This window comes from Chiloscyllium plagiosum, unplaced genomic scaffold, assembly GCF_037043375.1.
Source record: "Chiloscyllium plagiosum isolate Xiang-an unplaced genomic scaffold, Cpla_swu_hap1 HiC_scaffold_4, whole genome shotgun sequence".
In the NCBI taxonomy this organism is placed as follows: Eukaryota; Metazoa; Chordata; class Chondrichthyes; order Orectolobiformes; family Hemiscylliidae; genus Chiloscyllium; species Chiloscyllium plagiosum.
This window is the reverse complement of record NW_028270142.1, coordinates 48,907,265-49,417,433: the sequence shown is the minus strand read 5'-3', so window position 1 is coordinate 49,417,433 and position 510,169 is coordinate 48,907,265. Positions and strand designations below refer to the sequence as shown.

Sequence of the window (510,169 nt, the reverse complement as noted above, 5' to 3'; positions counted from 1 at the left end):
ACACACACACACCCATCCAACACCCCCACACACACACACCCATCCAACACCCCCACACACACACACCCATCCAACACCCCCACACACACACACCCATCCAACACCCCCACACACACACACACCCATCCAACACCCCCACACACACACACCCATCCAACACCCCCACACACACACACCCCCACACACACACCCTTCCAACAACCCCCCACACACACACCCATCCAACAACCCCACACACACACACCCCCACACACACACCCATCCAACAACCCCCCACACACACACCCATCCAACACCCCCACACACACACACCCATCCAACACCCCCACACACACGCACACCCATCCAACACCCCCACACACACGCACACCCATCCAACACCCCCACACACACACACCCATCCAACACCCCCACACACACACACCCATCCAACACCCCCACACACACACACCCATCCAACACCCCCCCACACACACACCGCCACACACACACCCATCCAACAACCCCCCACACACACACCCATCCAACAACCCCACACACACACACCCCCACACACACACCCATCCAACAAACCCCCACACACACACCTCCAACACCCCCACACACACACCCATCCAACACCCCCACACACACACCCATCCAACACCCCCACACACACACCCATCCAACACTCCCACACACACACACATCCAACACCCCCACACACACACACCCATCCAACACCCGCCCACACACACAGCCATCCAACACCCCCCCACACACACAGCCATCCAACACCCCCCCACACACACAGCCATCCAACACCCCCCCACACACACAGCCATCCAACACCCCCCCACACACACACCCATCCAACACCCCCCCACACACACACCCATCCAACACCCCCACACCCATCCAACACCCCCACACCCATCCAACACCCCCACACACACACACCCATCCAACACCCCCACACACACACACCCATCCAACAACCCCCCACACACACACCCATCCAACAACCCCCCACACACACACCCATCCAACACCCCCCCACACACACACCCATCCAACACCCCCCCACACACACACCCATCCAACACCCCCCCACACACACACCCATCCAACACCCCCCCACACACACACCCATCCAACACCCCCACACACACACCCTCCCACACACACCCCCCCACACACACACCCATCCAACAACCCCCCACACACACACCTCCAACACCCCCAGACACACACCCATCCAACACCCCCAGACACACACCCATCCAACACCCCCAGACACACACCCATCCAACACCCCCACACACACACACCCATCCAACACCCCCACACACACACACCCCACACACACACCCATCCAACACCCCCACCCAACACCCCCACACACACACACCCCACACACACACCCATCCAACACCCCCACACACACACCCCCATCCAACACCCCCACACACACACCCCCATCCAACACCCCCACACACACACACCCATCCAACACCCCCACACACACACACCCATCCAACACCCCCACACACACACACCCATCCAACACCCCCACACACACACACCCATCCAACACCCCCACACACACACACCCATCCAACACCCCCACACACACACACACCCATCCAACACCCCCACACACACACACCCATCCAACACCCCCACACACACACACCCATCCAACACCCCCACACACACACACCCATCCAACACCCCCACACACACACACCCATCCAACACCCCCACACACACACACCCATCCAACACCCCCACACACACACACCCATCCAACACCCCCACACACACACACCCATCCAACACCCCCACACACACACACCCCCACACACACACCCTTCCAACAACCCCCCACACACACACCCATCCAACAACCCCACACACACACACCCCCACACACACACCCATCCAACAACCCCCCACACACACACCCATCCAACACCCCCCCACACACACACACCCATCCAACACCCCCACACACACACACCCATCCAACACCCCCACATACACACACCCATCCAACACCCCCACATACACACACCCATCCAACACCCCCACACACACACACCCATCCAACACCCCCACACACACACACCCATCCAACACCCCCACACACACACACCCATCCAACACCCCCACACACACACACCCATCCAACACCCCCACACACACACACCCATCCAACACCCCCACACACACACACCGCCACACACACACCCATCGAACAACCCCCCACACACACACCCATCCAACAACCCCACACACACACACCCCCACACACACACCCATCCAACAACCCCCCACACACACACCTCCAACACCCCCACACACACACCCATCCAACACCCCCACACACACACACCCAACCAACACCCCCACACCCCCACACCCATCCAACACCCCCACACCCATCCAACACCCCCACACACACACACCCATCCAACACCCCCACACACACACACCCATCCAACACCCCCCCACACACACCCATCCAACACCCCCCCACACACACCCATCCAACACCCCCCCACACACACACCCATCCAACACCCCCCCACACACACACCCATCCAACACCCCCCCACACACACACCCATCCAACACCCCCCCACACACACACCCATCCAACACCCCCACACAAACACCCTCCCACACACACCCCCCCACACACACACCCATCCAACAACCCCCCACACACACACCTCCAACACCCCCACACACACCCATCCAACACCCCCAGACACACACCCATCCAACACCCCCACACACACACCCATCCAACACCCCCACACACACACCCATCCAACACCCCCACACAAACACCCTCCCACACACACCCCCCCACACACACACCCATCCAACAACCCCCCACACACACACCTCCAACACCCCCACACACACCCATCCAACACCCCCAGACACACACCCAACCAACACCCCCCCACACACACCCATCCAACACCCCCACACACACACCCATCCAACACCCCCACACACACACCCATCCAACACCCCCACACACACACCCATCCAACACCCCCACACACACACCCATCCAACACCCCCCCACACACACACCCATCCAACACCCCCCCACACACACACCCATCCAACACCCCCCCACACACACACCCATCCAACACCCCCCCACACACACACCCATCCAACACCCCCCACACACACACCCATCCAACACCCCCCCACACACACACCCATCCAACACCCCCCCACACACACACCCATCCAACACCCCCCACACACACACCCATCCAACACCCCCCACACACACACCATCCAACACCCCCCCACACACACACCCATCCAACACCCCCCCACACACACCCCCATCCAACACCCCCCCACACACACCCCCATCCAACACCCCCCCACACACACCCCCATCCAACACCCCCACACACACACCCTCCCACACACACCCCCCCACACACACACCCATCCAACAACCCCCCACACACACACCTCCAACACCCCCACACACACCCATCCAACACCCCCCACACACACACCCATCCAACACCCCCACACACACACCCATCCAACACCCCCACACACACACCCATCCAACACCCCCACACACACACCCATCCAACACCCCCCCACACACACACCCATCCAACACCCCCCCACACACACACCCATCCAACACCCCCCCACACACACACCCATCCAACACCCCCCCACACACACACCCATCCAACACCCCCCCACACACACACCCATCCAACACCCCCCCACACACACACCCATCCAACACCCCCCCACACACACCCCCATCCAACACCCCCCCACACACACCCCATCCAACACCCCCCACACACACCCATCCAACACCCCCACACACACCCATCCAACACCCCCACACACACCCATCCAACACCCCCACACACACCCATCCAACACCCCCACACACACCCATCCAACACCCCCACACACACACACCCATCCAACACCCCCACACACACACCCATCCAACACCCCCACACACACACACCCATCCAACACCCCCACACACACACACCCATCCAACACCCCCACACACACACACCCATCCAACACCCCCACACACACACACCCATCCAACACCCCCACACACACACACCCATCCAACCCCCCAACACACACACACCCATCCAACCCCCCAACACACACACACCCATCCAACACCCCCACACACACACACACCCATCCAACACCCCCACACACACACACCAACACCCCCACACACACACACCCATCCAACACCCCACACACACACACCCATCCAACACCCCCACACACACACCCATCCAACACCCCCACACACACACCCATCCAACATCCCTCCACCCACACACCCATCCAACATCCCCCCACCCACACAACCATTCAAAACCTCCCACCCGCACACCCATCCAACACCCCTACACCCCCACACACACACACCCATCCAACACCCCTACAGACACACACCCATCCAACACCCCCACACACACCCATCCAACACCCCCACACACACACACCCATCCAACACCCCCACACACACACACCCATCCAACACCCACACACACACACCCATCCAACACCCCCACACACACACCCATCCAACACCCCCACACACACACCCATCCAACACCCCCACACACACACCCATCCAACACCCCCACACACACACCCATCCAACACCCCTACACCCCCACACACACACACCCATCCAACACCCCTACAGACACACACCCATCCAACACCCCCACACACACCCATCCAACACCCCCACACACACACACCCATCCAACACCCCCACACACACACACCCATCCAACACCCCCACACACACACACCCATCCAACACCCCCACACACACACACCCATCCAACACCCCCACACACACACACCCATCCAACACCCCCACACACACACACCCATCCAACCCCCCAACACACACACCCATCCAACCCCCCAACACACACACACCCATCCAACACCCCCATACACACACACCCATCCAACACCCCCACACACACCCATCCAACACCCCCACACACACCCATCCAACACCCCCACACACACACACACCCATCCAACACCCCCACACACACACACCAACACCCCCACACACACACACCCATCCAACACCCCCACACACACACACCCATCCAACACCCCCACACACACACACCCATCCAACACCCCCACACACACACCCATCCAACACCCCCACACACACACCCATCCAACACCCCCACACACACACCCATCCAACACCCCCACACACACACCCATCCAACACCCCCACACACACACCCATCCAACACCCCCACACACACACCCATCCAACACCCCCACACACACACCCATCCAACATCCCCCCACCCACACACCCATCCAACATCCCCCCACCCACACAACCATTCAAAACCTCCCACCCGCACACCCATCCAACACCCCTACACCCCCACACACACACACCCATCCAACACCCCTACAGACACACACCCATCCAACACCCCCACACACACCCATCCAACACCCCCACACACACACACCCATCCAACACCCCCACACACACACACCCATCAACACCCCCACACACACACCCATCCCACACCCCCACACACACACCCATCCAACACCCCCACACACACACCCATCCAACACCCCCACACACACACCCATCCAACACCCCCACACACACACCCATCCAACACCCCCACACACACACCCATCCAACACCCCCACACACACACCCATCCAACATCCCCCCACCCGCACACCCATCCAACACCCCTACACCCCACACACACACACCCATCCAACACCCCTACAGACACACACCCATCCAACACCCCCACACACACCCATCCAACACCCCCACACACACACACCCATCCAACACCCCCACACACACACACCCATCCAACACCCCCACACACACACCCATCCAACACCCCCCACACACACACCCATCCAACACCCCCACACACACACCCATCCAACACCCCCACACACACACCCATCCAACACCCCCACACACACACCCATCCAACACCCCCACACACACACACCCATCCAACACCCCCACACACACACCCATCCAACACCCCCACACACACACACCCATCCAACACCCCCACACACACACACCCATCCAACACCCCCACACACACACACCCATCCAACACCCCCACACACACACACCCATCCAACACCCCCACACACACACCCATCCAACACCCGCCACACATACATCCATCCAACACCCCCCCACACGCACACACCCATCCAACATCCCCCCACACACACACCCATCCAACCGCCCCCACACACACCCATCCAACAACCCCCCCCACACACATCCATTCAACAACCCCCACCACACACACCATCCAACACACCCCCACACACACACCCATCCAACACACCCCCACACACACACCCATCCAACACACCCCCACACACACACCCATCCAACACACCCCCCACACACACACCCATCCAACACCCCCCCCCACACACACCCATTCAACACCCCCGCCACACACACCTATCCAACACCGCCCCAACACACACCCATCCAACACACTCCCACCCATCCAACACCAAACCACCCACACACCCCATCCAACACCCCCCCACCCACACACCCATACCCCCCCCACACACACCCATCCAACACACCCACACCCATCCAACACACCCCCACCCACACACCCATCCAACACCCCCCCACCCACACACCCATCCAACACCCTCACCCATCCAACACCCTCACCCATCCAACACCCTCCCCCACACACACGCATCCAACACACCCCCACCATCCAACACCTCCCCACCCACACACCCATCCAACAACCCCCCACCCACACACCCATCAAACAACCCCCACCCATCAATCATCCCCCACCCACACACCCATCCAACACCCCCCACCCATCCAACAACCCCCCACCCACACACCCATCCAACATCCCCCCACCCACACACCCATCCAACATCCCCCCACCCACACAACCATTCAAAACCTCCCACCCACACACCCATCCAACAACACCCCACCCGCACACCCATCCAACACCCCTACACCCCCACACACACACACCCATCCAACACCCCTACAGACACACACCCATCCAACACCCCCACACACACACACCCATCCAACACCCCCACACACACACACCCATCCAACACCCCCACACACACACACCCATCCAACACCCCCCCACACACACACCCATCCAACACCCCCCCACACACACACCCATCCAACACCCCCCCACACACACACACACACCCACACACACACACCCATCCAAAACCCCCCCACACACACACCCATCCAACAGCCCCCCCACACACACCCCCATCCAACACCCCCCCCACACACACACCCATCCAACACCCCCCCACACACACACCCAACCAACACCCCCCGACACACACACCCAACCAACACCCCCCGACACACACACCCATCCAACACCCCCCCACACACACCCATCCAACACCCCCCCACACACACCCATCCAACACCCCCCCACACACACCCATCCAACACCCCCCCACACACACCCATCCAACACCCCCCACACACACCCATCCAACACCCCCCACACACACACCCATCCAACACCCCCCACACACACACCCATCCAACACCCCCACACACACACACCCATCCAACAGCCCCCACACACACACACCCATCCAACACCTCCACACACACCCACACCCATCCAACACCTCCACACACACCCACACCCATCCAACACCTCCACACACACACCCATCCAACACCCCCACACACACACACCCATCCAACACCCCCACACACACACACACACACCCACACACACACACCCATCCAACACCCCCACACACACACACCCATCCAACACCCCCACACACACACACCCATCCAACACCCCCACACACACACACCCATCCAACACCCCCACACACACCCACACCCATCCAACACCTCCACACACACCCACACCCATCCAACACCTCCACACACACCCACACCCATCCAACACCTCCACACACACACCCATCCAACACCTCCACACACACACCCATCCAACACCCCCACACACACACACCCATCCAACACCCCCACACACACACACACACCCACACACACACACCCATCCAAAACCCCCCCACGCACACCCATCCAACAGCCCCCCACACACACCCAACCAACACCCCCCTACACACACACCCATCCAACACCCCCTCACACACACACCCATCCAACACCCCCCCACACACACACCCATCCAACACCCCCCCACACACACACCCATCCAACACCCCCCACACACACACCCATCCAACACCCCCCACACACACACCCATCCAACACCCCCCACACACACACCCATCCAACACCGCCCCACACACACACCCATCCAACACCCCCCCACACACACACCCATCCAACACCCCCCCACACACACACCCATCCAACACCCCCACACACACACCACCCATCCAACACCCCCACACACCCACACCCATCCAACACCTCCACACACACACCCATCCAACACCCCCACACACACACACCCATCCAACACCCCCACACACACACACCCATCCAACACCCCCACACACACACACACCCATCCAACACCCCCCCACACACACACCCATCCAACTCCCCCCCACACACACACCCATCCAACAACCACCCCCACGCACACCCATCCAACAACCACCCCCACGCACACACGCATCCAATTCTCCCCCCACATACACACCCATCCAACACCCCCACACACACACACCAATCCAACACCCCCACACACACACACCCATCCAACACCCCCCCCACACACACCCTTCCAACACCCCCCCCCACACACACACACCCATCCAACACACCCCCCCACACACACACCCATCCAACACACCCTCCCACACACACACACCCATCCAACAACCCCCCCCACACACACCCATCCAACAACCCCCCCCACACACACCCATCCAACAACCCCCCCCACACACACCCATCCAACACCCCCAGACACACCCATCCAACACCCCCACACACACCCATCAAACACCCCCACACACACCCACACACACCCACACACACACCCATCCAACACCCCCACACACACACACCCATCCAACACCCCCACACACACACCCATCCAACACCCCCACACACACACCCATCCAACACCCCCATACACACACACCCATCCAACACCCCCATACACACACACCCATCCAACATCCCACACACACACACCCATCCAACACCCCCCACACACACACCCATCCAACACCCCCCACACACACACCCATCCAACACCCCCCACACACACACCCATCCAACACCCCCCACACACACACCCATCCAACACCCCCCACACACACACCCATCCACCCCCCACACACACACCCATCCCACCCCCCACACACACACCCATCCACCCCCCACACACACACCCATCCACCCCCCACACACACACCCATCCAACACCCCCCCACACAGACACCCATCCAACACCCCACACACACCCACCCATCCAACACCCCAACACACACCCATCCAACAACCCCACCCCACACACCCATCCAACAACCCCCCCACACACCCATCCAACAACCCCCCCACACACACCCATCCAACAACCACCCCCACGCACACACGCATCCAATTCTCCCCCACATACACACCCATCCAACACCCCCACACCCATCCAACAACCACCCCCACGCACACCCATCCAACAACCACCCCCACGCACACACGCATCCAATTCTCCCCCCACATACACACCCATCCAACACCCCCACACACACACACCCATCCAACACCCCCACACACACACACCCATCCAACACCCCCACACACACACACCCATCCCAACACCCCCACACACACACACCCATCCAACACCCCCACACACACACCCATCCAACACCCCCACACACACACACACCCATCCAACACCCCCACACACACACACCCATCCAACACCCCCACACACACACACCCATCCAACACCCCCACACACACACACCCATCCAACACCCCCCCACACACACACCCATCCAACAACCACCCCCACGCACACCCATCCAACAACCACCCCCACGCACACACGCATCCAATTCTCCCCCCACATACACACCCATCCAACACCCCCACACACACACACCCATCCAACACCCCCACACACACACACCCATCCAACACTCCCCCCCCACACACACACCCATCCAACACACCCCCCCACACACACACCCATCCAACACACCCCCCCACACACACACCCATCCAACACACCCTCCCACACACACACCCATCCAACAACCCCCCCCACATACACCCATCCAACAACCCCCCCCACACACACCCATCCAACACCCCCACACACACCCATCCAACACCCCCAGACACACCCATCCAACACCCCCACACACACCCATCCAACACCCCCACACACACCCACACACACCCACACACACACACCCATCCATCCAACACTCCCACACACACACACCCATCCAACACCCCCACACACACACCCATCCAACACCCCCATACACACACACCCATCCAACACCCCCACACACATACACCCATCCAACACCCCCACACACACACACCCATCCAACACCCCCCACACACACACCCATCCAACACCCCCCACACACACACCCATCCACCCCCCACACACACACCCATCCACCCCCCACACACACACCCATCCACCCCCCACACACACACCCATCCACCCCCCACACACACACCCATCCAACACCCCCCCACACACACACCCATCCAACACCCCCCCACACACACACCCATCCAACACCCCACACACACCCACCCATCCAACACCCCAACACACACCCATCCAACAACCCCCCCCACACACCCATCCAACAACCCCCCCACACACCCATCCAACAACCCCCCCACACACCCATCCAACAACCCCCCCACACACACCCATCCAACAACCACCCCCACGCACACACGCATCCAATTCTCCCCCCACATACACACCCATCCAACACCCCCACACACACACACCCATCCAACACCCCCGCACACACACCCATCCAACAACCCCCCCACACACACCCATCCAACAACCCCCCCACACACACCCATCCAACAACCCCCCCCCACACACCCATCCAACACCCCCCCACACACACCCATCCAACAACCCCCCACGCACACCCATCCAACAACCACCCCCACGCACACACGCATCCAATTCTCCCCCCACACACACCCATCCAACACCCCCACACACACACACCCATCCAACACCCCCACACACACACACCCATCCAACATCCCCACACACACACACCCATCCAACACCCCCACACACCTATCCAACACCCCCACACACACCCATCCAACAACCCTCCCCCCACACACCCATCCAACAACCCCCCCACACACACCCATTCAACAACCCCCCCACACACACACCCATCCAACAACCCCCCCACACACACACCCATCCAACAACCCCCCCACACACACACCCATCCAACAACCCCCCCACACACACACCCATCCAACAAACCCCCACACACACACCCATCCAACAGCCCCCCACACACACCCATCCAACAACCACCCCCACGCACACCCATCCAACAACCACCCCCACGCACACACGCATCCAATTCTCCCCCCACACACACCCATCCAACACCCCCACACACACACACCCATCCAACACCCCCACACACACACACCCAGCCAACATCCCCACACACACACACCCATCCAACACCCCCACACACACACACCTATCCAACACCCCCACACACACACACCTATCCAACACCCCCACACACACCCATCCAACAACCCTCCCCCCACACACCCATCCAACAACCCCCCCACACACACCCATTCAACAACCCCCCCACACACACACCCATCCAACAACCCCCCCACACACACACCCATCCAACAACCCCCCCACACACACACCCATCCAACAAACCCCCACACACACACCCATCCAACAGCCCCCCACACACACCCATCCAACAACCACCCCCACGCATCCAATTCTCCCCCCACACACACCCATCCAACACCCCCACACACACACACCCATCCAACACCCCCACACACACACACCCATCCAACACCCCCCACACACACACACCCATCCAACACCCCCACACACACACACCCATCCAACACCCCCACACACACACACACCCATCCAACACCCCCACACACACACACCCATCCAACACCCCCACACACACACACCCATCCAACACCCCCACACACACACACCCATCCAACACCCCCACACACACACACCCATCCAACACCCCCACACACACACCAATCCAACACCCCCACACACACACCAATCCAACAACCCTCCCCCCACACATCCATCCAACAACCCCCCCACACACACCCATCCAACAACCCCCCCACACACACCCATCCAACAACCCCCCACACACACCCATCCAACAACCACCCCCACGCACACACGCATCCAATTCTCCCCCCACACACACACCCATCCAACACCCCCACACACACACCCATCCAACAACCACCCCCACGCACACACGCATCCAATTCTCCCCCCACACACACCCATCCAACACCCCCACACACACACACCCATCCAACACCCCCACACACACACACCCATCCAACACCCCCCACACACACACCCATCCAACACCCCCACACACACACACCCATCCAACACCCCCACACACACACCCATCCAACAACCACCCCCACGCACACACGCATCCAATTCTCCCCCCACACACACCCATCCAACACCCCCACACACACACCCATCCAACACCCCCACACACACACCCATCCAACACCCCCACACACACACACCCATCCAACACCCCCACACACACACCCATCCAACAACCACCCCCACGCACACACGCATCCAATTCTCCCCCCACACACACCCATCCAACACCCCCACACACACACCCATCCAACACCCCCACACACACACACCCATCCAACACCCCCACACACACACCCCCATCCAACACCCCCACACACACACCCATCCAACAACCCCACACACACACACCCTTCCAACAACCCCACACACACACACCCTTCCAACAACCCCACACACACACACCCATCCAACACCCCCCCACACACACACCCATCCAACACCCCCACACACACACACCCATCCAACAACCCCCGCACACACACACCCATCCAACACCCCCCCACACACACACCCTTCCAACACCCCCCCACACACACCCATCCAACAACCACCCCCACGCACACACGCATCCAATTCTCCCCCCACACACACCCATCCAACACCCCCACACACACACACCCATCCAACACCCCCACACACACACACCCATCCAACATCCCCACACACACACACCCATCCAACACCCCCACACACACACACCTATCCAACACCCCCACACACACCCATCCAACAACCCTCCCCCCACACACCCATCCAACAACCCCCCCACACACACCCATTCAACAACCCCCCCACACACACACCCATCCAACAACCCCCCCACACACACACCCATCCAACAACCCCCCCACACACACACCCATCCAACAAACCCCCACACACACACCCATCCAACAGCCCCCCACACACACCCATCCAACAACCACCCCCACGCACACCCATCCAACAACCACCCCCACGCACACACGCATCCAATTCTCCCCCCACACACACCCATCCAACACCCCCACACACACACACCCATCCAACACCCCCACACACACACACCCAGCCAACATCCCCACACACACACACCCATCCAACACCCCCACACACACACACCTATCCAACACCCCCACACACACACACCTATCCAACACCCCCACACACACCCATCCAACAACCCTCCCCCCACACACCCATCCAACAACCCCCCCACACACACCCATTCAACAACCCCCCCACACACACACCCATCCAACAACCCCCCCACACACACACCCATCCAACAACCCCCCCACACACACACCCATCCAACAAACCCCCACACACACACCCATCCAACAGCCCCCCACACACACCCATCCAACAACCACCCCCACGCATCCAATTCTCCCCCCACACACACCCATCCAACACCCCCACACACACACACCCATCCAACACCCCCACACACACACACCCATCCAACACCCCCACACACACACACCCATCCAACACCCCCACACACACACACACCCATCCAACACCCCCACACACACACACCCATCCAACACCCCCACACACACACACCCATCCAACACCCCCACACACACACACCCATCCAACACCCCCACACACACACACCCATCCAACACCCCCACACACACACCAATCCAACACCCCCACACACACACCAATCCAACAACCCTCCCCCCACACATCCATCCAACAACCCCCCCACACACACCCATCCAACAACCCCCCCACACACACCCATCCAACAACCCCCCACACACACCCATCCAACAACCACCCCCACGCACACACGCATCCAATTCTCCCCCCACACACACACCCATCCAACACCCCCACACACACACCCATCCAACAACCACCCCCACGCACACACGCATCCAATTCTCCCCCCACACACACCCATCCAACACCCCCACACACACACACCCATCCAACACCCCCACACACACACACCCATCCAACACCCCCACACACACACCCATCCAACACCCCCACACACACACCCATCCAACACCCCCACACACACACCCATCCAACACCCCCACACACACACACCCATCCAACACCCCCACACACACACACCCATCCAACACCCCCACACACACACCCATCCAACAACCACCCCCACGCACACACGCATCCAATTCTCCCCCCACACACACCCATCCAACACCCCCACACACACACCCATCCAACACCCCCACACACACACCCATCCAACACCCCCACACACACACACCCATCCAACACCCCCACACACACACCCATCCAACAACCACCCCCACGCACACACGCATCCAATTCTCCCCCCACACACACCCATCCAACACCCCCACACACACACCCATCCAACACCCCCACACACACACACCCATCCAACACCCCCACACACACACACCCATCCAACACCCCCACACACACACCCCCATCCAACACCCCCACACACACACCCATCCAACAACCCCACACACACACACCCTTCCAACAACCCCACACACACACACCCTTCCAACAACCCCACACACACACACCCATCCAACACCCCCCCACACACACACCCAACCAACACCCCCACACACACACACCCATCCAACAACCCCCGCACACACACACCCATCCAACACCCCCCCACACACACACCCTTCCAACACCCCCCCACACACACCCATCCAACAACCACCCCTACGCACACACGCATCCAATTCTCCCCCCACACACACACCCATCCAACACCCCCACACACACACCCATCCAACAACCACCCCCACGCACACACGCATCTAATTCTCCCCCCACACACACACCCATCCAACACCCCCACACACACACACCCATCCAACACCCCCACACACACACACCCATCCAACACCCCCACACACACACACCCATCCAACACCCCCACACACACACACACCCATCCAACACCCCCACACACACACCAATCCAACACCCCCACACACACACACCAATCCAACATCCCTCCCCCCACACATCCATCCAACAACCCCCCCACACACCCATCCAACAACCCCCCCACACACACCCATCCAACAACCCCCCACACACACCCATCCAACAACCACCCCCACGCACACACGCATCCAATTCTCCCCCCACACACACACCCATCCAACACCCCCACACACACACCCATCCAACAACCACCCCCACGCACACATGCATCCGATTCTCCCCCCACACACACCCATCCAACACCCCCACACACACACCCATCCAACACCCCAACACACACACACCCATCCAACACCCCCACACACACACACCCATCCAACACCCCCACACACACACACCCATCCAACACCCCCACACACACACACCCATCCAAAACCCCCACACACACACACCCATCCAAAACCCCCACACACACACCCCCATCCAAAACCCCCACACACACACCCCCATCCAACACCCCCACACACACGCACCCATCCAACAACCCCACACACACACACCCTTCCAACAACCCCACACACACACACCCATCCAACAACCCCACACACACACACCCATCCAAAACCCCCACACACACACCCCCATCCAACACCCCCACACACGCACCCATCCAACAACCCCACACACACACACCCTTCCAACAACCCCACACACACACACCCATCCAACACCCCCCCACACACACACCCATTCAACACCCCCCCACACACACACCCATTCAACACCCCCCCACACACACACCCATCCAACACCCCCACACACACACACCCATCCAACAACCCCCGCACACACACACCCATCCAACACCCCCCCACACACACACCCTTCCAACACCCCCCCACACACACCCATCCAACAACCACCCCTACGCACACACGCATCCAATTCTCCCCCCACACACACACCCATCCAACACCCCCACACACACACCCATCCAACAACCACCCCCACGCACACACGCATCTAATTCTCCCCCCACACACACACCCATCCAACACCCCCACACACACACACCCATCCAACACCCCCACACACACACACCCATCCAACACCCCCACACACACACACCCATCCAACACCCCCACACACACACCAATCCAACACCCCCACACACACACCAATCCAACATCCCTCCCCCCACACATCCATCCAACAACCCCCCCACACACACCCATCCAACAACCCCCCCACACACACCCATCCAACAACCCCCCACACACACCCATCCAACAACCCCCCACACACACCCATCCAACAACCACCCCCACGCACACACGCATCCAATTCTCCCCCCACACACACACCCATCCAACACCCCCACACACACACCCATCCAACAACCACCCCCACGCACACACGCATCCAATTCTCCCCCCACACACACCCATCCAACACCCCCACACACACACCCATCCAACACCCCCACACACACACCCATCCAACACCCCCACACACACACACCCATCCAACACCCCCACACACACACACCCATCCAACACCCCCACACACACACACCCATCCAACACCCCCCCACACACACACCCATCCAACACCCCCACACACACACCCATCCAACAACCACCCCCAAGCACACACGCATCCAATTCTCCCCCCACACACACCCATCCAACACCCCCACACACACACCCATCCAACACCCCCACACACACACACCCATCCAACACCCCCACACACACACCCATCCAACAACCACCCCCACGCACACACGCATCCAATTCTCCCCCGACACACACCCATCCAACACCCCCACACACACACCCATCCAACACCCCCACACACACACACCCATCCAACACCCCCACACACACACACACCCATCCAACACCCCCCCACACACACACCCATCCAACACCCCCACACACACACCCATCCAACAACCACCCCCACGCACACACGCATCCAATTCTCCCCCCACACACACCCATCCAACACCCCCACACACACACCCATCCAACACCCCCACACACACACACCCATCCAACACCCCCACACACACACCCATCCAACAACCACCCCCACGCACACACGCATCCAATTCTCCCCCCACACACACCCATCCAACACCCCCACACACACACCCATCCAACACCCCCACACACACACACCCATCCAACACCCCCACACACACACACCCATCCAACACCCCCACACACACACCCATCCAACACCCCCAAACACACACACCCATCCAACACCCCCACACACACACACCCATCCAACACCCCCCCACACACACACCCATCCAACACCCCCACACACACACCCATCCAACAACCACCCCCAAGCACACACGCATCCAATTCTCCCCCCACACACACCCATCCAACACCCCCACACACACACCCATCCAACACCCCCACACACACACACCCATCCAACACCCCCACACACACACACCCATCCAACACCCCCACACACACACCCATCCAACAACCACCCCCACGCACACACGCATCCAATTCTCCCCCCACACACACCCATCCAACACCCCCACACACACACCCATCCAACACCCCCACACACACACACCCATCCAACACCCCCCCACACACACACCCATCCAACACCCCCACACACACACCCATCCAACAACCACCCCCACGCACACACGCATCCAATTCTCCCCCCACACACACCCATCCAACACCCCCACACACACACCCATCCAACACCCCCACACACACACACCCATCCAACACCCCCACACACACACCCATCCAACAACCACCCCCACGCACACACGCATCCAATTCTCCCCCCACACACACCCATCCAACACCCCCACACACACACCCATCCAACACCCCCACACACACACACCCATCCAACACCCCCACACACACACACCCATCCAACACCCCCAAACACACACACCCATCCAACACCCCCAAACACACACACCCATCCAACACCCCCAAACACACACACCCATCCAACAACCCCACACACACACACCCTTCCAACAACCCCACACACACACACCCATCCAACACCCCCCCACACACACACCCATCCAACACCCCCACACACACACACCCATCCAACAACCCCCGCACACACACACCCATCCAACAACCCCGCACACACACACCCTTCCAACACCCCCCCACACACACACCCTTCCAACACCCCCCCACACACACCCATCCAACAACCACCCCTACGCACACACGCATCCAATTCTCCCCCCACACGCACACCCATCCAACACCCCCACACACACACCAATCCAACACCCCCACACACACACCAATCCAACAACCCTCCCCCCACACATCCATCCAACAACCCCCCCACACACACCCATCCAACAACCTCCCCACACACACCCATCCAACAACCCCCCACACACACCCATCCAACAACCACCCCCACGCACACACGCATCCAATTCTCCCCCCACACACATACCCATCCAACACCCCCACACACACACCCATCCAACAACCACCCCCACGCACACACGCATCCAATTCTCCCCCCACACACACCCATCCAACACCCCCACACACACACCCATCCAACACCCCCACACACACACACCCATCCAACACCCCCCACACACACACACCCATCCAACACCCCCCACACACACACACCCATCCAACACCCCCACACACACACCCATCCAACACCCCCACACACACACCCATCCAACAACCACCCCCACGCACACCCATCCAACAACCACCCCCACGCACACACGCATCCAATTCTCCCCCCACACACACCCATCCAACACCCCCACACACACACACCCATCCAACACCCCCACACACACACACCCATCCAACACCCCCACACACACACACCCATCCAACACCCCCACACACACACACCCATCCAACACACACCCATCCAACACCCCCACACACACACCAATCCAACACCCCCACACACACACCAATCCAACAACCCTCCCCCCACACATCCATCCAACAACCCCCCCACACACACCCATCCAACAACCTCCCCACACACACCCATCCAACAACCCCCCACACACACCCATCCAACAACCACCCCCACGCACACACGCATCCAATTCTCCCCCCACACACACACCCATCCAACACCCCCACACACACACCCATCCAACAACCACCCCCACGCACACACGCATCCAATTCTCCCCCCACACACACCCATCCAACACCCCCACACACACACCCATCCAACACCCCCACACACACACACCCATCCAACACCCCCCACACACACACACCCATCCAACACCCCCCACACACACACACCCATCCAACACCCCCCACACACACACACCCATCCAACACCCCCCCCACACACACACCCATCCAACACCCCCACACACACACCCATCCAACACCCCCACACACACACCCATCCAACAACCACCCCCACGCACACACGCATCCAATTCTCCCCCCACACACACACACCCATCCAACACCCCCACACACACACACCCATCCAACACACACCCATCCAACACCCCCACACACACACCAATCCAACACCACCACACACACACCAATCCAACAACCCTCCCCCCACACATCCATCCAACAACCCCCCCACACACACCCATCCAACAACCCCCCCACACACACCCATCCAACAACCACCCCCACACACACACGCATCCAATTCTCCCCCCACACACACACCCATCCAACACCCCCACACACACACCCATCCAACAACCACCCCCACGCACACACGCATCCAATTCTCCCCCCACACACACCCATCCAACACCCCCACACACACCCATCCAACACCCCCACACACACACACCCATCCAACACCCCCCACACACACACACCCATCCAACACCCCCCACACACACACACCCATCCAACACCCCCACACACACACCCATCCAACACCCCCACACACACACCCATCCAACACCCCCACACACACACCCATCCAACAACCACCCCCACGCACACACGCATCCAATTCTCCCCCCACACACACCCATCCAACACCCCCACACACACACCCATCCAACACCCCCACACACACACACCCATCCAACACCCCCACACACACACACCCATCCAACACCCCCACACACACACACCCATCCAACACCCCCACACACACACACCCATCCAACACCCCCACACACACACACCCATCCAACACCCCCACACACACACACCCATCCAACACCCCCACACACACACACCCATCCAACACCCCCAAACACACACACCCATCCAACAACCCCACACACACACACCCTTCCAACACCCCCCCACACACACACCCATCCAACACCCCCCCACACACACACCCATCCAACACCCCCCCACACACACACCCATCCAACACCCCCCCACACACACACCCATCCAACACCCCCCCACACACACACCCATCCAGCACCCCCCCACACACACACCCATCCAGCACCCCCCCACACACACACCCATCCAACACCCCCCCCCACACACACCCATCCAACACCCCCACACACACACACCCATCCAACAGACCACACACACACACCCATCCAACACCCCCACACACACACACCCATCCAACACCCCCACACACACACACCCATCCAAGACCCCCCCCCCACACACACACCCATCCAACAACCACCCCCACGCGCACACGCATCCAATTCTCCCCCTACACACACCCATCCAACACCCCCACACACACACACCCATCCAACACCCCCACACACACACACCCATCCAACACCCCCACACACACACACCCATCCAACACCCCCCCACACACACACCCATCCAACACCCCCCCCCACACACACCCATCCAACAACCTCCCCACACACACCCATCCAACAACCCCCCCACACACACCCATCCAACAACCCCCCACACACACCCATCCAACAAACACCCCCACGCACACACGCATCCAATTCTCCCCCCACACACACACCCATCCAACACCCCCACACACACACACCCATCCAACACCCCCACACACACACACCCATCCAACACCCCCACACACACCCATCCAACACCCCCACACACACCCATCCAACAACCCTCCCCCCACACACCCATCCAACAACCCCCACACACACACCCATCCAACAACCCCCCACACACACCCATCCAACAACCCCCCCACACACACCCATCCAACACCCCCCTAATCACACACCCTTCCAACACCCCCCCACGCACACACCCATCCAACACCCCCCCTACACACACACCCAACCACCCCCACACACACACCCATCCAACCAACACCACCCCCATGCAAACCCATCCAACACCCACCCAACACTCCCACCCGCATACCCATCCAACACCCCCACCCGCATACCCATCCAACACCCCCACACACACCCATCCAACAACCCTCCCCCCACACACCCATCCAACAACCCCCCCCACACACACCCATCCAACAACCCCCCCCACACACACCCATCCAACAACCCCCCCCACACACACCCATCCAACAACCCCCCCCACACACACCCATCCAACAACCCCCCCACACACACCCATCCAACACCCCCACACACACACACCCATCCAACACCCCCACACACACACACCCATCCAACACCCCCACACACACACACCCATCCAACACCCCCACACACACACTCCCATCCAACACCCCCACACACACACTCCCATCCAACACCCCCACACACACACACCCATCCAACACCCCCACACACACACACCCATCCAACACCCCCACACACACACACACCCATCCAACACCCCCCCACACACACACACACCCATCCAACACCCCCCCACACACACACACACCCATCCAACACCCCCCCACACACACACACACCCATCCAACACCCCCCACACACACACCCATCCAACACCCCCCCCCACACACACACACCCATCCAACACCCCCCCACACACACAGCCATGCAACACCCCCCCACTCACACAGCCATGCAACACCCCCCCACACACACACCCATCCAACACCCCCCCCCACACACACCCATCCAACAACCCCCCACACACACCCATCCAACAACCCCCCACACACACACCCATCCAACAACCCCCCACACACACACCCATCCAACAACCCCCCACACACACACCCATCCAACACCCCCCCACACACACACCCATCCAACACCCCCACACACACACCCCCATCCAACACCCCCACACACACACACCCATCCAACACCCCCACACACACACACCCATCCAACACCCCCACACACACACACCCATCCAACACCCCCACACACACACCCATCCAACACCCCCACACACACACCCATCCAACACCCCCACACACACACACCCATCCAACACCCCCACACACACACACCCATCCAACACCCCCACACACACACACCCATCCAACACCCCCACACACACACACCCATCCAACACCCCCACACACGCACCCATCCAAACTGCCCCCACACACACACCCATCCAACACCCCCCCACACACACACCCATCCAACAAACAACCCCCCCACACACACCCATCTAACCAACACCCACACACACACCCATCCAACCAACACCCCCCCACACACCCATTCAACACCACCCCACACACACACACCCATCCAACACCCCCCCACACACACACCCATCCAACACCTCACGCACACACCCATCCAACACCTCACGCACACACCCATCCAACACCCCACTATCCACACACCCATCCAACCAACAACCCCCCCACACACACCCATCCAACCAACACCACCCCCACGCACACCCATCCAACACCCCAACACGCACACCCATCCAACACCCCCACCCGCATACCCATCCAACACCCCCACACACACACACTCATCCAACACCCCCACACACACACACCCATCCAACACCCCAACACGCACACCCATCCAACACCCCCACCCGCATACCCATCCAACACCCCCACACACACACACCCATCCAACACCCCCACACACACACACCCATCCAACACCCCCACACACACACACCCATCCAACACCCCCACACACACACACCCATCCAACACCCCCACACACACACACACCCATCCAACACCCCCAAACGCACACACCCATCCAACAACCCCACACACACACACCCTTCCAACACCCCCCCACACACACACCCATCCAACACCCCCACACACACACACCCATCCAACACCCCCCCACACACACACCCATCCAACACCCCCCCACACACACACCCATCCAACACCCCCCCACACACACACCCATCCAACACCCCCCCACACACACACACACCCATCCAACACCCCCCACACACACACACCCATCCAACACCCCCCCCACACACACACACCCATCCAACACCCCCCCACACACACAGCCATGCAACACCCCCCCACTCACACAGCCATGCAACACCCCCCCACACACACACCCATCCAACACCCCCCCCCCACACACACCCATCCAACAACCCCCCACACACACACCCATCCAACAACCCCCCACACACACACCCATCCAACACCCCCCCACACACACACCCATCCAACACCCCCACACACACACCCCCATCCAACACCCCCACACACACACACCCATCCAACACCCCCACACACACACACCCATCCAACACCCCCACACACACACACCCATCCAACACCCCCACACACACACACCCATCCAACACCCCCACACACGCACCCATCCAAACTGCCCCCACACACACACCCAACCAACACCCCCCCACACACACACCCATCCAACAAACAACCCCCCCACACACACCCATCTAACCAACACCCACACACACACCCATCCAACCAACACCCCCCCACACACCCATTCAACACCACCCCACACACACACACCCATCCAACACCCCCCCACACACACACCCATCCAACACCTCACGCACACACCCATCCAACACCTCACGCACACACCCATCCAACACCCCACTATCCACACACCCATCCAACCAACAACCCCCCCACACACACCCATCCAACCAACACCACCCCCACGCACACCCATCCAACACCCCAACACGCACACCCATCCAACACCCCCACCCGCATACCCATCCAACACCCCCACACACACACACCCATCCAACACCCCCACACACACACACCCATCCAACACCCCCACACACACACACCCATCCAACACCCCCACACACACACACCCATCCAACACCCCCAAACACACACACCCATCCAACAACCCCACACACACACACCCTTCCAACACCCCCCCACACACACACCCATCCAACACCCCCCCACACACACACCCATCCAACACCCCCCCACACACACACCCATCCAACACCCCCCCACACACACACCCATCCAACACCCCCCCACACACACACCCATCCAACACCCCCCCAAACACACACCCATCCAACACCCCCACACACACACCCATCCAACACCCCCACACACACACACCCATCCAACAGACCACACACACACACCCATCCAACACCCCCACACACACACACCCATCCAACACCCCCACACACACACACCCATCCAAGACCCCCCCCCCCACACACACACCCATCCAACAACCACCCCCACGCGCACACGCATCCAATTCTCCCCCTACACACACCCATCCAACACCCCCACACACACACACCCATCCAACACCCCCACACACACACACCCATCCAACACCCCCACACACACACACCCATCCAACACCCCCACACACACACACCCATCCAACACCCCCCCACACACACACCCATCCAACACCCCCCCCACACACACCCATCCAACAACCTCCCCACACACACCCATCCAACAACCCCCCCACACACACCCATCCAACAACCCCCCACACACACCCATCCAACAAACACCCCCACGCACACACGCATCCAATTCTCCCCCCACACACACACCCATCCAACACCCCCACACACACACACCCATCCAACACCCCCACACACACACACCCATCCAACACCCCCACACACACCCATCCAACACCCCCACACACACCCATCCAACACCCCCACACACACCCATCCAACAACCCTCCCCCCACACACCCATCCAACAACCCCCACACACACACCCATCCAACAACCCCCCACACACACCCATCCAACAACCCCCCCACACACACCCATCCAACACCCCCCTAATCACACACCCTTCCAACACCCCCCCACGCACACACCCATCCAACACCCCCCCTACACACACACCCAACCACCCCCACACACACACCCATCCAACCAACACCACCCCCATGCAAACCCATCCAACACCCACCCAACACTCCCACCCGCATACCCATCCAACACCCCCACCCGCATACCCATCCAACACCCCCACACACACCCATCCAACAACCCTCCCCCCACACACCCATCCAACAACCCCCCCCACACACACCCATCCAACAACCCCCCCCACACACACCCATCCAACAACCCCCCCACACACACCCATCCAACAACCCCCCCACACACACCCATCCAACACCCCCACACACACACACCCATCCAACACCCCCACACACACACACCCATCCAACACCCCCACACACACACACCCATCCAACACCCCCACACACACACACCCATCCAACACCCCCACACACACACACCCATCCAACACCCCCACACACACACACCCATCCAACACCCCCACACACACACACACCCATCCAACACCCCCCCACACACACACACACCCATCCAACACCCCCCCACACACACACACACCCATCCAACACCCCCCACACACACACACCCATCCAACACCCCCCCCACACACACACACCCATCCAACACCCCCCCCACACACACAGCCATGCAACACCCCCCCACTCACACAGCCATGCAACACCCCCCCACACACACACCCATCCAACACCCCCCCCCCACACACACCCATCCAACAACCCCCCACACACACACCCATCCAACACCCCCCCACACACACACCCATCCAACACCCCCACACACACACACCCATCCAACACCCCCACACACACACACCCATCCAACACCCCCACACACACACACCCATCCAACACCCCCACACACACACACCCATCCAACACCCCCACACACACACACCCATCCAACACCCCCACACACACACACCCATCCAACACCCCCACACACGCACCCATCCAAACTGCCCCCACACACACACCCATCCAACACCTCCCCACACACACACCCATCCAACAAACAACCCCCCCACACACACCCATCTAACCAACACCCACACACACACCCATCCAACCAACACCCCCCCACACACCCATTCAACACCACCCCACACACACACACCCATCCAACACCCCCCCACACACACACCCATCCAACACCTCACGCACACACCCATCCAACACCTCACGCACACACCCATCCAACCCCCACTATCCACACACCCATCCAACCAACAACCCCCCCACACACACCCATCCAACCAACACCACCCCCACGCACACCCATCCAACACCCCAACACGCACACCCATCCAACACCCCCACCCGCATACCCATCCAACACCCCCACCCGCACACCCATCCAACAACCCCCCACCCGCACACCCATCCAACACCCCCCCTACACACACACCAATCCAACCAACAACCCCCCCACACACCCATTCAACACCCCCACACACACACACACCCATCCAACCCCCCCACAAACACACCCATCCAACACCCCCCCACACACACACCCATCCAACACCCCCACACACACACACCCATCCAACACCCCCACACACACACACCCATCCAACACCCCCACACACACACACCCATCCAACACCCCCACACACACACACCCATCCAACACCCCCACACACACACACCCATCCAACACCCCCACACACACACACCCATCCAACACCCCCACACACACACACCCCCACACACACACACCCATCCAACACCCCCACACACACACCCATCCAACACCCCCACACACACACACCCATCCAACAACCCCCCCCACACACACACACCCATCCAACACCCCCACACACACACACCCATCCAACACCCCCACACACACACACCCATCCAACACCCCCACACACACACACCCATCCAACACCCCACACACACACACCCATCCAACACCCCACACACACACACCCATCCAACACCCCCACACACACACACCCATCCAACACCCCCACACACACACCCATCCAACACCCCCACACACACACACCCCCACACACACACACCCATCCAACACCCCCACACACACACACACCCATCCAACACCCCCACACACACACACACCCATCCAACACCCCCACACACACACACACCCATCCAACACCCCCACACACACACACACCCATCCAACACCCCCACACACACACACCCATCCAACACCCCCACACACACACACCCATCCAACACCCCCACACACACCCATCCAACACACACACACCCCCACACACACACACCCATCCAACACCCCCACACACACACACCCATCCAACACCTCACGCACACACCCATCCAACACCCCCCTATCCACACACCCATCCAACCAACAACACCCACACACACACCCATCCAAAAAAACCACCCCCACACACACACCCATCCAACCAACACCACCCCCACGCACACCCATCCAACACCCCACCACGCACACCCATCCAACACCCCCACCCGCATACCCATCCAACACCCCCACCCGCACACCCATCCAACAACCCCCCACCCGCACAACCATCCAACAATCCCCCACCCGCACACCCATCCAACACCCCCCCTACACACACACCAATCCAACCAACAACCCCCCCACACACCCATGAACACTTCCCCACACACACACACCCATCCAACATCCCACACACACACACACACCCATCCAACATCCCCCACACACACACACACACACACCCATCCAACATCCCACACACACACCCATCCAACATCCCACACACACACCCAACCAACATCCCACACACACACACACCCATCCAACACCCCCCCCACACACACACACACCCATCCAACACCCCCCACACACACACACCCATCCAACACCCCCCACACACACACACACCCATCCAACACCCCCCCCACACACACACACCCATCCAACACCCCCCCCACACACACACACCCATCCAACACCCCCCCCACACACACACACCCATCCAACACCCCCCCCACACACACACACCCATCCAACACCCCCCACACACACACACACCCATCCAACACCCCCCACACACACACACACCCATCCAACACCCCCCACACACACACACACACCCATCCAACACCCCCCACACACACACACACCCATCCAACATCCCACACACACACACACACACACACCCATCCAACATCCCACACACACACCCATCCAACATCCCACACACACACCCAACCAACATCCCACACACACACACACCCATCCAACACCCCCCCCACACACACACACACCCATCCAACACCCCCCACACACACACACCCATCCAACACCCCCCACACACACACACCCATCCAACACCCCCCACACACACACACACCCATCCAACACCCCCCACACACACACACACCCATCCAACACCCCCCCCACACACACACACCCATCCAACACCCCCCACACACACACACACCCATCCAACACCCCCCACACACACACACACACCCATCCAACACCCCCCACACACACACACACACCCATCCAACACCCCCCACACACACACACACCCATCCAACACCCCCACACACACACACCCATCCAACACCCCCCACACACACACACCCATCCAACACCCCCCACACACACACACCCATCCAAAACCCCCCACACACACACCCATCCAACACCCCCCACACACACACCCATCCAACACTCCCCCACACACAGACCCATCCAACACCCCCCCACACACAGACCCATCCAACACCCCCACACACACACACCCATCCAACACCCCCACACAGACCCATCCAACACCCCCCCACACACAGACCCATCCAACACCCCCACACACACACCCATCCAACACCCCCCCACACACCCATCCAACACCCCCCCCACACCCATCCAACACCCCCCCACACACACCCATCCAACACCCCCACACACACCCATCCAACACCCCCACACACACCCATCCAACACCCCCACACACACCCATCCAACACCCCCACACACACCCATCCAACACCCCCACACACACACACACACCCATCCAACACCCCCCCCACACACACACCCATCCAACACCCCCCCCCACACACAGACCCATCCAACACCCCCACACACACACACCCATCCAACACCCCCACACAGACCCATCCAACACCCCCCCACACACAGACCCATCCAACACCCCCACACACACACACCCATCCAACACCCCCCCACACACCCATCCAACACCCCCCCCACACCCATCCAACACCCCCCCACACCCATCCAACACCCCCCCACACACACCCATCCAACACCCCCACACACACCCATCCAACACCCCCACACACACCCATCCAACACCCCCACACACACACACACACCCATCCAACACCCCCCCCACACACACACCCATCCAACACCCCCCCCCACACACACACCCATCCAACACCCCCCCCCACACACACACCCATCCAACACCCCCCCCCACACACACACCCATCCAACACCCCCCCACACACACACCCACACACACACCCATCCAACACCCCACACACGCACACACCCATCCAACACCCCCACACATGCACACACCCATCCAACACCCCACACACGCACACACCCATCCAACACCCCCACACACGCACACACACACACATCCAACATCCCACACACACACCCATCCAACACCCCCACACATGCACACACCCATCCAACACCCCCCCCCACACACGCACACACCCATCCAACACCCCCACACATGCACACACCCATCCAACATCCCACACACGCACACACCCATCCAACATCCCACACATGCACCCATCCAACATCCCACACACACACCCATCCAACATCCCACACACACACACACCCATCCAACATCCCACACACACACACACCCATCCAACATCCCACACACACACCCATCCAACATCCCACACACACACACACCCATCCAACATCCCACACACACACACACCCATCCAACATCCCACACACACACACACCCATCCAACATCCCACACACACACACACCCATCCAACATCCCACACACACACACACCCAACCAACACCCCCCACACACACACACCCATCCAACACCCCCCACACACACACACCCATCCAACACCCCCCACACACACACACCCATCCAACACCCCCCACACACACACACCCATCCAACACCCCCCCCACACACACACCCATCCAACACCCCCCCCACACACACACCCATCCAACACCCCCCACACACACACACCCATCCAACACCCCCCACACACACACACCCATCCAACACCCCCCCCACACACACACCCATCCAACACCCCCCCCACACACACACCCATCCAACACCCCCCCCACACACACACCCATCCAACACCCCCCCCACACACACACCCATCCAACACCCCCCACACACACACACCCATCCAACACCCCCCACACACACACCCATCCAACACCCCCCACACACACACCCATCCAACACCCCCCACACACACACCCATCCAACACCCCCCACACACACACCCATCCAACACCCCCCACACACACACCCATCCAACACCCCACACACACACACCCATCCAACACCCCACACACACACCCATCCAACACCCCACACACACACCCATCCAACACCCCACACACACACACCCATCCAACCCCCACATACACACACACACTCCCACACCCCAATCCACACCCATACATACTCCTCACCCACGCAAACCCCCCAACCCCCCACACACACACCCACACTCCACACCCACTCCACTCCACATCACACATACCACATCAAAGACCCATATCACACCACACCACACACATCCCACACCACATCACACCCCCACACCACACTGCACTCCCTACACCACATACACCCCACACAATATCACACCACATCACATACACCACCCATACATACACACTCCACACATACCCCACACCACACACACCACCCATATACACACATCCCACACACCCGACACATGCACACATGGCCCCCATACCCCACACACACGCACCCAACAGACACCTACCCACAGCACAGACCCCACACACACATCCACTCCACACGAAAAGCCACCCCACATACCCACCCCACACATTCCCTTACACCCCCCACACACACAGCCCAGCCACACACAGCCTACCCACCACACACACTCCCACATCCCCCACACACACACAGCCCAGCCACCCCACACACACCCACACACATACCTCACCCACACCACACACAATACATACCCCACACACAGATACCCCACACACACCGCTCCCTCCCCCCACACACACACACACTCACAATACCACACCCCACCCCACACACACCCCACATCCCACACACACACTCACAATACCACACCCCACCCCACACACACCCCACAACCCACACACACACTCACAATACCACACCCCACCCCACACACACCCCACCCCACACACACCCCACATCCCACACACACACTCACAATACCACACCCCACCCCACCCCACACACACCCCACACACACACTCACAATACCACACCCCACCCCACACACACCCCACATCCCACACACACACTCACAATACCACACCCCACCCCACACACACCCCACATCCCACACACACACTCACAATACCACACCCCACCCCACACACACCCCACATCCCACACACACACTCACAATACCACACCCCACCCCACACACACCCCACATCCCACACACACACTCACAATACCACACCCCACCCCACACACACCCCACATCCCACACACACACTCACAATACCACACCCCACCCCACACACACCCCACATCCCACACACACACAATACCACACCCCACCCCACACACACCCCACATCCCACACACACACTCACAATACCACACCCCACCCCACACACACCCCACATCCCACACACACACAATACCACACCCCACCCCACACACACCCCACATCCCACACACACACTCACAATACCACACCCCACCCCACACACACCCCACATCCCACACACACACTCACAATACCACACCCCACCCCACACACACCCCACAACCCACACACACACTCACAATACCACACCCCACCCCACACACACCCCACCCCACACACACCCCACATCCCACACACACACTCACAATACCACACCCCACCCCACCCCACACACACCCCACACACACACTCACAATACCACACCCCACCCCACACACACCCCACAACCCACACACACACTCACAATACACACCCCACCCCACACACACCCCACATCCCACACACACACTCACAATACCACACCCCACCCCACACACACCCCACAACCCACACACACACTCACAATACACACCCCACCCCACACACACCCCACATCTCCCACACACACTCACAATACCACACCCCACCCCACACACACCCCACATCCCACACACACACTCACAATACCACACCCCACCCCACCCCACACACACCCCACATCCCACACACACACTCACAATACCACACCCCACCCCACCCCACACACACCCCACACACACACTCACAATACCACACCCCACCCCACACACACCCCACATCCCACACACACACTCACAATACCACACCCCACCCCACCCCACACACACCCCACATCCCACACACACACTCACAATACCACACCCCACCCCACACACACCCCACATCCCACACACACACTCACAATACCACACCCCACCCCACACACACCCCACATCCCACACACACACTCACAATACCACACCCCACCCCACACACACCCCGCACACACACTCACAATACCACACCTCACCCCACACACACCCCACATCCCACACACACACTCACAATACCACACCCCACCCCACACACACCCCACATCCCACACACACTTCCCCCACACACATCCCTCACACACATCCCACACCCACATCTCGCCCCCACCCCCAACTGATATGGTTTGAATGTTATGTATGACATCAAGCTTCAACCTTGAGGCCCTATGTTCCTATAACATCGGAACTTAACTATTATCAGGGCATAACCACTCCACTATGTATAAACACTACTGCTTAATTAAGTACATTCCATGGAAATTGTGTTTTACAAAATTGGAAAGGAAATACATTTTTCGGAATTTCATTTAAGACATTCAAAAATTTTCAGTCATAAAAAAAGAAGCATATCATCAAATGTTGAGAGAAATTGCAGCTTTGAGATGATGTGAGATTTGAGTGTCCCAGTGCATGATTCACAGAGGATCAGTAAGCAGGTACAGCAGGTAATCAGGGAAGTTAACAGAATGTTATGTTTTATTCTGAGGGGAACTGAATGCAAGTGTCGGGAGGTTATGCTTCGGTTATAGAATCATAGAGATGTACAGCATGGAAACAGACTTTCGGTCTAACCCGTCCATGCCGACCAGATATCCCAACCCAATCTAGTCCCACCTGCCAGAACTCGGCCCATATCCCTCCAAACCCTTCCTATTCATATATCCATCCAAATGCCTCTTAAATGTTGCAATTTTACCAGCCTCCACCACATCCTCTGGCAGCTCATTCCATACACGTACCACCCTCTGTGAGAAAAAGTTGCCCCTTAGGTCTCTTTTATATCTATCCCCTCTCACCCTGAACCTATGCCCTCCCGTTCTGGACCCCCCGACCCAAGGGAAAAGACTTTTTCTATTCATCCTATCCATGCCCTTCATAATTTGGTAAACCTCTATAAGGTCACCCCTCAGCCTCTGACACTCCATGGAAAAAAGCCCCACATTGTTCAGCCTCTCCCTGTAGCTCAGCTCCTCCAACCCTGGCAACATCCTTGTAAATCTTTTCTGAACCCTTTCAAGTTTCACAACATCTTTCCGATAGGAAGGAGACCACAATTGCATGCAATATTCCAACAGTGGCCTAACCAATGTCCTGTACACCCGCAACATGACCTCCCAACTCCTGTACTCAATACACTGACCAATAAAGGAAAGCATACCAAACACCACCTTCACTATCCTATCTACCTGCGACTCCACTTTCAAGGAGCTCTGAACCTTCACTCCAAGGTCTCTTTGTTCAGTAACACTCCCTAGGACCTTACCATTAAGTGTAAAAGTCCTGCTAAGGTTTGCTTTCCCAAAATGCAGCACCTCGCATTTATCTGAATTAAACTCCATCTGCCACTTCTCAGCCCTTTGGCCCATCTGGTCCAGATCCTGTTGTAATCTGAGGTATCCCTCTTCGCTGTCCACTACACCTCCAATTTTGGTGTCATCTGCAAACTTACTAACTGTACTTCTTATGTTCACATCCAAATCATTTATGTAAATGACAAAAAGTAGAGGGTCCAGCACCGATTCTTGTGGCACTCCAATGGTCACAGGCCTCCAGTCTGAAAAACAACCCTCCACCACCAGCCTCTGTCTTCTACCTTTGACCCAGTTCTGTATCCAAATGGTTAGTTCTTCCTGTTTTCCATGAGATCTAACCTTGCTAATCAGTCTCCCATGTGGAACCTTGTCGTACTGAAGTCCATATAGATCATATCTACTGCTCTGCCCTCATCAATCTTCTTTGTTACTTATTCAAAAAATGCAATCAAGTTTGTTAGACGTGACTTCCCACGCACAAAGCCATGTTGACTATCCTGAATCAGTGCTTAAAAATGTGTTGCTGGAAAAGCGCAGCAGGTCAGGCAGCATCAAAGGAGAAGGAGAATCGACATTTCGGGCACAAGCCCTTCTTCCATGCTTATGCCTGAAACGTCGATTCTCCTTCTCCTTTGAGGCTGCCTGACCTGCTGCGCTTTTCCAGCAACACATTTTTAAGCTCTGATCCCCAGCATCTGCAGTCCTCACTTTCTCCTATCCTGCATCAGTCCTTGCCTTTCCAAATACATGTACATCCTGTCCCTCAGGATTCCCTCCAACAACATTGCCCACCACTGAGGTCAGGCTCACTGGTCCATAGTTCCCTGGCTTGTCCTTACCACCCTTCTTAAACAGTGGCACCACATTTGCCAACCTCCAGTCTTCCGGCACCTCACCTGTGACTTTCGATGATACAAATATCTCAGCAAGAGGCCCAGCAATCACTTCTCTAGCTTCCCACAGAGTTCTCGGGTACACCTGATCAGGTCCTGGGAAATAATCCACCTTTAACCGTTTCAAGACATCCAGCACTTCCTCCTCTGTAATCTGGACATTTTGCAAGATGTCACCACCTATTTCCCTACAGTCTATATCTTCCATATCCTTTTCCACAGTAACTACTGTTGCAAAATATTCATTTAGTATCTCCCCCATTTTCTGTGGCTCCACACAAAGGCCGCCTTGCTGATCTTTGAGGGGCCCTATTCTCTCCCTAGTTACCCTTTTGTCCTTAATATATTTGGATTCTCCTTAATTTTATTTGTCAAAGCTATCTCATGTCCCCGTTTTGCCGTCCTGATTTCCCTCTTAAGTATACTCCTACTTTCTTTATACTCTTCTAAGGATTCACTCGATCTATCCTGTCTATACCTGATATATGCTTCCTTCTTTTTCTTAACCAAACCCTCAATTTCTTTAGTCATCCAGCATTCCCGATACCTACCAGCCTTCCCTTTCACCCTGACAGGAATATACTTTCTCTGGATTCTTGTTATCTCATTTCTGAAGGCTTCCCATTTTCCAGCCTGCGAACATCTGCCTCCAATCAGCTTTCGAAGGTTCTTGCCTAATACCGTCAAAATTGGCCTTTCTCCAATTTAGAACTTCAACTTTTAGATCTGGTCTATCCTTTTCCATCACTATTTTAAAATGAATAGAATTATGGTCGCTGGCCCCAAAGTGCTCCCCCACTGACACCTCAGTCACCTGCCCTGCCTTATTTCCCAAGAGTAGGTCGAGTTTTGCACCTTCTCTAGTAGGTACATCCACATACTGAATCAGAAAATTGTCTTGTACACACTTATTAAATTCCTCTCCATCTAAACCTTTAACACTATGGCAGTCCCAGTCGATGTTTGGAAAGTTAAAATCCCCTACCATAACCACCCTATTATTCTTACAGATAGCTGAGATCTCCTTACAAATTTGTTTCTCAATTTCCCTCTGACTATTGGGGGGGTCTACATTACAATCCCAATAAGGAGATCATCCCTTTCTTATTGGAGATCACCCAAAGAACCTCCCTGAATGTATTTCCGGGAATATCCTCCCTCAGCACAGCTGTAATGCTATCCCTTATCAAAAATGCCACTCCCCCTCCTCTCTTGCCTCCCTTTCTATCCTTCTTGTAGCATTTGTATCCTGGAACATTAAGCTGCCAGTCCTGCCCATCCCTGAGCCATGTTTCCGTAATTGCTATGATATCCCACTCCCATGTTGCTAACCATGCCCTGAGTTCAATTGCCTTCCCTGTTTGGCCCCCGTGCATTGAAATAAACGTAGTTTAATTTATTAGTCCTACCTTGTCCCTGCCTGCCCTGACTGTTTGACTCACTTCTGTTCTCAGCTGTACCAGTCTCAGATTGATTTCTTTCCTCACTATCTCTCTGGGTCCCACCCCCCACCTTACTAGTTTAAATCCTCCCGAGCAGTTCTAGCAAATCTCCCTGCCAGTATATTAGTCCCTTTCCAATTTAGGTGCAATCCGTCCTTCTTGTACAGGTCACTTCTATCCCAAAAGAGATTCCAATGATCCAAAAATGTGAATCCTTCTCCCATACACCAGCTCCTCAGCCATGCATTCATCTGCTCTATCCTCCTATTCCTGCCCTCACTAGCTCATAGCACTGGGAGTAATCCAGATATTACTACCCTTGAGGACCTCCATTTTAAAATTCTACCTAACTCTCTGTAATCTCCCTTCAGAGTCTCAACCTTTTCCCTTCCAATGTCATTGGTTCCAGCGTGGACAATGACCTCCTGCTGGCCCCTCTCCCCCGTGAGAACATCCTGTACCCTCTCTGAGACATTCTTGATCCTGGCACCAGGGAAACAACACACCATTCTGCTTTTTCTCTGCTGGCCACAGAAACGTCTGTCTGTACATCGGACTACAGAAACCCCCAACACAATTGATTTCTTGGAAGCCGACGTACCCCTCGTTGCAATAGAGCCAGTCTCAATACCAGAAACTTGGCTGTTCGTGCTACGTTCCCCTGAGAATCCATCCCCCCTACGTTTTCCAAAACAGCATACCTCTTTGAAATGGGTATATCCACAAAAGACTCCTGCACTAGCTGCCTACCTCTCTTACCCTTCCTGGAGTTAACCCATTTATGTGACTGTATCTGAGACTTTTCCCCCCTTCCTATAACTGCCATCCATCACATACTGTTGCTGTTGCAAATTATACAGGGCACTGATGAAACTGTATCTGCAATACTGCATACAGTGTTGGTCACTGCACTCATAGAAGGATGTTAATATATTGGAAGCAGTTCAGAGAAGGTTTGCTAAAGTAATACCTGTAATGAGCATATTGTCTTATGAAGAAAACTAGACAGTCTTGGCCTATATTCTCTAGAGTTTAGAAGAGTCAAAGGTGACGCAATCAAAACGAAAAAGGTCCTGAGTGGGCTTGACTGAGTGGATGCTGAAAACATGCTTCTTCTGGTGGAAGAATCTAAAATGAGAGAATTACCCATTTAAGTCCCAGATGAGGAAACTTTATTTTCCTGAGAGTTGAGAGTCTTTGGAATGCTCTTCCTCAAAAAGAAGTGGATGCAGGATCTGTAAATATTTTTATGATAGAGGTTGAAAGTTTCTTGATTACCAAGGTAATGAAAGATTATTGGGGAAGTGCAGGAATGTTGATTTGCGGTAAAAATCAGATCAGCCATAATCTTACTGATTGACAGAGCAGGCTCAAAGGGCTGAGTGGCCTACTATTGCTCATATGTTCATAGTAACAGCAGAGGACTTGACTCAGAAAATAATCAAATTTTGAATTGCTAAACTGTTTATAACAATCACTTGTTTTTAACTGGAATGCATAATGTTAAACCTTTTAAAATGCAGCACAACAAGCAGTGGATCAACAAAGGCCATTGCTCAAAACAGAAAGAACCACTAACTGACAGTGACATGTTCACAAACTATTTAATTCCTGGAAGTTAAATCAGTCTATGAAAAGGTTTGGCTCCTGTTGTTATTTCGTAAAAGGATCAGCAAGTGCCATTGCTATTAACAATGAAATGAGGCATTGTCTGTGTCACAATGCACTTCATGTTGCAATTAGAGACCTTTACTACTTTATTAGTCAAGTATCTTAATGCATCTAGATGCAAAACCTGACCCCTGACCCCATCATTTTACGTATTTCCATTTTCAATTAAGCTGTGGCACTACGATTATCATCGATTTGTCAGAACCTCAATACAAGGCTCCTTGTCAACACCAAGGCTTGATTATTCACTTTACCTAAGATAATGGTTCAAATAATGGCTACAAATACCATTACTTGCCAGAAAGAGAAAGACGGTTGAGAGCTATGGAAGGGGTGAAGAGATCCTTTTTAAATATTAAACAGTTAGAATCAGAGGGCCTAATTTTAACCCATTCAAATTACACAACATTAAAATTGGGCTCTAATTATATGATGATGACTACAACTTTCCTATCCTATTAGACATGGTAAAAGCAGGAAAGATATTCCTGATGACAGGGGTCACAGTTTAAGGGTATGGGATAGGCTATTTAGGAGTGAAATGAAGAGACGTTTCTTCATCCAGACAGCGATGTATCTGTGGAATTCTTGCTACGGAAAGCAGTTGAGGTCAAAACAATTAAGTTTTTTTCCAAGAAGAAGTTAGACATTGTTCTTAGGGATAAAGGAATCAACGGGTATAGGGAGAACAGGGTATTGAGTTGGATGATCAGCTCTGATCGTATTGAATAATAGAGTGGGCTCAAAGAGCAGAAAGGCCTACTCCTGTTTTCTATGTTTCAATGCCTGTTAGTCCTCCTCCCCTGTAATTGTTTATTTTTAATGTGAAATATAAATCTAAATCACTTTTGAATATTACCATTGACTCTGCTTCCATCAACCTTTCAGGCAATGCATTTCAGACATGGTGATATAACACAAATGTTCAAAAACTATAGTTGCTAAATTGATCGTATCAACTAAGGTATTAATAGACACCCTAGTAATCCTCTCTGGCAATAGCTGTGAGAGATGGTCATTTCAAGTCCTGTGTCACAGAAAGGCAAATGTATTTCCGTGCAAGTGATGCAAGAACATCCAAGGCAGATAAGGCTGGCCTATGCAGTGATGGTAATGATGAGCTCTTGCATGCATATTTATCATTATAAGCTGACCCTTTGAAATGAAAATGGATGCTTGCCAATAGTACAGTCAATGACAAGAGCTTGAGTGTGAAAAGCGTATTAATATGGGGAGACTGTTGCACCAGGAGACCGCTGCACCAGGAGACCAAGAGACTTTTCTGCAGATACCACCAGCCATTGGCATATTGGAAGGATTTATAGGTTGATAATTTCATTATTTAGCCATGTTATGAAGGTCATGTTATGCTATCAAGTTCTAAAGTATGTAGCTCAGAAACAAGGACACTACCCACTGCATCACAAGACTTCCACCTCCATGCATGTTACATTTCTGACCACTAAACGTAAAAGTATGGAACAACACAGAGGGAACTCCCTATACAATCAAATCAAGCCACAAAATCTCCATTTTTCAGTCTTTAAGGAAGTAGTCAGTATCTATTCCTGTCAATGTACAGCTACATCTTGAGTTTTCTCCACTTTCCTTAGTCTGCCTTCCATCTGTCTTCTCTCTTTATCATTAGCAAAGACACTCAATAAATTGAGGCACTTTCTAAGATTCTTCAAAATCTTTCAGAATTTTGGCCTCTCTGGTGACATTTCTGGTTAATTGTTACTATCCTTTAAATTCCAGTTATTTGTTTTTCCCACAAATCTAATTTAAGAAGTAGTAAAGACTTGCATTTATATAACATCTTTTCAACTAAACATGTCCTAAAGTGCATTATATAGCTAATGAAATATATTGAAGTTCCCAATTCAAACCTAATCCTGGAATTGTGATGAGAAATTACCTCAGAAAATTATTAAGAACACTTCTTTTCAAAACTCAGTTAAATAAGTAATCGGTTTGTTGAAACATCAGCATGGCAGCAGCTACCAAGTTATGATGACAGTATTCATTAATCATAATATAATTTCAGCTTATAATCATAATATAAGGGTCAGCTTATAATGATAAATATGCATGCAAGAGCTCATCATTACTATCACTGCATAGGACGGCCTTATCTGCCTTGGATGTTCTTGCATCACTTGCACGGAAATACATTTGCCTTTCTGTGACACAGGACTTGAAATGACCAACAAGTCCACACTGACCCTCTGAAGAGTAACCCACCCAGTCCCATTTCGCTCTTACTAGTACACCTAACACTATGGGCAATTTAGCATGGCCAATTCACCTGACCAGCACATGTTTGGACTGTGGGAAGTAACCCACACAGACACAGGGAGTTACCCAAAGGTGGAATTGAACCTGGGACCTTGGTGCTGTGAGGCAGCAGTGCTAACCACTGAGCCACCATGCCGCCCTGCTCAAAGGAACAGAGGGATCTTGGGGTACTTATCCACAGATCCCTGAGGGTGGCAGGACAGATTAATAGGATAACTAAGGCGGCATGTGGGTCACTTGCCTTTATCACTTGCGGAATAGATTATAAGAACAGGAAGAAAGATCTTCAGTGGTTGAATGGGTAGTGTACTTGACCCTGAGTCAGAAGATTGTGGGTTTGAGTCTTACTCCTGGTATTTCCAAGGTACTTGTGGTGCAGTGGTAGTGTCCATATCTCTCGTTCTGAAGGCCTGCTCCAAAGGTGTGCTACTAAGAAGTCATGTGGGTCACTTGCCTTTATCACTTGCGGAATAGATTATAAGAACAGGAAGAAAGATCTTCAGTGGTTGAATGGGTAGTGTACTTGACCCTGAGTCAGAAGATTGTGGGTTTGAGTCTTACTCCTGGTATTTCCAAGGTACTTGTGATGCAGTGGTAGTGTCCATATCTCTCATTCTGAAGGCCTGCTCCATAGGTGTGCTCTAACACTTCTCAACAGTTTGATTCAAAATATCTAAAAGCAGGGAGATGATACTGCAGCTGCACAAAACCTTGCACGCAGCTCTGGTCACCACACTATAGATGGCTGTGACTGTACTGGAGTAGGTGCAGAGGAGATTCACCAGGGTATTGCCTGAGTTGTGGCTTTTATCTGAGGAGGGGCTTTATAGGTTTGGGTTCTTTTCTTTAGAGCAGAGAAGGATGGGGGTTGGGTGGAACCTGAATGAGGTGTGTAAAGTTATAAAGGACAAAGACAGGGTGGATAGACAGCAGCTGCTCCCCTTAGTTGAAGAGTCAATAACAAGCAGGCATAATTTTAGGTGAAGAGCAGGAGGTTTAGAGGGGGTTTGAGGAAAAAGGTTTGCAGAGGGGAGTGGGAATCTGAAATGCACTGCCTGGCAGAGTGAAGATGTGGAAAACCTCACAATTGTCAAATGTACATGGATGAGCACTTGAAATGTTATAACATTCAGGGCTAAGGGCCAAGTGCTGGAAAGGGGGATTAGTGGAGATAGATCAGCAGAGACTCAATGAGTCAAAGAGCCTCTTCTGTGTTGTATGACTCTATGCTAATAAAAAGTAACAGATAGAATAATAAGAAGGAATTGCACAACACGTGCCCTTAAGTTACAGAATAAAAATGAAAGGTCTATTTCAGTCTGCCTTTTGTGTTAAAGTCCATTGGTCAAATGCTTTCTTAAACCATAACTAGATCAAAGGAATAAAATATTTACTTGCATGTTAATTGACATAATCAAATTTTACCACTTCCCTAAGCCAGTCCCCCTTTCTATCTATGATGTTCTTAGTTTAAATGAAATCTTTTCATAAGATGGAAGTTATCATTTGACAAAATATACAATTTTCACATTATATTCCATTTGCCAGATCATTGTCCACTCACTTAACCTATGAATATCTTTTTGTAGCCTCCTTTCTTCACAACTTATTTTCTTACCATCTCTGTACCCTCAACAACTTTAGCAACCATATCTTCATTCTCTTCATCTAAGTAATTCCTGTAAATTGTAAACAGTTGAGGTCCTAGCACTGATCCCTATGGCACACCACTCATTATGTCTTGCCAACCTGAAAACGATCCTAATCACTGCTTCCTATTAGCCAGCTAATGTTTAAATTATTACAATATGCTACCCATTAATTTTTTTGTTTTTACTTTCCATAATAATATTTGATGTGGCACTTTATCAAATGCCTTCTCAGAAATCCAAGAACATGACATTCAGTTCCCCTTTATCCACAGTATATGTTACTTCCTCAGAGAACTCCAATAGATAGGTTATATATGATTTCCTTTTCACAAAACCATGTTGACTCTGCCTGATCATGCTGACTTATCCAAGTGCCCTGTAACAACAACTTTAATAATAGCTTCTAACATCTTACCTGTGACAGATGTTAAGCTAACTGACCCATAGTTTCCTGCTTTCAGTCTCCTTCCTTTTTTGAATAAAATAATTATATTTGCTAACTTCCAATTTAACATGTCCATTCCCCAAATCAAGGAAGATTCAGAAATTTAAAATCATTATATCAACTATTTCACTATCCACATTCTTGAAGACCCTAAAATTAAGTGCATCAGGCACCAAGCAGTTGTCAGACCACAGTTCCAACAATTTATTCTGTGACACTAATTGCGATTTTCCTAAGTTCCTCCATCCCTTCCATTTTTTTGATTAGATTCCCTACAGTGTGGAAACAGGCCCTTCAGCCCAACAAGCCCACACCAACCCTCCGAAGAGTAACACAACACCGACTCAACATAGACATTTACTACAAATCGACCGAGACCGACTCAACATAGACATTTACTACAAACCGACCGACTCCCACAGCTACCTAGATTACACCTCCTCTCACCCTGCCCCCTGTAAAAACACCATCCCATATTCCCAATTCCTCCACCTCCACCGCATCTGCTCCCAGGAGGACCAATTCCAATACCGAACAACTCAAATGGCCTCCTTCTTCAAAGACCACAATTTCCCCTCTGACGTGGTCGACGATGCTCTCCACCACATCCCCTCCACTTCCCGCACCTCCGCCCTTAAACCCTGCCCCTCCAATCGCCACCAGGACAGAACCTCAATGGTCCTCACCTTCCACTCCACCAACCTCTGAATACATCGTATCATCCTCCGTCATTTCTGCCACCTCCAAACAGATCCCACCACCAGGGATATATTTCCCTCCCCCCCCCTATCAGCATTCAGGAGAGACCACTCTCTCCGCGACTCCCACGTCAGGTCCACACCCCCCCCACCAACCCAACCTCCACTCCCGGCACCTTCCCCTGCAACCGCAAGAAGTGCAAAACTTGCGCCCACACGTCCCCCCTCACCTCCCTCCAAGGCCCCAATGTATCCTTCTATATCCGTCGCAAATTCACCTGCACCTCCACACACATCATTTACTGTACCCGCTGCACCCGATGTGGTCTCCTCTACACTGTGAGACAGGCAGCCTACTTGCGGAACGTTTCAGGGAACATGTCTAGGACACCCGCACCGACCAACCCAACCGCCCCGTGGCTGAACACTTTAGCTCCCCCTCCCACTCCGCCAAGGACAAGCAGGTCCCTGGCTTCCTCCATCACCAGACCCTGGCCACACGACACCTGGAGGAAGAGCGCCTCACCTTCCGCCTAGGAACCCTCTAACCACACGAGATGAATGTAGATTTCTCCAGCTTCCTCATTTCCCCTCCCACCACCTTATCTCAGTCCCAACCCTCGGACTCAGCACTGCAATCGTCTTCCTGACCTCTCCGCCACCATCCCCTCTTCAGCCTATCACCCTCATCCTCACCTCCTTCCACCTATCGTATTCCCAGCGCTCCTCCCCCAAATTCCTTCCCCACTACCTTTTATCTCAGCCCGCTTGGCACACCAGCCTCATTCCTGAAGAAGAGCTTATGCCCGAAACGTCGATTCTCCTGCTCCTCGGATGCTGCCTGGCCTGCTGTGTTTTTTCCAGCACCACATTTTTCAACTCTGGTACTCCAGTATCTGCAGTCCTCACTTTCTCCCATTTCCCTCTGACTAATGCACCTAACACTATGGGCAATTTAGCATGGCCAATTCACCTGGCCTGCACATCTTTGGACTGTGGGAGGAAACTGGAAGAAACCCACGCAGACACAGGAAGAAACCCACGCAGACACACAGACAGTCACCCGAGGCTGAAATTGAATCCAGGTCCCTGGCGCTGTGAGGCTGCAGTGCTACCACTGAACCACCATGCCGGCCCTTAAACTGAGACCTGGTCCACTCTCTTTTGGATGTAAAATATCCTGTGGGCATTGTGCTGAAGACGATCATGGCTTATCTCTAGTAAACTGAGTATCATTAATCTTGATTAGTTTAGAATCCCAACAGTGTGGAAACAGACCCTTCAGCCCAACAAGTCCACACTGACCATCTGAAGAGTAACCCACCCAGACTAATTTTCCCCACATTTTCCCCAACTAATGCACCCAACATATGGCCAATTTATCACAGCCAATTCACCGAAGTTACACCTCTTTTTGGAATGTGGGAGGAAACCGGAGCACCCAGAGGAAACCCATGCAGACACTGGGAGAATGTGCAAACTCCACAGTGACAGTCGCCCAAGGTTGGAATTTAACCCGGGTCCCTGGCGCTGTGAGGCTGCAGTGCTAGCCACTGAGCCTTGGGACATTACCTGTATGTTCTACAGTGAAGACTGACTCTGATTGTGATATTTCAATGCAACTAAAAACAATGACAGCTTTCCTAGTTTAAAGCTGAGTCAAAGGTATGGTCAAATCAATGTTGACCTATTTTTAGTATGTTAAGGAAAATTGCTGTGCAGTAAATCACTATACAAATACTATATTATTAATAATGATTAAATATATCCTTATCTAATAAACACATCCAGTACCCGAGATGTGCAACAGTAGGTATCAAAACCATTGGGGTTTTAGTCCTGTTAGATTCATTTCTATCTTCTGAAAGATTCAAATATACAAAAATGAGTTTTTAAAAGTTTCATATAAACACATTCCATTTTGTACTGTGACTAAATGATTGCTTCACAGAATTATCCTTTTGGATAATAAAGAATCAAGAAAGCACACACTTTTAATTCATCAGTGCTGTGGCTTTGCAAACGTAATTGAATGCAACAAACAGTAAAATATACTTCAAATTACTTCACAGGGTCTGCTGAGTAAGCTATAATATCTGTCCAGTTACTACTCCACATCATAGCCTGGTGAAATTCATATCCAGTACAGTTTTAAAACAAAATTATCATAATAACATTCCAAATGTTATCTTCTTGGCAATACTATAATGCCACATGACATCACCCCAATCGTTTGCAGTTTTGCCGATAAACTCAAAATGAGAAAAGGGGCACCACAGAAATAAAACATGTCTCATCAATTCAGTTCCCATTTCAGAATAAAACTAGTATCTACATTTCAACCATTTAATTACTTACTGAATTTGTATGTTAATTCTGTGATTGCCAATAGTAAATATCTGAATGAAAATGAAGGTACCACACACACTTTCCAAAATGTTCATTGCATGCTTGTGACTAATGACCTACTGAATTTGGAGCCATACCTCACAAATGCTGATGGCATAATTGGAATGAACCTAATCATCTCCATTGCATCCAATCTTACAACCCTCCCAAATAACACTTTAAATTATAAAATCCTAATATACGGCAGCCGATCATTAACAGCTACTTGGGTTCCAATTCTTGAATCCCCTGTTTACTTTCCTTGAAGATACTCTTAACAAACAAACCTCTTTAACAAAGATTTTAGTCACATGTCCATTAATCTATGTGGTTCAGTGTCAAATTTTGTTTGATGATTGCTCTTATGAAACTCCTCGGAAGTATTACTTTAAAGGCACTATATAAATGCAAGTTGATCTTGAGGTTTTACTCAAGATATGGATCAAACCTACTCAGTTAGCTATTGATTGGATCTGGGCCACCGCCATGTTATCCACCATCTTCATGAATGTAGCACTTTCAAAACTATTCAGAAATGTTGCATGATTAAAAACATTTTTAAAAAATGCATTTCCATTGATTGAATTGAGTAAACACTGTTGATATGGTGATGTCTCCTGCATTTTGTTACGAAGTTCTATCAGTTCTCAGCTGAGCCACTAGGATGCTATGTGAAGTCTTCATTAGTTACCCTTCAAGTTTTAAGAATATCTGATCAAACTGGCACTTTATAAATGTAGTCTGCAGTTGCCTCACTCGTAGAAAAATGAGGCTTTAGCATCGGGCAAAGGAAGATATCATCTCATATGGAAAATGCATCAACTTCGATTAGAATCCCTACAGTGTGGAAACCGACCCTTTGGCCCAACAGGTCCACACCAAGCCTCTGACTCATTTCCCTATAATTTACCCCTGACTATTGCACCTAACCTACACATCCCTGAAAATTATGGGCAATTTAGCATGGCTAGTTCACCTAAATTGCACATCTTTGGATTGTGGGAGGAAACCAGAGCACCCAGAAGAAACCCATGCAGACAACGTGCAAACTCCACACAGACAGTCACCCGAAGCGGATATTGAACCCAATTCCCTGGCACTGTGAGGTAGCAATGCTAACCACTGAGCCACCGTGCCACCCCTAAACTATTTCTATTTAAGAGAATAGATGATTCATCCATATAATAATTCAGAAAAACATAAATGTTTCCGTTTCAAATATCACTTCTATAGCTGAACCTAATTACAACTTTTATCTTCATTCTTAAGACCAAATAGCTTGATGGATTATGGGTTTATTACAATGGAAGAAATAACTTTGGGGAAATAAACACTCCTTCACTGTCTGCAGAGTCAGTAAAAGAAAAGGAAGCTATTATATTGTTTTTCTAATAATGACAAAAACATTTGGGTAGTTTCATTTTTCCACCTGCCAATGTGTCAGCCACTTAACTCTTTAATTTTCACTTATCTTCCAAAAGTATTCTTAAAAATGAAGTTTGTTTATATACAAGTGTTTTAACAGTTTGGTGCACAGCACAGTTCTCCACCATATTACAAAAAAATTTATATGTATTGCATATGTAATCTCTCAGGAAGGACCAAACAGGCTGGGTTCATTCCTTAAAGAAAATCTGAGATATACCTTAATGAAGGGTTTTGAAAATTATGCAGTGGTTTGATAGGGTTCCATATGGAAAATCTTCTCACTTGTGGGAGAGTCCAAAATTATGGGCCATAAATATAAGTTAATTATTAATAAATCTAATATGGAATGCAGACAGAACATCTTTACCTGCAATTTGGTGAGAACGTGGAACATGCCACCACAAGAGATAGTTAAGGAGAAAAGCAAATATGCTTTAAGAAGAAGCTAAATATATGGATGAGGATGAAAGGAACTGAAGGAGTTGATAAGGTGGACACAGGCTCACGTGGAATATAAACGCTGGCATTGAATACTTGTGCCAAATGGCCTGTTTTAATGCTGGAAATTCTATACTATTACACTAAGTGGATGACTAATTTTTCCAATCCTCAAAGTGCATTTCGATTTTCTGATGAATTTAGATCTGTTGACAATGCAGACCATCCTTAGGCAAGTAAGCATGCAGACCTGCAACAGAGCCTCTGTCAGATGTACAAGGGTGAATTGCAATATGTACAAGGGTGAATTGCAATATTGGGTCACCTAAATATGATCTCAGTCACAACAGAGAAACCCCCAGACTAGTCAGTGTTGATAGTGCAACGGTTCCCGCCTTGTTTAGTTGTCACTCCTTCTGGCAGGGTTGCTTTTGAGAATAGAGAGGGAATTACAAATAAAGCACAAATTTAAAAGACAAACAGAAACTATTTATATTGTAAGTCTAAAATAATTTGCCTCCAAAACCAATAACTTAAACAGGCCAATGAAGACCAATTTTTAAAAAAATAATATTAGTCATGTTGTTATCAAAATGCAATAAGCACTTGCACATTCACATATAGCTTGCAAGGCAAAAGATGAAATAGGCCAAACCTATAGTATAAAATGCAGCACAAATTTAACTTCCTGTAATTTTTCAAATAGCATTTAAGAAAAGAACATTAACCCAAATTCTTTCTTAGTTAGATAGAAGAGACACATCTCCAGTTCAGGGAAACAGTGTGCTTCTAAAACTACACAAATACCAAAATAAAAGTAAAGTACAGCTGATGTTGGAAATCTGAAATAAATACAGAAAGTATGCAAAAACTCATCAGGTCTAGCAGCATCTGTGGAGAGAGAAATCACTGAGTCATATGTGACTCAAAACACTGACTCTGCCTCCAACTCATAACACCAAGATGTCCTCCAAATGTAGGGCAAGGAAGCACCTCAGTTGGAATGGGAAATTGAACTCAATGCTGTTGACACTAAGGAGTTTGAGTTGCTGAGACAACATATACCAGTATACACCAGTAATAGTAGAGGATCCAAATTCTTCCACTATCATGGCTAATCAGGAATCTCTCCTGCTCTTACCGTGTGCCATTGATGTAGAATGAGAGATTTACAAGTTGACACTCAACCTATTTGGTCATGTTATGAACACACCTTCCTTGTCCATCAGATCCTGGGGAAGGCTTGAACCCAAAGCTTCTGGTCAGAAGCAGAGGCAGTAACAACATACCACAGAGCCATCTCCGTTTTGTAAATAGAGCTTTAACAAAAGCCTAACATCAATCTCCTACATATAAGGAGAATACTTCCCAGAATTCAAACAACAAGAGCACAATTAAGTTGTTTTCTTTTGGGCTCATTTACAAATGGTAATAAAAATGAATGTGACTCCCTTAAGTACTAAACATCAGGTCAATGATATTCCATAATCAACCTGTTCACTTATGTTATTATCTCCAGATTTAGGACCCACCTCTGAAGCAGGTAGGTCCTAAATCTAGGCCCACCTGGCTCAAAGGGATGGAGACTACCATTGCACCACAACAGCCCTAAATATAAGGTCAAATATAAAATGCCGTAAGCAGGAACAATTGTGAGTAGAGCATGAGAAATAAATTACTGCCTGGAGGGCTGGAATACTTTACCTATTGGCACAAGAACCTTGGAATTCATATCTCAAATTCTATTTCCTTGACGGTACTCAGAAAAGACCAAACCTATAGAAAAGTATGGGCAGTAGTGCCTAAAACAAAGATCAATTGGTGAAGTTAACTACCCTTTATTACTGAAGAATGGATTTTTAGCCCACCTAGTGGAGACTCCAAGTAAGCTGGCTTGGACACAGAGAAGTCTTCATGACCCTCAACGGGATTATAATGTTCATTTCCCTGAGGATCAGCAGCTGGGCATGGATAGTGCTCAGTACTCAAGGCAATGGCAATATTGCACTCAGGTGCTGGTATCCTCTCTCCAACCCAAAGGCATTAAAGACCGGCAAGACTAAAAATCCAAATCAGCTGAGGAGAAACTCAGAACGGTAAAAAGGATGCACATAAGCGACAACAATAAGGACAAGCCACCCCCTGCCAAAGAAAAAAAATGTCTACATGAGAATGCTACATACATAAATGTAACAACAGGCTAATGCTCAATGAAGTATTTATAGGATGAACCACTTAGAATCTCCTTTTGGTTAAAAATAAAAGCTAAAAATGATTTGCAGTTAGAGGATTGCATCAATTAAAGTTAAGTACTTTCAACTAGAAGACATTGATAAGATGGTATTCAAACTGGAAATTTTTAAAAAAGACACTGGAAGGGCCTGTGGTGCAACACCAGGCCAGGTCCAAGTCCCACCCACTTGTGTTGTAACATTTCTGAACAGCTTGATTAAAAAGGTCCATAACAAGAGTCTTAAGCCTAAATTTCCACTCCCAAGTTGGGTAGGAAAAGTTGAGGAAACTGATTCATTGCACCCACCTCAGCAGAAATTCTCCTAAATTTCAGGATCTTTGCCCCAGCAGGGATTTTGGGGTGGGGTTGAGATGCAGAATGGAGTTGGATCTTTAGTCCCTGGACTCAGATTGATGGTGTTCTCAGGAACTGCAGGGTTCTAAGGCAGTATACTTAATCGTAGTTCTTTGGGTCTTTTTATCAGTTGTTTTGTTAAATATTAGGTTTCCTTGCACTTAACTGCCATACAGACCCCCACCCACTCCTCTACACATACGTGCTAATTCATGCTAATCCATGCCCTTCCATTGTTCCACTATTTAGCCCACAATAGGCCATTACACCATTCATGGCATCTACCCATCCCCACTGCCATCTCATGACAATTTATGTTAACCCACTATCCTTTGCTCTTACACTCTTTAACAAAACTTATATCCACCGTGGGTGGATCTCAGGAGCCATATTGAGATTAATTAAAATAAAGTTGCCAATATCTATTTTAGCCTTTACTATAGTTAAATAAAAATCCCAGTCATGAAACTCCACTTGGAACTTTTAAATCACTGAAAGTACTTAATCCCATATAAAAATGAACATATTTGTATTCATAATCCCATCAAATTGTTTAACATTTTTCTTGAGCTGTTCATCAAAGTGTGGAGCTGAAAATGTGTTGCTGGAAAAGCGCAGCAGGTCAGGCAGTATCCAAGGAACAGGAGAATCGACATTTCGGGCATAAGCCCTTTCCCGAAGAAGGGCTTATGCCCGAAATGTTGATTCTCCTGTTCCTTGGATGCTGCCTGACCTGCTGTGCTTTTCCAGCAACACATTTTCAGCTCTGATCTATTGCATCTGCAGTCCTCACTTTCTCATCAAAGTGTGGACACAGGACTACCTGCTGTGTTAGTGATATATTGTGAAAAGCAGCCAAACAATAATAATGACCATTAATATAGAATTGCTGCAACTGATTTGCAAAATACAAACTCCCACAAGAAATTAGAGAAATGAGTACATCATCTGTGGCAAATGTTGCTTGATGGTTTGACCAGGACACCTGGGGGAATTCCACGGCTCTTCTTTGACAAGTATCATGGGATCTTTTATATCTACCTGAGGGGGTAGAGGGACCCAGGTGTATACCTCATTAATACAGATGTAATAGTTTTGCTATGCTGAATAGAAGCATCAGCTGTAATTGGGTATTCAAATTTTGAAAGATTGTGAGTTGAAAACTAACTTATGTTTCAGAGAGTGCTACCAGTGGCTCAAATAATGAGCTTGAAACACACAATCTATTACTAAAACCAGACATTGTTAAATACTACTCATTCCAAAAAAATTTTTTAATGATCCAAAAGCTCATTGCATTTGTACACCCACAAATAAAAAACATGTTGAAAGCATCTAAAAATCCACAACAGGAACTGGCCACTTAGCTCCCTGAACCTGATCTGTCATCCAGTTTCTCATCATCTCAGTTTCTTTTAACTAACTTAACCCCACACTCATTGCTACTATTTATCATGAATTCTGAAGTGGTTTGGACATTTTTTACTTTTAATTGCAAATTTTGTCTTTTTTTTTTAAAAGAAGATTGCTACAGATGAAGAAAAAAATAAGTTTGTGGATATAAATTCAGTTGCTGTCTGACAAAGTCCTGTGTGGGATCTATCAAGTATCGCACCTATGAAGTGCCAGGGAAACTTCAAAGAGAAAGATGTAACAGGAAATGATAACAAGAGGACTGACTATTTTTCCCTCTCAACAGAAAGCAATCTCTTGCAGATGATCCAACCAACAAATATATTTTTAAAGAAGAAGTTAGAAATGAATGAACTTGATCTGGGTGTGCTAGTGGAATAAGATGCAGAATGAATTCAAGCACAGGTGTGTGTTTGCCTGGGTTCATGTGATAATGTGCTGTAAAGTTCACAGTTGAAGAACCACCCATTAGTCACCCCTGCATTATATGTAAAATGACTCTCTCACTCAAGTGCTAGAAACCAGCTAGCCAGAAAGATAGTCAGAGGAAACATAACAAGAACAACTCTCTCGCTCTGATAGCTGCCAAACATTTAGCATAGGAAACAAAGCAAATGAATTTCACCTAACTATAAAGCCAAACTAGCAACATTTCACAATCGCAACTTCACAGAGGAACCAGAGAGACCAATCTGTATATCTTTTAGCTTTCATTTCTTTTGGACTCGCTTCTTCTTCCTAATCTGTGTGTATGTGTATTATGTTATAAATTCTTTTCTTTTAGCAACTAATAAACTCATGTGTTCGCTAACTCAAGAAAGCCTGGTTAAATTGGCTCCTTTTGAAACAAAAATCCATTTGGTCTAGGAGAAAGGCATCCACAAGGGAAGAACCCTTTACAAGTTAGAGTTGAGAGTATGGTGCTGGAAAAGGACAGCAGGTCAGGCAGCATCCAAGGAGCATGAGAATCGATGTTTCAGACAAGAGCCCTTCATCAGGAGAAACTTCGATTCTCCTGCTCCTTGGATGCTGCCTGACCTGCTCTGCTTTTCCAGCACCACACTCTCGACTCTGATCTCCAGCATCTGCAGTCTGCACTTTCTCCTTTACAAGTTAACCTTGTTGTAACCAACTGAAGGAGTGGAAGGATAAGAGAGAGCAGCCAGTTGATCCTTCCTCACCTGGGAGCTGAAATAGCCCATCTGAAACCTTTAGCTTGGAGAATTTCATCTGAGGTCAGGTCATAACACATTTTTTAACAAACATCTATCCTCCTTAGCCTTGCAAACTCTGAGTTTCCACACCCATTTTTAGGGAAGAGGTGACAGGTTTCATTATGATATCTGTGCTTCAGATCTCCTCGTTTTGGATTCCCTCATTGCAGGAATGCTTTCTCTGTATCTAATTTATCACCTCCTTTTAATACTTCAAATAAATCAATTGGATCCCCCCAATCTTCAATGTTCAATGTTCAGGGCAATGCACACCAAGTTTATGCAACCTATCTTTAAAATGTAATCTTCTAACGATTGTATTCATTCTGCTAAATTCTGCTAAATCTGTGCTGCACACCCTCCAAGGCCAATATATCCTTCCTTAAATGAAGTGCCCAGAACCAAACACAGTGTTCTAGATGTAGCCTGACCAATAATCTATATCGTTTAAATTCAACTTCCTCCCCTTCATATTCTAGCTGCCTTGAGACCAATGCCAATATTCCATGAGCCTTTCTTTTTGCTTTTCATACCAGTCTATGTCTTTTAGCTATATGGACTTGGACTCTCAAATGTCTCTTCTCCTCTACAATTCCCAGCTTTATGCCAGTTAGAAAATGCTTAGATTTGTTTTTCTTGGGTCCAAACTGAATGACCTCCCACTTGCCTACACTGAATTCCAACTATCATTATTCTGCCCACTCACTGCACCTATCTACATCCTGTTGCAGCTTCCTGCTCCTCATATGCACAATCGTTAATTCTAATGTGGCGTCATCTATACAATCAGATTTGCGTCGCTCTATTTGATGAGTTTGGGGATGTTTCAGAAGAAATTTACAAAAATGATTCCTGGAATGAAGAATTACAATTATGTGGACAGAATGGAAAAAATGAGCTTGCTCTCCTCACAGCAGAGGAGACAAAGAGGACATTTAGGAGAGGTGCTTAATATAATGAAGGGTCTGTTATAAAGTAAATAAATAAAAACTGTTTCCACTGGATGTGAATCCAATAATCAGTGGACTCAAATTTAAAGGTGATTGCTAAGATAATCAGAGGTGAAAAGAGGAAAATTATTTTATTTTATTTTATGCAATGAATGAGGAGGATTTAGAATGCACTTCCTGTGGATGTTAAGGAACATAAAATCCTTACAGCGTGGAAGCAGACCGTTCAGCCCATCTGGTCTACACCAACCCCCTGAAGAGCATCTCATCCAGACCCACACCTTCCACCCGTGCACCCCCCCGCCCCCCCCCACTCCCCCCAACTCCTCAACTCCCAGTCCCCCGCTACTCCCTCACCTTGCATATCCCACAGCTAACCTGCACATCCCTGGACACTATGGACAATTTAACAAGGTCAATCCTCCTAATCTGCACATCTTTCAACTGTGGGAGGAAACTGGAGCACCTGGAGGAAACCCACAGACACAGAGAGAATATGCAAACTTCACACAGACAGTCACCCGAGAGTTGAATCGAACCCTGCTCCCTGGAGCTGTAAAAGCAGCAATGCTAACCACTGAGCCACAGTGCCTCCCACGTTGTGGAAACAAATTTGCTAGGAAAAACAAAACTGCAGTTGTGAGAAAAGGAGAAGAGGACTGGGATTCCTCAGAACTGTCCTTCCTAAACTTTGGTGCCCAGAATTGGACATAATAGTCGAACTGGAAAGAATGGAACACAGATTTAGTGCAAACTGCTGGATTATTACTCTATGTCTCTGTTTATGATTCCATGATCCCTATTCATTATTAATTATAGCTTAACTTCTTCTCTCACTTTCAAAGATTTGTGCAAAAGCATCCCCAGGCCTATTAGTTCTTGCATACCCTTTAAGATTTTAGCATTTAGATCTCTCCTTATTCTGTCTGCCAACACTTATGAATTCATGCTTCTCTGTATTAAAATTTTCTTCTGCCATGTGTCAGCCCATTCCAGCAACCTATATTTACCCTCTCGAATTCTATTATATTCTTCAATGTTTACAACACTAAACCCACAATCATTACTATCTAGATGTACAAGGGCAGCAAATACATGAAAACCCACCATTTGCAAGGGTCATTTCAAATCACTCGTCATCCAGACTTGGAACCATGTCGCCATTCCTTCAACGTCATTGGTCAAAGTCCTGGAACTCCTTCCCTGTTTGCATTGTCGGAGTATCAACATCAAAACTGGAGATTACCACCAATACTCACTCAGCTGTGTGGCTGCGAGACTCTCTGCACAAAGTGATTAGCATGACAACACATGGTTTTTAATTCTGGAATGGACCTCAAAAGGTCAGTACACCACAAAAAGATTCGAGGGAATATCGCTCACTAACATCTTCTCAAGAGTAACAAGGAATGGACAATACATGCTGACCCAGCCAGTGAAGCTGAGATCACATAAATGAATGAAGAAACTTCCAATTTTCACATCAAATTCAAAAGTTTAATTTATGCCCCTTACATCCAAGTCACAATTATACATCGAAACGCCAAAAGCACTAGCACTGAACACTGGAGAATACTTTTAGAGCTCTCCCTTTTAGTCAATTTTGTATACTGTCCCCTTTACCCTCTGGGCTCCCCATCTGAAAATTAATCAAACAGCTTTAAAAATCCACGTAAGTTAGACAAATACAATTTGCCCTTAAACAATTCAATGTCAACTCTGCTTTATTATTCCTTGCTAGACCAAATGATTGGTCAGTATTCTCTCAGATCATTCTTTCTGAAACCTTCTCTATCACTGATATTAAACCAAGTGACTTGTAACTAAATACTTCTATTCTTCATTGAATAAGTTTGTAACATGTATGATCCACCAATCCTCTCACTCCCCCTGGTTCTTGGGAGCATTGGAAGATTGCAGTCAGCAACTCTGCAGTTTCTTTGAGCAACGTTAAACACATCCCATCTAGGGTAGATGAGACATCTACTTTAACTTCCATCAGTCTTTCCAGCATCTCCTTTTTATCTATTTTTATAGCATGCAGTATCCTGAAAGTCCCTTTGTTTCTCATTGCTATGATAAAGTCATTTTTTGGTAAATATGTAACTTGTGAAATATAACTCAGCCATGCCTTCTGCCTCTATCAGTATATTCGGAACCACTTTGGTTCCGAATCAGATCGCCTCAAGTCTGACAAACCTTCCACTGTCGATATGCCTATAGAATTGTTCCCTTTTCTATTAGCTGCCAATCAATTCTGGTAGTGCCTCATTTAGTTTTTTCACATCTCCTGTCTACGTTTTATATCCAGTTGTATCAAACTGCCATCTGTCAGACACCCGAATTTAATTCAAAATTATGTTTGAAAACCTCCCATTATTTTTCAATAGGAGTAGCTGGTATCAGCTCAGTTCAGTTTAATGTGTTTAGTTTATGGCCAGGATTTTTACAATTTTTTTTGTCGAAGTGTAGAGGGTGGGCAGGCAACACTTGCCCCAACAATGAGAAAGTCCGCCACATGAAATAATCAGATACTTAAGTGGTAATCTGGCAGGCTTCTTAGCTGTACCCTCTCTCTACTCCCGATCAGCTCAGAATGAGGATGATCAAGCCACCAACCCTCCTACAAACCAGCTTTCCATTTCATTAGTGGGAAAGCTACCATTTTTGATATCAGTGAGGAACAAAGTTAATTGGGCCTGTGGTAAATCAAGATGCTCAAGTGATCTTTAATTGATTGTGTAGGAGCTTTAATGTTTGTGGGTCGGGAAGGTTGACCATTGGCTTTCCCATCCATAATTTAACTCTGAGGTGGCAGGATGGAATTGGTATCTCTCTAGGGCCAAAATGTCTGGTCATTTGGCTCTCTTACTGCCTTCCTCACCATTCTAGAGAAGGAAGAACTCCAACCAACATCTCGCTCCTTCAAATTCATCCTAATTTTTTAATCATGACTTGTCAATAATTCTTTTTCTCTTTTTCAAACTGTATGTTAAACTTTATCATACTAAGACAACCATCTGCAAGATGCTTTCTTACCATCACATCAATTAATTAACACTGACTCGATACAAACTTTTTAATGTAGAGTAGAACATTGTTTAAGGATCAGCAACAAGGAAACTTAGGATAAGGAATAATCTATGAAACAGTCAAAGCTCCACTGAATTCTCCTTATCTCAATTTTAACTAAAGTGATTGAACCAGTTTTTTCCCCAAATGATATCAGTACCCTCAAGTGACATTGCTACTTTTAAAGGAGAAAAATAAACAAGTTGTGACTTTTTTTAAACTAAAAATTTTAAAATAAATTTCATTCATCACTTGAATGTAGACATTCCTATTGACAATGCTAATACAAGCTATAAAATGCAAAGTTTCTTTGCAGAGAGTACTTTTTAAAAAAAACCTCCACAATTTCTGAAAACTGTGTGAGCCCTAGGAAGTTAAACCTCAAGTAACAGCCAACAGGATGTTAAACTTAGGAGAAGTACATCTTATCACAAACCATTTGCTTACAGTGATAACTGCAAACTGCTGACATAAAGTAGACCACCACAGCCAATAATTCTAGGACTTGGGCACTGAACGTGCCTCGAATCATCTTCATTAAAACAACAATGTTTCCTGCCGTTGAAAAGTTTATAGAATCCACTTTTAATGCAATGTGCACTGGTGTGGTCCCCAGCAGCTGCACACTGGCTCTTCTATTTTGGTAAACCACATTTTTAAAGTTCACTAGCAAATGTTTGTTATGTCTGTGAAAGAGGCAGAATCACTTTTTTCCTCCCTTCTGGCACTTTGCAGACCACAGTTTTTAACGACTGTCAAAGACCATCTAAGCTCCTGGCAGTTAGGGGTACATTCCTATAACGATGAGGCTTCTGCAGATGATTGTTTAGAGTTTTAATACATCTCAACTCTTAAACACAAGATTTTCCAACTGTCACAAATAGCAAAAAAGATACTTGACATCTATAATCATTTTCAGTTCAAAAATAAAAGAGCTCTCAAATGTTCATGAATCTACATAATCTTATACATGTTTAAAACAGTGTGACTACATTAAGAACTGTAGTGCAAAATGAATAGAGGCACTAAAAACCTGACTGAGGTAAATTTTGGACTTTTTGTCTGGAATGGAAATCATACCACATGATTTTTATTTAAGAACAAAACTGAATCTTCAACTTGGTGGCTTGCATGTCTTTAAAGCTATGTTAGTTTACCTGAGGTTACATAATTGTAATATTATTAAGTTGGGATGGTTTGAGGTATTTAGGACCAGGTTGCGTGAAGGGAAGGTAGAGAGGTCGGGTAGTGAGAATCAGCCACTTTTCCTGTTCCTGATCACTACACAATGACTCCATTGAAAGGCTTCTTTGTATGGAACACTCGGCAAAATAACAGCAATGTCCAAATGGTTTAATAGTCTTATCATACACTTATGCTGCTCAGCCTCATGTGTAAGTGGCCACTTGGGTGAGAACAAGATGCAGCCAATGAAACAATGCTCCAGTTTGAATTAGATCCTTCAGAACAAGAGAGGAACAAAACACTTCCAACTTTCAGTCCATTACTGGGGTTTTACTGTGAATGAAACAGCTATTACTCTCAAAAAATCTTTCAAATAGAAGCAAGAGGGAACAGATAAAAATTATTATAACTGAAAGTAAGAGTCATCAAATTATGCTGAAAGACAGCAGGTGTGAACACAAAAAGGGATAACATCTTAATAATTGGGTGGATAGCTAATTGAAATGCTAGGAAAAGGTCAATAGCCTATTTTAAAAAAAAACCCTGCAATTACACTGCACTTTTTGTGACTACAGGTTAATCTAAAATGTTTGACAGCCATTGACATACTTTTGGAAATGTAATCACTTGTTATGACAAAGGGATGTCAGAAGCCAATTTATACATAGCCAGCTCCTACAAACAGTAAAATAATAATGACCAGAGAGTCTGTTTTTGTGATATTGTCAGGAAACTGGAAATGGTTCCCACTCCCCTTTTCAAAATAGTATCGTGAGCTCTTTTAAATCCATCTGCAGGAGCAAATGGACCTAGGTTTAGCTTTTCATCCAAAATATGGAACTTTTGACAGTTCAGAAATTTCTCAGTGCCAAATAATAACAGCAAAGATAAATAAAACTCAGCAGGTTAAGCAGTAGCTATGGAGAAAAACAGAGATAACATTTCAGAAACAGTGACCATTCACCAGAATTGAAGAAATATAAAACCAAAGAATTTTTAAGCCAGTGGAAGGGACAGGGAGCAGGAAGAATGAAATGGTAGGACTGCAAGCTTTGGGGGCAGAGAGATTAAGTAACAGAAAGATTTTACAGTACTTTCTGTAGTACGGAAACAAAGATTGTGTCCATTTTAAGCAAGAATAGTTTTACTGCAGTCATCTGAATGCAAATGAGCAACAAAGAAAGAAACAAGTCAGTGAAAACAAAAACTAAAATAACACGTCAAACAAAATGGCAGGGTTATGACCCAGAGTTGTTGAACTCAATATCAAGTCCAGAAGACTAGTAGGCCATGGATAGAAAGGTCAAAGTGCAAGCAATGTGGAGAATCAAAGTGACAGAAAGCAGGGTCATGCTAGCGGAGGTGTTCTGCAAAACAGTCACCGAGTTTAAGTGTCGAGAATGTCATGTAGAGAATACCATACAGTGAACAACGAAAACAGTACACTAAATTGAAAGTAGTATAAGCAAATTGCTGTTTCACTTGGAAGGAGTGTTTGAAGGCCTTGGTTGGTAAGAAGGCAGGAATTGAAAGAGCACCTCTTATGCTTGCACAGAACATTGCTGTAGGGAAGGGAGACATTGTTAGCATGACTGAGGTGTCAATCAGGGTATCACAGCATGAATGGTCACTTTGGAACAAATAAAGGGTCAAATGTATGAAGCATCGACATCACACTGGAGCTGACTCCCTTAGAAATACAGTGATTGGTCAGCCTTGATTTTTCTACTCAAGTCATGGACTAAGGATTGAACCCACAAATTTCTGATTCAGAATAGACAGTGTGACTCACTGCCTTACAGATGTCATACAAGGACCGGGCCTCATTAAAATAATTGTAGTGGCTTGTGGTTTATGTCAACAGAATTGAAAAATCAGGCATTAGTCAAATTAACAATAAAATGTTTCTACTCAAACAGTAAAATGAGCGGATTAATCATCAGACACCTTCATTTCTGGTGCCTGTCGTCTAAAATTTCTAGTTTAGTAATACTTCAATATTTTAACTGAAATTACAAGTGGAACTGCATAAATCAAGAGGCATATTTTCTTCTGAGTATAAAATTAAAGAAATATAATTTGTCTACGTTATAATAAAGCAATTTCAAATTGAGTAGGAAAATATTTATTTTTCTTCACATGCAGAGAAAAGTATGCCATTTATTTCCTCTAACTCAGCAGTCTGGCTTTTGAATATGCTTTTTGAATTTGTGGGTAAAACATTGTGGCTTCAATAGATTCCACCTCGTGTTTCCCTTATTATTTGCTTATAGCAAGTGTAGCCACCAACTTCCCTCTATTCTCTATGAAGAATCATAAAGGAACTAAACAACTGCATCGATAAAAAAAGCCACAACTACTATAATACATGTAGTCCAATATAAGACTCTCTTACAAAGAAAGTGCCTGAGAATGAATGAAGTCTGATACTTAAGGATCTATACATTGACAAATCATGGGGAAATTTATTTATTTCAGATGCTTATACTGTGCCTAGATGAAATACATACAAATATGTTGCTGATCTAAATGAACTCTTCAGCTTCTCTCATCTTGAAGCTGCTGATTCTGTGGTTAATTGAACAACATTTTCATCAAAAATGTCAAACTCTTTGCTGCAAATTTCAATTGAAATGGTGGACTTTTTTCTTGTAAAATACAACTTTCATTAGCCTTAATAACTACATCAGAGCATACTACAACCATATTTTATTTATTTTAAACTAAGCATGTCATATTTGATCCAAAAGTGTAAGAGTAGGGAAGATTCTCGAAATAATATGCTGTGATTTGTTTAATTAGATATGTGGCACTTCTATGAATTGTTTGTAAATGAACAATAAAGATAAATTACATATAACACAACCATGAGTAAAACAGGAGAGATTATTCTGAATGTTTGCAAAATAACATGATAGCTTAATAACTGTGGGTGGAATAAACCACAGCGAGAGATACTCCAACACAAGTCTACCAACACATCAGGTTACAAGCAAAAACGTGTTGCTTTTTAAGACAGCAAACTTCAGTACGAAAGAGGCAAATAGTGCAGAAGTTTATACCAGTCATGTCAGCATAAGAGGTATCCTGCAATAGCACTAATTCACAGGAGCTTCAAGACAAAATGCCTCTTTAATCTAGATTGTGTAATCAAATTAAATAACTTCCATGCATGTATCCTATTGTGGCGGTCTTGTGATGTAGCATGTCCTAAGCCATAAACTCTGGGTTTAAGTCCCTTGAAGGAGTATTTATATTGTGGCCAAATAGGTTGCATACAACCAGCAAATCATTCTGACACATGCCAACAACAGGTGGTAAGAGTGGGAGATATTTTTTGCTCAGCTGTGTGATGGAATGAATGTGGAAGCCTTCACCATCACTATTCATATCGACAGACTAAATCTGCAAGTTAAAGTGCACCAGGAACACAGATGCCCTGAATGTACTATTACACACCATCACCAATTATCCTATTAAAACTTAATAGTTTAAGGGATGCAATTATATTACTTATCAGCCGTCTGAACTCAAGGGAACACCAGTCAAGTTTACGAAAACTGACCTTGAAATTTACACCTAAAAGATCTTTTAGGTGTAAGTTACAAGGTCAGTTTTCATAAACTTGACTGGTGTTCCCTTGAGTTCAGAAGGCTGATGTCATTTAAGTGAATCCATTCTGTACCTATTCCAAGGCCAATAAATTCACTCTGACGACCAAACCTGAATATAATATTTCAGGTGAAGTCTCACCAAGGCAACATTTGACTTACTGTTCAAAGAATATTCATACTGTTGTTGTTATTTCTCACTTAATTTACTGAGCATTTTATTTATATGCTCTACATCCAAATTGCACTCTGACCAAATTTCAACTTTCAAAGTCCCAAATTTCATGACTGGTTCATTCCCCTGTGCTTTCTGCCTGAGGTCTGTTCATTCAAGGATATACAACCAACTTAGAAAGGAAACCTACTGTCTTTTCCTGGCTTATATGTGACTGCAATCACACACCAATCTGACTGAAACCTTAACTGGCCTTGCATGAAATCATCAAAGGTACAAACAAAAATAAAAGTCAACTCATCAACATGTTCTCAGGCCAATGGAGTTTGGATAATAAATAACTGTCTTGTCATCCTGTGGAAGAATTAACACCTGAACACAGGTTGTTACTAAGAACCAAGTCACTACTTCAATACATCTTTCAGAACATATAAACTGCATGCTCATTTTATTTAAAATCAGATAAAATATTTTGCAAGATACAAGCTTAGACGTTATGCAAAGTCTAAAATAAAAAGGATGTGCTTATAAGATATTCGAACCTGCACAATGGGGTGTCCCCCACCAGATGCCTTTACAGCTCCACGACTGCCTTCTGTTTCATAATGTGCTCTGTGATGTGATTTAGGTTGCACCTCAATCTCAAGCTCATACGGTCCTGAATGGGATGGCAACTGCCAGTCAAGGGCAGGCAGAGAAGGGCTAAAGAGAGGAAACACATGTCATTTCTTAAAATCTGCTTCAATGACCCCTAAGTAACTTAACAAATAAATCTTCTGCACATTAGAACACTTTAAAATATTTCACATGCATATAAGTACAATAGATTTATTATGGATATAAACTGAATCAACATATATACATGGCCAGAATTTCTACAAGCTTCTTTGAAAATATTCATTTGTCTTCCTCACTTGAGAAACAAGGGGCTGCATTTTAAAAGGCTTTGCAGTCCTCAACCGTGATGCGTAATGGCTTACACTGGAAGATGTGTTTGTTGCTTTAAGGCAAGACTTCCAAACCTTTCTTGGAAGGAAGTGCTGCCCTCGAGAATTGAAGATCATTGAATTCCTGGTGGTTCTGCAGACACAGCAACACCAGCCTGGAGAAGTGGCTATGGCTGGGACTATAGGCAAACCCACCAGGTGAAGCAACCCAATCAAATCGGGGTCAGGGATCTCAGGCAGGAAGTTGAGTTTAAGAAGCTCTTTAGATGGTTAAAGGTGGGCAGGATGACCTTGAGAGTGGTGACTCAAATGAAGCAGTTGATTCACACAGGAGGTCATCCTCTTTAGGTATTCTGTCTGGATCCTGGAGTGGGCCACCCCCTATCATCACATTTAATCAGGCTCTGATTTTCATTGCATAATCACAATAAGTGCTGTTCTACTTATTTTAGTAAGTAATAAACAGTTTTAACTAATATCAAGAATCAATTATTGGTTCATGGGATGATGAAGTCACTGCATTTATTCTATGTGGCAGTTAAAAGTCAACTACTTTGTTGTAGGACTGGAGTCATTGTGGGCCAGATTAGTTAGGGATGGCATTAGTGAATCAGATAGATTTTTATTTAAAATTTCATCAATAACCATGATAGTATTCAAAACCACATTCCCAGAACATTATCTTAAGATTTTGGATTACAAGTCCATTGACATTAGTAGTGCACCACCATCTCCTACTATTCTTTGGAGAATGTAAGAAGTTATTGTTTGATCATCTTGGTAGCATTATTATAATTGCACAGCTAGCTAAAGAAAGTGCATGTCTCTGATGCATATCACATTTTATGTATATTATACACTGGGGCTCTGTTAGAACTGCATCACGTTTGACACAGGACTTTGAATAACTTAGGTTTGGTTGGATTCCAATTAATTGCTCCCACAGCTCAGCCATTTAGAGTCTAATTTCAGAACATTTTTCTCATCTATTTAGTTGTATTATTAATAATCTCTCATTTTAATACGAACTGTGGAATCTTCCCATTTTGTGACTTCAGTTTCTACTCAGTCCACGTTGTCTTGCACACATCTGTTTCTCTTTCTTAATGTTCCATAATGCTGATGAGCTCTCACAAGAAATTCTGAATGTCCCTCTTCAGCCTCAGTGATAATAGAGCTGATGTGGTTACAGCTGGCACGTAATCCAAATTTTCTTTCTGCTTCAAACATGCTACTTCAGTCAGTTCAGATATTCTGATAAGACTAACCAAGTTTTGTATAGATAATCTGATCTTTCACGTAGTTGTTCAACTTATGGATCTTGTGCCTCAAATCTCTTAGGTCTGTGTCTGAATATATGGATCTAAAGGAAATTTTTCTTTTAAGAATTGAAAAGCTCTAAACTACCTGAAGACTATGTATGACAAATGAACCACTTATGAGATCATTGAGCAACTTTTACATTACATGGAGAGTGCCCTTGAAATGGAGGGGCTATATTAGATTAGTTACATTTCTTGATTCCCTGAATGGATTACATAGGCTCATTGTCTACTGAAATGATTTTATTGTTAAATTTAGATGAAATTAATATTTTCAAATCTTTAAAAATTAATATTTTCACAACTTTAGAATGTCGCTTAGAGTCATAGAGATGTACAGCATGGAAACAGATCCTTTGGTCCAACCCATCCATGCCGACCAGATATCCCAACCCAATCTCGTCCCACCTGCTAGCACCTGGCCCATATCCCTCCAAACCCTTCCTATTCATATACCCACTTGTTGAAAACATTTCAGACCTTTGATGTAACATATGACTTGAACATTTCAGTTTTAGATTATCATAATTTTTATAATTTGAAAATTATTCCAAGCAACCTTTTAGTTACCTCCTATTAAAATTGACTGATTTTATAACCCACATCTTCTTTGTAAGCTTTAAAAGATATGGTTCTGCAAGACTCTTCCAACTTTTTGTGGGCAGCACGGTGGCACAGTGGTTAGCACTGCTGCCTCACAGCGCCAGAGACCCGGGTTCAATTCCTGCTTCAGGCAACTGACTGTGTGGAGTTTGCACACTCTCCCCGTGTCTGCGTGGGTTTCCTCCGGGTGCTCCGGTTTCCTCCCACAGTCCAAAGATGTGCAGGTCAGGTGAATTGACCATGCTAAATTGCCCGTAGTGTTAGGTTAGGGGTATGGGTGGGTTGCGCTTCGGCGGGGCGGTGTGGACTTGTTGGGCCAAAGGGCCTTTTCCACACAGCAAGTAATCTAATCTAATCTACATTTGGAGACGGTGACAGATGCTTTCAACAATACATTCTTTTAGCTTCCTTTTCGAAGCAGAAAGTTCGAAAATATTTCCATATCTAGATGAGAAAATGTGTTAAAAATAAAGCTCTGTAAAATAAATAAAAATTATGGATGCTAACTATTTTTTCAAAGCATTTGTCACTTTCAATTTTCCAAAGTTAAAATGATCTTTTAGCATACTGTGTTGCATTTAAAAAAGAATGAATATTGTCCAGGAATCTTTAAAATGAATAAACATCTTTGAACCAAGAACTACCGAGCAAGGTAGCTTGAAAGAGCTGATAATTTGAAATCTGACAATTTCAGTACTAACCACAAATAGTTGAGCAATCGGAGTTTATTATCATTTTTGTTCTTTCATTTCTGGTGATGTTTTGAACAAAGTTCATTCATTCATGCTTAATGACCATCACAGAATGCATACACTTAATTAAATGTACAAGCCCTAAAGGGGTTAATTTAGATAGTGAAGAGGAATCCATATCAGAATGGATGGGATAAAATTTCACGATAGGTCTCTTAAATGTCAGATACAAAATTAGCAAAAGAGCCTTTGGAAACCCTAGCAAAAATATTGTCATAAACAATGTTAATAGCATTTTCCTCAGGTTTCTCAAATTAAAGCAGGAAAGCAGCAGAAACCTAATGGAAATGTATTTTCTAAATGAATAAGCTTATGAACTTCGATTTGCTGATAATTTTCTGATAAGGAAGTCTGCTTTTCTTATAAACTACAAAGTAAGATACTGAGCAGTGTTTCTTAGTAATTTATCATGCTTTGTGGGCAAATCCTTAAACGTATAACTAGGCCATTCATTAGTGAAATCAGGAAGCACTTAGTTTAACATGGATTACTAGAAATCTGGAAAACTCACTCCCAGAACTCTGTTCAGCCTGGAGGTCAACTGAAAACAATCTTCATTTTGAAATTAGGAACTTTATTGGAGAAGGACATGAAAAGTAAGAATTAAGGTGTGGTAAGCAACAATACAGTTAAGCAATAAATCAGCCAGAATCCCAAAGAATGGCAAAAAGAGCTTAAAAGATTGAATTGCCTAAACACTTCCTACATTCTTTTAACTTCAAAGCATTATGTTTGTTCGTGCTTCAGTTTTGTAATTCAAGTTATGGTTTGTTATATTGTTAGCAAGGTGACGATACTGTGACTTTAAGAAATGTGTTTTATCCTGGTTTATTTTATAGAGAAACTGGTATTTTAGCTATAGCTTTCTGTAGTTGTTGCTGGGGTCTCAGCAGGGTTGGAAAGCAGTGAATGTCGCCTGACTGCTACTCTCTCTCTGAGTTTTCTCTCAGAATTATCTTTTGATGTTCTTTCCTCCTGGATTGGAGACTTGCATGACAAACTATCAGTTTTCTGAATTTTCCTTTTGCCAAGGTGTGTTTATGGGATGTTACTATCTTGGAACAGTTAATGAGCAATAGTTACTGTATCTATTATTTTGTTAAGCATTCCAATAGAGTTACAGATAAGCTAACTCTTTTCTTTATTATTACTTTTGTTGTATTTTAACCATCACGTATGAATAAATTGTGTTTGGCTGAAAATCAATTAGTTTGACCAATTGAATTGCATCTGGAGCACAGCAGATTAATTTACCATTAAAACAATGGGATCTAGGCTACCAACATAATACATTTTGAGGGGGTCTGGTCTGGTCTCATCCATAACAGTAATGTCACCTACTCCCCAGAAAATAGAAAAGAGAATAGGATAAATGAATCTAGGGATGATCAATACAGGATTCAGTCCTTCACAAAAAAACTCAGTACTTTTCTTTGCAATCGAAAGGATTTATAGATTTGTTTCTCAGAAAATGAGCAGAAACAGGAGGATTTACTTCATTTTGTGGCAAAAGTGTTTCAAAGCAAGCCGCTTAATATTCAAGGAATAGGTAAAGGAAGGAATGCGGAGGGTATTAATGAACTGTATTTTAGAAAGGCAAACAGTGATGCTAATCAGAAAATTGTTATCCGGGTTGCCTGGCTCTTCATGAAGCTGTGTTATACAGATATTTCACTAAGAGAGTCACTGTTGCAACACGTAAAATGATTCAATATTTCTGACTGGTGTGATAGATACACGCAAAGTTTACCAGTAAAAGTGAGGGCTTGTCCAATCCAACATAAGAGAATTTGTATGTGCCATAAGTTTAATTATTTTCAAACAATCTTGTGGACAAATGAATTTAACTTTTAGAATTGTACAGTCTTATTTTTTCAGATTGTAATTATTGTTGCAGAAAATCATTTTGTTTTAAAAGTTCTTGTTTTTAAAATTCCCTTAACTCTCTTAAGCACCAATTTTGTTTTGGTTTTGATTCTGTATACGATTTCGTGTTGAATTAAGACTTTTAATTTTTGTTTCCAACTTAGTGCTTCTCAGCAAGGATTTAATCTAATTGGCCAAGAAGATACACAGTTGCTTGCCACAGGTCTCATCCTCTGCAAAGGGTACTGTGCCAAAAATGGTTTTGTAATTATCACAAGTCTCAGTGGACAAGCCCAAGGAAGTCCATGGGCAAGTGGAAGGGCACTATTTATTTTCAAAATCCAGCTCATTATCTTATACTGATGATGCACAGAACCTTTTAAATTACATTATATTTTCTGAATTTCAGTACTCCAGTGGCTATAAAGTGCCTTGGAAGAGCCAAAAATTATGAGGTTTTAAATGCAAATCTTCCTTCTTATGATAGTCTACCACATTTCAATGCTATTCCTGAATAGGTTTAACATGAGCTGCAGTAAAAATCAGATTTCTGCCTTTCATACCTGGCAAAGGATGAAGACGATGATGACACAGATTTTGGTTTAGACCATGGGTATGGATGCTGCGGTACTGATAAATACTGTTCACAGAAAGTTTCTTTTTTGATAAGAAGACGAGATGCAGAAAATTCTTCTTGCAATGGATCACCACATGGTGAATAGGCTATTTGTTCATCATTTCCTGGTTCAGGCTTGAGCAACATGGAAGGACTTTGGTCTTGTATAGTTCTTCTTGGGGATTTGACAGGAATACTGTCATTGATATCCATACAAGTGTCAGTGGTGAGTGCTGTAATAGCTGCAAGAATAGCAGAATTGTACTGGTTTCCACTCCCTGACCATGTCTCCTCAGTCATGCTTACCCGAGGTGAGGCTTGAGGTGATGGCGTTCGAGAATGATGCGGTGAATAGGATGGTTGTCGGAAGTATCCTCCATTGAATGAATGCCTTCGTTTGCCACAAGGAGACTGTGGTCTCGATGAAGGTCTCGAGGTTGGTCGTGGGCTCAGCCAGTTCTCCTCAGTGATACTTGTTCTCGGTGAAGTACCCGGTGAATGCCTTGGTGAATTCCACAGGGTGCATGCAGCTTGCCCACGAGCGAATCCTTCTTCGTGGACTGTGCCCTTGGGTGACACACATGGTGACTGCCAAGGAGAAGTCAGTGGAGAGGTATCATAAGGAATGGAATAACTGGATTCAGATGCTTCAGAATGGCAACTTCGAGATGAAAGACTGCTTGCTGGGCTCAAACATGAGGGATCTCTGTAGGCATCTGCATTTGGCAGAGTCAGCGTAACTAATGAATTGGAACGCTTACAACCAGAACCATTCTCGATTCCACCCAGCTGAGTTTCATCAGTAAATTGATTATGGCCAAGGTGTATTCCTGGATAAGGAGTAATTTCAATCCTTGGACTCTCAAGCGTTGGAGCACCATTTGGTCTTACATTAGGAGTCAAGTAGTAGCTTGAAGCTCCAGTGTCAATGTTTCCCCCATATCCCATCATTTGATTTGTTGATGGAAGTACAGAAGCCACCGGACTTGAAGACTGCAGCCCATGGCAGGATATTGGTATGGAAGGATTTACCACACCTGTTGATGGAGTGACTGTGACATGTGGTGAAGCAAAACTGTAGGCTTCTGTGGAAAAAAATATGATAATAATTCCATTATGTATTTTCATTTGAAAGAACCATTTGTAATTATAAATAATTTGTAAGAAGTTTAATGATAAATTCAATACAGAATTTGTGAAAATTGCCTTTATCCAAAGTGATTAGTATGTGAGGAGAAAGTGAGGTCTGCAGATGCTGGAGATCAGAGCTGGAAATGTGTTGCTGGAAAAGCACAGCAGGTCAGGCAGCATCCAGGGAACAGGAGAATCGACGTTTCGGGCATAAGCCCTTCTTCAGGAATGAAGATTAGTATGTGAACCTTGCTACTAATAATGAGGAGTTGATTATATTGTAAAGATATATACATTTTGGGCATTATTTGATTAAAGACTGATAGCACACAAAGGGCTCTGATAATACACTAGCAATGCAAGTACCAAGTGCCAGCTGTCTCAGAGGCACGTCATAATTTGGCTGAACAGGTTGACTGAAAGCAATTATCAAGAGAGTTAGTTTTCATTACAGTCCTCCAAAAAGGGGCATTCACTGTTTTACCTGGATTCATTTTGCTTTAATGTTTTCTCAAAGAAAGAGTGTACAGAAAGTTAGCTGGGACACTGGTTTGGTAGTTAGGAAGCAGAGATCTGTAATATTGCATCCTGTGAATAAACGTCCTAACTGGGAAAAGGATTGTAACCTGTTTTATACTTCATCATCTGATTTGCTACAATGAGAAGTAATTGAGGTAAATGCAGATGCATTTAAGGGGAAACTGGATATGTACATGAGTGAGAAAGTTTTACAATATTGTTAGATCAAGTAGGCTGGAAAGTGGCCTGTATGGAGCGTAAACAAGATTTTGGTGGGGCAAAGGGCATTGTTTTATGCTGCAAGGTTATGTAACACTGTTATATTCAAACCAACTTGGGACATTTTATTACACTAAAGGGTATACAAAGATAAGTGGTTGTTATTGTATCTCTGAGCCTATCAGCAGTTCAGGATCTGCAAATTCCTTCCCAGACTCCTGCTAATACTGCTGATGATGTGAATTGGCCAAGATAATGCCACAAATATTTTTACCTTCTTCTTCGACGGAAGTATTCAACATAAGCTAGATTTAACACTTTATCTTGCGGGAAACTGAAGGTGACATTCTATTTTGCCATGCACTACGTGAAACACAACAGGGACTTGCCACTCTAATTTTTCAATTGATGTATGAAAATAGTAAGATAGAAAATACATTGTGACATCCTTATAGTCATTGAAGGCTTGTTCTTCTTTCAAACATCATAATATCAAAACCATTTTACCAAATAATCCTATAACACTTGTGCAGCTAAAACTGAATAACTTGTCATTTACCTGCTGTTGGTATGCACAAGTTGAGTCTTTACATTATGCCTTACATGTCATTTATTATCTGCAAAGTGTTTTGGGACACTTGGAGAAATGCTTTTCTACATTAATCCTGAACTTGCATTTTACCTCTTACCTCTCCATCCTGTGGTGTGGCTTAACTTGCAATAATGCTCAGGATTAATTGTTCTTAGTTAAAATAAGACAAGGAAACACCCAAAATTGATCTAATTCCTTTCTCACCTTCAGAGTGTCCCAAAACAGTTCACACTTAAATTATTCTTAAAAGGAGGAGTTCCTAAATTATTTATGAAAGAGAGCAAACAAATTCCACCTTGTCAGGCAGACGTCGAATTGCTTTAATTCTAAATACTACATCTAATGCATCTCTATGAAAAGATTCCCCTAATTCATTTCCTCTGGTGCTCAGCATCAGGCTCATGGCCCTCTACCACATTATTTCCTAATAGTTGGATCTTTCTGCTGTGCCTCAGTGATCAGACTGATTCATAGATTCCCTACAGTGTGGAAACAGGCAATTTGGCCCAACAAGTCAATACTGACCCCCTGAAGTGTAATCCATCCACACCCATTCCCCTACCCTAATACTCTATATTTCCTCCAACTAATGCATCTAACCCACACATCCCCGAACACTATGGGCAATTTAGCATTGCCAATTCACCTAACCTGATCATCTTTGAGAAAACCAGAGCACCGAGAGGAAACTCACACAGACACAGGGAGAATGTGCAAACTCCACACAGAGTTATCCAAGGCTGGAATTGAATCCAACCCTGGCACTGTAAGGCAGCAGTGCTAACCACTGAGCCACTGTGCCGCCCATAGTCTATCATAGTCTATTGATCCATTATCAACTTGAATCTTAGCCCACTGATGCAGCCCAGCATTCTGGTTGCTTTCCAGTCTAATCCTCTTCAATTACTGGACACAGTCAGTTAGGGTGGAGTCTACCATCAGTCACATCGTTGAACAACTGCAATAGAGCTATCATGAAGGAAGACCTAAATGCAAATATTGACCAGCCCCACTCTTTGCTAAGCATGGACAGCCGTTGTTTCTGTTAGACATAAATGCACTTGAAACTTGGAAAATTCCTCAGAGTGAAGGAATCAAATTTATCTCAAAACAATGGTAGAAAATGAAGGATTTTATATTTTGGTTTCACATTGATTTAATGGCCTGGATTTTGTGGTCAGTGCTGAAGTGATGGCACTTGCTGCTGACCTTGAAGCTGCCCACAAAGATCTAGCACTCTCTCTTGCATGGATTTAATTTTTCCAAATGCTAATTTAATACACCAACTTCAGGGCATCCCCAGCATCCAACACACACTGCAAACCATGACATAAAAATTGCTGACGATACTTCAACATTTAGTAATTTTACAGGGAAGCAATATAAAGATTGACATATATATAAATATGAGATTAATGTGGAAATTGATATATTGTAATCATAATTTTTAAAAATAAAAATATTTCTCATATTAGATAAGTCAGTCATTCTTCTCTTGTGGATTAGCTTTTCAGGCTCAGCGGTGATTGTGACTTTAGAATCAGAAGTGTGGTGCTGGAAAAGCACAGCAGGTCAGGCAGCATCCGAGGAGCGGGAAAATTGATGTTTCGGGCAGAAGTCCTTCATCGGGATTCCTGCTCCACGGATGCTGCCTGACCTGCTGTGCTTTTCCAGCACCACACTCCTGACTCTAACCTCCAGCATCTGCAGTACTCACTTTCACCTAATGACTGTGACTTTGTTCACCATTATAAACCCCATTACAACAAAACTAAGAATTGCAAAGTGAGAGTTCACATCAAATTAGTGATTTCTGGATTATTTCCATTAGCACTGACTTAAGCAGTGCACTCTGTGGAGGAGAATGGAATCATGGATGACAACTTCTGGATGTGTGTATAATTGCATGTCAGAATGGTCAGTTTTATAGCGTAATGCCAACAAACACTGACATTTTTCACCATTGCCACCTTTTCACGATGTAAAATATTTCATATGTCTAGCATTATACCAGAATTATTTACATAAAGAATGGATATCAAAGGTCATCTGCTTAATAATTAATTATTATGGAGACTTTAACACACATTCTTGAATGCATGTGTAAAATCCAAATAAGATTGTAAAATAGGTTTACACAGCTAGAAAATACCCCTTCCCAGTCCCTTCCAATGTTGTCATTGAATACCCAAAGAAATATTTCTCCCAGCTTGGTCAAAATTACTTATTTTCACATGCAGATATGTACAAAACATTTGGGGAAAAAATTGTACTGTCTTTAAACTAGCAAAATCACAAATTTACCTCTACACCCTTGCAGTTTTCCCTAACATGGAAACTTTTGTTATGAATATAGATTGGAGAAGTTGGGACTGCTTCCACAGAGTTGAGAATTAGAATCCTCTACAGTGTGGAAACAGACCCTTCAGCCCAACAAGTAAACACCAACCCTTTGAAGAGTATCCCATCCCCCTACACTATATTTACCCCTGACTAATGCACCTAACCTACACATCGCTGAATGCTATGGGGCAATTTAACATGGTAATAACAATGAGCAATTTAACATGGTCCAGTCACCTAACCTGCACATCTTTGGATTGTGGGAGGAAACTGGAGTACCCAGAGGAAATGCAAGCAGACATGGGGAGAATGTGCAAACTCCACACAGACAGTCACCCGAGGCTGGAATTGAACCTGGGTCGCTGGCGCTGGAGGCAATAGTGCTAACAACTGAGCCACCATGCCAAAAACCTTCAAAGTCATGAGGTAAATGAATAGCATAGATTGGGAGAAACTGTTCCTGCTCAGAAATGGACTGAGAACCAAAGGACACAGTTTTAAAGTGTTTTAAAAATAAAGTGTATGTGAGATGAAACAAAAAACATTTTCAGATGGTGAGTAGTTAGGGTATGAAATGCACAGCTTCGAAATGTTGTGGAAGCAGGTTCAAATGAGGCATTCAAGAGGGCATTACGTGATTATTTGATCGAAAACAATTTGTGCTTCACAGGGAAAAGGTAGATTGACACAAAGTTAAAATGGTCAGAGAGCTGGAGCTGAATGGTCTGCTTCCGCACCATAAGAATTTTGTGACTCTGTGATGGCAGTACATTGGTTTACTCAATTTACCTTCAAAACTTGGACATTAATAGAATCCAGACTGATGGGAAGAATGTCTCCTTGTTACTTCTTGTATTTGCCATTTTTGCCAATATCTGGCTACATTTAAAACCGTGTTATTTTAGTTTTGGATTCACAGACGCCTCCATCTCTGAACTAGCCTGAGGCATTTTCACAACTATATCTGGTTTTCCTGTCCTCATGGCAGATTCAGGTCTATGACAAGCTGGTATCATGTGAGCACCAGGATAAGTGAGTTGGATTTAGCTTATTTGCCAGAAATGACTAGTGCGTGGATGATGACCATCAGAACGTAAACACCGCAGCACCAGTTCCTAGTGAGCAGAGTTCTTCAGTGCAAATTATTCAAAATTTAATGTTGAGCAATGAAGAAATAAATGTGGAAAAATAAGAGAGTTTTGAAAAGTGGATGAAAATTATGCTAAAAATTTGATTCACAAACTACAAGATAAATAAATCAGGTATTGAAATAGAGGGAGCAAGAAGAAGTCTGGAAAAAGACACAGAAAATGAATTCTCAGTTTTCTAGCTGTTTGATCAGAACTGAGAAGCTACAGAGATTTCTGTTAGAGTGCAAAGTGATGCACAGCTGAAAGAGGGTCAACCTAAAGGTAGCTGGACGGTGAATGTCACAAAGTAGTTGCAGACAAGCTACAGTGGAAGTGTGAAGATGGTGCAAGACAGACTAGCAGTTGGACGCTGTGGTGGCTGATCTCCGAGAGACTAGAAACCTGCAGATGCTGGAATCCAAGTTAGACAAGCGGGAGGCTGGAAGAGCACAGCAAGCCATGCAGAATCAGGACGTGGAGAAGTCAACATTTCAGGTGCAACCCTTCTTCAAGGCTGGGGATGGGTGTAGGGGGAGCTGCAGATAAAAGGGGTGGTGAAGTGGGGATAGGTGAAGATAGGTAGAGGGTACGACCTGGAGTTGGTCAATGGAAGGAATGAATCTGGTTGGTGGCTGGGAGGAGTGGAAGGGAGGGGGAGGGGCTGACAAGGGAGTCAGGGGAAGGGAAGGGAGGTTATTTGAAATTGGAGAATTCAATGTTGAGTCCTCTGGCTTGTGGGTTGCCCAGACAGAAGATGAGGTGTTGTTCCTCTAATTTGTGTTTTGGTATGTTGTGGCAATGGAGGAGGCCAAGAATGGTCATGGCAGAAAGGGAGTGGGAAGGGGTATTAAAATGGGTGGTGACTGGGAGGTCTAGTCAGCCCCTGCGGGCCCGGCTGAGTTGCTCGGCGAACTGTTCCCTAAGTTCGCGCTTTGTCTCCCTGATGTAGAGAAGACTACTTCGGGAGACATGTTTTAGGATTGCATTCCCCCTTCCGCTGCTCTAAATCTACCCCCCTCTACTAACACTGTGGTTGACCACCTGGCAGCAGTGAATACAAGCAGATGCAGAGAGATCATTCTCACTTAGAGAGGAACTGGTGTAGGGGAAAATTAAAGCTATTTTCAGCACTAGCATACTTCACCTCCACAAATTCCAGAATTCACCGACTGTTTTGACAAAAGACAATCTTTAAAAATCATTTCTGTCATTAGTGCAGCTGTAAATTCTATGGAATTTGGATTGGTTGGGGGAACAATACCAGTAATCAAGTTTAATAATTTTTCATTCACTTAGCTGGTAATATTAAAGACACAAAGTAGCTAATGGAGAATAACTCACATTCATTGCGATAAAGTACATTTTAATCATCAACGTTGACTTGTAAAAGGCTTCAGTAGATTCCTACAAATATTAAATGGAAATCTCCAAAAACTTAAGCAACAAGATTAGTTTCTTGGACATTTTAAACTCAAGATATTCAGATAGCTTGTTAATTAGTTGGTTGTCAGCTTCTTTTTTTTGTGAAGTCATTTGTTTTTCATTAAAATTTCTTTGAGTTTTCATTACAGATGGAAATTGTAATAATAGCAACAGAGCAGAAAAATCCATATGTAGATTCATACTTTCCTATAATCATAGAATCCCTACAGTGTGGAAGCAGACCATTTGGCCTATCAAGTCCACAACGACCCTCCATATAGCATCTCACCTGGACTCACCCCTCTACCCTATCCCTGTAACCCTGCATTTCTCATGGCTAATCCACCTAGCCTGCATATCACTGGACACTATGGACAGTTTAGCATTGCCAGTCCACCTAAACTGCACATCTTTAGACTGTGGGAGGAAACCGGAGCACCTGGAGGAAACACCCACAGACATGGGGAGAATGTGCAATCTCCACAGAGACAGTGACCCAAGACAGAAAGCAAATAAATGTAAGGAGAGAAAGAACAGGAAATATATTTTTTTTGTTTATATGGCAACTTTCAAGATCTTGGGATTCCTCAAAGTACGGCATAGCCAAAAATGTTATTTTGAAGCACAGTTATTATTGTAATGTAGAACAAATAGGTAAAAATATTTCAGCCCTTACTCCTTTATAGAATTTCAAGAATTCCTCCAGTGTGGAAAGAGGCCGCTCAGTCCATTGAGTCTGCACCGACCCTCTGAAGAGCATCCCACCCAAACCTAGCCACCTACCTGATCCCCATTACCTTGCATTTACCATTGCTAATCCCCAAAGGCTGTACATCCCTAGCCACTATGGAGAATTTAGCATGGCTAATCCACCTAACCTCCACATCTTTGGACCATGGGAGGATACCGGAGCACCCATGCAGACCCAGAGAAGATGTGCAAACTCCAAACAGATAGTCACTCAAGGCCAAAATAGAATCTGGGTCCTTGGCACTATGAAGTACCTTCCACTGAATCATTGTGCCTCCCTTTAATGTGGATATCATGACAAACGAATGATTTGAGGGATACTGGCAGCTGCTACTATCTTACACCTGGCCCTGAAACTGCATTATACACTGCACAATCAAAATTATTCTATAGTATAAAGTTAAAGCAGGAGAGTGGGGATGGAGAACAAACATTTAGAAGGAATTAATCAGTTCACATACACTGGCCTGAACCTTACCAAAACCATCTAAATGTCATTTTTGTTGGCTTCTCTCCACAAGATCGGATGGGTTTTCTAGCCCTATCATCCCAAACATGCCTCATTAACTACCTACTGTAGCCCTGTGGTGCCCCACTTGTTCACTATTTCTCTGGATTCCCCCATTCACTACAGGTGAAGGTACCCAGTACTACTGAGATTCCTGGTGCCAACACCATTTTTCAAGGCTATTGTGAACCCAGTCAAGCATTGGGAATTAGATGCTGCCCTGCATGGTTCATGACATCTGCCTCAGACACAGCAGGTAAGAGGAAATTGAAGCCATACTTTCTGGACATGGACTTTTGAGGTCCTAATGGATAGGGTAGTGCAGAGGAAGGCTGTCTCCTCCCCCAAGCCAGCAGAAGAGGCTACAAGACCAGCTCATGCCAGCCTGGTCTGATATTGTCAGCTTAGTCAGTACAGTCTCAACTGTTGGAGGAGTGTCCAGCAATGTTGACAAAAGTCAATGACCTTCTTCTTCCAGAGTAAATGCTACCATCTCCTCTCTGCTACCTCACACTCACTCTCTGCTCATACACCTACCTTCCACCAAGGGTCATGCTTAATGTTACATGCAACAACTTCCCTCAGTCACACTCCTCCTTCCAATTCCCCCAGACTGGGAGAACCTGTATGGATAGTGCACCTCCTACTTACTCACTCTTCCCTCAACTTGCACCAACTGTGCCAGCCATTCACTTAACCCTCCCTGCCCTCCCCTTGACTTATTCCAAGACAAAACGACTCACTATCGGGCAGAAAGAGATGAGGTTCCTCACTCCTTAGGAGGGAGGATCCTGACTGACCACACAGAGTTGCCAACTGAGCATGCCCAGGTCCTGAACTGCCATTGACAATGCCCTTGATTTATTGTGCCAGCACTCCCTGTCTGTGGACTATTACCCTTAGATTTTGAGACATTGTCGCTTGGTGATGTCATGGTGATGTCTGGCACATGGTGCATATGTTGCATTGTCATAGCATGGTGCCACACAATGACATGACCAGCCCCTGAACTGATCACTGCTGACAACCATGACAAGCGGCTGGTTTAATGACTGTGCTCAAAGGCAGGCAAGACAAAAGCCTGATAGCTCTGGCTGAGATGGTAAAGTACAAAAAGGCAAGACTATGTTGCTGTGAGCCAAGTAAGCACAAAGTGAGTGAGCACTAAGAGATATAGCAACGACCCTCCAAACTATTAGCTGAGTATTCATCTTTGTACTCAAATGATTAGTGCAATACTATTACATGAATCCCCAAGAGATCCTTCCACATCTGTCAGAAATTCACCTGTACCTCTACCAATGTCATCTACTGCATCTGTTGCACCCGGTGAGACAGGGGAGAAGGGATGCCTTCTTGCGAATCGTTTCAAAGAACGTCTCTGGGACACCTGCACCCACCAACCCCCACTGCCCTGTGGCTGAACACTTCAACTTTCCCTCCCACTCTGTCAAGGACATGCAGTTCCTGTGCCTCTTCCAGCGCCAAAAGTTTCTAATGGGAAACTTTTGACTTGAGAGAAATTAAAACTTATGAAGTGAATGACTTTTTCTTGCCATTATTGTGTGTATGCTCGCAATAATTGATCTCCCATGGCACTAACAACTAGCAGTCAGAACTTATCAGTTAATTTTTTTTTATATATTCTGTGGCTTATGTATCAGATTGACATCCCACTCTCTCCTGCTATCTCCTACTGACATCATACAAAAATGTCCCAATGGTAAAACTGACACCTAACTTCCCAGAGCCCCTTCACTCTTCAACACTCTACATTTGAAACACTGATGAATACTGTATTTGAATAAATCATTAAGATTCATAAAATATACTGGTATTCTGGACTCAGTTCAAGGCTGCAGTCTAGGATTTAAGTGGCAGTTATCAACCTTGAGTTGTGTGCTTACAGCCTGTGATGCAATGTGATTCATGTAACACTCACAAACTTAGCAAGCAACCCAAAGTGTTTCTAAGCAGCAGAAGACAACAGGTGGGAGAAACATTAATGGAAGCCAGTGAAGATCTAGCTGAAGAGATTCATTTGTAGAAATATTATAAAGAACAAGGAGGAACTTGAAAAGAGAATTTCACAGTGTTTAATAAACCTAAGACATTGTAGGTGACAGGTCAGATGGAAAGCACAGTTAAAAAGGATATGATATCCAAGGTTTTATTAAAAGAGGCATAGAACGCAAATCTAAGGATATAACATGAAACATGTATAAGACACTAGTTGGAATATCATATATAATTTGAGAAGAATGTGAAGGTAATAGACAGAGTGCAGAAAAGATTCATGAGAATGTTCCAAGGATGAAGAACATCTGTTATGAAGAGGAGATAAAGAAGCTACAATTGTTTCCCTTGCAGAAGGAAAGGCAGAGAGGAGATTTGATAGGAGTATACAAAACCATGAGGGTCTGGAAAAAGTAGATGGAAGAAACTGTTCTCACTCAAACAGTAGAGAATGAGACAGTACAGATTTAAAGTAATTGATAAAAGGAAAAAAAAAATGATGTCACAAACTTTTGTCATGCAACAAAGTGCTGAGATATTTATATCATCGATAATCACAGGTGAGGTGCCGGAAGACTGGAGGTTGGCTAACATGGTGCCACTATTTAAGAAAGGTGGTAAGGAAAAGCCAGGGAATCATAGACTGGTGAGCCTGACAATGGTGGTGGGCAAGTTGTTGGAGGGAATCCTGAGGGACAGGATTTACATGTATTTGGAAAGGCAAGGACTAATTAGGGATAGTCAGCATGGCTTGATGTGATTGAGTTTTTTGAAGAAGTAACAAAGAGGATCAATGAGGGCAGAATGGTAGATGTGATCTATATGGACTTCAGTAAGGCGTTCGACAAGGTTCCCCATGGGAGACCGGTAAGCAAGGTTAGATCTCACGGAATACAGGGAGAACTAGCCATTTGGATACAGAATGGCTCAAAGATAGAAGGCAGAGGGTAGCGGTGGAGGGTTGTTTTTCAGACTGGAGGCCTGTGACCAGTGGAGTGCCACAAGAATCAGTGCTGGGCCCTCTACTTTTTGTCATTTACATAAATCATTTGGATGAGAGTATAAGAGGTACAGTTAGTAAGTTTGCAGATGATACCAAAATTGGAGGTGTAGTGGACAGTGAAGAGGGTTATCTCAGATTACAACAGGATCTGGACCAGATGGGCCAATGGGCTGAGAAGTGGCAGATGGAGTTTAATTCAGATAAATGCAAGGTACAGCATTTTGGGAAAGCAAATCTTAGCAGGATTTATACACTTAATGGTAGGGTCCTAGGGAGTGTTGCTGAACAAAGAGACCTTGGGGTGCAGGTTCATAACTCCTTGAAAGTGGAGTCGCAGTGGATAGGATAGTGGCGAAGACGTTTTTATTGGTCAGAGTATTGAGTACAGGAGTTGGAGGTCATGTTGCGGCTGTACAGGACATTGGTTAGGCCACTGTTGGAATATTGCGTGCAATTCTGGTCTTCTTCCTATTGGAAAGATGTTGTGAAACTTGAAAGGGTTCAGAAACGATTTACAAGATTGGAGGATTTTAGCTATAGGCAGAGGCTGGATAGGCTGGGGCTGTTTTCCCTGGAGCGTTGGAGGCGAAGGGGTGACCTTATAGAGGTTTATAAAATTATGAGAGGCATGGATAGGATAAATAGACAAAGTCTTTTCCCTGGGGTCAGGGAGTCCAGAACTAGAGGGCGTAGGTTTAGGGTGATAGGGGAAAGATATAAAAGAGACCTAAGGGGCAACGTTTTCACAAAGAAGGTGATATGTGTTTGGAGTGAGCTGCCAGAGGAAGTGGTGGAGGCTAGTACAATTGCAACATTGAAAAGGCATTTGAATGGGTATATGAATAGGGATATGGGCCAGGTGCTGGCAGGTGGGACGAGATTGGGTTGGGATATCTGGTCGGCTTGGATGGGTTGGACCGAAGAGTCTGTTTCCATGCTGTACATCTCTATGACTCTAAGTAACAAAGAGGATTTATGAAAGCAGAGTGATAGACATGATCTATATGGACTTCAGTTTGACAAAGTTCCTCATGGTAGACTGCTTAGCAAGGTTAGATCTCATGGAACACAGGGAGAACTAACCATCTGGATACAGAACTAGCTCAAAGGCAGAAGACAGAGACTGGTGGTGGAGGGTTGCTTTTCAGACTGGAGGCCTGTGACCAGTGATGTGCCACAAGGATCAGTGCTGGATCCACTGCTTTTCATCATTTATATAGATGATTTGGATGTGAACATAGGAGGTATAAGTTAGTAAGTTTGTGGATGACACCAAAATTGAAGGAGTAGTTGACAGCAAAGAAGGTTACCTCAGAGTACAATGGGATCTTGATCAGATGGGCCAATTGGTTGAGGAGTGGCAGATGGAGTTTAATTTAGATAAATGCGAGATGCTGCATTTTGGAAAAGCAAATTTTAGCAGGACTTATACACTTAATGATAAGGTCCTGAGGACTGTTGCTGAACTGAGAGACTTTGGAGTGTAGGCTCATTGTTCCTTGAACGTAAGGTCGCATGTAAGTAGGACAATGAAGAAGGCGTTTCGTATGCTTTCCTTTATTGGTCAGTGTATTGAGTACAGGATTTGGGAGGTCATGTACCTCCTGTTCAGGACATTGGTTAGGCCACTTCTGGAATGTTGAGTGCATTTCTGGTCTCCTTCCTTTCAGAGGAATGTTGTGAAACTTGGAAGGGCTCAGAAAAGATTTAAAAGGATGTTGTCATGGTTGGAGGATTTGAGCTATAGGGAGAGGTTGAATAGGGCTAAGGCTGTTATCCCTGGAGTGTCAGAGGCTGAGGGGTGACCTTATAGAGGTTTATAAAATCACGAGGGGCATGGATAGGTTAAATAGACAAGGTCTTTTCTGTGGGGTTGGGGGGGGGGGAAAGAGTCCAGAACTAGCGGGCATAGATTTGGGGTGAGAAGGGATAGATATAACAAGGATCGAAGGAGAACTTTTTCACACAGAGAGTGGTGTGTGTATGGAATAAGCTGCCAGAGAAAGTGGTGGAAGCTGGTACAATTACAGCATTTAAAACGCATCTGGATGGGTATATCAATTAGATTAGATTAGATTAGATTAGATTACTTACAGTGTGGAAACAGGCCCTTCGGCCCAACAAGTCCACACCGACCCGCCGAAGCGCAACCCACCCATACCCCTACCTTTACCCCTTTAACCTATCACTACGGGCAATTTAGCATGGCCAATTCACCTGACCCGCACATCTTTGGACTGTGGGAGGAAACCGGAGCACCCGGAGGAAACCCACGCAGACACGGGGAGAATGTGCAAACTCCACACAGTCAGTCGCCTGAGTCGGGAATTGAACCCGGGTCTACAGGCGCTGTGAGGCAGCAGTGCTAACCACTGGGCCACCGTGCCCAGTGCCAAATATGAATGGTTTGGAGGGATATGGGCCAAATGCTAGTAAATGGGACTAGATAAAGTTAGGATATCTGGTCAACATGGACGAGTTGGAATGAAGCGTCTGTTTCTGTGCTGTACATCTCTATGACTCTATGGTCAGATTTTGGAATGCGAGGTTTGAGAATACAGTGGAAGCAGACTCAAGTGAAGCATTCAAGAGAGAATTAAACTGTTATTTGAAATGGAACAATGTTTGGGGAGAAAACAAGAGAATGGCACTGAGGGAGATGCTTATTTGGAGAACTGACGAAATGGGCTGAATGGCCTCCTTCTGCAACTACTCTGTAAATGTAGCTAAAAGCTGTAAAGGAGGGAGGGATTGAAGGAAGCTGAGTCACATGAGCAGACGATGTAAGTATAGCTGAAAGCTGCAGAAATGGAGAAAAAAAATCCATGGAAGGATTTGTAGATGAGGACAAAGAGAGTGCATGTGATGAGAAGTGAAATGGACTTTGGTGGATAAAATGTAGTTTAGTTTTAGAAGACTTCCAGATTGTGGAATACAGGGAACCACAACGAACAAGGAGAGCTCGAGCCTTATAGAAGCGGGCTGGGGCTGGGGACGGGGACAAGATTATGCCCAGCATCTCCTGCATTTGCAGAATGAATCAAGTGCAGAGGAGGCCTTAGTGGTGGTCATTAGGATGTACGAAGTGAAACTTAATACTGTAGCGGATTAAAAAGGACACAGAGGTGACACATGGTTTAACTTGATTCTGAATGAACAATCGTGTGGGAGGATGGAAGCGGTGTGAGGAAGTGGAGATTTTAAAAATAGTTGAACAGATGGCTCTGAGCTGGTCATTGTTAACCTAGAAGTTCTATATCATCCACAATCGTTTGACAAACGATTCCCGTAGTGGTTCCCGTCTGATTGTTCTGATATTGCTAAATATCCATGACCTGTATTCACTGACTAACATTAAATAACCTGGTACACGGTGTTATCTAGAGAGTGTTCCTTTTCTCAGACTAAGCAATTGTTAAAACAGTTCCACAGGCCAACAAATAAAACACAAGTTATCCCCAAAATCATCACCAAAGCGGTCACCTTAATATTAGAAGGAGCCGTCTTAAATACAATATGCACCCTTACTGTCCCGGTCAATTCGACAAGGAGTGTTTAACCATTAATAAAGGGGCAAATCAGCCCGAGTAGTCTACCCGTTTTTTTTCTCCCCGAATGATTTTTGATACCAGTTTCTAGACAAGCGCTGTGTTGAAATGCAAGTGGGAGTTAATTAAGAGGCAACAAATCGGCAAATGATGTCGCGACATAAGAGATTTAACCGCATTTTCAGCTGAACAGAAGAAAAACAGGAAATTAAGGGCGTATATAGATTAGAGCAGTGTCACAAGAATACATGCACGTGGGTATGTTCAACTCACAATCTAAAATGTAACGATGGTATTTACCGCCTCTTTCATACATTTCTGCCACTTAATATAAGCTGTCTTTCAACAAGTGCGCCGAGAGGGCAAATACCCCGACTATACTCAACTGCTTCCGACCTGTTCCCTTAGAAAGGGGATAAATAAAACAGAGTAGGGATGAACGAGCGACCCATGCTAGGTAGAAGCCAGTGCGGGTCTCCCAGCACTGCCTTGGGAAAATCTCAAAGTCGTGTGTGTACTGTACAAACCTCCGGGGCTGCCCGAGGCTGCATCGCGCTGGTTAAACTCGAAGAGGAAGCTGAAGTCAAACTCTTCCTCATCCTGGCATACGGAGGTCATGGGTGCGGAGTTGCTCGGAGGCGACGGCACAGCGGTACCCACTCCACTTTCCCCTCCGACACGCTGCATTCCAGGAAAGCGACTCTGGTCCGAGGCTTCGGAGTGAATTAAACTTGCCAACTCTTCACAGTGTAAATAAAAAGCACATCATCGCTGTTACTCCTGCAACGATCGACCTCTTCTGGACAAGCATCCAGCTGCTATCTATTTTGTTTTTGCTGTAGCTACAGTTCACGTTTTTCTCTCCTCTGTGTTTCGACGAGTTAATTTCCTTCGTAATCGCACTCAATCGGTTTCCGGGTTTCAAGAGTCACACAGTGTGTTCCTCTCCTCATATTTTAATATCTATGTGAGAACAGTCCATCTATGCGCTCCCCCCCCCCCCGTACACTTTCTATACTGAAAACAAAGGTCACTATTCAGCACAGTTATAGAAATGTATGACTGAACGGTTCTAATCTGAATACTGATTCATGTTAGCTGATTTAACTTCACAGGTCGGGATATCAATCATACTTTCACAGAGAGAAAAAAAATCATGTATTTTTTTAAAATCTGATAAACTGAAGGTTTTTTTAAAAAGGTCACCTCGACCTGAAAAGTTAATTCACAGATGTTGTTTGACCTGCAAGCATTAACAACACTTTTTTATTTCTATTTCAAATTTCCAACCTCCATGTGTTCTAGCTTATATTATTGTTTTAGGCTATAAATCCAAAATTAATCGTTTCAAGCCACGTTTTATTCTTTAATTTCTGGCATTCACAATGTAATATTCTCTATTGCTATTTCATTTTTTCTGTGTTATCTGCTACTCAAATGGCATTAGCAGTAACATGTTCATGCATTTGAGCAGAAGACCTTTCCTCCAATTAGTTTATTCTTCAAATCTCCCATGGGTTCCTTACCAGAACTACAACCCTGTAACCAATTTATTAACAGGAATCCATCTCCTCACTTTTGTTTTTAAAGCTGCCAATTTTTATTTCATTTGTTCTCTGAATGTTGGCAACATTAACAAGACCACATTTATTGCCCATTCCTAGTTGTTCTGAGGAGATGGCAGTAGTCCTCTCCAACTGCTCCTGTTTTTATGGTGAACATTTTCTCACACGGGTATTGGTTAGGGAATTCCAGCACATTGACTCAATGACATACAAAATCGTATTCACAAGTCATATCAATGAGAGATTTGGAGAGATACTTGCATGTGAAGTATTCCCAAGATATTATTGCTGGTTCTTCTTGGTCTACCAAAGTATGTTGTTGCAATAATGTTGGCAAGTTGCTACAGTGTAGCTTGTAAACTATCTAAAAACTACAGCCACAGTGTGCTGGCACTGAATACAGGGCATCCTATAAACTGTTCCAAGCTGAATAGTATTGAGATTCTTCATCTTTCTTGAGCTGCACCAACCATTTAAATTATGAGTATTCCAATACATACCCAATTTGGATCTTATATGGATAATGAGGGACTGCAATGAGTTAGTCATTGAGTTATAGGTTTCCTAGCCTTCAGCATTGCTCTAGTAGCCACAGTGTTGACCAAGCCTCATGTATTTAGCTTTCTGGTCAATGATGGAGTTCAAGGTGACAATATTGGAAGTACTTGGCAGTGATGTTAAAGGTTGGGGGACATAGCTATTTTTCCTTGTGTATTTATTTTTTGCTGAAGTTTCCTTCCACCTTTCAGTCCAAGCAAAGATATTATCTAGATTCCAATGTAGGCTGGTGTGAGTGGTTTCATTTTATTAGAGTAGCTGTGACTTAAGTTGAGCATAGGTCCAGTTTTGAGGTCAAGTTGAGAAAGGGCTATTAATGATGCAATGAAAGTGGTTGGGTGGAGGACACTTCACTGAGAAATTCTTGCAGCGTATATGATAATTGCTCTCCAACAAACACCTCAGCTTGTGTTTCAACAGGTATGACTTCAGCCTTCTGAAGGTTTCCCTTTAACTTCTGTTAATGTTCAATTGCTAAGGTTCCTTGGCAATCTATTCAATCACATGCTGGCTTGACAGTGAGTGCAGCAACCCTTACAATTCTGTTGGCATTTCACTCAAATCAGTTGAAGAAAAATTTGATCAATATACTACCCCACTGCTTATTTATATCATAATTATATCACACTAATTGAAAAGTGCTTCATAATTTTCCTGTTTTCTTTGCTACCTTTTTATCCTCAAATATCTAAAAACTCATTGCATAAACTCATTACAAATCTTCTCACAAACTTTGAATCTAAAAACTCAATACCAAAAGGGATCAGAGGTGAGAGGTATAAGGCATGAAGGCAGTAGCATGAAGACAAAGATTCAGTACTTTTCTTTTAATTCTCAATTGACCTGATCCCAAACTTTCAAACAGAAAAAAAACATAAAAACATCTTACTTAGCATCTCCTTTTATCCATCAAATGTATAAAACTTCCATTTTGCTCCATATGCAATATTCATCTTTTCCTTCCATGTAACTATGTAGGCATTATAGCTTAATATAACTCTTAACAATTTATGTTTAATCTTTGCTTTGTTGGAACTGATGAAATTTCCACCGCAAGAGCACGTGATTCACTGAACTTATTTGATTGGTAAGAGGTTGAGTACATATTTCACAATGTTTTAGTGCAGTCATTTCATTTCAAAGATTGTGTTTAATTGGCACATGCACAAAACTACCTGCTGAACAATATATAACTTACAAAAAGTTTACACTGAAATTAATTTACAGGATTCCAAAAACCAAAACTCTCATTGTCAGAAGACAACTTGTCTCTAACTTTTCAAACTTTTTTTTTACTTATATGGTTTGTCTGTTGGTTTTTTAAAAAAATCATCGCTTTACATTGTTTTTAACATGTCTCCCATAACAATTGAGCATTGAAATTAGAAGTTCCAATCTCTTTTCCTGCATTGTTCTCCTATCACATTCTCCATTCTCAAATTGTTCAATTTTCTGGTCATATCAAGAGAGACCTACTAATTGTATATTTGCAAGCTGCCTGCATCTATCTATTCAGCTTGTGTTGTGTAGACAGTGGATCTTGTTGGTGCACATCTGCTTATCACTGTTATTGGTGTGATCAGCCTCTTATCACAGGGACTCTATGATCTGGTTTGTGCCATCTGTTAGACGAGGCAGACAACGTTGATAAGACGTGGGTATGCTCTCCAAGGGGATTTCCTTTCCTTACAAGTTAAACCAATGAATTCAGAACTCTACAGAGATTTAAAAATTGTTTTTTTTTAAAATGACTATTTTTAAACATTTGAGACTCAATTAAAATAATAGTCTCTTTTCACTAACATTTCCATTTTGCTACTTAAATATGAATTATTTTTGTACCCTTCGTCATTTGTTGGTACACAAGTGCAATGCTTAGCTATCAAAGCATAATAATTCACACAAAGGTTAATAGGATGGCTATTTTGAAATTAGAAAACACAGACATGAAGTAGGTGTAGGATAATGCACTCATTCTTTTATGTGCCCCACGTGTTTATTTTTAAGTGCTTTCTCTTCTAAAAAAAATAGGTGGGGCCTAAAATAAAATTTCAGTTATAGAGAAAAAGAGAAGTTGTCGTTATTGCACCAAATCCTTGGGGACAACCTTCTTAGATTTTTAAAAAGTAATTTCAACTGAGCTTTCAGTCTGTTTTGCAAAAAATGGCAACGTTGTAGACAAAACAATTATCTCGTGCAAATAGATTTCTCCTAAATCTTGTAATGTATGTGTGTGAGAGTGATCATTCTGCTAACCAAAGGAATTAACCTGGCAACATAAAAGTGGAGATATCAAGAAAAATAAAGCAAAAGATTGATTTGCTCTTTGAAGTTCCCTCCCCGGAGTGTCTCACTTCATCTCTGCCTCTTCTCAATAATCAAGTTTAAATCATCAAATAAGGGAAGCATGCAGCTACTTTGACTACTTTTATTTCTTGTGCTGAAATGATACCAGGGAGGAATTAATAGGGGTGAGGCACAGGTAGCTTAAGTTGACTGCAACAAGAGTGAATGGTTTCTTAACTGATTTACGTGCAAGTTCAGGTGTTTTAATACAGTTGTGAGGGAGCAGTTGTTTCCACTTGCTCATGGTTCAGTCACCAAAGGACTTATTTAAAATAACTGGCAAAACAATTCTAAAGAAATGATTTTTTTTTATGTACAAGCTAGTATGATCAGGAAATCACTAACTAAAACAGTGGGGTCACTGATTTGGCAGTTATTTTCGGATAGCATTTGAAATGTAAAAAAATTCCAATATTCTGAAGAAACAACAGTGGGTATCAGACTATCTTTCAGAGAGCAGCATATGCACACTGGTCTGAATGGCCACCTTCTGTGTTGTTTGACTCCATGTTTTCTGTAAAGGAATTATACTAGATTACCACTAGGTAAGAATCAGTGTAGTCTGCAATATTGCAATTCTGAGTTGGCAAGTGGTAGGTGACACTATATTCTTTATACAAACTTTAGTTCCAATAATGACTATATGACTAGTAAGAATGTGACACAGACAGTATCAGTAATGTGCAAAACTTCTACCTTTGTGTTTTTTTGGATAGATGCAGAATGTGGAAATGGAACCAGTAGCACCAATGAAATTTCTGGCAGCTACAGGGTGAACTGTGTTCAACAGGGTCTATGCATCTGATCTGTTGAAGGCATCTTTGATGTCACATGGTGTGAATTGTGGCATGGAGTTTCTCTCCCCTCGGAGTCAGGAGACTATTGGTTTAAGTTCCACTCCAGTATGAATGGAGAAAAAGGTAAAAAGTAAAGTTGCCATCATCTTACCCGATCATAGGGCTGCTTTTTCATTACAGAAAGATGACTAGTGGTCGTTTAACCAGGTCAGAGGAAATGCTGTGTTGCTAGTTGCACTTTTTTTCAGAAGTAGTGTTAAATTAAGATTCTGTCTGCCTGCTCAGGTAACTTATGAGGAACAAATGAGGTCTCCATAATATACTTGCCAATATTTATAATTCAAAAAAAGCACTACTTCAGAAAAATATACTTAAAAGTCACAAACCAGATTATAATCCAACAGGTTTATTTGGAAGTACAAGCTTTCAAAGCACTGCTACCTGACAAAGGAGCAGCGCTCTAAAAGCTAGTACTTCCAAATAAACCTGTTGGACTATAATCTGGTGCTGTGTGATTTTTAACTTGGTCCACCCCAGTTCAACACCAGTAGCTCCACATCAGAAAACTATGGCAATCGACTCATCGCGACTTCAGAGTTTGCTGTGGGCAACCTAGTGTCCAACTTTCCTACAAGACAGCAATTACTGCAGTGCAAAGAATACTTTCTTAACTGGAACATCCTGTGATTGCAAAAGGTGCCTTACAAATGCTTTTTTTTCAACATATACCCATGTTTTAGAAACTTAATTTGATCAAGATACACCTAATCGGTGATAACCTTTCATTGCAGACTCTTCAGAAATTATTTTTAACTGGGAGCCTTAATGTTTGTGGGTGTGAAAGACAGGAGTCAAATTGCAAGCCTTTGAAAACTTCAGATCCTTAAAAAATGAATGCAACCTAAAAAAAATTACCATTTACACTTTAAAGGAGGAGGCAAATTCATGCCTTTTTTGCTGATTTTATAGCGGAATGGTGCTCTCGAAACTCCCTCCTGAAGTATTCACACTTCAATGCTGACGTCAAGGAAAACAAGATCTGCAGTGTGATTAAGCCTGGGCTGCTTCAATATAGTGACGTGTCAAAAGTATATCTCTGCTGTCTTTTCAAGCAAGTGGTCCTTTGTTGGAGCACTAAGGACATTTAAAATGTCACAAAGTTGGATTAACAATTTCTTCTCAAGTGTATATGTAACGCGCATTGTTACATTTGAATGCTAGATTCTTGCGTGAATCCATATCTCAAATTGCCTTCGTCTAACTGACTGTGATCCAGCTAGTATCACTCTTAATGTTTTGCTTGCTCGGGAGACCACTAGTGGTTGATACCGAGATGTGCTTCTTTCGTGTCCACATGGTTCAGGTCCCGCCTCTCAGCCCTTCTCTGTTTACTGAATCACAAATTGATGACAGGCACTCGTGCAGGCATCCCCTCAGACAAAGGTACCTGCGCACTCCCACACCCGCCGCATACGCAAATTAATACACACAAACATGTCCTGTCATCCCCCAGTTCGCATCCTGAAAGTGCCTTGCGCTGAGCTAGCCTTCAACTAAAAATATTGATTTAAGTGAGGGATAAAAGAAGGTGGGGGACATTACAAAGTACAAGCACGATGGGCAGAGTGGCTTCCTTTCGTGCTGTATCGTCCTATAACAAAAGAGGAGTAGCTCACAGCCGTTCACCTCTGTTTAAGTCAATGTTGACGAAATGTAGTTTACGTTTGCGTTGCCAGTTCGGGGTGTACGTAATGGAAATGGTCTTACATATGGGAGTGGGACAATTCTTTTTTTCAAATGAAAATCTGGTCATTTTATATCCAGTTGACAGCTCATTAATCACATGAGACGCGTGTAACATCTTGAATGAATGCCAAGTGGGTTTGAATTAGAATGTGTACTTTGGCAGAGATTGCCGCTGCCCAGACTTTTGAATTAGACCATTCAGATAGTTTTCTTCCCCCCCCCCCCCCCCGCCTTCCTCCCCCTGATCACTTCTGCCAAGAGAGAGCAAAACAGTTTCCCCTCCGACTGCTCAGCGGTGTCGCTGCATTAAGTTGCTGGGCAAATTGTGCAAATGATGGACAAGAATATCGAACAATATTCAGCCGACTGAAAACGTCTTTAATGTGACACACCAATGTATCTCGGTCATTACTGACAATGAATAGGAGCACACAGAAGGACACTTGTGTGTGCAGACAGGAGACCTCAGCAAATAACCGGACTTTACATAGGTCTGCACTGTATCAGTGGGGAAAAGACTATTAAAAGACTGGGGAAACACCCTTACTGCCGATCAACATTAACACTCCCATCAATCTCAGCATTTTAATTGTTAACCTTGCAATTTTACATCAAGAATTGCATTTCTTACCCTCTCATTCCAAACGCAAATATTTTCGTTAATATTAATCACTCGCACAAATTTAACAACCCACCCTTGCGAATCCCCAGTTCTCGATTTCACGTCACCAGATGAAAGGGAAACTCATGTCACAGTCTTAAAAGAAAAGTAAATCCTCAAACCAATAAGTTCAGTAGGAAAACGAGTTTACCTTCCTCTGCAGATTTCATGCTGCCTTGGAGATAGGACGATGAGGGGAGACCCCCAAACACAAACCAAACTTTCCTTTTTGATGTTGTTCTTCCTCCTTTGCTTATTCCCAGGGATTCCGCAGCAAGGAACCGGTCTGTGAGAGATTGACAAAGCATTCAGTCAGTGGCATTCTGGTGCATTTCGCCTCTCCTGTTGCTTTCCAGGGGTGGTTTGTTTTTTTTTCGCCAGTATTGGGAACGGCAGTGATTCCCCTCACCCCCCCCCCCCCCAAACCCACCGCAACTGGAATGTGAGTTGTGGCTGCGGGGCTGGTGCTAATGCTGCTGCTTGCTGCAGTGATGGACAGGAGTTTCCCTGGGCAGGAGCTGAGCTCTGTTGATGTGCAATGTGAGTGTGATGGAGAGCTGCCAGCAGCTGAGACTGTGTCAGACACACTCCCACTCACGCAGACTGACACACTCCGGGAGGCGCGGGGGATTTTTTTTTCAAGAAAAGCTGGAAAACACCCCAGAAGCGCGTGCACGCCACCTCCCGTGCGGGCGCGCGCCGTGCAGGCCAAAGTTCCCCACGCCTACAGCATTCTCATCTCCAAAGGCGGCATGCTACTGACTCGCGCACAGCGCGCTCTCCCTCCCCTCCCGTGCGTGTGCACGCGTCCCCCATCCAACTGGCGCGTGCACTCTCCCCGCCCCCATCACAATCCGCTAACGCGAGCTCCTGGACATAGCCCCCTGGCGGGGGGGAGCCGGCCCTTCACTCACCAGCTCGAGGACTAGGGCTTACTGGGGAAGGGGGCTGCGGGTGGGTGGCTGCTCAAACCAACCCCCCCATCCCGCGCCCACTTTGCTGCTCGCACTTGATCTCTCGATGCCCCGGCTGACTCCTGGGGCTGGCACTCTTTGGTACCGCCCGCAAAGCGGCTGTCTGCTGCTGCTGGAAGCTGAAATGAAAACTGCCACGCTACTACCTGTTACCTGACATAACATCCAATCAGTAAAGGACAACTCTACTCCTTCATAATTATAGTAACGCTCGAACTGTTATATCCATGCTCGTTGTGTGCTGTCTGTGCAGCGAGCCAAGGCAGCTCAAAACATATTACGAAGATGCGCAATGTTTATCATGATTCGAACATACAGACGTTGAATTTTTTACTATGCTTTAAAAATCAAGACATTAAAATTATGCATGTTACAAGCTAATTCTGCCAAGCCCGTTCCCTTGGCTGTGGTTTCGCTAGATAGTAGGTAGGGACAGTGGGAATCTACATCATTCTGTAAACAAGGTGTTTTTGTAATGTTTATGAGCGAAAGGTGTATCTTCCGGATTTAACTATTCGAAAAGGTTTTGAATAAACTGCAATTTATAATCCTGAAATTAAATAGTGACATTCGAAAAATGAAATCTTAAAATAGACTTCACAGACAACCATTGTTAAAAAAAACAAGCTAGTTTTTCTGCTTGTTTCTCTCCCACTGGGTATGAATCTGTCTGCTATTGCCAGATGTTTCACGACTGTTTTGGGTGACAGTTTATTCTTACTTGTTCTCCATTGTGTTCTGGTCAATCATTGGAAGAGATTATCTGGCTCATTATTTTATTCCTGTTTGTGGGATCTTGCCAAGTGTAGATTAACTGCCATGTTTCATATTTTCTAATAGTGACTACACCTGAAGTGTTCTATTGGCAATCACTTTATGACAACCTAAATTTATGGATGAAACAATATTCATGCAAATCATTTCTTTACATCAGTGCAAATGCATTGTTAATTATGCAAGTTGTGAACTAAATAGCGTTAAACAGGTTTATTCAAGCAGTTCAAGATAAAATGACCAACAAACAAGCGAGATAGAATGTTACTGCATAGCACTACATACATGTGTAGCATTTCCCAGGTTGCCCAAGAGCTCAGGGCACCAAACATATAATTTTGTGACTGAGTAGTTCTTGCATTTTCAGTTAGTCCAGCAGGAGCCATGTGTGTGGTTGCTGCTGGTTAGAAGGGCCAGAAAACTTTTGAAATTTGGAATTGGCATGTGGAGACCAATAGGGATTCAATGACTAACAGTCGGTTGAAGAGTAAATTACAGTGAAACTAATACTTCAAGGTGGGCCCATTCATAATATTGTATTAAAAGTGTGATAGACAAAATTAGATTGAATTTAATATTTAGGCAATTAACTCGTGCCTCTATAACTGAGATTTAAGCATTACGGAAGTAACCGAGTTGGAAACAGATTAGTTACTTATAGAAAAATTAATAGGAAATAATGTCATGGAGAGATCCAGGTGGTACTGGCATTGAATTGCTGGAACATCTATAAAACAGGTTGATGCCAAATGGCATTAAGTCACTGAGAACACATAAGTCACTGAGAACACATAGTACAGGTTTTTGCAAAACAAAAGCAAAGTACTGTATTGGATGTTAGAAATCTGAAATAAAAATGGAAATGCTCAACAGTTCAGGCTACATCTCTGAAGAGAGAAACATCAGTTCTGATGAAAGATTATTGACCTAAAACATTCCTGTTTCTCTCACCACAGTGAATTGCAATTGTGCATGAAGTAAATACATACTCTCCAATTCTAATTTCAGACTTATCAGTTCCTGATTGTCAACTCACTCTTAAAACAGTTGTCTTTTCCAAAAGGAAGAACATTCGCTTTGTCTTTCTTCTTTCCAAGTACCTTTCTTTCATAAACATATGGGAAATTGTGATTCATTGTAAGAATTATAATAACATTGCAGTAACAAAGCATCATCCCAAAACTGCTGCAAATTGTTTTATTTGACACAGAATTAATGTATTAAATCAATTTTATGTGCTGAAAAGTCCTCAAAATATAACTTTTAAGGATTGCATATTAATTTTTTTACATATTGTAATTATAACTTTGGCTATTCAATTAATCTCATTTAGCTGGCCATAATATATATTGAGTATTTTATTTATCAAAAACCGTTCTCTGAAATGTAAAGCAAAATAACATTAATGTTGCAAGTCAAATTAATTATTGCAGTATTGTAGGGTTTGATAACAGATCCCTCCCTCTCATTAAAACTCATCAGAATGTTGCCAGACTGAAAATAATTTACCAAAAAAGAATACAATTGCCCCCACAAATGTCACTTGAATGTGTTATGAAGAATAATGCAGTTAGTTTGTGTTTTTGAAAAGCATAATACATTTTTAAATGGGCAGGGAGGGGTTCCACGCAATATTATTGAACTATTCACACTTCACTCAAAAAGCTTACAATGGCTTCCAGTAGCTTGTGCATTTTCCAACAAGTATCACCACCCTAAGTATCTTACATTTTTATTTAGAAGTTGATGTATTATTTTGGTTTCCATTGCTCAAAATGTGTTGGCAATACTGTGTGCTTCATGATAAATTTAGTATTCCCTCAAATCCTCATCAGCCAAATTCTATTTTTTTAGGTCCTCTGGAATTAAATTGATATGGACTGGATACTTGGAGTGATTGCAATGCAGTAGTCTCATTGGATTCAAATGATGTCATAAACCTTCATGATTTATAAACGTCAGCTGAAATTTGAGATGAGATTACAATCTGAAATCACTCGAGGGTGTCAAAAGTAACACATATCTGTGAAGTTCATGGAGGTTGTTCAACTCAATCATATTTTACTTTGTTAACATAAACTGTAATAGGGGACATGTGTGGTTGATTCATGACAGTTAGGGCATAACTACTCAAAGGAAAATTAGGATAGAACATGGTCAGAATATAGAGAATAAATAACAGTTGAAAAAAGATGGCAGAAGGGATATGGAGAACTGTTGATAATACATACTTTATGAAAGTTGATTTAAGTTGATTAAAGCCCTAACAGTGTGCTGTAGTACAAACAAATGCCGATGATACACTTTAAAATTTAAATTTCTATATTTATTATATACATAATTTCACACTATTTACCATTCCAGTGATGTTCCAGTTTGAATTTCCATGCAGCAGAACCATCACTGTCACATCACTGAGCTTTTCTGTGGTGCCGATGTCATGACTAGATAAAAGAAAGTTTTGAGCAATGTGATACCAGGCTGGATTAACAGGATAAACTGATTAAGAAGAAAATGTTTGATGAAGCAATGGTAAATTCTGTTATGTTGAAGCATAACAATCCTACTTTTAGTGTAACTATTCAACGCGTACTGAGTATCGTTTTCTTGCATTTAAAAACAAATTCTCACATGATAAACCATAAAACTAATGATCCTTCCATGAGGCTTTATATGCATCAAATATAGGAATCTGTAATGTCTGTCATGCACTTGCAAAACCAACAGTTTGCATTTTATTAAAGCTTAAACGTCAATAAATATTCTAAGGCATTTCACAGAAGAAAAAGACAAAGTCACACAACAAACAAAACATTCATTTTAGGATGGTGTTATCTCCTCCCAATCCTACAGTTTCCACCACTGAAAAGGTGGTGATTTGAACAGTAGACATGGAGGAATACTATAACATCCAAGTTCCCCTCAATGAAATCTACCTTCACCACATATCCTGGGGTAGCTTTCTTTCAACCAGGACATTTTTGCACAATTGATAATTTAATTATGAAATCTCAACAAATATGCTTTTACATTTTAAGATCTTTTTTCATAACAACCCAAAGTGTTTCAGAGACAAGGAAGTACTTTTGGAAAATCAAAATGCAGTGAAATATGTCAGCCAATTTGCAGAGAGCAAGTTCCCACAAACAGCAATCCCCAGAATGAGATTTGAACCTGCAATTTACTGATCAATAGATGTGTGTGCTAACTCCAGACCTAGGCTGACACCTGTGGTAGGTGCTGTTAACACTATTCATCACTATTCTAGAACAGTTCATCACTATTCTAATAGCAATGCAATTGCAGGTGGCTTGTACGCAATCTGACTCATTAATTACAGTAGAATTTAACTAATAACACTAAAGACACTAAAATTAAACAAATAACTACAGATTCTGGAAATCCAAAACAAAAACAGAAATTGCTGGAGAAGCTCAGCAGGTGTGGCAGCATCTGTGGAGAGAAAGCAGAGTTAATGTTTTGAGTGCAGTGATCCTCCTTCCATTCTATTTTTATACCAACAGAGACTAAACTGAGTCAATGGCATGTTGTGCCCTCATGAATTTTGCTAGGAACAATGTCACCACTTCTAATTGAAGGCAAATGTCTATTTAATAACGCATAATACTTCACAATATTATGCTGACATACATTTTAATTATGATGCTGTGCATACTTAAATTATAAAAACCAGAAGATTTTTTCACATAGTACAGCTATTCCAATATTAACAATACTTGAACTAACATATTTTGTCATTGACCATTATCAATTGTCTATTATTTGTACCCTCTTACGCCAAAGTACTCCTAAATATTGAGAGATTGCCATTTGTGTAGAATTGAACATTCTTCAATACAGAGCACTCCTCATTCCCTACAACCTACCTATGAATACAGATTAAGAACTTGCAAGGCAAATACTCTGGTGTGTGAGAAAACGTTTAGCTTCACACATGATGCCTTACAGCTGAATAGTCTGCCCACATTCAATGCCAAGGTTCACCTACAGATAGAAGTACCCTATGCATACCCATGTAATCTACAAACAGGAAGGGAGGGAAGAAACTTGGCAAAATAAATAATAATCACATCCATAGAGTTGAGAACTTTGCTGAATTTTGAGGGTGAGAAGTATGCAGAATTGTTTCTGACAGGAAAGTTGTGGAACTGAAAGGAAATTGTGTCCTGACCTCCTGTTAGGAACAGGAGTTAATCATATGATGAGAAAGAAAATGTGGATGTATTGGCACGTCATTGTCCAAAGTAAATTAAACATAAAGTCTGTCAGGCCCCTAACTTCAGCATTGTTCAATTATTTTATTGTAGCTGGGGGCAGCCTTTGGGGAAGACAGGCCATGAAAGAAAAACGAAACCTTTTCCATAACTATATCAGTTTCTGTAACATCAACAACAACTCATATTTATCAAGCATCTTTAATAAATAAAATATTCCTTGACACATGTACAAAATGCATCACTAGCAAGGAAACCACTTCATAGCTGGTCAAGATGTGAAGGTACAAAGAACTGAACTGTCCAATTACAGAGAAGTCACCCCTGCCCTCAATTAAGTTACAGCATCCTTCCAGCCATTCATAGACAACTTTGCAGTAATCAATTTTCATGAGATCTGCTGCTGCAATAAGCAGGTAACTGAACAAGGCAGTTTCAAAAATGTTATTTGTGTGTTGTGAATAGCACTGATCAAGTGGCAAGTTATTTTTAATTGCTCATCTCCAGTTGCTTTGATTGCGCTCAGGCCTTGCCCTTCAATGACTGCTGATGAGGTTCCCTCATTATGATCTCTGACAGAATTTCAAAATTCTAATCAATTGCAATGAAGACCAGCAGTAAATAAAAGCATTTCTGTATGATTTTTCTTATTCACTAATAGGATGTGGACATTGCGACTGGGCCAGCAGTTATTGCACATCCCGAATTGCTCAAAGGAAAGTTAAGAGTCAGCAACGTTGCTGTGGGCCTGGAGCCAGAAAAGTTATAGATGGCAGGATTCCTCCTGTAAAAGGCATTAGTGAATAAGGTTGTTTCTTTTTAACTACAATTGATAATGGTTACATGTTGATCATTAGGCTGGCTTTATTTTTATTGCAGATATTTATTAAATTCAAACCCATGCAGCCACCACGCACCATCCACCCCACTCTCCACTGCCCCAGAACTTTAGCTTATAGTTCTGTAACATAAGAAATGCAGCAGGTAATTTGGTGGATAGGAAGGTCCTATAAAGAGCAATATACTAATGATCTGATCCTCTTTATTAGTTATGTTAGTTGTGGGACATATACTGGCTGATATTCCAAGGAAAACTCTTTCACAGATGCCATAGGACTATTTGTAGACAGACTATATTCATGATACAGGCAAGTAATTTAGTAATCAAGTTACCAATCCTTCCAATATGCCCATCACAGGCTGTTCAGAGCGGGAGAAATTCCTGGTTAGCTATTACTGAAAACATCCCTCATCAGCACATCAGTATATGGCCAAAGTCACTCATGAAAAACAGAAGAAGGGGCAGAAAGAAGGAATATGAAATTCTCTAACATCCCATTCTTATTTGGAAATTCCTGTATAACCTTACCCATCCCAATCTCTGTAATCTCTTTCATCCCCACCAAGTTCACCTTTCCTTTTTTTGCCTCTTGAGTGTTCCTGATTTACTCACTAATGTGGTTGTGCTTTCAGTCGCCTGGACCCTAAATTCTGGAATTCCCTCACTAAACCTCTCTTCCATTGAAAAGACCCTTTAGAAGCCACCTCTGACCATTTCTAGGCTTCGACCATGATATTCGACCATGCCTTTTGTGCCTTGGTGACAAATTCTATTTTATAATGTTATCATGAAATGCCTTGCAATATTTTATTACATTACAAGTGCTACATAATAGAATTTGTTTCTCCAGAATTTACAAAGTTACAACAAGAGATTGAGTAAAATCCCCTTGAAAATGAATGTCATTTCCTTCAAAATAGGATGATTTGTGAGGTGATAGTCATCCTATTAACAGGTACCATAGCCATCTCTAAACGAGTTAAGATCACAAGGACAAAGACAGAGGTTTTATTTTAAACTTTGGAGGAAGCAGAACACTGATACTATAAATGCAGTCATTCATGTTGTTTGCTTAACGCAATAGGGAGTTAATACATTACATAAATGGTCATTAGCAGGATAACATATATTTACAAACCACTCAATACCTCTACATACAACTTCCTCTAAATACTGTTTCAATGCCACAGAGCCATCTGTGAGGAAGAAATTCAAAGTCGTAGTGTTTTATGAACCTGTTTCTACCATCACGTGAGCAGGATTATAGAATGGGAACAGAGCCTATACAGAGGCAGTGACCATTTAATTGCTCCTTTGTTTTAAATGCAAAGTAGTGTTCAAGAAGATCCATTCATGAGGTTCCATGATTTCTAGGATCATACAATCCCTACACTGTGGAAGCAGGCTATTCAGTCCACACTGACCCTCTGAAGAGCATCACACCCAGACCCGCTCCTGTACCATATCCCTGTAACCCAAAATTTCCCATGGCTAATCCACCTAGCCTACACATCTTTGGACTGTGGGAGGAAACCGGAATACCCAGTGGAAACCCACGCAGACATGGAAGAACGTGCTGTCTCCACACAGACAGTTACCCAGACCCGCTCCTGTACCAGTGGAATTGAACCTGGGTCCCCGGCACTGTGAGGCAGTGGTGCTAACCATTGAGCCATCCCTAAATGTAAGACTGTTGGATATTGAATTCCTCTAATTATAGAACCTTACAAATCAAAATGAGGTAATTTGGCCAATCATGTCAATTCTTCACAAGAGCTATCTGTATTTGTTCCAATCCTTCCTTGCTGTTTTGCTATTTTCTACCCTTTGAATATTTAACAGATTTTCTTTTGGGGATTATTCTTCAGTGTTGTCCACCTCCCTTTCAAGCAATGTATTTTAGGTCAGAACAACTTAAGAAAATATCTCACCTTATCCCTGGCTCTCTTCTCAAATGCCTAAAAGCTATGAGCTTTAGTATTGACACCGCTGCTTGTGCAAATAGTTTCTTCTCAGTTGATGCAGGAAATGTGAACCTATTTACATTATCAAAGCACTTCATGATTTTCAGTTCCCCCCCCCCCCCCCCACCCCCACCACCCCCACCCCCACCCCCAAACGTTCACTGCTTTAAAAACAATCACCTCTTTTTGAGACTCTCCATATAACTAAACTTTATTGTCCTTGGAACCATTCATGTAAATCACCTCTATGCTTTCCCTAAGGTCTTAACATTCTTGTTAGTGTCTGGGTATTGCCCAACTGAATTGCATCTACCCCCAACTCTTTGAGACAGGTCCTCCAGATCATGTTCAATTCCCAAAATGTATGGAGGTAAATGACTTCTCAAAAATGTATTTCCACTACAGATTCCATAAAGATCTGTGACCAGTTGGACCATCAACCTGCATAGTCTTCCACTTCATCATCAGTCACCTCTTCTATGTTTTCATTACTATTCAGATTCATCTTTAAGGAACTACCTTCAATTGTATTAGAAACTGTGTATGACTTGAATACAGTCATTCGACAACAGGCCCAAATTTGATGGTTATTAATGAGCAAGATAATATTTCACCACTTAAAGCAACTCAATTATTAAATACATTATCCATACTGTTGTCAAAACCTTAACATATTGCCTACATTATTAATGTAAACCCTATCACCTTTAAATAACATTGTATTCCAGAGTCTTGCTGGTGAGGTGGGGGGGGGGGGGGGGGGAGGGAGCAGAATCTAGGAGACAGAAGGCGCTTTTCCCTTCCTTTCTCTCTCTCTTCCTTCCTGTCAGCAAAATGACGGAATCCCCAGTCTGTTTCCTCCTGTTTAATCCGGTTGCCTTGGACACTGTGGCATTTTTCCCAACTGCAAGGGAGTTTTCTGCACCACCAATTCCCCAGTGTCTGAGAGCACAAGGCTGTTTGTGATTGCTTTAGCGGGGCTCCAGATGTTGCTGCTGCTGTAGCATGTACAAACTGGACAGCAAAATCCACAGATAATGGTACCAGGGTTCTGGAGGATTTAATTTTGCTACCAAAATGTTGGCTGCTTCTGAGCGAGGTTATTCTTCTATCACGAATGGTTAGTGCTGATTTCTTTGGTAGGAATGTGTGGATGAGTTATTTTTGGCATTAAACCCCTTCCCCAATAAAACAACACAACAAAACGCACTTTTATTTGCCTTTTTATAAATAAAATTGTAACCAGTCATTAATGTTATTTTTAAACAGTTTACGTCTGAAAAATCACTTAGTAAACTTTACTTTGGAAACTCTCCAGTACCTTTTCAAATGGATATGTGATACAATTAGAGAAATGTACCAGTTGTGTACATATATTGCTGTTATTTGTTGTATATTGTGGTGTTTACATTGTGCCTAATTCCCTAAAAGTGACAAGGTGATGAGGTTGAATTGAAATATAATTGCACAATCAAACGACACTACAACAACATAGTCTGCTGTTAATCATAACCTTAATGTGAAAATAATAGTTTCAGACGCAGCAGCAGTTTGCAATGTGTCATTCTTCACCATGTAGTTTGAGTGAGAGTCCCCAGAGAAGTCAGGCTCTTATATATTTATGCAGTACTTCCTCTGTTGTACACAATAAGCACTATTAAAAGAGGCTTTAATTTTAAAGCTGTGAGCTTGAGTGTCTGTGCGTATGAGAGTCTGTTGCTGTCTCAACTCATCTGCTTCTAAAGTCCTCATCTATGCCTTGTTACCTCTATTCTAACAAATTCCTGGCCAGCCCCTGTCAAATCCAATGTCCATAAACTGAAGCTCATCCAAAATTCAACCATTCATACCTTAATTCACATCAAGTCTTATTTAATGATCACCCCTGTACTCGCTGGCTTACAGAGCTTCCAATGCAATAATATTTCAATTTAAGAATTCTCATTCTCATTAAAAATTTCTCCATGACTGTACCCTCTCCCTCTCTCTAATATCGTCCATCCCCACCATCATCCAAGATTTCAGTTTGCTTTCAGATCTGGCTTTTTTCGTATTTCCAATTTTAATTACTCCAATATGGGTTTCCTCCGGCTGCTCCGGTTTCCTCCCATAGTCCAAAGATGTGCAGGTCAGGTGAATTGGCCATGCTAAATTGCCCGTAGTGTTAGGTAAGAGGTAAATGTAGGGGTATGGGTGGGTTGCGCTTCGGCGGGTCGGTGTGGACTTGTTGGGCCGAAGGGCCTGTTTCCACACTGTAATGTAATGTAATCTAATCTAATCTAATGAATGGCCATGCCTTGATCTGCATGCTGAAATCCCTTTCCTAAACATGGCCTGCCTCTCTTTCCTCCTTTAAGACCTTCCTTAAAGTATGCTTTTAAAAAGGTTTTTCATAAGATCTGGATGTCACTAGAAAAGCTAGCATTTACCTTGATATGAGTGACTTGTCAGGCCATTTCAGAGGACAGTTAAGAGTCAGCCACAGTGTTGTGAGTTGGGAATCATATGAAAATCTACACCAGCTAAGGACAGCAGATTTCCTTCCCCTTAGTAAACCATGTAAGATTTTACAAAAATTGATCATTGTTTTATGGCACCATTACTGAGACTAGCTTTCAATTCTGGATTTTCTTTACTCAGTTATTTGGGTCATGAATTAGATTCGAGGCTTGAATCTATTTCCCCAGAACATTAGCCCGGGATTCTGGATTATGTGTCCAGTGGCATTGCCTCTGCACTATCTCACCATCAATTTGACCAATGTGTTTCAACACCTCCCCTGATATTTTATATGTGGCTTTGTGTCAAATTTTGTTATACAACACTCCAGCTGGGGACTTTTTACTATGTTGAAGGTGCTTATAAATGCAAGCTTTGATGTGTGGGTTTATATTTTGTGTAGGTATCAATATGTGTACTTGGGTTTGCATGGAAGAGATAGGCAATTCAAAAAAAGGTGCACTTATATGTTGTAATTATCAACCTGAGAACACTAGGTATGATATAGGTCACTGTCAATGCCTTATTTATACTGTCTGTGTAAAATTTAAATTCTTGATCCCAGAAAAGAGTTGTACTGTTGCTGATGCAATTAACTCAGTCCTGGGCTTAATTTTCACTTGTTCATGGAATCTATTCAAGTTTCAGTTAGATATATTTTTGATCAACAGGGGACTGAATGGTTATGGAGTTCCAACAAGAAAGCTGACACAATTCGATCAGCCATGATCTTATTGAATGATGTGCAGAGTCAATTGGCTGAATGGCCAACTCCTACTCCTTATGATCTTATGAACGGAGAGAACAGATAGAGGAAAAAGGAAAGAACTTCACAACACATACTACAGCTACGGACTGTTGTTATACTACACATAGTCCCGAACTCAAGATAATCTTAGATTATTTCTATAGATTCAGGCTAGAACTTAACTTGAGGATTATTATAATACTTCCACATTTTCAAAACCAACTGTTTAGCATTGAAACAGGATTGCCTTTCCTTCCAGATTTTCCATGTAACATTCACCACTCTTATTGTGTTGCTTTTGTGTCCAATTTGCTGAATCTGCATACATATTCCCAGAGTTATACTTTCCAATGTTGAGACCCTTTTAAACTGGTTAATCAACTCTTTCTGCGTATATTTTAACTCCTTGTTATTGTTCCTCTTCTGCACCCTTCTGTTGTTTCTCTTACTCTGTCAAATCTTTATTGCTTGGTGTTCCTTGATTTGAAAGTGAAAACATATAAAGATTTTCTTGCACTTCATTTTCTGATTGGGAACTTCTGGTGTTGGAGATGGGCACCTTGTGGGTTTGTAAGTGCAAATCTTTCATTGCTTGCTTCTTTTTAAAGGAAATTTGTGCTAATAAATGTTTCTGATTAGTATGTGTTATGTTATATACAGATGTGTGATATAACATTAAGAAATATACTTATGCAGCCATCATCATACCATGGTATGTGGCCTTATAATATTAAACATTTAGTCTCCATCTTAATGAACTTTGTACTCCTGCAGCGTGACACACCGAGGGAAACGTGACACAGTGCATCTGAATGGCGTAGCTTGAGCCCAGACATGCTGCATGATTGTACTATACATATGTAGCTCTTAGGAGCTGTAATAAAAAGTCAATGTGCACTTCAGAACTACGTGACCCAAGTCCTGGCCTTATGGTATAGCAGCTAATGTAAATGTCACAACGTGATAGTGGCAGATCATCAGAATATCTTGGCATATATCATATTATGGTGACATCACCTCAATAAGCACCAATAACTGCTTATGAAAAATTGTCACTGAAGATTAGATGGGCTCGGATTGTAAAGCATTTGGACAGCCAACCACAATACTTTTACCTAAGTATAGATCTTCAACTTAAATAGCTGGGAGACAGATTTATCTTCTCTCTCTATTTAATGTTCAAGATCTATCAAACTAGAAATCCTATATCTGTTTTACACAAAAAAATGCTTCAGCCTAACTCCTGACATAAAAGTTAAGACACAGCAGTCAAAAGGCTTCTTACAAGTTTAGAATTCATATCAAAAGTCAAAAGATACTGTCAGCTTAACTACGGTGCTTGAAGACCGTGGAAACATTTGGAAAAATGTCAAGGAGAAATGTTCAGATCTGAAGAACCAACCCAACAAATCTTGGGAACAAAGCCTACCACAATGATTTTTTTTGGAGCTTTCCCTTAACTTATCTGTTTTATTTCCCCTATTTTTGTATGTCTGTCTCTGTGTCCAGGGAGAAGTTTACAAAGGGTTTAAAATTTTACTCTGTGAAATTTACTCTGTGTTATACCTGTAGAATCTAGTGACCTATGATTGCTTGTTGAGTACAGAAACCTGGTCCATGCTTTCTATTCACATGAGTCTCAAAATTAGATAGTTTGGGGGTATTGCGCATTTCCCTTTTAAATCTTTAATTTTGAAACAACTCTTGGAATAGCGGAGGCTGATTTCCAGTGTATGGGCCTAGTGAGTCATGATTCTCCTTATTTATTGCAAATTCTCTCTAATGGCTGAAATCTGCTACACAGGCCTTTATCTCAAAGGCATAGATGCACACTCTGCAAAACCTTTTAAAGAGACCATAATGCTGAAAAATTTTGCAAAAAGGAAGTAAGCTAAAGAAAAGAACAAAAGGATGCAACAATTAATCAAGTTAAAATAAGAATAATTGATCCCTACACACAAAGAAACAAAAGACCATAGACCATCAATAAGAAACGGAGGCAAGCATTTGACTATAAATTGGGCAAGGAGTAATATCTTCACCAAACTATAACTGTTTAAACATCATATGTAGCTTTACTTTGCAGATCATGCTACAAATGATCCTGTAATAGATCTCTTATTATAATACTTGGTCTTGTCAATGAGGGATTTCACAGAAGAAGTACATCCAGACTCTATATGGACAATGAAAATGTTTCTGGAGAGCACTTGAGGAACAGCTCAAAGTACGAATAACTTTGGGATTAACAGATTCCAACTCATGTTGTGCAGATGCAAACTCCAAGAGTCAATTGACAGCTTTATCACCAGACGTTGCAACAAAGGACATGTGTGTGATTTCTTTGAAGGGGAACCCACTGATGAATTTCGTTGGTAATGGCCTCCACACTGATCAAAGCCAGCTCAAAAGATCTTCTGGACAAAAAAAAATCCTAACATTGAAACTTGCTGGAAGATGGACACCAGCACGAGTGGCAGGCCAACATCAATTACCTGTTTTGGGTGTGGACACTATTGCTGTGGTCAGCACAATGCATCAAACCAGCAGAATCTATCTGAGATATCTCACCCACCAAGAGTTCGTCTGGCATTTCTTCACACCTGCAAAAAAGTGACACTAAGGACTTTGGGTACATGTTCAGAAAATATGACTTCAAAGCCAAACCAGACCCTGATGACCAACAAGGTGGTAGAACACCATAACAACAACAGCATTGAAATTTATCCAAATATACACAATCATATCAACAAATTGAATAACCAGCAAACTGAAAAGCAACCTTTGGAAGATGACTAAGTTTATCACATTGCCAACTTTAAAGACTGTGTTGACTGAGCAGACAATCAGTGTTGCATGTCTCCAAAAGGCAGGTTGACACCCCCTGATAGCCAAAATTAATATAGGAGTTAGTGCCAATATATTGTCACTATGCATCGTAAAAGACATGTACCCCAACAAGTAGTGCTCGCAGTATATAATATATCATTAGCTCTATGCAGTGGCACAATCATGCTGAGATTCAAGTTCAGTTTGGATTCCAAAATCTCCTGTGTGGCAGGACTGCAATATGCACAGATCTTAACATGGAAACTATTCATTAGATTCAAACCACACCCACAGTGGTAAGAAATGGTGTTCGCTCAAAAACACAGGAAGATGAAACAGATACCTCTGCTGTGAGCAGGTAAAAAAACAATTACAAGAGTGCACAGGGCAGAGAGGGAAATTCAGAAACCAGCCTGGATTTCTAAGATATGCAATCAGCCCAGGTCATATGGAATCATTACTGATCATGGTGCTACATTACAAAGAAACAGAGGCCAGCTCAGAGCAATATGTGATACTCCAATCATACACACAGAGGGTGAGGAAATAACCTTTAGAAACAATTACTGTATGGTGATGCTGAGTGACAGCAACCAACAGCAAGACATCAAGTTGTCAGCCAGGAGCAACCAAGAATAACACATACCTCTCCAAACGGGTTTATAATCACCACAGCAGAATAAATTGTCAAACCTCCAAAACATTATATCAACGTTTGAATGATTGATCTTGTTAATGCTGCTTCTACATGTCTAGTTGTTGGAGGTCAGTCATCTCATCTCCACGACATTGCTGCAGGAAATCCTCAGCTTAATGGCCTGGGCCTAACCATCATCAGTTGCTTAATCAATGGCCTTCCTCTGGACCTGATGGATTGCATCTGAGAATATTAAAGGAAGCAGCTATAGAGATTGAAAGGAAACATGATACATCAAGGTTAGGAATAGGATTGGGCAAGTTTCAAAAATGATCAAAAAGATAATAGAGTAAGAAAATAGTCTAAGTGTGAACTAGTACATGATATAAAATGGAGATTTAGAGGGGATTTGAGGGAACATTTCTTCATCCAGAGTGTGGTGGGAATCTGGGATTCACTATCTGGGAGGGTTATTGAGGTGAGGAAATCTCACAACCTTTGAAAAAACATTTGGATGAGCGCTTGAAGTGTCACAATACTTAAGGCTGTGAGCTAAGTGCTAGAAAGTGGGACCAGTGTTGATTTAGAGGTCTTTTTGTCAGTGCAGATGTGATGGGCCAAAGGGCCTCTTTTGTACTGTATGATTCTGCCAAATACATTTGTGGATAGTGCAGAGTCCTGGAGCCGCGTTGACAGATATACTCACGGGATCCTGCTCTTTCCTGGCAGTGCTGAGCTATGGTATAAGTGCTATTGAAGCATAATTGCAGTAAAGGGCATGTACATTAGATCTTGAAAGACATAAACTCACAACAGCTGCTCATTATCCTAGACGGGATGGTGTACTTAAAGAGAGACTATTCAAAATGACAAGGTCAGCACTAAGCATGTTGAAAACGTTAATAGGGAAGTGCATATGGCCCACATCTTCTGATCCGCGTCAGAATCCTTAAAAATTGGCCACTTAGCTCTGAGGTAGTTATTCAGGTGAACTTCTGGGTCAGGGCAGTGAAGTCCAGAGGGGTCTTTGTAACGAGCAGCAGAGCAGATTAGCTCTGATAGCCTACGCCACTCTTTCAGCAGTAGGTGCTATTTTATGCAGTTAAATATCCTTAAAGGGTGGTCTGGGAGGTCAAATGTGTCTCAGGTTCAAGGGTTCCTGTGGGGATTGTGCCAGATCTAGCTGGTGGGGGGGGGGGGGGGTCGTGACTGGTGGGGAATTTGGGCCTGCTTGGTTGTGTTGGCTCTGTTGGAGGTCATGGGTTGGACATCAGGTCTGGGGAGTTTGGGGGAGGAGTTAGGATGAGTTGAAACTTTATTGCTGGAACAGCACAGCAGGTCAGGCAGCATCCAGGGAACAGGAGATTCGACGTTTCGGGCACAGGCCCTTCTTCAGGAAAGAAGGGCCTGTGCCCGAAACGTCGAATCTCCTGTTCCCTGGATGCTGCCTGACCTGCTGTGCTGTTCCAGCAATAAAGTTTCAACTTTGATCTCCAGCATCTGCAGACCTCACTTTCTCCTCGGAGGAGTTAGGATGATCATGTCTGGAAGATCTAAAGGAAATCAAGAGAAGGATGTCAGATTCATGGAATATCAAAAGTGTGGGTGCTGGGTCTGCAGTGTTGTCAGACCCAAGGTGATTGAGAGAGGTTGGAGTGGAATGATGCTGACTCTAGAAACGGAAGATCATTGGGTAAGGTCCAGAGGCTGCATAGACAGTCAGGGAGTGAGGTAGGGGTGTCTTACACGTCCATAGGGTGTTTCTTTTACTCCTGCATGGAATGTCAGCTTTGCTGGCCGGAGTGGAATTTATTACCCATTTTCACTTGCTCTTGAGAAGGTTGTGGTGAGCTGTTTTCTTGAACCACTGCAGTCCTTGTGGGGAGTGTTCCATTACACACCTGACTTGTGGCTCGTAGATGATGGACTGGTTTTAAGAAGTCAGGAATTGAGTGGATTTCTAACCTTTGACCTGCTTTTGGAACCGAAGTATTTGTATGGCTAGTCCAGTTCAGTTTCTGGTCAATGGTAGCTCCAAGATGTTGATAGTGGGGGGATTTAGTGATGGTAATGCCACTGAGTGTCAAGGGACAATGGTTAGATTCTCTTGTGTCACAGATAGTGATTTCCTTGTACTTATGTGGCGCAATTGTCACTTGTCAGTTCAAACTTAGATATTGTCCAGATCTTGCTGCATTTGGACACAGACTGCTTCAGTGTCTGAGGAGTCACAAATGATGAACATGGTGCAGGCTTCAGTGTACATCCGCCCTCTGACCTTAATGGAGGGAATGTCATTGATGAGCAGCCGAAGTCACTTGGGCCTAGGACATTTCCCTGAAGAACTCCAGCAGAGGTGTCACACAGCTGAGATGACTGACCTCCAACAACTATTATCATCGTCCTAAGTCGAAAGTTGCGGGTTCAGTCAGTTTTTTAGTTAGCCAGAAAATAGGGCAAGTTTTCATTATTCCATTTCCTTTTTTCTTGGCTAACTATTCAGTTCAAACCCTATCAATTTTTGATCCCTAATTCAGAAACAAACCAAAGGCTTCCAGAAGCCGGTAATTACCGATCAGAAATTTCAACATCTCCAGAATGTCTACATGATCCCAATAATATGACTCCCATCTACATTGCTGCAATGATGGTCTTCCTATTGTAAGATTTGGCCCCATATTTCTGTTATCCTTGAAAACTTAAATTTAACGTTTTTAGAAGCTTCACAATTGCTGTTCCCTTCCAGTTTTAACCAATAGCATTGAACGGATTAGTGCAAGGTGCAAAGGAAGATTTTAATTGTGTGCGCATCTCTCCTGAAGAATGACAGTCAACAGCACCACCTAGTGCCACCACACCACATCTACTTGTTCTTAATTGTTCAGTTTTGGACATTTTTCTCTCAGTTCTTGCAGACTGAATTTTTTTTTGTTTGTTTCCCAACATCACAAAATAAGAGCTCATGCCTCTGTAAGATTTACATTGCAAAGTAAAATCGCTCCAACATCTTGAGATAAATTTAAGTTATTTCTCCTCAATGAATTGGAATCATCTGTGGGCAATATAAAATGCACAAATATTGTCTGCAGCCACCGCGCCATACGAATTGTTTTGTCTATACGTTTGTGGAGGATCAGACAAAAATAAAGAAACAAAATGAAAGTATGCTTCAGAAATTGAGGTTAGTAATTTCTTTCTTAAATCTTTAACAAAGAAAGGAATTATTTCAAACTGATTCCTCGTTTTTAATAAAAATAATTGACAAGAATCCTGGTTGTTTATTTCCCAGCAAGCCCCCTTCACCTTTGCAGATTGTAATTGATCATGATTAGTATAGTTGGATCAGCTATCAGACTTGATGCCTCTATGCGTATCAATGCAGTTAGTTGTCTGGAATATACAATGAAACATCTCATTAGTAACTGGAAATAATTTACTGTGGTACTGATGTCGGGAAGCAATATGATCAATACTTGGAATGGACTCTCTCTGTGTGGGCAAAATATTCCACAGTTATTTAAGCAGTTATGGTTAGCTGATGGAGGGACCGTAGGCGTCCATAAAAAAGCAAGCTAGCAATTTGATACAAATGGATTTCTTTGTGCATACCAACCATCATCCTGCCAAAGATGCCTAATATTTCTGAGATTGCATTAAACAATTTTTAGTAAAAAAGATTTGCACATTTTCTTGTAAAAGGAGGTCCACATCCACACAGACTATCATATTGTAGCAACACAGGGACTATTAACTTGCATTGATATAGCATCCTGAACAAGAGGATAAAGTTCCAAGACACCTCACTAAAATGTTAGAAAGCCAAGTCTGACACTAAGCCATTCGAGAGGATGTCCGAACATGTGACCAGAATCTTTGCCAGTGAAGTCGATTTTAAAAAGCATCTTAAAGGAGCAGAGAGTGTTGAAAAGAGTGGAGAGGTTTAGGGAGGGAATTCAGAGCTGCAAGATTCTTTTGGGCATTTTCCAAATTCTTCATTTCCAAAATTCCATCTCGGAAATCTAGAGTGGCATGAGCTATTGAAAGTAGGAAGACGATTGGTGAATCATCACAACATAGGCTTCAAGCGCCAATCTGCCCTTCTGCTTGCAATGCTTAGCATTTACAAGCCAAACGTCTCAGTCAACCTAGTAAGAGATATCAGTTTCTTGCCAGTCTTTCCAGCTTTGATGCTAGCTATGGTTTTCCAGCTAAAAATCATTTGCTGCATTTGAAAAAGTTTTGGGTACATTTCCCCTCTGAGGTGCTAATAGATTATGCACAATGTTGATAGCTGTATTGTAAATAAAATCAGGTTTGCTCGAGGTGAAAGATTAAGAGCAGTTTATTTGTATTTGGTGAAGGTGAACTTTGCCGAATTTTGAAACTTCACCTATCCACAGATCTACAAACACATTGTGATTAATTCTCTAAAAAACAAAACAAAATCCACTGGTACAGATAATATCAGTTTAAAAATAGCCAGAAACATGTCAATGCACTTATTTGAACTCTAATCATTAGTATTGGACAATAAAGTTGAAAAGTTAGGAATATTTTCTCATGCAATATGAACAAACAAATTTATATAGTGCCTTTCAGGACCATGGGACATCCCAAAGTGCTTACAGCCAATTAAGTATATTTTGAAGAAAAGTATTTTAGGAAGAAGAAATCTTCCTTCGTATCCAGTTGGCATATTCCAATAAAATGGGACTCTTGGCTTAGATACGCTATTATCTGCCAATGCAGCTGTCAATCTGCTTCAGTGCCCTGAATATTCCAATACTTTAAGGATGACAGGAAGCTGCATTATGTAGTTATGCAAACTAATTACTGAACAATTAAATGATCGCCATTAAGTCTCAATTAATTTTCTATTTTCCCGCTTCGTATCAACTCAAAATGAGGCCCATCTTCCTTTTTGAGGAAACTCACATCATTTCAAAGAGGATCAAGGTAATTATTTCTGATATCTTGGCCAATATTTATCCCTCAATCAGCATCACTAAATAGATGATCTGGTTATTATCATAGTACTGTTTGTGGAAAATTTTTGTATGCAATTTGCTGCATGAGACCTATTTTAAATGTCTTTATTGACTGACATTGCTTTGTGACACCCTATGATTGTGAAAGGTACTAAATAAACAAAGTTTTCATTTTCAATCCCTTTATACAGTTAAATAATCACTTTCAATCCTGAATGATGTGTGGTCAGATCCATTCTCAAGCTCCTGGTCTCAAGCTACACAGCTGTGCGGAGGTATCCGATGTGAATCATGAAATCCAAGTACCTCCCAAGGAGACGATGGGCCATTTTTAAGGAGGGGTCATTTTCAGGTCACTCTGACGTGAACCCTCTGAGCAAGACTTGCCAGAGGCCCAGGAAAAGTTTAGTTTCTGACAGTTGCCGACCACACACTTCCAAGAGATTGGAGGGAAGAAGGAAAAGAAAAGAATATTAACAGGGCATGAAGATCTTAAGAATCATTCAATTTTCACTTTAACACAACGTAAACATCTCAAGGTGTTTCACAGGGAATTACAAAACTAAAGTGCAGCCACGGCACATAAAGATGTGAAGGTATCAGACAGAGTTCAAAAAAAGATTTATGGCTCCAGGCGTGAAGAATTTCAGTTCTGAAGAAAAATTAGATAAATTGAAATTTTCTTTTAGTTGGAGAAGAGGAGGTTGAGAAGAGATTTAATTGATGTTTTCAAATCATGAGGATTGTGCACAGAGTAAATCAGGAAAAGTTGTTCCTATTGGCAGGGCGTTAGAGACAAAACACCCCAGATTTCAGGTAATTGATAATATAAATTGTGAGAAATACTTTTGACGCAATGAGTGTTTAGGATTGGGATTGCTTGCCTGAGGATGCAGGTTCAATTAGGGGCTTGGAGTGAATTGGATTATTATCTGGAAAGGACCAATGGACAGGGTTACAAGGGGGGAGTGGCATGAGATAATTGTTCCTACAAAAAGCTAGCACAGAAATGCTGGGCTGAATGTCCTTCTTCTGTACCAAAAAATCTTGGAGAGTTGTGGAGCTGGAGAAGAATATGGAGTTAGGGAGTGCCAAAGGGTATAGAGGGATTTAAAAGGAAGTATGAGGATATTAAAATTGGGAATACAAATTACATGTAAATCAAATTACATTTAACATTGTCTGTAAAATATGAAGTGCTTAACAGATATTTGCAGTGATCAAAACTAGCAGGATGTGCACGATTAGATCAGTCACTTTAATAAGCACTCAAGACTGAATGCTTGTAGGCTACATCAACAAGAAATAATACTATGACAACATGCAACCAACATTTCATGAATGTTTTCAAGACTTTTAAATGTTGTCATGATTCCTACCAGTGACGGTCAGATTCCTGCATGGATCCAAGGAGAAATCAGAATCAAGAATGTGGATTAAGTGCAGACAATGAAAATTCAGCAAGCTCAGGACTGAAATGAAAGAATTGCATTTTCACACCATTCATATTGTTAAGATGCCAGACACACTTTAGAATCAAATAATTTCTTTGGAATTGCAGTCACTATTACATCCCACTTAATCAACAAGTCCCAGAAACAGCAAATGAATGAAAGAATTTCAGTTGAACTATGAACATTGGTCAGGCCAATGGGAGAAATACCAGTGTTTCATGAAATAGAGCCTTTAAGAACTTTTCTAACTATCAAGCAGGACTGGCAACACACCAGGTCTAACCTCTGATAATGCAGTGCTTCATCAGTACCACGCTGAAGAGTCAACTGGGATCTTGTGTTCAAGTTTGAACCCCAAACTTCTGACAGAAGCATAGTACCAATGACCAAGTCAGGCTGATACTTGAGTCTGTTCCCTCTCAGAATGATGTGCATTCTTTCCTTACCCCACTCATCCCTCTATCCACCAACCCATCCCAACACCAGTCAAATGGGCTTCCTTGTTCTGGATGGATCTTCTGCATCATCCTGTTCAAGAGATTACAATTCCCCAGGTAGATTTTCTCATCCTGCTCTGTGGCAATGTATTTAGCTCACTGTGAGTGAAGCAGGGATTAGGATGCTTAGCATCATCACAAAAACAATTCTCACCCCATTTAATTGTCTTTGCTGCCAATTATTATGGTGGCAATTACATCAGTCTTGCAAATGATGAACCGTTTTTAGCATGGCAGTCTTCATTCCTAAATGACAGGTCTCCCAATTCCAGTTTATATTTTTGGAAAATGATTTGAAGACTGCTGTAGCTCAGAGACGAACTGAAGGTCTTCATAAAACCCATGGCCTGAAAGGGTAACAATGCTTACTGGGGTAGTGAGGGAGGCAAACAGTGAGAGAGCATGAGCAAGTGATTGAAATAGGGCAGATCAAAGAGAAATATCTCAACCTTGAATACACTCAAGAATCCAGACTTTACAGCCATCTTCAGTACATAATGCCAAAGATTCACTACCATCTGAGTGAAGAAATTCCTCCTCATCTCTGTCTTAAATGTGCAATTAGTTCTTCGGAGATTATTCCCTCTGGTCCTAGACTGTCTAAGGGGAAGCAACCTTTCCACATCTACCCTGTCAGGTCCCCAAGAATCTTATATGTTTGAATAAGATTGCTTTTCATTCTTATAAATGCAAATCAGTACAGGCCAAACATACTCAATTTCTCCTCCATAAGAAAATCATAGAATCGCTACAGTGCAGAAAGAGACCATTCAGAACATTGACTCTGCAGCGACTCTCCAAAGAAGCATCCCACCTAATCCCCATAGCCCTGCAATTTCCATGGCTCATCCACATAGCCTGCACATCCCTGGACACTACAGGGCAATTTAACATGGCCCATCCACCTCAGCTGCAAATGTTTGGACTGTGGAATGAAACTGGAGCACCCATAAGAGACCCATGCAGACAGAGGGAAAATATGTAAACTCAAGACAGACAATCACTCAAGGCTGGAATTGAATCCAGGACCCTGGTACTATGTAGTAGCAATGCTAACCACTGAGACACCATGCCACCCAAAACCCATCCATACATGCCATCAACTTAATGAATCTTCTACGGACTGCCTTCAATGCTAATATGCCTTTCTTTACCATCAATGCTACTATACCAAAATTGTTCAAAGTATTCCAGCTGTAGTCTGATTACACAGTTTTAGTAAAATCTCCCAACAAATAGGTTTCCAAAGAGGTTTAACAATTCATGCAAATAATTACTAGAAGTGAATTTCTAGCACCACAAATCTAAGCTTACAATTTTATTCAAACTCTTAAGATATACAACATATAGATAGATATTACAGTTAAAAACACCTCAAATCCTGGAATCATCATTGTTAGTACGAGAGTGTTTTACCGCTGATATCAGAATCAATGGTAATTCATTTTACTTTGATTTGAAATCCAGACATTACAGACTTTGGGGAATGGATTACTGTCTAATGACTGCAGTCTACATCTGATCAGCAATTTTCCCTACAGACCTTTTGAAATGTACCCAGAATGTGATGCCTTAGGAGTAAAACCTACATGTTAAACAGATTTAAACTACTCAAATTTCAGGGTTCATTAGTTAAGAAAAACTAAGCAGAGTAACTGTTGTATATTGATAAGAAATTTAAATAAATAAGAATACAATGGTGGACCTAGTTGCTATTTCATCACCATTTCCAGACACAGAAAACCTGCTTGACTCTAAATTCCCCTCTGAAATAGACTCACAAGCCACTTGGTTATATCAAAACACTCTGGAAAGTTGAAGACAACCAGACGATCCATCTAGTATTGACCTCAGCACCAGAGGACAAAGGCACACTCTTCCCAATCAAACTTTCCAAGTACTCTCTATTAACATCTGGAGATTGTGCCAAGATTGTAGGAGCTGTCAGACATGTCAAACATAGCCATAAGACCTATACCAAATGATTCCACTTTCCTGTCTCTTCTCTATAGCCCTTGACTCCCTTAGTGAATGAAAATCTGTCTATCTCAACCTTGAATGTACCCAACCTCATTCGTTGTTTGTAGTAAATAATCCATAAATTCACTCCCCTCAAGAGAAGAAATGCCTACTCATCTCTGTTTGAAATGTGTGACCCCTTGTTCTGAGATTATGCCCTCTGGTCCTGGACTCTCCCACAGGATAAAACTTTTCTGCATCTGTCAAGTAACCTAATAATCACGTATGCTTGAATAAGGTCACTTCCCGTTCTTCAAAACTCTCAACAAGTACAAATCTAACCTACTTGCCCTCTCCTCAGAAGACAGTCTAGTGAACCTTCTTTGGACTACTTCCAGTTCCAGGATATCTTGCCTTAAATAAAGCAACCCAAAGTGTTCATAATATCCCAGGTGTGGTCTGACTTGTATAGATTTAGCAAAAGCTTTGTACTTTCATACTCCATTCCTTCTGAAATAACAGCCAAAGTTCCACCTACTGGCCTTACTTTCTGCTGAACTTGGATATTAGCTTTGTTATATTCATGTGAGGATTCCCAAATCCTCCTGTTGCATGGCTTTCTGCAGTCTTCCTCCATTTAAAATAATATTCAGCTCTTTTGTTCTTCTTGCTAAAGTTCACAACCTTACATTTTCCCACATTATCTTGCATGTGCCTAATTTTTTGTCTCCTAGTTTAACCTGTTGATATCTATCTACAGACACCGTCCTTCTCAGCACTTGCTTTCCCATCTATTTTTGTGCCATCTGCAAAGCTGGCTATAGTACATTCAGCTTTCTCATCCAAGTCATTGATATTGTAAATAATTGTGGTCTCAACTCTGACTCCTCTGGCACTCCACTAGTTAGAGCTTGCTATTGTGAAAATGTCCCGTTATGCAAACTCTACTAGTTAGTTAATCCTCTATCCAAGATAATACAACCTCCAATACCATGGGCTCATCTTATGAAGTAGCTAAATCTGTGGTATGTTATCAAACACTGTCTGAAAATCCAAATATATTCCCTCTCCTACTTCCTATTTATCTATTGTGTGCTTGCTACCTCCTCAAAGAATTTTATTAAACCTGTCAGGTATGATTCTGCCTTCATGAAGCCATATTGACGACGCTTGATCATGATTTGGAGATGCCGTGTTGGACTGGGGTGTTCAAAGTTACAAATCACACAACACCAGGTTATAGTCCAACAGGTTTAATTGGAAGCACTAGCTTTCGGAGCACTGCCTCTTCATCAGGACCTGATGAAGGAGCGGCACTCTGAAAGCTAGTGCTTCCAATTAAACCTGTTGGACTATAACCTGGTGCTGTGTGATTTGTAACTTTATGCTTGATTATACTTTGCATCCTGTACAATAGACTTTAACATTTTCACACTAACATATCTATTTTTTACCTTTCTTTTTCTCTGTTCCTTTTTAAATAAACTTGTTGCATGGGTGGCACGGTGGCTATCACTGCTGCCTCACAGCGCCTGAGACCCGGGTTCAATTCCCGCCTCAGGCGACTGACTGTGTGGAGTTTGCACGTTCTCCCCGTGTCTGCGTGGGTTTCCTCCGGGGGCTCCGGTTTCCTCCCACAGTCCAAAGATGTGCAGGTCAGGTGAATTGGCCATGCTAAATTGCCTGTAGTGTTAGGTAAGGGGTAAGTGTAGGGGTTGCGCTTCGGCAGGTCGGTGTGGACTTGTTGGGCCGAAGGGCCTGTTTCCACACTGTAATGTAATCTAAAAAAAAATCTAATCTAATAATCTAATGTAGTTTTTCAATCCTCTGGAACATGTCCAGAATATTCCTTTCATATCTGTGAATGCATCCCACCAAGTTCAGGAAATATATTCCTCTGTAGCCCCATTAGCTTCTCAAACACTGTTCCTCTTGTGATGGTTATTGTGTTTTTTTTCCTCTTCTTTGGCCCAGATTACTTAGTCATTTTGGAATGCTATTTTTGTTTTCTTCTGTGAAGAGTGACGCAAAGCATTTATTCAACATTTTCTAGTTATCCATTATTGTTTCCCTAGTCTCATTCTCTGGGGTATATGTCCACTTTAGCTTCTCTCTTCCTTTTATATTTTTAAAGAAGATCATCATCATCATTTTGGTGACCTTTTGTTTTGTTTTAAACATTCCTGATCTTTTGGCTTACCACTATTCATTGTTTGCTTTCAATTTGATGCTCTTCTCAATTTTACTGGTTAACCATGGCTGGCTAATTCTGTTCCTAGACTCTTCCTTCCTCAGTAGACTTTATCTTTGATATGAACCACACCCACAAATTGTTTCTTACAGGGAATATCACAGACACTGTCACCACCATCGCTGGGTATGGCCTGTCCTATGGGTATGGCAGAACTACAAGAGAGGACAGTCAGAAAGGAATGGTTCTCAATGTTGACTCTGGACTTCACAGCAATAAGTTAAACAAAGGCAAGAAACCTGTCCCCCACCTTCAGTGAATCAGAACTCCTCCATGTTGATGAGCACTTGAAATAATTACCTGTACTGAGTTTGTAAGGGCTAGAATATACTTGAGTGGCGTCTTCAGTGCCAGTCATTAAGAATGGCTTAGTAACATCATTACTGACAGAGCCAGCCAAGCCCCAAAGGACACATTTGATTAAGTCAGCCTGTGGTACGTGAGGAGAAGAGCACCAACAGAGAAAATTCTACTTGATCTGATCCTCACCAATCCAACTGTCATAGTTTAGTAGAATTGCGAAGTCTTTGTTAGGACATGGTCCCATTTTCACACAGCATAGGTCAGATAAAACTTATAGATCTTTTTTCTGCATCTATGAGGTGCATCAGCAGAATTGTATTCAAGTACAATCTGTAACCTCATGACCCAGGACATCCCTCACACTACTAATGCCATCAAGGCAGGGGACCAAAGCTTTCTCAATGCAGAGTATAGAAGGAGTGTTAAGCATACTTAAAAATCAGGTTACAACATTGGGAAGCCACAACATAGGAGATACAAAACAGAAGCAACAAACTATACACAAAGCTAAACAATGCCACAAAAAATACATATTAGATTAAAGCTCTGCAGTTCTTGCAAATCCAGTCATGAAGAGTGGTGGACAATGAAGCAGCCCACTGGAGAGACTTTGAAAATATCTCCATTTTCAACGATGGGAGAGCTCAATGCAACACAGATCAAAACAAGACAGAAGTATTTGCAACCATCTTTGTTCAAAGTGTTGCGTGGATGAGCCATTGTAGCCTGCACCCAAACTTCCACCATTGTAGATGCTAGCCTTCAGGCAACTGGATTCAACAATATCAATAATTGACCTAAAGCATGGAATGCAGCAGGTCCAGGAGCTCTGACAATATCTCAGTTGTAGTACTGAAGACTTGTGTACAGAACTAGCCAAACCCTGTCTATACAGCTACAAATATGTAAAGTTACCATGGTATGTCTGGCCCAAAAAGGACAAATTCAATTTACGCAATTATCAACCCAGCTTACTCTTAATCATCAGCAAAATTATGAAAGGTATTGTCAACAGTGCTATGAAGTGACACTTGCGCACAGGAATTGTTTAGGTTTTACCGTAGTCATTCGGTTCCTGAACTCATTGATGGCGGCAGAGTAAGACACTCCTACAAGTGCTCCTCTGCTCATCCTGTTCTCTCTTGCTTTTCCCCTTTTCTCCTCTCTTTTTTCTTCTTCTCTCCCTTTACCACTGGAGGCAAGCCCCAGTGTAGTGCACGGGCTACCAGCCCCAGAGCAGCAGGTGGAGGAATGAGTGGGCTGCGTGCCCCAGTGCAGCACAGGGAAGCTACCAGAGCAATGTGCAGGCAGTGAGTCCCAGGCGGAAACCGGGCAGGGAGAGGCAATCCTGGAACAAACCTTGGAGAGGCTGAGTGCCAGTATAAAGCAGACTGGAGCTTGGAGTGGAGTGGGATGGCTGTTGGATTGGGGTCTGGTGGGGGCAATCAGACCATGTGCCGAGGCCCTGCACTCAGCTGCTACAATGTAACGTCTATTTGCCAATCCTTTAATTATGTCTTAATTTTACCTATTTTTCAACTCTGTAAAATTAGGCAATTACTTTTATTCCACTTCTGTATCCAAGAATTGTACATCAGTACTTATAGCTAAGATGTTGCCGTAAGACAGCAGACATTGTAAAAGCTTTTCACTGCACTTATACCATGGAGTACACGTGACAATAAAAGGATATCATATTCCATTCTATATTCGTTGTGGCCTTGGTCCAAACATGAAGATAAGAACTGAATTTGAGATGGACCATCTGCTTTTGACAGCAAGGTAGGATTTGACCAACTATGGCATCAAGGAACCTGGGATCTGGGGGAGAACTGTCCAGAAGCTGGAATCAAACCTCAATAGAAGATGGGGTTCTACTTGTTGGAGGTCATTCTCCTCAGTCTCAGAATAGCACTGCAGAAGTTCTCCAGGGCAATGACACAAAGCTAGGTGGAAGGACAGATAGCGTTGAAGAAGTGGGGAGGCTGCAGAAGGACTTGGATAGGCTGGGGGAGTGGGCAAAGAACTGGAGAAATGGAATACAATATGTGAAGTGTGAGGTTATGCACTTTGGTAGGATGAAGAGAGGCATAAATATTTTCTAAATGGGAGAAAGTTTTGGAAATCTGAAGGTCTTAGGAGTCCTAGCATAACATTCTTTTAAGGTTAACATGCATGTTTGGCAGTTAGGAAGGCAAATGCAATTTTAATATTCATTTCAAAAGAACTATAATACAAGAACAGAGGTGTACGGAGGAGCTGCACAAGGTTCGGGTCATTTTGTATTTGAAATATTGTAAGCAGCTTTGGATCTTGCATTTAAGGAAGGATGTGCTGGCATTGGACAGAGTCCAGAAGAGGCTTACGAGAATGATCATGGGGACAAAGGGCTTATTATGGAAGGAGCGGTTGAGGACTTTGGATCTGTATTAGATAAAGTTTAGAAGGATGAGGGGAGGATCTGATTGAAGCTTGCAGAATACTGAGAGGCTTGGGTAGAGTGGATGTGGAGAAGGTGTTTCCACTAGATACAAGACATAGGGGCAGAATTAGGCTGTTCAGCTCAGAGTCTTGCCTGTCATTTGATCATGGCTGATATCTTTATCAACCTCATTTTTCTGCTTTCAGTCCATAACCATTGATCCTCTTACTAATCAAGAACCTCTCTCTCTCTGTCTTAAATACACTCCATGACTTGGCTTCCACAGCCTTTTGCAGCATTAGCTTCCAAAGATTCACCACCCTCTGGCTGAAGGAAGCCCTTCTCACCTCAATTCTAAAAGGTCATCTCTTGAGGCTGTGCCCTTGGTCCTACTCTCTCCTCCTAGTGGAAATCCAAGTATCTCAACATTCTGCAAGTTTCAATCAGATCCTCCTTCACCATACCTTTTGAAACTTTATCCAGTACAGACCAAAGTCCTCAACTGCTCTTCATATGCGAGCCTTCATCCCCGGGATCAATCTTGGAAACCTTCTCTGGAATGTCTCCAACACCAATACACCTTTACTTCAATACATAGACCAAAACTGCTCACAATATTGCAAATATGGAATCAGACCAGAGCCTTAAACAGCCTCAGGAGGACAGAAGCTAAAAGCAAATTACTGCGGATGCTGGAATCTGAAACCAAAAAAGAGAAAATGCTGGAAAATCTCAGCAAGTTTTGCAGCATCTGTAAGGAGAGAAAAGAGCTGACGTTTTGAGTCTAACTGACCCTTTGTCAAAGCTAAAAATAGGGAGGTATTTATACTAGGCTGAGAGAAGGTGATTCTGGATTAGTGGTGCTGGAAGAGGGCAGTAGTTCAGGCAGCATCCGAGGAGCAGTAAAAAAGGTGAGTCATGGCTTCAGAAGCAAAGGTAGCAATAAAGAGGTGATAATGACAGTGCAGAGAGAGATTAGGAGCTGTGAATGACCAAGGCTGAAGCCAGTGCTATGTGACAAAATATGTGGAAGTAAAATTTAAACGTTCATTTCAACAAAGACAAGAGCAAACCTTCGCTGACAAAAACTCCCATAAAAATGGTGCACGATGAAGCATCAGCAGACAATGAAACAAGAACCTGTTTTCGGGCATTCGGGCATCAAAAACTATACTCCATGCTCAACGTTATTGCATCTGTCCTTTGTATACTTGAAACACTTACTGGCGACAAAGTTGTGGCATTCATTTCACCTAAGGCAGGTGAACATCTTGTCAGCAAAACAATAATTTCACTGCAATAGAATTGAACTGGATGATAATTTACTAAAGAAAGTAGTAGAAAGTGAGGACTGCGGATGCTGGAGATCAGAGTCGAGAGTGTGGTGCTGGAAAAACACAACAGGTCAGATAGCATCTGAGGAGGAGAATCGACGTTTCAGGCATAAGCCCATCATCAGGAATGAGACTTGTGGGGCAAGGGGCTGAGGGAAAAATAGGAGGGGGGTGGGGCTGGGGGAGAAAGTGAAGAATGCGATAGGTAGATGAAGATGAGGGAGAAGGTGATAGGTCAGAGAAGGATGGAGTGGATAGATGGGAAAGGTGATGGACAGGTCAGGAGGGCGGTGTAAAGTTGGAAGCTTGGGACTGGTATAATGTGGGGTGAGGGGAAATGACGCAAAGTGTTGAAATCTACATTAATCCTGTGCGGTTGCAGGGTCCCAGGGTGGAATATGAGGCGTTCTTCCTACAGGCATCAGGTGGTAACAGTTTGGAGATGGAGATAGCCCAGGACCTGCACATCCTTGGCAGAGTGGGAGGGGAAGTTGAAGTGTTCAGCCATTGGGCAGGGGGGTTAGTTGGTGCAGGGGTCTCAGAGATATTCTCTGAAACGATCCGCAGGGAGGCGTCCTGTCTCCCCGATGCAGAGGGTGCAACGGATACAGCAGATGACATTGGTGGAGGTACAGGTACATTCCTGTCAGATGAGGAAGGATCCTCTGGAGCCTTGATGGAGGTAAGGGGAGTGGTGTGGGAGCAGGTTTTGCACTTCTGGCTGTGGCTGGGGTAGGTGTCGGGCATAGGGTGTGGGCTGGTGGGTGTGTGGACCTGACAAGGAAATTGTCTCTCTGGAGTGCTGATGGGGAGGGGTAATATATCTCTAGTGGTGGGGTACATTTGTAGGTGGTGGAAGTGGCGGAGGATGTGATGTGATGTGTGCGGAAGTTGGTGGGATGGTAGATGAGGAGCAGGGGATTCTGTCCTCGACGCTTTGGGAGGGGTGGGGTTCAAGGACAGTAGTGCAGGAAGTGGAAGACATGCACTGGAGGACATCATTGACCATGTGAGAAGAGAAATTGTGATTTTGGAAGGAGGAGGCCATCTGGTATTTTTTGAGGTGGAATTGGTCATCCTGGGAACAGATGCGGAAGAAGTGGAGGAATTGGGAATAAGGGATAGCGCTTTTACAGTAGGTAGGGTGGGAGGAGGTGTAGTCTAGGTAGCCGTGGGAGTCAGTGGGCTTGTAGTATATGTCTGTGGTTAGTCAGAGATGCAGATGGAGAGGTCCAGGAAGGGGAGTGAGGTATCTGAGATAGTCCAGGTGATCTGAGGTCAGGTTGAAAGGTGTTGCTGAAGCTGATTATCTGTTCAAACTCCTTGTGGAGGCATGAAGTAGCACAGATACTGTCATCGATGTCACAGAGGAACAGGTGGGGGGTGGTGCTGGTGTAACTGCAGAAGATGTATTGTTCCACGTACCCGACAAAGAGGCAGGCATAGCTGGGTCCCATGCTGGTGATTATGGCTATTCCTTTGATTTGGAGAAGTGGAAGAATTGGAAGGAGAAGTTGTTGAGGGGGAGGACCAGTTCAGCCAGGTGGATGAGCATATCGGTGGAAGGGTACTGGTTGGGACGGTGTGAGAGGAGGAAATGGAGATCTTGGAGGCCTTCGTCATGACGTATGGATGCGTACAGTGACTAGATGTCCATGTAAAGATGAGGCGTTGGGGGTCAGGGAAACGGAAATCTTGGAGGAGGTGAAGGACGTGGGTGGTGTCCCGAACATAGGTAGGGAGTTCCTGGACAAAGGGGGGATAGGGTGGTGTCAAGGTATGCAGAGATGAGTTCAGTGGGACAGGAGCAGGCTGAGACAATGCGTCGACTGGGGAAGTCAGGTTTGTGCATCTTTGGTAGGAGGTAGAATCGGGCGATTCATGGACAATGAGGTTGGAGGCTGTGGACGGGAGATCCCCAGAGGTAATGAGTTTGTGGATGGTCTGGGAGATGGTGGTTTGGTGATGGCAGGTGAGATCATGGTAGAGGGGGCAGTAAGAGGAAGTGTCTGTGAGTTGGCGTCTGGCTTCAGTGGTGTAGAGGTCAGTGCACCAAACTACTACTGCACCCCCTTGTCTGCAGGTTTGATGGTAAGGTTGGGGTTGGAGGGGAGGGAGTAGAGAGCTGCATGTTGTGAGGGCGGGAGGTTGAAGTGGGTGAGAGGGATGACAGGTTGAGACAGTCAATGTCACAGCGGCAGTTAGAAATGAAGAGGTCAAGGGTAGGTGACAAGCCAGCACGGTGTTGGAGGCGAGAGAAGGGGTCCTCGGTGAGTGGGTGGGAGTCTTGATTGAGAAAGTGGGCCCGGAGGCAGAGGTGACAGAAGGAATGTTCAAGGTCACGACACATGTCAAACTCATTAATCTGGGAGGGTAGAGGGATAAAGGTGAGGCCTTTGCTGAGGACTTAATGTTCGTCCTCAGTGACGGGGTGTTTTGGGGGAATAGTAAAAAAACATAGCAGGGCTGGGAGCTAGGACCTGGGGTGGGGGCAGAGCCAATCACTACTGTGAGCTCCCATGAGGAAGTTGAGCAGTTCATCAACTTCACCAACACCTTTCACCCTGACCTCAAATTTACCTGGACCATCTCAGAAACCTCCCTCTCCTTCCTGGACCTCTCCATCTCCAGCGACCGACTAACCACAGACACCTATAAGCCCACCGACTCCCACAGCTACCTGGACTACACCTCCTCCCACCCTACCTCCTGTAAAAACACTGTCTCTTATTTTCAATTCCTCCACCGCATCTGCTCCTGGGATGACCAATGCCACCTTAGCAAATCCCAGATGGTCTCCTTCTTCCAAGATCACAATTTCCCTTCCCGCGTGTTTGGCGATTCCCTCCAGCGTATCTCCTCCACTTCCTGCACCACTGACCTTGAACCCCACCCCTCCCAACACAACAAGGACAGAACCCCCGGTCCTCATCTTCCACCCCACCAACCTCTGCATATATCGCATCGTCCTCCACCACTTCCGCCACCTCCAAATGGACCTCACCACCAAAGATATATTTTCCTCACCACCCCTATCAGCACTCCAGAGAGACTATTCCCTCCGTGACTCCCTTGTCAAGTTCACACCCCCAGCAGCACACACCCCGCTCCCAGAACCTTCCCCTGCCACTGCAGGAAGGGCAAAACCTGCGCCCACACCACTCCTCTCACTTCCATTCAAGGTCCTAAAGGAGCCTTCCACATCTGACAGAAATTTACCTGCAACTCCACCAGTGTTATCTACTGTATCTGGTGTACTCAATGTGATCTTCTCTACATAGGGAAGACAGGATGCCAACTTGCAGATCGTTTCAGAGAATGTCTCTGGGACACCCACACCAACCAACCCCACCGCCCCATGGCTGAACACTTCAATTCCACTCCCACTCGGTCAAAGACATGCAATCCATTGCCAGACCCTTACCACCCGACACCTGGAGGAAGAATGCCTCATGTTCTGCCCTGGGACCCTCCAACCACATGGATCAATGTGGATTTCAAGTTTCATTTCCAAGCTTCCAAATCAACACCATCTTCCTGATCCGTCCATTACTTTTCCTATCTATCTGCTCCACCCTCCTCTCTGACCTATCACCTTCTTGCTCACCTTCATCTACCTATTGCATTCTCTGCCACCTTCCCCCCAGCCCCACCCCCTCCCATTTATCTCTCAGCCCCCTGGCCCACAAGTCGCATTCCTAATGAAGGGCTTTTGTCCAAAACGTCGATTCTCCTGCTCCTTAGATGCTGCCTGACCTACCCATAATTTACTAAAGCAAGAATTGCTTTATTTTCTTCCAGAGCTTTTACTTTTAATATAATTGAACTGATCAATTTTCACATGCAGACCCTAGTATATTAGAAAGATGATATAAGTAAGTCAGCATTCAATCTCTAAGTTAAAAGCAATAACTTCTGAAAAATCAACTTTAGACACATTATGTCCTTTAGATGCAATGTTTTAATATTGCTATGAAAAAAACTTTTGCCTATTTTGAATTTCAATTAAATGAATAAAAAGAAGAGACGAGTCAGAACAATAGGAAATTAAGTATTCATTTTAAAACGATCAGAAACCCAGTTTTCTAAATACAGGCATGAAATACCACGTGTAATTCAAAAACTGATCATGAAATACAAATATATATGGTTGCTAGGTGTCGGCTTGATATGGATCCAAGATTTATACAAGGTAACACAGAAACAGAGTGATGTGTGAGGTCACCAATTTGCTAAAAATCAGAAAAAGGAGACAGACAAGTCACTGTGAAAATGTAAATTCACTTTATTGTGCAGAGGGAGCTTAATTTAACAATACAGTAAAATCTGAATAAAGTGGTCACCTTCACCATTAAACTCAAGTGGTTCCTTAAAACTTTTGAATCCAGATGGTTATATAGTGACACTTAATGGCTTAACCGCAACAGTATGTTAATTTGAAAACAATTACCATGGCTGATCTTAAGGGTGGTAGCTAGATCCTGATGCAGGGTCCATTTACTTATATTGCTAGTATGTCTATTAATAGGTGTGATGCTGCAATAGATGGATGCTTAATTTATATGGTTGCTTAATCAAGGTGACCATTATAACACATTTCACCGTTACTCATTTCATTACAACTATGACAGCTGCAGCAAAGAATAACAATCAGAATCTGACGCCAGGCTTCCATTATTGAATGCTATTTACAAAAATGGTACACAACTTCCAATCTTAGGGCAATCTCTAATGGATAGCCATAGGAAGTTTTGTAAATGTTTATAATTTAGCATTATCCAGTGGAATCTAGAAATCAAATATTTAATTAAAACTGGAACAACATTGTAACCTGTTAATGATCAGGCCTGTACAACTCCCTTTAGATATATCAGTGGATTCATACACTGATAAATAAGAACACTAGTTAATTAAAACTATGAATGCAAAAAATGCTTTAATAGGTTATGAATACAAAAAATAATTTTCACAAGTCAAAGATCTCTATATGAAGTACTTTGTTACTTTACTGAACAACTTAATACATTTGATTCTCATATTTTCAAAATGGAATTTAAGCAAGTGTAGTAAATTTTAATTCAGTGCTGGATCCAGGAAACTGCTAGCAGAATACATGTTGATCCTCTTTGTAAAAAATACCACATCTTCTTTTGAACTCCGCTTTATTAGATAAACTCTAAACAAATCAATCTAGAAGCACATTACCCCAGGACCATTGCAATTATGATTTGAAAAATATTAGTTTCCTTACAGTTGCTTTTTGGATTGTGTTTATTCCTCTTTGTGGTGGGGGGGTGGCACACTTGAAGTCTCCAGACAAAAAGAAGAAATGGAAATTCCACTTTGTACAGTGACATATCTTTAGATTAACTGCAGAAAAATCATTTTCAAAACTTTTTGTCAAGTGGAATGCCTCACATAAAATTAGGGTTGCAGAATTCCTAAAGTTAATCTCCAAAAATAACAACAACGTGATAATACTGGGGAGGAACAAAAAATATTGGGGAGGTAGGTATCAATTATGCTAATGACAAAGGCAAGTGTTGAGAGCCTGCTGTGCATATACATTTTAGTGCAGATTTGCTTCACAAACACAGCTATAAATTAGAGACAAGGAAATATAGACATATTCATAATAGCAAATGCTAAAGTGGAGAGCACTTATAAAGATAGCTGAAATTCTAATAAATATATATAGTGCTAAATCATTGTTTATGCACAGTGGCATCAATAAGTGAGTTTTTATATACTACAGTTTGGAGAATTGCACCAACCAGTACTTCATGGACAATTCTGCAACACGTTCCAGAATTGGAATGCAGGAACAATAAAAAGTACAGCAAATTTTTTAAACAAAAGTACGTTTGAATTTTAATACAGATTAGCAAGAAAAAAAAGAGAAAAAGTAAAAAAAATTACAAAGACAAGTTATTTCCATTTTCTCCCTGACTCCATCAGTACTGTGAAATGTCGTTTCAGAGGTCCTGTGCAGTGCCTATTATTCAGAAGTATTGTTATTTTCTTTTTCAATGTTCCACACACAATGTGTGCAACATTTCATTGCATTTTTTTTGGCTGTTCGGTCAACCGACTGTTTTCAAAAGGACAACAGTTTTCCTGCGAAGTCGCTTTTAAAAGGACTGATTAGACCCCTCCACAGCGATGGCAAAAGTGTCATTTACTGAACCAAGCAATTGCACTACGAGGTAAGTTTCGAGTAACTGGGAGGAGATAACTTGCGCTTCAAGTATTTGAGGATATAAAGTGGAAGACAACTGACAAGGGTAATCGCTGACACTTTCCACAGGAAGGTCACAGTGGTGATAAAGGCGACATCTGAAAGTCAAAAAGTTAAATTCCATAAGTTATCAAACATGGTGCTATAAAGTATCTTTAGATAGTTGTTATGAAGTTGAAGGCATGTACTGTACCTTTAAGAGAGAGTGAAAGCAGTTTTGCACTGACAGTTTGCAGGCACCTGTCATCTGACTGACTAGCAGTCTCAGAGGGTACTGCAAAACTGAAAAAAAAATGCAACATTTGGCTCTGAAACAAGTACCTGAGTTTTGGTTGCTATGTTTTCACAACAGTTCGAATTTAGTCAGTTTAAATTATGCCCCAAGATATTAAAATCCCATTGAATTTGAATTTCTACTATTTTACCAACATCAAACCAATGAGACGATCCAATGTTTGAGGTATAAAGAAGCTGGCATGTTCAGAGTTGGTCAGCGAGAGAGAGAGCAACCAATTGCCATCGCCAGAGCAACTGTGAGCAAAACACTCTCTATCAAAGGTACCTTTGTCATGTGAAACACCTTTACAGCAAATGACTGAAGACCATGGAGATCTACAGCCCAGAGGAAGGAGAACACCGGAGACGACTGCTGCTGTCTGGTTTTGAAAACTAATTTTATGTAATTTTACTGTGGTTCTGTTCGCCGAGCTGGAAGTTTTTGTTGCAAACGTTTCATCCCCTGGCTAGGCGACATCATCAGTGCTTGGGAGCCTCCTGCGAAGCGCTTCTTTGATGTTTCCTCCGGTGTTTATAGTGGTCTGTCCCTGCCGCTTCCGGTTGTCAGTTTCAGCTGTCCGCTAAAGTGGTTGGTATATTGGGTCCAGGTCGATGTGTTTGTTGATGGAGTTTGTGGATGAATGCCATGCCTCTAGGAATTCTCTGGCTGTTCTCTGTCTGGCTTGCCCTATGATAGTAGTGTTGTCCCAGTCGAATTCATGTTGCTTGTTGTCTGCGTGTGTGGCTACTAAGGATAGCTGGTCGTGTCGTTTCGTGGCTAGTTGATGTTCATGTATGCGGATTGTTAGCTGTCTTCCTGTTTGTCCTATATAGTGTTTTGTGCAGTCCTTAGTAGCCACACACGCAGACAAGCAACATGAATTCGACTGGGACAACACTACTATCATAGGGCAAGCCAGACAGAGAACAGCCAGGGAATTCCTAGAGGCATGGCATTCATCCACAAACTCCATCAACAAACACATCGATCTGGACCCAATATACCAACCACTACAGCGGACAGCTGAAACTGACAACCGGAAGCGGCAGGGACAGACCACTATAAACACCGGAGGAAACATCAAAGAAGCGCTTCGCAGGAGGCTCCCAAGCACTGATGATGTCGCTTAGCCAGGGGACGAAACGTTTGCAACAAAAACTTCCACCTCGGCGAACAGAACCACAGCAACGAGCACCCGAGCTACAAATCTTCGCACAAACTTATGTAATTTTAATTTTAAATCTACTGTTATTGGAACAGTAGATTTTTATAGAGTTGGAGGCTGATAACAAGCCGTCTGGAGAAAGGAGGCTTAAGAGTTGTCAATAGTAGTTGCTAAATGTCCACTTTTAGAGTTAAAGAATAAATTTATATTTTTTCTTTAAATAGTGAAATTTGGGAGTTCTCTGTCACTCATACTTTAACAAATTACAAGGCGAGGTGAACTTGATCATATGACTAAGAGATAACAAAAATATGGTGATGGTTGTGCAGTTCCCAAAAACAACTGAACCCCTTTTACAAGGTTAGTAAAGCTGCCTACAAAGAACAAACCCTTCCAGGTACATCATTCAAGCTTGCAAATCCTTCTCCTGGAATGCTCATGAGTGTGTATAAGATTAACCCTAAATCCTAAGAAATTCCTAGGCAATCACCATAGAACTCCTAGAGTGTGGAAACAGGCATTTGGCCCAACAAGTCCACACCGACCCTCTGAACAGTAACCCACCCAGACCCATTCTCCACCCCATTACTCTACATTTACCCCTGACTAATGCACCTAACCTACACTATGGGTGATTTAGCATGGCCAATCCACCTAATTTGCAAATCTTTGAATTGTGGGAGGAAACCCATGCTGACACTGGGAGAATGTGTAAACTCCACACAGACAGTCACGCGAGGATGGAATCGAACCTGGGTTCCTGGCACTGTGAGGCAGCAATGCTAACCTCTGAGCCACCATGCCACCCAATCAGGGAGAGTTGGCAACGGTCACCTCACCGTCACAGAAGAACATATTATCACTCCTTCAGTTTTGTTTGCTTTCAAACTTAAGACGACTAAAATATCCTCCCAGAAAGAGACAGTCAATTCTTTAGTGAATAGAATAATCATCAACATCTGACAACATGGACAGTAGGTAGTCAGAAAGCTAGTGCTCAGAAGCACATCAATTCAGAGATAACCTAACCACATTTCTTGAACATACCAGGTTTCCTCCCACAGGCAAAAGATGTGAAAGTTAGTTGGATTGGTCATGTTGAATTGCTCATGTTGAATTGCTCATAGTGTCCAGAGATGTGCAGGCTAGGTGGGTTAGCCATGGGAAATGCATGGTTACGAGGCTAGCGTAGGTCTAGTTGGGATACTCTTTGGAGGGTTGGCATGGATTCAGTGGGCCAAATAGCCTGTTTCCACACTGTACGGATTCTATGATTCGATGAAAATAAAACATAGATCTAGTAAAAGTTAAAACCGCGAGGCCAGCTCACAAGAGAATCACACTTCCAGTATTTGCAAAGAAACTGTAAACAGCATTAATGCTTTAGATGATACCTGTAGATGTGAAAGGTGATTTCTGTTTTTAATAATAGTCCTTTTTCAGCACACTCCAATTAAACTGGAATGTAATCACTGTTGGAATAAATTATTCCAACAAGCAACATTTTCTACTGAGTACCAAAATAAATATACTAAAATAAAGATTATCGACTATCGAATCTTTGCTGTTCTTTGGTTTTAAGAATGAGACAATAAACCTTTGAAACAACTTACCAAAGTACTCATTAAGAAATGCAAGGGAGGCCACATAGCAGCCAAGACTGAGGAACTCCCCCAAAACCATGAGCCAGTGCCAGGTCCGGATTGTAAGTGCAACCATCAGCAATTCAGTCAAGATCAGAGCCGTGAAAGAAATTGCGACGACATGCACAAACTCAGACTCAAACAGCACCAATGCCCCATATATTAAAATGCCACCTGAAATAGATGAAAAAACATAAATCACAATTTCTCCTTTCCAGATCAAACAAGACCTGATTGTTACCTGCTGTAATTTGTCTGGTGTTGAGATGATGGTGTGTGAAAATCAGTTCACCAAGGTTTTAAGAAACTGATTCAAAAGTTGTTTGGAGGTGGTGGGTGCAATGACAACAAGGTTAGTTAAGAGCTAAAAAAGAGAATCAGTCAAACAAATACTGAATTATTTTCTGTTGAATGAATATGCTGCAGTTATGAATTAACCATTAACTGCATGTTAAAAAGAAATGTAATATTATGCTTTCAAAGTAAGCACACTTAGAATCATTTTCTAAGAATCTGCATAACAGATCTTTAATAACGGATAGAATATCATACGTTCATATCCTATTTCCCCAGGGAATTATTTTTGAAATATACTTATACAGTAATTGGATTACTGAGGTGACAACTGGTTTTGAGATACAACATCTGTTTTTTTTTGTTGCCTGAACATGGGAATTTGTAGTTATCCACTTTCAAGTGATGTCAACTCACAGACATGGCTTCAAGTGAAGGTTTTTTCCAGTTTACCACATTGTGTGCAGATTTTATCATTTTTCCTTATGGAGTGCCTTTATATATTTGATTCCACATCATCCCTAGCTGTCTAACTATTGGATTTTATAACCATAGCTTGAAATGTCACTATACAGTGGAGATATTTGCTAAGCAGATGGGCTGAGCTAGTTTTACTCTCTCTCCAATTTGCCAGTCATGTTAATGTCAGTCATTTAATGATACAAAACAAAATGTGTTTCTCAGAACAAAGAATCGATGCTGACACTAACTTTGAATAATCAGCTACCCGAGTGATCGGCACACCAGCCCTATTTTAAATGTGCATTTTTACCGATGCACTCTCTTTTTTACTGGGGAAGGAGTATAGCCCTTTTAACTCGAGTGGGATACATGGAAAACAATACAAATTCAGGGTTATGTACAATATTAACTGAATGGGAAGTCTTTGGCATCAAAGGTAGGGCTTGTGCATACTAGAAATCTTCTGCACATTTAGCATTTTTTTTTGACAATGTTTATTTTAGCAGACAAAGTTTGCTTCATAATTAAACAGCCAGCAAGAAAAAGCCCTAATCACAGGTGATGGTAACAATCATTGCATGTTACAGCCAAGTCAATAAACTGGAAGTGAAATCTGAATTCGTCTAAGTATACATCAACAAAATGATGTTCAGATATGGGTTAATAAATTAATTCAGACCATTATCAATAATGAGAAGTCTTCATCACAGAAAGTAAAACTTGTGACTTACCTTGGTAAATGCTTATTAGAACCCAAATAAGAAACGTCTTGAAGGATAACGAACGTCCCTGATTAAAAAATAACAAAAATTATTTAAATATCTTTTGTGCTTATTTTTGGATAAGTACTATGACTACACCCACATTAACATAGCTGTTTTAAAGTAAGTGTTCAATGCCAATTAGCTCAGAGACTAGATATCTTGTCTGGTATAGTGTTTTTGCATCTAAGAAATATATCAGGTTCAATCCATTCACTATGTCTCGGATTAAAGAGGATGAATATCAAGACCTTAGATTTATAAAATGCTTTTAATGTAGTAAAACACATCAAGCTCCTCAAAAGAGGAGATCAATACTGGGGCTTCAAAATTTTGGAATTTGTATAACTGACTTGGATGGACCAACAGTATGGTTGCTAAATTTGCTGATGACACAAAGATAGGTATGTAACTAAGTTGTAAAGAGCACATAAGAAACCACAAAGGGCTAGATATTTTCTAAAGTAACATGTTCAGGAGCAAGATTTCCAAGCCTCCTGGCTCATTTAGATAGGTTACATGAGGGGGCAAAGATGTAGCAAACTGTCAGCTTTGATGGGAAGGATAAAAAGGAAGCATATTATCTAATGATGAGAAGTTAAAGAGCTCCAAGATGCAAAGAATCTGGGTGTCCGAGTTCATGAACAGTACATGTTTGTCTACTAATACAGCAAGTAATTAGACAAGTTAATAAAAAATTAGAATTTAGTATGTTGGGAATTGAATACAAAAGTAGGGAGGTTGTGTTTTGTTTATATAGGACATTGTTGAGACCACATTCAGAGTAATGTGTACAGTATTGGCATCATTGTTTAAGGAAAGGTGGAACTGGATTGGAAACAGTTCAGAGAAAGCTTAGTAGACTGATATCTGGGAAGGTAAAAACAATGACTGCAGATGCTGGAAACCAGATTCTGGATTAGTGGTGCTGGAAGAGCACAGCAGTTCAGGCAGCATCCAAGGAGCTTCGAAATTGACGTTTCGGGCAAAAGCCCTTCATCAGGAATAAAGGCGCTCCTTGGATGCTGCCTGAACTGCTGATATCTGGGTAGGGTAGATTGTATTTTGAGCAAAGTTTGACTGGTTAGATGTGTATGCACTAGAGTTGAGAAGAGTAAGAGACAACTTGATTGAAACACAAGATTCTGAAAGATCTTGAAAGGTGGATGTGAACAGAATATTTCCTCTCATGTGAAAATATAGAACTATATGACTTTGCTTAAAAACAGGGAGTCATGTTCTTTGAACATCTCTTCCCCCAAAGACACAAAGTAGCATCCTCAAATACTTTTAAAGCAGAGGTAGATAGATTCTTGTAAGCAATGGTGTAAAGTAATTGGGTCTAGTCAATTATAGAGCAATCAGATCAGTCATGATCTTATTGAACGGCAGATCAAGCTTGAGCAGCCGAGTGGCCTACTCCTGCTCCTAATTCCTATATGTGAATAGTGGGGTAACTTTAATTGGGGATGCTCAAGAGACCAGAATTGCATATCTTGCAAGGTTTTATGTTGGGAGAGATCACAGGGATAGGAGTGGTGAGACACAAAGCCATTTGAAAACAAGATTGAGAATTTCAAAATGGAGGTATTGCTGGCTGGGAATCAATGTGGGTCAGTAAGCGCAGGGGGTGATGTGTGATTGAGATTTGATGCGAGTTAGCATACAGACAGCAGTGCTTTCGATGAAACAGTTAAGAGGGAGCTACACTTTTCATCAGTCAATGCTGAAACCCCCAACTTTGCCATGAGGTGAAGATATGCAATATTGATTAAGAAAACCAACACTGTAGTGATGAGAAAGGTCATCCTAGAAGGATTTTCAAATGAGACCATCTGGATAGAGCTTAGAAATTAAAAAAGGAATGATTATCTTGCTAGGATTATACTACATGCATCCAAATAGACAGGTGGAAATAGAGAAGCAGATACATAGGCATATTACAGAAAGATGTGAGAGAAACAGGGTTATATTTGTAGGGGACTTGAACTTTCCTAACATTAACTGGGACAGCCTGAGTGAAAGGAATAGATGAGGTGGAAATTTTAACATGCATGCAGGAGAGCTTTGTGTCACCTACATAGATAGTTCTACTGGAGATGGTGCAGTACTAGACCTCACCTTAGGGAATGAAGCCAGTAAAGTGGTTTACGTTTCAGTGAGTGAAACTTTTGGGGATAGCAATCATAATTATAAATTTCAAAGTCATTATGGAAAGGGATAAGGATAGTGCAGAAGTTAAGTTTCCAACTTTTGGGGAAGGCCAATTTCAATATCTTTAAGATAGGATCTGGCAAACAAAGACAGGCAGCAGTTACTTGCAGTTAAGTCAACATTAAAAAGTGTGAGTCTTCTAAAAGTAGAATAGTGAGAATTCAGGACCAGCATGTTCCTTGAAGAATGAAGGGCAAGGGCAGCAAGTCCAGGGATGTCAAGGGATATTCAGAGTTTGATGAAGACAAAGGAGGAAATAAGTGTTACAGCACGTTAAAAAGTTCAGTTTCTTCTTTCATATAAAGCATTTTTTAAAAAAAAAACCATCAAGAACTCTCCATTAGCTTATGGAGTCTGCCCTAGACCTGAACATACTTCAAAAGTATAGTGTGTGTAGGGGATTGTTTAGATTTGGATGTTGATTTAGGTTCAACATTGTTAAGAGCCAGTATAATATATTCCCACTACTTTTGTATATTTGAGATAGTGAAGGTTAGACATTCCAGAACAAAATCATATGAATTAAACCTTAAAGTTGGGAGGAAGGAATGTTGATAACCTAAGTTAAGTGCGAACTACTTTGATGGACTACACAATATTTCCCTACATACGCAGAAGGTTATACTCCATGGGTTTGCTAATGGGAGCGAACTTTGACATAGATAATGAGGCTGGAAATGGAGCACGTGATTCATGATTCAGAATCGAGAAAATCAGCCCAAGTTTGGGTTTACCCATTTTCACTATTATTTTATCATCCATGTGCTTGAAGATTCATATCAAAAGCTACATCCTGTACACGAAGGCAATGTGACTTTAAAAATAAAATGTCAAATGACAATTACATGGAGTGCGATCACAAATGTCTATACCACCACCAAGAAGGGATGTTTCTTAAAGAGGATTAATAACTTTTTTTGAATAATTTCGCCTTGAATTATGCATTTCATAAGCCAGTGCATGGTCCTACAGATAAACCGATAATGATGAAAAGGTTCCCATGTTTACCAAAAACAATTGCCCCATTCTTACACTTTGAGGGCTACACAGGCAAAAAGCTTTGGTGACCACCAGGAAGACTAGTAAATGTGGACAAGTAGTGCAGGAGTCCTTTGTGGTCATCTCCTTCTCAAATAGATAGACCATTTTGGATACTGGTGGTAGAGGAAGCTGATTTGGGGTTGGGGGAGGGGGGATGCTTTCAAGGGAAAGCAACAGCCAAGTTTGTTGAATACTTTTTTTTTTCAAACATCTCATTTAAGATAACTTGACAAAACATTCCATGCAAAATCTCTAGAAATGAGGTTATGTCTCTGGGATGATGTTTATTTTCACAAAATAATTTTATTTGCAAGTTATATTTTACAATGAATGGCCTACAATGCAAATATAGTCATTTGTCATTATGTCAATGAACAAACTCAGTAAATTAGTCGATATACTTTTCCTGTTAAATAGTGATTTGAACAAATATTTCAAGTAATTTTCATCTTGGTTATATTTTCAAAAAATCAGCATGATTCCTTGAAAATCACTCTGTGCTCTGCTTACAGAGGCCTGCACAGTGCTTTGCATGTTTGTTTAATGTGCACTAATCTTCCAATGTTTCACAAACCTTTGTGAGGTCCTTGTAAAGTTCTGGATATAGTATTGCTGTTTCTGGCTTTACATCCTGGTCTAACACCAGAGAAAAAACAGGAAACATAGTGTATATGGTAGCATACCTAATAGAACAGAAAATAGAAAAAGAATCATTGATTTCACAAGGTAATTGGGTTTAATAATATACAAAGAGGAAAAGTTGAAGCTTTATACATCTGCAATACTAGCAAATAATCTTTTTTGAAATTAAATAATCCCACTTACCCTACCATGAGGAAACCCTGATATAAGGGAACAGATGCAAAATAGAATACTGAAGAAAATACAGCCTAGGGAAGAAAACATAAGCAAAATTACTTAGAAAATATCAATAAAATACTTCAAATACACTTTAAAAAAATTACTGCTGAAAACGTCAGCTTGTGTATAAAAAGTTTTGAAATATTCAATTTATTAAACATTGAAATATTTGATATCATGTTGTTATTTGATATGTCTAGCAAGCATTTTAAAAGTCTAAGGAAATGAAAAAAAAAATTTCCACATACAATTTCAAATCATGCCCTTAGAATTGTAGGATGTGAGATTCAAACTACAAATAAATTTCTAAATCATTAGAGGGGTTATATTACTAGAAATAGTATAGATTTGGTTTAAAGATAAATAGTCTCTGCAACAGACGAACTATCTCATCTTATTCAAAGCCACTCTCAGCAATGCAGCTGGATTGCCAGTTTAGCTTCTCTACATCTCAGCAATGTTTGTGCAGAGAATTACTGAGCAGAGAGCAGCTAACTACTCACAGGAGTGAGGGAATTGCAACTTCTGGCTGCTATTTGTCACATTTTGCCACAAGACAGTTACAAAAAATGCTTGTATATTTGCATTTTTATTTCTTCTTGCTTGAAAGGAGATGAGCAAGACACTCTTCCAGAATCATGGTGCCACTCTGCGCAAATGGTTCAGAGAACAATTCTGGGGTTGGGCCTTGTATCATTGTATTCTGGTGACACTGCACATAGCAGATTGCCAGGCAGTTTGATACTGAGCAGGTGCTTTACATAGAACATCTGCTTCTAGCTTTGTAGCAGGAGACAAATTGATTAGAACAGGCTAGAGATAAAAAATAATTGTAATTTTGCTTTTTTTGCTTCAGAAATGCTCTAACAAACTGAAACTGAAGTAAAAGCAACAAAATATGGCTTTGTAAGGCTCAGTACTGACAATGAGATATTTTTACCCCCGCCTCCCCATGGCACCTTCCCATGTAACTAGAGAGAGTGCAACACCTGCCCCTTCACCTTCTCCCTACTCACCATCCAAGGGCTTAAGCAGCTTGTCCAGGTGAAACAGCATTTGACCTGTACCTCTGCCAATCTTGTGTATTGTATTCATTGCACCCAATGTAGCCTACTCTACATTGGAGTAACCAAACGCAGACTGGGTGACCACTTTGAAGAACACCTCCAATCTGTGTACAAGCATGACCCTGACCTTCCCATGGCCAGTCATTTTAACATAGCATCCTTCTCACATGCCCACATGTCTGTCCTCGGCATGTTGCAACGTTTCAGTGATTCACAGCGCAAACTGGACAAACAACATTGCAATTTCAGACTAGACACTTTACAGCCTTCTGGATTTAATAGAGTTCAACATCTTTAAATTGTGAACCATTTCTTCCCTTTCTTTTAGTTTATCAAGCCTTCCTCTCTTCCAATCCCAGTTACTGTCCTTTCAAGTCTAGTAGGAGACCCACCATCTCACATTCCGATCACTTAATCTGAACTAACGTCATCTTTTCTCCACTAGCACCCTACACCTACTAGCCCCACACCACCCTCCCCAAACAAAAGCATAAATGCTGTCCCCTGCACACATGATTTCAGCTGAAGAGTCACCTAGACTCGAAACATTAGCTTGTGCTCTCATCATGGATGTTGTCTGACCCGCTGTGACCTCCAGCATTGGTTGTTTCCTACATTCATCTATTTATTTGGAAAGATACTCTCACACTCTCTGTAGCATCCTCACTGTTGAAGTTTCTAATCATGTTGCAGCTATGATTAAATTACAGAGAAAATCAAAGAGGTAATCCCCAGGATCCATCTCAGCCAGTAAAGGACACTGAATCCACAATGTTGCCGTTATTCTGTTACACATTCTAGTCATCCAGACAACTAACCTAACCAACCTTAAAGAAAGATTGAAGATCTAAATTAGGTATCTTTCAGAGAAATAAGCATTATTCTAATTCTTTGCTGCAACCATTTAAAGATCGAAAGTGCAGCACAAGTCTTAATATTCCTTCACATCTCAAATTGAACTCCCACATGCAATTCATTGTTGAAACTGTTCCCAAGTTCAGTTTCTTCTTTCATATAAAGCATTTTTAAAGAAAAAAAACCATCAAGAACTCTCCATTAGCTTATGGAGTCTGCCCTAGACCTGAACATAGTTCTTGCATTTGGAAAGACTTGTTTGACACCGCTTTCACATTCTTGGGCAAGACACAAGTGAAGATTTACCATTTGATAAATGATCTTGTTCTCACCATTAGCCTTCAACCAGAAATGCTTTGTTTCTCTTGAACTTGCCACTTTTGTTGCTACTTGCTGCGACAAATATGTCGTTTATCCTCGCCGTCAGACCTACATTTGTGACACTGAATTCGAGACTCAATGCATGATCACCATTATGGACTCTCTGTTATCCAGAGGTGCTCAAGTCAGAACATCCTACCTCCTACAAATCTCTGCAGTCTTTCAAAACCTGAGTTTCACACCATCTACTCCCTGCCTTCTTCATTGCTTGTTCCATTTTAATTATTTCAATCCTCAATGTATTGCCCGATGTGGGTGTCAGCCCTTTGCTGAAAACAAACTTGTGATTACCTGCATAGTGGAAATGATAAGGCCTCTGTGGATGACAAACTGGCCAAGTGCAGCAGATCGCTTATAACTGTTGCGACCATGTACCATCAGCAGCCGGCCAATGTGTTTGAACTGAGTGATGGAAAAATCCGCTGCCAAAGAAGCCTGTTTGCCTTCCTAGATTAAAAAAATAAAGGTAGTTATAAAGATGCAAAACCATGTTGACTAAAATGCTGCGCTATCACCAAAGTAAGGAAATGTGCAATAATGAAATCATGCAACTCAGTGAAAAAAAATCAGCTTTTTCATCATGAAACTTCAGTCTAAATGAGATTTTTGACTGTTAAAAGTTACACATTTACACTTTTTCAAGTTGTCTTCAAGGTAGGAACTAAAACACACTCGTGAGGTTGATAGGGTTGTTAAAGCGGCATATGGTGTGTTAGCTTTTATTAGTGGAGGGATTGAATTTCGTAACCATGAGGTCATGCCGCAGCTGTAAAAAACCTCTGGTGCGGCCACACTTCAGTATTGCATACAGTTCTGGTCACCGCATTATAGGAAGGATGTGGAAGCTTTGGAAAGGGTGCAGAGGAGATTTACTAGGATGTTGCCTGGTATGGAGGAAAGGTCTTATGAGGAAAGGCTGAGGGACCTGAAGCTGTTTTCGTTAGAGAGAAGGTTAAGAGGTGATTTAATTGAGACACATAAAAGATAATATAAGGGTCAGATAGGTTGGTTAGTGAGAGTCTTTTCCTAGGATGGTGATGGCATGCACGAGGGGACCTAGCTTTAAATTGAGGGGTGATGGATATAGGACAGATGTTAGAGGTAGTTTCTTTACTCAGAGTAGTAGGAGCGCGGAATGCACTGCCTGCAACAGTAGTAGACTCGCCAACTTTAAGGGCATTTAAATGATCATTGGATAGGCATATGGATGAAAATAGAATAGTGTAGGTGAGAGGGCTTCAGATTGGTTTCACAGGCTGGCACAATAACGAGGGCCGAAGGGCCTGTACTGCACTGTAATGTTCTATGTTACTTTTCTCAGGTAAATTGAGAAAATATATTGAGAAAATGATCTTATAATCACCTTTCTGTTATTTCACTCAGAGTAATTATGTTATTGTTAAATGTGGAAGATCACTCTGCTGCCACAGACTAGGTAAATTGGTCATACCTGGGGTGGGCCCAGTTCTATTTGGTTTCTGTCTTTATCTTAACATGGTGGGAAAAGCCTCAGTGCAGATATCACTAGAGTTGTGGGAATGACTGGGCGACCACATCAATCAGCAATCTTCACTGGTTCCACCTTGCAGAAGCAGGCTGAAGATTCTGGTTAAAAAAAATCCATTCCTAAACTGGTTGATGCCATTCCAAAAGGTCCCTACTGTTGGACAGCTCGGATGCCGGCCTGCCTGAAGTGAAAGCTTTAAAACATAGGCAAATTGCAATCCCAACAATCCATGTAGGCCTCAGCTGGTTATTTGGAAGGAAATATTAATGGACAGAGGCCCTGCAGAATGTTCCAAAAACAACTGACAATGTTGATGGCAAAACTGAGGGTTTAGAACGATCAGATAGGTCAATCACACTGCAGATTTAACTCTTACAGACGACACAACTAGGGACTGCAAATGAGGCAGTCACTAATATATTCAATGGAAAATTCAGGATAAACTTAGTTCAAATTGGTTGAAGTGTGGAATTTGTTACTAAAGTTGCAGCAAATTGTACAGATGCATTTAAAGGGAAGCTAGTTAAGTGTATGAATGAGAAAGTACATTTAGACAGGATATTGAATCGAATTGAATTTATTGTCACGTGTAACCGAAGCACAGTGAAAAGCTTTGTCTTGCAAGCAATACAGGCAGATCACATGGTTAAGTAGCATAGATGCTGAAGAAAACAAAGTAGGAGGAAGCTTGGATGTATCAAACACCAGCACAGACTGCTTGGGCTGAATGGTTTATTTAAATACAAATCTGCTTAATTATTCTAAGTATAAATCATATTGTAATAACTGATACATTACGAGATTGGTATTCAAATTTTTGGCTTGAGACAGTTATTTCTACAACATGCCTATGCAAATCACATACATCACAATGGGCAGATTCAGCCACAAAGAATATGCCAGATACTGGCTATGTATACTTGTAGAAAAATCACAACTGTGACCTATGATTTAATTAACATTTTACGTCACAAGTATATAAACAAATGATCATTACTTTTCCAACAATACCAATCCCACAGTCTGCTGCTTGAATCATGCTGACGTCATTACCTCCATCACCTGTAAAATATCAATAAATTCAATCGTTCACTTAGTTGTTTAACAAATTTCATTACTTTAAAATCCAACTGTCCTGAAATGAGCTAAACTGTTTCAAAAGTAAAAGAAAAGCCATTTGTCAATGGGAGGTAATCTTTAATAAAGGTATATGTAGAGACACAAATGTACATATACACATGTATACATACAAACTGATAACATCAGTACTGAAAAAAAGATTAGCAGGAAACTTGACATGCTACTTCATTGGACAACTAAATTGCTGAAACAGTCTTGATCACTTACCCTGTACCACAGCATCCAAGTGCCATCCAGTGGTGTTAAACACACATTACATTACCAAACAAATAACAGAATTTCAATTTTTTTTTGAGTGTAACGATAAGCTCATCGTAAACCTGGTTTGTTACCTTCTTACCACAACAACCCATTAACAGCATTTTCTTGCAGAAATTACAGATGGTTACTCAATTGCTAAACAGTACAAACTGTAAAGGATTATATTTGATTTTGTTTTAAAAAATAAACAAACAGAAGGAATATATTTCCTTTCTCAAATAATTGAATTGAATTAAATTTATTGTCATATGTACCGAGGCACAGTGAAAAGCTTTGTTTTGCGAGCAATACAGGCAAATCACAGAGTTAAGTAGCATAGATAAGTAAATAATAGGTAAACAGCGGCAAAAACAAACACAGACACAGGAAAATATTAAGAGTTTGAGAGTCCATTCAGTATTCTAACATTAGGACGGAAACTGTTTTGAAACCGGTTGGTGTGTGTGTGTGTTCAGGTTTCTGTACCTTCTCCCCAAATGGTAGAGGTTGTAGAAAAACATTGCCAGGGTGGGATGTATCTTTGAGAATGCTGGGGGCCTTTCCTTGACAGCAGGCCTGGTAGATGGATTCTATAGATGGGAGGTTGGCCTTTGTGATTGTCTGGGCCGAGTTCACCACACTCTATAACTGTCTCCGATCTTGAATGGTACAGTTGCCATACCAGGTAGTGATATATCGAGAATACTCTCAATGACACACCCATAAAAGTTGGCAAGGGTATTTGCCGTCATGGCAAATTTCCTCAGCTGCCCGAGGAAGAGGAGATGTTGTTGGGCCTTTATAACCAGTGCATCCACATGAACAGTCCAAAAAAGCTTGTTGTGGATGACCACTCCCAAGAGCTTGACACTACCCACTCTTTCCACATCTGTGCTGAAAACATGTAGGGGGGCATGAGTAATATCCTTCCCCAAGTCAATAATGAGTTCCTTGGTTTTGCTGGCATCAAGAGCGAGGTTGTTCTCGGTGCACCATTTTTCTAGGTCTTCCACCTTCTGTCTGTAGTCTGTTTCGTTGCCATCCGAGATTCGACCGACTATGGTGGTGTCATCAGCGAACGTGTAAATGGCATTAGTCTGGTAGTCTTCGTGGTTGATTAACAGAAACTTTCTATGTTCATGGTCCCTGTTCTCCAAAGGTTAAAATATTGATTTTGACATCTTAATTGTTTGAACAGGACAAGATTGGTACAGGCTGACAGCCTAATGGCACTATTTGGCATTTCTGATCAATGATTAAGAATCAAATAGAACAATTCCATATCTAATAAGCAAATTCTTAACCAGAAAATGAGCAGAGTTTTGATGGACTTTTTTTTTAAAAATATAGTTTCCAGCTCTCTCTGAGGAATAAATTCACGAATGTGCACTCCTGCTTCACAGTTTAAAGGTACAGAGTGAAGACAGATTTCTGCTTACCCATTGCACATGTGCGTTTGCCTGTATGTTGTTGCAACAGCTTCACAATTTGAGCTTTCTGTGTGGGAGAACAGCGACAGCAGACAACAGCTGGACACTGGCAAGCAAGTTCAACAAATTCATGCTCGTAATATTTCAGACAAACCTAAAAGATACAAACAAAGCAACACTTGAAGGGCAAAGTAAGCACCTTATAAATAATAGTTTAAATATATATAATAAATAGGCATCAGCAATATTTCCGATAATTAGAAATATCGAGTTTCAAGTTTTCCAGCACACCTATTTTTGTGTCGTATGCAAACTTAGTGATGGGGTAGTGAAATGGTGGTGGTCTCCAGAGCAAGGGGTCATGGACTCAGGATATGGGGTAGGCAATTTCAGACTGAAATTAAAAGAAATTATTTTATTCAGAGGGTGATGAATCTGTGGAATTTTCTACCACAGAAGGCTGTGAAGGCCAAGCCACTGATATGTGCAAGAAAGAAATGGATAGATTCCTAAAGGCTAAAGACATTAAGGTGATTTGGGAGTGAACAAAAGTATGGTAGTGAAACAAGAGATCAGGCATGATCACTCTGAATGGCTGAGAGGGCTCCATGCTGAATGACTCCTCTTGCTCCTATTTCTAAAATCTAAATTGAGACATAACAGAAGTGTTTGCTGATTCACAAGCCTGTGAATACCACATACTATGGAGTCGGCTCCGAGAGTGTTCAGAGTTAGCAATTCAAAATCTGTGAATTGGTTTGTGATATTGACCAGTGTAAACTACACAAAAGTCCAATGTGTGAACTATTATTAGTTGAAAGCAGTAAATTTCATGTAATTAGTTCAAACAAGTGATAAATATGGAATCTTTACCCCACAAATAAATAGACCATTCAAAGCAACTGGTCTAAATTAGTGTTTAAACTTCACATAAGCCTAAATTATTAATCCAGAGATTTAGCTAATATTCTGGGGACCAGAGTTCAAATCCTGCCACAGCAGATGGTGGAATTTTAACTCAATAAAATATTTGGAATTAAGAATCCGATGACAAGGATTATCAGAAAACCCATTGGTGCACCAGAAGGAGATTTGTCACCCTCACCTGGTCTAGCCTACATGATTCCAGATCCACAGCAATGTGGTTGACTTTCAACCATCGTCTGAAATGGCCTGGCAAACCACTTAGTAGTATTAACTGCTACAAAGTCTCAACAAAGAAATGGACTACCTGGTACTGACGTAGGCATTGGAAACAATCATGGCAAAAATAGCCTGTCAACCCTGCAAAGTTCTCCTTATCTGGGGGCGAGTGCCAAAATTGGGAAAACTGTCTCAGACTAGTTAAGCAACAATCTGACACAAACATCTTCACGGAATAATATATTACAGACAATGCCTTAGACATAATCATAACTGGATACGTCCAGAGTATACAGTCAGGAGAGAGTTGCCCTGCGAATCCTCAACATTGACTCTGGACCTCATGAAGTCTCATGGCATTTAGTTAAACATGAGTAAGGATCTGCAGCAGGTGATGAGGGAACCAACAAGAAACATACTTTACCTCATCCTTCCTAATCTGCCTCTTGCAGTGCATCTGTATTGGTAAAAGGTACCACCGCACAGTCCTTGTGGAGACAAAGTCCTGCCTTTCCATTGAGAATACCATTCATCGTGTTGTGCGGCATTATCATCTTGCTAAATGGTACAGACTTTGAACAGATCCAGAAACTCAAGACTGGGCATCCATGAGATACTGTAGGCCATCAACAGCCACAGAATTGTACTCCAGCACAATCTGAAACTTCATAACTTGGCATATCCCACACTCAATCATTACAATCAAGTCCAGGGATCAACACTGCTGCAATGGGATGCAGGAAGACATATCAGCAGTACCAGGCATACCAAATTCTAATGTGTCAATCAGGAGAACCTACCAAACAGGACTGCTTGCCTGGCAAACTGCATAAGAAGCAAGTGATAGACAGAACTAAGTGATCCCACAAACAGACTTCAGTCATGAATGGTGATACTGAAAGAGGTGGCTTCACAAATATCCCCATCCTTAAGAGTCCATAGCATCAATGCAAAAGATAAGGCTGAAGCATTCACAATTGTCTTCAGCCAGAAGTGCTGAGTGGATGATCCATCTTGGCCTCCTTCAGTGGTCCCAGAATCACAGCTGCCAGTCTGCAGCCAATTTGATATCATGTTGGGTGAATCAAGAAACAATTGAAAGGACTGGATACTTCAAAGGCTATGGGCATTGACAGCATTCCAGCAAATTCTGAGGATTTGTGCTCCAGAGTCTGCCGCATCCTTGGCCAATACAGTTACAATATTGGCTTCTAGTGGTTGTTATGGGGGACTTTAACTTTCCTGATATTGATTGGGAAAGCTATAGCTCAAGTTCGTTAGATGGGTCAGTGTTTGTTCAATGTGTGCAGGAGAGTTTCCTGACACAATATGTAGACAGGCCAACAAGAGGTGAGGCCATACTGGATTTGGTTCTGGGTAACGAACCAGGCCAGGTGTTAGAATTAGAGGTAGGTGAGCACTTTGGGGATAGTGACCATAATTCGGTGATTTTTACTCTCGTGATGGAGAGGGATAAGTGTGTACTACAGGGCAAGAGTTATAGCTGGGGTCAGGGAAATTATGATGCGGTGAGGCATGACTTAGGATGTGTGGCTTGGAAAAGTAGACTCCAAGGCAAGAGTGTAAATGATATGTGGAGCTTGTTCAAGGAGCAACTATTGAGTGTCCTTGATAATTATGTACCTGTCAGGCAGGGAGGAAAGGGTCGTGCGAGGGAGCCGTGGTTTAATAAGGAATTGGAATCCCTTGTTAAATGGAAGAGGGCGGCCTATCTCAAGATGAGACGTGAAGGTTCAATTGGGGCGATTGAGAGTTATAGGGTAGCCAGGAAGGACCTGAAGAGAGAGCTAAGAGCAGCAAGGAGGGGACATGAAAGGTCCTTAGTCGGTAGGATTAGGGAAAACCCTAAGGCTTTCTATAGGTATGTTAGGAATAAAAGAATGACTAGGGTAGGAATAGGTCCAGTCAAGGATAGTAGTGGGAAGTTGCATGTGGAGGCGGAAGAGATTGGGGAGACACTGAATGAATACTTTTCTTCAGTATTTACTCAGGAACAGGGCCTTGTCGTTGATGTGAATACTGAGTCACAAATAAGTAGAATGGATGGCTTTGAGGTATGTAGAGAAGAGGTGTTGGAAATCCTGGAAAAGGTGAAAATAGATAAGTCCCCTGGGCCTGATGGCATTTATCCTAGGATTCTCTGGGAAGCAAGGGAGGAGATTGCAGAGCCATTGGCCTTGATTTTTATGTCCTCTTTGTCTACAGGAGTAGTGCCAGAAGACTGGAGGATAGCAAATGTGGTTCCCTTGTTCAAAAAGGGGAGTAGGGATAACCCTAGTAACTATAGGCCGGTGAGTCTCACTTCTGTTGTGGGCAAAGTCTTAGAGAGAATTGTAAGGGATAGGATTTATGAACATCTGGATAGGAATAATGTGATCAAGGATAGTCAGCATGGTTTTGTGAAGGGCAGGTCGTGCCTCACAAACCTTATTGAATTCTTTGAAAAGGTGACGAAGGAGGTTGATGAGGGGAAAGTGGTAGATGTGGTATATATGGATTTTAGTAAGGCGTTTGATAAGGTTCCCCATGGTAGGCTACTGCAGAAAATACAGAGATATGGCATTGAGGGTGAGTTGGAGGTTTGGATTAGGAATTGGCTGGATGGAAGAAGACAGAGGGTAGTAGTTGATGGCAAAGTTTCTTCATGGAGTGCCGTCACTAGTGGTGTTCCGCAAGGATCTGTTTTGGGACCATTGCTGTTTGTCATTTTTATAAATGACCTGGAAGAGGGAAGGTTGGGTGAGCAAGTTTGCGGATGATACGAAAGTCGGAGGAGTTGTTGACAGTGAGGAAGGATGTGGCAGGTTACAGCAGGATATAGAGAAGCTGCAGAGCTGGGCAGAAAGGTGGCAAATGGAATTCAATGTAGCTAAGTGTGAGGTGATTCACTTTGGGAAGAATAACAAAAAGATGGGGTACTGGGCTAATGGTCGGATACTTGGTAGTGTGGATGAGCAGAGGGATCTTGGTGTCCATGTACACAGATCTCTGAAAGTTGCCACCCAAGTAAATAGTGCGGTGAGGAAGGCATATGGCGTATTGGCTTTTATTGGTAGAGGAATTGAGTTCCGGAGTCCTGAGGTCATGATGCAGTTGTATAAGACTCTGGTGCGGCCGCATCTGGAATATTGTGTGCAGTTTAGGTCGCCATACTATAGGAAGGATGTGGAGGCACTGGAACGGGTGCAGAGGAGGTTTACCAGGATGTTGCCTGGTATGGAAGGAAGATCGTATGAGGAAAGACTGAGACACTTGGGGCTGTTTTCATTAGAGAAAAGAAGGTTTAGGGGTGACTTGATTGAGGTGTACAAGATGATTAGGGGGTTAGATAGGGTTGACAGTGTGAACCTTTTCCCGGGTATGGAGTCGGGTATTACAAGAGGGCATAGCTTTAAATTAAGGGGGGGTAGATATAGGACTGAAGTTAGGGGTAGGTTCTTCACTCAGCGAGTCGTAAGTTCATGGAATGCCCTGCCAGTAGCAGTGGTGGACTCTCCCTCTTTATGGGCATTTAAGCGGGCATTGGATAGGTATATGGAGGATAGTGGGTTAGTATAGGTTAGGTGGTCTTGGATCGGCGCAACATCGAGGGCCAAAGGGCCTGCACTGCGCTGTATTCTTCTATGTTCTATATCTATTAATGTGGAAAATTCTCCAGGTACATACTATACACAAAAGGCAGGACAAATTCTACCCAGCCAATTACTGCCCCATCAGTCTACTCTTGATCATCAGAAAAAGTAATGGAAGGTATCAGCAACAGGGCTATCAAGCAGCACCTGCTTAGCATTAACCCGCTAAGTGATGCCCAGTTTGGGTTCTGCCAAGGTTACTCAGCTCCTGACCTCATTACATCCTTGGTTCAAATATGAAAAAATGAGCTGAATTCCAGAGCTAAGGTGAGAGTGACAGCTCTTGACATCAAGACCATACTCAACTGAATATAACATCAAGGAGTCCTAACAAAACTGGAATCAATGAGAGCTGGGGACAAACTCTCTGCTGGTTGGATTCATATCTGGTTCATAGGAAGATGGTTGTGGTTGTTGGAGGTCGGTATTCTTCTCAGCTCAGGACATCTCTGCAGGAATTCCCCAGAGTTGTGTCCTTGGCCCAACCATCTTCAGCTACTTCATCAATAACAATATCACCATTAAAAAAGGTCAGAAGTGAGGATGTTCAGCAATGATTGCACAATGTTCAGCACCATTGATGACACCTCAACTACTGAAGCAGTAGTTCCATGCTGAACTGCAACATGATCTGGACAACGTCCAGGCTTGGGCTGACAGATGGCAATTAACATGAGCCCCACACAAATGCCAGGCAATGACCATTTCCAATAAGAGACAATCTAACCACCACCTCTTGACTTTCAATGGTGTTACTATCACTGAATGGCCCCACTATCAATATCCTGGGTTGACAATTGACCAGAAACTCAACTATATTCACTATAGTAGACACAAGAATAGGTTAGAAGCGAAGAATACTGCAGCGACTAACTCACTTCCTAACTCTCCATTGCTTGCCCACCATATACAAGGCACAAGTCAGAAGCATGATGGAATATTCCTCGCTCGCCTAGAAGGGTGCAGCTCTAACAACACTCTAGCGGCTTGACATAATTCAGGCCAAAAAAAATCTGTTTGGTTACATCACATCCACAGGAATCCATTGCCTCCACTACCAATGTTCACTAGCAGCAGTGGAGATTATCTACAAGATGCACAGCAGAAATTCACTAGGGACCCTTAGACTGCACCTTCCAAGATCATGACCACATTCATCAAGGGGACAGGGGTATCAACACTAGTTCAAGGAAGAGTTCAGGAAGGCATACCTAAAAATTGAGGTGTCAACTTTGTGACGCGACCTAAAAGGACTACTTGCGTGTCAAACAGCATAAGCAGCAAGTGATAAAACCAAGCAATCCCACAATGAATTACAATCATGAATGGTTGTGAACAATTAAACAACTCACTGGAGGACGCAGCTCCATCAATGTCCCCATTCTGAATGATGGAAGGGCTAATGGGCAGCAGATTCATGACAACCCCACCACCTACAAATTCTCACCATCACCACTCTTTCACCATCACTGGACCAAAATGCTGGAATTCCCTCCCTCATGGCATTGAGAGTCCATCTACTGCACAAAAACTGCAGCAGTTCAAGACGACAGCTCACTATAAAGGGAAAGTAGGAATGGGGAATAAATCTTCTAGGAGAAAGTGAGGACTGCAGGTGCTGGAGATCAGAGCTGAAAATGTGTTGCTGGAAAAGCGCAGCAGGTCAGGCAGCATCCAAGGAGCAGGAGAATCGATGCTTCGGGCATGAGCCCTTCTTCAGGAAGGCTCATGAGGGAATAAATGCTGGCGAGGAGTGAATTAAAAAGCAACCATATGATGTGCGAGCAGACAAAGGTTCCATCGAGTCTGTTCCACCATTTAATTAATGAGATTATGTCAGACCTGATAATCTTCAACTTCACTTTCCAGCCTGACTCTTGTAATCTTTGATCTCTTTACTGATTAAAAGTCCAATTATCTCAGCCCTGAATACCCATGACTCAGCCTTGACAGCCCTTTGCAATAAAGAATTCTACAGATTCTACCCTCAGAAGAAATTCCTCCATCTGTCTGAAATGGGTGACATGTTATTCTGAGATTATGCCTGCTTTTCCTAGATTCTCTCACAAGGTGAAAACAAGCTCTCCACATTTACCTGCCAAGTCCTCTGAGAAACTTACATATTTAAATAAGGTTTCCTTCTAAGCTCTAAAATGCATACAAGTCCAACCCACTCAATCTTTCCTCAAAGACAATCTCTCCGTATCTGGAATCAACATAGCAAACCTTCTCCAGACTGCCTCCAAAGTCAGAATGTCTTTCCTTCGATAAGGGAAAGCAAACTGTTCACAGTATTCCAGCTGTGGTCTGACTAGTACCTTGTGATAAAACTATACAGTCTCCCTACTTTTATACTCCATTTCTTTGAAATAAAGGCCAACATTCCATTTACCTCCCCTATTCCCCATCAAACTAGATGCGAGTCTTTTGTGATACATTAACGATGACTCCCAAATCCCACCCACCTATTTTTATGTCTTTGAAAACTTCGCAACACTGCTTTCATTTGATATTCAAGTTATTAATATATTTTGTAAATAATTGTGGCCCAGCACTTGTCCATGTAGCATTCCACAAGTTACAGTTGCCATCATGAAAACATTCCCTTTCTGTCAACTCTGCCCACCATTAATTTGCCAATCCACTATCTATACTAATATACAATCCTAAAATGATGGGCTTTTACCTTAATTAAACTTGTGTAGTAACTTATCAAACACCTTTTGGAAATTCAAATATATCATATAAACTGCTTTTGTTTATCTATTATGCTTGTTACCCCCTCAGAGAATTCTAATAAATCAACTGGGCATGATTTCCTCCTCATGAAGCCATGCTGACATTGCTCCATTACACTTTGCATTTCTAAGTGCATTGCTATTACATTCTTTATAATGGACTAAAAAATGTGCCCAATGACAGATATTAAGCTAATTGGCTTATAGTTAGCTGTTTTTTGACGCCTTTTGAATAAGATTACTCTACCATCTCTGTAGCTACTTCCTTTAATTCCTGCAACCAATCAGGTCCAGGGCACTCATCAGCCTTTAGCTTCATTTGCTACCTTATTAACAGTAGGAATACTCTTGAGTACTAGTTATTGCATATATTCCTCCCCTCTTTCAGCTCCTTACTTATTTAGTATATTTGGAATGCTATCAGTGCCCTCTTGTGTGAAGACTGATACAAAATACTTATTCAACTCCTTTGCCATTTGCTGGTTCTCTGTTTTTATTTTCCTAATCTCCTTATGTTCATCATTGGCCCCTCTTATTTTTTAATATATTTAAAAGCTCTAACTGTTTTAATGTTACTTGACAGCTTGCCCTATGTTTATTTTTTCCCTACTTCACTACACTTAACCCTATCAAAATGTCCTTTAATTCATTTCAACCTTAAGTGTTTAGCTAGCTTCCCCATACATTGTGGCAAAAGAAGCTGAAATGTAATTAGACTTCAGTCTTAAAAGCAGATAGCTATTCCTGAAAGATATTTCAAAAATGATCTGTTTTTCCAGATAGTGCTTTGTTAGTTGCAGTTTTATGCTTATTTTGATTACACCATATTTCTAATCTCGAATAAGAAAGGTTTCCAGAAATGTATGTTGCAAGGGAGGAGAAACAGAAAATATCTCACCCATGTTTTTTGAGCATCTCTACTGTCATCAAATCTATGAACTGAAAATTTATAGAGTACTAACAATTCACTTCTAGTACAGTGGTGTCATCTTAATGATGCACTCCGAATGTGGCTCCAACTTATTTAGAAGTTGATTTTCTTTATCATGCTCTGCAGGTCTCTAAACAATCAATACAATCTAATAACCATACAATAATCAGGAATATCTTTATAACAATCGTCAAACCCTCTATAAGTTTATTGATGCCTCTAGCACAGTAATTTTAAATCAGTTATTTCAATGGTACTGAAGTGGTGTCTTTTCAAGAACAAAGCCACAAGAAGATCATGGCTTTGCCACTCTATCACTGCAGCCTTTTCCATCCATTAAACCCTGCGGAAAAAGTGTTAAGTCAATTCCTGATTCTTGGGCATCTGATTTCTTCCATCCCCTCCATTGGCAGTCGCACCTTCAGATGTCTAGGCCCTAAATTATAGAAAAATGCTGTCGCTAAACCGCACGGTCTCCTGCTCCTCCTTTAAAACATTTTTTAAACCAACCTTTTGGTTGGTAAGCCTTTGAACACTTAATTCCAGTTTTGTGGTATGGGATCAAATTTTGGCAAATAATGCTCCTCTGCTGCACTTTGGTATACTTAACTACCTTCCAAATATTACATAAATACAATTTGTTGTCTTGCAGGATGGATTAGTAATTTCTAGAAACGTTGTGGGATATTTTCTTTGCGAGAAAGCTACATTTCCCTCATTACAGATCTTAACCTGAATAAAGACAGGTTCACAGGAGTTGACCTTCTCAAGCTGAAGAATAGTCTCTGAATTGAACATTTGATCACTGAAAGTCATCGAGAATTCTGTTTTCACATTTAACTGTTTCAATGAATCTCAATTATCCAGTTCTGTGTAACACTGTGATATCACACATAGAACTTTATAAAGTGAATGTAAGTGTTAGAATATTTTAAAAACTGATTATTCCATATACTGTAACAGCAACTTGCATTTATTATGGTAATGGCACCGTATAAAAGATCCCAAACTGCTTCATGGGAACATTATGGTGCAAAACCTGACACCAAACCATGGTAATTGTTATAAAGACAGATGGCTGAAAGCTTTGTCAAAGAGTCAGACTTTAAGGAAAGTCTTAAAAGTGTAAACAATGGTAAGCATTGGAAAGGTGCGAACACGGAATTCCAAAGCTTCAGGTCCTTGCAACGGAAACCAAGGTGAGCAATGGTGGAGCAGTTAAAATCAGGAATTCTCCAAAAGTCCAGAATTAGGTCTCTGTTAGGACAGCAATTTGCAAAAAGACAACCTAAATAAAGTTACAGTTATCTAACTATTATTCATTAGGAATTTAAAAACTCAAAAGGTTCACTGCTTCAACAATATGCCAGTGTTCCAATATCTTTGCATAACATTCCTTGGAAATTTGTAAACCTTTACCTCTAAAGAATCTCCTGATATAACCAGTGTACAGTCATGTTTCCTTCTGAAAGCATTCAGCTCTAAATGAGCTTCACCACGATTCATTACCTGCAAAGACAAATCTCTCATTGATTTGCTCAGTAAAGTTAATACGATGCTAAAACGTAATGAAGCAACAATACACAATTTATCCAAGTCAGAAAAGCAAATCTAGCGTTTAAAAGTTAATGTTGAAAAATATAACTGTGGAAATTACAATATCACACCTAAGCAAACCATTTCATCTTTGAATGCAGTGGATGTTTGAGTATATCTTGAATAAATGCTTTTGTTGTTGACTGGAAGTTTAATAATCAAAACTTGTTTCACTTAATTCAAGTAGATGATAGTATAACAGAAAATGCTAGTTCCTCAAATGAAGTTATTTTCATTTGCCACTTTTGTAGTAGAAGTTCGTTTAGGGCATTAAACAAGCATTCCGACGTAGTAGTGTCTCTAATTCTGAGCCAGGAAGCTCGGCTTTAAATTTCACCTGTTCTAGAGGTTATGTAACAACATCTCTGAATAAGTCATAGAGATGTACAGCATAGAAACAGACTCTTCAGTCCACCTCATCCATGCCAACCAGATATCCCAACCCAATCTAGTCCCACCTGCCAGCACCCGACGCATATCCCTCCAAACCCTTCCTATTTATATACCCATCCAAATGCCTTTCAAAATGTTGCAATTGTACCAGCCTCCTCCACTTCCTCTGGCAGCTTATTCCATACACCTACCACCCTCTGCGTGAAAAAGGTGCCCCTTAGGTCCCTTTTATATCTTTCTCCTCTCACCCTAAACCTATGCCCTCTGGTTCTGGATTCCCCCACCTCAGGAAATTGACTTTGCCTATTTACCCTATCCATGCCCCTCATAAATTTGTAAACCTCTATAAGGTCACCCCTCAGCCTCCAACATTCCACGGAAAATAGCCCCAGCCTGTTCAGCCTCTCCTTATAGCTCAAATCCTCCAACCTGACAACATCCTTGTAAATCTTTTCTGAACCCTTTCAAGTTTCACAACATCTTTCCGATAGGAAGGAGCCAAAATTGCACGCAATATTCCAACAGTGGCCTAACCAATGTCCTGTACAGCCGCAACATGACCTCCCAACTCCTGTACTCAATACTCTGACCAATAAAGGAAAGCATACCAAACACCTTCTTCACTATCCTATCTAACTGCAACTCCACTTTCAAGGAGCTATGAACCTGCACTCCAAAGGTCTCTTTGTTCAGCAACACTCCCTAGGACCTTACCATTAAGTGTATAAGTCCTGCTAAGATTTGCTTTCCCAAAATGCAGCACCTTGCATTTATCTGAATTAAACTCCATCTGCCACTTCTCAGCCCATTGGCCCATCTGGTCAAGATCCTGTTGTAATCTGAGGTAACCTTCTTCGCTGTCCACTACACCTCCAATTTTGGTGTCATCTACAAACTTGCTAATTGTACCTCTCATGCCTGCATCCAAATCATTTATGTAAATGATGAAAAGTAGAGGATCCAGCATTGATCCTTGTAGCACTCCACTGGTCACAGGCCTCCAGTCTGAAAAACAACCCTCCAACCCCACCCTCTGTCTTCTACCTTTGAGCCAGTTCTGTATCCAAATGGCTAGCTCTCCCTGTATTCTGAGAGATCTAACCTTGCTAACCAGTCTCCCATGAGGAACACTGTCAAATGCCTTACTGAAGTCCATATAGATCACATCTACCGCTCTGCCCATATCAATCCCCTTTGCTACTTCTTCAAAATGCTCAATCAAGTTTGTGAGACATAATTTCCCACGCACAAAGCCATGTTGACTATCCCTAATCAGTCCTTGCCTCTCCAAATACATGTATATCCTGTCCCTCAGGATTCCCTTCAACAACTTGCCCACCACTGATGTCAGGCTCACTGGTCTATGGTTCCCTGGCTTGTCCTTACTACCCTTCTTAAAGACTGGCACCACAGTAGCCAACCTCCAGACTTCCAGCACCTCACCTGTGTCTATCGATGACACAAATATCTCAGCAAGAGGCCCAGCAATCACTTCTCTAGTTTCCCACAGAGTTCTAGGGTACACATGATCAGGTCCTGGGGATTTATTCACCTTTATGCATTTCAAGACATCCAGCACTTCCTCCTCTGCAATATCGACATTTTGCAAGGTATCACCTATTTCGCTACTTTCTATACCTTCCATATCCTTTTCCACAGTAAATACTCATGCAAAATAATAGTTTAGTATCTCCTCCATTTTCTGCAGCTCCACACAAAGGCTGCCTAGCTGATCTCTGAGGGGCCCTATTCTCTCCCTAGTTATCCTTTTGTCCTCAATGTATTTGTAAAAACTCTTTGGATTCCCCTTAACTCTATTCGCCAAAGCTATTTCATGTCCCCTTTTTGGCATCCTGATTTCTCTCTTTAGTATACTCCTACTGTCTTTGCACTCTAAGGATTCACGCGATCTATCCTGTCTATACCTGACATATGCTTCCTTCTTCTTCTTAACCAAACCCTCAATTTCTTTAGTCATCCAGCATTCCCTATACCTACCAGCCTTTCCTTTCACCCTAACAGGAATATACTTTTTCTGGATTCTTGTTATCTCATTTCTGAAGGGTTCCCATTTTCTAGCCATCCCTTTACCTGCGAACATCTGCCCCCAATCAGCTTTTGAAAGTTCTTGCCTAATAGCGTCAAAATTGGCCTTTCTCCAATTTAGAACTTCAACTTTTAGATCTGGTCTGTCCTTTTCCATCACTATTTTAAATCTAATAGAATTATGGTTGCTGGTCCCAAAGTGCTCCCCCACTGACACCTCAGTCACCTGCCCTGCCTTATTTCCCAAGAGGAGGTCAAGTTTTGCCCCTTCTCTCATAGGTACATCCACATACTGAATGAGAAAATTTTCTTGTACACACTTAAATTCTTCTCCATCTAAACCTTTAACACTATGGCAGCCCTAGTCTATGTTCGGAAAGTTAAAATCCCCTACCATAACCACCCTATTATTCTTACAGATAACGGAGATCTCCTTACAAGTTTGTTTCTCAATTTCCCTCTGACTATTAGGGGGTCTATAATACAATCCCAATAAGGTGACCATCCCTTTCTTATTCTCATTTCCACCCGAATAACTTCCCTGGATGTATTTCCAGGAATATCCTCCCTCAGTACAGCTGTAATGCTATCCCTTATCAAAAATGCCACTCCCCCTCCTCTCTTGCCTCCCTTTCTATCCTTCCTGTAGCATTTGTATCCAGGAACATTAAGCTGCCAGTCCTGCCCATCCTTGCGCCACATTTCTGTAATTGCTATGGTATCCCAGTCTCATGCTCCTAACCATGCCCTGAGTTCATCTGCCTTCCCTGTTAGGCCCCTTGCATTGAAATAAATGCAGTTTAATTTATTAGTCATACCTTGTTCCTGCCTGCCCTGACTGTTTGACTTGCTTCTGTTCTCAACTGTATCAGTCTCAGATTGATTTCTTTCCTCAATATCTCCCTGGGTCCCAAACCCCCCACCTCCCTCCACCACCCACCAATACCTCCTCCCCCCCCCCACCAACCTTACTAGTTTAAATCCTCCTGAGTAGCTCTAGCAAATCTCCCTGCCAGTATATTAGCCCCCTTCCAACCACTGTTCACTGCACAGCATAAGTTGTATTGCAGCTAACTCAGTGCTACCCTCTACTGGATAGATTTCATGATGTCCTGTATCACACATTTATTTGTTTATTGATGTACCAATAATGTCTTCCCCTGCTGCACTCTATGAAAACTCTCATCTTCCCGATGTTATTGAAAGCATTTTCTTAAGACGACCATAAGAAATAGGAACACGTGTACGTCATTCAGTCCCTTGAGCCTGCTCTGCCATCCAATAGGATGACGACTGATCTGACATTCCTCATGTCCACTTTCCTGCTTGCCCTTTTCCCTGTAACCCTTGATTACCCGACTGATGGTACAGCACAGGAACTGGGCCATTGGCCTACCATGTCTGTGCTGACCATGATGCATTCTAAACTAATCCCATCTGCTTGCACATGGTCCATTATTCCTCTATTCCCTGTCTATGTGACTGCCTAAATGCCTCTTAAACTTTGCTTTGGTATCTGCTTCTGCCATCTCCCCTGGCAGCATGTTCCAGGCACTCACCACTGTGCGTAAAAAAACTAACCCCGCACATCTCCTTTAAACTTGCCCCCTTTCATCTTAAGGAGAAAGTGAGGACTGCAGATGCTGGAGATCAGAGCTTAAAAATGTGTTGCTGGAAAAGCGCAGCAGGTCAGGCAGCATCCAAGGAGCAGGAGAATCGACATTTCGGGCATAAGCCCTTCTTCAGGAATGAGGAGGGTGTGCCAAGCAGGCTAAGATAAAAGGTAGGGAGGAGGGACTTGGGGGAGGGGCGTTGGGACTGCGATAGGTGGAAGGAGGTTAAGGTGAGGGTGATAGGCCGGAGAGGGGGTGGGGGCGGAGAGGTCGGGAAGAAGATTGCAGGTCAAGAAGGCGGTGCTGAGTCTGAGGGCTGGGACTGAGAAAAGGTGGAAGGAGGGGAAATGAGGAAGCTGGAGAAATCCGGAGGGCGCCTCCTCCATCGCCAGACCATGGCAACACGATGCCTGGAGGAAGAGTGACTCATCTTCTGCCTAGGAACCTTCCAGCCACAGGGGATGAATGCGGATTTCTCCAGCTTCCAGCTTCCAGCTTATGCCCAAAAAGTCGATTCTCCTGCTCCTTGGATGCTGCCTGACCTGCTGCGCTTTTCCAGCAACACATTTTTAAGCCCTTTCATCTTAAGCCTATTCCCCTATATTGTTTTGACATTTCAAGCCTAGGAAAAAGGTTCTGATTATCCACCCTATACCTGCCTCTCAATTTTACAAATTTATCAGCCTCCATAGCTCAAGTGAAGACAATCCAAATTTGTTCAACCTCTCCTGAGACCTGATGCATTCCAATCCAGGCAACATTCTGACAAACCTCTTTGATACCCTTTCCAAAGTCTCTGCATCCTTCCTATGGTGTGGTGAGTGGAACTGCACATAACTCTCCAAATATGGCCTCACCAAAGTTTTATACAGCTGCGACAAGACTTGCCAACTTCTACACTCAATGCTGAGACTGATGAAGACAAGCCTCCCTCTTCTTATCCACCTTATCCACTTCTGTTGCCACTTTCAGAGAGCTATGGACTTTGACCTCAAGATCCCTCTGCACAAAGTTCCTAATGGTGTTGCCACTTACTAAATACTTTCTGCTTGCATTTGACCTTCCAAAATACATCACCTCTCGGATTAAACCAGATTAAACTCCATCTGCCATTTCTTTATTCAACTTTCCAACTGATTTATAATCGATTGCATTCTTTGACAACCTTCTCACTATCCACAACTCCAGCAACTTTCATGTTGCCTGCAAACTTACTAATCAGACATTTTTATCCAAATCATTTATATATCTTATAAGAGCACAGGTCCCAGCACTGATCCTTGCAGAACATCACTGGTCACAGATCTCAACAGAAAATCACATTTCCACAACTACCCTCTGTCTTCTATGACAAAGCCAATTTTAATCCAACTTATCAACTCACTTTGGATCCCCGGTTCCGCAATCTTCTGCACCAGCCCACCATGATGGACCTTATCAAATGCTTTAGTAAAGCCATTGTCGACCACATCCATACCCTGCCCTCAATCATCTTCATCACTTACTCAAAAAATTCAAACTGTTGAGTCAAGACCATCTAAAAAAAAAAAGCCATGTTAACTATCCCTAATAAATCCATTTGTTTTCAAATGCGAGTAAATCCGGTCCCTAGGAATCATCTCCAATCATTTCCCTTGGTATTTCCCACTGGTGAAAGGTTCACTGGCCTATAACTTCCTAGAATATTCCTGCTGTCCTTTTTAACCAAAGGAACAACATTGGCTATTCTCCAAGCTTCTGGTACTTTGCCTGTGGCTAAGGAGGATACAAAGATCTCTGTCAAGAACCCAACAATCTCCTCCCTTCCTCCCTCAGTATTCTGGAATAGAACCCATCAGGCTTGGGGAGCTATCTATCTTAATGCTTTTCAATCCAGCCAGCACTTTCTCCTCCTTAATATGGATATGGGAGAAAGCGAGGACTGCGATGCTGGAGATCAGAGCTGAAAATGTGTTGCTGGAAAAGCACAGCAGGTCAGGCAGTATCCAAGGAGCAGGAGAATCGACGTTTCGGGCATGAGCCCTTCTTCTTCCTGAAGAAGGGCTCATGCCCGAAACGTCGATTCTCCTGCTCCTTGGATGCTGCCTGACCTGCTGCACTTTTCCAGCAACACATTTTCAGCTTAATATTGATATGCCCTGGAATATTGATACTGTTTCCTAAAATCTTAACATCATCCATTTCCTTTTCCTTGGTGAACACTGATGCAGAGTACTTATTAAAGACCTCATCTACTTTCTCTGACTTCACATATAAATTCCCTCCTTTGTCCTTGAGTGGACCTACCCTTGCCCAAGCTACCCTCTTGCACCTAAACATACGTATAAATGCCTTGGGATTTGCTTTAATTCTGCTTTCCAAAGACATTTCATGGCCACTTTTAGCTCTCCTAATTTCTTGTTTAAGTTCTTTCCTGCTTCCTTTATATTTCTCAAGGGCCTTGTCTGATTTTTTTTTCCTGAAACCTTACTTATGCTGTCTTTTTGACTAAACTTTCAATATCTCGTCATCCAAGGTCACCGTAACTTGCTATCTTTATCATTCAAGAGAAAATGAGGTCTGCAGATGCTGGAGATCAGAGATGGAAATGTGTTGCTGGAGAAGCGCAGCAGGTCAGGCAGCATCTAGGGAACAGGAGAATCGACGTTTCGGGCATTAGCCTGAAGAAGGGCTAATGCCCGAAACGTCGATTCTCCTGTTCCCTAGATGCTGCCTGACCTGCTGCGCTTCTCCAGCAACACATTTCCATCTTTATCATTCACCCTCCCAGGAACATGCTGATCTTGAATTCTGATCAACTGGCCTTAAAAAGACTCCCACGTGTCAGATGTGGATTTATCCTCAAACAGTCTCCCCCAGTCTAATTTCTCTAGTTCTTGCCTAATAGTGTTGTAATTAGCCTTCCCCTAATTTAGCATTTTCATGCTAAACTACTGTGGTGGGGACTGGGAAACAGAGCAGTAGGTCAGCATGTGGCATAGTTGGGGAGACAGTAGAGATTAAGTCCAGTTAATTTACTAGGAAGAACTAACAGGGCCAAGTTAATGAACATGGTGGGACTGGCGGTCTGAAATGCATGCAACACAGCAAGTAAAGCAATTACGGCTAAGGACCAGTCTAACCCTTATCCACAAGGATTTTAAAACATTTGGAATTTATGATCACTATTCCAAAAAGCTCCCCCACTGAAACTTCAATCACCTGACCAAGGCTTCAATACAAGGTGTAGTATGGCCCCTTTTCTAGCTAGATTATTTACATATTGTTTGAAGCAGCCCTTCTGGATGCACTTAACAAATTCTGCCCCATTGAACACTTTGGCATTAACGGAGTCCCAATCAATAGTGGGAAAATTGAAACCACCACTACAACAATCCTGTTGTAGTTCTATTTTTGCATAAGCTGCCAATATAATTGTTCCTCTATTGTCTGCTGGCTATTGGGAGTCCTATAGTATAACACCATCAGTGACTGCACTTTTCCTATTCCTGAGTTCTACCTGTATGGCCTTGTTGGATGAGCCCTCCATGCATCTGTGACATGATCCTTAAATGGTGATGCAACTGCCCCAACCCTTTTAGATCCCTCTTTATTATGCCGGAAACATCCAAATCCTGAAACATTGAGCAGGCAGTCCTGCCCTTCTCTCATCCAAACTTCTGCAATGGTTACAACATCAAGATCCATGTATTAATTCAGGTTCTAAATTCATCTGCCCAAATTGCTTTATTTGCTGCATTACATACATTTCAGATCGCCAGTCCCACCACGTTCATTAACTTGGCCCTGTCTGTTCTTCCTATTAAACTAACTGGACTTAATCTCTATTGTGTGCCCAACTACTTCACATGCTGACATACTGCTCTGTTTCCCAATCCCCACCAAACTAGTTTAAATCCTCCTGAGTGGCACTAGCAAACCTCCCTGCAAGGATACTCCTGGCCCTTCAGTTTAGGTGCAAATTGTCCTTTCTTGTACAGGTCATAATGTCATAGGGAGGTACAGCATGGAATCAGACCCTTTGGTCCAACTTGCCCATGCTGACCAGATATCCTCAAGTAATCCAGCCCCATTTGACAGCACTTGTCCCATATCCCTCTAAATCCTTCGTATTCATGTACCAATCCCCACCACCCCCACACACACTCCCCATACACTCACACACACTCCCCACCACACACACACACTCTCTCCACCCCCCCCCCCCACACACACACACAGACTCCCCACCACAACAATTAAACAACAGTTAAAGTTATATTAAATAGTTTTTAAAAAATAAATGTTGTAATTGTACCAGCCTGCACTATGTCCTCTGCCAGCTCATTCCATTGACACACCACCGTTGTATGAAAATATTGCCCTTTAGGTCCCTTTTAAATCTTTCCCTTCTCACCCTAAACCTTCCTCCTAGATCAGTGCTTTGGCCACACATTCAACTGTATTATCTTCCTACTTCTAGTCTCACTGGCATGTGGCGCAGGGAGTAATCCTGAGCTAGAGGTCCTGCTTTTCAACTTTCTACTTACCTCCTTTAAGTCCCTTTGCAGGACCTCATCTCTCTTCCTGCTTATGTCATTAGCACCAATATGGACCATGACTTCCGGCTACTCACCCTCCTCTTTCCGAATGTCATATGTCCACAGAGACTCTTTGATCCTGGGACGTGGATCATACTGGAATCTCACTCATGGCCACAGAAACACCCATTTATGCCCGTATCACTAACATTCACCTACACTTCAACCCTCCCTGCTGCAAAACAGAACCAACGATCTGGCTGCTGCTTTCCAACGAGAGGCCACCACAACCATACTGCTCCCCCTCCAACACACTCTTCCCACACAAAGACACCGCTACTCCTGGTGGTCACTCATCTGTCTGGTTGATCGTTTGGCGTGACCACATCCCTGAAACTCTTATCTTAAATCCTTCTGCCTCGTAGATGCTCCTCTGAGGCCAACTGCTGCTCTGACCAATCCATGTAGTCTGAGAGGAGCTGTAGGTGTACACGCTTCCTATAGACAGTTGTCAGGCACATCCTCAGACCCCCCCATCTCTCACATCTCACAAGAGTAGCATAGCTCTCCATTAACTGCCAGTATAACTTCTCTACTAACTAGTGGATTAAATGAAAAGGAAAGGCCTTGCCTTGAATGCTGACCATCTCAGTGAAGCTTGACACTCACCAAAACCTGCACTTCGATCTCAACAGCAGCATTTTGACCATCTAGCCCATCTCCACACTGGCTGCTGCCACTAGAACTTGCCTCTCTTTCATGCTGCCACGAGGAAAGAAAATCTTCTCCCATAATCCTCCTAAGTCGTTTCTCACTACCACCCTTTTTTGGACACACTTCCTGCTGTTGAGCACCAGGTCCTTTCTGACGCCTTGTCTAGTTATAGCGAGTTAGCTGACTTCTCCCAGAATCCTGCTCAGTCACTTGTCACCACTGCTCTCTAATCAAGAATCACTTGCTGAATCATTCACTTCTTGCTGAGATGCAAGCCTTCAACTTCTCCTTGGGTAACATCGCCTGGTCACTGCTCTACATTTTTAAACCAAATCACCCCGATATTCAATTAGCAGTTTCATTCCTTGTGCAATATTTCAAAACTGAAGTTAAATATATTCTAATGAGGCCAACTGCACTTAAATAATAATCTAACATTTAAGTTTCTATTGAGAAACATATACCAGTAAGAGAAAAACCCAAAATTTACAGGTTAAATGTTCTGGGAATTGTGTCAACGTTTTCTTTTTGGAAACTAGATTTGTTTCATCAGCCGAACTCCTTTAAAACAACAGTTAAAGTTATATTAAATAGTGTTAAAAAATATTGTATCTGCAAAGATTCATTTTAGCATTAAACAATTTGTTGCTTTTTAATATACTTGTGCTATTTTATTATTTGCAGGGTGTATTTCAGTTTAATGCTAAATATGTCAATGTTTGCAAATTTGCAACTGAAGGATAGCAATGGGGATTGTGTTAACAATACTGCTTACAAAGATTTGGTCCTGAGCTTGATTGCCATATTGGGTATTTCTAGCATTATTTATTTCTCACACCATTTAGAGTTTCAGCCAGTAGCTCAATGTGATTGTTATGGCCAAACAAACAGTATGACATACACAAACAACCGCGTGTTAGACTAGGTCAGTTGAGCTGAAGTCTGGTTCATGAGTTTGAATGGTAAGGGCAGTAAAAGAGCTTGAAATAAAATCACAGCTTACAGATTACACATCTAAAATATAATACAATTTGTACTTTCAAATTGTGACATGGCGGCTTATATAATTCTGTTGTGGAAGGCAAACAATTGAATTCACTTGTATCCTCCAGAAAACATGGAGAGTCACAAGCACGAGCTTTGTGCAGAAGTGTTATTGGTCTATTTAATTAAGTAGATTTCACTGCATTAGTAAATAAAATGTCTTTATGTTCAATAAAATTCAGTCATATCTCAACTACACGTGCTGTTGAAACAATCTCAGCTGCATCCTTTTTAATGAAATGCTTTTTTCCACACATCAAGTACTTTACAGCAGCTTGCAAAAGATATCTGTTGTTTCAAAATGGGAAGAATATTTGTCTGTAAACTTAAAAAAAACTTTCCAGACCATTTGCAAAACTCTTAATTGTTGTCAGTTATACTTACAGGGCGAAAGATGTGAACATCCTGATTTCGAGACACCAGATGAGAGCTTTTGGCAATGCAAGTAGCCGTTTCTAGTTTATCTCCAGTCAACATCCATATCTGGAAAAAGCAAGCATAGCTCCCATTAAAATGCAAGTGTGATAAAGCTGACAAGTGCTCCAATATACATCAACAGACAAATTCAACTCAAGAAGTGCACTCAGCAATCTGACTTAAGAAGTTGAAGTAAAGTGAAATTCTGGATCATTGACTGCTACATTCAGAGAAGTTAAACAGTCCAAATCTGACAAACCCAACTGCAATTGTCCATTTTACTAATTCCATAAGTAATAAAAGAATGTTGATAAGTAGGTTTAGGCAGTAAGTGTTTAAATGTATTGTGAAATGTATCATTTGTTAGTTCCTTCAGGCCTACCCCTCCTTGGAGCTTTCAAGTAGTTAGTATGATACAATTTGATTTGATGGCCTGTTGAATAAAAGATGGTTTTCTAAACAAACTACACTTTTCAATAGTGGAGAGCGAAACCAAAAGGATTTTCCACAGAAGAATGTGAGATAATATCTTTTTTCAGATATATTGCATAGATTATTTTCTAAATGCGGAGAAATTCAGAAATCTGAAGTGCAAAAGGACTCAGGCGTCCTAGTCCAGGATTCTCTTAAGGTACACTTGTAGGTTGAGTTGGTCATTATGAAGGCAAATACAATATTGGCATTCATTTCAAGATGACTAGGATATAAAAGGGATGTACTTCTGAGGCTCTATAAGGCTTTGGTCAGACCACACTTGGAACATTGAGAGCAATTTTGGGCCCCATACCTAAGGAAGGATGTACTGGGCCTGGAACGGATCCAGAAGAGGTTCACGAGCATGATCCCAGGAATTAAAGGCCAAACATATGAGGAACATTTGAGGACTATGGGTCAATACTCAATGGAATTTAGAAGGATGAGGGAGGATCTTACAGAATTGTAACTTAGGGAATACTGAACAGCCTGGACGTTGGGAAAATGTTTCCATTACCAAGACCTGAGGGCACAGTTTTAGACCCTTTGGAACACAGATAAGGAGAAACCTCTTCAGTCAGAGTGGTAAATCTATGGAATTCATTACCACAGAAGGCTGCGGAGGCCAGACCATTGAGTATATTTAAGACAGAGGTAGATAGGTTTTTGATTGTCAAGAGGATCAAAGGTTGTCAAGAGGATTTAAAGAGAGACTTGAGAAGAGCAAAGAGGGGATATGAGCAGTCTTTATCAGGTTGAATAAAAGAGAACCCTAAAGTTTTCTATAGGTATGTGAGAAATAAAAGGATGACTAGGGTAGGAATAGGGCCAGTCAAAAGCAGAAGTGGGAAGTTGTGTGTGGACCCTGTGGAGATTGGAGAGGTGCGAAACAAATATTTCTCATCGGTTTTCACTCAGGAAAAGGAGAATATTTTAGAGGAGAAGAATGAGATACGAGATATTAGACTAGAAAGGATCGAGGGTAGTAAGGAAGAGATGTTATCAATTCTAGAAGGAGTGAAAGTAGACAAGTCCCCTGGGCCGGATGGGATTTATCAGACGATTCTCTGGGAAGGTAGGGAGATGGTGTTGGATCCTTCGTCTTTGAGCAGTCATTGTCTACAGGTTTAGTACCAGAGGACTGGAAAATTGCAAATATTGTGCCCTTGTTCAAGAAGGGCAGTAGTGATGACCTACGTAATTATAGACCAGTGAGCCTTACGTCTGTTGTAGGAAAAGTTTTGGAAAGGTTTATGAGAGATAGGATTTATAATCATCCAGCAAGCAACAATTTGGTTTCAGATAGTCAACATGGTTTTGTGAAGGGCAGGTCATGTCTCACAAACCTCAGTTTTTTTGAGAAGGTGACCAAACATATGGATGAAGGTAGGGCAGTTGACGTGGTGTACATGGACTTCAGTAAGTCCTTTGATAAGGTTCCACGTGGTAGGCTGTTGGAGAAAGTACAGAGGCATGGTATTAAGGGTGATTTAGCAGTTTGGATTAGAAACTGTCCTTCTGTCAGAAGGCAGCGAGTGGTGGTTGATGGAAAACATTCAGCTTGGAGTACAGTTACTAGTGGTGTGCTACAAGGATCTGTTTTTGGACCACTGCTGGATCACTTTATAAATGACTTAGATGCAGGCATAGGTGGATGTGCTAGTAAGTTGCAGATGACACTAAAACTGGTGGAGTAGTGGACAGTGTGAAAGAATGTTGCAGGTTGCAGGGGGAATTGGATAATTTGCAGAATTGGGCTGAGAGGTGGCAAATGGAGTTCAACGCAGATAAATGTGAGGTGATCCACTATGGGAAGAATAACAGGAAGGCAGAATACTGGGTCAATGGAAAGATTCTTGGTAGAGTGGATGTGCAAAGGGATCTTGGAGTCCACGTATAGATCTGTGAAAGTTGTCACCCAGGTGGATAGTGCTGTTAAGAAGGCATTAGGTGTTAGGTTTTATTGGTAGAGGGATTGAGCTCCAGAGCCATAATGTCATGCTGCAACTATACAAAACGCTAGTGTGGTCGCACTTTGAACATTGTGTGCAGCTCTGATCACCTATTACAGAAGGATGTGGAAGCACTGGAAAAGGTGCAGCAGAGATTTACCAGGGTGTTGCCTGGTCTGGAGGGAAGGTTTTATAAAGAAAGGCCGAGAGACTTGGGTCTGTTCTCATTGGAAGGATGAAGGCTAAGAGGGGATTTGATAGAGACATACATGATGATCAGAGGATTAGATAGGGTAGACAGTGAAAGTCTTTTCCCCAGGATGATGTCGTCAGCTTGTACAAGGGGGCATAACTACAAATTGAGGGGTGATAAATTTAAGACAGATGTCAGAGGCAGGTTCTATACTCAGAGAATGCTAAGGGCGTGGAATGGCCTGCCTGCCAATATAGTTAACTCAGCAACATTAGTGAGATTTAAACAATCCTTGGATAAGCACATGGATGATGATACTGTAGGGGGATGGGCTTAGATTAGTTCACAGGTCGGCACAACATCAAGGGCCGAAGGGCCTGGTCTGCACTGTATTGTCCTATGTTCTATGTTATGGAGAGAAAGTGGGAGAATGGGGTTGAGAAACTAATTAGCTACGATTGAATGGCGGAGCAGACTCAATAGGCCACATGGCCTAATTTCTGCTCCTACATCGTATGGTCTTATGATCACAAATGTTAAAGCCCCTGAAAGCTATGATGTCACCAACTAGATAATCCTGGGATCACTGATATTCAAACTGGAGATACCCAAGCAGAAAACTGGCAAAAGCATAATATACAACTCTTTCCAAAATGAAGAGTGAACAAATGATCAAGGACCCACTTTGTAAATAATTTTCTGTGACTAACGTCACATTCCATGTTGCAAGCATACATAAAACAACATACATATTTACTGTTTTGTTCACCAGACACAAACTAATCCACTTGCTGAAATTATACACTTTTCTCTCATCCAAAGTGCAAGATCCACAAAAAGATATGATCATGACATTTGCTTAAATAGAATTATGTATGTATTCTACACAACTAAATTTTGAACAGGTATTATTGAATCCTTCTCATTAAGTGTTCTTCAGTCTTGACCCTCCTACACAGAACATGTAATGTTTTCAATTAAGACTTCAATTAATTAAAGTCTATCTTATTTAAAAATGGTGAAATAAGAGTACTTAATTCATCGCAAAAAGCTTCACTTATATTACCTATGATGTACTTACATAGGGAGTTCCAGAGTGGAACAAAGATAGCTGAAAGATCGGCACCGAAGTGTGTGGTGGTGTATAAAACTGGGGCGATCACACCAATTAGTAAGGAAACACAATTGAGGGATTTTGTGATGAGAACAACTTTAAAAATGTAATATAGGGGAACAGAGATATTTGTGGGACAGTAGAAAGGAGAATTATGGACGGCGTTCATGTGGGATAAAATTAGGCTGGACCATGTTGTAGGATGGATGGTTTAGGGTTGGGGAAATATGACAAACATCTTATTTAGAAGATCATAGTTTAGCGTTTCATTTATGTTCTTTAGTGTTTTTCAGTACAATACTGCTTAAATGACAATTATGACTCATGAGAATTGTACAATTCTGACCTTTATTCCAGCATTTCTCAACATCTCCAGGGTTGGTCTCACATCTGCTTGTAGTTGATCCTCCACTCCAGTGAGACAGAGAAGTTCCATTTCTCGCTCAAGACTCTCCACGACAGCTGCCACCTTTAGTGACCGATCATGAACACTTAGTTTTGCTTGATTATACCGGTTCTGTAAATAGTGGAAGGAAACAATTTTTCAACTGACAAACTGTAGTGGAGAATGTTGAAGTTGGGTAGAGATATTCTTAGTGAGCACGACTGAATAAATACTTCCACAGTGCTCTGTATGGGTAGTTCGAATCTAACACAACGCAACCTGAAATAACAACAGAAAACGATGGAAATAGTCAGCTACTAGTTCTGAAGAAAGATGGATGACCTGAAATATGAACACTTTTATTGTCTCCACTGATGTTACCAGACCTGCTACATATGTCCTGCTCTTATTCCATCATCCATATTAATTTCCTTTTGTTTGTGCACAACTTTGGACAGGTTTACAAATTAGCAAAGAATCTTTCATCACTGAGTACATAATACAACAATGTAATGTAAATGGCAGTGAGCAGAAAAAAAATCCTGTCCTTTTTTGGCATGTAGGTTGCCTTGACTACGAACAAATTATAATATTTATGTCCATAAGGCAGTTTGCAAAAAACATTCAGAGCCCCTGGTTTTATAAATAGAGGTACAAAAACCAGAAAGTTGAGGCAAATCTCTTTAAATATTGGTTTGGCTTAAGCAGGGAGCAGTGTTTCTAAGAAGGCCACCAAGGTCCTGGGTGGGGGGGGGGATTTAAGTTTAAAATAGGACTATAGAAGCTGAGACGTTTGAGGGAAGATTTAATTAGAGGCATTTAATGAGTTTTGGGAGAAACTACTTCTACTGTTTGAAGGATTGGTAACCAAAGAAGAATATTAAAAGCAACTGGTAAAAGAGCTCAAGGTAAACTGAGGTGAAATTGCATGTTATTCAATTATATGCCAGGTTGTTACAACCTAAACAAAAACAGAAATTTCTGGAATAGCACAGCAGCTCTGGGAGCAAGTTCCGAAGAAACGTCAACTCTTATTCCTCTCCACAGATGCTGCCAGACCTGCTGAAGTTTTCCACCAATTTCTGTTTTTGTTTTTGCTTCTGATTTCCAACATTTGCATTCTTTTGGTTTTTTTTGTTACAACCTACTTTATTCAAAGGAAGATCAATTAAAAAGCTGCAAGTGGCACAATGCAACCCAAAATCAATCCGAGACATTTTGGCACCATATTCGGAGAGTTTCATCTTATTTTACGCCAGCGTGCGTTGACAGAATTTAAACTTATTGTAATTTCACACAAACAGGTGTAGTTAAAATAATATTAAGAAATATTGAAAAGATTAATTGGTCAAATTGTTGGATATAGCAAAAGCAACAATCCTGGGACAAAGTTTTGATTTTCTCTATTTATAGTCGACCTAGAGATTACCCCTGTGCTAAATAGCATTGATTTCCCAATACCAAAATCTTCCCTACCTTCATGAAAACAAAATTCTATTATTTTTCCCCATTAATGCGATATGGGAATCACTGGCTTTAAGGCTAGCAATTATTGCCCACCCCTAATTGCCCAAAGTGCAGTTAAGGATCAACCACATTGTTGTGGGTCTGGAGTCACATGTAGGCCAGACCAGGCAAGGATGGTAGATTTCCATTCCCAAATGGATTTCCCTGTCAATCACAATGGTTTCATGGTCATCATTAACCTCTTAATTGCAACTTCTCAGTGAATTCAAATGCTTTCAGTGGTCAAGGTGTGACTTACACCCAGGTCCCCAGAACATTGTGTGTCTTTGGATTAATAGTCTAGCAATAAAACTAACAGGCCATCATCTGTCCTGCTGAGTTAAAGATGTTGCAAACTTGAATTAAATAACTTAATAATGATTTACCATTTCCAATAAGTTAGGACAATTCTCTCTTAATAATTGTAAATATGGCAGAAATCATGCCCACTAAAGTAAAACTTAAAGGACATATTTTACTGCCGACAACGTACAATAAAAATGCATAAGCTACTTATTTGCAAGAATGCCATATAAATCATGCTATTTTAAGATTTGCGGACTGCAAGATAATCCTCCGTTCACAGTTGCACTAAATGGGTCAAAGTTAATAAAGACTTAACTAATACCCTGTTTTAGTTGCAAGTTCAAATTCAATTAAAGTGCCACTAATAAGATTTGAATTGCAGCATTGCAAATATATTGGACTTATGTATAGAAAATGAAATAATTAATTTGTGGCAGAATGTGTTATCGGGAGGATCTACTACAATGCTGGGATCAAATTCAAATACATGTGATTTTCAATAAAATAAATTGAGATCAGTCTCAAAAGTCAAACATATGAAATAAAAACAGTCCCAAGCTCTACTTTTGTTCTTCTTTGATTAAGACAGCATTTCGTATTTAAAAGAGGTCAAATGAAATCAGACTTTACATTGTTCAATTGTGGACCAAATCTATACCAACTGTGATTGGGAAAACTTGGTCCATTTAGGACCACCAGATGAACACTGACTTCACTGAACAAGAGGTGAAGAATCTTTGTCATCATACTCACATTTAGCATGACCAACATTCTTTTTTCTAACTTTGTTGCACATCTACTTGCTTCTTTGATTTCAGACTAATTAAAAATACATATTTCCTATTAAATATCTTTGCCTGTTAAAATACATTACCAGCTTAGTAATTCCATCGTGATTTGCAATAGCTTATTTTGAAAAATACACAAATTTGCACACTGGAGGTGGGACACTTTAGTTATAAAATTAGTGCTGCAACTCCACGATGAGTGAAGTTTTTAATCCATAATGTTTGACTATTTCCTACACAAGTAAAACACAGATAGTCTTCATTTTTTGATAGTTATCATTCATAGTTCAAGAGCTTAAAGGCAGAACTTGATGGGTAAGTCACAATCCCAGTGTTGGCTACAATTCCAGGAACTGGAATGGCAGTGGCGGGCTGACGGATATGATCCTCTCAGAGATGCTAATTATAAGGCCATGTCAGAGCACCCCATTCAATTAGGCTTGGTGTCTAGGTTCCAGAAGTGGAAAGTCTATTCAGTGACTCTGTGGATCAGGCACCCAGCTTTCCTTGCTGTGTGACTGATGGTAATAAACAGGTGATCAACAGCTGCCAGGACAGCAGGTATAGCATTAGCTGAGGCATTCACGAAGTGGTTGCAATGACATGATTCCTGCCAAGGAAGTTCTGAACATTATGATTTACTGTCAGTGAATTTCCCCATGGAAATACAGCGAGTTGAAGTATGCCATATGACAACATCACCAGAAGGGAATGTTAATCTGTAGTTAATGTGATGGACTAACAAATCAGGAATTATCAATTTACATAACACCATGGAACACAACCAAAATTCGACAAACTGATGGTTTTGTGGACTGGTGTCAAACAAAATGCCTTTAAAGCTGCCAAATTATTCAGTTAGTTCACAATTTGAAGGGTTCTGCCACTCTGAGAATGGTCTACAGTACTCCGCGTACAACAGCAAATTAAGTCATGCAGTTCATGATCAACACCTTGAAAACCCACCACCAACATTATAAGAAAAGGGCAACCTATGTTTATATCAAGATTGATACTGATCAACATATGGAGATAATAGGATAAATGGCCAAAATTTGGTTAAGAGATCAGGTTTTAAGGACAGCAGCGCACAGATTGGAGAGAAAAACAAAAAAAAAGGCAAGAGTAGGCAGGTTTAGGAAATGAACTCCAGACCTTGGGAGCTATAGGTATGGCTACAATTGAGGGAGTGATGAAATTTGGAGGTACACAGGGAACCAGAATTTTCAAAATACAAAGGTCTCAAGAAATTTGCAATGGTAGAGAAGGTAAGAGACAAAATGGATGAAAAAATACAAACCAAAATTTAGATAAATAATCCAATCCAGAATTTGTGCAACAAATTCAAGCAGCCCAGTTTAGAAAAAAATGCCTTTTCTAAACACCATTACGTGGTTGCCTCTATCTGCTCGAGATTACTTTGACAAAATTGCAATAGATGCAAGCTTGTGATTCAAAATATGTACTGCCTTCTCCTTTTTACTACTTGGTCAGAAGGCACGATGGTCAGAAAAATGTTATCTATAACTCCACTTTACAACTACCTGGTGGATTTTGTTTTAAAAAGATGTGACAGCCACGAACCACAAATGGAGGTTGAGTTCTGACATCACTCTGGGAAAGAACTGACGTGCAGTTCTTTGGAACATTCCATCATCATTCGATATGCTTAGTTATTGGAACTTGCATATTTTAAACGTTTTAAAATGTGTCTTGAGTTTTCTGAATAGCAGTAAGTTAATGGATCATTCATATTTAACTTACACATGAGGATCCTATGAAGCACAGGTATGCATGAATGTTCACACTTTAATGCAACAGAGTGAAGGCCTATGACCACAGGTGTGATAGAAGGACCAGCAGTAGGTCCACTGTTGTTTGTCATATTTTCATTAACTATTTGGATGAGAATACAGGAGGCATGGTTTGTTTGCTTATACCAAAACTGGTGGTATGGTAGACAGTAAAATTTGCTAAGAGTACAATATGATCTTGATCAATGCGCTAGTGGGCCAAAAAGTAGTAGATGGAGATTAATTCAGATAAATGTGAGGTGTTGCATTTTGGTAAGACAAACCAGGGCAGAACTTACACATGTAATGATAGGGCCCTGGCAGTATTGCTGAACCCAACGACCCAGTGGTGCAGGTACATAGTTTCTTGCAAGTTTCGTCAATGATAGATAGGGTGGTGAAGGTGGTGTTTTGTTTGCCTTTATCAGTCAGAGCATCGAGTACAGGAGTTGGGATGGCATACTACAGTGGTTGAAGGTTACATAGGTAAGACACATTTAGAGTACTGCATGCAAGTCTGGTCGTTCTGCTATCGGAAGGATATTATTAAACTGGAAAGGGTGCAAAGAAAATTACAAGCTGTTACTGAGTTTGGAAACGGGCAGCAGGTCAGGCAGCATCCAAGGAGCAGGAGAATCGACGTTTCGGGCATAAGCTCTTCTTCAGGAAATTCTATGCCCGAAACATCATGCCAGAAACGTTTGAAAAGGTATCATACATTAAGCGACTTAATAAAATACAAGCCCATGCTATTGCAGGAAGTATATTAACATGGATAAAGAATTGGGAGGGGTTGGGTGGGGGGGGGAGGGATTGGGGGGAGAATAGTATCACCCTGTAACTCGTGGTGTGCCACATGGATCAATGCTGAGGCCACAGCTGTCTGTGGTATTTCCACATTTATACAATATTTTGCTCCTCTATTCTTCCTGCAAAAGTGCATTACCTCACATTTTCCCGTATCATATTGCATCTGCCAGGTTTTTAACATTTACTGTACCTGTACACATGCATCTGCAGACTCCCAGTGTCACCCATACCACTTGCCTCCCACCCATTTTATGTATTCCACAAACTTGGCTATAGTACATTCACTTTTCTCACTCAAATCATGAACACATTTTGTCAACAACTGTGGCCTCAGCATTGATCCATGTGGCACACCACGAGTTACAGGGTGATACTATTCTCCCCCCAATCCCCCCCCCCCACCCCCCCCCCCCCCCACCCAACCCCTCCCAATTCTTTATCCATGTTAATATACTTCCTGCAATAGCATGGGCTTGTATTTTATTAAGTCGCTTAATGTATGATACCTTTTCAAACGCCTTCTGAAAATCAAATTATATCCACTGCTTCCCCTTTATATATCCAGCTGGTTATCTGTTCAAAAGGATTCTAGTCAAGTTGTCTGGCATGAATTTCCTTCATGAAGCCATGCTGAATCTCCCTGATCATACAAAATATTGCTAAATGCTCTGCTACTACATCCTTTATACATCCCTAGAGAATACAAAGAAATAAATTTTGATGTTTTAAAAACAGTTTGTATTACAGAAGAGAGTTTAGGAGGCCTTAGAGAATATAAAAGTGGATAAATCTTTGGGACCTGATCTAATGTATCCCAAAACGTTGGGAGAAGTATGGGAGGAAATTGTAAGACCCCTTGCAGAAATATTTGCATCTGTTACTACAGGTGAGGTATCTGATGGGTGGAGGGTGGCTAATGTTGCACCCTTGTTTAAGAAAGGTTATAAGGAGAAACCAGGGAAGTATACACCTGTCAGTCTGACTTTGGTTGTGGGTAAATTGTTGGAGGTAGTTATACAATATAGGCTTTATGGACATTTAGAGAGGCAAAAATTAATTAGAGGTAGTCAGGAAGGTTTTGAGGGGAAAATAGTGTCTCACAAACTTCATTGAGTTTTTTGAAGAAGTTACCAAAAAGATTGGTGAGGCAGAGCAGTAGACATTGTTTACTTGGACTTTAGTAAAGCCTTCGACATGGTTCCGCATGATAGACTAATTAGTAATGTTAGTTCATATGGGATTCAGGGTGAGCTTGCCATTTAGGTACAGAATTGGCTTAATGGCAGGAGACAGAGTGGTGGTGGAGGGTTGCTTTTCGGACTGGAGGCCTGTCACCAGTGTGTTCTGCAGGGATCAGTTGTTTCCTCTTTTGTTTGTCATTCATATAAATGATTTGGGTGAGAATATAGAAGGCATAGTAAACTAGTTTGCAGACAAAATTGGTGGTTTAGCAGACAGTAAAGAAAGGGGTTTTCTAAGATTACAAAGGGAACTTGATCAAATGGGTCAATGGGTTGAAAAATGGCAGATAGAGTTCAATCTGGATAAATGAGAGGTACTGTATTTTGGTATAAGGGTAGGGCCTTAGTCAGTATTGTAGAACACAGGGACAGAGGGGTTCAGGTACATTATTCTTTGAAGTTTGCTTCACATGTAGACAGAGTGCTAAAAAGGTTTCGGCATGCTTGCCTTCATTGCTCAGTCCTTTGAGTATAGGAGTTGGGAGGTCATGTTGATATTTTACAGGACATTGGTGAGGTCTCTACTGGAATACCATGTCCAGTTCTGGTTGCCCAGTTACAGGAAGGGTATTACCAAGCTGGAGAGAGTTGAGACAAGATTTACCAGGATGTTACTAGGTATGGAAGGTTTGAGTTAAAAGGAAATACTGGATTGGCTGGGACTTTTTCCCACTGGAACATAGAAGGCTGAGTTGACCTTATAGAATTTTATAAAATAATAAAGGCTATAGTTAGAATTAATAGATGTCTTGTCCCTAGGATGGGGGATTTCAAGACTAGGGGGCACATTTTCAAGGTAAGAGGAGAGATTTAAAGAAAGACATGAGGGGCTTTTTTTTTTTTTTTACACAGAGGGTAGTTTGTATGTGGAATGAACATCCTGATGAAGTGGTGGATGCGGGTATGATTACAAGATTTAAAAGACATTTGGATAAGTCCATGAATAGGAAAGGTTTGGAGGAATATGGACCAGTAGTAGGCAGGTAGGACTAGTTTAGTCTGGAATTATGTTTGGTATGGACTGGTTGGACCAAAGGATCTGTTTCGGTGCTGTATGACTCAATTCTCACAGATTTAAGTACAATAACTATCAAAACCGATCTTACAATATAAGATCAAAAATCAATAAGACATTATTTAACAAATTTTAGATTGTTCTTAACTGTTTCCAAACAACTTTGGAACAGCTTTTCAACACCAATTCACCCTGGAACCACAGACCACCGGAACATCAAATCAGTGGCACCCTTCTTGGTCCTGTGGCTTCCAGATGAGAGGGCCTTTATTAGGTCCCATTAGTCCTGATTGGCTCTATTAATTTCAAAATGGTTCACTTCCAATAATCCAGATAGCGGGACTCCCTGAACATTTCAAAGGAACACATGCATTCAGCAAGCAAAGCCTGGCCGTTTTATGCAATCATTGAGTCTCTTGGTCTGCTGGGGATCAGAGATCTAGACTTCTGTCTTGAATCTAGGGCAGTTAGTTTCATAATAAGTAATATTCCTCTGAAACATGAGGTAAGAGGTAACTTCATTTTGTTTGAGACAAATGGAACATCCACAAGCATTCACTTCCTCCAATGTTCAGTAGTAGCAATGCATGCTATCTACAAGATGCACTGCACAAAATCATCCAAGATCCTTAGACAGCACCTTCCAAACCCTAGAATCCCCTCCCTAATGGCACTGTGGGTCACCTACAGGATGTGGACTGCAGCGTTTCGAGAAGCCAGCTCACCACCACCTTCTCAATGGCAACCGGGAATGGACAATAAAATGCTGGCCAGCCAACGATGCCCACAATCCACTAGTGAACTAAATAAAATTGGATATGATGATACAGCTCAATTACTGTCTTATTGAGATTAAGAAATCAGATATGCCAACTTCTCATCAAAATGAAATCATTTAAAGAAACTACTCGAGAGAATTTAGTTTACTGAAATCATTGCTTCAAAAATCTGACAGCAGATTACTCAGGACTGTTCAACTCTTGGTACAAATAGACTGAGGGGGTTGAACTTTTCATAATTTTGAGACAATTATAATATAAATAATAGGTAGAAGGGACAGCAACCTCACAATCTGAGACTCAGTGGAGGTAAGGCAAGATCAATAGTATATAGCACAAAACGGACTGAAGTAATTGTTTTGCACATCTGATGCTCAAACTGTATTCAATGCAATATCTTTCTTGAATACATCACAACTGCCATTGGGAATCCCAACCAGGATACATGAACACCAACTAGCCACAAAACGACATGACCCTCTCTCACTAGTATCCTTACACACAGATAAGGAAGGACACCACTTCGACTGGGACAACACATCTATCCTAGGACAAGCCAAACAGAGACACGCACGCTGTCAATGATTAGAAAAAATTATGCTTTTCAGTAAATTTTGTTTTCAATATGAAGTCAAGAAAGTCTTAATTATTTTCAAGATTCTGATGAACAAGAGGTGATTAAAAACTACTGCACAGAAAACTATTATACCTCAAAATCCTGATACTGTTCTTCTGTTAAGGACTTTTTGGCCACCACAAGAGTCCGTAGTCCTTCTCTGGCCATGTTCCCACACTGCAAAGGTAAAGAGTTGCTTAATTATAAATAAATACTGTGGGTCTTTCTGAAACTTTGATGTGTGCCCCCTCCCATGACATATCTCTCCCAGATCATCTCAATGCCTACCATGTTTGCTTTGAGCAGAATTTCAGCAGAGAGGTAACACTTATTCTGACAAGTCCCAACAAATCTATCCCAACAGTCATTGCATCAGGAGGTCAGATCAGTTTTCCTTCGTGTGAATCCCAAGGAAAGCAATGGGACCAGACAGAGTATCAGGTTGTGCACTCAGAGCATGCGCAGATCAATGGGCAGAGGTCTTCGCGGACATCTTCAACCCCTCCCTGCAGCAGGCTACTGTCCCTGCCTGTTTCAAGAGTGCCAGCATCATCCCTGTTCCTCAGAAGGCTCATGCAGCACGTCTCAGTGACAACTGCCCAGTGGCCCTAACTTCAGTGGTCATCAATTGCTTTGAAAGGCTGGCCATGGCATTAATCAACTCCAGCCTCCCCACTACTCTTGACCCACTGTAATTTGCCTACCGGACCAACAGATCCAAGTCAGATGTCATATCACTTGCCCTTTATTTCTCTCTTGACACCAAAAACAGCTAGGTAAGAATCCTGCTCATTGACTACAGATCAGCCTTCAACACTATTATCCCCTCAAGACTGATTACTAAACTTTGTAAGCCCAACTCTCTGCAACGAGATCCTCAGTTTCCTGACCCACAGAGCACAATCAGTGAAGATTGGGGACAATATTTCATCCTCATTAACACTCAACACTGGAGCCCCCTACAGTACTCACTGTATACCCATGACTGTGTCACCAAATACCAGACTAAGTTTTAGACGTTTGCTGCTGACACCACCGCAGTCGGTCGAATCACAGATGGCGAGAACATAGACTACAGACGGGACGTGGAAGACCTAGAAAAATGGTGCACTGAGAACAACCTAGCTCTCAATGCCAGCAAAACCAGGGAACTCATTATTGACTTTCGGCAGGATGTTACTCATGCCACCCCCCCCCCCCCCCACACACACACACACACACACACACACATTAACAGCACAGAGGTGGAACGAGTGGACAGTGTCAAGCTCATGGGAGTAGTCATCCACAAGCTTACTCGGACTGTTCATGTGGATGCACTGGTTACAAAGGCCCAACATCTCTTCTTCTTCAGGCAGCTGAGGAAATTTAGCATGACCATGAATACCCTTGCCAACTTTTATAGGTGCGCCATCAAGAGCATTTTTCTGGATGTATCACTACCTGGTATGGCAACTGTACCATTTAAGATTGGAGATGTTTACAAGGAGTGGTGAACTCAACCCAGACAATCACAAAGGCCAACCTTCCATCTACAGAATCCATCTACCAGGCCTGCTGTCAAGGAAAGGCCGCCAGCATTCTCAAAGGTCCATCCCCACCCTGGCAATGTTTTTCTACAGTTCCTCGTTCCTCCACCATCGGGGAGAAGGGACACAAGCCTGAACACACACACACACACACACACCAGCTGGTTTTGGATTAGTTTCTACCCTACTGTTGTTTAGAATACTGAATGGATTCACAAAATCTTAACATTTGCCTGTACCTGTGTTTCTTTTGCTGCTTTTACCTATTATTTACTGATCTATGCTACTTAACTCTGTGATCTGCCTGTATTGTTCGCAAGATAAAGCTTTTCACTGTGCGTCTGTAAACGTGACAATAAATTCAATTTAATTCAATCCAGCATCTAGACTTTTTTCACAAATATATATCTACTTAAGAAACATTCAGTATAGAACTATAGCATTCCATATAACAAAACGGAATATTTGCAGGTCAGTTGCTTTCATTCTTAGTAAAGGGTCAAAAATTTCAGTAAGAACTGGACTAAAAACACAAGTTGAGTGGTCAGCAGTTATTGACAAAAGAAAGTAAATCAAATAATCAGACGATGGATGTCATTAGGCAGAGGTGAGAGTTTAGATAGGACCTTCCAGGCCTTTTGGTGTAGAGTAGGCTGGATAGACCAGAAGGTCTTTTCTTTCCAATCAAAACTACATTTCCATGTGCAAAATCTTTCAGCTTGTTTTTGGCTGTCCAGTACTTCAGTAATATGATCTTGCAATTGTTATCAAATTAAAGTAGGGGAAATTATCAGTAATTGTACAAAACTAACGCTTATGGTTATAACTTTTTGATAGTTCTGTACAGCTTGTCACAGAACTGGAACAAACCATCTACAAGCACCTACATAATAAAGGACAGTGTCAACAATTAAGCATTGAATACATGTATCCTGATTACCCTCTTAAGACAGAATAATGCAAATTACTCACGGTCTGTGAAAGAAATCAAATTAGATATTCTGAATATTTGACTATAATGAACATGTCTTGCCCCAAGTTTTGAACTTAGTCAAGGACTCAATGGCTGAAAAATCAGAAGACATTGCATCCTCCAGGTTCTACATGGGCACCTAAGGTTCCAAAATGATGGGCTGGAAACACAAGCACATTCCAAATGAGCAGTGCTTCACCCAGTCTTATCAGGGCAGGCAAAAAAAGCAGACAGACAGATCCCACACGTGAAATCAGCGAAGTCAAATAAGAGAGCAGTATGCCCCTTTAGGACTTCTCTGGGTAAAATTTAGTTGTTCTGAACATATTAGGCTGGTTTTGATCAGGGAAACCCAGTCTGACAAGATTCTTAAACTGACCACTATACACCAAAAGTTTGGTTTAAGTAAAATGCACACTTTAGCACACAGTTGGAAGAACATAAAACCGCATATACTCTGTATAAATCCGCACACTATTCCTGGACACAGCCCAACATCTAACATCCCATTCCCAAACACACTCCATGTGACAGATGCTGCTCATTCCCTTTTAACAACCCACAAAAGGGATCCTGATGTTTCTGGTAGCCCAAACTTCATTGGTTAGCTCTCTGAACATGCTAATATGTCCACAGCTCACCAATTTATTTCAAGAGTGGTTGAGACCTAATATCAACTGCAGATCCATTAGTTCAAGTTAATGTAACATTTCTTGCACATCACTTGGGCGAATTTCTACACATTAAGTTTGTTAATTTAAAAAAGTCTTACTTCTTCTTCCAGCCAATCATTGTACTGTACAATGCTTGACATTACCACATCAGCTCCTTTCATATAAAAAGTGATTTCCCCTGAGGAATCATCCTAAATATCAAAACAAAATACAAATGTTTACATCAGAAATACAGAAACATCATTTAAGAAAGAATATACATGGATTAATGTTTTGTTTACTCCCTTCTTTAGAGCTATTTATTGACTGTGACGTATCTTCACCTACACCTTAACCAATGGCTGATTACATCAGTGGTTCCGTCCTGTTCCTGTAAAGCACAACTATGTTCTTGCTTGTTGCTTATTCATCCAAGGTGTCTGTAAAAAGTAACCTCTCCCTCAGACTATTCCAATTCTGAATTCGCATGGGTAGACATGCATGGACAACTGATGTTGACATTTTCCAGCTGGCAAATTGAAGCAACAAATTCTACTAGAAGCATATTGTAACCTACTAGCTTTATGTTAGCCCAGGCACCTATGTGACTGAGGAAGGGAATATTTGCACACAACACTGCTAGTTATAATAAAAGGTCTGTTGGATCCTTTGATACCACAATTTTAACATCCAATTCTTATACTCCGGGAGATTTCATAAACATTACCATATCAGGTAAAGTAGCCTGTTGGAGGCAAACTCATACCAGCTAAGGATTCATATTCAAAATTCTCACAACTAAGCATTTTTGCTAAATTTATACTATCTCGGATCATGTGCAGAATAGTCACTAGAATGATGTGCCAAGCTTCCTGCATGAAAGTGAAACAACGCATTCTGAAAAGCAGGGTAAGTGATGGTGTGTACATGTGCATGGTGTGTGAGGAGGAAACAGCAAAGGTGGGATTCATGTGTGATATTTCTGAGAAAGAGATTGATGGTCTAAACTTTTGACATTGAGCTTAATTCAGTCAAATTGAAATACTGTAAAGAAAATGTAATTCTGTATAACAGCAAACTTCAAAAGGACTCTAACAATGTTACAAGCTATAAAGCCAATGCCACAGAGATGTATCAAGACATCTTATTCCTTATATGATGTAGACTCAAACATTTTTGATTTAGCTATTTGACCTCTTTCTTTCCTATCTAATGATGTACAGTATCCTTATTCATTTTTACATTTTTCTGGTATTCTTATTACCTGCAGATGTAAAGTCTAGTTGTTTGCTTGATAAAAAATGCTCTGTGCTAGTACCGTTACTATTATATGAAGACACTATTTTACTTTTAGGTAGTGTATGCCACAGCAGCTGTAGACACCTACTATGCCTTTGACACGTGATAACATTCAGACAAGGGTGCTAACAATTTCCTATGCCGACCAAAGCTGTAAATGAGCTTTAGCTTAAAGTAGTTCTACAGGATTTAGCACATAATAAATAATTCAATGTTCTAACACATTTCTGTCTACACTTATTTATGAAACTTACCCTGACAATGATGCCCATTCTTTTGCTTTCAGATGTGAAAGGAAAAACTTGTAGAATGATGAATGGAAGGATTTGTCCACTAGGGGTCTTCAGTTGCATAGATGAGAGGTCTCTGCTCACCAATGTCAGACCCACACTCTGTGTCCATTGCACAAGAGCCACCTAAACAAAGATCAAAGGTCAATCAAAATTCTCTGCCTGAGGCATTGAAGATACACAAACAAAATGATGGTGATATCTAAACTAAAGGTCAAATGTCAGACTCATGATCTATGTGAAGAGAAAAATATGCCACAAGATTACACAGAATGATAAAAGTTCTTCAGAATAAATAGAAAATATATTAGTTAGATTAATACATGATTTATAAACATTAATATAATCAAAAACATATTCCCGTGGATACACAAATAGAATCAAATCATTTGATGGCATAAGTATAACAACTTAAAATATATAGAACGAAATACAAGTTTTTTTTAGATTCATTACACCTAAACACCTAATTAGCATTTTAACCTGCAACAGAATATTCAATGTATTCCTGAAGAAGGGCTCATGCCCGAAACGTCGATTCTCCTGTTCCCTGGATGCTGCCTGACCTGCTGCGCTTTTCCAGCAACACATTTCCAGCTCTGATCTCCAGCATCTGCAGACCTCACTTTCTCCCCTATTCAATGTATCTGCCAGTTTCGTAGGAACAAAAGGCAATTATCTCATAGACCACCCCTTAACCTTGGCATGGTGTTAGTCATATTAGTAGGAATTCTCAGAATATGTTTACCTTAAAACATAAGGAGGTTATTGAGTAAGATTGATTAGTAGCCTATCAAAAAACCAGGATTGGACTCCAATTTCCAATACAACAAAATGTATTTACCACAATTAAAACTGAAAAGCATGCAACAAAACCCCTTGCTACTTAACATGTCTGAGCTAATGCGATTAACTTTATGAATGGCCCACTTCATGTGACCTTGCTCCTAAAGTAGCATTTTTGCAAACAACAGCTAAATATGACAAGATTAGAATTTTAAGCTGCCCTTTCTAATAATTTAATCATTCTCCAAGATCTAAAGTAGCATTTTTGTGCCACGTCAATTAAGAAAGTCCTTGAATTTGTTTTTTTTTACTAAAATCTTTACTCATTTGGTAGACTTAAGTGATTTCTGCACACTTATTCTTATGTTTAAAGTTAGTCAGTAAAATCATTATAATTACAGTAGTTTTTTTGTGGTAGAATAACTTTTGCACAGGATGTTGTCAGCTGCAAATGATTCAATACTCAAAGATTCATTTTCAATTTGCTCTGTGAAAGGTTACTATTACAACTTGACCTGCAAATTGTATCTCTGCTAATACACTATCATTTAATTTTATGCCCCATTGTACTAAAGAGTAAAGCATGCTATATTTGGTGACTCACATCTGTTTATTATTGAAGCTCTGCTTGGTTTAACAGCTTGTCTGAATTAGCAGCTTTCACTGCAGTTATCTTGGCATATTTTACCTGTCCGAAGATTCTGCATCACTCCACTTTAATCCATAATTGTCTGGTTAACATGCATAAGACATTTAACACAATATTCATTAAATGACAGGGATGTAGCAAACAATGAGATTCTACTTGTGAGCAATGAGGTTTTAAACAAGTTGCAATAAATCTACTTTTTGCTAAACTGAATCAAAGTATCAATAATTATAAATCATAGTTGCACATCTTTTAAAAGGTGAACATTTCTAAACATAAAAATTACACTAGCAGAAAGCACAGTATAGAAGACTAAAATTTATTAATATGCACTTCTCTAATAAAACTGGACTCTGCATTCAACTTTGAATTCGAATCATACAGTAACACAAAATTGACCTTAACCAAAATAGTTAAGTATTTCACAAATGAGTATAAAGTTGATCAAAGTATTTGCAAATAAGCAAGTTGGGAACACATGCATTGCAGATCAATATTTTCACGATGTAATGCAATATTTGTTTCTGTAATATTTTAGATTTTTTTGGGAAAGTGGATGATGGCATTTATTGTCCATTGCCAGTTGCACTGAGGAACTGGAATCATATCTAGAAGACCAGATAGAGACAACAAATTCCCAGCTGAAGGACACTAATGAATCAATTGAGCATTTACAGCAAACCATCAGTTTGTGGTCATTTTCTCAGGTATTAGCTCATAAATTATCAGGCTAACTGAATTATATTGCACAACTTGTCATGTGGGGATTTTTGAACTCTCAACCTCTAGCTTACTACCATAACCACTAAACTACTGTACCCTGGTGAGTCTCCATGGCATCGCTTGTGACAAGTCAGCGAATGCAGCATTTGTAATGATAGGAGCATTATACAAAGCAACATATAATATAGCTAATCTCCAGTGGCAATGATAATTGTCTCTTCAAAGAACAGTTTCTCTGCTGTTTGGCACTGACTAATCTGTTTGTACTCTATTTCTTTTGTTTGCTGTCCACTTGTTTTTTTCCTTGTAGCCAGTAATATTTTTCTTATGCTATCACTGCTTATTATAACTTGTTCTCATTGCCACTTTTTAAACGTAGTTTTAGGCTCTATTTTTTGTGTAATCCTCAAATACACTGCTGTAGTGAACTTGTAAGTATCAATCTGGTTAAAAAGTTGAGGATTTGCAAGAAAATAATATCAGCAATCAGACTGTCAGAGATAACTACCAGAATCGGTTGGGTCAGGCCAAGTGAGAAAACAGGAAGTATGGAGGAAGAACATTGGGATTGAGATTCCGGGTTGGAAGGGGTACAGCTGACATTTGGAAGTGTCAGGAAGAGACCACAAGTGCGTAGGAGAGAATAGATGGTAGTGTATAACAAAAAGAAAAAACATCTGTGGTGGAACACAAAAAGCTTATTTGTCGAGTGCTCTGGATTTAAAGCAGTAAATAAAATACTCCATGAATCAAGAATCCCTACTGGATCTGGTAGTGGGTGCAAAGAACACTGGAAGTTAGAGGCTATTTGGGGACATGACAACATAATAATGACAGTAATTGTACATAAACAGAAAAACAAAACCAACAGACAAGGAAGCTTAATTGGAGAAACAATTTAGGTGATGACAATGAGATTAAGTGGAAGAGGAGACTGTCAAAAGAAAACTAGCCAGAGCATAGTCTAGAGTAGAACTTGGTGCAGGATAGAATATGGGCGGTTGAGTTTTGGCTAAGCTTAGGGTTATGAGCATGGGGGCTCAGAGCATTTTGAGGTGACAAAGGGAAAGCTGAGAAACGTACAACTAAGAACAGCCAGAGTCAAGCAGATTTATTGACATGTTAGAAAATTACAAGAATAATATTCACTAGCAATTGGGGAAGTATGCATCAAGCAGGGTCCATCAACACCTGCCTCTAATAAGCAATGTATGTTGGAAAAAAATGTTCATACTCTTTGTAAAATAAAACTGAGCATTAATAAAGGTAAGGCAGTGATATACTTTCTGTAGCTTTCATAAAACCTCAAAGGATAGCACAAAAATCTATGCCATAGATGGTGACAAATGGAACAATGGAAATATAACCACAACAAATTTAAGTTGATTGCATTATAGTACAGTAGTGTTTTACAGATGTATTTAGACAACTCTCATTTGTATACATATGATCCAAACTGGGAAAGTTGATGGGAATCCAGCTAAATTTGTTGGTGGAATTTTGACAAATTGTGATGAGTAATTGTGGAAAAACTGCTGGAAGAAGAGCAACATGATAGGATAAACAGATCAGTGACAGCTGTAATTCAACGTAGAGAAATATAAGCAAGATATTTTGAAACCTCACAAACTGTTTAAAAACCAACTTTAATTTGCATTTACATATACTTGGTGACTGTTCCAAAAACACATTACACAACACAACATAAAAGGATAAATTGGCTGTGAACATTTCAGTGAAGTCACAAAAGAGCTATAGATTAAGCTGGAGTGGTTTGAAAGGAAATTACTGAAACTCTGTCAGAAATGGCACTACTAAATTCTCAGTTATCCACCACAAAACAAACAAGGGGTAATCAATGCATTCGCATGAACTAAAGAGACTCAACTCACAAGCAAAATCACGTGACTGAAGGTGATTTGTTTAATTTGCCTTCAGTCATAGAGTTGTTGATTTCTGCCCAATTCCGTTTGTCACACCAGAAGAGAATTAGCAGCTCCAAACTTAGATAAAACCTGCCTCCAATCTCATTTCTTTCAAAAGTCTGATTCCTGCAAAGAATCCCGTACTCCACCCAAATAAACCATTCTCAGATTACAACTGCCCACAATTTGATGGTAAAGCACTGTGGAAAGCACTCCTGTGGACAGTCAACAGAAAGAACCTCCAGTATACAGTGACTTAGTGGACACTAATTCATCTGAATTGATGCCAATGTATTTGATTTTAAGTAATTTGAAACTTCTGCCTTACTTCTTTTTTCCTTGGATGTGTGTGCATATGTATGTTGCAAACCATTGCCTGTGGGTTTTAAAAAAAGTAAACCCTTTGTTTTTACTGTAAGGAATTTGCTGTGGGTCAATTTAAATTGGACTTGGCAAGCAGGGGTGGGGAAACACCTTGTTTAAAAAGGGCAGGGAAGTAGGGACCTCTTCCGTTTCTTTCAGATTAGAGATTTTATCTGAAAGGAGACCACGCTTTTGACTGAGTGTTGTAGATCTGATATAGAAAAGAGTGCCTCAGGCTCTTACAGTTGACTACTCTCTATCATTTGTTGGGGGGAGGTTCCTCTGGTGACATCTAACATCTACGTGAGGTCTGGGGGAGAATTAGGAGTTGAAATCACTTCGGAAATGTGAGAGGACATTTGTGAGAATGTGAAGAGGATTTTGATATGTAACATGTAATCATGCTATGCAGGTAAAGATTCTTCATAGGGTCATCTGGCTCCAGATCGTCTTGCAAAATTTAAGCAGGATGCACCTTCAATGTGCCACAAATGTAAAATAAATATGGGTACTTTACGCATTGTTTGTGGTCCTGCAACTGGCTCCATGCATATTGGAGCGCCGTGGCAGGAGTAATAGAGGGGGTCTTGGGGACCAAAGTCACAGTGGACTCTGTCTCTTTGCTCCTGAGTTTGCTAAATTTACCCCTTACTTAAATGTACATGGGAAAAAAACTTAACATTCTCACTTTTTGTGCGAGGAAGAACATTGAGGTGTTGGGTGCCTGAGAACCACGGGGTCTGTCGGGGTGGCAAAAGTTAATTATGGAACACATTTCCTTATACTTATACAAATATGGTGCAGCAGAAAATGGGCAACTTTCAAAAGATGTGGCAGCCCTTTTTGAAATATTTCGAAGGAATCCGTTCGCTATTTTGATTAGGGCTTTTGTCTCGCCATGATAGGTCTGATAAACCTAAGGCTCTGAGAGGAAGAATTTCGAACAAATGTAGGTTTAATAATCGATGCTCTCGAAGGGGAGAGCTATGGTCTTGCTGCGTCACGCGGCATTATTTATTTATGTATTGATTTGTAACAAGAGTAGTTTTGATTTCTTTTGTAGAGTATTATAGTAGTTGGTTTATTGTTTTTGATGTCATGATGCTATATTTTCATGGTTCTGTAACTTTCTAATCTTGTAAAGAAACATTTTTTAATAAAAATATTTTTAAAAAGGGTAGGGAAAACATGAAAAGTAGTTAAAAACCAGCTGTGTTATGGACAGAAGAGGAGATCAGTAAAATAATTCAATTTACCTTTCCCTCTCTTGCTTATGACAAAGGTGGCATGGCTTAATTATTAATATTGTAAATGACCATAAGCAATTAACAGGAGCATGATAAATAAAAAATGACATTAAGCAACATTAGGAGCTATTAGGTCAAATGACCAAAAGCTTGATTAAAGAGGTAACTTTAAGGTGTGTCAAAAAGAGGAAAGTGAGGTGGAGTCGCAGAGGTGTTTAGGAAGGAAATTCCAGAGGTTAGGGCCCAGGTGACATGAAGCCAAAAAGAATGATTTGCTGTTTTTACATTTTCAATTAATGAGGCAGTCAGAAGCCCCACAGTTTATATCCAAAGTCAACAAAATGAATATAATTTCTCAGAGATCAGTCTATATTTGAAAACCGCATACTACTTACATTTAGGTAAACTATTTTAAAATTGTTGATGTTTAATCAATTCGTTGGGTCTATACTGAACAATAAGATTAAACAAAGTAAACCATGTGTTAATTTCCTATAAGAGTGACGCTTAAGCTTTGTTGGGAAGTTCTCTCCCTTCTTGCTATTCCTAATGTAGGTTTAGTCTGATAACGAAGCAGCTACGCCTTCTCTTCTTGATGACTGCATAGGGACACAAAATCGGAATTAGGCCACTGGTGTTTTTATTAAAGGAATATTTGAACACAAGATGATTACACAGCCTTATTGGAGAACATTGCTTTCTATTGCATTATTTGCCATTCAGCAAATACTTGCTAGATTTTTGCATCAAAGGCATTTTTAAAACAAACAGATAGTTATGTGGCAAAGGATTAAAGTCACACTGAAGTGTAAACATGAGATGAGATCAGAGATAAACATGAGATGAGATCAGAGATAAACATGACTTGTGAAGATGTTATGGGAACACAATTTTTCAAGAACATAGTTCCATTTTGCTTTGTTTCCATACTAAATATATAAAGGTCACAACAGAAATGCACTCTAATAAACTGGCATACAAACTCCCACTCTATATTTTATCTACTGACCTCTATACCTTTGATTTAGCAATCATTTTAACTATTAATTCCACAATGTTATCACCATTTCTCATGACCATAGCTTTTATAATTCTCTTAAATTTATTGTAGCTAAGTAACATTTTCGCATAATGACAGAAAGTAAGTATAAATTACTTGTGACTTCTCACTAATCTTCTCACTGTTTTCCTCCTCTCTGTGACCAGTGTCCTAGCTGTGGCTTTCCCTCACATCAATGGTAAAAGAGTTTCATGCTGAACTGACAGGAGATGCGTTCTATTTATGAAGTGTTTCATCTGCTAGCTTAATTAGAAGCATGAAACATTAGTGGTGGCTTCGAATTTCAGTCCGCTTTACAAAAATCAAGAACTGACAACAGCTTTACAAAGTGATTTTAAACATTTTGTTGTGTGTTAACAAGGTAATTTTACTTTTTCACATAAGGAAGTCTCTTTTATCCAACATAGTTTTCTTTCATTTTCAGGTGTCACTTGCTTGGTTGTGCCTTGTAAATATTTACTTTCTCTCCCTAACCCAGATTCAGACAGAAATTTGATGAAAAAGCTTTCAATAAATAGTTAATACAAAAAGTATTAAAACAAATCAATATGCTACTCCCATTTGGCACTGTTAGGATATAACTGATGCGATGTTTGCTCAAAAAGATAACTGTGCTGAACAATTTTTGCAAGGCCAGTGCATGTTTAAATCAGACCAGATATTTATCACTAATAAATACCAAATGAGTTATTTCAAACCCAGTACCCACTGGTATAGTCAAGAGAAAAAAAAACTATTTTAAATCGAAAGCTATAATGAAGGCAAAGTCCTGTACATCACAGCCAATGTAGACACACATAACACTAAAATATTAACTGCTTCTTGGAGATGCTTATCCAATGGCAACATGTTCAACTAAACGCTAAACATATATGAACCACTACTGAATGGTGGCAGGCTAATTGGCTGTTTACAGCCACAGAGTCATAGAGATGTACAGCATGGACACAGATGCTTCGTTCCAACTCATCCATAACCTAATCTAGTCCCATTTGCTAGCACTTGGCCCATATTCCTCTAAACCCTTCCTATTCATATACCCATTCAGATGCCTTTTAAATACTGTAATTGTACCAGCCGCCACCACTTCCTCTGGAGGCTCATTCCATAGACGCACCAACCTGTGCGTGAAAAAGTTGTCCCTTAGATCCCTTTTATATCTTTCCCCTCTCACTCTAAACCTATGCCCCCTAGTTCTGGATTCCACCCACTCCAGGGAAAAGACTTTGCCTATTTATCCTATCCATGCCCTTCATGAGTTTGTAAACCTCTATAAGGTCACCCCTCAGCCTCCGATGCTGTAGGGAAAACATTCCTAGCCTATTCAGCCACTCCCTGTAACTCAAATCCTCCAACCCTGGCAAATATCCTTAATAATCTGTTTTGAACTCTTTCAGTTTCACAACATCCTTCCAATATGAAGGAGACCCGAATTGCAGGCAATATTCCAAACAGTGGCCCAATCAATGTCCTGTACAGCCAGAACATGATCTACGTGGACTCCAGTAAGGCATTCGACAAGGATCCTCATGGTTGTCCACTACACCTCCAATTTTGTTGTCATCTGTGAACTTACTAACTGTACCTCCTATATTCACATCTAAATCATCCATATAAATGATGAAAAGCAGTGAACCCAGCACTAATCCTTGTGGCACGCCACTGGTCACAAGCCTCCAGTCTGCAAAACAACCTGCCACTACCACCCTCTGTCTTCTACATTCGAGCATGTTCTGTATCCAACTGGCTAGTTCTCCCTGTATTCCATGAGATCTAATCTTGTTAACCAATCTCCCAACTCCTATACTCAATGCTCTAAACAATAAAGCATACCAAATGCCTTCTTCATTATCCTATCTACTTGCGACTCAACATTCAAGGAGCAATGAACCTGTACTCCAAGGTCTTTGTTCAGCAACACTCCCTAGGATCCCACCATTAAGTGTACAAGTCCTGCTAAGATTTGATTTTCCAAAATGCAGCACCTCGCATTTATCTGAATTAAACTCCATCTGCCAGCCCTCAGCCCATTGGCCCATCTGATCAAGATCTCGTCATACTCTAAGGTAATGTTCTTCGTTGTCCACTACACCTCCGATTTTGTTGTCATCTGTGAACTTAGTAACTGTACCTCCTATATTCACATCTAAATCATCCATATAAATGATGAAAAGCAGTGAACCCAGCACTAATCCTTGTGGCATGTCACTGGTCACAAGCCTCCAGTCTGGAAAACAATCCGCCACTACCACCCTCTGTCTTCTACCTTCGAGCGTGTTCTGTATCCAAGTGGCTAGTTCTCTCTGTATTCCATGAGATCTAATCTTGTTAACCAATCTCCCATGAGGATCCTTGTCGAATGCCTTACTGGAGTCCACGTAGATCATGTGGACCGTTCTGCCCTCATCAATCCTCTTTGTAACTTCTTCAAAAAAACTCAATCAAGTTTGTGAGACATGACTTCCCATGCACAAAACCATCCTGACTATCCCTAACCAGTCCTTGTCTTTCCCTCCAACAACTTGCCACTACTGATGTCAGACTCACTGGTCTATAGTTCCCTGGCTTTCCCTTATCACCTTCCTTAAACAGTGGCATCACGTTAGCCAACCTCCAAGTATTCTGGCAACTCACCTATGACTAGCAATGATACAAATATCTCAAAGGGGTCCAGCAATCACTTCCCTAGTTTCCCACAGAGTTCGAGGGTACACCTGATCATGTCTTGGGGATTTATCCGCTTTTATGCGTTTCAAGAGTCTGATCAAGAAGTTCCCCAAACCTCACGAGCACTTCTGATATATTTCACTCAATAGCAATCAAAAGTGGGAACCCTGGCCAGTTCTCAATTCCTAAAGGCAAGCAAGTACGAAGGCAAGGTATAGCACTCCCTGCCCTTACTCAGGTTGAACTCAGTTAATTCAGCACTGATCAGGGTGTTCAACCCAAAACATTTGCTGCTTGCCTGGTTTCGCTATTGACTGGATAAATTCATTGAGATTGTAGACCTTACTAATTAATTTAACAATTCTGATTTTGGTGATATGACTACATTTTTACCACCCACCTTTTAAGTACTCCCTAATGTATACTACAATGTTTCATTAAGCATTGCTTCATAACTTATATGTAAAGTGCTGCTACTTCATTGTAATTCTGCACAATTCTTCTCAATGCTATATTTAAAATCAATGAGAGGAAGGTGAATTGTTATTCTGATATCAAAGTAAAAGAAAATGTAAATTATTTCCAGCTTATCATTAGACGCTGTCTTGAATGTAAATAACATTGCTAAGGCTTATAAAATATATTGTATAAAACATCCATTCAAATTCTAACTTGGAAGATTAATTTTAAATAATTAGGTGTGAAATTACTTTGAATTTAATTAAATGGGCCAAAACATTTGCCAGAAAGGCTTCAAACAGTCCAATAATATATTTTATAGATGGTTAAAAGAAAATATAATGCTTGTTAGATAAAATATGTAAATCATAATTAAGTAATTGCCTTTTAAAGAATGCGTAATTTTTATATACTACTGACATTTAAACTTTTAGGTTCTTGACATCTGTAACATTAGGTTCATCAAAAAGGCGAATGTTTTTAGCTCATTAATTAGTTACCATTTCACAATAGTTATTTCCTATAAGACACTAGATGGCGACTTTATTGCAGCTCAGCGAAATAAATTTCGATTGTTCCAAAGTACAGAAGAATAATGGTCCACACTGAAATGATTATTAAAGAAAATTCTAAATTCATTACATTATGAAATTTAGCTTAAATTCATATTATTGGAGCAGTAACAAACTTCTATCAAAGTGTATATGAATAAATAATTACAAGACCATTGTACATCTATTTTGGTATACAATGGTAAAATTTATATATTTAAAATGATATGTGGAATTATCAGTACACTTAATTTAAACCATAGTGTCTCTGACCCTTTTCAATCTTGTGTCATCTAACACTGTGGACACAGAAACAAATGTTTTTGAAATATTCATTTTTTGCAAAAGATGACATGAGTAAACAGCTGCATGTATTTTAAAATTGACATGAGCAGTGATGATTAAAAGACTATTTTTCTCCCAATGTTATTTTGTTACAATGAGCAACAGCAATGTCTCAAATAAAAATACAAAGAGATAAAAAAAATTAATAACACACATGAAATATCACCTCCTTAGCTGAGACTTAAAAGAGCCTCAACACTGATGATTGAAATACTGCTTTAATAGTTGAGTAGCAGTGTATTAGTTATAACATGAATCCAGTGTCATCTATTGTTCAAATTGCTAAATTCAAATAATTGATTTATCAAATGTCTAAAATGTATTTGAGTCACTAATGCTTCAGTCAAAAACATTCAAATAATTTCAAAACATAACGGGACCAAAAATCTTTATTAGAATTAGCATTTTTGAAAAATGTCAGTGTTATTTAAAGTCTGAAAGATGTTAATTTCCCTAGAATATTAGATGCAGTTATGCAATGGACAATTATTTCAAATACAAATGTAATGAAAACAATTGATAAGTTTCACTTGCACATCACCTTATTTGCTATGACTGTACAAATTAACAAAGTATACCCCTTAATGAAAGAGCAATTTGATGGTTGATGCAAGGTTTTTAAAAAATGAAATCTAACATACTGGTAACAATCTAACAATCTAAGATACTGGTAAAATTACAAGCATATCATAAATACCTTGAAATTTTGATCATAATTTCGATTTCAATTTTTTTTAAACAATTACATCATTTTTAAATTTAAAAGAACAATGAGTCACTGGCAATATGGGAAAATATCTCAATTTCTCACAAAAATAGCTAGTTTATGAGAATAACCAATCATTAAAGACTGTGGCCAATCATTCCCCTCTGACCAAGAAGCATCAAAAGGTCTTCAGAGGCACTGTTTAAAGCATGCCCCATATTACTGGGCTTCTGACCTCTGCACTTCATCAACCTATCCACTTAGTTTATCTCCTTTTATGCTTGGCCTTTACATTAGGTCAATTCATCTTTTTGTATATGAAGAAAATGATGGATCTTGTTTGAGAAGTATATACTTAAAATCATCATGCTTCACTATAATATTGTTCCCACATTTGGAGCTCATTTGGAGAGACAGTATCCCTCAATTCAAATCACCCATATGACACCAGCTCCCCCACACACAACAAAATTAAGTATTGATCACAGATCAGAAATAAAACAAATACATTTTACACTAGCAATAGACAAACATAACCTAGAAAAGACAACTGACTCCAGATTACATAACTGACAAATGAAACCACTTTCTATAGTTTATGCTGAGATCATCAATATTACAGAGGGCTCAAACTCCAAGCTAAAAAATGTATTCATGCACACTCAGTCTCAATATTGCTAAATGGTTTTGCTTTTGAAACATTTCACAAGCTTAAATAGAATAAGGCTATGATAAAGAAGAGGTACAAATATTTGTCTGATATTAATATTAGAATATAAAATGCAAAAGAGAAAAGCTATACATGGATTAAAATGTTGTTTTGTTTTAATATACTAAAGTAAAAATGGATGTTAATATCACAGACAGAACTATTTCCTATAGTTTACCAGATCACAGCTTTCATGTTTATTGTCATAACAATGAAGTTAAAAAGTTAGGAAATATTAAAATTATATTTTCACGTGTTTGAAGTTTTAGATGACGGCTTTTTGTTTTCAAGCTTCAGTTAAGGTATTCTGGAAAAAGTTAAAAATTAAAGAAGCAAAAACCGAAATGTAGAAATACACACAAATCTTGACACCCTTGCTCCTGCAATGATAAATTTGATCTTTTCTAAACATCCCTAATCTCCAAAAGTCCTTACAGTTAACCCCATTTCCAAACTGGTAGTTCATGCTCCCTTGCAAAGGGAAGCAAATGAAGTTTTCACTAAGCAATCATCACTGATGCACAAGTCTCATTAAGAAACACAGAAATATTTGGTCCTTCTGTATGATCTTGAGACATAACTAGAGGGAAGAATACTTTAAAAAAAAAATAAACAAATAGTACAAGTAAATGCAAATTTGAATTTTATATGGTTCGCAGATGAATTAAAAGCCAAAAGAAATGGAACTCATTACCGGAGTGACAAGAAGAAAATGAAAAAACTGAAGTACAAAAACAAAATCTCATAAAAGAAACATTAGAAAGAAGAATGAAAGCCGGGGAGTCAAGAAAAACATCATTACAGATTTTACAGTTTGCTTTTCAGAGCCAAAAGTGCAGGTACAACATATTTTGGTTGAATTACTTTTTTTTCCCTTCGAGGGATGCAAGTTCAAATTGTTACTTCCCTTTTAGTTGTTTCACCAACATATTAAACAGAAAAGGCATTCATCATTTACTTCAAATTATAGCAAAGCCAAAAAGAAAGCTTTGTCTGACTAAAAGTCACAGACAAATCAAAATGTAAATTTATGTGAACCAGAAGGTATTGTGCGTAAACCTACTGCTAGGTTTACAATACTGAAGGAATTTAGTTACACCTCGGGCTCATGCAGATTGTTAGTTGCTCTTCAGTCAACACTGAAGATGAAATAGGTGCCAGTGGTATCTCTGCTAAGATAATATTACTTTGGAAAAGCTCATTCGGCCAACAGTAAATGATTTAAAAAGGAGATATCTGTTGAATTGTTTTGCTAAATAAAGCTTTAGCACATAATAATGAAGCAAAATCTTTTGATAAAATATGTTTTCAGAATGGCGTTTCAATGATCTAATATCATCTATCATTCTAAGTACTAAAATATTCAATGAACTAACAACGATCGATTAGATTTTCCCCTTTGCATTTAAAGGCATGTCATTTCAGTGTATGCTACAACTATATGGGTCCTTCACATTATGAAAAGGTTTTGTCTCTCAATTGAAACATTAAATATTTAATCCAGTCACAATTTGATTCAATTTGTTTACCATTTTAAAGCCAATACCTGTGTTCGTGAACGATGTAATTCCAAATTTATTAACTTTCAGACAACTGAAGTCTCTCAATTTTTGGAACTTTATAAGCATAAATCGCAAAAGTAATGAAGAAACTGACCTCATCAGGACTGGAGGCTTGGTATGTGCGATTTTCATCGCTGAAGTCCTGGTCAGCCTCAGCATATTCTGTTTCTCCATTTACCCCTGCACGTGACTCATAGACAGGTGTAACATTGTGACACAGTGCAATGGCTTTGACAGCTTCATGTATGCGACTGTGGACAGACTTGCGAACTTTTGGAGCAGATGAAGTGGTCTTGCTGGATGGAGTGGTGTTCGTACTACTTCCTAGTGAATAACTCTGGGAGCTATTTCCCTTCAAATAAAAAATACACTAAGTCAAATTTTCCATAGTTTTTCAGACAATTTAAATCCCATTTCAATGCTGAAATAAAATTTATTTAACTTATTGGTACCAATGGGAACTAGGGTGAAAAATGTGTGCCCATACAATCTGTAAATCAATTTGTATCATATGATTTCCACCATAAACACCAACATTAATAGAGTTGTAACCTCATCATTTCTCCAACTGCTATACACCTGGACGTGCTCTTGGCAAACATATCCTCTGTCTGTTATCACAAAATTAGTACTAGTGAATATTTTACACTGTTCACACACACAATGCTTCATTGGTGACAAGAAAATACCAATTCCTACTTAAATTTAGAAATTTTGTCAAAGGTCAAAATATCCTTGCGCTAAATTTGGAATGAAACACAAAAACACGTAGCACACTAGATCTTTATTTTCTTAATATTTTAAAGTGTGTATAGTCTTTTTGAACACACCAATAAAAGGAATAAAAACACACATTTGTTTCCTCCCCCTCATTTAAATTATTTTAAAAATAAAGCTATTTAATTCCCAAATCTATATTAACCTCAGAACAGGAATAGATGATCAGTTCAAGCTATTAACTCATTTGTTAAGAAAATAAAATACATCCTCCAAGTGTAGTTTTTAAGAGCTGTTTTCCATCTACCTTCCAAAATTTAAAGTTTGTCAACAGCACAACTGAATGGCCAAAACACCTGCATTGTAAGAAAGAAATCCATACTATGAACCTTTGAAATTTAAGGTACAATGTATAAAAGTACCACCTTTTTATTAAAGAAACAACACTCTTAGTGAACTTCACTGTTTTCAGATCTCAATGTTTATCATAAATGGATTAAAACTTCCCACGTAGGGGTCAGAATAGTTACATTCTCAAATTTCATTTAAAGATATGATTGGTGGCAAGGTTTGGACAGTAAATATGATTTTACAAAAGTTAGAAGCAATATAATTGCCATGCATTGATAACATTCGATCAAACAAAGGCAGCTTTAGTAGACGAGTAATCATCTTCCTCTTAGCACGGAAAAATGTAAATCTCTGTACGAATATTTAAATTTGCCCATATAGTATAACAAGCAATTTAAGCTGTGTGGGACACACTAACTTCACATTAACTTTGGTGAGGGCAAGCAAAATACAAAACAGCAGTGAAATTCGAACTGACACCTCAACAACCAGCAAAACAAATTTTACACATCAAACATTCCTCCTTATTGAAGAACAAGCAAAGCCAAATGGATGTTTTAAAAATTGGAAAGGGTTCTTTTTTTAAAAATAGCATTATGCACAATGTTTTTAAAAAAAGAGGAATCTCTGAATAAATTGGACACATTAAAATATACACACATCCCTATGTAACAGAAACTTTAAAAATCCTTTTCACTTGTCTCAATATACAGTAAACAACAGGCAAAAATAGCATAAATGACACAACCTCCATAACTCCTTTGTCACATTAGATTGTTGGAGTCATGCTGCGTCTTTTACAAGCACCAACTCCGCACTGTCATGTATATAAGCTAATACTCCAATAAGATCCAGCTGCTTCTGACAGAATTTATCTCCTCCAGTGAAGCAGATCATTTTCCATTATTAACCTCCTACCCAGTAAAGGCCTTCTAGCCAGGATGTGAAATGACATACATCCCTGATCCCACCATCTCTATCAACCACTTTTCTGTTAACTTTAAACTGATCTTACCTCATTCCATTTTAACCACTCTCGTTGCCTGGGTGTGTTAAGTTACTGAACCGTGAACTTTCTGCCCATCAAATTACAGTGCTGCCTAATAAACGGTTTAACTTTTTACTCATCTGACAGCCTTTTCAGTTTCTGGAATAAGGCTGCATTTGCATTCTTCCAATGCTGATGCTACTCTAACAACAAATCAGTAAGCTGATTTACTCATTCTGCATTATGCTGTGTATATTGATGCTCGTAGAATTTAATTTCACACAAATTTCATTAAAGATGATGCCCTGTGTCACAAAACATTTCCAGTGGGGAAATATAATCAATTTACAATAGATCAGGGTAGAGTAGACCTAGGAGACTATCATATTGCATTAAAAAAAACTATGGATGAAATCAATGTTAAACCAAAAACATCAGACCCTGCTAACTGACTGAGTTAAACTAAAATTAATTATATTACATACACTATTTACATCACATGTTCCTTTCACAACAAGAACTATGGTTATATGTTAATAATTAAACCTATCCCAAGATACAGCAGTAGAGTACAGGATTCATTATTCTTTGATTCATCAATAAATTTCTGTTTTCAAAAAAGAGTTTAAAAATCTCTAACAAAAAGAGGAATTACTCTATATCTTACCTTGTGATGTCTTAGCTTCATGCTCCCTATTACCAAGAAAACAAACTGTACTTGTATAGCACCTTTCACAACCTCAGGATGCCCCAAAGAGCTTCAATACCAAGAAAGTCTCCTGAACATGTTTACTCAATTTATTGGGATTTCTCTTATACTCTTTTCAATTGTAGGGACTGTGGGCTCTGTCTTCAACTAGGTATTTCAACATATAAAACATCACTGGAATCGTTAGATGAGATGTTCACTTGAGCCAGCAAGCAGAACCACCCACAATACAGCTACTTCATCAACAGCAGCCATGATTCTGGATAAAGGAGGGGCTGGCAAATGTCTCAGAAAACAATGGCTTAATTAAAAAGTCTAATAAATATTTATGCACAAATGTAGCATGTATTAATACAAGCAGCTACTGGACAGATAAATCTTTGTAAAGTGTTCCATAAAGCTTTCATGGCCTGATGGATACAATTAGAAGTTTTGTTTCATGAGAGATGGCAAGGAATCACACGCTGTTGATGAATTCAACAGGATAGAAAAGAAAAACAGGCTAACAGAATAAGCAGTAGGCTATTCAAGTTTGATGTTAAATTAGCAGACACAGTATATGACACAAAATGGAAGTTGCAAGTAAGTGTCAACCACAAGTGGACAAACACTTGAATGAGTTGAAAGATGCAATCATTTACTTTGGACCCGAGAAAGACTGATCAGATTATTCCCTTGAGAGACACTAGGTGTTGTAGATGAGAAAATAGATTCACGGATACAATAATCATCAAATGCTAGGGCACAGCTAAAACAAAAATCAAAGACCGGGTGGAATATTGATCATTATTTTAAACCGATTGGTCCCCGGAACTCAAAAGTGAAATAGTGATGAGGCAGTTGTACAAAATCTTAGTCAGACACCACTTGGAGAAAGAGTCAGTTTTGGGTAGAATAGCTCAGTAATGATGCAATTGCCTCGGAAGGACGATCAGAAGGGTACAGGTTTTAAAGGGTTAACTTAAGAGGACAATTTGCATTAACTCAGCTTGCACTCCTGAGTTTAGCAGATTGAGGAATTACTTTTAATCAAGATCTTTAAACTGATAATAGCATTTGATAGGCCATGGAACCAAAAACAGGAGGATCTCTCAAACTTACAATTAGGACATTTAGGAATGAAAACAAGAAACATCTCTTTCTTCCACAGGAGAAATCTGGAATTTGTTCTCCAAGAAGCTTTGACATGGGTATTCTGAAATTCCAGGATTTTGACCGAGTAATAGTGAAGGAATGGCAATGTATTCCCAAGTCAGGATGGTGAGTGGCCTGGAGGAGGATTTGCAAATGATGGTGGTCCCATGTATGTGTTGACCATGTCCTTCTAGGTGGAAGTTGGTGTGGGTTTGGAAGGTGCTGTCTAAGGATCTTTGGTGAATTTCTGCAGTGCACCTTCTCGATAGCATGGACTGCAGTGACTGAACATTGATGATAGAGGGAGTCTATGCTGTGGCTGTGATGCCAATCAAACGGGCTGTTTTGCCCTGAATAGTGTCAAGCTTCTTGAGCATTTTTGGAGATGCACCCATCTAGGCAAGTGGAGAGTCAGGAACTGAGTTCCTTGCCAAAGTATTCCTAGCCTCTGACTTGCTGTTGTAGCCAGTGTTTATGTGGTGAGTCCACTTGAATTTCTGGTCAATGGTAACCCCAAGGATGTTGATAATGTGCCATTTATTGATGGTAACATTATTGGCACGTGATTAGGTTGCCACTTATTGCAGATGATAATTGCCTGGCATTTGTGTGCTGCAAACGTTACTTGCCACTTGTCAGCCCAAATCTGGATATCGCCGAGATCTTGTTGCATTTGAATATGGACTGCTACAGTGTTTGAGGAGTCTCAAATGATGCTGAACATTGTGCAATGATTGGCATTTATCCCCCACTTCTGACCTCACAATGGAAGGAAGGTCATTGATAATGCAACTGTAGATGATTGGACCTCAAGCACTCCCCTGAGAAACTCCTGCAGAGATGTCCTGGGGCTGAGATGACTGACCTTCAACAACCACAACTATCTTCCTATGTGTCAGGTACGACTCCAATAAGGGAAGAGTTTGCTGCCTAATACTCATTGATACCACACTTGGCAAATGCAGTCTTGATGTCAAGTCTGTCACTCTTATGTCACCTTTGGAATTCAGCTGTTTTGTCCATGTTTGAACCAAGTCTGCATTGAGATCAGAAGCTGAGTGGCCCTCGTGGAACCCAAACTGGGCGTCACTCAGCAGGTTATTGTTGAGCAGGTGCTGCAAAAGCACTATTACTGACACGTTCCTTCATTTTACTGATGATTGAGAGTAGACTAATGGGGCAGTAATTAACCAGGTTTGACTTTTCCTGCTTGTTATGTACAGGACATACCATGGCTATTTCCATATTGTCGGGTCGATGCCATGTTGTAACCGCATAGGAATAGCTTAGTTATGTCATAATATTGGAACATAGGTCTTCTGTACTGTTGACAACTTCAGCATTTAATTTATGCACAGTAATGTTCCACTGAAGAGAAATTAGATAAATCAAAGTTAGTTCAGGAGTAAATAATGGTATACACGCAGACTTCTGCTGCCATCTCCAATGGTTTCAACATCCTTTCAAACCCTGTTTTGTGCCAGCTGATTTTGCTTCCCTATATATTTAAAACCTAATAAAATGACATTACTCACCTTCTGTTAAGATATTAATCTTGAGGATGACATGAATTGATGTCATAACATTGAGAAAGTGGCAAAAAGTATTAATTCTGATGCATTGGAGTTCACCTCTCCAATAAATTTGATGTTGGTTTGTTAAAGACTTTGAATTCTGGCAACCTTATTTACTAAGCCACATTCAAGTCCTGTTCTCGGTACTTGAATAGATAACCTAACTTTATAACTTGTTACAAAATTGAAGGACTGATGTACTTTTGTAGCTGTTGTCCTTCAGGTTATACACTAAGCCTTCACGAATAAAGAAGATCTAATAGCACTACTTGTAGTGAAGCTGGAAGCTTCCTCATCTAGGCAAAATTTGACCCTCAACCAATTGCATTGAAAATATTTTTTATTCCAATATTATAGCATTATCTCTGCAAACTTGCTGTGAGAAAATTGACTGTCATGCTGCTAGTACAACAGCGATTAACCTTCAAGCTATTAATCACTGTTGGACTACTTCAGAGTCCTGAGGACATGAATGGCAGTTTGCAATGGAATGGAAGTTTGCAATTTTTGGGTTAAGTCCTCTTTCAGCATTTTCCTTCTGTTAAGGTTTTCTTTCAAAGTTAGTACATACTATCCTAACAAATGGTTAAATCAGTCCCAAACAGACTGGCAAAACCAAGTCTTCACAAAATTCAACTTCATTAATGCAAGATTATATCACACTTTGGATTAATGTGGATCTCTTTTCAGCAATTCATTGTACAACATAATATTGAAGACAATAGCAACATGGCTCACATTCCTTTTTACTTAGTAAATGACACTTGGAGGCAAAAGTCTTCTGTCAAATCTAGAAAATTCATTTGTGGATATTAAGTAGAAAATTATAAATCAATGATATTTTGTTCTTAGACTGTATTGGCCATTCAAGAAAAAAAATTGCACAGCAATTTCTTCCCAAATGTACATACCATAAGAGTATAAAGAAATAGGAACAGGAATAGCCCTGTAAACCTGCTCTGCCATTCAATAGGATCAAGGATGATCTGACATTCCTCATGTCCACTTACCTACCCTTTCTCCATAAGTCAATTCTCTACCCAATCAAGAATTTACCTACCTAAGCCCTAAATATACACAAGGATTCTGCCCCTACAATTCTCAAAACCCTGAGAAAAGAAAGTCCTCCTCACTTCAGTCTTAAATTGGCACCTCTTAACTCTGAGACTATGCTCTCTGGTACTAGACTCTGGCGTTCCTGGTTAGAGGTCAGAAGGTCCACTCCTGGACCAGAATGGAAACATTCTCTCAGCATTTAACCTCAGAATATTATATGTTTCAATGAGACCACCATGCATTTTTCTCAACTTCAGTGAGTATAATTCCACTCTGTTTAGCTTTTGCTCATAAAACTATCCTTCCACAACAGGGATCATCCAAGTGAATCTTCTCCAAACTGCCTCCAACGAAATGGCATCCCCATAACGGGATGAAAACTGCCCCTTATACTCCAAATGTTGTCTCACCAGCTCAGTGTATAATTGCAGTTCGACTTTCCTATTCTTATACTCCAACTCCCTTGAAATAAGGGACAACATTCCATTAGCCTTCCTAATTACCTGCTGCATCTGTATGCTAGCTGTGTTTTATGTACAAATATTCCCAAGTCCCTTTGTATTGTAGCTTTCTACAGTTTTCCTCCATTTAAATAATATTCTATTCTTTTGTTCTCCCTTTCAAAGTAAACACAACATTTTCTCATATTATACTTCATTTGCCAACATTTTGCCCACATACTTAATCAATATCTCTCTGTAAACTGCTCATGTCCCTTTCACAACCTAAATTTTGACCTATTCTTGCATGGTCTGCAGATTTGCCTAAAATATATTCACTTCCTTCCTCCAAGTCATTAATATTGTAAACAGTTCCAGTTCCAGCACTGTCATAGTTATCCTTTACGATCTGATTAATCAATTAATCAACAAGAAGTCAGTCATATTTATTTGTGTGTTCTTTTTTACATAGTCCCATTATTTGTTGATTTATAGTCTTTCCCACAGACTACAGTTTAAGGATTTGTACACTACTCCTATCAATATCTTTTATCCCTGCAGGTTAGACCTCAACCCACATGGACTTTACATCATCCAAGCCTAGATCATCTCTCATAACTGTCCTCATTTAATTTCTTATCAACAGTGCTACCCCACCAGCTTTTTCATCTGTCTCTCTGAAAGGTCAAATATCGCTGAATGTTAAGCTCCCAGTTTTGATCTTCTTGTAGTCATGCTTCCTTGATGGCTGAGATCGTATACACTAGATTTGCACCATCAGTTCAACCACCTTATTCCAAATACCTTGTGCATTAAGATACAAAGCTTTTAAGTTCATTCTATTACCGAATTTCCTACTATCTTTATGGCTTCTTGGTACAGTACAACATTCACACATTTTGTCCCTTTCTTTTGTTTTCTGGTAACAACCAACTCTCATCACTAACCTGCAATCATACCTTCTTCACTTTTAAATTTTATAATTTTCCATGTAACTGAACTCTACCCTCTCACCCAAAATGTTTGGTTTAAAGCCCTATCTACAGCCCTAGTTATATGATTTGCCATACAAATCTCTTACTTTTGTGTTTATTCAGTGCTGCTCAGTTCCCCCAGTGCCAAACAGGGATGTTTGTGTGGCAACCCAAAATGCACACTATCATTTCTTTTTGACCCATACATTTTTTTCACTCACAACACAGACTCATTTAAGAGGGATACAGAAAAGAAAGTTATCCATTATGATATATTCTTCATGCGACCTGGCCTATCATGATATGCCATTTATTTCAACATTTACTTCATATGTGGATGCTAGAATTCTCAAATAAAATTCTCAAATATAAACATAAAATATTGGAACACATAGCATCTCCAGAGAGAACTAAAGTTACCATTTATTTATTTCTCAACAGATGCTGTCTGACTTGAATAGTTGAAACATTATCTATTATAATTTACTACTTCTCATGCTTTAATTTGGTTACTTGTATTGGGATAACATTTAATACTATTGAGAGATTTGGTTCAACACTTAAGTTTTCAAGATGACGACACAAACTGGACTATTGTACATAATAGATATTATTTAATCTGGGCAATTTTGTGAATGCTAAATAATTGATTGTAAGATCTACATTCTTTTAATGGCTGTTTTTAAAATTGGAGATTAAATTTTAAGTGACATCCTTTAGGATAACCGATTGATTTTTGAAATCTGTCAAGACCCAGCTCAGTGAGCCAGGGATTACAGTTTCATCTAGAACAATTTCTAAATGTGGAACTACAGGACAGAATTTAATAACAGTTAATTACATTGTTCCAATATGCAATGGCACTCAGCCTTCCTCATCTTTCTCCATCTCCCACTTCCTCCACAGAATGCTTCTGGGCTTTAGATCAGATAGCTAGCTTCTCCATTCCCTCTCCCAGGGGCTAAAGTAGCCCACAACTCTGTTCACCAGAAAATTTACATTGGCAAAAAGTGTCGACAACATACTGTATTTGGTCATTACTAGAATACTAGCCTATTCTCCAGCTTTAAGTTTGTTGGCTATAAAGCAGAGATGTTTTAATTACTTTGCAACTAGCTTATCCAGATGGTCTTTTTAATTTTCATCCCAATTAATGATAGCCTTGTTCTTTCATCAGTTTATCTGCCTCTCAGTCTTAAAATTAGACGATATAAACAAAAATAAATCTGCAGATTGTACCAGATTCAACAATTTCACGAGTGAACTCCACACAAATCTTTTTTGAGAGTTGAATTTAACTTTGAGGAAAGCAATGAAATTGAAATGCCAATAGAACAATAATTACAAAAATCCATACCAGTTTTCACTGCATTATTTCTTCAAATAAGCATCTTTTTGCACAAAGTGAGATCAGATTAGATGTTTAATGTTCAGAATGAGAATTAGAAAATACCTGTAACTTGAGAGTTTTGTTGCCATAATCTGTCTCTAACATCTTTGTTCTTTTTTTCTTTCTCTTGATGTTCAATTATCACATACAAAACTTGCATGCAGTTCCACTACACATCATTTGACTAACAGCAACAGTTTCTGAACCTTGCAAAGTAATCGATGGAAGAGAATTTGCTCACATCAACAGACTGAACATTTAGATTCTTCAATTAAAAAAGGAATGACTTCCACTTTTTGAATCACTGACATTTTTTGACAACCATTCAATTGTGGGCTTCAATGGAACATTTGAAAACTATCCAAGTTATATTTATGTAAATTGATATATTAAACTTAAATTAAGATCAAACTCTCAAAAACCAGTGTACCATTTAATTCAGCACTTTTAATCTTATGAAGCACAGATTTCAGACAACGCAAGTTTATTAAATATGTCACTTATTGTTTCTTTACTCAAGGAAGAGGGGTTACACAATATGAAATATGCATCATAACTCTACAAACAATTTTTTAAAAATTGGAATGCAATTTCTCATGAAGAGAGATGGCATCAACTCTCTGCACTATTTAAATATTTCTGGAATTATTATCTGACAGCCAAAGTTGGCAAAATAATTGCCAATAGATGCCATGCCTGTTCTAGTGATATCAGCTAGCCACGAAAGACATCGGAATGCATCTATGCATGCGCTTCTGCGTCACCACATTTAATGCAGTGAAATCAGTGTTGGTGCAGACTACTCAATCTTTATTTAGTATTAATTTGGCTTGGCTGTTTCCACTTGGCATCTTCCATTGTTCTAGCATTCTGTAATCTCCTTGTTACAGTTGCATACCTACCAACTGGTCATTGGGTGAAGAGTCAGCAGCTGGTTTTCTGAAACTAATCTTACTCTAAAGACTCTCCTTCTACCTCCTTGTTATGTTTGGAGTTAGGAGTGTGGGCTGCCCCTTTCAGAGAAAGGGTTAGATGACCCGGACTGAGGAGCTTGGGTCAGTCTAGGTCCAACTGTGTAGTTGCAAAGACATAAAATAAACTGGTTCAAGTTTCTACAGACCTATCTTGTGGACTTTTTATAATTAGACACAATAACTAGCGAATCTACCAACAAAGAGAGGCCTGAATTTCAATGCAACTTTCAAAATGCAAACTTGGGAGTTGGCAGCCAGGGGAGCAACACAGTTGAGTGTCAGTACCCAGACATATAACTTAACAGAAGCTCAGAAGAGTGTGGTACCAACCCACAGAATGCTGGCAATGTGGCAAGTTTTGCCACAAGGAGTCAACGTGTTGGACTCAAGATGCCCAGTGCTGCAAATGTCGAAGCAAGTGGACCATACTGTCCAAAATTGTAGGTTATAAACCAAACAAGAGCAGTGGAGTCAAAGAGAAACAACCCTGAAGACAAGAGATAGGAACATGCCACCAGCCAGGGAGTAGACACACAGTCAGCTGGGTCTGCAGAAGCAGCAAAACGGCCAGAGTCAGGAGAGCTTTGGTTAAACAACCATTAGTACAGGGTGAAGCTAATTAATTTGGGAACAACCAAGAAACAGAGGGGAAGACAGTAAAAATTAAAGTGGATACGGGTGTAGCAGTGTCTCAGATTCCCGAATCCATCTTTAGAGAGAAGTTAAGGGCGCTGTCATTGAAGCCTGCCAAGATTATATGACGGACATACACTGAACAAGTGGTGCCACTAAAGGGTTATGAACAGGTGAAAGTACAGTTAAGGGACCAGTGTGCAGAATTACCATGATATGTAGTAAAATGTGAATACCGTGCATTATTTGGATGGGGAAATGAAAGGAGTCAAACCCAAAGTTATCACTACAGCTAGCGTGATGCCTTGCCTTATGGGATTGGCGCTGTATTGGCATATATCTTACTGAATGGAGAGGAAAGGCCCATTGCATTTGCATTGAAGTGACGAAAAAAGTTGGAGGAAAATTATACCCCAGTGGAAAGAGGAGGATTGGCCATCGTTTTTGGTGTTAAGAAATTCACCCATTTCCTTTAGAGCAGGTACTTTGTGCTGCTACCCAACCAGATACCTCGAACTTCACTCATGGCCCATATAGGGGAATATCATTAACAGTGGCAGCATGGCTGCAGAGATGGGCAGTGGTTCCGTCAGTCTACTCAAATGAAATCAGCTACTGACAGTCAGAGAAACATGGCAATGCAGATGCCTAGTCAAGGCTGCTAGTATCAGAGATATTGTTGTTCCCAACTGGGACCTGAAAATCACAATTTTCCCAGGAAGACAAGGTGCTGGTGTTAACAGGTCAGGTGCAGAACACTATCCAGAACAATCCAGTTTTGAACCATGTAGTGGACCTAGTCCTGAAAAGGAGGACCAGTCATAGTAACCTCCCAAAATCATGCCCTTATCTGTTCAAGAGGTGGAAGCTATCCATATTAGACAGGTGTCTGTTTCAGTGAATGAGTGTTGTTATTCCTCGCCCTTGAAGAGGAAAGACCCGAGTAAAAGTGCACCATGAACACCGTGGCATGGTGCAAATGAAGAAAATAGCCAGGACCTACTTTTGGTGGCTGAATGTGGACTTCCAGATTGTGGAGAAAGCGGGATCATGCAAAGTTTGCACACTTGGTTATTCCCCCTTCACCCACGGGAATGGCCTCAAACACTGGAGCTGTGGATTCACACTGTTCTTGTGGGACTAATAGAGGGACTGATGTTATGGTTGGTTGCAAATGCCCACTTCAAGAGGCCTGAAATGCAATTTCCTGAAGCCCAGGACACTACTCAAAAAAATAGAGATTGTCTTCCAGGAATCGTCATCCCCAAGAGACTGATCACGCCACTGTAAACTATGGAAGGGTTGTCGTTTTCTCCACTGTTTTTGTGGTATATGGCAGAGTATGTACTGCCCATTTAAAACAGGTCAGGTTATCCAAAATGGGGAGCTTGAGCCAGTCTAAGTCCAAATGTATAGCTGGAAAGACTTAAAATAAGCTGCTCCAGGTTCATGTTTCTTGTGGTCTTTTTATAGATAGACCCAAACATGATACTCTCAACATCAGAATAATTTTGCTGCCTGAGCTGCTTCCTCTCAAGCTCTTTCCTGGCTCATGTTGATTCTGTCTAGAATACAGGTGGCAATGCCTATCAGTCCCTTTTGATTCTCATTTTCTTCCTTGTTGAATTTTTAAATGATCTAACTCACTATAGAACTTCCTAGAGGTGATGTTTGAACCTTCTGCAATTTTTATGGGTATCTCTCTCGCTTCACCTTTGCACATTGCTAAGTTTGTGCTTCCTTTCCAGGAATTATATACCAAGTGGACAATTGGTAAATCTAAACAGGAACATTTTATTAACGATGCTCACACCTCCACAGATGGTTGTAGACTGGACTCAAAGTCTGCCCCTTTGGGTCGCCTGACCGACTCCCTTAAAGGGTCAGCCCCCATCCCCCACCTCTCAACTACACAAAGAACACACGTGTGCTCTTTGTATTCCCTCAATGTGCCATTTGAATTGTTTGCAGTCTATTTCTTTGTCGAGGAATGGGGTATACACTAAAGTCGAGAACACAGCGTTACATGCATTATTTGAACATTTCCAAATACTTTGAATGGGAGAAGCTCTTACACCCTAAAATAATTTAATAACATATACCATTCAACACAAAACGTGAACATACAATTACATTTACTACTAAATGATCATGTTAAAAATACCAAAACAGTACAATTATACACTGTATACAGAGAAATCCGAAGGCTGAAAAGCAGTATCTATTTATACCACATCAAATTATTTGGCAGGTATACTTCAGCTCACCTGTAATTTGAAGTTCAACATACTTCCGTTTCTCTACCCTCCCGTTCCTTCTAACCCGAGAGAAGCCACAGATACCTTCTGACATATTGCCCAAATAAATATTATTTATGCTTGACATCAGACTGCAATTTTCTGTGAACTCCACGAACGTAAGGCATCTAGTAAAAGCAACTGTAGTCACCGGAAGGGCCAAAAATCACAGGCCCAGATTTACAGCCACAACCAGAGAAAGGCAGGTGTCCCTTATCCCTCTACACCCAAATTGTCCCTAGTTCTGGCTGTACAGCAAGAATTTCAGTCAACTTTATTCTTTTCTAAATCAGAACTGTATACAAGAACTCCCATTGGCTTGTGTTTTGCTTTCAGTGGGATTAAGATAAACATTTCCAGTATCACTAACAGATATAACCTGCAAATGCTGTATTTAAATTTCACACACTTCTTTCAATTCCATTTAAAACTGCTACAATCTCTTGAAAACTATTACTCGACATGATTAAAATACAATGAAACTATTTTGCAAACAAGATTCGAAATTCATACCTGTGCATAGGAGCCAATTATATGGCTTTGAATTTCATCCATTGTGTCTGTCCCATAAGAAACTGTGCCAAGGTGGAGACGTTTGAATATCATCTCATTTTGTGTAAGGGTTCCTTAAACAAACACAGGAGAATTTAGTAGTCCAACAAAGTGTCTAAATTCATTCGCAGTTCCGTTATACTTTTCAACAAGAAATTAACATGAACTTGAAAAATGACTTGTACAAATAACTGCTCGGTATGATGCACACCAGCTTCAAAATTATATTGGATAATACATTTCAATTCCTTAACCAGGAATTCATTAATGAATGTTTAATGAAAACATTAGTGCACTTCTTTAGTATTTAACTAACTTTCCATAAAGTGTGCACCAACCATAATCAGCTTTAACTATGAAAGAATCATTTCAAACATAAACACACACAAATCCAAAACAATAATAAAGAATTAGAAAAGAGGTAAAAATTGAGAAAATATTTTGATATCCTGAGACAGAAAAGTTGGACAGTTATTAACTCTCTTGGTTGGCAACAGCTGCAATACAGCAGAAGCAATGTGAGACATTGTTACAGAGCAAACTGCAAAGTTCAAATCTTCACTATTTCAACTTTGGTCACCAGAACAGCTGGTAAAAATCACCACTATCTTGCCCTCACCCCAAATAAAGTCTCAGACTATTGCGATTAAAACAGCTAATTAAGTAACAAGTAACTAGCTGTCTTAACTATGGCTTTGAAATTGCAGAACACAAAGAAAGTCCCTCAAGAGTTAAGAAATTTCCATACGCACCCTGATGAAATAAAACTATGAATGATGGCAACAAAAGTAGAAAGTGAATACCAGGGCTTCTTGTTAACCTAGTCTTTAGTTTATAGATTTCCTGCTTCCTAGCAAATTCCTTAGGTCTGCTTCATACTCTCCATTGAATACAAATAGTCAAGCAAATTATTCAGAGGACTCCTCCAGGATCTCTCTAACCAGTTGGACAGATATGCACACCAACAGGGCAGTGATTTGTCTAACCAATTTTTCCCTTCAAGAAATTTAATAATGGAGAGAATAGTCATAATGCTTTTTTTGTATTAAAACAATGAAAAGTAAATTATTTTTTCTATTTAGAGTCCTATTAAATAAATGAATCATGTACTTTAATATCATCTTTTTGTCAGTTCTTCATTTTTAAAGGCATCAGGTGGTCACTTGTATTGTTATGATCCTAAGCAACGTTATTACCGGACAAGTAGGATCACAGACAGAAACTGATAGATCACATTTTGGTTTTTAAGTGATCCCGTTAAAAATAAGTACACAATGTTGCAGATTTTACCTTAACAATAAAACAGAAGTTTATTAACGAAAAAAAACTAAAATAAGTAAACCAAATCATCTAGTTATATTTTTACTGTGTTTAAGAATCTTTGAATTTGTGTCATAATCCCATTAATCCCCAAACACTACATAAATGGAAAAAATCCTAGCTTTTGTACAAAAACACAGCCCTGGTACAGTAGTTAAAGGTCTATAACAGACAGAAATTCACCTAAGTCACAAATACCTAAAAAGGAAAAATGAAATGAGTCAACCCTGGCAAATTAAAGTTAATATAGTATTAGGTGAAATGAAGTGGCTGATAAAGATGTCAAAAAAAGTGGTAAGCATGAAGATTGGGAGGAATTTAAAACCCAGCAAAGGAGAACCAAGTAGCTAGGAACATACTAATTCATACTCCTCCAGTCCTATGGGCACTAATTTTATTTACTAACCGCTTGCATAGGACCTTGTGAAAAACCTGAAAATCCAGGAAGGGAAAAGGAAATGTGAATTCAAAGACTGATTCATTGAATGCCAGAGCAAAAGAAAGGGGAAAGGGAATATGAATGTGAGCTAGTGAGAAACAAAAGCAAACTGTTAAAGTTTCTTCAGGTATTAGAAAAGCAAAACATCATCCAAGACAAATGTGGGTTATTAAAAGATGAAGTCAGGAGAATTTATAATGGAGAATAAGGAAATGACAGAGGAACTAAACAATTACTTTGCATCTGTCTTTACAGAAATTCTCCCAGAAAAACTGGATAACCAATGGATTTGTAAAACCAAGGAACCAAAATAATTTAATATTGTAAAAAGGTAGTACTGGAAAGGCTAATTGGATTGAAGGTTGATACCTGGACTAGATGAGATATCCCAGAATCTTGAAGTAGTGGCTGGAGTGTTAGCGAATGCATTGGTGGGTTTATTTCAAAATTCTAAAGATTCTGAAAAGTAGCAAATGCAACCCACAACTGAAGGTGACAGGAAGAGAGAAAGTGGAGAACTACAGACCTGTCACTTTTGTCACAGTAGGGAAAATGTTCGAATCTAATATAAAGGATTTAGTACCAGGATACTGAGAAGAGAATGATAAAAAAAAAATGGACAGTCATATAGATATACAGTGCGGAAACAGACCCTTCAGTCCAACTTGTCCATGCCGACCAGACATCCCAACCCAATCTAGTCCCACCCACCAGCATCCAGTGCACATCCCTCCAAAACCCCCATCCATATGTCAACATGGATTTTGAAAGGGAAGTTTTCTCAGGAAGATAGTAGGTGAAGTTCAACACAGAAGTAGGAGGTAAAATACTTTGGTACAAAGAATATCGAGAAACACAAGAAAATAAAGAATAGATAGAAGAGAACAACCAAAAATAATGCATTTGGATTTTCAGAAAGTTTGTAATAAGGTCCTATGCAAGCAATTTGTAAATTAAATTAGTGCCCATGGGACTGGGGGAGTATGAATTAATATAGATTGAAAATTTATTAAGAATTGGGTTAATTTTCATTAAGACTGGGGCTGGTGCCAGATTCTAGAGAATTGCAAATTTGTTCAAAAAAAAATTGAGGATAAGCCTAACAATTACAGACTAGTCAGTTAAACATCAGTGGTTCTTCTTGAGAGAAATTCCTGGAATAGAATTAATTGTTAATAGAAAAATGTGAATTAATTACAAAAACCAGCACAAGCTCCTTAAAAGGAAACCATATTTAACTAATTTGCTGCAGTTTTTTGAAGACACAAGAGAGAGTTGATATGGCGTGCATGGATTTCCAAAAGACAGTCAACCAAATGCCGCATAACAGATTTGAGAGACAACTTTTAGCTCAGAATAAACTGGACAGCAGCAAATGGACCCAACTTGGCTGATGGATAGGAAACAGAGACTAATGGTTAATGGATACATTTCAGCCTGGATGATGATTTATAGTGGAGTTCCTCAGGGGTCCACTTTGGGACCCTTGCTTCTCCTGTTATATTAATGATCCAGATTTTGAGAGTAAGAAAAAATTTCCAGCTTTGCAGCTGATGCAAAATTTGTGAGCATTATAAACTGTGAGAAGTATAATGTAAAACTACAAAAGGATATTGACAAGTTGGTGGAGTAGACAGGTAAGTGACAGATGAAGTTCATGTTGCAGCTTAACAGGACATTAGCGAGGCCTCTTTTAGAATATTGCATTCAATTCTGGTGTTCCTGCTATAGCAAAGTAGTTGTTAAATGTGAAAGGGTTCAGAAAAGATATACAGGGATGTTGCTGGGATTGGAAGGCTCGAGCTTAGAGGCTGAAAGGGCTGCAGCTTTTTCCCTTGGAATATCGGAGGCTGAGAGGTGACCTTATAGAAGTTTATAAAATCATGAGGGGCATGGATTAGGTGAATAGTCAAAGTTTTTTCCCAGGATAGGGGAGTGCAAAACTAGAGAGCTTAGGTTTAAGATGAGAGGGGCAAGATTTAAAAGGGACCTGAGCAGCAATGTTTTCACGCAGACATTGGCATGTGTGTGTGGAACAAGTTGCCAGAGGAAGTGGTGGAGGCGGGTGCAATTACAACATTTAAAAGGCATCTGGATGGTTACATAAATAGGAAGAGTTTAGAGGGATATGCTGGCAAATGGAACTAGATTACTTTAAGGTATCTGGAAGGCACAGATAAGTTGGACAAAAGGGTCTGTTTCAATGATGTATAACTTTAAGACTCTATAACAGAACTGTGCAGCAAAATATTTGAGACCTAGATGTTAAATATGTATATGTTTTGAAAGTGATGGGATAGGTACAGCAAGCAGTTGAAAAGACATGCACTATAGACAGTACAAGAAAAAGGGAGGTTATGTTGAACTTGTATAGAACAGTCGTTAACCCTCAGCTGGATTACTGTTCTGGACATTACACATTAGGAAGGATGTGCATACATTGAATTGAGTGCAAAAGAGGTTTACAAATATGGTACCATGGATGCAAAACTTCAATTATGAGAATAGATTGGACAAGTTGGGCTTTTTTGGAGGGAGAAAGTTAAGTTAAGATTTGATAGGATGTTTTCAAAATCATGAAGGAGATGGATAAAATAGATAGGAAGAACCTATTCCCACTTGTTGAAGGATCTAGAATCAGAGGGCACAGATACAAGGCAACGTAATATAACTAGTTGTCACACAGATAGTTGTTAGGATCGGAAATGTACAGCCTACAAGTGTCATAGAAACTGGTTTAATTGAGGAAGATTCAATTAAGGTATTCAAGAAGGCATTAGATGATGATTTAAATAGTAACAGTACTCAGGGTTATGAGAAAAAGACAGGAAAATAGCATTAACTCATATTGTTCATTCAGCGAGCTAGGAAAGACACAATAGGCCGAATATCCTCTTTCTGCACCACAACAGTTGTGTAATTTTGAGATTCATAATGTAGGAGTAAATGAATAATTCTCAAAATGTTTTTAGTGGGATACCACCAGGATCAGTGCTCGGTCTACAGCTGTTCACAAAAGGGTTTTGTGATTTACACATGAAAGAAGTGAAACTATCACTGTATTCTAACAGATGAAAGGCTTAACAGACAATCAATTCTTCAAAGTATAATTTCAGTTACATCACACTGCAAATTTTTGCTATAAATTCTGTGTTACGATCGAGCCCTCCACAATCACCTGATGAAGGAGCGTCGCTCCGAAAGCTAGTGTGCTTCCAATTAAACCTGTTGGTGTGTAATTTTTAACTTTGTACACCCCAGTCCAACACCGGCATCTCCGAATCATATATAAATCATTTGAGTGGTAGGTGGGGAACCAATTGTTACACTTTCAAACTTAGTGACACCAAACTTGGTTGAAATGTAAGTTGTGAGTATGATGCAAAGAGACTTCAAAAGGACTTGAACAGGTTAAACAATGGGTTCGAATATGGAACATGGGATATGACTTAATTAAGTTTTAAATTATTTGATTTGTAGAAAAAAAAAGAAAGGCTTTTTGTTAAACGAAGAGGGATGAGGATGTGCGGGTGATCAAAGGAACCTGCTTGCCCCTGTCATGAGTCACTAAAAGCTTGCATGCAGGTGCAAAAAGTAGTTTTTCCAAGGCAAGTTATACCTTGACCTTCATCGCAAAGGGATGAGTACAGAAGTTGACTTGCTGAAATTGTGCAGAATTCGTAACAGTCGTACAGCACAGAAAATGTACTGAACCATGATGAAACCCAACTTGATATATCATGTTGAATTTTGGTTTCCTTATCGAAGGATGGGCAGAACGTAGGCTTAGTGGTTAGTACTGTTGCCTCACAGGGCCAGGGACCCAGTTTCGATTCCACCCTTGGGTGACTCTCCAGATGGAGTTTGTATGTTCTCCCATTATTTGCACGGGTTTCCAGCTGGTGCTCCAGCTTCCTTCCACAGTCTAAAAATGTGCAGGTTAGGTAGATTGACCATGCTAAATTGCCCTGCAATGTTCAGGGCTGTGCAGCTTAGGTGAATTAACCATGGTATGGAGATCGCGTCGGGGGATTGCTGGAATGCTACTCGGAGGTTTAGTGAGACTCAATAGGCTGAATGACATCTTTCTACACAATAAGGATTCTACAATTCTATATATTTGCCATAAAGGGACTACAATGCAAGTTCACCAGACTATTCTCTAGGATGGTAGCATTGCCTTACAGGGAGAAATTGAGGAAACGGTGCATACATCCTCTAGAACTTTGATAAGTGAGAGGTGATCTTATTGAAACTGACAAAATTCTTTGAGTGTGATAGGGTGAATATAGTTGAGATGTTTATCCTGGCCATTTAGTCAAAAATGTGAAGAATTAAACTAAGGATAAGGAGTAGGCCATATGAGACTTAGCTGCGGAGGAATTTCTTCACTTGGGAAATGCTGAAACTTTGAAATTGTGGTGTGGAAACTCATCACAATGCTCATGATAGAGTTTGATAGATTTTTGATGACTCAAAATGTCACAGCATATAGAGGTGATGTATGAAAATGCAAATGAGGTAGTTGACCAGCCACGACCAAACTAAATGGCAGAGCAGGTTCAATGGGCTGAACGGTCTACTCCTGTTTCTATGTTCCTAACAAGTGATGTCAACTCAAGCTTAGGTATTGCCAATATACTACATAAGATTTCTCTGGCAAATAAAATTTGTAACATCATAGGGCACACTTCTATGTAAGAAAGAAAGCTGGACTTCAGATTCAGTCACAAATATATACGGATTGATTTTGTTTCCCTGTAAGACACCCTCCACAGATAATATTTTCTATTCCAACAAATGGATAACATGAAGGCAAGTACACTTTACAGTGAAAAAGAGCTTTAGGAATAATTACATGCATTAATCGCCTACTCTTCCCTAAAAACATTTACTGGCACATACATAACATTACATAGTCATAGGTAGTTACTAGATTTCTTCCGCTTGGAAAACCTCCAAGCAATCACAAGGCCTTTCAACAAGATTCCCAATTGCATCAAGAGCAAACTGAGTTATTATATGGAGTCTCCTGCTCCCTTCTATGATGAGTGCACTTAAGATGGAATTCTGTTGCATTCCCAAAGCTATTATTACAGGAAATTCCATTCTCCCTTAAATACAAGGCTTTTAGCGTGCATATGGCACATAGCAGTGACCACTCCATCAGAAAGCCAATATGATGAGTGATAAGATGTTAAAACTGCACCTGAAAATAACCATATCTCCTGATTTCAGCAATCATAAAAGAACTAAAGCAATTTACAAAATAACCTCCAAACTTATTTTTGTTGCACATTATTCATGGAATCATGCCACTAATGAAGAAATGAACTTGTATTTATACACCATCTTTCATGCTCTCAGAACCCTATAAATGTTTCACAGTCAATTATGTTATAGCTGATGCAGCAGGCTATTTGCATACAGGTTAGTAGCCAATGTAAAATAGAAAATGCTGAAAACACTCAGCAGGTTAAGGAACCTCTGTGGAGTATCTTCCTTAACAAATTATCCTGTTCAAGAGAAAAATATAGGACATCAGGATATTAAACAAGTTGGGTGAGAAAATAAGCAATTAGGAGATCACAAAGAGGCTGCAAAGGGATAAAGTCAGCTCAAACAAGTGGGAAAGAACGTGGCAGATAAAATACAATGCCAGGAAGCATGAAGTTAGCTATTTTTGTAGGGAAAATGACAATAGAATACCTCTTTAGTACTGGGAAATGTTTCTATTCTGAGGCAGTTTAAAAGCATAATGTACAATTAGGAAGGTAAATGGTATGTTAGCATTTGTTCCAAAAAACGTTACAGCAAAGAGATCTCAGCACAATTAAACAGGGCATGAGCAAGGGCAAACTTGGTGTACTGCGCAGAGTTTTGGTGTCTTAACAGGTTGGCCATACAGAAAATGGTTCTGCTGGTTGTGAAGTCAATAACATGAGGTTAATTTGTCAGAATATGGGGTCAGTCATCTGGAACTGAGATGAGGAAAACTTTGTTCACTCAAAAGTTGTGAATGTTCAGAATTCTCCATAACAGAGTGCCGTGGATCCCCAGTCTTTAAGAATATTCAAAACAAAGGAGATAGCGTGCCTAAGGGAGTTAAGGAATATTAGGAGAGCTTTGGAAGGTATAGTTAGAAGATTAGACATGAGCATGGTGAATGACAAAGCAACATCATAGAACCAAATTACTTATTCCTGCTCTATGTCGGAGAGCCAATCTCCAATTCCTCAACACTGCTGAGCCTTAGCTTGCGAAATTGCTACTACATTAAATTTAACTGGTGCCTCTGGCAATATCACATTCCTTCAAAACTGCACAAAAGCCTGAGTAATGTGAAATCCTTGGATTGACAAGACGACAAGATGTAGGAGTAGAAGTAGATCATGCAGCTCTAAACCCTGTGCCATTCAATGATATTATGGCTAATCTGATAATTGTTAACTTTACTTTCCTGCATTTTATCCACACTTGTCAACTCCTTTACTGATTAAAAATATGTATGTCAGTCTTAAAGGTACTTAATGATATAGTCTCTGCAATAAAGAATTCCACAGGTTTTCTACCTTCTGAGAAATTCCTCATGTATTAAATGTGCAATCCCTTACTCTGAGATTACACCCTCTGGTCTCAGAATCTCCCACTAGGGGAAATGGCCTTTCTGAATCATCCCTGCCAAATTCCCAAAGAATCTTTTATGTCTTAATAAAGTTGCTTCTCATTCTTCTAAATTCCAACAAGTAGAGGTCTAACATGCACAACCTCTCCGAAAACAGTTCCTCCATACCTGGTATCAGCCTAATGAAATTTCACTGCACTGCCTCCAATGTCATATAAATTTTGTTGGATAAGGAGCTCAAAACTGTTCACAGAATCCCAGCTATGTTCTGACTAATGCCTTGCATAGCTTTAGCAGAACCTCCCTACTTTAATACTTCATCCTCTTTGACGTAAAGGCCAACATTCCTTCCCTATTACCCACTGAACTTTTATGTTAGCTTTTTTGGGATTCATGGTTGAGGACTATCAAATGATTCTGGTCCATAGCTTTCTGTAGTCTTTCTCTATTTAAATAATATTCAGCTCTGCTATTCTACCTGAAGTGCATGACATCATATTTTCCCACATTATATTCCATCTGCCAAGCTTTTACCCAATACCAACATGCCCATTTCCCTCTGGACACACTGTACATCATCCTCACCCACTTGGTCTCCCACTTATTTTCGTGTCATTCACAAACTTCACTACAGCACATTCACGCTCTTTGTCCAAGTTAGTTAAAAATATTGAAAACAATATTCAAACCACTCAACCTTGTGACTGAATGTCTGCATTTACTGAATATTCTTAGGACTAGAAACAATAGATTAAGAATTCTAATTTACCAACATTTATTGTACTAAGTCATTTCACTAAATTTGCTTCACTATACAGTCCAAAACCTCTAATAGGAAATTTTGCTTTGTATGAGGGGTTATGTAATGCATTCTATCACTTTTTGGCTACATTAATAGATAAATAAATAAATAATTCACTATCTGGTAAGAGTTTCATATGTGTTTATCCTAAGATTGCAATTGCCATCATCTACTGAGTAATTCAAGTACAAATCAGTGCAATTCAGTGGTGGGGGTGGAGGAAAGCTGTTACAAGTTCAAAACTAAGGGGTTTTGCAATATCAATTTCATGAATTATATTACACTATGATGTATACAGCATTACAGTTTTGAGACCAAAAATTAATTACAGTATAAAAATGTGTATCCTGGGCGCAGTGCATCTGTATGATGATGTGAAGTGCATTACAACTGTACGGATCAAGCTGGATGGACCAGATGGTCTTTAACCTGCTATATTTCCTATGTTCATATACACTAGTTTCATTCAGCAACTTGAAAGCATATTAATCATTTGGCTGAAAACAACTTAAATACAGCATTGAACATTAAGTAAATGAATCATTTAACTGATCACTATACCAATATGCAGTTTAGCCTTTTCATTAGAATTCCCTTGATGTTAGTTATTTATTAAGAGAAAATGCGTAAATGATGTACATGAACCACATTTCTGTGCTGACACCTGTAAAAAGAATGCCAATTTTTAATGTGCCAAGTATAATTACCGTTCACAATACCTATTTATCAAAAAAGTTGTTCCAGCTGTTTGCACCACTAATGACTTCATAATACAATAGTGATAAATTCCATTGACATTGGGATTAATTTATTGCATCATTAGGGTTCATCCACAGTTACCATTTAGAAGTTATGAGCTCGCCACTACATTGTTCTTAAACAATAGCATTATCAAAAGCAAGCAGTGGGAAGATTAAAGCTCTATTTGCAGATTAAGTACAAATTATCTGTCCTCCTGTTTCAGCACCATTTATTCATTTATCACATAACGTCTAGTATTTCAGGTCAGTGTCAATATGCTCTGCATCCTCACAGTTAACAGATGTCTTCTCTTGTCAAATGAATTACTTTATGTTTCACGCACTGGTGGTCGCAGATGTGTCACTATAGCAACGTCATTAATTTCAGATCTTACCGGAAACATGCTCTCCAATCAAACCTAATTATACCGCATTGCTTTCTTGTCCTACAATAAGGAAACTATAATGTAATTATTGGGACACTTCATTTTCTATTCTGTCGTGGTAAATGAGCAAGCCAAAGTGATGGACGCTTCTTGTCAGAATGCTTACTGATGAAGCACAAACCCAATTTGCAGTCATACAAAGGACTACCTTGCAATTAAGATACACTGTAACATTCCTTCAACCCAACAACTTAAATTCTATATAGCTACCAAATGTGACTACGTTTTCTGTAACCCAAGAACAACAGAATGCAAAACAACCTTTAACAGGTGCTCACTCTGACCAACGCACATTTTGGTCAATGAACAAAGTGGAAATTGCACCATCACATGGAATTCAGCCCAAAGCTTTTGGATTCTCTCACCCTTTTTCAAATAATCTTGACCAGCTCGTACAAGTTACGATAACAATCAAGTGGTCAAAATGAACCAAAGCTCTTGCAATTTAATACTGGACTTTAAAAAACCCATAAAAGTACCAAATCCGCAATAACTTTTGACCTATGTGGGACTAGTTGCAGTTCAAATAAACAAAATTTCTTCAAAGAAGCTAATGTGCAATTATTTTTTGGATTTACTGTATTAGGAATGGTTAACAAATCACAAATACAAAACCGACTTGTATTTAAGTCAAGCCATAATTGCAAGAGATGTCATAATACAGAAAAGCACCTAAAGCTCTACACAGAAAAGTGTGTTGAAAAAATATATGCTGAACCAGAGGAAAGGGGAGATTTAGCAAGGGCAATATAAGGTATGGTCAGAGAGATGATTCTTATGGAGCATCCGAAAGGGAGAGAGAGATAGGTGGGTTGCAATCAGGTAATACCAGAAAATGTGGCCTAGGTGGTTGAAGGTATAGCTACCAATTTTGAGATTGCACAAGAGGTCGATACAAAGTAAGAGAAGTTGTAAGGTTTGATAGGATTATAAAGATCGTACAGCCGACCAAGAGATTTTTAAGATTTCATTGCCTCATGGCTGGAGTTTTGAAGTAGAGCTATTGAATGATCAGAAACTGGCTGAAATAGTCAAGTTTTGATGAATGACCAAGTGGTATTTGATGCACAACAGGATATAAACACCAGTGATATCAATAAGGTGACATTTATGAAAGGTGACAAAAACAGCATTGAAACAATCCAAACTTGAAGGAGAAAAGTTTGGGAAGAAGGCTTTAGCATAAGAGCTGAAGTACTGGCACATGTCAAAAGTACAATGTTTTTATGATGCAAATGATATTACACCAAAACACAAGTTTAGGGCTGAATTAGATGTCAGGTTTCAAAGACAGATGTTCAGCTCCAGACAGTACCTGGGAAGAGGAAGGAATTAGTATTTGTTTTAAAGCTAATACCTTTGTTCCATTTAGCTCAGAGGTTGCAATGCAGTGTACGCATGAGAGCCACAATGTCTCTATACGTGGATAATAGTGGTATGCAGATGAAAGTGGTGAATGGTGCAAAGAGAAGCTACTGCTGCAGGTACTTAGACTGTGATTTAAATGTATAAAAGTGAAACCAGATTGAAGGTTTGCACCGGTGTATAGAAGAGATGGATTCTAAGAAGGTGGCACAGCTGGCCATGGTAAAAGCTGCAGGTCTAAAAAGAGGGACAATGTTTTATAGCCAGAGTAGATTTTTCAAACTGGGATGAGAGATATTCGGATGCTATAGCAAAGGCCAGGAATGCTATTAGAGATATCTGTAAAAGGAATTGCAAGTGGTGTCACAAAGAACATTTACTGAGACTGTGGTGAATTACCCTTTTCTGATGGCTTTGTAGTTTTTGACATTGTTAGCAGTACAGGGACTGACAATAAACACCAACATTAACACCAGCTCCCAAATAATTCCTAAATAATCTGCATGACATTGGGGAAATGAAAATTTTCAACAACTTTGAAAAAGAAAATTAGGCTGGAAATGGAAATTTAAAATAACAGTGAAAAAAACAGGTTGAAGAATAGTTGAAGATAAAGGACTTGAAAAGGAAGGCAAACCATATTTGGAGAGGAATCCATTTACAATATACATTATTATGGGTGACAACAGGAGAAGCTATTGGTTGGTATTAGGGTTTATTTTTGCACTATAGAATGAGGGATAGAATCAGGAAATGTGAGTGAAAGAAAAAAAATACAGGTTAGGAACACACAAGTCTCACTGGTAATTTAGTGAGATGATGATGAAAGTTATAGCCAGGAAACAGGCAGTGAGACTCTCCTGGCTTGATGAACATTTGGCAATTATCCAACGTAATATTATGAATGGCAAGTTCCTTTTTTTGTGCGTGAAAGATATTTTGGAGGCAAATGGGAGAATGGGCAGCGATTGTTGATCCACAGAGGAGTCCAGGCATGCAAAGGAAAGAAAGACAGTAGAACATTGTGGAGGTTAGCCCTCACTTGATATGTAGGAAAATAAAGCCAAAGGGAAAAGAGGATTTGATCATGGAGCTCGATAAAAAAGCACTGACAAGAGTCTTTGCGTGTGTTTTGAAGAATGGCAAAGGAGGCAGTTGACTTTTACACAGCTGTTAAATAAAAAGGTTCACAGAACTATAATCATAATACTCTACACAACAATTCAAAAAGCAGTAGATTGTATTTGCAGTAGATGATGCTGGTCAGAACAAAGGAAAATATGCACACTGCGGAAATATTTTAAGCACTTCAGAAAAGACTTGATCCACTGGCTGTTTAAATGTGATTTAAATAGTCACAAGACAGCTAAAAACAAAGACCATGACTGCCTAACATTTCTAATTGCATTCACGGTTTACATTAATAAAATTAGTTCAAATTTTGATAAATCTCCCTCAAAAGGAGTGAGAAAGCCATTTAAAAATTCTTTTAATCAAAATTTCTAAGAACTAATGCTGCACTTTTTGTGCATTTCTGAATTTGTCCACAATATTAAATGACCAGCTATGTCACCACATTGAATTACATTCAGTATCGTTCAACATATCAGACATTTGAAAGATGTGCAGTTATTTAGTCTATCGCAAGTTAGAAGCTACAGAACATCAGAATCATGTCACAAGCTCTGAAGTTTACCTGTCTTATCTGTTAACAAATAAACTAAACGTCCCAGTTCTTCTGGTATTGTGCTCGTCCGGACCAATGTGCCAGGAATATTATCATCTCTCATGATCATCCAACCATAGGCTGCTTTCCCCATGTCTAGGTTTACCCGTAAACTGTACAAACAGGAAAAAGAAAAGTTAAAACTTCAAACCTATTTCAGCTCTGCCTTAAACCCCAAGTCCAACATTGCCAATAATGCCAAGGTTTCCCTGCATTTTCATTTTTAAACTATCAACACATTTTTATAAAGCTGATAAAAAGTAAATTATAATAAGGTGAAGTCAATCATTTAATACAAATTTACTCACGACTAAGGTACTAGAAATGGGAGTGAGACAACATTAGGAGCAAACGACAAATAATTAAAACTGATTTTGAGATTATATATCTCAGTAATCTCTTCCCTTGCTTCCCACAAAGTTGGGGAAACACATGATCAGGTCCTCGGGATTTATCTAGCTTCATGCATTTTACGACCACCTACTCTGAAATATGAACTCTTTTCATGACATTACTATTTATTTCCCCAAGTTCCATCCATGTCCTTCTCCACATTGACGTGAAATATTCATTACTTCACCCATCTCCTGTGGTTCCACACGCAGCCACATTGATCATTAAGGGGCCCTATTCTCCCCCAGTTACTCTTTTGCCCTTAACGCACTTATAGAATGTTGTGGTTCTGTTCACCGAGCTGGAAGTTTTTGTTGCAAATGTTTCGTCCCCTGGCTAGGCGACATCATCAGTGCTTGGGAGCCTCCTGCGAAGCGCTTCTTTGATGTTACCTCCGGTGTTTATAGTGGTCTGTCCCTGCCGCTTCCGGTTGTCAGTTTCAGCTATCCGCTGTAGTGGTTGGTATATTGGGTCCAGGTCGAAGTGTTTGTTGATGGAGTTTGTGGATGAATCCCATGCCTCTAGGAATTCCCTGGCTGTTCTCTGTCTGGCTTGCCCTATTATAGTAGTGTTGTCCCAGTCGAATTCATGTTGCTTGTTGTCTGCGTGTGAGGCTACTAAGGATAGCTGGTCGTGTCGTTTCGTGGCTAGTTGATGTTCATGTATGCGGATTGTTAGCGGTCTTCCTGTTTGTCCTATATAGTGTTTTGTGCAGTCCTTGCATGGTATTTTGTACACTACATTAGTTTTGCTCATGTTGGGTATCGGGTCCTTCGTTCTGGTGAGTTGTTGTCTGAGCGTGGCTGTTGGTTTGTGTGCCGTTATGAGTCCTAGGGGTCGCAGTAGTCTGGCTGTCAGTTCTGGATGTTGTGATTGTATATGCCTGGACCTGGACCCAACACATCGACCTGGACCCAATATACCAACCACTACAGCGGACAGCTGAAACTGACAACCGGAAGCGGCAGGGACAGACCACTATAAACACCGGAGGAAACAGCAAAGAAGCGCTTCGCAGGAGGCTCCCAAGCACTGATGATGTCGCCTAGCCAGGGGACGAAACATTTGCAACAAAAACTTCCAGCTCGGCGAACAGAACCACAACAACGAGCACCCGAGCTACAAATCTTTGCACAAACTTTGAACTTATAGAATCTCCTTGGATTCTCCTTAACTCTATTTGCCAAAGCTATCTCAGGTTCCATTTTTTGCCTTCTTGATTTCCCTTTTAAATGCACTCCCTCTGCCCTGATACTCCTCACAGTCCAACGGGACTTTGAGCAGATGGAGTTAAATTTAAATCAATGCAAAGTGCTGCATTTTGGTAAGGCAAACTGGGGCAGGCCTTATACAGTTAACGTTAGGGCCTGGGGGAGTGTTGCCAAACAAAGAAACCTGGGGGGCAGGTTCATAGTTGCTTGAAAATGGAGTCACAGGTAGACAGGGTTGTGGTGGTGGTGTTGGGCACACTTGCCTTCATTGGTCAGTTGAAATGTCATGTTGTGGCTGTACAGGATATTGGTGAAGCCACTTTTAGAATATTGCGGACAATTCTGGTTGCCTTTCTGCTAAACTTGAGAGGACGCAAAAATGATTTACAAGGATGTTGCTGGGACTGAAGGCTTTGAGTTATAGGGAGAGGTTGGATGTGTTGGGGCTTTTTTCCTCTGGACTGGAGTGACCTTATCTATGTTTACAAAATCACGAGGGATATGGATAGGGTGAATATCAAGGTATTTTTCCAATGGTAGGGGAGTCTGGAACTAGAGGCACATGTTTAAGGTGAGAGGACAAAGATTTAGAAAGGACCCGAGGGACAACACTTCATGCAGAGGGTGGTGTATGTATGGAGCGAGCTGACAGAGGAAGTGATAGAGGCATATACAATCACAACATTTAAAAGGCATCTGGATGGGTACATGAATAGGAACGGTTTAGAAGGATATGGGCCAAATGCTGCCAAAAGGGACGAGATCAGATTGGAATATCTAGTTGGCATGGACAAGTTGGACCGTAGGGTCTGCTTCTGTGCTGTATGACACTATGACTCTAAGATATTAAAATTGTTTGAAAGTATAAAAAGGACGACTAAAATAAGCAACATTTGATGTACATGCCACTGAGAACAGGATTCTACATAATACAATTACATGGTCTTTCTCAGTGCATTTTTACTAACTATTATTCCAATAACTACTTTATACTAATCATTTGTGCTCTAAAATTAAAACTTAAGCAATAAATGAATGACAGTGTCAGGGCATGTGGACAGTTTGTTCACAGCAGTATGATCCTTCTGGGAGCATCACATTTTTGCTTCTGCTACTACAGTTTCATGATAAAGATCAGCTTCCTTCACAACTAGAATTAGGTATGAATTTCAACATTCACCTTAAGTAGGTTGGACAGAATTTTAAAACAAATCTTACCTGATCGGAATGATGTAGGAAAATAATAGAATGAAGCGGAATAGGTAACGATACCAAGGACCCACAAATCCTTGTAAAGCTACCATAACTACTGAAAGCACAACTAGAGCCAAAAACAAAGCCTTCGTCAGTCGATTTAGCTCCAGGTCCAGCAAGCCAACCTACAAGAAATCAAAATATTTGCAGGTGAATTTAGTTATAATCCAAGTTGTATTTAAAGCCAAAGAGGCTCTGTATCTTTAAAATATTCTAGATATTTTTATCCTACCTTTTGCATACACTATAACTATACCACATCACCTTTTTTAAAAAAATTTGGTAGTAGGGAATTGCTACACATTCTTCACATCAGATTTGCACTTAGCAGACCAACAAAAACCGAAGTGCACAAAAATTGGAGTAAGGCCATAAAATCACAAATCTATTGTTTGAACTTCTGATTTTTATAAAGTAACTTTCACAGAAGTTTTACATAGGAAAACATTCCAAGAACATAATCAGAATGAAATCACTAATAACTGAGCTAAAGGAGTTACTGAAAACTTGACTAATTTTAAATAGCGTTTTGAAAGGATGAGAGGTGGAGAGGAATGGAGGGATTTTCAGAGTTTAGAGCTGTATAGTTGAAGGCATGGCCATCCATGATGGTGTGAGTGGAGGGATGGGTTCTTAAAAGGTCAGAATTGTGTGAACAGTTTCTGCAGGGCTATAGAGTTGGAGCAGGATACATTAACAAGATGGAATGAGACCATCCATGCATCCAAATAAGAGTTTGAGAATGGGCACTAGTGGATTGGGAACTGGCAGGTATGCCAGAACACAGGACTACTAAAACTTGATGCAAGCAAGGAAACAGACAAAAAGAGTTTTAAATTAGTTCAGGTTTATGGAGGGTGGAAACTAGGCAGCTTGTCAGGAGGGCCCTAGACTAGTCTAGGCAGGAAGCAACCAAGCATTGGAGTAGATTTCAACAGATGGGCTTAGGTAACAGAGCCAGAAGAAATCATTATGACAGAGTCAGAGATCTGCAGCACAGAGAAGGCTTTTTTTGCCCATCAAATCCACACCAAACAAACAACAAGCACCTAAGGATTGCATTGCCTGTGGCAATAAAGTACAATCTTGTTTTAATTTCAAAATACTTTGTTCGTAGAAATTATCTTTATATATAGGAACAAATGTAGTTTGGTTCTGTGCTGTAGCATTTCAAGGAAACAAAGAAACATTGGAGTTTGACTCTATCCAAACAAACCAAAGGCATCTCTTACTTGAACCAGACCATTTTTATATGCATTTGAGACACCATGAGGGTCTAATAATTGAACAGACACCCATTTAACTTCAGCAGGAAGATCTCAGACAGCGGCCTTTGCCCATTTCAATAAAAGGTAATACTTCTGGTTGTAGGTCAGCTCTGCAACATCTTGCAGTTTGACATCTACCATTGCATGAGGGAGTTCACTGAACCACTTTTTTCATTGAGGTAACTATAGCTTATTCTCTCTTTCTTAGAAAGTAGCAGGCTGAGCAAGCATATGGTTTCATTAGGATTGCTCACTCCCTCCATGGTGAAGGATGCTACAGTACTGAGTTGAATGGAATTAAATTTATTGTCAAGTGTACCGAGGCACAGTGAAAACCTTTGTCTTGTGAGCAATACAGGCAGATCAGAGTTAAGTAGCATAGATAAGTAAATAGTAGGTAAACAGCAGCAAAAACAAAAAATACAGGTACAGGTAAATGTTAAAAAAGTTTGAGTCCATACTGCAAGTCAGTTCTTGTTCTTTCCACAACCAAAAGAAATTCCATTCCCTCAAATATCACCTATTAGGCAACAACACCCAGTGAATCGTGTTACCTAATATTTGGCATCCTGGCTGCAGTCATATTGTTTTTGTTTTGTATCAGTGCTGTGACGTATGCTTTGAGCAACTGGAGCGTACCAAAACATTGTTGCCATATGACAGGGTATGTGCCATTCGTGTGAGTGACAATCTATGCACATGTGGGCAGCATGCATATAATGAAAACCTCACTGCCACGCTTCCATTCATCAGACCATGGTAGAGGAGCCCTGAAGCACCCAGAGTGGGTGCCAGACTTGTCATGGACTTCTGAATACTGCACAACCTCAACATCACATTGGGACAATCCTCACCCTGAACTTCACAGTGGGCAGTTCAAAGATAAAGCAGGAAGAGCAGGAAGGATAAGGCCTTTTTGGCCAAGTTGCCTGTCAAGAGTTCATCTGAGTGTGAGACAAGTGACTGGGATACAAATAATTCATCACTTACCAACTTCCACTCTTTCCTCTGTGATTTGTGATATAAAGTTTGCTTGGTCACAATGCAAAAGTAAAGGTATCAGAAAATAAACATATTCTACACTAAACTTATAAATCAAGTCATGCCATACTGCAAAACAAGTGAATTCATCACCCTTGTACATTCCCTTAATGTCAGTCTTCCCTGTGTCTCTGTCTACCCTGATGTACCAGCTGAAAATTAAATAATCCTCCAGTGTGATATGGATATAAGGAACAACTGCAAAACAGTTAATGTTTCTAATAGTTCACTATATATTCATTAATTGCTATGGAAGTTGAAAATACTACATACAGATTAAAAAATATACATCTCTCCAAGTTTCCATGTTAAACCATTTCCTAGATGCTAATGTCCAAAAACTGACTAATACGTTCATGTAAGTTTTCAAATAAATGGTCATTCCATTGTCGTTTACTTTTTGCAATGGAGAATTGTGTGATGGCTAAAGAAACAATAGATACAAAGAAATTAGAAAACTCACTTTACAAAGTATTCAAGTCACAGACCCTTTTCTGCACAGAAGGTAGGTATTCTTCCCCACAAATCAACTATTTCTTTGTGGTAATGCATATCACACTTCAATAATTCTCTGCAATCCCCCTTTTCATTCACACAGTGACAATATTAAACTGATGACCCTTGCTAACATATTCCTGAAAAGAAGGCATTTGTTCTAACAAAATCTTTCAATATTTAAACTTTCAAAAACATTAAGTATCAATTTAGCAATCACTGTGGTGGATGAAATAATTCCAGTCTCTCTTTCTAACTATTCCCAACCCTGATAACATTCTATTCAATTTACTACACATGATGATCTGTTCAAAGTTCCAGATACTTGAAAGCATGGCCTCCCTAATGTTTTGTATAAATCTATTATTTCATTTTCATTGCAATCTGCCCCAATTTATAAAACAAAATGCAACTCATTTTTAAAAATAGCTTTATCTACCTGTCTGGTAAGTAATTAATAATGGACATGAAGCTGGGAGCATGGGAGAAAAGGAAGAGAAAAAACCAGTGGCTTCAAAATGAGGTGAGGGAGGATCCTAAGCGTACGTGAGGTGAAGAGAACAAACTAATTGAATGAGGTCAGAAGAATAGCAGAATACTCAAATACTAATGTCAACAGAAGACAAAAGGAGTTCCTTGGAAATGTTAACTATGCAGAAGGGTTGGAGTGTGAGGCCACCACTGGAAGAATGAACAGAAGAGGATTAAGAAATTGACAGGGAAGGAAGCAGCTAGACAACATTAAAGGCTGATGAAACCAGAACTTTCAACAAGATCATCCACTGATGCTCGAATCAGAAAGTTTAGAAGACCATAGTTGCCCACACTACTTGACATGACACTCAGGCGATGACTGTTCTTCCTGCACTGACACACTCTGGGATTATACGTTTGAATTGAGGGTAATCTATCCTTTTAAATCCTTGAAAATCTTTCTATTGAATTTATATCCCAACTACAGCCATTTTCTCCCCAAACATAGTACCATAACATTTATTCATTCACATCACCTTAGAAAGGCCCTGGAGGGAATGCAGTATAGACTTGCCAGAATGATACTTGTGATCCAAAGTTTAAACTACAAGAGAGGTTTACACAAAGTAGGTTTCCAAATCCTAGAATTCTGTAGGCTGAGGAGTGACTTGATCAAAGCTTGGAAACTATTCAAGGGAATCAACAGGGAAGAGCGACGCTTTTTTTGTTAGCTGGGAAGTTTAGGACATTATTTAAAAATTAGAACTGGATCCTAAAAGAGAGTGAATCATGCATGCACATATATACAAAAGGTAGCGCACGTTTGATGTTTTCTTCCACAAATATTGATACTGGGTGAATTGACAATTTTAAATCCTAGGTTGATAGACTTCTGCAAATTTAAAAAAAGTGTAAAGAATAGGGGACCAAGGTGTCTGTATGGAGTTCAGTTCAGAATCAGTCTTGTTGTTAGAACAGGCTCGAGGGAATAAATAGCATAATTGTTGTATTTGACATCTGTTTGCTGATTCCGCTCACCCAATTGCTTTCCTGGAATCAACAGTCTTAAATAATATTTCTATGTTGGTGGCTGCAGTTATGTATATACATATTTATGTTTGCATTTAATTTCACTAATTAAATCTGAATCAAAGTTAAGTTTTAAGAAGTAATTCTAGTTGCTTTTACTTAGAAGTGGATAATTACCCACAGTAGGGAGAGAGAATAATGTGTGGTCAGCTTCAGTAATTCTTCCTTTCAACTGTCTCGCATGTCAGAAATAGCTTATTTTTCAAAACACTCAGTCATAATTCCAACAATGTTGCCTTTTTGTACAATTTAAGCAATTTGTTTTTGTTTAATTGATTTAAAGTTCTGTTGATCATTTTTAAAAGACGTTTCAGAACTATTTGCCCTGTTCATTTTTTTAATGCATTGTAGTTAATAAAACCAGAGAGGAAAAAAAAAAGTCTCTTATTTTTTCTAGCCGTTCTAGTCAGACCTTATACCATTATTAAAGGGAAATAAACACCAAAACAGAAATGTTTCCCTTAATTATAGAAATAATCAGAAAATTACACCTAACCATTTGTGAAGAAGTTAAACATTCCAAAGGCTTGCCTTTCTCTTCTCCTGAGAACTAGGATTCTATAGGCGACAGCAAACTGATTTATCAGCGGCACTGAAAGTAACACAACTGAGGCAAATATCTTATGATTTCCACAGCTTCTACTAATACGTGGGTTATGCTTGAATTATCGAGAAAAATGGGTTCTGGGATTAAAAAGAAAAAATTAAGCCAAAGAAGCAGAGCACGTTTCAAAGACCAGATCTCTTTGGGTTCACAATGGCAGTCTAAGTTTCAGGCCTCACTGCGGATCAGATGAAGTCATTATTCATTCAGTCAAGGAAAAAAAGACTCAATTACCTCAACCTAAAGATGCTATCAATGAATGCAAAGTGCATATTTTGTTCTATTCATCTAAATCCCATTAAAAGTGAAAGGAATGATTTAATCTGGCCGTCTAAAGTTGGTCTTTTTTTGTAATAAAATAAAGAATCACTGTCTCACAATATGCATAACTACTGACTGAGACTGCTCCCCCCTGCATCCTAAACAGCGGAAAAAACTGTGAAACTTTATACAGAAAATACAGCAAAGAATACTACTGTTCCCTTGGAAAAAGTCACGGCTCCAATGAACTGCCACCTCATAAATATGGTAAGTTCTTGCTTTATTACAACAAAGAAAAACAATTCTTGGTCAATAAGTGTTGCATAACATTTTCCCTTTCCCACACAGTGTAACCATCACTTTCAATCTGCACACTACAAAAACATCTGATTTGTAATTGGTTCATCAAAAGCAAGAAAGAAATGAACACAAAAAGTAAATGGAGGCTTCCATGACAAGCCATACTCATGTCAGCACTTAATTAATAGGCAACAATGATAATCTGACAAAAATACAGTAAAACACCATATTAAATAAAATAAAAACAAAACTGCTTGTAAACAAAATGTACTTTATACACAATAATCCATGTTAATGTAGCACTAATTACATTTGTATAACACTGGCTACCATTTCTTGAAACCCTGGCTGTAATCAGATACACGACAGTGCATGGGAAAATGCAAAGTTAAAAGGACACTAGCTTTATTGCACTACATTACTTTTTGCTTAGAATTTGAGTTTGACATTTTACATTTGGGCAGCTTAGTTAATGAAACACTGAGTGCAATATTTATTGCTGAGAGACTGAACACTTTTGTTTTATTCTGTGTCTCAACATTAAATTTTGATGCCAGAAGTAAATTTAATTTGACAATCTTATCTAAAAGAAGCATCATAATTAATTCTGAGCCATAAATCTTTCAAACTTGAACAATAAAATTTTGTGCAACCATAGTACTTTAGATTTTGGAGTATCTGTGCTTATTTTCCCCAAAATGTAAATCATGTTAACAGTTTACATAGAAACCAAGAGATATTCTGTATGCATATGTACTATTTCAACTAATACAGCCTGGAGCTATCAACAAAGCATATTTTACTACCCAGTGACACAACAAAAAAGCTGATGTCATCTTCATGAAAAAAAAAGAGAAAATGCTTTAAAACACAGTATGCAGATGGAGTGGGAGGAAAGAAATGAGAGATTAAGTTAGATACATAAATTACACCTTTGGAACTGGGTTTAACTGAAGCAAACCAAAGACAGATAGGATGAAAAATCGATTCCACACCAATTGTACATTGTTACAAACCAATGACACAAAATCACTTCTTGATATGGGTCGTTAAAAAAGGGTCTATTTCAATAGTACCATTCTTTACCTTGAGTTCTAAATTTGCAATTCTTACTTTTGAAATGGAATCAGGTAGAATGCCAGATTCATAACCAGCCAATACCTATGTTCCATTGACAACAATTAGATGGGGTCGAAAAGAAACTTTGCATCCAATGCTACCAACCTTTCCAATGGTCAAGCAGGTTAATATTTGCTCCTTTAAATTTAGCTATACAGTGGGTATTGTGGACAATTCTTTTTCTATATCTCCTTTAAGTGAAATAATGAGGAAATAACTTCTACATCCAGTCATGTACCAACTTGAAGAACTAAGAGGGAGGCTTCATAAAGTGAATTTTACATATGCTAAATAGAGAATAATCAGATCCCCAACTAAAATCAATTACCCCACATAATCCCTTAAGTAATGGTCTTCCACAATACGTCGTCTCTTTAATCAACTACTACAGACTGAACCAGGACTACCAGCTTTTTTGAAGTCTGTACATGTCTTCAAATCAATGATACCAGACTAAAAATAATAACATTATAAACTGGTCAAAGATAGGTACTAAACAAAATGCAGAAACTTAACTGGTGCATCTATTTTGTATTTCTGCCCCATTTTAAACCATGGCGATTACATAAAAGAAACATGGCAAAAAAACATGCAGTAGATGCAGACTCTAATTCCTGCACCTGTTAAACAAAGACAAAATACCTTAAAGTTAAAGTTTTGATATTCCTCGAGGGTTGTGCTTCACAGTACTTAAGACCATAAGATGCTCGAGCGAAAGTAGACGATTCAGCCCATTGCGTCTGCATCACCATTCAATGAGATGGCTGCGCTGACAATCCTCAACTCCACTTTCCTGCCTTTCCCCATGACCCTGGATTGCTTTACTGATTAAAAATTTATCTCAGGATGTACTTAATAACACAGCCCTGATGGCCCTCTCCCTAAAGATTGGAACAGATTCACTACCAGCTTAAAGAAAAAATTCCTTCATGTGCCTGACATGTATGGCCGCTTATTCTGAGATCACACCCTCTGGTCCCAGACTCTCCTGCAAGGGAACCAACCTTCCAGTATCTACTGGATCAAGTCCTCGAAGAATCTTGTATATTTCAATAAGGTCACCTCTCATTCTTCTAAATTTCATTGAGTACAAGCCTAACTTAATCCCTCCTCATAAGATAGTCTCCTCCACACTTGATGATAAACATTCTCTGGACTATCCTGGACAAGGAGCCTGAAACTGTTCACAGTATTCCAACTGTGATCCGACAAGTTACTTGTACAGTTTTAGCAAAACCATCCTACTCTGATACCCCATTCCCTCTGAAATCAGGGTCAACATTTCATTTGCCTTCTCTATAACCTCAACTTGGATGCTAGCTTTTCATGATTCACAGATTCTCTGCTAAATAGCTTTCTGCAGCCTTTCTCCTTGTAAATAACATTCAGCTTCCTGACAAAGTGCATAACCTTACATTATATTCTATTTGCCATGCTTTTGCCCACTCACTTAACTTTTCTATATCTATCTGCAAGCTTTTTGCGCCATCCTCATCATTTGCCTTCCCATCTCTTTTTGTGTTAGCTGCAAACTTGGCTATATTTCACTCACTTTCCTCAAAATAATCAACGTATATTGTAAATAAGTGTGGCCTCAGCACTGTTCCGTATGGCACTCCATTATTACTGGTTGCCATTCTGAAAATACCCACCTTATCCCAATACACTATTTTTGATTCGTTAGCTAATCCACTATCCATGCTAATATGCTGCCTCCAACATCAGAGTTTTTTTTTATGTAGTCAAATACATGTTGCCTTATCAAAAGCTTTCTGAAAATTCAAATATATTCCATGCATTGATTCCCCTTTATCAAAGAAATCTAGTAAATTTGTCAGGTATGATTTCCTCTTCATGAAACCATGTAGACTCTGCTTGATGATTGATCAACTTTATGGAACTTCTTAAAAAAAGTACACATTCACTTTGACGAGTAAGATATTTTTAAAAAAAATCAATATTGCTCTGCTTTCAAAACAAAATAAAAATAGTACACTTCAGTTTGTAATGCAGTGTCCATTGCCAGTTATATTTACTGCAGAGGAGAAAGTGAGGACTGCAGATGTTGAAGAGTCAGTCGAAAAGTGTGGCACTGGAAAAGCACAGCAGGTCAGGCAGCATCCAAGGAGCAGGAAAGTCGATGTTTCAGGCATAAGCTTTTCAGCAGGAACGCCGAAGAGAAATGCCTGAAACGTTGACTCTCCTGCTCCACGGATGCTGTCTGATGTGCTGTGCTTTCCAGCACCAAACTTTTCGACTCGAAATTTACTGCAGTTTCAGACCAATATTGTGTAATTGCATTGAAAATTGGTAATTCTGAACTGAACAATTTAATATTTGTTACTAACCTTATAAAACATATAAGGCATTATAAAGAAATTGAAGATTGATCACAAAAATTACATATTATTATATTACAAGTATTATGTTCACACTGCGCAATTCCTTTCAAGTCTTCAAAGAAATTTTGAACATTTCTTTCAATAATCTTTGCCATATTGCAAAATAACAACTTTGTTTTGTTAGTCCTTTACGCCAAATAATTTAAGACATTCCCTTAAAAACAATAATGTATGATGCAATTATTGACATATAAACTAGGTTATTTTCAACTCTGTTTTGTTATTTTGGTGTACATTACCCTTGTTCTTATGAACCATTTGATGATTGATTTCATACTTAATGGCTTGTAAGAAACCTTAACATTTGGACTTATGGGAAAAGTTGCACAGATTGACAGATAAAGTAAAAAGGTCTGTATTAATTTCCAAATAAAGAAATGCATGGAGTGGTATTTCACTATGATTATACTCCAAAGTACCAATTACTACACATCAGAAACTATAGCGGGTGACACTCTACAATAAAGGAAATAATTTCCAGTTGGAGAGACAGAAACTGCTAATATGCAGGGTTTGAGTCTACAAGAATCTCAGCAAAAGGAAGTAGCTAATAAGGTTTAATGATGCATGTCAGGAAGCCACAATATGTAGGGAAACACAGCTGGCTTCATTTTGTAAACTCTTCTGTATACACATCTTTCCAGTTCTCGATTGTCAGCTGTGTAAGTGCCACTGGGGACAATTTAAATCATAAATCAGGATCGTCCCTGGTATCTTGAAATTAGGGCCAAAGTATATTAATACTGTATATACACACCATATTCGAGCTGCCATCCTTGAAGAAGTTTACCTGGCAATCATAATATGGCAACTCACTGGCTTGGGGGAAAAATAAAAAATTACATTCCTTAATCTGCTGACTGATGGTGTTCAAAACCCCACTTTCCAGACAAAACAAAGTACAGAAATGCATGTTGCTTTGGTTCCAGAGATTTTAAATTCTAATTTATTTTCTAAACTTTAAAAAAGTGCACGCAAACAAGCTGATAAATTACACATTTCAGTAATGAACGCAATATCAAAGTATTGTGGTGAACACAACATGCAGGTGACAGTAATTAGCTGCAGATGACAGAAGTACTCTGAATTCATACCAGATGGTGGTTAAGGGTCAGTGGAAAGTAGCAACCCCACCACAAGGAAACTGTTGTAATGTACAATAACTATCAAACTTCCAAGCACTCAAAAACAAATTAGTTATTCTACCACAGGAAGAAAACAACATGGCTATAACATTAAACTGCAGTAAACTGGCACAACTGCAATCACTCCACTCAAATCAGTTAAAATAATTTAATGAACACAAGACTGAAATGTAAAATTTCTGAGGTAAATTACTGATGTAAATGTAACAGATGATTAAATAACAAGATTACTGTATATTAATTCAAATTATGGCACTGCAGTATTTTCTTTTTAAAAAATCATGATATTTTAAGTGCATGACTTTGTGCGGGTCTACAAACCCATGCCATACAAGCACCATAATTTTATTAATCTTTTAAAGGTGAGCAGCAATTGTTTGTTTCATAAGTGAAGAAACACATTCTGACCACTGCCAACTTTAATGGTGAGAACATTTAAAAAAAGGCATGATGTAAAATACTGTCAACTAAAAACATGATCAAAAATGTTAAAATTTCAAAAAATAGATATTCACCAGTCTGTGCACCAGCTGCAAACCAGCAAGTTTTCGTCATGAGAAGCAATTTGGTACTAATCTCCAAAGCCATTTGTGCATATTAAGTTTAATGTATAATGGTCATCAAGACTGAATACAAGGTACATTTTTCTATAAATGAGTTCAGCCTTACATAGAAGATGCAATCAAGGAAAGCACTACCAAGAAAGTTGTTTTGGCATTATGGCAAGTATTAGCTGGAAACTTGCAATCTCATTTGTAGGCTCTATTGTTGGCTCATCGGTCAAACGTATTACCGAGTGATTTGCTAAAATATGCAGATTAGGTAGCTATCATGTCAGATTATTAAACTGCAGAGATGTACAATGACTCTGGTAGCCTTGAACTGGCGAGGGAAATCAAAATTAGACGAGAAAAATTTATGAGTGCTGTTACACTATTTCTACAGTACAAATTCTATCAACACTCACTCCAAGACTTGCATATCAAGATTATGGAATCATACAAGTATGAATAACAACTTGAGAGTAGGCAACAATTAAATGCAAGAGGCAATTTGTTCAAACAGGTGGGGGAGCACTGTCTTCATTCTCTAAATCCATATACAAGAAAAGCATTGAAGGATTACATAGTAAATTGAAATGTTTTGTGCTACGGAACACCCCTTGGCTCAGGCTATAAGTCGGCTTTTTAGTGAAATCAACGGAATCACTTAGACTGGACTAGGATAATTAAATAAGGACGTACTTACAAAGAAGAGTCTGCAACATGGCAGAATTCAGTGACTTTTATTTGAATTAATATTCATCAACATTGCTGCACTGAATTCCAAAATGATGTGGTCACGATGTTTACTCAAGTACTGCAAATTGAATCATCTATGCCGAGACTAAAAGTACAGCTAGGTCTTGAAAGCTTAACTACTAATTTTAAGCAGAGCTAGAGGCTCAGCTGCAGACACTGCAACATATCAGGGAGGTGTACATGTTACCTGGCCACTTTATTCCAGAAGGCTGTCACACCCCTTGGGACTCATTTGGTGTCAGGAGAGTGAATTGAGTGAGTCAGATAAGGCCTTTATCTTTACAGCTGTTCAATAGGTTTGAGGTTCTTGCAGTCTCTACGGATCACAGTAGGGTTAAAGGATTGATGAGTGAACTGGCAATGGCACCGTGGTACAAAAAGCTATTCAAGTGGTGAGATCTAATAGGAAAGTAGTGGTGATATCAAACAGTTGAAACACGTGGTGCTGGAAAAACACAGCAGGCCAGGCAGCATCCGAGGAGCAGGAGAATCAACGTTTCGGGCATAAGCCCTTCTTCAGGACTCCAGCATCTGCAGTCCTCACTTTCTCCTAGTGATATCAAACAGTACAATCAGGGAGATCCTCTGCACCCAAAAATAAGATTCCGGGCAGTTGAGCTGCTTGCTTCATCCCATAGGCTAGGATATCTTCCTTGTGGGATAGAGATAGAGGAAAATCCCATTGTTGCAGTCTACACAGATACAAGCAAAATAGATAGAACTGGGAAATAGACCCTGCTTGAGCATCTGGGAACCTCAAAGGCTATAATCTCTGCATTATTAAGCGAGCCAGGAGTGAATTGGCATAGAGTAAATAAGATTAAAGAGTTAAATGCATGACTCAGAAATTAATATGGAGAAACAGATTTCAATTCCTGGGGCACTAGTACCTAAATTGAGGCTAGTATTCAGGTGAGTCATATAAGTATGACATTAGAGAAGGTTTTAAACTGAGTAGTGGGGGTGAGCAACCATGTGAGGAAGACTGCAACAAATTAAAGAGGAGGACAAGGCAAGAGAGCAAGCTAAAGGAAATGTAGTCAAAGTGCAGCAGGAATGAATAGAGTGTACAAACTTAACAGCACATGGGAAAATAATGCTAAAGTTTGCAAAATAACAAAAGGACAGAGCTAAAGGCATTCTATCAAAATTCATGCAGCATCTACAACCAGGTAGATCAACTGATGATACAAAAGACCATGGCAACATGGCAATGGGTGAGTAAAGCGAGGAAATGGATGGTCAGAGTATCTAAAAGTTATGAAGGCAAAACAAAAGGAAGAAGAATTGTGTTGTTAATAAAGAATAAAATCAGTACCTTTGTGAGAAAGGGGATCTTAAATGGAAGAGATCAAGATGTACAATCAGTTTAGGTGGAGCTAAGAAATAGCAGTAGGCATCAGTGTAGTGATAATGTCACTGGAATAGTAATGCAGTGACCCAGGACTTCTTTGGAGTCATGGGTTTGAATTCCGCTATGGCAGATAATGAAATCTGATTTTGATTTCATAAATTGGATTAAAAGTAGAATTGCAACCATATATCTTTTGTTATGCGTTGTAAAAATTCATCTGGTTCACTAATGTCCTGTAGGGAAGGATATCTGTCATCCTATGATGTGACCCTAGACAAACAGCAATGTATTTGACTACTGCCCTCTGAAATGGTCCAAGTTCAACAGACAATTAGGGGTAATCAATACTGGACCAGACAGTGATGTCAATATCCCATGAATGAATAAAAGACATAGGCATTGTTTATATTCAGAACAGTACTGGTGAAAAAGGGCATAATATACATCAGCAGAGGTTCATGTAATCTACAAACCCAATTATCACTAATGTTGTGCAGGACAAATTATTTGAATATATATAAAATGGTTTTCTATAACATTATATTCAGGAACCCAGTAGTGAAAATGCTATTTTAGATGGGTCTAAATGTTAAATGGGACAGTCTTCAAACAAACTAGGCATCCATGATGGTCCATGAACCATCAGCAGCAGAATCATATTCTAATATGACATGAAACCTTTTGTCCCGAAATATCCTCCACTCAACCATTATCATCAAATCCTGAGTCAATGGAGAGCACGGAGAGTGCAGAGAGCATGCCAAAAGCAGCACCAGGTATATCTAAAAACGTGGTAAACCTACCAAACAGTACTACTTGTTTGGTAGCTTTATCAAAAGATAAAACTAATGCATTCACAGCAATCTTCAGCCAGAACTGCCAAGATGATCCATCTCAGCCTCCTCCAGTGATCCCCAGCATAACAAATGCCAATCATCAGCAATTCATTCACTCCAGTCCACACAAAATCAAGAAACATTGGAAGGCACTGGATACTGCAAAGGCTATGGGCCCTGACAATAATGCCGCAATATTATGAAGACATACTGAATTTGCCAAGCCAACATCCCTAGCCAAGCTGTTCTAGTACAGTTACAACATTGGCATCTACCCAACAATGTGGACAATTGTCCTGTACATAAAAAAAGGACAAATTTAACCTGGCCAATTACCACATCACTTTCCTCTCAATCATCAGTTAAATGACACAAGGTGTCACCAATCGTTCGAAGCAGTATCTGCTCACTGGCACTCAGTTTGAACTCGGCCAGGGCCACTCAGCTCCTGATCTCTTTACAACCTTGGTCCAAACATGGACAAAAGCACTGAATTCCAGAGATAAGGTGAAATGAGAGTGCCAGCTATTGACATAAAGGCAACATTTGACTGACTGTGGCATCCAAGAGCCTTAGCAAAACTGGAATCAATGGTATCAGAGGGCAAACTCTTCACTGGTTGGAGTCATATCTGTCACAAAGGAAGTTGGTTGTGGTTGTTGGAGGTTAGTCATCTCAGCTCAAGGACATCTCTGCAGGATTTCCTCAAGCTAGTTTCTGAGGCCTAACCATCTTCAGCTGCTTCATCAATAACCTTTCCTCCATCATCACGTAAGAAATGGTATGTTCACAGATGACTGCACAATGTTTGAGCACCATTTGTGACAACTCAGATACTGAAGCAATCAATGTTCAAATGCAAAGAGATCTGGACAATATCCAGGCTTGGACTGACAAATGGCAAGTGACATTGGCACCACAATAAGACAAAATCTAACCACTGCCACATTCATTGGTGATACCATCACTGAGTCCCCTACTATCAACACTTTGGGCTTACCAGAAACTCAACTGGACTCACCAGGAGTAATTCACCTCCTGACTCCCCAAAGTCTGTCCATCATCTACAAGGGACAAGGCAGGAGAGTTATGGAATACTCATTTGTCTGGATGAGGGTAGCTCCAACAACACTCAAGAAACTTGACACCATCCAAGACAAAGCAGCTTGCTTGACTGACACTCCATCCACACCCTCCACCACCGACACTCAGTAGCAGTGATGTGTACTAACTACCAGATGCACTGTATAAATTCACCAAAGATTCTGAGACAGCATCTTCCAAGCCCACAACTACTTCCATCATGAAAGACAAGGTAGCAAATACATGGGAACACTACCACTTGCAAGTTCCCCTCCAAGCCACTCACCATCCTGACTTGGAAATGTGTTGCTGCTCCTTCACTCTCCCCGAATCAAAATCCTGGAATTCCCTCCCGAAGAACATTGTGAATCTACCTATAGCACATGAACTGAATTGGATCAAGGCAGTAGTTCAGCACACCTTCCCAAGGGCAACCAGTGACAGCAAATAAATGCTGGCCAGTCAGCAATAGCCGATACTCAATGAATGAATTAAAAAACTAACGCTGTGTAATGAGAAAAGGCTAATGAACGATTTTGTTGTAGAGAGGTCTTGAGAGAAGACAAGAGTGAATGCAATAGAACTTTCTATTATAAGTTGAAAGTGCTGCAATTCAACACAAAACTTGGACCTTAGATTTAAGCAAAAGAAACCACAAAGGTATGAGGGGAAAACTAGCTCTGGTAGCTTTGGAAACTATACTGAAAGTTATTGAAGTAGGCAAGCAATAGCTATCATTTAAATAAATAATACCTAATTTTAAACAATTTACATTCCTTTTAGGCACAAGAATCTAACAGTAAAGGTGACTCCACCATGATTATCAAGAGAAATTAAAGATTATGTTTGCTCAAAGCAAGATTATAAAATTGCCACAGTAATAAGCATGAAGATTGGAGGCATTTTAGAATTCAACAGTGCAGTGAAAAGAACTGAAAACAGAATAAGAAACAAAAAAATGGAGTGTAAAAGCTTGTTTTGGTGTACAAGGAGGAAAATATTAGTAAATTCAAAATATGGATCCATACAGGGAGAGAATTTATAACTGGGATTAAGAAAACAGCAAAAAAATGAACACATCTTTAAGGCAGACACAAGCTAAGATGCAAAAACCTTTCCAGGAATACATAGAACCAAGGAAGTAGCAAAAGGTGGGGGGAAACCAAAAGTGGTTTAAGAATTTAATGAGTATGAAAGTTAATAAATCCCTGGACATAATGACCTACATCCCAGAGTGTTGAAAAACAGTGTGGCAAGTGTTTGTGGTCACCTTTTAAAAATCTATAGATTTTAGAATGGTTCCAGCAAAATTGAAGATATCAAATGTAAGCCCATTATTTCAGTAAGTAGTCAAACAGAAGGCAAGGAAATACTGATCAGTTAGCCTGACATCAGTAGTGGTATAATGCTAGAATTTACTGCAAATAATGTTTTAACTGAACATGACAAATTCTGCAGGGGAGTCAACAGTACTCGAAACATTCATGATTTCTCTGTCTACAGATGCTGCTCGAGTTTGTTCTGCATTCGTTTCAGGTTTTTGATAACATTCCATACAGGAGGTTAATTAGCAAAGTTAAAGCAAATGGGATTGGGGGCAAACACACTGGCATAGATTGAGAATTGGTTAACAGACTGAAAACAGAGTAAGAGAAAAAAAACAGATCACTTTTAGTTTGATGGGGCTATGACTACTGGATTGCCTTAAACATCAATGCTTTGGTCTCAGCTATTTACAACTTATCAATATTATGGATGTGTGGATTGAATGCAATATTTCCAGGTTTGCTGATGACAAAACTAATTGGGAATGAGAGTTGCAAGGAAGATTCAAAAAGGGACTTAGGGCAAGTGACTGGGCAGGAACACAGCAGGTGGAACAGAACGTGGAAGAATGTGAAGTTATCCACTTCGATAGGAAAAACAAATGCAGAGCATTTCTTAAATGGAGAGAGATTAGGAAATGTTGAGCTTCAAAGGGACCAGCCTGCCCATTTCATAAGTCACTGAAAGCTAACACACAAATGTAGCATGCAAGGTAGGTAGGTAAATAGTAGGTCGGTCCTTATTGCAAGAATGCAGGAGCAAAGTAGTCTTGCTGTAATTATACAGGAGCTTTGGAAAGGCCACCAAGTGGAGTACTGCTTACAGTTTATGTCTCCTTACCTAAGAAAAGGAGTGCAACTAAACTTCTACAAATTGAACTCTGGGATGGCAGGACTGTCCTGTAAGGTGATTCTTTATTTGCTGAGTTTGAACTCTCCTATTCCCAGCTATCCCATCACGAACCAGTATCCACTGAAGATGATGATTCCTTGAAGGCACGCTTAGCTGATTTTAGCACATGCATACTGCAAGATACCTTATGATTTGTCTGATTTTCACATGCAACATTAATGTCTGGCTGTGCTGAGAGGCTTTAAGGCCTACATTAACATACATATCAATAAACCCCCAAAGGGACTGGAGTAGTCACTCCAAACAACCATGACAATATCAACAAAATACACACAATTCTTTACGACAGGTCCACATTTGTTTCCACTGGAACATGTCGTCAGACCAGTCACGAATGGATAATCTTACTTGAAAACTAGCTAAAAATATGTTTGCGTGATTTACCTAAGAACAATGAGCTGCTGGATGAAATACATGCCACTGAGCCAAACTTCTAATGAACTGTCCAAGATGTGCAGAAGTGATGTCCCATTTGTGTGCTATCATGTCATCATTGCACAACATGACCTGGTCGAATGGTTGGGTGAATTGTTAGAAGTCATTGATTAACGTTTGTACTTAAGCGGTAAAAAATGCCTTTGCATTTGCCAAGACCATAAGGGACAGTGTGCGATAGTGGAGCATTGTTTTTTGGACTGGAGGCCTGTGACCATGAGTGTTCCACAGGGATCAGTACTGGACCCATTTTAGGTTGTCATTTATATAAATGATCGAGGTGAGAATAGTTTTTGTATAGTGGATAGTGAAGACAGTTATCTAGGATTACAAAAAGGTCTTGATCAATTGGGTCAATAGGTTGAATACTGACAGATGTAGTTTTATTTGGATAAATGTGAGGTATTGCATTTTATTTAAAAAAAAGTTAGAACAGAGACCCCTAGGGGTTCAGGTATATATTTCTTTAAAGTTTGTGTCTTATATGGATAGGGTGGTGAGGAAGGCATTTCGCACACCTGCCTTCATTGTTCAGACATGGAGTAGAAGAGCTACGACGTTTGTTGAGGTTGTACAAGATGGTGGTGAGTCCTCTTCTGGAGTACTGTGTCAAATTCTGGGCACTCTGTTACAGGGAGGATATTATTAAGCCGGAGAGGGTTCAAAAGAAATTTATCAGGGTGTTGTCAGGAATAGACAGTTTGAGTTATAAAGAGAGGTTGGATAGACAGACCTTTTTCACTGGAGCTAGAAAGTTGAGGGGTGGCCTTATAGAGGTTTGAAATCATGATGGGTATATATTAGGTGAATGACTGATGCCTTTTCCCTAGGTGGGGGATTTCAACAGCAGCAGGCATATTTGTAAGATGAGAGGTGAAATATATTAAAAAGACTTGGGGGTGGTCAAACGGAGTGGCTCATTGTGGAATGAACTTCCAAAGGAAGTGATGGATTCGGGTAGTTGCAACGTTTAAAAGATATCTAAATAAGTTAACGAATAAGAAACCTTTGCAGGGATATGGACCAAGCAGGTGGGACTAGTTTTGTTTAGGCTTATGGTCTACATGGATTGATTGGACTGAAGGGTCTACTTCCATGCTGTACGATTCCATTACTTGTCCTGACATCAAGGCAGTAATTGACCAAGTGTGGCATCAAGCAGCAGCTACAAAATTGAAGTCAATTGGTGGAATTCTCTCCTCAGGTGGGAGTCGTATCGAGTACAAAGCAAGATATTTGTTGGAGGTTAGTCATTTCAACTCCAGGACATCACTGCAGAGATTGCTCAGGGTTACATCCATCATTGTCAAATACTTCAGCAATGACATTCTTTCCATTTGAAAATACCATATCCCTTTTTATTTTTCTGTACTCTTGATTGTGGACTGATTAGGAAAAGAGATTTTTTTTAAAAACTAAGCACTGTTGGAGTAATTGATGCACATTTTTAAAAAGCAACTTACCGGATACTAATTCTAAGTGCTATTTACATTGTTGCTTGTTCAAGCAGTGGGTGATGGATTGCAAAAAGGCTGGAACCAGGGTGGTGTGTATGAAGAAAGATCTGGTTGGCAAGCGCTGATTGGTGTATGGAATTGCGACTTATTATCGAGGAGAAAGGTCTTTTGCCTCCCAACTGTGAGATTGGCTCTCAAACAGCTGACCAGCTTGTACACATGAATGTTTGGTCAGAAGGCACTGGACCTCTGAAAATGAAGGTCCTGTCCATTTATAACAAAAAAACTCTCAACTCTGAAGAAAGTCAGTTTATTTCCTCTCATCAGTTATTGTAAGTGCATCTTTGAATGATAAGTGTAGTCTGGCCACTCTGCACATGCTGCAAGTGAAAATATTTTGAGAAGGAAGATCAAACATCAGCAAATCCTCACCAGCCAAAACAATCATCTCAGTGAACCATGTGGTCTGGGACCATTGAGCTGCTAATGTTTATTCTGTGTCTGTCTATAGAGGGGGAGTTTTAATAATAGGAGGTTAGAGTCTTAACTAGTCATGTTATACATTGATGGTTCATAATTGCTTACAACTAGCTAGAATCTATTTATTGGTAATCAAAAGTAACTCTTATTTCATACAAATATCTTGTCTGTGCTTTGTGTCATTCTGGGCCAAAAAAAATTGGCAAACTAGGGAATTTAGCATACTTTCATAAAATCTTTAACTTTTGTCAGGATTTCAGAAATAGTGGAATTTGATTTCCAGCATTCCAAGCCAGGTGAAGTGTAACACAAGGTCAGATGTGGAGACATTCACTGACAATTGCAAAATGTTCAATGCCATTCACAATTTCTCAGATACTAAAGCAGTCAAGATCCAAATATAGCAAAACCCAGATAACAGAGGTTTGGGTTGTTGCTTATTTGACATTGCTAGCTTATTGTCAGAGAAAGTGGTAGATACAGGAAATGTAATAACATTTAAAAGACAGACAATATATCACTAAGACATATTACAGGGATATGAGCCAAATGCAGGCAAAATGAATTAATTTAGTTTGGGAAACTTGGTTCACATGGACGAGTTGGACTGAAGAGTCTGCTTCCATGCTGTGTAACTCTATGTTATAGACATTTGTAATGCCACACTTTATCACAGCAATCTAGATTTGCCACCACAGCATGAATCAGAATTTTTTTGAACTGATGAACTCAGTGACTTGTGCAGTTGAGTTCAGTTTCAAATACATTACATAGATCCAAATATACGGTGCTACCATGGGATCCCTGCTCGGCCTAGCTTTCACAAAAATCTTTGTTGAATTTCTCAATAAACAGGTCTTCAATGGAATGACATCTAACATTCTATAGGCAAAAGTAAGGACTGCAGATGGTGGAGATTAAGAGTCGAGAGTGTGGTGCTGGAAAAGCACAGCAAATCAGGCAGCATCCGAGGAGCAGGAAAATCAATATTTTTGGCAAAAGCCCTTCATCAGGAACTCCTGAAGGGTTTTTGTCTGAAACATCGATTCTCCTGCTCCTCGAACGCTGCCTGACCTGCTGTGCTTTTCCAGCACCACACTCTCGAATCCAACATTATATCCCTTGCGAACTGCCAAAAAGTCATGATATGCTAGTTATATTTGAATCCACAACTGTATACACAAATATCCTTTCATGTCTCAAAGGACTCCAATCTGCAATCAAACTGTAAAATAGAAGTCAAATGAGCTCCTTTGCCTTGATGTTGGAAGTTGAAAAATCAGTCAGGCTGCTCTCTTTCACTGCATACCTCCCTGGACTGTTAAGTATATACACTGAGATTCCTCCAGTTCCAGTAAGATTAGACTTTTTGGTAACTTCAAATCTAGGGCCCAAGTAATTTGTTCACTATGTAAACTTAGTTCTCAAACAGAGTACAAAGATACCCTGTTGAATAATGGCTATTCTGCCAGCTAAATTAGAATCATAAAATTACAGTGCAGAAAGAGACCATTTGGTCCACTGAGTCTGCACCAAAGTGCAACCCATCCAGACACAGCCCCCTACTGTAACGACACATTTACCGTGGTTCATCCACCTAGTCTACATATCCCAGGACACTACAAACCATTTTAGTTCGAGACAAATAAAAACTGCAGATGCTGGAATCCAAAGTAGACAAGCAGGAGGCTGGACAACAACTCCTGATGCTGTCAAGCTTGCTGTGTTCTACCAGCCTCCTGCTTGTCCACTACAGACAATCTAACATGGACAATCCATCTAATCTTCACATCTTTGGACTGAAAGAGTAAACCACCTGGTGGAAACCCAGGCAGACATAAGAGAACCTTGCAAACTCTACGCAGTCACTCACTCACTCAAGGCCAGAATCCAACCTGTGTCCCTGGCACTGTGAAGTATCAGTGCTGACCGCTGAGCCACCATGCCAACCCTACTTCTCACTGCACAGAGTAAACTGTATGTAAAGTCCAGATTATCTGGGCCAGTCTACCTCAGATAATCCTTGAAGGGCAAGCTTTTTCAAATGTTTAAGCAACAGGTCAACCTAGCTGGTTCAAACTGATACAATGCATAAGAAACATGAGTGGGATATGCCACTAAGTATACCATTTCATAAAGCCAAAGATATTTCTGCTTATTACGCAAATGTGAAATGCCTTAACCAAATCCGTGTCGATGTGATGTCAGAAATGTCTGGTGTATGACCCAAACGCTCGTGGATTGTATCAAAGAGAATATCCCTTCAGCTGTTCACAACAAGGTAATTAGCATACTCAATCACACGACACATGCAAAACTAACCATACTCCTCTTTCAAAACCGCGAACTCGCAACATGATGTCAAACATTAGATTTGATTCTGTAGATGGAAAACATCTTAAGGATAATTCCAATGGCGAGAAGAATTATCTGAAAACCAATTTTAAAATTGTCATTTGCACTTGTAGTGCAGCGCACTATTTTGTTCTGCAAGCTGCACAGGGCTGTGCTCTTTTCAGACAGAAAAAACATAAGCACTCACTCTGCCTGTGGTTTTAGATCAACAAGTGACAGCCATTTGCTACTTCATTTGTCAGGGTATTACCATCAGCACTCAGTCAGTCTGCAGGAATTAAAATTTAAAGCTGGCAGTTAACTGTCAACCTGCATTAAGTGGCGCATTCTGCATGCCAATGCCTTAACCAGAGTCCACCTGCCAATCAATCATCATTCTGATCTCGATGTAAATGCTGGTTTTCCCCTTAAATTGGAATCCTTGCAAAATATCCTGATGAGTGCAAGACAAAAAGCTTTGCATTTATAGTTCAAACCTAAGTTTTAGCTCAGGATTAGAACTTTTCTTGGGCACATTTTCTATGACTGCTCTAAAATTAATTCTTTTGCAACTTATTACATCCTCTCATAACTCTCACTTCCCATACGGTAGCTACTATGCCTCCCGTAAGCTTATAGCCTACTGTCCTGCAAGTCACATCTGGGCTGTTACCACCTGGATATTTACTTTTCCCTTTTTATATATAAGCCTTCCGGTACTTTTGAATATGACTGAAAACAACAAACCTTTAGTTCATAACTTTTAGCAAATGCCCAAAACAGCATTAAACCTGAAGATTTGCAACATAAGGCTCAGCTATTGCAGTGCTGGGAAGGCTGGACTCATTCACACTATTAAAAAAAAGGTTATGCTCTTTATATCATGTGTTTGAATTTTGATGAATGGACACATTGAAGGATATTACCTTTCATTTACATTGGAGCAATACTGCTCAGTGAACACACTAAGAAACTCAATCTTTTAATATTGTGCGATCATTCTATGCATTAACAAAACATTTTATTTTGGATAATACAGCTTAGGCAAATTACTACAGTTCTAGAACTAGGAAGTTGGAGAAGCAAAGAAGAGTTTAGGAATTAAACTTATCATTGTAAGTTGCTTTTAACACTTTCAAAAATGATTTAGAGTTAAAAGTACTTCGATAATTTAAGTTTTTAAATATTGTAAAAAAATTCTTTTTGAGTTTCATAAAATACCTGGATACATTATAATTTTTTGAAAAGATGCCAAATGAGTTTTCTATGGATTCTATTTGATAAAAACTTCTGAGCAATCACGATCGATAACAACTACTTGCATTGCTGTCAATCCGGTTGGGGCAATTGTCGAACAGTGATTGGTGTGGAAAGACTTCTGCTTTATCTGGCAGAGTTGAAGCAAAGCTTGGTAAGAAAGACTAAAATGGAGACAAGTTAGTCATGAACAAGAAAACCCTCTCCCATCAGTTCAAGGTAAAATCTATTTATTCTTTTGGAAAAGCAATTGGAATAACACCTCAAAATTGTATTTCCTGAGCGAGCAATCGGGTGAAAAACTGCACATGTGCCAGAGCATCAGACTCTCGAACATCCTAACATTTATCTTTTACTTTCAAGAATAACAGTTTTCTGAGAATAAAAAGACTTTGGCCAATCTCTGCAGAGAAATCTATTTTATTTCCTCTCTTTTTCTGAAGACAATGTATGTGTTTAGGGGATAGATGCACTTATACATCTATATTACTGGCTGGATACATTCACTAGTTATTGCATCTTTATCACTTTGATAATAAACCCATAAGTGTGTTCATTAAGAAACCTTGTTAATAGATCTTACTAATTAATCAGATATAAACCCAGGTATTCGATTGGTCATTGCCACAACTGGTATTTTACATCGTCACCCAAAGTAGTGAGACAAGAGCATATTCCTCTTACCTCAAAGATAACAATACATCTATGTATAGCATTTTTTTTAATATTAAGGAAATTAACATCACTACTTAACATTGGAACCAACGACATAGGAAGGGAAAAGATTGAGGCCCTGAAGGGAGATTGGAGAGAGTTAGGCAGGAATTCATAAAGGAGATCCTCAAGAGTATCTGGATTACTCTGGTGCTACGAGCTAGTGAGGGCAGGAATAGGAGGATAGAGCAGATGAATGCATGGCTGAGGAGCTGGTGTATTAGATTAGATTACTTACAGTGTGGAAACAGGCCCTTCGGCCCAACAAGTCCACACCGACCCGCCGAAGCGCAACCCACCCATACCCCTACATTTACCCCTTAAACCTAACACTACGGGCAATTTAGCATGGCCAATTCACCTGACCCGCACATCTTTGGACTGTGGGAGGAAACCGGAGCACCCGGAGGAAACCCACGCAGACACGGGGAGAACGTGCAAACTCCACACAGTCAGTCGCCTGAGTCGGGAATTGAACCCGGGTCTACAGGCGCTGTGAGGCAGCAGTGCTAACCACTGGGCCACCGTGCCGCCCACTTATGGGAGAAGGATTCATATGGTTGGATCATTGGAATCTCTTTTGGGGTAGAATTGACCTGTACAAGGAGGACGGATTGCACCTAAATTGGAAAGAGACTAATATACTGGCAGGGAGATTTGCTAGAGCTGCTCGGGAGGATTTAAACGAGTAAGTTGGGGGGAGGGGGGTTGTGACCCATGGAGATAGTGAGGAAAGAGATCAATCTGAGAAAGGTACAGTTGAGAACAGAAGCGAGTCAAACAGTCAGGGCAGGCAGGGACAAGGTAGGACTAATAAACTAAACTGCATTTATTTCAATGCAAGGGACCTAACAGGGAAGACAGATGAATTCAGGGAATGGTTAGGAACATGGGACTGGGATATCACAGCAATTAAAAAAGCATGGCTCAGGGATGGACTTACTGGCAGCTTAATGTTCCAGGATACAAATGCTACAGGAAAAGACAGAAGCAGGCAAGAGAAGAGGGGGAGCGGTGTTTTTGATAAGGGATAACATTACAGCTTACTGAGGGAGGATATTCCTAGAAATACATCCAGGGAAGTTAATTGGGTGGAACTGAGAAATAAGAAAGGGATGATAACCTTATTGGGATTGTATTATAGACCCCCTAATAGTCAGAAGGAAATTGAGAAACAAACTTGTAAGGAGTTTGGGTGGCACGGTGGCACAGTGGTTAGCACTGCTGCCTCACAGCGCCAGAGACCCGGGTTCAATTCCCGCCTCAGGCGACTCTCTGTGTGGAGTTTGCACATTCTCCCCATGTCTGCGTGGGTTTCCTCCGGGTGCTCCGGTTTCCTCCCACAATCCAAAGATGTGCAGGTGAGGTGAATTGGCCACGCTAAATTGCCCGTAGTGTTAGGTGAAGGGGTAAATGTAGGGGAATGGGTCTGGGTGGGTTACGCTTCGGCGGGTCGGTGTGGACTTGTTGGGCTGAAGGGCCTGTTTCCATGCTGTAAGTAATCTAATCTGTGGAGAGATTTCAGGTATCTGTAAGAATAATAGGGTAATTATGGTAGGGCATTACAACTTTCCAAACATATACTGGGACTGCCATCGTGTTAAGGGTTTAGATGGAGAGGAATTTGTTAAGTGTGTACAAGAAAATTTTCTGTTTCAGAATGTGGGTGTACATACTGGAGAAGGTGCAAAATTTGATCTACTCTTGGGAAATAAGGCAGAGCAGATGACTGAGGTGTCAGTGGGGGAGCACTTTGGAGCCAACGACCATAATTCTATTAGATTTAAAATAATGATGGAAAAGGATAGACCAGATCTAAAAGTTGAAGTTCTAAATTGGAGAAAGGTCAATTTTGTTGGTATTACTTTCAAAACTTTCAAAAGCTGATTGGGGCAGATGCTCGCAGGTAAAGGGATGGCTGGAAAATGGGAAGCCTTCAGAAATGAGATAACGAGAATCCAGAGAAAGTATATTCCTGCTAGGGTGAAAGGAAAGGCTAGTAGGTATAGGGAGTGTGGGATTCCTGAAGAAATTAAGGGTTGGGTTAAAAAAAACCAAGCATATGTCAGGTATAGACAGGATAGATCGAGTGATTCCTTAGAAGAGTATAAAGGCAGTAGGTGGAAATGTGTTGCTGGAAAAACGCAGCAGGTCAGGCAGCATCTAGGGAACAGGAGAATCGACGTTTCGGGCATTAGCCCTTCTTCAGGAAACATGCCCGAAACGTCGATTCTCCTGTTCCCTAGATGCTGCCTGACCTGCTGCGTTTTTCCAGCAACACATTTGCATCTCTGATCTCCAGCATCTGCAGACCTCACTTTCTCCCTAAAGGCAGTAGGTGTATACTTAAGAGGGAAATCAGGAGGACAAAATGGAGACATGAAATAGCTTTGGCAAATAGAATTAAGGAGAATCCAAAGGGTTTTCACAAGTACATTAAGGACAAAGGATAACTAGGGAGAGAATAGGGCCCCTCAAAGATCAGCAAGGCGGCTTTGGTGTGGAGCCGCAGAAAATAGGGGAAGATACTAAACGAGTATTTTGCATCAGTATTTACTGTGGAAAAGGACATGGAAGATATAGACTGTGGGGAAATAGATGGTGACATCTTGAAAAATGTCCATATTTCAGAGCAGGAGTGCTGGATGCCTTTAAATGCACAAAGGTAGATAAATCTCCAGGACCTGATCAGGTGTACCTTAGAAGTCTGTGGGAAGCTAGAGAAGTGATTGCTGGGCCTCTTGCTGAGATATTTGTATCAATAGTCACAGATGAGGTGCCGGAAGACTGGAAGTTGGCTAACGTGGTGCCACTGTTTAAGAAGGGTGGTAAGGACAAGCCAGGGAACTATAGACCTGTGAGCCTGACCTCGGTGGCGGGCAAGTTTAGATTAGATTAGATTACTTACAGTGCGGAAACAGGCCCTTCGGCCCAACACGTCCACACCGACCCGCCGAAGCGCAACCCACCCATTCCCCTACATTAATCCCTTTTACCTAACACTATGGGCAATTTAGCCTGGCCAATTCACCTGACCTGCACATTTTTGGACTGTGGGAGGAAACCGGAGCACCCGGAGGAAACCCACGCAGACACGGGGAGAACGTGCAAACTCCACACAGTCAGTCGCCTGAGTCGGGAATTGAACCCGGGTCTCTGGCGCTGTGAGGCAGCAGTGCTAACCACTGTGCCACCGTGCCGCCCACAAATTGTTGGAGAGAATCCTGAGGGACAGGATGTACATGTATTTGGAAAGGCAAGGACAGATTAGGGATAGTCAACATGGCTTTGTGCGTGGGAAATTATGTTGCACAAACTTGATTGAGTTTTTTGAAGATGTAACAAAGAGGATTGATGAGGCAGAGCAATAGATGTGATCTATATGGACTTCAATACGACAAGGTTCCACATGGGAGACTGATTAGCAAGGTTAGATCTCATGGAATACAGGAAGAACTAGGCATTTGGATACAGAACTGGCTCAAAGGTAGAAGACAGAGGGTGGTGGTGGAGTGTTATTTTTCAGACTGGAGGCCTGTGACCAGTGGAATGCCACAAGGATCAGTGCTGGGTCCTCCACTTTTCGTCATTTACGTAAATGATTTGGATGTGAGCACAAGAGGTATAGTTAGTAAGTTTGCAGATGACACCAAAATTGGAGGTGTAGCAGACAGCAAAGGAGGTTACCTCAGATTACAACAGGATCTTGACCAGATGGGCCAATGGACAGAGAAATGGAAGATAGAGTTTAATTCAGATAAATGCGAGATGCTGCATTTTGGGAAAGCAAATCTTAGCAGGACTTATACACTTAATGGTAAGGTCCTTGGGAGTGTTGCTGAACAAAGAGACCTCGGAATGCAGGTTCATAGCTCCTTGAAAGTGGAGTCGCAGGTACACAGGATAGTGAAGGCGGCATTTGGTATGCTTTCCTTTATTGGTCAGAGTATTGAGTACAGGAGTTGGGAGGTCATGTTGTAGTCATGTACAGGTCTTTGGTTAGGCCACTGTTGGAATATTGCGTGCAGTTGTCGTCTCCTTCCTATCGGAAAGATGTTGTGAAACTTGAAAGGGTTCAGAAAAAGATTTACAAGTATGTTGCCAGGGTTGGAGGATTGGAGCTATAGGGAGAGGTTCAACATGCTGGGGCTGTTTTCCCTGGAGCGTCGGAGGCCAAGAGGTTTACAAAATTATGAGGGGCATGGATAGGATAAATAGACAATGAATCTTCACTGGGGTGGGGGAGTCCAGAAATAGAGGGCATAGGTTTAGGTGATAGAGGAAAGATATAAGAGAGACCTAAGGGGCAACTTTTTCGTACAGAGAGTGGTACATGTATGGAATGAGCTGCCAGAGGAAGAGGCTGGTGCAATTGCAACATTTAAAAGGCATTTGGATGAGTATATGAATAGGAAGGGTTTGAAGGGGTATGCACTGGGTGCTGGTAGGTGGGACTAGATTGTGTTGGGATATCTGGTCGGCATGGATGGGTTGGACCGAAGGGTGTGTTTCCATGCTGTACATCTCTATGACTCTAACATTGATTTGTTCCAACAAGGTATGACTAAGGACAGGTGCTCCACCCACGGTTTATGTATCAGTGTATCAGTTAATTTATTACTTTTTTGATGCAATAGTAACATTCAATTGTAACACTTATCAACTGTATGCATACCAGAGAAGACTACGATTTTCCAATCATTAACCAAACTAAAAACTAACATGACAGAAAGCATCTTGAATTCAAGTGAATGGGTAACATTTTCCAAGGCTTCCGAAAGACTTGACACCTAATGAATGAAAATCATGATTCTACAAGTTACGGAGGCATGCAATACAGCATTAGTTGCAATTTTAGATTTTCCTGGAACCATACTTTTTTTCAGAAGGAATAATTTTGATCAAGTTAACTGTCTACAAAATCAAAGCCCCTATTTAGCATAAATGACAATGAAAATTAAGTTAAATTAGTTGAATTAACCCATTGCAAATTGAACAGAGATGATTTGTTTTTCCAAAGAAGCTGCATTATTGATGAATAAAGTCACAACATTACATTTAGCAAAATTAAAAGATTCAATTTCCTGAGGTGACATACAATAAATTAACTAGATGTAACTGCAGGCACACACTAAAGCTAGAAAATGAGACTTTGCATCTTGATGTTGATATGAAAGACTTAATTACTGGATACATCTGCTCGAAACTGACAGTAGTGTTATATAATGCAGGCATCAGACAGATTGCTTTCATAAAAATCTTATGTTAATATTTTTATATTAGCATTATTTACTGGATTAACATTACACCAATCTGTTTCCATATCATTTCCAACTAACATGAAGACACTAATGTAAATATTGCCCCCACCTCACAAAGCAAAAACATACTTATCCAGTCAAGAAGTTATTAGAAAGTTGTGCTGCAACAGATTAGCCCAAACTGTGCTTTCGATTAAGTCAGAAAATTGTTCTATTACTGGAAAACGTACATGTTATGGCAAAGGACATTTTGCATGAATATCAATTCAAGGGGAAAACTGACATTTATACCATACAAAAGGAGTGTTGATCGGCTGTCAAGTAGACTCTGATTAGCAGAGGCAGTGACATGGAGAATTAACCCATTAATGTTGATGGCCGATGTTTTAAAGTTTTAAAACAAGCAGGTTGGCTTTGCCTCAACTAAAACAACAGCAAATGGCCATCATCTGTGAGCTGAAACAAGTGCAGCGTGTGGACTCTCAGTCTCGAAAGAAAGGGGTTCTGTGAATTGACATGTAGCATGGGACTTTGGTCCAGTAGTGGTGAAGGAACAGCGATATATTTTCAAGTAAGGACAGATTCCAATAATGCTGATATGAATAACCACTTGGAGATGTTCAAGGGCAGTCCAGAGACTGTCTTATATCCCATTGGAAATCATGTGGCTTTTCTGCAGTAACCTTCCATCGAAGTTTAGCCAATACTGAAAATTCAACTGAAGGTGGCAGACAAAAATTCATTTTACACCTTGGGGTACCTGTGTTATTAGAATTTCTGGTTCATTTTCTCATGCAATAGCTATGCTTACAAACTTAAGTTGAAACTACAACATTTGAAAAAAAGTAATTTATTGTAAACCTAAATGAACATGATGCATAACTCTATCCATACAATGGCTCTCAAATAACTGTTCTGAGATTGATTTATAGACTTAAAATCTCCAAACATAATCAGCACTCGAGACAACATACAATAACTGTTTTTGTCTGATGTACACAAAATAACATTGTATTGCAAGAGACCACTAGGATTTTTAAAAATTCAGCAGTTGTGAAAGTACATAGCAAAACAGTGACATGACACTTCACTGCAGTACATACTTTAGGTTCAATCAAAACATGTAGCATATATAATTACATACTCAACAAGAGCAATATTCTTGTTAAAAACTAGTTGTCAAAAAGAAACATGACGACATGTACACATCCGATCCATATGCTGGATTAGCCAGCTGCTTTTAAAATGTCACACTGCATAGTTTCAGAAACACATCCATCCCTGTTGCTTAATTAAGGTCTGAAATTGACCTTTATCAATGATAGACAAGTTTATTTAACCGGATGAGGTTTAAAAAATTTGAGTAAACTCATTACAAACCACATTTTTTTTTACAAAGTGCAAATCTGTGTAGGCAAAATAAACTTAATAAACGCATTAATTTTGCAAAAATAAAGATAGCTCCTTCTTGATACAAGAGAATCAAAGACATGCATCAAATCTTTTTTAAATACGTTGAAATATTTGTGAGCAGTTTCAAAGCAGTGTTTTATATATTATATTGAAAAAAGGTTTGAAAAGTCCCAGTCTACATAAGTTATATCAGTACAAATTTATTTCAAACTTGCTGCCTAATCTATGCCTCCAAATAGAGCACTGAATTACAGAAGTTGTATTTTATTAAATTTTAATTCCAGTCTTCCAGTAATGAAAGCTACTAAAACAGTAATATGTTATCACAAGTTTTTTTTAAACTGAAAACCTCAGAGAACAGCTTTGGATTTAGTTTCCAATTTTCTTGCCATTAGCCATTATTGCAAAGTTGCCAGGAAGAATCCAACTGCAACTGACTGCATTGATAAATGTGCACTCACCAATTTTTTTTTTTAAATGGACATAACTGTCTAACAGTACTTTACCAGGATGGGTACATTTAATAAAGTAGCACTTAAACTGCAAAATCCAATGCCTAGCTATCAATTCTATCTCTTTCCCTGGCTGCAGCATTTGTCGTCCATTTGTCTCACATTAGTCTCCAAAAGATCTTCCAATCTCAATAACATTGCTTATTTCTTCCTCTGGCACATCACTCAACTTTGCCCATCTCAGATTAATTGCTGCAGAAACTGCCATGCATGCCTTTGTTACTTTCTAGGTTCAACTATTGCAATGCACTCCTTCCTGGACTCCCATATTTTACCATCTGTTAACTTAAGGTAATTGAAAACTCTGCTGCCCATGTCTCAATTCATGGGAAATCTTATTCCCCAAAGACCTGCGTGATCACTGATCGACATGGCTCTATTACAAATAACACCTGACTCTAAAATGCTCATTGTCATCAAAAAATCACTCCAAAATTATCTAGGTCAGAGAAAAAATGCAAAGAACTCTGCGTTTGGCAGTGGTGAAAACAGGCAGTTCAACTCCCCAGTGGTTGCAAAAAATGCCAATAAATGACCACACCATAATAGCTATTGTCATAACCAGAGTATCAATATTTGAAAATAAAACTTTAAAAACAAAGTTACAGGAGTGAGAATTAGGATATATCAGTTTTCATGTTCAATGTTAGGACATTCCTAAAGTTGCAGGGTTAACACTTCATCACAACTGCAACAAATGAACCAAACACTAAAAACATATTTTAGAGTTGGTTTTGAAGACTGGTGCTTATATTTCTTTCACGAAAAAAATAAATATTATTGAATTATTTCAGGCAAGACTGCAAAATAATGAAATATTTTACAGAAGTCAGGAAGGGAATTCAACATTCTAAGGGCTGATACAATGAAATTGACAAAAGTCCACACTCAGAGTAAAAACAATCACTTTAAAGTACAGTACAAAATTAAATCACAAACAGGCAAAATTCAATAAATAGGTAGCAAGCATTGCATTGTTGCAACACTTGCAATTCACTGCAACTGTCATATTTTTAATTAATGTAAATACTTATTGTTTCTGAACAGTGTCCTACTGTTAGGACTAATCTCGGTAAGGACATTACAAAGTATTGAGTGGTCAGCATGCCTGAATAATAATGCTCACTTTATTCAGCACTGTATGTGGCAATGTCTGATATAATAGCTAAAATTCTGCTGCCTAACAAAGCTTATGTGAGGTTTACTAGGAGCAGTACTATGCTAATTGGCACAAACAGCTTTATTTTTAAAAATCAGCATACAATCTATTATAGTATTATTCGTGGATTATTTTAACTTCATTTCACAATTACACTTGTTAAAATAATGACCATATGGATCCTTACAATGCAAGGTAAATTTTGAAGGAAACCAATATTGTTCAGAGCTAACAATGCTAGTCTGAAGGAAAGCATAATGATACATCCCATTATTATTCACACAATGACTCACAGTTCTTACTTGTGTGTCAGAGGCAGTTGAAAGCATCTTTTTATTAGAAAAACAAATCAATATGCTCTGGGGCTTACAACAAGTGCTGCAGGCAATTTGTATTATCACTCCTTTCACAGGGATCCACGCTTAGAATAACTTATGACAATTAATACTATGAAACAACTGATTGTCACAATTGATGAGTAATAGTGTCTTTTTGATATGCTCAATGAAATGAATTTCCATCAAGTATGCAGTATCATTCCCAGCTGTGGGTAAATATACAACTGCTTTCAACATGATAAAATATTGCCTTTAGATGAACGTAGGTGCTTGTACCATTCATAAAATATTAATTTCAAGATCTCAAATTAAATTTCTGAAAATGCACACAAGGTAATGAACATTGAGAAAAGGAATTAGATGTTAGGTATCTTCAGTTTGGCTTTAGGTTTTCAAGTTGCTATATTAGCCGACACAATGTTGTTCAGAAGATAATATACAGTGGTGCAATTCGGTTACAAGCAAGAAAGGCACTTTTGTATTTTTTTAACGTAGAGGAGAGAATGTCAGTACAATGACAGGCAACTACTTAAACAATAAATAAAAACAACACAATTAAATGATATTCAGAACAGGAGTACTGTAAATGCAATGTGATATTGATGCCAAAGGTCCTTAAAGCCATCACTGCATCTGGTTAAGATTCTTAATCTATAAAATGGATTTCAATTGGGAAAGTGCACAAATCATTTTGATCAATTATGTTAAGCTAGGTCACTTATAAATAAATTCCAATTTTCTATGCAAACCTAAATCATTCTTGCTTTAAAATTAGAGCAAAATAAATCACCAACAGAATGATTGTAGATGGTAGCCAACAGCAAACATTGAAACAAAAATGAATTTAAAATGCTGAATTTGATTCATTCTTGTTCGTTTAGGTCAATATAATTCACTCATTAAGAATCTATTTGGTATTCACAAGTTACCATCTTGTTATGCCTTAACATGTTTGACATTGTACTCAATTTGTGAAGTGGCTGCTGTCTCGAGGCAAATTATGCATTTGGAAACTTGATTTCTGAGCTGCAACAATTTGTGCACAAAAAAGATAGGCAAATATCTGTAAACTAAACATGTCAAAATAAACAGTAAATGGGCACAGAAGAGAGAAACCGCTTGGCATAAATTTGAAACACAATACAAAGTAACTTAATTGGCTAAATTTTACTAATGCAATGAAAAAAGATAAACCTGCTTCACAACTATCCTAGAACTTACCTTATTTTTGGGATTAGACGTATTCATTACACTGCGAGTTTCTTTTCCAGTATAAATTACTACCCCTATCACAGTACCTGTTTAAAACAAAACTATAATTAAAACGCTTTCTGAATCAAGGAATTGTCAAATTTCATTGAAATGTCAAAATAATGGGTTATATCGTACTTATGTATAAAATCCACATTCAGGAAATTAATCTTAAATTTTGAGCCAAACATCAGATCACTCAGGGAAAAGGATTCAACATATATGAAAATTGCAAAAAAACATGCAAATGGAAACAATCTTTTACAGAACGGAAAACAGAGACTCTCAACAGGGATTGATTTATCAACAATCATATTTTATGCATCAATTACACTTCTTATTCATCTTTATTTCCAATTTTCTTCAGGAATTTGTATTAGAAAGTGCTGTTAGAATATGTATTCAATAGTACATAGAAAGAGCTCATCTGGAACACAGGAGGGAATAAAAGAAGATTCAGTGAATCATGTTTGGCAGTTAGGAGGGTAAGAATTAGCAAACAACTCATTAAAGGTAGGAGAAAGTGACGACTGCAGATGCTGGAGATCAGAGCTGAAAAATGTGTTGCTGGAAAAGCGCAGGTCAGGCAGCATCAAAGGAACAGGAGAATCGACGTTTCGGGGATAAGGCCTTCTCTTCAGGAAGCCATTCCTGAAGAAGGGCTTATGCCCGAAATGTCGACTCTCCTGTTCCTTTGATGCTGCCTGACCTGCTGTGCTTTTCCAGCAACACATTTTTAAACTCATTAAAGGTACTAAATTACAGTACAGACAGACCAGGATCACAATGAACATCGTTAACAATTCAGAATTTCAACCTTCTGACATTAACAAGCTGTGAAACACACTAGTTTCTTTGACCTTTACTTGCCCTCTGAACACTAAACATAACCGCATGAAACACACCAAGGCACATATTTATTAGATATTATTTAAAAACTCAGTCAAAAAGATTAGAAAATATATAGTTTCTTGTCTTATCAATTACTTTAAAAATGTCAGGAGTATTCTGCAGCAATTCAACAAAATCATTTAACTCTTCCCTTTTGGCCTCTGGTATTTATGATATGCACAATAATCTGAGGACTAATTTTCCTCTGGTAAATAATGTCTGCAAAAATGTATCTTAATGTTCTGAGAATTTGTGAATTTCCCTGTAGTTGATAGCTACAGAGAAAATCCTGTTTAGATATACAGCTACTACATATAGAGGTCAATCTGTGGGTCAAGGTCAGGTTAGGGAAGGGAGCTTAGGGAATTGCATGGGGAACACCTCAAAAAACCTTCAGCTCCTATAGCCTCTGTGCCAGCAATTAAAGAGGAGACAGGCCACAAATCAATACTGTGGAGGATCACTAACACTAGACTGATGTAAATATATAAGGGTTCAATGCACAGTAGAAAAATAAGATGCAATAAATCCAGACGATAAGTGTCCCATTAGTATTTTTATTAGTTGATGTCATTTCTGAAAGGTTTATTAATAAAGCATAAGTAGTATATTGATATAAGAATGTCCCTTCTGGATATTACAAAGCAAACTTCAGTATAATATAGCAACGCAAGTGTGAAATGGATTGGCTCAGTATTTATTTCAACTAATAGGTTCTAATAAACCATCCAAGTATGTTAATGCCGCCCCAACAGAGGAAAAACGTGGTAAATCAACTATTCCAATTATTGAAAATTGGAGTGGAGCTCTGCTACATGCATTAAGCTATTAAGAATCCTCAAAATACTTCTAATCAGACATGCTATGTAAGTGCAATATTTCAAATTTTATGGATTGGACAAAGAAATTCTGATTTATACGAAAATGAACTTTAAAAGTATGTTAATCTGCAAAAACTGGAAACGTATGGTACAATTGGATTCAGACAGCCAGAAATTTAGAAGTCTAAAGCAGTAATATAAATAAAAGCCTTCTGAGAAAAAAATATTACAGTTGTACTGAATGCACCATGTGTAAATAACATGCAAATAAATGTGACACTCTATTACACAAAAGAATGAGAAAATCTTTCAAGGAAGTCTTAAAGGATGAGAATGGATGTTCGAGCTATTGAGAGAGTGTAAAGATTTATCAGACTGACTCTTGACATGCATGACGTATGTATGAGGAGAAACTGGATCAGTTATGGAGCTCAGAAAAATGGTGGTTTGGGGGTGGGGGGGTGGTGTTGGTGGTTCTCATAGAAACATTTAAAATTCTAATAGGACAAGACAGGTAAATATAGGAAGGATGTCACTGAAGACTGGGGAGTCTAGAACTAGGGTCACAGTCTAAGGATACGGGCTAAACCATTTAGAACTAAGATGAAGAGAAATGTCTTCAAGTGTTGAGAGCCTGTGGAATTCTCAGCGATAGAAAGTGGTTGCAGCCAAAACACAAATGTTTTCAAGAAGTTAGGTACAGTTTCTAGAGCTAAAGGTATCAAAGGATAGAGGGAGAAAGTGGGAACAGGGTACGGAGTTGGATAATCAGTCATGATCATATCAAATGGCAGAGCAGTCGCAAAGGCTGAACGGCCTATTCCTATTTTCTACGTTCCTATATTTTACAGACAACACTTTAGAAACAAAAATTAATGGTACAGTAGATATATTTTATCCATCCAATGTTCGTTTTATTAATATTTGTTTGAACACAGTACACTAACTGCAAAACATAGGTGATTTCATTTAAAGACTAGTTTTTAGACTTTATTCAATATTACAGAACTCAAAACTCCAAAGACATTTTTCACTCAATTTTTTTGTCACATAAATCATCTACATCGAATTCTGTTATATTTTCATCGCCATCTTAGCTCATCCAGACTCAACTATTTCTCTGCACTTACTAGCCTCCATCTTATACCCTTCGTAACTTTTGGTTGGTCCAAACTTTTGCTGCCAGCTCTCTAATTCACACCAAGCCATCATTGCCTATCACCCTTTTGGCTGCTGATCTACAATAAATTCTGGTTTCAATTTTAAAATTCTTAGCATAGTGTGAAAATTCCTCCAGGGGCTCATTATTCTGAAACCTACAATTCTCAGAATCCTAGGAGAAAGTAAGGATGGCAGATGCTGAAGATCAGAGTCGAGAGTACAGTACTGGAAAAGCACAGCAGGTCAGGCAGCATCCAAGGAGTAGGAGAATCGACGTTTGGGGCATAAGTCCTTCATGGCCAAAACGTCGGTTCTCCTGCTCCTCGGATACTGCCTGACCTGCTGCGTTTTTCCAATTCTCAGAAACCTGCCAAGTTTGGCTTCTTGCATATTGTTACTTTGTTGGCCATGCCATCAGTTGTACAGGTCATAAGCTCTGGAATTCTTTCCCCAAATCTATTTTATTACCTTTTTCTCCTCTTAAAATGCTATTGAAAACCGCCCTCTTTTACCTGGTATTTGGTCATCCATCTTCTTTTGACTCCCAATTATTGCCAGATTACCCAGTCATTAGGCAATTTTGGATGCTTACTTGGATAAACGGGCTACAATAATATAAGTAACTAGATTTCATACAGCAAGGCATACAGGCCAAACATTTCAGCTTGAGATGAAATTTGTAAGCAGATTAATCCAAGCAATATCACCTTCATTCTTCTGGAAGCACTTTAACTGAAATTAAGTAAATCATCTTTCTTATCAGCAAACAAATATCATAAGAAAAAGAACTCAACAACTGTGCGTGCGTATAGGAATCATCTGAGTTCTCGATCTTGCACCAAAAGCTGCATGATGAGATGGATTCTTAGAGCAGCTGGTGCTGGAGCCGACCAGGGAGAAGGCAATTCTGGATCTGGTATTGTGTAACGAACCAGAATTGGTCAGAGACCTCGAAGTGAAGGAGCCATTGGGAAGTAGTGACCATAATACAATAAGCTTCAATCTGCAATTTGAGAGGGAGAGGGTACAGTCGGAAGTGACAGTACTTCTGTTGAATAAAGGGAATTATGGAGCTATGAGGGAGGAGCTGGCCAAAGTTCAATGGTGCAATACCTTAGCAGGGATGACCGTGGAGGAACAATGGCAGATATTTCTGTGTATAATGCAGACGTTGCAGGATCAGTTCATTCCTAAAAGGAAGAAAGATCCCAGGAGGAGGCATGGGCGGCCGTGGCTGACGAGGGAAGTAAAGAAACATATAAAGTTAAAAGAGAAAAAGTATAACATAGCTAAGATAAGTGGGAAAACTGAGGACTGGGAAGCTTTTAAAGAGCAACAGAGGATTACTAAGAAGGAAATACGCAGAGGAAAAATGAGGTACGAAGGTAAACTGGCCAAGAATATTAAGGAGGATAGTAAAAGCTTTTTTAGATATGTGCAAGGCAAAAAAATGGTTAGGACAAAAATTGGGCCCTTGAAGACAGAAACAGGGGAATATATTACTAGGAACAAAGAAATGGCAGAGGAATTAAATGGGTACTTCACATCTGTGTTCACTTGGGAAGACACAAGCAATCTCCCTGAGGTAACAGTGGCTGAAGGACCTGAACTTAAGGGAATTTATATTTGCCAGGATTTGGTGTTGGAGAGACTGTTAGGTCTGAAGGTTGATAAGTCTCCGGGGCCTGATGGTCTACATCCCAGGGTACTGAAGGAGGTGGCTCGGGAAATCGTGGATGCGTTGGTGATTATTTTCCAGAGTTCAATAGATTCGGGGTCGGTTCCTGAGGATTGGAGGGTGGCTAATGTTATACCACTTTTTAAGAAAGGTGGACGAGAGAAAGCAGGTAATTATAGACCAGTTAGTCTGACCTCAATCGTGGGAAAGATGCTGGAGTCTATTATAAAGGATGAAATTACGGCACATCTGGATAGTAGTAACAGGATAGGACAGAGTCAGCATGGATTTATGAATGGGAAATCATGCTTGACTAATCTTCTTGAATTTTTTGAGGATTTAACTATGAAGTTGGACGAGGGAAATCCAGTAGATGTAGTGTACCTGGACTTTCAGAAAGCTTTTGATAAAGTCCCACACAGGAGGTTAGTGAGTAAAATTAGGGTGCATGGTATTGGGGGCAAAGTACTAGATTGGATTGAAAATTGGTTGGCTAATAGGAAACAAAGGGTAGTGATAAACGGCTCCATTTCGGAATGGCAGGCAGTGACCAGTGGGGTACCGCAGGGATCCGTGCTGGGACCACAGCTTTTTACAATATATGTTAATGATATAGAAGATGGTATCAGCAATAACATTAGCAAATTTGCTGATGATACAAAGCTGGGTGGCAGGGTGAAAAGTGATGAGGATGTTAAGAGATTACAAGGTGACCTGGACAAGTTAGGTGAGTGGGCAGATGCATGGCAGATGCAGTTTAATGTGGATAAATGTATGGTTATCCACTTTGGTAGCAAGAACAGGAAGGCAGACTACTACCTCAATGGAATCAATTTATGTAAAGGGGCAGTACAGAGAGATCTGGGTGTTTTTGTACACCAGTCAATGAAGGCAAGCATGCAGGTACAGCAGGTAGTGAAGAAGGCTAATAGCATGCTGGCCTTCATAACAAGAGGAATTGAGTATAGAAGCAAAGAGGTGCTTCTGCAGCTGTACAGGGCCCTGGTGAGACCACACCTGGAGTACTGTGTGCAGTTCTGGTCTCCAAATTTGAGAAAAGACATTCTGGCTATTGAGGGAGTGCAGCGTAGGTTCACCAGGTCAATTCCTGGAATGGCAGGATTACCTTACACTGAAAGACTGGAGCGACTGAGCTTGTATACCCTTGAGTTTCGAAGATTGAGAGGGGATCTGATTGAGACATATAAGATTATGAAAGGATTGGACACTCTGGCAGTAGGAAACATATTTCCACTGATGGGTGAGTGCCGAACCAGAGGACACAGCTTAAAAATACGGGGTAGACCATTTAGGACAGAGCTCAGGAGAAACTTCTTCACCCAGAGAGTGGTGGCTGTGTGGAATGCTCTGCCCCAGAGGGCAGTGGAGGCCCAGTCTCTGGATTCATTTAAGAAGGAGTTGGATAGAGCTCTCAAAGATAGTGGAATCAAGGGTTATGGAGATAAGGCAGGAACAGGATACTGATTAGGAATGATCAGCCATGATTATATTGAATGGCGGTGCAGGCTCGAAGGGCTGAATGGCCTACTCCTGCACCTATTGTCTATTGTCAAAGGTTTCACTGGCTATTGCACTGGCCAGCAGAAACTGATCAATAAGCAGAATGCTGCATCACAACATGCATGGAACTTGACTTCAAGATAATGCTTAGGAGATGAAAATACTCAAGTGTACTGCAAAAAAGAATTGGATGGGGTTTCAGAAACTGGCTCTGACAAGTTTCTTCTACTAAGTGCTGAACATTTTATAATTGGAGGCTTTCGCAATGGCCACGAGGGACTAAAACTGAAGTTGGATGGTGATGCACTAAGATCCTTTAATATTTAAAAATAGGACATCAGAAAAGAGGTAGAAATAGATGCAGAATCTGCCAGAACACAAGATGAAGTGTTTGAAAGCAAGTTCTACTTGATGGTGTGCAACAAAGCCAAATTTCTTAGTTAGATGTGGAGCTAGAATCATGGTATCATCTGGTGACTTCCAGAGAGGTGGACGTAGATTGGTTATAACAAATTGGTCTTCATTGGTGAATGAATTGGAAAGCAAGTTAAAGATACTTATAATTTCAATGTTTAAATCTATTATTCTAATATACATTTATAGAATTGGAACTTTTGAAGATCAAATGCTGGTCAGTAGAAAGCATAAATCGTTCAGAAATCCTATACCATTACTTCTTGTTGTATTTTTATACACTCCGGAAATGAAGAAAGCAATAAAAGAGCTGAAAATAAAAATGCTAGAGACCACAGAAGGTCAGGCAGCATCTATGGAGAGAAAGCAAACTAACATTTCAAGTCTAGCTGACCAGAGGCTAAGGGATGACCTTATAGTCGTTTATAAAATCATGAGGGGCATGGATAGGGTAAGTAGACAAGGTCTTTTCCCTGGGGTGGGGGAGTTCAGAAGTAGAGGGTATAAGTTTAGGGTGAGAGGGGAAAGATTTAAAAGGGACCTAAGGGACATTTTTTTCCCACACAGAAGATGGTGTGTGTATGGAATGAGTTCCAGAGGAAGTGGTGGAGACTGGTACAATTACAACATTTAAAAGGCATCTAGATGGGTATATGAATAGAAAGGGTTTTTAGGGATATGGGCCAAGAGTTGGCAAATGGGACTAGATTAATTTAAGGTATCTGGTCGGCATGGACGAGTTGGACCGAAGGGTCTATTTCCTGACTCTGTGACTTGATGAGTCTGCAGTAATTTGCTGCTACAAAGCAATACAAAGAATAAGTTGAACTGAAAGACTCCAAACTCTAAAGGGTGCATTCTTGTAACAAGTGGAGTCTTTTACTTGAATGTGACACAAAGTGGTCCAAATCTGAGCAATGAGATCAAGAGAAACAACCACAACTGCAAATGTAACAGCACCCAATTTGACAAGGAGTAAATAACAATATTGCCTCTTCTGAAAACATGGGAATTGAATCTCTCTTTTCTTTCCCTATTGCAGAGGCAGATAACTGTAATGGTAAGAAGCAAATGTTACGGACTGGAGAAATCTTACAAGTGGTGCTCCCAGGATGAGGATATGATCTATTAATATGCTTAAAAATTCAAAACCAAGAAATTTGGCACATAGAAAGGAGAAAGGTAAAAGCTTTGAAGAAATAGATGATTACAGGAACAAAGAAATAGCTATTTTCAATTTTCTTTTATTCATTGATAGGATATGGATGTCACTAGCCAGTCCAGTACTTATTGCCCATCATTAATTACTTAGAGGGCAGTTAAGATTCAATCACATGTAGGTCAGACCAGGTAAGGATGACAGTTTCCTTCCTGAAAGGAATTAAATTGGAGTTAGAGTAAAATCAAACATTTTTGAATTTAAAATGGTGACGAGTCTTGGGAGTTAATGCTTATCGGAAAATAAAGAACTTCACCAAGACAATCCTAAACATATTGTTTTCTCTTTTCAATATCCCATTAAATCTCTGAATGTTGGAAAAAGATTTTTTGATAGCTTCTCTGAGCCTGCTTTGCGAGGTAAGGAGAGAAGTTATCATTGATAGAACATTCCCAAGCTGAATTTATCTTCCCCTAATCAAATTTATTATCTACTTAATTATTGGGCTGGGCCTGGCTGACTGTAATTGCAATGTGCTCAAGGCTACAACATCTCATGTCAACCCTTAAAGCACCAGTCTGAACACTCGTTCCCTTTTGCCATTTATCATCCATAACATGATTCATTCTGAATATTTTATGATGTTTCAAACTGCATAAAATGTTGGAAAAAAGCAAAGCTTTCTTTTTCTTCCAATTGCACTCAACATTTATTTAGAAATTTCCTGGTTGGGCATTCTGGTACCTAAATAGCAAAACAAAGCTGTAACCTTAAAGTGTACCTCTCAATTCTAAAAATGCATTAAGTGCAGGTCCCCAGTTTTCAACTACTTGGATGTCATGTGACATGGATTGTCCTGGTATAAGGTAATAGGTCCACTGGATGAAAACACTTAAGATGCATTTCGCATGAAACATAATTCAAAAGTGAGAAATCTCCACATGCTTGCACAATTATGTACAAGATAAATAAACAGGACAAAATGGCTAAACAAGACTCAATTTAGAGCTAAATAGAACACCTGAGATCTTGGGAACACCAAGTGATATTTTAAAATTTGCCAGAAAACTCAGTTACATGCCACCAACTTGAGATTAAGTAGCACTGCCAACACAGTTAAATGAACAAGGCTTCGCAGGAAGATAATCAATTGAAATTTGACACACCGCCACATAAGAAGCCATGAAGTGTTGGTCAAAGAGGTATGGTTTGAAGAACAACTTAATGTAGGAGACAGAGGTCAAGAGTTATAGGGAAGAAATTGCAGCACCTAGGGTCCAGACATCAAAAGCACAGCTGATAACTGTAATGCTTAAGACTGGAGAAATGCAAGAGACCAGAACTAAAGCAGCACAGAGATTTTGTACTGCTGTGGAAGGTCATAAAGATAAGAAAGATGAAGTCATAGAGCAATGACAGAAGTAAACAAAGAAAAGAAAATTTGAAAACAGCAAGTACATGCTGGATAAAATTCAAGGCAAAATCCAATTTAAACAAATGCTGAACCCTCATCAACACAACACTGCAGAAAAGTGCTTAAGTACTGAATATTGTTGTCTCATAGCTGGGGACACCTCACATTGGGTTTCCTATCAGGCATGGGATCTTACGATGTCGACAGTTATCCAGTTGACAACGAGCCTCCCTGCAATATACAGTGCTCAGTGTGCCAGTGTTGGACTGGGATGGACAAAGTTAACACCAGATTATGGTCCAACAGGTTTATTTGGAAGCACTAGCTTACTAGGCACTGCCCCTTCATCAGGTGTGAGATTTTTAACAGCGATTTACTGAACAGGTTGTCTAAATGTTTTGTGGCATTCAGAATTAAATTTAAAAACTTGAAAAATTAAGATCACTTCCTTAAAATAATTAATTCAGTTACTACATTGCATTTTCAAACTACATGTGTGTGTAACATTTAAAATGATTTTCTGTTAACAGATAATGAACAGCAACTGGACAAATCTACTGTCAATAACAAAGTATAACCTATCTCTAAATGGTTTTTAATTTACAAAACCGTACATTCACTTTTGTAATACCATAAAATGTACAAAGTTACATGCTGTGTCAATATTAAGTCATGTGTTGCAAGTAACCAAATAACATGCTCACCAGAGGCTACTACTGTGCTAGCCCAAAGTGTGTTTTCTGTACTCAGACTTTCATGGATGGAAGGATCACTATCTTCCTGCAAAATAAAGGAAAAATATGTCTACTTGTCAAAGAAAGAAAGGCCATTGTTAACATAAAATGATGCTTTGCCAGTAATGCTTACAACTAAAACAAGTTAAAAACAGGTTATATCCTACGACTGATTTTCAAATCAGATTACATAAATAATTTTTCTTTTGCCTGTAAATGATCAGAGACATAAGTGCAATAGGAACTTTGTTAAATCCACTCAATAGGATGTCTTCTTTCTGCCAATTTTCTTCCCTATAAAAATTTCAGTACTTCAAGTGACCATTATTCAACTGCAGACATTCTCCATATGAACATTACTGTCGATCTTGATCTTATGCTTCCTTCAGCATTCACTAAAACCACTAGCAAGGCTCAGTAAATCGTATGCAAGAATAGGAGACCTGGCCCAATTTTCCCTCTGCATTATCAAAGCATTAACAGTAAAAGCAGTGCTTGTAACTGACATCAACTATCTTAGATTCAGTTGTTCAGCTGCACTATAATATCCCTGGTCTGCACAGCTCAAATATTCACAATCAAGAAGTCAGTGGAACTATAAATGAAATGCCCCTTCAAAAGGAAGCTCTTTCCTAATACTTTCTGCATAACAATGTTAGAATAACATTAAGGTCATAATCAGGCTAATTTAAAATTATTCAAGAAAAACAATGACTACGTCTTGGATGAAGCAAACAATTATTTAAAAGAGGTGCAACACAAACAGCTTAATTAGCTCAACAGGAACTACTCAAAATAGAACTTCTGCATTAATATACATCAGTTACCAGTCAATAGATTTTCAGTCAATACCAGTGCTATTGTAATATGTTTTATAGGTTAAATTTTTAATAGGGGAAGGAATTACCCCAAACACATTATGTTAAACCTTCAATGGGTAGAATCTTGCTTTTCTGTTTAGAAAAAAAGGTGTTGCTGAGCACAGTTGGATTCTGCTGAATTCTTGGATTTAATAAAACACGCCCCCGCCCCCCCTCCCTCTCAACCTCCCTCATTGTTTGGTCAAGAAAGCCATTACAGGAAATAACACTCACAGAAGACAACAGATCAGAAGTCAAATTTACCATGCAGAGACTCAATGCTATTTCTCGGACACTTCTTCCTACCTCCCCGAGGACTATGACCCCATATCCGAACATCAAGCATTGATGCCAGGACAATCATCCACCTCATTACCTCGAGAGATCATCCCCCCCCAAATGCCTCCAACCTTCTAGTCTCCAAACCTAGTTAGCCTGCCTCTACCTCCTTCTCAAAATTTACAGAGCTGACTGCCCGGTAGGGCCATTGCATCAGCCTGTTCCTGCCCCCCAAAGCTAATTTCTTCTTACCCTGACTCCATCCTGTATCCACTTGACCAGATCCTGCTCACCAACATCCGCAATTCCTCTGATGCCCTCTGTCACATTGACAATTTCCAGTTCCCTGGCCCTAACTGCCTTCTGTCCACCATAGATGTCCAATCCCTCTATACCTCGATTCCTCAGGATGGTCTAAGAGCTCTCGGCTTTTTCCTCGACCAGAGGCCTGAACACTCCCCATCCACCAGCATTCTCCTCCACGTGGCTGAACTTGTTCTCACACTGAACAATTTTTCCTTTAATTCATCTCACTTCTGCCAAGTCAATGGAGTGGCTATGGGCACACACATGGGTCCCAGTTATGCCTGTCCTAATGGAGTATGTGTAACAATCCTTGTTCCAATCCTACATTGGCCTTCGCCCATAACTCTTTTCTCGGTATATCAACGACTGTTTTGATGCCGCTTTATGCTCCTGCCTGGACCTTGAAAACTTTGTTTGTTTATTTTGCTTCTAATTTTCACCCTCCCATAACTTTCACATCATCCATTTCCAACACTTCCCTTTCTTTCCTTCACCTGTCTGCAGGGAAAATATTTTCCACTGCCATCCACTGCAAAGCCACTGATTCCCAAAGCTACCTTCACTATATACTCTTCAGAACCCACGTCCTGCAAGGTTTATGGTTTTTCAGATGATGCCACCTTCCAAATCAGTGCTGTTGACATGGCCCCCTTCTTCCATAACTGTGGCTTCCTGCCTACTGTGGGTTGACAGGACCCTCAACCGCATCCAACCTATCACCTGTGCTTCCGCCCTTGCTCCTTCCCACACAACTACGTGACTGGGTTCCCCTTGTCCTCCTTTTCATCCCACCAGCCTCCGCCAGCTCCAGTAGAATGCCACCACCAAACACATCTTCACCTTGCTTCCCCATCTGCATTTTGCAGGCATAGTTCCCTCTGGGACATCATATGCCATTCCTCGACAACCTACATCACCTTTCCCCTTCCCATATAACTGCAAAAGGTGCAACACCTGCCTCTTCATCTCTTCCCTGCTCACCATCCAAGGGCCTAAACAGTCTTTCAAGGTGAAGCAGCATTTCACTGGTTTCTCCTCCAATCTCGTGTATTGTATTTGCAGTACCCAATGTGGCCTAGCCTACATTGGAGAAACCAAATGCAGACTAACTGACCACTTTGTGGTCCATGCGCAAACATGACTCCGACCTTCCTGTAGCCGGCCATCTTAGCACAGCATCCTGCTCCCATGCCCACTTGCCTCTCCTCAGCATACTGCGATACTCCAGCGAATCAATGCAAACTGGAGGAGTACCATCTCATCTTCAGACTAACTTTCAGCGAAATTTAAATACTTGGTTAATTTTTGATTGGTGTCAGAGCAGGTTGTGTAGCATCTGGCAGTCCTCCAGGGCTTTCCATTTGTGTTGGAGTCACTGAACACTGTGTAACTAATACATTAAAGGAATGATCATGCTTAATTTTTTTCATCCAATTTTACAGTTGAGAAGTAGCTCTGACCCAAGTTGAATCCAAAGAATTATAAAAAGCAGGGCTCTGATTTACAAATATCGACTTACGAACACAATCGTATTCAAGGTTCTAACTTTGAAGAGACTTGCCATGCAAATTTTTCTTGCACTTATGAACAGATCCTTTGCATTGCCCTACATTGAACTGCAACTTGTGAATGGACTCCAGAACATAACCTGCTCACAAACCACGGACTCCTTGCCTTTTAATTAATTTTTAAAACACAGATGTGACTGACAAGAGCTGTATTTTGAACAGGATTTTTTTTTTTTAAAACAAGTTTAGTAATGGGGTGTGGACATCCACGGCTGGACCAGCATTCATTACCCAGCCTTAGTTCCCTTTGAGAAGGTGGTGGTGAACTGTCTTCTTAATCACTGCAGCCCTTTTCTTGTCAGGAGATGCACAGTGCTATTAAGGAGGGAGTTCCAGGGTTTGCGCCCAGTGACTATGGAGGGACAACAACATAGTTCCAAGTCAGCCTGGTTAGTGGCTCAGAGGGGTAATTGCAGACGGTGTTCCAATGCATCTGCTGCCTTTGAGATGGTACAGGTCATGGATTTCAAAGTTGCTGTTGAAGGAGTCGTAAATAGTTACTGCAGTACATTTTCTAGTTAGTGTGCACTGCTACCATTTTGCAGTCATAAAAACAGTGAAGACTGAAGGAGTTGAATGTGGTGCCAATCAAGTGGACTGTTTTGTCCTGAATGGTGTCAGGCATCATGAGTGTTGCTTCATTTGGCCATGTGGTCAGTCTTCCATCACTCTTGACTTGTGCCTTTAAGCTGGTGGACAGGCCTTAGGGAAACAAGAGGGGAGTTAATCTTCACAGAAATTCCTAGTTTTTGACCTGCACTTGTAGTCACAATAGCCATTTGGCTAGGAATTCTGAGAGAAGGGCAAGTGGGGGCACTAGATGAAATTTTGCAGTTGCGAGTTTCAAAGCAGCTCATGGTCAATCCCCCTCTCTCTGCTCTCATATGGCTGGTCCAGATCAGTTTCAAGTCAATGATATCCCCAAGGAGATTAACTGCGAACTCAGCAACAGATTGCCATTGAATGTCAAGAGACAATCATCAGATTTTCTCTTGATGGAGATAGTCATTGCCTGACACTTATCAATCCAGGCCTGAATGTTGACTCGATGTTGTTGCATATCGACAAAAAACTTTAGTATTATAGGATTGACAAATGGTGCTGAACATTGTGCAACCATCTGTGAACACCCAATTTCTGGCTTTATGATGTAGGAAAGTCACTGACGAAGTGGCTGAAAGAGGGTTGGGCCCAAGACAAATGGTTCAGAAACAGGTCATTTGGCTCAAACAATTTATGGCAGTGTTCATACTCCATTCAAACTTCCTAACATCTCCTCCCGTTTTTAGGGGAACCTCTATATCTGAATGCACTGGTGGGGAATATTTTGTTCGGATAATCGAATGCCAGATAACACAGTTTAGCCAAACATCGGGACCTGCCAATCATGTTCGGATAATCAGCGTTCGGATAATCGAGATTCCTCTGTAATTGAATGACTGTAACCATCTATTTCCTTCTCCCCGAATGCTAATTTTGCTTTGTTTCAGATATATTTACAGCAGTTGGGGTCAGGTGGGCAAGTTTTGCAATTGCAAGTTCCAAGGCAGTTAATGGTCAGCCCTCCTGGACTAGTTTTCTCCTCCCCACTGTAAACATACCTGGAACTTTTTAAAGGATTCATTAACATTGGAACGGAGAACTCGTGCGAATTTGGAAGAAAATTGAGAGATTTGGTTTATTTACAATGTTATTAAGTGTTTTTGATAATTGTGGGATTTGTCACATCTGTCAAAATGTGAACAGGAATTTCAGAAAGGATGGTCAGATGTACAGGTGGCCTGAAGTCAGAATAAGTTTCAAACTCTTCATAAAAATACTATTTCAACGTTACAATTACAAAGCGTCAATCAGACTGGAAACAGTCTCAAGGAAGATCTGCATAATTGCATAATATTGTAAGGTAAAGGTGTGCATTGCTTTATTTCAGATTTCCAGAAATTATTTCATTTTTACCTCTAGTGAAGGTATGCTAAAACCATAAGATAAAAGAGCAGCCCAATCAACCCACTGAGTCTGCTCTGCCACTCAATGGCTGATTAGATCAGCCTCAACTTCACTTTCCCATTTTTCTGTCATAATCCTCTATTTCCTTACTGCTTAAAAATGAGTCCTTCTCAGCCTTTAATGTACTTAATGGCCCAACCTCTACAATACTCTGTGGTAAAGAACTCCACAAATTCATGACACTCCGAGAGAAGAAATTCCTCCTCACCTCTATCTTAAAGGAGAAACCCCTTATTCTGGGATTTTGCCCTCTGGGCCTCGAGGCTCCCACAAGGGGGGAAAAACCTTTTGCATTGACTCTTAAGTCTCTTTCTCCTGTTGCCAATGTTAAGCTGATTGGTGCAGAAGTCACTAGATATACATGTTGAAGCCGCACACCCTATACAACTGAACACTGTTCCATTACATTTTTAATTTGTACCTTCAAAGGTGGTAAAGACTGTGGGAGTCTCTAATTGACTTATACACTTCAAATACACCTAGCTTTTGACCTTACCTTGTAACCACAACTTGGATGTTCAATTTATTTCAGAAATGGCCATCAGGATGTTAATGGTGGGAGAGATGCCAATCATAACAGCGCTGGCTATCAAGAAGAAGTGGGTTATGCAAGAGCCCATTCTACCCATGATTGCTGTGCTGATTCTTCGATAAGCACTCTTATTGCCAATCTCCTGCCTTTCCTAATATCCTTTACACAATATTTCTACCTAAACAATCATTCAATGGAAACCTCAACTAAATGTGCCTTCACCACATTTCTAGGCAGTGCATACCATACCCTAACTACTCACTATGTGAAAAAGTTTGGTCTTGCATTACTCTTAATTATTCTGCACATCATCTTCAATCTATGCCATCTCATTCTTGTTCCTTTTATGAGTGAGAACAGCTTCATCCTCCTTATCCAGTCAGCTCATGCTTTTGAAAATCCCTTTCAAATCTCTCTCAACTTTCTTCTCACCAAATGATCAGTTACAAATTCTTCAAACTATCCTCTTAACTGAAGTTTCTCAGTACTAAAAGCATTCTTGTAAATTATTTCTGCACTCTATTTGCATTCACATCTTTTCAATAATGTGGCATCCACAACTGTACACTATACTCCACCTGAGGTCTACCAAGTGTCATACAAGTGTAAAATTGCCTCCTTGCTCTTGTACTCTATTGTGAATGGAACTGAACAGAGTAATCTGCAAACAGCCCTACTTTTGAGCTTGAAAGGAAGGTGAAGACGAAACAGCCGTAGAGAGAACTCGGTCAAAAATTTCCCAGGAGTGACTTCACTGAAATTTAAAAGATCTTGAATGGTCTTGACATGCTTGATATGGAAAGGATATTTATCCTGTGAAATTAAGGATTGTCACGTTAGGGGACATTTCTCTGAGGGTTGAGAGACATTGCCTCAGAGGGCACTGGAGGCAGGCTCACTGAATATTTCTGAGGCAAAGTTGGTTGATTTCTTTGCCTGACAAAAATCTCAGGTTACAGGAGGTAGAAGAGAATGTGGATTTTAGAACAGTGATCTGTCATGATCTTACTGACTAGCTGAGCAGGTTTAAAGGGTTGAATATGGTTTAGTTTTGTACCTAATTCATAGAGTCTTGTGGCAGAGATGATTAACTTCCAATGGCCACAGTCATCTTCCTTCGTACTAAGTAAAAATGCAGTGAAATGAATTCAGTTTAATAGTCTTCTTGGTGCCAAGTTTGTTGAAAAGCCTATTTTAATGTGAAGACTAAATGTTATTATCCTTCAGCAGTGATTGAAGAATTCACCTAGGTTTGGTGTGACCAAGGTAGAGTGCAGCAGATTACAGCCATGGAAAAAGTACAATGGAAAAATGTGCAAGAAACATGGAATAAATTGCAAAAGGAAAAATTCAAACTTAGCAAAAACTTCATGAAAACTTCCTGCTGCCAACATAAAAATGACTGAAAAGCAGTAATACCACTTTTCAGGAGAACAGCAATCAATGAATAGCAGTTCAAATTCAAGATAAAAAAGTTGCCAATAAGAATTATGCAGCTTTTGAAGAGGGTTGGGTTTAGAAGTAACACCACATTAACAAACAGGACTCCACATTCTGTCCAGCACAAATACTACCTAATTCCATGATTTGGAGATGCCGGTGTTGGACTGGGGTGTACAAAGTTAAAAATCACACAACACCAGGTTATAGTCCAACAGGTTTAATTGGAAGCACACCAGCTTTCGGAGTGCATTCTCAGGTTAACTATAACAATTTGTGTTAGCTAGACAATATATTGAAATTTAAAGCCTACCTCTGACTAAGCCATACATTTTTGACATGAAAATTCTGAATTACTACCATTATCTCCAAGGGGACAATAGTATGGTTTTTGAAACTTGTATCTGTGTGTGTTTGGTCTGGGAATGCTTCGCATATTCTGGAGGTTCAACCTACTTAATCCCAAAGCATAGACAGTCCATAGTGTTATTTATTACACTGTGGTTCATTAAGAACCCACTACCATGCATATCAGGGAAATCCACACAGTGAATGTGGAACATTTAACAACGCTCCAAACACCAAGTGCCTATTTGAAACAAGTGCTTCAAGAGAAGTCAATGCATAAATTAGAAGTCACATATTGTTTGATGGCACTCCTCTATTAGCATGGCTTGCATTGTATGGTTTAAAAAATTAGACAGACTTATTAAGAATAACTAGTGACAGTTTTAACAATAGCCAATAGCCAATAATTCATTACTTCAACCAATGAGCTTTACCAGCAACTCATTCACGAGGAGTGCTGTCTAAATATTTAAACTGGCTGACCTCATTATGGAATGAGATCAGTTTGGAGCCACAGTGCACCTGATATGTTGGGATTGTACTAAGTGCATTTCAATTCAGGTGAAGTAATATTACAGTATTGATCTGAAAGTCAAGCACTGTAGATTAAAATGATTTATGTTTCAGAACTGCTTGATTTCTTAGTGCGTAATGCACCTTACATAGTTTGTTGCTGGCTTAAAGTCAGATAAAGCTATAATTTAACACTGGCAACACTACTCAACACGACACAAAGCCTATGAAGTTACCTATATATTTCCACACAGCGCAGGATATTTGTTTTATTTCAATATTCTTTACAAATTACTCATGTTTGCCCAACTAAGACTGAATAATCATAAGACTGAAACATCATAATTATAATGCATATAGAAACCTCCCACACTTGTACTAATTCAAGGCATATGATCTAAAATACTTCCAGTCAATCACTAATCATATTAAAATCAAGACTTTGTCGTAGTAACAAAGTGAATACACTTCCGTTCACATCCACACTCTCTGAAGGTTTACCAGCTCTCTGCATACCATCAAATTAATTGCTGGAATATATATATATTCAACCTCAACAAAGCAGTTTAATTGGGCAAAAATTCCACCTCACTTTCTAAATTAATACTGCATCTCAGTTTAGGGGTGTTTTCTAAAGGTTTATTGAAAACCACTACTAATATAGTCAACTATGATGATGATTTCTGGCCAGTGTTCATCATTCTAATAGAAGCAGAGGATCATTAAAAGTAAAATTTTGAGACATAAGAATTTAAAGAAACAGGAGCAAACATTATGACTCATTAAACGTGCTCCACCATTCAATTAAACTGGAATATCTGATTGACCTTAACTGCACTTTTCTGCCAGCCCCTCTGCATAATACTTGACTCCCTTGTAAATTACAAACATTATCTAATTTAGCCTTAAAACATATTCCTGCTTCCACCTCTAGACACCCTGGTGAAACAGTGAGGTAAAGGCTCATACAGCAGAATATTACGTACACTGGAAAATAATTTAGAAGGCTGAACAAATCAATAAATAATAGATCATTAGAACAAATCTCAAGTTTAAGAAGGTTGAAGATTGGAGGAAGGAATATCCAATACTACAAGGAATAGTTGAGGCAAATAGTACAGATTTTAAAAGTGGCTTGGTAAGTATCTAAGGGAGAAGAGAATAAGAGTTATACAAATAAGAGTTGGATGAGGAAAGCTGGAGAAACTAGAATAGATGGATTTGTTGGACCAAAAGTCTGTGTTGTATTTTCTAAAAATAATATGTCAATGTTGAAGGTGGAGGAGGAGCTGAATTGCAGTTTTGGGATGCTGCAAAAGTAAAGGAAGGGATAGTGTATATTCACTTTTCATTCTCCACTGACTCACTATCTGTTGATCTGCAGTCTTGTCAGCTTGACCCTAGACCCCATCTTTTTATTCCCATTGACCAATCCAGTCTGATTGCCCGGTCCTTCATTAGTAGAAAATCTATTTTGGAGCGGTTTCTTCATTTTTCAGTTATCAACTAAGTCTGTGTCCTTATCCTTTGTTAAGGAGGATTTGGTGCAATGAATTTCAATTTCAACATAATAGGGAGAAGGAAGATTGCATAAATGGATATTAGGTTAGCAGCTGAAGAACAGCAGAGGCAAGTTCAATGGCTACAGCATGATTAGAGAAAGGGTGTTTGCTTCCACATGTTGAAGTAAGAGAAGGATCACCTACCAGCTTCTTTGAAATGAAAGTAAGATGACTACTTTTGCACTGAAAGCAAACATTGCAGTTATGGTACCACTGCTGAAACCTAGCACCTTAGTACTGGGTTATTCACAGGAACTACACATCAGATTGCTGACACTTCTGTTCATTAAATAACAAACAAAAGCACAAGCATCACATAACCCTCTCTCTATTTGGCAGACTTAAGGCATTTGATCTTATGAAATTGGGTTAGATGCCCTGCAAGGTTGATGAACACTAACAATTCTTAAGTAAAAGAGACTGACGGTACCATATCTGGAATTATTCCACTAAACTAGAGTTTCAATGATTTAAAAGGAGGATTTCAAATTGAGAAGGCACACTGAGCAGTGAAGAGAAGAAATAGGCAGTAGGTGTTAAGCCTTCCAATAAAGCATCTTGGATGCTAAAAGTTCACTCAACTTACTACATATGCACTGACAATATGCAACACCTAAGCAAATCTATTTTGGCTAAGCATAAAACAGATTGAATTGCCCTCAGGTCACATCTCTCAGTTTTCTGTTGCTCTCAGAACACAATTGCTAGTTCTATTTTTAGACAAAAAGTCTTTTACATAGTGGGGTGGGTAAGAAAGAAATTCACATTAAAATCACCCCTCCCCAAATAAAACCAGACTGGACCTTAAACTAACAGCAGTGATAGTAATAAAAGTTGTTTAAGATTGTTATAGTCGCAAAAGGATTAAGATTTGAGCATCAATATTAAGAGAACAGAATTTTAAATAAAGTCATGTTAGATATTATAAACCGAGTGGGCACAGTTAAAACTGGATTTTCAAATGATTTTGCATAGGATTATAACATACAAAGCTTACATTTGAAAAGAAAGGGGTAAAGACTTCATATGATCAAGTTACACTGGTAATCTAACTACAGCTTGGCACAACTTGGCAGTAATTAAATAAATTATTAAACAGCATTCTTTCCTGATTACAAGGAAAATATACAGCATTAAATTGCATGATATTTAAGACTAACCAAGTTATTAAAAAAAGATCCAAATTAAAAATATAGTTTGCATGAACATACTTAGGACCACTTTTCATTAATGTGCATTTCTTTTTCCATTCACTATGAAAACTGCAAGACATCTTGCAATTGGCAGTACTCTACTGAAGGTAAAGTGAATTGAAGAAATTTTCTAATCAGTTACTAATTTGTAACTTACGACGGTCAGAGTCGAAAAGATGAGGCGTTCTTCCTCCAGACATCAGGTGGCTTGAGTTTGGCGGTGGAGGAGACCAAGGGCATGCATGTTCTTGGCTAAGCTGGGGGGGTTGGATTTGAAGTGTTTGGCCACAGGTCAATGTTTATTCTTCAAATAAAATTAATGCATTTTGATGTTCTCGCCACTTGTCACATTGCTGCTTGCAATATTTTTCTTGTGTAAATTTAATCTGTGATTCCCTTCATTATAACAAGAATTACATTTCACAATTGCTTAGTGGATAATGCATTGGGACATGAGAGACATTAGGTAGAGAAGGATCTAATTTCTTCATCTGTGAACTAATTTGCAATAGAATACTGAAACAGTCCACACACAATTCTTATAATCAATTCCTGTGAATGAGTTATATCACATGTTGATTATGCTTTATTTACTGTGGATTGTGCCAAACTGCAAATCCATTCAGTTGTTTGCAACAGACAAGCTATGCCCATACCCATACAGCTTGCTTGCAAAGCTGAAAGCATAGTGTCCACATAGATTCAGTGCTATGAGTGGACATCATTTGCTAAATAATCCAGTGTGTTAAGAATGATGCTGTCAAAAATTTAGAGTTGTTAGTCAGGCTCACAGTATGATGCACTTGTGCACACTAGAAGCTGCATGTATTAATAGACAGGACCCTGTTTTTGCAGGCAGAAAGAACATGTACACATATTGTGCTTGTTTCAACTTAACAACAACAGATTACAGTCATTCTTTGTTTCATTTCTCAGGAGAATGGCTTGACCAGAGTCAACGTGTCTGGATGAAAAAGTTAACTTTTAAAAAAAAATATCTGTCATCATCTAACTGGCACATTCTCTGTGGCTATACCTGTACCATCACAATCCATTTCAAAACCAATTCGTAGCCTTCTCATACAATAGAAATGTTTTGTTTCCCACTACATTGGTAATTCTTGTATTGTCCTTGAGTACAATGCAAGAAAAGTGCATTTTTCAGCAATATAGAAATTGTGTGTATAGTATACTTCAATACAAATCTGACAATGCGAGTAAAATGTTCTTAAACTGACAACAATTGAGAAATTTTCAAAGCTGGAGACTTCTAAATTTAAAAATGTTTTGAACATTGCAAAATAAACTTGAAAATATATTTTCATCTGAGTAAAGCTATTGAGGCTCCCAAAATCAACTGCCCCAAAACTTAATTTACTTAGAAATTAAAAGAGGCCTAATTTTTAGCTTTATTATTTTTAAAAACACCAATATTCTTCTCAATCCTGTAGCAAACCAAGTTTACATGAATCTGAATGAGTTGGTGGTTCTACTCAAATATGCAAACAAAAACTTTTCCAATACTCTTGTGGAAAGTTCCTCTTAAAATACAAAATTATTAGAATAGACGTTAATACTTAAAACATATGTTGTGATAGATTAATTACAGAATCAAAACTTTGCCAAGATGTAACTTCAGTTGTCACGTTTTTCACTACAAGTTAAATATGGCATCAATAACTAATTTGGTCAGTAAGTTCAGCAAACTGAAGCACCAATTTAATGAAGAATGAAGTTAAATTTGAAGAAAATCCAAGATTAAATCAGTTGCAAGCTAATTTAAAGTCTGATGGATAGAAGTATTCTGCATTTATATTTTAGCAAAACCTAGTATCCCAGTATTGTCCATTTGTAACATTCACCTTAAACTAGATGGTAAGTTAAGCACCACTGAAAATTGCAAATGAATTTATAACTATTAAAGTTTCAAGTTGCATATCATTGTAACATTCTCACAGAAGTTCACTTGAAATAATTTTTTTTAATCATGAAAATTATTAGTTTTTGTATTAATCACTCAATGACCAAACTGCATTTGAAGTTCTCAATATGAAAATTTTTCAGAATTACAGCGAAACACTCAAAATGGCTATTTCATAAACAGTTCCAAAACCAGTCAGAAATAAAATTGAGGGTGTACTAGTGCCCTAATTAGTCAGAATTTAGGATGCGCTTTTGCACTATGAAACACTCTTTTCAATTTAATGTTAATTGCAACACTGAGCCCTGAAATTAATTCTTAAATTAAGTGAATAAAAATGCAAGTCTTAAAAGCTCAAGCAAAATAACTTCCATGTATTGCAATAAGCAACAAGTATTTCCACTCGATGAAGCATCAGCTAACCACAACTGATTGAAATCACTTCTAAATGTGAAAGGTAAAATTCCTTCTAGAATTACTCTCTCATTTAATGGCTAGGTAACTGCACACTAACAGATTGCTCATTAAATTCAAGTGCAATGTAATGGGCATGCACTTTATTTCGGGTATGATAGAGTTGGCAATGTTTTACCCCAAGGAATAATCTGCTTGCTATACTGTAAGCTATGAGGAGAAAGTGAGGTCTGCAGATGCTGGAGATCAGAGCTGAAAATGTGTTGCTGGAGAAGCGCAGCAGGTCAGGCAGCATCCAGGGAACAAGAGAATCGACGCTTCGAGCATAAGCCCTTCTTATGCCCGAAACGTCGATTCTCCTGTTCCCTGGATGCTACCTGACCTGCTGCGCTTCTCCAGCAACACATTTTCAGCCTCGATACTGTAAGCTATCACAACAAAGTAACAATTTTTTTTGTGATCTAACATTTATATTCTGATATTGAAGCTGATCTTTACAGTAAACAAAACCTTGATACCATCAAAAATCAACTGATAACTTAAAAACTGAGTTAACCTGTCGAAAAAGAAAACACAAATTACACAGAAGACGTAGAAGAATAAATCAGAACAGGAAATACTGCCTTGCTAAGCCTAGTGTGTGGCCAAGAATGTAGCCAATAAACAAGGATCGTCTTTGTGGTATTGCTCTCTGTGCAGACATGTTTTCAATCATTGCTAATCCAGTATTAATATAAATTCAAAACTGTTGTTGCTTTTACCAGAAATTGGACATAATTATTTAACCGATGACAGTTCATTGATGCTCAATTCTGTAAAGTTACATTAGTTAACTGTTTTCTCTTTGTATTTTTCTCCTCACTGCAAAAGTTTATTTCAATCCAACCTCAAAAGAATCTTGCATTAAGCATGAGCATCTGAGACTTTTCCCAGGAACAGCAGCCATTGCTTTACTTTAAATTGCTAAAGGCAAAGTCAATGACAAAGAAAACACAATATTAGAAAATTAACAGCTCTAACACTCATCTAAATTTATTGGAATGTAATACTAATTACGTAAAAACAAATATTTAGAATTACATGCCATTTATTTTAAGCTTATGGTTTCATAAGCAAATTAAGCGTGAAACTGTAAAAGCTTCCAACTCACCCGTGTGAAGGTCCCTTCAAAACTATGAATGTCCATTTGTGGCTTTTGAGCATAAACATGAGCAGTGATTGTAAAAAGATCCTGCAAATTAAACAAGGAGGAGTGTTAAAAATGGGAATATTTATATGCTATTCAAATGGAGGAAATGTAAGATTGAGGTTCTCTTGGAATGTTGACTTTACATACTTCTTTAGAAATCACAATATGCTTTTATTTCCTAAGTATTAAAAGAAAGGCTTGGATTTGATGCCAAATATACTACTTGCTGAAGAACAGTATAGTTTTGTATCAAAATTTCAGAGATTTAAAATTAGCACTGAATAATACAGGGCATAAATTCACTTTCCAAAGCAGAAATAAAAATGTATTAGAAAGTGTGGAAATACCTTTCACAGAAAACGTAATGTAAAAATTACAGTAGTATCATCACCAAAGACGTTCTTGTCTAAGATTTTAATAATTCTGAAAGTTCTGTCCCACCCTTGAGTTTAACAAGTTAAGCAAAACGAAAACAGTTATATGTTTCATCAATTTCTTCACTAAAAAATGATGGGAACAGAAAGTGACTGTTAAAAATGCACTAATATGTCAAAGGGTTTTAAAATATATTAATAATCACAATTCCAAGTATTTCAATTAATCCAGTTTAGGATATAACTAAGCTACTATCACCAAATTTAATAATCCAAAGGACAGTCTTTGTTAAAAATCATTTAAAACTATTATAGCTTACTCGTATGCCTAAAGCCAACAACACACACAAAGATGCAATCCAGCTTCTACTGCAACCAATTATTTGTGCATACTTTAATAATATTCATTTTTGATGAGACTCAATATAAGGGAGGAAATTACCATGACTACCACATACAGAGAATCAGGCACAATTTGTGTATAGTATAAAACAAAACACGTGTTGGAAGACAAAAATAGTTTGATGTTCACATCACAGAACTTTTCTCCAAACTCCTAACCACTTGGTACACATTTCACCAAAGACGATTTAATTGCTACCTCTGTGGGGAAGTGAGGAAGCCTACATACCCTTAACAAGCTAGCATCAGGAAAAAGTTTAAAACTGTGAAAAGTGATCAAAAATCAAAATGCAAGCAACTTGAGTACCACGCTCCATACTTCATGATGGACAAATCTACAATAATACATATTGCAATAGGGGAAAAAACAAACACATATACAGAGAATTGCATATGGTCGGATTCTGAAAATTAAAAGATTTATCTGCTTAGTAGTCATTCATTGAAAATGCTCTGTCATTGCGAAGCTATTTACAATAAATTTAAACAAATACAAGGATTTTTTCAGTACATTTGATTAATAAGTTACAGATTGCAAACTTCCTAGGTTTAGACACTATAGCTAATTTTGAACGTTCCAGGTCAATGTTGGTAAAGGGGGATGAGGCGGAGTAAAACAATTAAGGAAAATTACAAGGGCCACAAATTTAGATTACAAGAAAAGGTTTGTAAAACTGAACTTGTTCCCTTGTAGAAAAGAACATGCTGAGAAAGGAACAACCGTTCAGATCTTTAAAATAGAAAAATGAAATGAAAGAAACCTAATGGATTCATTTCATAGCATGAAAATCAAAAGGTACTTAAGCCAAGTTTGTAGATATCAGGTAAGATTTACCACCATTTTCTTCCCAATAGACTATGGAGTTTATGCGATAAATCACAGGGCAATTAAGGATGGGCAACAAATGCTCACTTCATCAGCATCACCAAAGTCCAATAAATGAAAAAAAACTATATTCATCACATATTGAATTACTTCAAAGAAGAGTTGAACATTTCATCATAAATCAGGTTCAAGGTCATTCAGAAAGATTGAAAAGCATCAGTCATACAGCATAGAAACAGACCCTTCGGTCCAACTTGTCCATTCCAATCAGATATTCTTTATAAATCTACTCCCCTTTGCCAGTATTTGGCCCATATCCCTCTAAACCCTTCCTATTCATATATCCATCTAGATGCTTTTTAAATGTTGTAATCGTACCAGCCTCCACCACTTCCTCTGGTAGCTCATTGCATAGATTCCCCACCCTCTGCCTGAAAAAGTTACCCTTTAGGTCTCTTTTATATCTTTCCCCCTCACCTTAAACCTATGCCCTCTAGCTTTGAACTCCCCCACCCCAGGGAAAAGACCTTGCCTATTTGTCCTATCTGTGCCCGCCATAATATTATAACCCTCTAAGGTCACCCCTCAGCCTCCAACACTCGAGAGAAAATAGCCCCAGTCTATTCAGCATCTCCCTGAAGGTCAAACCCTCCAACCCTGGCAACATCCTTGTAGGCCTTTTCTGAACCATTTCATGGTTAAAAATGCACTAATGACTACTGCAAAAAATACAGAGGTATGGCATTGAGGGTGAGTTGGAGGTTTGGATTAGGAGTTGGCTGGCTGGAAGAAGACAGAGGGTAGCAGTTGATGGCAAAGGTTCATCTTGGAGTGCCGTCACTAGCGGTGTTCCCCAAGGATCTGTTTTGGGACCATTGATGTTTGTCATTTTTATAAATGACCTGGGGTACTGGGCTAATGGTCGGATACTTGGTAGTGTGGATGAGCAGAGGGATCTTGGTGTCCATGTACACAGATCTTTGAAAGTTGCCACCTAGGTAAATAGTGCGGTGAAGAAGGCATATGGCGTACTGGCTTTTATTGGTAGAGGAACTGAGTTCCGGAGCACTGAGGTCATGTTGCAGTTGTATAAGACTCTGGTGCGGCCGCATCTGGAGTATTGTGTGCAGTTTTGGTCGCCATACTATAGGAAGGATGTGGAGGCACTGGAACGGGTGCAGAGGAGGTTTACCAGGATGTTGCCTGGTATGGTAGAAAGATTGAATGAGGAAAGGCTGAGGCACTTGGGGTTGTTTTCATTGGAGAAAAGAAGGTTTAGGGGTGACTTGATAGAGGTGTACAAGATGATTAGGGGTTTAGATAGGGTCGACAGTGAGAATCTTTTTCCACGTATGGAGTCAGCTATTACAAGGGGGCATAGCTTTAAATTAAGGGATGGTAGGTATAGGACAGATGTTAGGGGTAGGTTCTTTACTCAGCAAGTCGTGAGTTCATGGAATGCCCTGCCAGTAGCAGTGGTGGACTCTCCCTCATTATGGGCATTTAAGCGGGCATTGGATAGGCATATGGAGGATAGTGTGCTAGTGTAGGTTAGGTGGGCTTGGATCGGCGCAACATCGAGGGCCGAAGGGCCTGTACTGCGCTGTATTCTTCTATGTTCTATGTTTTACAACATCCTTCTCATAGGAGGAAGACCAGAAATGCGCACAGTATTCCAAAAATAGTTGAACTAACGTCCTGTACAGCCACAGCATGACCTCCCAATGCCTATACTCAATGGTCTGATCAATAAAGGCAAGCATACCAAACACTTCCTTCACTGTCCTGTCTACCTGCAACTCCAATATCTCTTTGCTCAGCGACATTCCTCACTTGTAATGCATTCTGCAGAAGTGAGAATGGATAGCCAAGAGATGTTCCTGGACACCACTGATTGCAGAGAAAATTTGTGAAAAATTTCCTCAGAGACAAACCAGATGGAGTGGAACATTTCACATCAAGCAAACAGAATTTCTCTTTATTTTCTTAAGCAATTAATGCTGATCACTGCTAAGAGCATATACACAACTTTTAAACAAAACATGCATGGAGTAAATGTCTGTAAATTTAAATAGCTTGATTACATTGTAGTTTGAATAGTCAAGTCCTATAGTAGTTCCATAGATAAATGCACCATATACTGTGGTAGTGAAAAATGTAGACCAGAAATATTCCAGAAACTAACAAAAAGAAACAAAGTGGAAAATGAGAGAAAACTTTAATAGGTCTGTCTACATTGGACGAGACAAGTTAATATTTCAAACATGAATCCTTGGTCAGAATTGGAAATTCATTAAAGATATGCAACATTTGAAAAGTACCAGAACACAAACAGTTGGAGAAATAAAATCAGAATTACCTATAAAGTGAGCAAGCGGAAATAGACGATCATTAGATGATTCTTAGAGCCATCAAGGAAGTGAAAGTAAAGAAATTGAAGACACTTATGAGACACAAAAATGTACGAGTTCTTAAGTTGGTAAGGTGACAATACAAAAATGGAGCATAAAATGCTGGCAAAGGCAGAATCTGCCATGCAAAGCAATGCCAATAGTTAAGGTTTGATGTCATTCATGTTAGCATCAAGGCCATACAGCAGCGAAATGCCCTTTAGAATAAAAAGATGTTATTCCTCAACATTCATTTGAACAATAAGGTCAAAGGCAACAGGTTGGGAATGAAATCAATGAATAGAAATGGCAAGCAAGGAAATTTGTAAACGTTAGCTGTCCAGTAAAAAGTATACTAATTTAAAGGAGGTAACTGTAAATAGTGGTTTTGCAGAAAAGGCATGTTCAGGCTCTGACGGTGCAAGAGGTGGTGAACAGACAAGTGGCACAATGTACTTAAAAGTGCCAAAGGAACGGGAGGTTGTAGAATGATTTTAAGAGCGAACCAAGGTGTTGCAGAAATTATGATATTAAACAAGAAAATAGGACAGAAGAACAATTAAATTGGTGGGAAAATGTCTCTACTTCATCAGGTGGTCAAGGAACTTCTGCATGTCCATACGGACTCTTAATTTTTATAGGTGCACCACAGAAAACACCCTATCTGGATATATCACAGCGTGGTATGACAACTACTTTTCCCAAGACCACAAGAAACTGAAAAGTTGTGAACACAGTCCAACACAGAAACCAGCCTTCCATCCATTAGATTTATCTACACTTCCCGCTGCCTCAAGAAAGCAACCAACATAATCAAAGGCCCGTCCCTCTTCGGTCCAGCAGAAGATATCTAAGTTTGAAGACACATACTAACAGCTTCTTTCCCGCTGTTATCAGACTTCTGAATGTTAATTCTGATCTCTCTCTCTTTGCATCTTCTCTGTACTGTAACAAATATTCTGCACTATGTTCTGCTGCCCTGATGCACTTTGGATGGCACGATTTGCCCGAATGGCATGCAAAACAACACTTTTCACATATGACAACAAAAAATCAAACTCAAACTATTGTAAAATTGTATCATTTTATTTTTGTGTTTTTGATTGTGGATTGAAATGGGAAAAGAACAGTTTTAAAAAGGATTGCATTTTTTAAAGCAAATATACGGACATTCATTCCAAGTGCTTGTTCAAATAGCAATGGAAGCTTGGTTACAAGCTGGAGTCAAAGGACTGTGTATGAATGAGGATTTAGCGAGCAGCAAGTAACTGATTGGTCTGTGGACTAGTAAACAGTTATTGATGACAGACTAGATTAGATTCCCCTCAGTGTAGAAACAGGCCCTTCGGCCCAACAAGCCCACACCGATCCTCCAAACAGTAACTCGCCCAGACCCATTTCCCTCTGACTAATGCATCTAATACTATGGGCAGTTTAGCATGGCCAATTCACCTGACCTTCACGTCTTTGGGTTGTGGGAGGAGACCGGACCACACGGAGGAAACCCACGCAGACATGGGGAGAACACGCAAACTCCACACAGACAGTTATTAGAAGCTGGAATCGAACCTGGGTCCCTGGCGCTGTGAGACAGCAGTGCTAATCATTGAGCCACCTTGCCGCTGTAGCTGAACAGCTGGTGGTGTGAATGCTTGAAGCAGAAATTATTGGATCATTGCAATAGCAGGAGCAGTCTCTTTCTCTGTAGTAAAACCCATTTTCGGACTGAATAAAGCTTGTCTGCAGCTGCTGTAAGCTGTGGCTCACAAGCACAAAATCAGAAACTTTGTATGATCCAGCCTATGCGAGTGGATCACTGCAACCTTCTGCAAGTGCAAGTATCGAGAGAGGAAGAATCAAGAGTATGTCCTGACAATTCAAAGGACCATCCTAGTAAACTTGTGAACAGGAACAATTCAAGTGTCTTCCCAGTCTCTCTTTCTACTTGTAATGCCCACTGTTCTTCCTGTCTGTGTCAGTCTGTTGTGTATATAGAGGGTTTATTTTCAAGTGTTACAGTTTCATAGGAGAGTTTATGTACTCTATGCATAATTATTTATCTTCAGTTACAATCTATTTATTTTGTTGTAAATTGAAATTATTTTCAAATACAGAAATCTGGCTCATACTTTGTCTGCCCTGGTATTAAAAAAGGTAAATTGGAGAATTTAGCATTTTTTTAATATAATCTCTAACTTTTCTGACAACTTCAGGAATAGTGTGGCTAAATTTCTAGTGCACTACTGAGACAAGCATGACATCAAATATGATAGCAGATTCAGTGCATGAAAGCAGTAACAAGTGGGACGGAAGACAAAAGCTGACATTTAATAGCTTGTGTTCTACAATAGCTTACTCCAAGCACACATATTTTGTCTACTCTTAAAAGTACTGTATCTTTCTACTGGTATACACCAGCTCTCCGGCTTCAATATTTTCTTGAATAACTTTCAACTTCACATTAATACAAAATCCTCAGTGTGGACTGGGTGCCTTGACATTTGGGCTGGAAGATGTGGAAAAGCTCTTACACCAAACAACAGTATGGTCACATCTGTTTAGTTCTGTTTTACTTCGGCTGTTTCCACATTCTTGATGTCTCAAACATATTTAATTTCTCTCATTCTGCCTCATAGTACCTCCACTTAAAACTTCAGCCATTAATTCAATTTAAATGTAGGAACTGCACAGCTGTGTAATATGGTGTGTGCTTCCCTTTCACCCCTTCCACCACCCCTCTGATCGGTGCTGGTCCAAATTATTTCATATGTTCCAATTCAGACACAACATCCATACCTGCTCCCATTACTGCAGCTGCGCTCTTCACAAGTGCAGAGTCTTTCCAGCATTTTCCATTTTGCGTTTCAGGAATATCCTTGGGTTGATTCATGTTACAGGCTTTGGAAAAAACCTCAACTGTGATGGAAAGAATATGTGATGTTTGTGTGACACAGTTTCTTTTGGTTTGAAAAGAGAAAATCACCAACTAAGGTTCTCCATATTGTGACCCCTTGTAATAAAGTGCACAATTGTGAACATTAGGCAAGTTCATCAGGACATCAACTTCATCTTTGATACAAACCTCAGTCAGGTAGCTTGGCACCCATTTTTGATGCTCAGATAAACAGAATGCTCAACTGGGCGGGGACAAGGAATGGTCTTAATCCCATTGGAAATAATGTTGCCCAATTACAAATGCCACTAGTTTCAAGCAAGAGGTCAGATTGCTTCACACAACAAAGCAATGCCTCCTTTCAAAAAGCATGTTCACAGTTCAAGCTTCAACAGTGATATTCCAAAATTAATGGCATCAAAAGATGCAACTAAGATTGCACTAACTGATGGGCTCAAACAATTTATATTCCTTTCGTCAGAATGAAGTTGTAAACACAGATGGAACTTTCAAAAATCTGCACAGCCACAGAAAGCCTCCAATTGGATTTCCAAAACAAAATATTAATCTTAGACCACTGCAATAAAATGCTTAGTAGGATGACGCATCTTAATCCAGGAAGATTTCCAAATAGTCCCAAATTCTGGGAATATTACATTTAAGGAGTACCACCAGCAAATGCATGTTGAGAATATGTTACGTAAATATGACCTTTTTTTCAGTAATTGATGACACATCCCCTTCCAGTAAACAAATCACACCGTCACCATAGATGATTTTTCGTTGTGACTATGTAATTTCCTCTCAGCTTCAATACAGTGCCACAATAATGAAATTACATCAACCCCAAAATTCACTCTTCTCATAATAGGAGAATTAGGTATATATACAGTACCACTGAAAATGAACTCCTGGCAGTGATCTCCACATGCTGATTCAACTAAGTCACTTGCCAAATTACCCAGTCACTTCACTTTCGTTCCAAGGTAAAACTTGCTCCCTGCTAGTCTTCAAATAAATATTGCTCTGTCAGAGTTGCCTGATTCACCATTACAAAACCATAATGTCAATATTTACCTTTTCTTTCAGTGTCAACCTTGGCATGGTGGCAGCGCTGATTCATAGGCAAGTGTACCAATAAGTCGAGCGTGATATTTCATATCACAAATCAAAGTAGGATATTTGTCCTCTCAATCCTCCTTAGCCATTCAATAAGATCATGGCGGATTTGATTGTGGCTTTAATTTTACTTTCTTGACCGGCTTCAAAACACTTGGCTTCCTTGTCTATCAATCAAAAATCTATAACTCAACCTCAAAAGTTTTGAGCATAGAACATTATAGTGCAGTACAGGCCCTTCAGCCCTTGATGTTGCGCCGACCTGCGAAACCAACCTGAAGCCCATCTAACCTACACGATTCTATTCTCGTCCATATGCCTATCCAATGACCATTTAAATGCTCGGAAAGTTGGTGAGTCTAATACTGCTGCAGGCAGTGTGGTCCACACCCCTACTACTCTCTGAATAAAGAAACTACCTCTGACATCTGTCCTATATCTATCACCCCTCAATCTAAAGCTATGCCCCCTTGAGTGAGCCATCACCTTCCTAGGAAAAAGGCTCTCACTGTCTACTCGACCTAACCCTCTGATTATCTTATATGTCTCGATTAAGTCACCTCTCAACCATCTTCTCTCTAACATGGACAGCCTCAAGTCCACTAACATTTCCTCTCAAGACCTTCCCTCTATACCAGGTGAAAGTGAAGACTGCAGATGCTGGAGATTAGAGTTGGGAGTGTGGTGCTGGAAAAGCACAGCAGGTCAGACATGCCCGAAACACAGATTTTCCTCTTCCCTCCATACCAGGCAACATCCTAGTAAATCTCCTCTGAAACCTTTCCAAAGCTTCCACATCCTTCCTATAATGTGATGATCAGAACTGCATGCAATACTTCAAGTGCGGTCTCACCAGAGTTTTGTACAGCTGCAGCACGTCCTCATGGTTCTGAAACTCGATCCCTCTAATAATAAAAGCTAACACCATATGCCTTCTTAACAGCCCTATCAACCTGGGTGGCAACTTTCAGGGATCTTTGTACATGCACATAGATTTTTCTGCTCATCTACACGTCCAAGAATCTTCCCATTCGCCCAGTACTCAGCATTGCTGTTATTCCTTCCAAAGTGAATCTCCTCACACTTTTCCACATTAAACTCCATATGCCACTTCTCAGCCCAGCTCTGCAGCTTATCTATGTCCCTCTATAACCTACAACATCCATCAGCACTACCACAACTGTACCGACATTAGTGTTGTCCGCAAATTTACTAACCCATCCTTCCATGCCCTCATCCAGATCGTTTATAAAAATGACAAACAGCAGTGGATCCAAAACAGATCTTTGTGGTACACCACTAGTAACTGAACTCCAGAATGAACATATTCCATCAACCACTACCCTCTCTCCTCTTTCAGCTAGTCAATTTGTGATCCAAACCGCTAAACTGCCCTCAATCCTATGTCTCCGAATTTTGTGAAGTAGCCTCTTTGGGGAACCTTATCAATTGAAATCCATATACACCACAGCAACTGCTTTACCCTTGTCCACCTGCTTGGTCACCTTCTCAAAGAACTCAATAAGGTTTGTGAGGCACGATCTACTCTTCACAAAATCGTGTTGAATTGAATTGAATTTATTGTCACGTGTACTGAGGCACAGTGAAAAGCTTTGTCTTGCAAGCAATCCCTTGACTAACCCTAATCAACTTATTCCATTCTAGATGATTGTAAATTTTACCTCTCATCTTTTCCATCACTTTACCCACAACCGAACTGGCACTATTCCTGGAGACAACAACGACAAAGATCAAAACCAAACTCTCGACAATCTCCTCCCTGGCGTCCCAGAGAATTCTATGATAAATCCCATCCGGCCCAGGTGATCTATTTTCACACTTTGCAGAATTTCTAACACCTCCTCCTTGTGAACCTCAATCCCATCTAGTCAAGTAGCCCGTTTCTCAGTAGTGTCCTCAACAACATTGTCTTTTTCCAGTGTGAATACTGATGAAGAATTTTCATTTAGCACTTCCCCTATCTCCTCTGACTCCACGCACAACTTCCCACTACTGTCCTTGATTGGCCCTATTAATACTCTAGTCATTCTTTTATCCCTTTAAAAACCTATAGAAAGCTGTAGGGTTTTCTCTGAACCTCGCTGCCAACTACTTCTCATGTCTCCTCCTAGCTTGTCTTAGTTCTCTTTCGGTCTGTCCTGGTTACCTTGTAACTCTCAATTGCCCTAACTGAACCTTCTCATCTTATCTTAAGATAAGCCTTCTTCTTCCTCTTGACAACTTCCTTAGAAAACCACGGTTTCTGTGCTCGACAACTTCCTCCCTGTCTGACAGGTACATACTAAGCAAGGACACACAGTAGCTGGTCCTTGAATAAGCTGCACATTTCTATTGCGCCCATCTCCTCAGTTTCCTTCCCCATCCTTTGCATCCTAAATCTTGTCTAATCACATCGTAATTGCCTTTCCCCCACCTGTAGCTCTTGCCCTCTGGTGTATACCTATCCCTTTCCATAGCTAAAGTAATAATAACTGAACTGTCGTCACTATCACAAAAGTGCTCACCTACCTCCAAATCTAACACCAGGCCAGGTTCATTACCCAGTAACAAATCTAATGTGGCCTTGCCCCTTGTTGGCCTATCTACATACAGTGTCAGAAAATCCTCCTGAACACATTGGACAAAAACTGACCCATCTAAAGTACCTGAATTATAGTATTCCCAGTCAATATTTGAGAAGTTTTAGTCCCCCATAATAACTACCCTGTCACTCTTGCTTCTATTGAGAATCATCTTTGCTATCCTTTCCTCTAAATTGCTGGAACTGTTCAGAGGCTTATAGAAAACTCCCAACTGGGTGACCTCTCCTTTCCTGTTTCTAATCTCAGCCCAGTCTGAGAGATGATCTCAAAGAAAATACCAAATATAATGACATTGAGAGAAGACATTCCCCATTTATCTTAAGTAGGACACATCTTACTCAAACTGCAACCTCCGTTCTATTTTCCTCTACAAGACAAAACACCCACTGAGAATCTATCCTGTCAAGCCTCTTCAATCTTGTTTTTCTATAGTTCTCAATGTTTTGTTTTTTATAAATGTAGACAGATACAAATTACTTATTCAGATTCTCTGCCATCACCTTGTTTTCCACCAGGAATTATCCAGTCTCATCCCCTAAGGAACGAATGCCCACTTTAGCTGTACTCATTTCCTTTAATATATGTCGACCTTTTTTTGCTGTACATTTTACTATTTCTTCCTAGTTTTCACCCATACTCCAATTTCTCCTTCAGAATCATTCTGCGCTGTATTTTAAAATGTTCCCAATCTTTTGCCTATTACTAATATCTCAAGCATTATGCTTCCTTTCTATGAATTTATACTTCCTTAGTTAGCCGAGGAGGATGTATCCTTATGTATAGTCTTGTTCAACAGGATATACCCATGCTGAGAATGCTTTCTTAAAAACTGTTCCAGCGCTCCTCTACCATTTAAAACACTTAATACTTTCCCAAATCACTTTGTCTTTTGTAATTCCTTTATTTACAAGTCTCTAGTTTCAGACCCACATTGCTCCCCTCAAACTCAGTCAATCATTCTTTCCAAGAGAATCTGTATCAAGATTTCTCGTGATTGCTATACCTTTATTTTTTAGATTAGATTAGATTAGTGTGTGGAAACAGGCCGTTCGGCCCAACAAGTCCACACCGACCCACCGAAGCGCAACCCACCCATACCCCGACATTTACCCCTTCACCTAACACTACAGGCAATTTAGTGTGGCCAATTCACCTTAGCTACACATCTTTGGACTGTGAGAGAAAACCGGTGCACCCGGAGGAAACCCATGCAGACACTGGGAGAATGTGCAAACTCCACACAGTCAGTCGCCCGAGGCGGGAATTGAACCTGGGTCTCTGGCACTGAGGCAGCAGTGCTAACCACTGTGCCACCGTGCCGCCCACCCCCACCGTGCCACCCATTTCCACAAGCCCCATTTTATTTTGGTCTACAGTGGACCCACTGCTGGTGGGATTGCAAACTACCTACCTATCAGTGATTCTATTCTTTTGCTTTTATCATCTCCACGAAATTTACAGCTTTATTCCCCCCAAACCAAGATCATTTTTCACCATTTATTACTTATTAAGAGAGTCACTGACTCTTATTTATTTCTTGCTGTCCTTGCAAAATATCAAAAGCTTTGAATATTCAGTTCTTAGCCAGTTTGCAACGCTGTCTCTTTACTATATGATTTTCATTCATTTTTGTTTGCGTTGTCAACAAATTACATCCAATTACATATTCTACAAGTATTTATTCTTTTTTCTCATTTTTCTAAAAAGAGTCTTACTTGCTGGGGTAGCCTTTTGTTTGTTTGCTCCGTTCCATTCTCATGTTCTGATCATCATCACTACCCTACATAATTGTCTTATCCTTACCTTCAACTTTCCAAATCTATTCTCACATCATCCTTCCCTCCACTTTGTTTAAAACTCTGTAGTCCTATAGACAATTAATCAGGACATTGGATCTAGGGTTGCTCAGGAGGCAGCCATACCAATTGTACAGCTTGTTCTTTTAGTATCCATGCCCCACAAGTCAAAACCTATTTCTTCCAAATCAATTTTGAGCCACTCATTCAATTCTCTGACCTTATCGACTCGACACCAATTTGGTCATGACTCAAGTAATTAAGCAAAAAATTAATACCTTTGTGAATGTGCTATTAATCTAGCCACTAGCTGCTCATACCTCCCAAGGAGAACTTCTTTCTTAGTCTTTTCTGTATTGTTGGTACTCAGAAGGCCCATGAGAAAGATACTCTTCCCTTCCCCTTCCCCTTCCACATTCTTTTCCGGTCCAAAGGAGTGTTCATAACTCTCGAACTTGATAGGAAATATAATGTTCAGGACTAGCTCTTGGTTGCACAGAACAGTATCTATCCCATGAACTACATTTGTCTTTTGCTCCACATGCCATGGTCCGTTTGTTTATCATCCTTACAGTTGCCTGTTACCACCTACACAATCTACAAGAATATCAAACATATTGGATAATTGTAAGGGTTCATGCTCCTCCATTGTTACCTTCTGAATTCCCATCACCACCTCAACTATAGTCACATCATCCCATCCCTCACCATAGACCATACCTGAAGTACCTAACCCAAGGAATGTGACTGACTCCTTTAACAAGTTATACAGGTAACTTTGACTCCAGTTCTTCAAATCTGATCCCAAGTTTCTCAAGGTGCAGAAACCTACTGCAGATGTGTTTTTTGTTGAGCCTTGCTGTTGTCCACTACCTGCTCTACCATCTTGGCAAATTTTATTCAAATAATTAAGTTTCAAGTTTAGAAATATCAATGAGTGCACATTGTTGTATTAGGAGTTTGCTATCAATTTAATAAACTAATATCTCTCTCTTCTCATGGTGGTGGTGGTGGTATATTAGCATGGATCGAGGATAAGCTAACTAATAGGAGACAGAGTTGGGTTAAGAGGAACGTTTTCAGGATGGCATTTTCTGTAAATTATGGAGTGCCATCATGATCAGTGCTGGGAAAACAAATATAAAATGACTTGGGTGAGAAGCATGAATGCACTATAGCCAAGTTTATGGATGACACAAAAATAGGGTCAGAAGGCAGAGTTTGCAGAGATTAAGCGAGTCAGCAAATTGTGAGGTTCTGTATTTTGGCAGGAATAGAGAAGCTGATTATTTAACTGGAGAAAGAGTTCACAAAGCTACAAAATTGAGAGATGTGGAAGTCCACATCCACAGATTACAAAAGTTAGCACCCAAGTTCAGCAGGTAAGGCAAAATGGAATGTTATTGGCCTTTACCTCAAATGAAATGGTGTCTAAAAGTAGAAAGGTATTGCTAAAACTATACAAGCCACTAGCTTGAATGCTCTGAATAGTATTTGGCCCCTTATCTAAAGAAAGATATCATGATATTGGAGGCAGTCCAGAGAAGGTTCACTAGGTTGGTACCAGGCATGAAGGGATTGCCTTATGAGGAGAAGTTGATTAGTTTGGGTCTGTACTCATTGGAATTTGGAATAATAATATTGAAACATTGAAAATTCTTAGGAGAGTTGAGAGTGTAGATATAAAAGGTTGCTTCCCCTTGTGGGAGAGGACTGGAGGGCATGATTTAAGAATAAAGGGTTGCACATTTAAGACATCAATGAGAAGGAATTTATCTCAGATAGTAGTAAAGTTGTGGATTTTTTTTCAATGCAGGGGGCTGTCAAGGCTGGGTTGTTAATTATATACAAGGCTGAGATAGACAGATCTTTAATCAGAAAAGGAATCAAGATTATAGGAAAGCAGGAAAGAGGGAGTTGAGGATTATTAAATCAGCATGATCTTATTCAGTCTGCTATTCTACAGGCCAAGTAGTCTACTTCTGTTCTGTGCCTTATGGCTTAGATTTTAGAAAGCAATTAATTCCCAAAGTCTCTCAGTTAAATGTAGTTTCACCATCTAAACTCATTGGAGCATTGCCTTTTACCAACATTTGAGAAACTACAAGTTTGCTGCTGGGGGAGTCTTTGAAATTTCTTTGTTGCCTTTCCCCAGTTCAAATGCCAATTTCAATTGCCTTACCCCTATCAGTGAAGTAACTGATGTTATAGACCAGGGAAGCCCAGTGGATGTTATCTACCTAGACTTCTAAAAGGCCTTTGATAAGGTGCCTCACGGGAGGTTGCTGAGTAAGGTAAGGGCCCATAGTGTTCGTGGTGAGCTATTGGCATGGATTGAGGATTAGCTATCTGACAGAATAAAAAGTTCTTTTTCGGAATGGCAGCTAGCGACATGTGGTGTCCCACTGAGTTCAGCGTTGGGGCCGCGGCTATTCACTTTATATATTAATGATCTGGACGAGGGGACTGGGGGCATTCTGGCGATTTTGCCGACGATACGAAGTTAGGCGGACAGGCAGGTAGATCTGAGGAGGTGGGGAAGCTGCAGAAAGATTTAGACAGTTTAGGAGAGTGGTCCAAGAAATGGCTGATGAAATTCATCGTGAGCAAATGCAAGGTCTTGCACTTTGGAAAAATGAATTCAGGCATGGACTATTTTCTAAACTGAGAGAAAATTCCTAAAACCAAAGTACAAAGGGATCTGGGAGCACTAATCCAGGATTCTCGAAAGGTTGATTTGCAGGTTGAGTCCATGATTAAGAAAGCAAATGTAATGTCGTCATTTATCTTAAGAGGGTTGGAATATAAAAGCAGCGACGTGCTTCTGAGACTTTATAAAGCTCTAGTTGCCCCATTTAGAATACTGTGTCCAATTTTGGGCCCCACACCTCAGGAAAGACACACTGGAACATGTCCAGCGGAGATGCACACGGATGATCCCTGGAATGATAGGCCTAACATACGATGAATAGCTGAGGATCCTGGGATTGCATTCATTAGAGTGGAGATCTAATAGAAACTTACAAGATAATGCATTGCTTAGAAAGGGTGAACACTGGGAATTTGTTTCTGTTAGGTGGAGATACAAGGACCCATGGGCACAGCCTTAGAATTAGAGGGGGTCAATTTAGAATGGAAATGAGGAGACATTTCTTCAGCCAGAGTGGTGGGCCTGTGAAATTCATTGCCACGGAGCACATTAGAGATTGGGTCGTTAAATGTCTTCAGGGCAGAGATTGATAAATTCTTGATCTCGCAAGAAATTAAGGGCTACAGGGAGAGTGTGGGTAAGTAGCGGTGAAATGCCCATCAACCATGATTGAATGGTGGAGTGGACTCGATGGACCGAATGGCTTTATTTCCACTCCTATGTCTTATGGTCTTATTCTAACTGTTATAGAAAATTTTACATTTCACGTTTCAACAGATCTGGCACAACATCATTGCTCATCTATGCTTTCGCACTTGACTTATTTAGCAATCTGAAGCACTGCAAGCTTATTTTGTTTTTACCCTGCATAGATTTAATTGAGCTGCTAAACATAACTTTATTAAAATGAAATGTCAACTGTCATCTTACTGCACCTCCAGCAATTTGATTATTTTTTTCCCAAGCTGCATCTCAATTTTTAAATTCTCATTCCCTGCACTGTTCCATCCTGAGGGCACAACTGCAAGCTCATTTTTTTTCCCCACAACTCTAATTTTATTGATACTGGTAAATAACCTTCCTCCTGGGTTAAGCAAATCATGTTGACTGACATTGTAATGCAATACAGGGAGAGAGTTGCATTGTACAATCATATAAATTAGACTTTAAACTTGAGGCACCATCTGTATATCTGTCATTTAAGTGGACAATAACAACCTTATAGCACCAGTCAGAGAAAAACAGTGTTTCAGCATTTTCCATTGAACTTCCAGGACCAGATTAGCTGGTTTATTTTTTCAATGAGTGTGCATTGTAGCCACATGCAGATTGCCTATAGCACAACAGTTAGTGTTTCAAATAGTGTATTCCGAATCGTTTTGATCGAGTTAAAGCATTATAGTAATGGTGTCATCACAATCTACATCCATCATACTGCAAACTTTCAGATAGGTATGTCACCATAGTCTGGTTTTAATAAGCTTTTGGATCTAATGCCACTTTCACCATTATCCATATTTTATGTTGTCAAATTCTTTATTCAAGATTACTTTTTTCCCTCTTGGACTCTTTTCTACAATATATCCAAGAAAACCTTTTGATAAATAATTTAAAATGTGCAACACCAGATTACAGTCCAACAGATTTATTTAAAATCGCAAGCTTTCAGAGTGCTGCTCCTTCATCAGGTGATGTGGCTTCACTTAATGAAGAAGCAGCACTCCGAAAGCTTGTGATTTTAAATAAATCTGTTTGACTATAATCTGGTGTCATGAGACTTTTGACTTTGTACACCCCAGTCCAATATCAGCATCTTCACATCATTTAAAATGCCCTTCAGCTTGGAAGTTTGGGTTAATTCATGACCATTAGTGTGTTTTTGGGACAGCTATTCTTCTGATACTCTTTCAATACATACAAATTCTTAGGCTCCTCTGGGCTACAACTACATACTTTATATCCTCAACCTCCAACGTTCTTCGCGTCTGCACCACTAATTCTTGTTAAAATTGTGGTACAGTCAATGTAGTTTTGATGCTGCAAAGCTTGTCAGAATATTTTAGTATGTGAAACATACTAGGTAATTACAAATTATTGTTCCAACCTTTCTGAATACACACTGCTAATTAAAACAAGTTATTCTATTTTGTTTCCCTAAATGCATAACAGTATAAGCACCGTGTGGGCAGCACGGTGGCACAGTGGTTAGCACTGCTGCCTCACAGCGCCAGAGACTGGGGTTCAATTCCTGCCTCAGGCAACTGATTGTGTGGAGTTTGCACATTCTCCCCGTGTCTGCGTGGGTTTCCTCCGGGTGCTCCAGTTTCCTCCCACAGTCCAAAGATGTGCAGGTTAGGTGAATTGACCACGCTAAATTGCCCGTAGTGTTAGGTGCAGGGGTAAATGTAGGGTAATGGGTCTGGGTGGGTGCACTTCGGTGGGTCGGTGTGGACTTGTTGGGCCGAAGGGCCGTTTCCACACTGTAGGGAATCTAATCTGTCGGGAATCTAATCTAGTATAAGCAAGGTAGTTTGTCATATTCTAATCCGAGCCTAGAATTCAACACTGCAATGCTTTGAGGTCAAACTTGGATTCACTGGAGTCCAGTCGATTTCCAATTCAATAAATTTGAATGATTTCAAGAAGCATTTTGGGCATTTATAAACACAACGGTTATTTAAATGTTGACCTGTGCTCGCAAACATTACAAACTTAGTTAGTGGGCGGCACGGTGGCACAGTGGTTAGCACTGCTGCCTCACAGCGCCTGAGACCCGGGTTCAATTCCCACCTCAGGCGACTGACTGTGTGTGGAGTTTGCACGTTCTCCCCGTGTCTGCGTGGGTTTCCTCCGGGTGCTCCGGTTTCCTCCGGGTGCTCCGGTTTCCTCCCACAGTCCAAAGATGTGCAGGGTCAGGTGAATTGGCATGCTAAATTGCCCGTAGTGTTAGGTAAGTGGTAAATGTAGGGGTATGGGTGGGTTTCGCTTCGGCGGGTCGGTGTGGACTTGTTGGGCCGAAGGGCCTGTTTCCACACTGTAATGTAATCTAAAAAAAGGACAGAACCTGTGCTGGTTGCTGCTTCGAGTTTACGTTGAAGCTTAGTTTATCTGAAGTTGCTTTGAAGAAAACAGGCCTGAGGATTCCTTTATCAGTTACATGTATGGTGCACACCAATTGACGTAAAGCTAGGGTGGTAATAAAAATCTATGGAGCACCTGAGTACTGCAGACCAGCCATATAAATTCCAAAAAGTGTGTCAGATCCCCAACCCTACACAAAGGCAAGCAAAATTGAGATACGCAGATGCTTGCCCCTTTTTGCTAAGTATTTCTTCACTATGAGTAAGCTTAGACGTTTGAGTCAGCATAGTCCTTGTTTTTTTTTAATAAGTTGAGTGTATGACACAACACAAACTCTCCTTGATATGTGGCTTCAGGAGTAAGCCATTCATCCAGTCTGTTAAGCCTGCTCATCCTTTCCCATCTCGTTCTCATAACCCCATATATCACGGATAAATTTTTGGCTACTAATATCTACCTTAAACATCCTTAAAGACTGAGCTTCCCCAGCCCACTGCAGAAGAGAATTCCAAAAGTTCACTACCCTCCATTCACAAATCAGGCTGATTTTGCACAATGATGCTCATCCAAGTATCCTGTACAAACGACTTGAGCATTTTCCCTCCTGTTGATTTCAGGTAAAAAGTTAAAATTACCATAATCTTATCAGGGAGATCAAAGAGAATTATTTCATTAAAGAGAGATGACTGGTCTGAGCATCACAGTGCCTCAGGCAAGAGAAGTTGAGAAGGAGAGTACTTCATGGTAAAATCAGTCGGTCCAGGAATTGAACTCATGTTGTTGGCATCACTCTGCATCACAAACCAGCCATCCAGCCAAGTGAGTTGGCTGACCCTCCAATTTAAAGTCACCATAATCACAGAGGACCGCAGGTAGAAAGAGACAACGGGCAGCGGTTTACTAATGTAAGGCGAATAGGTCTGTAGCGCCTGGTTTTCTCCCTCGCTCCCTTAAATGGTGAAGTGGCATTTGCTACCTTCCAATTCATAGGAGTCGCTTAAGAATTTATAATTTATAATTTAGAATTGACTATTTCTAAACACATCTCCAACGTTCTGGCATGCAGACTAACAATTCCTGGGGACTTAATTTCATCAGTAGAATCTTCCTACTAATGCTGATTTCCTTCAAATCATTATTCTCCATAGTCATTTGGACCTCCAGTTGTGGGAGATTTCTTGTATCGTCCTCAGTTCAAACAGACACAAAGTAATCATACTAAACAATTTCAGAAGTCCACAAAAGTAGCTTTCATTTGTCCAACAAGTATGTCGACATACTTGCCAGAGGTATACACTCCACTCGACCAAGCAGAGAAAACTTGGAAGTACCTGAACAAATATAAGCCTAAGGTTCCCCAACATGTTCAGCCAGCTACTTGTATACATGTTTGGAGTTCAAACTAAAATGAAAACAAGCTTGAATGTTGCTCATTTGAAAGAGATGCTTTCCTCCCTGTGTTTTACGAAGGCAGCAGCTTCAACACTTGGTCATGTGTGCTCACGAGCACTGTCACCATAAAACACTTCCAAAAGTTGGGACAAAAACAGAAGTGGCTGGAGAAACTCAGGAGATCTGGTAGCATCTGTGGACAGAAAGCAGAGTGAACATTTAACATTAACTTTGTTTTCTCTCCATACATGCTACCAAACTAGCTGAGTTTCTCCAGCCATTTCAGTTTTTGTTTCAGACTTCCAGCATCGACAGTTTTGTTTTATCCAGATGTTGGGAGATGTTATGAAGTAGAAAGCATGTTTTGAAGTGCAGGTTTCCAGTTGGAGGACTTTTTTGTTTTAACATTTTTGAAAATTTGCCACATGCAGCCCCCTATTAGAAAGCAATTGAGATGTGATTACTGATCAGTCCAGAGCTGCTGAGTAAAGAAGGGTTGAAGTTGAGGGAGGGGATGCTCATTTTTCTTGACCTTTGGTAGGATAGTTTGAATCTAAATACAAAGCAGTTATTGACCCAAAAGGAAGTCCACTTCATTTTGAAAACACTATGAACTATGCTTGGTACTGAAAGCTACAAATATTTGCGCCTGTTGCCAGGACTGCAATTGGAATCTAGCATCCAAAGTCTTCGGATTTTCAAACTACACACAAAATTGCATAATCATCTTTCTTTGCAACTATTTTTTAATTACCAAATATTCAATTGCAATTTAAAGCATATTAGAGATGAGTTTCACCCAATGCTTGGAATGCATGAATATTCAACATTTTGGAGAAATATTTATTCATTACTTCCAGATACAGAAACGATTACAGATTGAGCTTACCATACAATACTCTTAATTGGTTCTCCAAAATCACTGTTGGTTTGGATACAGATTCAATATGCACGAACTTGCTGTTCAGATAAATACCAGGTTGCATTATTAAGCTATAATCAGTCATTCATCTTGTATAAATAACCAAATTCAATATAGACCCTTCATAATTTCCCTAAATTCTTTCAGGTTACATATTTTGCTAATTAACATGTCTGAATTTAAATTAGGTCATAAATTTTTAATGTTTGCACTTGGCACTATAGAGTTTCCTATCACCAAGGCACAGGAGTATAACTTCACCATGCATGGTTAATTTTCCCACAACTTTAATGTTCTCTTGTCAAGGATCTGTGGTCACCTTTGGTGTAACGGGCAGTTGGGGGGGGGGGGGGATGTGGAGTACAAGAAAGGATGCTTTTTATTTTTCAATTCCAAGGACCCAACAAGGTAATTTAAGAAAAAAATACATATTTGATGGCAGTTACTTTAAGTAGTGAAATGTTTGTACAGGAATAGAATAATTTATTCAAAATGACTTTAGGCAATAGAAGCAAAATGTAGGAATTTTGTTCTTGCTTTCTTTCCTTATTAAATTCAAATATGACAATATTCCAAACTTTAGAAATATGATCCTGAAATGTGTAAGTTTATTTACTTAAGGAGAGGAAGGGTAAGATCAAATTAGTGTGAAAAGGAAGCTGTTCAACAGGACTTATAAAAGCAAAAGCAAGAGATCCGATCCAAATTTTGAGAGTCAGGTTAGAGCCAAAAAACTTCACAGAAATTCTTTGAGAACATAATAGAATTGATGGATGAGATTAATCTGACTTTCAGAAAGCAATTCGGATGACTACCTAGAGACTTGTGACTTAAGTGAAAGATTTCAGGATAAAGGAGTACATTGTAAATTGGATCACAAACTAGTTACACAATACAAAAGGAAGGATAGTGATCAATGATGATGCATTTAAATTGATAACTGTGGCCATGTGAGGGCATCTGTTTTAAGGCTGAAACATTGACCATTCTCACATTGCAAAATTGTGCTGATTATGCTATTAAAATTAGAATGTATGCATTTGCAAATATTAATAAAATAGTATTAGCTCTGGCAAGCTCTAAATGAAGCAATTTTTACTATTCAACATGTTTTAGTTAAGGAATGGGATTTGAGCCAATGGACTGAAAAGATACAACTGTGTTCCCAATTTCGAAAATAGAAAAGAATAGTTAAAGCAATACAACACTAGCCACGTGTGCAAATGGGTGATCAATGCATAGTTTTCATACCTAGCATTTCAACTCCATCTCCACTGAAGCTCAGAGGTGCACAATTTCACCAGAGAAAGTATGGGCAGCCAAGTGGTCATCTAACCAACAGAATCATGCTCCTCTTCACTATTCCACTGATACTTACCCAGTGTTGCTAAATCACGCTCACCAAAAATAGTCCTAAGGAAATATACACTGCATATATTGTGTTGATAATTGTGGAAAGAATGACATGAGGCAGTTTTTCTTTGGGCATTTGGTTTATCATTTATACCGGCCTTACAGAGGAACAAATGTTAAGTACTGGAAGCAGAAAATGTCAGAATTTATCTCAAAATTTACTTTCAGGCATATTTATGTACATTCATGTAATTACCTGTGGCTTCTAATAAGGATGGGTGAGGAAAAAACTCAACTTTGTGGAGGAGAAGAGGCTTGCTGCTTTACCCTCCCCTATACTGTCCTTTTGTCAGAATTGGAGATGCCAGTATTGGACTGGGGTGTACAAAGTTAAAAATCACAACACCAGGTTATAGTCCAACAGGTTCAATTGGAAGCATACTATCTTTTGGAGCACCACTCCTTCATCAGGTAACAAGCACCTGATGAAGGAGCACCGCTCCGAAAGCTAATGCTTCCAATTAAACCTGTTGGACTATAACCTGGGGTTGTGTGATTTCTAACTTTTGTCAGAATTATTTATTAAAATTTGTTCATGGGTATGGGCATCACTGGCTAGGCCACCATTTATTCCGCATCCTGAACTGCTTCTGAGGTGGTGGTGGTGCATTGTATTCTTGAACAGCTGCATTCCATGGCAGTTATTGCATGCAGAGTGCTGTTTTAAGAGATATCAAATACATTCCAGTACATGAATCAAGGGTTTGCATTTGCAGAACCCTTTTCCAATTTGAATCTTTACCTTTAAATTTTGTGCAATCTGGTCAGTCCCGAAAAGCCTTTGCCAACAGTTAAATCATGATTAATCTACACATCAACTCGAGGAAGCTGCTTTTGATCTATAATCCCATACCCAACAGTCAGCTCTGGCTCAATTGGTAGCAATCTCAGATGATTACGGGATCAAGTCCAACTCTATGACTTTAGTACATTTCTAGACGCAGTCCAGTTCAGTGCTTTGGGTAGCGATGCACTGTCTAAGTTGCCATCTTTTCATTAAAACAAAAGGAAATCTTGAGTTTACCACTGGCTACAAGCAGAACTGGACCAGTTTATACAAACACTGTGGTTAAAAAGAGCATGTCTGAGGCTGAAAATTCATTCGTGTTTAACTCATCTGATGCCCCAAAGCCTGGTCACCATCTACAAAATAGAAACATGACAGCACAGTTTCACACTTGCCTGGATGTATGAAACTCCAACAATGTTCAAGCAGCTAGGACAATGCAGCCTATTTGATTGGCATGCTCCCCACCACTTCAAGCATTACCCCCTCCATCATCAATACAAGGTGGAAGCAGTATGCACCATATATAAGATGTACTGTGGCAACTTGACAAACTACATCTGCACCTTCCAAACCCATGTCATCACCACCGAGAAGAACAAAAACAAGCCACAAAGCATCCTGATTTGGAGCAATAACTGTTCTTTTACTGGCCCTGGCTCAAAAAGCCAGAGGTTCCTTTCAAACAGCACTGTGGATATACCAAAATCAGATGGACTGCAGCAGTTTAAAAAAGTGGCTCATCATCTTCCAAAGACAATTCAGACAGGCCAACAAATAATTGCCAACAGCCTCAAATAACATGAAAGAATAAACAAACATTTCTGTTATGAGCTTTAATACTTCTTGAAAGCTTTTAGCTTTTTTTTTAACCATGTTCTACAGTGTTAGCAACACTAAAAATTACACCACTTAATAGTAGGGTCCATTATGATCTTCTCTCTCAAACCTCATTTTCCAAGTGTGACACAGAGGGTATGCTAACAAAAGCAGTAAAGTTTGCAAGCAGATCCAAGTGCAACATCTGTCAAAAATAACAAGATTATAACCCCTCAAAGTTGTAATATTGGTCATACACTATTTTAATCTAAAAAAGCATTTGGAAAACCAGTGAAGTTGTTCAAATGCATTTTCCAAATGTTTTTATCTGCTGTTCCACTCTATAGCCTGATTCTTACTAGGTCCCAACTTGAAGCCATGTAAAATGTAACAATCAAATATCTCACAATGTGATTAAAATCATCTATGAAACTACCCTGTTTTCTTACCTATAATCAATGAACATTGTTGTAAAAAAACACTTTGCCTCAAAATGGAAAGGAACAATAATTTGTGCTGAATGACAAATGACATGAACAAAGGGGGAATTGGGTGCAAATTTAAATTACGATTTCATTTCCCCTCATAGGCCAGAGAAAACAAGTTATTACTTGATTTCTTCATTTCCTTTTTCACTCCCATCACTTCGAGTCAGAGTTACAGAGATGTACCGGCACGGAAATGGACTCTTCGGTTCAACTCGTCCATGCCAACCAGATATCCCAAAATAATCTCGTCCCATTTGCCAGCACTTGGCCCATATCCCTCTAAACCCCTCTATTCATATACTCATCCAGATACTTTTTAAATGTTGCAATTGTACCAGCCTCCACCATTTCTTCTGGCAGCTCATTCCATACACACACCACCCTCTTCATGAAAAAGTTGCTAGTTAGGTCCCTTTTGTAACTTTCCTCTCTCACCCTAAACTTATGCCCTCTACTTCTGGACTCCCCCACCCCAAGATCCGATCCATGCCTCATGATTTTATAAACCTCTATGGCCCCAGTCTATCCAGTCTCTCCCTACAGCTCAAATCCTCCAACCCTGGCAACATCCTTGTAAATCTTTTCTAAACCCTTTCAAGTTTCACAATATCCTTCCTTTCGGAAGGAGACCAGAATTGCAAAGTGGCCTAACCAATTTCATGTACAGCTGCAATATGACCTCCCAACACCTATGCTCAATGCTCTGACCAACATAGGAAAGCATACCAAACATCTCCTTCACTATCCTATCTATCTGCAGTTCTAACTTTCAAGCAGCTATGAACCTACACTCTAAGGTCTCTTTGTTCAGCAACAATCCCTAGGCCCTTACCATTAAGTGAATAAGTCTTACTAAGGTTTGCTTTCCCAAAATGCGGCATCTTGCATTTATCTAAATTAAACTCCATCTGCCACTCCTCAGCCCATTGGCCCATCTGATCAAGATCCCTTTATAATCTGAGGTAACCTTCTTCACTTTCCACTACACCTCCCATTTTGGTGTCATCTGCAAACTTACTAACTATGCCTCCTATGTTCATATTCAAATTATTCATATAAATGACGAAAAGTAATGGATCCAGCACTGATCCTTATGCACTCCACTGGTCATAGGCCTCCAGTCTGAAAAACAACCCTCCACCACCACCCATGGGGAACCTTGTCAAATGCCTTACTGAAGTCCATATAGATCATGTCTACCGATCTGCTCTCATCAATCCTCTGTTACTTTTTCAAAAAACTCAGTCAAGCTCGTGAGACATTATTTCCAATGCACAAAGCCATGTTGACTATCCCTAATCAGTCCTTGCCTTTCCAAATATGCATAAATCCTATCCCTCAGGATTCCTTCCAACAACTTGCCCACCACTGACATCAGGCTCACCGGTCTACAGCTCCCTGGATTGTCCTTTACCACCCTTCTTAAACAGTGGGACCACATGAGCCAACCTCCAGTCTTCTGGCACCTCACCTGTGACAATCATTGATACAAATATCTAAGCAAGGGACCCAGCAATCACTGCCCTAGCCTTCCAGAGTTCTAGGGTACACCTGATCAGGTCCTGGGGATTTATCCACCTTCATGCGTTTTAAGACATTCAGCACTTCCTCCTCTGTAATATGGACATTTTGCAAGATGTCACCATCTACTTCCCCACAATCCATATCTTCCAAGTCCTTCTCCACAGTAAACGGTGATGCAAAATACTTGTTTAGTATCTCACCCATCTGCTGCGGCTCCACACAAAGGCTGCCTTGCTGATTTTTGAGGGGTCCTATTCTCTCCCTCGTTACCCTTTTGCCCTGAATGCATTTTTAAAAACCCTTTGGATTCTCCTTAACTCTATTTGCCAAAGCTATCTCATGTCCCCTTTTTGCCCTCCTGATTTCTCCAAGTATACTCCTACTGCTTTTATATTCTAAGGATTCACTCGGTCTTTCCTGTCTGTACCTGACATCTTAACCAAACCCTCAATTTCTCTAGTCATCCAGCATTCCCTACAACTACCAGGAATATACTGTCTCTGGACTCTCGTTTGCTCATTTTCCCATTTTCCAGCTGTCCCTTTACCTGTGAACAGCTGCCCCCACTCAGCTTTTGAAAGTTCTTGGAGAAAGTGAGAACTGCAGATGCTGGAGATCTTCAGGAATCCTGAAGAAGGGCTTATGCCCGAAACGTCGATTCTCCTGCTCCTTGGATGCTGCCTGACCTGCTGCACTTTTGAAAGCTCTTGCCTAATACCATCAAAATTAGCCTTTCTACAATTTAGAACTTCAACTTTTAGATCTGGTCTATCCTTTTCCATCACTATTTCATAACTAATAAAATTATGGTCACTGGCCCCAAAGTGCTCCCCACTGACACCTCAGACACCCGCCCTGCCTTATTTCCCACTGACTAGGATAAGTGAAGGATGCACCCCAAACTGTAGTTTCTGAAATCCAATTTTTGAAAATTCTCAAGCAAAATCCTTGAAGATGAAATCAAAGTACAGTGTTCAACAAAACATTCAAAACATCAGGAATTGCTTCACTATTCCACATACATCGGGTCCCCCATCCTTTGCCTTTTCCCTACCCATTGCACAAACCTGGTATACCATTGGTAACCACAAATCTAAAATTCTCTACCTTAAAAGGTACTCAAAAAAAGACTGAGTTTCTACAGAGCTCTGGGGGTAGCAAGTCCCAATCGCTCATAACTGAGTGAAAAAATATTATCCTTATTTCAGATCAAAGTGGGATCCACCAAAGCTTTAAACTGGGTCCCCTAGTTCTAAACCCCCCCCAACCAGGGGAGACATCTTGTCAGAAGAAATTACTGCACATGCTGGAATGTGTACTGTAAACAACAAATGTTGGAAATCATAGTGAGTCAGACATCATCCATGGAAAGAGAACAAGCTAACATTTTGAGTCTGGGTGGCTCTTCATTTGAGCTTAAGTCAAGTGTGGAACGGACAGCATTTATGTTATAGTTTGGGAGCAGGGGGTGTGGGGTCAGTGAGTGGAGGGTGCTGGTGGAGAAAAGATGCTGATAGTTCAGATTAAGTGGTCTGAATGTGAGAATGGCAGAACAATGGTGGGTCTCCTACTAGACTTGAAAGGACAGCAACTGGGACGAGAGGAGGGGAATACATGATAATAAGCTAAAAAGGGAAGAAATGGTTCACCATTTAAAGATATTGAACTCTATATTAAGTCCAGAAGGCTGTAAAGGGCCTAGTCTGAAGACGAGATCTTGATCCTTCAGTTTGCGCTGGGATTCACTGGAACACTGAAGCATGCCGAGGACAGGCATGTGGACAGAGGAGCAGGACACTGTTAAAATGACCAGCTACAGGAAGATCGAGGTCCTGCTTGCACACAGACTGGAGAGGTTCTGCAAAGTGGTCACCCAGTCTGCGTTTGACTTCTGCAATGTAGAATAGGCCACATTGGATGCAGCAAATGCAGTACACAAGATTGGAAGAGGTACAGGTCAAATGCTGTCTCACCCGAAAAGACAGTTCAAGCCCTTGGATGGAGTGGGTAATGCACCTTCTGCAATTATGTGGGAAGGTTCCAAAGTGGGAGTTTGGGGGGGGGGGGGGAGGGGTGTTTTAAAAAATTCTCAAGGTCAGGTTCGTAGGAGAGTAGTCTGACACAGAACAAACGACCAAGAGGCGAGTCTGCTAGAATATGGGCATTTTATTCCCCGCAGCGTCGCCACAACGGGTCTGGCTTATACTCACTCTACATGTTACCAAAACTGGGAGCCGTCAGTTCTCGTAGAGCGGTTGCCAACAACCCACGCTCGGCGGTTAAACGTAACCCCGGAGCAGACTCACCGAACTGGAGACTTTTCCAGCTGATATACTCTTTTCCAGATATAAACATTCATGTGAACAGCAGAGCAAGGCTAAAAAACACATTCCATTCTGGTTACATACAGATAAGAAGATTCACACGGGACTAAGCAACACCTCCATTCCGGTTAGATTCACACATGTATTGGGACATAATTTTTAACCGTTTCACCACATTCCACTGCTTGGAATTTTACACCACAAGGGGGGGGGCAGGTGTTGTAGGTGATTGTGGAATGAACTAGGATGCCCAGGAGAAATGATCCCTGCGACATTTGCTACATTCTAATCTGCAGAAATCATTCTAGAATCTACTAAATCTTGTAAAATAATTACAAATGTATTAATGATCTCTACAACCACTACCTTCAACATTCTGGGATATAGACCATCAGATCCTGGGGACTTATCCACTTTCAGCCCCCTAATTACTCTATTATAAATTTATTAAATTTTAATTTGCTTCCACTCCTCATTCTCCCTATCCACTTCAACAAGAACATAAGAAACAGGAGTAGGCCATCTGGCCTGTCGAGCTCAGTGAGATCATGGTTGATCTTTTTGTGGAGTCACTTACTCCACTTACCCGCCTGCTCATCATAATCTTTCCTTTGCTGTTCAAAGATCTGTCTATCTTAAAAACATTCATCAAGTTAGCCTCAACTGCTTCACTGAACAGAGAATTCCACAAATTCACAATTCTTTAGGTGAAGAAGTTTCTCCTTAACTCAGTTCTAAATTTGCTCCCACTTATTTTGAGGCAATGCCCCCAGTTCTAGTTTCACCAGTCAGTGGAAACAATCTCCCTAGTTCCATCTTATCTATTCCCTCCATTATTTCACATGTTTCTATAAGATTCCCGTCATTTGTCTTAATTCCAATGAGTATAGTATATTTTTAAAATGTTGGTTTGCTTTGCTCCCAGTTACTGTCAATCTTAGAGATCTAAAGAATAAAACCACTATATGATAGACCAGATTACAATATTCTGTAGACTAGAATATTATGTAGCATGATGACAATATAAGATGAGTAAGCATGAAAGACTACTTTTAAAATGTAATTGATAGAAAGCTATATAATGGTATTTAGTTCATTAGAATTGCTCTTCTTCTAAGCTAACTGCATTCACCACAGAATCATATAGCATGGAAACAGACCCTTCAGTCCAACTCATCAATGCCAAGTTTCCCAAACTAAACTAGTCATATTTGTATTCGTTTGGCCCATATCCTTGTAAACCTTTCATGTACTTATCGAAGTGTTTTTAAAACGTTGTAACTGTACCTGCATTGACCATTTTCTCTGGCAGGTCATTCCACATACAAACCACCCTCTGAAAAAGTTGCCTTTCAGGTCCCTTTTAAATCTTTCTCCTCCTACCTTAAAAATATGCCCCTCATGATTTTATAAATCTCTATAAGCATTTTTACATTATTTTTCAATCAGGGAAAATCAGAAAGAATAATTTGAATTAAGGATACGGTGGGATTTTGTACAGTAGAAAAGGAAGGTGGTCAATTAGGTTGATTTGATCAGTGACAGAAGGAGAAACAGAAGGAAAACACAGTTCACATATTTTCAAGTTTAAGGCAAGGTACACAAGCAGAGAAAAAGCTTTATGTGATCCTTACAAAAAGAAGATCACTGGCTTAAAAAATTTTGAACTTAAAGTTGAAGAAAATGTTTTCATCTTGAAGTGTTTGTGATTTGATTTCTTTTCTAGCATTCACGCAACATCTATGCATCAAATTTTGCTGTCCACTGCAAGCTTTCATCAGCTGATCAAGAAATAATTCATATGATACTAATACAGAAGCGGTGTTCTATGTCTCCATCTTCACTTCTTTCCCATCTGTTATCGCCTACAATTGAGATAATCAGACCATTATTCCAGCTTTGTGTGGACACAACAGCAGTCTCTAACAGCTAAATAATACAGTAGAAAAAGAATATCAGACACCAAAACTGATGACGACACTTTGAATTGCTCAGTAGGCAAAACACAAGCTTCCTCCGACTTCAATCAAAATAGACATTTTAAAAATAAAGAATCTTCCAGAAGCACAAGGAAGAGATTAAAGCAATTCACAAAAATATAATTTAATTTGTCCTAGTTAACTTACTTGATTTTACAGGAAAGTGCACTAAACACTACAATTGGCAAATTGTACACACCACCCCAATGGAAGGTGGCATCAGAGTTGGCCTAACAACATTAATAGGGGAGCACTTTATGTGAGAGTATACCAATAATTCTTAGTACCAAGCATGATAATCTTCTAAGTTAGGTCTCAACTGTTTATTACCGTGCAAATTCTAACAGCAGTTGCAGGCTGGACTTCCTGCAAAAAGATAGCAATTCAAAGTATAATTAATTCAATCAAATTAAACTTCTTTTCACCCTAAACCAATAAACAAAACTGTCCATGTGTCTACTGCGTTTGCACCGGCATTCCTCAGATCATTCTACTTACTGTTAAGACTTTTTTTTGACAAATATTTAAAACAGTGAAAAATTGTTTTATTCAAAGCTTAAAGAGACACCTGGACATGGTTTTATACAAAGTAAAGTTCACTGGAAAGTCATTTTAGCCTTTTCCCCCAAAAATACTTTCTAGAAGAGACAATTAAGCAATGCAAATAGCCTTGTCAACAATAGATGTTTGCACTCGCTAACAGCGAAGTCTCAGGTCTGACAGCCAGGCATTTTGGGTTGTTTAGATATTATTTTTAAAAAGTCAGTTGAAACGTAGCTTGAGAGAGAAGCTACCCACCTCATCCTTTCCAACTTATTTGAGAAAGCGCTTTCGAGTCCAGTGGGAGACTGGGAAAACATTGTAGCAATTCGCGTAAGCTTCTGGAAGATTTCTTCGCATCATTAGAATAATTTGCTTCTGAAAAGATCCCAGTGACAACTGAGTGTGTCTATATGTAGCAGGATGCCAGATCAAAAACTAGCTGGAACATTTCATACGTCAAGAACGTGCAATTATTTGCTCAAGATTTTTTTTGAAATTTGATCTCAGAATAAAATTCCTTACTTTTCTTTAACTGGTGTGTGCACACATGTACGTTTAAAAAGGTTCATATTTAACTTTTGAAATGTTAAATAATCAGTTGTCATATTTGCTGATTTACAAAGAATTACCTATTTTGTTATTCAAAGAAACTTAGTTCACTGATTGTTTTTTGTCTGCTGAAACCAACATGGATAAAGTACTACTTGGCCTTATAATAAACTGGGTAAAATGTTTAAATTCATATCAGATCAGTGGAGTAGTGGAACCAGAGAAAGACAGTACACTCTTCCAATTTTGGTCATAATACAGTGCAAGGATTACCATTCGGGTTGTTTATTTACTCTGCTACTTGCTATTCCACACTCAATGTGTGTCAAACATGATTGCCAATACAGACTTGGACAAGGCGGCATATCAAAGCTCTCTTGCTGACTTAGTGGGTCTAGATTTATCTGGTATAGCACAAAGCATACAGAACAGAATATTCCAGGTTTGGTTTTGTGTCTGAGTGTTGATCTCTATCAGGATAATAGAGATGTGCCAACTGGCCTCCCAAGTTGAGGGAAAAAAACACAACAATTCTCTATTGTATAATTGCCAGTTGAATTCATCACAGCTGGAAAAGGTAAAAGAGCAAGGTGAAGAATCACATTTTAAGCATATTTTTATGAACTGATTGTCTTAAAATATGACGGGCAAAATAATAAACAGATATTCATATCCTCATCCAATATACAAAGATCTTACACAATGACCTCACACAAGTGCCACCATCAGAACGTTCAGCATATAACTAAGTTATTTCTGTGCAAGTTTTGTGTCTGGTGAACACTAACCATCAAACTGGACAACATAATCCTGGTGTATAAAAATAAAGCAGATATGTGTAGGTTCATCTATAATCAGGATCAGCTGTGATACCAGCCACTGGAAATAAAAACTGGCAGTATTCCCCTTTTACGTTTATCTGTGAAGAATTTTCACAATCAAGAAAATTGAAGGCTACCTGTGGCCACTGTCATAGCAGCCCAATAGGAGTCCCTACCTTCACAACAGGAGAAAGAAAAATGGGAGTTAAGAAAATGCTGTCTCATGACAAGCTGTCAAAAAGAATTTTAGGGAATGATAAAGCTCTTGAAAAAGCTTGATTGCGTAAGAGAGATGCACTCATGGACAAATGTTCTTGGCACTGAATCTAACTGCATTAATCTAAGGATTATTAAAATGTTTCTGAATGTGAATGTATGAATTGAGCTCCCAAATACACAAAGACCTTATCACTCATCATTGTTATCGCCTTAGACCAACTGCCATGCTAATCTTCATCCACACCTTTTATTAATATCAGATGTCAGCATTAACCTGTTCTCCTGGCTGATCTTTGATTGAGTGAGAGTTTCAGTTAATCACAAACTCTGAAGTGTAAAATATGCCTTTAGTGCTTCCGGACCACCAATGTAAAATTCACTCACTCTCAATCACCTCATGGCCCCCATATATCCCCCATCTTTATCTCCTCCAACTCTACAAATCCCACACTTTATATCAAAGTTTGGTTCATCCCTCCTAATATGGAGGGAGGAGGAGGGACTATAATTTGTTTTACTCAATTGTTTTAAAGTGAAATTACGAAGTAAAACTAGGTTCCTGCTTCAATCAGTGATAACTACAGCTTAGGACAATGTACGGCAGCCAGGTTTGATGCGTCAAAGTCTACTGAAGTTGAAGAATTCATGAATGGCCACAGCAATATTGGGACAAATGAACTACTGTTGAACGTGCACATGAAGACAATGCAGTTGTTCAGTATGTTCGCCAGGTCAGTCAGTGTGTTTATTGATGAAGTCCTTGGATGAGAGCCAAGCTTTGAGAAATTCTCTGGCTGTCCTCTGTTTGCCTTGTCCTATTATTGTTGTATTATACCAGTCAAATTTGTGGTCCTTGTCGTCTGTGTATATAGGTACTAAGAATAGCTGGTCGTGGCGTTTAGTGATTAGTTAATTCCTAAAAGCTTGGCACTCATCCACAGACTCCATCAATAAACACATTGGCTGAGACCCAACATACCAACCACTGCGATGAGCAATCGGAACCGACAACCGGACGCAGCAGAAATGAAACCAAATAAAATCCAACCAACACAGTACAGCAACGTTTCATAGAAGGCTCCATAGTTCTGAGGATATCACCTAGAAAGGGGATGTCTCCAAACCAAATTCCCAGGTCGGAAAACATACCCACAACAACTGCAACCAGCACCTGAGCTACAAACTCTGAAGTGTAAAATATGCCTTTAGTGCTTCCGGACCAGCAATGTAAAATTCACTCACTCTCAATCACCTCATGGCCCCCATATATCCCCCATCTTTATCTTCTCCAACTCTACAAATCCCACATCTTTCTCAAAGTTTGGTTCATCCCTCCTAATATGGAGGGAGGAGGAGGGACTACAAATCTGAGCTATGCCTCCCTCTTCGAGGGATATGTGGAACAGTCCATCTTCCACAGCTGCACTGCACCACCCCCCACCTTTTCCTCCGCTACATCGATGACTGTATCGGCGCTACCTCGTGCTCCCACGAGGAGGTTGAACAGTTCATCCACTTTACCAACACCTACCACCCCGACCTCAAATTTACCTGGACCGTCTCAGACTCCTCCGTCCCCTTCCTAGACCTCTCCATTTCTATCTCGGACGACCAACTCAACACGGACGTTTATTATAAACCGACTGACTCCCACAGCTACCTAGATTACACCTCCTCCCACCCTGCCCCCTGTAAAAACACCATCCCATATTCTCAATTCCTTCGCCTCCGCAGCATCTGCTCCCAGGAGGACCAATTCCAATACCGAACCACCCAGATGGCCTCCTTCTTCAAAGACCACAATTTCCCCTCAGACGTGTTGACGATGCTATCCATCGCATCTCCTCCACTTCCCGCTCCTCTGCCCTTGAACCTCACCCCTCCAATCGCCACCAGGACAGAACCTCACTGGTCCTCACCTCCACCCCACCAACCTCCAGATACATCGTATCCTCCTTCGTCATTTCCGCCACCTCCAAACAGACCCCACCACCAAGGATATATTTCCCTCCCCACCCCTATCAGCGTTCCGGAAAGACCACTCCCTCATCAGGTCCACACCCCCCACCAACCGAACCTCCACTCCCGGCATCTTCCCCTGCAACCACAAGGAATGCAAAACTTGTGCCCACACCTCCCCCCTCACTTCCCTCAAAGGCCCCAAGGGATCCTTCAATATCCATCACAAATTCACCTGCACCTCCACACACATCATTTACTGCATCCGCTGCACTCGATGTGGCCTCCTATACATTGGGGAGACAGGCTGCCTACTTGCGGAACGTTTCAGAGAACACCTCTGGGACACCCGCACCAACCAACCCAACCACCCCATGGTGGAACACTTTAACTCCGCCAAGGACATGCAGGTCCTTGGCCTCCTCCATCGCCAGACCATGGCAACACGATGCCTGAAGGAAGAGCGCCTCATCTGCTGCTTAGGAACCCTCCAACCACAAGGGATGAATGCAGATTTCTCCACCTTCCTCATTTCCCCTCCCCCCACCTTATTTCAGTCCCAACCCTCGGACTCAGCATCGCTTTCTTGACCTGCAATCTTCTTCCCGACCTCTCCGCCCCCAACCCCTCTCCAGCCTAATCACCCTCACCTTAACCTCCTTCCACCTATCGCATTCCCAACGCCCCTCCCCCAAGTCCCTCCTCCCTACCTTTTATCTTCGCCTGCTTGGCACACCCTCCTCATTCCTGAAGAAGGGCTTATGCCCGAAACGTCGATTCTCCTGCTCCTTTGATGCTGCCTGACCTGCTGCGCTTTTCCAGCAACACATTTTTCAGCTCTGATCTCCAGCAACTGCAGTCCTCACTTTCTCCTACAAATCTTTACACAAACCTTGAACATGAAGACAATATCAGTCCGATCTATGTGGCCCCATGATCATTGCTATACTGATACTCTCTGTTCCACTTGACAAAGGACCAAAGGGAACCTTATCTTTTAAATTTTAATATTTAGCTGAGTAGGCTTGTTTCACCCTTTTCCATTTCAACTGAACAATCAAAAAACAATAGTATCCAATTATAAAATTGTTAATATTTCAGAACAAGATTGTCTGTCAATATAGAAAATGTCTCTGCAATTTGGAAACAAGTGGTGCTCAAAGCCCATATGAAAATTCAAATACAATTGTTAGACATTATTTCAATTAAGATTTCAGGTGCCTGTGGAGCCAAGAGTTGCTTAGATCATCAGTACAACACAATGTTGTAAATTGTTGTTTACCGTAATTTATATACTAAGATAGGGAAGATGAAGCAGAGTAATCCTTGGAGGCCAAAAAAGCACAACATTAATATGAACAAAAACTAGCCAAGTATTACAGCTAATCTACAACTATCAATAACCATTTTAGTTCAATTCATCCTTATACCATAACATGAATATGAAATAAAGTTTCTGTAAATCATGTCGAAGTACTATTTCTCATAACTGTTTAAAGGAATATGATGTTTTAAGTTGTCTTCATAATGAGCTTTATGACAAATAATATTATTCCATTCAATAGCAATAATTTGAACACCATTGTTTATTACTTTATGGACTACTTACATTATAAAAGATATCATCCCTAATCATTAGAAGTTAGTGATAAAAAAATTAAATAAACTCATCTGAGCTCAAAAAGAAAATGTTCCAGATTGGGCAAGTGCCCAAAAAATGTCTTGCCTGAGAAATGACTGAGAAATCACAAGAAACTTGACTGAGATGTTATAGCACCCATGCAGCAGTGATCTTAAATGACTTGCAGAAATTTTAATTATCTGATCACATTAAGTGGTTTGGGAAGACAACAAAATCCATTTTTATTGCTATTATCTCTTCAAGAAAAGATCTAAAAGCTTATAAGTTTATTTATTCTAAGTGTCACAATGGATAACGTTGCAATATTTGGCAGATGACAAAAAATTCTCAACGATATCAGGTGTAAAAAATATTAAAGATGATTGCCAGGTACAAGCATAGAATCTTTTTGTATCTATTACTGAATTTCCATACCATATATAATTACCGGTCATCTGTACTTGTATTTGCATGCAACCTCTCCTTCATGAGGTACAAATTTAAGCTTTAGCAACTTCATATGATTTGCTATTGGTACATTTGAACTCTGTCAAAAATAAAGTTGATCTTCTATTCTCAAATAGATATTAACCACAAACGCATGATTTCAAAAAAAGCAAAATATACTTTCGATGCAACTGCGTCAACATTTAAACAAACATGCTATTTTAGTTACAAGAAGGGCGGAGCGGGTGTTTGGCAAGTATGAATGTGAGCAGTGACAGGGAGAAGGGGCTCCTTTCTTCATCTACCATTTTCAGCCTCTTTTAAGAGGCTCTTACTTCAGTACGGGGAAGAAGCCGATTGGTGATTTTTCGATTTTAACTGTACAAAATAAATTTGAAAGTTTTAGGATAAAAAGTCAGTTTGGTCATGTGGAATGTATGCTCTGCAGCTTGAACGAAGTCATGGATGAACGAAGTGTCCCAGAAAAATACATTTACAGGTCTCACCAGCTGCACAGATTTCACCTCTAGGTTTTGGAACTTGAGCAGCAGGTGGCTATGTGATTCGTACATTTTAGGAGGTGGTCACCCCACAGGTTAGACATGCTTAGGCAGCGAGATAATGGGGGATGACAAAGAGGCAGGCAGTGCAAGAGTATAGAGTCTATTGAGATTGCTAATCTGTATTCCATTTTGGATAATGATGGTTCCTCAAAAGAATGCAACCAATCAAGTCAGCTTACAGTAAAGAAAGAAAAATATTGGAAGAGAATGGATCTTGAATTTCATAAACAGGGATCCAGCTAGCCATTTCTGCAGCCTTCAATATGACTCCAGGATGGTACATTGCACCTTCTGGCACAAGGGTTAAGGATGTACCAGAAAGGTTGGGGTATAAAATTCTGGGGGAGTGAAATTAACCAGAGATCATGGTCCACAAATAATACCAAAGAAGGGCAATGAGATCCTAAACGCACATTCAAGAAAGCATGTAGGAGATTGAAAGGCAGAAGCTCTAAAATTATAGTATCGGGATTATTACCAAGCCCACTTGCTAGTGAGCACAGCAATGTGAGAAATGAGCAATTGAACATGCAGCTGAAAAGATGGCGTATGAGAATTCACATCAGATTTCTGAACCTTAGACTAGTTCTGTGGAAGATGGGACCCCTACAAGCCAGATGGTCTGTGCTTGAACAGGACCGGGATGAATATTCCTGCAAAGACACTCTATAATGTAGTAGGGGAGGGTTTAAACTAAGTTGGTGGGGGGGGATGAGAACCCATGGGCAAATTCAAAGCAGGGAATAAGAGGCAGAAGCATAGAAAGTGATTCTGAAAGACAGACTGTATACAAATACTTGAAGGAAACTCACTGGCAAATCAATGGTTAGCATTCAAATACAAGATTCTACATGGACAGTACACATATCCCAACAACAAAAAGAGTTTTGTTCAAATCTAGAGGTACATGAGGCAAGATAAAGAGAAAAATAGAGCATATAATAATTTCAAATAAAAAGTAACACTTAACAAATATTAATTTTAAAAATGGCCAGTTAAATCAAGGAAAATCCAAAGATATTTTCTGTACATTAAGGATAAGAGGATTACGAAGGAAAGGGCTGGGTCAATCAAGGATGTACATGGTGACTTCTATGGATGTGAAGATGTGGCCAAGGTTCACAAATGACTCTTTTGTCCATCTTTACAAAGGAAGGGGAAGATGCAAGAGTGCAAAATATTAGATAAAAATCAACATACTAAGAAGGGATGTGTACTGGAGCAACTGACCTCTTTAACATGTGGATAGACCATCAGACCTTGGTGGGTATAAACCAGGCTGTTAATAAAGAGCCAGAAGGGAACTAACACATACTCGCATGATCATATTCCAATACAGGTATATCCTAGATACAGTCAAGATACCAGAGGATTGGGAGATCTATGACATTGTCTCATTATTAAATAACAGACAGAGCAAATAATTATAGGCTGGTCAGTTTGACACTGGTGGGAAAAGTACAAGCATCATTAATGAGAAAGTGTATCAACTATTCCTTGGAAACGCAAGGATTAACATCAGAGATAGTCAGCATGGTTTTATTAAGAGGCTATGTCTTGCTATTATAATTGAATTTTTTGATGAAGAAACCTGGACTGATGAAGGTAGTGCAGTGGATGTTGTGTGCATGATTTGTGCGAGGCATTGACAAGTTGTTTTTAGTTATTCGTTCATGGAATGTGGGTGTCACTGGTAAAGTCAGCATTTATTGACCATCATTAATTTCCCTAAAAACTGAGTGGTTTTTCAGAGGGCAGTTGAGAGTAAACCATATTGCTGAGAGTTTGGATTCTCATCTTGGTCAGACCAGGTAAAGGCGCAGATTTCCCTGGCTAAAGGACATTCGCGAACTAGATGGCTTTTTAATGACAAAAAAGTCAAATATATGGTCACCATTAAATTATCTTTCAATTCTAGATTTTTAAAAATCAAATTCAAATTTCACCACCTCCCATGTTGAACCCAATGTCACATTGTATTAGACACTGGGTTCTTGACGATGGTCCACTGACATTACCCCTATACTTCCCACAAGGCAGACTGGTCAGATGGGATACAGGGAAACCTGAACCAGTTGGACTTAAAATTGGTTCAATGATAGGAAACAATGAGTAATGGTTGGTGATGGTTGTAGTTTCCAGTGGTGTTCCAGTTTTGTGTCTATTGCTATTTGTGGCAAAAATTAATGATTTTCACATTAAAGTGGGAGGCATGTTTGGGAAATTTGCAGATAACACTAACATTGGTCACGCAGTTGTTGGTGAAGAGGATGGCTATTGATTGTAGGACGATATCAAAGGTTTGGCTGAGTAGGTGGAAATTTGACAAATAGAATTCATGCCAGAGAATCACAAGATTATGCATTTGGGAAGGATAAATAAAGCAAAGAAACGCACTATAAGTAAGAGGGCAATGAGTGGGGAGATAAAGAAGGAAACCTTAAAGCGCAAGTCTACAGCATCCTCATGTTGACAAGGCAGGTAGCTAAGGTAGTAAAGGCGGCATATGGGACTCTATCCATCATTAGATGAGGTACTGAACGCAAAGCAGGAATATAACGTGAGAATTATGTAAGAAAAACTGATTAGACCACAGCTGGAGTTGTTTACATTGCTTTGGCCACTACTTTGCAGGAAGGTCTTAATAACTCTGGAGACAGTACAGAAGAAATTTGCAAGAGTGCTGCCAGGGATTTGAACATTTTCAGCTAGGAGATAAATTTAATAGGCTAGGATTGCTTTTCTTAGGACATGGAGGTCTGAGGGGTGATATGATTGAAGGCTACTAAATCATAAGTAGCTTGGATAGTGTGGACAAGGTAACTTGTTCATTAATGAATAGCAGGGCACAAGCTTATGATGACTTGTAGAAAGGTTAGAGGGAAGATGAGGAAAAGTTTTCACCCCTCACCCCCAACTACACCTACACACACACAAACACACACACACACACACACACACAGAGTTGTAGGTGTCTGGAATTGACTGCTAAAACTCTCACCTCATTCAAAAGAAATCCAGATCTGCACCTGAATTGCTCTAACCTTACAGGTTACAGACCAAGTACTGTAAAGTTTGATTTCAATGGGCAGTTAGTTTTTCCAGCAGAAGTGTGCTTATTGGCTTCTTTCCATGCTGCACATTTTTCTATGTTTCAATGGTGTTATATAAATTTGCAGCACTTGGGGCACATAACTTACCTGCGATACACACATTCATGTGATTTTGACATTAGCCCAGTAGGTGGCATTACGTATACATAAATCATTTCAATGAAGAGTTATAGAAGCTGCTCCGGAAACATGGCTTTTCATTTATTTAAATATTCAAGCTCTGATTTTTGTTGAAACTACTTTTTTTTTGCTCAAACATTCAAATAATGAGAAAAGCAACACTGCATTTAAAACACTTATTCCAGAAATACAGCAAAACTGCTTAACCTTGAGGTATAAATAGTATAATTTGTTTCAATTTGAAAGATTTTACTATGAAAATGAGTAATTCCCCTCACAGTCTACAGTAGTACACAGGTTCAGCTGGGACTGATTGTTTCATTCCTTTTCTAAAATAAATCCCTATTAATGTTAAATTCTTAAAAAGTAAAATCCATTAAATAACTTTTCAGTGTTTTGATATTAACTATCAGGAACCTCAAACAAAGAAATGCATAAGTAGTTGACAAAATACTTCTGAATAAAAATAATCTAACAGCATCCTGCATCAGAGTGGGGTACCATGACTCACTCCACATCAAATCTCTGTAGTATTCAACCATATTCTTTCAGTCCAAATAAAGCAGCTTTCAGACTGAAGCTACAAAAGAAATTGTCAATTCATCAGAGCTACAACACAAACTATTTATTGAGTTTTTTTGTCACACTACTTTGCGGCACATTAATAAATTGCATTGCTAACAAATAAATACTGAAAGCAGAATCCAAGCCCAGTAAAGGAAGGCTTAGAGTTTAAGGAATTCCTATAAAACATTAAGCTAAGGGTTCAAGACAACACGTAAATTCATCAAATGCAATCCAAATCCAACTAAAACTATAACTCTAAACGTAACAAATAAACACTTCTTACATGAGGCAAATTTTACTTGTTTTAAACCAATAATTCCATTTAGTAAATTGTAATTAGCACCAATTATAACATTAAATGCTGACCTTTCTTCTTAACCAGCTCCAATTTAATTGTGATACCACAAGGCAAACTTTTTAGTATTTTATGCACCATTTAGAAACTTAGCATTCAATGAAACTGCATGTTCAGATAAACACAGTGCCTTCATAATTTGCGTTTATAACTAGGATTGCTGGTGCACTCCCAAAAAGCCAACATATGCAAAATGTTTAGTGTAGGAGTTACAAATTTAATTAAAGCTCAATCTTAGCTGATTGCACAGAAGACTTGCACAAGAATTGCAAAGTTTGTGCAGAAGTTTCATTAATTAGTTACATTTTATTCTTTCTTCCTGGACCTTGAATGGGGATTTTAAACAAAATATGAAGAATTATTAGTTTTTCACAATTTTAATATATATTAAATTCAAGATTTGTAAATTATATTTTTTTTTCTTGTGCTGTAAAATCTTATAAACTAGTTAAGAATGCTTGAGTACCTGAAATAAACTATCAATTTTTAAAAATGTATAACCACAGCTTTAGCAGCTCCCTTAAACGGAATCAAGAATAATACAAATCAGTTGCCTAATAAACTTGATCCCACTACAAATATTTCACTTTCCTTTCTATTCGTCTAGTTACATCACTGTCTTAACTCCATGTAAGAACGGTCAAACACCACTAACTTAAATTTGATCTAAAGCTGTTTTTTTTCTAAAATACATGATGAAACAAGCAAAATTAAGGCTATTTATCAACAGCTGTACATATTAGCTGGATTCAGAAAGCATTCAGATAACTCATGAATGAACATGTTTATGCTTCACTTGCACCGAGATTCAAAAGGGAATTCACATCTTGCTTACATTCTATTGATGTATAAAACTTCATAATATTACAAAGCAGAATATTTAAATAGCTTAAAATACTTTAAGCTATTTAAGTAGCTTATTTTTAATAAGCTAAATATGAAACACTAACCATACAAATTAACATCACCAGTCACAATGGGTTAATTTTAAAATGGACAGATTTTGCTTTTCCAAATGTAAATGAAAAAAGAGCTAGAGTTTAAAGCATAATATAATGGCTAACTATTGCTACATATCTGCCCTTAAACAACGCTCACTTTTTAGTTTTTATTTAAGATTTGCTAGTGATATAATGGCAATTTCTATTTGAAAAACATTGAAACATCATATTATCACACTACAGCTTCTATGAATACTGCCCAAATCTGCTGCTATGGACATCTACCTGAAAATAATATTTTATTCACTTGAGACATGGACATCGCTGGCAGGCCAGCATTTATTGCCTGTTCTAGTTGCCATTGAGGTGGTGGTGCTGAGATGCCTTCTTGAATCACTGCAGTCCAAATGCAAATGGTTGACCCTCAATGCCCTTAGGGAGGAATTCCAGGATTTTGACCCAACGACAGTGAAGGAACAGCTATATTTTAAGGTCCGGATAGTGATTTGCCTGAAGGGGAACTTGCAAATGGTGGCGTTCCCGTTCATCTACTGCCCTTGCCCTTCTAGAGGGAAGTGGGTTTGGAAGGATAAAAGGATCTTTGGTGAATTTCTGCAGTGCATCTTGTACATAGCACACACTGCTGCTATGAAGCGTCAGTAATGGATAGTGGATGCTTGGAGATGTGGTGCCAATCAAGGGGGCTACTTTGTCCTGGATAGTGTCAATTTCTTGTGTTGCTGGAGCTGCACCTATCCGGGCAAATGGAGAGTATTCCATCACACTTCTGACTTGGAGATGGTGGACAGATTCTGGGGAATCATAAGCTGTGTTAATTGCTGTAGTACCCCTATCCTCTCACCTGCTGTCGAAGTCAGTGTTTATGTTATGAGCCCAGTTGAATTTCTGGTCATATAGACGTGCTATGCACTCTAACATTTTAATTCTTAACCACACAACATAACTCAATTTTTCAGTTGCTACTCCTGACAAGCTGACCTGGATACTCACAATGGATCTTCTGAAAGATAAAATTTATCTTTTGGTATTAAACACATTGATGATATAGTTCTAATATGAGTGAAAAATTCCGGCAATTCAGAAACCAAACAAGTAAAGCATCTTTCCTTTCCTATTAGCAGGCAAATGTCTATGTCCCACAATTCTAAGAAAACATTTCATTCATTTCAACTAAATGACAAGATAATAGGCACCTAAAGGAGCAGCACAAAGTGCAAAAGTTTTTTTTAATAAATACAAAAATCTTTCCAATATATTCAATGAACATTTTTCATATAGTGCATTAAAACATACTTTTATAAAGACTGTTGAATGATAAATTAATTCAGTATTACAGATCAAATGCCAAGTTATAAAGTTGCTATCCAAATTCTGTGGTACATCATTCACATAATAGATTTCAGGAAAAGATATCCTATCCTGAAAACAGCCAAACAAATTGCACGTTTTACTAATCAATTGGTCCATTACTTTTGCTGTAATAATTCAGTGTGAAAGTCCCAGTGGTGCACATTAATACAGACATTAAGCAAACATACAAATGTTTGTACTATTATGAATGTTGTTAGGATGACAGGAAGTGAAGAACAGTAAAACACTGAATAATTCTGGCTTCCATTAAATGCCAATGATGCCAGATATTTTTATTGGGCACTACAACATTCAAATTGTAGCAAGCAAACATGTAAAAACATGTATACAAGTAATGTCAAAGTGACATGCCCGACATAAAAAATTTGTAAAAATGCCGCATCACCTACATAAAACCAGACAGCAATCTTTTTTAATCAGAAATTTATTCAGTAGAAATAGTGAGAAGTGGAAACTGTACAAATCTGTACCTATGATTAACTCAAAGAAGTAAAGCAATAGCAACTATAATTATATCAAGCTGTGTGTTAAATGTTAGAACTCTCATAAAAGATCAACCCATTTATCTTGAGTAGAGCTCTATGATGATTTTGCAGATATTTCAAACTGGGAATAATCTTAGCTCCTGATCAGAGTTGTGCTAGGCAAGTACTGGCAGAAAATGTATAACTACCAGCACGGAGAGGGGACATGAATGCGATTAAGTGACGTGGTTCTTAGCATCTTCTGCCAACTGTCTTACTGTTGCACTGGTATATAAGACCAGCTAAGTAAAAAAAAGATGCATTTTTCCCCAGAGGAGGGGAGGAAGATAAAGAAAGCAATGGCTCCAAAACCGCTCGAGGTTTTTTTTAAAAACGAAGCTACATGTCAAATGAGAAACTAATATCTCAAGTGAAGTGGCACTAACATATAGACTTTAGAAACAAAAAAGCAGCTGGTGTACCGATTTTAGAATTTCAATGACAAATGTGAAGTTTTGTGTTGCTCAATATAATTTACTTAATTAAAAATGCCATTTCCTGCAAATCAACTAATATGTTGTAATTCCAAAAGTAGTGGCTTTCAGGTAGAATTTCTGAAATGACAGGCTTTAATGCACTGGATGTTGCACCCAGCAAAGGAACAATGCTGCTCATACATTAGCTTACAGCTGCCCGTAAGAGTTTTCATTGGCTTTAAACCAGACTTGCTGTCATCTGATTCAGCATAGCACCCTTGACAGGTGTATCTCTGATATAAACAGGCCAAGCAATGAAGCTCTTTAATCAGACTGAAGGTTCCTCAAGGAGTCATGTAATTTCTAAACCAGGAAGTATGAATTACATTTGACTCATTTTCAGAAGGTAAAATAAAAATATGGGTGAGGAAGATGAGATTATTAATATGATTTTGTCATGTTTTCTCTACAGTTAACACATTTTTCTCTTAGCATCAATGCTGAATGAGGTGGCAGGATAAGTTCTATATTTTAACAGCAGAAATTCAAGGAAAAAGAATGAAATTGAAATTATTTTTAAATGCAGAATACGGAGTGATGACACAGGTTCAAAGTGCAAACTAGCCTATTTTCTGCTGCTAATTCATAATCATAGATCTATGATCAGTTTGAAACATTTCAACAATGATTTTGATCACAACACACTCTTCAGTAAAGCTTTGTGACAAACTTTTTCTTTAAAGTGCATGGATGATGAAGTGCTCACAATCTTAACTTTTTTTTATTCATTCATGGGAAGACAGCCTCACTGGTTGGGCGAATATTTACCACCCTTCCCTAATTGCCTTAGAGAGGCTGCTGAACTGCATTCTTAAATCATTGCAGTCCATTTGGTGAAAATAGACCCAAAATGTCAATAGGGAGGGAGCCCCAGGATTTTGACCTGTTCACGTTGAAGGAAATGCAATGTACTTCCAAGTCAGTATAACGAGTGGCTTGGAGAGAAACTTGCAGGTAGTTGTGTGCCCATGCATCTGCTGTCCTTGTCCTTCTCAGTGGAAGTGGTCGTGAATTTGGAAGGTGCTGTCTCAGGAGCCTTGGTGAATTCCTGCACACTGCTGGAACTGAGCCAGAGTGTCATACAGCCTGGAAACAGACTCTTTGGTCCAACTCGTCCACGCTGACCATAATCCCAAACTAAACTAGCCCCACATCCCTCCAAACATTTCTTATTGATGTACTTATTCAAATTTCTTTAAAATATTCAAACTATACTCACAACCACCACTTCCTCTGGAATTTCATTCCATGTACAATCCATATTGTTTTTAAATTGCCCCTCATGTCGTTTTAAAACTTGTCTCATCCCACCTTAAAAGTATGCTGCCTAGTCTCATAATCCCCCACACTAGGGCAATTCATCTTGTCTATACCCTTCATGATTTTATAAACCTCCCACCCATCAATGTCTTATGCTCAGTGAAAAGAGTTCCAACCTCTCCTTATAACTCAAACCTTCCACCCCAGGTAACAGCCTGGGGAATCTCTTCAGCACCGTCTCCAGCTTAATAACATCCTTCCTATAACACGGTGACCATACCTGGACACAAGTTTTTCCAGTACAGTTACAACACTGGATCTATCCAATGTGGACAACTGCGCAGGTGTGTCATACACACACAAAGCAGGACAAATCCAACCTGACCAATTACCGCCTTACCATTTTACTCTTGAACATCAGTAAAGTGATTGAAGATGTCATCAACCATATTTCCAAGCAGTACTCACTCAAGAATAACCTGCTCAGTGATGCCCAGTTTAAGTTTCATCAGGGCTATTCAGCTCCTGACTTTATTACAGATTACAACCATAGTTCAAATATGGAAAAAAATAGCTGAATTCCAGAGGTGAAGTGAGAATAACAGGCCTTGACCATCAAGGCCGCATTTGATTAAGAGGCAGCATCAAAAAGCCATATCAAAACTGGAATCAATGGGTATGGGGACAAACTCTCTGCTGGTTTGAATCATTTCTGGTATGGAAGATAAATGTGGTTATTGGAGGTCAGTCACCTCAGCACCAGGACATCTCTGCAGAAATTGCTCAGGGTGGTGTCCTCGGCTCAACTGTCTTCATTTCTTCAATGATCTTCCCTCCATCTAAAGGTCAGACCTGGAATGTTCACCCAATGATTGCAGAGTGTTCAGCACCATTCGTGACTCCTCAGATACTGAAACAATCCATGTTCAAATGCAACAAGATCTGGACAATATCCAGGCTTGTGCTGACAAGTGACAAATAACATTCATACCACACAATTGCCAGGCAATGACCATCTCGAATAAGAGACAATCTAACAATGACCTAACAATAAGAGACAAGCTCCAAAACCACTGCAGAAAATCACTACAAAGATCCTTAGAGTGCATCTTCCGAACCCATGACCACTTCCAATGAGAATAACAATGGCAGCAGATACTGATGGAACACCATCACCTGCATGGTCCCCTCCAACCACTCAACATCTTGATTTAGAAATATACCACTATTCCATCACTGTCACCATGTCAAAATCCTGGAATTCCTTCCCCAGGTCAACCTACACCATACAGACTGCAGAGAATCAAGGAGGAAACTCACCACCTAGGGACAAGAAATAAAAAATGCTGGCCAGTCAGCAATACCCACATTCCACAAGTGAATTTTAAAAAAAGAACCCAGTCCCAACAAGGAACATGTCTGTCTCAAAGCATCTGCTTGAAACAAATTACCAAGAGTACTCATGCATATTTTAGCACTTCCTCTGCATTAAGTAGTCCTCTTCAACTCAGATATAACCTTCTGACTATACTGCACAGTTTAAAGTAAATTTTCAAGTTAACTGCAAATTATAAAAAGTTAACTTTGCCCAGTTTTGTGCATATTAAGAATTAGCATACAGTTTTAAAACAACATTTCTAATCAAACAATACTTTCAATGGAAAAGCACCATCACATTACAGCAAAATCCCATTCAAGCCTAGTTTGTCATAGCAAGGTCAGTCAGAGCAAAAAGAAAAGCAAATTGAAGCCTGAGAAGACATGAAGAGCAGTTCATTTTGAAATCTGATAAAATAGTGCATGTCTACAATTTGGTTCTATCAAAAAGGGAATAGATTTAATTTTTAAAATGAAATATCATATTTGGAAAATGTCCACATAAACAGTATGCAACAAGATGACAAATTCTTAATGTGCAATTAAGATGGGTTAGTCCATCATAATAATCAAATTCAATCTGGCATATTTGATTTAGCACTGCTAAAAATGCTACGTGTTTCTGATTTATTTTTTGGTTATCCTACTCAATCTTCACAACTTCATTTTATACTTTTTTTACTGCAGAAATACTGATGAAATGCTGGAGACCAGGTAACTGGGCACATTGTGGCTATAATGGCTTATACAACTTCAAGTTACTTACAAGCAGAAACTTAACACCACATAATTTACATGCCTCAAGCATGGAATGAAATATGTAACCTGATGGTTATTTATGATTTTAATTTCTATTTAATTTTTGAATATGGTCAGAAGGTTAACCAAACTTGCATAATCATAAGTTGTTTGCATTGTGTAAACCATAATTAATTGTTTGAAATATATGCAATTACCAGACTTATTGGTTACCAAATACAGTAAGAATTTACCCTTTCAGATTTGTTTGCATCATTATGCAGTTTTGGATAACATAATGAAGGACAAATTGCTCTTTATCAGTGCAGATTGTAAAGCACATATTAACTGGAATTTCAAACAGCTGGACTATAAAATGCTTTAAATGCATGATTTTAATCAGTTAACCATATGTGTTTTGCAAAAGATAGACTCTCGATTGTGAATACCAAATTTATGTCTGCATTCAGGCTACACATCAGCTGGCTCGCTTAGTTCAAGTCATACATTTTTGATCACCAACTCCGTCCCTACTCGATCCACCAATCTCTACGTTCAAATAAAACGTTTGACCCCAACATTATCTGTTACCCTCAGGATTTTATGCTGTCTTGTAAAGGCCCATGTAGAGTTCCATCCTTCCTTTAGCCAAGAAACATTTATTCACATTAAATCAAAAAGTAAATGAAATATGTAACCTCATTCTACTAGCCATGAAATAAAGTTATAAAAGTTTCCATTAACTCAAACTACCTGTTAGACTGGAACTGGAGGTTGATTCATAAGGAGTAGAGCGTTTGGCAGTGGTGTTCCACTGGTAATCTTGTTGCCAGTATATAAACTAATTGCTTCTCAGAACTACTGTAAGCAAGGACACAATGATATTGTCTACTGTATAGCTACAGTCTACTATATTCGCTGGTCATGTGTCTCCTTTACATTAGGGAAGCGCAGACTAGGTGACTGCTTTGCAGACCACCTATGCTCTGTCTGCAAGACCCTAAGCTTCCCGTTGCTTGCCACATCAACACACCACCACATCCTCTGGCGAACATCTCTGTCTCAGGCTTACTGCAGTGCTCCTTAGTTTCCACTTGGGAACTCTGCAGTCTTCTGTACTTAATATTGAGTTCAATAATTTTAGGGCTTCAGCACCTTTCCCTATGCTTTACACCATCCCCACACATCAGGTCTTGGCATCACAAGGACTGCTAACCCAAACCACCCACTGTTAGTTGCTAATAGCCCCTTTAACAGCTATCCATTGTTCCAAGACTTTTCACCACTCACTTGGCTGTCCAACTGTTTCTCACCCTCTTTGGGCTCTACCTCCACTTATCGTTTACCCTTTCCTCTACCCTACATTCTGTATAAAAACCATTCTTTCCCTAGCTACCATTAGTTCGGATGAAGGGTCATTGGACCTGAAACATTAATCTTAATTTCTCTCCACAGATGCAGCCAGACTTGCTAAGATTTTTCAGCAATTTCTGATTGTGCGACACAATGATATTGTTTTGTCTAAATGCATAGTGGCCTGTCCTCGAGACAACAAAGTTCAACAAACTCCTCTCAGACTCTGGAATGTTCAAAACTGAAACTATCCCTTAGCAATGGATTGAAATGTCAGCTAGCCTCTGGAGAAGTCAACCATGTATACTTTAACACCAATGAGACACCACTGTTTTTCACTCCATTAATCCATTCCATCCAGAATACAAATGACATTGCAAGCACTATGCATTCCATAGCTGTTCTTCAAATCTTACAGAACTTTGTTTCAGGAAGTATAAAATTGCACAGAACATTTCCAGATGTACATAACACAGCCAGAGTGCAGTTAAGCAGGTTCGAATAGAATTGCAGATACCCTTTTTTAAAAAAAAACTAATGGCACCAAAAGGTCATATGTCAAAGGTACTACAATAAAAGTATGTTGCCCAAACAGGAAGCAAGTAATGCAAGTATTGTACTTACACCCAAAGCTGGCAACCTCTGTGTACAGCAAACAGCTACCCTGAGCTTCCAATCTGTTTCACCATCCAGTTGATCCGTACGGATAAAACATGCACCTTGAAAAACAAACATGTTAGCTTAGACGTTTTGATCATCTATTAATGACAACTTTTTTTTACTCAATTTCTCACACTTCAGTCATTAAATGAGAACAAAATGCAACTTCATTTCATCCTTATGATAACAATCCACTGTTTTAGGAGTGCCAGAGCTTTTTGATTTGTCACTTACATTTCATTTCTACCAATTTTTCCACCAAAAATGTATTCATATTACTATCCAAAGGCAGAGTGACGCTATCTATTCATTACTGATTTTATGTTGGCTGTATTATGACTTGAGGTAGAATCTTCCCAACTTCATTTTGTTTTTACTTTCTCCAAAATGCATTTGGCAAAACTCCCATGCATCCTGTATGACTGGGTACATGTTATGCCCTTTTGCATGTATGAAAGGAACTTAGACGTATTTTTTTCTTGATAGGTTAACATATATTCAAAAACACAACTTCATTATCATCCAAACTACTTTTCAGATCACTAGGGGCCCAGCATTCCTCTGAAGCAATTGTGGAGAAAATGTTTCAACATCAGAGAAAAGACTGATGAAGCCTTGCATGCTTTTAAATACAATAATGGAGAACAGAACACATTTTTGGTGGTTGGAAGGAGAATTGGGAATATATACCAGACTGAAACCATGCCATCTTTCTTTACCACTCAAAGTAGGATGGAAGAATTATGTCCAAATTCACAGCCAATGCATAATAGGACAACTCAGCTTGCAACAGGGCATTGGACCATGGAATAAAGAACTAACTTGTGAGGTAGTTGTAGTTGATTCATTCAAAGTAACAGTGTTAAAAACAAAGTTTGAAGGACAGATCAGGTCCAGGATGCACAATTTATCAAATATATATCCTATTGCCTAAGTAGTATATATGAGCAAAAATATAGATTCTACAAAAGCACAAATATAAATGGTGGATGTAGTAAATACAGCAGTCAAATGAATAGGTCTGTAAACCCACATCTATTCTCAACAGGTAGGAGGAATCTAGTCAGTAATACCCAAAAAACAGTACACATTTGTATCAATTGCCAAAATTATTTAAAAATAGATACAATCACAGGAAGAGATAATTCTGTGGAAAATGACAGCATGAGCCAAGATGCTAATGAGCAAAGAGAACCAAAGCACTTCACTGATTGGGGATCAAATAGTCAAAAACACAAATTTTGAAGAAAATACAACCCTTAACGATTTGTTTTAAAAGAAGAATAGGAGTTTGCAAGTCCAGGTTTAACAGTCACATATGACACTCCAATATGGGTGGGATCAAACAGCTGTCTTCCATATATGATGCAAGGGAATACCTTTTCTCAAAACTGCAATTTTGCCATCGGCTATGCGATAGCAATCAGATGTCTTTAGTTGACCAAACCAAAACGTAGCAGAAAGACAGCTAAATTAGAGTGAAGCAATCCAAGACGTGCTGCATGATTCAGCATGAGAAACTCGAAAATGTCACAACCTTCCAAAGGTTTGTGATGAGCATCACGCCAGTAAAGGAGGTTTAAAAATATATACTGTCCGGGTTCTATAAAACATGGAACGACTGATGGAAAATAACAGAAACAAGTACCTGGCACCCCTTTAACAATGACAAAATGAGATAGCCACCACAGAAACTAAAAATACCATTAGTTTCCAATAATACAAAAAACTCTCTTCCAAAGGACAAGCCTACATTTGAACAAGCTGTCAAACTAAATGGACAAAGCCAAATGACTTAAATTCTTAAGACCGATTTTATCCAAACAGAAAACTGGACAGTGAAAGAGATTGGAAGCTTAGGATAGCCGTTTCAAAGATTCATTTTCAGAACTACCATCTCAGGAATTATGCCAGGTTACCTATCATTACTGGTGATTATTGGCAGAACACAGATTAACAAAGGAACAATAGTGATATTCACCTCAGGTTACCGAGACAAGGAATTTCTTCAGCCAGACAGTGGTTATTCTGTGGAACTCATTTCTACAGAGGGCTGTGGAGACCAAGCCATCGAGTGTATTTGAAAGAGAAACATATCAGCCATAATCAAATGGCGGAGCATGGTTGATAAACCAAATAGCTTAATTCTGCTCCTATTGCTCAGGATCTTAGTTAAAGAGTATCTGTGAATCAGTGGAATTGATAGCATACACTACCACTAAAATAAAGACCCACCAAATGATTCTGGCAGCAAGTGGCAAATGTGACAGGAGAACACAAACACACACAAACAAAACAAGCATTCATCCAGAAGTTAGGAGAAAGTGAGGACTGGAGATGCTGGAGATCAAAGCTGAAAATGTTTTGCTGGAAAAGCGCAGCAGGTCAGGCAGCATCCAAGGAGCAGGAGAATCAACGTTTTGGGCACGAGCCCTTCTTCAGGGTTCAGCTTCATCCCATTCTTTTATTGTGTGGAAATTAACTCTTATTAGTATGGTAAAAAGCCAACAACAATCCAGTATGCAGCCAAAACCTAAACAGGTAGACAATAAACAGTTCTGCAATTCAATTATTTTTCTGAAAGAAAATATCAGTGTTTGGAGATTGCTCAATAGAAGAACAATGCAAGAAGATATTTCTCTGCCTACAATGTTTGCCACTTTTTCTGGCCTGTATTCATGTCACTTCAGAGTGATATATTCAGCAAAAGTTATATTTTGACAGACAACATCACCTACATTAATCCTGAAGGGCGAGGGGGGGGTGGGGGGGGGGGGCGTCACTGGACCCAAAAGATTTTTTTTTCTCCACAGATGCTGCCAGATCTGCTGAGTCTTCCCAGAAATTTCTGTTCTTGTTTCTAATTCCCAGCATCTGCAGTTCTTTACATTTTATATTTTCACCCTACATTATTCACTTCTCTCACTGACATGGAAATGGTTCAACATCTTTCTCTTCACTATGTCTGTGTTTAAAATACATACAATGGAATTTTCCCGGCTCTTACGAGACAGAGGCAACAGCACAAAAATGTGGGAGAATGTTACATGAATGAAAGTCTGATTCTTGACATCCAGAAAACGAAGTCTAACTTTCTCTTTAAAGGATTTTAGGTTAGATAAGAGTCTCGCCAGCAAGCAAGCAATTATTTCCATGCATTTGCATCTCATTACTAGCACTTTGTAATTCTCCCACATACTGGTGATAAACTAGATGGTGTCAATTCTACATTTGAAAGTCAGAGACGTGCCTGATGGATTCAGCTCTCCACTGGATTCTCCAGACCTCCATCTTCAGCACCATTTATCAACATCTCAATGCATGCCTGATGGTTTGCTGCTGCGGAATTCCAGAGCAGCAAAACATCAGGCTCACTGTATCATCGTGGCCAATGTTGGACTAACCGATAACACACGTCAGTACTCTTGCCTTGCACAACAATGTCCCTTCAGGTTTACTTTGCACACAGGATTACACACCCCTCACATGCACCTGCACAGGATGCAACTAGGGCTCTTAATTTGCGTTCTTAGTTCACTCACTTTGTGCCTGCTTCAGATACACACAGCATCTCTGCCTTGTCTTTTACCACAATGCCACGAAGAACATGCAGGCTCACAGCATCTCCAGTTTGAATTGCTTCTTAGTACAGACAGAAAGCCAGGTTGTTTGTCATAGTTGCCAACACTGAACAATCAAGATGACAGACATGTTACCGTATCAGCATGCTACATCAGTGTCATACCTACAAGCATGCACCAACAGACTGCAAGGAAAATATATTGCATGGCAACCATATGATAGAACATGGGAGGCCATTGGGTGCTGTGGGAAGGCAATTGTTTTTTTCCCCACAAGTAACTACCAGCCTGGCTTCAATGGGCAGACACTGAATAGTGATAGTGGGCATGTCAATGCGGCAAGCCAAAGGCTCAGTGCAGAAACCTGGGGATACGGAATGTAGATTGGAACATGGGAAGCCTGAAGCTGAATGGAATGACAGTGACAACTACACAAAAAGCTTACACGAAGTAAAGTGAGGAGAGATCTTGACTAACATGTGGAGCCTGGAGTTCATTCGCAGGAACATGACTTGGATAGTGTGCAGTCTTCGGCCAAACCTCAACTGCGCAAAAAGGAGGAAAAATAGCTATCAACATATTCACAGTGGATGGAACATATTGCTTATTTATTTGGATGTACAGATGCAAATACTACATGTTTGTACAGGCTGGAGTGTCCTAATAGGATGCTCTGGGGGGTCTGTGTGTGGCTCCTCTTCCATGGTGCCATGGTCTTTTTTGCTGGTCCACAGAAAAGAGGACAACCTCGTCCAGGTTCCTTTACCTGAAGCAGGGTACAAGCTTCCCTTTCGGGGATATATCATGGACAAAAGTATTGAGGCAGAGTATGAAGGGCAATTTCTAACTGAGCTTTTGAAGTGGTGCTCAGCTGCAGCATGCACTTCTGCCTTTTTTGCTGGTTGAAAGAAAGAAAAGGGCCATACAGCATAAATGAACTGATGCGGTGAGCAGCAGAAAACTGCACAAGGGAAACCCTCCATGTAACTCCCCAAACAGCCAAGGAAAAGAAAAAATCAGAAAATTTAGTCCTTCACTTTCATTGCGACCCGATTAACTGCAACGGTATAGCTGCACAAGTTCATCCTTAATGACGTATTAACAAAATTAGTATATCTTAGGAAACAAATGATTAATACCACTGAACTAAACAAACCAACTATTCACACTTTTCCCAGACATCACACTGCTCCATTCATGTCAACTTTATATTTAAGTGACAATCGACAAAGGAACATCATGCCCAAGATTGTCATGACGAACATGCATTGGTACTTCTTCTGCCTCAACCTGAAATACAATTCCCAAATTGTAGGAACCATCACTTAATTTTCTCTTCTGTACGATGTCAGCATCAGCAGCAGCCCCTCTCAGACACGAATGAGCCTCTTCCACTCAGAGCAAGTCTGTAGGTGGCTGTCCAGACCGATGCAACTTCCGCAGGCTCTGCTACACTTGAGGCGGAGGGTCGTCAATGTAAGGCAGGATGGAGTGTTCGTGTGGCAGCACATTCTTTTTGTTGTCTTTACTTGGCTTCTGATTTTTCCCAATAGAAAGTCAATGTGCTCGAAGCATTTTTGGATGGTCCTCCTCCACTTTGGACAGACTTGGGCCAGTGATGCCCTGGTGTCTGTGGAAATGCTGTACTTTGCCAGTGAGGCCTTTGATATCACTCAGGCACTTCCTCAGTCCACCTGGGCTCACCTGTCATTTCAAGCTTGGAGTAGAGCACCCGCTTGGTGAGTCTTGTGTTGGCCATGCAGGTGACTTTCCCAGCCCATTGAGTCACACACACTGGTAAGGTACTCGTAAGAAAATGTTTAAATGTCCAGAAATTTTCAACATCCAGTATGTGCTGGAATGAACAATCTCTCAGCCCAGCCACATGTAGACTATGTATGTATGAGACGCGCAGTTCATTATTTGTCCAAATATATTCCATTCAAACAAGAACAATTCGTTTCTTTGGCACAGTGATGCACAAAAATGTTGACACAAAGTCCTTCTGACCTGGTTGATGCATATGTCATATTGGCCGCAATTACAAAAGGATAATTCTCAAAATCTCAAAGTAAAACTACAGCTCAGTATAAAAACAAATACTGGAATTGCACAGCAGATTCATTGGCATCTGTTGAGCAGAAATTACAGCACATGATGTACCCTTGAATAGATACAGTTCAGTATCAAAAAGGTCACAAGCTGTCGTCTTTTCTCAGATGTCAATCTACTTTTTTTGTAGATCAGGTTTTCTTCTTTTTCATTTTTTCTTCTATTCAGTCTGACTGATTGTGGTAGAGTAATGACAATGCTTCATGGACATAATAAGAAAGCTGTGTGGTAAGCAAATAAAAAAATGCACTTCTCATTGAGAGAAGGGTGACTGTTATGGATTCAACTGATTTTCAATATTTCCGTTCCTTTTCTCATTGATCATGACCACAAATCTCAAAATATATTCAGAGATCAGTGGAGTAGAATAAACAGGCTAAACTGGTTGCTTCTCACATTGAAGAAAAAAATGGCAGGAATCTACAGGAAGCAGAACTCTGAAAGTGTTTCAATGTATAAAAATAGGAGAAAAACAAATGTGTTTTAAAAACACTGCACAGATCTGTGAGCGAACTTAGTGCTCACAGAATAAAAGGGATGGTAATGACATGGATATAATATTGCCTGAGCAATAGGAAACTAAATAAGAAATGGATGGTTTCCCAGGTTGGAGGAAGGCTTGCAGTCAAATTCTCATGGACAGTATTCGGACTCTTGCTTTTCCTGATGTAGTTAATGATCGACATCTTGGAGTACGGGGAACAATTTCAATGCAGATGATTCAAATTCTGGAAGTACTGTCGACTGAGGACAGCGTAGAAATTCAAAATGGCATTGATAGTTCAATGTGGAGAAGTGAGAAATGAAACATTTTAGCAAAAGGAACATTGAGCGATAAAAAAGTAAACTTCATTGCTCCAAAAGACTGACTTCCAAAAACCAAAGCCATTTTTGTGTCTTCCGGGTGGAATCATACCTGGCACAAAAGGAAGATTGTGGCTGTTGGAAATCAATCATCTCAGGTCCAGGCCATTTCTCAGGCTAGCGTCCCAGGAACAAGACTGTTCAATTGTTTCAATGACCTTTGCTCCATTTAAGGTCAGAAAGTGAGGATGTTCGCTGATGATTGTGCAATGTTCAGCATTTTCAAGACTTCTCAAATAGTGAAACAGTCCATACCCAAGCGTTCAACAACTGGTCGACTCCCACGTTTTTAACTGACAGTGGTAAATATCATTCACACCACACACATACGAAGCAATTGCTATTCCAACAGAAGAGAATCTAGCCATCACCCTTGGCATTCCCATCACTGAATCCTCCACCAGCAACAAACTGGGATTTACCATTGGCCAGAAGTTAAACGAGACTTGCCATATAGAGACAGTGGCTAGATGTCCAGATTGGAGGTTAGGAATCCTGCAGGAAGTTGCTGACTCCCAAAGCCTGCCCACCGTCCATATGGTGTAAATCAAAATTGTGATGGAATACTCACTGCTTGCCTGGATGAACGCAGTTTTAACAACTCAATACATCTGACACCATCAAGGACAAGGCAGCCCATTTGCTTGGCACCAAAACCAGAAGGATTCAGTCCCTCCACCATCAATGCAGTGTAAAAGATACATTGCAGAAATCCACTAATGCTCCTCAGAGATCAACTCTGAAAACCACTACCACTAGCATCTAAATGGACAAGAACAGCAAATAAATTAGAACACCACAACCAGCAAGTTCCCCTTCAAGCCTCTCACCATCCTAACTTGGAAACATGTCATTCATTCAGAAGCACTGGGTCAAAATCCTGAAGCTCCGTCCTTAATTGCTTTGTGGCTCCGCCTGCACTTGTAGCTCACCACCACCACCACCATGGGAATGGAGGGGGGGGGGGAGCGCGGCGAAAGAGGGGTGGCGAAAGGCAGAGCATTGTCAAGGGGGAGAGGTTGGTGCGGAGTGGAGGAGTGAGGGGTGTGGAGGAATAATGGGGCAGTGGGAGGGAGGGACGGGGAGAGAGAGAGGGGGTTGGGCGCAGGGGGGTTGGGGAGGTGGCGAGCGGAGGGGGAGGGAGCCATCTGGTAAGTCTCTGATGTAAGATAATGTTGCTATAGTTTTTCGTTGCATTGCGTCTGGTTGTTTGGGTTTGTTTCTGAGTTGTATGTTGGTGTACTAGGTAGGATGCTGCCTGAACTGCTGTGCTCTTCCAGCACCATTGATCCAGAATCTGGTTTCCAGCATCTGAAGTCATTGTTTTTACCTTGTTGATTTTAACCCTATTGCGAATCCTCTTGCAAGGATGCCTGCCTTGAAGAAGTTTTCCTCCTCTCTCTACAAGAATCTCGGAGTCCCTCTCCCACTGCAACTCCCAGGTCATTTCCTCTGCCCTGAAGCTCTTCAACCATGTCGTGAGACAAACGTAACCAACTCATCCCACACGGACTCCGGACCGCGTTTAAACCGGCAGCGTTCGGACCCGAACAGGACAAACAGTACAGACTACAGATTCAAAAACACCAGCAACAGTTCTCCTTCAAGATCCTCCGCTCCACGCTTGCAGCAATGCGTCGGCACCTAACCTCTCTTCAGTCTGCCCTGCCTCAGCTGAGGGCCACACCCTCTCAGAATTGCAAAGGACCCACTCTGTACTACATCCTCAGGAGAATCCATACTCTCAACAAACAGTATTTCAATTCCATCTCAAACATCAAAAACTGTAAGTACAACAAACTTTTATCCACCCACCTCCATAACCAGCGCTCCTCAAACATTCCAGAAGATTCCCCTGGCTTCGGAAACGCCATTAGCCATGCGGCTGATGCAGCTACCACCCCCACGCTGATTGATGATGTCACTTCCGCCCCCATCATGGCCGCTCCCACAGCCACTTCCGGCCCTCACATCATTGCCGATGCCACATGCTCAGTGACTTCCGCCCCCACCAGCGCCACTCACCTGCATTCTGCTGACACGCCCCCCCCACCTTCCGAGGACCCCTTCGCCCACCTCCAACACACTGCATCCACCTGGACACCCCGCGCTGGCCTATTACCTGCCCTCGACCTCTTCATTTCCAACTGCCACCGGGACATTAACCGCCTCAACCTGTCTACCCCCCTCCCCCACTCCAACCTCTCACCCTCAACGCGCAGCCCTCCAATCCCTCTGCTCTAATCCCAACCTCACCATCAAGCCAGCGGATAAAGGGGGCGCAGTGGGAGTCTGGCGCACTGACCTCTACACCGCTGAAGCCAAACGACAATTCGAGGACACCTCTTCCTACTGCCCACTCGACCATGACCCCACCCCCCATCACCAAACCATCATCTCCCAGACCATACAGAACCTCATCATCTCAGGAGATCTCCCACCCACAGCTTCCAACCTCATAGTCCGGGAACCCTGCACTGCCCGGTTCTACCTCCTTCCCAAGATCCACAAGCCTGACCACCCTGGCCGACCCATTGTCTCAGCATGCTCCTGCCCCACTGAACTTAGCTCTACCTACCTCGACACTGTCCTATCCCCCCTAGTCCAGGAACTCCCCACATAAGTTCGAGACACCACCCACGCCCTCGACCTCCTCCAAGACTTCCGTTTCCCCGGCCCCCAACGCCTCATCTTCACCATGGATATCCAATCCCTCTACACCTCCATCCACCATGACCAGGGCCTCCAAGCCCTCCGGTTTTTCCTCTCCAGACGTCCCCAACAGGACCCTTCCACCGACACTCTCATTCGTTTGGCCGAACTGGTCCTCACCCTTCATTTCTCCTTTGAATCCTCCCATTTCCTCCAGACCAAAGGGGTAGCCATGGGCACACGTATGGGCCCCAGCTATGCCTGTCTCTTTGTTGGCTACGTAGAACAATTGATCTTCCGTAAATACCCCGGCACCACTCCCCACCTCTTCCTCCGCTACATTGATGACTGCATTGGCGCCACCTCGTGCTCCCGCAAGGAGGTTGAGCAATTCATCAACTTCACCAACACATTCCACCCTGACCTTAAATTTACCTGGACCATCTCTGACACCTCCCTCCCCTTCCTGGACCTCTCCATCTCCATTAGTGACGACCGACTTGACACTGACATTTTTTTACAAATCCACCGACTCCCTCAGCTACCTGGATTACACCTCTTCCCACCCTATTTCTTGCAAAAATGCCATCCTGTATTCCCAATTCCTCCACCTCCGCCGTATCTGCTCCCAGGAGGACCAGCTCCACCACAGAACACACCAGATGGCCTCCTTCTTTAGAGACCGCAATTCCCCTTCCCACGTGGTTAAAGATGCCCTCCAATGCATCTCGTCCACATCCCGCACCTCCACCCTCAGACCCCACCCCTCCAACCATAACAAGGACAGAACGCCCCTGGTGCTCACCTTCCACCCTACAAACCTCCGCATAAACCAAATCATCCACCGACATTTTCGCCACCTCCAAAAAGACCCCACCACCAGGGATATATTTCCCTCCCCACCCCTTTCCGCCTTCCGCAAAGACCGTTCCCTCCGTGACTACCTGGTCAGGTCCACGCCCCCCTACGACCCATCCTCCCATCCTGGCACTTTCCCTTGCCACCACAGGAACTGTAAAACCTGCGCCCACACCTCCTCTCTCACCTCTATCCAAGGCCCTAAAGGAGCCTTCAATATCCATCAAAATTTTACCTGCACATCCACTAATATCATTTATCGTATCCGTTGCTCCCGATGCGGTCTCCTCTACATTGGGGAGACTGGGTGCCTCCTAGCAGAGCGCTTTAGGGAACATCTCCGAGACACCCGCACCAATCAACCAAATCGCCCCGTGGCCCAACATTTCAACTCCCCCTCCCACTCTGCCGAGGACATGGAGGTCCTGGGCCTCCTTCACCGCCGCTCCCTCACCGCCAGACGCCTGGAGGAAGAACGCCTCATCGTCCGCCTCGGAACACTTCAACCCCAGGGCATCAATGTGGACTTCAACAGCTTCCTCATTTCCCCTTCCCCCATCTCATCCTAGTTTCAAACTTCCAGTCCCCTTGACTTGTCCGGACTTGTCCGACCTGCCCAGCTCCTTTTCCACCTATCCACTCCACCCTCTCCTCCCTGACCTATCACCTTCATCTCCTCCCCCACTCACCCATTGTACTCTCTGCTACTCTCTCCCCACCCCCACCCTCCCCTAGCTTATCTCTCCACGCTTCAGGCTCTCTGCCTTTATTCCTGATGAAGGGCTTTTGCCCAAAACGTCGATTTTGCTGAAGCTCCTCGGAAGCTGCCTGAACTGCTGTGCTCTTCCAGCACCATTGATCCAGTACCAGGTAGGGAGACTATGGGTCTGAGGGAAAACCCCTGTTTTTTTTCCCAGACTACTCAGACCCCTTGGCACCATGTTAGCCTACAAACCTAGCAACAGACTTAAACAGCGACTAATGAACCTAAAAGATCCAATAGATACCACCAGCAAAACTAACGTCATTTACAAGATACCATTCAAGAACTGTAAAAAAAAAACTACACTGGACAAACTAGCAGGAAACTTGCCACCAGGGTACATGAACACCAACTGGCCACCAAAAGACATTATCCACTATCACTAGTTTCTATACCTGAAACATAGTTTCTCCTGATCCTCTGATGCTGCCTCACCTGCTGTGCTTTTCCAACACACTCTCAACTCTGACCTCCAGTTCTCACTTTCCCCTAACTGTCCAGCATGTCCATCTTCCTTCTCACCTATCCACTTCACCCTCCCTTCTGACCTATCACTATCACCCTGCCACCTGCATCTACCTATCGCCTTCCCAGCTACCTTCTCCCCACCCTCCTATTTATCTCTCACCCCCCTTGCCCCTCCACATTCCTGATAAAAGGCTTATGCCCAAAACGTCGATTCTCCTGCTTCTTGGATGCTGCTTGATGTGCTATCCTTTTCCAGCACCACACTTTTCAGACTATGATCAAAAATTGTCCAACTCAAAATACTGTAAAGCTTGTCCTGCCAAAAGATAAGGTGCTTTTCGCCAGGTTTGCACTGAGCTTTACTTGAACACTGTGGTAGACCAGAGACAAATGTTTTGATTTTGATTTGATTTGATTTATTATTGACACATGAACTGGAACAATGATAAGGATTATTTGTGTGCTATCCAGACAAATCATACCTTATGTAGTTATAGCAGGGTAATAGAAAAGAATGCAAAATATAGTGCTACGGCTACGGAGAAGGTGCAGGGAAACATCAACTCTGATACACAAGAGGTCTATTCATAAGTTTGTAACAGCTGGGCAGAGGCTGTTGAATCCGTCGAAATGTGTTTTCAAACTTGTGTGTCTTCTGTCCAATGGAAGTGGGTGACAGAAAGTATAACGGGAGTGGAAAGGATCTTTGATTATGTTAGAAGTAAACAAGCAAGGGGCTGGAAGAACACAGCAAGCCAGGCAGCATCAGGGAACATCTCTGGGACACATGCACCAAACAATCCCACCGCCCCATGGCCAACCACTTCAACTCCCCCTCCCACTCCCATTCCATTAAGGACATGCAAGTCCTGGGCCTCCTCCACCTCCAAATCCAAGCCACCCGACAACTGGAGGAAGAACGCTTCATCTGAATCCTCTTTGATTATGTTGGCTGCTTTCATGAGGTAGCAGGAAATGTAGGCAAAGTCAACAGAAGGAAGGCTGGTTTTCATGGTGGACTGGGCTACATTCACAACTCTAATTCCTTGCAGTCTTGGGCACAGCTGTTGCTATACCAAGATGTCATGCATCCAAATAGGATGCTTTCTATGCTGCATCTATAAAAACTGGTAAGAGTCCTTGTGGACATACTGAATTTCCTTAGCCTTCTGAAGAAGTTGCGGTGTTGGTGTGCTTCCTTGATTATAGCGCCAATGTGGATAGACCAGGACAGATTGTTGGTGATATTTACTCTGAGGAACTTGAAGCTCTTGACCATCTCTACCTCAGCACCATTGATACAGACAGGGTTGTGTCCTCCTTAAGTCAATGACCAGCTCCTTCAATTTTCTGATGAGGGAGAGATTTTTGCCTTTACACCATGCCACTAAGCGCTCTCTTCTTCCTATGCTCTGTTTTGTTATGGTTTGAGATCTGACCTGAACAATATCTGCTATTGCACGGTATTCACTGCTGTCCAATTACTAACTGGCACCTCTATACCAATCCACTTCTCAACAAGGAACATATAATTGGTCTACAACCCGATTAGACGACTAGGTCTGCAAGATATTGCATTCTGGAAGAAAAAAAGCAAGGTATCCATGACATTACACCAGTTTTTAGAAAAACAATGGGTAGTGAGAGCTATTTTTAGTTTAATGTTGAATCTATCATTCTCTCAGCTGAATGTCAAGAAGCTGAAATGGTGTAATACTGCAAACATCCTGTGGCTTGACCCAGTTTCCATGACACTGCATACAGACAGGGTACACGCACTCTTATCTGTCCCTGGAACGCTCAGAACATCTTTAAGGATATCATACATTAGTTGTAGTGTTGAATACAAATGTTAAAAATAAAATTAAGAATCTTGAAATGCAAGAGTTCTAAAAATGTACTTTAATAATATGCACAGTGCATAAAATCACAAGTGGGAGCAGTGCTACTTACACTGAAGCAGAAAAAGGCCAACTGATTCAGAAGTGCCATATAAAAATCAAGAAAAACAATTGTCATTTAACTGAAAAGATGGAGGAATTGCTTTCAAATGATGACGTGGCAAAATGAGATAAAGACACAAGGCTACTTCATAAGTTTCAATGTCTCTTAAATATTTTGCCAAGCTGAAATAAATGCAAGCTTATCCATTTTTTTTTCAGAAAGTGCACGGTACCCTTTATGTACTCTTAGAACTCTGCAAATGAACCTGAAGCTCATGCTGTTTGGAACACTGAGCTATGCAGGTAATGTGTATAGGGAAGGATTATCTTAATTGCTGAAAAAGGTGTCAGAGGAAAGTTACTGAACAGCTGATATAGAGTAAAAGAGAGCAGTCCACATTTTGGATTCAGAAAGCATCATAACCCATCTGGAGAGAATTTTTGTCAATTTCATCCAAAAGACAGGAATTACAATGAAGTGCAAACTTTCTTTGACAGTGATGAGTCTTGCATAATAGATCTGATATTACATCAAATATATTCTAAAATGCTTTAATGAACAATGATAAACAGACACGAATTTTTCAAGGATTATACACCCCTATCATAGTTGTTTATTTGTTTTTGAAAATTGCCACAGTACATTTGTTCAAGCTACCTGAAAAATATCTGCTATTGCATTGTATTGGCTGCTATTCAATTATTAAGTGACACCTCTATGCCGATCTACTTCCCAATGAGGAACATATAATTGGTCAATTATAGAGATGGTTTTCATGAACAAATTATTTTTAACAACACAAATAAAATAAAACTGCATTTTAAGAACCGAAAACATTTCTTCTGCTCACATGAACAGAGTGAAGAAGTAAATTTGCATTTATATAGTGACTTTCACAACCTCAATCTCCATTATTGACAATCTGAACAGACAAAAATATGGTGAGCTCGATTTTGCTGTCAGTGACAGACACTTAACTAATATCCGTAACATCTGTACGGTAGCCCAAACCATTTAATATATTTGAATGGAGAGTCAGATAGTAAGAAAGATGTCATTTTCATATATCTTCAAATAAAAAGCATCGCGCATTCTGCATTAAAATGTTTAACTGTATATCTGTGCCCACTGGAAGTGTTGCTCCATTTGCACATATATAAAGTGATTTATTTCACAGCAAAACTCAGTCCAATATCTTAAACAAAAGATTCCACTAACAGTGCAGCACACCCACAACATTGCAACTAAAAGTCAGTCAATGTTGAACTCAAGTCCAGTGGTGTACTTTGAAGCTATGCTTAACTCAGATGCTGTTATAATGAGACAAGTCGAAATTTGGAAGTGGCAATAAAACTGAACAAATATAGCAACAAAGCCAAGTATCAGTTCAATTCTTTATTTTGGTTAATTCACTTTCTAGATACATCAGGAACTGATATACCCCAGCACTATAGGTTTACAGAAGAGTTACAGCACAGAAGGAAGCTTTTCAGCCCATCAGGTCAGTGCCAGCTAATTAAACTAGCCTTCCATTATAATTCTACTTATTAGCTCTAGTCTATAGCCTTGTAGGTTACAATGCTTCTGGTGCAGATCATACTCCTTTTGAATCATTTGAATACTCGTGTCTCAACCACCCAACTGAGCAGCAAATTCCAGATACCCATCATACCCAGATATCCTGTTCCACATACCCCCTCTAATCCTTGAACCAATCACCGAAAAAATGTGCCCAAAACCCCCAGTAACTGATTCCACAATAAGAGGAAACAGGCCTTCTGTCACCTCTGTTCAAGCCCTTCATCATTTTGTACATCATTTCCCTCTGACTAATGCACCTAACACTATAGGCAATTTAGCATGGCCAATTCACTGAACCTGCATCTTTGGACTGTGGGAGGAAACCGGAGCACCCAGAGGAAATCCATGCAGACACGGAGAATGTGCAAACTCCACACAGACGATGCTTGGAATCAAAACTGGGTCCCTGGCGCTGTGAGGCAGCAGTGCCATCCACTGAGCCACCGTGATACTTGGCTTTGTTGCTATATTTGTTCAGTTTTATTTCCTAGTCTAAATTTTAGCTTGTCTCATTATAGCATCTAAGCTAACTATGATCTTGTAGTGAACTATTTTATTACAATGGCTAAGACACAGTTGAAACCAAATTTTGTGAATGGTCCTTTTCTGAACAAAAGAGATCTTCACATTGTACAGCATGTTCACGTTAATATAATTTATTAATAAAGATTCAGCTGTTCAGTAGCAGATGCATTCTAATACTTTTTTTTAGGAATTACTTATCTACAGTAACTCAACCAGGCATTTAAAATACAGCAATATTACAATTGACTCAAATCTCATGAAAGGCTGACTTTGACAGGGATAATAACACTCTTACTTGGTTACACAAGTGGTAATCATATTTCATTACCATTACATTAGCTTATCTAGGGAAAAGAGCTGATACCACACCATCATAAACCTTTTATGTACTGCCACTGATATTCAGTCCACCATACCAGTTTCTGTAAGCTGATGCATTATAAATTGAATCATCTGGGTACCTAATATACCATCATCACAACAAACAATTACATGTTAGAAGAAAAGCCATATCAGATGCAAACTTCAAACTAATTAAAATTGCTTTGATGTTTTACTCTTACCGGGTTTGTTTTATAGTAAAAATGTTTCTCTACATAATGTTGCTTCTGCACTTGAAGATTTCTAAACTTAATAATTCTTTGGCTTACTCCATATTTGCTTTAAAAATGATATACAAGTTAAATTATTCCCAGAATGTAGTATGACAACACTTAATTATAGTAACAAACAAAAAATATTTGAATGTCCGAAAGCGGTCTTGCAAAAAGTAAAGGGAGAAAAAATTAAAACAAACCCAGTATGATACAGCATAGCCTGACAAGCTGCCAACAAGTACATTTTGTTTGGGTGCACAAGTCTGGATAAATTCACCTTCACAATCAACATACCTGGACCCTGATGTAAGTAAAGTCTAGTAGAACTACATGTTTTATTCATAAATACCTGTATGTTTAGCAGTTCAGTGAGCTAACTGCCTGAAAGGACATGGTTGATAGAAGCACCTGAAACTAAATCTGACCTGAAGGTGGCATTTTCACACAATACTGTTTCCAACAAGCTTGCACACATGCCTCTGCTCAGTAATTGTACTTCCATTCAGTGCAAAGTAACTTAATAAATGTTTTAAAAGCTGTAAAAATTGCATATCAGTCTTAAGCAAAGTTTCCGTATTTAAAAAATTGACAGTTGACATTTCCATGTCCAAATTTGCATTAAACTTCTGTACTACACAGGTTAAAGCTAGAACTATACCAATGCTCTAAACAAAAATAATAATAATACCACATACTGGGGACCACGTGAGCAATAATCAACAATAATTTAAACAAAAGCCATCTCAAAAAAATCAAAATGTAGAAATTAGAAAAAAAATAAACAAATATTTGAAAATCTCTGGAATTCTCTTTACCCAGTTAGATGCATAAAAACTTGAGATATAACAAGGTTGTGTTTAGTTACCTGCAGGAGCTACATCAAATTGATAGGAACTATTACAACCCAAGTGTACTTGCTTCAGTTACAATTTAAATTTCTGAATTTGAAATATTACATTGACTAGATGACCATAAACAATTCACTTAAAGTAGTAATGCAGGTTAATAAAGTCATAAACAAAAGTAAAGAAAGCATTAAGTTTCATTTCCAGAGGGAGAGCATTGAAAAGCCACAAAACATTGCTCAGATCAAAGGTGGGGAGTATCACAGTTCTGGTTTATAATAATGCTGATTTACATCAACTCAGTGTTGCAAGATATGAAGGAACTGGAGGAAGTACAGCAATGACTTATTATAACATTGAAAAATGAGCATTGTACCCATCGGAAAGATTGACTGAGGATCTTATCTCCAGAAAACAAAACTGAAAATAACCAGATTGAAAAGGTTTGATAAATTGTTTCCACTTGCAAGATGAGAATTATAAGCCATTAATAAGGATGGCACTTATTAATCCAGAAGGTAATTCAGGAGAAATTTATTTATCCAGAGACCAGTTAGAATGGGGAACTTGGTACAGAGAGCATTTGAGGCAATTAGTGTAGACATATTTAAGGAAGGATACATTTACGGAATGATGGGGTACAGAGGTAGTGTCCCCAGTGGGATCAGAATGGCAAGGTTCAAGCTCCATGATTAAAAATAATTCAACATCTTGAAACAAGTTGATGAATGAGCAATAATTTACATTAATGGAGTAAAATGGAGTGTGAGAGGAGTCTCCTGTGGAACATGAACAACTTCATTAATCTGTGGACAAAACTGTGCCACAAATATTGTACTTTTCAAGTTGATCAGTTGAGAATTTGTAGAATGGAGGAACGTATAATTAAAAAAAAACGTATCTGATCTGCAAACTGCAATTTCCTCATCAAGTAGCATTTGATCCATTAAATGTCAGACAATGACCATTTACCCATCACCCTGTGACATTACTTGACGTTGCATTAGTGTCTGTCTGTGTGCGCGTGCGTGCAACCACTGACCAGAAATTCAATTGAATTCACCACGACTCCCGAAGCCTGCAAGGCAAAACTCAGGGGGTATAATGGAACACTCCCCACTTGCCTGGATGAGTGCACCTCCAACAACACAAGAATTTGACACCATCCATGATAAAACAGCCCGCTTCATTGACATCACATCTACAAGCATCTACCAATGTTCAGGATGCAGTGCAAAGATTCACCACAGAGCCTCAGACAGCACCTTCCAAATCCATTAACATTTCCATCCAGAAGTACAAGGGCAGCAGATACATGAGAACACCATCCCCTGCAGGATTCCCTCCTCTCCATGTCTGCCTTGGAAACATATCACCATTCCTTCACTGTCACTGGGTCAAAATCCTGGAATTCCCTCCCCAACAGCATTGTTGGTCTACATGCAGCAGAGGGACTGCAGCAGATCCAGTTGGCAGCTCACCGTCATCTTCTCAAGGGCAACTAGGGATGAGCAATAAATACTAGCAAGCCATTGTTGCCTATGTCCCATGAGGGAATAAAACTAAAACTGATGTATTCCTTTAGGTACTTCAATCCATTCAAGTAGACACATACATTTTGAAATTTAAATGAAAATATTTTGAAGTAGTAACAAAGAGGATTGATGAGGGCAGAGCAGTCGATGTGATCTATCTGGACTTAAGGCTTTCGACAAGGTCCCCCATGGGAGACTGGTTAGCAAGGTTAGATCTCAAGGAATACAGGGAGAACTAGCCATTTGGATACAGAACTGGTTCAAAGGTAAAAGACAGAGGATGGTGGCAGAGGGTTATTTTTCAGACTGGAGGCCTGTGACCAGTGGAGTGCCACAAGGATCGGTGCTGGGTCCTCAACTTTTTCCATTTACATAAATGATTTGGATGGGGACATAAGAAATACAGTTCATAAGTTTGCAGATGACACCAAAATTGGAGGTGTAGTGGACAGTGAAGAAAGTTACCTCAGATTCCAACAGGATCTTGACCAGATGGGCCAATGGGCTGAGAAATGGCAGATAGAGTTTAATTCAGATAAATGAGAGGTGCTGCATTTTGGGAAAGCAAATCTTAGCAGGACTTATACACTTAATGGTAAGGTCCTAGGCAGTGTTGCTCAATGAAGAGACCTTGGAGTGCAGGTTCATAGCTCCTTGAAAGTGGAGTCGTAGATGGATAGAATAGTGAAGGAGGCTTTTGGTATGCTTTCCTTTATCGATCAGAATATTGAGTACAGGAGTTGGGAGGTCATGTTGCGGCTGTACAGGACATTGGTTAGGCCACTGTTGGAATATTGCATGCAATTCTGGTCTCCTTCCTACCGGAAAGATATTGTGAAACTTGAAAGGGTTAAGAAAAGATTTACAAGGATCTTGCCAGATTGGAGGATCTGAGCTATAGGGAGAGGCTGAAGAGGGTGGGGCTGTTTTCCCTGGAGAATTGGAGGCTGAGGGGTGACCTTATAGAGGTTTACAAAATTATGAGGGGCATGGATAGGATAAATAGACAAAGTCTTTTCCCTGGGATCGGGGAGTCCAGAACTAGAGGGCATAGGTTTAGGGTGAGAGGGGAAAGATATAAAAGAGACCGAAGGGGCAACTTTTTCACACAGAGGGTGATATGTGTATGGAATGAGCTGCCAAAGGAAGTGGTGGAGGCTGGTACAATTGCAACGTTTAAAAGATATTTGGACGGGTATATGAATAGGAAGGGTTTGGAGGGATATGGGCCGGGTGCTGGCAGGTGAGACTAGATTGGGTTGGGATATCTGGTCGGTATGGATGGGTTGGTCCGAAGGATCTGTTTCCATGCTGTACCTATCTATAACTCCATGACTCTATAACTGATTGATGTATTAAAGATGTTAAAGCAGATTGACAATTAAATGTAGAATCAATATTTCCAGTTGTGGGAAATGTGATGTTATAGTTTTACGCTAAGGGGTGGGGGACTTAATACAGAGATTAGGACCAATTCCTTCTCGCAAAGTGTCACGAATCTGTGGAGTGCATTACCACGGAGCTCCAGGACCATGTGTAAACTCAAGGAGGAGTTATTTAGTAAAGGGTTGTGGGGAGCAAGCAGCAAAGCAGAGTTAATGCCGAAAAAGCATCAGCCATATCATCTCAAATGGCAGAGCAGGCTCAATGGACTGAATTGTCTACTCCTGCTCTTACTCCTAGTTTTTACATCCTTCATAGTTATGAGAAGTCAATTTTCAAAACTATTCCTTTAAGGATAATTGTAGCGAAAGTAGTGATGGGAAAATGAAGTTTTTGTTTAATTGTTATGAACTAATAATTAAAATTAAGCTGGAACTTTGGTCCATTGCATGTCTAATTTTTTTTCTGGGCTTGATAAATATTTTGAGTTTAAAATAGTAAGTATACAGGATGCCATACAAGCACAGGCAACTTGGGAGAGATACCATCCAGCTCTCAAGATAATGGATAATGAATATTGTCACAAATACCTGCAACATTGAGGCAAAGAATTGGATTTTTTTCTTATTTTCTACCAGAGATTCCATGGATGAATCGACTGGGTTTAATCCATTTGATTTGATCTATGGTCGTGAAGCAAGAAGTCCATTAAAATGGCTGTTGGAAAAGTTTTCATGGCAAAAAGATAGTCAGTACAGTTTTGTGCATAGGAAATCATGCCTGCAAAACTAGATTGAGGATTTTGAAGATGTAACCAAGAAAACAGATTAAGACAGAGCAATAGATGACATTTACACGGACTTTAGCAAGATCTTCGACAAGGTTCCACATGGTAGACTGGTTTGTAAGGTTAGATCACATGGGATCCAGGGGCAGCTAGCTTATTCAATACAAAAGTGCCTTGACTTTGGAGACGGTCATGGTGGAAGGTTGTTGTTCAAACTGGAGGCCTGGCGCAAGGATTGGTGCTGCATCCACTGTTGCTTTGTCATTTATACAAATAATTAGGCTGAGAATACAGGAGATATGGTTAGTAGGTTTGTAGATGACACCAAAATTGGTAGTATAGTCAACAGTGAGGAAGGTTATGTAAGAGTACAATGGGATCTTGATCAATTGGGCCAACGGAATGAGGAGAGGCAGATGGAGTTTAATTTAGATAAACAAGAGGTGTTGCATTTTGTTAAGACAAACCAGGGCAGGACTTACAAGTTAATGGTAGGGCCCTGGACAGTGTTGTCGAACAGAGAGACCGAGGGGTATGGGTACATGGTTCCTTGGGAGTGACTGCACAGGTACACAAGGTGAAGGCAACATTTGGCACATTTGCCTTCATTGATCACAGCACTGAGTACAGGAGTTGGGACATCTTGTTGCAGCTCTACCAGATACTGGGAAGGCCACACTTGCAGTACTGCAGAGTTCTGGTCACCCTGCTATAGAAAGGAGGTTATTCAACTGGAAAAAGTGCAGAAAAGGTTTACAAGGATGTTACTGAGACTGAAAGGTTTGAGTTATAAGGAAAGGCTGGATTGGTAGAGATTATTTTCCCTGTAGTATAGGAGGCTGAGAGGTGAACTTACACAGATCTATAAAATCATGACAGGAATGGATAGAGTGAATAGCCAAGGTCTGCTTTCAAGAGTGGAGGAGTCTAAAAGTAGAGAGTATTGGTTTAAGGTGAAAGGGGAAAGATTTAAAAAGGACCTGCGGGGCTAAATTGTGCATGTAGAAAGTGGTGAGTCAATGGAATGAGCTGCTAAAGGTAGTGGTTGAGAAGGGTACAATCACATTTAAAAGGCATCTGGATGGATATATGAATAGGAAGGGATATGAACCATGTGTTGGCAAACAGAACAAGGTAAGTTTAGGAAATCTGATTGGTATGGATGAGTTGGACCAAAGGACCAGTTTCCATGCTATATAGCTTAATTCTCAGGTGGTAAACAGTGGAGGCTGACAGAGACATTAAGAGTAAGCATGAGGGGTAAATAGTTCTCAAAGCAAACTCCAACAATCTGATTGCCCAATAGTAAAATACTGGGACAGGTAGATACTATACTCCAATAATTAGAGGAAGGGTGAATGGAAGATCTATTAAGATTGTTATGAAATACAAGAAACTCTGTAAAAATACCCCAGTAGGTACAATGTTAGCTAGGCTCAATATGGAGAACAGAATCAGTAAAAATAAAAACATCATTTAAGCATGGTTTTAAAAAAAGCTCAGGTGGAAATGGAGATTCAATACATGCAAGAAAATAACTTGATTGAACCTCGTCAAAGCAGTTCGAGTTCACCAATTGTAGTAGTTCCTAAACTAGATGAGTCAATTAGATTCTGCATAGTATACCGAAAAGTTAATGCAATAACAAAAAAAGATTTGTCCCCAATTCCTCAGTCACAAAATTGCATTGATAGAGTGGGCTGTGCTCTATTCCTTAGGAAGATTCATCCAGTGAAGGGATACTACTGAGTTCCAGTGACATCAAAAGTGAAAGAGATATTAAATTATTGTTATAACAAATGGTTGCATTGATATCAAGTCATGCCATAGAAGTTTAAAAATGCTTCAGCTGCATTCCATGGCGTACAAATCAAACTGCCGTTAGTGTGCCTAATTCAATAGTTAATTTAGACAATGCATTAGTATGCAACACCTGTGAGAACAAGTGAAGCAAAGTTTATTAATCACAGTCAGTTTGCTTTTTAGGGAAAGTTCTCAAGAAGTCGCTTACAAAAACAGAGGCAGCTTACCTCGAGCACATTCAAGGGCAAGGTTACTAATAGCAGTAAAATGTGAAAGTGTGATCAAACACAACAATAATCACACCACCATCTGGAAAGATCACCTATACATGCTTTCAGATAGCATACAGTAAGACACCATAACTGACAGCTTACACAAGCTTAATGCTAGGATCAATATCCATTTAGTTGAGACTACTTTTTCACCAGGTCCTGGACAAATGTATCCAAAATATCCAACGTGTGCACTCTACATTAAAGGAGCTATTAACGTCAGTTACTTCACTATATAATATGAACTACGCTCAAGAATTGAGAGACAAAGAAAATGCTTTTTCAAAACTCAACCAATCCAAATGGATTAAATAAGCTATCTGACTGTTCAGGAATAATTCCTTGGCAAGGCATTTTGAATCCCAAATTGGAAGATAAATAAGCTTGAGAGGACAATTGCAAAGGATTATCATTTTCAAGCAGCACCTTATTAGGTGCTCTAAATAGATGTCTTATTCATGTAACACTCCTGTACAATTGCTAAGGGAATAGAGAAATTTTAAATGAGATCAGAGATCAATTATGTATTTTATTTTCAATGTGAATAGGAAATAAATAAATCCATTTTCTGCTTTGCAGCTTGTGCCTAATTTTCCATTGGTTGGTTTTATTATGTATATATGCAGAAATATTTTTTAATATCCAATTCACATCGGTATTTTCCAAAAGAATACCAAAAACAACTTTTTAGTATTCTACCAATTTTGCCGCCCAATCAACCATGTCCAGCTGCTTCTCCAAATGACATAATAAAGGTCAAAAACTCAATAACCGATGAATTGAAAGCACATTTTGCTTTGAATTCAGGCTGATACAGTTTCCAAGCTGGCCATACTGCAAGGCAGGCAAGTTGTTCAACTAAAACCTGAATCCCAAAGATGAAAATATGTTCAATTCCTCTATAACCACATATTTGCAGCTTAGAAAAAAACACAAAAATATGAAGTATAGAACCATGGAGACGATAAAGGAAAGTAACAACGTGGTAAACATTTAAATCCTTACGTGTACCTACAAATACTTTTAAGAAACAAATGGAGTACTTTTTAAGTATTACCTCCTCAAAAGCTTCAAGGGCAATAAATTACATAGCACATTCCTATTCTTAGTTATAATTCCCTGGGTAGAGGTTCCAAGCAAATGTAAAAGTTATTCCCCAAATGCATGGAAGGAAAACTAAAAGATGATCAACCATTCCCACTACATTTCCAGCAACAATTTAGACATTTAGACACAAACAGCCAAACAGATCTAACCAAAAAGGAGATCACTTGTCAATACTCTCAACAAGGTTAATACTAAGAAAGAGACAGCAGAGACAGAGAGAGATGGCTGGAAAGTAAGGAAAATTTTAAAATATTAATTATGCTAATCAGTCAAGGATACAAATAATGGAATACTAACAGCTACTGACTTAGTGAGCCACAATTTACTAGTTGCTGATTTCTAATGAGTTGGAAGGTCAAGCGAGGGAGCTCGGCAAAGAGCCAAGTTTGGCAGACAAATAGGTGTGGGAGCGAGCGCGTGAGACAGAGAAACTGAGAAAGCAAGCGCGCAGGAAAGAGCGAGCGCAAGTGCGAGAGAGAGAGATTTACAAACTCTTGATTTCTATCAGTAGGGAGGTCAAGCAAGGGAGCGACGCAAAGTGAAGGCCGGCAAAAAAAAAAGATGCAGGACAGAGAGAGCACGCGAGTAAGAGGGCAGGAGAGAGACGGACAGAGCAAGCGAGCCAGCGCAAGCGAGGGGGAGAGTGTGAACAAGGGGGAGACCGCAAGCCGGGGCGAGAGCGAGCAGGCTAGAGCAGGGGTGAGCGCGGGCGAGGGAGCGGGGTGAGCGCAGGTGTGTCGGGAGGGGAGGGGGGGGGGGGGGGGGTGAGCACAGGCATGCCAGAGGGAGAGGGGTAAGCGCAGGTGTGAGAGGGGGAGAGAGCACTGGAGAGAAAGAACAAGTGCGAGGGAGAGCGTGAGAGAGCACGAGAGAAAGAGAGCACACGTGCGAGAGAGACAGCGAGCATGAGCTCGCAAGAGCAAGAGGGAATGTGAGCTCGCAAGAGGGAATGTGAGCTCAGAAGAGCGAGCGCGCGAGAGCAACAGAAACAGCGCGAGAGAGACAGAGCGTGAGCGGGAGCCAGTGAGCACCAGGGAGAGAGGGAGAGCGAAATGAGACAGACCGAGAGGGAGAGAGAGTGCGTGCAAGAGAGAGGGAACAACAGTGTGCAAGAGAGACAGTGGAGGGGGGAGGGGAGACAGAGACAGACAACGAAGGGAGGGGAGACGGACAGAGACAATGAGGGGGGGGGGGAGGGAAGAGGAGAGAGACACAGAGAGGGTGACAATGAATTTAGGCAAAACACAGATAGTTTTTCTTTAATGCGATGGTTGTATTCTCATGCAACCCGCATTGTAGAAAAATCCTACTTTAGAAACGGTGCTTAAAGTGTTAGCAGTGTGATCGCCAAGTTTTTAAAAGTTCACACTTTAAAAACAAACAGTATCCCCAATTCGCCAATCACATTATAGTGAATTTGTGTTAATGAAACATGCGTTATAGCAGAACGATCTATACAAAATTCCAGAAATATCACAAGACAGGCCAGTTCCAGAGGAAACTGAAGTAAAATCAAATGCTTTAAAAGATTTAGATGGATAATATTGGTATTATTTTTCAATACTGCTCCCCTACATTTGTAATTTTTTTGAATGATTGCTTATACAAAGAGTTTAATTGTTCTCATATTGCATCTGGTGCATTTATTTCATGGAGTTATTGCAGTAAAATCTGGCGATTTGGTAACAGTGTGAAATGCCATTTCAAGTTTTTGATAAACTTCCCAAATTATTTTTATTACTATATTCCCATTTAAATTAATCAAAATCCACTCTACATTTATTTGTTGAACACTGTAAGCTAACATATTTCAGCACTTTATTCCCTCTGTAGCATTATAAACCAATTCTCTTTAACAATTTATTTTTCATTAGACCATTTCACAAGGGGCATTTCAAAGTGATCTTTACCCTTTCTGTCAATGGCTGCCCTCATCCATCAATTTCATATAGAATTATACCACAGATCAATGCAGTTCAAGACCACTAAGCATTTGTGAGGCCCCTGTGAATGGAAGGCTGCACAGATATTCATTTAATACAGAGCTCAGGCTATGACATGTATCGGTCAGATGCATTTCCTCGCCATTTCAGCAGTTAATTCCATCAATAACTCATCTTGCAGATTTTTTTTGGAAAGAGAAAGGAAAACTTCTAGTTGGTGCCACGTCAGCTCTTAAACAATGCTGCAGCAGGCACTGGACAGCAAGATAATCAAAGCATTGTCCAAACTATAATAATGTTACCAAATTGTCTAAATAGCATTTAATGTTTGGAAGGAGACCACTGATGTCTCAAAGACTCTGATTACTAAATTTCTTTAAATCTATCCCTTGAATGCAAAAGTTACTTGGCTTAAACTGCTTTTAGTATCATAAATAAATATAGTTTGCTGCAAAGAACTTTGAAACAAATCATTGCAGGTTGCTACCATTTGTGCAAAGAATGCAAACCATTTACCCCAAACATATCGCAATATTTTAAAAACTGCAGTTAAACTGATCATTAATCCTACCATAGGATTCAACTTAATACACCTGCAGCACACCTCAGAATCTATAAGAGGTTCATGCAAATATTTGCTAGAAATACTAACCAGCAGGACAAACCAACTACATTACAATATAATACTAACTACAAGCATTATTGTCCCAGGGCAAACATGACTGATACCATTTAGGGAGCAATTTTTAGTTAAGCAAAACAATTGCTTTCCTCAAAATCTGCTTCAGTTGTAGCAATGACTGATGCCCGAAGATCATGAATTACCATAGCTAACATAACAGAAACTTGTTTTCTGTAACAACTTTAGGCTGTATCATGCGTACAAAACCTTTTGCAAAACAAACTTCAACTCTAACCACAACAACTGTATAGCTCGAGATATGCTGGACCTTTTGCTACTTCCAAGTTAAAAATTACAAAATTCTCCAGGAAGATCCTTAATAGGATGGAAGATCAAGGCAATAGTTCAGTGTACGTGCTCAACAGCATGCACTACAGTACTGTAACATCTAAAGCTCTTATCTGGTAAATATAAAAGTGTCTTCAGATCAGGAGACCCTCTAAGAGGATCTCTGCACACTGAGGTACAAGTTTTATCTTCCATGTGATCACATTTTTATTGAAATTGCAAGACTGTGGAATTATAAAATTTAGACAAGACATTCTGGACTTTTGCTTGATTAACTTTTGAGGAAGATTCTTCTTCAAGAGATTAATTTACTCACTAAGGCCTAAGATCATGTCAGGGCAGCATGGAGACTCAGTGGTTAGCACTGCTGCCTCAGTGTCAGGCACCCCCAGATTCGATTCCAGCCTCAGGTGACTGTCTACATAGAGTTTGTGCATTCTTCGTGTCTGCTTGGGTTTGCTCTGGTACTCCGGTTTCCTCCCACAAACCAAAGATGTGCAGGATAGGTGGGTTTGGCCATGCCAACTGGACCATAGTGTCCAGGGATGCCCAAGCCAGGTGTATTACCAATGGGAAATGCAGGGTTACAGGGATAGGGGAGGGGGTGGGGTCAGTGTAGGATGTTCTTCAGAGAGTTGGTGTGGACTCGATAGGCCAAATGCCTGATTCAATACTGTAGGGATTCTATGATTCTAAAGATAAAAGTTATAGTTGGGCCACTGATGGGTCAAATGCTGTCCCTTTATTTAATATCTTACGTACTGAGACTTATACAATAATTTATAATAGTAGGCAACATCTCAAAAGAAAACATGAGGCAACTGCACAGCCCTAGTTTAATGAGCAATGCTAGTCTCAGTTTTAAAATCTTTCTTACAGTTACAGGTATACAAAACCTGCTGTGGACTGAAATACAAAGCTAAATGTGCAATTCCAAAACAAAAGGACAAAAATTATTCACTATTAATTTCTTAAAGTGTGCTTCAAGTTGTCTTGATTTTAGTAGAAATAGTTTGAGGCTATTCAAAGTTACTGCGCAGTGTAACCCCCAAGCATTTTGAATTCTACTATAGTTAGGATGTGTAAAAATAAGTTTTTGTTTTAATTCAAAATTTTAAAGGTTGTTACTAACATTTTCCTAAATTCAAAAACTATTATGGCCCCTACTACTGACTCAGAAACTGTGAATTCCAAAGAGGGCTTTCCATGCATTTGCAATAAACATTCAATTCGTTATATCTTGGTAGTTTCATTAATGGGGCACTCTTAAGTTTCACTGCTTGATTCTTACTCTGAAAATGGATCATCCCAGCTGAAGCAGCAAGAAGAGTGGTATAATTGGTCTTTGCGAAGTCAGTAAGAGGGGTGTGTGTGTGTGTGTGTGTGTGTGTGTGTGTGTGTGTGTGTGTGTGTGTGTATTGATGGGGTTGGGGGTGGAATTGGAGTTAAAATCAACCAGGTTTCCTATTCTTCACTGCTGCCTGTTGAAAAGCATATTATCCAGAGAGATAGGTAATAGAAAGTTCAGATTTGGCTACCCTGCCGTTTATAGCAATTAAGTAGCAGCTCACAATGCGTCCATCAACTCTCTGGTTCAGAAGAGCAAGTGAACTGGCTGCAATTGCAGGAATTAAACAATAATTTAACTTGCTTTCCTATGTTCACAAATATCCCAGAATAATTTTAAATGTACAAAACCAAACATATTTATCAATATAACATGGAAGATTTTACATATAAATTTGGAATTACAAGATTCAAATTACTACTGTATTAGAAAATTAAAATGTCACTTAAAAGCAAACTGTACAGCAATAATGAATCTCTATTGATAGAACTTCACCTTATCTCAACACACAAAAATAATGATGTCCACCTCCTCAGTCAAGCAATGTTTCCAATTAATTTTTTACTAAGGCGAACATTAGCTACAATTAATACCAGTTTAGCCTCAGCAAAACTGAATTATTAAATCTGTCTGCCAATATCCAATTACAGCCTACTTATGAATACTTGATTTTATTTTGTATAATTGACAAGGGCTGTCAGGTAAGGATGGGTTGATGGCAATCAAGTTAAGATCAACTGATATAGCTGTCACACAGGACAAAGTGTGTCAAGTCTCAGAGAAAGCACTGACAGGTTATGTAAAAAGGTCCACGTGAACCTGTCATAAACAGTTAATAAAGCGGCTTGTAATATTAGCAGCCTGCCTGCTGCTACTCACAATGAAAAAGGCATTAAATGTTAGGATACAAGATTGCAATCCAACAAAAGAGACAGGACATTGACCATAGATCTCTGTAAATGTAATACCAGATTGCTTACCATCAACTTAATTTTTTCTAAATAATTTATACACTTCAAAAGAATATATACATGAAAATTTAAAAACAGAAAATAAGATGCAGGCCTGGCATGAGGCAGCTACAAAAAAAAATCATGTACATTATGTTACTGCTGCATATAAATATTACCAAACACGGAAGGTGTAATGTCAACACCTAAAACTAGCTAATATATTGGCATTTATGTGTGATTGATGAAGCTTTGTTCCAAAGCAATTCTCTCTAAATACCACGGAAATAAATTTGTGCACTCAAGAGATATTTGATCTGAATTAAGAAACTGATGATGCAATTGATTAATTGGAATTTAAGCCATCAGTCATTGGATCCATCAGTTTCTTTCACCAGATTCATTTACATTCTAAACAATCAGCTGATGGCTCAATAGGATACCGTGTATTAATACACAGTCAATATGATGCCACTGAGCTCATCAGAATTCCTTATTGACAGCTGCAGAAATGCCTTAAATCCAAGCTTGATCAGACTGCATATATTTAAGCAGTCTGCTTAGACATTTAGATATTTTTAATATTCTGACAGCATATATTATAGAAATGTTGCCATCCATGATGCATAGCACACTTAGTAGTATAAAGGGTCACAGAAAAACTCAGCAATGTGTTTTGGAAAAATTAGAGTTTGCAAAATTAACTTTTATACAAATCAAAAGCTTCCTATAATTATTTAATTCTTAAAGCACAAAGATGAAAATATTTGCAATAATTAGAATGTAAATTACTCGATATTTTCTTGAAAATATGAATGGATGTTCCAGACAGCACAATATTTCAAAAAATCCTTGAACTAAGTATTATGCAACATAGTTTAAGCTATAAAATCGACGACACGCAGTTGATCTTATAATATTTGCAAATTTACCAGTTAAAGCATCGTAGAAATAACTACTTGGAAAAAGAGGATTTCAGGAATCAAGCAAAAGTAAACTGTGCTGCTGCAAACTATTCCTGATGAAGTTTAATTCAGTAACTTCAAAATTATGAATACTTTTCTTGAGAACTATAGCCTGAAGTGAAGGGCAACACTGCATTACATTCAAATTGCCTGATAATGAAGCACAGGCTAAAAGTCCACAAGCAATAAAAGGCATGTGCAAGTTGTATGCGAATAACAAAAACCTACCCAAACCATCTGCATGCAGTCTTTCCTAATTTCATTTTCAAAAAATTAATACTATTCGCATGTGAAAGTGAAGAAAAATTATTAATTTAGTTTTATGCATGGTAGAATGAGAGATAAAACAGGTGTCCGATCTTGCAGACAAAGGTACAGGTCAGTCGACACTGCTTTGACTTCTTGCAATTCCCTTCCCTTTACAATTAATCTCAAAAGCATAATTTATGCTCACCAGAATGGTGGGAGGCCTCCAGTGCCTGACTCAAATAACCAACTGCAAAAACAGATAACAGTGCCATTGATGCTCTTTGGTGAAATAAATCACTATTTACAACCATATAGCTCAGAAAAAATATATAAATTTGGTTCACTAAATGGCCTTACATTTAATGTTTTGGATTACATCATTAACCCATGAATTAAGTTCAGCGCGAACATATGGGAGTTAATCTATTCCATGGACTGTACAACCTATGATAAATTTCATCAATTCATATTAATGAGGAATACTGATCTCTAATTCATAAAGCAGCATTGTCATGAACGTTTCTTATTAATTAGACATCAGAAAGTCATGTTTGGCAACAGTAAAGTTACATTCAATCACAATCTAAAATTAAAATGGCCCAAGATATTCCCCCATTTAACCATTATCATCAAGTCAGAGGATAAATCCTGGCTCAATGACACTACAGGAAGGCATGGCAAGAGCAGCACCAGGCATACTCAAAAATTATGTGAACACCTGGTGAAGCTCCATCACTGGACTGCATGCGTGCAAAATAGCATAAGTAGAATGTAACAGAGCTATGCAATTGTAAAACCAACAGATCAGATCCAAGCTTTGCAGTCCTGACATATCCAATTGTGAATAATGGTAGACAATTAAGTGGAAGAGGTGGCTCCACACATGTCCCCATCCACAATGATTGAAGAATGCAGTACCTCAGCATAAAAGAAAAGGCTGAAGAATTTGCAACAATTTTCAGCCAGAGGTACCAAGTGATGACCCATTTGTATCCCCTGAAATCACCAAAAATGTCACTTTCCACTAAATTTGATGCACATGATCTCAAGAAATGACTTAAAGCACTGAATACTGGACAACCATTTGCATTGTCGATAATCCAGAAAGAGGATTGCAGAATTCACTTCTAGATATAGCCATGTCTCTTAAAAAGCTTTTCCAGTCCAGGCATCCAGGCGAGGAGAGCTAGAGGGGGTGGAGGGGCGCAAGGGGTCAAGAGGGCAGAGGCAAGCATCCAAGAACAAGGGGGAACACCCAAAAGCGGGGGAGCAGGAAAACACAATGGAGGGGATAGGGAGAGAGAAACAGGGATCAGTAGCGGAAAGAAGGAAAGAGGGGAAAAAAAAGGGAGATGAAAGGAGAGTTAAAGTTATGTCATGTTCATGACTGAACATTCTGAAGGTTCACTGGACCCAAAACGTTAACTGATTTCTCTCCACAGGGGCTGCCAGACCTGCTAAAGCTCTTCCAGCAACTTCTGTTTTTCTTTGAGACTATAATTATGAAGTTAGCCTGTTGAGACATCAAAACGAAGCAGCTCTGTCTGCCAAAGTGCTATTCACTCCACCTAGATACATGAATTTAAGGCAAACTCTCCTATGATGCAGCTTTACCGAAACTAGCTGGCTAATATCCATTCTCCCATGATTTCAGAGAAACTTGCATATTTAGATGAAAATGGTTGACTGGAGCTCATGAGGACCGAATAATGGTACAGACCAACAAGTCTGAATGCCTGTTTCTGAATTCAGTGTAAAGCACAGCTCAAACTAAAATGTTGCATGTCAGTCCCGTGGAGGTAGGGGGAACAAGGCAGTTTGCACTGTCAATAAAATGGTTGCTACATGACATCAAATCTTCTGGCGTGAAATCCCCTTCGCTACTGGGCTAGTAAGAAAATTAAAACAAAAAGGGGGAGGCAGGAAGAGAGAATGAGTGGATAGGGAGAGACAAACTCCCCAACCAGAATCTACAGCTCATTCATATTTTTCCAAGCAATTCTACACCACTGCCAATTCAACTAATTTTTTTTGTAGCTCAGGGATAAAACAGTATCAAAACACAGTCATTTGGCAATTAAGCCAAATGTATTTCACGACAGTTAGTTTCATTATTAGGTGAATGAAATGTGATTAAATTTAAATCAAATAACTGGAATACTGTCTAATTGCAAACTCGCCAAATTAAATTCAAATTATCAAGTCATTGACTTTGCACTGTGATTGCTGTCTAAACATGCAGAGGAAATGTGAACTTTAAAGAAGCAGGAGTGGGCCACGTGACCCTCAAGCTTGCTCTGCCACTCTACAAGATGTTGTGTTTGTCTACCTAAATGTTACTTTTATATCCTATCCCCATATTTCTCAAGTCTCTTTCTGCTGTACAAGAATACTTAAATAATTTTGCCTTCTAAACCTAAGTATCTGAAACAAAATTATCGACAAAGGCAGATTTAACTGCAGTCGGAAATGGGATGAAAATAGAGAAGAGAGACTTTAAATGATTGCGCAAACAGAAATAAGAGCAGCATGTTTTCCCCAGACCAAACAAACTTATGAATCTGTTTGAATATAGTATATCTATATTTGTAAATTAAGTGCAGTATCTTTAAACCGGCATGTTTCACATCACATTCAGAGAATGGAAGTAAACACTAAAATATGAATTTCTAAATCATTACTGCAGCATTATATACTGGATAAACTATTATCTAGAGAAAAATGATTAAAATTTTATCCTCTTCTCAACTAAAGAGATTGTCTTCTTCCTCAGCTATGAAGGATGACTAATTCGTTCGTGAGACTAAAGACTGAATGCTGACAGATCAGTTGCTTACAGGGCTCATATCATTGCCTAACTGAATTGGTTGTCATGCAACTTTAGTGACTAGACCAAGATTGAAAAAAGAACCTGAATTATTTTTTATTCCTTGATTAACAATGAAGTTAATTATAACACTGCTCGGACCACCTTGAGTGTGTTTGATTCATTCAAAACAATCTGAAAATAAATCTGGTATCATTCTGGTTCATCTATTAGATTAGATTAGATTAGATTACTTACAGTGTGGAAACAGGCCCTTCGGCCCAACAAGTCCACACCGACCCGCCGAAGCGCAACCCACCCATACCCCTACATCCACCCCTTTAACCTAACACTACGGGCAATTTAGCATGGTCAATTCACCTGACCCGCACATCTTTGGACTGTGGGAGGAAACCGGAGCACCCGGAGGAAACCCACGCAGACACGGGGAGAATGTGCAAACTCCACACAGTCAGTCGCCTGAGTCGGGAATTGAACCCGGGTCTACAGGCGCTGTGAGGCAGCAGTGCTAACCACTGGGCCACCGTGCCGCCCGATATTCTTTCAATAAGACACAATCGTGCACATGCTGCAACATGCTTCTCTACATTAAAGCAATGTTTGCACTTTTGAAACATTGAGGGTTCTGGAGATCATGGATTCCAGGACATAAATGCAAGTTCCTCCTCGGAAGAGGAATGATTTAGGTTCAGATTGGCCCGAATTCACTATGCACTAAATCTGACCAGCAGCTAGCAAAATGGTGAGCAGTACAACAGTTAAATTTGCAATTAAAACATAATCCTCTGAGAGGCAAATCTTCCACTCTAGAAGCTAATCAGTGTGCCTTTTATACAAGTGAATTTAGATTGAACCCAAGGAGGGACAAATGCAAATCGCAATTAGAGAAACAATCTTTTATCAAGAAGACCTGTCCACAAAGCGATCACAATAGACGGGAAGCTGAAAATATTGCCTTCAACTGAATTGTAAAGTAACTTAAAATGGAAAGGAAAAGTGAAGTTACACAAATTTCACAACACTGCTGTCTTGTATATTTATGTTTCAGTAAGAAATCATTTTGTTTAAACCAAAACAAATCAAAATATGATCCATCAAGTCAAATTCCTGTCTGGAATCTGACTTGTCTAGTAATAATATCAGCTAGTATTATAACGATACTAACCTTGTTACTATTCCCTACTGGAGTAATGTGATTACGTTCATATCTTACATCATCACCTAAATGCAATTGTTGATACTAAATACGACAGAATTGTGGACAGCTGGCATAAGTGTCCAATTAGAAGAAATGAAGTTAGGAATGACCAAATATATTAACCCAAGTACATTTCAGTCAGTCCATAAAGCAAAGTTTGCTAAACACACTGTATTGTGTATTATTTTTACTTGTGTAATAACCAAACAAATTTTCTAAAAGACCAGTCACTTCTGAACAATAAGCATAGGTCAACTACAGTGGCCTCAAAAATGGACAAAATTCCCAAAGTTAGTTAAAACTTCGGAACATTGGAAAAGGAGTCAGTCACTTAGCATGAGTCCTGTTCTGACATTCAATTAGATCATGGCTGATCAATATCAATGCTATTTTCCTGCACTATCGCCATATCCTTTAATACATTAGTCTCCAGAAATCTATTGATTTCTGTCTTAAACATGTTTAATGATTGAACTTGTACAATTCTATCTTTGCGATAGAATTCACCACCGAGTGAAGAGGTTCCTCTATGCAAACCTCACTACTAACAGCCAGCTACCCTGATGATAATCTCCTTGTTTGTACTCTCTTCTTTCTGTCGGTTAACCAAGGCTCAATCCATACATTTCTTAACCTTATGTGGAACTATATCGGAAGCCAACTGTAAATCCAGACAGTACCACTTTCAGGTTTATCTTCAAACAGGATTTCCCTTTGATAAATCCATGCTGACTTTGACCAAAACTACTAAAAGCAATTTTAATGAATAAACCAGTACTGGCTGCACTTAACTTTGACAAACCATTTAAATTAGCAGTTGTCATTAGCGATTTAGGGTTTGAAACAATTCTCTTACAGGATGAAGAAGCTGGAATAGAGAAGTCCATAGCTTATCTTTCAAAAAGGTTGCATCACTGGAGGCAGTAGCCTGCTATTAGAAAGAAAGAATTAGTGGAGTTAGCATCTCTTCAACTCTTTGAAGTTTGTGCCCAACATGGAAACTGTGAAACTGATTTTTACAGTTCGTAATCATTATTTTGCATTAATAAATTTAAAAACTAGACTCCAATTTTGTTCAGATGGCATTCAGATCTTCAACTGTTTTAGAAAAAAAATTGTAGACATTTGTGGGAAAGAAAATGCAATTACTGTTGTCTTATCCTGAATGTAACTGTTGTAGAACAGAGTAGAACCAATAAAGTCAATTAAGAATCTGACGGGAGGAAGATAAAGTGGCTTTGAACTTTGTATTTTAATTGTTGGTTCTACTAACTTTGTCATGAAAGGCATTACTTCTGTTTTAAAATGGAATTTCCCATGTTTTGAGGGCAGAGCTATGTTAGAGTCCTCTCTGAATTTTCATTTTGTATTTTTTTAAAATCAAACTGGGAATTCTGTATGAAAAATAATTTTTGAATGGTGGGTAATACATGTTAAAAGGAAAATAGACCAAACAAGCTTTGGTGTATTTGCAAGGCAAGGCCTGGAAGTTAATTGCAAGTTGGTCTCTGATCAAAAGGGAGAAACCCAACCTTATGATGCCAAGACCTGGTGCATGGGGTATGGGAAAAAGGATATGGAAGGTGGTGCTCAAGCCCTAAAATTATTGACAACAAATACATAAATTACTGGGAAAGCTCAACAGGGTTGGCAGCATCGGTGGACAGAAATCAGAGTTAATGTTTGAGGTCGAGTGACTTTTCCTCAGAACTTACTAAAATTATTGAACTTAATACTGAGTTATTGAGTCTCCAAGCGCACTGTTACCAATTTCTTTATTTGCCCATCTGCTGTTTTCCCTCTCCCAGGCTCCATTTCCATCTATTGTTTCCTCCTTTCCAACCCCCATCCCAATTTCAGGTATCAATCTTTTCCTCACTACAATCAGTGCTGAAAAAAGGTCACAATCAGAAATGTTAACTCTTTCTCTCCACAGGGTTGGACCGAAGGGTCTGCTTCCATGCTGTACATCTCTATGACTTGCTGAGTTTCTCTAATAATATCCGTTTTTACACCTCTTTCACCATGACTTGCACAACATCATCTTTCTTGGTAAACATATGCAAAAGATACTTGTTTAATATCTCAGCCATGGTCCCACCTTTGCATAAATCCCTTTTTAGTTCTCCAATCAAGTTGGGGATGACAACACTCCATTAAATAATTTAATTATACCAACTTCAAATTACAGGCTCCTTTGTCAGTAATATACTGAAGACAGGGACTGCAGATTTCACTTCTCTTTTGTGTGGCAAATAAAACTCTTCCAGACTAAATCGACCCTGAACTGTACATTGCAGCTGAGATGAACATATCCCAAATGTTGTAATTAGCTAAATACATATAACAATATTTACGTCAGAGGACTGGAAAATTGTAAATGTTACACTAAATTGGTTGTGTGCATTCAAAAAGCCAGTGAATCAATTGCTCTAAATAGAAACTTTAAATCTTTGTTTTTAAGTTCAAGAAATAATCTGAGAGAATTTAAAATAAAAGCCTTACAGAATAAAAAGCAGATGGCATTTATTTAAAACTAAATTTACCACAGAAGTCAATCTTGCCTTTCAACAAGCATCTCTTTCGGTGTACCAGACTGTCTGTTTATGATGACTGGTGTGCTTGTATTTCACTGCCTCACCTGACGTGCTGGAAAAATCACAGATGGTTAAGACTGAACAAATAAAAATGTTCTTTGGAATCATGTACAGTGGGTTAACTCACTATTACAGGAAGACCAGCTGGCGGGCCTAAACAACTTTTCCCAAAGAAAATAAGCTACGAGAATTATAATCTTGTTGCAAGGAGAGTTAAAGTATAGCAGTTTTAATTTAAAAAGGACCCTTGGATTGGCCCAGGTCTTTTTCTCTGGAAAATTAAGAGATCAAAGATATGAGCAGAATAGAGCCAAGTTATTATGTTAAATTTAAATGAGGTATAAATTGTGTTAAAACCTAAATGAGGTATAAATAATATCATGAGCACCTGTACATTGAATGTGATTGAAGTATCTCATACTGGAAGTTTTGAAAGGTCAGACATTGATACCATGCACATGATCTTTAAAAACATGATTCAACCTTCTCTATCGGATTTGTAGCATTTGTTGGCTATGTGAATACACCAAATCAGTACAAATGCAGCAAGTAATAGACAGCTTACACTTGCTGAATTCATCATTCAATGAATCCTATTATTGTTGCTGTGGTCAATGTTTATCAAGCAATATCATCTTTTCTGTTGACCTGGTAATCGTGCTATTGCTGTTTGTTGGACCATACTGTAGTGTCTCATTTGCAATGTCAGATACTTCATTGGTTGCAAACATTGATGCATCTTGAGGTAGTGAAAGGTGCTACAGGGTCGGGTTCTTCTAACATACTTCTGCTAGATTTATATCAGAGAAAATCTAAGTAATTGCATGGAAACTGAATGCATTTTTCATTTCCTTCAAACTTGAAATTGTACTTGTGCGCATCCGCATCCCATATGCAAACACCAACATATATAAAGTCCACCAACATTCCTGAAGAAGGGCTTATGCCCGAAACGTCGATTCTCCTGTTCCCTGGATGCTGCCTGACCTGCTGCGCTTTTCCAGCAACACATTTCCAGCATACATAAAGTCCAGACTGGCAGTTGGGTGGCCCTGTTGAGATCATGTAAAATGAAAGGGCGGCAACAGTGAAATCAGAGTCCACAACATAAATTTAAGTCTGGGTTTGCCTAACAGCAGCCAACATAAACAAGGTTTCAATTTATTTGAATAGTGTCAAACATGATTAGATCCTTGAAACACTGGTATCAAAAAAATAGTCTACAGTGACAAATCTGGAGTTGAACTCTGTTTATAAATGGCAATCACAAAATAATGTTAAATAAGAAAGGCTGAAAGCATAATATTTGACCAACTTATTAAAATGTTGCAGTAACAACCAAATAGCCAAACTCTATTTGATAACCCTCATCAACACTTTGGTGCTCCAAGATTAAAATTTCAAAAATATCTTTTCTGCACTATCCCCTCAAGGATAATAAAACATTCCAGGGTTGATTCAAGCTTTTCCATCTTAATGCAGTCCAAGTTCCAACACTGGTAGCCCAAAGAAAGAAATAAGCTTGTTTAAACTTTAAAAAAAAACAAACAATTTAATTATTCACTCAGGCTAACCAATGTTTGTTATGAAGTAGATTAGATTACGTTACAGATTACGTTACAGTGTGGAAACAGGCCCTTCGGCCCAACAAGTCCACACCGACCCGCCGAAGCGCAACCCACCCATACCCCTACATTTACCCCTTACCTAACACTAGGGGCAATTTAGCCTGGCCAATTCACCTAAGCTGCACATTTTTGGAATGTGGGAGGAAACCGGAGCACCCGGAGGAAACCCACGCAGACACGGAGAGAATGTGCAAACTCCACACAGTCAGTCGCCTGAGGCGGGAATTGAACCCGGGTCTCTGGCGCTGTGAGGCAGCAGTGCTAACCACTGTGCCACCGTGCCGCCCGAGTACTTCTTAAGGTTTTAAACCGGCATTCTCCAACAAGTGGATCACAATTAACTGGTTAATTGCAGAGTCTCTGACAATTAGTCTCATCGACCATCACATGCCTTTATTGCCCACGTCTTGAGAAGGCAATCCCAATGCCCACTTGGGTTCCCTCAATGCGTGCACATCAACCTTCATGTTGCTGCATGAGTTCTGCTTTTGGAAGCTACATAGCTAAAGAAAAGTGCACTTGCTCAACAGGCTTTGCCAGCTTGTGTTTCAGTTTGGTTCTGATGGACCATTGCAAGTGAAAGTTTTGTGGTGGCAATGCAAACAAGTAACAAAAAATAAATACCAGGATGTATGAGGCCACCTTACTGCGGTACCAGAAACAAACTTTTTCAACCCAACATGTTTGTGCGGACTCTTTGCAATAAGAACTCAGTTATTCTCACTCTTCTGCCTGTTTTCTGCTGATCTGCTTATCTAATAGGTCCATGCAGTATGAAGAAAAATTACAGGGAAAACTACAGTGACCACATCCAATATCCAAGCAACACAAGTCAACCTGGGGACACAAACAAATCATGATCACAGAAGTAACTTCCTGTATCTCTACAAATGAAAGAGTCAGCAACATTCTGGATGTTATTCCTTGAACAGCATGCCTCAGATAAAGGAATTTAATGAGCTTAGTCTGTTTTAATGTTGAAAGCCATTTTCTTCTAAACCAGCAGAAGGTAAGACTTGCGCTGAAGCATCATTTCACATTTGTCATCTTCTGGCAACACACGAGAAATCGTCACAGATTGAAACATAACTAAAGAAGCAACAATTGTTGCCACTGACCTTTCAAAGATTTTAAGAACACTGCAATGCAGAGTACATCACTTTGTGCTTCTACAGAAGATAAATAGTGGAATCTTCGTCTAAAGATTCTTTTGGCAACATCATGACATGAAGGACTGTAAATGTTTCTCATGGCAGTTTAATGGGTCTGTTGACAGAGTCATAGAGATGTACTGCACTGAAACAGACCCTTCGGTCCAAACTGTCCATGCCGACCAGATATCCCAACCTAATCTAGTCCCATTTGCCAGCACTTGGTGCACATCCCTCTAAACCCTTCTTACTCATGTATCCATCCAGATGCCTTTTAAATGTTCCAATTGTACCAGCTTCCACTTCTTCCTCTGGCAGCTTATTCCATACACGTACCACCCTCTGCATGAAAAAGTTGCCCCTTAGGTCCCTTTTATATCTTTTCCCTTTCACCCGAAACCTATGCCCTCAACTTCTGGACTTCCCCACCCCAGGGTAAAGATTTTTTCTATTTATCTATCAATGCCCCTCATGATTTTATAAACCTCCAGGAGGTCACCCCTCAGCCTCCGATGCTCCAAGGAAAACAGCCCCAGCCGATTCAGCCTCTCCCTTTAGCTCAAATTCTCCAACCCTGGCAACATCCTTGTAAACCTTTCTGAACCCTTTCAAATTTCACAACATCCTTCAGATAGGAAGGATAGCAGAATTGCACACAATATTCCAAAAGCAGCTTAACCAACGTCCTGTACAGCTGCAACATGACCTCCCAACTCCTACACTCAATGCTCTGACCAATAAAGGAAAGCATACCAAATGCCTCCTTCACCATTCTATCTACCTGTGACTCTACTTTCAAGGAACTATGAACCTTCACTCCAAGGTCTCTCTATTCAGCAACACTCCCTCGGACCTTACCATTAAGTACAGAAGTCCTGCTTTGATTTGCTTTCCCAAAATGCAGCACCGCACATTTATCTGAATTAAAGTCCATCTGCCACTCCTCAGCCCACTGGCCAATCTGATCAAGATCCTGTTATCATCTGAGGTAACCTTCTTTGCTGTCCATTGCACCACCAATTTTGGTGTAATCTGCAAACTTACTATACTTGCTATGTTCACATTCAAATCATTTATATAAATGACGAAAAGTAGTGGAACCAGTACTGATCCTTGTGGTACTCCACTGGTCACAGGCCTCCAGTCTGAAAAGCAACCCTCCACCACCCCCACCCTCTGTCTTCTACCTTCGAGCCAGTTCTCCCTGTATTCCAAGAGATCTAACCTTGCTAACCAGTCTCCCATGGGGAACCTTGTCAAATGCTTTACTGAAGTTCACATAGTAATTAGCATATAACAATGCTAGTCTAGCCAGCAATGTTCATTTAGAATGAATGAAGAAAACAAAAGATTGATGGCACCTGCCACTGTCCACGTAGGTCCCTTCTCTTATTTTGGTTACATCATTTATAATCCAAAGGATAGCACCTTTCCCCTCTCCGACTTTAGCATCCAAAACACAACAACTATCACCCAATATAAAGGGACCTTCAAGTTCATCTAGAAATTACACATTATTGGAGTGTACACCCAAAGCCTTGAATATAATGAGAATGTCTACACATGGGAAATACGTGCCCTACTTAGAACATAATCCACAGAGGTCTTAGAGTTTGTTAGTATTAGAACAAGTTGTGCACTGTAGTTCCTGAAACAAGATGCAGAATTACTTTTACACGAGGATTATTGTTAAGTGAAAATCAAGCAGCATTTTTTTTTTAGTCTTTACCTTAAACGTAGGCATCTGGTTAGCTTCGATATAGAATCCTGGCTGTCGGCCTTCATAAAGGGCCCCATAATCTGGTTCTGCAGTGCCAATCTTTTGACTGACAGTCCAACTGCTGGCTTTCACGTACATTGTTTTTAAGGACTTAAGTCCTTTTGCCCATTTGAGAAAATAACTGGTGAAGATATCTACCACAAATTCAAAAGGTATGCACTTGAGAAAAATATTCCAATCAAGAAACTGGCTTCATTCACAACTAATGGCACACTAGCCACGCTTGTCACTAATCTGGATTTCGATGCATTTTGTCAAAATGATCTTGAAATTTCTCTCTCATTAATTACTACTATATAATCCAATAATTATGAACTTTTTTCATGTAAAAAAGGTTAAATTATAAACTTGATTCACACAAGAGCTGCTTGCTTAAATCTTTACTAAACAAACTCGATCCTGCCAATATTAAACTAATCCTCCATGCTGATGTGAGATGGTTAAGTTAAAAGAAGTTTTCGATCTGAAATCATCACTTTTCTTTAATTGAACAATGAATTGTGTAGTAAATTGATAGACATTGTGTACACATACGGCTTCGGGTTCCTTACAGGTGTAACATTAAAGTTGAACGAGCTGTACTGTGTACAGCAAGGAAACGACAGAAACTCAGCATATATAATCAGTAATGACAGTGCATTCAAATTGAAACTGGGTATGCGTTCCTCCCAATTAAAAAAAAAATCAACACTTTCAGAGTCTGGCAAAAGTACAAAAAAATTAAGACAAAGAAAAATTGTTCTACCCAGAAAACCTCTTCGCATACCTGAGGAAGCAAGCAGAGGAATTCAACAGGCAATTCCAGGAATTAGGTGCAATGGAATGAATCACATCAGCTGAAAGCCAGATCAAGGGACAATTTTTGGGTACTCCTAAACAGTAAATTAGTTACTAGATATGAAGTTGAAAGAGCACAGCAGGTCAGACAGCATCCGAGGAGCAAGCAAGTCAACGGTCCCAGCCAAAACCCTTTGTCAGAACTGGGGAAGGGGAGGAGAGCCCAGAAGTAAATGGGGGAGGGGTTAGGTCAGATGCTGTCTCACTTGCTGTGCTCTTCTAGGTTCACATCTATTGACTCTGACTTGAAGTGTCTACAGTCCCTACTGACTCCTAGTAAATTATTCATTCCTGTCATCCTATGCTCTTAAAGCAAAAAAACTGTATTGACTCCACATTGCTGAGAAGTAGCATTTTCCTATAGTCAAATCCAAGTATTGCAACCACCTCAGATATCCTTTCATGGACTGCAGACAACTAGCAGCCTCAAACTGCAATCCTGACTTCGAGGCACTGGCAGATAACCTGTCGCTATCGGTGTCAAGACAGTGAGCAGTGGACAAAATAAATATTCATATTTGCTTAGTTTATTCTTAGTGCTTTAAAAAATCATTTATTCTATATTTTGTTTGGGGTAGATTTTGGATTGCACTGAAATTCAAGAAGTGATTGAGCTTATAAAGGGGTTGAAGACCACTGTTTTAAGTACCAGAAATCTCATTAAACAAGTTGCTCATGTTTCAGCTTTTGAAATATCACCAGTACTCTCCAGAATCTCAATACAAACTTAATTCCTGACAATAACAGATCAATAGCCAGTATGTCCAAAATACAAAAACAAAATAATGCAGATGCTAGAAAGCGCAGAAAGAAATAGAAAATGTTGGCAATATAGGTCAACATATGTTGGATTAGGTCAACATAGCTGGAGAGAAAAACAATTAGTACTTCAGGCTAATGAAATATATTTAACTCTCAGTTGTGATGAAAGATCATAACAAAAACATTGACACTGGGTATTCACAACATTTTCTGCTAATTCCTTTGAAAGCACCAATAGTCTACATTAAGATGAAAACATTTTATAATGATGTCTTTCCTTTACAAGCTATATAACTGAAAAACTGCAGAATTAAGCAGAACAAAACAAAAATAAATTTCTCGGTATTATGTCAAACAATAGACTCCAGGTTGAAACTGGGATTAAAATTAAATCATACCTTTCAAACATATTTAAGATTTATATTAGTATTGCGGCTCCATTCAGCTTTTGTGTTGCTGCTAAATAATCTCGAAAATTATCTAAACATAATTTTAAGGTTATAAGGTATGCATGGCGAAGTTGAGACAAAGCAAACTCAATGATGGGAAAGGTTCAGTGATAAATCAAAGCAAAACACTGTTTTGATTTCAGATTTCCAGCATCTGCAAAGTGCTGTAGAAACTTAACAAGTCTGACAGCATCTTTGGAGAATGAGAATGTTTCTAGGCAGTTGCAAATCATCATTCAAACAGAGTTCAGTTCTGAAAAAGTCATAAGCCTTGAAATGTTAACACTATTCCACTTCTCCCTCCACAAATGCTGCCAGATCTGCCATGTTTCTCCAACACTTTGCTTTTACGTTCAGTAATAAGCTCACTTATTTATCTCACTCATTACACTTGCCAGCTAATGATGCTAATACATTATTTTAATATTAAAATAACTAATTTTACAATAATCAGACATTGAATCACATTTGAGCTATTTTCAAAAGGATACAATGCAACCAAAATTTTTTAAGTTCGTCAGCACTGCTGATCGCAACACAAAATATTTCACAAAACAATCAAATCTGAGCACTTGCTCGAAGTTTGTGGCCTAAATACTGGTCAAAACGTTTTTTTTTGGAAATGTTGTTCAATATATAATTGCGGAATTAGCACATTAACATTCAACCATCAAACATCAGCGCTTCGAGTGAATTTTTTTTTGGGAAGTGCATAAAAGCAATGATTTGTTCAAGTTATAAAGCATTGCTCTCATCACTTGTTTTTCTACCAGGCACCGTGAAAGAATGAAGAAAACTTGCTTACCACTTTTTTCTGATGTTCTCAAAAAGATCATGTCAGCAGGAATGCGCTGGTTCTGAAACAGGATTGAACAGTAATACAGGTAAATAGTCAAATCTGCAACTTGCCTACCAACCTGAAACACATCAACTGAAGATGAACTCTTATATAGAATTTACAGCATACAAAGAGGGCAAGTAGTCTACCAGATATACACAAACATCCTTGAACCCTTATTTCATCTTCTACTCCTTTTCCTTTGTGTACTTCAATAATTTCTACTTCTGTTCTTATCTGAACTGCTCCACAGTTCAGCAAATTCCATATTTTCCTCACTCCCTGGGTAAAGCAGTTTCTGAGTTACTTATTGGCTTTATTACTGGACATTTTATGGCTTCTCATTTTGGATTATCCACATTTGCTTTATCCTGCTGAATTCTTTTAAACTTCTAAAATATCTTTATCAGTCTTTTCTGTCACATGGAAAAACCCTAGCTTACAGTCTTCAATCATTGCACCCTCTGCACAAAATATTAGGATGATACTAAAGCTCAGTGTCAGTGCTTGTTTTTTTTTAATTAAAAAGTTCAGAGTTATACACTACATTCTATGCATTTTGATAAAGATCTTGCTACAAGCCTACTGATTTCTTTGGTTTTATAGTTCACTTCTCCAGAAATGAACCCCAGCTTCATTTTCATTTTGTGATGTGTTGATAACTTGTATTGCTATCTTTAATGAAATGAATTTAATCGCGTAGACCCTTTTTGCACCTCTACCACATTCAAGCTTTCATCATTCAAGATGATTTTTTATTCCTCCTACCACAGTGCCCAATAAGAACAGAAATGTTATGCTTTCTGAATCAGATGCCTAATGTAAAGCATAGGTGACAAAAAATAGAAATTGCTGGAAAAGCTCAGCAAGCCTGGCAACATCTGCGGAAAGAAATCAGAGTTAATGTTTCAAGTTGAGTGACCTTCCTCTAAACTAAGAGTTCTTCTGAGAACTCAGTTCTGAGGAAAGGTTACTTGACCTGAAATGTTAACTCTGCTTCCTCTCCATAGATTTTCCAGCAATTTCTATTTTTGTTTCTGATTTAGAGCATCCACAGTTCTTTCGGTTTTTGTTTAGGATAAAACATGGGAGTTACATTTTCAAATCTTCAAGTTTCTTCTCGGAACATTAAAACATGTCCTGAGCTTCAACTTTAACCTCAAAAGGAGGCTGCAAGCCCTTTCTGATTCACTGGATGTGTACAGATGTTACATACTAAACAGTACAGAACAAGGGTTCGTGGTTTGTAATTGAGTCAATTCAATTTCAAAAACTAGAACAAATTATTTAGCATTATTTTAAGAGACATTTTTGCAGGAAAAAAATATACCTTGCTTGGTCTAACCTAGTAACCAACTGCTAATTTATCAAATTACTGTTACTTTTGTGTCCCTGGACTGTAGATTTATTCTTCAGCCAAGTACTTCAAAATCAAAGCACTGAAAGTCAGGATAATGCAGTGCATTAGTACATTCTCTCTTTCAGGTGCCGAGGCTTAAATTCAGTTCAAGCTCATTGCATGAATGACAGATTTGACTGTTTGTTGCGAGGATCTTTACGAAAAAGGTCTGAGCAACCCAGTTCTGAGCAGCTGTGGGACCAAAGCATGCACAACTGCAGCAAACAGCAAATCATAAACACAGTTAGTTATTCATCCAATTCATTAGACCTGTCAGCCACTCAATGATACTAAAATGTCATATTGATGACTCCAGAAATTCTTGCTTTTCGGTGGGCAAAAGAATTACTCAGTTTCAGGATAATGAGATTCATAGATTGCAAGCTGGCTAACTTATTTGGAGATTAAAGTAGATAACTATAATTGAGGTGACTGCTATAAAAAGCAATACCATTAGAAGGTACTTCTGTTGAAATTTAAAAAGGACTACATACAGCATATACAATTTACCTTAAGCACTACAGAATTATATATATGATACAGTTACTAAACAGAAGATTTCAGTGACTACTCCATTACTGAAAATTGAGGAGGAAAAGGAAAAGCAAGAGGGAGAAGCAACTGCATTTGCCTGTTCTCAGGACATCCTGAGATGTTTAACAATCAAATGTTAAAAGTGCAGTCACTGTTATTATACAGGAAAACAATTTATACAGTGCATGGTCTGATGGACAGCAATGCGTTGAAGAGTGGGGGACAAAGTTTGGCCTCATTTACACCATCAAATGTGCAATCCACCAAATTCAGTGGAAACAGCACTGAAAAAGGAGCAATTTTAAGTCCATGAGTTTCGTTTGCCCTTATCTTTTACACTGGTTTCAGACTCTACTCACCTGAACAGAACGCATACACCTGCCCCCCACCTTGTGCCCCCTATCCAAAAAGATAGACATTAGATGTCAACTGTACTGGTTAGGGAACGCTCTTCAATTGCGTTCATTATCTTGGACACAGGCACCAGTTATATTTGTAACTTTTTCTGTATCAAAGGGTATATAATTTAACAAGAAACTGACTATAATAAAATTAGTGCCTGGTTTATTATAGTATTCTATTTTAAAATAGAATATTCATAAGAGAAGCACATATACACAAAATTAAAAAATTCACAAAGCAAGCTTTATTCCCTAGTTGGTACTGTGACACATTCCAGAGGATCTGATGCTAATGACAAATGAGAAGAGGTGATAAAAAAAACTTTCTAGCAATTAAACCCTTCACCTTAAATCACACCTCCCAAAAGACGTGGTTCCAGGGGGCTTCAATCTACTAAAATACAAAAACAAATTTTTCATATCAGTTTGCTGTATTTGGAAGCATTTCCTGAAACCGTGGGAATTATCTTGGGTAGGAACACTGATACTGTTCAATCTCATTTTCAGGTGTGGCCTTCATACACACGTGTATAAAAATCAACAATGTTACATTAGGTCTCAACTTATATTGGACAGGCTTTTGTTGAGCTGCTTTCTTCTCTCAAATCTACCAATCAATCCTATACACTCCCAACAGTTAAACATGTCCAGTCTAGATCTTTTGAGAACTGATCTGTCCCACATAACTCATTCCACTCAAATAGGATCAACCTCCTACCAGTTAAACAAATAACTCACAGGTTACCAGTAGGTTGCTACCGCTTTATTCCTGATGAAGGGCTTTTGCCCGAAACGTCGATTTTACTGGTCCTCGGATGCTGCCTGAACTGCTGTGCTCTTCCAGCACCACTAATCCAGAATCTGGTTTCCAGCATCTGCAGTCATTGTTTTTACCATGCTACTGCAGAAGACCATTATCCATTTCCAAAGATGTGAATACAATATTTATACATTGTCAATATTGTGTAGAGTAAATGGATAAACATATTTAAAAGTACTGATTCATTGAAAAATAATTTATTTTCAAAACTTCCAATTTACAAGTGATCTATAAAAAATGTCCAGCATTATTCAATTAAATCCAATTAGTAATTAATGGGTCTACATCACTGTCAATTCAAACTTAAGCAACAGCTGATGGATTTGACCTCAATCACAACATTTCTCAACTGATAGGGATCATGGTGACTCAAGCTACAGGACAACACTAAGATTGAAAAGACTAAGAGAAGGGCAAGTAAATCAAAGTTATAGGAGACCATGATCATTTTAAAAACAAACTGAGGATTACAAGTGCATTGAAAGGACCTGCAGTAAATCCTGGGAAAGTCTTCCTAACCCCTAAAATCTGAAATTACCTTCATAAACCTCTGTGCCTTTTTCAGAACTTTTTGACGATGTTTTTAGTCACCCATCTGAATATATGCTTAGCTTGGTGTTTCCTTTTGTCTGATTAAGCTTACAACAAAGTCCTTGGCCAGTTTTTCTACATTAAAGGCACTGTACCATGGTTTTGTTGACACTCAAATTAGCGTAAGAGACTATGTTATAATTGCACGTATAAATACATGGTGTGTTACAGAAGAGGAAAGTCAGGGAGCAGAGTATTTGCAAAGAGTATCATCATTTAGAAGGCACTTCTACAAAAGCTTTTAAGAAACATCATAATAGAAGTGGTAGGAGACATTAATGTTTTTGACAGAAACCAGTAGAGAGAAAGAATTCAACTCGAGGAAACAAAACTCATGTCTCACTATTTTACAACAATGTTGCGTCATTCTTCCTACTGGACACAAACTATTTAAATTTTTTTGATTTTCTCAATTTATTCTCATTCTACATTTTAAAACACAACCATACTAATTTACTTACTCATCTCACTGTCCTACGTTTCTTGATCTTATTACTATCTCCAGTACATTCTCATATTAAGTAAAATTAAATTTCCATTGTGATGAGAAAACACATCTTGCATAGTGAATTATTTTATGCAGCATACACACACATTACAGCAAAAATCTCTCTTGGTCACTGAATAATTTGACTGGATACATCAGGACGCCACAAGTTAATCAAATCAACTGGTGGATAGGCACAACATAAGACATGAAGTAATAATGAACATTATAGCTCCTTTCTCCATTCATCAATAGCAATACTTTCTGAATTCTCTATATCAGATTCAATACAGATGTAATTATGATGTGGGGTGGCTTGGTGGCTCAGTGGTTAGCACTGCTGCTTCACAGTACTAGAGTCCCAGGTTCGATTCCAGCCTCGGGCGACTCTGTAATATTTGCACATTCTCCCAGTGTCTGCGTGGATTTCGTCCGGGTGCTCCGGTTTCCTCCCACAATGCAAAAATGTGCAGGTCAGGTGAATTGGCCATGCTAAATTGCCCATAGGTTAAGTGCGTTAGTCAGAGGGAAATGGGTCTTGGTGGGTTACTCTTCGGAGGGTTGGTGTGGACTTGTTGGGCTGAAGGGCCGGTTTCCACACTGTAGGGGAATCTAATCTAATTACGCTATGTTATATATAAAAAAATGCACAAGATACATAAGTTAATTTATTTTCCTTTTAAAATCAATGCAGGCACATTCCCAACTTTGCAAAATCATTTGCCAAAAAGATGTCATATTTCTAGCTATTTTGGAGTCGGCAGTGCTGTGAAAAATACACCCTGGCTTTAGGGAAACAGAAGTAGAAATCTCTTTTATGCGAGAGCAGTAAATACAGCAAACACAAACCTTCTCGACTATAATAAGATCGCCCACTTGAATATCAGAGCTCTTCACCTGTACTTTACCTAGAAAAAAGAATGGTGAGTCAGTCATATTTGTTGAAGACACAGAAAAACTACACTTTGTGTAATTAAATCTGTCACAAAGTATACAGTTCTACTCCCAAACATTCTTGTCTGAGCTTTGTCAAAACTATGGTGAAGGCAACAGCAACAGAAAGAAGATTGCATGCTTGTTTCAAAACTGAGTTACAAGTTGGTGATCACAATTAATTCATGGATTACTTCAATGCAAAAATGGAACTGCAGCCAACAAATTTTAATTTTATCTTTTGTAAGGGGGGTGGGTGGGGGGAGCCAGGTGAAGGGGTAACACGAGGACAGTCAACATCACTCCTCAAGTTCATGATCCTTTTCAAAGGCATTATAGTTCCTTTTCAAAGATATTCGAGAATAAAAAATTTAACCAAAATAAATTGTGAAATATGCACCAAATCTTCAAGCTATCGTTCACATTTTAGACAAAACACATATTTCTAGGTCCATTAGTAAAATAGTCAGATTAGATGAGTCATGGATATATCTGCATACACTCATAACAAACATAGCTGTAACTTAATAAGCATATCAAATTCCTATTCATTCAGCTGCTAAAGTGTTAGCCAATATGAATTACTTATTTAGTAATCTCACTTTAGCTATTTGAAAACTTTAGTGAAACATTTGCAACCAAAGAATAATTATGAATGGAAATTCAGTGCCTTAATGTTGTGTCACCATTTTGATAAAATATCTTTCCAAAGTTTTTTTTCCAATATACAAGATCTTTTATCTAATCCTGTAGGTCTAACTTCAATTACAATACTGGGTTCAAGGCCACAGGAAACTAAAGGGAAATTGCATGGATAAAACTCTTGCTCCTTAGGTCATATCAGATATAACCATTTAATACCTACTTATGGAAGTCAGGAAGTAATTCCCAGTGAAACTATTACTTTCCATTCCTTGTTAGAGATTTAATGCTACTCCTCTGCAATTTAAATTTCACACAGAATATTTAAACTGCAAATGACTAGATAAGAATAAAGTCAATACTGTTTTAAATGCACAAAGCTTTTTAACTCAGACTCCAAAGAAGACCAAAGTTCCTGTTCCCTAAGCCACCATTAGTTTTACAGATCACACACCATGATACTACAAATAACTTGGTACAGGAAAATTAATCAGATATTCATAACAGTTGCATCATATTAATTCCAAAGTTAACTACAAATATGTTGTAAGTAATAAAAAACTGATTGCTCTTTTATTGCAATTTTCTCCAGTTAATTTCTATTACTAACTGCATTCCACCCTTTTATAAAAAGTTTACATTTCATTTACACCTTAATCTTGCATTTTTTCCTTCAGTGTTTATCACTAAAATAATCTTTTATCTTCCAAATTTTGAATAATGAAACTGGACTTTCATGGACAACTGTTTTAAAGCAGTTAGCGATTCAGGTTACAATGCATCTTTAGCACAATTCAAAAAAAGCTAAAAAGGCTATTACTTCTAAGTAGATACATAGCTGATCCATTTGACTTCAACAGCACCAGTCACTTGTGGCACCCAGAACACCATACAAAGAAAACCTTTACATGAAATACATCCCCCATCTGCCTTTTGAAACTACAGTACATCACTTGCCAGATATGAACTTTTCACTATCACATTTATGAATCAAGCAATGCAAATGATGGTTACACAAACCATTAAAAATAAAAAAAATACACTTAAACTTCTACCCCTTCATATAGCTTAAATAAAACAGAGTGCTGGAGAAACTCAACATAAATAGAGTTAATATTCCAGTCTAATATGACTTCTTCAGAGCTGAACGTACTGGAAAAGAGGATTTTGTTTTCAATACTTTTGACATATGCAGAGGAGGACCAAGACAGCAGAGGGTAAAGAGCCTGAGTGCAAAAGACAAAGGTGTTGTTAATAGTGGAGAAAGGAAAAAGAAACATCAAGTTCAGTAACTTTGGAGCCTGATTGTATCCTTGTATTTTTTAACCGACCCCTATACCCTGGTTCTGTCGTGACATGGGGTTGTTTTCAGCACAGCTAACCCATTCTCACCTCTGTAGTCCTATTATCACATGATCTATTTTCATCACAACCCATTAATTCAATTTCAATAGTAGAGGATGATCCTTTGAATGCAGAGATCAGTATGGTGAAAAATAAGGACAAGTGAACACCGTTGGTGTGGGGGGGGGGGGGGGGGGCGGGGGGGGGGGGGGGGGAGAGAGAAGGGGTGAGGGCAGAAGTGTAGGTCAGGCACAGCTGAAGGCCTTATCAACCACAAGTGTGGGTTTTTTTGAGGGGGGGGAAAAGAGAGAAAGAGTAATGGTCAGTTATAATCATGGAATCCTGTGGTACATTTGGTGCAAAGTCACACATAGCACTGTTAGAAAGTGAGTTCCACAATTTTCACCGTGACATCAAAGAAACAGCAACATATTTCCAAGTTAGGATGAGGAGTGACTTGGAGAGGAATTTGCAGGTGGTAATGTTTCCATGTATCTGCTACCCTTGTTCTTCGAGATGATATGGGTCAAGGGTTTGCAAGCTGCTGTCTAAGGAACCTTCGTGAATTTCTGTTGGGCATTTGTCATTAGTACATAATTATTACTGTGCACAAATGGTGGAGCAAGTGAATATTTGTACTGGTTGAGGAAAAAGGGAAGTCATGTTGGAAGCTGCCTACTGGAAGGTGCCATCATCACAGTAGAGAAACAGAGAACTATGCGAGTTAATAGGCTATTCATGGATATTGAAGTTTTGCCTGTCCTCAGAAATCGCAACAATGGAGTCAAGGAAGGAAAGGGAAGAGTCACAGATGAACCAGGTGAAGGGGACAGAAGTTTGTAATTTGAACGGAGCGCAGATGACAAATGCCTATATGTAACAAGATATGAGCACCAAGTTACAGGGGGATAAAGCCTTTTACAGCCTCCTGCAGTTAGCGAACATTCTTTGTTCCCCAAGCTGAGAGATGTGCTATTACTTTAGAATGATAACAAATTGACTAATTACATAAATAAGGCATATCTGGGAAAGTGAAGTTCCTTGATTGCAACACGCAGGATTCTGTCAACATATGGAAGATCTGGACAATCTTGTGGCTCACTCAATTGCTGAGCGAGAGTTTGAGTTTCAGACATTGAGCAGTATCATGAAGGATGACACTTAGTTGAAGACGACAGTTAACCACAAAATTTTATGTCTCATTTTAATAACTGCTCAATAGCTTGAAATTTGAGAACTATTTGCCTCAATAACTGTTACTCAGTCCTTGCACAAGATTAAGCACAATTAATTTCATGAAGAAAGGAACCATTTTTAAAGTTCACACATTAAAAATATAAGTGACCAACACTTAGAACCTGGAGTCATTGGCAACTATTTTCCAAAACTGGAACTACCACTGACAAAACCCATCAACTGAATACGACTGTTGAAATGCTGAGCAAGCTATTTCTAACCTCGTATGGTCAGCTTGCTATATAGCTGTGAATTCATCTCCTCATCTCGCTGATAGCGACGGAGCTCATCTAATGCTTCCCGAATTATTGTCACCGCCATAACAAAACCCTGGAAAACAGAAATACAATAATGAGTGAAATAAATCAAGTTATTAATATCTTGAATTATACCAGGAACAGGCTTTAAACAGACTATTTTTTGATGTTGCTAGACACAAAATCTTTTTTACTCATTTAGGGATTTGTACTTCGCTGGCTGATCCAGCATTTATTGTCCTCTAATTTCACCTGAGAAGGTGCTGGTCAGTTATCTTCATGGACTCCTGTGGTACATTTGGTGCAAAGTCACACATAGCACTGTTAGAAAGTGAGTTCCACAATTTTCACCGTGACATCAAAGAAACATGGTGTCAATCAAGCAGGCTGCTTTGTGATATAGCATTGTAGAGCCATATAGTGCAGAAGCCCTTCAGCCCATAGAGTCTGCACCTCTCTATCTCCATTCATCCCACATTCCAGCATTTGGTGCATAGCCTTTCAAATGCTCATCCATGCACTTTTTAAAGGTTGTGAGGTGTCTTGTTTTTTCTTCCCTCCAAGACAGTGCAATCCAGATTCCCACCACCCTCTGGGTAAAAGTTTTATTTTCTTCAAATCACCTCCTAACCTTATGCCCTTCAACTTAAAGTTATGCTCCCTCATTTTGACTCTTCAACTAACAGGAAGAACTACATCCTTTCCACTCTATCCAGGCCCCTCACAACCTTATATAGCTCAAACAGGTTTCCCCGCTCTGAAGTAAATTGACCCAAGCTATCCAACCTTCTTCATACCCAAAATGCTCCAACCCAGGCAACATCCTGGTGTATTGCCTCTGCATCCCCTCCAGTGCAATCACATCCTTCTGATTCTGAGAGAAACTTATTTGCCAGTTATGACCTAACCAAAGTTTTGTACAGCTCCAGCATAATCTCTCAGCTCTTATATTGCCACAACTTATAAAGATGAGCCATGAAGTCTACATCCTGGCAACAGACCTTTCGGTCCAACTAGGCTATGCCGACCATAATCCTAAACTAAACTAGTCCCACCTGTTGCACATGGCCCAAATCACTCCAGACATTTATTATTCATGTACTTATCTAAATGTCTTTTAAATGTTGTAACTGCACCCATTCCCACTTCCTCTGGCAGTTCATTCCACAGTAATCTTTCTCCTCTCACCTTAAAAATATGCCCCCTAGTCTTGAATGCCCCACCCTAGGGAAAAGACACCTGTCATGCACTTTATCTATATCCCTCATTATTTAAAGCCTCTATAAAGTCACCTCTTAACCTCCTATGCTCCAGTGAAAAAGGTTCCAGCCTATTCAGCCTCTTTGTAACTCAAACCCTCTATTCCCAGCAACATCCTGGTAAATCTAAATTTAATGACCTTCTACTCAGCATTATAGAATGATCATGTGGTGAAATGTTGGAAAGATCATCATAGTCTATCAAGCAAATAATGCATCATGAAAAATAATTGGCCCTTTAATAAAAGGTTGATATAAGAACATCTGTAATCTGTAAGTACATACAGAAATTATGATTTTCAAGTTACAAAATGTTTTTACATTAGTTTACATTCCTCTTTATTTGCCCATCATCCATTACTACAGGCACAAGATTGTGTAATGTTGAAAGATTAAATGGGAATTTCTCTCTGGACATCAATGAAATAGTAAAGAGTTAAACTGCACTGTCTTTGCGTGGGGACGACATTCATGCAGTAATGCGAACTCCCCACTCCATTTAGACAGTCATTTTCTACTATTCTCCTGCTATTATCAGATTAAACTATAATTCAATCTCTTCCATTCAGAAATGCTTTCCAGCCATCCCCTGAAGCTAGGTATGTCACACTTACATTGTCTTGGGGAATCACTGAGTCAGGAAATCGTCTGCATAACAATTCCCCAGGATTAGGGCATTAGCATTATCTCAGAGGATGATCTCATCCTACCATTGTATCTGGGGATTCAGGTGACTATGAGGGAGTGACCAGAGCATCTGTAAGCATTACCAACTGTCCTAAAGGGGATGTATTTTCTTTGTTCAGTGTCTCACTTTGACTCAAATTCACATGTCTGCAAAGAAGTGTCAAAGGGGTCACCAAGCTTGTACAAGCTTTAATAAATTTTAACTGTTTTCAGAAGTTGGTGGGCACAAATTGCATCTCGTGTGAGAAATCTCGGAAAAAGAACTGAACAGTTGTGCCAACAAACTGGTATCAGCAGTTGAGCAAAACTGCTTTAACATGCTTGTTGGAGGTATAGTTGTGGCACAGTTGGGTTTTCCCTCTCAGGAAGTTTTCCTGTTGACATTAATTTCCTCTTAAATTAACTCAGATAGGAAGTGCAAGCACAGAATTTTCAGTTGTAAGTGTATACTCCATTACTAATGCTACCACACCGTTGGGGAACCTTTCACATTTTTCACATATCCACAAGAAAACTTATTACCAAGACTAAAATGCTTAACAAAGGAACCCAAAGACATGGAATGTTGAATACGGATGGAAAATGGTAGTTTGTTTCAATATGACAATGGTAATGTTTCAAGGTTCACTACCAATTCCTGGGATTGATGACTGCATGAAGAAAGACTGGATCAACTGGGACTGTGTCCACTGGAACTTAGAAGAACGAGAAGCATTTTATTAAGACAAAGTTCTGACAGTGCTGTTCAGAACTGATAGCAGTGATGTGTGTGTTTTAGACTGAGATGAGGAAACACTGTCACTCAGAAGGTGGTGACCCTGTGGAATTCTTTACAATGGAAGGCTGTGGAGGCCAAGTCATTGAATGTACTTAAGAAAAAAAAATACACAGATTTCTATTGGCTAATGGTGTCAAGAATATGGGGAAGAGAACAGAAACATGGTGTTGAGATTCAGGATCAACAATGATCATATTGAATGGAGGAATGGGCTCAATGGTCTGATGCCTGCTACTGTTTTCTATGTAATACTTGCATTATAGCTCTTGTCCTGTCTGCCTTAAGTACCATTTTAGATGTAGACAAGCAAGAAGCTGGAAGAACACAGCAAGCCAGGCAGCATCAGGAGGTGGAGATGTCAATGTTTCGACACCCAAAACATTGACTTCTCCACTTCCTTATGCTGTCTGGCTTGCTGTGTTCTTCTAGCCTATTGCCTGTCTGCCTTGGATTCCAACATCTGCAGTTTGTAAGTACCATATTAAGCTCTCCTGCCACTTTCAATGATCTGTGGACAAGCACACTAAGATTCCTCTGTTCCTACTTCCTATTAGCCTGCCATGCACTGAATACTTCCTTGTCTTGTTACTTCTTGCTCATACTTCATACATCTCAGTGTTAAATTCCATCTGCCACTGATTTGACTGTCTGACCAACCTGTCTGTATTTTCCAGTAACCGAAGACAATCTTCCTCACTATTAACTACCCTGCCAGTCTTCATGTCATCCAAAACCTGGGGCGGGGAATGTTTGGAGCCTTCCCCTCGAGTGAGTTGTTTAATTGTCCACTATGATTAATAATGGGATGTGGCAGGATTGAAGAGCTTGGATCTGATCCATTGATATGGAATAATCAATCACTTGCAGCTTATATGATTTGGAATGCAAGTATCCCTGTGCAGTAGCTTCAGCAGGTTGACATCTCATTTTTATGTGTACTGTGCTAATAATGGTGTTTCCTTCTAACTCTTCACTGAACAATACCATTACTGTCAAGCCAGGGAAGGTAGAGTGGGAATATATCAAGGCACGAGTTTGTTTCATGAATGCTAATTTTGAGTAGGTCTGTTCAAAATTTAATCGGGGAATGTTAGGACTGCAGATGCTGGAGATTAGAACCGACAGTGTGGTGCTCAAAAAGCACAGGTCAGGCAGCATCCGAGAAGACAGCACTTGCCCGAAACGTTGACTCTCCTGCTTCTCAGATGCTGCCTGACCTGCTGTGCTTTTCTAGTACCACGTTTGGCTCTGTTCAAAATTTATCCCATGTTACATCGTAATAGCGTCACACAACCCAATGGAGGGCATTTTCAATGTAAAGATGGAACTTTGCCTGCATAAGGACTGTATGATATCACTTCTACCAATACAGTTATGCACAGAAGCATTTACAGCAGGCAGACTGGTGAGGATTAGGTGAAGTACTTTGGTGGTTCCTTCACCACCTGCCATAGACCCAGTCAAGCAGTGACATCTGGATGGAAGACAGACAGGACGGGGGGGGGGGGGGGGGGGGGAACAGAACACAAACCGGGAGTGCATGTGGCAGGGCATAGAGCAAGAAAACAACTGGGAAAAAAAAAGTTAAACAATTAAATAAAGTACAGAAAATTCACCAGTTTACCAGATTTCCCAAACCAAGTCATAGAGATGTACAGCATGGAAACAGACCCTTCGGTCCAACCCGTCCATGCCGACCAGATATCCCAACTCAATCTCGTCCCACCTGCCAGCACCCAGTCCATATCCTTCCAAACCCTTCCTATTCATATACCCATCCAAATGCCTCTTTAAATGTTGCAATTGTACCAGCCTCCACCACTTCCTCTAGCAGCTCATTCCATACACGTACCACCCTCTGCATGAAAAAGTTGCCCCTTTTGTCTCTTTTATATCTTTCCCCTCTCACCCTAAACCTATGCCCTCTAGTTCTGGACTCCCCGACCCCAGGGAAAAGACTTTGCCTATTTACCCTATCCATGCCCCTCATAATTTTGTAAACCTCTATAAGGTCACCCCTCAGACTCCAAAACTCCAGGGAAAACAGCCCCAGCCTCCCTATAGGTCAAATCCTCCAACCTTGGCAACATCCTTGTAAATCTTTTCTGAACCCTTTCAAGTTTCACAACATCTTTCCAATAGGAAGGAGACCACAATTGCACGCAATATTCTAACAGTGGGCTAACCAATGTCCTGTACAGCTGCAACATGACCTCCCAACTCCTCTACTCAACACTCTGACCAATAAGAGAAAGCATACCAAACACCTTCTTCACTATCCTACCTATGTGCAATTCTACTTTCAAAGAGCCACGAACCTGCACTCCAAGGTCTCTTTGTTCAGCAACACTCCCTAGGACCTTAAGTGTACAAGTCCTGCTAAGATTTGCTTTCCCAAAATGCAGCACCTCGCATTTATCTGAATTAAACTCCATCTGCCACTTCTCAGCCCATTGGCCCATCTGGTCCAGATCCTTGATGGAAAGCACAGACCAGTGTTTGTATGTAGTGAAGATTGCTAATCAATCCATGTAATTACGCTATAGCTTCAGGTAAACAGTTACAAATCGAGACAAAATTCCGACTTAAAACTCTCACTGCCTTAAAAACTGCTCACCCCTACACATGCAGAGACAGGTCAAGTTCTGGGCAGGGCAAACTAGGAGGGCAGTTCAGTGGTTTCTATTCACAAGTTACTGAGATAATCTTATCATTCTTATGCTGGTTAGAACATTGCATTTCAGTTTTCTTGTTTAGCAAGAGACACGGGGGGCTGGTTCAGTTTTAAAAGGTTTCTGACTTATCAGTTTAAAGTAGTTCACAGATTACTACAACTGAAGGAAAGCTTCCTTTAGGTTTAAAGTAGGTGGACTACAGAGAATAAAGGCAGCTCCTGAGCTGGAGGAGGTCAAATCACTTCTCTCTATATCTTGTCCCAGCTCCAAGCTGTTCAGTTACCAGAGACTGAATCACACTGTTGTTGGCAGGCAAAAAGCTATTATTGTTCATAACTGATGACTGGTCCACAACTAACTTCTTGTTGCCACCCAGCTGCATGTGTATATAACCCTCCTGTTCTAGAACCCAAATTTCAAGTACTACTTGCTCAACAGCTATTTACACAATGCTTGCCATGTGTAAGGTCATTTACCTTTCAAAACATATAGCTTTCCTTTAAGACCAGTGTTTTAGAACAGTTTATTTCAGCCTATAATTTTAAAAACCAAGTATAAAACAACATGGTCCTGACAATGAACAGAAAGCTCTCATTGCATTTACTTGTGAAGGCATGTTTGAAAAGAAAAAGCTCAAAACTGAAGTGTGAAAAACATTTTTTTTATTTTTTTAAAAAATTCTTCTATGCTACTTTAAATGTATTACATTAGTATCAAAGCATTTCCACAATGGTAGGATCTTTTTAAAATTCTTTCAAATGACTGGAGTGTCATTGGCAAGGCTTGCATCTGTCCTAATTGTCCCTAAGGTTGTGTTACTCCACTTTTTTGAACCTCCATAGTCAATGTGGTTCAAGTTCACCCACTTGAGCTATTAGGAAGGGAGGTCCAAGTTCCATCCCAGCACAGACAGCGAGTATTGGTTTTTTCAAAAATTTATTCACAGAACATGACACCACTGACTGGACCAGCATCTAATTCCCATTAGTAAATGCTCAAGAAGGTGGTGATGAGCTACCTTCTTGAACTGCTGCAGTCCACATGTATCGGTACATCCACGGAGCTGTTAGGAAAAAGAGTTCCAGAACTTGATTCAATAATAGTTCCAAGTCAGAATGGTGCATGACTTGGAGGGGAAATTGCAGATTTTATTCACAAAAATTGATTATTCTGTGTGGTAAAAGTTGTGGACTTGCAAAGTTCTGTGACTGAAGCCCTGGTGAGGTTTTACCTGGTGAGTTGTTGCAATTTTGTAGATGGCACACACTGTTGCCATTGTGCACTGGTGGTAGAGACAGTGAATGTTAAAGGAATATCAAGTACCAATCAACTATTTTGTCCTAGGTGATATCAAGTTTCCTGAGTATTTTCAGAGCTGCACTCACCCAAGCAAGTGGAGAAGACTCCATCCCAGTACCCTCTTAATGTGTGCCTTTTAGACTGTGGACTAGCTTCAAGGAGCCAGGAGTTGTTTCACTCCCAACAGAATTTCCAGCTTTTTTTAGTAGCAGTATTTAAATGGTGGCCCAGATCAGTTTCTGGTCAAGGTTAATCACCTCAGGATATTGATAGTGGGGGAGTCGGCGGTGGTAATGCCATGGAATGACAAGGGCATAGGTTAAGTTCTGTCTTGTTGCGAATGCTCACAACCTGACTTGTGGTGTGAATGTTACATTCCATTTATCAGACCAAGTTTTATCATCCAAGGAATTGCAAATGGTGCTGAACAACACTGATAATTGTGTAAGCTTGTGATTAAATGATGGAGAGAAGCTCATTAATGAAGCAACTGAAGATGGCAGCGTATAGGAAACTACCCTGTGGAGCACCACAGACATGGCCTATGGCCAATTGACTGACTCACAACCAATTTCCTTTCTTTTATATATGACTAACCAGCAGAAAGCTCCCCCACCCCAATTTCCACTGGCTCCAGTTTTGCAAGGGACCCTTGAGTTCAATCAAATGCTGCACTGACGTCAAACACAGTCACTCTCACCTGTGCAGTCTTGTTCTGGATGACTTGCTGGTGATGGACAATTAAACACTAGAAGTGGTAAGGTTAACTTACAACTGATGTTAGGTCCAGTTCTCTCAGCCAGTGGCTGAATACACCTAAATTTCTAGATTCCTACATCTTCTCTCCAACCAACTTTATAAAATGAAATTCTAAAAGTAATTCAATATAAGCTAGAACTTTATGAAAAGAATGGCCAAACAAATATATTTAACATTATTTGACAAGTGAACATAAAAGCTATTTGCAAAGTTTCATTTTTAAAAAAAACATGTTAAGCATCCCAATTGTACAATGTTTGAATTCCAGTATTACTTAGAAACATAGGTAGATGTGATGTTATTGAATACATCCTAGTTCAGGGGAATTGACATCAGCCTGAACCTGTGAGATCTGATCTAAATTTGACCTTCAGTGCAAATGACATTTGCTTTCACTGATCTTCTGTACCATAACAAGTTTATTTTACCAAAGAATGTCTGATAATGACTTGTAGAAACATTTGACCATTTGTAGAACTTATTTCATATCTCATGCAAACTTGCACATATTCTTTTCTTCAGCAGATACCCCAATTAAAACAGCCTTTATATTTTAAAGCATATTTCCAGAAATAACTAAAGAAAGTTATTGCCATTTACTTTAGCAAAATCCTTTTCAACTTTTGATTCTGGGTACTTCTCAAACGGTTTAAAAATGATCCAAAACTCTTTATATAAAAGCACCAAATAGCTTTGTTAGTTGAAAAATAAAATTTATTGTATTGTGTTACCTTTATAGGCCCAAGGCAGCCATTGGGAATTGACCATGATCACAGCTCCCAATCTAACAGCCTACAACCCTAATCACATTTGCAATTGACTGACCACTCAAAGTGCAAAAAGCTTGCAGTTAGTGGCAGAGTTAATATAGATGAAGGCAGGAGGAAACACTAGTGCAACAAACTTAACAGTCATGAATCAGTATTTGATAACTAATTTTAATTCTTCTCAAGTGACTAAACTTTCAGAAATGCTTGACAATTACAGTTCTTCATGCACAAAGTTAAACACATGAGAAAATACTTACCAGGGGAGCCCAGTATGTGTACAGATAGCCTATCTTCAATGATGGTACAAACTGCGAGCATGATACCACCAGGAAATAAAGATTCAAGAAAAACTTGAATTGCTGATATAATACCTGAAAAATGATACTATAATCAGACTGGTAATTTCAGTCCATAATTGTTTTTAAAAACAGAATATACTTCAGTGCATGCAGTATCATAGATTCATAAATGAAGTGTTTAAAAGATCACAAGGAGAATAAGACAGAAGGGGAAAATAAAACACTGCATTCGCTGAAAAACTAAAACAATACACAGAATGCGGGAAACAATCAGATCAATGTACATCTTGGGGACAGTGTTGGGAGAAAAGAAAGGGGGAGTTAGTGGGGCAGAACTTGATGTTATTCTGCACCTTTGAGCTGAAAAAAACGTTTTTGCACTGCAACATGTTGAAAGAATAGGATGGGCAATAAAGTACCTAGGAGTTTCAAATGACAGAGGGGACGCAGATATTTAGCAGCAATTTGGCTCTGAAAGAAATGACATTCCATGTTTTAAATTGGTCAAGATCTGTGTCACAAAGGTGGATTAGCACTGCATTAAAAATTTTCTCATAATTGAAAATGTACTCTTAACAATCAGTGTTAACTTTCTGCAATGACCTTAATGGGGGGGGGGGGGGGGGGGAACAAGTGTGAATCCTACAAGTTCTGAAATATAGAGTCAAGAATATGGTGTTGGAAAAGATCAGGTAGCATCCGAGGAGCAGGAAAATCGACATTTCGGGCATAATCCCTTCATAAGAAATGAGGTTTGAGGGCAAGGGGTGCGGAGAGATAACTGGGACGTGGGGTGGGGCTGGTGGAGAGGTAGCTGGGAATGTGATAGGTAGATGGAGGTTGGAGGGCAGGGGGCTGAAGTAGGGTAGAGCAGATAGGTGGGAAGAAAGATGGACAGGTCAAGAGGGTGGTACTGAGTTGGAGGCTTGGGACTGGGATAAGGTGGGGGGAGGAAATCCACATCGATCCCGTGTGGTTGCACGGTCCCAAGACGGAAGACGAGGCAGTCTTCCTCCAGGTGTCGGGTGGCAAGGGGTGCTGAGTTGGAGGCTTGGGACTGGGATAAGGTGGATGAGTGTTTGTATTTATTTGGCTATACACTGACAGAGGTGACAGTCACGTTTAATCCCAGCCATCCTTCACCATGTCAAATAAGTCAAAGTTCGTAGTTATGGCATTTATGGTTAACTGTGATCCCGAGGTTATCCTTTCCAATGTCATTACTGAAGTGTTACAGTAAAATCATTCATTCTAAAAACATGGAAAAGTGTTTACTCAAAATGATTTACAACCCAGGAGACTTTTTGATTACTGTCAGCATAAGAGCATCTAGCTACTCACATGCATCCAGTTTTTCCTGTTGCCCTACAATTTCTTTTTTTCTTCAGACAGTTGTCCAATTCTCTTTTTGAAGCCATAATTGTGCAGCCATTAAAGGTAATGCATTCCATATCTTAAAACAGAGACTAACTTTTATGGAAAGTACTCTCAGGAGCACATAGCCATTTTCTATGACACAGAACATAATTTCCAAAGGACCCCATCTGTACTGCAAGAGAAGGATGAAAGTTGAAACGGTGAAAAAAAAATTTGGAAACAGTGGCATTTCACCACCATATTTGTAGATAACACAGTGCAGGGAACATTGTGATTGTCACCCTGATGGGAAGAATCAGCTTTTATGTTTTCATTGTTTTTGAAACAGACACTGGAAAGAACTGATTAGAGGGAAAGCACTACACCCACTGTATAACCTCTATGTATTTTGATACAAAGATTGTTTCAAGACATGCAAACTCGCAGTTACCTACCCCAGGGACAAATGTAAAAATATTGTATTTCTGGTTCTTGATTGCATTTCTTGGATGTTTTTCCTCACACTTCTCTGGATGTCCCAGCCAAACTGTGCGGGCTTTAAGCTGTTTCTTTCGCCTACAGATGTTAGCAAGCCAGTCGCAGCAACTGAAAGATACAAAAATGTCTAAATATTCAACTATTCCTTGTGATCAGAAATAATTTCCAAAATCAAACACACTTCATTCATACACTAAGATATAGACAAACTAAATGGAATTAGCTTAACTGTAACTATCAAAATGCCTAACTATATATAAAGTATACAAAAAAAACACTTAATTAACTGTTCCAACATAGTAAAATCCCATAAACACACCCTTGGCAAAGGCAAATTTAGTAAAACAGATTGTCTCATGTGCAATTCTAGTAACAAAGAGAGAAGCCCAGCTTTTAGCTGAGAGCGCGCACGCGACAGAGAGAACGAGAGAGCAAAGTTTTCACATCCAGCTTCCAGAGCTCAGCAACTGCTGAAAGCTAAAATGAAAAATCTGTGGGAGCCAGGCTGCTTCTATTGTTCCAACTTTATTTTAAAAAAACGCACGGCCTGACAAACTGTTTACTCTCGGCTTTGGAGCAGACTGCTACAGTTTCATCTCAATGTTTCTTCATAAAAAGAGGACAGAATACATCTCTTAAAGACATTTCCTCCCTTAAAAAAAACAAATCAATAAACAAAGATGGCTTCATTTTTTAAAAAAACCTTTCACCTTAACGATTAATACACTAAAATACATATACTTTCCATTGACTGTAAGCATGCAAACATTCACTACAGCAGACCATTTCAATCTGTATTTTTCTCAGCACTGAGCGTCCTCATCTTTATTCAAAGTCTCTCCATCTAAACGTTCTGGAATTTTTATGCTTAAATTTTTCCATAAACTTTAAGAACTTTAAGGAATTATGATCAGTTTAGGAGTTACATAGAGTTGTCTCGCACATTACTGGCAATATAAAATAATAAAAAAACTTTTCAATTGTAGAATATTGCTATCGATTATTCAATATTTTGAAAAAAATTGACAATAGGTCTTTCTATCTTCTTGTTGTCTTTTTGAAAGAGTACAGCACCAAAACCTACATCCATAGCCACCTTGAATAGCTTTGCATAATTAGGTGTGACTCACACTGGGACAGGGGTTACCATTTTCAGGCTGTCAACTGCCAGCTGACATTCCTCCATCCACTGAAATTTTCAGCACCAGTTCAACAGTAGACCAAACACACTGCTAAAATTCGATACGAACTTCCAATAAAAACTACAGTCATAGAGTCATTGAAATGTACAGCACAGAAACAGACCCTTTAGTCCAACTCATCAATGCCAACTAGATATCCCAACTTAATCTAGTCCCACTTGCCAACACCCAGCCCAAATCCCACCAAACCCTTCCTATTCATACACCCATCCAAATGCCTCTTAAGTGTTGCAATTGTACCAGCCTCCACCACTTCCTCTAGCAGCTTATTCCATACACGTACCACTCTGGAAAAAGTTGCCCCTTAGGTCCCTTTTATATCTTTTCTCTCTCACCCTAAACCTATGCCCTCTAGTTCTGGACTCCCCCACCTCAGGGAAACAACCTTGTCTATTTATCCTATCCATGCCCCTCATGATTTTATAAACCTCTATGAGGTCACCCCTCAACCTCCAATGCTCCAGGGAAAACAGCCTCAGCCTTTCAACTGCTCCCTATCGCTCAAATCCTCCAATCCTAGCAACATCCTTGTAAATCTTTTCTGAACCCATTTAAGTTTCACAACATCCCTCCAATAGGAAGGAGACCAGAATTGTACGCAATATTCCAAAAGTGGTCTAACCAGTCCCAACAATCATAGTACTTCCCTCTTCATCAATGTTATGGATAATCTTTGTTTTCATATCCCACAGGACCATTGCAAACTCACTATTAGATTTATCATCAAGACCATCTCTCAAAGTCTATCAGACAGTTCTGATAGGTGCTACAAATGTTCCTTCCATGTGTGACTAAAAATCACCACATCATCGATATACACCAATTAACTGGGTAATCATGAAATTACTTCATTGATTTGTCTTTGAAAATGTGGCTGGTGCATTTATCGTATCAAATGTCATGACTTTAAAATGGCAGTCTATTCTGGGTGTTACGAAAGCCAAAATTTCCTTCACTCTTTCCAATAAAAGTCTCTGCAAATATCCTCTGAAGTTCCTTGTCTCAGCTTCTCAATATAGTCTTCCAAATGTGGAATAGGATATGAATCAGATTTTGTAACTGCACTGACTTTGTGATAGTCGACACAATCACTGGGGACCATCTCGTTTTGGCACCATTCCTATGGGTGAGCTTCATTCACTCCAACGCACTTCGATTATATTGAATGCATACTTTAAAGTAATCTCTTACTGAACCTGTGCCAACCTTAGAGGGTTAAATCTACAGGGAGGTTAGTTCTTTGGAACACCATTTCCTATATCTACATCATATGCAATTAGATTAGTAGTTCCCAGCTTAGTGTGGTGTGGGAAAATCACAGCAGGTCAGACAGCATCCGAGGAGCAGGAAAATCGATGTTTCGGGCAAAAGTCCTGACCTGCTGTGCTTTTCCAGCACCAGTTTAATCTAGACTCAGATTTCCAGCATCTGCAGTCCTCACTTTTGCCTAGTTCCCAGCTTGTACCCCCATATTATAATAACTCTTTCAGGTCATTTAAATCTTCCTCAGGAAGGTAACTCAATTCATTTGCAATTCAGAAGCATCTGAATTCTTTTAACTGGTAACACAGTCTGCTTTTGCTTTCCTTCCCTATCAAAATACCTTCTGAGCATATTCACATGACACACCCAGTGAGATTGCTTTCTTAGCAAGTTTTGAGAAGATTTGTAGCTCAGGTTGAGGCTCTGGATGCACGTTTGCTCACTGAGCTGGAAGGTTCATTTCCAGACGCTTCATCACTCAACTAGGCAACATCTTCAGTGGGCCTCCAGGCAAAGCACTGCTGATGATTCTGCTTTCTATTTATATGCTTGGATTTCTTTAGGTTGGTGACGTGATTTCCTGTGATGTCATTGCCTGTTCTTTTTCTCAGGGGGTGGTAGATGGGTCTAAATTGATGTGTTTGCTGATAGAGTTACACTTGGAATGCCATGCTTCTAGGAATTCTCGTGCATGTCTCTGTTTGGCTTGAACTAGGATGGATGTGTTGTCCCAGTCAAAGTTGTGCCCTTCTTTATCTGTATGTAAGGATAAATTGAGAGAGAAGGTCATGTCGTTTTGTGGCTAGTTAATGTTCATGTATCCTGGTGGCTAGTATTCTGCCTGTTCGTCCAATGTAGTGTTTGTTACAGTTCTTGCACGGTATTTTGTAAATGACATTGGTTTTACTTGCTGTCTGTATCGGGTCTTTCAAGTTCATTAGTTGATGTGTATTGGTGGGCTACCATGATGCCAAGGGGCCTGAGTAGTCTGGCAGTCATTTCTGAGATGTATTTGAAGTAGGGGAGAGTGGCTAGGGTTTCTGGATGTATTTTGCTTGCTTGTTTGGGTTTGTTGCTGAGTAATCAGCAGACTGTTTTCATTGGGTACCATTCTTTTTGAATAAATGGTATAGGTGATTTTCCTCAAATGATTGCCAGACTACTCAGACCCCTTCGCATCATGGTAGCCCAAAAAACCCACCAACACACTAAAACATCAGCTAATGAACTTGAAGACCCTATACAGACAACAAGCAAAACCAAATGTCATTTACAACCCTCTAAGGTTGGCACAGGTTCAGTAAGAGATTACTTTAAAGTATGCATTCAATATAATCGAAGTGCATTGGAGTGAATGAAGCTCACCCATAGGAATGGTGCAAGAACTGTAACAAACACTACATTGGACAAACAGGCAGAAAACCAGCCACCAGGATACATGAACATCAACTAGCCACAAAACGGCATGACCCTCTCTCACTAATATCCTTATGAGGAAGGACACCACTTTGGCTGGGACAACACATCCATCCTAGGACAAGCAGACAGAGACACGCACGAGAATTCCTAGAAGCATGGCATTCCAACTGGAACTCTATCAACAAACACAGAGTTCGACCCTATCTACCACCCCCTGAGAAAGAGAACAGGAAATGATATCACCAACGTAAAGAAACCCAAACATATAAATAGAAAGCAGGAGTAATCAGCAGAGCTTTGCCTGGAGGCCCACTGAAGAGGTTACCTAGTAGGGTGACAAAACATCTGGAAATGAACCTTCCAGCTCAGCAAGCAAACCTACGTCCAGATTGCTTTCTATCTGGCATTCCTCATATAATTCACCTCAATTTCCTTTTGATTTGATAAGGTGTGCTAAACCTTTCCTTTAAAAGGATCACCTACTAACATTTTGTCTCCATGAGCAAAATTTCAATTTTTTGATTTGCTTGCTTCCTATTTCATCACATACTGTGCTACTTTCAAATCTTGTCTAGCCAACACACCCACTCTATTCCATCCTTCCCTAAAATCTGACAGTCCAGATGTGGTCTCTGAACTCTTACACATTTCTCCTTAATTAATTTCAGTGGGCTCTGACCTCATGCCCAAAAACTAATTCAAATTGCCTGCATTTTGTTGATTCATTAGCTGCAACCCTAAAAGAACAAATGGAATTCCTTCAGCCCAATCCTCTGGATTGTCTTCATTATAAGCCCAAAAACATGGTATTTAAAGTTGATGCAGCTGTTATAATGCTCCCCGTGATTTGAATGGTCTTATACCTAAAGATTTCCATTTCCTCCTTGGATAACTCATGCAATTATATTTTTGTGGCTAGTCTGTCTCTAGTAAAAAAAAATTGAGTAACTCTTCTATAATCCTTTTAGCCATGATATTGTATAATGGAATGACTTCTGGAAATCTAGTAGACACATCCATTATGGTCAACAAATACTGCTCCCACTTTTTGTTTTAGATTTGGGTCCTTGGCAGTCAATTAAGACTTTTGTAAAAGGCTCCTCCAATGCAGGAACAGATATTAAGGGTGATAGCTTTAATCACTGCTAATTACCTGACACATTCTTAATATGGCATGTCTGACAAAATTTAACCATATCTTCCTGTAGTCCAGGTCAATAAAAACGTCTTTTTGTATTTTGACAACCTCTTACTGGTAATTCATGTTACCTGCAACACCTCCTTTCTATAACCGACTATAACAAACGTCTGTCTATTTCTCAGCCGCCTGAATATATGATGGTCACCACTTCCTCAGCAAGATGTCATTTTTAAGATAATAATATTCTGGTATTCACTCAGTCTTCTTTTGTGTATGTTTTCTGATACAACCTCTAGTTTTTCCTCTGTTGCAATTCAGCAAATTTCTCTAAACTAAAAATATCCACTTTGTACTACACCAGTTCTTGCCTTTCCTCAGCCATTTGAGAAAATATAGTTTCTGAAATTGAACTTATTTTTATTCTTTGATTTTTTTTCTCCTGTTTTCACCTTTGGCTTTGTGACCTTGTTATCAGAGTCAGAAAAAAAATCCCAGGAGATACTTCCTGTAACACTGTTGCCAGATTTTCCACTGGCTTTTCAACCATAATAGGCATCACTCCCACCTGTGATCCACCAAATAATTTCTGGAACAGAGAATTTATTTATTATTCCTACCACTTCACCATGTGGCCGACATTATTACAGTGAAAATACCTCGCCCTATAACTCAAAGCTTCCAATGTTCCTGTAAATAGTTTCTGAACCCTATCAGATTTAATATCCTTCTATAGAAGGACAACCAGAATTGTTCACAGTATTCTAAAAGTGGGCTCACCAATGTCATGTAAAGATGCAACATGTCCCAACACCTATACGCAATGTTCTGACCAATGAAGGCAAGTGTGCCAAACGCTTTCTTCACCACCCTGTGAGGAGAAAGTGAGGTCTGCAGATGCTGGAGATCAGAGCTGAAAATGTGTTGCTGGAAAAGCACAGCAGGTCAGGCAGCATCCAGAGAACAGGAGAATCGACGTTTCGGGCATAAGCCCGAAATTCCTGAAGAAGGGCTTATGCCCGAAACGTCGATTCTCCTGTTCCCTGGATGCTGCCTGACCTGCTGCGCTTTTCCAGCAACACATTTTCAGCTTACCACCCTGTGTACCTGTGACTTCACATTCAAGGAACTTTGCACCTGCACCTCTAGGTATTTAAGATGATCTGGCATATCCACACTCAACCATTACTATCAAGCCATGGGATCAACCCTTGTTCAATGCAAAGTGCAGGACAGCATGAAGCATATCTAAATATGAAGTATCAACCTGTTGAAGCTACTGAACAGGATGATGTGCATGCTAAACAGCATAAACAAGTGATAGACAGAGCTAAGCAATCCCACAACCAATGGATCAGATCTAAGTTCTACAGTCCTGCCATATCCAGTTTCGAATGTTGGTAGACAATTAAATAACTCACTGGATGAGGCTCCAAAAATATCCCAATCCTCAAATGATGGAAGAGCGCAAAACATTAGTGCAAAAGATAAAACTGATGCATTCACAGCAATCTTCGGACATAAGTGCAGAGTGCATGATGCTTCAAGGCCTCCTCCTGTGGTCCTCAGCATCACAGATACCAGTCTTCAGCCAATTCTACTTACTCCATGTGATATCAAGAAACAGTGAGACACTGGATACTATAAAGACACTGGGCCCTGACAATATTCCAGCAATAATAATGAAGACTTGTGCTCCAGAATTTGCCACTCCCACAGTAAACCTGTTCCAGTACAGTTACAACACTGGCATCTATCCAAAATGTGGAACATTGGCACAAAAGGCAGGACAAATCCAAGCCAGCCAAATACCGCCCCATCAGTCTATTCTTGACCATAAGTGATGGAAGGTGTCATCACCAGTGCTACCAAACAGCACCTGCTCAGCAATAACCCACTAAATGATGCCCAGTTTGGGTTCCACCAGGGTCACTCATCTCCTGACCTCTTTACAGCCTTGGTTCAAACATGCATAAAAGTGCTGAATATCAGAGGTGACAGTTCTTGACATTAAGGCATCATTTGACAGCGTGTGGCATTGAGGAACCAGAGCAAAACTGGAATCAATGAGTATCAGAGAGCAAACTCTCCACTGGTTGGAGTCATACTTGGCACACAGAAGCATGATTGTAGTTGTTGGAGGTCAGTCATCTCTGCAGGAGTTCAGAATCAACCATCTTCAGCTACTTCAATGATCTGCCTCCCATCATAAGGTCAGAAATGGGGATGTTTGCCAATGACTGCAAAAGGTTCAGCACCATTTGTGATGACTCACACATGGATGCAATCCATATTCAAATGCAAGATCTGACAACATCCAGGCTTGGGCTGACAAGAAGCAGGCACAAATACCAGTTAATGACCATCTCCAATGGCATCTTAATCACCATCTCTAATCACCGGCCCTTGACTTTCAATGGTGTTATCACCACTGAAACACTATCCGCTTCCTGAGAGAGTTACCATCAACCAGCAACTCAATTGCACTCTCCACATAGAACGTGTCCAAAAGAGGTTAGAGGCTAGGAATACTATGGTGAGTAATACCTCCCAACTCTCCAAAGCCCGTCCATCATCTACAAGTTGGGAGTGTGATGGAACACTCCCCACTTGCCTGAATGGATGTAGCTCGAATAACACTTATGAAGCTTGAGACCATCCAAGACAAAGCAACCTACTTGACTGGTACCATAATCACAAGCATCCACTCCCTCCACCACTGATGATCATTAGCAGCAGCGTGTACTATTTACAAGATGCAGTGTAGAAATTCAACAAACATGCTTAGACAGTACCGCCCAAAGCCATGACCAGTTTTATCTTGAAGGACAAGGGGAGTAAATACTTGGGAACATCATTACCTTCAAGTTCCCCGGCAAACAACTCTCTATGCTAATTTAGAAATATATTGTTATTCCTTCACTATTGCTGGGTTAAAATAGAGTCATAGAGTTGTACAGCACGTAAACAGACCCTTTGGTCCAACGCATCTGTGCCATACATATATCCTAAGTTAACCTAGTCCCATCTGTCAGTATTTGGCCCACATCCCTAAAAACCCTTCCTATTCACATACCTATCCAGATGCTTTTAAATGTTGCATTTGTACCTGCCTCTAATCACTCTCTCTGGCAATTCATTCCATATGCGCACTACCTTCTGCATGAAAAAAGTGCCCCTTAAGGTCCCTTTTAAATCTTTCCCCTCTCACCTTAAACCTATGCCCTCTAGTTTTGGAATCCCCTACCCTGGGAAAAAGACTTTGTCTATTCACCCTATCAATACTCATGATTTTAAAAACGTCAAAGGTTACCTCTTAGCCTCTGACGTTCCAAAGAAAATAGCCCCAGCTTATTTCAGCCTCTCCCTGTAGTTCAAACCTTCTAACCCTGGCAATATCCTTGAAAGGATTCAGAAAAAAATTTCAAGTTTCACAACATCCTTACAATCACAGAGAGACCAGAATTTAATGCAATATTCCAAAAGTCCAGGAATTCCCTTCCTAAGGCATTGTACGGCAAGCTACAGCACATGGGCTGCAGCAGTTCGAATAGACAGCTCAGCACCACCATCTCAAGTGCAACTAGGGATATGCAGTTAATGATAGCCATCCAGTGACACCCATGCCCCATGAGCAAATAAAACAAAGAGCCAAAGCCTAGTCAGAATAAGGTTTTAAGCAAGATCTTACAAATCGCAGAGAGTGGGAGGCAGAGAGGGTTCCTGAGGTTAAAGCCTAGGCAGCAAAAAGCACAGGTACAAATTGTGGCACAATTAAAATTATGAAGCAGAAGCAAGAATAAAAAGTGCACATGTATTTTGGAGGGCTGCCAGACATTACAGAAAGAGCTGATCACAGCCATGAAGCCTTTAAGTTCCACAAAAAGGACATTTCCTGTTTATTCTTCCCTTTCTCCTGGTAAAATAACAAATGGGCTTTCAACTGCATTTATTTATCCACGTGATAAACTGAATATTACACGAAAAATACAGTATTATGAAACATGGTTTAGAATTAGTTACAACAGTTCAAGGAATATTTGATCATTTATTTTACATCACTGCTTATTAAATTCCACTTTCCTTACAAATGTATGTTTTGTATCCATTTTAATGCTTATTCCCAGCTATTAACTTTACATACCGAAGTTTTATCACACCTATATTTTGCTATCCTTGTCCGATCTTGCATATCAACCTGTCAATATTTCTAGAATCTATTAAATGGATGCACTGTAATCATAACCTCCATGACAAGTCACTACAGATGTCAACCGAATTAATAAAAATTGTTGGTCTGTAACTCTATCTTTCATAAACTAAAATAGTGCATTTTTTTCTAAATATTCAAATATCTTTAAAAAGACATTTCTTCGCTTTGGACTCTTGGGGAAGTCAGAAAATACTGAAATTGGACAGGAGGTTGGAGTTGAGGTCAAAGATCAATCGTTATCTTATTGAATAGCACAACAAGCTTCATACAACATACTCCAACTTTATGTTCTACATATTCCATTTTCTTTTGTAAGGTAACAATCCTGTATTATCTTGAAAAAGCCAAAGAAATTAGCGGTCAAGGGGCACCAAAACAAAACTAAGGCCACTGCAAAACCCTGTACTTTTAAATTCTTCCTTTGTAAGCAGAGAATAAAGTCATAATTTCTCCACAACAGCCAGTGCCTTAGTATATTAAGTTTAATTGCTCAATGAAACATCATTGAGAACAGTTTTTTGTGGTACTGCAACCCATTACTGTAATGTTCTTTTGATATACCACAACCTTGGATATAGCACAATTTAGACAGGGAAATTGTATGCCACTTATGATACTGACAACTCTTGCTTTTATTTTTAAGTATCAGTAGAAAAAACGGGTGCATTAATGCACTAAGCATGCAAATTACACCTCAGAGTATCCTCATTTTAATTACAATAGGCAACATGATAGGGTCTATATCAAGTACTGTACATGAAAATGTCAGCAATATAATCTAAGATAATGTGTATTTATCACAAATCTTCTCTATACAATTGTAAATTTAATAAATTAGAAAGGCTGAACACAAATTGGTAGGGTGCCAGACCCCTAGCCAGAAGGTTGCAAGTCGAGTTTGACAACTTGTCTGTCACACAAATCAACCTCAACGTCTTTGGGCAAGTTTCATTTATTTTAAGCTGGACTGGTTTTTGAAGGTACATATAATAACATACGGTATAGTATTTCATGTCAGACTTAAAATTCTACCCAAAATACAGTGTTTGTGGTCAACTAACTATTATTTTAATAAAACCTTTCAAGAATCTGTGAAAGGATAATGAATTATATGTTTGCATTCCTCTTCATAACGTGATCCATTAAATTTGTGTTCAATTTTTCTGAACTGAATTTAAGCCATTTCCATTTGGAGTGACCTTGAAAGGTGTACTTACATGAGGTGTGGAGTCTTGGTGTGAAGACTGCTCAGTTTGCACATACATAGCATCCAAACTGCCAAAATAGTCTATACATAAATTCATACTTGGCTTAGAAAAGGAACTCTTGCTTCAACTCCAACAAAGATTGAAACTACCAGTGCAATGGTAGCTGCCCTACCTCTGAAACAGGAGGCCTGGATTCAAGTCACACCTACTCCAGAGGTGTGTATTGACATGTCTGAATAGGCTCATTAGAAAATATCTAAAACTAGTTCAAAGTTACTTTTTTCACCAATACTTAAACAGGTCAGGTGGCAGCATAGGTCATTTAATCCCTTGGGTCTGTTCCAACATGCAAGAATAACTCTACCCATCTGCCTGACTTCTCTATGGATCAAACATTGGTCATGCAAATGCATCAAGTGTCAATTTGTTTTGGACAACTCCAGACAATTTGAAATCAGGTACCACCAAAAAAAATTCTTACATTATTTGAGCGCAGGCTTGGAGGGCCAAAGGGCCTGTTCCTGTGCTGCAATCTTCTTTGTTCTTTTGTTGCTCTTTGTTCAATGAAATATCATAAATTAGCCAAAACGCAAATGAAAACTCAATGTACAAGAGATATTAGTTACAGATCAAGATTCTTTATTGAAGTTTGAATTTACTGTCATGATTTGGAGGAGCCAGTGTTGGACTGGGGTGTACAAAGTTAAAAATCACAACACCAGGTTATAGTCCAACAGGTTTATTTGGAAGCACTAGCTTTCGAAGCACTGCTTCTTCATCAGGCAGTCGCCTGATGAAACAGCGCTTTGAAAGCTAGTGCTTCCAAATAAACCTGATTACAACCTGGTGTTGTGAGATTTTTAACTGAATTTGCTGTGTAATTAATAATTGACCACTGAATATTCCACTAGTTATTCAATGCATGATAGAAAATAACTTGACCTATTAGATAAATGTAGCCTAATGAAATGCTTTGAGTCATCAAGATCTGCAGCACAGACTTTCAGCCCATCAAGTCTGCCCAGTCACTGACAACCTATCTATTCTAATCCCATTTTGTAGCATCTGGGCCACAGTCATGTATGTCTTGGCATCGCAAGTGCATATCTAAATATTTCTTAAACACAGAGGGTTTTTGCCTCTAGCATCCTTACAGGGAATTCCAGGTCCCACCACTCCTGGGTGAATTTTGTTTCCTCCTTACAACCCCTCTAAAACTCTTGCCCTTTACTCATTGATCCCTCCAATAATGCAACACATTTCTTCCCATCTATCTTCTTTATGGGCATTTATCATGTTCTCACTCCAACTCAATAATGGATGAGAGAGAGGACATTTTATCATACAGGATAATTTAAATGTAAGAGTCACTGTTTAAAATCAAGAGTTAGCCATTTAAATTTAAGTGAAATATTTTCTGAGATGATTTCATGAATCTTTGGTATTCTCTTCCTGAAAAGATCATGGAAGCACAGCCTTTCAATATTTCTTTAAGGCAAATATAGATAGATTCTTGCTAAGTAAGAGTAAAAGGCTTTCAGGGATTTAAGGTCACAGTCAAATCAGTGATGATCTTACGAAATTGCAGAGCAGGCCTGAGGGGACAGAAGAAAGGGGCATAGTTCTTTCAGCTTTTGTGGCCATGCCTTGTTCCAAATCTTGGAATTGTCCATCTCCTACTGTTTTTCATACAAGATTTCTCTCTAATTTTTGTTATTCTTATTCTGAAAGTACCACTGAATAGAATTATTACCAGGATACCAGATTTACAGCCTTCAATAAAAGCAATAGTATTTTAGTATATTCGCTGGAATAGTTAATTCAGTAGACCTTTATGCCAAATAAGGTTCACTAAACAGAAAGCATCGCTGTTACACCTGCATCATGTACTTGAGACATTTTCCACATTCACATTGCCACTGCAGTTTTCTATCAGCAATGTAGTCAGAATTAACTTCAAAATTTAATTATTTTGTTATCACATGCCTTCATTTCTAATTAAATGCCTTCTAGCAGCATCAACATATATTACTCATTATATGTAAACTGACAGTAACCATTGAAATTCCCTTTATTTTCAAACCTTGCTACTGACAACAGCCCCATAGTTACAATATGCACAAGACAAAAGTACCTCTGGATAAATACAATGCCAGTTCTAAGGCTAGCTCTCCTGTGATACTGGTTTTTCCAATATCATAGGTGGTACAGGTCAATGCATAGTATTTCTGTTTTTGAAAATGATGCCACAAGCCACAGAAATTTTTATATTAATTCCTTATCCAATTCTTGTCCTAATGGAACACTTTTACCATGTGGTGAATAAACTAACAGCTTCCAAATAGACTGAAAGCTTTGATTTCTCTATTAACTGAAGTGCTACAATCGGATTCTTCATAGGATTTACAAGTTTAGACTTCTGGAACAACTTGAGAGTTAAACCTTGAGGAACCCGTAGTCAAATGTTCTCAAAGACAGAATTTCCTGCAAGAGAGTTGTGCATCAGAATAGTATTTTCAACAGCCAGAATTTCTGAAACCCAGTTTAACTGGATGGCCTTCTCCAGGCCATTCAGTTAAACATCTAACTTGGAGCAGTATAACTTAAGCACTATCTCTAAGTATGACAATTACACAAACCTAAGATTTAAAATTACAGTACATCTGAAGTTAAAGCATTTTGAGCATTGCGAAGGTATAGTTCAAATACAAAAATGCAAAATGAAATGACAGCCGAACAGAATTATTGGCTCCTGCACATTATTTAGGAGAAAGTGAGGACTGAAGATACTGGAGATCAGAGTCAAAAAGAAAAGCACAGCAAGTCAGGCAGCATCAGAGGAGCAGGAGAGTTGACATTTCGAGCATAAGCTCTTTACCATTTCTGATGAAGAGCTTATGTTCAAAACGTCAACTCTCCTGCTCCTTGGATGCTGCCTGAGTGGCTGTGCTTTTGCAGCGCCATACTTTTTGACTGCTGCAGATTATTTGTTAACCCGATTCAATTCACATGAGTACAGGTAAATTACTCAATAAATATATACAATTTGTAAATGCAAATTAAAGTTCTTTACAGCCAAACTGACAAAAATACCACCAAGATTCTGTGCCAACAACTAACATTTATATAGTGACTTAATATAGTTAATAAAGAAATGAAATCTCAGTTGACAGATGACATATTAGAGCAGAGGAGAATCAAAAAATGCATGCTCCTGTGCCACCAATAATAAATATTCCAAGGGGTTTCGCTAGAAGGCTTATTAACAAAATCTGATACCGAATCACAATGTGAGATAATAGGACAGATGATGAAAATCTTGGTCAAGGGTTTCACATAGGTCATCTTAAAGAGGTGGTGGTTTTTACTTTGTGGGAGGTTGTGGAGAGAGGAGGGGTTGGGCATGGGTGATGAGAAGGGAGAGGAAGAGGGCATTTCAGGTGAGAAAACAGAACACAGCTGAAGGAAGGGAAAAGGATGTTCGAACTGAAGCAGCATACAGTCCTTGGGAGTAATAAATTTGGAAAAGCATCAAGTAATGATACAAGATCAGTTGCTAAAGCATAATTATTATTGCAGAATTGTGATTGCAATGGAAGGATGAAGTGTGAGTTCAGCAGTGATGCTAAAACTATTTTTTTATCTATAAACATATTATACTTCAGATCAGTATTCTTTGATTCCTACACAACAAAAAGTACAGAATAATTGCCTGAGGACACACAAATAACCTCATTGACCAGATTAATCCATGCATTTGATCTGTTCCTTCACTTCATATGGAAATAGCATTCAATGGTACTATTTCCATATGGACAAAGTGTTTTTGATAACTAGGTAGATGAAAATCTCATGACAGAGAAATCAATCCAGCTTGTAGCCCCGAGAGTATAAATCTATATGTACGAAGTATTGCTAATTTCACGAGCTTTAATAGAATTCTAGCTGAGTTAGAGAAAAAACACTGACTGTGCATAATACCATATAAATCGAAAAACAATGAATTGTTGTTGATGTTCCTGCTGAGTGCAATGAAGGACTATTTCAGAATACATAACTGTTGAAAACAGAACAAAAGAATATTGAAAGTTCTTTTAAGGTTCAGAGACAAACAGATTAAATAAAGTCTCAAGTTGACTAAATCGTGTTGGTAAATTTGCCTTCAGGCACAAGTATGTCAATAATATTCCCATTGATCTATAAATTGGTAAACAGAAGAGTTAGCTAAAGAATATATTCTCCAATCACATGCAATCTACAAATGAATAAAAAGGCTTTTTTTTTTAAAACTATGGGCATTTACAGATTCAGCTGAACGCCTGCAGGACAGAACCAACAATATAGGCAGAGAATAAATAGATCAATTTATTAAAGTATTTCCATAAATACATACAATCATACATCAATGTAATGAGGTCTAAATTGTATATTTTATTTCCAAAATTAACACTCACTCCTTTTTTCGACTGTTAAAAGCAAACACCTGAAAAATCAGACTAAATGAGCAAGACATAAATTTTCTATCCCCAAATGTCTGGTATGCCTGAAGTTGGAGACATATGGCAGAGCAACGCTTTTCATCAATCTCAAAAGGATCATACCACCGTCACTTTTCTTTGTAAGTTCACATAAGTAAAATGAATATTGATAAACTACATAGTGGATGAGCATTATGAGATCTTCAAAAAGATGATGCATCTTGAACTAACCTATTGAAAATTACAAATATTTCTATGGGTGTCAAATTTTAAAGATTACATGCATTTAAAATAATAGGAAAGTATGGGAAGGCAGAAAAGAAAGCAATTTTATCAAGAAAATTCTCGATTGGGATAAATGTTTTCTTGATGTAATGCCAAAATGAAAGAATTTTTAAACACTAGAGAAAATGCAAAAGCTGAAATTCCAAACTAAACACACTGAATGGTTGCCCCAATCTTCACTAAATTAAACTTGGATTGGTAATGTGATTGGTTAATATACCTGTCATCTGTATTTCGATATAATCGGTTTGAAAATTAATAAGCCAAAAGCACAATTCTGCCAAATGGTCACATGACTGTGATTAATTGCTGTTTTTAAACTTTATACAAGATTACTATCAAGGTTTGAAAAATTAATGTTTTTATTGGCATGTCCTATAGAGTTTCTTGTGTGCCAACATTTGATTAATGCATAATTTGAATTAAAAAGGTTGCTTTTACTACTGAAAGGCCATTTAGTATAAAACAGCTTCAAGCAATTTGGAAGGTTGAATAAATTTTTTGACAGAAAATAAACTGGAATATTTGACAAACTTTTGGCTTTTATTGACAGCAATGGAAACTGACATTTTAAATACGAATGATGCAAGTGAGACTAAAGTAGAGCATGTCAGTACCACAATTCTGATCCTACTAGAAACACTGATTTAGCTGTCCAATAGAGACGAGAGCTAAAGCAGAGGACTAGTCTGTCCCAAAAAAAAGCACCAACTGCAGCATAATCTCTAAATCAGGTGATACAATGAACAGGTTAACCTTCAATGCTTGTCTCTTGATTTCCCATGATGAATTAATGAACTGGCTATAACCCAAGTTCATCTGAGAACTGAAATTGCTGCAAATGATCAAATAGCCTACCTGCTTTACAATCTTTGAAAAATGTAGGTGCATTGCCCAATTAGAACACACTTTGTACATTTGCAGTTTCCTAGATCTGATTGAAAGTTCTTTTTTATAAATCCCACATTTTGCCTGAAAAGGAAAATATCTACTTGGTTCATCACTAATTACTTTAGATCTATTATCCCGCCATAGTGAAAAAAACATTTACAGGTTATTCAAGGATTCACAACTGAGGAAATCAGGACTGATCTCAAAGAAAGTGTCTTTCACTGGTCAAGTTCCATTTTGAAATCTAATTATAAGATCTATTATTACAGAAATTTGAAAGAAAGCTGATCCTTGCTGAATTTTAGATATCTTGACAAAGTTGATAGAAAAGCATTTTCTAGAATTCTGATCTGAACAACTTTAATAGATAATGCATTGTCAGACTGTTTTATGCGGTTTTCTTAAACTAGTTTTATCTCAGTCTTTCCCACATACAAGCCAGTCTTCAGCCAAGCAGCAACTCTTCATGTTAAATACTGTGAAATGCACAGGTAGCATCAGACAGACTTTTGACCATTGAAGGAAGCTCATTTGAACCCAAGTTTGACTTTACAACTGTGTGCATAACCTATGACTGGCAAGGCAAACTAGATAGTAATTAGATAGTAAAAGAAAGAAACAAATTTTCCCTTCCCTAATCCATAACACGAAAACCAAATACTGTGCAGCAGTCCTGCAAATACGACAAGTGAGAAGAGTGGACTCAGGAAATAAAAAGATCTTCCATGCTACAGTTACTCACTGGGCAAACCAAAATCTGAAACAGCCCAAGTAGATTTATTTTAATAACATCTGTATTACTTCAAAAGGAGAAAATATTTTCCAATGGAAGTAGAACTTGGCACATGTTATTAGAGGGGTTAATAGACTCACAGATCACATTTAATATTGTGAAAATGCCTCCAAAATTGTGCACTGGCTCTACAAGGAATAATTTGGAACAGATCTCCAAATTTATGAAATATGCAAATCTCATTTCCTCTATGTTTAATAGTACCATGACAACTATTTCACCAATAAATGTAGTATATCTTATAAAAAGAAACTCAATTATACAATTTTATTTTGAAGCATGACAAAGAATTAGTCTGTATATTAACCTATGTACTTAATTAGTATGTTAATGTACCTCAAGAAAGCAATAGGACATGGATTAATCACTACACGTTTTCAAAGAGTAGTTCACAATTAAACAGAGCTGGATGTTAGAGGGGAGGCAAGGCAAAACACTTTCTATGGCAAATTTAAGTGATAAATCAATGCAGTGTTTACACGTCTCTAAGCTGTCATATAAAGCAATTTGACAGGAAGCACAGAAGTGATTCTTTCCCTGCAAAATTTGTAACCAGCAAATAGGACATGATTTGGAGAAGCTTGAAGTGGTGGTGTGTGGTAAAAAAAAATAAAGTATTACACTAGTTCAACGCTCACAGACATTAGGTTTTTGAGAGACTGCAAGAAGATTTATTACAATGGCTTGAGGGCTGAGGGATTTTAGCTATAATGTTAGGTTTGACAAGCTGTCTTCTTAGCGGAGCAAAGGAGATTGGGAGAAATTTAATAGAGATCAACAAGAAGTTTTGATAAGACAGACAAGGAAGAGACGTGGAAAGACACCACATGATTTCAAAAGCAAATTGGACAGGTTCTTAAAGGAAATAAATTTACAAGATTAAAGGAGTTAGGAACAGAGAATTGGAACTAACTGGATTACTCAAGAGCTAACATGAACATGATGGGCTCAAAGGTCTCTTTCTGTACCATAATAACACTGATTACTTTTTGTAGAGGTGTGTAAATTCATAAGTTGTTTTAACAAGATTCAAAGTTACATTTTCAAAAGGTATTGAAGAAAACAAAGTTCTAAACTAACATAGCAAGTGCCCAAACACAGCTCCAGGACAGATGAAAGTAAACAAACGTCTACACACTTGATTACTTGTTAGTGAAAATGAACCTATTACCAAAAATTATAACTTTCTTTCCAGGAAAGCAAAAAAGACAACACTGCACTTAACCTAGTCAATACTGTAGCTTTCTACTTGATAGAAATTGATAGTTTTGGAGTTGGAGAAAATATAAAAATATTGACTACTGGACTATTTACTTGCACAGTCAAGTACATTTCAGCCACTGCTCAAGCTCTATCTTACAGTTCGCAATAATAAATCCAAACATTTACTATTTACTTGCACAGTCAAGTACATTTAAGCCACTGCTCAAGCACTATCTTACAGTTCGCAATAATAAATCCAAACATTTACTATTTACAAGAAATAACCAACATTAGCTTCCTTCTGCCATCTGTCACAGTTCAAATGCTGTGAACACATTTAGTACCCTGCAGCAGATGGGAGTTGATCAGGAATTCTCCACTTTAAGGGAGACACAGTCTGACTTGGATGCAGAAATACAAAAGCAATAAAAAGGTATTTCAATACAATGCATTCAAGAAGAAAGGGATTATTTTCAAGGTTATTGACTGGTTCAAAATAAATCAAGCTTAAATCTAAATAAAGTGCAATGCTGGAACTCAAAATTAAAAACAAAATTCTGTGATTGACAGGATATTGCCAAATCTGGACAGAAAATTCATATTTTGTTGATACACCAAAACAATATAATGTTTTCTACTCCACAGAAAACCCACACAGACACAGGGAGAATGGGCAAGCTCCACACAGACAGTCACCCAAGGCTGGAATCGAACCTGGGACCCTGGCACTGAGGCAGTAGTGCTAACCACTGAGCCACTGTGCTGCCCGGATGCTCTGGTTTCCTCCCACAGTCCAAAGATGTACAGGCCAGGTGAATTAGCTATGCTAAATTGCCTGTAGTGTTAGGTGCATTCGTCAGAGGGAACTGGGTCTGGGTGGGTTACTCTTCAGAGGGTCGGTGTGGACTGGTTGAGCCGAAGGGCCTGTTTCCACACTGTAGGGAATCTAATCAAAAACCTGATCCATGCTGAAAATATGCAACTTACATCACCTTATATGGGCTCAATATGTTCTATCAAGTCTACATTTCATGGGAACCCAAGGTCCAGATACTAAAGGATACCCTAATATCGCGATCCATCCCTCACTTCTCCCATCTGCCAACAAAAAAAAAGTACATAGTAGTTATCCATAAAAATTAGATAGATATGCTGCAATGTCAACTTTTAGCTTCAACTAACGGAGCAGCAAATGTAAATATTTAACCAGCACAGGAATCTCAAGGGAGATGCAAGCAAGAGTCCAGATGGAGGTGGCTTTTAAAAAAAAACAGGCGGAATTATTTCTAACAGAAAAAAAAGTTCTCAAAGTCCAATGATATTTCAACAATGGCAATGAACAACTTTGATGAGAAAATAATGGTGCCTCAAAATTTTGAATTGAGTACATAAAATTATTTAACCACCCAAATTGCTACTCTGTAATCTGATCCAAATAAAAATTCAAGAGACCGTCTTGAACTTCAATGTAATTGTTCAGTTATAGGATCACATAATAAAGCAGACAATTTAAACATCGTTATAAATGATGCGTAATAACTGTGACAAGATCACATCGTTTATCAGGTTTTAGATTCTCGTTACTTCCTCACAATTTATGCTATCATAGACAGTCACTAGGAACTTGCCCAGAGATCAAATGATCAGCACAGAATCAATATAGAAGGAGACATTACATACAACAAACCTCGTTGTTGATTTCCTCAAAACATTCAAAGATAGAAGCGTGTCCATCGATATTGTTTGCACAGGTGTGCAGACGTTGTTCAAAATAATCACATAAGAAACTAGCCAAATTGAGCATGCTGTAAAGAGGAGACAACCTTGCCATACAGATCAATAATGGGATGGTTGGAGGCAAGAGAATAATGGAGCGGGGAATGGGGGAGAAAAGGGTAAGCGGGGGAAGGCAAGGGTGAGGGTTGAGAAAGAACTGAAAGAAATGAATCTTCTCCTGAAAGATTTTTCTGAAGTTCCTTCAGGATATCACTGGGCTTCAGTTTTTCATCATTTACTGTAGTCTAATACCTTGGATAGGAAGCCAGTATAGTATAGCGTTTTCAAGTTGAAATGAGGGACTGTTAAAAAAAAAACACCAATAATGTTTAAAATAAGGAATTATTCAGCAAGTCTTGAGAAGATTTGTAGCTCAGGTTGAGGCTCAATGTAGGCTTGCTCGCTGAGCTGAAAGGTTCATTTCCAGACGTTTAGTCACCCTGCTAGGTAACATCTTCAGTGGGCCTCAGGCGAAGCATTGCTGAAATTCCCACTTTCTATTTATATGTTTGGGTTGGCGATGTTATTTCCTGATGTGGTGTTATTTCCTGTGGTGAAGTCACTTCCTGTTCCTCTTCTCAGGGGGGTGGTAAATGGGGAGAAAGTGAGGTCTGCAGATGCTGGAGATCAGAGCTGAAAATGTGTTGCTGGAAAAGCGCGGCAGGTCAGGCAGCATCCAGGGAACAGGAGAATCGACGTTTCGGGTAAATGGGGTCCAACTCGATGTGTTTGTTGATAGAGTTCCAGTTGGAACTTTAACAAACACAGAGTTAGACCCCATCTACCACCCCCTGAGAAAAGGAACAGGAAGTGACTTCACCACAGGAAAAAAACCAATCCAAAGCAACCCAAACATATACATAGAAAGGAGGAATTTTCAGCTGTGCTTCGCCTGAGGCCCACTGAAGATGTTCCCTAGTAGGGTGACGAAACATCTTGAAATGAACCTTCCAGCTCAGCGAGCAAACCTACATCCAGGGAATTATTCAGTTTGCCACTGTGTAAATAAATTGAATACTTTCTTAAATGGCAAGAGAAGAGTCGTCATAAGAAAATAAAACAGATTTAGATATCCTATTCACCTTTTAGTGATTTGTATCATAAGGGGATTGGAATTAACAAATAAAGTAATGAAGCTTCAGTTTATAGTGTCAAATTCCAGCTGAGTTTGGCCAGTCTTGGGGCACAAACCTCAAATGAATGATTGACCTGGGATGGAGTACATTGCAGATTCACTAAAATATACCAGGCCTCAAGAATTAACATAAATCACAAATTTAATACATGAGCAATTTAATATCTAATAGTCTGAAATAAAACCAAAAAAAGCAGAAAGTACTCATTACGTCTAAGAAGAAAAGCAAAGTTGGTTTCAGGTTGGATGGCCCTTTGTCAAAACTTAGAATGCTTAAGGATGTATAGTTTTAAGCAATCCTTGCTTCATTACTATCTATTTTTGCCTTACATATAATCACTTTTGCCATTCAGTCTCTCCTGCCTTCCATCCCCCACAAACCTTCCAATTTGTACTTTCCTCCACTCCCTACCTACTTTGCCATATCTGAAACCGTTCCACGAAACATTCCCAGAGAAGATATCAACCTGAAAAGTTAACTCGATTCCTCACTCCACAGACTTTACCAGACCTCATCACTTGAGGCATTTTTCATTTTGATTTTTGGACTCACATTGTTAAAATTAGAAACAAAACTAAGTTGAATAGTGATTTTATCAAGCTAATCAAATGAGACAGATGATCAAAGTAGAAAGATAAACTATTTTTATGGATGAAGGAGACATAGTCCTAAAATTACAGTCCTAAAATAAGGCCATTTCAGCAAACTCAAAAGTGTTTTCTTCAACAAAGGACACCGCAAATCCAGAACCAACTCCTTTAGGTCCATGTTTGCTTGAAACTTTAAATTTAAGATTGACAGATTTGTTAAATCAAGATCAATGAAAGACATGTATGTGGACATTAGATACAGATCAATCATGATCCCAACTGAATGGCAGAACAAATGAGATAACTGAATGGCCTACTCTACTATACCTGTGTCGAGTCCAAACATTGGAAAACACAAGTTGTCTGATAATATCTTAAGACCAGCCTGCAATTTTGAATTCGTGCAGACTCCAGTAGTGCTACAAATGTATACAAAGCCCAAAGCCAACAAGATATCATAAGTACTACTGCAATTCATTCACAGTTACTTTATGAACTTAAAATGTTAGTTTATTTTAAAGCTGGGAGAATAATGTTGACTAATTTCAAACTGGCCAACAAGTATGCGTAAAAAGTATAAACTAGTTATTCTAATAAATCATACATGCATAACCGAATAAGCTGAATAAATGTTTGTTTTCTTATTCTGAAATTCTTAAACGCTGTGTACAACTTTTACTCAATCAAGTAAAGAACGCAAAAGAGCACTAAGACCTTCAGACTGTTAAAAGTGGGCATAAGGTGGTGTGAATCAATGAAATTAACAGCAAGCATCTCCTTTTGCATGTCTTTAAGTGCAAAATCTGCCAAAGTTTTACCATTAAGTTCCTGAACCAGTTCAATGCACAGCAAGTACTCAATCCACAATGCCATGATCAGTTTTGAGTTGGAAGCAAAATTTTATTACATGCACCATCACTTGATCAGGATTTTTGAAATCACAATCAGACAAAACTAAATTAATGATAATCAGAGTCAAAATGACAGTTTTTTACAATTATAAAAATCTCCAGATTTATACTATGATTTGAACAAAGTACTGGTGAGAAGGACCAAGAAAGATTCTGGGAGAAGTCAGTTCAGTCACCAGGACTGAGGTGACCATCACGAACATGGGCCAGGCTGCTCAGGAACCAGGTTTGCAGACTGAGTGAATAGGTATCTGGAGACAAATAAAGTACTTCCTTTTTGTAGTTACTTCAGAATTGTTGCAGTAGGCTGCTAGGAATACAGAGCAGAAATGAGAAACCTGAGTTTTGTGACTAGAGGGTGAGGTTAAATAATCTCTCAATGGTGTGCCTGGAGCTGCAGATGGATTTATTATGGAGCATCCATGAGGCGAGAATGTCGTGGACGACAACATGTTTAGCAAGCTGGTCAGACCATAAGGGTGACACGGAGAGAGAATAGTTGAGTGACCAGGAAGACGAATAAGCATTTGCAAATGATGCAGTAGTTCCCTGTGGTCATTCTCCTTTCAAACAGGTACACTATTTTAAAAACTGTTTGAGGTTGGTGGGAGAATGGCCTCTCAGGGAAAGCAGACTGGCACTGTTATACAGCAGCAAGGGTTGATGGCAAGCAGCAGTCATAGAAGACTCTAGTTAGGGGCACAGAGAGGTGTTTTTGTGGCTGCAAGATTCCAGGATGGTGTGTTGCCTCCCCGATGCCCAGGGTCAAGGATGTCTCTGAGCAGGCAGAGGATTTCCTGAAGAGGGAGGGTGAGGAGCCAGAAGTATACTCCATTTTGGTACTAACCACACCAGCAGAGAACAAAGAGACGAAGTCCTGCAAAATGAGTTCAGAGAGTTAGGTCGGAAATTGAAAAGCAGGACCTCCCGGGTTGTAAACTCAATATTATTTCCTGTGCAAAGTGGTAGTGAGGCTAAGTATAGGAATATCATAGTTAAGTACTGGGGCGGCACGGTGGCACAGCGGTTAGCACTGTTGCCTCACAGCGCCAGAGACCCGGGTTAAATTCCCACCTCAGGCAACTGTGTGGAGTTTGCACATTCTCCCCGTGTCTGCGTGGGTTTCCTCCAGGTGCTCCAGTTTCCTCCCACAGTCCAAAAATGTGCAGGTTAGGTGAATTGGCCATGCTAAATTGCCCACAGTGTTAGGTGAAGGGGTAAATGTAGGGGAATGGGTCTGGGTGGGTTGCTCTTCAGAGGGTCGGTGTGGACTTGTTGGGCCGAAGGGCCTGTTTCCACACTAATCTAATCTAATCTAAGTACGTGGCTAAAGAGCGATGGAGGAGGGAGGGCTTCAGGTATGTGAATCATTGGGATGTCTTCTCAGCAGGTGGGACCTATACAAAGACAGGTTGGATCTAAATAGGAAGGGCACCAATATCCTGCAGGGAGGTTTGCTAGTGCCACTTAGGAGGGCTTAAATTAATGTGACACAGGCAAACAAACCAGAGCATTAGGTCAACAAGACCAAGGGGTCAGAGGTTAAGTTTAAGAACTGACTGGGAGAGATTACTGAACGTGGCAGGATTGGTGGTCTGAGGTGTATGTGTTTTAATGTCAGGAGTATGACAGTTAGGGTAGAACTTGGAGCTTGGACTAATACATATAACTATGTTGTTGTAGCTATCACAGTGACTTGGCTGAGAGAAGGACAAGACTGACAGCTGAATGTTCAGGGATTTAGACATTTCAGGCAAGATAGAGGGGAATGTAGAGAGGTGGGTGAGTTCTGTTATTGATAAGGGAATATCACAGCTGTTCTGAAGGAGAACATCTTGGAGGGCTCATCTAGTGAGACAATATAAGTAGAGCTCAGGAATAGGAAGGGTGCAATCACTGATGGGATTGCACTACAGGCCTCCCAACAGTCAGTGGGTGCTAGAAGAACAGGTATGTGGACAGATGATAGAAAAATGTAAAAACAACAGGGCTGTTGTGGTGTGAGATTTCAACGCCCCTATGTTGACTGGGACTTGCTTAGTGTCAGGGTCTTGGATAGGGTAGGGGGAAGGGGTGGGAAATTTGTCACTTGTGTCCAGGATGGTTTTTTTGAAACAATATGTAAATAGTCCAATGAGGGAAGGGGCCAAGCGAGATACCCGAATATTGAGGAATGAATCTGGCTAGGGGATTGAAGTTCAGTGAGGGAGCATTTCTATATGTTTTAAGTTACTTACAGATAAGGATAACAGTAGTCCTCAGAGCAACGTAATAAATTGAGGGGAAGGATAACCACAACATTAGCAGGAGTTGGGGAATGTAAATTGGGGGTGGATGTTTAAAGGTGAATACACATCTAGTGTTTGCAAATATTTTAAAGGCCAATTGATTAGCGTTCAGGACCAGCATGTTCTTGTGAAAATGAATGATAACAATGGCATGATTCAGGAACCTTGGATGACAAGAGAAATTGAGAGCTTAGTCAGAAAGATAAAGGCATAAGTAAAGTTAAGGAAACTGAAGACAGACAGAGCCCTTGAAGAATACAAAGACAGCTAGAAAGAACTCTAACAATGAATCAGGAGGATGAAAAGGGGCCATGAAATGACTTTGGCAAACAGGATTATGGAAGATCCCAAAGTTTTTTTATTTACAAGAAGCAAGGGGTAGCTAGGGAAAAGATAGGTCCACTCATGGACAAAAGGAAGGAAGTTTTGCATGGAACTGGAGGAAACGGGTGAGGTTCTTAATGCGTACTTTGCATCAATACTTCCAAAGGATAAGGACAAGTTGGATGGTAAGTCTCGGAGAGGTATATTGATATTCTAGGGCAGGTCAATATAAAAAAAAAGTGATGCTGTGGCTTTGAAAAGCGTTAAAAGTAGACCAGTCCCCAGAACCTGATGAGATTTATCCCAGAATGCTGAGGAAGGCAGATGAGGAAATTGCTGGAGTCTTGTACAAAATCATTGCATCCTGTTTACTCACAAGAAAAATCCCAGAGGACTAGAGAGTAGCCAACATTCATTCTTTCAGAAGGGTAACAAGGTTAATCCAGGAAATGACAGGCTAATCAGCCTTACATCAGTGATAGGGAAATTACTGGAGAAGATTCTTAGGGATAGGATTTACTCACATTCAAAAAGAAAATGGACTTATTAGCAGCATGGCATTGTGTGGGGAAGATCATGTCTCACGATCTTGATTGGATGTTTTGAGGAAGTCACAAAGATGATGAGTGAAGGCAGGACGATAGATGTTGTCTATATGGACTTTGGAAAGGTCTTTGACAAGGTCTCTCATGGCAGACTGACACAAAAGGTGAAGTCACATGACAGCCACGATGAGCTGGCAAAGTAGATACAGAACTAGCTTAGGTCATAGGTGGTGGTGAAAGGATGTTTGTTGGATTGGAAGTCCGTGACCAATGGTGCTCCACAGGGATCTCAGTTATTTGTAATATATCACATACACAACAGTAACATTATTTGGACAAGAATGTAGGTCATCTTAAGTTTGCAACAACAAAAACTGGGGGAGCCACAGACAGTGAGAAGCATTGCTGGAGGATATATCAGGATAATGGATAAGCTAGAGACTTGGGTGGAGTGTGGAGCCACAGAAAATGGGGGAGATACTAAACGAGTATTTTGCATCAGTATTTACTGTGGAAAAGGATATGGAAGATATAGACTGTAGGGAAATAGATGGTGACATCTTGCAAAATGTCCAGATTACAGAGGAGGAAGTGCTGGATGTCTTGATACGCATAAAAGTGGATAAATCCACAGGACCTGATCAGGGAAGCTAGAGAAGTGACTGCTGGGCCTCTTGCTGAGATATTTCTATCAGCGATACTCACAGGTGAGGTGCCGGAAGACTGGAGGTTGGCAAACATGGTCCCACTGTTTAAGAAGGGTGGTAAGGACAAGCCAGGAAACTATACACCAGTGAGCTTGACCTCGGTGGTGGGCAAGTTGTTGAAGGGAATCCTGAGGGACAGGATGTACATGTATTTGGAAAGGCAAGGACTGATTTAGGATAGTCAACATGGCTTTGTGCGTGGGAAAGCATGTCTCACAAACTTGATTGAGTTTTTTGATGAAGTAACAAAGATGATTGATGAGGGCAAAGCAGTAGATGTAATCTATATGGACTTCAGTAAGGCATTCGACAAGGTTCCCCATGGGAGGCTGATTAGCAAGGTTAGATCTCATGGAATACAGGGAGAACTAGCCATTTGGATATAGAACTGGCTCAAAAGGTAGAAGACAGAGTGGTGGTGGAGGGTTGTTTTTCAGACTAGAGGCCTGTGACCAGTGGAGTGCCACAAGGATCGGTGCTGGGTCCTCTACTTTTTGTCATTTACATAAATGATTTGGATGCGAGCATAAGAAGTACAGTTAGTAAGTTTACAGATGACACCAAAATTGGAGGTGTAATTGACAGCGAAGAGGGTTACCTCAGATTACAACAGGATCTGGACCAGATGGGCCAATGGGCTGAGAAGTGGCAGATGGAGTTTAATTCAGATAAATGCGAGGTGCTGCATTTTGGGAATGCAAATCTTAGCAGGACTTATACACTTAATGGTAAGGTCCTAGGGAGTGTTGCTGAACAAAGAAACCTTGGAGTGCAGGTTCATAGCTCCTTGAAAGTGGAGTCGCAGGTAGATAGGATAGTGAAGGCGGCATTTGATATGCTTTCCTTTATTGGTCAGAGTATTGAGTATAGGAGTTGGGAGGTCATGTTGTGGCTGTACAGGACATTGGTTAGGCCACTGTTGGAATATTGTGTGCATTTCTGGTCTCCTTCCTATCGGAAAGATGTTGTGAAACTTGAAAAGGTTCAGAAAAGATTTACAAAGCTACTGCCAGGGTTGGAGGATCTGAGCTACAGGGAGAGGTTCAACAGGCTGGGGCTGTTTTCCCTGGAGCGGAGGCTGAGGGGTGACCTTATAGAGGTTTACAAAATTATGAGGGGCATAGATAGGATAAATAGACTAGGTTTTTTCCCCAGGGGTTGGGGAGTCCAGAACTAGAGGGCATAGGTTTAGGGCGATAGGGGAAAGATACAAGAGAGACCCAAGGGGCAACTTTTTCATGCAGAGGATGGTACGTTTATGGAATGAGCTGCCAGAGGATGTGGCGGAGGCTGGTACAATTGCAACATTTAAAGAGGCATTTGGATGGGTAAATGAATAGGAAGGGTTTGGAGGGATATGGGCCGGGTGCTGGCAGATGGGACTTGTTTGGGTTGGGATATCTGGTCGGCATGGATGGGTTGGACCGAAGGGTCTGTTTCCATGCTGTACATCTCTATGACTCTATGATGCAGAAGGGATGTACACAGTAATTGACAGAACTCTTTGTTGCATCAACATACAGAGGAATCTAGGTGTATAGGTCCAGAGTTCCCAAAAAGTGGCAATACAAGTGGATAAGGTGGTCATGCTTGCTTTCATTGGTGAGGACAAAGAGTGGATGAAGAAAAATTGGCAACTCATGTTGCAATTGTAAAGGATTTTAGTTAGTCCACATTTGGAATATTGTGTCCAGTTCTGGTCGCCACACTACCAGAGGGAATGTGATGGCTTTGGAGGGGGTACAGAAAGTTTACTTGGATGTTTTCTAGTTTGGAGAAAATTATCTGAGAAGAGATTGGACAAACTTAGTTTGTTCTCACTTGAACATTGAAAGATGAGGGACGACCTGATAGAACTGTACAGAATTATGATAGGCATGGATAGAACGGATGGTCAGCCCATGGTAAAAATGTCAATTACTGGGGAACATAGGTTTAAGGTTAAAGGGAGTACGTTTAAAGGAAATGAAAGAAGCAAGTGTTTTGCTTTTAAAAACAGAATGTTGCACATGCTTGTAATGCACTGCCAGAGGTGGTGGAGGCAGCAGATACAACAATATTTAAGAGGTATCTTGACAGATATATGAATAGTCATGAAATAAAAGCATATGGACAGCCCAGAGACAAAAGGTTTTTAGTTTAGAAAGGCATCATGTATCAATGCAGTCTTGGTGAGTCAAAGGGCCTGTTCCTGTGCTGTACCGTGCTTTGATTTTTCTACTTTTTCCAAAAAAAAATACACAAGCATTAAACATGTTATAGCAAATAATGCAGTGAAATGTTTACGAAGCAAATAGTATAAAACTCAGGAGATCTTTAACATAGATGTTTGACTTTCAAGACAAAGTTAAAACATTCAGAATGCCAAATGTTTAATATGAAAACGATTGCACTAATCCAAGAGGATCAAGTTCGAAGTCTCCAAGTCATATGCACTGTCATTCACTTTTTCTTTAAATGAATTTCAACCCTCCTAACATGCCTTCCTTGTTTTCGGCTCAGAGGGATTACAGTCAGTATCCATTCCTTTTTTCTGATTCTCAGTCTTGACAAGAAATTATGACACAAACATTCTTAAGCCCAACCAATCTGATATGGTATTTAACTTCCATACAAACAGGAGTCATACTTCCCATATCCCCACCCTTTTTTAAATATTCTTGTTTTTCTTCATCCACTTGTCTAATAGATTTTTAAAACTACTATTAACCTATTTGGACTTATTATGACACATACACAGGGCAGGTGGGACTTGCTAGCCCAGAGGTACTGAGCCCTTAAACTACTGAAGCAGAATTTAACAATCAATAATTCCAACCTCAATCACATGCATTAAAAAGATTTACTCTGCTCCAAGTCCAAACTTTAACATTTTAACATATGTGTTCCATCATTCTAATCCAGGACAGATGATCTGTCATAACATGTTCAAAGTACCCCTAACAGCATAGATAAAAAGTAAAAGGGTTCTCGGGACTGGAAAGATCTGCATGTGATTATTTTACAGCATCATAGTGATGCATCAATGTGCTACACAAAAAAAAATGACAACCAAAACACAGTATTTTCAAGTTAAATCAATGAAACCACAATGGACTCATCTCATGGCATTATTGACTTGCACTGCAGATTTTAATAAATAACTTTACCTTGTACAAAGTAATTTCCATCCACCGAATACAAACCAGCCTAGTCCTCGTTTCTTCTGATTAATTCTCGCTCTTGGTAATGTGTGATAGTCACTCTCATCATTTTCAAAGCCTTCTTCTGACATCATCAATGGCATCTCATCTAAACTCGATGACTCATCTTCTACTTGATATCTGTGTTCAGAAATAGAAAAAAGATTAATCTAGCACCATTAATATATACTGAATGTAACACTGATTCATTTAAAGGATTAACAGATTGTTAAAATGGCATACAAAATCAAAATACTGCTGTTGCTGGAAACCTGAAATAAAAGCAACACGCTCTGGAAATGCTCAGTAGTGCCGACATAATTTGTAAATTAAGAAACCAAGTTAATGTTTCATACTTCTGATGAAATGTCATTGATCTGAAAGGTTAACTTTCTCTCCACTTACTTGGTGAATTATTCCTGTCATTTCTTATTTTAGTTAAAATGGCTTACTTGTCCAATATGCACTAACCTTTAATGAAATGCATTTATTTGTATGGTTTAATCAATATAACAGATGCAAGGAATGCATGCAACGGTAGAATTCACATTGTAATATTTTGTCAGTACTTGTTTTTGAGAATGTGCAGTCAACCTAGAGTAGCTAAAGGCTAGCAAAGGGATCACTTAAAGATCCCTTGATTTGATTTGTATATTTGAATTTCCACCACCAAGACTTATCCCTCAGACAAAGGAACGTTTGTCCACATTTTCTTGCACAAACATTAGTTGAAACTAAGTAAAATTGAAGTCGATCACTGATTTCAAGGTATGTTCGAGCCAAAGTGACTTTCTCCCATTGCCATCTGCTGAGAATAGGCATGTCATAGAGAAATACATGGTATAAAGAAAACTTTTCCTCATTGGTGCCTTACCGCTGCATGTGTAAATGTGTACAAGAATAAAAAATTATCTCCACAGGCCAATGACTTTAAGTTACTGTCTAAAACAGTAATCTAATATATTAAGAACTTGGGGTCCTTTGAGGCAGTTTTTTTTTCCCAACTTGTAATTAATTCCAACCCATGCCCAAAACCCAGGTGACAGATCTCCCATGGAAATGCCCACGTCAGAGCCTAAATGTGATGGTGAATTCCCCTCATTACAATCCATCAATGATAAGGGATCAACAAATTAGGTCAATGCCATGAAGATTGAAAAATTAAAATTTTTCAGATACATTATTTACTTATCACTACTAAAAACTTGGATAACATGTAACATTTTATTTCCCCTTCATAAAACAGCTATATTTTTATATAGTGTTTATTTTGTCTCAAGTTCCAAGATGGAATTGCACACCCAGGGCTATAAAACTACCAAAACCTCATCCACATTATTTTAAAACTACTTATGGCACACAGTTGCTGCTTGTAAACTTGTTGCCTCCTTGCCATGACACTAAGGTTTAGCAGTTCCACAAGGACAGGACAAAAGTAGTAATTCCACAACTCAAAATACACACTTTGGGAGCTGTTAACCACTGTCCTGGCTCCACAGTGACAATTCCTGGCTGGGATTCGACTCACTAAACAATGGGTAACTTCAATGATTTTAACAATGTGTGTTTCACAATAGCTACAAATTCAGTTGCTACAATAGCTACAAATCAAGATGGCAGATGCAATTAGTTCATATAAAAATGTAGCAAAATTCTAAAGTACAGACAAGTTCCATGATCCTCAAAGAGTCAATAAGAAAAGTGAGAGGTTATTCCTTCCCACTTCACAAATGTATAGAGCAGTGTATCACATGTAGAAGATGTGGCAATATCACTATCTTAGTGTCCCTACCTTTAAGCCACGAGGCCCAAGTTCGAGTCTCAGTTGCTCTAGGGATGTGTCACAAGATCTAATCAACAGGTTGATTAGAAAATATCTACCACTGGCTTGGATAGGCTTCAGCTCAAGTATGATTTTCACATAGCTCTAAGCACCAACAGGCATGTGTGCAAGCTAAGTGTTGTGATAGATGCGTTGAAAAGCAGAGGACAAAATCATTGGGCAGATTCTGTAAGGATTACTGCCATCAATCAAAGCTATTATCAATCTTGACACTGCATCACTCCGATAAAATCATTTTATTTCAGATGTGCTATTCATAACTCAAATAATCCTACAGGGAAATGAAAAAGCAAAGCATCTAAATTGTTACTACACACCTAAAACAGCAGTTGATGTGTCACTTCAGAATATAAAGATTAAAAGAAGTTCAACCTTTTACCAGAATTATGTACAGAGAAAAAGCAAATTTCAGTAGTTCAGTCAACTTTGCTCATTAGTGACTATCCAGATTAGGAGTTAAGGGCTGCTGACATTAATGGAAACTTATAAATTCCTTTTTACTGATAAAATACATTATCCATGAATTCTCATATACTACCAATGAAACAGGCATTGCTCATTAATGGTGATTTTTGAAAAACAGGAACACCATTAACAATTTTAAATTTAAAAGTCAAACTTTTGCTGTACATACTTAAAAGTCATTAAAAAATCCTATAAGACTCGTTTCAATCCAAAGGTGATTATAAGCAAAGGTGTCAAAAAAAGGTGTAAACATGAAATGCCCAAAGCATAAAAAAAATCACACAGGATGCTAAAAACCATACACTGGCCTTTTTTAAAAAGAAACAGCTCGACTTCATTTTTTCAAACAAGGGCTTATCAGAGGGCACACACAGATTGGATAATGTGGTTCTGAAGCCATGCGGTGCTAGAGGGTCAACATCAATGCTTGATCAGTTCAAAGTGAAGTAGGATAGTTGGCCCAAGGTAAATTGTAGTGGGGAGGGAGGAAACGGTGACCTCTGCTAGTCTCCTATTGGAGAGTCCCATTAAGTGCCAAACAAGAGAATGTTTAGGCTTAGCTGATGTCCTGCCCAGGATCAGAATGAATTACAGAACAATGTCAGAGAAGATATTCAGGATTATATTGTGCTTGCCTGACTCCTTGATGAGCAACGAATACTGAATATAAAGTGTGTCATATCATAGTAAAAGGCACCATAACATTTTGGAAAACATTTCTTATCAAACCATTAACATGTTAACTCTTAGATCACAAGGAGTACATTCACACTCGTCTGCACTAAAGACAAGACAGTACTTGATGTAAATCATCTTCACTGACCAAGCAAAGAAGCAACCTACAGTTGACAAATCAGGTTTTCAACATGGGTTTGAGAGTTTGGTTAGAAAATGAAGCTTTTGCAGCAGGTTTTCAAACCATATTTCCAAAGTGAATTTGACTTTCATAGTGGGTATTTTCTGTGTCTTCTTGATTTAGTAATTATTTTGCTTTTCAAAAAATTAAGTTGGCAAATTTTGTGAAATATGTTAAAGAAAAAGAAAATAATGCTTTTTTTCTACCAAATACGTGAAAAGGAAGAGAGATGCCAGAGTGAACAAAGCTTCCTTGGAGAATAAAAGGAGAGGGAAACAAAAATAGAGAACCAGGAAATGACAGATTAGGTAAGTATATACTTTGCATCAGTCTTCACAACAGAGTACACTAAGAGCATTCCAGAAATGCTAAATTAACAAAGGCAAAGGGGGAGAGATGGGGAAGAAATAAACAGTAACTATTCCCAGAAAAAAAAATACAGGGGAAACTAATGGGACTGAAGACTGGCAAATCCCCTGGACCAGATGTGATGAGCCCTAGGATATGAAAAGCAGCACCTACAGATAATGGATGCACTTGTAGTAATCTTCCAAGAATAATGGACAGGCTAGGCCTATTTTCCCTGGAGCGCTAGAGGCTGAGGGGTGACTTTGTAGAGGTTTATAAAATCAAGAGGGGCATGGATAGGGTGAACAGCCAAGGTCTTTTCCCCAGGGTGGGGGAATCCAAAACTAGAGGGCACAGGTTTAAAGGTGAAAGGGGAAAGATTTCGAACGGACTCAAGCGACAACCTTTTCATACCATGAAGGTGATGCATGGATGGAATAAGCTGCCCGAGGAAGTGGTGGGGGCTGGTACAATTACAACATTTAAAAGACATTTGGATAGGTATATGAATAGGAAGGGTTTAGATGGATATGGGCCAAATGCTGACAAATGGGACAAGATATATTTCGGATATCTGGTAGGCATGGACGAGTTGGACCGAAGGGTTTGTTTCCATGCTGTAAAGCTCTTTTTACTTCTAATTATTAGATTCTGGATAAGCCCTGAAGAATTGGAAAATTGCTCATGTAAAACATTTATTCAAAAAGGGAAGGAAACAGTTAATTTGACATCTATTATTAGGAAAATATTACACAGTCTGTTATGAAGCATGTAATAGTAGAGCATTTAGGAGTACATAATAATCAAGGAGCATCACCATAGCTTCAACAAGGGGAAACCATGCCTGACAAATTTATTAAAATTCTTTGAGGTGGTAACAAGCAGGATAAATAAAGGGGAACCAGCTGATGTAATATATTTGGATTGCCAAAAGACATTAGATAAAGGTAACACCTTTTGAAGAGGAATTTCATCAGAGGGTTGGGAGTCTTTGAAACTCTTGGGTCACAGAGCTCTGGGGGTAGAGTCCTCATGGATATTTACAGCTGAGCTAGATTTGTGGTTAGTATAGAAATCAAGGGTTACAGGGACAGGGCAGCAAAATGGACGTGAGGAGTATCGGATCAGTCATGATCCCAACAAATGGTGGAGCAAGTTTAGATATGCCAAACAGTTTATTCTTGCATCTATTTTGTATGCTTTTGAAGACCTTACTTACATGTAAGACTACTTCATAAAATAAGAGCCCATGGTATTCAGTAATATATTGGCATAGATAGCAGATTATCTAACAAAGAGGAAAAAATTTGAAATGAATGGTGGGTACATTCACGATGACAACCTGCAGATACTGAATTGCCAAAGTTTAGGGAAGCAAATCTAGCATCTTCATCTTGTTTAGCCTACATGTGACTACGGCAATTAGACTGACTCTCAATTGCCGTCTAGGTAATTAGAGATGAGCAAGAAATACTCACCTCGTCAGCAATACCCAAATTCCATGTCCAACCTTTTGTTTTACTACAGATGAGGGAAGTGCAAGTATTAGAGCCAAATTTGCAGATGCCATAAACCAAGTGTGAAGGCAAGTGGTGAGAATGATATAGAGCCCACAAATGGACATGAAACAGCAAGAGTGAGCGAGCAATAACTTGGCACATGGAATATAATATGGCTATGCACTATGGCAGGAACAGGAGAGGAAAAGAGCATTATTTAAATGACAAAAGACTGCAGTACATTGATTTGGAGGCATAAATCACAAGAAGCTAGCATCCAAGTTTAGCAGATAATAGGGAAGGCAAATGGATCTTTCCTTTATTCAAAGGGAATGTAGTATACAAATAAGAAAGTCTTGCTAAACCATAAAAGGCACTAGTTAGACCACAACTAGAATAGAGAAGTTTTGGTCTCACTACCTATATTGGTATTGTAGGCAGTTCACTGAAGGCTTACTAGGTTGATCCTGGATATGGAGAAATTTTATAATCAAATATACTGGATTTGTATTCATTGGAGTTTGAAAAACGAGAGGAGACCTCTTTGAAAGATGTTGGAGCTTGCCAGATAGATGCTGAGAGCTTGCCTCCCCATATTTGTGTCTGTACATGTGCAGGTGGTAGTAGGTGGTGGGTGAGTGAGAAAAAGGGTAGTGTCTCGGACCAAAAGCATAATCTCAAATGGGTCACCCATTGAAGACAGATGAGGAGTAATTTCTTCTGACAGCAGAAAATCTGTGGAATTTTAACTCCAGAGGATGCAGACACTTGGTTGTTAAGTATGTGCAGGGCTAAGATATTTTTAATTATTAAGGGAATAAAGGGTTATGGGAAAAGGCATGAAAATAGAGCTGAGAATTATTAGACCAGCTGCAACCTCACTGAATGGTAGACTCAAGTGGCCTATTTCTTCTTGCACACTATGTTTTTATGGAAAGAATAAAAAGACAAAAACATAGCAAAGTATTCCTAAATCAAGTATTATGTACGTTACTAATTACTTTATTGATGGCTATTAAGAGCCACAGTACTGCAATAAATTAAAAATATCAGCCAAACAAGTCTCACAAACTTAAACCTATGAAAATTAGTTGTTAGTCATGTCATAAACTCCAGGCCAGAAAAGTCATCTATAGACAGAAACTAAACATTGCACACATTCAAAAAATTACAAAGTATTTTACGAAAATGGGTGTGAAAGGACGTAATTATTTTCAAAGAGGATTATCATATTTATGGATAATTGTATCATGCGATCATATTCAAGAAAAGTAAATTTCCTTGAGTGTTTAACATTTTCAGTTGTTTACAAGTTGCTTCAACTTGTCTAATTAAAATATGCTTGCAAACTAACTGGGCTCAACAAGACATTTTAGCACTAAAAGTCACAGTTTGTTCTCCCATTTACAGAACATGCTGTCCTCTTATTTGAATAGTTCTTTCAAGCTGTGAAACAGCAATTGTCGGTAGTGCATGGCAAATGACCAAGTAGATTCCATGGAATATTTCCTGAGGGTTCTTGTGTCTGCTTCTCCTTACCATGAACGAAACACACATGGAAACATTTTCATTAAAAACCTTACATAGAAATTCTCATGTGAAAATATCCCAAACTTCATCCTCAAGGAACCAGAAAAGCATAAGAGATCTTAAAAATAGATGGATACAGGAAATGCTACACAGTTAAAAAGGGTTATCATATACTGCCAGAAACAAAAAGTGAACCACATTCTTGCCAATAGAAAACAGCTAAGTCAATGGCTTGCAGAGAATGTGGCCGTTGGTGATCATCCAAGTGATAGTTGGGGAGAATTATGTCAGGGCTTTTTTATACCCACAAGCTTGGTATTTTGACCTCACTGATACTAAATAGGACAAAGTTTGAAGGTTAATTTGAAGCATTTGAACCAACTATTTCCTGCTTAGAAGCAGAAGCTCCTCTGATCTTTGTTTTTTGCTTTCATTCAAGACTTCTTTAGATAATACTGAGGTCAGCATTCACACAGCAGACCCAAATTAACACTGCTAAATTTGTTTCTCATATTCTGACAGCTGACTCAAACACAAGATAGGAATTAATCAACGAGGTAAAAACAATGACTGCAGATGCTGGAAACCAGATTCTGGATCAGTGGTGCTGGAAGAGCACAGCAGTTCAGGCAGCATCCGACGAGCAGTGAAATCGACGTTTTGGGCAAAAGCCCTTCATCAGGAATAAAGGCAGAGAGCCTGAAGCGTGGAGAGATAAGCTAGGGGAGGGAGGGGGTGGGGAGAGAGTAGCATAGAGTACAATGGGTGAGTAGAGGAGGAGATGAAGGTGATAGGTCAGGGAGGAGAGGGTGGAGTGGATAGGTGGAAAAGGAGATAGGCAGGTCGGACAAGTCATGGGGACAGTGCTGAGCTCGAAGTTTGAAACTAGGATGAGGTGGGGGAAGGGGAAATGAGGAAGCTGTTGAAGTCCACATTGATGCCCTGGCGTTGAAGTGTTCCAAGGCGGAAGATGAGGCGTTCTTCCTCCAGGCGTCTGGTGGTGAGGGAGCGGCGGTGAAGGAGGCCCAGGACCTCCATGTCCTTGGCAGAGTGGGAGAAGGAGTTGAAATGTTGGGCCACGGGGCGGTGTGGTTGATTGGTGCGGGTGTCTCGGAGATGTTCCCTAAAGCGCTCTGCTAGGAGGCGCCCAGTCTCCCCAATGTAGAGGAGACCGCATCGGGAGCAACGGATACAATAAATGATATTAGTGGATGTGCAGGTAAAACTTTGATGGATGTGCAAGGCTCCTTTAGGGCCTTGGATAGAGGAATAGCCATTCGACCCCCCAAGCCTTTGTTACCATTATGGCTGATCATCAAACTCAATACCTTATTCTTGCACATTCTCATATCCCTTGAGCCACAAGAACTATTGCTACCTCTTTCTTGATAGCACAATGTTTTAGCCTCAACCTCTTTCTGTGAATTCCAGAGTCACCACTCTCAGTGAAGAAATTTCTCAGCTCAGTCCTTATCCTTAAATTATCACCTCTTGTCTAGACTCCTCCACCACTGGGAACAACCTTCCTATTATCAAACCTGCCGAAGTCCAGTTAAAATTTTATAGGTTGTTTTGTACACCGCCCACCCCGCATGCATTTGCCCACTTATCTAGCCTGTCCAAATCACACTGCATCATCTCTGTCCATGCCTCACAGCTCAGCCTGCCACCCAGCTTTGTCACATGCAAATTTTGAGATCTTACATTCCGTTCCCTCATCTAAGCAATTAGCATATATTGTGAATAGCTGAGGTCCGAGTACCAACCCCTGTGGTACTCCACTGGTCCCTACCTGCCATTCAGAAAAAGACCCACCTGTTCCTACTGTTCCCTGTCTGCTAACCAATTTTCTATCCATTTTAAAATGTTACCTTACTCCCAGTTGCTTTACTTTTCTATAGTAATCTCTCTGTGGGAGCTTCTCAAAAGTCTTCTGAAATTCCATACCAATCACTGGCTCACCTCTTTGACTGTACTAGTCATAGAGATGTACAGCACGGAAACAGACCCTTCAGTCCAACTTGTCCATGCCGACCAGATATCCCAACCCAATCTAGTCCCACATGCCAGCACCCGGCCCATATCCCTCCAAACCCTTCCTATTCATATACCCATCCAAATGCCTCTTCAATGTTGCAATTGTACCAGCCTCCACCACTTCTTCTGGCAGCCCACTCCACACACGTTCATCCGTCTGCGTGAAAACGTTGCCCCTTAGGTTTCTTTTATATCTTTCTCCTCTCACCCTAAATCTATGCCCTCTAGTTCCAGATTTCGCCACCCAGGGCAAAAACGTTGTCTATTTATCCTTTCCATGCCCTTCATGATTTTATAAACCTCTGCAAGGTCACCCCTCAGCCTCCGACACTCCAGGGAAAACAGCATTCGCCTATAGCTCAAATCCTCCAACCCTGGCAACATCCTTGAAAGGGTTCACAAAGAATGTACAAGTTTCACAGCATCCTTCCGATAGGAAGGAGACCAGAATTGCATGCAATGTTCCAAACGTGGCCTAACCAATGTCCTGTACAGCTGCAACATTACCTCCCAAGTGGCACCTCGTCCAGCTGCAGTACATGCCCAGCCTCGCTTCACACCCCAGCCCGAACAACTCAACTCTTAGAGACAATCCTTATCCCAAAGTTACGGATCTGATTTGCCAACTTCCCTTTCCTACATTGCTCTAACATGACAAAGGAAGTTCACCTTGGAGACCTGCTGCAGATAAGGGTACAGCCTGGCACGAGATTTACACCATCGCCCCTAGATTTCCAGGGGTCAGCGAGAGCTCACCAGACGCTGCCGGAACGACAATGTTTTTCAAAGCACGGGCCGCTCTCGGGTTGAGTCCGTTCCAGGGTGCCCTGCTCTTCACAAAGAAAAGAGAACTCTCCCTGGGGCTCCCGTCGGCTTCTCCAGGATCGCCTGCATTACTACATTGGGCACACTGAGGTGCTCACCTCTGCCATTTTGGATTCAGGGCTCTGAATCAGGCTCTCTTTCAATTGGCTGAGGGCAAAGGAGGCCATCGCCCGTCCCTTTAGAATGCACTAGCCTATCTCTTAGGACCGACTGACCTACGTTTAACTGCTGTTCATATGGAACCCTTCCCCACTTCGGCCTTCAAAATTCTCATTTGAATATTTGCTACTACCACCAAGGTCTGCAGCTGCTCCACCCGGGTCCAATCCCTAGGTTTCCATGTTCACAGCAGCGACCCTGCTACCCGTCGTGGCATAGCCCCCATGAGCTCTGCATTGCCAGCGACACTGGGTATGGGCCCGACACTCCAGTGCCATCCATTTTCAGGGACGGTTGATTCGGCAGCTGAGTTGTTACACTCTCCTTAGCAGTTGAAGAATTCCAGTAGATCTGTTAAACATGATTTCCTTGGTGTAAGTCCATGCTGACTGTGTCTGATTCTACCACTGTTCTCTCAGTGCTCTGCTATAAAATGCATTAGCATCTTCCTCACTACTGACATCAAACTCACTGATCTATAATTCTGTTTTCTCTCTATCTCGCTTTTGAAATAGTGGGGTTCCATTAGGTATTCCCTGCACCCCTCCCCCCACCCATAGGAAATGCTCCACACTCTAAAGAATGTTAGAGGATGACCACCAATGCATCCACTATTTCTAAGCCCAATTAAGTACTCTGGAAAGTAGGTTGTCGGGCTTTGGGGATTTATTAGTCTTCAATCCTGTCAACTTCTCCAGCACAATTTCTTTTCAGTTCCTCCCCTCAATAAAGCCATCATTTCTGGTAATGTTACTACTGTCCTCCTTTGTGAAGGCAGAAGCAAAGTATGAATTTAGTTTGTCAGTCATTTCTTTGTTGCCCACTATAAATTCCCTGTTGACTGGAAAGGACTAGATTCGTTTTCGCCAACCTTTTTGCTTTGCATTCCTATAGAAACTTTAAGTCAATTTAAAGTGCTTATTTTCCCCTTGTTAATCAATTCCTAGATCCTCCTTTCCTGACTTCGAAACTGTTCTCAATACTCATTCTGGTCACTTCTTTCTTGGCAAATAGTATTAGATGCAAACAAAGCATACAATCACCAACTTCTCTTGCAGACTATGCTTTAGCCACTTACTTCTTTGCCCTCTTGTGCCAGATAGAGATAAGCAATTCTTGTAGTTCAGCCATTTGCTCTTTGGATGTTGGCCATTGCCTAGTTTCAGATCCACTACTGCACTCTCCACCTTGATGAAGAATTCTATCATATTAGGGTTGCTTGCCTCCAAGGGATCTCTCAAATACATTACCAATTACTCCTTTCTCATTGCACAATATCCAGTCCAAAATGGCCTGTTCCTGAATTGGTTTCACAAAGTACTGGTTCAGAAAACCATCCCATATATATTCCTCCACAGTACTGTGACTAAGTTGATTCACCCTATCAATATGCAGAGTACAGTCACCCGTAATTACAGATATACCTTCACCACATGCATCGATTTCCTGTTTAATGCCATTCCTAACATTACCACTAAAGTTTGTTGGTTTATTTACCATTCACACTAATTCTTTTTGCCATTTGGTATTTCTCAATTCTATTTACAGATTCTATATTGTCTGAGCTCATATTTTTCCACAATATTATGTTTATATCCTCTTAAACAATGCAATTTCACTTTTTTTTTGTCCTTCCTAAATGCTGAATATCCTGGTCACCTTGCTGCCAACGTCTCCATCATCCCGTCATACCCATTTCCATCTATTTACACAATTAATTCAGCCACTTTATTTCAGGCACAAAGTTTTAAGGCTTACCTTTCTAACAATTCTTGTTCTATTTCCATTATTTTGCTTACTGAGGCCTTATTTGATTTTGGCCTTGGATACCTCCATCTATCATTTTTATTCTTGCCTATAATAATTGACTCTCATCCAATTCCCATCCCACTGCCTATAATCAACAAAAGCTAAGTGAGAGCTAAATCTACCTACTAATATAGACCTTAAATTCTGATATTCATGACTTCTGAAAGTCCCAGCCTAAAAACATTACCAGGTGTTTTTACATAGAAATGGTCACAAATTGAATTTTAAAAAAACTAGTACTGCTGCCTCACAGCATCAGGGTCCCAGGTTCGATTCCACCCTCGGGCGACTGTCTGTGTGGAGTTTGCACATTCTCCCCATGTCTGCATGGGTTTCCTCTGGGTGCTCCGGTTTCCTCACACACAGTCAAAAGATGTGCAGGTTAGGTGAACTGGCCATGCTAAATTGCCCGTAGAGTTAGATGCATTAGTCAGAGGGAAATGGGTCTGGATGGGTTATTTTTCAGAGGGTCGGTGTGGACTTGTTGGGCTAAATGACCTGTTTCCACACTGTAGGGAATCTAATCTTAAAAAAAAATGAAAATAGCACTAAGGAAGAAAACATTGTATTTGTTGTTTAAAAAAAAACTAAAAATTTCAAAATTTTAGGGGATGATTTCCTACACTACAAAATAGTGTTAAAACTTAAAAACTCAAGGTTGGCTATGACCTAGCTGAAGGTTTTTAAGTCTCAAAGTCAGGCTTGTGCATATACAACAGGATAAAAAGTCTCCTTTAGCACTGTAATCATTGTGTTTCCGAGACTTGGGGAAGATAAAGAAATGAAAGCTGATCCATAAAGGGATCACTTCATAATTTAGTTGATATTAAAAATATCTAATTATTGTCACGTCATTAAGAATATAATATCTGAAAGAGAAAAAATCCACATGGATGAAGAGTGGAAATGGAGGTATTCTTACAGAGAGCTGGCACTAAAACGACAGGCTGGATGACTGTTTTCCTCTTACAACCACTCATTCTGTTAAATGAATAGAGTCTGAAAAAAATTTCAAAATTGGTTTTAAGGAAAAAGACTAATAATGTATTCTGAGGACTGAATAAAAACAGAATGCTGGATTCACACATGAGAAAAATCAGCCTGCAGTCAAACCAACCGAACCAATTCTGCTTCAAATGGTGACTCCTGTCAGTTCCATAATTTTCTACTTTTACTTCAAATTTCAGGTGCTTGTTCTTTCTTTTCTCAAGAGAAGTTATGTAATCAAATTAAGGTAGGTAAAGCAAACCTGTTATAGGCCTCTACTTTGTTCCTGCTTCTTGAAATGCTCCTGCAAAAACAGCCATACTGAAAGTTAGATTTTTGGGAAACTGCCAAAATGCTGTACCAGATAGGAAACATTTTTTCTGTCTGAATGTGTAATAGAGAGAGGCCAATATTAAATAAATACATAACTCTTCAATTGTTCTGGAACGACTCCAGAATTAAAAGCGCTCTCAACCTGAAAGCAAAACTAACTGATTTATGTGGGGAAACTGCACTTAAAGTGCAACCAAACAGCAGTGTATAAAACCATTTCAAAGTGAGATTGTTATCAAGTAATATCAACTATTATAGAACAATTCAAAAACATAATGACAAAACCTATTTCTTCCTCATACGTATATGCAGTAATACTGAGTCTGCCAAACATATGTATGAAGACCTGGTGCAAAATGTTTCAAAGCGACATCATTGTAGCACTGCGGCATACTGGCAACAGTCTGTAGCTGACCGACAGGCCATGGTTATCAACTCGAGAGTAAGGCTCATTCTTGATGAAGTACTTATGCCCGAAATGTCGATTCTCCTGCTCCTCGGATGCTGCCTGACCTGCTGTGCTTTTCCAACACCACACTCTCTACTGTGATCTCCAGCATTTGCAGTCCTCACTTTCCCCCAGGGTTATCAGCTCATCTAGTTGTAAGCAAAACATTTGCATTTTAATCTAAAAAGTGGAATATTGGATTTAATTCTGATTCACCAGCTTCAGGAGCAGAAAAATGGAAGGTGAAGTAGTTCGAGATTAGGTACAGAATGCTTACTTGGAACTTCAGAAGCAAAACAAAACTGAATTTTTAGTTTCCTGAATAGATCCAGTGGAATAGTCAAGGAACAGCCTGACAATGTCTATATAAAAAAAATCATGAGTGTGTGACTATATCCCAGAAACTGCAATCACCATCCCTGGTTATGTCCTGACTACCAGCAGGATATTGCAAGAGACAGTGGCACAGTGGCATCCAGTTAGTAGGGAGCAGTCCTGGGAGTCCTCACCACTGACTCCGGACCCATAAAACCACATGGTGTCAGGCCAAATATGGACTGATTTCCATGTACTGCCTATTCTCAGCTGACATTCGTCCTTCTCCGTGTTGAACAGCATGTAAAGGAAACATGAGGGTGACAAGGGGACAGAAGGTACTCTGGATGGGTGTCTCCCATGTTCACCATCAGAAATGGCTTGATAGCAGCACTACTGACCAAACTGGTCCAGTCCAAAAGGACATAGCTGCTGGACTGGAACTGAGGGAACCAAGAGGGAAAAACCATGTTTGACATCATTCTCGATTCTCCTGCTCCTCGGATGCTGTCTGATTTGCTGTGCTTTTCCAGCAACACATTATTGATTCTAATCTCCAGCATCAGCAATCCTCACTTTCTCTATCATTCTCAAATCTGCCTGCCATGACAGCATCAGTGACAAATGCATAGCCCTCGTGGAGACAAAGTCCTGCCTTCCCATTGAGAATGCATTACATCATGTTGTATGGCACAACCGTGCGAAAAAGGGCAGACTTCAAACAGAACAAGCAACAGAAGACTGAGCATCCAGGAATTTCTGTGCACTAGCAGAAGAATCATACTTGGACACAATCTGTAGCTTCATGGCCTGACAAATCTCCTACTCTACCATTAACATCAAGCTAGGAAACCAATCTAGTTCAAAAGAACAGTGCATGAGACTATGATGTACATAAAATGAGGTGTTAACCTGGTGAAGCTTTACAGCAGAACTACGTGCATGCCAAAAAGCATGAGCAGCACATGATAGACAGGCTAAATGGTCCCAGAATCAAAGGATCAGATCTAAGCTCTACAGTCCTGCCACATCCAGTCATGAAGTGTTGAGCAATTAACCAACACACTTGAAGAGGCAGCTCCATAAATTGCCCCATCCTCAATAATGGGGGAGTTCAGCACATGACTGCAAGAGATATGGCTGAAGTTTCTGCAACAATTTTCAGTCAGAACTGTCGAATCTCCTCTGTGCCTCCTCCAGTGCAATCATATCCTTCCTGTAATGTGGCAATCAGAACTGCACACAATACGCTTGGCAGCAGAGTAGGGGTACTAAGCCTCGGACTCTTCTGCTCCTGTCAGCTTTCTTTTTCTTGTATTTCTTCTTTTTACTTTGGCTCTTTTTTCTCTTTTTTTTAAAAGCTTGGAGTGTGGCAGATGAATGAAGAAGCCTCAGAATAGCAGCAGCAAAGCTAGAATGAGCCGGATATGGCTCCACCTCAGCAAGAAATAGGTTTGTGGGCTGACTTCCCCTGGCCTGGACTTGCAGAGTAGGGCTCCAGGTCCACATATAGGCCAGTCTGCCTGAATGAGGAGAAAGGCAGTCTTGTCCCAGAATGGCATTCTTCTTTGGCAGGGGGGTCCAGGTTTTCCATCAGCCCACAGGCAGACAGTCTTGTCCAGGATTGGCAGTCTTAGCACTGAATCATGGCCTTGAGGTGGGGGTTCCAGCTCAGTATTCCAGCGGCCCAACATGGCAGTCTCATCCTGACTGTATCTTCAACATGGTCTATTGTTTCATAGAAGAGAAAATGAGGTCTGCAGATGCTGGAGATCAGAGATGGAAATGTGTTGCTGGAGAAGCGCAGCAGGTCAGGCAGCATCTAGGGAACAGGAGAATCGACGTTTCGGGCATTAGCCCTTCTTCAGGAAGGCTTTTCCCAAGTCCAGGAGCTGTCAACGAAATTTTGATGAACTCTGTCTTAATTTTACTTTTTAAAATTATTATGTATGACTTCTGTCATTGATGTAGACACAGAGGTGGGGCAACTTGTAAAGCTTTTCACCATTTTTCATGTAAAAGTACACGTGACAATAGGTTTCTATTCTATTACATTGGACAAAACAGGCAGAAACCTAGCCACCAGGATACATGAACACCAACTAGCCACAAAAAGACATACCCTCTCTCACTAGTATCCTCACATACGGATGAGGAAGGACATCACTTCGACTGGGACAACACATCCATCCTAGGACAAGCCAAACAAAGACACGCACAAGAATTCCTAGAAGCACGGTATTCCAACCGGAACTCTATCAACAAACACATCGAGTTAGACTCCATCTACCACCTCCTGAGAAAAGGAACAGGAAGTGACACCACAGGAAATATCACCACCACAGGAAATGACATCAACTCAAAGAAACCCCAACATATAAATAGAAATCAGGAATTTTCAGCATTGTTTCGCATGAGGTCCACTGAAGATGTTACCTAGTAAGGTAACAAAATGTCTGGAAATGAACCTTTCAGCTCAGCGAGCAAACCTACATCCAAAACCACAACCAGACCTACAAGTCTTTTCAAACCTCGCTAAGTTTCTATTCTAACTGCAGTTTCAAAGTTCTATACAACTCTAACATTACTTCCCTGTTTTTGTAACCTATGCCTCAATTGATAAAGGTAAGAGCGTCATATGCTTTTTCACCATCCTACTAACATGTCCTTCTGCATTCAGAGATCTGTGAACAAACACTCCAAGGTCTTTGGTCCACAGAACTTTGTGTTGTGCCATTCATTAAACACTTCTTGCCAAATGATTCTTTCCAAAAAGTGCATCACTTCACACATTTTGCCGCTAAATTTTATCTGCCCATTTAACTATCCCATTTACATCATTTACGGCCAAAGATACTAAACCACACTGTTAACCACCTGACCAATCTGTGTCATTGGCAAGCTCAACAATCCAAACTCCGAGTCGTAACATCATTTATACAAAGGATGAATAATGAGCAACATAAATATGTAGAAGCGTGTCCATATATAAAGATTGCTTCACATTTATCTAACATGAATGATCGGACCATGTAGTTTTTCTGGGACACAGTGGCTTCACTGAGTCTAAGCTGACAACTCTATACTTCTTTCACGTGGTAACTGAGTGCACCAATCTCAATGCTTGTGTCCATATCTCTTCTTACCTGATGACCACATTACAATTCTAAGTCTTCAGAGAACCAGTCAAATCTATTTTCACGGACTGGCATCATTTAAAGGACATACGCAGTCAGTTAAGGACCAAAGAAGTTGGAAAGTTCTTTTCCGTGGGGAAATTTAAAAAAATTTAAAGCAATACAAGTCATAAGGCATGTCCTTGTAAAAATATTCATTTCAAGTTACCATGAATGTGGAAGCTTCAAAAGAATGGCAGAAAACAACTGGACATTATGTCAAACTAAATAGATCCAGAGATGTTATTATTCTGCAATTTGCTCTGTAGTGAAATATTTTCTGCCATGGCAAGATAGTGAGCTACAAAAAATATATTTTTCATTGGGTATTCAGACCTTAGATCATTTCCAGTAAGTCTGAACCCAAAACAATACAGAACTGACCCCGAGACCAACAGAATTTCCAATTTTTACTATTGTAATGTTTGTTAAGTAGGTTTTTTTTGCTTCAGTTATCCCCTTCTGAATGCTAGTACCCAGAAGACATTCACAATAAAGGATACATTCCTTGACTTGTGACAGATAACGTGTATTAGGTCTAACAAATCTGACTTCCTAATGTACCCTCTGAACTGGCAAGCAATTTAATACTTTTCAAAAGCAATTTTCCTATTGTGTAAAATTTCAGCACAGTATTTAAAGTCAACAATAAAGTGATGAATTATGTATTTTTCCATAGGCAAGACAAGCATAGTGTGCTCTATATTAACCACATCTCGGGTAGCCTATTCATCAATGATGTGACATCCTTTTGCACTTAACAGCTACTGTATGTCAATCAGGGAACATTGAAGCTCTAGTAATTAAGTCTAAGTCTCGTACTTTTCTTCAATGCACATAAGAGAAAATAGTCTGAACAAAGGATACAAAACAGTCGACAATCAAAACTCTCAGCATGAATGCTGCACTCATTTAATCCAAATAGACAGGAAGACAGATCTCTTACTAAGGCTGTATATTGTACTTAAAATGTTACACTATTCCCGTATAACTTAAACAAATAATGCCCGAAGTGGCAAAACAATGCTGAAATATCTGGACTTGATCAAACTTTATTGATGTTTCACCAAATGTACAAATTTAATACTAATTTAAGCTCTAGCCCCTCCCTTCTCACGCAAAGATAACCCAATTTTGATTGTATTAAAACACAGCCCATTAAGGAGAAGTAATTATTGCAGTCATGCCATTGTAATCAATATTCCAGGAACTTAGTTTTCCTACGGCTCATCCTATATACTGCATTGCAATGTTCACTAGCTCTTCTATTTTGAGATTAGTCTCGTTGCCGTCAAAACGGTTGGAGCCTGATCAGCGAGATGACTCATCTTCATCATTATACAAATTCTACAAAGTGGCAGTTTACAATACAAACAATTCTCCCTGAAATAAGTAACACTGCCAAGTATTAGTATAATGAAAAAAATCAATTACAATTTAACAATCAATTCAACATGAGAAACCACTGACATTTACGGTGACCAGATGGACAATGCATTTTATTAAGTGCCCTATTATTTGAATGCCATTTTGGTTTAGTGATACCATTTTTGCCTTGGAGTTAAAAGTGGTCAGCTCAAACTCCACTTAAGTCAAGACACTTCGGTGAAATATTGAGGATGTTTTGGATTATGAAATGCCCAGAACATCATTATCCAAGAGATAGTGACCAAGGTCTGGCCACCAACTACTTGTGGTTGCTACAAATGAGGTGCCACATTTGCTGACAATGAGCGACTCCACTTCAAATGTAATTAATGGTTGCAAAATATATTGGAACTTAATTTTTCCTCTGCCTATTACTGGTAACTTTATTGGAACTTTGCATTTTTGCTTGAAAGAACATGCTATTGATTAATGTGCCCCTTTCTCAGTGGCATTAATGTTATGGAAGTTAAACTAAGGATTGTGTTAAGATAATGTTTAAAAGGAAGGAGATTTATTTTCAGAAGGCAGACTTGCATTCATGTCTTTACCTTTGGAAGCTACTTGGCATGTATAAATTCAGATCTGCCTTAGTTAACTTCTCAAGTTATGACATCAGCTGCTTAAGCCGAGTCAATTTTATTTCAATGGAGTTAACTCATGCTTCCTCAAATCTACTTGTACAGTAGTATTACCCAGAAACACAATTCTACAATTTCCTTGTGATCTAGAATGCAAACCTTCTCAATCTCTCCGAAGATGGATCAAGCATAAGTTTGGGTGGCCAAGGCCAAATACAATTAAACAGCTGTTCCACCTTTCAAATGGTGATATATTAAATACATTAATCCACGGCAACATTCAGCTGATAGTTGAAGAATCCATTATTCGAAATAAGGGGACAATATTTATTTCTCAGTCATCACAAAGGAATCATCTGCTAATCAAGTGGCTGTTGCTAGGACTCGTTAGATGAAATTTGGCATTGCATTTTTCTACTCTACAATGATCACCAGAATTCAGAAGTATTAACTAGCTGTAAAACAGGCAGGAATGCCTGAACCCACCAAAATAAATGCAAGTTCTCTCTTTCACAGTAAGAAGGTAACAGAATAACAGCTCTTAAAATTTACTTAATTTAATCCATACATTTATTCACATAATAGTTCTAAAATAGGAATAGATTTCCTGATGTCCAATGTCAGTTTACTTGAATTAAACAAGGTGACTTCTAATAAGTGATATGACTTCTAACCTTTTCTACAATACTGCAATCCAAATGATTTTCCAAAACTTGACTGCATATGCAACATAGCATTCAACACAGCCTCATGTTCAAGCATCACTATTTCATTATCGATATACCAAAAAAGGGACAAGATAAGCATCGACTTTCCCACATATTAGATGAGCTTTACTTTTCTACCTTGCAGTCAGGCTAACAAATTGCTCACTTACAATGGGAAAAACAGGAATCTCTTATTAGCACATTAATGTCACCTCTGGTTGCAACAATGTTTTCAATTTATTTTTAAATACATTGCTTTCAAAACCCCAAAATTAGAAATAACTCCTTTTTGAAATCCTCTACAGAAAGTGATTAGGCAAGGACAAAACCATGTTTAATGAATATGACATGAAGAATCAGAATACTTTGAGTATAAAGTAGTAAAAGTTAATAAAGGAACAATATTCTTTCATAAGAATTTATAATAATTAATTAGCTCACCTCAATTTTAGAACTTTCAGCAAAAAGTGGCAAGACAGGAACAGAACTATAGAATTAAAAGTGGCCAAGTCATTTAACTTGATTATTTCAAGGAAGACAGAAAACACTGGAGATCACATTTCCAAAACACATAGGACATTAGCATGTTGCAATTTGGACATCCCTGCAGTAAAGTCTGGTGGTTACAAGTAAGCATCAAGGTGTTTGAAAACAAGTTTCCATGATTAACTGAGCTATAATGAAACAAACTGACCCTGGACAAATAAATTCCTTAGCAATGCCATAAAACATCTTCACTCAAATACCCAGCAAAATAACCCACTGACCATCGAGAACCAAATCCACACACGGAAGTAAAGTCTTGCCTCTGTAGCAACTGCTATAATCTTAGGTGACATATACTTCGATTGCTTCAACAAACTTCCCCATAATGCAATAGCCTTGTAAGTGAACAATTTCTCGAAACCACAGGTGTCTTAGGAAATGGAACATCCTGCTCATGCTGGACAGAGATGATTTCCAGTTGATTAGGGTTATAGTACACTCTAGGGTCATTCAAAAAGAAGAATGACCAATTTATTCATTGTCTTGGCTTAGAGTTTGAAATCTGGACTGAGTCGTGATGAGCAATAGGGGCTTGTTACGTTGCTGAGGTATGCAACCTAGTGCAGATTCGATGCCACTTTTCAACATAAAATTTCTTAAAGTTTCCTACAGTCTGGCTAGATTTATTGCTGACCATAAGGAATAGGAACAGGAGTAGGTCAATCAACCTCTCAAGCCAGCTCCATCAGAACAGTTTTGAAGAAGGGCCATTGAACTCAAAACACTAACTTGGCTTTCTCCCCACTGGTGAAAATGTGTTGCTGGAAAAGCGCAGCAGGTCAGACAGCATCCAAGGAACAGGAGAATCGATGTTTCAGGCATAAGCCCTTCTTCAGGAATCCTGCTTATTTTATGACAACATTATAGAGGTATCTTGTCAAAGGCATTCCAAAGTCCAAACACAACATATCTTCTGGTTCCTCTCTATCCATTCCAGTTGAGACTTCCTCAAAATAACCTAATAAATTAGTCAGACATCATTTCCCTTTAATGAGGCCATGCTGACTCTTTTTGATTAAATTATGATTTCCCAAATGTGCTGCTATTACTTCCTTAGTAACTGATTCCAATATTTTTCCAACAATTTTTTAGGTTAATGTCTGACTATAATTACCCCCTTTTTGCTCCCACACTTACTGAATACAAGTGTCACCTTGGCAGTTTTCGACTAACCTGGTAATTCTTAAAATCCATGGATTTTTGAAAAAGTACAACTATTGCAGCCACGATCTCTGTAGCTACTTCTTTTAGGTTGCTAGAATGCAAGTCATCAGGGCCAAGGGACTTAATTGCTTTTAGCCCCATTAATTTGTCTAGTACTACGTCTGGTGATAGCGATGATACTTAATTTCTCCCCAATATTCTTTCGTATTAATGGGATGTGTGAAGTATTCTCTGCCATAAAGACTGGTGCAAAGTATCTAGTTAACTCCTCTGCCATTTCTTTGCTACCCATACTGAAGATGATAACATTCCTGCCTCCATACTCCAGGGTGAGCAAACACCCACACACACACACTCTAAATAACTTGCTTTTGGATTTTTCTGTCATGGGACTCTCTATTGCTAAGCTACAAAGGTTACCTTTTTTTAAAATGCTCAAAACTGAAACACCCACCTCTTCACTTCAAGGACTATAAAAACCTCATTAAAATGCATTTAAACAACAGGTGTCAGGACACCTTGGCACTAAGCTCTCAAGAACTTTACAAGGACAGTACTTCGACTGGGACAACACATCCATCTTATGACAAGCCAAAGACACGCACAAAAATGGCTAGAAGCATGGCATTCCAATTGGACCTCTATCAACAAACACATCGATTTGGACCCCGTCTAACAAAGTACGAGTGAGAGAGATAGCGCGCGAGCGAGAGAGCGAGCGAACGAACAGGAAATGAAATCACCACAGGAAATGAAATCACCACCAACCCAAAGAAACCCAAACATATTATCAGAAAGCAGGAATCATGTACAGTGCTTCGCCTGAGGTCCGCTGAAGATGTTACCTAGTAGGGTGAAGAAACGTCTGGAAATGAACCTTCCAGCTCAGCAAGCAAACCTACATCCATAACAAAATCTCCCAATTTGACTTAGGCACTGAAATACCTAAAAATGTCCTTGTGTTTGATTACCTGGGTGCTCCATGACCTTTATCCACATTGTGGTCTGAATGCTATTTTTACTTTGGTGAATTCACTTTTTGATGACCAAATTAATTCTTTGCAACCACAGAACTCTCAGTGGAAATATTCCTTATAGATTTGGATGAACACTATCAAATTATCAAACCAATACAACAGTTGAATAATCCTTCAATCACATTGTTGGTTAATCTTTGACAAATTGGTGCATTTTTCATCCCAGATGGCATGACTGATGAACTTGCAGTGGGAGGGAGACTATCCAATCATCATGGACCATGTGGGTTTCCATGACATAGGCAAAACAATGAAAAATGTTCTGCAAAGTCAACAAGACCACCTAGGCACCAAATTGAGCAGAACCTCAAATATCATAATCTTTGTCTTGCTACGTGAGCCATATGCAAATTAACAAACAAATCAGATTACAGAGGTGAATATGTGGCTCAAAGATTGCTATGGGAGAAATGGATTGTACTTTGTGGGGGTGGCACCAGTAAGGGGAGAAAGGGATCTGCATAGAAAAGGCAGCTGCCATCTGAACCATGCCAAGCCCAATGTTCTTGCCAGCTGCCTAACTTGGGAAGGAAAGGGGAAACTAAATGGTATACAAGGAATCAAATTTGGGAAATGTGGTAAATCAAAGCGTTAAAGTCAGAAAGAGAAAAGTATTAATGCAGCAAATGATAAAAAGAGCAAAATGGATACAGGGAGTGCAAATCTAACGGTCAATCAATATGTAAGATTAGAATTCACAAAAAGAATATTAGGACTAAATTAAAGACTATATCTGAATGCATACAGCATTAAAACAATACCATTTGAAAGAAGTAACAAAGGAGCATTCAATGAATGGCAGGATACCAGGAAGCACAGAAACAGTTATTGGGGGGTACTCACCTACAGATGCCTGAAGGCAGTAGATTAGGCAAGGTGCCTTTATCCATCATAGATTATAAAAGCTGGAAAGTTATGTTCAAGCTGAACAAACCTTTAGGAAGGCCATGGCTTGCATACTGTGTGCAATTTTGGTTGCCACATTATTGGAAGGATGTGGTTGCTGGAAGGGGTGCAGAAGAGATTCACAAGGTCAGTTCCCAGGTTACAGCATTTTAGCTGTGAAGGAGGGCTGGATAGGCTCAGGTTGTTTCCTCAGAGCAGAGAAGGCAGGGATGGGAAGAGGGGCCGCTGATTGAGGTGGATAAGATAGAGTGGCAGGGACAGGGTGGATAGAAAGCAGCTGTTTTGACTTAGTTGGAGTGTTGATAACATGGAGCATGAGATTTGGAGGGGATTTGAGGAAAATAATTTTCACTCAGAGGATAGTGGGAATCTATGTGGCAAGATGCAACAAGTGGTGTGACCCAGGACTGGCACTACGACCTCAACTGTTTCTAATGTTTAATAATGACTTGGATGAAGGGATGGAAGGTATGATTGTCACATAGCTATCCATCTTTTGTTGTCAGCCAAACTATGTTGTGAAGAGTACCATTGAGAGGTTATAGAAAGATAGGTTAAATGAATTGGCAAAGATCTGATAAATGGAGTAGAAAGTGGAAAAACGTGAAATTGTCCATTTTCGCAAGAAGAACAAGAAAAAGGATTTATCTAAATGGTGAGAGATTGCAGAGGTTGGAGTTCAGAGAAATCTGTATATCTTCATGCATAAACAATAAAAGGGCTGCATGCAGGTACAGCAAGTAAATAGGAAATCTAATGGAACGGAATTGAATACAAAAGTTGGAGCTCATGATTCAAATATACTTGGTGAGACCGCATCTGGAGTGCTGTGCATAGTAATAGTCACCTTGTGTCAGAAAGAATGAAAATATATTGGAGGCAGGGCAGAGAAGGGTTACCAGACTAATTGCTGGAAAGAGAGACAAGTTGAACAAGATAGGCTTGTATCCACTGGTGCTTAGAAAGCTAAGAAGGTTTTGAGAAGATCTGCAGCTCAGGTCAAGTTGCTGGATGTAGGTGTGCTTGCTGAGCTAGAAGATTCGTTTTCATGTGAAAACGAACCTTCTCGCTCAGCGAGTAAACTTACATCCAGAAGAATAAGAGGTGAATACTAAGAACTAAGACTGAGATTAGATTAGATTACTTACAGTGTGGAAGCAGGCTCTTCGGCCCAACAAGTCCACACCGGCCCGCCGAAGCACAACCCACCCAGATCCATTCCCCTACACTTACCCCTTCACCTAACACTATGGGCAATTTAGCACGGCCAATTCGCCTAACCTGCACATTTTTGGATTGTGGGAGGAAACCGGAGCACCCGGAGGAAACCCACGCAGACAAGGGGAGAATGTGCAAACTCCACACAGTCAATTGCCTGAGGCGGGAATTGAACCCGGGTCTCTGGCGTTGTGAGGCAGCAGTGCTGACCACTGTGCCACCGTGCCACCCACTAGATGGGTTCTTGAGTGTCAGGGTTACAGGGAGAAAGCAGGAGAATGAGGATGAGAAGCTGATCAGTCACGATTGAATGGCAGAGCAGACTCGATGGGTTGAATGGCCTAATTTCTGCTCTTATTTCTTATGGTCTTGAGACATAGACCCTGAGAGATCTTGACAGGTTTGATGTGGAGAGGATGTTTCCTCTTATAGAAGAATCTGGAACTGGAGGTCATTATTTAAAAAGATTAGAATTGCCTATTTAAAACAGATTGAGGGAATTTTGAAAATTAAAAGAGTCCTCGAATATTTTCAAAGCAGAGTTGGATAGATTGTTGCTATGCAAGGGTTACCAAAGGCAGGCAAGAACGTGGATTTGAAGTGACAATTAGATCAGCCATGAGCAAATTGAATGATGGAACAGGCTGGAGGGGATAATTTGCCAATTTTACACTAAGATCATTCGGGATTATGAATGCAGCCATTTATTTGGTTGTAGAAGTTAGTGGAATTTGCCAATATCTCTTAGATGACTTGTTGGTGATGAAACTTACTTTCCTATCCCTTTAATTCACAGTTTTCTATTTGAGAATCACAATACAAATCCACTTTTTTAGCACATTAATATCTGTTTTGGTACTGTTACAACACGAGCTCCCACCACTGCGACTCAATTTATAATGTGACTTTGCAACATGACTTAATCTACTTTTTCACTGGAAATAACTCACTAGGTCAAGTTTAGGAGGATGTTGCTTTATGGGTGACAGTCTTACATCATCAGCATAATATAACATGAAACATGTTAAGCACATCCAACACTCTCATAAAGCACAACTATAAGTCCTGGCACCTCAAATGTGAAATATTTTCAATCACAACCTCTAAATTTAGATATTACGACATTTAGATTAGATTACTTACAGTGTGGAAACAGGCCCTTCGGCCCAACAAATCCACACCGACCCGCAACCCACCCAGACCCATTCCCCTAACACTCCGGGCAATTTAGCATGGCCAATTCACCTAACCTGCACATTTTTGAACTATGGGAGGAAACCCACGCAGGCACGGGGAGAATGTGCAAACTCCACACAGTCAGTCGTCTGAGACAGGAATTGAACCCAGGTCTCTGGCGCTGTGAGGCAGCAGTGCTAACCACTGTGCCACCCAAATAGTTAATAAAATTCTTCTATGTAATCAAAATTATCCTCAGAACTACTTTCTTCCTCTTCCTTCCTTAGTTTTTCTTTCGTCGAGTCAGTCAATCTGTTCCCCCTCACTCTCTTTCTCTCAAGTTCAAGCTTTTGCATTTCCATTTCTCATTGATTCCTTCTCTCCAGCCATTTGAAGATTTCCATTTCACTTTCTCTAACTCCTCTCATCAACTTAAGCCCCCTTATTTTCAGTTATTTTCTTCACCCTTCTCATCCCTTGCCAGTTCACATTCTTCTTTTTATTTCCATTTCTCAAGCTCCTTTTAATTAAAAATGCTGGGTGATCACTTTAATCATATTGTGAATAGATAAGGTAAAAATACAAAGTCTTGGCAACAGTTAAAGCAAAATTCTAAATTGTGTAATATACTTCACAGCAACTACCATTTCTACACCCAGTACCTCCACAGATTTCTTATTTGAATGACCCACAGATTATGGGGAGCGCTGCTGAACCAAGAGACCTTGAAATGCAGGTTCCTCGAAAATAGGTCACAGGAAGACAGGGTAGTGAAGGAGGCATCTGCCTACATTCATCTGTGCATTAAGCATAGGAGTTGGAATGTCATGTTGTGGCTGTACAGAACACTGGTTAGGCCACTTTCGGATTACTGCATGCAATTCTGGTCTCCTTGATATATGCTTTCCTTTATTGGTCAGAGTATTGAGTACAGGAGTTGGGAGCTGAAAATGTGTTGCTGGAAAAGCGCAGCAGGTCAGGCAGCATCCAAGGAGCAGGAGAATCGACATTTCGGGCATGAGCCCTTCTTCAATTCCCGCCTCGGGTGATTGACGATTCTTCAGGATACTTGGATACTGCTTGACCTGCTGCGTTTTTCCAGCAACACATTTTCAGCTCTGATCTCCAGCATCTGCAGTCCTCACTTTCTCCTACAGGAGTTGGGAGGTCATATTACGGCTGTACAGGATATTGGTTAGGCCACTGTTGGAACATTGCATACAATTCTGGTCTCCTTCCAATTGGAAGGATGTTGCAAAACTTGAGAAGGTTCAGAAAAGACTTACAAGGATGTTGCGAGGGTTGGAGGGTTTGAGCTATAGGGAGAGGTTGAATCGGAGACTGAGGGGTGACCTTTTAAGAGGTTTTTAAAATCATGAGGGACATGAATAGGGTGAATAGCCGAGGTCTTTTCCCCATGGTAGGAGAGTCCATAACTAGAGGGCATAGGTTTAAGGCAAGAGGGAAAGATTTAAAAGCGACCTATGGGACACTTTTTCATGCGGAGGGCGCTGCATGTATGGAATGAACTCGCAGAGCGAGTCAAGGAGATGGATACAATTACAGCCTTTAAAAAGGCATCTGTATAGGTATATGAACAGGAGAGTTTAGGTGGAACACAGGCCAAATGCTGGCAAATGGGACTAGATTAATTTAAGATATCTGGTTGGCATGGATAGGTTGGATTATTTCTGTGCTGTACACCTCAATGACTCTCTCAAATTCAAGGATTTTTGACTTTGGATGATGCTCCCACTCTTACCTCTCTTCCCTGCACCCCCGCCCAACTCTATGATCTTCTCCCCACACACAGATTGATTCATTTCTATAGTTAGCTGTTTATCTCTGGACCCCTGTCACTAGCTATCAGCACAGTTCTTCCCATTAAAAATGCATGCAAAGAAACAGGCCTCCAGTCCTCTTGTTATCTAGCTGAAAAAAGCGATTATGAAAATGAAATCAAACCGATGTTTCCCCAAGCCTGTCAACACTCGAAGTACAAAATGTAAATTAAACTTAAAATTATCCATCAAATGTTTTACAAGGAAGGCTGCACAAGTAGGAACATTGGAAGTGCTAACCAAAAATGCAGTTAATGATTAAAGTAGCATAGAGCTTTTAAAATCAGGGGAGAATCTGGCCAAGTCAAGGTTCATAGGATGGGATAAGGGCAGAAATCCCACTAATTTTTCTTTCTTCTGCACAGAGCTCCAAAGCCTGTGTGGGGACAACTGTCAGAACCAGAAGTCAAAGCTGCAAACTGTACCAACACAGATTGTGGACTCACTGATCAGCTGTGGGGAACACTGAAAGGGAGTGTTGAATAAAGCTTTTCACTGTGCCTCGGTACATGTGACAATAAATTCAATTCAATTAAACGTAAAAGCTTTAAGTCTAACTATCCCTCACCTTGGAAAGTTACTCATCAAGTATCACGTGTGGTACTTCCTAAAGTTTTCAATATTTCTGTTAGTCTTGACAGTTACGGCCTATCCCATGAACACTATTCCATTGGTAATCTTGTTAGCCACTGATCTAAGTCTCAAATCGCTTTGTGGCTTAATCCCATATGGTTTGGCATTTTGCTGAATAAACCATTAGATGAGTGCCCAATAACAATTCAACAAGAAATTCTTAACTCTATTGGGATCAAATACAATAGCATCAAATCTCTTTGCAGTTTTGAAATTTAGCTGCTTTAGTTTCAAGTACATAAAATGTGGTTTTAACTGGCACCTTATCAAACGGCACTCTTGATAAACCAGCAAAATAATATACCTCAAACATCATGAAATTTTCTATTATTGTGTCCAATTATTATAGTTTTTTTTCAAAAATGATTTATTTCAATGTAAATAGACTTGTTCAACAGCCACATAAAATATCAAAAGTTGATTCAATTTCTCTTCCAATAACGTGATCTACATCCATGACTGATTAGTCAGTTGAAGGAGAGTGTGAGAAGACTCTCTGCCGCTAAGTTGTATTTAAGACAAAGTTGCATTATTATTTACATGATGTAAGTAAAGTATAACAGTGACTTGTATACTCTCTCCATTACTTTTATTACTATCATGTGTTTTTATTGATTATGTGGACCTCTTGATTATCCAGCACTTTTGATCAAGCAGCACACTCCTGGTCCCATGTGGCTAAGACCAAAACTTCTCACACGTGATTCCAGCTGATATTGTTACAAGTCAGATGCCAGACTGAAACCAAGCTTGATAGATTATATTTTTATTTATTTTAGTTTTATTGAAGAGAACACAAGCATGCAATGCTTCAACAGTAAAACTAAAGTTTATTAAAAGAAATGAAGATAAAATCAAATAAACCAAACCATTTCATATTAGAAATTCAAATATTTTTAAAACATAGTAAAACTGTACTCCTATTACTCCTATACAGACAAACAAAACAAACATCATTTACAAAATACCTTGCAAGAACTGAAACAAACACTACATTGGACAAACAGGCAGAAAACTAACCAACACAATATATGATCAACTACCCACAAAAAGACATGAGCCACCATCACTAGTGTCCTTACATACAGATGAGGAAGGACACCACTTTGATTGGGGAAACATATCCATCTAGGACAAGCCAAACAGAGACACACATGAGAATTCCTTGAAACATGGCATTCCAACCAGAACTCTATCAAACAAACACATCGATTTGGATGCCATTCATCACTCTCTGAGAAAAAAGAATGGGAAATGACATCAACACAGGAAATGACATCCCCAATTTAAGGATACCTAAGCACAAGTATAAAGCGGACTATAACATGAGTGCTTCACCAGAGACTCACTGAAGATGCTAGCTAGTATGGTGATGAAACGTCTGAAAATGAACCTTCCAACTCAGCGAGCAAACTTTCATCCAGAACTGATAAGGAGGATGAGGCATCTGTGGTTAACAAAGTTGGTCAAGGATAGCATCAAAGCGGAGATGGCTGAACAGCTGGCTTGCAATAGAGTAATGCCAACAACACAATTACCAGCTGAGAAAACTGGGAAGGCCCCAGCTTCTCAATCTCTTTCCACTGAGGCATGGTGACGCTCAGATTAAACCACTCTGATGAGCAGCCCTAGGGTCCTCTGGACTTTACATTAAACGTGGCCAGTTAGCCGACTTGGTTACACCAATGTCACAGCTTTGATCTCTATATGGGCCAGCACTAATTTGTTTTGAATTTGCTGAGATCAAATGTCATGCCTGAGTCAGTGTCTGCAGCAAACAGTGCTGCATTCTGAAAGGCATCAAAACAGTCACTCAACAAAGTCAACTAAAAGCCGCCCAAGTCACAGAGGAAGCTTTAGAAACCGAGCTACTCAATATACATGTATTCAGTACTGGTCTGGGTCCATCCAAGGCCAGGAATGTCATGAACTGCTCCATCATTGCTATCTTTGAGTGCATTACCTCCAAGGCTTCACACGTGACTCACTGCAACAAGCACCAGACCCTCTTGGCCAGGGAGATCTGGAGCATAGGACCTTAGCAAGGTGCAAATGAATCCCTTCCCACTGGGAGAGCTCCCTTCTACCCCTGTACCAGTGTCAATGCCCTATGAACTGAAACCCATTCCACCTACAATGTTTGAGCCATGCATTGAACTCCTTTCCTTTATTTACTGAGCCATTTTGCCCATGGCTCAGATAAACCCAGAAATAATCAACTTGCAAGTTCTAACTCCTAACCAAAATCTTTTAACAGAACCTCCTTTCTAGACCCAATGCATTTGGTAAAAATGTACTTGACAAATTAATCCCTCCCCTCCTACTCCAAATTTTCTCCAATCCCAAGGAGATGTCCTAACTCTGGCACCAGACAGGCAACACAGCCTTCACAGCTCCTGATCATAGCTACAGAGAACACTATCTATCCCGGAATTATATTCCCCCTAATATTACTACCTCAATGGCTCCCTGTATCAAGGTGTTGTGGTCAGTTTACCGATTCTCCCTGCAGTTCCTACTCTCAACCACACAACTTGCAAAAACCTTGTAAATGTTGTACAATTTCAGGGGACTAGGTTCCTCAATTGCAATATCCTGGGTCCTTGTACCTTCTTCAGCAGCAGTCACAGGTACATGTCCTTGATAACAGACCAACTGAATTATTGAGTCTGACTGACTCTGGAGTAAAGTGGCTGGGTAATTTCCCCCTTTCTTGATGTGGGGGCACAACTTCTGCAATGCAGATTTCAACTCCAACTCTTCTTAAATTCAAACTGCAATCATGTGTTTACTCTGGACCACACTGATGTCCAGAGGTAACACATTACCTATACTTTCATCACTAATGTATTTACCTTAAGAATGAGTTACTTTAGACTCCCTTCTCTTGATACTTTATTGTAATATCTAACTTCTGTAAAATAAAAAAAACCCACCAGTATCCACCTTATATGTGAGCAGCTATTTTTAAGGAAAAGCAACCACAGACCTAAACACAAACTGAAGAGCTTACTTTTCAAGACTAGAAATATTCACCAGACCAACTTCTCAATCAGTTCATTTCATTGCTCTTCCATCACACTGATTTGTGACGTCATTCAGCCACTGATCTCGCTGCTGGATCCATGCCTTTAGTCTTCTCCCACTCATATTTCACTCTGGAGAGTTTACTTCTTGCAATAAACGTTAGTAAGAGCATCTCTATCCCCCTTTGCACTTAATTCCCACGTTGAACAAAATTTCCAACAGCGTATTCATTCAGTCTACATTACTCTCTCAAGTCTTGGTGCATACAAGCCATGTCGTTTAGTTATAATTTCTTTATATACATCTGCTCAGAAACACTTTTTACCTACAGTGACCAACACTTCATTCAGGTACAGAAGTTCCAAGTGCTTGAACGCTAACTCTGAATCAAGCAACTACCTCTTTTAATTAGGCCTTTTTGCTCAAAAGTTATTGTTTCAATCTGACTTAAAAAGGATAAGACCAGAACAAAAAAGAAATGAAGTAGGCCATTTGGCTCCTCAAGTTTGCGCCACTGTTCAATAGGATCATGGCTGATCTGCCATTCCTCATGTCCACTTTCCTGTCTTTTTCCCATAACACTGATTCCCTTACTGATCAAAACTCTCACTATCTCAGACTCTGCAGCAAGGAGTTTCAAAGACTCTCAACCCTCAAAATTTCTCCTCATACTAGTCTTAAATTTGTGCCCCTTAATTCCTTTCCCCTGTCAAGTCCCTTAGGAATTATAAATGATTCAATGAGATCACCTCTCATGGTTCTATTCACAGGAGTTCAGAACAAATCTGTTTAGCCTTTGCTTATCAGATAATTCCTCCATAACAGGAACCCTGGTGAACCTTCTCTGAACTGCCTCCGATATTTTTCCTCAGTGGAACCAACTGCTCACAGCACTTGAAACATGGTCTTATCTGCACCTTGTAAAGCTGCAATTAGACTTCCAAACACCTTTCTGCTTTAACTTCTTGAAATAAGGGCCAACATTCCATTCGCATTCCAGATTACCTGCTGCACCTGCGCACCAGCTTTGTGTTTTATGCACAAGTACTTCAAGTCCCTTTGTGTTGTGGCTTTCTGCAAATTTTCTCCATTTAAATAATACTAAACTTTTGCTGTCCCTTCCAAAATGAACTTTGTATTTTTCATTATACTCTATTTGTCAACCTTTTGCCCACTTATTTATAAATACTTCTCTATAAACTGTTCATATCCCTCTTGCATCCTGTCCTTCCCCTGTATGAAAGGAATATTGCTCTCCAATTTCCACATCATCTTCAACTGCCCAATGCATCATAGCTTTGTTTCCCCAAATAAATCCTGCACTCATGTTCATTAGCAGCACTTCCAGCCTTAAACGGAAATCACTGGAGATCTGCATGTAATATTTCATTCACCTTTCTACCGATCTAACTTGTGACCTCTGACAGTAATAATGAACATCCTAAACCAGTGATCCACTGGTTTCTCAGCAATATTCCACATACTGCACAATGCATACATCAAACTGTCATAACAATGGATTTCAATCTTGTACTCCTAACACTAACATTGAACATACTCGTAACACATTTTACAACAGTACAGGATCAGCAATTTGCTTCTGTAGGCGTAGCTTCAATGTGCATTATGAACAATTTCATTTTACAAAAAAAATGCACTAATTGCAGCAATCACACAAGGCCTACAAATCATAGTTCACGAAGCAAGAGGAACATCACTTGACAAACTATGAAATAAAATTACAATGCCAATTATATGGGCATTCGTCTTGAAAGTAATTTATAAATTATTCTGTAGATTGGAAACCATTTACAATTAAATTTGGCTTGCTACCATATTTTAATTGCAGGAGGTACATTACAACATCATAAGGCAGCTGATGCAAGCACTGACATGCAATAAAACATCAGGATATTAAAAACAAATGCATTACCTACAATTCAAGGACTAAAATTTAAAGTACAATCTCTATTTATTGGGTTATTACACAAATCAAACAGATTCAAAAACATTTCATGAGCTAAAGACTGATTTGCAGCGTAGTTTTAAATTGACTCCTTCACTTGTTGATTAAGGAAGCCGACTGAACATTATTGTAATCATGGCACGATTTCTATGTAGATACACAAGCTCTATGCAAGACATGAACATTTCTCAGAAATGCAAGAGTGGGGATTTAAGCACTCATTATAGAACTAATTCAAAAAAGTAGCTATGAAATGCTTTGAGACTTCTGATGATGCAGAAACCACCATTTCTATACTGAGGGTCAAAGCGTAAGAAATTGCCGTCTGACAGTCATCATTTGGTATTTTCAGGTAGTTGGATATACCCTTGCGTCAATGAGGCCAATGACTGGAAAGCTGTATTACTTACATATGAAAAATGTTGATGTTCAGCTTACTCCCAGACAAAAGAATGACAATTTATGGTTTATGGTTGATGTGAATCCAACCTCAAAAAGATGCTTGTGAAAATCCCATGTTTAAATGGGCCTGATGCCTGAGACAATAACTACATTAAATCTATCAACCTGAAGTTCTTAAAGTAAAAAGACAAGAAGAATAACTATTGAAACTAGAAACCCCAATTAAAAGGTTAGTGAGGCCAACGATTGAGAATCTATATTGCTGCCTGTACAGAAAAGTTTATGTTCAGCTTGCTTCCAAACAAAAATAATGTCAGCTTACAGTTTAGTGCTGGTGCGAATCTATTAGCTCACGAGATGCATGTGAAAATCTTATCTTCAACTGGGTCTAATGGCTCTGGAGACAACACCCCATATCTATTCAACATCGTTCCAACACTAGTAAAGAAAGGGGCTGATGTGCACTCTGGCTTCCATTCCTGCTTCATAAGTGAATTAACTTAGATTTTGATAAATTTTACATATTCAGAGGTTAATGTTCTCTCCACATAAGCAGATTAGAACAGCAAACACCGTACCCTTCAACCAGACCATGTATGAACGGAGTTACACACTATTATTCCACAACTATAATAAACATTGACAGTACATTTAGCAAAGCATATCAGGGAACTTTAACAGAAGTGTCAAACAAAGACATTAGAGCAGGAGACCAAAAGCTTAGACAAAGAGACCAAGTTTTAAGAAGCATCTGAGAGAAGATACAGAGACATCTACGGGGCAACTTTTTCACGCAGATTGTGGTATGTGTATGGAATGAGCTGCCAGAGGAAGTGGTGGAGGCTGGTACAATTGCAACATTTAAGAGGGTTTGGAGGGATATGGGCCTGGTGCTGGCAGGTGGGACTAGATTGGGTTGGAATATCTGGTCGGCATGGACAAGTTGGACCGAAGGGTCTGTTTCCATGCTGTACATCTCTATGACTCTATATCAAGGAAGGTCACAGTAATGAAGGGCATTACAGAGATAGAAAAGGTTAAAGGCCATGAAGAAATTTGAAAATAAAAATGAAGATCTCCAACCAATGGAGAGCTCTTCCTGATTACCACTGACTCCAATTTAGCTAGGGCTCCTTGATGCCACAGTCAGTCCGTTGCTGGCTTAATACCAGCGACTGTCACCCTCATAGCTCCTGCTGCTCTTTTCTCCTTGTTTGAGCAATTTAAAGACAATGGAGAGGTAAAGGGATAAGTTGACAAGATGGACCAGGGCGTCTTCAGCATATATATTGAAACTAGAGTTATGATTGCAGGTGATGTCACCAAGCAGCATGGGAAGGGCAAGAAACAGGAAGCAGTTCCAGAAAGATCCTTGAAAAATACCAGGAGTAGAACAGAAAAGGTAGAAGGTGATGAGGGATCAGCTGGAAAAGAAACTGACCATACCAGAAAGGAATAAGCAACAAATAAAAGAGTAGTGATTATGTTGTCAATTTTGCTTGAAGCATTTGCCATAGGTTTAATGTCAGGCTGCCCAATTCTCTAACATTCTGAGGACATGAGACACTGACAGAATATGGGATCTGCTGCCTTATTTAACCATTACGTAAAGTTTGATAGACAGTTAAGAGTCAAACAAGCTGGCATGGGATAAGAGTTGTATATAAGCTTGATCAGGGAATGATGGCACGAGGAGTCCTTTTCACAAACATCACTGCTGATCCAATTAAATTTTTGACAACACACTGGCAACTTCATGGTCATTCTGTAACTCTTCAAGTTCCCACCTGCTCCTCAAATTTGATTTTTCCATTTTCTCTGGCATTTGTCTAGGCTGACTAACAATTATTGCAACAGTCCAGTCTGCCCTACACTCTAAGACTTACAAAAGTAGAGAGTGAAGTACTTTCCACATTAGTAAACTGAGCTAAATCAAACTACAGTGCAGCAAATGTAACATCGCTGTTCTATTTCACTCTTTAATGCCATGGCAGACTGAGTACTAGGTCAAATAGAAATTTAGGAAAAATCGTGAACTATGAGGTAGGGCAGACACACATTCAGATTCTAAACAATCAAAAACCTATGGTTACAAATACAGTAAACTGTTAACACTTCAAAACATTAACTCAACATGCTAAATATTATGTTTTTACACAGTATCATTTTAAAATTTCAAATAAGATGTTTTGAGTGGTACACGAACAAATTACCCAATGTAGTTACATTAAGACAATGTGTTGGAGACATTCAAGGAGGAACATGATTATTATCAGGAAAGGAAAACACTCAGATTTACAAAGGAGCAGAGAAATGGCACTAGAGGAGCTGCTCCTTCAGTGAGCAGGCACAGAAAGAACTAGATTTCTTTTATTCACATGTGGGACATGATATCACTGGCTGCCTGGTCTGGTATTTATTGCCCATCCCTTACTGCACCTGAAAGGGTGATGATGTTGAGCTGCATTATTGAAACATTGCCTCTTTCTACTCTTAAAAGAAAATGTTTTAAAATGGGTTAGATAGTCCACAGTGAAGGACTGTCACAAAAACACAAATAGTGTTAACAGAAACTCAACCATAATGGAAACACAATCTTAAAATATTATTGGGGATAGTGATGCACCCCAGTTCCTGCAAGGCCAGTCTCTTCTATGCTGCCTTGCATAATTCTGTAAATGCTTGGAACACCAAAGAAAAGGATCACTTTCAAAGTGCAATTGCATTTCACAACCACAGTTTCTTAGGAAGAAACTACCATTCAAATTTCACAAAATTAAACATTCCAGTCAAATAACAATGCTGTTCATTACTACTGAACCATTACAGTGCATATTCACCTACAATGGATCAATCCAGGCATCTGTTCAGTAACTCTAATCAATGTATTTAGTCCTAGATATAGATGACAAAAACAGGTTACAATTCCAAAACTCAAGGCATCAAGTAGGTAGTCCTGTCAGCAAATTCAAGTTGCACCGAATGAAAGAACTGCTGCTACTGTAAGCGCTTTGGAAAAATCTCAATAATAATTCATATTAGCCTGTTGAACTGTATCCTGTGACTTGGAAAAATGGTGTACTTTGTTTTGACAGTATGGTAGAGGTATTACTGCACAAAGACTGGATAATTATGCTTGCCAATTTATCAGGAAAAATAGTCATTCCCCTTGACAAAATAAAAATAAAACAATTAACAGACTACCAGTAACATTAATTCATTTATCCCTTTAACTCGATCCATTAACATTCCTAATTCCTTGTTGTATAAAATCCTTTGTAGTCTGTTGCAGCTCTTCTGCACCCCAGAGATTATCCCCTTATTTATACACTTTACTACTTTTAGAATTCATTTCCTCTGGTTAAAGTTTAAGTAATAGCTGACAAATGCTCATTCATACAATTTCTGAAATTTAATTTCATTCAACAAGGGGCAAGTGCAGAGTGCTGAAAAACTATAAAAACGGTTTTGAAAGTACAGTACAAGGGTGCTTTATAATCCTTTCAACTGAAATTGAAACAAGTTTTTGACAAGAGTTCAAGTAGCTCTAAAGCATTATTAAAAAGACAATACTTTATTCAGTTTTATATACTATTTAAGGTTTTGAACTGGACATCCAAATTACCCAGTTTATGGAGGATGTGCAAATCAAGTTATGAGAGACTTGACTACACGTGTGCAACAGTTATTCTCAAAGACAACTGAATAAGAGTAAAGGGAAAAGTAAAAACAGCACAGAGCTCAAGAGATGGACTGCTTTGCGATTTTTGAGAAGATTCATAGCTCAAGTTGAGGTTCAGGTTGTAAGTTTGCTCGTTGAGCTGGAAAGTTTGTTTTCAGACATTTCGTATGCTAGGTAACATCATCAGTGAGCCTCTGGCGAAGTGCTGGTGTTCTGACCCACTTTCTATTTACGTGTCTTCTTCTGTTAAAGATGGATGATATCATTTTTGGTTCTTTTCCTCAGACGTTGTTAAATGGGGTCTAAATCAATGCGTTTATTGAAGGAGTTCCGGTTCGAATACTCTGTCTCTCGGAATTCCTGTACGTGTCTCTATTTAGCCTGTCCTAGGATGGATTATTGTCCCAGTCAAAGTGGTGACCTTCTTCATCTGTGTGTAAGGATACTAGTGATAGTGGGTCATGTCTTTTGGTGGCTAGTTGGTGTTCGTGTATCCTGGTGGCTAGTTTAATACCTGTCTGTCTGATGTACTGTTTGGTGCAGTCATAGAGATGTACAGCATGGAAACAGACCCTTCGGTCCAAACTGTCCATGCCAACCAGATATCCCAACCCAATCTAGTCCCACTTGCCACCACCCGGCCCATAACCCTCCAAACCCTTCCTATTCATATACCCATCCAGATGCTTCTTAAAATGTTGCAATTGTACCAGCCTCCACCACTTCCTCTGGCAGCTCATTCCATACACGTACCACCATCTGCGTAAAAAGGTTGCCCCTTAGGTCTCTTTTATATCTTTCCCCTCGCACCCAAAACCTATGCCCTCTAGTTCGAGACTCCCTGACCACAGGGAAAAGACTTTGCCTATTTACCCTATCCAAGCCCCTCATAACTTCGTAAACCTCTATAAGATCACCCCTAAGCCTCCGATGCTCCAGGGAAAACAGCCTCAGCCTGTTCAGCCTCTCCCTGTAGCTCAGATCCTCCAACCCTGGCAACATCCTTGCAAATCTTTTCTGAACCCTTTCAAGTTTCACAACATCTTTCCGATAGGAAGGAGAGCAGAAATGCACACAATATCCCAACAGTGGCCTAACCCATGTCTTGTACAGCTGCAACATGACCTCCCAACTCCTTTACTCAATACTCTGACCAATAAAAGAAAGCATACCAAATGCCTTCTTCACTATCCTATCTACCTGCAACTCCACTTTCAAGGAGCTATGAACCTGCACTCCAAGGTCTCTGTTCAGCAACACTTCCTCGGACCTTACCATTAAATGTATAAGTCCTGCTAAGATTTGCTTTCCCAAAATGCAGCACCTCGCGTTTATCTGAATTAAACTCCATCTGCCACTTCTCAATCCACTGGCCCATCTGGTCAAGATTCGACTGAGGTAATCTGAGGTAACCCTCTTCACTGTCCACTACACCTCCAATTTTGATGTCATCTGGAAACTTACTAACTGTACCTCTTATGCTCACATTGAAATCAGTCCTTGCATGGTATTTTGTAAATGACAGTCGTTTTGCTTGTTGTTGGTATAGGGTCTTCTCGGTTCATCAGTATTAGTATCCTTACATACAGATGAAAAAGGACACCACTTCAACTGGGACAGCACATCTATCCTAGGACAGGCTAAACAGAGACACACATGGGAATTCCTCGAGAACTAGCATTCAAACTGGAACTCCATCAATAAACACATCGATTTCGACCCCATTTACTAACCTCTGAGTAAAAGAATCGGAAATGATATCACCCACCTTAACAGACCAACACATAAATACAAAGCAGGACAAAACACTAGCACTTCATCGGAGACTCACTGATGATGTTACCTAGCATGGTGATGTAACATCTGAACACAAACCTTCCAGCTCAGCGAGCAAATTTACAACCTGAGATTGACTACTGTCCAGCAAACCCTGCTAAGAATGCTTATTTAAGTTAGCCAAGAACAATATGAATTCCAAGTGATGTGCTGTTTCTTCACCAAAGAAACAGCTTGTCAATATTCAATGTCTCAACTGACATTATTAATAGCTTTCTTACACCAGTTTGTCTTCTCAAAGCTGAAACAATGCAGTGGTAGGTGATTTAAATCTGGAGGTATGACGACAATCCAGTCTGATTTGGCCAAGCAATTGTACCCATGTTCAGTCAACATGGAAAGGAAGACAGACAACTGGATAGGCAAGAAAAGCTTTAAATATACAGAACTACTGCACTTGTTGTCTATATACTAATCATGTTGATTTGCAAAGATAAAAGAATAAGAAAATCCAACAACTTCTTACATGGACACAAATACAAGTTTTGTGAAACTAAGTTCAGAATCTCCCCATGTCTATCGTTCTGACATTGCATAGTCACTTGTGTTTGTATTGAATGTGCAAAAAGAAGTGTGATCAAAAGTGCAACCAAAGTGCTGCTCGCATTTACTGGAATCCTGAGCTGCCTCAGTAGTCAAGTTCCTATCCAGTCTAAGACAGAAAGCTTCAAAGAAATACCACATACAAAAAGAAAGCAATGGCTACAGATTACAAGTCATTGAAACAGAAAATCCTGAAAATACTCTGCAAGTCCATCAGCAATCTTTCAACAAGGAAATTGAGTTATTATTTCAGATCAATGACTTATGTTCAGAACTGTTCTGATGAAAGGTAACGGCCTGAAACATTAATCCTATTTCTCTATGGACATTGCCTGACCTGCTAATTATTTTTAGCATTCAGTGTTGATATTTTAAATTTCCAGCATCCATTGTGTTTGCTTTTGAATGAAGTCCAATGTGGTTAACTGTCAGGGATGTAAATTTATGCATCGTATTACTATCTCACATTGCTTTCTTCAATTACCCACGCCTTTACAAAAAAAGCATATGCTGTGATTTACATCTTTCACATCAACCTCAATCTCCAGTTATCCAAAATAATGCTAGGATTCTTATGCTGTAATTATTGCACTGAAGAAATTCTCTCTCATGAAGATCTTCTGTCCCACTCAAATACTTCCGATTCCCCCAATTCTGCCCTATAGTTTATGAATTATAACAACAGGCAGTGAATGCTGCCTAGGGATTATTTCATATTCTTAATGAATAGTATAGTTCTTCAACCAGCTTATTTATATATAAATGGTACGATTAGTAGGTGACTAATTAAATCAAATGAAGTTTTATCTACAGGTAGCACTCTTGTGCAACCTTGCATTATATAAAAAAACACATTTTAGAAACAGTGCTTAAAGTGGTAGTGATGTAGTCGCACTTCAGCCAATTTAGGTTTTTAAAACTTGCGCTTCAGAAATAGTGTCCCCAACTCGTCATTAATGAAACACACGTTATGGCAGAACAAGCAGTTTTCACTGAAATTTTCTACTTAGATCATAATCCTTTGCATCAAAAACATTGATAAATGTCAAAGGATGACATCTATTCTGCAGTAATTTTATACAGCAATTAATCAAGTGATATTGTTCAACCGAAATAGCTGGAGAAACTCAGACTTGGCAATATCTGCATAGAGAAAACAGTTAACATTCAATCCCATACGATGTATCTTCTTCAGAACTGAGATTATTGTTGGGGGGGGGGGGGGGGGGGGGGTGGAGTGGAGTTGACAGGTGGAGATAGAATCCAGAGAGAGAGAGACAGGGAAAAAAAGGGTAGCCATAAAAAGGGATTGTTGATAGGAGGCTAATGAAGAAACGTAGCCAGTTGGGTAATATAGAAAGCTAGGAATCCTTGAAAATGGGTTGGCTATGCAGCCCATTTCATGACAGGACCTCGAGTTGTGGGATTAGGTAATAGACATGGAAGACGGTGTTCATACTGTGAAATTATTTAATTCAATGTCAAGTATTGAGGGTTGTAAGGTATCTAAGTGGATGCTGTTCCTCCAGCTTGGGCTGAGCCTTGCTGGAGCACTGTAGCACTGCCTGAGACTAAAGTATTGGTGTGGGACACTGTGTTGAAGTGGCAGGTGAATAGAAACTGAGATTCTGATTGTAAAATGATCATATATGTTTTACAAACGGTCAACCACTCTCTCTCTCTCTCTGGGTTCCATCTAAACCTATCCCCTGTCTCTCCTTTGACTTCCCTGCCCACCAGTGTAAATACTACCTTTTCTTTGCTGCTTTTCATTCTAAACAGTCACTGGACTCAAAACATTAACTGTTTTCTCTCCATAGATTCTGCCAGATCTGTTGAGTCTCTCCAACAATTTGTTTTATTAGTTTCAGATCTCTAGCATCTGCAGCTGTGTTCTTTCATTGAGGAGAAAGTGAGGTCTGCAGATGCTGGAGATCAGAGCTGGAAATGTGTTGCTGGAAAAGCGCAGGAGGTCAGGCAGCATCCAGGGAACAGGAGAATCGACGTTTTGGGCATAAGCCCTTCTTCAGGAATGAGGAAAGTTTGTCCAGCAGGCTAAGATAAAAGGTAGGGAGGAGGGACTTGGGGGAGGGGCGTCGGAAATGTGATAGGTGGAAAGAGGTCAAGGTGAGGGTGATAGGTGAGACTGGGGTGGGGGCGGAGAGGTCGGGAAGAAGATTGCAGGTTAGGAAGGCGGTACTGAATTCAATGGATTTGACTGAGACAGGGTGGGGGGAGGGGAAATGAGGAAACTGGTGAAATCCGAGTTCATCCCTTGTGGTTGGAGGGTTCCTAGGCGGAAGATGAGGCGTTCTTCCTCCAACCGTCGTTTTGTTGTGGTCTGACGATGGAGGAGTCCAAAGACCTGCATATCCTTGGTGGAGTGGGAGGGGGAATTGAAATGTTGAGCCACAGGGTGGTTGGGTTGGTTGGTCCGGGTGTCCCAGAGGTGTTCTCTGAAACGCTCCGCAAGTAGCCGGCCTGTCTCCCCAATATAGAGGAGGCCACATCGGGTGCAGAGGATGCAATAGATGATGTGTGTGGAGGTGCAGGTGAATCTGTGGCGGATATGGAAGTTTCCTTTGGGGCCTTGGAGGGAGGTGAGGGGGGAGGTGTGGGCGCAAGTCTTGCACCTCATGCGGTTGCAGGGGAAGGTGCCAGGAGTGGAGGTTGGGTTGGTGGGGGGTGTGGATCTGACGAGGGAGTCACGGAGGGAGTGGTCTTTACGGAATGCTGATAGGGGAGGGGAGGGAAATATATCCTTGGTGGTGGGGTCCGTTTGGAGGTAGCGGAAATGACGGCGGATGATGCGCTGTACATGGAGATTGGTGGGGTGGTAGGTGAGGACCAGTGGGATTCTGTCCTGGTGGCGGTTGGAGGGGCGGGGCTCAAGGGCAGAGGAGCGGGAAGTGGAAGAGATGCGGTGGAGGGCATCGTCGACCACGTCGGGGGGGAAATTGCGGTCCTTGAAGAAGGAGGCCATCTAGGTTGTGCGTTTTTGGAACTGGTCCTCCTGGGAGCAGATGCGGCGGAGTCGAAGGAATTGGGAGAATGGGATGGCGTTTTTACAGGGGGCAGGATGGGAGGAGGTGTAGTCCAGGTAGCTGTGGGAGTTGGTCGGTTTGTAGTAGATGTCCGTGTTGATTCGGCCTGTGTTCTTTCATTGTTTGATGTCATTGACAGGTTAGATAGTGGAGAGAGTGAAGTGGTTTACAGCTGAGCATAATCCAATAGACTTCTAATACTTACAAACATGTACCTTCGCAGCCATTTTCCCATTCTAACTTAGTTACCTTAAACTATTTACAGCACATCAATACTGCACAGGAAAATTCAACTAACTGAACATAGAAGACAGCAATCCCAGGAACCAACTTACACTCACTGTCAGCAGGGACAAGCTACCCTTATCAAGGATAAGACTGAAGATTCTACTTGAGAAGGTGAGTAAATTCAATGATTCAGTTCCAAAAATTTGTCATCCAGAGTTCTTGGCAATCAATTGCATTTTTTTTTCCAAAACAGGCTGGGAAAGGCCTGTTAGGCTAGGACAATCTCATTCAGTTTAAACATCAGATAATTCTTGCATTACCAATTAATCCAATCCAGACATCTAACTGCAGGAACTCAGCAGTATCAATAATCCCAAAAAGAACATTAACTTTTTCCAAAGTAATGGCGGAGTGAGGAAATTACATAATGTGCCCCCATGTTCACAGAACTTGGAGTATTACTGAATAGGATAAGGTGTTCAGAACGGGCAACTGGAGCATACAAGACTCTACCCAGTACCAGTATAAATGAACTTGTTTATGACACTTTAGATGGACAGGTAGGCAACCCTTTATCCGAAATGTTCCAAAGTCCGAAGACTTTTTTTGTGAAGTTTTTTTCTCATTAATAAGGTTGTTTGGTGTGCAAACAGTTAACCCAAGTCAACACCCACTCGATGTGTATCACTCAGATGCGACGTGGGGGGCATGGCTCAGCACTGGCAGGCCTCAATTCTCTCTCAAGGTCTGCTTTACTTAGCGAGTCATGCTCCTCAGGTAAGATTTTTTAAAATTTCACCATCAAGCTGTCACTTATTCTGAAATTCAAAAAATTCTGAAAATTCTGGTCCCCAGCATTTTGGATAAAAGATTGTGCACTTGCACTCATCTGTGATGAGTGTTTTTTTTTCAAAAATGCTAAAACTTCCATTTTCTTCACTGAAGCAAATGAAATATCATCTCCCTCAAGGAAAATCATGCGACAATCTAATCCCAAAACTCAAAAGCCTTGAATTTATAGTGCTTTCCTTGACCATCAGATGTCTCACAGCATTTTCGAGCCATTGAAGTACTTTGTATAGTCACTGTTGTAATGTAGAAATGCAACTGTCAACTTGTGCCTAGCCAGACAAAAATATGTTGAAGACCAAATGTCTATGTTCTATTTTTGCGATGTCAATTGCAGAACACATTTTGGCCAAAACATCAAGGTTAACTAAGGGCGCCTTGTGATAGAATGTTAGTGCCCCAATTCTAAGCAAGGAGTTCAGGTTCAAGTTACACCTATTCCAGAAGTGTACTGTAATATCCGAATCACATTTCAAAAGTAATTTGCTCACTAAAAAATGCTTTGGAATGTGAGAAGGTTGTGAAATTCATAACAGAATTAAGACTTTTTTCTAAAAAGGCTTTTTATGATCCAGTGAAAGTATTCCTACCTCAGCCAGGAAATACAGAAAACGTTCCCTTTCGGCCTGTGCTGCCATTATCATGGCTGATCATCCAACTCAAAAACTGTTCCTGCATTTCCCTCATACCCATGCTGACTCTATCTGATCCCACCATTGTTTACCAAATTCTCAGCTATTAATTCTTTTATAATGGACTCCAGTATTTCCCCTCTAATGATCATAATTCCTGGTTTTGTCTCTGCCTCCCTTCTTAAATGGGGAGGCTACATTAGCTACCCTCTAATCTGTAGGATCTGTTCTAGAATCTTGGAACTTGCCCAAAAGATGTGTTAAAGTCCCTGTTCAAGACAGCTCAGGGAATCTCTGAAGGACTCGACCAGTAGCCTCTCTTGGTTCGCCCCGGAGATCGTACTCTGTGGCAGTCTAGAATATAAAACTCTTACAGACAGTTTAGTTTAAATTATTACCTTTATTTACCAATGGTAATGTTACATCATAGCATAGGTATCTACAAGCCAGACTTGAGCTAAGATTCTAGAACCCATAGAGTAGTGGCACCAGCTCTTACCCCTAAGTGCTCTCTAAGGCCACTCCCCTTATTGCTGCAAAGCAGCTGTCTCTATATAGAATTTGATATTAAAATTACTAAAACATGTCCTTAATCAGATAAACAGCAATAGAATGGCAAAGGTTTGCAGAGGAAGAGAAGCTCATTGACAGGTTTGTATGTGCTTGATTAATTAAACTACATGCACAAAGTGGGAAACCTTGATCCAGCTAGGCCAAATGGTCAATTGCTTTGGCTAGTACATCATAACAAGAGACTAGTCCAAACTATGTGAAAAAGGTCATAGGATCACCTCACTCAGCTAACATGCCCAGTATCATTGTCCTACAAAATGGCTGTTTCTTTTAAAATCATCTTAAATTCCCAAAGTGCAACCTAAATTCATAACATTTCTGGATCTCAAGCTCCAGGGAACAGCACACACGTTCAATCCATGACAAGCCAGTGTTCACTCAAATCAGAACATAAAGGGTTAATCTTTCCATCAGCTGCCATCCTGTCTGTCTATCTCCCTCTCTGTTCCTTGAACCCTTCAGTCAGTGAATGTAATTTATAAAAGAATGTTTTTTCTCTCTCACTCACATGAACATCTTCCAACTTTCAGCCTGTGTATTTACCTAGCCTGTAAGGGTAATTAGACATTCACTTCCCAGAATAGACAAGATGAGGGAGCTGAGCTTCATAAATTCAAATATGGTCAATGTGGTATACATGAAAATTTATCAGGATTGTTCTATTATGTGCATATTCCACTCAGCTTTTTAAATTCCAACTTGTTTTCCTATTGAGCATGTGTTTTGTAAGGATCTTTGATATAAACCAGCAATTTAGTTATCTGACATCCCACTGAAATATGCATGCTTCCAGCCTCTGGTGTGAGGAGGAAGTACTACCACACATTCCACAAGTGAACAAATATTATCACCTTATTTCCACCGATCCATCGACAGTAAGAACAGATGTCCCCAATTCTTCTAAGCAAATGGCCTCCCCGCGCCCCCACCTTAGTCGAGCACTTTCCTGCATCTTCTTAGCAGATGTAAGGCTACCAACTTTCTCAGAAGGCCAGGCTCAAGTCCCACCTGTTCCAGAGGTGTGTAAATAACATCCTTGAACAGACTGATTAGAAACTATCAGTGTTAATGTGATTCTTACAGCACAGTGGCAAAGACCCTCTCTCTGAGCCAGAAGGGCCCAGATTCAAGTCCCACATACTTCAGAGGTATTATAACATATCTAGAACGTAGAACATAGAACATAGAAGAATACAGCGCAGTACAGGCCCTTCGGCCCTCGATGTTGCGCCGATCCAAGCCCACCTAACCTACACCAGCCCACTATCCAATGCCCGCTTAAATGCCCATAATGAGGGAGAGTCCACTACTGCTACTGGCAGGGCATTCCATGAACTCATGACTCGCTGAGTAAAGAACCTACCCCTAACATCTGTCCTATACCTACCCCCCTTAATTTAAAGCTATGCCCCCTTGTAATAGCTGACTCCATACGTGGAAAAAGATTCTCACTGTCGACCCTATCTAAACCCCTAATCATCTTGTACACCTCTATCAAGTCACCCCTAAACCTTCTTTTCTCCAATGAAAACAACCCCAAGTGCCTCAGCCTTTCCTCATACGATCTTTCTACCATACCAGGCAACATCCTGGTAAACCTCCTCTGCACCCGTTCCAGTGCCTCCACATACTTCCTATAGTATGGCGACCAAAACTGCACACAATACTCCAGATGCAGCCGCACCAGAGTCTTATACAACTGCAACGTGACCTCAGTACTCCGGAACTCAATTCCTCTACCAATAAAAGCCAGTACGCCATATGCCTTCTTCACCGCACTATTTACCTGGGTGGCAACTTTCAAAGATCTGTGTACATGGACACCAAGATCCCTCTGCTCATCCACACTACCAAGTATCCGACCATTAGCCCAGTACCCCATCTTTTTGTTACTCTTACCAAAGTGAATCACCTCACACTTAGCTACATTGAACTCCATTTGCCACCTTTCTGCTCAGTTCTGCAGCTTATCTATATCCCGTTGTAACCTGCCACATCCTTCCTCACTGTCTACAACTCCTCCGACTTTCGTATCATCCGCAAACTTGCTCACCCAACCTTCTAACCCCTCCTCCAGGTCATTTATAAAAATGACAAACAGCAATGGTCCCAAAACAGATCCTTGCGGAACACCGCTAGTGACGGCACTCCAAGATGAACCTTTGCCATCAACTACTACCCTCTGTCTTCTTCCAGCCAGCCAACTCCTAATCCAAACCTCCAACTCACCCTCAATGCCATACCTCCGTATTTTGTGCAGTAGTCTACCATGGGGAACCTTATCAAACGCCTTACTAAAATCCATATACACCACATCTACTGCTTTCCCCTCGTCCACCTCCTTAGTCACCTTCTCAAAGAATTCAATAAGGTTTGTGAGGCACGACCTGCCCTTCACAAAACCATGCTGACTATCCTTGATCATATTATTCCTATCCAGATGTTCATAAATCCTATCCCTTACAATTCTCTCTAAACTCTTGCTTAAAAATATCCATATTAACACTTTTCTTCTTCGACTGGTGCCATAAGCTTAGCATGGTTGAATTTATATTTCTCCAATATTTGGTTTGTCATTTTTATCTTTACTTAATAAAAGTAAACTTTCATCCTGCCCACCCAACTCACTAACTTACTTCACTAAAGCTCAAGATGTACTTGACAACAAAATTTTATTGATCTCTAAATCTAGTGAACTTACATTTAAGTTATGACCCTGATAAATGGCAAATATTTAGGCCTAATATATTTGTAGTTGCTAGCCTTTTAAACATTACTTAATGTGTTAACTAAAATCCTTTTGATAAAATGAGAAATACACAGATTTTACTACAACCAGGTAAATAGAGAGTTTGTTTTTAAATAAAAGCATAAAATGTATCTACTTTATTTTAAATAAAGGTATCAAGATATGCAACAGTGCTTGAAGTTGCAGTGAAGTGTGATGCTGAGTCAGCAGAGAGCTGGAACTAAACTAGAAAAGAACATGTAGGTGTAGTCAATTATTAGTGATAGCAATAGGAAAAGGACAACTAATTAAATAAGGTGCATTCAATTTGACAACAAGTTTGGGAACAGTTTCACTAATAGCTCAACCTAGGCACACTCACGCACATTTTTAAATAAAGCCATCTGTCACAAAGTTTAAATATTTCCACTTGACAAGTTGACCTAATTCAGTTTTTAAGGACATAAACTGCTCAGCTCGCTGACAAATCACTGTTTTGAGTAAAGTTAATAATTTATCAACAGAAATTATACTGATTTCTTGAAAGCAATTCCCAAAATTAATGTATAGTCAATGTGAACTTTTACCAATATTGGAAGACCCATCACTCTCTCAAACTTAGTACAAAGTATACTACTGTAATCTAAGTAGACTAAAGATTATTTAAGTCCAGTGATAAACATTTGTGCCACACAAATTTTATTTGTCTTCAAGGTCGAGATTGATAGATTCTTGTTGTCTAGAGGAATTAAGGGCTACGGGGAGAACGCTGGTAAGTGGAGCTGAAATGCGCATCAGCCATGATTGAATGGCGGAGTGGACTCGATGGGCCGAATGGCCTTACTTCCACTCCTATGTCTTATGGTCTTATGTCTGGAAATATTTTCAATGCTACTTAAAACGGTGCCTACATAAGTACATTTCATATGGCAACCGTACAGGTAGTAACTGAGTAAATACAGGTTATTGTAGCTATTTATAAGCCACTGAAATCCTTAATAGGCCAAAAGTGACTGCTTGTAAATTTTAAGCTTTAGGTAAATTAATGGTTTTACTGGCTTATTTCAATCAAAGGGACTGTTTTCGCATGTGCTAAATTTTTTTTTTAAAAAGTCCAATTAACATACACTGCACATATTATTTAACTCACCCTTGTCTTTACAATAGGGATCCTGAGTTTATTATGCACTCAGAACAACTTTAAAAAAGCAATATCATGATTGAATTACTATCTTGTGCCACATTTTGGTATTTAACATGGGGGCGAAATAACTACTTTCATTGCATCAAGAACACAGATGCTATAAAATCAAACAAAAACAGAAGTTGCTGAAAAAGCTCAGCAAGTCTGGCCGCAATCGTGATGAGAAATCAGAGTTAACATTTCAAGTCCGGTGACCCTTCCTCAGAACTCTGATGTCTCTTTACAGATGTTGTCAGATCTGCTGAGCTTTTTCAGCTACTTCCGTTTTGTTTCATTGCATCAAATATTATATATTACCTTTTAACCTACCCATTCTGAAAATCTCATGGTATTCTGAAACTCCTTTAACAATGTTGCTTGTGACATGAATCTTTCAAAATTAAACCAGCTATTTTACAGCAAGTCACAATCCTTCTATTTTCTGTATGGTGCACACGCAAATAATTAGGTAGTCTTTGGTTTAACTGACTTTATGACTATTCACTTTAGAATTCATAGCCCATCCATATGCACTTAAATCATACTCTCAAACAGAAATTGTAACACACAAAATAGATGACACAGCCCTGCTAACCCATATCAACATTTATCTTCCATAGAAATAGTCCAAATCACATGTAGTTAAAAGAAAGCATTAAGGGAAATATCTAATCTTCTCATTAAGCTCAAACGTATATTACCATGTGTAGTCTATCATGCAGAAATACCACCCAAATAAACAAGTATTTATTTCAATTTTCAGAATGCCACCCTGCAATACAGAGTGGATGTCGTCACGTGTTGATCAGCATGGACTAGCCTGTCTATGCTTTGCTTAAACAGCATCAATTCAATGTTAACTGTCTTTCTCTCTACAGGTGCTGCCAGACCTGCTGAGTTTCTCCATGACTTTGTTTATATCACAGCTCTCCAGGAGCCACAATATTTTGTTTACAAAATTGTTTACAAAATATTGTTAGCAATTATAAATAAATACCATTTCATCAAGTTTGATTTGCAATTTCACATTTTGATCATAAATTTGTAATTTCCCAATATTGATAGACTACACTTTAAACATAATCGTGAAACTACTTTGCAGGAATGCAATTCACAGCGTAGTTAAAAAATAAAACATTTAAGCTTTACAGAAACACTGATTTTATGAACACAAATGCAAAGACCCCTTGGTGCAATATTATTTTCATTTTCACTTTATGATGCAAAGAAACAAGTACAGATGGTTGACTCTATGACTCTATAAATGCACAGTTTTTTTTGCAGACTTGTGCAGCAAATTCAAACCTATGTGTCTCCTGTGAAATGGAGGGAACGCTTGTTGATATTTCAGAAGCAGAGGGTTGGAAGAGGAAAAGAAAACTACAGTATCTTTACTAGTCACACAACCATTCATAATAGAATGGAATTTGTTAGTCAAAAGAAGGACTTGCATTACTTCTATATTTTACAACCATTGGGTATCTCAATGAACAAGTCAATGAATTTGTTCTGAAGTAAACCACCTCTACAATGTGGACAAGGCAGCTGCCAATTTGCATATAGCATTCTCACGCAAACATGAAATGTGCGAATGACCAAATAGCCTGTTAACATGATGTTGGTTCAGGAATAAATATTCATTGGGACACCAGGGTAACTACTATATTTCTTCAAAATAGTGCCATGGGACATTTTAAATCTCCTTGAGGGGGCAGATGGAGAATCGCTAACATCAACACTGAGCACATTCATAAACGTCAGCATAATAAAGATGCTTATTTCTGATGCTAAGATAATTAAAACAAAGCAGAACCTCTGAGAGTGCAGTAGTCCCTTATATCCCACCAACCTACATACTGTGCTCCAACCTCCGGAGTGGGGACCTGAACTCACTGTAACTTAAGAAGTGTGAGGTATCCATTGACCCAAAATCCGGATTTGATTTTAGTGAAAATGCAACTCTTCCCAGGCTTGGGGGATGCTACACTCAATCACACACAGTACAGAAAAGGTGTTAGCCTGGTACACCCGTACGCCCACTGTTAGTGAAATGCGCGGTGAAATTGAGCCGGGGGTCGGGCCCAGCTCCAAATTCCCCCAAACCATCCAACACCGCCTCCCCCCTCTCTCTTTGTGTGTGTCTAACTCCAAAGTAAAAGGTCGCCAAGCTGACACGATGATGCTGCCAGCAGTAACGGCACGGTATGAATGTGTGGAGGCAGTGATGGTACCTGCTCTGTCTCCCCGGGTAATATTCCTGTCTCTTTTGCAGGTTCCGCACCGGGTGTAAAGGAATACTATCCGCCATCTTAAAGTGGGTGAGTTCACCTCCCACAATCCCCCGGGCTCAGATGCTACGTCACTCCATTACGACATCGTTTCATTACGTCACCAGCGACTCCGACCTTCTGTCATTATCCCCTGACGTCACCACCCACTCCTCTGCCAGTCCAACTGGACCGCAATGGATGAGTTCACTCCTCAAATGCCCTTGAAAATCCCAGCCAAGTTCTCACTTTTAATAACTATTTCAACCCACCCTCCATCCCCAATTGTTCATTGTGACACATTTCAAATGCCCCCATCCTTAGCACCAAACAAAAGTTTTCTCTTTTTTTGAAAAGAAGTCTTCAATATTTTTGAAAGGACTAACATGTCACTTTGCAAACCAGTGTTGGCAATATGTGTCTAGCCAACAAGAAAAAATAAATTTCCAAATTTCTTCACTCAATAATTGTGGAAATCCTAGGTTAGGCTGTTTGATATAATTTGTTCTGATTGCAAATAAAGAAATATTTACATTATGCCATTTATATAGGGCCTTTCATGACTTCATCATGATTTGTTACAGGTTTAGTAGTCATAGTCCTAAGTCATATAGCATGGAAACAGACCCTTTGGTGCAATTAGTCCACACCAACTGTGTTCCCAAACTAAACTAGTCCCACTTGCCTGCCTTTAGCCCCATCTCTCCAAACCTTTCATATTCATGTACTTACCTGAATGTCTTTTAAATGTTGTAACCATACCTGCATCCACCACTGCCTCTGATAGTTCATTTCACACACAATCGCCCTCTTTGTAAAGAAGTTCCCCTCAAGTCCTTCTTAAAACTTTCTCCTCACCTTAAAAGTTTGCCCCCTAGCTTTGACCTCCCCATCCCAGGGGAAAACCCCTTGCCAATCACTTTAACAATGACCCTCATGATTTAATAAACCCCATTAAAATCACCCCTCAACTTCCTACACTCCAGTTTAAAAAATCCCAGCCTTTTAGCCCTCATTATAACTCAAACCTTCCATTCTCAGCAACATTGTGGTAAATCTTTTCTGAATCCTCTCCAGTTTAATAATATGCTTCTTATAGCTGCGAGTGAAACCTCCATACAGCACTACAAAAGAGACCTTAACAACATCCTGCACAACCTCAACATGACATCCCAACTCCTATACCCAAAGGCCTGAAAAATGAAGCCAAGCATGCCAAACACCCTTTCATCACCCTATCTGTGATGTAAATTTCAAAGAATTATGTACCTGAACCCCTGGGTCTTTATGTTCTCCAACACTACCCAGCATCCCCACCATTAGTCATGTAAGTCCTGCCATTGTTTGTTTTACCAAAATGCAATACCTCCCGTTTATCCAAATTAAACTCTATCTACCACTCCTGAACACATTTACCCAATTGATCAAAATCTTTTGTAATCTTAGATAACCTTCTTCACTGTCCACTATACCACCAGTTATGGTGTCATCTGCAAATACCAAAGTATGCCTCCTATATTCCCATCCAAATCGTTTATATACATGACAAACAAAAGTGGACCCAGTACCAATTCCTGTGGAACATGGCTAGTCAGAGGTGGCTAGTCCAGAAAGCAATCCTCTGTCTCCTACAGTCAAACCAATTTTGTCACAAACTGGCAAGCTCACCCTGAATCCCATGTGATCTAAATTTTCTAATTAGTCTATCATGTCAAACTTTGTGAAAGACTTTAATAAAATTCATGTAAACAATGTCTACCACTGTGACCCCATTAATCTTTTTGGTCACTTCCTCAGAAAACTCAATCAGGTTTGTGAGACATGATTTCCCTTGCACAAAACCATGCTGACTATCACTAATCAGTCCTTGCTTCTCCAAATGCATGTAATTCCTATCTTTCAGAGTAACCTGCAACAGCTTACTCACACCACCAAAGTTAGGCTCACAGGTCTATAGGCCCCTGGCTTTCTTAAATAAAAGCACAACAACAGATACCCTCCAGTCCTCCAGCACCTCACCTGTGGTTACAGATGATATGAATATTTCAGCTGGGGGCCCCTCAATTTCTTCCCTAACTTCCCACAGCATCCTGGGATACACTTGATCATGTCCTGGAGATTTATCCACCTTTATGTTTTATATGACCTCCAGCACTTCCTCTTTTGTAATGTGATCTGTTTTCAAAACATTAACATTTATTTCTCTGAGTTCTCTCAGCGCCATTTTTCTCTACAACAAATACTGAAGTGAAATATTCACTTAATATCTTTTCCAGCACTTGAGGTTCAACACATAGTCAACCTTGTTGATCTTTAAGAGGTCCTATTCTCTTTCTAGTAAAAATACGTGAATATGTGAATACGTATTTTGGGAAACTGTAGCAACTAATTTCTAAACAGCAAGGTCCCATGAACAGTTCCAGAGTTCCACACATGACCTTATCAGTGACCTCATACCTAGGTCCTGAACCATTCTGAAATAAGGTACAGAAAAACCAAAGATATCGCTGATAAAATCGTTTCTCACAATATATTGCACAAACTCATGAATGGGCCTGGAATTCAACTACCCCAGATTACTCTGGAAAGGTAAGATATCCCAAAGCTTTGAGTTACAGGTGAAGCTACAAACAGGATGCTGCCATCAAGCCAAAAACACATTCTGCCTATCACTCAATTAAGTAATGTGGTATATGAATTTCAGTGCTGGTGTAATGACAGGTATGTTGGCCACATATCCCAAAGACTGGTGGCTTACATCAATCAGTGTATCCCTTTGGCTAGCCATAACAAGCTAGTCCTTGCAAAACATATAATGCAGTGCCCAACAAGAAATGTGATTTCACAATTGGTCAACATTTGCTGGATAAGACTGAGTTTGCAAAAATTATACTGTCAACAAATTCATAATTGTCGGTTAGGTTTATGGTACTGGATGCTGCATATAATAACATCCAGATACATGCATGGAAAAAGAACATGTACACAAACTGTAAATGCTTCAAATCAACAAAATATATGAGAGCTACATGCAAGGTCATTCTTCAGGGCAATAACATAATGATTCAGAGTCAATGTGCCCAGTTTAAAATTTAAAAGAAGCCAGGCAGTTTTCCATCAATCATCATCAACCAGTGCATTCTCCATGCAGTACCCCTACCAATCAGCGTCCACGTGCCAACCAAGCAGCACACTATTCTCATAGAGTATGTTTTTCCCCTTAAAGTGGTATTCTTACAAATTTTTTTGTTAAGGCGAAGATGATAAAACTTCAACAAAATGTGTCCTTTTACATCTGTATGACCAAAATACCTAAATGTCTAACTTACAAATCTAACTTATGCCTTGTTTTAAGCAAATATTCTCTTCTTGTTAACACTCAGTAGTTTTCCCATACCACTTTAAACCAATTAAGCTCTTATACCCAATCAAGAAGATGATAGTGGCAAATTGGACCAGCCATAAGCTGGTTGTGATTGGCATCACAATACATGCAATAGCATCAGCAGAGTACTGGAATTCAATTTAGCTATATCATAAAACATGGAAACAGTGATGAGATTGTTTCTTAAATCCACAAGCTATGAATGGTGAGAATTCAGGGGACCCAGGCGTAACACCAGATATTGTAGCTTTAAAGGCTTTATGGCTTTAAGAACTAATATTACAGCCATTCAGCAGGCACAGCAAATGAATAGTAAAATGGCCTACAGACTGTGGAGAAATATACAAGAGAGAAATAACACTTAACCGTAACGCATTTCACATCACACCTGGTAAGAAAAGTCAAGAAGCAAGTTTAAGCTAGGAACTGAGCTGAAAATGTATTGCTGGAAAAGTGCAGCAGGTCAGGCAGCATCCAAGGAACAGGAGAATCGACGTTTCGGGCATAAGCCCTTCTTCATGCCTGAAACGTCGATTCTCCTGTTCCTTGGATGCTGCCTGACCTGCTGCGCTTTTCCAGCAACACATGTTCAGCTCTGATCTCCAGCATCTGCAGTGCTCACTTTCTCCTTTAAGCTAGGAACTGGTCATGCCTGGAAGTAAGGAATTCTGTCAGGAAGAAGGATTTGAAGGAGCAATCCCAATTAAAGTTTCAATGAGCAAGCATCATGAGTGAAGTTTAAAAAATTCCTGTTGGACAAGGAGAAAATTTTAAATTAAAGTGCAGAATCGCTGAGAAGGCTAGAAATTAAAATGGAGTACTTATAGCTCAAAACAAACACGGCCACAATAGCAAGTGGTCATTACAATACAGAGGGCCATAGAAATAATTTTAACTACAGGCACAGCACAGGCAATCTTACAAAAAGGGTTAAACAAACATATTCTAACAAAAGAAGATAGAAGAACCATTGAGGTCATGATAGGTGCGGGTGAATCCATAATTTGATGCATGTTTTAAACAGAAAGAACTTACAAGGATTGCAAGCACCATCTTTATTTGGAAACATTGAGAAAATGTATTGGAGTTTTTATTGGATCATAAAAGGGAGGAAAGCATCAACTTTGAACACACAAATGTAGGAAAATTCTATTTGACTAGAAAAGAACAAAGCCATAGTAACAGTATGGAAATACAACATTGTTTATGTTTTTACTCATTTAGGGTGTGGCTTTACTGACTAGGCCAGCATTTATTGCCCATTCTTAACTACCATTGAAAAGTGAGAGGTGAGCTGCATGTTTGAACTGCTATAGTCCAGCTGATATATATAGACCTAAAATACTGTTAGAAATGTAGTCAGGATTTTGACCCAATGACTCTGAATGAATGGTGACATACTTCAAACCAAATGGTGTGTCAACATTTTTGCTGCCTTCCTTCTGGTTGAGGGTTTGGAAGTTACTGTCCAAGGAGCCTTGGTGAATTTCTGCAGTGCATGTAATTACATAATAAACATTGTTGCTCCTGAACATCAACAGTGCATAGAATAAATTTTGTTGAATCAATCAAATGGGCTGCTTTGTTCTAGGTGATGTTGTTGGAGCTGCACTTACCCAGGCAAGGGGGATATTCCATCACACTCCTGACTCGTGCCATGTAGATGGAGAGCAGGCTTTGAGGAATCAGGAAGTGAGTTACTCATTTCAGCATTCTGTGCTTTTGGCTTGCTTTTGTAGCGATAGTATTTATATGGTTAGTCCAGTTCAGTTTCTGGTCAATGGTAGAGTCAGGATGCGGATAGTGAGAATTCAGTACTGGTAATGCCTTGAATGTCAAGAGGACATGGTTAGATTAACTCTTGTTGGAAATGGTCATTGCCTGGCACTTGTGTATAACAATGTCACTTGCCAATTGTCAGTCCAAGCCCAAAGGTTGTTCAAGTCTCATTGCATTTGAACATGGTCTATGGCAGTATCTGGGGAGATGTGAATGGTATGGAATATTGTGTAGTCAACAGCAAACATCCAACTTCTGATCTTATGACAGAGGGGAGGTCGTTGATGCAGCTGAAGATGACTGGGACAAGGACACTATCCTGATGAATGGCTACAAAGATAACCTGAAGCTAAGAGTACTGACCTCCCTCAACCATGGCCATCTGAAATAGATACAACCCCAACCAGCAGAGAGTACTCCCTTGATTCCCTATGAGTGTCATTAATCCAGGTTTGCTGAGGCTCTCTGATGCCACAGCGCAGCAGCCGTGATGTCAATTTCAGTTATCCTCACCTCAAATGAGGAGTTTATCTCTTTTATCCATGTTTAAACCAAGCCATAATGAGGGCAATATGTGAGGTACTCCGATAGAACCAAATTTGAGCATCTGTGGGCATATTATTGCTACATAAGTGCCACTTAAGAGCAACAATTAGCTTAGTTGGATATGGTACTGCTTTTTGTGTATAGGATGTAACTGCACAATTTTCCACACTCCATTGTAGTAGCTGCACTGGCGTAGCTTGAGTCAAAGCATGGTAAGTTGTGGAAGACTAGTCATAGACATCATAGAATCCCTACAGTGTGGAAGCAGGCCATTTGGCCCCCATGCCGACTTGCGAACAGCATCCCACCCAGACTCACCCCTCTACCCTCTCCTTGTAGCCTTGTGTTTCCCATGGATGATCCACCTAACCTACGTATTCCTGGAAGCTACAGGCAATTTAGCATGGCTAATCCACCTAAACTGCAGTTCTTTGGAATGAAACCGGAACACCCACAGGAAAGCCACGGAGACGTGGGAGGACGTGCAAATGCCACATGGACAGCTGCCCAAAGCTGGAATCAAACCTGGGTCCCTGGTGCTGTGAGGCAGCAGTGCTAACCACTGGACCACCATGCCACTCACACAGTGAGCCATGCCACTCAAACTATTGAGCCACCATGCCACTCAATACAGTTGCCCATAGCCTTTGCTGATATTCTTTCAGAGATGGCCACTTAGTGCACAGGAATAGACATCTAAGAGAAAGCACCTCTTAAGATATTGAATTTCTTCCAGACGAAATACTGAGTCACAAGCTGATCAATAAATGCACCATTGTATTCAACATGATCTATTGTGTTATAGCTTATTAAAACATTAATGAAAGCAGAGGTATTTCTGAAGTCCTATAAGCTTTTTATAATTACTTTAATCTGAGAACAAATAAACTTCTTGAAAGAGCAAGATTTAACAGAAAAGTTGAGCATCCAGATAAGTTCCTAGACAAGTTCATCAATGATCTCTACTGATTAGTTGAGAACTGGGACTTTGGAATTTGAAATCAGAATTCCTATAAATAGAATGTTTGTTAGAATTACTGATGGATCTTTTTCAGATCAAGTACAATCCAAACAAGAGTTGACTTTGTAAAAGGAAAGCGAGAAGAATCACACAGAGAAATTCTGAGAGGTGACAGACAACATTATATCAGGACAGCAATACAATTCATGCCCTTTAAAAGGTACAAAACCTCTAAAGATTCAAACAGTAAGCCAAAACCAAGAGTAGGCCAGTGACAGTGCCATGGAATAAAGAAGTCTCACAGACAGAAGTAATATCCAGCTATTAAAAAGAATGCTATATTGGTAAAACTATAGGTAATTTCCAGAATATATGCATATGTGGTGGTCTTGTCCCAAATACCAGCTTAGCAGCCTTAGGAACATTGCTACTACATTTAGAGACTAACAAATATGCTTACTCATACAAAGATTTCTATGTGGTAGAGCCACCCAATGCAGTCCTAGTGGCAACTGGTAATCTGACCAATTTATATTTGATATAAATTGTTTGTGTCAATAGAGAATACATTAATTTTAAGTTTGAAATGAATTGTCACTGTCTCAACAGAACGGTTATCATAGGTGAGGAAACAAAAACTACAGCAGACAGAGATGAAACTGTGGTCCAAATGGGACAGCTCTCAAGATTAAGGGTGTGCAAGCACCAGTTCAACAAAAGGATGTAAGATAGGCAAGAATATATTTGTAATTCTTAATCAAGGAACCCTACTCTGCAGCATGCATTCATGTCTTGACCTCAACCTTCTTGTGGAAAGGAGTTCAACCTGTTACAATGAACAGTGAACAGGCATGAGAGACCAAGTTCTGCGAAATTGGTCCAAAGACAAGCCAGTAGAAAATTTGAGGCAAAATTATGTTACCTACTTTTTAAAGGTACAAAAGAATACCCCTCAGGATTCTTGTTGTTGTACTGACTATCTATTTCTGCTTTACTGTGATTGAAATCACTCTCGATAGAATGCAGCATAATATTAATTGTGGGTTGGTCTTAAGCAACTCTTCTTTAACTCTTAAAAGCTTACCTCTTTGTAAAGTAGCATGTTTTGTCAATTTTCTAAGCATTAAATGCCACAGTGAGTGGTGAACTGATCACTTTCCTTCAAAACAGGATTCCTGAAAATGTCACTGATTTAGATTAGTTTGGTTTGTTAATTAACTGTGATTGCCATAACTTGCTTATTACACAATACTTAGGTTGTACACTGTTTCTGTCAATTTGGAAAAATAAACACAGTATTACGCCATTTGCTTTAAGTGAAAATTATTATTCTCAAATTATTATTTACAAATATAAGCAAAATATTGCATAACGTAATGAACAATTTCTAAAATATTCAAATTGAGTAGACTTTTCAAGAAAATCCAAAGTATCCCCAAGGTTCTGTTCATAGTTTTTGGATGGTGATGATTATAAATTTGCTACTATACCTTTGAAGCTCCTAGTAGTTGAAGAGAATAGGATCACCTCAGTAAATACTGGAATGTGAACACAGCAACTTTGTTGCTTCACATGGCAAAAACTAATTTTTATGACATGAGCCATACATTTCACATTGGGGTTCACTTGGTTACCTGCTACAATGGTGAAGAAAGACTCAGTTGTCCATATACAGGGAGGCTTTGTTTTGAGTGTCTCTGCTGCCCAGGATTGTCACTTCCTTATGCTCACTTCATTCTTGATGGACTTAAGGCCTAAATCAAAATGAATTAGACAGGGAGCAAGCACTGTCTTTCCTGACGCCAGATCTGATTGGGTAGCTTTCAGATTGCCATCAATTAATTGAAACTGCATTACTAATGTTTATGCACAGCAGTTGGATCCAATTCAGAATTCCTTCCCCAAAGCCGATTCTGGAGAGCACATCCACCATGTAGGTGTTCAATATTCTGTCAAATGCATTTTCCTGGCATGTAGGTAATCATATTCTTGAGTAGCAAGTGCCTATCAGAGAATTCCTGCTAAGTACATTGCAGGTCTCACCAAAGTTCATCAATCCTCCATTCACTTCATTTTCTTGGATAAATAATCAACTTTGCTGCAGTTTTAGTTGTGAGTTCTGTAGTTCATAGATATTCTGTTTGTTGAGTAAATAGACCCTTTGATATATGTCCAGCCCTAAATCAAATTCAGTAGCTGATACAGCGAAGCCAATACCCACTTAAGCTATTTCTATTGAAATATTCTTGAACGGTCCCAACTCCATCCATTAGCATAATCCTGGTAAGGAATGGTGTTCCTTTGGTTTTGCCAAGTATAATTGACCAATGCAAAATCCTGGTGGTGGATTTTCAAGAATAAGTGCATCTCTGGTAAAAAGGTTAAAATGATTCATTCTAAGGATCATGCATAAACCATAACTTACAGTAGGCCAATGTATTTGGCATGATATGCTTTAACCTGGGATGTTGGAGTTAAATCCAGCTCATAGTGATTTAAAAAGGGTTTCCATGGCATAGTTGGCATCTTGTAAGTGCCAGTGCAGTCTGATAACTGGGGAGATCTTCTGGGAAATAAGCAGTACAACCTTATTTTTCTTCTGATGGTCCCTCAAAGCAAGGAGGATATTTGCTATGCGTAAAACATGATCACATTTAGCAGCAATGCTCTTAAGGCTGCTAAGCTGGTATTTGGGGCAAGACCACCATGGTCATCTAATTGTCCATCACAAGGAAAATGACAGTGGAGGCTTCTGCAATCTGAACTAGGAAGTTAAAAAGATTTATATTGGGCCTGTCGGGATCTGAATTTTAAATTGAAATGGTTTATGAAGGTAGATTTAAAAAGCTGTAAACTGGACCTGAACATGGAAATTCAAATGATCATCTGTTGATTTAATGTATTATATTCAAGAATTATCCCAAAATTTTGCAAATTAGATGGCCTGCCTGAGAACATTCCAAAATGGGAAGTTCTGTACAACTATGTTTGTAACAGACATGTTGCCAAAGAAAAATTTTAGACATTTAGTCCAAATTGAGTTGCATGCTGTGTTTGAATAACAGTTATGCTTGTGACATCTTAAAATAAATCCTTCTGCCTTCTGATCTTATACTTCTGTAACTACTATTTGCTAAATGGAATGCATGCGAGAAAACAGACTGGACACTTATGCCTGTCCAAATTTTTGGGCTGAATTTTAGAAGGACAGCTTAAGTCCCACTACCAGGACCAAAACCAAAGGCAATCTCACTTCTTCCAGCAGCAGGATCCAGGGTGGCATTTTCCTGTTGATGGACAATTAAGTGGCCTCAGTGGTCTGCCCCAAAGAGCTGCCAGCCCAATCACGGACCAACATTGCTAAGACTGCAGCAACAGAGAAAGAGCACCTCAATGACCAAGCTTTCCTCGAAGGGCAGTAACTGAGATTGGGGAATACCAGGGCCAGGCATTCTAGCAAGCAATTATGGATGACAGATCAGCGTTCTGGTGCTACAGAGTGTTGTTGCTTTGCAGACTGCCAGTTACCATAGGACATGGTGTGCACAAAAATGAGCTTCCTGTTTCACTGTGAAATCACCAGGTCCAACTGGGCAGTATATTCTTGCACCTACCTTTCTACTGCAGGATAAATGCCCATGGAGCCGGTAAGAGTCCCTTAATTGGTCATTTAAGTGACTCACTTGGGTTCAGAGTGGCTGAAGAGGAATTTCTTCAGCCAGAGGTGGTGACTCCATGGAACTTATTGTTGCAGAGTGCTGTGTGGGTCAAGTCATTGAGTGTATTTAAGACAGAGATAGTAGGTTCTTGATTAGTAAGCGGGGGTTAAGGGTTACAGGAAGAGGGCAGGAGAATGGGGATGAGAGACACATCGGTCGTAGTTGAGTAGTGGAGTGGACTCATTTGGGTGAATATCCCAAATCAGCTCCCATAATTCTTTCCTTTATTTCTCTCAACACTGTCTCCTTTACATTGACGTGATCAAATACAAACTAGGTGAACACTTTACAAGATACTTCCACTTTGTCCATAGGAATGAGTCTGACCTCCCAGTTGTCTGCCATTTCAATAAACAGTTTGCTCTCTTTTATGCAAACATTTCTGTCCTGGGCCTGCAGTAATGTTCCAATAAAGCACAACCCAACCTTGACAAACAGAACCCAATTTTTGCATTATACAGCTTCTAGAACTCAATACTGAATGCCACAACTTCACAGTATTACCTCATGACATCAGTTCTTCATTATTTGTATACTGTCCTAGCATCACCCCTCCTCCCCATGGGCTTGTCTTGTTCACATCTCATTTACTTTGCTGTCAACTGAATAGTACCTATTCTCACCCATCTACACTTTTATTTTGGTGCATTTTACATGTCTAATTTTGATCCACCCCTCTACACCGCCTGTCTCCCTTGCTCCTCCTCTACTTCTGTCAACAGTATACACACTACTAAGTTCCCCTTACAATTCTGAAGAAGTCATTATCAGACTCTAGATGCTAACTCTGTTTTTCGCTCAACAAATGCTGCCAGACCTACTGAGCTACTGAGCTTCCTCAGAGATTTCTGTTTCAGATTTTCAGTATCTGCATTATTTTGCTTTTCCTGTCGCAAATAAAATTTTCACTGGCTCTTCCATAAGACAACAATTGAGTTTGACATATTCTGAATGTATTTCTCTATCTCTAAGAATAAGCAAATTCATATTTTCTTCATATGTCACTTTTGAACAACAGTTTTGTGGCAATGCTGAGGAAAAGACATGCTCACACCCTTGCCTCTGACTGTCAGCACTGAGCACTTTATAATCCAGAGCTGCTAGTTCTTCATCATTATTTATCCAAACCAAAATGTTTCTGTTTAGCTTTAAGTATTTTCTTGTGATTCCCAACGCATTGCCAAGAACCTAGCACGGGCTGTAAAGAATGGAATCATTGTGATTGTGCTGCTTAGTTTTTTTTCTGAATGACAAATCAAAGTCAACTATACAGACACCAAACAACATTCAGACCATGTGCAACTCATTGCACTTAAGTTGGATAGCTTAAATCTGCTAAGAGGCAACTGGTCCAAATTGGAGTCAAGAGGTTGTCCCTGTATACAAGAACATTTAAGGAAGATTTTACTGGTTATAAGCAAGAATCCTGCAAGACCCAGGAATGTCACAACACACCAAATGCAGTGTGCAGCTTCTTTTAGTATATTTAATAGTGAAGGAACAGTATAGCAGCAATTACAGCCAAACCGGTAGGAAATGTCGAAAAGAAAATCCCACAACACTAGCCCCTGCATAAGATAGACCACATGAATGTCTCCGCATGGGAGTGCTTTTGTATGCTTTTCTGCAATGTGCCAGGTTGTCTTCTTGGGATTGCTCTGAGACCTTTATACAGTATACATATTTGAAATAGTTACAGATGAAACTCACTTCATGTTAGAATCTGAGAGCAGTCAAAAGAGAAAACGCTCAAGACTGGATTGTAAACCAAGTCCTTGGAGTCAAAAAACATTGCACTAACCCCCTGAACCACCTGGTCCCTAATCTCTACACTGATTTAATTTTTTTTTAAAAATCGTTTGTGTCTTTTGTGGATAAAGTTGAAAAGGAAAAAGTTTTCTTTTCTCCTTTGTTCCAAAGGGAAACGAAACCTGGGTGGTCTCATTGCTGAAGTTTGTACCAAATGCCTCCTACAGTGCAAGAACTGAAGGAAACTGCCAAGGAAATGCTCCGAAGGCATACAGAAAAAGAAAGCTGTGTGGCGTGAAATCTCTTAAAAGGACAGGCAATCTCAGGGATTTTCCTAATTGGCCTCGCTATTTCTTCTACAATGTTATGCAACATTCTTTCATTAAGAGAGGGGAAATAAATCTAAAGGTAAGTAACTTTGGGTAATTTTTATTTCTCTCTTTATGGTCATAATTTTTGGGGGAGTTAATAGAAATAGAGAGAAATTCATATTAACATGCATACTGAAAAAAAATGCTGTGGTTATAATCATATAGATTTTTCAATTAACAGCCTGACCTCTCCCAAACTAGTGAGTATGCTACGGTTATTTAGTAAGGCCACAAATGTTAGCTGATGTAAAGCAAGGATACATGACATGGACCATATGGGTCCAAACAATGAATTCCTTTGTCACTTTTCAAACAACAAGTGCTAAACTGCAAGAGTCCTGTACTAATGTTCTTTGAGGGGCCAGCAGCCAAATTACAATAAGGTAATATTTCAGATCGTCTGCTCTTGCAGACATGTCTGGCCAAATTCTGTGGAATGTTTCTGCAGGTGTTGTGGTAAGGTCTGGATTTGACAGGGAGTGTTGCTGCATCCTCATTTGATGACTTTTCACACAAAAGCTGCAATAGGTATAGGGTAGCTGAGTTTCCAACTCTGCAGCATGGCTGGAGAGGCTAGAGAGAGAAAGCAAGCTCTTCACAGTTCCTCTGGTAACTGGGAACCAAACACCTCGGTGATCCTTGAGAGTGGTAGGTCAGCCCATACACCCAACCTCTCGGTGTGCATGCCAATCAGTACTCTCCATCAAGGTCCTCATCTGACTCCTCTACAGCCGAACACCTCTGCAATTCTGGTCATCCATTACCCTACCCTGGCTGCTCTCCCCATTTATGCCCAGTTACTCATCACACACTAATCCCAGCTCAGTACTGGCAAGGTACACGCAGTGCCAATACTTCAACTGATGGCTACAAGTGACAGATCAAATGATATGGTCTCTTCATTATTACTGAGACTGGGCAGGCATTAAATTCTTGTGAGTGCAACAATGTTCCCTGGATGAAGGTTGGCAACTGGTCATGATTCTAAATGGGACATTCACAATCGATATACTCCCACGTGTAGAGGGAGGAACTGGCACCCCTTTTTTTGGTCAAACCTCCCTTACTTTGATTGGTTGCAAAAAGATTAACTTAACGCAAGGAATACTCTTCCCAATTCTGATGTATTCATATTTTGAAAGGGACCAATATAAGCAGGTTATCTTAGGTTAAAGAATGAGTGAGTTTTAATATAATATGCAAGGAAGAATAATAAATACAAAACACATACACATAGATTAGAAATGTGAAGTGAGGAAACACTTTAAACAACTAGGTAAATGTATTTACAAATCGGTTACTGGTTTGTCCAAGAGAATAGACAGTGAAATGTTGTGGCCAGAAGTTCCACTGTGTATTCTGGAAGGCAAAACAAAACACGTATTTCACCCAGATCTGCTTTCTTTTAAATCACATTTGTCCACAGTTTAGGATGTGTGTGTACTGAGGTGGTAATCGACCATCATTATCTTTGCAAACATAGAAAGGTACCATTCAGTCTTTGGAATGCATCTCTCTCTTTGAAATGTCTCTGTTTGAACTTTCTTGCCACTCTTTAGGTATGACATTCCATCATCTCACTCAGAACTGAGTATAACCCACATAAGCATTTTCCAGTCACTGAGCTTTAATTCTACATTCCCAGGAATCTGTAGGTCCTTTTTTTGTTAGCCAAGATAATGGAGGGTCAGAGGATGAGGGGTGACCTGATAGAAACTTATAAAATCATGAGGGACACAGATAGGGTGAATAGTCAAGGTATTTTCCCTAGGATATGGACGTCCAAAACTAAATGGCATAGGTTTAGGTGACAGGGAAAAGATTTAAAAGGGAGCTAAAGGACAAAGCATGGAGTGTGTGTAGGGAATGAGCTGCCAGAGGAGGTGGTGGAGGCTGGTACAATTAAACACTTAAAAGGCATCTCGTTGGATATATGCATAGGAAGGGTTTGGAGGGATATGTGCCAAATGCTGGAAAGTGGGACGAGATCAATGTCGAATATGTGGTCTGCATGGACAAGTTGGACTGAAGGGCTTGGTTCTATGTGCTATACATCTCTGTGTCTCAATAATTTGTCTTACTTAAAAATTCAATATGTCTATAAGCAATTCAGGGTTGGGTCCATTGCCATCACAGACTCCTGAAAGCAGAAAGGCAAGGTTGCCTTGCAAGAAGAGAGACAGTGGGTTGGAAAGTAAGAGATCCAATGCCAGAACATCACTAAGTTTATCTGATGGTTTTCACTGTATGCAGAATGGAATCTGCAATATTGTTTGCACAACTGTTGTTAATTTTAAGTATCTTTTTTCTGAATTAGCCCTGTTTAGCATTCCATCCACACCTGTTTCTGAGAATTGAGGAGTTGTCTGCTGAATGAATGGTATGTGAAACTTTGAGAGAAGTGTTGCATTATATCATACTCCATCAAATTCCATTGGTGCCTAGGAACAAGTGGAGTAAATTGCCCCATTGTCAAATAGGACTGGATCTGACTCCAAAAGATTCTATCCCATTTTCTTCTTAAAAAGAAACTCCCATTGAGTGGATACATGGCTAATGCGTTTAAGAGGTGAACTTTAATAGTTCCTGGCATTTCTCTTAGTTGGTCTTTTAAACACCTCAGTGGAACTCATGCCAGCTGTAAAATGGCTCAAATCCCAATGAAACCAGTAAAAATGCCCTCAACTATTCCGGACAAATGTAAATTAGTGCATTCAAAATATTCAGCTGGCTCTATGGGAAAGTAGATTATTATTTTTAGGTACTTTCAAAGTGCTGTAATATTGTTTTGATTTTGTTGCTGGCAGATCAACACAGGAGATGCTGATTTATTTTTCTCAGTAAGCAAAACAACCTCTATCCTTGTAGTGGAATTTAGAAAATCCTGGCATGGGTGGACTTGCAGCTTACTCTGCCTGCTCAGCGTTCACTTCAACAATTGTGAAGTGCCTCTCAGTTTGCAGTGTAGCAAAATTCACGTCATGATGTTGGCAAAAATGTTTATTGCAGCATCAGGTGGGGAGACAGTGGAAGAAGAAGCATTGGGTTTTGAGCTGTGCTTGTTCTCTTCATGTATCTTAAGAAACAGTGTAGCATTTTGGTTGCATTGATGTACTACAAGAAATCCAATTGCAAAGTATTATGAAAGATAGTTGAATCTAATATTTGTTACCTAATAGATTCTAGGTCAAATCAATAGTATACTAAATGGGAAACCTTAACAACATAATATATACACTTTTTCATGGAACTTATTTCATTCTTCAAGTCCTGTGACATGCAATAATAGAAATTATCAAGCAGAATACATTATTTAAGCTTGAGATGAGTTTGATAATCAAGTAAATATATTAAAAATTATTTAATCGAGTTTCAGAGATCTGTCCAGAAAACTGCAATTGGCAAGTTCCTGTGCATGGAACATAATGATGCAACTGCCACTTGCTTTGATTTGTGTTTTTTTAATATAAAAACAATGATTTCACAGCTTTTCCTGTGAAACAAGAAGCTAATGTTCACATGGCGTGCCCATGGAGGAACAGCATGAATCATGGATGTAACTAGAAACAAAATTCAAATGAATCGTTTGCTTAAATATACATACAGTGCCTGATATAATCTCCATTCATTCTGGAATATTGGAGATTCTCAGATCAGAATGCTTAAAGTTAGTGAGTGTTTAGTCATAAATGTAAAAAAAGATAAAACAAAAGTAACAAACAAATCTTGCTGGAATGATTTCTTTCCAACATACAAACACATCAGGTACTGGCAATCACAGATCAATGGTAAATATTCATTTGTGTTCAATGTCATTGGACACTCAGCTAAGAGGACCCTGCATTTCAACAAACTGCAGTGCAACTTCATGACCAATGATTAATAAGGAAATATGATCCAAAGATCTTAACAAATATATTTCTTATTGTACATATTGAATACGGTAATCTTGTACATGCAGCAATATATGTTTCTCCCATCTTTTGAAATGTCCGTATGTAAAAGCATATAAATTCCAATAATCTAATTTATTTTCACATGACATAAATGACATGAAGGCAGCGATGATCAATTAATCTCTTACTGGTCCTCATCGCAAACCATTGTACTCTCCTGGTGACCTCATTTGCTATGCAGGCCTGCTTTGGAGCACAAATACCACTCGTGACAGGGACAAAAATTCAATGCTTGTGCAGAAACCAGCAGTGGAGAAGTATCTGTTTTTCTGCAGGAGTGTGAGATGTTTCAAGGAGGAGCAGTTTGAAAAATCTTCACATAACCTCAAGCACCATCATTACTTCAAACTACTTTGTCATCTATACAGGACATAGGTTAGGTCACTATTGGAGTACTGTGTACAATTCAGCTCTTCTTGTTATAGGAAGGATGTTGAGCAACTTGAAAGGGTTCAGAGAAGATTTACAAGAATGCTGCAATGGTTGAAGGGTTTGAGCTATAGGGAGACACTGATTGGACTGGAGCTACTTTCCCTGGAGCATCGGAGGCTGAGAGGTGAACTTATAGAGGTTTATAAAATCATGAGGGGCATGAATGAATAAATAGACAAGGTGAGGGTGGGTGAGTCCAGAACTAGAGGGCATGGTTTAGGGTGAGAGATGTTATGAAGGTGTACTGTACCTTTAAGAGAGAGTGAAAGCTGACTGACTGAAAGCACAGAGCGTGCTGAACAATCTAAAAATGTAACATTTGGTTGTGAAACAAATAGCTGGAGCTGTGTTGCCATGGTACACAACAAATTCAAATTCAGCCAATCAGTTTAAATTATTGCCCCAAATACCAAAATCCAATCAAATTTGAATTTTAATGTTTTGATGTCATCAAACCAATGAGTCGGTCCAATGTTTTGGGGTATATCAATTTGGGTATTTTGAACAGTTGGAAGAACAGAAAACAGCAGCCAACTGACTGCTGGCAGAATAGCTCTCTGAAAGGTACCTGTCCATCGGAAATTTGTGCAGTTGAAGACCAAAAAAAAGAGCACCCAGGAAATTTTACAAAGGAAAATCTACATTGGAGAATTGACACAGCTGGTTGGTTTTCGAAAAATAATTTTTGTGCATGTAAATCTTAATCAGAGTTTTTATCAGACCAGTATTGTAGAGTGGAAGGTAAAAGATAGGTTTAAGAGAAAAGGAGTTATCACTAGTTGTAATTAGAAAGATTTGGGGAATATGGGCCTAATAAAGGCAAGTGGGACTTGTTTAGTTTGGGAATATAGTCGGTATGGACTTATTGGACCAAACAGTCTGTATCCATGCTGTATGATTCTATGACTGTTAACTTGAAGAGAATAGGTTGAGAGGAGATTTGAAAGAAGTTTTGAAAATCATGAAAGGTAGAGACAGAGGCATTAGGGAGAAACTGTGTTCCCATTGATAAGAGGAATAAGAACTTCTGGGCACAGCAGTAAAGTGTTTTGCATCTGAAGCAAATGTGAAATGCGAAAGTTTTTTTTGTACAGTAAATAAATGGGATGCTAGAATGTACTGCCTGGAAGTGGAGTGGAAGCAGGTTCACTTAAGGCACTCAAGAAGGTGTTAGATTCTTAGATTCCCTACAGTGTGGAAACAGGCCCTTCAGCCCAACAAGTCCATACCGACCCTCTGAAGAGCAACCCACCCAGACCCATTCCCTTACATTTACCCCTGCACCTAACACTATGGGCAATTTAGCATGGTCAATTCACCTAAGCTACACATCTTTGGATTGTGGGAGCAAACCAAGCACCCGGAGGAAACCCACACAGACACAGGGAGAATGTGCAAACTCCACACAGACAGCTGCCCGAGGTGGGAATTGAAACCGGGTCCCTGGCGCTGTGAGGCATTAGTGCTAACCACTGAGCCACCATGCTGCCCCTGTTAATTATTTAAATAAAAACAATATCCAGGGTTATGGGGAAGAGGCAGAGAGCTGGTGCAGACATGATGGGCTGAATGGCTTCCTTTTGTTCTGTAACAATTTTGTGATTCTAAGGCCATGTAGACCTCTCACATTGATTTTTTAAAAAAGTAATGGCACTATTTAGAAGACCAGAGGAGCCATCCTGCTTCCTGGCCAATATTTATTCCTCAATTAACTTCACTCTAACAGATAATCTGGTTATTGTCACATTGATTATGAGAGCCTCCTGTGTGGAAATTGGCTTCTGCCTATACTGCAGCAATCGCTACACTTGAAAAACTACTTCATTGGCTGCATATAATATTTGGTGATTGTTAAAGCTGCTAAGTTAATCACAATTATAGAGCTGCACATTTTATTTAATTAACTCTCTAATAAGGACCAATGATATTACTTAAAATTAAGAAAATAAGGCATTGGAGTTTTTTTCCCATTGCCTGTTCCCAATCCAGTGTTTTACAAATTCTTGATAAAATATTCATTTCCACGACACCATGTGACAATTGAGTAAAGGAAGATGAACAGCCATTCAGCCTCTTGAGTCTGTTCCGTTATTCAAGTAAATCATGTCTGAACTTTAGCTCAACTCCGTTTAATCATTTTTGCTCTATGTCCCTTGAAACCCTTACCGAACAATCTATTGATCTTGAAAATGTTTGCAAACCTCCCCCCCCAACCCCAGAAAGCTTTGGGATGTCTTATTATGTCAAAGTCATTGTACAAGTGCAAATTGTGTTATTAATTCAGTGATCTTACTAATCCAATAAAAATCTTAAAAATGTTGCCACACTGTACTTTATTAAGGCAATAATTAATAATCAAATTTAGTGTTTTCACAATAACTACATTAATGAAAGTTTATACATAGAGATGACATTTTTAAATAAAGCAGTGAGGCATAGCATATATTAAACCATTGTTCAATTTGTGTGCCTGAATTAATTAACCTTCAAACTGTTAATTTTAATATAAAGAAACTGTAAATTGAAATAAATTAGCATACAGTTTTTAATTTCATTGCAATTTAGATTGTATTATTAGTAAAAGTCTTCATACAAATCAATTTACTTGTAGGTAATGTATATTCTACTGAGATATTATAATGTCATGCAGATTCTGGTACTGTGCTAAGTTTAAACTCCAGGTGTGACCCATTTCAGCTGGTGAGTCACTTCAGGACTCAAGTGTACTCGCTAGAAATGTGTACTACATTACCACTTTGCAGGTGAAATGCTCCTTTGATACAACCCTTTTGTGCTGGTACCATATTACAGTATGTGTGATCTAACATTCCTTTTCTATTTGATATAATCTAATTTCTGTACCTTTTATGACACTGACTGCTGTTGTCAGTCACACAAATGTGTAATAGCTTTCTAATTCTGCCCTTTGTTTCCCTTGTTGGGTATGAAAGTCTCGGATTAGGAACCATAGAATGTATTATTTTTATTTCTTATCCTTTGACTTTATCTTACAAAATTAGTCATCTAAGACATTTTTTTTACTAAATCATTCATATATATCATTCCAGGCTGCATTAACAGTGTGTTTTCTGATTCTTAAATTCTGAATTTGCGAGGTAATTTGCAAATATTTCAACTGCAGAACACATGCAAAATTAAATATTTCTTGTAACAGCATTATAATTTAGGTCTATTTAAACAATCTAAAATAAAGTGATCATTGGCATTAATAAGATATGTTTACATTTCAGAGCATAATTAGGTCAAAGTTGGTATTCGCCGATTGATTAAATGTTAACATGCCAGCAATAAAGCCATCCCCTTACTACTGTAATATTATGGGGTCACAACATGATAGTGTAGTCTGAAGATCACATGCATGAGACACTTGTCTTTGTGTGAAATATTCTGCAAGATCTGATGAAGAATATGTACAGTTATAAGCATGGGTGAATAATCATCAAACACTACAGTCTATCAGAAAGCATATGGCAATTCCTGTTGCATATAAAGCAAAGCACAACACTCACTGACACAATTTATAAGCATAGAAGTATACTGTATTAAGATTGCTGGTTTTAGGTCTCAAATCTGAAAATGAGTGTCTGGTCTAATTTGAACAAAATGGTTGCATGTGAAATTTCAAGAACCTTAAAGCACAGAGCCATACTATGCAATGTTAGCAGAGTTCTGTAACCACAGTGTGCTTACAACGGTCACAGATAAAGATGCTGCTCCTAACTCTTTGAGCTGAACTATCACAATACTACATCAAGAATGGGAGATTTATCAGAATCACAAGTCATTGGAGGCACTTGATCAATTAATCCATCTAACTCCAAATAAACTCCCTACCCATTCTCCGACTCTCTTCCTAGCCCCTCCCCCTCCCTTCCACTCCTCCCTGCCACCAACTAGATTCATTCCTCGCACTGACCAACCAGGTCGTACCCTCTAGCAGTCTTCACCTAGCCCCACTTCACCAACCTGCCCCCACCATCCACTTTATCTGCAACTCCCCCCACACCCAGTCCTGAAGAAGGGTTACATCTGAAACATTGACTTTTCCAGTTCCTGATGCTGTGTTCTTCTCGCATCCTACTTGCCTATTTATGATTTAGCAGACTGGTGACATAGCATTGAAAATATGGTCAGTTAAGATATTGACAGAAGTGTACATAACAATGCTGTTGGAAATGTTTTAAATATGTATGGACAACAAAGTTTCTTAAAATGACACTTCATGTATATTGCCTATATGTACCTTTACACAAGCAATTCCTGTTCACTGTGCTGGGATTTCAGCACCAACATCCTTATGGTTCCAATCTGCCTCTGCTTTAACAATGCAAATTACAATTATCTTAGCAACAAAAATCATCCATATCCAGGCATATAAAACACTACTTCAAGATTCCACGTTACATACATTCATTGTAATAGGCCTTAGGTTTCTTTCATGACCACACAAGGATGACAATAGACAGGGATAAAGAAGATCTTATAGCAACTGTCCTTAGCCTTTGAATAAGCTTACAACATGTGACTGGCCCAATATGAGTAAGACGCTGGAATATGCCTTTGCAAAATAAGTCTGAAGAAAGATGCAGTGATTTTTGTTGAAGTTCGTCCCAAGCAGCTCTTTGATGCGGGACTCTACAGTCGGTTCCTTGGGACGCACACCAAGACATCAACTGCGCCTGGAGGACCATTAACTCAATAAAAGATACTCTTTGGTCTGCCCAAAATTTGTTGGTCTTCCAGAACATGTAGTTCTGAGTGTTGCAGACTGGCATATTCCGACATCCAGGACAACATACTGAGGGACGCACTGAAGCTTGGAGCAGCTACTGCCAAAGTACAGTCAGGAAAGATCACTGTCTGAGGTCTTCCTGCTGAAATTAATTGGGGGTCTGTTGAGTTACCAGACCCTCCTAGTGCCTCAACACATATAAATAAAGTCTTGTATGGGTTAATGATGCCTTTGGTTTGTTGGGTTTGAATCAAACTCAAATGTTTGCTTGTTCACTTGATATGCTACTGTACAGAACCGAACTGCACTTATGACAACGTATATAAACAAAGATATTTTTGTGAATAAAGTATATTTTTGAAATTAAAAAAAGCCTTGTGAAGTAGGAATTGACCTGCATAATAATTATCCCTAGCAAGCTGTTGGTTCACACCAGGACTTGGTGCTAGGAGATCACCCAAAGTAGAGGAACAGCAACCTTCAAAGGTTTTCTACCAACATTAACATTTAAATGAGCATAAAAATGAAAATATTTGATGAAAACATAGTAAATATTTTAAATGCATTATTCAACTTTACCAAAGTTAAACACAATAAAATTGGCTAGTAAAACCCATAGGACAACTTATGTAGATGCAGGGAACTGTAAAAATGACCATCCAACTGAAAGGGGGATATAGCAATTGACCTAACAATGTGTTAACTGGCAAAGCAGAGGTTTAACTGTACACATTGGAGCAGGGAAAATGTAGTCCATGATAGCCCATTGGATGTAGCACTGGTAGTGTACTTTATGACTGGTAGCTGGGACCTACTGCCCATTTGGCCCGAGAACAGATGCCAAGAAAGATGTTACATTTTAAGGAAAACATCATTGAATGGTGTCACAACCAGGGAACTGGTCTAAATTTGCATGGCCAAATATTCAATTTCACAATAATTGCTAGCTAATACTAAACTCTTATGTCACTATCTAGCTCTTTCATTCGACATCATGCCAATGCTTCAACAGGGCACATGGTCAAACTGCAATTTTACAACAGATTACCCATCCCTAGTGATCTTCAAAAGGGTTTAATGCCTGAAATAATATTGACAATCTATCCTAACAGATAGACATATAGTGCAGTCTGCGGAATGATCACACGCCTAAAATCCATGGTTCATGCAGTCTAAAAAATACAGCAATTGGATAAGATTGAAGAGCTACACCATACTGATTTACTATTCATTGTTAAAGCAAGTAAAAATGTTACGACCACGATAATGTATGCATCAGTTATTGGGCTGGTGTTGACTGAAGAGCCCATTGCAGATGGTCCTTTTTGGATTTGGAAGAAGAGGAAACAGAAAATGTCGAGAGAGGAGATGACGCTGACTCCTCCTGCCTTATAGTGTGACTTAATCCCCGGTATTCTTGCAGTTGAGGACAACTCGCTTTATGATGGCTTGGAACTGCTCTGTGTTTTACATAATCACTGCTGGTTTGAAACACTGGACTCTGCAGCTTTGTTAGGTAGTACAGTAGTCAGATAGTTTGATTCTTTTGCCTGTGGACTGCCGTGGTAAGCCCTCACTACCACGCTCTACGAGACTTGCAGCATTTCAAAATCAACTATCATTGACACACAAATCGAGTATTTAGATTCCACATGTGTATACCCCTCATTCTTTTTATTAAACTTCCAAAAAAGGACACTGAAGTTAGGTAAAACTAGAAAATAAAAGAAATGGAGAAATTGCCTCTGGATAAGAGTTGCATTATCCATGAGGTACCCAAATGGGAAAAGGCAGTGGGTGGTTCAATCATCCTATAACAGGCAGGAAACAGCTGCCAACTTCATTTCAATGGTTTACAATGTTTAAAGAAACCTTTGACTCGTTTGACACAAGTGCACTGAGGCCATGTCCAAGATTGTGCATAGTGCTTCAGTACAATAGATAGCATTAAGTTCATCCAGACCAGATATTCAGATCTTCCAGTGCCCATTCCAGAAAGCAATTAGTAAATAAATGGAGGCAAAGGAGTGAGGGAAATATTGAAGGTTGTGGTTACCTTGGTGGCTGCAAGTGATGCCATCCTTGCCCAGTCTCAGGAAGATGTGATCTTCAGCCATTGCCAAGTATCTGACCTTTGGCCTATAGGTGTAATGGCTGATATACTGTGTTAGCAGACTTTCCTGTAGTAAACACAAAGAGCAGAGAGAGTGCAGTATGGGGGAATCAGATGAGATACCCAGTAAGGTTGGGGGTCCAGTGGGGACAACTGGCACTGAGGAAGAAATCATCACCTCTGGGAGGTTAGAAATGAGGAAAAAGAAGTGCATATGTCTGGGCTGACGGTGTCCAAAAGACTGGACCACATCCGAGCCCACAAAATCTAGGTTCTTTAGCATTGGCCATAAGGAGTCGCCATCTCCTCCCTCAGATCAAGTCCCAAGCAAGCGGAGAGCTTGAGGCTTTTTCCTCAGTTCCAGTTTGAATTCAAGTCGTGGCGTGGTTGAAAACATTAGATCAACATTTTGTTTTCGGCATATTATTGTTTCTCACTTGCCTTTTTTGTGGGAGCCTCATAGATGGCGTGAGGTCTCTTTATTAAAATATTAAGGGGTCGAAACAGAGTGACGTTGCTCGATCCTGAAATGTTAAACCACGTGGAAGTCTGTGTGCTTTATCTTTGGCAGCACTTAGGTTCTTCTGCTCATCCTCTTCATCAAGACGTCGTGGGGAGGGTCGGGGTAGCAAAAGATCCCTTCTGTGGTTGACCGTAGTCAGCAGGAACGTGGTAAAATTTGCATAATTCAATGCATTCCACTTCTCGTGAACAACGATTGCCAGACATTGTTATTACAAGGCTGCACACTGAGTGCAGGCGTGCACATAACCCTCAATGGCTCTGCAGCAATTTCCAGTCATGCAGAAACATATGCTCCAGGAACAATACTGAGCGCCCCGGGTGCGACCATCATTATCACTAATTTTGAGGTGTACTTTTGACTAGAATCATACAATGCAGAAGGAGCCATCTTTGACCCATCTTTTTTGAAAAGGCCAACCAATTAGACCTACTCCCTTTTCCCCACGATCGTGCATATGGTTTCAAATATTAAATTACATTTTGAATGCTATTATTGAACCTGCTTCCACCGCCTTTTTCAGATCGTACATTCCAGAACAGAACAACTCGCTGCAGAAACACATTTCTCCTCCTCTCCCCTCTGGTTCTTTTGCCAATTATCCTAAACGTGTATCCTCAGGTTACCGACCCTCCTGCCAGTAGAAACAATTTCTCCTTATTGACTCTATCAAAACCCCACATTGTATTTAGCTCGAGGCTCCAAATGTTCTCCGTTCCCATTATAAATTGCCAGGAATATTCTAAACAGAGGGTTTATTCAACTTTGTACGGGCATTTCAGATTTGAGTAACAGCGGTAAAAATATCAGGGGAAATATTCAATTTTCACGTTAATTTATTGGTAGTATATTTTTAATCCACGAAATGGCTTCATTCAACAGAATGTCAACCTATACCGGTGTACAATGCAGACAAGTGTGTGCTTATAACCAAAAACATTTCACGAATACAATATATTTTGAGTTTTGTGAATCCATTTTAATTTGTCCTCCCGACTACAACTCGGAGTGGGGAGTTTCCAACCACGTGTAGTTGTGGCCATGGCATTTTCGGAGCTTGCTCTACTTTTATTGAATCGTAAGTTAATTCAATAATAAATGCTCGTCAGGTAACCCACGGTACTTCTTCGATTGACACCTGAGGATTGATTTGAAACTATTTAGAATATTTTCGAATTATTTCAGTAGAAGCACTGAATGGCATCCCTTGTCGTTTGGCCAGACTCTGGGATAATGTGCTTCTTTGCGCCTGTCTACTTGTTATAATACGAATACTTCTCTATTAGAACGAGAAGCTACACACCTTCTGACAATAAAAATGCAGTTGTATTTATTTTGTTGTATTTATAGACACGATACCACAGGCGAGCACTAACCAACCCTAGCATATCCGGAGACGTTTCCATGAGGACACTATTATTCGTTTTATCAATAATTATGCTATGATGGCAGGGCTGTAGAAAATTTGCATTGACCTTACAATAAAGTAAATAGTTCTGACGACTCCACAACAGTCATTAATTAGCCCGCCGTTTTACTCAGATTTTTCACCAACATTACTAAGTGACAATTCCATCAGCTCTTCCGAAAGCATCGTTCCCTTTTGTGCCCGAATTGAAGATCTAACAAGCACTGTTAAGATATATGTGTTGACAAGCTTAGTGAATGCTGCATTTTGCCTTCTGACCTGTACCAGCCGCCATGATTGACCACGGGAGATAATTTCACTTGAGTAAATGATCCCGTTCGAGTCAAACCGCTCGGATTTCAATGGATCATTTCCACGCTTTTTTTTTAACAACTGAGTGTCAGTTATATCTTTATAGATTTCAATAAATATCGCTTTTTCGCTTGGCGTGTAACTTCCAGGAAAGAATCCCTGCTAGTACCTGGGGAAAAGTCACATTAACATTTAAATGATAACTGATGTCTTTAAGAAAATAGTCTAAATAATTTGAGATTGCCGCTGCAGCTGGAAACAGGGAAAGCACATAACAGCCACAAACCACGGTAAAATTGCATTCATTAAATCATAACAATAATAAAATGGTGACTAATTTAGCAAGGTAATGAAACACCTATAAATCTCCCAGCAGGTAGCCAAAGTAATTTCCTGTAATTTTACTTGGATGCTGATAGGTCATTAAAAATAGCATATTTGCTTAATGTGCATTCATTTTTTTTTTGCTGAATTCTGCATCTACCATCGATTCGTTCCAATATAGGAAAACATGTTTCGTGATTCTGCCGCCTGCTGTACGGTTTGTTCCTGTGCTAGGAAGGGAATGGGTATTGTTTGTAGTTTAAATGCACCAGCGTGCATTGTCCTCCTGCTAACTGCTATTACATTGCAAGTGATTACGCTTCAAGAAGGTGTTGTATTGGGTTTAAATATTCTTGACGTCTTGAGTCGCGAAGGGCGCTACAAAACTCTTTGTTGGGTTGCTGTAGTTAGATTTGGGAAAACTTCAAAACGCATTTGACATCGCTACATTGGCGGACTGTGATCTCATCAGTTCCAGTAACCCATGCACTTAGCACGAACTGCTTTCTGTTTTAGCAATGCCTTTCGCCAGTCACTGCTGGTTAACAATCTCGGGAACAGCCACTTGTTTGATAAATGAGGCTTGACTGTGTGGCGGAGGGCGTTTCTTGTCTGGGAAACGAGTTAGCACGACCTCTGAGGCCCGAACCGTGACTGTCCCCCGTCACGGAAGACAGCACCTCCAACCTCTGAATAAAGTAGCAATATGATCTATAATACACCGCGTGGGCATCCAAGATGCCCCCAAATCCCAGCCTCGGTGTGAAGCGGGATTTGCTTGGAAAATGTATCACAGGACCAATGTCGCAACACCAAAACTTGGCGTGCATTCAGTTCAGGAGACTTTTCATTTGATTTTAGTCTCTCCTCAGCCCACATTCTCATCAATAAACTGTACTTGAAAAACAAAAAAAAAACTCGGTTTTAAGACCGTTGTTGCTTTTCGATTTCTGACATGTGTAAAATCCGCCGGCTTCAAAAACCTGCAGTGGAAGGGAAACGAAAATATTTGCTAAATTATATTCCACCGCGCAACATGTTACATAAAGTGTTTCGCTTCAGTGGCGGGTAGCGCAAGGTGGGTTTTTATCCCCCCCACCCCCCCCCCCGGTAAGGCTCCAATGGGCGCATTGTGCAGCTGCTGGTGTTACAGCGAAGCTGCGTTGCAAAAACAAATCTCGGCCGCTACTTACTAACGTGGCCAAGTTTCATCTTCTCAGGAACGCCCATTTAACGGGGGGGGGGGGGGGTGGACCAGTCAGTGGAAAATACCCCCTTTTTTTCCTAAAATGACAATGTTTTGCTTACTCAAGTCATACGGAGAGAAAGCCGACAACTTTTGCCCAGGCGATGCGAGAAGCAGATTAATTTTCACAGATACATCCACTCATTTTTGAATGCACATTTCTTTCCACTTTGATTTGTACAGTAAAACTAAACCTTCAGCATTTACTTCCAAAAACTCGCCTAGTTTTACTTTGTAAGTCACTTTTTTATATGTTTTGTTGAGTCGTGCTATTTTTTTAAGTGGGCCCGGCCAATACATAGCACCGATTTGTTAAGGATTAAAAATAGCAAGTTGCAATTTATTGAGCATGGATGTCACTTGTAATACCCAAATGATAGGACATGAAGCTTCCGGGAGAAATATACTTCTATTAATATTGCCGCAAGGGGAAAATGCCTGAAGTTAATGATAAAAGTGCCGGATACTTTCAGAACTGTTTTCTACAGTTAAGAACGGTCGCATGTTCATTGGAAACTTTTAAGTTCTCGGAAGGTCTCCACCAAGTGTATCAGGATGCTGTAATAAATTAGAAAATAATATTAATTCATCGCAGTAGGTTAATGCAATGCCTATTGAGCGCACAGTCATAAACTGAATACTGGAAAGTTCAACAGTTAGTAGTGTCGTTCGAGTGTTTTACAAGATGGGATAAATTATGCCTGGAATGGGGGCGTATCTTGTCCGCGGTTTTGGTTTCAAACTGTTAACTTGGTCGTGTTGGCTTTAGTGGGAAGGGGACTTTCACCTTTAAATAATCGAAGTCCCATCGCTGGCCAGAGCCAGCAGCGAGACAGTGCAACTTGGAATGAATGGCAAGCAGGAAATGTCTTCACAGGTCGTAAACCCGAGCAGCAAAAGAAGTGACCTGTCAGGAAATTACCTAACCCCAATGCTTGCTTAGAATGAAACCCTAAACGCTGTGGCAACTTAATGGGAGAGGGAAATTGAGACCCTCTTGATGGCATAAGGAAGAGAAACTCCAAGAATAAAAAAGAACATATAAATAAAAAAAATCTTCTTCCACATTCTCGGTATTCAAAGACTTTACCTCAAAGAGCGCACACTGACAGATCCGGTTGTGATTTAAATACATTTGTTCTCCATCAGAACCATCAAGTCGGGGTCCACTCTTATTAAAGACGAAAGGTTTAATATTAGCACAGATATTATCTTGAAATAGTCTATTCAACTCCAATGGGCAACAAATTAGCAATAAATCAATTAGTGGGCTGCAACACAATCATTTTCCGACCTCCATTTACCATACTGTACCATTGATACATCTCCCCGTCGTCACTGCCTGGGTCCAAAATGCAGGGCTGTGTGGGAAGCAGTTTCGGTTTCAGATTCTGGATAGCGAAGGAGGAGATTAAATGTTCACTTACTGTAAATCAACCTGAGAGAAAAAAAGAAATCGTAAAAGTGTATTGGTCCAAAGTGGTGTTGTGTTAGTTAATAAAGTTAGTGCTGCTTAAACAAAATCATGTCTTTTCTTGGAGAATCGGCTTGTAAACTGTGGCGTTCAAACAGCTATCTCAAAGAAGTTGTGAGACAAGCAGACAGCCTCCAGCTAATTGAAACAAAATAACCGCGTGGGGATGTTTAACATTCACAGCTTAACACCAGACCCGAGATGTTAAATACTGTTCCAGTTACCGTGTCATGCTAGGGTTTATGTGCAGCTCACTGAGGACAGGTAACTCGCGAGAAATGAAGAGCAGAGCGCGGACTGCAACAGCTGGGAATCGAAACATTTCAATCACTTTGCAATTTATTGTAGCTGATCAAATTGTGTTCTCCAATTAAATCAATCTTGTTCATACAGCAAACTGGACATGGTGGAAATCACAGTTCGCTTAAAAATAGTTCAGGAGTTAAAACAAAAGATCACTTCATGGCTACATAGGGATTTGATAATTGTGTCTTAAAATTTCCTTTCCAGAGTTCCTTGCCGCACCAGTTTAACACTGTGATTACGAATTTTCAGGTTATTTCAAAATAGGGCTTGAAAGGATTTGCATACGTTTCACCGTCCGGAGAATTTATACATCTGCATCTGTTCCGCCGCATGAATGATGTATGCTTGTGTTGTACATTTCGATGTGGCTGCTCCGGTGAGGTGCAATTTCAGGGTGTAATTTACAAAGGATGCAATTTGGGGTTGTTTAAAGTGTTAACTGAAATGGCGCTTTATTTTGAGAGCCTGTGGGACGATCGAATTACCGGGATATTATTGAAATGTTGACGGATCTCGTCACTAGTGATGACAATCAGCACAACTTTTGTTGGCCGGGGTGAAAGCATTCTTTTTCACGCAACTTTGGTGAGGAATGTTGGAGTGAGAAGTGTTCTTCACTACCTTTCGCTGTCGTATGAGGTAGCTACCGTTTCTTCCTGAATGCGACCAGCTTTTCGTAACGATGCAGATAACAGAATCTGGAATTTGTTTCGGGAGCATCCGTTTATCTGACCTCTGCAACTAGGATGTTTAAAATATAAATATTACATGGAAAATCGATCTGAAATGTCGTCAAATGGCTCTGATTTCAGTACTAGTATCCATCAAGCTTACAAATCTACTCACTCAAATCTCTTAGTAGTCCATTTGCAAGACAAAAACTAGATGCGGGAATAAGACTGTATATCCGATAACGGGGCAATTATAGAGTTTTAACTCGAACAATTTCATGACCAGTAGATTAACAGTATTATCGTATAGCATTATAATTTTACACCGCATAACTTGAAGATCAGTATTCCACTTTAACATAAAACGTATTAGAAAAAAGACAGGTTGATTTGATTAACTAAATGCACGTCATACATGAACAAAACGGCGGGGTTGGGGGGTGGGATTGGTAAAAATACAATTTAATGCGAAAGTATAACATCAGATTAGAATATATGTCGATCTGCATCTGCAGCGAAATGGCCTGGTCATTTCACGCATCACTGAGTTCCCACTGTCGTCTGCTTGTTCTCAGGTGATTTGAACAAGAGTTCAATCTGAAGAGTTGATGTGAACTTCCACAAGATAGAGTTTTCAGTCTCGTTTTCGTTTCTAGCAAGACTACCTACACTGTATTGGCTCAAACATTTTTCACTGACCAAACTTCAGAGATTATGTGGAAGAATAAAATGCAAAGCTGCGGTTCGTTCAGTTGCACTCGTGATTTGCTATGAGGAAAGATTTGGGAAAAACTTGATGATGTTCGTAACGGAGAAAACTCTCAAGTGTTTTCTGGCTCTCATTTTCGGATTTTGACTGCAGGCCCCAGAGCTGACAAATAAACTCTAATTTATCCTCACCTACTTGGGCATTTCTTCGTGTGCTTCCGGTTTTGTTTTGTTTTGCATTTCCTATTGTATGTCGGATAAAGCTGGTTGGTTGGCATTGTGACATGGTTACCATTTAGAAAAAATCCTTCTGTTTTATCCCATGGAATTAATTTGAAGGAGGATTATCCATGTTGTGCTGGCAACGTCTATACCTCAATTAAAATCACTAAAATAGATATCTGCTCATTATTGCCATTCTCGAGGAACTTGCTGCCCACACATTGGCTGCTGTTTTCTAAAACAGTAACTATACTTCAAAAGTATTTCAATGTTTGTAAAATGCTTTGCAATGCAAAACATATAAGTACAAGACATTCTTTCTCTTGTTTATTCTAGCTTAATATTTCAACATGAATTATTTTATTTATCAAAAACTTTAAACGTCATATATTATTTATCCAAATTGGATTTGCCATAATTTGTTTCTTATTCCCAATATTCAAAAACAATATGTTGAATATATTGTAATGTGTTTGATTTGGGCATTGGGAATTCATTTTTCTGAATTGTAGTTTAATAAATGTTAAAAAAATCTACTTATGACTGTGCTGACAAATCAGGCTTTCATCAATTCTTTATAATTTGGTCGCTTTCTTTGATATGCAAGTATGACTGAGCCATGACATATGCACCACATGACACTTGTCCCTTCAAAATATTTAAAAAAGACACATTAGAATTTTATAGAGGAACCACTGCCCTAGGCTGCAATACTGTACAGCAATACTGAAATATTTTAATTGTTGCCTTGGATTTATGAACATTTCCATGTAAAATTTATACATTTTTTGGCATTGGATTTGAAATTAATGATTCTTTAGTTTGATGTAAAAATAATTTAAAACTTTAAATAATTCAACTTCTATTTATTTGCTTTATTTTGAACAGATCTACGTTTCACCCATATATAATGATGCCATTTAGATGTGCTGCTTGATCTTGTTTGAAGGCAATTTTAATCTTTGTTAAGAATTTGCACTGTATAGCATTTAGTTTTCAATCAACTAAGTTTTTGGCTCATGATTGGAGTTGACATGTCCATCTGAAAACTAGATGAAAATGTCATCATGGTAATGTGAGATATCATTCAAAATCTGTGAAATGATTCAGTTTTGTATGGACATTATTTACTGCAGACTTTTGGTGTGATGTAGTTTATACATCTTCATGATTGAAAAGGAGGACTATAACTGAGGAATAAAGTTGGCAACCAAATGGTACATTGCATTTTGGCAAACACCATGGTGTCACTTTGAGGATGTAATTTATTTTGCACTATTAACAAATAAATGACCTGTTGATTCTTTGCTCACACAACAAAATTGACATTTTGCATATTTGTGGGTGAAGAATGAACAGACCTTGGTGGATTTGACCCTATAGTCAAATTATTTTGACTAATTCAAAATCCTTTCATATTCAGTGTTAAAATCAGGCCTGTATACAACCTGGCATTGCTGGCTCTGCATTGTGTATGCAGATACTGGAAAACAGTACAACAGAGAATGGTGGAGACTTGTTAATGTTCTCTTGCATATGTAAGACTACCCTTCTTCATCTAAGTATTCCGAGTGAAGTTACATTGAAGCACTTCATCTAGATTTTATAGTTGAATACATTCAAAAAAATCCTTTGTCTGGCAACCAAGAAAAACAAATACATTTATTAACATTATATTAATGTATTTTTCAAGTGCTTGCAATTTTCAACCTTGTATTTTTTTTCATCTAAAGTGTTCTTAGGTTACTTGCTTCCTTAGTTACTTAGAGACTGTGTGAATGGAAGAGTTGCTGCACTGGATCCTGTGTTATTTCTTCAAAGTAGATGTTGTATTTTAAATCTGGGACATATGTTAGCGTATTCCACAGCAGCACTAATATGTAATTAATATTTTCACAGCTGACACTGACTAAATTTGACTTCAATTTCAGTTATAAGTTACTCAATCCATCTCCAGTGTTGAAAGTACAACAGGCCATTTTGCCTTTAGGCATAACACAAGTTCTGCATTGTTCACTCAGCCCTTCATCTTACTGGTCTAGAAAATGAAATAAAGGGAAACTATGTTCCAGTGTTTTACATATTCCACATCTTGCCAATATCCAAGAAGCTGTTATTATCACTCAAGACCTTTCTTTAATTCTGTCTGAATGAAAAGCACACTTTATTTTACCATTTAGAATCTAAGTTGGCATATCATGCAAATGCTAAGCCTCATGTATAAAATACCCAAAGCATTTTTAATGTTTATAGTTTGAATGTTTTAAAATTGGTGTCAACAAATCATGATGAAAGGTATGACTGTTTTCCTCCTCTATATTTGGTTCTTTACTGCAATTTACAACACAACTTTAAAGATAAGCAATACTTTTGTGTGAAATTTTGCAGCTTTGTAGCAATGGGGAATTTAGGTTACAATCTTTCAATTTCTAAACACTATTTGTCACCATTCAATATGATAGTGAAGGTCAAGCTATAAGGTCTGTCAAAATGCAACAATACATGCATTTAACATGGGTAGAGGTA

At 40.8% G+C, this 510,169-nt stretch overlaps 2 protein-coding genes across 8 annotated transcripts in view; both read right to left on the bottom strand.

The window, feature by feature from the left end:
- nfatc1 (nuclear factor of activated T cells 1) overlaps nucleotides 1-92,976 on the bottom strand; it is a 364,061-nt gene extending 271,085 nt beyond the window's left edge. For 2 of the 5 annotated variants that reach the window (XM_087986242.1, XM_087986246.1), the window contains exons 1-3: nucleotides 84,375-84,767; nucleotides 68,614-69,751; nucleotides 63,103-63,262 (exon numbers count right to left, since the gene is read on the bottom strand). In XM_087986242.1, coding sequence (XP_087842368.1) covers nucleotides 63,103-63,262; nucleotides 68,614-69,751; nucleotides 84,375-84,534 — 1,458 coding nt within the window. In that variant the 5' untranslated portion in view covers nucleotides 84,535-84,767. Of the gene's footprint in view, nucleotides 1-63,102; nucleotides 63,263-68,613; nucleotides 69,752-84,374; nucleotides 84,768-91,671; nucleotides 91,912-91,950; nucleotides 92,064-92,434 lie in introns of those variants that run through there. The other 3 variants (XM_087986245.1, XM_087986244.1, XM_087986243.1) reach the window with 3 other exon arrangements.
- Nucleotides 92,977-126,496: 33,520 nt separating this feature from the next.
- On the bottom strand, nucleotides 126,497-476,754 carry atp9b (ATPase phospholipid transporting 9B). 3 transcript variants are annotated; one of them, XM_043688616.2, is made up of 29 exons: nucleotides 476,650-476,754; nucleotides 425,829-426,002; nucleotides 396,267-396,417; nucleotides 394,414-394,527; nucleotides 385,894-386,002; nucleotides 382,367-382,425; nucleotides 377,253-377,304; nucleotides 333,082-333,176; nucleotides 283,699-283,779; nucleotides 269,576-269,651; nucleotides 259,783-259,859; nucleotides 226,156-226,316; nucleotides 223,304-223,446; nucleotides 209,832-209,944; nucleotides 196,176-196,433; nucleotides 182,294-182,455; nucleotides 180,860-180,952; nucleotides 177,679-177,762; nucleotides 168,693-168,863; nucleotides 164,581-164,679; nucleotides 153,690-153,779; nucleotides 143,815-143,959; nucleotides 141,993-142,057; nucleotides 139,780-139,935; nucleotides 137,150-137,214; nucleotides 136,899-137,007; nucleotides 133,040-133,097; nucleotides 131,523-131,726; nucleotides 126,497-128,565 (listed from the first exon to the last, which is right to left on the bottom strand). In XM_043688616.2, exons 1-29 carry the CDS (start codon nucleotides 476,724-476,726, stop codon nucleotides 128,429-128,431), a joined length of 3,378 nt encoding a protein of 1,125 aa, XP_043544551.1. In that variant the 5' UTR covers nucleotides 476,727-476,754; the 3' UTR covers nucleotides 126,497-128,428. The 3 variants fall into 3 exon arrangements, with proteins under 3 accessions (XP_043544551.1, XP_087842367.1, XP_087842366.1); XM_087986240.1 differs by lacking the exon at nucleotides 126,497-128,565 and adding an exon at nucleotides 131,019-131,177; XM_087986241.1 differs by lacking the exon at nucleotides 196,176-196,433.
- Nucleotides 476,755-510,169: the final 33,415 nt, after the last annotated feature.

Excerpts from the sequence above, each read along its gene's own strand:
- atp9b (XM_043688616.2), bottom strand. The coding sequence starts at position 476,726 with ATGGCGGATAGTATTCCTTTACACCCGGTGCGGAACCTGCAAAAGAGA. Across the intron at positions 396,418-425,828 it reads TGGAAATTACTTTGTACAAG|TTGCTGCGACTGGCTTGCTA; the intron begins GTAAAGTTATTT and ends TGTATCTTTCAG. Across the intron at positions 143,960-153,689 it reads TATCAGGAGATTCTTTAGAG|GTTTGTCTGAAATATTACGA; the intron begins GTAAAGGTTTAC and ends TGTATCTTTTAG.